The 576,716-nt window shown below is 45.0% G+C and overlaps 1 protein-coding gene across 1 annotated transcript; it reads right to left on the reverse strand.

The window, feature by feature from the left end:
• Window positions 1–71,840: 71,840 nt before the first annotated feature.
• CACNA1E (calcium voltage-gated channel subunit alpha1 E) lies at window positions 71,841–430,260 on the reverse strand. The gene is made up of 49 exons (XM_060132060.1): window positions 430,215–430,260; window positions 369,838–370,104; window positions 342,598–342,703; window positions 341,605–341,744; window positions 277,807–277,910; window positions 276,345–276,497; window positions 274,794–274,975; window positions 210,306–210,409; window positions 156,678–156,793; window positions 152,177–152,230; window positions 151,469–151,558; window positions 150,312–150,521; window positions 149,418–149,530; window positions 147,669–147,781; window positions 147,174–147,305; window positions 146,396–146,468; window positions 145,436–145,553; window positions 143,326–143,393; window positions 141,747–141,844; window positions 137,587–137,643; window positions 135,766–136,419; window positions 135,038–135,351; window positions 132,843–133,002; window positions 131,542–131,671; window positions 130,767–130,826; window positions 129,890–129,996; window positions 119,010–119,021; window positions 117,280–117,376; window positions 114,730–114,890; window positions 114,064–114,201; window positions 113,039–113,240; window positions 112,055–112,219; window positions 111,114–111,224; window positions 107,517–107,600; window positions 106,642–106,767; window positions 103,073–103,138; window positions 98,702–98,793; window positions 97,996–98,161; window positions 94,052–94,179; window positions 88,577–88,673; window positions 86,405–86,510; window positions 85,185–85,292; window positions 83,853–83,953; window positions 83,470–83,576; window positions 79,436–79,547; window positions 76,850–76,978; window positions 75,647–75,827; window positions 74,503–74,693; window positions 71,841–72,954 (listed from the first exon to the last, which is right to left on the reverse strand). Exons 1-49 carry the CDS (start codon window positions 430,220–430,222, stop codon window positions 72,412–72,414), a joined length of 6,954 nt encoding a protein of 2,317 aa, XP_059988043.1. The 5' UTR covers window positions 430,223–430,260; the 3' UTR covers window positions 71,841–72,411.
• Between the last annotated feature and the right edge of the window lie 146,456 nt (window positions 430,261–576,716).

A 576,716-nucleotide genomic window follows, 5' to 3' on the forward strand; every position in this document is an offset into this window, starting at 1 on the left:
CAGATGACCAGATGACCTGATTTTCCCTTAATCACCTCTTTAAAGACCCTACCTCCAAACTGTCACATTCAGAGGTAATAGGGTGAGTACTTCAACACATGAATCTTGGCGGCAGGGCACAATTCAGCCCATGACACCCATGGAACGGTTATCAAAATCAGAAGGTTAACATTGATACAATTCTATTATGTATTCTATAGTCTTGGTTCAAATTTTTCCAGTTGTTCCAGGAATGTCATTTTCCTGAATGAGGATACAATCCAGGTTCAGACCTTGCATTAGTTATCCTGTCTCTTTCGTCTCCTTTAGTTTCCAACATGTTTTCAATCTTTCTTTCATGACATTAATTTTTTTTTTTTTTTTTGGCGGTATGCGGACCTCTCACTGTTGTGGCCTCTGCCGTTGCGGAGCACAGGCTCCGGACGCGCAGGCTCAGCGGCCATGGCTCACGGGCCTAGCCGCTCCACAGCATGTGGGATCTTCCCAGACTGGGGCATGAACCCATGTCCCCTGCATCGGCAGGCAGACTCTCAACCACTGCGCCACAAGGGAAGCCCCATGACCTTAATATTTTGAAATGTATTGTTCAGTTATTTTATACAATGTCCCTCTTTGTATGTTTCCTCGTGATTAAATTAGGTTTTGCATTTTTCAAGAATGCCACAGAAGTGATATTGTGTCCTCAGTGCATGATATCAGGAGGCATATAATGTTAATTTGTCCAATTTCTGGTGATGTTATCTTTGACTATTTGGTAAGGGTGGTGTCTGCCAGTCTCCCCCACTGTATTTTTTTCCATGTAATGAATAAATATCTTATGGGGAGATACTTTGAGACCATGTAAATATCATGTTTCTCATACTTTTGTCTACAAATTTTAGTTTCCACTGATGATTCTTGCTGAAAACTATTACTTTAGCATTTACTAAGTGGTGATTTTCTAGTAATCCTTCTGCATTTATTGGAGTGTAATTCAAGGAAGAGCTTTCCTTCCTCCACCATTTATGTATCTATTCAATTATTTATTTATATCTTTGTGCACTTGTGGATTCAATTTTACTCTATGAGTTATAACCTACAGTTACTCATTTTGCTGCTCAAACTGTTCTGGATTTGGTCATTGGGAGCTTATTCATTTGGCTTCAGTGTCTTTTTATATGGCTCTAACAGTTTTCAAGCATTTCCTAATCTCTGACCCCACAAGATGTTCCAGACTTAACCTTATATTTGTCCTGCCCAATTCTTGAAATGTGCCTTTTCTTCAAGGAGTCCTGGTTCATTTTATTGAGAATTATGCTTTATTGAAGCAGTTACTTTTACTAGAGAATAGGCACTAGGTGTGCTCATTGGTGTAGGGGTATAATTGCTTCCAGGTCTTCTCAGCAGACAGAGCTATGAATGCACACAGACACACACACACACACACACACACACACACACACACACACACAGAGCTACTTTTATATCTATCTGTATATATATATATATATATATATATATATTTGAAGAATTCTTTAAATTTTCTTTAATAGATGTTTATTGGAGTATAATTGCTTCACAATACTGTGTCAGTTTCTGTTGCACAAGAAAGCGAATCAGCCATATGCATACACATGTCCCCATATCCCCTCCCTCTTGAGCCTCCCTCCCATCCTCCCTATCCCACCCCTCTAGGTGGTCACAAAGCACCGAGCCGATCTCCCTGTGCTCTGCTGCTGCTTCCCACCAGCCAACTATTTTACATTCGGTAGTGTATATATGTCGATGCTACTCTCACTTCGCCCCAGCTTCGCCCTCCCACCCCATGTCCTCAAGTCCATTTTCTATGTCTACCCCTTTATTCCTGCCCTACAACTAGGTTCATCAGTACCACTTTTTTTTTTAATTCCATATATATGTGTTAGCATACGGTATTTTTTTTTCACTTTCTGACTTACTTCACTCTGTATGTCAGACTCTAAGTCCAACCACCTCACTACAAATAACTCAATTTCGTTTATTTTTTTGGCTGTGTAATATTCCATTGTATATATGTGCCACATCTTCTTTATCCATTCATCTGTCAATGGATACTTAGGTTGGTTCCATGTCCTGGCTATTGTAAATAGTGCTGCAGTGAACATTGTGGTACATGCCTCTTTTTGAATTATGGTTTCCTCAGGGTATATGCCCAGTAGTGGGATTGCTGGGCCATATGGTAATTCTATTTTTAGTTTTTTAAGGAATCTCCATACTGTTTTCCATAGTGGTTGTATCAATTTACGTTCCCACTAACAGTGCAGGAGGGTTGCCTTTTCACCACACCCTTTCCAGCATTTATTGTTTCTAGCTTTTTAGATAATGGCCATTCTGACTGGCATGAGGTGATACCTCATTGTAGTTTTGATTTGCATTTCTCTAATAATTAATGATGTTGAGCAGCTTTTCATGTGCCTCTTGGCCATCTGTATGTCTTCCTTGGTGAAATGTCTATTTCGGTCTTCTGCCTATTTTTAAACTGGATTGTTTGGGTTTTTTTGATATTGAACACCATGAGCTGCTTGTATATTTTGGAGATTAATCCTTTGTCTGTTGTTTCATTGGCAAATATTTTCTCCCATTCTGAGGGTGCTCTTTTTGTCTTGTTTATGATTTCCTTTGCTGTGTAAAAGCTTTTAAGTTTAATTAAGTCACATTTGTTTATCTTTGTTTTTCTTTCCATTACTCTTGGAAGTGGGTCAATAAAGATCTTGCTGTGGTTTATGTCAAAGAGTGTTTTTCCTATATTTTCCTCTAAGAGTTTTATATTGTCTGGTCTTACATTTAAGTCTTTAATCCATTTGGAGTTTACTTTTGTGTATGGTGTTAGGTAGTATTCTAATTTCTTTTACATGTAGCTGCCCAGTTTTCCCAGAACCATGTATTGAAGGTGCTGTCTTTTCTCCATTGTATGTTCTTGCCTCCTTTGTCATAAATTAGATGCCCATATGCACGTGGGTTTATCTCTGGACATTCTGTCCTGTACCATTGATCTATATTTCTGTTTTTGTGCCAGTAGCATATTGTCTTGATTACTGTAGCTTTGTGGTATAGTTTGAAGTTGGGGAGCCTGATTCCTCCATCTCACTTTTTCTTTCTCAAGATTGTTTTGGCTATTTGGGGTCGTTTGTGTTTCCATACAAACTGTAATATTTTTGGTTTTAATTCTGTGAAGAATACCACTGGTAGTTTGATAGGGATTGCATTGAATCTGTTGATTGCTTTGGGTACTATAGTCATTTTCACAATATTGACTCTTCCAATCTAAGAACATTGTCTATTTCTCCATCTGTTTATGTCATCTTTGATTTCTTTCATCAGTGGTTTATAGTTTTCTGAGTACAAGTCTTTCGCCTCCTTAGGCCTGTTTATTCCTAAATATTTTATTCTTTTTTTTGCAGTGGTAAATGGGAGGGTTTCCTTAATTTCTCTTTCTTATTTTTCATTGTTTGTGTATAGGAATGTCAGAGATTTCTGTGCATTAATTTTGCATCCTGAAACCTTACCAAATTCATTGATTAGGTCTAGTAGTTTTCTGGTGGCATTTTTAGGATTTTCTATGTATAGTATCATGTCGTTGGCAAACAGTGACAGTTTTACTTCTTTTCCAATTTGGATTCCTTTTATTTCTTTTTCTTGTCTTGTCTCTGTGGCTAGGACTTCCAAAACTATGTTGAATAAGAGTGGTGAGAGTCTTGTTCCTGATCTTAGTGGAAATGCTTTCAGTTTTTCATCATTGAGTATGATGCTTGCTGTGGGTTTGTCATATATGGCCTTTACTGTGCTGAGGTAGGTTCCCTCTATGCTCATATTCTGGAGAGTTTTTATCATAAATTGGTGCTGAATTTTGTCAAGAGCTTTTTCTGCATCTATTGGGATGAGCATATGGTTTTTATTCCTTAATTTGTTAATGTGGTGTATCACATTGATTAATTTGCGTATATTGAAGAATCCTTACATCCCTGGGATAAATCCCACTTGATCATGGTATATGATCCTTTTAATGTGCTGTTAGATTCTGTTTGCTAGTGTTTTGTTCAGGATTTTTACATGTATGTTCATCAGTGATATTGGTCTATAATTTTCTTTTTTTGTGATATCTTTTTCTGGTTTTGGTATCAGGGTGATGGTGGCTTTGTAGAATGAATTTGGGAGGGTTTCTCCCTCTGCAAATTTTTGGAAGAGTTTGAGAAGGACAGATGTTAGCTTTTCTCTAAATGTTTGATTGAATTCGCCTGTGAAGCCATCTGGTCCTGGGCTTTTGTTTCTTGGAAGATTTTTAATTACGGTTTCAATTTCATTACTTGTGATAGGTCTGCTTATATTTTCTAATTCTTCCTGGTTCAGTATTGGAAAATTGTACATTTCCAAGAATTTGTCCATTTCTTCATGGTTGTCTATTTTATTGGCATATAGTTGTTTGTAGTAGTCTCATAATCTTTGTATTTCTACAATATCAGTTGTGATTCCTCCTTTTTCATTTCTAATTTTATTGATTTGCATCTTCTCCCTTTTTTTCTTGATGAGTCTGGCTAGGGTTTTATCAATTTTGTTTATCTTCTCAAAGAACCGGCTTTTAGTTTTATTGATCTTTGCTATTGTTTCCTTCATTTCTATTCATTTATTTTTGCTCTGATCTTTATGATTTCTTTCCTTCTACTGACTTTCAGTTTTCTTTGTTCTTCTTTCTCTAGTTGTTTTAAGAGTAGGGTTAGATTGTTTATTTGAGATTTTTCTTGTTTCTTGAGGTGAGATTGTATGGCTACGAACTTCCCTCTTAGAACTGCTTTTGTTGCATCCCACAGGTTTTGAGTTGTCGTGTTTTCATTGTCATTTGTTTCTAGGTATTTTTTAATTTCTTCTTTGATTTCTTCAGTGATCTCTTGGTGATTTAGTAGCACACTGTTTAGCCTCCATGTATTTGTGGGTTTTACAGTATTCTTCCTGTAACTGATTTCCAATCTCATAGCATTGTGGTCAGAAATGATGCTTGATATGATTTCAATTTTCTTAAATTTTCCAAGGCTTGATTTGTGACCCAAGATGTGATCTATCCTGAAGAATGTTCCATGTGCACTTGAAAAGAAAGTGTATTCTGCCACTTTTGGGTGGAATGTTCTATAAATATCAATTACATTTATCTGGTCTGTTGTGTCATTTAAAGCTTGTGTTTCCTTATTTATTTTCATTTTGGATGATCTGTCCATTGGTGTGAGTGGGGTGTTAAAATCCCCTACTATTATTGTGTTACTGTCGATTTCTCCTTTCATGATTGTTAGCATTTGCCTCATGTATTGAGGTGCTCCTATGTTGGGTGCATAAACATTTATAATTGTTATATCTTTTTCTTGGATTGATTTTTTGATCATTATGTACTGTCCCTCCTTATCTCTTGTAACAGTCTTTATTTTAAAGTCTACTTTGTTGATATGAGTATTGCTACTCCAGCTTTCTTTTGAGCCCCATTTGCATGGAATATCTTTTTCCATCCCTTCATTTTCAGTCTGTATGTGTCCTTAGGTCTGAAGTCAGTCTCTTGTAAATAGCATATATGTGGGTCTTGCTTTTGTATCCATTCAGACAGTCTGTGTCTTTTGTTTGGGGCATTTAATCCACTTACATTCAAGGTTATTGTTGATATGTATGTTCCTATTACCATTTTCTTAATTGTTTTGGGTTTGTTTTTGTGGGTCTTTTTCTTCTCTTGTGTTTCCCACTTGGAGAAGTTTCTTTAGCATTTGTTGTAAAGCTGGTTTGGTGGTGCTGCTTTCTCTTAGTTTTTGCTTGTCTGAAAAGCTTTTGACTCCTCCGTCGAATCTGAATGAGATCCTTGCTGGGTAGAGTAATCTTGGTTGTAGGTTTTTCTCTTTCATCACTTTAAGTATATCCTGCCACTCCCTTCTGGCCTGCAGAGTTTCCACTGAAAAATCAGCTGATAACCTTATGGGGATTCCTTTGTATATTATATTTTGTCTTTCCCTCGCTGCTTTTATTTTTTTCTTTTAATTTAATTTTTGTTAGTTTGATTAATATGTGTCTTGATGTGTTTTTCCTAGAGTTTATCCTGTATGGGACTCTCTGTGCTTCCTGGTCTTGGTTGACTATTTCCTTTTCAATGTTAGGGAAGTTTTCAACTATAATCTATTCAAATATTTTCTCAGACCCTTTCTTTTTCTCTTCTTTTTCTGGGACCCCTATAATGTGAATGTTGGTGTGCTTATTGTTTTCCCAGAGGTCTCTGAGATTGTCTTCAATACTTTTCATTCTTTTTTCTTTATTCTGCTCCTCAGCAGTTATTTCCACCATTTTGTCTTCCAGGTCACTGATTCATTCTTCTGCCTCAGTTATTCTGTTATTGATTCCTTCTAGTGTACTTTTAATATCAGATATTGTGTTGTTCATCTCTGTTTGTTCTTTAGTTCTCCTCGGTCTTTGTTAAACATTTCTTGTATTTTCTCAGTCTGTGCCTCCATTCTATTTCTGAGATTCTGGATCATCTTTACTATCATTACTGTTAATTCCTTTTCAAGTAGATTGCCTATTTCCTCTTCATTTATTTGGTCTTGTAGGTTTCTACCTTGCTCCTTCATTTGTGACATATATTTTTGCCATCTCATTTTTTTTTTTTTATGAGTGGGATTGTGTTCCTGCCTTACTGATTGTTTGGCCTGAGGCTTCCAACAATGGAGTTTGTAGGCTACTGGGTAGAGCTGGGTCTTGGTCCTAAGATTAGGAACTCTGTGAGACCTCACTCTGTTGAATATTCCCTGGGTTCTGAGGTTCTCTGTTAGTCCAGTGGTTTGGACTCAGAGCTTTCACTGCAGGAGCTTCAGCTGGATCCTGGACTTGTGAACCCAGATCCTGCAAGCTGTCTTGGTGGCAAAAAACCCCAAAAAAACCCAACAATAACAAAGTAAAAAATAAAATTAGACTAGGAAACTAACAGATATGTTAGGAAGAATATAAAAATAAAAATATAGATGAATCAACAACTAGAAGGTACATCAGTACCACAATATTAAAAAAGAGGAAGGGGGAAAAGAAAAAAAAAGGGGGGACGGAAGGCCTTGGCTGTGGAGGGTGGGGCCTAAGCAAGGGTGAGTTTTGGGTGGTGGGCAGGGCCAATGCTCAGGACCCACAGGGCTGGAAAAGGCCCTGGGGGCTGTGGGGGGTGTGGCTTAGGCTCAAGGAGCAGAAGGGGCCCAGGCATGCCCCCCACCCCTGGTCTCAGAGGGCAGGGGACCTCACCTGGGAGCCCAGCAGGCTTCTTGGACTCGAGTGGGTGCAGCAAATGCCCTCCTCTCCTCTCCTCCTGTCTGATAGGGCCCCTCCCTCCTGCCTCTCCTTATCTCCCTGGCCTCCCTGTTATGCCCTCAAGAACCCACGCAGCCTGGAGGGGGCCTTGGAGGGCAGGGGACCGGCCTAGGAGCTCAGCAGGCTCCCTGTACCTGAGTAGGTGGGCAATCGCCTTCTGCTCCTTTCCCGCTCCTCCTGGATGGCTCCTCCCGCCTGCCTCTCCTGATCTCCCTTCAGCTTCTTTCCTATGCCCCCAAGTACCCACACAACCTGGAGGAGGCTTTGGGGGGCAGAGGATTGGTCTGGGAGCTCAGCAGGATCCCCAGCATGAGTAGGCAGGGCAATCACCCTCCGCTCTTCTCCCTCTCCTCCTGGATGGCTCCTCCCGCCTGTCTCTCCTGATCTCCCCAGCCTCAGGGGCACTGATCCTGTCTGGCTTCCACTTCTCCTCCCCTCCCAGTTCCCCACATCCTACCAGTTCACTTTGGGGTTCCTCCTGTCTCATTGGGCATCAGAGTCCCCCAGCAGCAGCTGGCAGGCACCCTAGTTCTGTATATATTTTTAAGTCCTTGAGCTTATACTAATGCCTCCAATTTTAGTTCAACTTCACAAGGCTTATTCTAGCCTTCCCCTTTTCTTGATTTTCAACTCCTTTCCCTGACAAAGAGCAACCTAGCTCTTATTATTCATAATATATTTGCCGACTCATAGAATACTTATAAAGTAGTTTCAGAATTGCTAACCCATAACCCTGTGGAAAACAAACTACCAACTAAAGTATAATATTTATGTCGTTTTTCCTTTTTTTCTTTTCTATTTAGTCTTAAATTATATAGTCAAACTTCTATTTTCCAAAGTTACATTGGTTAGTTATCCACTGCCACCACCATGCCATCAGTGTGGTTATATTATTGGTAATAGAGTTTGGCTCATACTTTTCTGTTTATATTCCTTTTGGAGTCTCCTTCACCACCATTCATTTTAATTATATATCTATATTTTGAGTATGTGAGATATTAATATAGATCTAAGTCACAACTATACAATTTTTATTTTTTACTCAAGAAGTGGTGTCCCCCAATTCCTACCACATTCCTGTTTTTCATCCTGTTTCTACCCACTGCCTGTGGCTGACCAATATTATTATTTTCCAGTTCATCCTTTCTATTTTTTAATAAATAAGTATATTCATGGATATTTTCTTTTCTTTTATTTAAACAAAATATTTTTTTTGATGTGGACCATTTTTTTTAAGTCTTTATTGAATTTGTTACAATATTGCTCCTGTATTATGTTTTGGTCTTTTGACCACAAGGCATTTGGGATCTTAGCTCCCCAACCAGGGATTGAACCCACACTCCCTGCATTGGAAGGGGAAGTCTTAACCACTGGACTGCCAGGGAAGTCCCTGTATATTTTCTTATTTTTCCCTTCTTATACTCAAAGTAGCATGTGATAGACACTCTGGCATAGATTGCTTCCATTCACTTAATATTATGCCCTAAAAATTCCTCCATATTAGTTCATAGATAATTTCCTCATTTTTTTTTACAGTTACATAGTAGTACTGCATTCTGTGGATGTGCCATAGTTTATTCAATCACTTTGCTATATTTAAATTGTTTCTTATATTGTACTATTACAAACAATTCTGCAATGAATAATCTTGTGCATGTATATCTTTATATTACTAAGGGTATATCTTTAGGGTAAATTTCTACACTACTTATAGCAATTGCTTTGACTCTTTGTCTGGGTCAATAATATTACTAAACCTGGATTTGGGTCTGCTTGCCTGAGAGCAGTAAAGCCAATCTATTGACACCAGGTTGTCATGAAGGAAAGTAAGGAGAACGGGAAGCTCATGCTCAAAAGACTCAAACTTCCTGATGACTTTCAGGGAAGGATTTTTAAAGGCAGTGTAAAGGAAGGGGTTGTAGGGTGTGTGATCAGTTCATACACAATTCTCAGATCAGTTGGCATCAAGGTGAAGTTTCAAGAATCACCAGTCTTCTGGTTTCAACCAGTCTGGGGTCTAAGTGCTTGTGGTCAATGGTTTCCATCCGCTTCCTGTGGGAACAACTTAGGAATGTGTGTCAGACCTTTATCTATATCTTTCAGGGAACTGGGAGTTCTGTGATTCAGCTATGTGGCTGGTTTATAGTCTAAATTGTTACCAGTCTCTTGGCCCAATAAGTATTTTTCATTTCTACCTCTTCACATTTCCTAATCATTAACTCTTGAGCCAGACTTTTGAAACCCAGGGGAGGCCTGGGAGACTAAAGCAAAAGCCCTTTATTTCAAAGACCAAGGATACAGGGGCTTGTATGTGGTTTCAATATCCCCTTTTCTTTGATACTTCTCAATCTTGAGGGGAATATGTTCAGGACATGAAGGGGAATCAAATTTTGGATAGAGAGGTTAATCATAAACCCAGCAGAGGAACTCGGTTTCAGTGGGTAAGTGCGTATGTATTTTTTATTATGTAAGCACAAATTCTTCTCCAAAAGACTTGCACTAGTTTATATTCCCATCAGCAATGTATGAGAGTGCCTGTTTCTACATAGCATCACCAACAAAATGTCTTTTGTTGTTTTCACCTTTATGCTGGATAAGAACGGTATCTCAGTGTAATTTAATTTTCATAAACTTATATTTCATAAAATCTAATTATGATTGAGGTTGAACATTTTTTCATATACTTGAAGGTCATTTTATATATATTTTTGTTATTTGTCTATTCATATCTTGTCAATATTTTAATCAGAGTTTTGTGCCTCCCTTCTTAATTTTTATAAGTTGTTTACATATTAGAAATATTAGCTTTTATCTGTTATATATCCTGCAAATATTTTCTACTGGTTGACTAGTTCCCTTTTGACTTCGCTTGTTGGGGCTTTTGCCATGCAATTTCTGTTTTGTGTACTCAAATTTATCAGAAAGATAGATGATTTCAAGACAGTGTCCTATAGGATGGTTGAAAGAGTTTCTAGAGAAGAAAAGCTTAAGAAAATAATCATTAATTTTCACTTATTTGGATTACTGTCATGTGAAAGAAGGACTAGACTTATTATTCTGTTTCTCCAAGGGAAAGAATTGTATTAAATGACTTAAAATTGAAGGACACAACTTTTGCCATAATGCAGTGAGGGGCTTCCTAGTGATGTATGGACCATTGTTTTATAAGTAGCTTATTCTGTATCACCAGAAGAATTAAATTAAAGGTTGCTGTCATAGTGCAGGTTATTCTAAAGGTCAAATATTAGTCTTTGGTACAAAGTAAGATGCCAGTTGAGCTGGGGTAGTTAACTCAAAATGGATTGTCAAAGACAGGAGTGATTAGAGCAAATTTGACATTGAGTGACTGAGCCAATCTAAGGTTGAAAAACCAAGAAAGTCTAGAGCAAATCAGAATGGGTAACAGGGGCTTCCCTGGTGGTGCAGTGGTTAAGAATCCGCCTGCCAATGTGGGGGACACAGGTTTGAGCCCTGGTCCGGGAATATCCCACATGCCGCGGAGCAACTAAGCCTGTGCACCACAACTACTGAGCCTGCGCTCTACAGCCCGCAAGCCACAGCTACTGAGCCTATATGTCACAACTACTGAAGTCCATGTGCGTAGAGTCCATGCTCCACAACAGGAGAAGCCACCGCAATGAGAAACCCACGCACCACAACAAAGTGTAGCCCCCACTTGCAGCAACTAAAGAAAGCCCATGCACAGCAACAAAGACCCAATGCAGCCAAAAATAAAATTAATTAATTTTTAAGAAATGGGTAACAGAAAAGGGACTGGATCATATTTAGAAATGTGGGTTAATATCCTCAATGATTTTTATGAGTTTTTGCTGAATATCCAGAAAGGTAAATTGAGTTAACATAAACTATACCAATAGAAACCTTGATAAATTTGCATTTTCTATAAATATTTATTGAGCTATGGCTCTGACACTGTCTAGGTGATCTAAATATAGCAGAACACAAAAAGACCTTTTCCTGGTTTTGCAAGGCATGCAGTATTGAAAGTTGCTATTCGCCCTCTGTGAATCTGCTTACCAGAACTTTGTTCCAGGTCAAATTATTTCACCTAACACATAAGAATATCAAGAAATGTCATCTTGCTGAAATTCAGATGACTTATCTGGCTGGGCTGAACTGAACCAATTGTGTTGCCCATATATTTCATTCTACGTACTTAGAACAACTTATACAATTTAATCATGACTATTCTAACAGAAGCATTTTCAGTATCACCCCATGAGAATTCAGAGGGATGAAGGGAACTGATAAGGTGGAAAGTAATAATCATCCCAGGCTGGGTGAATCAGCAGTGGACCCCAAGCAGGACTGAAGACCTCATACTCTCAGGATCTCCATTCAATGACTAGACTACACAGCATGACAATTTGGCATCCTCGTCCTGTGCCTTTATGTTGCCTAACAACATACAGAGACATCCATAAAATTCATGGAATAGTGAAAAATTGCTTGAGACATCAGGCTAAGATTTACCCTAAATAGCTGCATTTCTCTCAACACTTGAATTTAAGTTTATGGACATAGTCTGGGACATAGAATAATTAGATGTCATAGACCTTTCAACCTTCGAGCTAGAAGATTCTGTACAGTCCACCTACTCTAACATCCCGTACTGCAATGGCCTGGAGAGGTGAAGAGGTCTTCCCAATATCACAGCTGGTTAATTGTATTTCAGAGTCTTCCACACTGTGGCTCCTGGGTATCTCATCTTCATCTCAGGCTATTTCCCCCTGTTCTCTATATTCTGGCTCATCTCATCCTCCTTTAATTCCTCATATGCATGATGCTCTCTTTTGCCTCTAAGCCTCTGCACATGCTGTCCCCACTGTTTGGATTAATTCCTCTTTATCTCTCTCTGGACAACTTTCTCACTTAATTTTCTGATCTCAGCTTATCCCGTAGGCTTAGTAAAGTGTCCTCTTCCATGTTCTCATAGTACCCTTTATATCCCCTTGGAAATGTTTATCACACCTGCAATTACATGTTTGATGCTTATTTCCTACCCCACCCCCACCCCCCTGCCAAAGTCAGTAAGCTCTTTTTGTCTTATTCCCCACTGTATCCCCAGATGCTAGCCCAACATTTTTGGACATAGTGGTTACTCAATAAATGATTTTTTATTGAATGGAAACCAGGATGCAGATTTAGTTTTTCTGGTTCCCAGTGTGACACTATTTCCACACAATAGTCCTGACTCCTGACTAAACATTCTTTCCCTCTGGAGGTATTAGAGGACACTGACAAGGATCAAGTATTTTCTCTGAGGTCATATGATTACTGTGGTACTTAAAAAGTATCTTAAAAAAGAAAGATATTTGAGAGATTAGAGTGACCCAAAGTTAGATGGATGAAGCCTCACATGAGACAAAAATGTCAGCAGGACAATTTTTCAATTTGTAAGACAAAAATACACGTTTGATTTGGTTAAATCCTGTATCACAGCAAATGTCATCCGAGATTATCTAACCAGCAAGATCAGCCCATCAGTTCTGATATTTACTGGTGTGAGAGTTTGCCCTTATTGCCAAGGTTTCTCTGAATTCAAGAATACTTAGGGAGTTACCCACCGCCAGTCCCTCCCATCAGGAAACTTGCACAGGCCTATTAGATAGCCTCATCCACGAGAGAGCAGAGAGCAGAAACAAGAAGAACTACAATACTGCAGCCTGTGAAACAAAAACCACCTTCACAGAAAGATAGACAAGATGAAAAGGCAGAGGGCTATGTACCAGATGAAGAAACAAGATAAAACCACAGAAAAACAACTAAATGAAGTGGAGATAGGGAACCTTCCAGAAAAAGAATTCAGAATAATGATAGTGAAGATGATCCATGACCTCAGAAAATGAAGGGAGGTAAAGATCGAGAAGATGCAAGAAATGTTTAACACAGACATAGAAGAATTAAAGAACAAACGAAGATGAACAATACAATAACTGAAATGAAAAATACACTAGAAGGAATCAATAGCAGAATAACTGAGGCAGAAGAACGGATAAGTGACCTGGAAGACAGAATGGGGGAATTCACTGCTGCAGAACAGAGAATAAAGAAAAAAGAATGAAAAGAAATGAAGACAGCCTAAGACACCTCTGGGACAACATTAAACGTAACAACATTTGCATTATAGGGGTCCCAGAAGGAGAAGAGAGAGAGAAAAGACCAGAGAAAATATTTGAAGAGATTATAGTCAAAAACCTCTGTAACATGGGAAAGGAAATAGCCACCCAAGTCCAGAATGTGCAGAGAGTCCTGGGCAGGATAAACCCAAGGAGAAACACGCTGAGACACAGAGTAATCAAACTGACAAAAATTAAAGACAAAGAAAAATTATTCAAAGCAACAAGGAAAAAATGACAAATAACATAGAAGGGAACTGCCATAAGGTTAAGAGCTGATTTCTCAGCTGAGACTCTACAAGCCAGAAGGGAGTGGCATAATATATTTAAAGTGATGAAATGGAAGAACCTACAACCAAGATTGCTCTACCCGGCAAGGATTTCATTCAGATTCGATGGAGAAATCAAAAGCTTTACAAACAAAAGCTAAGAGAATTCAGCAGCACCAAACCAGCTCTACAACAAATGCTAAAGGAAATTCTCTAAGTGGGAAACACAATAGAAGAAAAGGACCTACAAAAACAAACCCAAAACAATTAAGAAAATGGTAATAGGAACATACATATCAATAATTACCTTAAACATGAATGGATTAAATGCTCCAACCAAAAGACACAGGCTTGCTGAATGGATACAAAAAAAAAAAAACCATATATATGCTGTCTCCAAGAGACCCACTTCAGACCTTGGGGCACATAAAGACTGAAAGTGATGGGACACAAAAAGATATTCCATGTAAATGGAAATCAAAAGAAAACTGGAGTAGCAATACTCATATCAGATAAAATAGACTTTAAAATAAAGAATGTTACAAGAGACAAGGAGGGACACTACATAATGATTAAGGGATCAATCCAAGAAGAAGATATAACAATTATAAATATATATGCACCCAACATAGGAGCACCTCAATACATAAGGCAACTGCTAACAGCTATAAAAGAGGAAATCGACAGTAACACAATAATAGTGGGGGACCTTAACACCTCATTTACACCAATGGACAGATCATCCAAACACAAAATTAATAAGGAAACAAAAGCTTTAAATGACACAATAGACCAGATAGGTTTAATTGATATTTGTAGGACATTCCATCCCAAAACATCAGAATACACTTTCTTCTCAAGTGCACACGAAACATTCTCCAGGATAGATCACATCTTGGGTCACAAATCAAGCCTCAGTAAATTTAAGAAAATTGAAATCATATCAAGCATCTTTTCTGACCACAGTGCTATGAGATTAGAAATGAATTACAGGGAAAAGAACGTAAAAAGCACAAACACAAGGAGGCTAAACAATATGTTACTAAATAACCAGGAGATCACTGAAGAAATCAAAGAGGAAATAAAAAAATACCAAGAGACAAATGACAATGCAAACACGACGATCCAAAACCTATGGGATGCAGCAAAAGCAGTTCTAAGAGGGAAGTTTATAGCTATACAAGCCTACCTCAAGAAACAAGAACAATCTCAAATAAACAATCTAACCTTACACCTAAAGGAACTAGAGAAAGAAGAACAAACAAAACCCAATGTTAGCAGAAGGAAAGAAATCATAAAGATCAGAGCAGAAATAAATGAAATAGAAACAAAGAAAACAATAGCAAAGATCAATAAAACTAAAAGCTGATTCTTTAAGAAGAAAAACAAAATTGATAAGCCTTTAGCCAGATGCATTAAGAAAAAGAGGGAGAGGACTCAAATCAATAAAGTTACAAATGAAGAAGGAGAAAACGGACACCACAGAAATACAAAGCATCCTAAGAGACTACTACAAGCATCTCTATGCCAATAAAATGGACAACCTGGAAGAAATGGACAAATTCCTAAAAAGATATAACCTTCCAAGACTGAACCAGGAAGACATAGAAGATATGAACAGACGAATCACAGGTAATGAAATTGAAACTGTGGTTAAAAATCTTCCAACAGGGCTTCCCTGTTAGCACAGTGGTTGAGAGTCTGCCTGCCGATGCACGGGACACGGGTTCATGCCCCGGTCTGGGAGGGTCCTACATGCCATGGAGCAGCTAGGCCCATGAGCCATGGCTGCTGAGCCTGTGTGTCCAGAGCCTGTGCTCTGCAACGGGGGAGGCCACAACAGTGAGAGGTCCGCGTACCGCAATAAAAAAAAAAAACTCTTCCAGCAAACAAAAGTCCAGGACCAGATGGCTTCACAGATGAATTCTATCAAATATTTAGAGAAGAGCTAACACCCATCCTTCTCAAACTCTTCCAGAAAATTGCAGAGGAAGGAACACCTCCAACCCATTCTATGAGGCCACAATCACTCTGATACCAAAACCAGACAAAGATACTACAAAAAAAAGAAAATTATAAACCAATATCACTGATGAATATAGATGCAAAAATCCTCAACAAAATAGTATCAAACAGGATCCAACAGATTAAAAGGATCATACACCATGGTCAAGTGGGATTTATCCCAGGGATGCAATGATTCTTCAATATATGCAAATCAATCATTGTGATACACAATATTAACAAATTGTAGAATAAAAACCATATAATCATCTCAATAGATGCAGAAAAACTTGTGACAAAATTCAACACCCATTTATGATCAAAACTCTCCAGAAAGTGGGCATAGAGGGAACCCACCTCCACATAATAAAGGCCATATATGACAAACCCACAGCAAACATCATTCTCAATGGTGAAAAACTGAAAGCATTTCCTCTAAGATCAGGAACAAGACAAGAATGTCCACTCTCACCCTTATTATTCAACATAGTTTTGGAAGTCCTAGCCACATCAATCAGAGAAGAAAAAGAAATAAAAGAAATCCAAATTGGAAAGGAAGAAATAAAACTGTCACTGTTTGCAGATGACATGATGCCATACATAGAGAATCCTAAAGATGCTACCAGAAAACTCCTAGAGCTAATCAATGAATATGTTATAGTTGTAGGATACAAAATTAATGCACAGAAATCTCTTGCATTCCTATACACTAATGATGAAAAATCTGAAAGAGAAATTAAGGAAACACTCCCATTTACCATTGCAACAAAAAGAATAAAATACCTAGGAATAAACCTACCTAGGGATACAAAAGACCTGTATGCAGAAAACTATAAGACACTGATGAAAGAAATTAAAGATGAAACCAACAGATGGAGAGATATACCATGTTCTTGGATTGGAAGAATCAATATTGTTAAAATGACTATACTACCCAAAGCAATCTACAGATTCAGTGCAATCCCTATCAAATTACCAATGGCATTTTTTACAGAATTAGAGCAAAAAATCTTAAAATTTGTATGGAGACACAAAAGACCCCAAATAGCCAAAGCAGTCTTGAGGGAAAAAAAACGGAGCTGGAGGAATCAGACTCCCTGACTTCAGACTATACTACAAAGCTACAGTAATCAAGACAATATGGTACTGGCACAAAAACAGAAACATAGTTCAATGGAACAGGATGCAAAGCCCAGAGATAAACCCACACACTTATGGTCAATTAATCTATGACAAAGGAGGGAAGGATATACAATGGAGAAAAGACAGTCTTTTCAATAAGTGGTGCTGGGAAAACTGGGCAGCTACATGTAAAAGAATGAAATTAGAACACTCCCTAACACCATACACAAAAATAAACTCAAAATGGGTTAAAGACCTAAATGTAAGACCAGACATTACAAAATTCTTAGAGGAAAACATAGGAAGAACACTCTTTGACATAAATCACACCAAGGTCTTTTATGAACCACCACCTGGAATAATGGAAATAAAAGCAAAAGTAAACAAATGGGACCGAATGAAACTTGAAAGCTTTTACACAGCAAAGGAAACTATAAACAAGATGAAAAGACAACCCTCAGAATGGGAGACAATATTTGCAAATGAATCAACGGACAAAGGATTAATCTCCAAAATATATAAACAGCTTATGATGCTCAATATTAAAAAAAAACAATCAAAAAATGAGCAGAAGACCTAAATAGACATTTCTCCAAAGAAGACATACAGATGGCCAAGAGGCACATGAAAAGCTGTTCATATCACTAATTATTAGAGAAATGCAAATCAAAACTACAATGAGGTATCACCTCCCACCAGTTAGAATGGGCATCATCAGAAAATCTACAAGCAACAAATGCTGGAGAGGGTGTGGGGAAAAGGGAACCCTCTTGCACTGTTGGTGGGAATGTAAATTGATACAGCCACTATGGAGAACGGTTCAGAAGTTCCTTAAAGAACTAAAAATAGAATTACCATATGACCTGGCAATCCCACTACTGGGCATATACCCAGAGAACCATAATTCAAAAAGACACATGCACCCCAATGTTCATTGCAGCACTATTTACAATAGCCAGGTCATGGAAGCAACGTAAATGCTCATAGACAGACGAATGGATAAAGAAGATGTGGCACATATATACAATGGAATATTACTCAGCCATAAAAAGGAACGAATTTGGGTCATTTGTAGAGACATAGATGGACATAGAGACTGTTATACAGAGTGCAGTAAATCAGAAAGAGAAAAACAAATATGTATATTAATGCATATATGTGGAATCTAGATAAAAGGTACAGATGAACCAGTTTGCAAGGCAGAAATAGAGACACAGATGTAGAGAACAAACATATGGACACCAAGGGGGGAAAGAGGCAGGTTGATGGTAGTGGGATGAATTGGGAGATTGGGATTGACATATATACAGTAATATGTGTAAAATAGATAACTAATAAGAACCTGCTGTATAAAAGAAATAAAAATTAAATAAAAATTTAAAAAAAAACAGAGAAGAGAGTAATGCTGTAAAAAAACAAAAAAGGTTATCATAGGTATAAGTCCCAGAAGGAAAGGAGAGAGAGTGATTGGGGCAGACCTGAGAACTGAAGAGATAATGGATGAGAATCTTTTGAATGATTCAAAATGTTCAGCAGTCTCCAAAGAGGATGAATACAAAGAAAGCCAACCAAAGCACATAAAGTTAACCTGTTGAAAACCAAAGACAAATATAAGAACTGCTGATTCCAGTTTTCCCCAGTAGCCAGCCGCTGCCTGGGCCATGCCTGATATCCAGTCCTTTTCCTGATTTGTAAAATGCTCCCAGGAAATAAAATGCTACCAATTTCAGCTCACATAGAAAGGAGTCTTCCTCCCTCCAGAATTTTTTGTTATCTAGTCCTTATTGGTTCCACATTTCTTTGATGTCTTAAAATACTTTTTTCAATTGTCCTATTATTTCTTAGTTGTTACAGATATAGTTTTCTTTTTTAAAAAATATACATATCTTTAGTTTATTATTATTTATTTATTTACTTTTGGCTGCGTTGGGTCTTCATTGCTGTGCGTGGGTTTTCTCTAGTTGTGTTGAGCAGGGGCTACTCTTTGTTGCAGTGTGCAGGCTTCTCATTGCAGTGTCTTCTTTGTTGCAGAGCATGGGCTCTAGGCATGTGGGCTTCCGTAGTTGTGGCACATGGGCTCAGTAGTTGTGACACACTGGCTTAGTTGCTTCACGGCATGTGGGATCTTCCCAGACCAGGGATTGAACCTGGGTCCCCTGCATTAGCAGCCAGATTCTTAACCACTGCGCCACCAGGGAAGTCCCAGCAGATATAGTTTTCAACTCTCTAATAAAAACTGGTGTGCCAATCTGCTTACAATCAACTGTTACAAACTACTTTGATGTGGAAGTTCCCTTATATCACTTTTTATTTAAAGAAAATAGTTAAATTAACAGCAAAATTTCAGAAATTTGGGGAGGCTAATCATCCAATAATCTTAATGATATTTTATTTTACTGTCTGTGAAAAATAAAGGAGTTCAGTAAATTATTTCAATCAGTGTTCAAAGTTAATAAAATCTCAAACATTAAGAAAATATTTTAATATGTCATAGGAATATGAGAGGATCTGAGAGAAGAATGAGATATAAATGTTGCATGTATGCCTTGCTTATATTCACAGTACATTATTATACATTTATAATTCAACAGGCTTGAATTAGTAAGCTCTTTTCAGTTCCCCGTGACATGTAGGTGACTAGATCTCTATCCTTGTTATACTCTGAATTCACTGAGCTGACACGGTGCCATGACTAAATCTGGACAGTGGTTTGCTGTTAAATGTCTGGTAACTGGCTCTTCAAGGAAAAAAAATTTTTTTAAACCCTAGTTTGTAACATTTGCCAATTCCATGTTGTAAATATTCCAACCATGTCCAACTTCAAGCTACCATTAGGAAGTTACTGAATGTGGGGTTTGGGAAGAGATATGAACAATTGGCTTGTATGAGCCCATGCCAACCAGCCCCAGTATACCACTGGGTCCCAGGATTGACTGAGCTGAGGGCAGTGAGAGGGAATTCTTTAACAAAGCCCATTCAGTCTCTCTTAAGGTCTCACCACTGGCTACTCTGTGGTCTGAGTGCACAGTAGGCTGCCTTTAGTGATCCTTTCCTTGTTCCTTTGCCCATTATTCATTTCACACAGGCAACTCAGAAACAGCATCTCCTACAGAAACACTAAAGAATAATAACAATAAAATGAAAAAATGTTGCTAAGTTCCATGTGTGCTATTCCAGCTGCTCCCCACCCTAACTATGACCATGGCAAGTCAGACCACTCTGCTTCACTTGTGAAATAAGAGAAGGACCCCCACATGGGTCCCACGTTGAGCTGCTCTAAGGCCAGGACCCAAAGGCAGAGGCAGTGCTTGGAGATGGAAGCAGCATACACAAAACAGAAGACTGTGTCATGGGGACAGAATAAATGTTTTACATTGCCTATGTAGCAATAAAATCATCTCTAGTTAAAAATAATTTATACATTTATTAAGATATATACCCAGATTTCAAGTAAGAGCCAGCTCTCAGTGGGAAGGAAATCTTAGTGTAAGGCAGGGAGAAGTCCAGTGGTTAAAAACAAACCAACAAACCAAAAACCCCAGCAGCTGTCATACATCTAGTTACCCCAAGGAAGAGTGGATAAGAAGCCTAAAAGAGCCTGGAAGCTTCCAGAATGTCAGCGTTAGAAGAGCTCTTGAGGATAATCTAGCTTTACCTCCAAACCAGGTCAGTGGTCTCCCCCACAGAGGAATCTTTTTTTTTTTTTTACATCTTTATTGAAGTATAATTGCTTTACAATGGTGTGTTCGTTTCTGCTTTATAACAAAGTGAATCTTAACATCCCCTGGAATTCAGAGATTTCTTTCTCTTTAATTTAGTTTCTCTATCCTCTAATCAAGTAGTATCCAGAATTATTAGAAAATTATGACTCTGACATCCCTAAATATACTGAGAGTCTATGACCTTACTAAATATGGACAAAACTTAGGGATAGGAATGTTTCATGTTGATTGCAAACTTCAGATGACTTGCTGAGCCACGATCCATCACTGATACCTGATAATTGATCAACACAGCATTAAGGGAGAGGAAATATGGAGAAACGTCAAAGCAGAGGGAAGTTGTTTACTTCTTTTATGCCAGGCTTTCTCTGTTATAATTCATAAGGGACACACAGAGTAAAAAATAAGGTGTCATCCAGAATTTGGAAAAGGGGTAAATTTCCCTCACTGAATTATGACCAGCATATATGACTCTGGTTACAGCAAAGATATGCAAAGTCATCTGAAAAATACAGCAAAGTTTGACTGTAACCCAAATGGATATATGAGCAGCGCTCACAAAAGCATACAGTCAGGATGGGGTTGGTCAGTAAGAGAAACTTAGAAAAAGATAATTCATAGTGGGATGGCTTAAGCTACATAAAGGAGGCAGAAAGTACATAGCAAGAGACCAATGTGGGCAGAACTTTTGATTCCCACTGGTAGGGCCCTCTCTGTAGTGTACGAAAGGATTCCAAGCCTTCCTATCTGGGGAGCAGAATCTCGTCTAAATACCCTTGCTCTGCTTGGCTGTTTTTGGAGAATGTAGCTTTTCAGAGAGATTTGTCGGTTTATAGTGGATGTGGTCAAAGTGGAGAAAGAGAGAGGAGAATAGGAAGGTTGTCTGAGAATCCCTTAGGGAGCTTTCCAGGAAGTATGGGAGCATCATAATGGATAAGGCAAGGAACCACGTGTATGTTGAAGTGCTCTCCATGTGACCCTGATATCCCCCCAACACTCATTCCTGAATATCATCAGACTTTAGAAAAAGAGCATATCACACACACGTGAAATTCCAGCCCATGTGATGATTATACAGCTGGCCCTTGAACAACATGGGATTTAGGGGCACTGACCCTTTGCACAGTTGAAAATTCATGTCTGACTTACAGTCGTCCCTCTGTATCAGTGGTTCCTCCTTACCTACAGATTCAACCAACCAGGAAACACGTAGCACTGCAGTATTTACTATTGAAAAGAATCTGCGTATAAGTGGACCCTCGCAATTCAAACCCATGTTGTTCAAGGGACAACTGTATTTCTTTTCATAAGTTAATAAGTTATTAGTGATGTACACAGCAATTCCTGTGAGTTTAGTTAATGTAAAGCTACCCCTGATTAACCAACTCGCTCTCAGAAACCCCAAATCATTTTCTGGTCCTTGAAACTGATGACCAAAATCTGGACTGAGGTGAAATCATCTGGTTAAATGGCAGCCTTCCTGATGCTACCTGACCTCATGATGGGGACTCTTAAGTTTAGGCAACGAAATGTGGGAAGACTAATATCATAAGCTCTTTCTAGTTCCTACCTATGAAATGGGGATAATACCTTCTGCATAGGGTTGTTGTGAGAACTGAATCTATATCAATGATAAAGAGCCTGGAACATCCTTAGTGTGGCAGGCTAGTTTGGAAGGCTGGGTTCTCACCAATCCATTTTCTTGTGCACAGAGAAATGTTACATTTCCCAACATCCTCTGGAATTAGACTGAGTCCACCAGATTCTGGCTAATGGGATGTGGGTAGAAAAGTCCCTACACAATTAGCTCCCCCTTTCTCTTTCTATGGTGCTTCTTAGAAGCCACATGTTTAAATAGCAGTTTCACAGGATGCAAAGGTACTGAACCCTGAGGTCACTGCCAAGCCGAGAGCCCCCAAGGAGAGCCTCTGACCCGCATTAGATAAGGGTATAAGCAAGAAATAAACCCTTGTGGTTCTTAGAGCAGCTAGAATGAATTCCTCTAACAAAGGGATACTCTTGGTTGCATTTGATGAGGTATTAGAAGAAAGAGATAAGTTCAGGAAAGAATCAGCTTGTTTGCAAGCAGAAATAAAATGAATAGAAAGTCCAGAAATCCAGGGCTTTGCAGGATTGTAAAAGCTGGCTGCTTCTAACTCTGAAGTGTTAGAGATGGGATTTTTGAAACCTCTGAAGACAAAACCCTTATAAAACTTCTCATTTGATGAAAGTGACTAGGGAAAAGATCAGATTGTGGTTTCATGATAGCCATATTTAAGTTGAGATAGAGAACAATGGGGGTGAGAAAATAAAGATTTGAAAAAGCATATTTGAGAACTATGTCTCAGGAGAAATCTGGGTATGGTTACTGGCATATGAGATGCACTGGAAATAGATAGATTAGAAGTCCATTATATTTCTGAGGGAATTATGTTACTGAAGAAACCATTAATGTGGATTTTAAGAAGGACTTTATTGTTCAAAACTATCCTCAAAACTTCCACAAACATGGCCTGCTTTAAAAGCTGCACAGTCCCCGCAAAGGGTGCTTTATAGGTTTAAGAAACAAGGGGAGCCTCCTTGAAGAACCAGGAGCCACAGAGAACAATGAACAAGAAAACTCTTCTCAGAATCAATATAATAGAGGAACTACCCCACCCCAAAGACGGGTGCCTTTATGACATCTGCCTAACAAGTCACAGAATTGCTCCAGACAACTTTCTGTACAGTGTCTCCACTCTTCCCCTTTCTGAAGGGGTGTTTACTGTGGTTATCCCAGCCCTGTCCAATCAGTGTATTCTTTGTGCGGGCAGGGGAGGGGAAGGGAGATGCATATAACTTTCTCCTTATTTCATCAATTGCCAAGCTAAGAAAACCTACATGTGGAGTGGATGGAAAGGGCTGCCTAACACCTGGCTTCCTGAGCTTTAAGCAGGATACAGAGACTGGGTGGGGCTTTAATTGGCCTCCTTGATATGTATGTCCTATGTGTGAAAGCAGGAGTGAAAAAGACTTCCAGATTGGCAGCCTATGGCAGAGGCCTGCTAGATGCTCACCAATCCCGTTTCCCTCTTCTTGACACGGAAGACTACATTCCCCAGTGTACTTTGCAATTAGGTTGGAACAGTAAGGATGGGTTCTGGCCAGTGGGATGTGGATAGACGTGATCATACTTAACCCCTGTACTGTCTAATAAGGTGGTCACTAAATTTAAGTCTAAATAAAATTAAAAATTGAATTTCTCAGTCATAGTACATGTCAAGTACTCAATAGCCACATGTCCAGTGGGTACCATACCGGCTGGTACAGATACTGAACATTTCCTTCATCACAGATGTTCTATTCAACAGTGCTGCTTTAGCCCTTCTGCAGTGACCTTGGCAGTCATTCCCTAAATGAGATGAAGGCTCAGAAGGTCCAAATAGTGGAGAGAGGGGTGACTCTAATGATTAGGACAAATTTTATAGATTTAAGTTTCAATTAGAAATAAAAGGTGCCACTAGTTAAACAAGTGACCAGTGGAGGAAACAGTCCTATTTATGCCTGTGGCAAAGAACTGGGGACAAGGGGAATAATATCTGCTGCTTTAAGAACAATGTTATCTTCCTTGACACTGAAAAGGTTTGCATCCTTTATCTGCTTATGGTGTTTGTAAAATGATACGAAAATAAGCCAACAGACTATCCTGACTTCTAGACTGATGATCCCCTCAGAAATCTTATTAGTACCCTTGAATTATGCTCTCTATGAAGGCAGAGTTTGTAAATCATAGGTAAACCTCAAGGCTTGTTGAAACATATTCCTAATCAATAAAGTTCTGGGATGCCTGCAAAAGTGCTTCTGGAAAATTGAATATTATCTAAATTATGATTAGGGCCAATGACTGCATGTATGGTTGAAAGATTCCCTGTGGGCATCATAAAAATTCTTCCCACCCCTCCACCCAACAGAATCAAGTTAACAGAGCATTTTGTGAAAATATTCAGAAGGAAATAAAGTAGATCTTTTTTTAACTAAAGAAAACAGAATCCACCGTAATTTCCAACCTGACATAGTCTCTTTTCTCATCTGATTCTCCACAAGAATCTAATGGATAACGATCATCCTTCATGATCTTAGCTTTCTCTCTGATGATTCTGACAAGGTCAAATGTCCTATGTTAGCCTGGAGCCACAGGTGTTGTCTATTTGTCTTTCATGCATAAATATGTGTCTATATTACATATAGACACATACCTCTTCCTTTTTAAGATTTTGCCTTTCTGCATATCTAAATGCAAGAATGTTCCTACACACACAAACATATCACACTGGTAGCATTTTGAGGGGAAAGACAAACAGCATGATTCTACCACTATCTATGTGACCATAGGCATAGTCACTTAATTTTTCGGGACCTTGTTTCACTCTAAAATGCACACAGGAATGAAATAATCTCTCAGATCCATTCTTGTTAACTCACATTATTTATGACTTTCATGTAAAGGAAAACCAAATAAAAAATATATCAAGAAATACTCTACTTAAAATTTCATTGTCCAGCTTAACCATTTACTAGTTTTAGGCAAGAATGTTTGACTTATTTATTAATTCCCATAAACAAATTAAGCTTTGTTTGAATTTCCCTATTTTTTTGAATTTTTGAATTTTATTTTATATATATTTTAATACAGCAGGTTCTTATTAGTTATCCATTTTATACATATTAGTGTATACATATCAATCCCAATCGCCCAATTCATCACTCCACCACCCCCACCCCCCAGCGACGCCCCCACTTTCCACCCTTGGTGTCCATACACTTGTTCTCTACATCTGTGTCTCTATTTCTGCCCTACAAACCCATTCATCTGTACCATTTTCCTAGGTTCCACATATCTGCATTAATAGACGATATTTGTTGTTCTCTTTCTGACTTACTTCACTCTGTACGACAGTCTCTAGATCCATCCAAGTCTCTACAAATGACCCAATTTCATTCCTTTTTATGGTTGAATAATATTCCACTGTATATATGTGCCACATCTTCTTTATCCATTCGTCTGTCTATGAGCATTTACGTTGCTTCCATGACCTGGCTATTGTAAATAGTGCTGCAATGAACATTGGGGTGCATGTGCCTTTTTGAATTATGGTTTTCTCTGGGTATATGCCCAGTAGTGGGATTGCCAGGTCATATGGTAATTCTATTTTTAGTTTTTTAAAGAACCTCCATACTGTTCTCCATAGTGGCTGTATCAATTTACATTCCCACCAACAGTGCAAGAGGGTTCCCTTTTCCCCACACCCTTTCCATCATCCAGTTGTTTGTAGATTTTCTGATGATGCCCATTCTAACTGGTGGAAGGTGATACCTCATTGTAGTTTTGATTTGCAGTTCTCTAATAATTAGTGATGTTGAACAGCTTTTCATGTGTCTCTTGCCCACCTGTATGTCTTCTTTGGAGAAATGTCTATTTAGGTCTTCTGCTCATTTTTTGATTGGTTTTTTTTAAAAATATTGAGCATCATAAGCTGTTTATATATTTTAGAGATTAATCATTTGTCCGTTGATTTGTTTGTGAATATTTTCTCCCATTCTGAGGGTTGTCTTTTCATCTTGTTTATAGTTTCCTTTGCTGTGTAAAAGCTTTCAAGTTTCATTAGGTCCCATTTGTTTATTTTTGCTTTTATTTCCATTACTCTAGGAGGTGGTTCATAAAAGACCTTGGTGTGATTTATGTCAAAGAGTGTTCTTCCTATGTTTTCCTCTAAGAGTTTTGTAATGTCTGGTCTTACATTTAGGTCTTTAACCCATTTTGAGTTTATTTTTGTGTATGGTGTTAGGGAGTGTTCTAATTTCATTCTTTTACATGTAGCTGCCCAGTTTTCCCAGCACCACTTATTGAAAAGACTGTCTTTTCTCCATTGTATATCCTTCCCTCCTTTGTCATAGATTAATTGACCATAAGTGTGTGGGTTTATCTCTGGGCTTTGCATCCTGTTCCATTGAACTATGTTTCTGTTTTTGTGCCAGTACCATATTGTCTTGATTACTGTAGCTTTGTAGTATAGTCTGAAGTCAGGGAGTCTGATTCCTCCAGCTCCGTTTTTTTTCCCTCAAGACTGCTTTGGCTATTTGGGGTCTTTTGTGTCTCCATACAAATTTTAAGATTTTTTTTGTTCTAGTTCTGTAAAAAATGCCATTGGTAATTTGATAGGGCTTGCATTGAATCTGTAGATCCCTTTGGGTAGTATAGTCATTTTCAAACATTGATTCTTCCAATCCAAGAACATGGTATATCTCTCCATCTGTTTGTGTCATCTTTGATTTCTTTCATCACTGTCTTATAGTTTTCTGAGTACGGGTCTTTTACCTCCTTAGGTAGGCTTAAACCTAGGTATTTTATTGTTTTTGTTGCAGTGGGTAATGGGATTGTTTCCTTAATTTCTCTTTCTGATCTTTCATTGTTAGTGTATAGGAATGCAGGAGATTTCTGTACATTAATTTTGTATCCTGCAACTTTAGCATATTCATTGATTAGCTCTAGTAGTTTTCTGGTGGTATCTTTAGGATTCTCTATGTATAGTATCTTGTCGTCTGCAAACAGTGACAGTTTTACTTCTTCCTTTCCAATGTGGATTCCTTTTATTTCTTTTTCTTCTCTGATTGCTGTGGCTAGGACTTCCAAAACTATGTTGAATAATAGGGGTGAGAGTGGACATCTTTGTCTTGTTCCTGAGCTTAGAGGAAATGCTTTCAGTTTTTCACCACTGAGAATGAAGTTTGCTGTGGGTTTTTCACATATGGCCTTTACTATGTTGAGGTAGATTCCCTCTATGCCCACTTTCTGGAAAGTTTTTATCATAAGTGGATGTTGAATTTTGTCAAAAGCTTTTTCTGCATCTATAGAGATGATCATACGGTTTTTATTCTTCAGTTTATTACTATGGTGTATCACAATTGATTTGCATATATTGAAGAATCCTTGACTCCCTGGGGTAAATCCCACTTGTTGTGTGATCATTTTAAGGTGCTGTTGGATCCTGTTTACTAGTATTTTGTTGAGGATACTTGCATCTATATTCATGAGTGATATTGGTTTATAATTTTCTTTTTTTGTAGTATCTTTGTATGGTTTTGGTATCAGGGTGATGGTGGCCTCATAGAATGAGTTTGGGAGTGTTCCTTCCTCTGCAATTTTTCAGAAGAGTTTGAGAAGGATGGGTGTTATCTCTTCTCTAAATGTTTGATAAAATTCACCTGTGAAGCCATCTGGTCCTGGACTTTTGTTTGGTACAAGATTTTTAATCCCAGTTTCAATTTCATTGCTTCTGATTGGTCTGTTCATATTTTCTATTTCTTACTGGTTCAGTCTTGGAAGGTTATACCTTTCTAGGAATTTGTCCATTTCTTCCAGGTTTTCCATTTTATTGGCATAGAGTTGCTTGTAGTACTCTCTTAGGATGCTTTGTAGTTCTGTGGTGTCTGTTGTAACTTCTCCTTTTTCATGTCTAATTTTATTGATTTGAGTCCTCTCCCTTTTTTTCTTGATGAATCTGGCTAATGGTTTATCAATTTTGTTTATCCTCTCAAAAAACCAGCTTTTAGTTTTATTGATCTTTGCTATTGTTTTCTTTGTTTCTATTTCATTTATTTCTGCTCTGATCTTTATGATTTCTTTCCTTCTGCTAACTTTGGGTTTTGTTTGTTCTTCTTTCTCTAGTTCCTTTAGGTGTAAGGTTAGATTGTTTATTTGAGGTTTTTCTTGTTTCTTGAGGTATGCTTGTATAGCTATAAACTTCCCTCTTAGAACTGCTTTTGCTGCATCCCATAGGTTTTGGATCATCGTGTTTTCATTGTCATTTGTCTCTAGATATTTTTGGATTTCCTCTTTGATTTCTTCAGTGATCTCTTGGTTATTTAGTAACGTATTGTTTAGCGTATTGGTTTTTTTTATGTTCTTTTCCCTGTAATTCGTTTCTAATCTCATAGCATTGTGGTCAGAAAAGATGATTGATATGATTTCAGTTTTCTTAAATTTACTGAGGCTTGATTTGTGACCCAAGATGTGATCTATCCTGCAGAATGTTCCATGCACATTTGAGAAGTGTAATCTGCTGTTTTGGGATGGAATGTTCTATAAATATCAATTAAATCTATCTGGTCTGTTATATCATTTAAAGCTCCTGTTTCCTTATTTATTTTCATTTTGGATGATCTGTCAATTGGTGTAAGTGAGGTGTTAAAGTCCCCCACTTTTACTGGGTTACTGTCGATTTCCTCTTTCATAGCTGTTAGCAGTTGCCTTATGTATTGACGTGCTCCTATGTTGGGTCCATATATATTTATAATTGTTTATCTTCTTCTTGGATTGATTCCTTGATCATTATATAGTGTCCCTCCTTGTCTCTTGTAACATTCTTTATTTTAATGTCTATTTTATCTGATATTAGTATTGCTATTCCAGCTTTCTTTTGATTTCCATTTGCATGGAATATCTTTTTGTGTCCCCTCACTTTCAGTCTGTATGTGTACCTAGGCCTGAAGTGGGTTTCCTGTAGACAGCATATATATGGGTCTTGTTTTTGTATCCATTCAGCAAGCCTGTTTCTTTTGGTTGGACCATTTAATCCATTTACGTTTAAGGTAATTATCTATATGTATGTTCCTATTACCATATTCTTAATTGTTATGGGTTTGTTTTTGTAGGTCCTTTTCTTCTCTTGTGTCTCCCACTTAGAGAAGTTCCTTTAGCATTTGTTGTAGAGCTGGTTTAGTGATGCTGAATTCTCTTAGTTCTTGCTTGTCTGTAAAGCTTTTGATTTCTCTATTAAATCTGAATGAAATCCTTGCTGGGTAGAGTAATGGTGGTTGTTGTTTCCTCCCTTTCATCACTTTAAGTATATCATGCCACTCCCTTCTGTCTTGTAGAGTTTCTGCTGAGAAATCAGCTGTTAAGCTTATGTGGCTTCCCTTGTATATTGTTTGTCATTTTTCCCTTGCTGCTTTCAATAATTTTTCTTTGTCTTTAATTTTCTCAATTTGATTACTATATGTCTTGATGTGTTTCTCCTTGGGTTTATCCTGTATGGGACTCGCTGCACTTCCTGGACTTGGGTGGCTATTTCCTTTCCCATTTTAGGGAAGTTTTCAACTATAATCTCTTCAAATATTTTCTCTCATCCTTTCTCTCTCTCTTCTCCTTCTGGGACCCCTATAATGCTAATATTGTTGTGTTTAACATTGTCCCAGAGATGTCTTAGTCTGTCTTCATTTCTTTTCATTCTTTTTTCTTCCAGGTCACTTATCCGTTCTTCTGTCTTAGTTATTCTGCTATTGATTGCTTCTAGTGTAGGTTTTCAGTTATTGTATTGTTCATCTCTGTTTGTTTGTTCTTTAATTCTTCTAGGTCTTTGTTAAACATTTCTTGCATCTTCTCGATCTTTGCCTACATTCTTTTTCTGAGGTCCTGGATCCTCTTCACTATCATTATTCTGAATTCTTTTTCTGGAAAGTTGCCTATCTCCACTGCATTTAGTTGTTTTTCTGTGGTTTTATCTTGTTCCTTCATCTGGTACATAGCCCTCTGCCTTTTCATATTGTCTATCTTTCTGTGGGTGTGGTTTTTGTTTCACCTGCTGCAGGATTGTAGTTCTTCTTGCTTCTGCTGTCTGCCCTCTGGTGGATGAGGCTATCTCAGAAGCTTGTGCAAGTTTCCTGATGGTAGGGACTGATGGTGGGTAGAGCTAACTGTTGCTCTGGTTGGCAGGGCTCAGTTAACTTTGATCTGCTTGACTGCTGATGGGTGGGGCTGGGTTCCCTCCCTGTTGGTTGTTTGGCCTGAGGCAACCGAACACTGGCGCCTACCTGGGCTCTTTGGTGAGGCTAATGGCAGACTCTGGGAGCACTCATGCCAAGGAGTACTTCCCAGAACTTCTGCTGCCAGTGTCCTTGTCCTCACGGTGAGCCACAGCCACTCCCCACCTCTGCAGGAGACACTCCAACACTAGCAGGTAGGTCTGGTTCAGTCTCCCCTGGGGTCACTGCTCCTTCCCCTGGGTCCCGATGCACACACTACTTTGTGTGTGCTCTCCAAGAGTGGAGTCTCTCTTTCCCCCAGTCCTGTCAAAGTCCTGCAATCAAATCCCACTAGCCTTCAAAGTCTGATTCTCTAGGAATTCCTCCTGCCATTGCCAGACCCCCTGGTTGGGAAGCCTGATGTGGGGCTCAGAACCTTCACTCCAGTGGGTGTACTTCTGTGGTATAAGTGTGCTCCAGTCTGTGAGTCACCCACCCAGTAGTTATGGGATTTGATTTTACTGTGATTGCGCCCCTCCTACTGTCTCATTGTGTCTTCTCCTTTGTCTTTGGATGTGGGGTATCTTTTTTGGTGAGTTCCAGTGTCTTCCTCTCCGTGATTGTCCAGCAGCTAGTTGTGATTCTGTTGTTCTCACAAGAGAGAGTGAGAGCACGTCCTTCTACTCTGCCACCCTGAATTTGTGGTTCAGGGCCACAAATTTTGCTTCTTCCTTAATTTTCTCCCACCAAAAGTATCAGCTCTGTGAAGGCACCATCAGTGGCTGCTTGTTTGTTGTATTTCCAACACCTCACTCTGTGCAGTTCTGGAGAGGAGAGAGCCCCACATGGTGCAGGGCTGCACAGGGAAACTGAGGGTGGTCTCTGGCCACAGAGAAAGGGACCAACTGCAATTTACCATCAAAGACTTTTACTGGAAGTGGCAAGCCTTCAGTCTATACCACAGTGTTCCAAAGTAGTTATATCACACAGATTCTGCCAGTTTTATTGTTGTCTAAGTGAGGAGACAGATTTCTGGTGCTTCCTACTCTGCCATCTTCCCAGAATCCTCCTACATTAATTGAATTTTGCATGTTAAACCAACCTTGCCTGCATCCCTGCAAAACCCCATGATGTATTATCCCCCTTTACATATTGCTGGATTTGATTTGTCCAAATTTTGTCTAGAATTTTTGTATCTATATTTATGAGGGATATTGATTGGTAGTTCATTTCTTGTAATGTTTTTATTTTGTTTTTGTTTAACTTTAATGTCAAACTCATAGAATGACTTGGAGAGTACTCTCTTCTTTTTAATTTTCTGAAAGAATTTGTGTATACTTGGTATTAATTACTTATAAACATTTAGTAGAATTAACTAATGAAGCCACCTGAGCCTGGAGTTTGCTTCATAAGGTTTTTCACTAAGTTCATCTAAGTTGTCAAATTTATAGGCATAAATTTATTTATAATATTCACTTTTTAGCCTTTAAATATCTATGATCCATAGTAATGCCCTTGATCTAATTCCTGATAAGAATACTTTGTGATTCTTACCCTGTGTAGCTAAATATTTATCCCTTAATTTCAAAGAATCGGCTTTTGATTTTGTTGATTTTTCTCTATTTTTCTGTTTCATTAATTTATGTTCTGACTTTTTCTTTTCCTTTATTCTACTTCCTTTGAATTTAATTGGCTCTCCTTTTTCTAGCTGGCAGCTGAGGTCATTGATTTGAGGACTTTATTCTCTTCTAGTATTGGCATTAATTCTATAAAATTGTGACATTCTACAAGATTTGATAGGTAGTAATTTCATTTTCATTAAGTCTGAAATAATTTTTTTAAATTATTTATTTATTTATTTTTGGCTGCATTGGGTCTTTGTTGCGGTGCGTGGGCCCCTCATTGCAGTGGCTTCTCTTGTTGCGGAGCAGAGGCTCTAGGTGCAAGGGCTTTAGTAGTTGCAGCTCGTGGGCTCAGTAGTTGTGGCTCACAGGCTCTAGAGCACAGGCTCATAATTGTGGTGCACAGGCTTAGTTGCTCCGTGGCATTTGGGATCTTCCCGGACCAGGGCTCGAACCCATGTCCCCTGCATTGGCAGGCAGATTCTTAACCACTGTGTCACCAGGGAAGCCCTGAAATAATTTTTCATTCCCCTTTGATATATTCTTTGACTCATGTATAATTTAGAGATGTGTTATTTAGTTTCCAAATTTTGGGGGGATTTTCCAGAGATCTTTCTGTTATTAGTTTTTAATTTAATTTCATAGTAATCAGAGAATATACTTTATATGACTTGAATACCTTAAAATCTTTTGACACTTGTTTTATGGTCACAATATGGTCTATATTGGTAAATATTGCTGTGCACTTGAAAATAGCATGTATTCTACTATTTGCAGAATCTTCTATGCTAGTAAAGTAGATCAAATTAAATGAAAGTGTTATTCAAGTCTGCTCTATCATTGTGAGAAGGTATTGACGTCTTTAAAAATAACTGTAGATATGTTTATTTACCCTTGTAGTTCTGTCAATTTTTGCTTCATATGTCTTAAAATTCTCTTATATGGTACATAAATTTATGCAGTAGAAGTAATAATCATAATAATTTATTTCTTTATCATTATGAAATACTATCTTTATCCGTAGTAATAATGTTTGCTGCATAATCTACTTCACTTAATACTAGTACAGCTGCTTTAGTTTTTTATTTTTACTATTGTTAGCATTGTTTATTTTCTATTCTTTTACTGTTAATCTATTTGTGTATTTATATTTGAGGGGTGTTTCTTGTAAGTCGCATGAAGTTTCTTCCTTTTTAAAATAAATCGGACAAATCTTTGATATTTAGACCATTTACTTTTAGTGTAATTATTGATATGTTTATTTTCAATTTATCCTCTTGCTGGATATTTTTGTTTGTCACATCTGTTTTTCATTCTCTTTTTTTCCCTGCCTTCATTTGGATTTATTGAACACTTTTTTTTTTTTGCGATATGCGGACCTCTCACTGTTGTGGCCTCTCCCGTTGCAGAGCACAGGCTCTGGACATGCAGGGTCAGCGGCCATGGCTCACGGGCCCAGCTGCTCCACGGCATGTGGGATCTTCCCGGACCGGGGCACAAACCCGTGTCCCTTGCATCGGCAGGCGGACTCCCAACCACTGCGCCACCAGGGAAGCCCTATTGGACACTTTTTATAGTTCTGTTTTATCTCTTTTTTGTTGTTTATTTATTATAAGTCCTTGTTTTGTCATTTGGGGGATTGCTTTAGGGTTTATAGTATACAACTTTAACTTATGACTTATTGGTTGTCTATTTTCAAGTGATATTATACAACTTCTCATAAAATATAAGACACAACAGCATACTTTCATTTCACTCCTCCTGACCTTTGTCCTATTGTAGTCATAAATTTTAATTTCACAGATGCTGTAAACCACAAAATGCATTGTACATTTTTAATTTTTATTGGAGTATAGTTGCTTTACAATGTTGTGTTAGTTTCTACTGTACAACAAAGCAAATCAGCTATTCATATTTATATATCCCCTCTTTTTTGGACTTTATTCCTATTTAGGTCACCACAGACCATTGAGTAGAGTTCCCTGTGCTATACAGTAGGTTCTTATTAGTTATCTATTTTATACACAGTATCAATAGCGTATATGTGTCAATCCCAATCTCCCAATTCATCCCACTCCCCCATTTCCCTTTTGGTATCCATATGTTTGTTCTCTATGTCTGTGTCTCTAAAATTGAAATCCTATCAAGCAGCTTTTCTGACCACAATGCTATGAGATTAGAAATCAATTACAGGAAAAAACTGTAAAAATACAAACACACGGAGACTAAACATTTATTTTTAATAAATGGTTAGTAAAAATATTTCGTACTTACCCATGTAATTATCATTTCCTGTTTTCTTTATTTTTTTGTGTCGATTCATATTTCAATCTGATATCATTTTCCTTCTTCCTGAAAGACCTCCTTTATCATTTCCTCTATTGTAGGTCTCTTCAGATTTTGTATATCTAAAAGAAACCTTATTTTACCTTCATTTTAAGAGTGAATTTCCCTGGGTGTAGAATTCTATGTGGATTTTTTTTTTGGTACTTTAAAAATGTTGTTCAAGTGTTTTCTCTCTTGCATTGATTATAATAAGAATCAGCTATTATCCTTTTCTTTGTTCTTCTGTGTATTGGTTTTCTATTTGCTGCTATAACAAGTTATGATGACCTTAGTGGCTTAAAACAGCACAAGTTTATTATAGTTCTGGAAAAATATTCAGAAGTCTGAGATGGGTCTCACTGTGCTAAAATCAAGGTGTTGACATTGCTGTCTTCCTTTCCAGAAGCTATAGGAAAGAATGCTGTTTTGCTTGCCTTATTCAGCTTCTAGAAACCTTTTGCATTCCTTGGTTCATGACCCCCTTCCTTTTGAAGTCAGCAACATCAGGCCAAGTTCTCACACTGTTATTTCTCTGGTTCTCTCTATGGTCTCCCTCATCCTCTTTTGAGGACCCCTGCGATTATATTGGGCCAATTCAGACAATCCAGGATAATTTTCCTGTCTAGGGTTACCAGATTAGCAAATTTTATTTTATCATCTATATTAATTCCTTTAGGCATATAATATAAAACAGTCATAGGCTCTGAGGATTAGGACATGGACATCTTTGGAAGGCCATGGTTCTGACTTCCACATTCTGTATGTACAATATCATGCCTTTTTTTCTCTGGATGCTTTTAAGATTCTCTTATATCACTAGTTTTGAGCAATTAGATTTTGATATGCTTTAGAGTAGTTTTATTCCAGTTTTTTTTTGTTTGTATTTCATCTAGCTTTTCGGGTTTTGTTTGTTTGTTTTTATATAATTATTTTTTATTGAAGTATAGTTAATTTACAGTGTTGTGACAATCTCTGATGTACAGCAGAGTGACTCAGTTATACACATATATACATTCTTTTTTATATTCTTTTCAATTATGGTTTGTGACAGAATATTCTGTGCTATACATTAGGACCTTGTTGTTTATCCATTCTAAATATAATAAGTAATAGTTTGCATCTACCAACCCCAAACTCCCAGTGTATATTTCTCCCTCCCCCTCTCCCCCTTGGCAACCACAAGTCTGTTCTCTATGTCTATGAGTCTGTTTTCATTTTGTAGATAGGTTCATTTGTGCCATATTTTATATTCCACATATAAGTGATATCATATGGTATTTGTCTTTCTCTTTCTGACATACTTCACTTAGTATGATAGTCTCTAGTTGCATCCATGTTGCTGCAAATGACATTGTTTCATTCTTTTTTATGGCTGAGTAGTATTCCATTATATATATGTACCACATCTTTTTTATCCATTCATCAGTCAATAGATATTTAGGTTGTTTCCATGTTTTGGCTATTGTGAACAGTGCTGCTATGAACATAGGGATGCATGTATCTTTTTAAATTATAGTTTTGTCCAGGTATATTCCTAGAAGTGGGATTGCTGGATCATATGGTAATTCTATTTTTAGTGTTCTGAGGAACCTCCACACTGTTTTCCATAGTGGCTGTACCAACTTACATTCCCACCAACAGTGTAGGAGGGTTCCCTTTTCTCCACACCCTCTCTAGCATTTGTTATTTGTAAGCTTTTTAATGATGGCCATTCTGACTGGTTTAAGGTGGTATCTTATTTTAGTTTTGATTTGCATTTCTCTAATAATTAATGATGTTGAGCATCTTTTCATGTGCCTACTGGCCATCTGTATGTCTGGTTTCGAGAAATGTCTATTAAGGTCTTATACCCATTTTTCAATTAGGTTGTTTTTTTGTTGTTGGCTGTATGAACTGTTTGTATATTTTGGAGATTAAGTCCTTGTCTGTCACATCATTTGCAAATATTGTCTCCCATTTCATAGGTTGTCTTTTCATTTTTTTTAATGGTTTCCTTTGTTGTGCAAAAGTTTGTAAGTTGATTATGTCCCATTTGTTTATTTTTGCTTTTATTTTTATTTTTTTTAATATTTTGGGGCTTCCCTGGTGGTGCAGTGGTTGAGAATCTGCCTGTTAATGCAGGGGACATGGGTTCGAGCCCTGGTCTGGGAAGATCCCACATGCCATGGAGCAACTAGGCCTGTGAGCCACAACTACAGAGCTTGCATGTCTGGAGCCTGTGCTCTGCAACAAGAGTGGCTGCGATAGTGAGAGGCCCATGCACCGCAATGAAGAGTGGACCCCGCTTGCCACAACTAGAGAAAGTCCTCACACAGAAACGAAGACCCAACACAGCCAAAAATAAATAAATAAAATTTTTAAAAAATATATTTTCTTATTTATTTATTTAGTTGCATCAGGTCTTGGTTGTGGTTCACCAGCTCCTTAGTTACAGCACAGAGGCTCCTTAATTGTGGCATGCGAACTCTTAGTTGTGGCATGCATGTGGGATGTAGTTCCCCAACCAGGGATCGAACCCAGGCCCCCTGCATTGAGAGCATGGAGTCTTATCCACTATGCCACTATCTCTGCTTTTATTTCAATTTCCTTGGGAGACTGACTTAAGAAAACATTGGTATGATCTATGTCAGAGAATGTTTTGCCTATGCTCTCTTCTAGGAGTTTTATGGTGTCATGTCTTATGTTTAAGTCTTTAAGCCATTTTGAGTTTATTTTTGTGCATGGTGTGAGGACATGTTCTAACTTCATTGATTTACATGTAGTTGTCCAACTTTCCCAGCACCGCTTGCTGAAGAGACTGTCTTTTTCCCATTTTATATTCTTGCCTCCTTTGTCAATGATTAATTGACTGTAGGTGTGTGGGTTTATTTCTGGGCTCTCTATTCTGTTCCATTGATCTGAATACCTGTTTTTGTACCAATACTACACTGTTTTGATTACTGTAGCTTTGTAGTATTTTCTGACGTCTGGGAGAGTTATGCCTCCTGCTTTGTTTTGTTTTTTCCCCCTCAGGATTGCTGTAGCAATTCTGGATCTTTTATGGTTCCATATAAGTTTTTGGATTATTTGTTCTAGTTCTGTGAACAATGTCATGGGTAATTTGTTAGGAATCACATTAAATCTGTAGATTGCTTTCGGTAGTATTGCCATTTTAATAATATTAGTTCTTCCAATGCAAGAGTATGGGATATCTTTCCATTTCTTTGAATCCTCTTTTATTTCCTTCATTAATGTTTTATAGTTCTCACTGTATAAGTCTGTCACCTCCTTGGTCAGATTAATTCATTGGTGTTTTTTTTTTTTTTGGTGGATTTTAAAAGGTATTTTTTTTTACATTCCTTTTCTGATATTTCATTGTTAGTGTAAAGTAATGCAACTGGTTTCTGAATGTTAATCTTGTATCCTGCTACTTTGCTGAATTCATTTATTATATCTAGTAGTTTTTGTGTGGAGTCCTTAGGGTTTTCTATATATAGTACCATGTCATCTGCATATAGTGACAATTTTAACCTCTTACCTTCCAATTTGGATAACTTTTATTTCTTTTTCTTGTCTGATTGCTGTGTCTAGGACTTCCAATATTATGCTGAAGAGAAGTGGTGAGAGTGAGCATCCTTGTCTTTTTCCAGATTTTAGTGGGAAGGCTTTCAGCTTTTCACCATTGAGTATTATATTGGCTGTGGGTTTGTTATAAATGGCTTTTGTTATGTTGAGATATGTTCCCTCTATTCTCACTTTGGTAAGCGTTTTTATCATGAATGGATGTTGAATTTTGTCAAATGATTTTTCTGCATCTATTGAGATGACCATGTGTTTTTTGACTTTTCTTCTGTTAATGTGTTGTATTACATTTATTGATTTGCATATGTTGAACCATCCTTGTGAACCTGGGATGAATTCCACTTAGTCGTGGTGTATGGTTTTTTTATGTGTCATTAGATCCTGTTTGCTAGTATTTTGTTGATAATTTTTGCATCTGTATCCATCAAAGCTATTGGCCTGTAATTTGCTTTTTTGGTGGTGTCTTTGTCAGGTTTTGGTATCAGGGTGATGGTGGCTTCATAGAATATCTTTGGGAGTGTTCCCTCCTTATCTTTTGGAAGAGTTTGAGAAGAATTTGTGTAAGTTCTTCTAAGTTTGGTAGAATTTGCCTGTGAAGCCATCTGGTCCTGGACTTCTGTTTGTAGGAAGTTTTTTTAATTGCAGATTCTATTTCACTTCTTGTGATCAGTCTATTCAAAGTATCTATTTCTTCTTTATTCAATTTTGGTGGGCTGTATGTTTCTAGAAAGTTGTCCATTTCTTCTAGGTTGTCAAATTTGTTGGCATGAAATTGTTCATATTATTCTTTTATGGTTTTTGTGTTTCTGTGGTATCAGTTGAGATTTCTCCGTTTTCATTTCTTATTTTGTTTATTTGGGTTCTCTCTCTTTTCTTCTTGTTGAGCCTGGCCAGAGGTTTGTCAATTTTGTTTACCCTTTCAAAGAACCAGCTCCTGGTTTTGTTAAGTTTTTTTTTGTTTTTTTTTTTGTTGTTAAGTTTTTATATTTTTTAAATCTCTATTTTATTTATTTCCCCCTTGATCCTTATTATTTCCTTCCTTCTGCTGACTTAGGTTTTGTTTGTTCCTCTTTTTCTAATTCTTTTAGGTGGCAGGTTAGGTTGTTTACTTGAAATTGTTCTCTTTTTTTGATGAAGGCTTGTATTGCTATGAACTTCCCTCTAAGAACTGCTTTTGCTGCATCCCATAGATTTTGTATAGTTGTGCTTTCATTGTCATTTGTCTCAAGGTATTTTTTAATTTCCTTTTTGATTTCCTCATTGACCCACTGGGGTTTTTTTCTGTTTTTTAAATTTTATCATGAGACTTAGTTGTGTTTTTTTTTTTAACGTTTTATTTATTTATTTTATTTTTTGGTTGTATTGGGTCTTAGTTGTGGCACACAGGATCTTCGTTGAGGCATGCAGGATCTTTCGTTGCAGTGCATGGGCTCTTCATTGCAACATGCAGGCTTCTCTCTAGTTGTGGTGTGTGTTTTTTCTCTCTCTAGTTGTGGCGTGCGGGCTCCAGAGTGCATGGGCTCTGTAGTTTGCAGCACATGTACTCTCTAGTTGAGACACAGGAGCTCAGTAGTTGTGGCACATGGACTTAGTTGCCCTGCAGCATGTGGGATCTTAGTTCCCTGACAAGGGATCGAACCCACATCCCCTACATTGGAAGGCAGATTCTTTACCACTGGACTACCAGGGAAGTCCAACCCATTGGTTTTTTAGTAACATGTTATTTAGTCTCCATGTAATCGTTTTTTTCTCATTTCTTTTCCTGTGGTTGATTTCTAGTTTCATGTCACTGTGGTCAGAGGCTTGAAATAATTTCTATACTCTTAAATTTGTTGAGGTTAGTTTTGTGCCCTAGGATGTGGTCAGTCCTAGAGAATGTTCCATGTTCACTTGAAAAGAATGTATATTCTGTTTCTCTTTTTTGGATGCAGTGTCCTGAAAATATCAATTAAGTCTAACTCTTCTATTGTATCATTTAGGACCTCTGTTGCCTTATTGATTCTCTGTCTAGAAGATCTGTCTATTGATGTGAGTGGGGTGTTAAAGTCTCCTACTATTACTATATTCCTATCAATTTCTCCCTTTATGTCTGATAATAATTGTTTTATGTATTTGGGTGCTCCTATGTTAGGTGCATATATGTTGATGAGTGTAAAATCCTCTTCTTGTATTGATCCTTTTATCATTTTATAGTGTCCTTCTTTATCTTTCTTTATAGCCTTTGCTTCAAAGTTTAATGTCTGATATAAGTATTGCAACTCCTGCTTTCTTGTCATTTCCATTTGCACAAAATAGTTTTTCTATTCCCATACTTTCAATCTATGTGTGTCCTTTGCCCTAAGGTGCATATCTTGTGGACAGCATATTGTAAGCTCTTGTTTTTTTATCCAGTCTGCCACTCTACGTCTTTTGATTGGAGCATTCAGTCCATCGACAATTAAGGTAATTACTGATAGATATGTATTTATTTCCATTTCAAACCTTGTTTTCCAGTTGATTCTTTGTTTCTTCTTTGTTCCTTTCTTTTTCTTTTTGTGGTTTGATGATTTCCTTTTATTTTATGCTTGTGTTCTCTTCTTTTAGGCTCTTGTGACTCTATTGTATGTTTTTGGTTTGTGGTTGCCCTGTGTTTCAAATATTTTAACCCCCTCCTATATCTGCTTCTTTTAGATTGATAGTCATATAGGCTCAAACACATTCTAAAAAAAAGAAAAAGAATCTGCATTTTCTTTCTTTCCCCACATGTTTTGATTTTGATGTTCCTTTTTCCATCTTCATGTTTATTCTTTGCTGTTCCTTGTGTTTATCATTGCTTTCACAAATACTTTTTTCTCTTTTTCTTTTTATCTTTATATATTGGCTAATTTAAGAGATTTAAATATATATATATATATATAAAGTATATCTTTATATACTGGCTAATTTAAGAGATTTACTTTACAACTGTGAATTCCTCCTTCCTATTTCTTCTTGCCTCTTTTCTGTTTAGAGATGGCTTTTCAATATTTCTTTTAGGATAGGTTTAGTATTGCTGTGTTTTTTAGTTTTTGCTCGTCTGAGAAATTTTTTATTTCTCCTCCTATACTAAATGATAATTTTGCTAGGTAGAGTATTCTAGGTTGCAGATATTTCTCTTTCAAGACTTTGAATATATTTTGCCACTCCCTTCTGGCCTGCAGTGTTTCTGTAGGGAAATCAGCTAATAGCCTTATAGGGGTTCCCTTCTAAAGAACTCTTGGTTTTTCTCTTGCTGCCTTTAGAATCTTTTTTTTTATCTTTAACTTTTGCCATTTTTATTATAATATGTCTTGTTGTAGGTCTGTTTGGGTCTATCTTGTTTGAAACCCTCTGTGCTTCCTGTATCTGGATATCTATTTCCTTCTTTAGGTTTGGGAAATTTTCAGCCATAATTTCTTCAAATACATTTTCATTTCCGTCCTGTCTTTCTTCTCCTTTGCATATCCCTATTATGTGTAGATTGACCCACTTTGGATTATCGCATAGATCTCTTATATTGCTTTCTTTTTTTTTTTTTTCATTTGGCTTTCTGTCTGATGTTTTGATTGGGTAATTTCCATTAGTCTATCTTCCAGGTCACTTATTCTTTCTTCTGCATTATTCATTCTGTTATTCATTTCCTTGAGCTCAGCTTTTGTCTCATCAAATGAATTATCTGATTTTTCTTGGCTCCTCCTTATAGTCTCTAGTTCCTTTTTACAGTAATCTGCATTTCTGTCAATAGCCTTTCTTAATTCCTTCAGTATTTCTATTACCTCCTTTTTGAATTCAGTGTCTCTTAGACTGAGGAGGTCTATTTCATTGTTCCTTCAGGAGAATTTTCTTGGTAAATTAAGAAAGTTAATTTTTCTTTTAACTGAAAGTGGTTACTCTGCTTCTTCATTTTGCTTATATGTCTCTTAGTCTGTTAATTTAGGAGAAACAATTATCTACTGTAGTCTTGGAGGGTTATTTATAAGCAGGAGCATCCTGTGTAGCTTGTGAGAGTTTAATATTTTTGTGGCATGAGGGCTGTTTATGGTTTGCATGCTTTCTGTTTCTTTCCTCAGAGAACATTGAGGTGCACGTATCCTTTTGGACCATACTTTTCTCTGGATATATGCCCAGGAGTGGGATTGCAGGATCATATGGTAGTTCTATTTTAGTTTTTTAAGGAACCTCCATACTGGCTGTATTCTCCATAGTGGCTGTATCAATTTACATTTTCATCAACAGTGTAGGAGGTTTCCCTTTTCTCCACACTCTCTCCACCATTTATTGTTTGTAGATTTTTTGATGATGGCCATTCTGACTGGTGTGAGGTGATATCTCACTGTAGTTTGGATTTTCATTTCCCTAATAACTAGCAATGTTGAACACCTTTTCACGTGCCTTTTGGCCATTTGCATGTCTTCTTTGGAAAAATGTCTATTTAGGTCTTCTGCCCATTTTTTGATTGGGTTGCTTGTTTTTATGATATTAAGCCACATTGTAAATTTTGGAGACTAATCCCTTGTTGGTTGCATCATTTGCAAATATTTTCTCCCATTCTGTGGGTTGTCTTTTCGTTTTGTTTATGTTTTCTTTTGTTGTGCAAAAGTTTTTGAGTTTAATTAGGTACTATTTATTTATTTTTGTTTTTATTTCCATTACTTTGGGAGATGGATTGAAAAAGATATTGCTGTGATTTATGTCAGAGAGTGTTCTACCTATGTTTTCTTCTAAGAGTTTTATGTTATCCAGCCTTACATTTAGGCCTTTAATCCATTTTGAGTTTATTTTGTGTATGGTGTTAGGGAGTGTTCTAATTTCATATTTTTACATGGAACTGTCCAGTTTTCCCAGCACCATTTATTGAAGATACTGTCTTTCCTCTATTGTATAGTCTTGCCTCCTTTGTCATAGATTCATTGACCATAGGGGCGTGGGTTTATATCTGGCCTTACATTTAGGTCTTTAATCCATTTTGAGCTTATTTTTGTGTATGGTGTTAGGGAATGATCTAATCTCATACTTTTACATGTACCTGTCCAGTTTTCCCAGCACTACTTATTGAAAAGGCTGTCCTTTCTCCACTGTACATTCCTGCCTCCTTTATCAAAGATAAGGTGACCATATGTGCGTGGGTTTATCTCTGGACTTTCTATCCTGTTCCGTTGATCTATATTTCTGTTTTTGTGCCAGTACCATACTGTTTTGATGACTATTGCTTTGTGGTATAATCTGAGGTCAGGAACCCTGATCCCTCCAGCTCTGTTTTTCTTTCTCAAGGTTGATTTGGCTATTCAGGGTCTTTTGTGTCTCCATACAAATTATAAGATTTTTTGTTCTAGTTCTGTGAAAAATGCCATTGGTAATTTGATAGGGATTGCATTTAATCTGTAGATTGCATTGAGTAGTATAGTCATTTTGACAATATTGGTTTTTCCAATCCAAGAACATGGTATATCTTTCCATCTATTTGTCTAGTCTGTTATTACTTTTATCAGTGTCTTATAGTTTTGGGAGTACAGGTTTTTGCCTCCTTAGGTAAGTTTATTCCAAGATATTTTATTCTTTTTGATGTGATGGCAAATGGGATTGTTTCTTGAATTTCTCTTCGTGATCTTTTGTAGCTAGTGTATAGAAATGCAAGAGATTTCTGTGTGCTAATTTTGTATCCTACAAGTTTACCAAATTCATTGATGAGCTCTAGTAGTTTTCTGGTAATGTTTTTAGGATTTCTATGTATAGTATCATGTCATCTGCAAACAGTGCCAGTTTAACTTCTTCTTTTCCAATCTGGGTTCCTTTTCTTTCCTTTTCTTCTCTGACTGCCATAGCTAGGACTTCCAAAACTGTGTTGAATAAAAGTGGCAAGAGTGAACATCTTGCCTTGTTCCTGATCTTAGAGGAAATACTTTCAGCTTTTCACTGTTGAGTATGATGTTAGCTGTAGGTTTCTTGTATATGACCTTTATTATGTTGAGGTATGCTCCCTCTATACCCAGAGAGTGTTGGTCATAAATTGGTGTTGGTCAAAAATTGGTGTTGAATTTTGTCAGAAGCCTTTTCTGCATCTATTGAGATGATCATTTGGTTTTTATTCTTCAATTTGTTGATGTGCTGTATCACACTGATTGATTTGAGGATATTGAAGAATCCTTGCATCCCTGGGATAAATCCCACTTGATCATGGTGTATGATCCTTTTAATGTGTTGTTGGATTCTGTTTGCTAGTATTTTGTTGAGGATTTTTGCATCTATGTTCATCAGTGATATTGCCCTATAATTTTATGTTTTTGTGGTATCTTTTTCTGGTTTTGGCACCAGGGTGATGGTGGCCTCATAGAATGAGTTTGGGAATTTTCCTTCCTCTGCAACTTTTTGGAACATTTTCAGAAGGATAAGTGTTAACTCTTCTCTAAATGTTTGAGAGAATTCGCCTGTGAAGGCTTCTGGTCCTGGATTTTTGTTTGTTGGGAGTTTTTAAATCACTGATTCAATTTCAGTACTTGTGATTGATCTGCTCATATTTTCTATTCCTTCCTTGTCCAATCTTGGGAGATTATACCTTTCTAAAAATGTACCCATTTCTTCCAGGTTGTCCATTTTATTGACATATGGTTGCTTGTAGAAGTCTCTTATGATCCTTTGTATTTCTGTGGTGTCGGTTGTAATTTCTTCTCCTTCATTTCTAATTTTATTGATTTGCGTCCTCTCCTTTTTTTTTTTTCTTGATGAGTCTGGCTAAAAGTTTATCAATTTTGCTTATCTTTTCAAAGAACCAACATTTAGTTTCATTGATCTTATTGTTTTCTGCATCTCTATTTCATTATTTTTGCTCTGATCTTTATGATTTCTTTCCTCCTACTAACTTTAGGTTTTGTTTGTTCTTCTTTCTCTAGTTGCTTTAGGTGTAAGGTTAGGTTGTTTATTTGAGATTTTTTTTGTTTGTTTACTGAGGTAAGATTGTATGCTATAAACTTCCCTCTTAGAATTGTTTGCTGCATCCCATAGGTTTTGAATCCTTGAGCTTTCGTTTTCATTTGTCTCTAGGTGTTTTTTGATTTCCTCTTTGATTTCTTCTGATCCATTGGTTGTTTGGTTGCATATTGTTTAGCCTCCACCTGCTTGTGTTTTTTACAGCTTTTTTTCCTTGTCGTTTATTTCTAATCTCATAGCTTTGTGGTTGGAAAAGATGCTTGATATGATTTCAATTTTCTTAAATTTACTGAGGCTCACTTTGTGGCCCAGCATGTGGTCAATCCTAGAGAATGTTCCATGTGCAAGTGAGAAGAATGTGTATTCTGCTGTTTTTGAATGGAATTCTCTATAAATATCAATTAACTCCGTCTGCTCTAATGTGTCATTTAAGGCCTGTGTTTCTTTATTGTTTTTCTGTCTGGATCATCTGTCTATTGATGTAAGTGGGGTGTTAAAGTTCCCCAATATTATTGTGTTACTGTTGATTTCTCCCTTTATGGTTGTTAGTATTTGCCTTATGTATTGAAGTGCACTCCTATGTTGGGTGCATATATATTTACAATTGTTATATCTTCTTGGATTGATCCCTTGATCATTATATAGTGTCCTTCTTTGTCTCTTCTAATAGTCTTTATTTTTAAGTCTATTTTGTCTGATATGAGTATTGCAACTCCAGCTTTGTTTTGATTTCCATTTGCATTGAATACATTTTCCCGTCCCCTCGCTTTCAGTCTGTATGTGTCCCTAGATCTGAAGTGGGTCTCTTATTGACAGCATATATATGGGTCTTGTTTTTGTATCCATTCAGCCAGTCTGTGTATTTTGGTTGGAGCATTTAATCCATTTACATTTAAGGTAATTATCCATATGTATATTCTTATTGCCATTTTGTTACTTGTTTTGGATTTGTTTTTGTAGGTGTTTTTTCTTCCCTTCCTCTTTTGTTCTCTTGTGATTTGATGACTAACTTTAGTGTTGTGTTTGGATTCCTTTTTCTTTTTTGTGTATGTATCATAGATTTTTGGTTTGTGGTTAACATGAGGTTTTGATATAGCAGTCTATATATAAACAAGATTGTTTTAAGTTGCTGGTCTTTTAATTTCAAATGCATTCCCAATATCCTGCATTTGTGCTCTCCTCTTCTCATAGTTGATGGTTTTGATATATTTGTGTGTGGATGATTTCCTACCTTTAATGTATGTTTGCCTTTACCAGTGAGCTTTTCCATCCATAATTTTCTTTTTTTCTAGTTTTGTTCTTTTCTGTTTAGAGAAGTTCCTTTAGCATTTGTAGCAAAGTTGCTCTGGTGGTGCTGAATTCTCTTAGCTTTTGCTTGTCTGTAAAGCTTTTGATTTCTCTGTTGAATCTGAATTAGAGCCCTGTTGATTAGAGCACTCTTGCTTGTAGGTTCTTCCCTTTCATCATTTTAAATGTATCATGCTATTCCCTTCTGACTTGCAGAGCTTCTGCTGAGAATTCAGCTGATATCCTTGTGAGAGTTCCCTTGTATGTTGCTTTTCCCTGTTGCTTTTAATATTTTTTTGTCTTTAATTTTTGTTAATTTGATTACTATGTGTCTTGGTATGTTCCTCTTTGGGTTTATCCTACCTGAGACTCTCTGTGCTTCCTGAACTTGGGTGACTGTTTCCTTTCCCATGTAAGGGCAATATTCAGTTATTATCTCTTCTAATATTTTTTCAGGTCCTTTCTCTCCCTCTTCTCTTTCTGGGATGCCTATAATGCAAGCTTTGTTGTGTTTAATGTTGTCCCAGAGGTCTGTTAGACTGTCTTCCTTTCTTTTCATTCTTTTTTCTTTATTCTGTTCCACAGCAGTGATTTCCATCATTCTGTCTTCTAGGTCACTTATCCATTCTTCTGCCTCATTTATTCTGCTACTGATTCCTTCTAGTGTATTTTTCATTTCAGTTATTGTATTGTTCATCTCTTTGTTTGTTCTTTAGTTCTTCTAGGTCTTTGTTAAACATTTCTTGCATCTTCTCGATCCTTATTTCCATTCTTTTTCCGAGATATTGGATCATCTTCACTATCATTATTCTGAATTCTTTTTCCAGTAGGTTGGTTATCCCCAGTTCACTTAGTTGTTCTGGGGTTTCATCTTGTTCCTTCATCTGGGACATATTCCTCTGACATCTCATTTTGTCTAACTTTCTGTGATTGTGGTTTCCATTCCACAGCCTGCAGGACTGTAATTCTTGCTTCTGCTCTCTGCCCTCTGGTGGCTGAGGCTGTCTACGAGGGTTGTGCAGGCTTCCTGATGGGAAGGGCTGGCTCCTGCCCAGTTGGGTGGAGCTGGGTCTTGTCCCTCTGGTGGGCAGGGCTGTGCTCAGGGAGACTTTAAGCCACTTGTCTGCTGATGGGTGGGGCTGGTTGGTTGTTTGGCCTGAGGCGACTCAGTACTGGAGCCTACAGGCGGTTTGGGGCTAATGGCAGCCTCTGGGAGGGCTCATGCCAATGAGGACTTCCCAAAACTGCTGCTGTCAATGTTGCTGTCCCCACAGTGAGCCACAGCAACCCCTGCCTCCACCAGAGACCCTCCAATACTAGCAGGTAAGTCTGGCCCAGTCTATTCTGGAGTCACTGCTTTTTTCCCCGGGTCCTGGAGCACACAGGACTTTGTGCGTGCCCTCCAAGAGTGGAGTTTCTGTTTCCCCCAGTCCTGTGGAAGTCCTGTGATCAAACCCTGCTGGCCTTCAAATAGAGATTCTCTGAGAACTCCTCCTCCCATCGCCAGAACCCCAAGCTGGGAAGTCTGATGTGGGGCTCAGAACTTTCACTCCTGTTGCATAACTTCTGTGGTATAATTGTTTTCCAGTTTCTGGGTCTCTCACCCAGCAGGTCTGGGGTTTAATTTTATTGCAGTTGTGCCCCTCCTACTGTCTTGTTGCAACTTCTTCTTTGTCTTTGGATGTAGGGTATCTTTTTTGGTAGTTTCCAGTGTTTTTTTATTGATGGTTGTTCAGCAGTTAGTTGTGATTTTGGTGTCTTTGTAAGAAGGGTGTGAGCTCATGTCCTTCTACTTTGCCATCTTAAGCTAATCTCTCTGTTTACATTTTTTAATTCTCATTTCTCTGTGTGTATGGTTTTAAAAATTTTTCTTTTACTATATCTTGAAGTTTACTAATTTTTTCTTCTAAGCCTAATCTGCCATTAATTTCATTAGGTTTATTTTTATCTCACACTTTGTTATTTTCATTTCTAGAAGCTCAGTTTTAGTCACTTTTATATTTTCCATGTCTCTTCTTAAGTTTTGAGCATATGGAACTCAGGTATAATAATTGCTTTAATGTCTTTGTCTGCTAATTCTAACATCTGTATCAGTTCTGAGTCAATTTCATTTGATCACTTTATCTCCTAACTATGGGTTGCATTGTCCTGATTCTTTACATCCTGGCAATTTTTATTGGATGTCAGATGTTTTGAATTTTACTTTCTGAGATGTGCGATATTTTTATATTCCCATAAATATTCCTGAGCTTTTTTATGGGTTGTAGTTATGTTACATGAAAACTGTTTGATCTTTTCAAGTTTTGCTGTTAAGATTTATAAGAGAAGACTGGAGCAGTTATCAATCCATGGCTTATTATTCCCTGTTACTTAGGTAAGAGGCTTGTGTGTACTCTACCCAAATCCTCCTCAGTTTTTTAGTTTTTCAGTCTGGTTTTTGGGACTAGACATCATTCCAAGCCCTGTCTGATCACCAGGCACTGTTACCTCTAATTATAATCTTTCAAATAGTTTTCCCCCAGCCTTGAGTAGTTTCTTCATATGCATGTGCTAATCAGTATTCACCTAAATACTCAAGGGTAAATCTTTGTATATCTCCAGAGTTCTGTCTCTGTGTAGCGCTTTCCTTTCTGGTACTCTCTTTTTAGCAACTTGAGCTGCCATAGTCTCCTACAAACTCTCCGTTCCTTATCCTCAGCTCAGGGAGTTCACTGGGCTCTCCGTGATTGCCCTCCACCCTGCACCATGGCCATCATAATGCTCTATCTCTCATAGGAATATGGTGTTTCCCATCTCTCAAGGACCATTTGCCTTCATTGCCTGATATGTAGTGTCTTGCAAACCTTTGTTTCATATATTTAGTCCTTTTTAAATTGTTTCAGTTGTAAGGTTAGATATGGTCCCTATTATTCCATTTTACAGAGAAGCTGAAGTCCCCATAGCCTCATTTTTTTTTTAAAGAGTAGAAAGTATTTTGCATAGGCAGCAAGGGAGAGGAATGGAATTCTAGAAGTCACACTGCCTTTCTTAGAGGAGTTCACCTTCCTCTAGCATGTCTCAGCATCAGATATTTATTTGGTTTCTTGTTTTCTAGTATATTCTTTAATATCCATGCTGGATCTGCCATCTGCCTTTATGTAATGCTGCTTTCTGTGGACCATTCTTCCTGGGTGTGTACTGTTGGTAGAGAGCAAAGTGTACCTAATATTGATAACTCATGACATACCAAAACAATATTTTACTATAATATAACCTCCAGAGAAAATATTTTGAAAAATTATTCAGAAACATCTCTTTCTGATATTTCTGGACTACACAGGTCTGAATCATAGATGAAAGATCAGACTATTTTATGAGTGTTTCTGAACTCCCCAGTCTTTGTCCCCTTCCAAAAAATAGTTTATTCAGTGATGATAGTATTTAAGATATATGGTCAGAGAAATGTATTCATCATTCATTTATCCACTAAATAAATATTTGAGAACCTATTATGTGCCAGGCACCTTTACTCCCTTGGGTTGTATATGTGTGTCTCTCTTTAGCACTTATACCTTTATTAATCTTTGTTTTGTGTTAGTATATAATGTCAATCTCTCTTCTGACTTGTGAACTTATTTCATTCAAAATCCATACCTTATTTAACATCTATATATCCGTCATAGCATTTGACATGTTTTCTAGAATCTAGAAAAACCTCAGTAAAGGATTTCCATTTGGAATGAACTTTTAAATACACATGTGCATTTGTGTTTTTGAGAATATAGATATATACCTTGTCTGTGTATTCCTTACTTACTGATTTGCAGCTTTTACACAGAAAACAATTTTCAGGAGACAATATAGTCCTTTCTTTGTAAAGGTCATTCCTTCTCAGCAGTAACTGTTGTGTCTCTGCAAGTTTGATCAAAGCAAGGCAAGAGTCCCTCAAGAGGCTCTGGTTGTTGAATTTAGAAGGAAAAGTGTTTTGTTTCTTATGCATATTTGTAAGAGGACTATGCTTGGGAATGATGGTGCTAGTCATTTACATCTATGGGACATAATCACTCCTGTGGATGCACTACAGCTCCAGGCTGAGAGATAGCAAGGGTAGTCCAGACACATATAGATATTACCTGTTTCTCCCAATAGCTTTTAGCTCAGACTAAATGATAACATATGAGGGCTCTTAAAGGAAAGTTTTCAGCAGAGGTTATTTTCAGCTTTATTTAGGCACTGCTGACCTGTCTACTTAGTTATTTTATAAATCTTACCAGGGATAGGAGCTTTTGGTTTCTATCTTTATTTACTCTTCTGCACAAATTTGGGGATGTATCAATGGATCTTTGCTGTCCTAATCTCTCCGGGTCACAGAGAAAAAAGTACTTTGGGAACAGCATAATGGGTTTACTGCTCGTAACTAATTTTAAATGTATGCAGTTACAGGCACATATCAAAACCTCCCTCAAGGCATGAAGCCCCTTTTGCTTACTAGTTTAGTCTGATTTTTTTTTTTGCGGTAGGCGGGCCTCTCACTGTTGTGGCCTCCCCCGTTGCGGAGCACAGGCTCCGGACGCACAGGCTCAGCGGCCATGGCTCACGGGCCCAGCCGCTCCGCGGCATGTGGGATCTTCCTGGACCGGGGCATGAACCCGTGTCCCCTGCATTGGCAGGCGGACTCTCAACCACTGCGCCACCAGGGAAGCCCCTGATTATTTTTTAAATGGGCAATATTTATCTATAGGCCAATGAGAGCAAACTCCTGCTAAAATATCTATTTCCTTTTTTAAATTTTCAAAAAAATACTAAAGATGAACAAAGATTTGGGTTAAAAGATGAGCCTAAACTCATGTTTCGCAATCTCACTTTCACCTCCTCTCTTTCTTTGCCTCTTCCTTCTCTATTTACATTATGTTTGAACTTTGTATTTACATGAATGAGTTAAGAGGAAAACTTTACGTATAAAAATGGGTTAAATAAAAGGTCTCTGACTGGATTTCTACTTAAAAGCATGATGAAATAACATGGACTAGGGCAAACTTAGCTTATAAACAGCTAGCAAACTAGATAATATACATGTGTCTTAGTTCATTCGGGATGCTTTAACAAATTATTATAGACTGCGTGGCTTATAAGCAACAGAAATTTATTTCTCACAGTTCTGGAGGCTGGAAAGTACAAAATCAAGACACCTGCAGATTTGGTGTCTGGTGAGAGCCCATTTCTGGTTCATAGATGGGAGTCTTCTCACTGTGTCCTTACGTGGTGAAAGGGGCTATGGAGCTCTGTGGGGTCACTTTTATAAGAGCATTAATTTCATTTATGAGAGTTCATGGTCATGACCTAATCACCTCCCAAAGGCTCCACCTCCAAATATCATCAAGTTGAACATTAGATTTCACATATGAATTTTGGAGAGACACAAATATTCAGTCTATAGTAACACAAAACAAGTATTTTCCAACGTTTTACAACAAGCAGGACAGGAGCGTGTCCCCTATTAGATAAATGGAGATAAACAAGTAAAGTGAGCCTTGTGATCATCTTGGATTTCCGCCTGGAGGCAACTTCTAGGCTGTGGGCATAGGTGGAGGGGGGTCAACTCAAGCAGGGCCCAGTGACCTTCATGAATTCAAGACATAGATATTCGGAAATTAGGGCTCAAGGCAGCTACAGTGGTGGATGGTACAGTACAGAATTTCAGAAAATATGTGCAGAAAAAGAACTCCAGAAACCTAAAAAAGAATCCTCATGAATCTTTGCTGAATACAAGCTGTACAGACATAGAGGAAAACCATACAAAGCCAGGTAAAGAAAACCCAAGAGAATTGTAATCAGAATAATCCCCAGAGCTCATACAGGTCAATGAGATGTTTAAGCTGTGAGGATGTATTCAAACTATGGCTAGCCAGATTGGAGAGCCATTGGTGATCACACCAGGGCATTCAGTGTAGACTCCACAGCTTGGCACTAGGGCTATGCTATCATAGGGTGAAGACTACTCTAGACCTGCTCTAGAAAAGGTTAAAGACAGGCCTTAGAGATCAAACTGATCTGTAAATTACCTAACTGCCTGCCCAACACTCTTTAAGGAAAGACAACACAATCCAGACACTCAACAACATAGTATTCACAAAGTCCTGCATCCAGCAAAAATTAATAGACATTCCAAGAAAAGGAAAATGTGACTCATAATTAGAGCAAAAATCAATCAATAGGAACAGAAATGATAGAAATGATAGCATTAGAATTGAGTGTCAGAATTGAGATTAATTGTAGGACAATTCAACTGGTGTTGAACAACCAGCTGGTGTTTGAGAATTGCGTGGTGGTATGTGGGGAGAACCCTGCCCCACATGCATTGTAATTGGTGACCAGAGTCAGACATGGCAAAGGAGAATTAAGGGAGAGGACAGAATTAAGTTTGCTAATCAGCTAACCTTAAAATAAGGAGATTATCTTGGATTATCTGAGTGGGCCCAAAATAATCACAAAGGTCCTTAAAATTGGAAGAGGCAGGCAGAGGAGAGAACCAGAGTGATGGTAGTATGTAAAGGACTTGGTTGACATCGCTGGCTTTGAAGATAGAGGTGGGGGAGGCCCGTGAGCTAAGGAGTGCAGGAGGCCTCTAGTAACTGGAAAAGGCAAGGAAATAACTTCTTCTCTAGAATCTTCAGAAAGAAATGTATCCTGTTGACACATTGACCTTAGTCCAGTGAGATCCACGTTGGGTTTATGGTCTATAGCAGTGTAAGATAACAAACTGTTGTTCCTTTAAAACACTAGATTTTTTGTGATTTGTCATAGCAGTAGTAGAAAACTAACACTCTTGCTGAGGGTAAAATCTCAGGGAGATTCTTACACCAACAGGGCCATGTTCTTCACCACAGGACTCCTAACCCCAATTTAGCCACAGCTCATTTGCACATGGAGGACATGCCACATAAAAGTAGCCCATCTGCATATACACACTAACAAACGTAGTAAGGTAGATAGCTAGTGGGAAGCAGCCGCATGGCACAGGGATATTGGCTCGGTGCTTTGTGACAGCCTGGAGGGGTGGAATAGGGAGGGTGGGAGGGAGGGAGACGCAAGAGGGAAGACATATGGGAACATATGTTTATGTATGACTGATTCACTTTGTTATAAAGCAGAAACTAACACACCATTGTAAAGCAATTATACCCCAATAAAGATGTTAAAAAAAAAAATCCCCCCCCCCCAAAAAAAAGCAGCCCATCTATAATCTGGCCAGTGGACAATCAGGTGTTGATTAAATTGGATTAATCAGATGTTTTCCCTTGAGCCTTGGAACTAGAGATATGAAAGAGCCAGAGTTCAATAGAAACAGAAGATAGAAGTGGAAAGGCCCAGAAGGAGTCAGCTCTGGGAAGAGTAGCTGAGTCATGCTAGTAGGGCAGAGTACAAGGGTGACCATGAATGGATGCCTACTTCCAAGGGGCCAGTTATTAACCTATTTGTCAAGTTGTCAGGACTCTGCAGTATCATGAATCTCTTCCAGTTTCGTTGACACCTTGATATGGTCAAGATCACTGTTATTCTTATGTCCAGATGTATAAGATTCCCTCTGGTACTAGGATCAACCTTGCTGAATATAGCCGTTCATTTCTTATAAGCAGTGGAACTTATGTATTACTAAGTGCCTAGAATTTCAAAGGTTCTGAATGATTAGTGCCTCCCCAAGGATTGTTTAGAATTCTCATACCCTGTTTCAAATTTTAGTTAAGGAAGGGCCTAAGCAGCTGTAACAAAGAGACTCCAAAACAGAGGGCCTCAAGTTGTAGGTTTATATATTCCTCATTTAACAGTCAAAGTCAAATAGCCTGTGCATGGTAGGTCAAGCAGTTTCATCCTACAAGATCATCCAGGAATCTAAGCTCCTTGTACCTTGTTGTTTTACCATCCCTTAGGGTGCTTTCTGTCTCTACATGTTTCAGTCTCACTCACTAGCACCACAACTGCCTTCCAGCTGAAAGAAAGAGGGAAAGAGACAAAGTAGATGGCAAGCATATCCTTTCAAAACACTTGTGCGTATCACTTCTGCTTACTTTCCCTTGGTGACAACTTGGTCACTGGCTGAAAGGTTGGCTGTGATGTCTTCTCTGGTTTGGTGGTCCTGTGACCTTCTAAAATATCAGTGTGGAGGGAGAATACAATTCTTGAAAGAATCAGGGGGAATGAATACGGGGAAACCGTTATCAGTGTCTTCCACAGTTTCTAATGTTCATCTGAAAATACTACTATTATAGGCTAGGTCCTTGTTGTGCCAAGGATAAGCATTGTTATAACAGTAACACAGTGTCTGCCCTCACGTAGCTTACATTCTAGTAGAGTGAACTGACACATTATAATTTGGTGTGATTATTTTTTTAATTAATTAATTATTATTATTATTTTTGGGGGGCTGCATTGGGTCTTCATTGGTGAGCGTGGGCTTTCTCTAGTTGTGGCGAACGGGGGCTACCCTTAGTTGCGGTGCACGGGCTTCTTATTGTCGTGGCTTCTCTTGTTGCAGAGCCCGGGCTCTAGGCACGTGGGCTGCAGTTGTTGTGGCTCCTGGGCTCTAGAGCGCAGGTTCAGTAGTTGTGGCACACAGGCTCAGTAGTTGTGATGCATGGGCTTTGTTGCTCTGCGGCATGTGGGATCTTCCCGGATGTTGCTCGAACCCGTGTTCCCTGCATTGGCAGGCAGGTTCTCAACCACTGTGCCACCAGGGAAGCCCCTAATTTGGCGTGATGATTGCTCTAATAGGGAAACTATAGGGAGCTATGGGAATATATAGTAAAGGTACTCAACCCAGCTTCAGTTCTCCCTGAAGCCTGAGTAGGAAGCATGGCAAAATGTAGTTGGGAAAGATTTTCTAGGTAAATAAAAGTGTGTGTTTACTTCCTGAGGTGAGAAACTTAGTGCATGCTGAATAAAGAAACCTAAGAAAGGGTGGTGACTCTCTTAGGTCACTCGAGTACATTCTAAGTGAATCACTCATTTTTTTCAATAAGATATTTTCAGTGCTTATTATGTACCAGTCCCCTTCTGGGCACTGGAAAGCTGGAATGAGAGTTAAGACAGTGTTGTTAAGCCAGAAACTGCCATTCCATAGCTATGTAAATTTCTTTGTGTTCATGAAATAATACTAGACTGTCTAACTTTTCTCCCAAGTAAAATGCCCAATAACCAATAATCTCACAGGGACTTTAATTCTAACCAGACTTTCAATATATACTGAACTGCTAACAGATTAGATGTACAAATACAAAATCTCATGACTCAGAGCATCACAAGGGGTTACCTGGTAGAAGGTCAGTATCCATAACAGTAAATTATACATATAATAATTAGATTAGCAAGCAGTGATATAGAATCAGGTTCTGTTCTAAATGCTTTCTGTGTTAATGTATGTAATCCTTATAAGAACCACATGAGGTGGGAACAAATACTGTCCTCATTTTACAGATAGAACTGACTCTCCCAAGGTCAGTAAGTGGTGAAGCCAGAATTTGAACCCAACCAATATGGCCCCAGAGTCCTTGTTCTTAGCCTCTATAGAAAACTGTGAAATACTTGGTAGTTAACGTTACACAACAGGGTCATGTAGTCTCTAAGATGTGAATTGCCCTTTTTTTTCCCCTCTTTCTTTCATACTGAGTTCTTATATCCAGCACCTCACTAGAAGGTTCAAGTATCACTCCACAGAGTGAAGGTCTTGTAAATGATTGTCAGTAATTAGGAAATAAATTGATTAGGATAATATTTAAAATTTGATTATATTTTTGGGATGATGAAAATGTTCTCAAATTAATTGTGATAGTTGCACAACTCTGAATATAATAAAAAATACTAAATCGTAACTGTAAGTGGATGCACTGTGTGACCTGTGAATTGTATCTGAAGCTTTTAATTAAGACAAATCCATGTGACTTCAGTTTATTGTCACCACAGCTAAAGCAATCCCCAGTCCTTACCTGGCAAGTGGGAGGCATGGGTGCGCTCTCCCTCCATTCCCGGGATGGGTCCCTTTTCACAAACTCTTTTCAATCTTGGAAACCTTCAAACCTCCAAGTGAGATGTGTCATCTCCCTTCACATCTCTCCCCCAGTTCTAATGATGGTGCTGATGTGAGGGAAGGGGGCGGAGCCCCGGAACTGGGTTCAGATCTACATGACACACTTTAACGAGACAGTAGTGTTCTAGATCATACCCCAAGGAGACAGAGGAATTTGGAAAGAGGACACCTGGATAAATTAGGGATGTTTATCCTGGGTGTCTTGATAACAGTCTTCAAATATCTGATTACCTGTCTTCTGGAAGAAGAATTAGACTTAGGTAGCTCTAGAGGACGGGTCTATGAGTAATAGATGAAAGTTACACAGAGAGGGGAAAAAACGCCATGAAATGGGGCCCATCTCAAATTGCCACCTATTTAGTCAGGTCCACCTTAAAATACTACATTCAAAAGCTTACCCTTTGATATTTAAAGACTGGCTCTACATGGTATGTGCAAACCAGAGAGGAGTCACACTGACAGGAAATGCCCTGGGTCCAGTTCCACAAAGGACAAATTTTGGAGCCTGAATTAAAGATTCTGTGAGTGTCTGTCTAATCCCAGATACCTTTATAATTAATATCCTTTATCCTGGCTGAGTCAGTGTGAGGTCTCAAACCTTCTATATAAGAGCAGACTGGCTCAAAGCAGCTGATGCTTCTAAGAAACTCCTCAAGAAGGAAAACAAAACATTATAGCTTCTTTTCCTTTGAAGCTGACATCAGCTACTAACAGAAAAGAACTTCCAAGCCTATGAATATGGTTACATCTAGTGAGTCTCAGTTTTCCTTTTTGTTAAATATTTTCTCCGATAGATGATATTTTCTGGAGGGAAGATATAGAGACTTTTGCAAGAAGAAAGGACCATGTAGCCCCCAAATGCCATAAATGGAAATACCTTTGGACTCAGAAGGGAATGTGTATTTGAGTTTTTATTTTAGATCAGGCTGTAGTTGGCCTATTGTGTAGCCTTACACAGGATAGATTTCTTTTTCTAATTTTTATTTTATATTGGAGCATAGTTGATTAACAATGCTCTATTAGTTTTAGATGAACAGCAAAGTGATTCAGTTCAGGATAGATTTCTTATCAATAAAATGAGGTGCTGGAATTAAATCCCTCTTTCTCAAACATGGCTTCTCGGACCACTTTAATCTGAATCATCCAGGATGCTTATAAAATGTGAAAATATGGAGCCCCACCAAGACCTACTCTATCAGTATTTCTGGAGGTAGAACCCAGGAATCTGCATTTTCAATAAACAGCCTAGGGGATTCTGATGTACACTACAGTTGGAGAACTATTGGGTCAGATAGTCACTAATATCCCTTTCATCTTGAACATTTTCTCATCCAATACTTTTTCATCCACTGCGGAGAACCTGGAATATCTTTCAAGTAAAGATTTTGTACTGCATCTTACCCTTTATGGAGAGACCTAGGCTGACCAATGGTTGGTTTACCTAGGAGTAAGGGGATTCCCAGGATGCAAGCCTTTCAGGCAAACTGAAGCAAGTCTGTCATCCCATGAGGACGCAGCTGAAGTGATTATTTCTTCCACTAGAGAGACCTGCCAGTCCACCAGGATGCCGGAAACTTCTCTGTGTCAGTCACAAATACACATCTAGCTGAGATTCTAATTCCTGGCACTCTGATAGCAAAGGGTCAAGACACCGATGTGCCCCTTGGCATGAGGGTCAGCTCAGAAACTGTTGCCCTCTCTGTAGTCCATTGGCACGGCTCGCAGTGGGGATGGGTGGGTGGGTGGGCTTCAGTCTTGGGGGGAGTTGGCAGGGCAACTTCCATCAGCCACTCCCATCCATCTGTACAGCTTGTAGCGTGAGCTAACGTGAGTCACCTCTGCTGCATCAGTGCAAACCACCCATGGGGAGTCCGACCTCTGCCTATTTCTAGAGAGGCATTTAACGAAGACTGACCTAATTCAAGCAAAAATACGTCTCAATTAGTGTGCAACTAACCCACTGATTTTTTCTAGAAAAGAACCTTTCTGCCATGCTTGGTGACTCGATGGTGATGCTTGGTAATGGTGAAGTTGCACTTTGCTTGTGTTAATGCTTCTCCTCCTTCTTCTTTCTTTTCCTCCCTCTCCTATCCTAGCTTTTTCTCTCTCTCTCTCAAGGAGGGTTAGCTGCTGGTGATCAATCATGGTGCGTGAAAACCCTCTCTTAGTCCCTCTATCTGGCAGAGCAGCTCCCATTTTTCATTAAATGAATATGGAAATTAGAAATGAAGAATAAGCAAATTGGGACTTGTCTCTGAGACAAGAGTGGGGGCATGATTTAAAAATAGATCTATAATAACGTATAAAGACTGATGCAACCATAACATTTCTTGTGTGAGGGATAAGGGGTTGCCTTCTTAGATGAGAAGGCACTGTGATGCTTGGAGTGATACACTTTGAAGATGGACCAAGGGTTCACAAGCCCAAGGATACAGGTGGCCACTAGAAGCTGAAAAAGGCAAGGCAAGGAACTCTGCCTCAGAGGCTCCAGAAAGAACCAGCCCTGCTAACACCTTGACTTTAGTCCAGTGAAACCGACTTCTGACCTCCAGAACAGTAAGAGAATAAATCCGTATGGTTTCAAGCCACTAGTTTGTATAATTTGTTGCAATAGCAAAAGGAAACTAATAGACCATTTTAACTAACTAGCTGGCTCACTCATTGGAAACTGCAGATTCGTCTGTCAGTGTGCCACATCAGCCAATCATCAAAGCCTGCCTAATCCTCCCCTAAGTGGACTTCTCAATTCCGTCCACTTCTTTCCATCTCTGCTGTCATTATCCTCGCCCAGGATAATGGATTTCCCCTACAGTGGATTTCTCCTCTTTGAGCCCCATTCACCTTGTTGCAGCCAAAGTGTTTTTGTTTTGTTTTGTTCTTACAAATCAGACCATGCCATTTCTCTGCTTCTAACCACCTCAGCGGCTGGTCACTCACTTCAGGATAAAGTCTCGGGGATAAACAGAGTCACAGGTCAGAGGGTTTGTGATAGAGGTTCCCAGAGCCTCCTGGGAAACGGCCCCTCTGGGGTTCTACAGCACAGAACTGAGGGATTTATGTGGCCCGGACTGTGTTAGGCTGTGGAGGGGGTGGAGTTGAGGGTGATAGATGGGAGCTGTCCTCCAGCCTGAGAGTTCTGCCCTGTACAAGCCTTGTCATCACGGTGTGATTTCAAGACTGATGAGGTGCACCAGTGGAGGCATCCCCTGGCACCTCTCCAGACTGACCTACACGGAGAACAGCTTCAGTGTCATGCCTGGCAGTGGAACCTGGAGGAGATGGTTAGGCCTCCAAAGGGTCTGACGTAACCTCACTCATTCACATCATCATCTTTGGCAGTGTACTCCCAGTGCCCGATTTGGTGGTCACAAGATTGTATCTCTGACTGTCTTGGAGAACATTTTTATTTCTCTTCAGTGTATACTGACCGTCGTGACTTTCTTCTGTATCCTTTCGGTAAGCGAACCCGCTCTGGCTCACCCGTGCGATGTCTGTGTCTAGTCTTCTCATAATTTAATACTTGCCATTGACTAACACGGTGGTTGCGTGAAGGCTAGGCTCTGAACACGGTCTCTGTGCTCTCCCTTAATGCTCCAACCTTATCCCTTCACACACCCTCTCAAAGCTCTGCCCTTGAACCACAGCAAGCTTCTAATAGGTCCTCCCACACCTCTACCTGGTACCCTCTTCCCCACTCTTGTGGCCCAGCTACACTCTGCTATCCTTCAGCCCTCAACTCAAATACTGGCTCTCTCAGGAAGCTGTTTCTGACTCCCAAGCCCCTCTTAGGGGCTTCCATAGTTCCCTGAAAGGTCCCCCCTGCGTTAAGAATCACACAGTGGGGCAGTGGTTTGTTTGTTGTCTGTAACTCCATTAGGCGGTGGACAGCTCGAAGCCACTACTTCATCTGTCTTCTTCACCATCAAAATCCTAGTTCTTGGCACCATAGTGTGTGATTAATAAATACATCTGATGAATGGGTGAATGGATTCATAATAACAGTAATCATGTTTTATGGAATGCCTGCTATGTGATAGGCACCATGCCAGGTACTCTGTGTGTGTGTGTGTGTGTGTGTGTGTGTGTGTGTATGTGTGTGTACAGCTGACCCTTGAACAACACAGGTTTGAACTGCTTGGGTCCACTTATCTGCAGATCTTTTCAATAAATATAGTACCTGTATTTTAATTTTACAGATCTTTAAATTAAGTAAGTATAGGGAAAAGTTTGTGTTCAATTAGAGAACACAATATGTGGAATCAAAAGAACTAAGGTTTGAATCCTGATTCTGTCCAAACTGTTTCGGCTTCTTGCCCTTGTTTGAGTCACTCATCAGTTCCTCTGTTTTTGAGGCAGAGATAGCGGTATGCAGATTTTCGATGGCTTGGGGGTCGGCGCCCCTAAACCCTGCATTGCTCAAAGGTCGACTGTAATCTCTAATCCTAAATACAACTATGCAAGGTTGGTCTTGTTATCCTAATTCTGTAGTTGGGAAAACCAAGGATTAGAGGCTAAGTTACATGGCTGGGGTCACTATTCGATGCATAATTGGAATTTGGGGCCAGATTTATCTATTGCTTTATGTCAGTATATTTACTGAGCTGTATTTATAATGAAGCACCCTTTTCCTCTCTCAAACCCCTCCCAGCCATTCACACTGTAATCCCATCCAAGTCAAGCCATCAGATCTGGAGGCCCAGGAAAGCAGTGTTCCCAGCATGCCTGGGAACTGGGCCTGGATTCTATCCTTTGTTTCCAGGCCCAAATAGTTTGATGTCACAGCTCTTCCTTTGAATTCCTTTGAGGCAGGTAGCTCTGTGTTGGGCTTGGTCTTTCCCTAATACCTCCTGGGACTGTTGTGGGGGAATTATAAACAGCCTTTGGGGTGGGACTGGGGGATGTGAAGACTCACGGTTTTTTGTGCTTTTTTTTCAAGAGAGAGGACCCATAGCTTCCATTAGATTCCCAAAGGAGTCTTCTGGATGTGTGAGCAAAAGGGCCTCCTGGGTATTTCTCTGCTGTTTTCTTCCCCTCTTCTCTTTTGGAAGTTGTGCTAGGGTGGGTGGAGCTTACTCTGGCTGCCCAGATTCACAGGAGTCCTCCTTGATCTCTGGAAAACCCACATTAGAGCTTTTCTAAATCTCATATCCCTCACGTATGAATGAGCTTGGGCCAGAATTGACACCTAGGCTCCTTCCTGCTCTATCATTCTGGTTCTATGATTCCTGTGTGTTACAGAATCATTTAAGTATCAGCACATGGAGGCTAAAGGTATTTTATGCACACATGAGGTCTTGCATGCAGAAGCAGGGGCCGGAGGTTTGGAAGCAATACCTGACGCATGGGGGTCCCCTTCCTGGATGGACTCACGGCTGTTGAGCCACGTTGCTCTGCCGTTTTGGTACTCTCTTCCCTGCAAAGCACTGCAATTTATTTATGTCCAGAGCGGATGCCTTATGAACTAGTAATTTTTATTGACCACCTAGCAATGGTTTTTTTAAAGGATTTTTCTGATTTTTTTCTTTCTTTTAATAGAGTAACAATCAGGCCGTTGACGCTGAATCTGATTCTCTTACATGTGCCATTAATTTGTCAGTTGCTTCATATTTCAAATTGCCTTGAATATCGCTAGTTTATATGTGTGCAGTATTTTTAATATTGCCATTAACTTTATTCCTACTTTTACAATTACTACCTCCCACTAATGTTTCTCCCATTTTGTTATTAAATGAATATGGAAATTAGAAGTGAAGAGTAAGCAAATTAGGGCTTGTTTCTGAGACAAGAACGGAGGCGTTATTTAAAAATAGATATACAATAATGTTTTGCTTGCTTTTTAAGGCTTAATTTATTCCGTTCTCGTTAGAAACCTGTCTACAGATCAGATTGTCCTCTGTGTTTCACTGACAGAAAAGGAACACCCACCCGGCATACTCTTCTGGTTAGAACGTGTCTCTGAGGGTTCAGTTTCTCGGATTTAGGGGGGTTGGGGAATGAACTTTTATGTGATGATAATGACAAGGATGGTGTTCCTATGGGGCGGGCACTGGCTATTCTCTTTATATGCAGTAACTTGTCAGTACCATATAACCACCCTATGAGGTAGTTACTACTATTGTTCCATTTTATTTTATTTTATTCTATTTAAAATTTTTTTGATACATTTTTTTTTTTTTGGCCGTGCCGCACAGCACGTGGGATCTTAGTTCCCCGACCAGGGATTGAACCCTTGCCCCTTGCATTGGAAGTGCAGAGTTTCAACCACTGCACTGCCAGGGAAGTCCTATTGTTCCATTTTAAAGATGAAGAAAGTGAGTGTTAGGTTAAATGGCTTGCTCAAGGGCACACAGTTCATGAATGGCGGTGCACAGATTTGAACTCAGTTGGGTCTGACTCCAGCACTTCCTTTTATAACGTCTCTTCTCCTCTTTCTCTGTGTTGCCTCTTATGCTTGAGGTGTTCTAGAGTCATATACACCTGTGACTAGTCCCAATATTTTGTGTTTAAGGGACTGACATCTTGGTCTTTGGGAATTTTCCTAGCTTATTAGCAAAGGAACTTGGTATACAAGTAAAAACAAGTTTTTAATATTGTAGAAACTTTAAAGGACATATGTTAGGGTAACCAACAAATGCTCAGAAGCATAATACAGAAACACCAGAAAGAAGTGCAGAATAGTGTCTATTTTTCTTTATATATGTTTCCTAGTGCCATTACCCTGTGAAATACGATGGACCTATGGTCTAGATTAGAAGGAAACCAAAAAAAAAAAAAAAAACCCCAAACCCTTATTAATCCATGTAGAAATTCCTTACAGACCAACATTTGCCTAAACAAACCAACTAGTAATCCCATAAAAGAATGAAGGTAAGGAAGACTGTTGCTGACATTCCATCTTCCCAGCTCCAATGGTGATGAAAGCCATGGGAAAGAAATTGTGACGGGAAAATACACAAAACCTGAGAGTTGGACAAGATCTCAGAAGTTTCCAATCCAGCCTCCAAGGACCTAGGCCATTTTCTTATAATCAAAACCGTCCAAAAATGTGGTACAGTAATTCTTACTTAACAAAATTATATGTCTTAGGGCTTGAGAGGTTATCTTGGATGGAACTGCAGAAATGGGGGACTTATCCTAGAATTCTTGGTTTTATTTAATTGATAAAATAATTATTCAGATTAAAATAATAAACCCAACACTAGGATTAGAAGATGATGATGCTTCCCCAGGGAGAATGAGACAAAAAGTTGTCCTCCAAATGGAGACTCAAAGGGACCACTGGACCCGGGGACTGATTTCTGTCTTTTTATTAAAGAAGCCATGATGGTCAAATAAGGAATGATATGGGCAGAAGGAAAGAATGGACAGTATTTCCTGAAAGGCTTGGGGAGTCTGCTCCGTCCTGAACTTGGCAGCTAAGCTGGTGTCCCATAATCTTCTCCCTCTTTTGGGAGGGAGGCTGGTTATAGTTCTTCTAGTCAAGAAGCCCTGTGTCCCATAAAGAGATTCTCTGCCTATTTTTAAACTCCTCCCTGGACATAGTATTTTTCTGATTAGAAAAATTTGCCCAACTTTTTCCAACTAGTTTATCTGGTTATTTATTTATTTGTTATTTCCTCTAAGATGAAGAACATTTATTAATAAAAGAAAATCTTCTAGGACCAGGATGTCCTTGGAACTTTGGGAAACTCTGGAATTCCTCATAACTAGCTGGGCTGAGCAGACGTTGACATCCAGAAGCTGCTGCCCATCCCCCTTGAGAGTCCTGGCAACGATTCACTTCCATGATCTCCCTTTTGAGTGGGAGCAAAGAAACACATCGAGCGAGAGAGGGAATCAGGCCGATTAATTCTTTACAACAAGGTTTTATTTATTTATTTTCTTTGACCCCACTCCCCACCCCCCAAAAAAGAAACAATGAAAGTTGTTCATCTTTCTTTTATTTTTAATGGTTTTCCTTTTGGATCCAAACGAGCATTTATATTACAGGATATCCACCTGGTTAACATGCAGTGCTGAACTCTGGCTTTGGGAGAGATGCACCGATACCGTGGGCAGTCCAGCACTGGCTGCCATTCCAACACGGTCACTGAAGGGGCATCAGGCTGGCACGCCGCGGTGGATGCTGCCTGTAAGGAAGTGTCTCAAGTGCCTTGACTCACACGTGTTTTGTAATGCAGGTGGCAATGCCTTTTAACAGCCTAAGGCAGATCACCCAATTTCCCTCTTGGTCCCATCTGATGTGCTCATCCTCTAAGAGCAAACCAAGCAGGGGGGGAATGGCCTGCCCTTGGGTCCCAAAGGACGGAGGGCATGGCCTGGGCACCCTGTTGTCCACTTCCTTGCAGTGTTATCTTTTGAGGCTAGTGCACCGTGTGGAGTTTGAAATCTATTCCTGATAAAGCTTATCTCCTGTCCCGCTAACTGCCTCTCCTCCCTCTCCCCTCTTATGGTGCTTGTGCCACTAGGAAGATCAGTGAAATCTCTCTACTACTGGCACTACTATATTGAAGAGCTATTAGTTAAAGTCATCGAGATTGTCTTCAGGCTGCTTGAAAGCAAGAACCTCCTTTCTCTCCATCTCCCAAGTCTGGAAATTTTTTTTCAGGGCTCTATTAATCCTCTGAGGCCTTCAAATCCACTACCTAGAGTGGAAAGAACCCCTCGGCCCCCGATATCATGCTAACAAGTTGACCCGCGATCTGGCATAAATGAGGATCCCAGGTCACGCTCCTCTAAGCCTTCCTCTACCTGGGACCAGCTGGTATTTCTAACCTTAGCCTTGTCTTTGTCCTAGAGCTTGTTTTCCCCACCTCTACCCAACTCGTCCCAGCTATGAAATGCCCTGCACACTTAGTGCTTTAGATGTTTCTCCTCTGTTTGTTTTTCTGGGTGAGTTCCCAATCTTGGACTCAGTTTGAGTGGAGATGGACGGCTCTCTAATGTCACCAAGAAGGAGGTTCCTCTGCAATCACAGCACTTAGGGTGGCTTTGTATAAATTTTGGTTGGTCACAAAACCCCAGGGTAGAAAAACACTGACTGAAGTTTGGCCTGCAGGCTAAGTATCTATCTCCATGGGTAGCCATTCAAATATAATACCTATGTTTTTACTAAAGCTGTTGGGATCTGCTTAATGCTACCTAGCTCCATATCAAATATAACTAAGACCAGAACTACAGTATACTTTAATTGGCAGTTAGATTACCTTGTTTAGCCCTCACTTCCTATTATTTTATTTTTTTTAAATTGGTTAACGGCACTTTGAAGCTTTGCAGTGTGTTTTTCCTGCTCATCTCTTATCAAGATTTCTAATAGATTTTGAGTGGTGGTTCTTCTGTGCTACAGGCCATCACTAGAAGAAATTAGAGTACTGGAAGGAAAACTGAGTCACCAAATAAGGTCAAATGTGAACCTGGCAGTTTTGACTGATTTAGTCTCCTTGCAGTTTGGGGGTCCCCCTCTGAGTGAACCAAGAAGGAAGTGGTACTGCCTGGTACACATTCTCGGATCTGGTCCAGAACATAGAGAATAATCCATCCTTATCTCTGACAAGCTGGCAGAAGAGAGAGAAAGACCCACGCAGATTTCCAATGCTGAGTAGGAGAAGGGGTCTCAGGGAGGATCGTACGTGTTAGTTTGTGAGCATTGGATCTAAGACTGGTTCAGTGTCCACAAAGGAGACGCTGGACTGGGAAGCTCTGAGCATGGACACTCAACTGCCTTCCTGGATTCAAAAAAGAAAGTCTGGATTTTTGTTGTTGTTGTTAGCAAGCTAAGATGAAGAGGAAGGGAAAAGGGGAAAACTAGAGGGTGAAATTAAAGTAACTCCTGGATTCAGGATCCATTAAACATGAAGTTTCTTCCAAAAAAAAAAAAAATGCTTATAGCAATGCCAAGAATGTCATAGGTCCTAAATGGGATATAGGGAGTGAAGAGTTTTCTAAACTGATTTGTGGAGACTTAAGTGCTTTATTTAAATGATGAGTTAGTAACTTACTTGCAAACACTTGACACACCCGGGAACTAGCCAAGCATTAGTATTTTAATTTTCCTAATAAGGGAAAGAAAGTAGAGAGAGGCGATACCCTGCTGAAGGCACAGGTTAGTACAGAAGGCTGGGATAGATTTTATTATTTTTGACTTTCAATAATTTTCATTTACCAAATTACTACGCCCTTTTTAAACTTTTTTATCTTTTCATCAAGACATAAATTTTGTATTTATTGGTTAAAGATGTCCTAGAAAAATTCTGTATCCATTCTATTATTTCCTTGGCTTTCCCTGTGTTTTCAGAGTTTTTCAGTCTTCTAGATAATATGTTAAGTCCCTAAAAGGAGAAGAGACAGAGAAATGAGAGACAGAAGCTGACTTAGAAGGAGAAAGAAGACAAAAAGGAAACCAGAGAGAGAAAATAGAGCTGGTACTGTGTAACCTCAGATTTTGGACTTAAATATCACATCATTAAATTGGACAGAAATTAATTCCTAAAGAGAAGCTAATTCAGAAACAATGCAGAGCACACGTTTACCCTTCTTTGCTGTTCTAGAGCAGGTCTCTTACCAAAAAGTGCAACTATCCAAACAAAAAAAAAAAATCCAAAAAACACCCCCATAAATCCCCTTATCTCTTTTTACCTGATCTACTCAACTCTTTCAGACCCCCAGAAATAAGAATTCAGGGACCTCCCTGGTGGTCCAGTGGTTAAGACTTCGCCTTCCAATGCAGGGGGTGTGGGTTCGATCCCCGGTCGGGGAGCTAAGATCCCACCTGCCTCAGGGCCAAAAAACCAAAACATAAAACAGAATCAATATTGTAACAAATTCAATAAAGACTTTAAAAATGGTCCACATCAAAAATAAAATCAATCTCAATAATATATTTACATCACAGCATGACTTATTATAAAATCTCTTCTTGCATTTAGAAGGTCAAGATACCAGCCCCCCTATTTTTAGCATGGGGCGGGAGGAAGTAAGACTATAAAAATAGAAGCGCAGTCTGGGGACACCCCAGCCTCACCAGCAATGTGATAGGATCTCCTCTGAGTCCCATTCTTGCTTCTTAACTAACTGGCTTGAATTTTAAGAGCAGCTTTTCAGGCCCTTGGGTAGGTTGGGACAATCTATGAATCAGTTATCTTTGGCTTGGAGTGATCTCTCTGGGATGCATAAGCCTCAGAGGCTCAAAGCAGAAGAGACTCAAGAAAAAGAGGGCCATCAGAAACCAAAGACGGTTCTTTCCGTTCCTAGTCTTTTCTGCCCCCAAGTGGTACATCTATATCTCTGACAGGGTGAGTTGTAGCACATGGCAGCTGACAATCGCCCCAGCAGGCTGCAGCTGAGCCTGCCACTAGAGCCAGCAGAGAAACCACGGGCTGCTGCTTTGCTGGGTTAGACCTGCCTATGATGACTGGGTGGTTCAGAGGAGAAAACAAAAATCAAAAAGACAACACTCCTGACAGAGGCAGTGTTTATCAACGTGGGATCTCCTTTGATTGCCTCATGAAAATGTTAGGTCGCAACTCCTGAGTTAATCTCGTTTGGCTTTTGTTAAAATAAGAGTCTCAGTGTGGATATATAGTTATCCAAACCGGGACCTGATTCCTTATGGGGCTCCTGTCTGGAGTTAAACCATCGTGCCCTGACTGGCCACTTGCGTGGGGCCACTGTCCTCCTTTCCTACAGCATAAAGTCCTCTCCCGGAACTCCAGGGAAGTGCTCAATGCTCTGGAAACCAGGGGGGGGAAGGACAGACAGGATGGGTGAGAAGCAAGTGAGGAAGAATCTACCCCAAGGCATGGAAACGCCTCTCTTCACCCCGATTCTCTGCATACACTGGCACTGGGCCTTTAAGATCTCAAACATAAGAGACATGAAACTGATAAAAATAGCAGTGAACGTTCCTTAACCTTCTCATAAAATCTCAGCAAAGTAGGTGACTTTCTGCTCCCCTCCTGTTACACATGCACCCCTTTTTCAATACAACCTCATAAGATGTATTATAGCTGAGCTTAGAAATTAAAGAATCTCTCAACTTATCCCCGGCTTGACCCACTAAAGAAATATTCTGTGCAAAAACGAGACATCTAGAGCAGGCTTTAGAAATAAGGATGTAATGAAAAACTGAGAACTTTCTTAAAGCATCAAAGTTATTCAATTTTGTTCCATTTTACTCCAGGAGAGACCTGATTTCCCTACGAGGGGCTTTCATCGAGTATGTGGACGATTCATACACACCAGCAAGAGTTCTGCACGTTACACTATCTCAGATCATCTTGTATCACCAGGTGAGTCCCCGACTGTATTTCATGAGGCTCAAGCGTGCCCTAACGGCAGAGAGCCCAGCAGAGTCAGGCAGGTCGGCAGGTAAGCTTGGACTGGGTGGACTTAACCATCTCAGGAGTTGGGTCATTACTAACGTGTGGCAAAGCAAGGGCTGGGCTGGGAGGACAGAGGGCGCCCAGGCTCATCACATAGCCTATGTGAAGGAGGATGGGTGTGGAGGATGCGTGCTGGCCGAGTGGTGGAACATGGGGTCTTCTCTTTGTGGTGGCAGAGTCAAGGGAAGGCAAAACCAGCAGATCTGGAGCTCAGCTTCAGAGAACTGGTATCAGTGATTTCGGTACCTCATAGAAACACTGAATGGGGAGAAGTGAAACCCAGATCAGAAATAGATTCCTCAGCTAGAAAAACACACAGCCCCACACTGGGCAGCTGTGTTCACGGCTCATGTTGAGCCTGGGGGACCCTCAAGGGTACCGTCCCGTCACGGTGTAGGTAAGTCTATCCTGACCCTGGCTCACAGGGCACCTTGGCCTAGAGCCTAGAGCTCTACCCCCTTGTCTGAAGGCCTGCTGGCGCTCTGCCCCCTTGGTGACTGAGACAGGCAGCGGGACACACATATGCGTACACGGAAAGAGAGATGCATTCCCCACCAGAAGTCTGTCTGGAGCCTTAAGTGAAAAGAGGAGTATCTAAACACAAACCTAGTTAGAACATCTCTCTGCCTTGGTTTCTTTTCTTTTCCTTCTCCTTCCTTCTTTTTCCCTTCCTCTCCCCACTACCTCCCTCTTTCTTATTCTGAGGGGATCCCGAAGGCTCACACTGGCAAGGGAAACTGGACGTACAGCTAAAGATTCTTCTGAGGGGACCTACAGTGCTGAGTTTGAGCACGCTGTGTATCTCAAACACTGGTGGTGGTTCTGTTTTGCTTGGAATTTCTCAAGATGCTGCCTTACTTTTTAATCCAAAGAGAAGCACAGGTTTTGAGATTTAAAGGTGGGGGGGGATCTTTTCAAGGGAAAGAGGCAGAATCTGACACCTAGGAATGGATCTCCAGGTTGGCTACTGGGGGAAGGTTAGGGTTCATATTTATTCAGAGGTGGAAGGAAACCATTGCAAGATTATGCTAATGCGTTCCGTGACTTCATAGAAAATTGTCTTTTATTATCTGGTCTTAATAGAAGGGTAAATGCAGGCTAAGGGATTAGAAACCTGATTTCTTGGTCAGGGGGAGATGAATTAAAGAGATGAGTTCGTAAGTTCATGGGTACTACAAAAGCCCAAGGAGTTGGTCAGGGGCCTGCATCTACAGTGCAGTATGCCACTTTATTCAGGACTCAAGTGCTTGTGTGGATGTGAGTTTAAGGAGTTCAGATGTCCAGGAAGGTTTCCTGGCACAGCAAATCGAGTGTCTGTAATGTTGTTTGCAGGCAAATCCCACTTCTGGTAATTGCTCTGCCAGCCTCAGTGCCTCCTGTTGCAATGGTGTAAGACGTCACTTCAACACCCATTCTCAACACACAATGCAATAGACTCGCTGGTGCAGAATGGCCGTCCTGTGTCAGCCGTTCCCTCAGGAAAGCTGCATTTCCGAGGTGGAAGAAAGCAATTTTGTGCGAAGCAGCCCATAGCAGCACTTTGGCAGGAAAGGACACCGAGCAGGGGAAACCTTTCAGACAGTACAAGGCCCCGAGTCTGAGTCTCAGGTAACAATCCCGCCTGTTAGGATCAGGGGGTTACACAGTCACACTCCCAGTTACCCCTGAGCACACGCGTGTGCTGAGGGGGAGAGGAAAGGGAAAAAAGACGAGGGTTTCAGAGTGGGAGGCCTACGTCTCTGCCTCACTCGTCTCCTGCCCCAGGACTGCTTTGGTTTGGGGGCTGGCTCTGGGCCGTGAAGCTCCGTCCATGTCTGGGACAGAAGGCAGGGCCATCACAAATGATTTTCCAGCTACAGGGTTGAATCTGGCTTTGCAGAGCTGATACGACGATGCCTTATTTCTATTTCCACAACAACAACACAACAAAAAAACCCAAGTTCGTAATAACAGCCACTGACTGCTCCTACCCAAGACGTGAAGTCTGCCTGGGCCGGAGGAGAATAAAGAGTGTTCATCCGCTGCGATCTCAGTTGGGGGCCTCTGAGTCGCCCCATGGAGGGTCCCGGGAGGCAGGTTCCATCTGCTCCTGGCTGGGAGAGGAGGGCCCTGCCTGGTACCCCGTGCAGGAAATCCTTCCACCTAACGGTGATGGTGCTGGAGGACTGGAGAGGGACAGGAGGGGGTGATGTGTTTCCACCGAATGGATAATCGATACAGTGAAGGAGAACTGATCAGCTAAGAAAGGGCTCTCTTCTTCTCAATGCTTATGAGTTTTGGGGGTTAGGAACAATGTCCTGAGGTTGTCTTCTGCTCAGCTCTACTTTAGGGATGGGGAAAGCCCAGGGGAATATTCAGGACCACCGGGGTCCCAGGCCTGTCACCTTGTGTACTGAGGCCCCACTGGAGCCTGCTTTGCCAGAAGGAACAGCCCAGGTCTAAGCTGAGGTATATTTACTCATCACCTTAAAGTATCCTTGACAAACTGACCCTCAATCACAAACTAGCTGCAGAAGCTGCCCGTCCAAGCGTCCCTCCCTCACGGGAGCTCCTCAGTAAGCTCAGAGCGACTCTCTCATTGAAGCTTCTCTGGTTGCAATCTGTTGGCCTTTCTCATCTCTACGGAAGAAGTCCCTACCAGGTGATGTGTAGCTCACCTTGGATGTGTGTGTGCTGCCCTCTTGGGGAGTGGCTGGGGAGGCCAGGCCACTAGCACTTGGGCTCGCTGGCCTTGGCACGGCACTGGCCTTGCTGCTTGGCAAAGAGCTCTTCTGCCCCTGGCCCAGAGTCTGGGCTGACACGCAGCCGGTATGTGCTGGGCCGGCTGCAGCGCCGTTCCACATACTGAATTACCTCTATACTGGTTGGAAAACTGACTCTGCCTGAGCCCCTTAAGTGCCCCCCTGCCACACTCAGCCCACCCTCGGGGCTCCCCCGTGCCCGGCCTCTCCCGGGCTAAGTGAGGCCTGTCGGGGCATGGGGTGCCAGTGCTGAGGCCGGGCTCCACGCTCATCAGCGGGTGCCCTGGGCACACGGGTTGTTAAATACTTGGAAAATGTCACCCTTACCAGAGCCTTCGGCACCTCCCTGGACCTCAGGGGGCCTCCCTGGCTTATCCTCAATGAACACAGCACCCTGAGTGGGTGACAGGCCTCAGACGGGGCTGCAGCGACCAGCAGCAGCAGCTCTCCGCTCCTTTGCCGCCCCGCTATGGTGAGGGCTGCCGGCCTATGGCTTTGCTCACCCAGACCGGCTCTCGCTGCTGCGACCACAGCGCCCCGACCCCTCCCCCTCCCCCTCCCCCTCCGCCTCCTACCCTTGACATCCAATGCTCCTGAACTCAGCCTGTGCTTCCTCTGGGGACGCAAGCCACAGGATAACGCATGGGATGCCGTCATGGTTGGCCTGGTGGCAGGGGTGCTGGCCGAGGAGGAAGGGCTGGTGAGGGAGGAGAGTCCTCTCCCAGGGTCTCCATGACTCCCCAGTTAAGAGCCAGAATGTCTTCCAGGCTTCTCAGGGCAACAGGCATAGCCACAGGCCGGCCTGACATCCCCGCGGCTATAGAAAAGTGGGAAGGGGCAAGGGGAAGCAAAGCCATCCTCGTGTCCCTTCTCCCCTGGGAATAACCCTCCATGTTCTTGTATATTCTTTCCCCAGCAAAGAGGCAGAACTATGGCAGTGCCCATCTTGCCAAGGGAAATACAGCGATTTGGTGGGTTTGACCGGTTTTCCTTCTGTCCTTTCCTTCCTCTTCTCTGATAATGCACGGTGTCCTTCTATCTTCTTCCTCCCTCTTCCTCCCCCCCGGGCCGCACTGGCTTCCCAACTGGGGTCTTGGTTTTCTCCGTGTTGAGAGAAGAGCATGCATCGGAGGGGGGCGCGGCCTCTAGCATTTGTCGTCTTCTTCCGTATCGCTCAGAAGGTCGCTGACGGCTCCACACATCATGCCTGGTCCAGGCCCCCCGTGCCTCCGCCGCCGATAGTGCCCATTGGGCATCTGCCAGCTGTGCCGCAGGGGCGGGGCTGAGCCGATGGTGTTGGACCGGCCGAGGCTGGTCGCCACAGCTGCTTCAAAGGTGAGCGTCTCCTCCTCGCCACAGTCCGAGGCGTGGGAGTCTTCGTGCAGGGCCAGGTAGGGCTCAGAGATGTAGCGCTGTGGGGAGGAGGGGTGGCCCTGCTGTACGTACCGGGGGTTGCAAGGCTCGGGCAGGCTGGCGTCATTGCCCTCCAGAGCTTGGGAGGTCAGTGGGGAGCCACCCTCGCTCCCATCAGCAGGTGGGGAGATGCTCCCAGTGTGTCTTATCAGGGAGCTGTAGGAAAGGAGGGGCCGAGGCTTCGGAGGGACAGGTGGGAGCTGCCGACGACTTCGTCTTGGGGTGCTGGTGTCGGAGACGGAGGGAATGGAGCTTTCACTGAGGGACCCTGTGCCCTGTGCGGCAGGAAGAATATGGCATGTTAGCCTGGGTTTGGCATCATTCCTACTTGGGACCTGGTTAAGGTCCCTAACCCCTCCTACAGAGAGCCACCAGAGTCCCCTCTGCTACCAGTCACATCCGCTCAGGGACGCAGAGATTACAGGAGACTCAGGAGCCAGTACCATGGAGACCAGGGTATGTCAACTTTCAATATGCTTATGCATCTTTGGGGTCTTGTTAAACTGCAGACGCAGCTCAGAAAGTCTGGGGTGGGGCCTGAGATCCTGCATTTCTAACAAGCTCACAGGTGCTGCCGGTCCTTGGAACAAACACGTTGAGTAGCAAAGATCCGGAAGCTCACTCTCTCTAGCACGTGGCACGTTGAAAGAAAGACTTGAAGCTTTTGGGAAAGACAACTACGTGAAAGGTAAACGAATGCTCTGGAGTTGCTCTGTCTGGGGAACGTTCTTGGGAATTGGATCTAAGGGCATGGCAAATACCTTCCCTCATCTTCTCTTTTTGCATCTGTGTTTTCAGTGGCGTGCTAAGACTAACTTGGCTTCTACACCCGCTCCCCACTTATCTGCTGGTTCAGGCCTGACACACCTAGTCCCAAGGGTCTCTGAGCCCAGGGGTTGGTACATGGACCTCCAGCTCGGTGTTGAGGCTTAAGGTGTGCGTGTAACCTAGGAACCACATGCTCAAGATCTCCTGGGAGATTCTGGGGTCCTTCCAAGTGCAGACTTCTGGGTTCTACCTTACAGCGGGTCTCACTACTGAAGCAGAAGCCTCGAGGTCCCAGGAACGTGCACTTATAACAAGCCCTAGGTGACTCCGTTCTGCACTACAACTCGACACCACTGCTCTAGAAGTAAACTTCTCAACTGCGTCTGAAAGTTGGCTGTGGAAGCCCTTCCTCTTGCCCACTGCTCACTGCCGATGGGTCTCACATCTGGACTCCGAGAGTATTGGAGCAAGGTAGGGCAGGGAGTGAGGGATGGTAGTCAGGAGGAAAACAGGGCCAGAGAGTGTTTTCACACAGCCCTCGTAGTTGTATCTTAGACCTAGGCTGACGTTTCAGTAACTGGCCGGAAGGAGAGATGCTCTTCCTCTTGGGATGGCCGGAAGCTAGATAGATGAAGTTGAATTGATCTGACTTTTGAATCCTGTGTTGAGAGAGGAATCACCATTCCCACCAATATTAAGGGTCACACGACTGGTCAAAGCTTTTCTGGCTAAAAAACCATCCTTTCCTCTGAAATCTGCCTGAGATATTTATGAACTTATTTGTTGTGACTCTGTAACTCTGGATACTGAGGACCAAGATGGAATGACCCCTAGACACCATTGTCTTTCTTGGGGGGCTCTTTGGTTTTCTGTGAATCCGTATCATTTCTGAGTACACAAGTGTTAAGTAAAAAGCTAACCTCTATGCACAGTGGATGCAGTTTTCTGTGAAGCTGAGGTCTGTGTGGGTGCTGGATGCCCACATTCTGCACCTCATGTTAACAGCCCGCCCCTCCCTGTCTTCTGCAGAGGCTCAGCTTCCTCTCCATGCTCACCGGTCTGTTGGAGGTCTGCGACCTGCACTCGCTGGGAGACCGGGACTGATGACGTTCTGGGGACTCCCAGTCGGCCTGGGTCCCTCGCTCCTCGGAGTTGCAGCGGGAGACGTCGGGAGAGAGAAGATGCTTTCGCTCTTTCGATCGTCCCCGCTCTCTGCCCCCTGAGCGGTGGGTGTCGGACTTGTGGCCTATGAGAGAGGACAGAAGCAACTATCGTAACTCTGCCCATCCCGGCCGCTGAACACAAAGATAAGTCTTACAGCTTGGGACCAGGCCCCTCAAGGACCCTGGCTTCTGCAGACATGTCAACAGGTGATCTGAAAGGGAAGAAGGAGAGAAAGACTGGAAAATTACCCTTTTGCGAAGAGGTAAGTGTGCAAGCTGCCACTGGAAAGACTTGCAAATTCAAGGATGCAATCACTCTCTTCTTCCATTTACGCTAGATACAATTCAGGTAGAATCTCTGCCAGCAATGTGGCCCAAGAATCCTCTACGTCCTAAACATGGGTGTGTAACTTTTTAGAGGGAAAACGGCACTAGCAGGAGGGAATTAAGAAGTTGCTATGAACAAAGTGAACACAGTTACTGTAATGCCCTAGGACTGAGGTCAAAGGATTTCACTTCTAGTCCCCTCTCTGCCACTTGCTGGCCCTACGCTATGGGACATGTCACTGCTTTTTTATCTTTGTTTCTTCACTTAGTAAAAATAGTTTGAACCAGACTAGTGATTTTCTGTTTCTATCAATATGACCCTTTTCCTTAAAAAACAAAACTCAAATGCATAAAACAATTCCAGGTAGCACTGTCTGGGTCGAAGTGCAGTTAGCGGGTAACGCTCCGCCCTCGCCAGGGGGTCTCTAATGCTTCCCTAAGGCAGTGGAGTGGTTTTGTAGAAGGCCCTTGGGAAAACTCTGTTTTAATGATTTTTATAGCCCTGGTCTGGAAGAAAGAAATCTCATCAGCCTTTGTGATGACTGGAGAGGGTTTTGTTGCTTTGTTTCACGATGTGAGTCAGACAGGAAACCCCCTTTGTTAAGGAGCATTGTTCCTTCACTCTCCGCAACCCCATCTTTACCTAGATTCTGTTCCTGTGACTTTCAGTTCTCGTCAGAAAAGAGGCAAACGGTGAAGACTCCCTCACCTGAGTCAGAGTTCAGGCGGTGGGCTGACAGCCTCAGGGAGGAGTGGTAACTCCGGCGACGCGACTTGTAGGTGTTTTCGCTGCTTCGCTCCATGGAGAATTCCTCCAGCCAAGAGGAATTTGAACGCTTTTCCCGAATAGTGGAAAATGAACGTCTTATGGAGCTAGGGTCTGTCACCACCTGGAAACATGAGCCCCCCAGAAGAACACAAGGTATGGATTAATTACTGAAATGGTCTAGAAGTAAGGAAGATGTAGGACTGAGATTGTTGAAGACTGCAAATTGTCATCTCCCATAAATCCCTTTTGCTCAGACCTTAGCTGGAGGAGGCTGTTCCAGAAAGTGTCTTTACGTTAACATAGTCACTGGGCTGGTGCAGGGCTCCTCTTCACGCTCAGGAAAGCAAGGAGCTGAGGGTCCTGTGCAAGCTGCCCATAGAACCATCTACCCTGGAGACTCAGCCAGGACCTGCCGTGAACCTGGAGCCACTTTGAAACAAGTGAGGGCAACTGTCAAAAAGTCTCCACCACGAAAGAAGCACGGCTTTGCCGCTTGTTTTTTGCCCTCCTCAGGGAAGGCGCCACCCTATAGCGCTAGAGCTTAGGAGAGCTTGTAAATGAGTAGCTCCTGAGAATGCACTGCGCTCTCTCTATCAGTCCCACCCCAGCTCCACCTTAAACTCTGGCATTTTGACTTGCCACAGATGTTAAAACAGATCCACAAAAACTTCTTGTCTCTGTCAAAACTTGATGTAAGACAGACAGACAGAAAAAAGCCAGGAAAACAGACAAAGAAATGAGGCGTGGCCTGCACTGGTTAGGACAGACAGTCCTGACACAGAGCTGTGTGTGTACGTAACTGCCTATGCGCTAGAGGAACCAGGAAAGGAGAAAAGGAGGAAAAATGCACAGGGGAAATCCTGGAAAATATTTCTTGCATGGCTGGTTGGGTCTTGAGGATGTTGAGCCCATCCGGGGGCCTGCCCTTTGGCTGGCTCGGCTCTTGTGGTTAGGGTTTCATTGGAAACACGGTGTGGAGGAGCAGGCTCTGTAGAGAAAGCCCGTGAGCCAGGTTTTGCTTATAGAGAAGGGGTGGGGGCAGGTCAAGGGCTCACCTGAAGATATCAGATGTGTGTTCGTAACCCACCAATTCAATACAGCCCAGGATGCCACTGCATGTGGTGGGTGGTGGTTGCGTTTTACCTGGGGATCCACAGTCAGGCGTGGCATAGAGGATGCCCTCCCAGATCCCGCATGCTCCTGGGTGTCCGAAGGAAGGTAGATGCCATGGTTAGAGGGCTGCACGCTTTTTAATTCACTAACCTCTGGCTCCTAGAAATAAACACACAGCCAAGCTTGTGGGACTTGATTCCATCCCATTGCTTCTCACTTCCAGGGGATGATTCTGCCTCCTCCATGTGAAGAACGGCTTTCAGAAGGGACACTTGCATCTCTAAGGTCTCCGTTGTGTGTGTATATATGTTTGTGTCTATGTGTGCACATAGGTGGTATACCAGATGTCCCAAACAGAAAGCTCTAACTAGGATTGAGGGATAAGGATCACCTTTTCTGGTTAAGTATCATCTTAGTTATCACTGAGCAATGCTTCAGATTTTATAGCTTTGTGAAATTTACCTTCTGCAAGTTGACAGTATGGGGTTTAGTCTTGTAATCTGAAGAAGCCATTTGTCAATTAAATAGAAATCACTATTTTAAGGAAAGTCAGCAATTTCCGGTGTCAGGTTTATCTTCTGAAACCTTAAGACACGTGATTTTAAGAGCTTTCTTATGATTGAAACCATCCAATAATGGGGGGTGGGTAGCCATCTTTCAGGAATGCTTTGGACTAGTGCAGTCTAATAGAAATATAATGCAAATCACTTATGTCATTTAAAATTTCCTAGTAATTACATTTTAAAAAGTGAAAAGAAGCATGAAATTTAATAGATTTTATGTAACCCAATATAGCCAAATATTCTCATGGCCACATGTAATCAATATAAAAAATGAATGAGCTATTTTACATTTTTTGGTACCAAGTCTTTCTTTGACATTGGCATGTACTTTACACCTATGGCACGTCTCAATTTGGACTAGTCACATTTCAAGTGCTCGGTTACCGTATGTATTGGACTATGAGAGCACTTGAGAGCTTTAAGAAGGTTGGATGGGAGATCTCTAGGGTCGTGCCCAAATCATTTAATTTTCCTGGTTAAAGAATGTTAGTTTGGCAAACGTACGCGCTCTGTATAGACAGCTAGTGTCATTGCGCAAAGAGTAGAGCCGCTTTAAAAATGTTTACGTGGGCCACCCAACAAAGAGACCTAGGAATATCTTAGACATCTGGAGATTATACCAGAAAAAAAGCATTTTACATTTAGGAAATGACACCTAAAAACATGGGTTTATGAGTAGGGTACTATTAAAGGAGAGTAGGGTACTATTAAAGGCAAGGGGGCCTGAGACACCCCCTTGGCCTCAATGACCATTTGGCTGAGTGGTTCCTGGTATGAACGGGAGGACTGCCTTCAAAGGACATGATGTGTGCACCTGAAGAAGTTACAGTGTTTGCAGTATGTGCTCTTTATAGCACCCAGGTCTGACTCAAAACAGACGTGATAACAACACTGCAGTCTACGTGGTAACAACAACTGCAGCCAACGGGTATCAGAGGTGGTGCAAGACACGCCCACACACACAAATCATGGCCATGTCCCAGGACGTTGAGCAGGGAGCCCCAAAGGATGGGCAGGAGTACACAGTGGTGAGTGTATAGCATGGGCTGACACCTGAATTGAATTACAGACACCAGTATTGACAATGAGATGAACATATATCCAAAAAGTCCTGGCACTACAGCTCAGCCCTGGGAAACCTGCAGAAAGGGTGATGTAATGAAGCCTCCCTGTGAAAGAAAGGACACATGATTGAGATTTTTCTCACCAGACAGACACATCACCAGGCAAGCCATAAAATGACGAGAGGCCCTTTTTAGAATTAAACTATCTGGACCAATTAGTCCCTTTTCCCCTCTGAAGGGTACCCATTCCATCAGACATGCCCTCCACAAGCAGGCCACACCCACACTCCACCCACACATCCATTCAGGAAGGCGCTGGGGTACACTAACAGTGGGGAGGGGTCAGGGAAAAAAATGAAGGGGAGAGAAGAACACAGGTGAATTAGAATCAAAGTGACATGGGACTCACTTAATACAAGCTGTCTATATAGACTACTGCAAAGGTTGGGTTTTACCCTTTTTCTTTCCAGACCAATAACCACCTGGATTTTAATTCTAAGCTCCAGAGGGAACTTGACCTCATGGCTCCTGAACTAATAGTAAAGTCCATCATCTCTGGGAGTCCCATTTTAGCTTTGTATTATCAAAATCTAAAGTTCCATCTGTCATCCATTGGTGCCATCCATTCTTATGATGATTCATCCTAAGGCTTCCTCTCAAAGGCAAGATTTCATTTGTCACTTCTGCTTCTCCATTTGATGCCCAGGGGCATAAATTAAGAGGGCTTGGCCTGCAGCATTATAAGTTCCTGAAGCAGGTAAGGAGCCTCTGGGGTTGTAAAACCCGAAGAGGGAGCATTTGTCAAAGAACATGAGAAACTCAGCTATGAAAGGGGAGATGGCAGGAAACTTTCAGGGTAATTGGTTGGACGATCAGAAAGGTTTTTTTTCTGATGGAGCAAGGCTATGGAATAAAATTTGAAAAATGAGAGGGGGAGGGATCAGGAAACCAAGGAAGTATTTTTGAGGTCATGTAATTCATTCATTCACCAGAGATTGCTGTTCCTGGAATTGTCCATCATCAGCTGGGTCCATACAGGCCAACTGGAATATTTCCTGCGGAGAGAGTGGACTCATCGAAGGGTATCCACTCCGGCCACTCCTGCAAAGCAATGCCAAGTTCAGAGGTAACGTGTGCATAAGAGAAAGAGAAACAGTCATGACGTAGTTGTCATTACCAATTCCCACCCAGACAAGACTTCCTCCCCAGCAAGGGCAATACCCTTTAGCCTTGGCTGGCTTGAAAGCCTGATAACTTACAGGTGGCTGGCCCTAGAATAGAAAATTTTTTTAAAAAAGCATTGGAAAAGAGGAACCACTGTTTTCAACCTGCATTTGGAACCATTCATCATTTTGCTGGCGACTAGCATATCTGTGACAAATGACATCATTTGTCACACTCAGCCATATGGAAGACCAATGCTAGATTGTAAACCTGTTTCTGCTCAGTTTCTCCATTCGGCAGAAAAATGCCATAGTTTAAAGTGAACAGTTTGTTTAAATATTAAGCAGTCATGGTCTTTTAAAAAATTTCCTCCACTCTCAGAATATGGTTTTATTGTGCCAACATCCCTGGCCAAACCAAACAATTCAATGCCATGAACATTTATTGAAGGACTGCTCTGTATCAGACACTGCTGGTGTATGAACTGCATGGAACGATTTCAGAAGAGGTGAAAGAGGTGACAACGTCTGGGTCGATGGCTATGTAGGAGGATGCTTCAATGGTGATGAGGTAAAAAAGGACAGGGGCAGAGTTGGCCAAGTGTTTAGGGGCCTCTGAACGAAAAGCATGGGGAGCTGTTGCAGTGTGCCTGCTATTAAACCACGGTTTGGTACCTGAAAGACACCCTCAGCCTATGGGATCCACTGGGCTGGTTAGGAAAAAAAAGAGGGAGCCAATCTTTCCCGAGAACTTGGCGCTGCTGCCGCCACTCATTGCTACTAGTGCAGTAACAGTTCCTCTTTGACCTACGCCAGCATGCAGACTGAGCCTCCTGATCACGGGAAGAGGAACGTGGTCAGTGACTGGGGCAGCAGCTCCCTCAGTGGGTGTGGAATTAGGAGGGAGAGATGGGACACCGTCTCTGCCAGTGTCCCATCTGCTCCGGAGAGAGCCACTGCAGAGTCTCCTGCTAATGACTGTGAATCCAGTGGAAAAATCCGAGACCTAAGCAAGGATTGCCAGTTACTGAAAAATAATCCGTTAGACTGGGATCACAGGGGAAAATCGGAAGCACACACTTTTCACCCAACCTGTCCCCTCGCTGCTAGTGAGGGCTTTAGCTGAATTGTTACAACTGCTAGAGAGCAGTCTGCCGTTTAAACGACTGCTTAAATGTCAATCATCTTCTTCTGTGTGCCTTGGCCTGAGAACCATGGGAAACAAGCACTGCTCTATAGGAAATGGGCCCCCTTTTGTCCTACAGAAAATGAGTAACTCCAGGATCCCCAATAGGTAGACAGGACACTTAAAAGCACTGAACAACCTTATAGACTTGAAGAATTTGAACCCTGAGTAACCTCTTACTTTGAAAACCTTGTCTGGCTTCTCACTGTTATTAGGAGAGAGTCCAGAGGCCTCTCTCTCAGTTGGTTGAAGGTGCCAGGCTTCTTTCTGCCTCAGGACTTGAATAAAGGCTGTTCCCCAGAGTGCAGGATGCTTCTCAAACACCCGGTCCCTTGCAAACTCGTTTTTGAATTCATCCTTCAAAATTCTTCTTAAAAGTCACTTCCTTAAGGAAACCTTACCTGATAAACTCGTCAGAGGTCGCTCTCACACGCAATCAGATCATAATGTATTTTTTTCCCCATCCTAGCGCCCACCAGAACTGTGATTAAATCATCAAAAATGACAAGTGGTTTTTTTTCTGATAATCTGTTTCATGTTTGTTTTTCTACCAGCTGTAAGCTCAATGAGAGAGGAGCCCTGTCACGTCCACCACACTACCTCCAAAGCAATCTCTACTTGAACAATTCAGGGCTCTAGAAACACAAGTTGTTCCAAAGAACCAGCCTGCTGCTCCACCAGCATCTCCGTTTCAGGAAGTGGACCAACATCCACCTAGAAGCTCAAACCAGAAACCCGAGGGTCATCTTGGATTCCTCCCTGTCCCTCACACCATGTAGCAAATCAATCAATCACCAAATCCTATCCGTTCTGTGTAATAATTGCCTCTCAAGTCTGATTCTCTCTCCCCATTTCTATCCTGTTAGTCCAAGCCACAGTCTCACAATATTCACAATTGCAGCCACGTACTAAATGGTGTTCTATCTCTCGAACTGCCTCCCTCCAATCCACGGAGCCCACACTGGATTAAAGAATGATCTCTGGAAAGCCCAAACCTGATCATGTCACTCTGATGATCGTGTCGCCCATTATCCTTGGATGACACTAAACTTCTGTATCCTGCCTGTAAACTACCTCTGTATCCCTACATCCTGGCCCCTCCAAATCCATCACCTGCCACGTCCCCCGATATCTCTGTGCTCCAACCATCATGACAGTTCTTAGGTTCCTTACACTTACCATACTTTACTTTATTTCACCTCTTGAAGTGCCTGCTTTTGAGTCTCAATCAAATGTTACTTCCTCAGGGAAGCTTCCTCAAATCCTCAAACTACGTGCGTTGCCTCCTTTACACAGAGTCACAATAGCCTACCCTTCCACATTTTAACCTTTATCACTCTTGTAATTTCTTTTTTAAGAACTGTGTCCATGGGGACTGTGTGATTATCTGGACTGAATCCCCAGTGTCTGAGCCAGTTTTTGGGTCACACCGACTCTCAGTAAATATTGGTCAAATCAATGAGTGAATGAATTAATAAACATATGGGACAGAGGCTGGAATAGTCCAATGATGGGAGTTAATTTGTACAGCAAATTGTTGTGGCTAAAACAGATCTAGATGGTGGAGGGTGTCCTCTATTTCTAAGCCAAAGACCCTTGAAAAACACTGTAAACTCTTCCAAGGAGGTAGTCCCTAGTACTCTAATCATACCTCTTGACCACCTTCCCGCACAGACCAAAGATAAACATGTACTTGTTTTTTTGTAGACAGGAGAATCCATACCTGCTATTTAAACACCTCACATGTTTTGTAAAAACGACCGACGGCCTTGGTCGTTTTTTTTCTTTTTCAAATGCGTTGGATTGTGACCTTTGAAAACAATGCTTTTCAAAAACAGGTCTCCAACACCACAGGCAGAAAGAAATTTATGGCGTGAGAGATTGCAAATGGTATTCTGACTGAGGGCTCATTCCTAAGCCTGGGATTTCACTCCTCTGACAATTACTGAAGTTGTGATAGTTAGTGATTTACTGGTTCCACGAGAGCTAGACTGGAAAAAAGTCACTAATCATAACCAACGACAACAAGCCATTTACGCTGGGTAGAGGGACCATTTGGGTACATCACTTGTGATGAGAGAAAGAAAGCATTAAAATGAAGTATGTATATTACATTAGATCCTTTATGGCTAATGACCACGTTGGGGCTAAGGCTTACAACTCGGAAGAATTGGCACATGCCTTAATTAGGGTTTTGTTTCCACTTTCAATATAGAAAATTAACAAAAAATTGTTTTGCCTGATTTAAGGTTCTTTTTGTTCATTACAGATAACACAGTGTAGTGGGAAGACTCTGGGCTTGCAAATAACTGACTTAAATTCCCATTCAGCTTCCTACCAGCCATATGGCTTTGGGCCACTTAGTGAACCTCTCTGAGTTCACTCTAAAGTGATGATACTAATACAGCCCCTTACTTCCTTTGTCCATTCACAGTGCTCCCTGTCTCTGGAGCTGGCCACGGCACCAAACACGCTCAGTCTGCTTTTCCATTACCCCTGCTGAATAACCATCTTAAGATACAACATGTGGTCTTCTCACCCTCAGAGAGGGGACCATCCATGCATCTCAGCGTTAGTATTAGCTCGGGCACTTCTAGGCAATGAGTTTCTGGGTCTGCCCGATGGCACACTCCAATGCAAGCAGGGGAGTCATGGACCCTCTGGTAATACTCACAGGCCTGAAACGGGGTCCTGCTGGAGATAAGGCAGGGCTTTGGCATTAGCAATGATCTCCTGAGGCAGAGATGACGGCTCCATCCGCTGGAACATGGGTGCGTTTTTCTGTGTTAAAAGTGGAAAGGAGGAAAAAGGAACTCAAATGACTGTGGGGGGAAAATACCATTTGAGTAAAACAGGAATACGACTGATACCCTGTTTGACTATCTGAACCTCTGCCCCACTGGTTTTCTAATCCCTTGATCCTAGGGAGGTTCCTGGACCCTGCAAAGCAAAGCCTGACCTCTGCTTCTAAGCACTTGCAGGGCACTGTGCCCCAGGGATGCACAGGCCTGTCCCTTCAGGGGCCCACCCAGCCACCACGCTGTCCTTGACCTTCACCTGTTCCTCCAGCTGCTGCCTCTGCTTCTTCACCTTGCTCTGTTTATAGTAGTCCATGATCATCATTGCTGCATAGATTTTGCCCACAGTCAGGTCAGAGGCTGAAGACACAAGTGTGGCATGGAGGGGAACAGGGAGAAGACACGGGGGGGAAAGTGAGGACACCTAGGAAGCAGGTTTGCCCCTTCGGCCACCCACCCATCCAACATTTATTGAGGGTTCCATCTGTGCCAGGCACTGAGGCTACAGAGTGAACAGGTCCCCATGTCTAGCCTCAGGGAGCTTCCACGGCCACCCAGGGAGGGTGATGTTACCAATGATGTGCAACACATTAGTAAGCACCTCCCCACCCCCAGAATGGTCTAGGTTTCCATCTCTTAGTAACACCACCTTTTCCCCAACGGCTTGAAGGTTTGCTGAACTGTGTTATGTGGAAGGACAGAGCTATGTAGCCAAGAAGTTTCATCCACCACCGCAGTGACCTATCTTAAGAAACTGTTCTCCAGTGTGGAGGTTCCTCAGAAAACGGAAACTAGAACTACCATGTGATCCGGCAGTCCTACTCCTGGGCATGTATCCAGACAAAACTCGAATTCAAAAAGATACACACACCTCAGTGCTCATAGCAGCACTATTCACAATAGCCAACCTAAATGTCCATCAACAGATGAACAGATAAAGAAGCTGTGGTACATATATACAGTGGAATACTATTCAGCCATAAAAAAGAACAAAATAATGCCATTTGCAGCAACAAGGATGCAACTAGAGATTATCATACTAAGTCAGAAAGAGACAAATAACATATGATGTCACTTATATGTGGACTCTAAAATATGGCACGAAATGGAAACAGACTCACGGACATAAAGAACAGACTCCCAGACATAAAGAACAGACTTGTGGTTGCCAGGGGAGGGAGGGTGGGGGAGGGAAGGATTGGGCGTTTGGGGTTAGTAGATGCAAACTATTACATATAGGATGGATAAACAACAAGGTTAGCATAGCACAGGGAACTATATTCAATATCCTGGGATAAACCATAATGGAAAAGAATATAAAAAAGAATATATGTATATAATTAATTATGTAATCACTTTGCTATATAGCAGAAATTAACACAACTGTAAATCAACTATACTTCAGTAAAAAAAAAAAGAAACTGTTTTCAATTAATGACAAAAGGAACTTGAGAAGTGAGGGATTTTTGTTTCCTAAGAATAAAAGAGCACCCTTCCCTTATCTCCTCGATCATTCTGTGTTCCCCCCAAGGGTGTGGTCTTGGCGTGCTGGGCCCACAGTGACAAGGATACCCTGGAGGAGACCCCACACCTTTGGGCATGGGCACAAGCAGATCTAACATCTTCTGGGACAGGTGAGGCCAGATGGCCAGGGTCTCCTTCTGTAGCTCTGAGTCTAGCTGCTGCCTGTCCGCACCACCTAGGGCAAGATACATTTATTAATAGCGAAAACAGAACAGACACAGAAATAACAAGGACGGAGGGAGGAGGTGGGGCAGGAGCTGAGTCAGCACGGCACGTCATATTCTCAGAGGGGATCTTGGTACTTAGCGACAGTGGACCTGGCAATACTGGGTCTTTCTGCTGAAGAAGCAGAACACATTTTGGCTCCGTTTTCAGTGACTCAGGGATATCCTGTCACAGAGAGCCGAGGCCCTGGGACCAAGATCAGCCTCCTCATTGATTCACAGAGGCTCCCAGCTGCTCAGTATATCAGAAGGGGGAATGCAGAGAGCCACGAGCCAGCCTCCTCTGCCTTTATACGTGTATCAGTTCTTCCAGCGATCTGACTCCAGAGTCTGAGTGACCTGATTTTTTTTTTTTTTTTTTTTTTTGCGGTACGCGGGCCTCTCACTGCTGTGGCCTCTCCCGTTGCGGAGCACAGGCTCCGGACGCGCAGGCTCAGCGGCCATGGCTCACGGGCCCAGCGGCTCCGCGGCACGTGGGATCTTCCCGGACCGGGGCACGAACCCGCGTCCCCTGCATCGGCAGGTGGACTCCCAACCACTGCGCCACCAGGGAAGCCCGAGTGACCTGATTTTAAAAAGGATTTGGGTCAGGCAAGAGCAGGAAGCTGGAGGCCCATCTGCAAGTAGTAAACCCTTTCTTTCCTACACCACTGAATTAGAAATCAAAAGGAACAAAATGCTGCCATGACAGCACCTGCCACAGAAGCCTTCCTAGTTGTTAAAGGCACCACATAAGGGGGAAAAAAAGAAAAGAAAAAAAAGAACTGAATCAAAACTCATTTGTTCAATCAACAGATATTTCTAAAATGCCTACTTTGTGCCAGACACCAAAGATCACATACTGTTGAAGTCAAAAGGAGGCTTAGTGATTATCAAACCATTCATTTCCCCAAGAAGAAAGGGCAAATATAATAGTTACTGTAGCTCAGAGGTGAAACAGGGACCCTACTATTTGATCTCCAGGTCACTGCCTCATCAGAGGGATGAAAGGTCAGACATTTCCATCCTGCGCCACCCTGCGTGAGTTGTTTCAGAATCTTTTCCCCCCCCTAAGCTTACTGACCTTTGGCGATTTTAATGTCCAGAGCTGTCCGGATCAGAGCCATAAGCGTGGAAGTGAAGTGGACAGTCATGTCCTCAGCCACCGGCATATTCATCAGGACTAACCTCTGTGTGAAAGAGAGAAAAGAAACAGCAGGAGGAAAAAAATATATCGAGAGAAACCTTGGTGAGAAGGGAGGAAAAGTGCAGAGGTCAAATGCAGAGACAAAAAAGAAGGGCAAGGATACCCCCGTCCCCTGTCCCAGTCCTGCCCTCTCCCGGCTTCTCACTTAAGGCTCATTGGCTGCTGTTTTGTTTTGCTTTGTTTATTTCTAGGGAATGATGCCGAATTCCAAGGGAAGAGGGACTAATCATTCTGTAGGACTCCTCCACAGTCCTAAGAATGTCTTTAATAGGGATTCCTAGAAGCAGTGGCTCAGGGGAAGGAGTCAGCTCTGTGAGGTGACTCCATTCCCTGTTTCAGGGCTGCTCTACAATTCCACTTGTCCCATGAATACCCCCCAAAACTCACATGGGGGAGATTGTGCTTTGCTTATCTGACTTGAAAGATGCATCCTGATGCCCCCTTTTTGAGTCTTTAAAAGATGAAATTTGCCAGCACATGGTTGAACATGCAGAAGTCCAGCTTATCCAAAAGATGAAGTGGAGCAGAATGGAAAAGTGGGAGAGTGCAAACAAGGTCTAGGGGAAGAGGGCTGGGGAGAGCAGAGAAGAGAAGGGTGATCAAGGCAGGAGCAGAGTGGGCAGGCCTTGTTCCCCTCACCCAAAGGAAGGGGATCAAACTGAAATGGCCAAATCCACTTTCCAGAGAGTATCTTGCTTTTGGAATTCTTTAACTTTTCCTCCAATCCCCACATCCCTTCTCCCACTGAGCTTCACCCCAGAAATTCAAAGAACTTAGGGCCACATTCCACCACCCAGTACCGTTAGATGTGGAATCGTGAGCAAAAAGGATGCCAGCCCCTAAGCTTCAAAGGAGGAGCCATGTAGTGGGGTGGACAAGGGTCCCTAATGGCCCCCCCCCATTCCAATGAGATGCTCTCTGGAGCTTTCAACTTGGAGGTAGCAGCAGGAGAAGGTCCTCCAACAGAACCACCAGCCTAGCAGGAAGGCAAGTGTTTCTTCCTAAGACAGGGTTTCTAAAACTCCATTGGAACATCTTGCTTAACGTGATGCCACAAACACGGTGTCTTAGAGTGTAAGGCCAGTTTCTTGTTTGTATCTGACTTCCATCTCTCTCCCACTTCTTTAGGCTTCTAGAGAAGTGGCGACATTGCTAGGGTGTATTCCTAGGTGAACGAAAGAGCTCCAGAGTTCTGGGTCAGTCTAAACAGCAATGGGGAATTAGCAGTAACTATTATCCATTGTGGAGAAAAAGTTCAGGCCCCAAGGCTCTTGAACACCCCAATGGCAGTTGACTCCCAAGGCACAATGCTGTCCTAAGCAAGCCGAGGGGAGTCCACCCATAGTCATGCCAAGAAGGCAAATCTAATGCTGAATGCAACTTGTGTCCATCATCACCCTTTCCTTTGAACTGCCAGGAAAAACGGGTAGCTGGGCTAATGGGGAAGGGAGCTGCATCCTTCATCACGTATCATGGGATGGAGGTTGCCGTTCCTCTTTCTTTTCGTACCTAGAAGGAACCATGCCATCGTTCCTCCCTACGTCATGGAGGAAGAAATTTGTTAAGAGTTTTCCTCTCTCCTAAAAATTTCTTCTTGAACCATGTTTAGAGGAATTTCTGCATTATTTCCTTAGCTTATCTGATGGAAGATTTTTTTTATAAGCTCTGATAGCTGTCTCGCTGCAGGCTTTCTTCTTGCCCATATATGCTATTCCACAGCCCACCACTCTGCCCTCTCTAGAAGGAAACATGCTACTTAACACTTCCTTTCTAGTAACCCACTCACAAGAAGCCACACACTTGTAGAAACAGAATAACATTAAAAAAAAAAAACCCACGGCGAATAGTCTTACACACCACCTTGCGTATCGATTCAGGACTTCACCCCTTCTGTGAAGTTTCATGACCTTTTCATCTCATCACTCCTTTTTTCCTTGGTTCCCTCCTCTCCCTCCCCAGCCCGGCTTCCTCCCCACGTTCTGACCTCCCCACAGCTGGCGCCCATTTCCTGCTGGTCACTAGCCCAGAACAAAGGAAGAGGTGGTCTACCTTATATGCCAATTTGGAGGGACATCTCTTGCCGAGGCCTAGCGGTGGTGACATGAGAGTCAGCATTTCATACATCTCAGTGTAATGGATGCGGCCACTGCTCATGGCGGGGTGGTAAGTGGGGATGGGGGCAGGGTGGCAGGGCAGGGAGGGTGGCAGGGAAAGGATGCAGACAGGGAGGAGAGGAGAACAGGCATTCCCGGGGAGCCAAAACAAACAAACAAAAGAGTACAGAAAACAGGAGAAGAAAAACGAAACAAAATGGACAGACAGGAAAAGAACAGGAAACCCGTTAATCAAGGCAAGTCGTACACGTGTCTCCATCCTGGTGCGGATTTATAGCACACCCAACACAGACCCGGGAACGTGGCGGCAGCCTTTGGTCTCTCTGCGCGGCTGTCACAGGGACCGGTTTTCTCCTCCAGGATGAGCATCACCCTACCTCTCTGTTCAACTCATCCATCCCCCATCCAACACAAGCTTGTCTTCAATTCCCAGGGCTGTGTGAGAGTGGTATAAACCAGATAGACGGTGTTCCAGCCGTGGGTTAGGATTTCTGGCCCCGGCTGGGGACGGGGGTGCTGGCCTGGAAGTCAGGCCTTTCTCCTGCTCTGAACCCGCAGGCGGAGCATCGTGTATCCCCCTCTGTGGTGTGAGTGCAGCAGGAGACGGCGGCTCGCGCTGGAAGTGCTGCGCTACGGCTGCTGGGCAGAGTCGGCCCGTTGCTTCCACCTGGCTCTGGTGGCAAGAGTGCTCTTTGTGCCCCGGCATGCCCCGGGGGCGACGGCATGCTGGGGACAGAAGAAACAAAACCAGGAGGAGGAAGAGCATCTCGCATGCCATGCTGCCCTCCCCGGCTCTCCCACATGCGGCTGCAGGTTTCACCAGGGTGGAGTTTAAAGAGTCTCTGCAGAGGCAGCTGTTCGGCCTCCTGAGTATGGGAATCACTTGTCACCATCCCAGGCCATCTCCTTCCCATCGCCCAGCCTGGCATCTTCCTGGGCCTAAGTCGTCTTCCGGCTGCCAGACTGTGCTACGCACCCGGGAGCCCGCGCATCCCTCCTGTAACACCAGGAGAGACTTCCTTATCTAGTGGGCTTGGCCTTGGACAGGGACTGGGTGGAGCCACTGTGCTAGTCGAAGAGGGAGGTCCTGTGTGCCCCTGAACAACGTCCTTGGTCTCACAAACGAACAGTGACTCGGCAGTTACAACAGAGCTCTCGGTGCCTCCAACAATACACGGCGGGACCCTCAAGCAAGAAACCTGCTCCGAGCCCTCGTCCTCTGCTGGGACCTTCCCAGACCCTCTGAGCTATTAAATTCTCCCACCGACTCTATCCTCTTTGCCTTCTTGACTTATCCTCCCCTCCTGCCCTCATTTTTTTTATTATTATTTCTCACCTCCCTTTCGTCCTATAGCTTTTATAATTGCTTGTGGCCAAACTACCCAGAGCTGGGCAGAGGTAGGCATGGCTAGAATCACACTTTTCTACACCGTATATGGGATGATGCTACTAGTCTGCTAAAAGGAGGCTCTCTGTCTCCAGGGAAAAGAAACCAGAACTCCTTGCTGGATTCAAAAGATTTCTGCATTCTCTGGAGGAGGGAGAGGTCCCTCTGGTTAAATCCACAGATTAAGGTGGAGTGAGAAAGAGAGAGAGGAGAATGTGTGTGTTATACGTGCATGAATGAGTGTGTGCATGTGAAGAAAACAGAGGTCAAAGCAGCCTCCGTTATTAAGTCCTTAACTCTTTTTTTATCCGCCGTCCCCCCAAAACGTTCCCTTCTTCCTTGTGTAACAGCTGCTGGTTCTGGGAGGGTTTGGACCTCTTTAAACTCAAAGGAAAGCAACATGAAGGTTCCCTCATGTGGCGCAGTGGTGGTGGAGCAGAACGGAGAGGAGGGGGGTTGGAGGCTGCACCCCGCCGCCGGTCACGGTCATGGTCATGGTCACAGCTGGGGACCGGAGGCAAACCTTGCAAGCCACCCTGTAGGGGCAGTTCTCTCCCAGGCCCAGAGGTGGCGAGATCACCCGCACTAATTTGTACATATCCTTATACGGGATCCTGCCGCTGTAAAGGAAGCACAGGTGGGTTAATAGGACACTCAGAGAAGGGTAGGAGAGAAACGACAGCCTAGCCACGAAGGGGATGGCTGGAGGAGGAAGGGCAGCTGCTTTCCTTGGGCCCAGCAAAGCCAGATTAGGAGAGACTGAGGACGAAAAGCATCAGAGAACCACCACCTTGCAAACAGCGAGGTAAGTATCAGAGAACCATCACTGCAAACTGCACTGCCTCGAATTTTCTAAGGAATCAGAGCTCATTCAATGCCTAGTGGCCACGAGCACCCAGAGATATCTGTTGGGCCTATACCTGACCAGATGCAGAAAGTGGAGCCTGGGTCCAGCTAGGCCTCTAAGAACAAAGCCCACCAATTCACAAATACCTCTGACTGCCACCAAGAGCAGACACCAGGCTGCCGTGAAGCAGACTGCAGAACCCTTTGCTTACACAGACACGGATCACAGTCAGACCCACTTGTCAGGGCAGTGGGAAAGTCAACCTCCTTCTACAGAGTGCGAGAAAGAAATTTCCCATTAGGCTAATTAGCAAGGAGCACAGTTGGCATGAGGGAATTTGCAAAGGGCTTTGCTTCTCTTTGTGGCAGATTTTTCCCCGAGTTCTGCTTGGGCAAACTCTTCTCAATTTGGCTGGAGCCTGCCGGGATCTGTGCTCAGAAAGCAGCCTGCAAGGGAGCCGAAATGCTCTCCCGCCAGCCCTGCTCCTGCAACCCAGCCCATAGGCAGCTTGGTCAGATCCAGTCAGAATTCCAGGAACACTGTGACCTATCTTATCACTCCCGTTTCACAGAGCCTGCTAGAGAATTCTGATTTCCTGTGTAAAGGACAGACTCAACAGTTGATTCATTTTCAGTGGCTAAAGCATCTGCTCCCTCAGGGGCCAGAACAAGTCAGCAACGGCCAGGGATCTGAGGGTCTGGACACATCCTGGTACAGACCAGGGCTTCCACCGGAAATGACGAGCACGCACTCTCCACCTCCAAGCATCCAATCCTCGCCAGTGATGTCGAGACTACAACTTTGCCCCAGTGTCACTCTTCCTAATCTTTTCTTGATTTTGCTGTTGATTCCTCCTCTTCTTCCAAACAGCAGCTTTGCCGTACTTCCAGGTCTCTTGACTCTTAAGGGGAGGTTCATTTTACCACGTGTTCTTTTGTTTCTCATTGTGGATGGGACGTGGGTGCGTTGGTCCTGCTGTCTACAGGCTGATGTGCTCTGCAACCTGTCTGTCTCCTTTTTGAAGACATCGGTTTACTTTACCTTGGTTAGTTTACCCTCTCATCTCATAGAGAAGGCCAGTAAAACTAAAACCAGGACAAGTTACGCTGTGAATTTCAAAGTAGACACAAGAGGTTCTCTTTGGTCTTTTTGCTCTTTCACAGCTCATGCGTCTGAGTCTCATGGTTAGTTCTCGTGCAACTGTTCTTCCCAGCAGATGGAAGAACTGGGGAGCAGCATGTTTAATGCCCAAGGCACCTGGGTCCCAAAATAATGTGAACCCCAAGAAGCTGGGGTTTCTGAGAGCCAAGGGCACCTGAGTGAGGCTATAGGTGAGCCATGAACTCCTTTGCTAGCAGCTGCTTTCTCCTCTCTCAGGTGAGTGAAGAGGTCCCTTCTTGGTCTCCCGATCCCATGGCCATCCAGCTTTACAGACACCAGTTTTTCATATTTTCTTTCCCATATGGTAATTAATTATAACAACAGTTAATACATGATTTAATATATTCTTCACAACCAGCCTTCAAGGTAGGTAGGATCATTACCACTATTATACAACAAATGTGGAAGCTCAGAGTGGTTGAATGACTTATCCAAGGCCACAGAGCTGACAAGATACAGGCCTGGCTGCATTCCCCTGTAACACAGTGCCCACTGCATTCTAAAGCAGCCTATCCTACTAGAAAGAAGGCCCAGAAAGTACAAGCCATTGCTCAGCCATCGTAACAGGAATGGATTTAGAGAACTCTGTGCTAAGTCATTAATAATTACTGAGGGGAAGAGGAATTCTGATTCACTCTTTCAACATCTAAAGCAGTGACCCAAGTTCAACAAGCCTCATAGGAGGACAGATTTGGGAAGAGTCTTAGATTATGAAGTAGTTCCAGGTGGAAGCAACGTGGTCCATTCCCATGAAGGATGGAATTTCTTGTAGTATTTTCAGAGGGGGACCAGAATGGATAGATTGGCGAGATAAGATCCTAAAACTAAGATGACCTTGGGACAGAAAACTTCCCATGGAGTGAGTGCTCACAGCACTCTTACCCTGTCTTCAACTGTGAGGACCAAAAGGCTGCCTTTGAACTCTAAATCAGGGATTAGCAAACTTTTTACGTGAAGGGTCAGATAATACATATTTTTGAATTTGAGGGCCATGCTGTCTTTGTCACAATATGCAGCTCTGCCTTGTAGTGTGAAAGCAGCCATAGACAGTACATAAATGAGCATGGCTGTGCTCCAATAAAACTTTATTTGCAGGGCTTCCCTGGTGGTGCAGTGGTTGAGAGTCCGCCTGCCAAGGCAGGGGACACGGGTTCGTGCCCCGGTCCGGGAAGATCCCACATGCCGCGGAGCGGCTGGGCCCGTGAGCCATGGCCCCTGAGCCTGCGCGTCTGGAGCCTGTGCTCCGCAACGGGAGAGGCCACAACAGTGAGAGGCCTGCGTACCACAAAAAAACAAAACAAAACAAAACAAAAACCCCACCAAACTTTATTTGCAAAAATAGACAGTGAGCCACATTTAGCCCATGGGTTATAGTTTGCCAGCCTCTGCTTTAAAGCCCAGAAGGCACAATATCACTTGAGAACTATTGGAAAGTGAAAAAGACCTAGGGAGGTCATCCCCGCAAATTCCTGCCATCTAACTCAGTTCCATGCAATAAAAATCCACAAGTATTTAAGCAATCAGTTAGAAGAATAACTTGCTCGCTTTTTTATATAATTTCAGAGTTATCTGAAACTGTACCTTTTGAGAGGGATGAGATAGAGAAAAGACGAATGTCACTGACCATGGTGGCCAGATGTCCAGCTGGCCCCCAAAACACTTGTCAACCCCCCTGGTGACTCAGAGGGGTCCACTAACCATTTTGGAAGCTCCTCTAGGGACTGACTCAAACACTCTGAGGTGCAGACTGTGAACTGAGATAGGCAAAGAAAGGGAAAAGCCTGTCACAGAAGGAAAGAGAGGGGAAAGGAAGATAAAGAAGCTAAGTGGTCCATAACTGGCTCGATCCCAGAGCCAGTCTGAGGACCTGGCCTCTTCCACGGGCCACAACCAAGAGGAATCTCCTCTCCTTCCCTAACAAGCAAGCATGGGTGTCTCCAATTCCAACCTCTTCCTTGAGAACTCCAGAGGCCCTTGATAGGGGTCTCACGGGGGGCGCCGAGAGGCCTACGCACCATGCCGCTCTGTCATACTCTGCCCAGACACGGACAAACTCGTCCAGGTGGTGAGGCCCCAGGATGGATGAATCCCGAGTCAGGTACTCAAAGTTGTCCATGATGACGGCCACGAACAGGTTGAGCATCTGGAGGGCAAGGGGGAGAAGAGGAGTTAGGAGAAACCCAAAGCAGAAAAACAGGCTTCAAGGCAAATAAAGAATTCAGAAGTTTGTGAGGCTGAAACTCCTAACCAAAGCACCGTTGACCCTGCCGAAGGCAACGCAGCATTTTCACGACTGAACTACACATGTCTTTCTGCGTGCATTATGATTTCACTTTCCTCTGCCACTTTGTATCTGCAAAGTACCCCTCAGTCGCTTTTGTTATCTATTAAATTTCTTTAATTATTAGTGCAGCAGCAGCAACACGTTCTCAAAGGCTAGAGGAAGTCAAGGCCCGACACCAAGCCTCCCTGCCAGCCTCCCTCCCCAACCCCTGCTCCCCAAAGCGGCCAGTGAGAGAACTGGTGGGATGCCTTATAGCGGATGAAGGGCTCACTGTGCGACAACCTGAAGCTGTTCACGGCTCTTAAGTGCTTCCAAGACCCTGTTCTCCCACTTATTTGTTCAACAACATTTATTGTGCACCTACTGTGTTCCAGACAGAGCTCCAGGTGCTGGTGGTGGGAGTTAAGAAAGGTCTGGTCCGAGATACATTTCCATAACTAGCACGTTGCTTAAGGCATAGCGGGCGTTCACTAGATGTTGTTACTTGAATATTCTTAAAGACATTTAGTATTTAGCAGAGACTGTGATGTGTTGGAAACATACAAAGGTTACAGATTTTTTTAAGAGCCATGAAAGAAGCATGTACAGCAGGGACAAAAAGGAGTATGGGTTCAAATTTCATATAATTTTCATGTCATGAAATATTATTCATCTTTTGATTTTTTTTCTCAACTATTGAAAAATGTAAAAATCATTCCTAGCTCATGGGCCATAGAAAAACAAGTGGGAAACTGGATTTGGCTTGTGGGCTATAGCTAGTGGAGCTCTATATAATCTTATCCAGCAACAGGAAGCAACAGGAACCCCTAAAGGGGTTTAAACTAGGAGAGAGACCAAGGTCTATGTGCGTTCAGAAAGAACACTTGGTCGCAATGTGGAAGGTGTGGAAGGTGGGCGGCAGACCAGGGAGAGAGTTTTGCGTTGCTCCTGAACTAAGCCAGTGCCAGACAGCAGCCTGGATAGAGAGTTTAAGGAGGTGGACTCAACAGGCCTCGACCACAGCGAACAGCACTTCTTCGTTGTTTCTTGGCCATCCAGCACCCATATACTGTACTTCCGGTCTCCTGGGGACACACCCTTTACCTATTCCCAGTTAATATGGTTTAGTGGGGCACCACCATGACCCAGGCCTCAACCAGCCATTGAATCCCATCTCCCTGGGCTACAGTGACCGGTAAGCCAATCAAGGCCAAGAAAATGGCATTGAATCTTCTGAGCAAGAGACTTGTTCTTCCTTGCTGGCCTTGAATACGTGGGGAGTGAGGTATACAGCTGCTGCTACAGCCATCTTGGAGCCAAGGACTGGAGTTGTTGGAGAAAAGAGCTCACATGCAGAAGCCTGGAGAAGAGATCTGACAATAAAGAAGGAAACCTGGGCCTGGGGATGTCATCTGAGCCCCAGATCAAGCTTGCTTAAGCCTGTCCTGCCAGACCCTTCATTTATATGAGCCGATGAAATCCCTTTTTGCTTAGGTCGGATGCAGCTGGACTTTCTGCCACTTGCAAGGGAAAGAACCTTGCCTGACAGAGATGAATTGGCTGTGGAGGTGAGCGAACAGGAGCCTCTGCTGCTGATTCCCAGGTTAAGTGGCTGGGTGGGTGGAGGTGCCAGGTATGCAGACAGGATACAGAGGATAAAGACAAAGCCTGCAGGATGGAGTTGCTGGGAGTCTTCTCTGCAACAGAGACTGCTGGCTGCATCCTAATTATTATTAGTGTTAACAAAAACTATTTGTATTATTATTGCTTTACATTTGCATAGTCTTCTATAGCGTCGTGTGCGTATTCACACCTACCAGACGTTTAATGCTTGCTCTAACCTTTCGTGCAGCAGGTTTAATTACCACCAGCCTTTCAAGGACACAAGTGCTTCCTAGACACATCTGTGTTCTTTAGCTCCAAGCACATAGCTGGGCACATCCCAACGCACCGGTAAATCTTTCTAGAGTGGTTGGCTTGAGTTGAGAAGCTGTGTGACTTGCCCAAGGTCACAGAGTCAGTGTCGGGCTGAGATTTGAAAGCAGATCATCTCATACTGAATATAGCCTCTATAAAAATAACATTAATGTGAATTATGCAGTAGCCTCTATCTCAAAATTCTAAAAGTACCTTTATGGTCACTAATTAATTTTCCAGTTATATCTTTGGTTTCTTTTGAAATATTTATTAAACACTTAAATGATGAAGGATAAAATGGAGATGTCTGCATGGCCTTCTATATCTCCACTTCCCCCTATGATAAGCACTGATACTCCTGTATGAGTTTCACCTTTCAGTTCTAGGTGACGGATGCACTGAAACTCGCTGACGGCTTCACCTCAGTGTCTAGCTCAGTGTGAACCTTTTAATGGCCACTCAGTAAAAATGTGCTGAATACAGGAATGAATAAACAAAAAGCTCCAATTTATATCATCATTCTAAATTTCCTTGGTTATTTTCATTATAGATTATACTTCCCTATTCCTAAATAAGATAATATTTTCTGTTCTTTCTTCATCAAAAAACCTTTCACATCCACGAGAAGGAACACATGTATCAGCTCACTATACCAATAATACTCTTATCAGCAAGTACTTTTTCTTCCCATTTTACAGAAGCCACAAATGGGAAGGTGCCTTGGCCAAGGCTAGAACAGCAACAACGCCAGTGTGGGCTCCCCAAGTCTCCGGTCAGTTCAACCCCTGCTACGTCGGCCTGCCCACCACCCTTACCAGTCTGTGTGTTAGCCACTTCCCCACACCCGACAGCTGGACACATGGCAAGTCCCCTTGGGATCACTTTAAAGAGGTAGAAATTCCTGGACACCAAACAATTCACTCTGGGATTCCCAGCCATGAAGCTGACCACTTTTAAGTGGCATTGCTTTCGTTTTAGATTCTCTGTGTAGCTGGTGGCATCAGCAGTGAAGCCGAGCCCAGGGACGTCAGGGTGGCCAGAAACGCCAGACTGACCCTTCCAGTGATCTGGTAGCACCTCGCCCATTCTTCTCTTTATCACCGCTCGTGTGATTGTGCAGGGTAGAGATTTCTGGACGCTGCTGTGCTGAGTCATGTTTTCTCCCAAAGAAAGAATTAAGAAGGCACCTAGGGCTTCTCACTATTTTATAGGTGGGCGTGTGGCACGTATATTACTCAATATTTACTAATGCCTAAAGCAGTCATATCCTTTCATGTCTATCAAGCTGGCCAACTGTCACCAAACGTAGCGACATGAGAGAGAACCGCATCTACTACATTGTATATTGTCATCATCCTACTCTGATGAATGCTATCCCCTTACAGTTTCAAAGTACGTTTTCTCAAACAGTTCAAAGGTCTCCAAAGGAGAGATAAAAGATTCTGAGCCCTGCTTGTGAGATAAAATACCGGAGATACAGAAGAGAAAGATTCATTCTGGGTCACAACTGATTCAATGTGATATTCAATACTCTATTCACGGAACCCTACCTACTCCCCTAATTAGCTCTTCTCACACAGTCCTCGCCTAGAAGCAGCAGAGACATCTCTCAGCCATGGAAAGTCACCCACCCTGGCCTCCAAGAGCCTCCGTGAGGAGGCCTATTTCTCATCATGGGCTAGGGTTCGTGGCGGAATGTACACCGAAGGAAACCTCTCGTCTGTTTATCAGAGGGGGGGACTGGGCCACATCTCAAGCCAAGAGCACACTGCTGCTCACCAAGAAGGAACAGAAGAAGATGAAAGAGACGAAGTACACGTAGGCCAGGTCGGTGCCACAGCGCTCGCTCTCGCTCTGCCCTGAGGGTGCGGTGGTGTCAGGCTCACAGCCCTTCTCCCCGAGGCACGACAGCATTATCTCCTGCCAGGCCTCACCCGTGGCACTCCTGAGCCCAAAAGACAACTCGGTTAGTAGCAGCAGGTCTGCGTGTCCTAACCTCTCCTCAGCACTCTTCCCGACTCACTCATCTAGGTTCCTCTTATGCTCAGCCTCCTTCGAGTGCGATGGAGAGTACCAGTGAGGTCTCTCCTGGGCTCTGCCACCTCACCCACTGCCTCTCCATCTTCTGTTGACAGTGGTAGAGAGGGCAGCGGGACTCTCTAAGACCCCACGTAAACCTGGTCATCCGTGGTTTCAGCCCTTAAATGGAATCTGGCCTGCAATCCACCCTCACCTTCCCCTTCTCAAAGCCCTGGAGGATGTGCTGAAACTGCATTTTGCAAATTGACTACTGAGTCAAAGATGTGGAGGAAACGTTCTAAAGTCAAGTCATCGGAGCAGTTTTTCGGACATCCTGCCCCTGCTTCCGCCCTCATCTCACTGTCTATCCTGTGAGCAGAGACAAAGGGGAACGGGCGGAAGAGGCAGGCCGACTGTTTCTCTCTCGCAGGAGAGCTCCAGCCACCACAGTTACGGATCCAGGTACCTGAAGAGTAGCATGAGGGACCCAAAGAAACTCCGGAAGTTGTTGTGCCGGTTGATGTGACTCTCCTCATCTAATTTTATGTTTCCAAAGACCTGGATGAGAAAAACAACAGAAAGCCCTGAGCATTATTGAGCGGTGGGATGTGTCCAGTGCAGGATATTAGATGTACCTGCAGGCTTGGTGAATTCACATGCGTGGCTTCTCCCACTGGCCTAACCATGAAGCAGACAACTCAAAACCCAGGAAGGCTGGTAGACCCCCACGTTCTTGGCCTGATATGCGGGAGGAGTTATATTCTCCAGTGACGCAAAGAGGATGAATGCTTGCAAGGACCGCAGAAGGCAAGATCTTTGAAAGCCATTCTGCTTAGATGTAGTTCCTCCCACACCTAATTTGGTCTTTTTATTTCTGTGATACCTACTCACTATGGTACTCAAGCAGTCTGTCAAAGACATTACCCTATAATAGGCATGCAGGGAACGAGTTACCGCTCCCCTCTTCCTGTCTCAGCTGGTAATGATGAGAACACTTGCATTTGCAGAAGATGTGATTTATCCCTTACAAAGGATAAATAGGCAGATGTTGTCCTGGAATTTGCAAGCAGTTTAAGTCAGAGAGGGGTATCTCTATCTTCCTTGGATATGTTCCCATCTGAAGAGTCACATCTCAGAAGTGTGATACAGCTATAACCCAGAGTCCATGAGAATGAACACACACCAAGTCCAGGCCAATAGGATGAAGAAAGTCTGCAAAACTGGATACTTGGAAAAGGAAAAAGAAAATGGATTGGGGCAGATCTGGCTACAGAGTGAGTTTACTAATCTGCTGTGGGTCTCTGGGCTTAGAATGAGGTCACTGTGTAACTTCATGTGAAAAAAAAGAGGGAAAAGTCAGAGATCTTTATCTACAGTGAATAATGATGAGCTCTCAGACACAGTGCTGTCTGGAGCCAAGGTCGACCCCATGTCTCTCTAGATGGGAAGGGTGCCCTTACACGTGTACTTTCCTCCCCAGACATGATTCAGATCTCAGGATCTACTCTCACGAGGCAATGTCTGTACAACCGAAGGCTTACAGGTCACTTTTCCGGCCTTTTGAGATTATATTCAGCCTGTATTTAACATGCTTCAGTTTACCTAATACGTGCTAAATGGAACACATTTCCCGCCCCCCCCCCAACAGTGTCTAGAATGTGCAATTAAGAACAGTCTCTGCTATTTTGCTCAAATAGCTCCCACTGACACCTGCTTGGGGAATTTGTTCTCAACGCTGATTTTCAAAACCTAAATACTACTTGTCTCTCAGGGAGAATGGAGGTGGCAAGCTAGGCAGTGCTGGGGAGGAAGGGAAGGAGGGAGATAAGGCTGAGGGCCCCCAGTCAGACAAATAGTAGCACTGAAAAAAATCCCACTCAAACAATCAAACCTAGTTCTGGATGCCCCAGGAGGAAACCGCCATATATCCTTGCCCATGTTCACATCCCCTTCTGTCTTTCTTTACACCCATTTAACTCAAAATCCATAGTTTATGCCTGATTCATCACACGCACACAACTTACAGTGTATTTCCTCCCTGTGACACTCCTGAAGCCATTATTCGTTGTCCCCTTTACGATATTCTCGAATACCTTACCCAATCGTGAACTAGCTGGAGGGCACACTGTGAGTTTACAAAAGTTATGTGTGTAATAGTCAAGGAACTACTGTCAAGCCAATAATGTATATTTATAATGAATGTGGTGTTTAAATTTTTCCACCTTTTGAAAAAGCTTTTCACTTAGTCCTTGTCAGTAACCCAAATCTCCTACATCCAAAGGAAAGGCTATGGAAGAGAAAGGTTTGATGAGACCCACCGGAACACTTAATGAAAGTATAGGCTTAAATCTGTTTCACTTGGGATTACAGAACTTTAGAACTAGAAGGGACCTGTAAAGCTATCTATCCAACTCCTCTACTGCACCGGTGATGGGGTTAAGGCCCAGAGAGGTTCAGTGACTTGACCAAGTTTGCACAGCTGGTCAGTGCTGGAGCTGAGGCTGGAAGCCTGTAGCCCCAGGACTCTCCCAAACCCAGCAAGTTACTCCTTCCTTCCATCTTCAGACTTCTCTGCAAAGCTCTCTTCTTCTAAGAAGCCCTTGAAATTTCAGAATAATGGTGCTTCTCACAGATACCTCCTATTGCTAGTTCTCTTTCCAATGCTTGTCTACTTTCCTTTTGCTTTTCTGTTTGTACGGATCCCTCTGCTTTGTTATGACTGTATGAGACACAACCTTTCTAGGTACAAGCTAGGTGTCTGCTTTGTGCGTGGTGTGGGGTCTCCGTCACGGGACAGGATGAAGATGGCCAGCTAAAGGTAAGTCACAGTGGGAATGGCATTCATGTCTTGGTGGAATGGAAGTAGTGATCTTATTTTTTGGAAATAAGTCTGAGGGCAATAAATGATTACCCATTGTGGTTATTGTAAATATTGCAGTTTCACAACTGAAGAACTCCTATCTCCCACTAAAGGGTCAGAGAAATACTTGTATTTGCTTGTTGGTGGGAGGAGAGACAGTGCAGAGAACTTGCAGTCCAGTAGGAACATGGGCTGCAGAGCAGACAGAGCTGAGATTTAAACTCAGCTCTCCCACTTACTATCTGAGATCTTGAGTGTGTTACAAGTTACTTAGCCATGCTAAGCAACAGTGGAGACAATGAAACCCACATATAAACATTTTCACATCACTCCTGAATACATCAGTCATGTATCTTGTGGTGTGTGTGTGTGTGTGTGTGTAATACATATATTTGCGGGGAGAGAGAGAAAGTGAGGGAGAGAAAGGGAGGCAGGAATGGGTAAGAATATCTATGTAGCACAGTGTCTGGAACACTCAGGAATTCAAGTGATGGTAAACGGTATTATCATCATCAGTAGTATTACTAACAGGTTAATATTAGAGATGGTGTTATTCTAGTTTATTTTGCTGGAAGATGAAAAGGGGATAAGAACTATTCTAAGCATGGACCAAAAAAAAAAAAAAAAAAAAAAAAAAGAACCCTAATTTAATCAAGTTTCATTTGGCCGTTCAAGAACATTTTAATTCTAGAATCAAATATCTGAGAGTTTGGATGGACTTAATAGAAGTCATCAAGCCAATCTTCCACTTCAGCTGGGATTCAGCTTGCACCCACTTCTGACATCATCATTAAAGCTCTACCAAAATATCCTCCGTGAAGGAGAACTCATTACTTTTCAACCAAATCTCACAGTTTTTGACACTTGACATTCTATTGTCTTTTTGGAGAACAAAACTCTCCAGTCATGGGATCAGAAGATGAACAAAATTTGGAAGTGCAGGCAAGAGAGAGGAACAAAAAGAAGACATTTCAGAGAAGCGCTCGAAAGGGCTGCTGACACGTCAAGCCTGGGGGATGCGTGCAGTGGCTCCAGGTGGCAGCCACCACTGAGAAGGCAGCTGGCCGTTCAAAGGCAGCCAGACCACCTGACTGCAGAGACTCCCACTTGGCTGAGGTCCTACGCTGGGGTCTAGTCTCCAAATCTCCAAGTCAGAAAATCAGCCTCTCGGAGCCCAGCAGAGAGCCTGTGTATCCAACTAGACAGGTGCATGGGATGTGCTGCTGGCTGTTTACGGTAGGAGTTCACCCACCACAAATGACAGCTGCCTTTGAAAGATCTTTTGGCCTCTTCTGCTCAGTGGGTTTCTGGTTACCTGCCTAAGTACCCTGGGTGGGAACCTCACCCACTTCTCAATTCCGAAACTGGAAAGGATGTGGTAACCAAGGAGAACCATCCAGCGAGCTGCGTGGTCCTTTGACAGGCATCAGCCGGGATGTGGCCCTTGGGTTTCCTGAGGACTGGGCACACTGCCAGGAACTCTGAGCTGTTCCCAGTGGTGGGTCTTAGGGCATCAATCTCAGCCATGTGGGATGTAACTCGCGTACATTTTGTGCTGCTGTCTGCAGAAGAACAACCACCTGACCTTCTTTTAGGTCTGGCTCAAATATGGGAGGGTCCTGAGATATGGATCATCACGAGCCCTACCCTATCCTTAGTCTCGTGGGGGGAACCCCTCTGGCTAAGAACAGCGGTGTCATCTTCACTGGAGTCCAGCTGCTTATGAGGCAGCACCATGACCTGACGACCTCAGAGGAAGCCCCTGTATCAGACCACCCTGACCATCTGGGCAACCCGAGTGGGGAACCCTGCACACGTGAATTCCCAAGGTCATATTGCAACACGATCCTGGGAGCGAGCCTCAGGACAAGAAGGGATTCTTGAAAGGACCTCAATCCTGTAGGCTCAGGCTAGAAAGCCAGAGACAACCTGGGCAACAACTGTCCCCCACCAGAGCCCTGATGCACCCTCTCTCACCTGCATCCCAATGATGGCATAGATGAAGAAAAGCATGGCAATCAGAAGGCAGACGTAGGGGAGGGCCTGGAAAGAAAGCAGAGACACGACCATGAATTTACAGGCAGGCAGCTCCAGGGTCACCTGCAGCACGGGCAGACAGGAACTCTTGTCCTGAGACTGACTTAAAACCCAGGGCTGGGGCTCTCTATTCACCCGGATGTTCTATTTTGGGATTCCGTACTTTTGCAGATGTCCATATCCTCTGACAGATATGTAAGCTGGTGGCCCCAGAGAGGCTTGTAATTTCCCCTCTGTCGAGAATATTCCCTGACCCACAAGTGTGTGGCCCATATATCCAAGAGAGAGCTAGGAAAACTTCTTGGGATTGGGATTCATCCCACTCCGTATGCAGAATATTAATAACCTGGGCAGTTGTGATGCAAATTACACAGCAAGCATTTAGCTTTGGCTCCCAAACCCCTGTATTACCCTTCCCAACCCTCGCTCAATGTGAGGTTCATAACGGAGCATTTGGAAGCAAAATGAAATGGCTGGGGTCTCAGTTGCCCGTCAGTTCCTAGCAGGCTCCTTCAAGCTCTGATGAAACATCTTTTTCCAATGTTTAAGCGTCCTGACCTTTCATTCTGTGTCACGCAAAATTCCAAAAAGGCTTTCAAAGCGTGAGCCATCACAAAACCCTGCCATGAAGCCACATGGCACAAAATTCCACACTGTGCCAGCTAACTGCCACTCTGGGGTGACAACACTTTACTGATGGGGGTGAAAGGGCGAGTGCAAGAGACAGAAGGCCGGGAACTGCCCCTGGTGGCTGGGGGAGGATGGAGACATAGGGCAGTCTGGTTTGGAGGCCAGGGTGGGCATTATAATTCTGGGCTGATCTCCGTGCTGACACGGAAGCCCCTCTTCTTTACCACCCAGGAAGCCTCCCTGGCAGTTCGTGCAACTCCGAGCCTCCACCCTCTCTCGAGTGTGTACAGCATAACTCCCCGGAGAGCAATTGAAGGCTTTCAGACTGCATGAACCAGGCAGAGCTTATCAACAGAGCTAACTAAATGAAGAGCCCTGGGAGACTTTTACAACTTGAATAAAGAATAACATTAAAATGCAATAGGGCTTCCCTGGTGGCACAGTGGTTGAGAGTCCGCCTGCCGATGCAGGGGACGCGGGTTCGTGCTCCGGTCCGGGAAGATCCCACATGCCGCGGAGCGGCTGGGCCCGTGAGCCATGGCCGCTGAGCCTGCGCGTCCGGAGCCTGTGCTCCGCAACGGGAGAGGCCACAACAGTGAGAGGCCCGCGTACCGCAAAAAAAAAAAATGCAATAGAGGGGTTTCCCTGGGGCGCAGTGGTAAAGAATCTGCTTCACAATGCAGGGGACACGGGTTCAAGCCCTGGCATGTGGGAAGATCCCACATGCCGCAGAGCAACTAAGCCCGTGCGCCACAACTACTGAGCCTGCGCTCCAGAGCCCGCAAGCCACAATTGTGAGCCCACGTGCCACAACTACTGAAGCCTGTGCGCCTAGAGCCTGTGCTCCGCAACAAGATAAGCCATGACAATGAGAAGCCCGCGCATCGCAACGAACAGTAGCCCCCGCTCACCGCAACTAGAGAAAAGCCCGCGCAGCAACGAAGACCCGAGCCAAAAATAAATAAATAAATTAATTAATTAAAATGCAATAGAGAGTTGGTGGGAGAACCCCTTCTCCAGTGGAGTGCTGATTCTCAAGATCTGTGAGGAGCGACTACATCCCGAGGGGGCATGTGAAGACACCATCTGCTGAAAGGAAAGAGTAGGGAGGCAGGTTTCTCTCCCAGCTTTGAGGAGAGGACCAAAGAGTCATCCTGATCTCTCTTCTTGTCATGTTGTAAATTCCAACACAAAATAAGGAAGAGAGAAGAACTGAGTAGGGGTCAGTGGTGGAGAACTGGGTGATGCTCAGGGTGGGGCTGGGGAAGGTAGAGGCAGGGGCAACGCTGTTTACACAGTGTTACTTTCTGCTGTGTATGCACAGAGGCAGCCTTTGTTAAACCAGCTTCAAGGAAACAACTTCTACACTGTGTTCCAGGGCTGCACCATCCATCACAGTGTCACCTGGAGGCAGATTCAGCTGTCTTCACTGTTCTCTCTCTATTCACTGGAATACGCCAACCATTTGGTCATCAATTTTTGACATGCTTTTCTTTGCCCTCGATAGTATACACTTTGACAGAGAATCAGTGATCATGAGAATATGACAGGCTGACACATATTTCTTAAGAGACTCACTAACAACTGTAACTTGTTGCACAGGCCTCTATAAAAAGCTTTTAAGACCATCTTGTGTTTCAAATTCTAAATCCAGATCCACCCGAGACTCAAATGGTAAATTCTTGCTAAGGTTTTCAATTTCTCCTCTGTCACTGAGCTTTGGAGAAATAGTTTTCATGGAGGTGACACCTCTCTGGGAGTCATAGCACCAAACAATTATCTGAATCCAATAAAAATGTCAAGGTTGCTTGTGGGACCCTGAGCGTCCTTACAACTGGCCTCACATCTCAGACCCCCAGGACTTTGCTGAAGAAGTAAATCAGTAACGATGGTGTGGCACGAAGTCCCTTTCAAGTGACAAGAAACCATGAATTCACTGACAAGCTTTCTTTAGTTCAATCTGTAGTTAAAATGTACAAACAATTAAAATAAAGAAGGCAATTCAATAAATTCATGATTTTTCATCTTTGAATCAATTTCATCAACCACATTTTTAAAGTACATTCATTGAAAGACTCTTTTTTATAGGAGGAAAATAGTAGGCTTTTGAGCAGTGTTGATGTCCCCCAAAGCTCAAAAACAAACTCATTATATTTGCTAGAGCTTGAAGATATTGAAATATGTTTGGAGAACTTCTTTTACTGGAAACCTCTGCCATTATAGTGGATCTCAGGTATCAATTTTTAACTTGTTTATTACATATACTTCTCTGTGTGGCTCCATGAGATCATTCAGAAGAAGCTCTCACCACATTAACCTTGCTCAGGTACCCTCTGGGTTTGTGGGATGCAGAGGTAACTATTAGCATGGCATATATTCAGTGGTTCAGGAAATACACTAATGATGACACGGGTGGGACTGGTATGAATCATCTTGTTATAAAACACAACTCAAGGAGTCCTTTGAAAAACCGTTCTGTGAAATAAAGCCACGGACGAATCCCTGAAAAATGCAGAGGATATGTGACTACAGGTGGCTGGCTCTGTCCGTGGATGGGATTGCCCAGGGCATACTGAAACACCTCGGGAGGGAGCACACCTCATAAAACGAGGCCCCTGCCTCAGTGGACAGAGAAGGTAACTGAGTTACAAAGTTGGGGTGATTTTTTAGCATGAGATTCTAGCCAGTTAGTCATAAGCTAACCGCTGCCTGGCCAAGTTGTGTTGTAACTAAGAACTGCTGTGTTTATCTAATGCTTCTGACAAACGCCCATCCCCAGAGGCGACGGGACTTGTGGAATCATGCTGCGTTGCCTGGTGTGCTGTCTGATGTGACAGGGCCGCTGCAACCCTCAGAGGGGAGGAGCTTGTGCCCTTTACCTTAAAGGACTGCACGAAGGTCCAAAGTAAAATACGGATGGTGTAGCCTTGACGCAGAAGCTTGATGAGGCGGGCGGCTCGGAAGAGCTTCAGAAAGCTCATATTGAAGCCACTGGTGTTCACCAGCTGGTGGATCAAAAGGAAACATATCATTAGTGACATTATGGTCATTTAGAACATCTAAGCACTGGTATTTGTGTATTTATCTCTCATTCAGATCATAGAATGGAACATGGATGCTGTCTTTTGTTTTTAACCCCATTTTCAGCTGATGGGCCAGTGGGGACCATCTCTCGGAGCCTCCCCAGGCCTGCCCTCTATTCCCAGAAGGAAGGCATGGAAGTACCACAGATGGATGCCCCACATACAACTGACAAAACTGGCCTCCCCAGTCTTCTCTAAGTAGTCCTAACTCTGCACTCGGATGCCAGAGGGCAGACCTAACCATCTCTCTTGCACATGATGGCCCTCCAATATTCAAAGACTTGTGATGAGCTCTCCAAGTCTTCCTTAGGGTGAACCATTTCAGGGAAACAGTTCAGGTCTAACAAGTCTGAGGGCGAAGACCCTGTGCCTCTTTTGTGTCTCTCAAAGAATCTAGCAGGACACTGTGCACACTCGGCCTCTCCTGGGCCCTCTATCCCATTCACCCCCATCGGATGGCTGCTATCTGAGTCGTGCAAATGGGACCAAGCCTTCCATGAGATCCAGCGCCATCCAATGTTCCCATTTTCTGGCAAAAGCTCAGGAATGAGGAAGTGAACAGGGGGCTGCACATTGGACTTGTGGAGTTACAAATGGACAATGTGCAGAGAATTTTTTTTTAATGCAACCCCAGGGCCAAGCCTAAAGAGAAGGACCAAGGAGCCACTCACCTTGCTGTCTGTCAGAATAATTTCTGTGATACTGCCGATCACCGTGATGAAGTCAAAGATATTCCAGGTGTCTCGGAAATAGTTCTGCCAAGTGAATTCAGCCACGGGAGCATCCGGGAAAAAAAGGAAAAGAAAACACGGGAGAAAATGGAAAAAAAGACATCTTTCATGACATAACTTTGTCACTTGGAATTAAAACTCGTCAATTCCAGGACAAGTTCATTGTAACTTTCGCTTTAGTTTCCTATTTCTAACCAAAAATGCTGTTTTTCCTTCACTAATTTGAGAGTTTCTCATTTGGGAAGCAGTTTCATCACTATTTGGAGAGCTTGTTTTTGAAGCTGTCACTAAAGAGCTACATCAAAAAAAGTGTAAGATTTTTTCATGTAATATTACATAAAAATATGTAAGAAAGAGATCTGGGGCCTAGAACATTTTGATGTCCAAAAATGAAAGATCATAATTGTCACCTACAAGACAATAAAATTATTTACAGTATCACTCCAAGGTTTTCTATAACTTGTAAATTATTATTTATATAGCATCATGTGACCCTATAAATATAGTTCTGACTTTCAACTAACAATAAAAGTCACATAGATGTCCTAAGTGACTAAAGATCAAAGATGTGTCAAAAATCGCTTCCTAACTCCACTGAGCCTTTTCACACCAACTGCTGATTGGCAATAGGATGAACAAACTCATCCTTCCCCTGTTTCCCTGCTCCGTTACACCTTTCGAGGAGGTGTAACTAAATAAAATACAAGGAAGCAGCAACAGAATGAGTGGGTTAAAGGACACGAAGAAGTAAAGGACCTGGATACATGCACCAGCCAGCCAACGTTAAGCTTAATAGAGAAAGTGGGCTCTGCTCCCATCTCCAGTGCTCCGGTGAAAACAGACCTTGGACTATATTTCTTAAAAGAAACAAAACGCTTGGGACTCCAAGACGTTACCCACTTGCCCTTGGGTGGCGCTTCCCGTAAGAGACCCTCAGAGCACTGCAAAGTACACCCTCTTCCATCCCCACAACTGGCATTCATGAATCCTTGCTACACATGCCAGATTTTGTGCCAGGTCCTCCCTTGGCATTCTTTCAGTTCGTTTATTCCTCCCATGGATGCTGTAAGTAGGTAGTGATAAATACCTCATAAATTACTGAGTGGTAGGGCTAGCAGGAAGAATGGGTAGAGATACGCGATAAAGAGAGAAATGTTCTGGGGAGAGAGAAGGTACGTTTATGAGCACCTACTCAGGACCAGCCGCCTTAGGTATATTCCCTCACGGGACACACACACAGTATCTAAGGCTAATGGCAGCTATTGTTATCCTCCTTTTATGAATGAGAAAACTGAGGCTTAGAAAGGCCTGTCTGATTCCAAAGTCACAGGCACCTGCCAGGCATGTACAGAAACTCAGCACACAGCCTCAAAAACTCACTGCTGCTAAGGATGACTACCTCAGGAGTGGGGTCAAGTTGAGTCTCTGAGTTCCTCAATTCTCAGTGCTCTCCTATTACCAACCCGGGGTGAGCTTCCTAATTCTTGGTTAGGTCCCTATATGAGAGCTAGAATATAAAACTAGCTCTCAGGGGACAGAAGCCCTAGATTCCAGTAGAGGAGGTCTTACAATACAGTATGGTAGAGCACAGCATAACATAGTACAGACTAGTAGATTACGGTGGACAAAGTGTGGGCTTTGAAGCCAGAGAGACCAGGATCTGAACACTGGCTCTGCCTTTCAGTAACCTTGTGCAAAGTACTGAATCTTCTTGAGCCCTAGCTCATCCGTATAAGAAGAAAATCATAATGGCCATCTAATAGAGTTCTTATGAAGCTAAAATGGATAATACATAAAGCTTTTGGTACTTAGTAGACAACCAATGTATGTCAATTCTCTCCCTCTTTCTTTTTCCTCTTCCTTTTCTATTCCCACTCCACTTTCCAATTCTACTGCCTTTTATTCTGTAATCTTCAAAGAGCGACACAATTTTTCTGACCTTCAATTTCCTCATTTAAAATAACAACAACAACGATAATGACAGCTTCTGCCATGCCTATTTCAGAGTCATTGAGAAGATCTGACAAAAACAGTATATATTAGGGCGTTCTGAAAATCTACAGTACTATATCAATGAAAAGACTTATTCGGGACTAGTGGTGCCTTTTATAGTGTGAGAATGCTTCTAGACCTTGAATGAAAATACGGGGCTGAAGGTGGGAAGGAGGCAGGCTTTGGGGCCGAATCATCTAGTTAAGCCTGTAAGCATGTATTCCGCAATCACCATAATTTGACACAGAATTGGGGACTTAAGTCACAGACGACGTCAATCCAACATGCGAATAATCAAGATGCAGGGAAAAACTTGCCCTGTTTTTACACAGGCTTCCCCCACCCCCTTCTCCTCCCGCCCAGGGCCAGACTGTATTATAATGGCATCTTTGTTGCTGGTAGTTTACTTTTATTTCTCCAAGACTCAAAAGGGAGTCAAACAACCAACAATACAGCCACCTGCAAGGGGTTCCCTTCAACTCTCCTCCCCAAACCATCAAATCAATGACTTTTCAAAGAACCGCCAGGAAACCAGAAGCAATCGCCACCGTCAACACTCACAACCATCAAGCCGAGGCCAGAGTCCCTGTTCAAGCTGCCCCCAGACAAACATATATTCAGATAATCAGCTGAGTTTCTCTTCTTGCAGGGAAAGCCATATACATATAATTTGAAATGGTAGCTCACACACAAAGTAAGTGTGAAGCAGCTGTCGGGTGGGTTTATCTGCAGCCCACTGATCTCACTGTAAACACTGAGGCAAGGGTGGCAGAGAGGATTATTCTGTTTACAGGACACTGAAGTGAAGGGCTAGGTTTGCTTCACACCCTTGATGGTAGATGCGAAAATCTGCCAAACAACTATAATTAGTAGTTGAGGAGAAGTAAAAGGAGGACTCATGCCAGAAAAACTCAACCCAACCCTCCCCAAACCAATTCCAGAAACTGCCCCCCCGACCCCACACTTGCTCACCCTCTCTCATACACACACTTTAAAGGCCATTAGCCTTTGGAAGCTTAAGTGCTAAACATTTATTTTTAGTGGCAGAAATTACTCTTCAGGTAACTAAAGGGAGGAGGATTACTAGGTAAAATCTATTATTTGCTATGTTTGAGGCTAAGCGGGACAGATATGTTCCCATTTGAGTTATAAGATTTTCAACCTTTCACCAGTAAATAAGCACTCAGGTTTATTAGTCCAGTCCTTGTTTTGCTCTTCCTGACAGATAAATCTTACTAAGTTCTAGTAAGACTCAACGACTGTCGCCCCTTGACAACTGACAGACTTTGACGAGAACAGAGCTGATAGCTAGAGGTAGGAGCTGGGGATCTGGTTCTCTTTGTCTTTTCTCCTAACACCCTCACACATCATCCTGTCTCTACGGCAGTTTTTTTTAAGCAGTCGAAACAAGCCCACAATTAGGTGGGCAGGTGTGTGAACCCTTTCTGGAATAGCGGTGACCGCCCTCCCTTCCAACAAAGGCTGGCAATGTACCCAAAGAGAAGGGAAGACAAGAATGGTGCCGGGATAAATTCCATGACGTACCAAGAAGCCAAACGCAACGATCTTTAGGACACATTCCAGGGAGAACACCATGGTGAAGGCGATATTCAGGTACTTCAGGGCCAGTTCATAGGTACAGGGAGCAGAGTAGTACTGCCGGGAAGAGAAAAGAGGAAAGAATCAAACCCCTAAAGGTGAGAGGGTCCATGAGAGAGGCTGGCCATCTCGCGTCCCTGCCCTTGGGGGACATTCTGGTGTCATCTAGGGCTAGAGAGGAGAAGCACACGTCCTAGCAAAACAAAACAGAGGAAAACACAGGTCTTATTAGCAAAATGGCCAGTCTTCCTAGAGTTGAAGGTGAGAAGGGCAGAAACATTTCCTAGAGTTAATTACTTTACCATTTAGTATTAAAAACCTCTTCCGACACTCTTTTAGAACCCCATGATCATCTACATCTCCTGACATCTCCACCCTTGTCTGCGTCTGATTGCCATCACCAACCTTTGCTTTCAGAGTTCCTGGACTGCTACTATATATTTCACTGCATTTTGCCCCAAAGACCCAAAGGCTGGGCTGTGGATGGAGACAAGATGAAAGAGAAATTCCACGATGGAAAAGTAGGTAACAGGGCTTCCCTGGTGGCGCAGTGGTTGAGAGTCCGCCTTGCCGATGCAGGGGACACGGGTTCGTGCCCCGGTCCGGGAAGATCCCACATGCCGCGGAGCGGCTGGGCCCGTGAGCCATGGCCGCTGAGCCTGCGTGTCCGGAGCCTGTGCTCCGCAGCGGGAGAGGCCACAGCAGTGAGAGGCCCGCGTACCACAAAAAAAAAAAAAAAAAAAAGAAAAGAAAAGTAGGCAAGGAGGCAACAGACTGGTAAGCTGGAGTGTTTTCTCAGTGTCTCGGGCACACACACAAGTGCTCTGCGAAGGGAGAGTTGCCGAGGCTCAGCCTGCCCGAGTGCCTCCCAGCCACCACCTTCTCACCTTCATCATCAGCACGACAGTGTTCAGGGCGATCATGGCCATGATGGTGTACTCAAAGGATGGAGACACCACAAAGTGCCAGACGCGGTACTGGAAGGTGTGCCTGTTCTGGGGCATGTAGCGGGTGAGTGGTTTGGCACTGATGGCGAAGTCGATGCACGCCCTCTGCAGGAGAGTCACACTGATTAGCCAAGCTCAGATTCCCTAAACCTCGCACACGGGTGAGCTCTCTGTCAGACGGTTAGAAGAAGAGGACAGTGTGTGAGAAGAGGCTAGGGCTGGGCAAGCAGAGGTAAAAGCAGCAAAAGAAATTATCTGGACAGAGCTACAGGTGAGATGTCACCTTAAATGAATACACAGAACTAGAAGGGTTCGGTCCCATGCGGTAAGGACTTGATGGTTATTAATAATGCCCTTTACACAGCACAAGACTTAGATATTTGGGCAGGAAGCTCACAGTCAGAAGTAAAAATCTATCTCCCTGTGCATTCCCATAGCACTTTATTTGCATTTCTCTTACAGACTCTAACAATTTCTAGTTCAGTTCCAGGATAAAAACAATGGACCCGACAATGTGTCAGAACTACGCTTGTTACTACAAAAGCAGTAATAAGTTAGACAGGTTCCCTGCCCTTACAGCAAATATACACCATTGAGGGATGCAGGAAGGGAAGCAGACGTGTTAACGTTATAACGTTGGCACACGTCTTTCACCCCCACCTCCAGACGACGCGCCACATAAACGCAGGGGCTGCATCTTAAACACCTTACATCCCTCCCGGTTCTCTGTGTCTCATACCTGGGCTTTAAACAGAGCGGATACTCCAAAAATATTTATTTAATGACTGGCTAATGCATTTCCCCCCAATTCTCTCTCTAATTCACAACAAAATGGAGAGCATTCTGTCTTCCTCCTAACACTGCTGGTCTGAGAGTCCTTTCCAGAGCGCCCCCTGGCCCTACACTCCAGACCCCTCGTTTCACCTCGTTCTTCTCCAGGCTGCACTCCTCCATCATCTTGTCCCCTTGCTCCTGGAAGGTGATGATGATGAGAGCCACAAAGATGTTGACGAAGAAGAAAGGAAAGACCACAAAGTAGACCACGTAAAAGATGGACATCTCCATGCGGTTGCTGCGGCTCGGGCCTCGGTCTTCCTCTGTCACATCGACAGAATGCTGCAAAACTCTGGGGACAGAACGAGAGGGCACGGATGGTGGACGGCAATGTTGGAAGCTGCTGTGACTCAAGGCTTCATTAGCAGATGTACCATCTTCTGTATTTTCTTATCTGACTTTTTAAACTTGGTGGATCCTCCGTGAATTTGGGGCTCCACAACCAAGCTGGCGGACCCCCAATCCACTGCTCTTTCTAGCCCCGGTGCCATCACGCATCCAACTCCCTAACACCAGAGTGACATTACTTTATAGTTGAGGTTGTCATAAAACCAAGAGACTCCTGAATTTCCCTTTGGCATTTTGCTGCCACCAGAAAGTGGTGTCTTGGCTACCGCCAAGTCTCTGAAAAAATAAGCCTGCAGCTACGAGCAGCATAAAAACTGCATTCTGTTGTCTTTGACATGTGAGGTATGACCACAGAAAGCATCTCTGGGTTCTGCCACCGCATCCTTAACCCTTGACCCTCATGTCCAGGGCCAACTCGGAGGATAAATCTGTCTAAGACAGTCCTCAGGGACTCCCCTACGGTGCGGAGAGCTGTTCAAAACTCATTTGTTCCGTAGGAATCAGATGGCTCTATTCAACTCCTTGATCATGGGCTGAAACACTGTGTTTCAAATATTTCCCGGACTTCGTCAGCTCCCTCCTGATTCCCGCCTGAAGGATTTTCATCCTTCCTCTCTCCTGCCCGTCTTACCGACTCATAACCACTTACTTTCCTTGGTACAATAACAAAGGGTTAGCCTTGTTTATCTCGAATCAACTTCTCAAGGCAAACACATGGCCCTAGCCCAGCTCACAGACAAGCATGCCAAGCCAAACCCATCACTCACTGAGGCCATCCTTCCCCTGTGGAGACGGTGAAGAGGGTCAGCAGGGCCCAGATGATGTTATCATAGTGGAATTCATGGCGCTTCCATTCTCGGCCTTTCACCTCCATCTTGTTTTTCTCGTGATCTACATAGTTTCCTCTAAAACCAGAGCAGAAGTGAACCAGAACCTCTTCACTACAGCTCATGGAAGAGCAAAGAAATTCTAGGGACTTTGATAATGTACAGTAGTAATTATCAGCATTCAAACCCAAGCAAGAGGGGATTTTATTAAGGCAGTGTATTATCATGGAATAAAAATGAGATTTGGTGCCCAAAAGACATGGAAGATTAAATCCTAGTCCTTTCACTAGTCACTGTATAACCTTGAGCAACTTCCTTAAACTTTCTGTGCCTAGGCTTCCACACCTATAATGTGCAAATAAAACCTATCTCAAAAGGTCATTAGAAAGATTTAAAATTAAAACCTGATGCAAAATGCTATGTTCCATGTCTGACACAAAAGAGGTACTCACTCAAAATGTGGCAACTTCTTATTTTGCCTTTTTTCCCAAAAGAGGAATGGATTTAAGAAAGGGGGAAAGAAAAGACCTATCTGTAAAGGGTTGTGTGGACCTTGGCAGAACGCACTTTAGCAGAAAGTGAGTGGTATGTGCTGGTGGCGCTTACATGCACTCCTTCTCTGTGTCCTTGGAACTGTCTGTGCAATAGAAGAACTTGCCCTTGAAAAGTTGAACTGCGATGACAGCAAAGATGAACATGAAGAGCTTATAGACAATTAGTATGTTGAAGACATTTTTCAAGGAGGTGACCACACAGTCGAAGACAGCCTGTGAACAGAAAAAAGAGCCCTGGTGTGTGAATCCCTGAAATGGCCTGTGTATTTGCCTACAGCTGAGTTGGACCCACACTACCACCAGCCAGCCCACTGAGAAGGTGCCCTAGGAGATAGCACCCTAGGAAGAAGTGACACTCATGGGATTCGGACCTGTTTTCTAAGCTGGTCATGACGGTAGGAACCTATAATTTAGGAGGGGAACACATGTTCTGAATCTGAAAGGAAACCCAAAGCAGTAGAGACCAAGATGGTATCAGGCAGTGGAGGGAGTCCTTTGTGGAATCCTGTTACGGGCACTCCACTTAGTGTGAAACAGAAATTTATTCCAGAAAAGGGATCCTTGAAATCATTTAGCCTGTTTTAGGCGTTAAATAGCTTATCCGTAACTTCATCTATTTGGGGCACGTTCTTAGATTTGATTTATATACTGAATATGTATTGTTTTCTCTTAGCCTTTCTAAATAGATCAGGGAGTGATAATAAACTCTCATCTTTGTTCATTTTAATGATATTTTGTAATAAGTTCACACATTTACCCCAATTACATTCCACACTTCACGTAAATGTTCTCTAGTTTAAAGCTGGCTGTGCTGGGGATGAAGATTCAACAGGTGATGTGGGAAGGGGTAAGAGCCACCCTCTCTTAGCGATGGGAGGATCAGATGGACAGAATCAGGAACTTGCACTTCAGTTCAAGGCAGTGAATCTCCCTCTGAAGAATCCATTGTAGGTCCTAAGCCATGAATAGTTACATGGGAATTCAACACATTTCAAACCATTTTTAGGTTATTTTCTAGGTTTGTAGGTTTAGCTCACTGAAGAGTCTAGCCCCACAGTGGCGCTGCATTTGAGCAGTTGCCTCTTCACAGCGCGGGGTGAACACTGCTGGTTTAATTAGTTCAGCACTGCAGGGAATGTGAGTGACACGCAGCCTCGTGGAATTATCAGATCCACCTACATTTCCCTCAGGTTATGGAGCTGCAGAGCAAAGAGCCAGCCCTTCCTAATTAGTTGGAATTAACCAAGGTTGGGTCGCCTTCTTCAGCCTGTTAATTAATCTCATCATCCTGTCCAAGCCCTTCTCAGGACCCCAACATAGCTCAGAGGAGGAGACCAGTGGACCTGGGCTGCAGCTAACATTGGTTAGGGCCCCAGGCCTCCCGGCCAAATTTTTCTGGGGGTGAGGCAGAAAGGAATGAATGGTCACAGGCACTGACCCCGGCCAGGCCCTGTGCTGGGGCCTGTCACCAGGTGGAGGGTTATAATGAACAGCGTGTGAAAGATTTCCTGATACCGTGGGAGGTGCCTGATCCAGGAGGGAAGGCAGGGCAGTGGAGGAGGAGAGCAGGCAGTGAGGACACTTCCTTTGGAGCACGAGTACCTCTCCTCGGGAATCCACGCAGGAGGCCAGGGCCCTGGGCTCTGAGAGGAAGCCATGTCTCAGCCAGTTAGGGGGTCTTCCAAAAAGACCTTCCTGTGGTCTTAAGCCTTTGATCAACCTGGTTGGTTTAACACCTCTCTGCAGAGCCAGAGGGCTGAAAGGGAAGCAGTTGGGGTGGCGGTGGAGGGACTGGTGGGGAATATCAGAGGTGAGGCAAACCCAATGGGAAAGAGGAACTGGGGAGCAGGGGAGTCCCTTGTTCCCTCCCTGGTGGTGGCTGGCTCTCATTCGCAGGAATTCAGGAAGGAAAAACTTTTCTCCCATGAGGCTTCAGCTTCCATAACAGCAAGGGATCTGTGTGGGAGAGGCGGGTTCCACAAGCCAGCAGCCTAAGGGCAGGAAGGCTCAGGGAAGGAGCTCAGGGTGGGTGAGCAGGTCAGAGCGCAGGAGAACCCAGATAATAGACCTATGAAGACACAGGTCCTGGCAACAGGGAGAACTTAGTTGTGTGAGCTCACTTCCCCATTTCTTCTCTGCTTGTGCCAAAAATGACTCTGTGTCCTTGGGCAAGTTATTGGCCTCTAAGATATGAAGGGTCAGGGCTACAAGATTCTTTCTTTCTCTAGAATCATGAGGAAAGAAACCAGCCCAGGTGACTTGGTCTGACGTAGTATGTGGACCACAACACGCAGGGCTCATGCTCCTTCCATTGTGGTGTCTGACCCACCTTAATGACACAGGAGGCTCCAGGATAAAGCCACACAGGGTTCTTCCTATGACTTCCCACAGAGGGTGGGGCAACAGTCCTTAGAGATAGATTTTTTAGGATATTGGTTATTTTCCTTTGAAACTCAGACCCTTAGTTCAAGTAGATGAAAAGAATCTCAGTCTCTGCGTGAGCAAAAAGAATATCCCCAGAAATAATTCTCCAAAAGCAGGCCACCTAGGCGTCTCTCTCTAGAGGAAGGAGAGCTGATGGGAGGAAACTGGCGAACGTTACCTTGAGCTTGGGCAGGCGCTTGATGGTCTTGAGCGGTCTCAGCACCCGCAGCACCCGCAGGGACTTGATGGTCTTGATGTCCCGGCCCTTGTTGCTTCTGCAGGGGAGAAGCCCCGGGAAATCACAGGACAGGGGACAGTTAAAGTGACAGTCACACTACTACGTTAACAGCAACAGGGAGAAGGGAGAAAGAGGTGGGCAAGAGGCCTGAAACTGGGTCAGAGTAGACCCCAAACAACACTTTCTGGGAACATTTTCCAATCACTCCCCAGCATGCACACACTCATATGCACGCACACTCATGCATACTCACAAAGGGCAAGACACAGGCACACCACAGAGGCACCCGTGCACACACGTCAATCAACACTTCCTACCCCTAACAGCCGGAGCAATGCTGCTCATGACCACACTGGCCAAATGGACATGGAGGATCAATCGACTGGGGAACACGACCGTAGCCCGTTGTGGACAGGCATGGTGCCTAGCCTAGGGAGTCTTCAGTAGAAGGCTCTCAAAGAGCATGTGCTGAATTGAATAGGGAGCCATGGTTGACAGCAAGTCTCATCAGAGGACTCTGCCTAGTCCTTCCTTCAGCTCTAGGTTTGTCACCTCTGCACAGTTCATGAGTTCAGGGGAGAGCAGGGTAAGGAAGGCTGGTGGGGACATGACACCCATGCTGGGCTGGGCTGCTGACGTCATGCAGGCTTCTAGCCAGGACTTGGGCTCACACCCCGATTATCTCTGTGCGAGTGGCTCTTCCAGCAGTCCCTTCCCATTTCCAGCCCTCTGCACCTAGCACAAGCTGCAGAGAGCCTGCAGTTCGAGGAGGCCCAAACTGCAGCCCCCGCCCACCTTTATCCTTGCCCTACAGCTGATGACCCTCCCTCTTCAGCCTCTCGGAAATGTTTGCTGCTAGTAGACAAAATACATCTTTCTATTTTTAGGAAGGAAATGAATAAATCAACCTGCATTTCTCTCTCCACCCCGCCCATCCCTTGAGATCTTTGCATTCGAGTCAAACAACTGCAATTTGTAAAACATGCAGATGGTAGAAAATGCGACTCTAAATAGTGAGCTCAGGTTCTGGTTCTTTCCTCACGTTGGCCCAGATCACCGTGACACCAACTATCGGAGGAAATGGGATCCATCTAGAACATCAGATGGGAACTACAAGGCTTCTGCCTGCTTTTCACCCTGTCCTTCCTGCCATAGCCATCCTCCAAATGGGGAGATCAAAGGCCATCCATTCCTTCATACAAGGCAGGGCAGGAAGACAGTTAATGGAAGGCTGACCGCCTAGAAGGTGAATTCTGAGACCCTCTTAAATGGTTACAATCCATGATGTGTAAGTTGCTTTTACTCCGTTCTAGATCTGAATATAGATAACCCGAAAGTATCACATTGATATCAATGGCCTTTTGCATCCGTGGGCTTTGTATATTTTATAAACTCTTTTACTTTAGTAGGATCGTCTATCTACCTTTCTAAAAAGGCAACATATAGGCCGAAAACATATCCAAACCAATAAGAATGATCATTTCCCAAGAAGGCTTGGTGACTCCTAGTTTCTGTTCTCTTGGATATCAGTGAAAACACACCACTCACATAAACTCACCACTCCTTTCTTAGTGAGCCAGTTCCTTCCCTCTCAACCATACTTTCTCCCTCCTCCAACCCACTCCCCATATTTTTTTACTTCAAAGAAAACTGAAGAAAAAAATATTTACCCCAAGGCATTCCTATGGAGGATCCAAGCAGAAAGCAGTTAAAAAAAAAAAAAAAAAAAAAGGAGGAGAGGTAATGGAGAGAAGGGAGATAGTCAGTAAATTCAGGGAGAAAAGAGAACTTTAGGACAACGGGAAATTGGAGATGCCCAGACCCTAGAGATCCCGCTTACAGCCTTGGCACTTGCAGAGTCCGCACGCTTTGTGAAGGAGAGGAAGAGCCAGCACACCATCGCTCCACACCCACCTCTCCACCCTGCAGAGGCAAAGGACCTCTTGCAAGCGTTAGGGACGCTGCCTCGAACTATATGGCATTCCCCATGTGTACTTTATTCCATGGAGCCTCGCTGAATTGGAGTTTTCTAAATGTAGTCTTTCACCTCCATTTCCTTAGTAGCCTTCAGACAAACTCCTTCTGTTTCCAGTGAATTTATAAGAAGCCAGGCTAGAGGAAAAATGCCTGATCTGGGCCAGAAACTATGTCTTGGAAAAGGAGTTTCAAGACATAGTGGCATACTTATGCTTATGAAGGAGTTCATTTGAAGAGTGAGACACCATGTCCAGGAGAGGGCTACTCTGACATCTCTCAAAAGCACAGATGGGCCATACCATAAAACCACCTTGAAATACGGGGGAAGGCATTGTCTATCAAGGTCCTGATGTCACATAAGGGGATGCCTTTTGATAAATTAAATGACCACCTGTCCGTTGTGAGCTATTTACCGTGTAGCTTGCAGACAAATCATCCCAGTTCTATTGGTGCGGCTTAAAAATGACAAAAATAAAGATGGAGAGCATAAACATGAAACATTTGAGATAGAAATAATAAAAGCTAACTTTCTGAATATTTATTCTTGGCCAGACTCTGTTAAGCACTTTTAGTGCAACTCTTTATTCGGACGTCCTAATAACTTTCGGACAAAGGTATTATTATCTCCATTTCACAGATGAGATGCCGAGAGGCTGAGTGCCCAGCAGTGGCAGGGCAAGCTGGGACTTGAACCCAAGTCTATATGATGCTCAGAGCTCTTGCTCTGCACCATTAAGCTTCTGCGCCAGCAAGTTTTTGGTTCTAGGCTCTGTCAAACAGCTCACCAAATTCTAGAGCTGGAACAGATCCTTGAAATCCACTTAACTGCAAACAAAACTGCAGCCCGTGGAACGTGTGCCTTGCATAAGATCTCAGTAAGTGAGCCCCAGTGCCACGGGTTGAACAGCCAGCTGCTATGAAGAAGTGCTTAAAATTCAGCCTTTGCTTCTTGGTTGACAGTTGGCTGTGAAGGGTATTTTTTTTTCCTTTCTTTTAATTTTTTTTTTACTTACCACAAACCTATGTTACACCACCATATACCACAAGCAAAGATTTCCAATGACCATTTTATTCAGTGAATGATCCCACATTCAAAATCATATTAATTTTCACTGTAAATGCCAAATGAATGGTGGTTTGAGAATTAAACCCAAGTCCTTATAAACCTTAAATCCCTCATGTGATAATCTCCAAATGCTCAGAAGGCAGAAGAAATATCTTCCCCTGAGTTATAACAGTGTCTTCTCATGCATGAGACTGGGCACGTGGTAGGTCAGCCAAACATACCTTTATCCATTCATATAACGGCACTGATGGAGTCCTTAATAAATGTCTGGCACTATTCTAAGTACTGACTACACGGTTGTGAACAAAACAAATGAGGTCCCTTCCTAATCTAGGAGGGAAGACAGGCCTTAAATAAACAAGCAAACAAATGAAGGTATAATTGCAAGCTAAATGCTTGGGAAAGATGGAATCATTTGACTGAAAATTTTGCCAGAATAACTAAATAGGTCACCATCTTTTCCCCAGGCTACATTCATCCTTACCAAAAGCTCAGGGAGAATCTTCCAAATCCTTGAAATGAGAGAACAAAGTGGTCCAGGCTTTCACCTTCCATTAGCCCAGGTCCTTAACACCAAGACCTTTATATCCAGTAGACTCTAAATGGGTTCATACTCACAGATGCCCATCGTATTGAAGGAAAGTTCAAAATTTTTTTCTCCTCATACACACCCAGATAAAGGACAGAATTTGCTCTCTACAATTAATTTTGTCCCAGGATCCTAGTAAAATGTCACGCTATAGAACAAAGGGGATCTCTGACGACGTGTGTGTGTGTGTGTGTGTGTGTGTGTGTGTGTGTGTGTGTGTGTGTGTCTGTCTGTCTGTCTGTCTGTCTGTCTGTCTCCCTTGGTTTGGGAAGTGGAATGCTTCGATGGTACACTCTGATCTTAACAGCTGATTGTGGTTGCCAAAGTACTGGGCTATTAGTCCCATTCTGACTCCTACAGAGTTGAGCCAAGGATAGTAATCAGACACAGGCCAAAAGTAAAATAAAGATTAGTCATTGCTCTGCACATCTTTCAAACAGGTCTGCAGAAGAGCTACTGAAAAGCTAGGATTTTGAGTGGCTGCAAAAAAACATGCTTGGGTTCTCAGTTTTGTTAACATACATTCAGTACGAACTTGAAAACTGTCATTTGAAATGAAAGGAATACTGGCTAACAAAGCCACAGGGTCAGGAAAAGCATCAACAACGTAGTCCCCATTAATTAAAATATAGCATAAATTTACACATGGGCTAGGCTAAACCACCTCTCCCAAATCCCTGCATACAAGAGTCATTTAAGCCATTATCCAAGTCAACAAGATTGCAAGGGAGAGGTTTTACCAAACCAGGAGAACAGACTCTTCAAATACATCAACTGCAGCATACTGTTTAAGAAAAAATTCATGAGCTTTTTACAGATCATTTAAATATAATCATTTGATAACACTTAGCTACGCTTTGCTACTAACTGTATAAGCAGAATGTTTTTACACTGCCTGGCTAATTGGTGAAATTTTATCAGGTTTAAAATTGACTCTAGAAGTTTTAGCCACAGCAATCAGAGAAGAAAAAGAAATAAAAGGAATCCAGATCGGAAAAGAAGAAGTAAAGCTGTCACTGTTTGCAGATGACATGATACTATACATAGAGAATCCTAAAGATGCTACCAGAAAACTGCTAGAGCTAATCAATGAATTTGGTAAAGTAGCAGGATACAAAATTAATGCACAGAAATCTCTGGCATTCCTATACACTAATGATGAAAAATCTGAAAGAGAAATTAAGGAAACACTCCCATTTACCATTGCAACAAAAAGAATAAAATACCTAGGAATAAACCTACCTAAGGAGACAAAAGACCTGTATGCAGAAAACTATAAGACACTGATGAAAGAAATTAAAGAAGATACAAGCAGATGGAGAGATATACCACGTTCTTGGATTGGAAGAATCAACATTGTGAAAATGACTATACTACCCAAAGCAATCTACAGATTCAATACAATCCCTATCAAACTACCACTGGCATTTTTCACAGAACTAGAACAAAAAATTTCACAATTTGTATGGAAACACAAAAGAACCCGAATAGCCAAAGCAATCTTGAGAAAGAAAAATGGAGCTGGAGGAATCAGGCTCCCTGACTTCAGACTCTACTACAAAGCTACAGTAATCAAGCCAGCATGGTACTGGCACAAAAACAGAAATACAGATCAATGGAACAGGGTAGAAAGCCCAGAGGTAAACCCACGCAGCTATGGTCAACTAATCTATGACAAAGGAGGCAAGGATATACAATGGAGAAAAGACAGCCTCTTCAATAAGTGGTGCTGGGCAAACTGGACAGCTACACGTAAAAGAATGAGATTAGAGCACTCCCTAACACCATACAGAAAAATAAACTCAAAATGGATTAAAGACCTAAATGTAAGGCCAGACACTATCAAACTCTTAGAGGAAAACATAGGCAGAACACTCTATGACATAAATCACAGCAAGATCCTTTTTGACCCACCTCCTAGAGAAATGGAAATAAAAACAAAAATAAACAAATGGGACCTAATGAAACTTCAAAGCTTTTGCACAGCAAAGGAAACCATAAACAAGACCAAAAGACAACCCTCAGAATAGGAGAAAATATTTGCAAATGAAGCAACTGACAAAGAATTAATCTCCAAAATTTACAAGCAGCTCAATACCAAGAAAACAAACAACCCAATCCAAAAATGGGCAGAAGACCTAAATAGACATTTCTCCAAAGAAGATATACAGACTGCCAACAAACACATGAAAAGATGCTCAACATCACTAATCATTAGAGAAATGCAAATCAAAACTACAATGAGGTATCATCTCACACCAGTCAGAATGGCCATCATCAAAAAATCTAGAAACAATAAATGCTGGAGAGGGTGTGGAGAAAAGGGAACCCTCTTGCACTGTTGGTGGGAATGTAAATTGATACAGCCACTATGGAGAACAGTATGGAGGTTCCTTAAAAAACTAAAAATAGAACTACCATATGACTCAGCAAGCCCACTACTGGGCATAAAACCTGAGAAAACCATAATTCAAAAAGAGTCATGAGCCACAATGTTCATTGCAGCTCTATATACAATAGTCAGGACATGGAAGCAACCTAAGTGTCCATCGACAGATGAATGCATAAAGAAGATGTGGCACATATATACAATGGAATATTACTCAGCCATAAAAAGAAACGAAATTGAGTTATTTGTAGTGAGGTGGATGGACCTAGAGACTGCCATACAGAGTGAAGCAAGTCAGAAAGAGAAAAATAAACACCATATGCTAACACATATATATGGAATCTAAAAAAAAAAAATGGTTCTGAAGAATGTAGGGGCAGGACAGGAATAAAGACACAGACCTACTAGAGAATGGACTTGAGGATATCGGGGAGAAGGAAGGGTAAGCTGTGACAAAGCGAGAGGGAGGCATGGACATATATACACTATCAAACGTAAAACAGATAGCTAGTGGTAAGCAGCCGCATAGCACAGGGAGATCAGCTCAGCGCTTTTTGACCACCTAGAGGAGTGGGATAGGGAGGGCTGGAGGGAGGGAGACGCAAGAGGGAAGAGATGTGGGAACATATGTATATGTCTAACTGATTCACTTTGTTATAAAGCAGAAACTAACACACCATTGTAAAGCAATTATACTCAAATAAACATGTTAAAAAAAAAACATGCACGCTGGGGCTTAAAGACAAGAACAGGTAGACTGGGAACTTCGGTCTTTCTTTCAGACACTTCCTTCGTGTGGCTGCCACTACGACCTTCCTTTTTCCCTCCCAAACCCTGTTTGCAAGGCAGCTAGGGTATAAAATGCAGCAGTGGGAATCCCAAGAGTCCATGGACATTAATCATCTTCAGTGTCCCTGCTGGGGTCCAAAGTCAGATAAAGTCCCTCTTGAGGTGACTCTTAAGGCTGGAGTCTCAAGCAATGACATCCTTCTATCTGCTCACAGCTGGAAATTTCTAATTCCAGCTCAGCTGGCATCCTAAATCCACAGTTAACGGGCTACCTGACGGCTAAATTTAATTTTAATCCTTCATTCTCTTCCACAGAGCAGTGGAACTGGATGAACTGTCTGGCTCAGTGGTAAATGGGTCTTCTTTGAATGGAGTAGGACTTTGTCAACCCTTTTTCCCCCTACAAGATTAATGAGTAGTCAGAGCTTCCTGTGGGAGACACCCCTCTCACTTTTAAAAGAATGGGGGCTGTCAAGAAAGAAGCCCCGAGGCAAAACTTGAGGTTTGAGGGGACTGCCTCAGACACAGGCAGACAGCAAAGGACAGGAGAAAGGGTCAGGCAGGTGTAAGGTGAAGTATCAGTTCCATTATTACCAAGCTCCGCTGAGTGTGAGCACGTACCAGCATTTCAGTTCTAAGCAGTCACTCCTTTCTCATGTATGCACACTCCCACCTTCACAAACACAAAGCCTCAAATGCAAAACCAGAACCAGAGTACCATTTCCAAGTCTAAAATTGTCTGTGCTTGTGTATCTCGTTGAATGAATTCAGAACCGGCTCTGCTGCTGTGGCTGGTTCTGAATGCGTTCAAAAGACCTTATCCATCTTAGAGACTAGGGCAGACTGTCAAGTGTCAGGAAAGTGACATACTTCAATGAAAAGAATGTACTAAAAGCTAACGTGGGAATTCCGGTTCCTTCTGGCATCAAGAGGCGATTGACTCATGTTTTTCTTTCCTGGCTAAGGACCGAATAATGAAAGGCCAAGTGCGGCTGTGATCCAGATCCCCTGCGTGCCAGGGAGCCCTGACCTTACCTCGTGCCCTGCTATGATGGAAAACGGTAACGGGAAGCTTTGGCGTCAGCTGCCTGAGAGCCTGCATGACTGACTGATGTACACAGCCGTGCTGGGGAGGAGGTGGGAGCTGAATTGCTAGTTATTTTTCTTTTCAACTGTTTGTGTTGAGAAGCCATCATAAGCTGTGAATTCACTATTTAGAATCCAACCCAGGACAGCTCACCTGGTGCTTGACTTGAGCTGGTCAAGTAACATGTTGTAGAGCAATAGGAATGAAGAGGAGGGAGGGGCCTGGGCTGGAGTGCAGGATCACACCCTTCCCATCCTCCCCTGCGGTCCCTACTGAGGTGCTGGCCTGGCCCCGCCCACCTGCCTGCCAGAAGCCCTTCACTAAACACGGAAGACGGGAAGCCTGAGGGCCAGACAGCATCGCCATCAATGGGCAGGATCCCATAAGGTTTATGTACTCAACCTGCACAGTGGGCACATGACCCCCCTACAAGGCAGCCGACTCTGGGCGGTGCCCCAAAGTGAGGGGGTGTGTCCAATGTGCAGATACCCAGAAATGCCAAGGCTGGAACCATCCCTGCTTTCCCACGCAGCAGACCGGGAAGCAGAAGTGATGGCAACAGGGTGTGAGAAAAGTGAGAAAAGCAGTATCTGGTCTTTCAGTGGACAATAATTATCAAACAGAAGAACCCCTCTTTTTCAAATAGAAAAAGATAAAAGAGAAAGGTTTCAAAGGCCCAGTCACTCACCAGACTTTTCTTGAAACCACAGAGAGGAAAAGGCAGAGTCAGGATATTTATAGTTGGCAAACACTCCGTGTCCCCCCACGTGGCCCAGAAAGCAGGGTGTTGTGAGGGCAGTGGGATGAGGGAGAGCTGTAGCCAACCTCTGTCAAAACTTTGCCCCCTCTATACAGGTATTGGGCTTATGGAGGGAGACCTGAGTGTTCTTATAAATGCTTTATAATGTAAAAGTGGACTCGGCAGAACAGGAAGGGTGCAATACAGGTATCTTTCCATTTATTTTCTTATCCCTTGCTATGCCCACACTCAGAAAATAAACCCCCTTCCCCTCCTCCTCAAAAGTCAATACAGTGCCCACATGGAATCTGTCGAGTTTACATTATAAAGAATCCCTTCACTTCACATATGCAGCTATAAAGAAGAGAGATCCCCTTCCAGCCAATACAAAACAACATACATGCTTCTAGAAAATATACATGATGGCAGGGGCAGACCGCTGCAGCAGAAGGGCTCAGCTTTCTCTGAGAATTCAGCTAGAGGCCATTTTCTCCCCTTGGTTGGGGTGTTGCTCCTGGGACTTTGGCTGGGTCCTCAGAAGGCTCTGGCCGCCAGTGGTGGAAGAGATACCAAGTCACTTCTGATTTCTGAGGAGCCACGGAAAGGTATTACCACGACAATCGCCATCAGTTCTGCTCAAATTGAGCAATAACGTTTGCAGAAGGCTCAGTAAAACAAGGTTCAATTTCAAGGAGAGAGAGAGAGAGAGAGCAGGAGTAAGGTTATGTGAATGGTGGACATTCTCAGGGGCAAAAATATGGGATACGACAATGAAAGTTTTATCCACAGGGAGGGGGGTCCTTGACAGGCCTACAGAAAAACTCACACGTGGTTCTCTTGGCCTGAGCCCCTGACCACAGCCCCGCAGGGGGACGTAGGCCTTATTCCGATGTCAACCCGTTTCAGGTCAGGCCCTTGCTTTGCTGTCAGGGGAAACCCTGGCTAACCCTACCAAAGTGATAGGAGAGCTGAATTCTCTGTGCCCCTCATGAGGAAAGGGGGAGAACAGAGTTAGAAAGCATGAGCATACGAGCAAGAGAAAGCGTTACCTGGACCTCAGCAAACGTGACGAAGGCCAGAGGAGGGGGGTGTGAGCCTGTCCCATAAGCAGGAGAAAGGGGAGAGGAAATGGGCATGGCAAGCTTAGAAGGATGCTAACAAAAGAGAGAGTGTGCATGGAGAAGGATGAGCAAGTACCATTTACATTTTGGAGAGAAATGAATAAAAAGTTCAAGGAGTGAAATCACTAAAAGCAAGCAATGGGGTTTCCCTGGTGGCGCAGGGGTTGAGAGTCCGCCTGCCGACACAGGGGACGCGGGTTCGTGCCCCGGTCCGGGAAGATCCCACATGCCGCGGAGCGGCTGGGCCCGTGAACCATGGCCGCTGAGCCTGCGCGTCCGGAGCCTGTGCTCCGCAACGGGAGAGGCCACAGCAGTGAGAGGCCCGCGTACCGCAAAAAACAAACAAACAAAAAAGCAAGCAATGGATCATAACGCTCAATCCATCACAGTACACGTGGACCCCAGAACCAGGGGGTTTCTGGGGTACCCTGCACTGTACCTGGTCTGAGGACCAACAGAGAGGCTTCGGCTCCGGGGCTGTTAAGGCTTCCCCCGCCACAAACACCAAAGCTACCACTGCCACGTTTCAAAGGGCACAAAGAAAGAACAAGACAGATGACAACCCTCCAGCCCGTCGTCACTGCTCTGGATCTGAGGAGACACAGCTGGACTGTGGACATGTGGCAGGCGTGCAGAGGCTTCCTTTAACACACACCTCCTTCCCACTGGCACCAACACAGGCCAGGTGTGTGTGCACAACAACCGAGTCTTGGAAACCAGCCTGTGTTCAACTTTTTGTGTACGTTATGTCTCAACACACATTTTACTCCATATTCGGACTTCATGACGTGATGGAGAATGGAAGCATAAGGAAGGGAATTCACGTTTACTGATCGCTCACACTCGGTAAGGCTCTGGGCTAAGCCCTTGACACACAGTATTTTGTCTCCATGTCAGAGATGAGAAACGGAGGTTAAGAGGGTTAATACTTTGCTATGTTGCTCTAGGCCATGAAACTGGTAAGTGGAGGAGCTGGGCCTTCCTGACTCCACAGCCCACCCCCTTCCTCCCACTCTGCCCTGTGACCCCAATGAACTCCGTTCTTTCCCAAGAGGACGTGGCTCCTTTCCTATATGCTCCTCTCTCCTTGTCCTTTATTTCTTCAAAGAGAGACAACGTATTTTACCGAGATCAAAGTAAGGGAGAAGAACAATATGGTGAACAATGTACACAAATGAGTTGGAAAAATGAAAAGGGAACTTGACTTTAAAAACTCAGGGGTAAGATTTATCTCTAACATGAAAAGGTGGACCTCCTTAGGAGGAAGGCAGACTTTGGTGCTTCTCCCCTTGAAGGAGGAGGAAGAGGAGCTGGGAGCCCCCTTATTAGAGCCAGAGTTGCCTTTATTTTTATCTTGCTATGAGAGTCCACACAGGGACCAGATGCTTGGAAAAATGTCATACTTTTGTGAAATCCCCTTGGGAACAACAGTTCAGAAACGTCTGATAGGAGGTTTCCTTGTGAGGGGCACAGGCGACTCCACGTGACTCTAACGGGGTAAATACACTGGTGCACATAAGGACAAAGGACACTGGAATTGTCCTGACTGCCAGCTCAGGGTCACAAGTCACGTTCAGCCTGGTTCTCCTTTGGAGGGTCCTCCATAGCTGGGGCAGCAATGGACACAGTCTACTTCCAGGTTCTGGGAGGTCTCAAATTCTTAGCACAGCTGGGGACCTTTCATCTCTCCTCCCACTCTTGGCCACCTGAGGAACATTCCTTCTTAACTCTTACCCCATTTCTTTCTCTGCCAGATGGATAGGGATGGAGGCTGACAGTGTCTGGGGAGAAGGTGGGACAGATGATCCCTATTTGACCACTTGGGTCTGGGAAGGTCAAGCCTACGGAGGTGTTCTGCTCCTTCCCTTTTGTAGCTGTCATCCATGACAGAAGCTCCCAAATGCTTTCCTTGTGCCCCATCACACAGTGTAGCTCGTCTTGCCTAGAACACTTGGCTTTCTCTTGTACTCAGAAGGCTGGAGGGCATTCTATTGTGCCATCCGGCAAAGGGTGAAGCTGCTCTGACAGTGGAACAAGGTACGGACAGAGCCCAGAAGGCTGTCATTCATCTTCTAGGGCCCTCTACCCACTAGCTCAGGGAAAACGCTCTGATAATATGTCTACTTCCTAGCTACACCCTGGAGGGCTAGGAAAGCCATTCCCTGGATCAGTGTTCAGAAAAAAAAAATCCCCTAACGTAATGAACATGGTTAGTCACCTGAATCGTTTAAGACTGTTTTCCTAAGTGTGTTACCAAGGAAAGTTGGGAAAGTCTTTCCTTCTGGAGTTCATCATATTAACACGCTTCTTATGTCCTTGAGATAGCTCTGGGGTACTTCTGCTTATAAGCAGAGAATCTCCCCACACCCAGGACTCTGTGATTCCCCAACTCTGCTCTACCCGCTGCATTTTTCTTTCAAGCTGATCCTTTGTTTGACAGAATCAAGAAATGAAAGGGTACCTTGGCTGCCCCTGGGTCCCGCGCTGAGCCCATGGGGGCACACAGGTGAGTGCCTGCCCAGGCTCACTCATCTCGAAGGGAGGAATGCCAAGGCCTTTGGCTTCTCCCTAGAGACTCGCTCTGCTCCTCCTTCACCAGTCCCACGACTCAGGGCATGGGAGCTGAGGCCGTAAGGCCCTCAGGAGCCCTGTCGAGGGGTAACTGGGAAGCAGACTCCCAGGGCAGCGTTCATGGGCACCACTGAGTGAACTGGCCCTGGAGAAGCCCTCAAATCAGCCGTCTCAGGAAGGAAGGAGGGAAGGGAATTGAACGAGAGAAAAAGAGTTACTTACGCCAGAGCAAAGGCCACCAATGCACCAACCACCACCACAAAGTCGAGGATGTTCCACAGGTCTCGGAAGTAGGACCCGTCCTGCAGGATCAAGCCCTGGTCTATCATCTGCAGGAGGAGGATGTGAACAGCCACCAATGAGCCCGGGAGGTGCCGGTCATACGTGCCCTGAGCTCTGGGCTCCCCATGGCAATGTCCCCACTGCCACTGCCTCTAAAAAGCAACCCACATGGGGACCCAAGAAGCAGGAGGACAGGTCCCGCAGGCTCTGTCCACCTAACTGTGAGGCCCAAGGCCCTTCTCATAGCCACCAGGGTTCACTTAGACTCCCTGGCTCCTCGAAAGCCGCCACATCCCTCCTTACGTTAGTGGCTCAGAGCCCCAGGCATCGCCACATACGCACAGACGAGAAAAATCTCAGATGGGTGAGACTGGGAATAAGATGGTAACGTGGGGTGTTCTAGTGGCAGGGAAGAGAGTGGAGGGCAGTGAGTACGGTTGGGACTAAATAAGGCCAGGAAGACATCTCTACCTAACCCCCTGCCTTGGCAGGTACCCAGGCTCAAACCAGGAAGCGTGTTGGGGAGGTGAGAACAGTCCCCACGCCTGGAGTACCTCTCCTGCCTGCCTGAGAGGGGCCCGCCTTCTCCCCGGGCCATGCCCACAGGTCTGCACCAGCCTAAACAGATCCCCACAGTCACGTCCTGCCACGACAGACCTCACTGGGATCTGAGGCTGGAGGAGGGGTCAGCAGAGGCGCCGCTGAGATTCTGACATTGATCAGGAGGTGACAGTCCTGGGGAAGGGCACCAGACTAGAGAGGCAGACGGGTGGCCCATCCAAGCCCCAGAGCCCAGGTTTGCTCTAGAGGCTCTTACCTTTATAACCATCTCAAAGGTGAAGACGCCAGTGAAAACATAGTCAAAATACCTCAGCACCTGTAAGACACATAAGGTAGAGACCACCAGGCTACACACACCCCTCAAACACAGGCTCTCCTGCACGCCCACCCCAAGCCCCGCTCATTTCTACCTTGGAACAGAAGCTCGGAGTTGTAACTGCTAATCGGACGCAGGGAAGAGAGGAGCCGTGGATACTGCTGGGGCCCCATGACCCGCTGGCCAGTCCTTGGCCCTTCCCTCCCCTGTGGTCAGAACTTAATGTCTTGGGTCCGAACTGCCCCCCACGTCTCTCCCTCCCTGGGATCCTTGTCCGTTCCAATCCTCCCCACCCCCTTGACCCCTCCTGACATCCACCCTGGCCCTCCAGGAGGTGCCTCAGCTCCCTGGGAGGAGCTGCAGCGCCCTGATGTCACCCACATCACCCATGCCACTAGGTCAGACCCCATACCCAACCCATGGGTGACTGCAGATCCCCTTTCAAGGCCATGGCTGGCTCTGGGTGTAAGGCCCACTGCTGAACGTAAAGGTAAGCAGTGTGGTTAGGGTTAGGGTTAGGGTTAGGGTTGCGGGTGGGGACCGGCCTGGAAGCGGTTCACGCTTTGCCCTGAGGACTGGGACCAGGCAATCTCTCAAGCCTCTCTCATTCTCCAGGAACCTTCCTTAGCTCATCTCTAATGTTGGGATGGGAGGGGCCGCGATGAGGCGGTACCAGGGTACTACGGGGGCTGGCGGTCAGCCCCCGCGCACCTACTTTGTTGCGCTCCGAGTTGGTCAGGACGGGGTCCTCGGCCGCCAGGGCGATGCTGCTGGCTGCGATCACCAGGAGGATGCACATCTCAAAGTAGCGCAGGTTCACGATGTAGTGGCAGGCCCTGCGGATCCTGTGGGCGGCGGATGAGCCCGCTGAGCCGGCCCCCCTTCCCTCCCATCCCCATCTTTCCTCCCCACCCCCACGCACATCAGCCTCTTCCAGACAGCCAGGCCCTGGCCAGAGGAAGCCAGGGGGAGAGTCATTTAATTTCTCAGGCACCACCCTTGATTGAAAGTGCTGGTGGGGGGAAGGTAATCAGATTGGTTAGAGGCTGCAGTACGCGAGCCAACATACGTTATCTGCAAGCACATCTGAGCTGGGGGGAGCCGCGGCCAGCACCAGATGACATACGCTCGGGTGGCTACAAGGTACCTTCCACTGGGTCTCAATGTCTACTCCCCAACTGTACAGAAACTGGGGCGCAGCAAGGAACTCCTAAGAACCAATAAATGTAAAAGCAGACCTTGATCCTAAGATTCCCGATGGAAGCAGCAAAAGGCTTCCCTGAGCCTCAGGTATTCTGATTAAAGTGACTATTCTATAGACAGCATCCTGGCCTCGGTTGGCCTGACATCTCTTAGCCCCGGTTCCTTCCTTCCCAGGGCCGTGCCTGAATACTGCCCACATGGTCACTGAAAGCCTTCTCACCTTCCTAGACTCAGAAGCTGATCTATGTGTACATCTTGCTCATTTCCAGGGTGGAAGGCAGCTTCTCTTTCAAAATTCCATCTTTCCTAAATCTAACCTTCCAGATTCTTCCTCGCCAACCCCATCTCATGCCCTGCCTCTGCTCTGAGGGACACACCCACTTCAAAATTCACACGTAGGGCAGCCAACGGATGATCTAGTTATCCAAGCCTCCCTATTCTCAGCTCTGTCCATCTCTGGAATATGTGGTGACACATCCCAAGTAGATTTCCTTCCTTCTCACCACGCCCCACCCCCCCAACCTGCTAACCAAAGAGTAGGTGAAGGGTCCTTCCCTCGTGACATTTCTCATTCTGTACTGTCTTAAATTACTCTTTAGACTATGGGCACAGAGTTCCGAGGCTGTTCATTAATTCCATGACTGGCCTCAACTAGTGAGCACCCTGGAGTCTTCAGATGTCTGGCCACATTCCACCAGGAAGGCTCAGGAGGAAGACTGGACCCCCATCCCTCCTTCTCATCACCCCGCCCTGGCTCAAACCTGGGCTGTTTACTCCGGCACCAAAGGGAGGTGGCAATGGAGGGTGTCTTACGGGTTGGTGGTGCTGAAGATGAACATTGAGCTGTGAGGCACCATGGCTTTGCCCGTCTCACGCTTCTCCTTCTTCTGCTGCTTCTTCTCCACTTCCTCCTCATCCTCTTTGATCTCTGCCTCTTTCAAGGGACTGGCTTCTCCATCAGTCTTGCTGCTGACTGCAAGAGGAACGTGTTGAAATCTTCAGAAACCTTGCTACGTGCAGAACGGTGCCCTTCATTTTCCACTGGGGATGGGATGGAGGGGACGGGAGAGGCAGCTAGGGATGTGCCTGGCAAGGTGCCTGAAAACATCGGGGTGTTTGCTAGATTATACCGAGTTAAGCCCTGCTCTCTTCCTAGCCTTACCCCTGCCCTGATTTCAGGTGGTATAGCCCTTTTTTTTGCCATATAAATGATAATCATGTTTCCCTGGGTAAAACAGAATGGTTGTTTCTGTTGCAAAGTTTACAAAGTTTATTTATATCTAAAATCTGAACTCTTTGTATATATTCACTTATGGCATTTTTCACATCAGTACACCCTGGACGGCATATATTATTATTCCCCTTCTACAGATGGGAAAACTGAAGTTCAGGGAACTCAAGGACCTATCCTAAGGTCATACAGCTGGTATGGGCTCCCAATTCAAAATTCTATCTCCTTTCAAAGAAATCACACTGCAATGGAAGACTCTAAGAAGACATTACTCTGTTTGTGGCAGCCTTTCTGGCTGTGCTTTTTCCCGTCATGATTAATGTAGAAACAAGAATGCAATATTCACGCGAAGATGGGTCCATGACTTTATCCCAGGATTGAGAGGATGAAGAAGCAGAGACAGAGTGGGGCTGCTGGACCACTGCTCTCTGTTTCCTTATGCAAGTCCCAGAGTGGGGTGAGTGGCAGAGAGGATGAGGCTATCAGAGTGGGGCAAAGGAACCTCTCCCACGTTCCCATTCAGTGAATGCTTCTGCCCTGGAACCTTGTGTAAGTAGCAAACCTCTGAGGTCCTGACCCCTTCCAGGTCCTTCCAAAAGGTAAGTCATCCAAAGTGTCCAAAAACCCTGATGACACGCTCTTACCTACGACCAAGGACAGGGACTAGCCCCAGAAAGAGAACAGAGGGGGGCCAAACTTTCTTAGTGTTGTGTCTCATAAAGGAGGGCCCCCAAAACTTCATTATTAGAACATAAAATTAAATAAGACAGAAAAAAAGGTTGTGAGCCTGAGATCCTGAGACATGCCCGCCCAAGTCAACCCCAGGGGCACCGGATATGCGAGATTTCACTTTTTAAAGTAGTACTGGCATTCTGAAGAATACTTTGAGACATTTTCTTCACTTTGAGAAGGTGAAGAAACAGAGACAGAAGTGGGAGAGAGAAAAACAGGGAGAGAGGACTGTTCTGTGAAAAGAGAAAAATATGGGGAAAGAAAGAGGAAAAAAAGCAAGAGTGGAGTCCTGTGGTCACGATTCAGTGATGATAAGGTGGATGGTGGGATTAATGCAGAGATGGGTGGGGTGTCAGGGCAGGGATGGGTGTGGGTTAAGTGCTTTTGGGTTGCTTCCGTTTAAGGTCTCACAGGTGAACAACCATTGCCTTTAGGAACTATAAGAGAAAGTGTGACTAAGAGCTCCTAGGAGAAAAAGAGTAGATAAGAGTAATAGATTCATAAAATGTTAGCACAGGGAAAGATCTCAGAGGTCATCCGGTTCGATGCCCTCACTTCACAGATGATAAACTGAGGCCTCGAGAGACACAGGGTTTAGGAGGCTACACACCGCGCACAGCCAGTGCCGGCCCCAGCCCACCTGCCATCTTCTGTTCCAGCAACGGTCCCCAAACTGTCAAGTGGCAGAGCACCTGGGGGGTCCCAGACAATGCCGTCAGATATTCATACAATAAATCAAATAGCTGAATATAAAAATGGGTCAAAAATCACGTGTGATCTCTCTGAAGACTCTAGGATGGTCACAGGGGCCAAAGGCCTAAGGACATTTTATGGGCAAAACTTAAGATTGAGAAAATTCTAACTTATTTTTCTTGCAAACTGGGAAAAAAACTGCTGCTGTTTTTTTTTACATGTCGAAGAGTGAGTTCATCCCTCTGGTGGGGTTTTCCACGCAGCTCTCCAGGGATGACTCCAGAGCCAAGACTCCCCCAGCCCCGGGCACGATGAGCAATGGGGGTGAAGGGGACAGGAACTGTGTTCTCACTGTGCACCACGGTCGAGTCCACCAAGGGGTCCACGTCAGGGATGGCGACGGTGACGCTGGTGCTCTCGGGGGCAGCCCTGTCCGTGTTGGCCGTGGTGCAGGAGAGGTCGGGCTCACTCTGGCTGATGACCCGGCCCATGTCCAGCTGCACGTCCCCCAGCAGGGCTTGCTCACTGCTGCCCTCCGGCTCCTGTTCCGTCAGCGCTGCATCCTTCTCCGCTTGCAGCTCTGGCTGGGGCAGGGCGAGGGGTGTGTTGGCCTCGTCGAGGGCTCCTGCCAGCCCGGAGCGTCTGTGCACCATCAGACTATTGGTCCTGCGAAGAGAGAGGGGGACACAGGTGGTGCTCAGATCGAGAAGCTGTTCCGAAACGGCTGATACGCCTGGCGAGAAGCAGAAGTGCGGGGAGCCAAAGCGGCCCTGCTGGAGGGCACGTGGCATCCGGTGCCTCCCACCCCACCCAGCCAGGCAGAGGAGCTAAGGTCCACGGGCAGGATCCGCTGCCTTTACTCCTATCCATTCATCCACTACCCACTCCCAACAGGAGATGCCCTGGTGTTCAGGGGGGTGGACGCCATCGCTGTCATATTTACACACGCCTCGTAAAAGGCGCGTTAGCATCACCTCCATTTTACTACAGGGGAAACCGAGGCTTGGAAGGGCTTACGCTGAAGAACCCCTAACTCCAGCCACGCTACGTGCCTCGGGCATGCTCCTGCGTCTCATTTACCTCCTTAAGTCCTGGGATCGCTCTTCCTCCTGGATTGTGGGCTCCTTGCCCCCGTGGCTGTCCCTGGGCTCGAGGTCCCTCTCCCCCTCACTGGGCACAGCTTCATCCAGACTCCGCTCCTGGCTGGCAGACCTGCTCCTGGAAGCGGAGGAGGACTCCTTGCCCTCCGTCCTGACGCGGCGGTGCCGGCTGCGCCGCTGGCTCTGCCTGTGCCTGGCCCGGTCCTCGAAGGCCACCACGGTCTCCCCGCCCCCGGCCTCCTGCTGGGTCGGGTCACAGTTCCCATGACAGGGCCTGGCCAGCCAGGGCGGCTCCCGTTTGCCCAGGGACACGGGGCTCCTCTGGTTGTCCAGGGCACTCGACAGGTCCCCTCCGTCCCCCTGGAGGGACCCCCCGCGGCTGACGCGCTCCTCCTCACACTTCTCCAGACCCAGGCCCAGGGCCGGCCCCTCGATGGGCCTGGGTCTCCGGTAGAGGCTGGGGTGGGCATTGAGTGGGTGGAGGGAGCTCAGGGGGTTGAGGGGGTTGAGGGGGTTCATGGGTGGGGCCTCCTCCTTGTTGAGGGCCTCCTGGCTGGGCATCTGCATGTGCCTTCTCAGCTGGCTGGTGCGCTGCTCCCATACCGACATGTGGTGTCGGCGCCTTCGCTCCCTCCTGGCAAAGGGGAGAGGGCGAGGGCTTGGTCAGAGCTGACGGCTAAGGGCCAGGGAGGGCGGCCACGGGGCAGAGGCCAGCCCTCGGTGGCCGTGGGATGGGGGGACACACAGTGCAGGGAGCGAACGGGAGAGCCCAGGACCTGCAGACAGGGTGCACAGAAAGACGCGAGGGGCCGAGGGGGTGGTGGGACCACTGTCCCCCGGTCCGTGGGGCTTCCCGCTCTAATCACTGCTCCGCAGGAGCTGAGAGGGGTGGGGTCAGCCCAGGATTGAGTCCCGGTCCCCAGGACAGTAGTACGAAGGCTTACCAGATGTCCGCTTCCCCAGCTCCCCTCTGCTTTCAGGGCAGCAGCCTGTACCTGCTCTGTGCCCACCAATGGCCCTTAGTTCAAGGTGAGAGGCCTTTCTTCCTCCTCCTCTCCCTCTCCTTTCCCTTTCTGAGGACAGCCTGGGAGAGCCAGGGCTGAGAAATACAATGGGCAGGTACTATCCAAGGGTGACGGACGACAGTGGCGAGCAGACCCGTGTTATAAAAGGTCTTGGCATCACTCTTGCAGTGATGCAGTGGGGTCTCTTCCACAACCACTAATAAAATCCACGGGACTCTATGTCCAGGGACCACCAGCAACTCAGACTCAAAACAACCGCTGAACAGTCCAGCTCAGGGGCCTGGCTGAGCATTCACGTGGCAGCGGGAACACACAAACGTGACACAGAGAGTGGGCTCCCACGGGAGGGGGGGTGGACGCCTATGCCCACACTCACACACGCCTGCGGGCGCACGCCTAGAGCCCGTGCAGGGGATGCTCACATGTGCCCACACGCATCCTCACTGGGGCCCACACGTGCTGTCCACAAGTGCCTGCGTGAACGGCACCCCACCGGCACTAACGACCCACACCGACACATGCCCACTCACAGGCCACACGGAAGAGCAAACTGCACACGGGGTCACATACCTGAGACGCACACTGAGATAGGCACATGGTGAGAGGTGCGGAGGGGCAGATCCACAAACCATGTGCACGGAACGCCCACGCACACACCATGGCACACACTGACACGTGCACGCCCGATGCCACTCTGCCCACGGCAAGGACAAAGACACGGTGTCCCCGCACCCACACGTAACCACTCACAAACACGCAAACCGGTACACACATACAGGTGGCTGCTGCGTGGCTCCCACATCGACATGTGGTGTCTTCTCCTTCTGTCTCTTCTGGGGAAGAAAAATGGACAGGTTCAGTTTATCCTGACCTCTAGGACCCGCAAGCCCCACGGCCACCAGCCGATCTCCAGGGAGAGGTGCAGAATCCCCTACGTGTCTGCTGCCCTCTGTACACTCCCAACCTTCAGCTCTCCAAGGGAGTGGCCTTGGTTCCTTGCTGTGTGCAAACACACGGATCTAGTATTGAAGCAAACATGCGGGCACACAAAGGGTCTGTTGCTTCCCGGAGGTAACAGCTTCGGATACTCAGTCATCAAGCCCCACTGGCACTCACGCTTTCACCTAAATATCCTTCAGAGACCTATTTTGGAAACCCTGTAAACTTGGACAAAGAGTTGTATTTCCCCCTGATCATTTCTAGGATATTCACAAGGGTGTGACTCCCCAGCTCATCACTCCAATCTCACACAACATGCAGGGAACAAATGCACTGCCATGCACACCATCGAGGCCACCAAGTAGCCCACGGCCAAAGGCGGGGCCCCCACTCCGTGGGCTGCTGTCCACATACTTCAGGATGTAAGCAGTGTCCCCTGCATGTGTGCAATGCAGTGGCCCTGACCAGAGGCCTTCAATGTTCAGTCTATTCAGCTGGGTAAAGCACAGTATTAACCTTCCTGGCCTTGCACAGGGAAAAATCTCTTCTACAGATACACACGTGTTGTGTCCTTTCAAACACAAGGAAGGTCAGAATGGTAGGGTAGAGGCATCACCCACAAAGGCAAACAGGAAAAATGAAGCTGTCAGTGCTCAGGTGGAGGATTGCACGTCTGGGACACCTGTGGAATGAGCTTGCCCCAGTTCCTGGGCTGACAAACCCAGTCTGGCCCAATGGGCCCTGCCTGGACCTGGGAGGTTGGCAAATGCTGCTCCTTCCCCGATGAAACTGACACCCACCAGTGGAGAACACGCAGGCAAACTAGCACTGTTCAAACGCCGTGTCCACATCTGCAGAGAAGCGTGGTCCACGGTGGGCAAAGGGAGCAGAGGCAGCTGGTCTGAGCCTGAAGAGGCGCAATGCACATGAGCACCCCTGGAATGGATGTGGGTATCACTGTGGAGACACCTGTGAGCTCCGCAAATGAACGCACCCCTCAGCATTGACAGCTGCAATGCACGTAGAGTGGCCATGCCAGGAAGCACGGGCAGCACAGAGAAAGAGAAGCACACGCTCTAGACGGGCAGCATGCACTCCCACCAGGAAAAGCACCTTCCACTGGCTATTTGCAAATTCTCAGATATTCAAATGCCAGCCCTCCAGGAGCACATGTGTAAGAGTGTAATTACATGGAAGAATTCTCTCTCTCTTACATGCTCACATGTGTGCATACCCACATATGCGCACACGCGCATACACACACACACGCGCGCGCGCCAGGCAAAAGAGAGAACCAACCTCTAATTTCCACACAAATCAGATACACACTTCAAACTTCACTTCTCCAGTCGCGCATACAAAGATCCAGATTCATATCCCATCACAACCATTAATATGTCTTCATACCTAAAATCACAGAGAAGCATCTTTCCAACTCATGCATATATGACCTCACATACACCCTGCAAGGACCCTGTGGATCAGGAAGGGTGGTTGGTAGTCTTCGTTTCGAAAATGGGGAAACAGGGATTCTGAGATGCCAGGAGGTTCCCTCAGCGTGTGAGGGACCGAGCTACGACTAGCACTTGGGCCTTTTAATTTGTAACAATGTTCTTTCCGTGTTTCTCTATGGACACCACATTCGCACTTAGTTATACCGTAGTCCGGAAGTCAGGAGTCTGGGCTGTAAGCCCAGGCAGCGCACACACACCCTGACAACGTTCCACCTGCAGCACCCACCTCGCAGCACAAGCACTGCACCCAAAGCCTGGATCTCTGCTCATCTTGGATGGTCACAGCACCTCTCCCACCTCACTGTGGCCGGATACGCACACAGCTCAATGCCTACTGCCATGTGCCTACCAGCATCTCATTCATTCTTTCATTCCATAAATAGTGATTTTCTACTCTGGGCCAAGCATCCTTCCCCCGCGTATCTCTAACCCACTCCTCCTCCAGGCTTCCTCATCTCAGTAAATAGAACCACCTACTGCTAAGTGACAGCCAGCCCTACCCACCAGCATGTTTGGATACCTGTGTATATGTATTTTTAGCCCAGACTCATGAGTGCAGGGAAAGTGGAGTAGAAACTGCTCAAGGCCCAGAGAATGCTCTAGGGAGCAAGGAGTTGTTTCACCTTTCTTCATCAATCTTTAAAAAATTTGCCGGGGGTGGGGGGGAGGGGAGTTTTTTTCTCATGCAGGGGAGGGAGGTCCCCACACAGAACTCTGGAATGTTCCTACAAGGCGAGGCCGACGACATTCATAGGCTTTCACACGAGCTCTGGGCAGAGAAGGGCTCCCCCCTGATCAGCTTCTAGTAATAGATGACAGGGTCTGGGGCCAGGCTAGAGGTCCAGCTGCCAGGGCTCTCAGACCCTCCCCAGTGATACCGCAGGACCCCTCACTAAGTTCTCAGGACGGCCAAGAAGCCACAACAGGAATTCCGTGGTTCTGTGGTCACTTCTCAAGGCCCTTCTCCAAGGCCCTCCCCCAGCACCATACAGTGGTCAGTCGCCCCGCAGGGCCCATGGCCTGCCGGTTCCACCAGCAGCCACAGGGCCAGGCTGGATCCTCAAAGAGTCTACACTCGCCACTCTAATTTATCACCTCCCATTCTCTCCCTAATCCGCTCCAACTGGATTCTGTTCCCACTGGGCCACTGAAACGGCTCTCGGGAAGGTCGCTAACAGCGTTCATTTTGCCAAACCCAACGCTCCCTTTTCTGTTCTCATCTTACGTGATCTTTCAACGGTCCTGAGCTCCGCCGTCCACGCCCTCCGTCTGGAAGCGTGTTCTTCCCCACGTCTCCAGGACACCACGCTCCCTCGTTCTCTCTCCCACCTCCGGGCTGCTCCCCATCAGTCTCCTCGCGGGTTTTCCTCGAGGCACGGAGTGCTCTGGCCTCTGTTCTCAGCTCCTCGCTTCTCCAGCCCACCTCTCCCTGAGTCAGCCCGCCCGGGCTGACAGCTAAAATGCCGTCCAAATGCAAATGCTCCCCCAAATCCTTATTTCTAACCCCGACTTCTAAACTCCAGACTCACAGGCCAACAGCCCGTTCAACATCTTCACTTGCATGTCTTACAAGTATCTCAAATTTAACGTGGCCAAAATGAACCTTGGATTTCCACTGTTCTCCAGGCTAGCAGTAAATACCACCATCATCTACCCAGTTGCTTAGGTTCAAACCTAAAAACCTGGGAGAAATGTTTGTTTCTTCTCTTTTTTTTTTTTCATCCCCACCTCCATCACGTTTATTCCATCAGCTCATCCTATTGGTTCTCCCTCCAAAATACAGACTGAATGGGATGACTTCTCATCTTCTCCATTGCTACCATGGTCTGTCTAAACCACCACCAGCTCTCACCTACTTTACTCTAAGAGCCAACCTCTGTCTTCCTGGCTCCAGTCTGGGCCCCTACAGTCCATCTCCACAGAGCACAGGGACCTTTTAAAAGTGTAAATCCTAACCTATCCACCCTTCCCCTCTAGACTCTCCTATGGTTGTAACTAGAATAAAAGCTGAAGTCCTTCACCTGGGCCTTCAGAACCTCCCGGGCCATGTCTCCTTCTCTTCCCCCTTGCTCCCTTCATACCAGCCACACTGGGTCTTGCTGGGGATGTTCCACCTTCGTAATGTCACACGACCATCTTCGACACATTTAGGTCTCTGCTTAACTATCATCTCTTCAGAGAACCCCTCCCAGATCGCCCGAAGGTACTCCACCCAATTCCTGTTCCTCTGCCTTAGTACCCTGTTATATGTATTTGATAGCTATTCTCACTATCTAAAATTATTTCTGTGTATTTATCAGCTATCTTGCTCACTGAAATAAAAGCTCTGTGAAAAAAAGAGAGCCTGTCTTGCTCACTGCTGTATTCACAGGACGTTTCCTGGCATGGAGCAGGCGCCCTGTGAGAGTTCACAGCTTTGGAACTGAGCAACTGGCTGTCAGCACAGGAGCCCAGGGGTCTGTGAAGTGGGGACAGCGACTCACTCGATGGAAGGCATGTTGGGTGCAGACATCGGGCTGACCTCCTTGGCCTTCTGCAGCGCGTGTTTCTGGTTGAAGGCCTCCTCTTCTTCCTGTTCATCCTAGACACAAAGCAGAGAGGGCTTTGTCTGGGATCCTCGTGAAGGACAGCAGCTCCCATGGCTCTCCCAGAAGGCGTTCTGGAGACCAGGCGAAGCGAGACAAGCAGGGCAAGAGGTGAAACAAGGCAGAATGAGGTCAGGTTGGCTCACAGACCTCGGGTGGCCAGCAGCCAGCCCCCTTGAGACAGCAGCCTCCTGGCCAGCAATTCTGGCCTCCACCCTGCCCCACCTTCTCAGGACAGCCGTGCAGTTCTACCCCAGTGCCAGTCCTCAGGGGAGCTGGCCGGGGTTGTGGAGGTCAGAGGCCAGAGCCGACACTTCTCAGATGCTCTGCAGTGTCTGGAAGTGATGGAGGGGGACCTTCCAGGCACAGCCCCCTGAAGTAAACACCACACTTCCCATCACGCCCTCTTCCCTGCACAGCTAAGTGACCCCACCCTGGGGCCCAGGCAGGGACCTTATCCCCTCACCCACATTCCTGCTCATAAATGTCCCTCTGTGTGATGACAGCAAGGAAAGCCGGTTCAGGTAAAATGACTAGAGCTCCTAGGAATACACACATCTTCAGAGCCTGCTCTGGTTTTCACACACATCAATTTACTTGATCCTTGCAGTACTCCTGTGAGGTATGCAAGGCAGATATATCATTCCTTTTTTACAGATAAAGGAAGCAAGGCTAATGGAGACCAGGGGTCAAGCACAAGCTAAAAGAGCCAGTAAGGGGTAGACGCATGACTTACAGCCAGCTTTTCAGATACTAGAGCTGGTATTTCTCCCTGCCTGCAGAGAAGAAGACCCTCAAGGACGTAGGGAAGAGCAGTCACGGAAACATCACCAGGTTGCTATGGGCTCTGCCCCAAACCAAATGTGTATTACATGGGGAGAAGTTTTCACTCATCTCCCTAGACCATCCCACTGCAATCAGTATTGCCTCCACCCCTGAAGAAATGACTCAGAGGAAAGAAAGGAACAGTTTTTTGAGCAATGTAGCAACTAGCTTCATTGAAACTTCCCTCAAGATGACCATGGCCACTGGAGTACCCCAGGAGACACAGTCTAGGAACAGAGATGCTCCTGGCCCCTCTCACCCCCAAACCCAGAAGTATGAAGGCACATGATTGAGGTCACACAGCCACAGGTCACAGGAGCAGAGGTGGGACTTAAATCCAGGACTTTGGTATTTTCTTTCTTTTCCAGGGCATAATTCTGCAAAGGATATCTTTGGGAGTTTGCAGTGACTAAGTGATTATCCTCTACATCCCATGAGAGATCCAGTCTGCTCCAAGGCTCAGCAAACTCAACGAGGGTGAAGCAGGCTCCTTTCATGGATGTGTGGCTCTCCAGCTGTCCACAAGCTCCCAGAAGGGGCCTTCCTGGCAGGCTTGAGCCAGGCAACACAGACTTTTGGACGCAGCCCCAAAGGCCAGCAGGCACCCAACGGCACTAGGGAACCATCGGGTCCCCGGAGAACAATGCTTTACCTTGGTCAGCTCCTGGGCATTGGCCAGATTGTCCACAGCGATGGCCAAGAATACATTCAGCAGTGTGTCTGGGGTGATGAGTTAAGGATGGGCAAGTAAGAAAAGCCAAAGGCCCCAGCAAGGCTGAGAGGGCACCTCCAGGCCTTTCCTGCCTGGGACACCAGCAGGAACAGAAACCACCCCAGAGTCACTTAAGCAGGGGCTGTCGGGGGAGGGAGAGAGATGTTATGCAACTCTGTTTGATGGAGAATATGTCTTCTCTCCTTCCACAAGTCATCTCTTTGTACAGGACAAAGAAATACCTGAATCAAAGCTCCCAGAGGGCAAAGTGAGCTACTTTGTGACAAACTGGCCTTCCATTTCTGTGACTCACTGCCTAGCTTTCTTTTTATGGGTTTTTCATGTTTAGTTTATAGTCTGCTCTGGCCCCTAGAAGTTTTCAGGGCAGAAAACTTAAAGAAATATCACTGTTCTGTGAGGCTATGGAAAATGCAAAAATATAGCTGCAGCACATGGCTGTCCCTTTTCACTCTAGCAATTCCAATTCAACGCAAGTCCCACCCCCCAAAACTTTTAATGATCATGTAGAAGTTTGCAGTTTATAACGTAACATTCAAGCAAATTATCTCATTTACTATTCATAACCATCAAAGGAGAGAGATATTGCTTCGTCCTTTCAGATGTGGAAACTAGGCGCTCAGAGAGATTAAGTGACTTTCCCAAGGCCACACAGCTGGTAAACAGAGTTGCTGGGATTAAAACCTAAATCTTTCTGGTCTAGAGCCCATGACCAGCCATGGATGTTGGAATTAAATGCACTTAGTTTCTCGTCTCCCTTCACAACTTACTAATTGTTTGTCTTTGATTGAGTTCTTTCCTCTAAGTCTTATAAGGTAAGGATTAGATGCAATAGTGCCTGGAAAGCGTTTAGTACAGGGTCTCATGAATAGCACAAGTACGATAAATGTCAGCTATGCTCAGTAGTATCAGCATTAATCATAACACTAATATTTTTGAGAACTTACTATGTGGAAGGCTCTGTTCTATATTAACATATAGAGCTGCCACATGATCCTGCAATCACACTCCTGGGCATATATCTGGAGAAAACTAGAATTCGAAAAGATACATGCACCCCAATGTTCATTGCACACTATTTACAATAGCTAAGACATAGAAGCAACCTGAATGTCCATTGACACATGAATGCATAAAGAAGATGTGGGATATATATACAGTGGAATACTACTCAGCCATAAAGAAGAATGAAATATTGCCATTTGCAGCAACATGGATAGACCTAGAGATTATCATACCAAGTGAAGTAAGCCAGACAGAGAAAGACAAATATCATATGATATCGTTTACATGTGGAATCTAAAAAACATGATACAAATGAACTTATATACAAAACAGAAATAGATCCACGGACACAGAAAACCAAGCTTATGGTTACCAAAGGGGAAAGGGGGAAGGAGGAATAAATTAAGAGTCTGGGATTAACATATACACAGTACTATATATAAAATAGATAACCAACAAGGATCTTCTGTATAGCACAGGGAACTATACTCGATATTTTGTAATAACCTATAAGGGAAAAGAATCTGAAAAAAAAAATATATGTGTAACTGAATAACTTTGCTGTACACCTGAAACTAATACGACATTGTAAATCAACTATACTTAAATAAAAGTCTTTTTTAAAAAAGTAAAAACAAAACCATATAATTAATTCATTAGTATTATAATCTTGTCACTATTTCAGCCCATAGTGATCTCTGTCTTTTCTTATTTTCCCCAGCTCATTGTATCTCCAACCATTTACTATAACAGACTCGTATGTTTTTATTTGTGATGATAATCTGATAACTTGGATATTATGATATCTGATCATTTGGATGATACTTGCTTATATTTATCTTCTTTACCCAACTAGCAGATGTTCCTTAGATCGGGATCCTTGTGCCTCTTAGTACACCTAGCAATGGTCACCCCAGTGCTACCCCGCCCCCCACTATTACCACCATCAGCACCGCTACCATCACCTCCTCCTCCTCACATGCTGGTCCCTGCAGGCAGCCCAAGAGAAGTCTTTTAGAAAGGATACAGTTTCCAAACAAGGTGAGCACAATGAAATAGATAGCTGACCACATGCCTGAGCTGACCCCACCCTGGGAGCGGATCCCATTGTACATCACCTCATTCCAGTCCTCACCCGTCAGGATCTACACAAAGCAAACAACAGGCAAATCAGAGACCTGGGTTGGATGAGAAAATGGGGTCAACGGAAGGGGGAAAATTCTGGGCCTGGGTCTTTTCCATCTACCCCTTGCTTGATTATCCTGTGAGAGAGAAAGAAGTGTCACGGCCACGAATAATCCCCAACTTCCTTCTGATATGTAAGAGACATTGAAAACAGAAGGAGAACATCAAAAGGAAAGATTCTATTCCTCAAAATACAGAGTCTCCCCACCCTGACCCAAACATCAGCTGTGCCCGGCCTGTGGGAATCACACAGATGAGGTGGTCTGGTCACTGCCTGACTGTCCCCAGGAGTTGCCAAGATACAGTTCCTGAGACAGCAGCATTATTGGAAAGGGCCTCATGGGCTCCAGTTCTGGAAACCTGGGTTCTGGTTCAGCCTCAGATTCTGGCTAAATAGCGTTCTCCTTTAGCTCTTAGACATTACTGATTGAGTTTCCCCCATGATTTAAAAAAAAATTTTTTGGGGGGGGGGTGCGTGGAAAAGATGCTTCTTTAAATGCACAGGTGGGTTTGAAGATACTTCCAATTTCATAAAACCAGAAATGCGATGTTGCTGAATGACTTTGACTAACGTCTCTTGCAAACTCACAAGTGTAAGGAGAAAGCCAATGAGGTCATCACAATAGAGCTCTTTTATTATTGGTAAGGACATAGCTATAGAAACGCTAGGAATTATAGTGGTGATGATTACTCAATAAGCAAGAGTACCCAGCTGCCTGAGAGGAGCTTGGAGAGGAAAGGGAGAATTCTCTATAGTGTGTGCACCAAGGGATCCCAAGTAACATTTTTTAACGTCTCATACCTGGAATACAGTCATGATGGCTGCAGGGAAGGTGTCAAAGTTTGCTGAAGGAGTCCCATCATTAAAGTTGAACCTGAAAAAGGAAATTCAGAGAGAATGAAATGAAAATCTCACACACCAAGTTTTCCTTTCCCGAGATTATGCCGTTTTCATCACTACTTTTCCCCTTTCTCCACATCCCCCTGTGTCCTACTCTCCCCTCATCCCAGTAACTTATGAAGACAGTTTTAGTGACTACTACTGGGGGACTGTGCACTTGAAGGGCCCTGGTAATGGGACGGGGTCTGGGCTGATCCTGAGTTACAAAGCCCCAGGCTGTACCTTTCAGGGACAGCTCCAGAGAGAGGGGTCCCCTCAATAAGAACCCTGTACAGTGTGAACGGATTAAAAACAGAGATATCTGTTCCACACACATGCTCGTGGTTGATTTGAGCCACAGACACGAACAAACGAGATAGTTAACATGGCAATCAAATTAGTGACCCCAGGGCTTCCCTGGTGGCGCAGTGGTTGAGAGTCCGCCTGCCGATGCAGGGGACACGGGTTCGTGCCCCGGTCTGGGAAGATCCCACATGCCGCGGAGCGGCTGGGCCAGTGAGCCATGGCCGCTGAGCCTGCGCGTCCGGAGCCTGTGCTCCGCAACGGGAGAGGCCACAACAGTGAGAGGCCCGCGTACCACAAAAAAAAAAAAAAAAAAAAAAAAATAGTGACCCCAGAGCTCACAGGTTGAAGTCTAGGTTTTGAGGCTCCTTTGGATGCAGAGTTCATTGGTGCTTACCTGCCTCCAAACAGCTGCATTCCTAGGAGAGCAAAGACAACGATGAAGAGGAAGAGAAGGAAGAGCAAACTGATGATTGACTTCATGGAACTCATCAAGGAGACCACCAAATTCCGGAGGGATGCCCAATACCTACAAAAAACCCAGATAGCATTACAGCAGTGAACACTAAATACCAAATTATCTCCATGCACAGCTGGGCATCTGCCTGGTGGTCTATGAGATAAGCCGCATCTGCATACTTGTAGGAAGGAGAGATGACAGCAATAATGTGGCTCCCTTGGGAATGTGGCACAGGATATGGCATCATGGGCATTTTTCTGGTTTAATCTTCGGAGAAGAAGAAGGAACTGGAGAACGGAGTGGGGGGTGGAGTCAGAAAGGGGATCATGTGGTAAGGGCATGTGGGGATGGAAGGAAATAAATATAATAAAGGCAGAGAGAAGCGTCCACTCTCGAAAGTGGTTGGGAAGAGTCTAGATTCTGATCACTTACTTGGTTATTTTAAATATTCTTAGAAGCCGGAGAGCTCGCAAGACACTGATTCCAAAAGATGTACCAGGTCTGAAGATCGCCCAGACCACTTCAAAGATGCTGCCCACTGTGACCTAAAGAGCCAAACCCAGCCACGGTGAGATGAGGAAAGGAGGAGGAGGTGAATGAGGAAGAGGAGAGAGGAGCAATCTTGTATTCCGCAACCAACAGCTCTCACTGGGCCATTGTGAAATTCAAACTCCCCCCTCCCCCACCCAGCCCACCTGCAACAGGACCACCTGTTTGTGAAGGCTGCCAAGGAAAAACAAGACTCTACCACCTCTCTCCCCACTGCTCCCCACTCCCCTTGCTAAATTTCGTCCTTCATACTACAGATTGCTTTACTGACTGCTGTTCTGTCCTTTGTGAAAACTGCAGTAGTCATTCACCACTTCTGCACACATCTGACAGCCATACTGTTCTTATAACACCTTGAACAGACAAAAGAGTGGTCCTCAGATGAGAAAACAAGTTTAAATTAATACACGTTGCATTCCAATACAAAAACCTCTGAGAAGATCCACGTTCTCTCATTGTCCTAGAATTTAGTGCTAACAAGAATGTTTCAGTCACCTGTACATGAAGTATCTTTCAGTCACTCAGGACCCCATACCCCAACGTGATGGTACTACTTGGTGGCGTAGAATCTGACTGCTATAGAAATAGCAACGTCAAATCAACCATCCAATTTGTTTTACGCTTTAATTATGTGTTTATTGAAAGCCTACTATATTCCACACATTGCACTAGGAGAAAGAACAAAAATTAATTCTCACAGCAATGCTGAAAAGTATGTACATAAGGGAACTAAGGTGAAAATGGTCTTTCACTAGTTATTATGCCTGAAAATTGCCTGTACCCAGAAGCATATGTTCCAAGTTAAAATGCAGATTGGCAAGGGCTCAGAATCGTTAGCACCTAACTGGAGATTTGGCAGAAAAAGAAGTAGGTTTGGCAGAAAGAGAGATGGTTCAGGAACCCAAAGTTTTGAAACCGACTTCTGCTGCTAACTGGCTGTGTGAACTTGCACACGAGGTCTCCTATTTACTCATGTGTAAACGGGCAGCCTAACTCCCAGCACCTAACATCGTGGACATCGGACCCCTGCAAGCAGTGGAGGACAAATATGTATGTGAAAGCACCTTGAAGACTGTTAGTAACGCACACATTTATGTATCAATATTATTTAGGAAAGTGGACACTGGGTGAAGTAGTCTATGTGGGGACTTGCTAATACACAAGTGTGTATGTGCATATGTGCGTGAATGTTTAAGGGTATACCCAGATAATTTTCCCAATTTTAAAGTGAACTCAAAAAATAAATATATAAGTTGCTCATTTTTGATTGAACCACCTTCTGGAATCAAGTCTTTTGTCCTTCTCCCCCAGGCTTCCCCCAAGATAATAAGTGGTTCAAAACTGGCTATGGGTAGCTTTGTAAAATTTACCAAAGTGTTTACTCTATGGTATGTGTGTTACCATTCAGTAAAACATCATTAAAAATAAAAGAGCATTTAAAAGACCCAAACAAACCCTAGTACGGCAAGGATTCACGCATTCCTGACCTCCCTTTTTGCTAATCCTATCTATTCCCCTTTTATAAATTCTGATTTCAGTGCTTCACGCCGAGAGCCCCGGAGCAAGCTGCTTATCTCAAACCATGGCATAGCAACACCTGGCAGAAGGATGGGCGGGCTCCAGAGCACTTACCCCAAAATCAAAGCAGTTGAACGAAGAGTGAAAATAAAGGCGAGGCCCCATGCCGTACATCTTCAGGGACATCTCCAGGAGGAAGAGTCCCAGAAACAAAAATTCTGCATAGTCTGAAAGCATTAAAGGCAGAAGCGTTGGTTCCATGGATGGCACGGGCTTCTGCCCTCCCCGGTCCAATCGCCCCACCTACAGAGGAACCCTCCACAGCAGCAGGACCTACACAAGCGGGACTTGCAGTGACCATGCCAGCTCAGTGCCAGGCAAAACCTAACGAAGTCTGAAAACGCTCAGACCCAGAATGAGTCCCAGGCACACTCCACAGGGTCAGCTTTGCTCTCTTGACAGGTGGCTTTGTCATTGCCCTTCAAATGGTAGATGGCTCTCAGGAGAGAGAGAAAGGGCTTAAGCATGGCTTTGATGAAAGAGCTGGATTCGCTCTCCACACTCCCGGCAGTGACAGCCTCTGGGAGCCTCACTTGCGCCCAGCGGCAGCCTTACCCAGAGCTGACCTACACGTTTCCTTTCTGGTCTATCGAAGGTATCCATTTCCCTAGGAACTTTTTCCCTAGGACTTTGGTGACCAAGACACCCTACGTCGCTGAGCCTACGTAAGGCACTAAGCTGGCCTTAGACTACCCAAGGTGCAACACCATCTTGTTGACTCATCAGCAAAGATTTGTTCATCTGATTCAATAACGAATGACAGCTAGGAATGGTCGTGTGATAACCCCGACCCCTTGAGGACAGCTCTGGCCTCGGTCACAACGTGGTGGAGAGGCAGAACTCTGGGTGGGCAGGACCACGGCCAGGCCCACGTGACACCTTGCTCTCTTGACATTCACACCCCAATTGAGCAGCTGCCGTGAAAGCCAGTAGCCACCATTCACTTACAGAGGAGGTGGGTGAGCCACTGGGGCTGGTTGTGATGGACGATGGCCACACAGGCGGTGTTGAGAGCCACGAGGCTCAGCACAATCCAATAAAACACCTGGGATTTAACCATGTGGCGGATAGAGATACGCAGAAGCCGCTCCTTGTGCCGGAAGTAGGAGGCCCCGTCCACCTTTGTACTCTTGATGCTGGCTCGGGCGAGGGGTGTGCCTAAGTGGGAGAAGTAAGGAGGAAGAATGAGGCTGCAAAGGACATCACCCTCCGTGGCAAGCAGGGATTCGCAGGGCAAGGTGGGCAGCTTTGGTCCCAGGGCTAGGGTACTGCCACGTGTTATGAGCTAAGAGTTTCCACAGCACAGCAGGGGACCCTGCTTTTCCTCTGGGCACCCTCAGTCCTAGGAAACGGAAGGATTCCCCAGGCAGGACACCAGGCATCCAGCCGGTATCTTGAATCCTAACAGGATCGTGTTTATGTCTGTAACAGATTGGGCTTCTCTCTGGCTTTTCTTTTTAAATATGCTTCGGGCACTGGAATCATCCTGCCGCATTTGTGATTTTTTCTGCCACTGGAAGCCTAAAGCAGCGATGAGCTCTGTACGCCTCTTCTGCTTTGGAGGATGAAGTCAGACCCTTCCCTTTTATCTGGGGAGGAAAAAATCTGCCATCAGCCAGAATCTCTAAGGGAACCTGAGGTTGAACACCAGTCATGTTAAAGGGTTGTCAGTAGGAATTTGTGTAAGTATCACATGGAAGCAGGCGATGGAAGTAGGTAGATGCTACTATGATTAAGCAAATGATTGCAGGTTCTCAAATGGGTGTCCTCAGGATCCTTTGAACAATTTCCCAAAGTGGGTTCTCATTATCACATCCAGGAGAGATAGGATATATATGCCGATGGGATACATCTGCCACACTCGAAGAATCTGGGTTGGATTCTTGGCCCTAAGCCCCATGTTTCACACAACAGTATCCCCTGGTCCATCTTTTTCTGTAAGTCATTGTCAACTAGATTAGATTCCAACGCCTTTTCCTAATTACATCCCAAAGTTCTGGATTCTTTGGCCTCCCTTCCTCCTGGTGGTGTTTCTCCAAAGACAGGATGTTCCCTTTCAGAGGAGGTTCAGAGCAGTGAAAGGAGATCTGACAGCCTCCACTCACCCACAGAGGAGATGTCGACACAGTGCTCGTCGCTGGAGTCCCGCGTCATGGCCTCCGTCCGGCTCCTTTTGATGGTTGCCCTTCGGAGCACTACACCGGGGAAGGCGGAGGCCAGGGAGAGGACACAAGAACAACCGGATCAGTCTGGTCAGAACTGAGGACTGTGGGCAAGAGGCCCCTCTGACACAGGCGCCTGCCTTTAAATACCCGAGCCAGGGTTAGTGAAGTCAGCAGCACCTCTGACACACGAGGCTCTTGAATCCCATGGGACAAGGCTCCCGAAGCCTTGCTAGAGCTTATCTAAATGCAGTAGGTAACAGGTACTCCGTATCTATTTGTTCTGGTTCTTCATAAACAATGTCACTTCCTGCCAATGAAAGTGGTCCCAAGATGATCCCCACAAATTGTCAAAGAAGATCCCTTTCTGTGCCATTGGTTGTATGATGGCTTTTTCACTGCCCGTATCAAGCACACGCCCTGGAACAAAGCAACTCTTGGATTTCATTTTCATCACTTTAAAAAACATTTAAATCCATGACTCAATTCCCTTCATTTTAAAGCATGAGGGATTTTATGACAGAGAGACTCGCGTTTCAAATCCCAGAGCGCCCCTCTTTTCTTTCTTTCTCCTCTTTTGATCAAGAGAGATTGCCTCTGCAGAAGAGGGGGCAAATGCGAAAGGAATGAGGCCCTGGAGCACTTCCTTACCTTCTAAGGCTGATGTTCCAGCATTTTTATTTTCTTCAGCGAGCATGACTTCCTCTATATGGAAACAAATGGTTTAGTAAATGATCGGTAAATGCCAAATTACTTTGCAACATGAAAATCCCTCAGGAACGGCTCTGGCTCCAGGGCAACAGAGAGAGAGCAAAGAGTTCAGAGCTGGTCACAGGCATCAGCAAGACATCAAAGGTCATGAAGGGAGCACCCGAAGGTCAGAACAGAAAGGAAGGTCTTCAGTGAGGGGGTGTTGGTGGGTGATCGGTAAGATTCAGCTCTGTCTCTGATACACTGTTTAGGAGAATAGCCCTGAGAGCGAAAGCTGATCTTTTTAACTAAAATCCCCTAAATTGATAAGAATGACAAATTTCCATTTCTGTTTTTTTCTTTTACCCAGGTTCCTTAAACCTTTTCTAGCAGCAGGAGCTCCCTTAATTTTGCTTGTCTGCAGCCCCCAGGTCATAACACCTTACCCCTTCATTCTGAAGGTGAGACCGTGTTTTGGGTTCTAGCCTACTCCTTTAAGGAAGGGGCGGAGGAAGATTCTCACAGCCACCCAAAAGAGAGGAGCAGGGCTTATGGGCTTGCCTCCTTTCCCCGCCACCACTTCCATCCTGCCTAGCTGAGCAGAGCTTGAGTGAAGAGGCTTGGGCCTATCATGAATTTGTCCCTGTGATATAATAAAATATAAATATTTGGTTTCTGTCCACCTTCCTGGCACAGAGCTTCCAAACCCTTGGAATTTACTGTCTTTTGTACGCTAATGAGATGACTCACTGTGGGAGAGGCCTAGTTAGTGTAAGCATGGGGGCTGGTTTCCCCCAAAAACCAACCACATGATTAGAAGGTTGTAACTTTCAGTCTCATCCCCCTCCCACCTCGCAGGAGGGGAGAGGGTCTTGAGACTATTCAATTACCAATGGTCAATGATTTAATCAATCATGTCTACGTAAAACCTCCGTAAAAACCCTACACGACGGGGCCCGGGGTGCTTATGGGTTGGTGAGCATATCAGGGTACTGGGAGGGTTAAGTGCCTGGAGAGGGCATGTAGGATCTGCGTGCCCCCCAAACGCCACCCTCATACCTTACTTACCCCATGTATCTCTTCCATTTGGCTGTTACTGACTTGTATCCTTCATAATAAACTGGTGGTAGTTTTTCCTGAGTTCTGTAAGTCATTCTAACTAATTATCAAACTTGGAGCCCTCTGAAATTCTAGTCAGCCGGGAAGAGGTGCAGGTCACCTGGGGACCCCACTGTGGCTGGTGTGTATAAAGCAGAGGCAGCCTTGTGGGATGGAGCCGTTCACCTGTGGTGTCTGCACTAACTTCGCGTCAGAACTGAGTTGAATTGTTGGACACCCCAACTGGTGTCAGAGAGTGGAAGGCCTGGTTGGCATTGGGACGATGTATCTGGTTGTTGGCGTTTGGAAAACAACCACTCAGTCCCCTGGACGCCCCTCTTGGCCTCCCCAGGAGCAGCCTGTACTCCACAGAGGCGTCATCATCGGCAGGATACTATTTTCTGCTAAGACTTATCAGAATATGCCTCACTGACATCCCTCCAAACTTATCAACAAAACAGCCCTTCTGTCCCATGTGTGCTGGGATTCTGAGCCCAACTATTGGGAGTGGTGTGGATGAGTTCTGATCCCCGCCCCTGTCTCAGCCACAGGCGAGGGAGCTGGAGACCCCAGCAATCATTCCCTAAGATCCCAGCTGCTGGGGAAAAGCTTGCAGCAGGGTCTATGAAGCAATGCTTTAATTTAAGCACTTCTAACAAGTAAAAGGACAGGCATAAGAGGGTAAAGTTATTACCATAATTCCACCTGCATAGAAAACTGAGAGCATATAATGTATTTCCCAGGGAGGGGAACATTTTGAGGCTCGGAGGGTACCAGGCAGGATGGCCATTATAAAGTCATAACATTTAGCTTTCTTTTTTAAGTACAGTCCTCTGGCAAAACTAAGTTGACAGGTTAAGTGTTATTGGTGGGCTGCTCCTTGATGAGGACAAAGAGGGTTTTAAAGTCATTAATAGCACTTGCTTTTGGAGGGCATCCTTTTAAAATTAGGTACTTGTTAAAATACCTCATAGCAACATGAACGACCTCAGCCAGAGAGTCTTTTTCGTTCTGGGCAGTGTCGGGGCTTTGGGATCAGCAGATCTGAGGACCCCCAAGGCGGACGGAGGGTGTATGGTGCTGCTGAGTACCTCTGGGAAGCGCTCGAGGGCTCTGGATGGGCTGGAACGGCCCTCCCATCCCCCCCCCCATGCCTCTTGCCAAGTTCGCTTTCGAACTTGAGCATGTCTTTCCAGGCAAATGTAACCCATATGTCTCTGAATCACTCACGCTCCACTTGTAAAGGGAAGGGCCAGGAAGCACAATTTGACGTCGCGGTGCGTCTTTTTTTGCTTAGAAGGAGAGTGCTGGCTTTGCCAACTGGAAGAAAGTGGAGCCTTGGGATTCTGCATGCGACTGAAAAGCAGAGCCGCAAAGAGCGGCATACCGGGCTGCCTGACCCCGAGCAGGGCCGTGGCAAGGGCAGGGAGGGTTGCCTTCCAGCTCTGCTGCCAGCCTACTCGCTAGGGTGGTCTGTCAGACGGCTCCCCTGCCCAGGAAGCCAAGGGCAGTTGGGAACTTCAAGCTGCCGGCCTGGCCTGGAGGCAAATCTGCTGAGATACTGTTCCAGGAAGAGGGAGGGGAGATTCACATTAACCTCCACACAAGAGCCTCAGAGGACAAAGGGCAAAATGGAAGTACAGTCACCACTCTCATGGCTCCTGCTTCCAGAAGCAGCAAGTCCCAAATGAGACGTGGCTTTTATCTGGCTTTGACGTGGCACTTTCCATCACACATGCCCTCTCACCCCTGAAAGATAATCCAAAGTTGACTCCTGAACTGAGAGAGCTTTTGTGTGCTGTGATCTGAATAAGCGTCGTAGCATCATTCCAAAGCTTAGAGAAGAATAAGGGTCAGGCACCTAAGTATCCAATCCTAGTCCAAATTTTTTCCAGAGAGACCTCTTTGTTCTCTGCTTTCTACCAGGAATACAGCAAAGATGCTGACTATCATGTGTATTTTTTTTTAATTAAAAAACAGTTTACTCTTTTGCTCGGGAAGATATACAACACCAATGCAACGCAACCTTTCAAATAATACGGAAATCAAATACATCCTTTTTACTGACAGATGTGGGGTGATCGATGTCCCTCATAAGCAGCAGAGCCACAGTCAAACTTGCACCTGGGGGCTCTGTGGGTTAATGAAATCGGGATAAATCTGGACCTATCCTCGGGGCTGGGCAAGAATTTTTCCCGAGGCCGAGCCACAGAGTGGGGAGCTGATGACAGTGCAGGGAACAGCGAAAACCAATTCTCACCATCATCTATTAGCTGCCTTACTGCAGTGGCCTCACAATCAGTCTCCCTGCTTCTGGCCTTGTCCTCCTACTGTCTGTTCTCAGGGCAGCAACCAAGTACTCCTTTAAAATCTTAAACAGAGCATGTCCCTTCTCTGCTCAAGACCCTCCTGTGCTTCTTGCCTCATTCACCGGAAAGTCCCAAATTTTACAGTGGCCCGTAAAGGTCATACACAATCTACCGCCTCTGCTCCCACCAGAGCTGCCCTCATCCTTACTCTTGACACCTTCCCCTGCTCACACCTCCTGCTATTCCTGGAGGGCTCCTGGCCCCTCCCACATTAGAGCCTGGGCACTGGGGTCTTCTTCCCTCAGAGCTCCCAGTGGCTCACGCCCTCATCTCTTCCGAATCTCTCCTCACACGGGTCTACCCTGACCCTCTATTTAAGACTGCAACCTACCCTAAACCCCTAACCCTACCTTGATCTGTTTTCACTGTACTTATCACCTTATCAAAAGTAATTATTTTGTTCATCGCTGCCTTCCCCAGCTACAGGGTAATGAGCTCCACAAGAGTAGAGCTCTGGGGGAATTCTCCGGCAGTCCAGTGGTTAGGACTCAGCACTTTCACTGCGGTGGGTGGGGGGGCTGGGTTCAATCCCTGGTTGGGGAACTAAGATCCTGAAAGCCGCGTGGCATGGTCCAAGAAAAACAAAAAAGGTAGAACTCTGGCTCATTGCTGTATCCTAAGTGCCTAGAACAGGACTTGGCACAAAGTAAGCTCTCAATAAATATTTGTGGAATGAACAGACTGTTAGTAGTAGTAGTAACAGTAGTAGTGTAGAATGTCATCAGCCCAAACTCATGGGTTATGTTACCTTTTACTCAGTTCACCTTGCTAAAATGCCTGCCTCGTGAAAGGCGTTTGGCTGAAGAACTGGGACAGACTCCAGAGGGAGAAAAAGGGACCAGCGGGGAATCCAAAAAGCCAACAAGTCATCTTGAGCTTCTCTCTGCTCTGGTCTAGGCCGCCCCTTTGAATGCAAGTATTGGGAGTGGGAACTGGGGCAGGTCCCTGATGTCTGGGCAGCCCATCACCAACCTCCTCCAGCCCCCAGGCCTTACCTGCTTTGTCTATCCACGCGCGGTACCCATTCAGCTCACGCTCGATCTGCTGCTGGCGCCGCAGTTTCATAAAAGCTCTCCGGTTCTCCACTCTCTCTCTCTCTTTGGCAAATTCCCTGTGGACAAAGCAGATAAGATTCACTAGGTTTGGGCAGTGCCATGACTAAAAGAAAGGGTGAAACAAGCAGGAGGGAGAGCATGTTTGAACAGGCACTGTGTATACCCCATTTCCCTTGTCCCAGGCTGCAACGGGGATCTCCTTAAAAGGTTGCACAGAAATGCACTTCGTCCAGCCTCCTGCAGGAAGCCTTCGCAGATCAGTTTCATTCCAGTCAGCACTAATGCTCTCTGCTTGCTCTATTTTGAAAGGTATTGACTTAGTAACGTGACCAGCTAGCTTCCAGAATACTACGTTATGTCTCTCCGGCTACAACGGAAGTCCTTCACCCTCTGAGGGGCCCAGCTACCCTTTCTGCTCTTAATAACAACAGTGACTAATGTACATTGACTGATGATTACGTGCCAGCCTATATGAAGTTTTTCATACCCATTAACTCATTTAATCCTCAAAATCACCCTATGAGGTAAGCACTATTAAAATTCCTATTTAACGGATGGGGAAATCAAGGTTTAGGGGAGAGAGGTCACTTGCTGGGATCTGAACTCTACCCATAATGCTGTGCTTCCCCTGGTGGCCTGCACCCTGTGGTGATCAGTATGGGCTGCCATGGAAGACCACGACACTGAGGCCTAGAAGGGCTGAAATGCTGTTTGAAGATGGCTGGTCGAGATTAAACAAGAAAGCTAAGGACACAGGAAGGGCACATGGCTCCATTAGAAAGACAGAAGGAAGATGGGGTGGTGTGGAGGGGCAAATGAGACAGCATGAGGGTCAGAGATAAGACAGAGCCCACTAACAGACACAGGGGACCAGAGCCACTCTGTGGTACAAGATGATTAAAAACAACAAAACCAAAACAAAACAAAAACGGAAGCTCCATGGGAAAAAGAAGACAGAAGAGGAACGAGGGTTCCCTGGCAGAGAGGAAGATGATCAGATTCAACGAGTGAACAAATGGGGATCAAGAAATATTCATTTGCTAACAGGCCCCTCCAGATACCACCTCTGCACCAATGCCCGTCTCATCACCAAACACCCTTCCAGCCGGAACACCCCTTGCTAGCGTAGTGCCTCCCAGCCACGGCTCGCGCACTCTCCTACTGCCCTGGAAGCTGATCCACTTATTCAAGGTGTTCCCCGTCCATAAAGAGCAACAGCCTGAAGATAAGAGAGTCGAGCACCCACTGTGGGTCCTGCCACCTACTCCCTCATGTCCAGGGAGGAGAAATGAGCCAGGGGCTGAGGGACGTGCCCCAGCCCCGGTGCAGGGAAAGGAGAGGCGCCAGTCTACCGCGAGGCAGAGGGATATACCGGTTTGGGTCTCATACAGCCCCTCCTTCCAAGATAGAGAGGGATTCCTCGGGCACAGACACCTTACAATGGTCACAATCAGGCTAAGGGCATGGGGACAAGGCACATGGGCAGGGGAAGTTCTCCTGGGCTTGGTTTCAAGCTCGGTGGGTTCTCCTAAGGCTGCTGTGGGGGAAGGAAGAGTTGAGCAGGGCCAGCGAGAGTCAGGGTAACAGAACTTAAGCCCTGGGACACCTCCTTTTCTCACCTGCCCCTCTGGATTTCAGCAATTGGAAAGTAACGAACAGCTAGCTTGGTTCATGGCGTCACCATCTACCAAAGTTCCTACCTTTGGTTCTTTGTCTTCTTCCTATCCTTCCTGTCTGACGAATGCTATTGTTCTGTTGGTTCTATCTTCAGAACAGCACTTGGACCCAGCCTCCCTCTGCATCCTTACTGCCTCTTGGTCCTCATCCTTTCCTGCCTGGACACTGCAATAGCACCGACTTGGTCTCTCAACCACCTATCTCCCTTCCCTTCATTTCATCTATTTCACAGTTACTCCAGTTATCTTTCTAAAACGTGCACTGGATTTTGCCACTTCCAAACTGAAAATAATAACCCCAGGGAGTGACATTTATGGAGCACTTTCTAATTTCCAAGCACCTGCATCCATTTTGTGCATTTAATCTTTACAACCAAAATGAGAAGGAGGTAGAACATGTATTTTCAGCCTCGATGTAAAAGTGAAACAACTTGCTCAGGTTCAGGTAAGAGATGGAACCAGGTCTGGAACCCAGGCCTGTCTGCTCTAAGAGCCCAGGCTCCCCGCATATCTGCCGGCCCAGTGGCATATTTATATGCTGCGTTCTTTATATTTTCATATGTATGTGTCTTCATTTTCCAACTATGCTCTAGGGGAATCCAAGAGGGTTTTGCAGGAGGTAATGTTTTGAGCAAGACATTGAACAAGGAGAATTTAAGCAAGCTATGAGCAGGGGAACACAATAATCTTTCTTTTAGCATCTGCATTATTACCCACATCTCCATTTTCCAGCTCAGAAAACTGAATCTGGGTGGTGGGATGAATTGGGAGGTTGGGATTGACATATATACACTAATATGTATAAAATAGATAACTAATAAGAACCTGCTATATAAAAAATAAATAACATTCAAAAATTCAAAAAAAAAAAAAACCCAAAAACTGAATCTAAAGGGAGTTAAGTGGCCAGCCACTAAGAGGAACCACGACCCTCAGATCTTCTAAATTCCCTCTTCTCTCTACTCTATCCTCCCCTCCTCCACAGTCTCCTCCAACAGCTGCTAAACACCTAACAGACCCTTCAAAGGCCTTCACAGCTGGATCTGAACCTTTCATTCAAACCTCACCTCCCATCAATCTGATCTATCTCTTCCTACTTGCAGCCCATCACGGCCATGCTTGAAACACAGCACACTTTCCACAGTTCCTGAAAAAGCAATGAGGGATCTCAAGGTTTAATTCACACTGCCCAGAATCTGTTCTTACCTTTTGCCTGAGTCTCTTTTTTTTTTTTTTAAACATCTTTATTGGAGTATAATTGCTTTACAATGGTGTGTTAGTTTCTGCTTTATAACAAAGTGAATCAGTTATACATATACATATGTTCCCATATCTCTTCCCTCTTGCATCTCCCTCCCTCCCACCCTCCCTATCCCACCCCTCTAGGTGGTCACAAACCACCGAGCTGATCTCCTTCAAGGCCAGGTTGAAATGTCACCTCTAATGTTTAGCTTTCCCCTCCCCCTCTCCCTTGCCCCCAGTCTTCTGGCCTCCTTTCTACCTTATCTCTATCTCTTCACAGCTCATGTTACAGCCAGACCTCTATTGTGGTGAGTTGTACATGTGACTGCCTCTCTCCCTCTATGTGAGCTTTTTGAAAACATTTTGTCTTACTCAACTTTGCATCTTCCAGGACTAGACTAGGTCTGGCGTATAGTACTTATTCAACAGATTATTTTATTAAAGATACCCAGGCTGACTTGAGGAGCACACTGATAGCTCTGACCTGATTCCCAAAGGCTTAAATGAGGGGGCGCAGCATCTCTGCACTGACCCAAATGGAGCCAGGTGAACTAGCGGGAATTTAGCAGTTGCCAGGTAACTCCTGGACACTGCCACCACTATTTTTCTTTGTTTGACTCCACTAAAATCTCTGTAGCATTCGTCTATGAAGTATGCAGCGTGGCACCTCTATCTGACCCCCAGGATGACCGCGTGGCTCGATTTCCGGTGGGATAGCCCAAGACACCGCAGCCTAACCTCCCCGTATATTTGGAAGTTTCCTGGCTCCAGTCTCACCAGCTGGCTTCCCTGCTCTCCTCTGCCACTGCAGGCCCCCATTTCCTCCCACCCTCCCACCTGGCATCTTACAGGCCCAGAGCCCAACAAATCTGGCTTGGTCTTTTTAAGAAGCCTCTTGGCTAAAAGAAATAGAGTATGCACCAACGGGGCTACTTCCTAAGCAGCTCCCACGTGTCAGTGGGGGGAAGAAGGGCTGTGTTTGGGGTTCCTCTGTACTATGTTTATCATTTGGCCTTCTGTGTTTTTTTTTTTTTCATCTTTGCTCTTATTTATTTTACAAAAACTGGATCATAGCATACTGTCTATAGCACGTGGCCTTCTGTGTTTTGTTTTGCTTTGTTTTGTTTGTCAGCTGGGAGCCTAGGGCAGAGAGTCTGGCACCAGTGTCTTTCACGACACGTCTTAACCCCCTCCCGTGACATCACAGTGTGCCCACGGCTTTTCTCTAACTAATCGGAAGGTTCCATGAGGCCAAGTAGAGGCTGAATCATATCACATTCTATCAAGGACCAATGAAGTTTCATCCACAGCCTCGTATTATAGTAGATTCCATAGATGATAAATAAGATATTAAGCTTTTTAAGCCACATTTGTAAAATTTTTATTTTCTAAATCACTTTCATGTAAATTATTTCATTTAGATTTGCAAAAACCCTGGGAGGTTCAGAAAGGTTACTTCCCCAAAATGACCAAATTATCAGGAGGCAGGCCAGAATTCAAATGAATGCCTTTTGATTCCAGATGAAGTGCTGTTTCTACGAGGCCTGAGCTGTCTTCCATGTTAGGTAGCAGTCAACATTTAAAATCCACAAGAGGGATTTATTTTTCAGCCAAAGGTTGAGGAAAGTAAGGACATAAAAACAGAGTTTTGTGTTTTTTCTAAAAGGACTATCTTTTTAATTGAGAGAGCAGCGTAAAAATCCATTGCTCTGTGTTGGGTTAATAAGGACCTAGTATCAATGCTACTAATTTGTAGCATTAGTCAAGCTAGTGATGTGCTGCTTGATTTTGTGTCTATATCACCGTCACCATTTATTTATACACATATTTCATTCTGGAGAACACAGGGACAAACAGGATTCAGCTCTATTACCTGCCAAAAATAAGTGATTATTCTAACCTTAGATTCAACATGTCTGCCAGTCTCGTGAGTATATATGTAGCCAGACGGAAGAAAGGGAAATGTGTTCCTCCCACTGGCCCCTCTCTTCCCTGAGAACCTGAGTACTCTCTCCTCTTCATAGAGGATTATCCTGGGGTTATTCAGATGATGATGCTTTTGCAAAGATAAAACATATGGCCGTTGCCTTACTTAGCCATCTCGATGACCACTGCCAAACTTCTTAATGAAAGGTGCCTCAAGGAGTGGCCCTATGGATATCTCAATTTATCCAGTTTCCTTGGATCAAGCAACAGGAAGTTCAAAGGAGAAAAGTCTGGCTTACATTAGAAGAGTGCTCATGTCCCCTAAGAGCACTTAGCGTTAGCCTGTGGCTCAAGGTAAGAGGATGGGTAGTCAGCTCCCTTTCATCTCCTCCATCCAGTGTTTCCACACCCCTATATGTAACAGAACTCAAGCTGAGATGCATCTAGACACTCAGGAAAACAAAAATAAATCCCCATGTGATGTGGCATAAATACTACCAAGTCAATTCTCAGAGCTAGGTACCCAGGTAACCTTTGCTGCTAATAAACTGGGCAGTAAACCTCTCTGTCTCAGTTTCCTCTTCAGCTAGTGTTGCCATCAGAAAGACACGAAACCCCCCTACTCATAACCAGAGCAGGAATAAATCTGTTTTAGCCTGGAAGTCCTGAGTGGATTCTTGTAAGAGACTGTAAAATGATAAAAATTCAATGAAATGGCAACCTATGGAATGAAAAGGCAGCCTATGGAAAGGAAGAAAATATCTGCAAATCATGTATCTGATAAGGGGTTAACATCCAAAACATATAAAGAACTCACACAACTCAATAGCAAAAAAAAAAAATAAATAAAATACCATTATAAAATAGGCAGAGGAACTAAATAGACATTTTTCCAAAGAAGACAAACAAATGACCAACAGATACATGAAAAGGTGCTCAACATCACTAATCATCAAGGAAATGCAAATCAAAACCACAGTGAGATATCACTTCACATGTATTAGAAAAGCTCTTGTCAAAAAGACAAGAGATAACAGTCAGAATGTGGAGAAAAGGGAACCCTTTTGCACTGTTGGCGGGAATATAAACTGGTGCAGCCACTACGGAAAACAGTACGAAGGTTCCTCAAAAAAATTAAAAACAGAATTACGATATGGTCTAGCAATCCCGCTTCTGGGTATGTATTCAAAGGAATTGAAATTACTCTCTCAAAGACATTATACACTCCCATGTTCACTGCAGCATTATTTACAATAGCCAAGACATGGAAACGACCTAAGTACCCATCAAGAGATGAACGGATAAAAAAATGTGGTGTGTGTATACACACACATGCACACACACACACACAATGGAATATTATTTGGCTATAATAAAGATGGAAATCCTGTCATTTGGGACAATATGGGTTAATGAAGGCATTATGCTAAGTAAAATATGTCAGAGAAAGCCAAGTACTGTATGATCTCACTTATTTGTGGAATTTTAGAAAAACTGAACTCATAGAAACAACATTTTGGTGGTGGTCAGGGGGTGGGGGAAATGGGTGAAGGTGGTCAATAGGTACATACTTCCAGTTATAAGTAAGCTCTGGAGATGTAATGCATAGCATAGTGACGGTAGTTAACAATATTGTGCTGTGTATTTTGAAGTTGCTGAGAGAGAAGATCTTCAAAGTTCTCATCACAAGAAAAAAAATGTAACTATGTGAGGTGACGGATGTTAACCTACTGTGGTGATCATTTCACAATACATACAAATATTGAACTAACACAACTTAAACTAATACAATGTTACCTGTCAATTATATCTCAATAAAACTGGGGGGGAAATCCATTGCATTTCATTCAAATATTTCTTACCCAATTCTGTTATCCATAATTTTTGGCTGTCTTTTCTTTTTTTCCTGGGAGGAGAAATGGCAGTTCCCCTCAAAACACAGCTGTCACAGAGATGGAAGGATGATGACGTGGAGATGAGCACAGCTGAGCCTCTATTCTGGTTGTCTCATGTGTATGCAAGGTTTGGGATTTTAAACTTCAGTTACCAGAACGAAGAAGGAGGCTGATCTATCTCCCCATACTGCACGGTTACGTACAATTTTCTTCCTACGTCTGACTTAGTGAATTTACATTTGTGACTGCTTTTGTTTTTTAGCAGTTTACATGAGAGGCATAATTTGTACAAATCAACTATTCATACATAACCAGTTCCATATTATTCACAATTAGATAAAGTGCAAGAATGATGTAGATAATCTCAGACAAGGTACAACATCCATGTGCGCTTATCATGTTTGACTGGGGGGCGGGTGGTGGGGAGGAGGTAGAGTTGTCTTGCAAGTCATATTTAGGTTAATGTTAAAATTAATTTATATTTTATGAACTTCTGAACCTATAAAGGAGCCACAGGTAATTCACAAAGCAGCTCATCTGTATATTGATAAATAAGTGATTGGCTTTGTTCCATAGGGTGATGGGAGGCGCTTTGAACACTCAGGTTGCTGGAATTTATTATGAGATGACTAACTGCTGGGGGTTAGGAGTGAGGTTCACTGAAGCCTTGCTCCAATTGGAAATTCCTGCCCATGTTACGTCACCTCAGGATCACAGGGCACCTGAACAGGTATCTCTGTATTTACCTAGTGGCGAAGATGTGCCGGTAGGTCTGCTGTGACAAGAAACGGGAATAAAGACACAGACCTACTAGAGAACGGACTTGAGGATATGGGGAGGGGGAAGGGTAAGCTGGGACAAAGTGAGAGAGTGGCATGGACATATATACACTACCAAACGTACAATAGATCGCTAGTGGGAAGCAGCCTCATAGCACAGGGAGATCAGCTCGGTGCTTTGTGACCACCTAGAGGGGTGGGATAGGGAGGGTGGGAGGGAGACGCAAGAGGGAGGAGATATGGGGATATATGTATATGCATAGCTGATGCACTTTGTCGTAAAGCAGAAACTAACACACCATTGTAAAGCAATTATACTCCAATAAAGATGTTAAATAAAAAAACAAAACACTCTGTGGGAGGATTAGATGGCTCCCAGTTCTGGCTTCTAGCTCCAGACCCCTCCTCCTGGTTCAGTCACACAGGCAGCTTTGTTTACGGATACCGCAGGCCCTCGCTGTTGTCATGGCAACCAAAAGGAAGACAAAGCCCGCCAGGAGGGGCTGGCCCCTGTGACTCAAAGCCCTGTTTACCCACAGCCCTGTATGCACTTGTACACTTCATCACACACACACTGGCACAAAGGCACACGCGCTGACACTGACACGCAGAAGCATATGTGGACAGACTGCCAAGCTCACAAATGGCCACGTGGTCATATTTCTATTAATCTTCAAAGCCCGTATTTCCAAAGTGCTTCACCGCCCCCGTGGAACCTTGCCAGTCTTCCTGTAACACGTTTGCTTTAGGAAAGAGGAATTTGGGTTAGACATCAAAAAAAAACAACCCCTTTGACCCTAACTGTGCTAAAACTAACAAAGAAATTGGGGGAGGTCAGAGAGGCAATTGTGTGTTGGCAGTGTTTTCATTTCGATTTCACTGGAGAATGGCATGGGTGTGGTGGGGTGGAAGGGGTTGTAAAACAGTCTTTCAGTGTACTTAGGAGTCTGGGGAACATTTTCTCCTATTTTTCAGAGGAGCAAACACAGCCCCGAGAAGGTAAACACCTTACCGAAGGTCACACGGTTCAGCTGTATTACAGTTATTTACACCTTATCCCTTGATTTGTTCCAGAAAGGAGTTAAGGAGACTTAGGTTGTCAATAAATAAAGGCCCAAACAGCACGCAGTCCTCTAAATGCCATCCAGTGTTGACTCTAACAAGCAGAATGGATGGGCATAGAGGAGGGTGAGGGATGCATTAACTCAGGCACTGCATCATACCATGTCGTTTCTCCTTAGAGATCAGGGGCTCCAGTGAGCAAAAGTCCTTCCCTAAAGCAGTGAAGGCAAATAAATGGCCTTACACAGAGTACTACAGCCCACCCTCACTCCTCCACGCTGTACCCACAGCAATGAAAGAAAGGCCACGAGTCTCACAGGCCAGAACATCAGGTGGGAAGGACCTCACAGACCACTTCCCCAAGTGCCGCCTTTTACAGGCGAGGAAACTAAGGCACAGAGAGATCAGAGGGCTTGCCGGCCCGAGGCTGACAGGGTGCTCGGAGGCTGACCTGGATCACCACTTCGATCTCCAGGTCCCAAAGCCAGTGCCATTCCACATCTTCATGATATTTCAGTCATGAGACCTCAGGGAGGCAGATTCTTTCAGGATCTTGGGAAATTTGCTCGGTCTTTTTTTTTTTTTTTTCCTTTTTCTTCTTGACATTGAGATCTCGTTTATTTATTTGTTTGAGCAGATGCAAGGGAAGGCCTGGCAACTAACATAAAGGACATAATGAAGGAACTATGTTTCCTGTTTTGCTTTTTAACCTTGAAGTTGGTATAATCCTGACTGTTATAGCATAATGATTAGAAGTTCTGAAATGTGACCGAACTGGGTTTAAATCACGGCTCTGTCAGGGACCTGGGGCAAGTTCTTAACCTCTCTGAGTCTCAGTTTCCTCGTTTGTAAAGTAGGAATAAACACTGTACCTCTCTCAAAGCGTTGTGAGGATTAAATTAAATAATAGATGGAAAGTGCAAAGTATAGTATCCAGCACAGAACAGGTATTCCAAGTGCCTATTTTAAGAACTGCTGACATTCCTAAGAATGTATCATAATACACACAAACTACTATCAAGGTCCTTATCTGTCTATCTATCTATCTACTTATTCTGCTTCCAAAATATAATTTATTGAGTGCCTACTACATGGTTGGCATTGCTTTAGCACATGGGGATACAGCAGCAAACATAAAAGTAATAATCCCTGGCCTCATGGAGCTTACATTCCAGTAGAGGAGACAGGCAATAATAACAAAGATAAGTACAAATATAAAGGATGTTATATACTGATAAGTGCTGAGGGGAAAACAAAGCATGAAGAGGAATAGTAAGTATGGGGGTAGGGTCTGGGGTTTGGGGTAGAGTGGCTGGGAAAGGCCTCGCTGAGAAGACTTGAGAAATGACAGAAGAAGAGTGAGACAGTGAGCCATGCAGACTTCTGAGGAAGAGCATTCCAGAAGAGGCAACAGCCAGGGCAAAGCTGTGGGGCAGGAACATCCTGGAGGAGCTTCCGAAGACCTGAAAGGAGCCAGTGTGGCCGCGCTGGACGGAATAAATAGAAAATGAATGAGATGAAGTCTGAGTGCGTAACAGGCCACATGGAGGTGGGAGGCTAGACCAGGTAGATCGTGGATAATAACCTGACTTTCACTTGGTGTGATCTGGAAACCATGGGGTGGGGGTGGGGGGTTTGCAGCAGAGAACTCATGTGACCTGATTAAAGTTTTCAAATAATGTCTCTGATTGCCCTGTTGAGAACAGACTGAAGAGGGCTAAAGGTGGAAGCAAGGAGATCTCCCAGGTTATTTCCAAATCATGACTGCCTTGGCCAGAGTGGGAGGAGCGGGGACACTGAGAAATAGCGGGATTCTGGGTATATTGTGAGGTAGAGCTAGGAAGACTTGCTGACACATTGAATGTGGAATATAAGAGAGACATGAGTCAAAGATGACCCTCAAGGTTTTTTAGCTTGAGCAACTAGAAGGATGGAGTTCAAATAACTGAGATGGAGAAGAGCAGTTTCTGGGGGGCAGACCAGGAGTTCAGCTGTATATCAAGTCAGCTGGATATCCTGGGCCCAACAGCACCAATTCTCTGTTATCCATATGAGATCAGCCAGCTGCTTCAAAAATCATCTGCTGTGACTGAAACAGCCATCCTAGACTCCTTCCATACCCTGCTTTCTCCTCCACTGCCCACAGGTGCTAGAAAGATGTTAACTGATTTTTCAGCAAGATATTATCGAGAAGTTGTTTTAGCTATTGCTGCAAATACAATTCAAAACAAAACCCCGCAAACATTCTTGAATGTTGCGCTATTTCACTCTAACTAGCTTTACCATTTCCTTCTATCATCAGAGATGACCATGGAGTAGCAGGTACGAAGAACACAGTGAAAAGTTTTGAGTTCTCACAAGCTTGTCCTTACAACTTTTCAGGAAGGAAACTAAGGGACCCTCATACTTTTACCCCCATTCTTCTGATTGGAAAAATAAAGCCCTGAAGGATCAACTGACTCTTTTTTTTTTTTAATGAAAAACAGTTTAACGTATATACTGTGCCTCAGTTTCATCTAAAGAAATAGTAAGAAAATGCAAAAATTATTTCCAAAGTCTACTTTTCAAAATATACAAGCATGTCAAAATAACCATCTTTACTGTGTGTCTAATATAATCAATGACCACTACCTTTCTTTGTAAAAATGAAACCCCCTAGATTAAAAATTGTTGTAATAATAGAAACACATTTTTAAACACATATTATAAATGTGTTCTATGCCACAGGCATTGTTCTAACTGATTTACTTCTATTATTTCATTCATCTTCACGACACTTTTAGGTATATACTATTCCTATCTTCGTTTCCAGATGTGAACAGAGAAATATTGCCAGAATTTATGTTGAGGAATGTGTTCATTCTTCTTTAAAACTTGGAATACAGGGTAAATCAGTTCAACGTGACTCTTGGAGAGGCACAGGGTTACAAGGCAGAATTCTGATCTCCCGACTCTGATGAACTCCCCCCAGGCTGCACCCTCTCACTTTAGCACATAGGCACCATGGAGGCAGAAACTCAGGGGCACACAGGTCGCTTTCTCCCTCTCTGTGCATATAACAGTGTGTGTTTCAGTCACAATATTTCAGTGAGTTCAAAGCCCTGCAGTGCAGGAAGAATAAGCCACGAGGGGAAGTAAGAGCGTTTCATATTCCTCCTTCTCCCCCATTTCCACCCCCCTACAGCACTCTAATTACAGTATGAAAGAGGCATCTTGACAGAGAACAAATGGCTGTGTTCTTTTCAGAGACACTTTCTGCATTTCTCTGAGAAGCTGCCGCAATCAGTACCCTCCCCGAAAGGTTCTGAGGCGCGTGAGGAGTGGGTGCGGCTGGGTTCAAGGGAGTGGCTGACAGTTTATTACCAAGTTCAGCCATTATACACTGAACACTGTGTGGGCATTTGAATTTCCCAGAATCCTTTGTTCCACCTCCCCAGATCATTTAAACATTAAAGATGCCTCTCAGGAAGGTCAAATCTTCTTGGTTCAGCATCAAAGGATTCTTCTGTGATTCTTCTCAGCATCAAAGCTCTTTCTTCTGCTTTGGGATGGACAAGCAGAAGCAAAAAGAAGGCCCAGAGCTGAGAGAACAGCAATGGTGAAGGGCGAGGAGAGGAGCAGACATCTAGAAGGAAAAGTTGGAGACTTGCTGTAGGCTAACACACCAAACGCGAGCTCGCCACACAGACAGGCTGCCCAGGCCTCCCCACTCACTGCCCTTTTAGATGTTCCACGAGGGGCTAGACAGGAGTTTACAACCTCAGGGTATATCAGAAAGCTCCTCAAACTTAGTTCCATTTCTCAGACGGAAAATCAAGGCTTAGAACAGCAGCTATACTTGCCCGAGTCTCACAGTCTATCCTAAAAACAGCTGTACCTCAACCATTTCTGTTCATTGTAATTGTCCACTTGTTGGTGACCTTATTATGTTATACACTCTCTGAGGGCAGGGACTGTGTCGAACTGTTCTCATTCAGCGTTACACCCACGGTACCAGCACAGATGGGCTGCTCAGCAAACGTTTACTAAGTGAACGAAGGGCACCACACAGTAAGGGCAACCACCGGACACAGAGCAGGTTCGGATTTTGGAACAAGAGGCAAGACTGGGTCCAGTGGAGTGAGTGGGGCCTGTGCCGTGTCTCAGTCCCGGGTCCTGGATGTGCAGGGTCAACAAGGGGTGGGAGGCACGTGTGGGTGTGTGACTCCAGCTTATTCTTTCAGGAGAAAGAAACTTCTTGTCTTAGGCTTTTCTGCTTTGCTTCTTCTCCATCTCCTTCCTTCTCCTGGACACATGGGAATGCCTCAGCACCCAGGCCTAGGTCTTCTCCTCTAGCCATTCTCCCTCCAGATGATCCTGTACAGGCCCACGGAATCAACCTCACCTCTATATTATCAAATCTATAGCTCCAGCCCCAACTCACCAATGAGCTCCAAACACGTTTATGCAACCGTCTACCTGTGATCGGCAACCGGGATGGCAAACAGGCATCCCCAACGTAACACGGCCAAAATCGAATTTTTGATTTCTCCCCCAAATCCCTCCTCCTCTAGACTGTCCCACCTCAGTAAAGTGTATCAGCGAAGCTAGGAGTCACTTTCAATTCTTCCGTTCTTCTCACTGCAACCGCAATCCAATCCAATTCCTAGCCATCCAACCACCTCTCTCCAACTCCACTGCTGTCCCCTGAGTCCAAGCTACTCTGCTCTCTTGCCTGGATGCTTCCTGCTTTCGGTAGCCTGAAGTAACCTCTCTAACTCACTTCTTGTTTCTACCCTTGCCCCAATCCCCCCTATTTCCCTCATAGAAGAAGAAGAAGGAGTGACTTTTAAAATAAGTCATGTTACCCTCCTGCTTAAGACTCTCCCCTGGCATCCCCCAGTTGTCTACGAGACCCTACATGAGTCTGACTCTTGTCTGTCTCCTTAACTTCAGGGAACCCTCCCTGATCACAGAACCAAAACTAGTAATCCCACTACCTGTCACACTCTATTACAACTACCTGTTTGATTTTATTAATAACATTTGTTGCTACAAGATTACCTTGTTCAACTATTTGGTTTTTTGTCTTCCCATAAGAATGCCTTATGGGGAAAAAGGGGGTCTCTTCTGCCCTGTTCACCATTATATCCTCAGTGCTCAGAACAGTGCCTGGTACTTAGAAGGAACTCAACAGATACTTGTTGAATGAATGAATAAAGGTAACAGAACATGCAGAATTATACATTCTTTTCTCTGGAGGTAAGTTACCAATTTGAGTCATGACCATTGCATATCCTATCTACTGGTAGTGTGATCAATTCCTCAACCTCCAAGAATTAATTCTCAACCAAATCTAAAACGAAAATCTGCCCCTTTTCTTAGAACATGAACTTTCAAAACCACTCCAAAGCTGGAAAGCATCGATCATGGTGGGAAATTCTTTAGTGTATTCTACTTAAATATTTTCTACTGCAGTTGAGACCTTATCCTTTTGCAGTCTCACTTAAGTTGATGGTTATCATCTTTTATTCAGAAATCTTTCTCAAGTTGAGGATATTTAATAAATCACCATCTTCTTTAGTTTGTCTTACAGTTAAGCAGGGTTCTTTGTGAAAATGTAATTAATTATTACCTCATTGAAAATTTCAGTGTCTCTTACAGACAAATGCTACAAAAGCAGGTGATGTACAAGCAAAGGTGTTCTCCTGAAAGGCTGGCATGTGGTGGACATTACTGTTTAGGACTATGTAGGCTATGCATTGTCCAACGAGGACTCTGTAATAATACATATACAACCAAAGAAACAAGATGTTTTGAGAGATAATTAAACATGCGCTATAGTTTAAAAGAACTGTATCTAGACTCAGTACACCTAGCTTTGAATCACAGTCCATGGGAAAGTCATTCAAGCTCTCTGAGGCTTGATTTCCTAATAAATGGCACTGATAAAAACAACCTCACTGGGCTTCCCTGGTGGCGCAGTCGTTGGGAGTCCGCCTGCCGATGCAGGGGACACGGGTTCGTGCCCCGGTCCGGGAAGATCCCATATGCCGCGGAGAGGCTGGGCCCGTGAGCCATGGCCGCTGAGCCTGCGAGTCCGGAGCCTGTGCTCCACAACGGGAGAGGCCACAACAGTGAGAGGCCCGCATACCGCAAAAAACAAACAAAAAAACAACCTCACTGAGCTGTTGTGTCAATGGGCTCAAAAGAGCAAAGGTACCCATCATGGTGTGGAGCATGGTACATCTTAAATATACACAAGCTGAATTTGAATCTGAAGCCCCAAAGTAGCTAGTTCACTTAAAGTATAAAGCACTGTGAGTGGATGACTCTCGCTGTTCATATTTTATAACCTTGGGATATTAACTCAAAACAGGTATTTAGGTCAAGGATAATATAAATCAACACCAGAAAGGAAGGAATACCAGTGAAGTCAGAGAGGAGAAAAGTACATCTTTTGACAAAGTCTATGTTACGAAACATTAGTAAACTATTTAGCTACTTCTCAATTCTAACTGCTCACCTCATAGGTTTCTGGATAACTCTGCCACCTTCAGAAGAAACCACTCCCGCATCGGACTTTTTGATGAGAATTTCCTTTAGAGAAGACGTTCCAGAGTTTGGAACAATCTGGGTCATGTGTGCAAATGAATGCATTAGTTGGGGGCGGGGAGCTGCCAGCTTGTATCATAACCCTTCACCCTAGCATAGACTTCTAAGAACTTCCAAGCCCTTCCCTTACCAAAGTTTATCCTAATATATATATAGCCATCATAGATCTGCTCCTCACAGAGCAGTGGTACTCAAAGTGTGGTCCATGGACCAATGCCCATCTGTACATTGTTACTAGTTCATGATAAAATAAATTCAGAAATTAAAAGTGCTTAGTAACTTCTATAACAATTTGATAGATATTTTAAGTCAATCGAATTTAAGAATAAAATTGAGGGCTTATATTTATGTCTCTGTGTATTTTTATTTATTATGGTAATCCATTTTTGTGACAACTGCATTTCACAAAAGTATCAATACTCACTAGGCTGGGAATGTTAAAAAGTGATTTTTCACTATAGATAGTTGGAGAAGCACTGTCTGGAGCAAAACTAATGTTTTTTGTGGCTGGAAGATGTGGTATTGAGATCATAACACTAATTACCATTTATTTTGTGTTTATGATATAACAGAAACTCTGCTAAATGTTTTATAAGCACTATATCATTTAATTTTCATAAAAACACAAGATACACGCTATCATCTCACTTTTAAAAAGAGGCCAAAGGATATTAAAAAACCTGTTTGAAGTCATAAAGTGAAGCAGTGATGGCACCAATATTCTTTTGACCACAAACAGCTCTAAGAGGCAGATGAGAAGCCAGGAGGCTAGTGTCACTTGATGCCCTTATGATTATATTGGTAGCATTTAGTCACATCTTTTCAGTGTATCTTTCTCTTCTTTCTTTTTTTGCACCCTCCTCCTCTGCTTTTTGTTTTTCTCCTTTTTCACTCTTTTCTTTTCTGTTTTCCCTTCTGTCTCTCATCCCTGAGGATGAACTCAGCCAAAAGGATAGAGCCTGAGGTCACAAAAACCCCTGAACTCCACTACAGGATGTCCCTGCCCTACCCTGCTCTGTGTGGTTGAGCGGTTGAAGCCATAAGGAGGCATGAAGTTCACATTCTCATCCTGTGCAGAAAGTATTATCAAATGGTAGTTAAGAGAAACGAGTTCTCATTAAAAGCACCAATATCCAACAGCACAAATCACAGCCACGTCCTTTTGTAAGTTAAACCTGCTCTGCTAACAAACACTAATCATTTTTTCACATATCTTGCATCCAAATATTACAATGAATTCTAAGTTTATGTTAAAATATTACTTATTTTCAAATCTTCATTCTTACCAGAAAATACACCTTATCTGAAAACACTATCTGTGAATACATGTGGCTACACAGCCATGAAATGGTACATGCACACGATGGGTCTATACATAACACGTGTATAGCCAGAGCCCCACTTATAGGAAGGCTCACACCTCAGAACATATACCATGCCGACATTATTTCCAGAGGTTAACCTACTGCTTTTCAGTCATGCGTCCTACCTGGGGAAGCAGTAAGTACAGGCTTTATGTCTGAAGGGGTAACTAGATAGGTTTTGACTGAACAATTTTGCTTAAGTGTGATGTAAGGTAGTCACTATCACGCCAGAACTGTATTTCCACCTCACGCTGCTCAGGAAACTGTTGTATCTCACAGGTAATCTGAAAAGTAAAACAACTAACTTCTAATTCTGGCAGACTCATGAACTAATGTTCTGAAATACATTTCACACAAAATATCCGGATGCTGGATAAATTACAACACGCATGCTAATTAATACATTTCTAAGCTTACAGGAAAGTAATAGAAATCTCTAAGGTTAAAAAGATAAAAATGATACGTATTATGCAAGTACTGTCTCCGGTCTCATCTTTTGTCAGATTTGTTCCTAGATGTCTGATTTTTTTTACTTTAAAATTCTTCATTCATCTTAATTCATTTCAGTTGAAACTGAAGTATTTTCAGTTGAAATTGAAGTATACTGCAAACATTATTAACCCAATTAAAATTTTGAATTTGACCTATGTCCTATGATCTTGCTAAATTTGCTTATTAGCTCTAGTAGTTTGTAGATTCTATTGTTAGATTTTCAAAACATGCAATCATATTGTCTGTGAAAAAATTACAGTTTTACTTCTTCCTTTCTGATCTATGTGTCCTTTATTTCTGTTTCCTACCTTTATTAAAATGGCTCGGATCTACAGAACAATGTCGAACAGAAGTGGTGAAAGTGGAAGTTCTCGCCCATTTCCGGATCATAGGGGAAAAAAGGGATTCATATTTCACCATTAAGTATGACATCAGCTGTAGCTTTTCAGATGCCCTTTGATTAGACTGAGAAAGTTCTCTTCTATCATTAGTTTACTGTGAGTTTTTAATCATAAAAGATTATTGGATTTTGTTATATTCTTTTTGGGCATCTACTGAGTTGTCACATGTACTTTTTCCCTTTAATACTGTTAATGTGGTATATTACACTGATTGATTTTCAAGTGCCAAGCCAACCCTGAACTCATGGATTAAACAACATTATCCTTTATAGTTTGCCAAATTTGACTGATAATATTTTGTTAAGGAATTTTGCATCTATGTTCATGATGAATATTATTCTGCAATCTTCCTTTCTAATTATATGTTTGTCAGGCTTAAGTACTGGGGTTATGCTGTCTACATCAAATGAGTTGAGAAGTCTATCCTCCTCTATATTCGAAAGAGTTTGTGAAGGTTTGGTATTATGTTTGGTAGAACTGATGAAGCCATGTGGACTGGAGTTTTCTTTGTGGGAAAATTCTAAATTACGAATTTGATTTCTTTAATAGATATGGGTTTAATTAAATTTTCAATTTCTTGTATAAGTTTTGCCAATTTATGTTTTCAAGGAACTTGCCATTTTCTCTAAGTTGTTGAATTTGCTGGCATAAATTTATTCATACTATATCCCTATTATCTAATGTCTGTAGGGTCTATAGTGATGATCTCCTTTTTGTTCCTAATGTTGATAATTTATTTCTCTTTCTTTGAGATTTAAATTTCAAAGGTAAGTTAGACAGTAAAGCAGACAGCATTGAAAGAAAAAGGCAGGGAACTGTAAAGAGATAGGAAAGATGAAAGGGAGGTTAATACAAATGTTTGACAGGATAAAGATCTTAAATAGGTCAAATCAGAGTTCCATAAAAATAGAGGAGACAGAAGAAGAAGAGGAAATATTTGAAAAGATGCCTGAATTTCTCAGAATTGATAAAATACTCAAATATATAGATATAGGAAGCACAATACATATAAAAGCAGTATGAATAAAAAGCAACCCGTAACAAGAACCATTAGAGTAAAACGATACAACACCAAGGACAAAGTCTTTAAAGAAGCCTAAGAGATTTTTAAAAATTATCATTTATCAAGGGATGTCAATTAGGTCTCATCAGTAATGTTGGAAACCAAGATATAGGTATTATATGTTTAGAATGCTGAGACAAAATAATTGTCGCCTTTGAATTATGAATCCTGACAAACAAACTTTTAAGAATGAGGTCAAAATAAAGATAGTTTTCAGATAAATAAAAACTGAAGGAACCTACACCAAAAGATCTCTGCCAAAGGAAACTCTGAAGGATGTACTTTAGAAAGAAGGAAAACAGAGCACTGAGTAGAGTTCCCTGTGCTGTACAGCAGGTTCTTATTAGTTATCTATTTTATATATACTAGTGTGTATATGGGAAAAGAATCTAAAAAAAAAAAATGGTAGATATATGTATATTCACTTTGCTGTACACCTGAAACTAATGCAACATTGTAAATCAATTATACTCCAATAAAAATTTAAAAAATAAAATAACATGTTGAAAAACTAAAAAGAAAAGAAAAGTTTACAATGGAAGAAAGAATGGTAAGCAGAAAACGTGGTAGACATGCAAGTAAATCTAACAAATATATTTGTTCAAAATTGTAAAGACTATATCTAACTTGTTGAATTAAAAAATTGGAACTTCATATTGACCAATAATAGCTTATAAGCCAAAAATCAGGTAATACAAGTAATTGAGTTTTTATGTTATGAGGTAGGAGGGTTAAGGCATTGAGTTTACAAAAATTTCATTAATTTAGAATGCCTGGAAAAGATTAAAATTTATCCACTAAAAGAAAAGAAATAGAACGCTACCTTCACATCTGATAGAAGGTATAAAGTAGACTAAGTGGAAAAAAGAATTAAAAAGCTGTGTGATCTTTGGATGATAATACTATGTGCTGAAAACCCCAAAGAATCTACATATAATCTAATAGAATTAAGAGAGTATAACAATATTAATGAATACAAATGATCAATTTCCAGAAATCAATGAAAACTAGATACCAGAGCAATTAGAAAATTAATAACGAAAAGGTACCATTTGTAACAGCAACACAAATCATGAGGTACCTAGGAATAAATCTAACAAAAGATGTGTAAGACCTTTCTGGAGTTATGAAATGATATTGAAAGACATTAAATAAGGCACCGAAAATGAAGATATCTATATGCTCATGGATAGACTTCTTATTGTAAGTCGCACTAGAGGATGCGAAGCATTCCAATAAAACCCTAACAGATATTATCTTGGGACCTGATAAGGATCTTAGAATTCATATGGAAAAGAAAAGCACCAAAAAGAATAAGCTGTTTGCTTATAAGTGGTGGGTCCCTAAATTTTATAAAATTTTTAGAATATAAGAATATCTTTATAACCTTGAGGTAGAGAATGATTTTTTTAAACAAGTTTTATAAAAACATAAACCATAAAAATAAGACAAAGAAATTAAAACTTCAAACTTCTGTTCACAGTTAGGACACGACAGAACAAAATAATGATGTGCTACAAGCTGTGAGGAATTACTTCTAGACAAAATACTAACAGCAACAAAAGTAATGTTTACCTAGAACACACAAAGAACTCCTAGAAAAAGACAAATAAGCCAAAAGAAATATAGACAGAAGACGGAAACGGGTAAAATACAAATCGACAATGAACATCTGAAAATATGCTCAACCTCATTAGGAATCAAGAAAACGCAAATTAAAACCACAAGATGCTGTTTATACACGTTAGGGTGACACAAAATCAAAAGTCAAAAAGTTTAAGTGTTAACAAGGATGGCGAACAACAGGACCTCTTATAAACTGCTGGTGAAACTGTAAACTGGTACAATCATTTTAAAAAATAACTATGCATTGTCTCATAGAGTTGAAAATGCATATGACCTATAACCCCAGAAAACCACTTCCAGAATCTTCATGGCAACATACTTGCATTAGCAAAAAACTAGAAGGACCCACCAACAGGAGAATGGATAAATAACTTGCAGTACATTTACACAATGGAATTCTACACAGCAATGACCCAAGATGAATAAAAACATACACAGTACGTTCCAATTCGTATAACCAAACAATGATTTATTGTTTAGGGAAACATACATAAGTAGTAAAACTAATGAAAAGCAAAGGGATAATAAGTACTACCCTTGAGGGGAGGTGGGAGAAGCAGTTGGAGAAAGGCCATTGGGCTCCACTGGTACCAGTAATAATGCTCTCTCTCCAGCTTCACTGTGAATACCAAGACACTCATTTCATTTATGTTTGTAACACATATATGGTACAAACCTTATATAAAATTACATATATATTTTTTCTTTTGTATATGAAATATTTCAGACAGAAGGGTTTTTGTGAGTCAATGAACCATGAGTCATGAAAACACATTGCTTCATGGTTATGAGGGTGTTGAGTTACCTTGAATAATAAGAAAAACAGTACTGACTAGAAGGGGAAGAGCTGGTTTCCAGTCCCGACTCTGACGTAGCCTAACTGCGTGATTCTGGCTAAGTCAACAGTCTCTGTTCCTTACAAAATGGGGATGATAATTTCTCTTGAAGTTATGGTGCAAATAAAAGAATAAAAAAAATATACAAAGGTGTTCTGGAAAAGGTAATAAGCCATATCTATATATGAAATATACATATATATCAAAAGACCCTAAAAACACATGCAGGAAATAATTTTTCTTCCAGTTCAAGAAACTGTGTCTGTCAGCTGCATTCTTTTATAGTTGACCCAATGCCCCTTCTTATAAAAACGTATGTGGCGGTCAGAAAGCACGTTAATATTTATCCTCACCAAGTTCAGCGGGGAGCATCTGGGCTCTCAGACCCAGCTGCCTGTGTTCACTTAAACAGACCCTTTGGCATGCCTTCCTCCCAAGCCTGCGGTTACCCACCTTGTCAAAGGGCCAAGCTCCAGCCAGCTGAGGTTGGGCTTGACAAGCCAGAAGAGCTGTGAGGAACCCCAGGTCATTTAAGTCCCTAAGTAACACACCTGATTTCCCAGCATATCACCCTGAGCGACTTTCCAGAGCAGACTGTCATAGATTCCAGAGCTCATTAAAGGAACATTAAAGATCAAGACAGAAGACACGACACCCCCAATGGAAGACTGTGAAGGCTGGGGCGGAAGTGCCATCTGTTCCCCCTGCCCCGGCACCTGCTTCCCTGATAACTCCAGGGTCTCTGTTCCCATCTGGCTGCTGGGGGCTAGATGTCATACTTCTTCCTTCAAGGGGAGCCCTTCTGTACCCACACCAACCACCTCTCTTGAAATCTGTGAATTAAGAGTAGCTTGTTGAAACACCACCCACCCCACACCCGGCCCCGGTCTCATGGTCCCAATCAAGCCAATCACATTTCTCTTGCCAAGAAGATAGCAAAAGACACGCAGCAGCCATCGTACCAATAGGCGGAACAATGAAAATCAGCATCACAAGTCGCCCAGGATCTCCACCCCTCTTTGAGGGGAGCTAGAGGAAAGTCCGTTTTAGAGTCTTTTTAGAATTCCCTTTGCCCCTCACCCACAAGCCTGCTTTCCTAAACACCGCCACACAAGAGAGCTCTCCACAGGAAAGTCCTGCTAGCATCCCCACCTTGGCCCGTCCCCTCTGGACATGTCCTCCCTGGATTAGGAGGGCCTTATGATTCCCACTAGCCGCAATCCGAGCTGCAATATCTGGATAGCAATAAGGACTAAAGGAGGCTCATCATCTTGCTACCAGCCTGAAAGGCCAACACTCAGAGACACGAAGCCACTGCTTGGAAACCTGAGTTCTTACTGACCTCCAAGGCTCTGTAATCAATTTAATATGGAATGAAAGTGTGGTCGTCGGCACCAAATGAAGGCCTGGGGATAATAAGGATGGAAGTCAAATATCAAAAGGCACATCTGACAAGGGTAGATAGACAATAAACACTGAAGAGGAGTCAAGGGGCCGGGATTCCAGCCTTACTCTGACACTTGCCACCTCTGGGTCTTAGTCAAGATAATTCGTGGGGTGGAGGTGACTCTATGACCTCAGCCATGAAACATTCTCTAAAGGCCTTACTAGCCTGAGCACTTTCAGATTATAACTCAAATGAAACCCAACGTTAGTTACATCTGATGCTCCCAGGAAGTGAAATTTACAGAACTAGGATGAGGGTGTGAAGCATATGAAGAAATAGTCCAAGTTATATAAAGAGCAAAACAATCGGGGTACAAAATGAGTAAACTCTAGAAACCAGGGAGAGCAAAACAATGAGATATAGGTGAACTATTCTAAACAGTCTTGGAGATAAAGTTTGAGAGGGTCTCTTGAAAGTAGGTATAGTCATGCTTTTCCCACAGAACTGAACATAGCACTTGGCTCACAGTAGGAACTATATTTATGCATTGAATGAATGAGACCAGGATGGAGAACATCTGCTGGAGAGGGAAACACCTGCCCAAACCATGGCAATTAAGAACATTAAAGGAAAGACTTAGGATCCTTCCAGAAGTAAAAAAGAGGTATCCAAGAGAGTCTGAGTCAGTAGGGGTAAGGGGACTGACCCCCAAGGAGGAAGATGGTAAAATGCGCTGCTGTCGGTTGGGTTAGTCATCCACAGGGTCCAGCTGCGTTCCCCTGGAGACTTGTACAAGGCCTTCAGAACACAGCACTGACTGACTTGAGGGGTACAGTTTCTGGCTGAGGACAACATGAAATAATAGACGTAAAAACAATTTGAAAAATTAAAAGTGAGCTACGTGCAACCCAGTTAGGCAAGGAAACATCTTCTTTGTAAGCATGCACCTAGGGGGAAAAAGTCTTCATTTGCTCATCAAATTCTCATTCAGCATCTATTATGCACCAGACATGATGCTGGATGATAAGTAGAATATAACGTTAAGTATACTACTTATAACAGTATGTTACTTTACAGTCTGTAAAAAACCTTCACACAGAGTATCTCAAGAGTAACTCAGTCTTGGACTTCCCTGGTGGTGCAGTGGTTAAGAATCCGCCTGCCAATGCAGGGGACACGGGTTCAAGCCCTGGTCTGGGAAGATCCCAAATGCCGCAGAGCAAATAAGCTTATGCGTCACAACTTCTGAGCCTGTGCTTTAGAACCTGCGAGCCACAACTACTGAAGCCCGCACGCCTAGAGCCTGTGCTCCGCAACAAGAGAAGCCACCGCCATGAGAAGCCCACGCGCTGCAACAAAGAGTAGCCCCCCGCTCACCACAACTAGAGAAAAGCCCACACGTAGCAACAAAGACCCAATGCAGCCAAAAATAAATAAATAATTTTTTTTTTTAAAAAGAGTAATTCAGTCTTTGCAAAACATTAAGCCCCCAAAGCCATATAGAATCCTTTAATTCAGGCTGTCAAATTGCAAAGTAGAATTAATCTATTTATTTCCTGTAGCATGATCCTAAAAGGGCAAAAAAAAAAAACCCCAAAACTCAAAAACTTTTGTTTAGGGAGAACATCCATCTAGAATGGGAAAGTGGTATTATCACCAAATGAGTAACAAAGCAAATTGGCAAACCTAATGAACAACAGAGGAAGAAAATCTGATAAGAAACAGTCTCCTAAACCCAAGAATAAGCACATGGAACACAATTCTGTAAGAGACTAAAAAATTACAAGCTCAATAAAATTCAGTAGAAAGTGGGAACAAGAATCAAGAGTCTTAGGTTTTGGTACCAACTCTGCCTGTTTGTGCAGCTGTGGGAATTGCTTTTGTTTCCAGTCATTCAGACACAGAATCTTATCCAGTGGCACTGGATAAAGTGCCGCTTGTTAGATTGGAAAATACAAAGATGTATAAGATACCATTCCGATACTCAAGTAAATCCAATCTTCCCAGAAGACATGCAAGTAAAACAATAAAAAAATGGAATGTGCTATAAATGAGACATGGATGAAACAGGGAAGAGAGAGGCTCCAATTCTATGGGAGTAACTAGGGAAGGTGTCCACAGAAGATGAGATGTCTTGAAATATAAGTCGAGAATAAATGGTAACACCAGCCACTGAGAAAACACAGGTTGAACGGTGGGATTTGCTGGCAGAGATGAAATGAGGGCTCAGGATGGATATGCTGAGTCTAAGACGCCAGGGAGCACTAGGTGGGGATGTCTTGCCCTTCTTGGTCCTTCAGTTTCCTCATCTGTGATGAGTAGAATTGACTAAAAGATAGTTTGCATTCCTTCTAGTTAGAGTATCTTTGAGGGTCAGTTCTTTTTTTTTTCTTTTCTTTTTTTTTCCGGTACACAGGCCCCTCATTGTTGTGGCCTCTCCCGTTGCGGAGCACAGGCTCCGGACGCACAGGCCCAGCGGCCATGGCTCACGGGCCCAGCCGCTCCGCGGCACGTGGGATCTTCCCGGACCGGGGCACGAACCCGTGTCCCCTGCATCGGCAGGCGGACTCTCAACCACTGCGCCACCAGGGAAGCCCCGTCAGTTCTTATCTTAAAGTCCTTGACATACTTAAAGCTACTGTGTCCCATCCTCTTTGGAAGAAGGCTAAGCAAAACCTGACAAGGTTGACTAACTAGTGGTCCCATGGAGTCTTTGTGTCAGAGCTTGGTCAGGCAAGGAGGCGATCCAGAGGCCAAGGGTCTGAGGTGACTGCTATGGGGTAATGCAGCAGTCTTTCAAGCTGCTCACATAATGCTTTTGGCTTTCTGCCTCTTAGCCCCTGAGGCTGGATATGGCCATACGGCCTGTTCTGTCAAACACGTTTGAGGACAAACACTTCACTGCCAGGATTAGAGCCTCCAGAGCCCTTGTCATGGTGTGAGGAGGTGGCTGAAGTACAGTAGGCAGAGGGGGAGAAGGAGGGGATGAGGTCAGAGAATGGCTGCTCCATCAGCCCAGGTTTGAGAGGAAGCATAATACCGAGCCCCCAGCCAGCTGGATGATGGACGTGAACATGAGCAAAAGATAAAGCAACCCTGTGAGGCAGGTATTATTATCTTCTTTTTATAGGTTGGCGAACTGAGAATCAATGAGATTAAATAACTTACTCACAGCTAGTAGGCGGTGGACCAGGATTCAAGCTCTTGTCGGTCTCTGTTCAAATACAACTCCGTTCCCCCCAAGGAGTTGACGTGATTTACTCTGTGGGTCGTAGGAAATTCTCAAAGGTTTTTACATAATGGAGCAACACAGTTAGATCTATTTTTAGGAAAATCGCTATGTTTTTGCCAAGACCAAAGGTGAGGAAGAAACACTATTTAGTAGACTATGGCGGGAATCCGGGCCTGAAGTGACCAAGGGCGTTGACAATGGAAAGGAGGATGGATAGGCCAACAGATATTTCACAGAATAAAAAGGAATTTGTAGACCAGACAAGGAAGAGCCAGAAATTTCCAAGGCCCCCAGGATGGCTAAGTGGGTGTGTTAGCAGAGAGAGGAGGTGGGGAGTTTGGTATCAGAAGTTCATTTGGTTTGCAGTATGATGACCTTAAAGTAATTCATTCAGACCTATCACACAATTGGGAATATGGCTTTGCAGCAGAGGAGAGAAGCAAAAGTTGGGGATGTGGATCTAAGGGTCAGAAGGACATGGAAGGCTTATAGCTGGGGGAGTAAATGAGACTTTCCAGGAAGGGCAGGGTGATGTGGCTCAGAATGGCTCCCTATGGGGAGCCAGTGTTTCACCAGGACGTAGGAAAAAAAGGCCAGCAAACAGAGTGAGGGAGACACTACTGACAGCTCTCCTCGACTTCCGGGCACATGCAGGACTGCTCATCTTCCAACTTTGATATTAGGCAAGGCTATGTGACAGGTTCTGACCAATGAAATGTGGGAACTGTTAGGTGGCACGTCTGTGCCAGGACTGTCAGCCTGAGTCTCTGAGAGGCATCTATGATATGCAACCTCGACCGTGTAGCTGGAGCAAAAAATAAACTTCTATTATTTCAAGCTACTGAGATTTGGGGCGTCGTTTCAGCCACATAGCTTAATCTATACAAATACAGAGAGGGAGTGGTCAGAAATCTAGGAAGTGAAAAAGAGAAACCTAAGAGAAGAGGAAAGGTCTCCATGAAGTCATCAACATTTTCAAAGGCTGCAAAGCGTGGAAGAGTTTCATGACTGAAGAGACTATTAACTCGGCAATGGGGATTGCCTGGGAATAACTAGAGACAGGTACGGGGTGTGGTGAAGTGTGCCGTCAAGTGGACTGATGTCTGGAAAACTGCAGAAACCAGTATCAGGAGGTTTTCTTCCTTTTGGCTCTTCCTTTCCGGACGCAGAGAGCCTGAGGGGCAGGGTGGCCTGAGCTGGTTTGCACGTGAATTAGAGAACACACAGTTCCTTGATTTGCCTTGGCCCTGTTGGTTGGCAGCCTACACACTTCTCACTGTGGCGATTTTCATTCGCTCTAGCCCATTGGGTTGCCACATCCTTGGCCTGTGCTCTCACCCCAAACCACATCCCTCTGCCCACTCCCCCGCCCCCGGGGTTGGAGTTTCACGCATTATAGCACATTATAGCTTGAGAAGTGCCCAGCCTGCCTTCACAAGGAGGACAGAGAAACCACAATAAAAGCCCACTCTCTGCCCAGGGAATCCTTCCAGGGCCACCTCCCCACACCCGTGTTCATTCTCCTCACTCACTGAACCCCCCTACCCACTGGGTCCTCCAGCCTGTATCCTGACTCCTGTTCTCTCTGTAGCTCCTTAGATTGGGGACCCAGATTTAGAACATCAGCCCTCACTCTGACTTTGGTCCCCTTCTGGGCATGGATCTGTCTGTCAATTCCGCACACTATAATGCTAAATAACGAACGGCCTGCCTATCCTAAGCTCCCCATCAGCCACTGCCCACTCAGACCTGCTCCTTGCCCAGCCACGGAGAGGGGAACAGATGCTGAGCAGCACCTCTCAGAACCCCAACCCTGCTGCACTGTCCTGACGGCTAATGTGCCTTGGGAGTGTGGACAGGGGCTCACTCTGTCGCCCCCAAACCAAGCCAGCCCTAAGGGACACAGGAAGTAGAAGCTGTGAAAGCATACCTTTCCTCCACTTTCCCCCATTTCCCTGTTAACAAGTCTACCTCTTTCACATCTTTACATTGGGCCCTTTGGCATTATGCCCTTAGCCTCTCCTTGGCTTTCCTAGGACACTTGGCCCCCTGAGTTTGCCTCCTTCCAATAGGCATCATCGCTCTATGCATTTCCCAAGGGCCAGCAGAGTACAGGACAAAGCACACAGTCTTTGGATTAAGAGAGCCCTGAGTTCAAATCCTGGTCCCTCCATTTACTAGCCGGGGATCCTTGGGCAAGTTACTTAATCTCCTGTAGTCCACATCTCCTCATCTGTAATATGAGGAGAACACACCTACCTTACTGAGTTGTTAAGAGGATTAAATAGATAATATATTAAAATTTTCTACCATACTGTGGTTACTAATTACATCTTGTTTGGAACAAGATGTTTTAGCTTTTTTCCAGACTCCTTCATCTTTTACAACTCCATTCTCCAACTATTAAAATGATTCTGGGACTTCCCTGGTGGCGCAGTGGTTAAGAATCTGCCTGCCAATGCAGGGGAAATGGGTTCGAGCCCTGGTCCAGGAAGATTCCACATGCCGCGGAGCAACGAAGCCTGTGCGCCACAACTACTGAGCCTGTGCTCTAGAGCCTGTGAGCCACAACTACTGAGCCTGAGTGCCACAACTACTGAAGCCCATGCACCTAGAGCCCGTGCTCGGCCACAAGAGAAGCCACTGCAAATGAGAAGTCCACGCACCGCAACAAAGAGTAGCCCCAAGGGCTTCCCTGGTGGCACAGTGGTTGAGAGTCTGCCTGCCGATGCAGGGGACACGGGTTCGTGCCCCGGTCCGGGAAGATCCCACATGCCGCAGAGTGGCTAGGCCTGTGAGCCATGGCCACTGAGCCTGCATGTCCGGAGGCTGTGCTCCGCAACGGGAGAGGCCACAATAGTGAGAGGCCCGCATACCACAAAAACAACAACAACAACAACAACAAAAAGAGTAGCCCCAGCTCGCCGCAATTAGAGAAAGCCCACGCACAGCAACGAAGACCTGACACAGCCAAAAATAAATAAATTTTTTAAAATAAGTAAATAAATAAATAAAATGATTCTGTCCTGCCTAGGTACCACTCTTCTGGGGCTCTGTTATTCTAAGATGCTAATAAATGAGTCATGCAAAGCTGCTGAAGGAATATGAGGGAGAAAATGTGTAACTTTCACTATATATCGTGTTTTAGTTATTTAGAGGTTCTTACAAAGCCTCAACTCAAAGATACAGCGGATAAAAGAAAAATTATGTTTCCACAGGAGGTTAGTTAAGTTGCCCTTAATAATAATAGCTGTATGCTATTGAACATCGATTATGTGCCAGGCACTGTTTAAAGTTCACTGCGTTTATTATCTAATTTAATCAACGTCAAAATAATTCTATGAAGTATTGCGATCCCCACTTCAAAGATTGGGAAACTGAAGCTTACAGAGGTTGGAAAATTTGCCCATCATCATACAACAGTAAAATGAAGAGTTAGGATTTAAACTTGAGCTCTCCAATTCCAAAACCACTATGCTAGACAGTCTCCTAGTTTTGGTAAGGGACTCTTCCAAAACATTCCCATCAGGGGTTGCCTTTTTTTGTCTGTATTTACCCCCAGCACTGTAAAATCCTAATGACTGTTCATTATGTCCTTGTTAGAAGCATATGTTAGAGATGCCCAAACACAGTAAGAAAAGCCCTAACACTCAGTAAACACTTTATAAGCAGGGGCTTTATTATTACTATTATGACGTACAGCCCTTTGCTACAGCTCCTAGATGTGTGTATTTACAAGGGAATGGTGACTATTATTTTTGATTTTTCATTTATCTTTTAAAAAAGGCCTTTCTTTTGAAACAATGTGCATCCTCACACGTAACCGCAAATCTCAAAGCCACGGTCTCGGTGGAATGAATGCTCTTTCAGTCCTTTCAGAAGCATCCTAGCCTACCTTCTGTGCCCGGCATGTCTGTCACAGTGCAGAGTGGCTGACAGAGGGACACAGCCATAGTCCTCCTGAGAGACAGCTCAGAGCTCCTAGAAGATGAAAGAGTTGGGGAGGTGTCAAAAGAACTAGATAAGCAGGAGTCCTTGCCCCCAGGACAGGTCTGTAAGTCCAGCTTCCTAAAACACTATATCCCGCATGGTCATCCTGTATCGTCCATCCAGTATACACAATGACTCACCCACCTGCAGGAGCAAACCTAATCCCCTCTTTTGTGAGCCCTGCCATCATCTGGCCAGACACAACTATAAGCCAACCTTGTTTGCACCACTGTCAAATGCAATGTCCTCTATCTCACAAATAAATTAGGGCCTCAAAGCTGGTGCTCGGGCTTCCCCAGTGGCACAGTGGTTGAGAGTCCGCCTGCTGACGCAGGGTACACGGTTCGTGCCCCAGTCCGGGAGGATCCCACATGCCGAGGAGCTGCTGGGCCCGTGAGCCATGGCCGCTGAGCCTGTGCGTCCGGAGCCTGTGCTCCGCCACGGGAGGGGCCACAACAGTAAGAGGCCCGCGTACCGCAAAAAAAAAAAAAAAAAGCTGGTGCTCATCCTATTCCTCCAGCCTGAAATGCTCCTCTCCCCCAACCCCACTCAACACCGTCCCTGGCTTACCTAAATTTTAGCCACCCTTCAAAGTCCGGCTCAAATCCCCCTTCTTTCCACAAAGCTGCTCTTCTGATAGAAGCCACAGTTGATCCCCAGCCACAGAACGCCTGTTACAGCGATCGCCAACATGAAAGAACGGCAGGTTTAAGCTTCTTGGGGAGGACGTAAGCCCCAAGAGAAAGAACCAGTTCTCAGACTTCTCTTTCATTCGCCTGTTTTTGGTGATCAGAAGGCCATACACCAGTCAAGTGTGCTACAAAGATAATTTCTGTTCTGTAACTATGCTTTCCCGACTGACCTTCAATATAAATATCTAAGGGATGCACACTGAACTTTCTGGATTCCTTGAATGTGACAAAAATCGCATCTGAGGTTGTACTGTATCATTTTAAATTGTATGTTTAAGGGGGAAAAAAGACTTTCCAATCAACCCTAACAGTACTGTGGGGATCAATATATTTCTTCTCCTCCTGATTATGGAACCAACTGAGATAAACAGAATATGCAGGCGTCTGATACAAGAAGACAAAAACAGCAGCTTTATTTCGGATCCAGCCCAGTGGAGACATGGCTTCAGCTCCATCTCTAACATTTGCTTCAGCATTTTGAGCCGCCCAGTCATAGGCACAAGCTACGAGTCTAAGCCCGCCCTGTTACAGGGTGCTATCCAGAGGAGGTGAGGACACCCACACCTGGAGGGCAGGCCGGCCCTAAAAAGGAGAAAAAAGCTGAGGGAGCCAGACCCAGTTCTTTTATTCTTACCAGTTATGAGTCGGGAGGAATGAATGAAGGGTAGGGAGAGAAATGCAGTGTTTTCTGGAGGAAGGTCCTCCTCATGGATACATGAAGCCAGAGAAAAAGGAGGTCCCCTCACTAATAAATGGGTCTAAAATATTGGAAGTGTAATGCAATACGAACAACGTAACCGGTTAATATCTGGAAGAGAGATTGGTAGATTAGTCTCTGCTGATCCGAAGAACTCACTCAGCGTGATTTGCTCATTTCAGCGGCGTTGCTGTCTTTCCTAGGGGTATAGGGCTCACCTATATGTCGTCTGGTGAGCTTCATGTGCATTATGGCCAAAGAGCCCTTTGTGAGAGTCTGGCCAGAGCACATATAATAAAAAGGGCCTGAAACCTGAACCAGAATCAAGCACTCATTCATTCATTCAACAAACATATTAAGTAATTAGAGTGTGCTAGCTACTGTGCTTGGCAGCAGAGATATAACAGCGTACAGACTAATGGGTACCCATGTCAAGCAAGCACAAGGTGGCAGCAGGATCCCCAATTTCACGCAGTTCTAAGAACAAGGCTGTTAATTCACGGATTGGTTCAAAATGCTGTAAGATAATCGCTGATTATACGAGGGAAGGATATGTATTGAAATGTCCACAGCTATTCTAATGAGAAAAAGAAATGAATGATATTTGAATAAGGATAAGAGAACACCGAGGGGTTGCTTCATTAAATATACCTCTTTTAAGAGTAAACAATTCTAAGATGCTTTGGGTGCATTTCCAATTGCGTATGGCAGACGAACAAACCATTACCTACAAATCCTTCTCAGCCCTCACATTTTATGCTTCTCAATGCTGCCTTCTTTTGTCTGAACCCTACGCAGTTCTGGGACTGGGGAGAAGAGCTTTCTAGTTATAATGAGTGCCCCGTGATGGAGACTTTCTGTTCTAAACTGTTGTGGTGAGAGGGATACAGTGCACACTGTCACTTGAGTGCCAGGGAACCCACTGCAAGAAGGAACGCTGAGAGGGGAGGCAGGTGGGAGGAGAGGAAGGGGCAGCAGAGCAGGACGAGAGCCCGGCTTTCAGAGGCTTCTCCCCCCACAATATGCCTCACACACAATGCAGTTTCCTTTGTCAGAATCTCTTAGCCTCGCACTGTCCGGAGCCCAGGAGGTTGCGAGAAGCATTGTACGCGGCCCCGCAATCCCCGCAGTCTCTGCCGCGCTCGGCCAGAAGCGAGCAGCTCCACAGTCCAGGTCCCCAGGTAGTGGCAGGATGTGTTAAGAGCCTCTTCAGAGGTGTCCTTGGCCTCATGATCACTGCTTTATTATTTGTATTATTTTAATTCTTTCCTTCTGGGCTCCCCTGCTTCTCCTGCAAAACTAGTTCAGAGATGCCATTTTGGAGCTCATTATGTTGTTATGGCAACTAGAATTCTCAAAGTTTATTTCTCCTCCCCTTCTCCCTTCCAGGAACTCCTTTTCCCTCTTCCATCTCTTGCCGCGTATATGTTTTGCACATGAAAGAAAACATGGAAGAAAATACGACCAATATCACCACCGGGTAAATTTTCTCACACACTTTCTACTTCAGCACTGCTTGTCCCCCTGGGTATTTGAAATTGCCCCTGTTCTCACAATATCCAATTAATATTCTTAGGCTTCAAATCCCTGTGATGTTTGGGAGCAAGGCCTTGGGTAACAGCCATCAGCTTGCCCCTCTCTTCTCTCCTCCTTCTCTCTTCCTGCAGAGAGAAGCAGATTTATTCCTTCCTGCTTATATAAACCATGCACATGCTGTGTCTTATTTATCCTTTGTTAGCCCTTGAAAACAGCATTTAAAAAAAGAAACAGCCACAACTGTACATGAAGGAAAGTGAAAACACCTTGGATGCGGGCTCTCCGGAGATCAGAGGAGCTACAGTTGCCGAAAGGAAAGGAAAGGCAAGCCTCAAAGAAAAGTTACTACATTGATTGTTTAATTATAACATGAACCTTTGCTATCAAGAACCAGATGGAGACAGAGAGGGACAGGAAACCGAAACGAGGAGAGAGCCTGAACTCCCACACTGAACACAAGCCATCGCGAGAGGCTGGCGCTGGCTCCCACCTGCTTCATTCACTTGTGAGGAGGAAGCTCTGAGCTCTGGCATGCTGGGGCACCTGTAGGTGAAATGGTTGTTTGGGCCACAATGCTGCTAAAGGAGTTGTCACCCCAAGGACTCATGCTCTGGTTCTCTGCGCTGGGGTCTGGGTGACCCAAGAGAGGTTGTCAGGACAAAGTACACCCACGAACTCCTTCCTCCTGACAGCCCCGCGCCTCTGCTGCTCTCCCCACTGGGGAGAGGGAAGATGACTGGGACAGAGAACATAGGAATGCTAGGCTGAGCGGGGTACGAAACGGACAGAAGGGGCCTGACCCAGATTATGGGACAGTGTCCTGAGGCTCTAAGATTGAATGACCCTTTGGTTACTGAGATCCAATATTTTTAATTCACGGACCAATTGAGTTTGAGATTAGACTTTGTGACATCACCAGTGATGGATGAGTGTTTTTGTTCTTGTTTTTGTTTTTTTTTTGGTTTGTTTGTTTTTTTTTTGCGGTACGTGGGCCTCTCACTGCCGTGGCCTCTCCCATCGTGGAGCACAGGCTCCGGACGCGCAGGCTCAGCGGCCATGGCTCACGGGCCCAGCCGCTCCGCGGCATGTGGGATCTTCCCAGACTGGGGCACGAACCCATGTCCCCTGCATCGGCAGGCGGACTCTCAACTACTGTGCCACCAGGGAAGCCTGGATAAGTGTTTTAATTGAGACTCTGCTTACTTATTATATCATTCATCACTGTTAACAGAAGGAGATCTCCACTTGCTTAAGTCATAAAACCTCCAGACTCCAGCATTGCTTAAATTGGCCCATAATAGGATTAGCTGCATAGATGAGGGAACTAAATAATGATAAAGGGAATACTGTACTTCACAGCAAGGGGAGGGGAGGGTGAAAAGGGAAGGAAAGCTGAGTAGGACAAACGCATGTTGGGATACACTGGAATGGTGGGTGTGTTGGGGAGAGGAGAAGGCGGAGAGAAATGGGTAAGGAGAAGAGTGGGGTCACGCTGACCTCAACTTTCAGGAGTTGGGTTGGCCTTGTGGGATATGACAGGGGTGTCCTGCCCAGCCCATGGCTTCTAAGCAGCACACCTACCCCCAGAGCACCTGTCTCCTCCCCATTGAAGGATGCTCTCATTCTGAGCAGTGGACCGACCACCTGCTCCTCCAGCCCACTCCATACCTCAAGGCTCTATTCCCACTCTGCTTCTTTTAACTTACGTGGACACTAACCTCAGAAATACTGTTCCTGGCACATAGTAGGTGCTCAACAAATGCTGGATGAATGAAATATTCCTTGAATGTGCAGCAAGCAGTGTATGCTCTGGATGGCCCACTTCATATTCCCTCAGGTCCCCTTTGAGTTGTCCTGAAGCTGCGGTGGACGGGTCCTGCGTGCTTTGACAAATGTGACAGTCCCCACTTCAAGTGCCCACACTTTTCTGTTTCTCTGTCTGAGGGACTTCTCCAGTCCCCCAGGGGCTTGATCAGCCCACAAGCAGGGCAGCCTCAAAGTGTCATCACTCAAGGAGGGCCAGGAATTAAGGGAGATTATATGTAAATACATATCCCAATGGCTCAGTCCTCAGTGGAGCAATTCTGAAATATATCCTATATGGTTCCTTACAAGGTTCCCAGTGGGTTAAGCCTCAGCAACCCATACCAGAAACTCTCTCAATTAATACATATTATTTGGCTTTGCCACTTCTGTCTCAATGTCTCCATTCTTTCCCTTTTGCAGCTAGAGATCACTTCCCAAATAAACTACCTAGCCCCAATCCTTTTCTTATGATCTTCTTTCAGAGGAACCCAGCCCAAAACACTACCTGTGAGCCAGTTAGTCCAGCAAATCATTTTCCTCCCTGACAAAAAGGATGGGAAAAAGGAACGGGTGACATTAAACTTGGGAAGAACAAAGGTATGTCATCTCAAGTATCAATGCCTACTTTTCAAATTTTGCCAGGACCAAATCTTGACCAGGGTTGAAAGATTATATACATGGACCAGAAATTCCTAGAAAGGTTAATTTCTGTTTAACTCATCTGTAAAAATGGCCAACCTAGAGATAGCTATTTGTTACTGCTTCTAAGGACAGTGCTGAGAAAAGGGGCCAGAAATGAGTGACTGAATCAATAACATCCTTCTTCTCTGGGGAGTAGACAATCTGGGACGTGACTTGGCCTTGGGGTTCCCTCTGACCGTTTTAGACTTTAACTATTCATAGGTGTATGCAGAGGGAATGTAGAAGGCAGAGATATCAACAAAAGCATAGTCCTGGATGCTGGCTCATTATCTCTGGAAGGAATATTAAGTTGCTTGATCCACTGGGGCATCTTTCACTGATGGTTAACACAGAGGCACCCTTTTTAACCCCACCGAGTGCAGAACAGGGGGTGCCCCACACAGATTAATTAACACGTTCAAGATACTACTGCTTGTTAATTTTTTGTAGCCCCATTGGTTGGGAAGTGACATTTTCAGAATAACAGATACTGTCCTTCTAGAGCAAAACACGTGCCATCTCTCCAGTGAGGGAAACCCTTGTGTCAGGCTGAGAAAAGTATGTCTACAGATCTGACACCTAGGTCAGACCCATGTTGCTCTCTCAAGTCTGATGTTTTTCACCCTAAGACGAGTTAGAGCTGTTATTCAAAGCCTGTTCATTTGCTTCATAACATGTACCATTAATACGGTGCTACTTGCTTGTTTTCTGTCCTGGCCATTAGAACTTCATGACTATGAAGTTCATGAGGGTGAGGGACCCCACTTCTCGTCCACTATCAAACACAGGTGCTTAATAAATGTGTGCTGAAAAAAAAAACTTCATAAATCATCAAATGGGTGTTTCTTCTCCTTGCCTTCCTCTACTTAAAAAAATTATCTCATATCTCCTTCTCTCAGTTCTGGGTCTCAGACACCTGCTGGCTGAGGCATTGATGTCTGCTAATAAGATCATCCCTCCCTTGTGTTATATCTGACCACTGGGTATTGTTCTAAAGGAAGAGCATAATGTGAAAAAGCAGGGGCAAGGTGATGGAAGAGGTACTTCTCTGTGTACAGCACACAAGGTCGTGGGAGGAGTGGGGAAGATTCGTGTCCCATTTTACTGCCATTTCAGTCAACTCTGGTGAAGGTCTCCTCTGGTCTGGTCAACTTGAGCTTATGAATTTGTCAGCTGGTAAACAGACTGGTTATCAAGTTTAGTTTAACATGGGTAAGAGTAATGTGGCCCCTTTAACAGGCTTTGGGGTCCCCTCCTGTTCTCTCAAAGCTCTCAATAGCTGTTCATTTCCTGGGTTCTCTATGGAACACACCATCTCCGTGTTCTCCCTGCGTAACAGAGTTTGCTTCTTCACCAGGAAAGAGTAATTGCAATATTTTTGCTAAATGAGGAATAGTTGGGGATGCAATGATAATTAAGTGTTGAGAATGTAGTGATGCACTTGACACCGAGGGGAAAATAAAGAACTTTTAATTCAACTACAACTCTAACGGCACTGAAACGTAACAGCTAGAAATGCCAAGTACCCAGTATATAACCAAGTTATAAAGACTGTGATTATCAACCGGGGAAATTGGGAGGTATTATTTCAGCCACCTCAGTGTGCACATGTCTGCAAGCACATAGAAAACATGTCTAATTATAGGGGCTTGACTGTGGGCTATAAGCTCAGAATGAAGTGAGGCTCTAATACTATTACGAATTTCTATGTGGTGAAATCAGTTACTATGAGATTCCACAGACAAGAAAAAGAGACACTGGTTCAAGCAAAAAAAATTTTTCTAATGTTGAAAAAACTAAGATTTTGGCATAAAAGCCACAGTGAAATGAGCATATGGGATAAATTTTGTCAGCAAAAAAAAATCTGTTAAAAAGCCCTTCAAACAGCCATGGATTTGATACAGTGGCTTATGTCCATCAATCTGATAATGACAAATGTTCCCTCCTTCTCCCTGTAATGGAGAAGGTCTAAGCACAATTGTTAGAGTTGTTCCTTGACACCAGCAAAAGAATGGAGTTCTGCTACAGTCATCTGTGCTCCGCTCTTCAACTAATGTTAAACTTGGGTTTCAGGGAATTATAGCCACTGAAAACAGTGCCCAAAATCTCAGGAAAATTTCTGGCAAATGCGGACATCCCATACACAGGAAGACAGCCTTTGATTTGTTCACTAGAGGGTATCTACTGGGAGCCCACTGAATGCCTGTTAATTACGCTTGCCAAGTGCTGGAGAAAGGAAGGTGAGCTCACCATGGTGCTTGCTTTCATAACCCTATGAAAGGGGCAGAGACCTCCACAAATAGCTATAAAATAAGACAAGTGCTCTAATAGAGGATTACCAATAGTGCAAGAAAAACACAGATGAGGGTACTTAAGGGGAATTTGACCTTGAAAGATGAGTCAGAGTTTCCTAGTCAAATAAGGCAGGTGTATGAAGGGGGATATGGTGGTTCTTTCTAGGCAAAGGAATGGAGGTGTGTGTACCTGGGGCATCCAGGAACAGCGAGTGTGTAGCAGGGCTAAAGGAGAGGGAACATAGCATTGAGGCCAGAAAAGTAGGTTGGGCTAAGCTTTGAGAAGTCTTACAAGACAAGGACCATTTCTTTGGACTTTTTAATAAATTGATGATTAAAGAAGCTAGCAGTTGGAGATGTGTTTGTGATTATCCTGTTTTAAAGCCTTTAGCTATTAAAATTAAAATTTATTAACTCCATATTCATCTTTCCAATCCATCTAATGTTGGTTTTGTTGTTGCCGTTTATTCTCTTTTTCTGAGAACTTCTTGGTCCATAATGTTTAAAAACATGATCTATCTAATAATCATTGGTTTACATTACTTATATTACCTTAAAATTTCCACATAAATTGTGATATTTTTTAGTGTTCATTGTATATTATTATTTAATTTTTAAAAACCAGCCAGTGAGGACAAAGAAAAACCAGAATTCTCACTTTTTCTGGCAGGAATGTAAAAGGATACAGGCACTCTGGAAAGCAGATTGGTAGTTTCTTATAAAACTAAAGACGCAATTACCCTATGACCCAGCAATTATACTCCTGGGCATTTATCTCATGGTTACGTTCACACAAAACCATGTAGACAAATGTTCAGAGCAGCTTCATCTGTAATAGCTCAAAACTCAAAACAACTCAAATGTCTTCCCAAGGGGTGAATGGATAAACAAACCGCGGTACACCCACACCATGAAATGCTGTTCAGAAACAAACAGGAATAAGCTATTGATACGTGCAAAGATCTGGATGGCTTTCAAGGAAACTATGTTGAGTGAAAAAATAAGTCAATTTAAAAAGGTTATATACTATATAATTCCATTTAAATAACATTCTTACAGTGACAAAATTAGAGCGATGGAGAACAACTGAGTGGTTACCAGGGGTTGAGGAGTGGAGGACAGTGGGTGTGATTATAAAGGGGTAGCATGAGGAAGTCTCATGGTAATGAAATAGTTCTGCGTCTTGATTATGGTGGTGGTTACACAAATCTACACTTGATAAAACTGCATGGAACCACACACACACAAACACACACTTGCACACACACAGGAGTGCATGTAAAACCAGTTAAATCTGAATAAGCTCTACAGATCGCACCAATGTCAATTTCCTAGTTTTGGTATTGTACTATAGTCATGCAAGATGTTATCACTGGGGAAACTAGGTGAAGAGGATACAAGTCTTCCCTGCACTTCTTGTTTTTCAACTTCCTGTGACTCTATAATTGTTTCAAAAAAAAAAAACAAACAAACTTTTAAAACAAGCTAGCCAGGTCCTCCACATTGAAAACTTCAACAGCTATTTTTTAGTCATCTTTGTATTGACTCTATGATTCATTCAGCATTTGGGATTTTCTCATTCCTTTTAGAAATCCTGTATTTCTTTGCCCTCTACGATGTGATGCTTTTGTGATATCCTTTTGACCAATCTTGATATTTTAACTCTTTAATAGCTAGCATTCTAGAAATCTTTATCCTTGGCTCTGTTTTTTCTTCTCTACATGCCCTCCACGGATAACCCTATCTATTTGTGCCATCTTCTCTACTATGTTCTGAGAGTGTGTCTCATCTGTTCTCCCTCTGTTCTCAAAACACAGATATTGGCTGATCCTATCTACTTGTTAGGCTCTCCTGAACCTCAAACACTCTCTGTCTGAAATTGCATGCATATTCCTCCCAGAACAGAGATGTTTTTCTTCCTATATTATTCATCTCAGTAAATGGAAAACCAAAGTTCTCCAAGACATTTGCAAGTGAACCTTGGGATGTATCCTAAATAATCTTCCCTCACCCATTACAGCCAATCATTTACGTTGTCCTGACTATTTTATCACCTAAAATCTTCACCTCTGTTTTCCCTTTTTCATTTCAGCCATCAGTGCCTAAGATCCTCACTTTCTCTCCACAGCTAGAGCTCTTCACAGTCTTATTACTAATCAATCACCTTTTTTTTTTTAAAACCACCTTCCCTAAACCTCAATCTAAAATTCAAAACTAACTCAAATTTTGTCTTTTGATCTTATTAATGAATTATGGTAGTCAGCACATTTTTATTTTTACAAATTCAATTTATCAATTGTTTCCTTAATGGCTTACTGATTTGTATCATGCTTAGAAAGGCTCTCCCCCTTAAAGAGTTTTAAACAGTCCGTAATCTTTTTGAATATTTATAGTTTCATTTTAAAAACGTGTACTTGCTCCACCTGCAATTTACTTTGGTATAAGATATAAGAGATGGGGAGCCAATTCAACTTTTTCTTTACAAGTGACTGGCCAGTTATCAACACAATTCACTGAATAAGTTCACTAATTTGAAATGACACTTACATACACTATAAATTCATATATATATATATATATATATATATTTGAATCTCATTTTGGTCCTCCTATTACTACACCAGGCCACACTGTTTCAATTACTGCAGCTTTAGAACACATTTTACTACTTGGAGAAAAGTCCCTGTTCCTCACTGTTCTAAGAAATGTCTTGGATATTCTTATATGCTATAGTTTTCAGATAAATTTCCATTTAGTAAAGTAAATCTTATTTGCATTTATTAATATTCAAGTTAAAGATGAAACTAGGGAAAACAGACATCTTTGTCATCTGAAGCATTCCTTTTAGAGTACAGTGTTTGTCTTCTTATTTACCTAAATGAGAATAAACAACTTAGAGTCTCCCCGTGTTGGAATTCAAGCTCCACAAGGGCAGGACTTTTTGTTTTGTTCTCTGCTATATTCCCAGTTTCTAGAACACTTTCTGGCACAGTAGAAGCACAATACCTATTTGTTGAAAAACTGAACAAATGAACACATAAATTATCCTATTATTTAGGCAATAGAAAGCCATTATAAATAATTAAGGTACACAAACTGTGTAATTAGATGTCTAGTTAGGAAAGACTGCTTTGATCATGGAGAGAAGGCTGCATTAGAGTAGGCAGAGCACTTAAAGAGGCAATTGCTACAGTCCAGGATACAGCTCATGAAACCTTTCAAAGGGGGAATCAGTAGGTCTTGATGAGCAACTAGATGCAGAGAATAAGTAAAGCGAAAGGACTAAGGTTAACTAAGGTTACTGTCTTGGATTACTAAAGTGATAATAGATAACAGAGGGAGAGTATGGAAGAGTAGTGGGTGTTTTTAGTGGTGGAGTAGGGGAATGAGGCAATGAATTCAGTTTAGAGCATCCTAAGTTTGAGACATGTAAGGGATACCCAAGTGAAAATATCCCTTTTGGAGCTTAGTAGCAGATGGGTGAATTAAATCCAGGCTGGCCTGGTAATAAGCCATCTTCTTAAATATAACTTTATATTATATTATTTTATTAAACACAAATTAGCTCCTCCTCTGAAAAACAGATAACTTAAATGGGATTTTAAGACAGAAACAGTCTTAAAAGAGGCTTAAATATAGTGTGCAAGTGTGCAATACAGTGTACACTGTACAAGGCAAGTTCAGAGAACTGTATAGTCACCTACAGGGTCCTTAAGTACTTTATGGAGGAGCAAAGACTGGAATACAGCATGTATATAAAGTTTGAGCATGAATATAAGCATCATGTACATGTGTGGAAATATGTGTGTGTATGTGTGTATGCATATAAATGTGTGTGTATATTTGTGTGTGTGTGTGTGTGTGTGTGTGTACAAATGTATGTATGTACACACACATATATAAATAAAGGTATCAGAGTGTTCGAGAATGAATCTCGAACCTAGTTATTCAGGTTATGGCAGAGGAGATAACAGTATTGTTTCAGCCACCTAAGAACTTGGTGAACTAAAAATTTAATGCACGAAAAATCCTTCAACAGAGAATGGAGGCATTTTTATATTTAGCTGTAGTCTTCATCATCAAAAAGGCACCTAATGAATTCCAGGTCTAATGTTCAAATTGCTCTAGAAAAAGTATGAGTCCATGTAAAACAGTACCTTGTTTTGATGATTTACCTTGACTGTCCTACTCACTGATTTCTCTATTCCTTTTTTGTTAACACTTTGACCCTGCCTCTCGGAGTTGACCTTTCTTGATAAGATTGTTAGTTTCTACCAGATATGACTTCACTGCTCCATCCCCACCACACACATATTCAGAAAATGATCCTCCCACCTTGGCCCAGGCCCTCAGAACCATCTATCCCAGTGCAGCCCCTGCTCCCCCAGATAAATAAAAGAGTGCACTAGAGCTTGACTTTGGAGAGGGAACAAATTTTAAACAATAAAAGAGACCTAGAGCCTTTTTCTTCTCAAAGCATTACATTTCGCATTCACAATCTCAGCTCATAAAGTTATCAACAAGTGTGATTTCAGGGTATTGGCACTGATTATACTTCTTCATATTAGTACATCTTAAAATGGGGAGTAATAGTCTAGAAAACAGAGATTACATGTGCAACACAAAAATATAAGTTACATGAGGGGAGGGATTTTTCAATTCCAGCATCTAGAACAGTGTTTGGCACATAGTAAGTGCTCAATAAATATTTGTCAACCTAATAACTAAATTCAAAAGAGCATTTTGTGGTTTGTTGGAGCATGTATGTAAATCACACCGCTATGTCTTGAATAGAAGCTGAGCAGCAAAGATTCTACTGGCAATACCCAACTCCAGAATGGGAAAAAGGGGTCTGTGTAACCAGGAGCATTGGACTAAGGGTCAGAACACCACACCCTTAGATTTAGGATTTAAGGCATGTCGCTTGCTCATTTTTGAACTTCAGTCTCCTTACTTGTAAAATAACAACACAGTTCCTAGAGTCACTATGAGAATTAAACCAATGAATACCCATGAAATGCTTTCTAAATGAAGTGCTCTACGGTAAAAAAAGAAAAGAAAAGAAAAGAATAACTGCTTTAGTCTTTCTGTGCTTCCAACAGACGTAGTTGCCCACAATTCCCACTAGGATGACAGCTTTAACTATCCTTAAGTGATTGTTCCCTAAATATTTGCCACATGTGATTTATATGGATTAATATCCTCACTATATAAATAGAAATTTTAAGTTCATGTGAAAAAGATAAATATGGCTAGAGGAAAATGGGCAAAGGACATGAGCAATTAACTAAAAGAAAAAACTCAATAGCTATGTGAAAAAATGTTCAGTATGTGACAACTGCATGTTTGTAACACCTGTTAGATGCAAGCAGGGACCACCACTCTGCAAAGTAAACAGCCTCTCTTGGGCTTTCGCCTGGATCTCCAATGCTAGTGACTGTGCTCCTGACTTTCAAGATACCAGCCTCTTCATAGTCCTCTGCAGTATTATTCTCCAGAATGCCACAAGGGGGTAAGAAATCTTCTAAGAGGGGCCTGGTGTTAGTTGGTTTCCCTTCAATTCAGCAATTATGTACTGAGCACAAGATAAGGCACTAAGATGTTAAGAGAGGTCCAATTATGTGGAAAGCCATCTCCAACATAGGAAATAAAACCTGGACTTCCCTGTGGCTCAGTGGTTAAGAATCCACCTGCCAATGCAGGGAACACGGGTTCAATCCCTGGTCCGGGAAGATCCCACATGCTGCGGAGCAACTAAGCCCGTGTGCCACAACTACTGAGGCTGCGTGCTGCAACTACTGAAGCCCACGTGCCTAGAGCCCATGCTCTGCAACAAGAGAAGCCACCGCAATGAGAAGCCCGTGCACCGCAACGAAGAGTAGCCCCCACTCGCAGCAACAAAGACCCAATGCAGCCAAAAAAAAAAAAAAAAAAAGAAACAATTAAAAAAAAAGGAATAAAACCTAACAGGTGACAGGGACATTCATAACTCCAATACAAGGAAGACAGTGCATCCTGGGCGGGACAGGAGAGTTCTGCCCCCTGATAAGTCATATTTAAGACTCAAACTTTCTCAGCCTCCATTTCCTCATTTATTATAAAATGGGGTTAACAATACTACCTTACTCGTGAGGCTGTTATAAAATTAATCAAAATAATGTGTATAAAGTATTTAGCACAGTATCAGGCAGATAGCGAGCTTTCAATAAATGTTAGCTCTTTTCTTTAGCATTATTATTATTATTAAATGACATAACAAAATAGTGTAATGTTATACTGAGTAATAGGTTCTAATGGACAGGTACATAGTGCTATAAGAGCATATGGGAGAAAGATTTTAATCCTAACTGCAGAATGGGAGTGGTGGTATGGATCTGGAAAGATCTCATGAAGGAAGTCAAAGCTGAAACAGGTGATGAGGGATGAGCAGGAATTCGACAAGGAAAACTAAGGGGGCAAGGCTTACTCCAGACCACAGGAGCAGAGGGCATTGCTAAGAAACTGCAAGAGGTATAGTGTCCAAGGTGATGGCCACATGTGGAGGTACAGGGGTGTGGTCCAATGATCCATCATTACTATTCCCTCTAGGGAACAGGGTGCCATGCATGGTCAGCCCGACCAGTGGCATCTGAAAACACCCGAGTTCATGCTAATTGACTCAATGGGGGGACTTGGTAAGTAAAAATGACTCTTTTCCAGTCCTACCTACTGAGGTGTAAACCAAGGTCTGGAGAGAAGAAATCTGCTACTCAGAGCTAACACTGATTGAGTATTTACTATCTCCCAGGTACTGAACACTTAACGTGAATGAGCTGATTTAGTTTCCCCAACAATCCTACATGGTGGATCCTAGAATCCTTGTTTGCCATCGGGTCATCGAGGGTATAGAAGAGTGGAGCACCTTGCCTAAGGTCATGCAGATGACAAGTGACGGACATGGGATTCAAACCCAGGTACGCTCTCGACAGAGTCTGTATTTACTACTAAGCTATCCCCATTTCTGCAGAGGAAATAAGCACTCTGAACAGGGAACCAGAGGACTAGGTTCTAGTCAAGATCTGCCGCTAAATAGCTGCGTATGACTTCAGAAAGTCTCTTCACTCTCTGGTCAGACTTCTTCGGTTATAACACGGAGGCCAGGAGTAAACTACACTTATAGTCCCTTCTGCCTCAAATAATTTTTATCACACTCTAGGGTACAACTCTGACAACTGATACACAAAACAGCTTCTTGGGGAAATGCAGACTCTTTCCACAAACCCCCATAGCTTTATGTGGGAGTCCCATGGGCAAGCAACTCATCCAGGAGCATGCTTCCAGTCAAGGTGGGAGATATGAACACTCTACTCTGGTCATTACAGGTGTTCGACATGAAATCTCTGTCTGCAGGACTGGAAAGCTCTATATGTCCCACCAGCCACCAAGGGCCCCTTCATTTCCATCGAGTTCTGCGATACTAGATCCCAGATAAATTCCTTTTAACAAGGACATTTAAACTATATGCAAGATGTATTGGGGTCTAGCCAGACCTCCATCCAAATTCTGAACCTGCTGCTCTGTGAGCTTAGGCAAATTACCAAACCTTCCCGTCACAGCTGTCCTATTTATAAAAGATAGTACTAACTCAAGGGTCATGGTGAGGATTAAATGAAACAATATGTGTCATGAGATTAGCACAATGCTTGGTGCATAGCAGTCTCAATAAATTACAGCTTAAAAAAAATCAACCTAAAACAAACCCTACACTACTGCTGTGAACTCGCCAAAGGTGTAAAATGCGTTACGCTTTCTCAAACCCTATAGGTACAAAACCTAAACTCTTTCCCTCAAAACCTCTTTGTCCTGTCTTCTCCCTCGACCACCTAGTAGCTCAATTCCGAATGAAAGAGACTCACAGACAGAAAGCAAACTTATGATTACCAAGGGGGAAAGAGGGGTTAGGGGAGGGATAAATTAGGAGGCTGGGGTTAACATATACACACTGCTATGTATAAAACAGATAATCAACAAGGACCCACTGTATAGCGCAGGGAACTATACTCAATATTATGTAATAACCTATAAGGGAAAAGAATCTGGAAAAGAATATATATGTGTGCATGTGTGTGTTTGTATATAAACATATGCTGTGCTGCACACCTGAAACTTACACGATATTGTAAATCAACTATACTTCAATTAAAAAACTTTTTAAAAATCTAGAAGTAGTCCAAGACACTTCCCTCTTATTTCCACCCCCAGTACACACTCAAACACACCCACACAGTCACCAAGTCATGCAGATCCCATCCCACCAACACCTCCTGGATCTGGTCCACCTTCTCCATCACCACTCCCCTCTGCCTCACTGCTTCTCTGCTTCTTTCTTCATCTGTTGCTCCAAACATGTCTCCCTGCCTCTAATCTCGCTTCTCCAGGGTAATCATCTTCAAATGCAAACTGGCTGTCTTCCCCGCTAAGCTTGAGAACCACCCCCCGCCACGAGCTCTAGGGGTCAGGTTTGAACTCAGGTTCAGCCCACAGGAGGGGCCCTGCATGATGAGCCGCTGCCTCTAGTTTCACCTCCTCTACAGCCCCCGACATGCTTCACTCCAGTCACTCACAATGGCCTCTCATTATACATCTTCCTGACTACCGACCTGATGGAAAGTCCTCTTCCCTTCTTCTTGCTGGCCATTACTCATTCTTCAAAAGAATGCATCAATGTCACCTTCTTCAGGTGGCCCTGCCTGATCCTTGCCCCCATCTAATATAAATGCTCACCCTGTGCTATCTCTCTACCTCTCCATCTAGACTACAAGCTCCCTGAGGGTAGCAGCTCTCTGTCCCTGTCTGATCTCATTCCCAGCCCTAGGAGCAAGTGACATATAGCAAGCACTCAGGACCTGCTCGCGGAATTCCTCCCAGTTGATTCCAGTGTTGGAATCCTGGCAGGAGAATTACCGTGTGGTCCATGCACACGCTTATCTCAGCCAGTCTCCTTCGATGTCAGTCTGCCTCGGGAAGATCACACACAGGCCAAACTGATACCCACCAACCCCTCAGAGTGCTCATCTGGACCACCGATCTGGGCATGAACAATTTCCTTCTTAAGACCACCAGCCATTCCTATCTCAAGTCAGGCCTGGGAAATGCTCAAGTGCCGCCTCCTAACATCCAGAGGGAAGCAATGGCAGGTGACTCAGGATATCCAACATTTAATATTGAAGGTACATTCATTAGCCTCTTCCCTGTGGACAGGACCTAGGTCCTACTCACCTTTGTATTCTCAGCAATGCTTCACAAGACAGTAGGTGCCCAAAATACATGACATATGAACCTTTAACTTTTGATAGGGCTAGAATTCTGGATCTATTGAATGTAGACACCATTACATGTATTTTGAATGACTTCCTTAATTAATCTACAATCTCTTTTACTCATCTTTGTAATCTCAGAGTCTAGCGTGGTGTTCTAAGTACAGTAGCCACACAATCAGCTTTTGCTGAATTGCACTGAATCGTCAAACCTACCCAGCAAAGGAGCTGGTGACAAGACAGACGGACCACAGTCATCTTGCCAGTCATGGGAGCCACTCCACTCATTCAAGAGAGGCGACCAGAAGAATTCCTCCTCTTACACGGACAGCCCACCACTCCCTATTAGTCTTGAGGGCAAGAGGACCTGGACAGTGGGCCTTGGCATCTTCTACCTTGTATGTACCAGGTCACATTGTGTACTGAAGACCAGTGTATGAAAATAAGTACATGCTTCAATGTAGGTGCAGATTAAAACTCGTACCAACATCTGTATGGTCAGGATGATATTCTAGGTTAACCACTGGCCAACTTGCTCTAGTTGTGCCACATTGGGTGCCAGTATTCCTGGATGGAGGCCACCTGGTGCAGGTGTATTAAAACAAGTCCCTAACCAGAAGGTGGGAAATTATTACCTCTGGCCACACCTCTGCCAGCAACTACTTGGGGGTTAGCACCTCTAAACCGCCCTCTTCCCATCTGTAAATAAAGATAGTGTCTACCTAAGCAAAGGTGCTCTGAAAACTATGACATGCTTTACATACATGCTCCCTGTGTGCATGCGTAAGCAGTCCCTGGCTTGGCTGTCCCTGCCCTGGTTTGGAGATAGCACAGCTGCTCCCCCAAGCCTACCTCCCTCTCTCCAGAAGCCCTGGGAGCAGAGAACAGAGGCGATGGGATAAGGGTCATTTTCTGTTTGCATGAGCCTTCTGCCCTGTAGCCCCTGACTGCACTTCAGGATGTACTTAAGCAGCCCTGTTTTGTTTCCATGGAGACAGGAAGCTCTGCTTCTCTTCAAGCCTAAACTAATGGTTTTCATCAAATCCCATTTCCTCTGAGACAAGTAAAAATGCGACAAAGCTTCTATCCACACTTCCTGTTTAAATACACTGAAACTGACAGACATACCTCTGAGCCCTCCTCCCACCTAGGCCCGTGCCCCTGGGACAGGTGCAACCATCACTTCCACACCTGGTGGGCCATAAGCACCGGTACGGGCTGCCTGCCCCCACTCACCGGACTCTTCTTCACTTGCCCGGCAGAGGGGTTCCTCCTTCCATTGCCTTCTCCCTGCTTTAGGAAACCTTGGTACCTAACGTTCAAACTGCCTGCAGGTCACTGGGAACATGTATCCCAGAGATAAAACCTTCAGAGCTTTTCCCTGGCTTATGAGTGCAACTCCCAAGCAAACTCTTACTCGAAGGAGAACGCCTCCATCCCCTCCAGGGGCATGTGAGAACCAGACAAAGCAGGAGAGAGAGCCCATGCCCCCCCACCCCACCCCCGCAGCCCTGTACACAGAACTAGCTGCTGCCGAACCCTCTGCAGACACCAGTGAAACCCAATACATGTTGAGCATCAGAACGAGAAAAAGAAACCAGGACAGAAATATTCCAACCCCGGCCTGTAAGGCCCCTATTGTTAACACTCCTTGAAATGTTGGAATTTATTCACACCAGCTGTTCCCAGCTGCTGCTGTCACTTCCTAGGCTTCTCCAGAAGTGCTAAGGAGGCATATGTCACGCAGTTCTGTTTCATCTCCCAGCCTGAGGAGGCCGTCTCCTGGTCAGAGAGGAACTGATGGCCTCACGGCAGGTTCAAGCCCAACATCACAGGCTGCTGCTCAGATGATAGCCACCTGCACCTAACAGGCAGAGTAAACGAACATCGATAATATCAAAGGGTGTAAGAGCTGACGGCTACTCCATGCCAGACCTGGGCTCGGCTTCTGCCTGGGAGAGGGATATGGCTATCCCATTTCACAGAGGAGGAAGCAGGCTCACAGTAACTTGTCCAAGTGCACAATGCTAACAAGCGGCAGGGTTAGGATCTCACCCGTGACTGTCAGATGCCCAAGCTCCCATTTCTCCCAACCTCCCATGCTTTCCCACCCAGAGAAGGATGTAGGAGAATTCAAAGATGCAATTCCAAACTAGAGCTAGTCCATCAGAGTGGACACGGTCAGACAGGAATTGTGTTTCAGGGCAGTGCTCTGTCCCATTTCCAGCTCTGTTATGACACATCCTCAACCCACACTGGAACCTTATCTGGAATATCAATGACCTGTTATTCAATAGTGAGAATCTGACTTGAATTTTCTCAACTAAAACGTGGACAAGTAAGGACAAAGAATGTCGGCTAAGATTATACAAACAAGAGATTATCCCCTCAGTAGAAATACAAGAAGAAAGAAGTCTATGGTCAGGTCCCTCCTGGGCAGTCATTGAGGTAGAGCAGGTGACTTGTAGCTATAGGCTATGTGGAGAGAATTACCTATTGAGCATAAAGGATGTCAATAAATGCTCACTGAATGAGTACATACATAAGAAATCGTATTATGTCTTATGACTCTCCACTCAAGACATACACTATTAAGAACTTCTTCACACTGTCTCTTGTCCTTCCTTCATAACCATTTCACAAGTCACCCAAGGCTCTTAGTACCACAGAGTTGACTAATATGGCTGTTTCCTCCTTAATCCTCCTGTATCTGGTCTCTCTCCAGGCCAATCCTCCCCCCACGATGCTAGACGAATAGTCTTATACACTCCTTTCATCCTGCACTTTTTGTGTGTGTGCAGTAATTTTAAAATTTAATTTCTATTTTTCTCCAAGTCATGCATGTTGAGTTTTAAAGTCAAAAGTTTTTAAAGCTTGTAATGAAAAAATAGCAGCCCACTGCCTCACCCCTTCTCACCCCTGAATCTGACTCCCCAAGGCAACCACTTATAACTCTTTGACCTGGTTCTTCTAGTATTCATTTCCAATTTTATAAATATTATACTTACACAACTGTTCTTTCTTGATATTTCACTTTTAGTTATCACTTAAGGACTTCCCCACTGTAGAACCTAAGATTTTAGTCTTTGACATTCCCTTCTCCTCCCCCATCCTTATTCTCCCCCATCCTCTTAAGGCAATTATAGCACCATACGGGCTATCTCAAAATCCAGTGTGAACAATGTACGTCTGATTGACAGCTGAGCGGTATAGAGTACTTACTTTGCTTATATTACTTTAGTGGTAACACTTCTGTATTTTGTGGAATTAATTGCTTAGATTGGTGTGTGTGTGCAAATACATATAAATATTTATATACTCATATACATAGTTTTAGAAAAACTTAAACTCTTGTAGGTAGAATAATACACATTGGGAAACATATTAATTTCATTGTTTTCTTAAACATATTTTTAGAGCCCTCTGTCATCCTACTCAAATCTGAACTTGCTGCTCACTAGGCCTTCTGACAGTTATTATCCTTAAGTTCCCTTCATCATCATCCTGGAAATCTCCTTTCTTTCTCTCTAATGAATCCCTTGTTTCCATGAGTCTCGGGGTCCTTCTCTTTCTTCAATTAATTCTTTATTTTTAGTGACTCACATTCTCCAGTAACTTCTTCAGAGAAAGTGTCTCAAAATATTGCTATTCCATCCTCACAGATAATTGCTATTTGGGCTAGGTATAAACATTCTATCTTGGAAATTTTTTTCCAAAAAATTTTTTAGGAACTTCTCTATCGGTTTCTAACTTTCAATGTCATGGAGGTGTCCAAAGCCATCCTAATTCCTGATTCTTTATAGATAAAATTCATCTCCTTACTAAGCACCAGAAGCTTCCAGAATATTATTTTACTCAGATGCTCTGAAATGTCATGGTTTATCTTGGTGTAGTCTCTTCTCAGCTGTTGTGTTGAGTGCTCAGTTGGCATTTATATTATTAACTCACTTGTTCCCTTTTTTCTCCACACCCACCTCCCATCTCCTTGCCATACAAACAACCATTACACTATATTCAATGTATAGTTTTTATCTGAATGAATTTTTACGAACAGTATATTATGTGTACATGTATTTTTTAATTTATGTGGATGGTATTATACTGTTTCCTTCTTGTTTTCACTAAACTCTTTTTTTAACATGTATATGGTCTTTGTTGCTCCTGACTGTCACATAGTATGTCATCCAAGAGTTATGTCCACCTAACTACTCTCCTAGTTATAGGTACCCAGGTTGTCTCCAAGTCCCCACCATCAAAAACTAATGCTAGAAAGAATATCCCTGCACGTGTCTCAACCGATCTTTTAATCTGGCGGTATGAGTTTATTAGTTCTGAGAACATTTTTGGTATTTTTCTTTGTTAATTTCTTCCTCTCCATTTCCCTATTTTCTTTATGGAATTCTTATTAGTTCAATGTTGAATCAATCCTCTAATTTTCTTATTTCTGTTCTACTTTCTGGGTGATTTCATCAACTTTATAATCCAACCGTTTACTATTTATTTTTATTACATTTTAATATATTTACATTAATTAATTTTACATTAATATAAATTTTACACTAATTATTTTACATTAATTTCCAAGAGCTCTTCTTAACTACTAAATGTTCTCTTTTTTTAATAGCAATCTGCTGCCTTGTAGATAAAATAATTTCTCTTCTATCTCTGTTGATATCAATTATACTTTTAAAAAGTTATCTTCCACTCCCTGCATTATTCCTGTTCCCTCAAGTTCCTTTTTCCTATTTATTATTTTGATTTTGTCTTTTGTGTTGGACCTTTTCTTTGAATGCTGATGACCCCTAGCTGTGTGTTTATATTTAAGAGCAAAGCACAAAAGGCTTACTGGAAATTCCTGCACGAATGGTTGGGGCTTGTAGAATGCTGGGTGTAGTGGTTTGACTGGTGGCCCCCTCCCCCAAAGACAGGTCCACATCCTAATTCCTGGAACCTGTGCATGTTCCCTTATTTGGAAAAAGGATATTTGCAGATGTAACTAAGTTAAGGATCTTGAGATGAAGAGGTCATCCTGGATTATCCAGGTGACCCTAAATCCCATGTCAAGTGTCCTCATGAGAGAGAGGCAAAGGGAGATTCTAGACAGAAGAGAAGGAGGCAACTTGACCATGGAGGCAGAGACTGGAGTGACACAGCCACAGCCAAGGAATACCTGGAGCCACCAGAGGCTAGAAGAGGAAGCAAAGAAATTCCCCCGTAGAGCCCTTGGAGGGAGCATGGCCCTGCCAGATTTTGGACCTCTAGCCTCCAGAACTATGAGACAATTTCTCTCACACTTTTAAGCCACCTAGTTTGTGGTAATTTGTTGGGGCAGCCTCAGGAAACTAATATGGTGAGCCTCACTGAAGGTGAGGGATGGGACCATTTCTCTGATTACCCTCAAATATCAGGATACAGACGTCTTTTCTCTTCAGATGGGTAGTTCCCCCATAGGGGAAGGCTGTGAACTCCACCACATTGCTACATTTTTGAGAGCCAAGCAGAAGTGGGCTGGGAGCATGACGTTCAGTTTGTGGACTTTCGTGTAACACTCCCGTTTTCAGTACAGAATATCAACCCCACCCTGATGTTACTATTCCACGCTTCTCTGGTTCAGCCTCCTCAGAGAGGAAGTCTTCTAACTTTGGCTGGTGGGGGGGGGTGCGGGGGGGGGGTGTGGGGGTTGGGTGGGACAGGCACCTGTGAGCAGTGTCTGGGGGAAGAGATCTAAGGTACCAGGGAGAATGCATCTAGGAACTGGGAAAAATCCTCTTGTTCTAGAATCCCCCCCATACCCCAGCTTTTAGACATACCTGGTGCCTCAATTCATGAGCCTTTCTCTCATTTTGCTTTTTTCTTGGCATTCCTCGCTGGAGGCAGTGTAACCTCAGCTTTTCGTGCCACTAGATTAGTTACCATTTACTGGCTTCAAAAGTTCTGTTGACATCTCTCATCTATTTTCATACCCTCTCCTGTTCTCTTTGTCACTGTGTCCTTTCAATATTTACTTCCTGTGTTAGTGGACTTATAAGAGATGTCCAACTTGGTACAATCTGCCACGTTTAAAGAGAAGGACCACCTTATAAATTTCCATTTCAAGAATGTCTGCCATTCAGACAAGAGATTATGTTCAGTTTTGCTTAGAAAAATGAAAGCCTCTCTAAGGCCCTGTTTTAGCCCTCCTATTTTAGCCTTTCAATTCCCAAATGAAATTTCCACTCAAGTTAAATTTGGTTGCATTCTAGTCTCCTCACTCTCCATGATGAATCCCATTTCTTCATGTTTGCTTATGGTGTGGTGCTCAACTTCCTGGAATATTCACTCCCATATATTCTATTTTATTCTATTACATATTTTGTATCCCAAGCAAAATCCCAATCCTTTATGAAACCATTTCTGATAGCTTCAGACTATACAGATTTGTCCCTTCCCCAAAACAAATGAACTGTATCTTATATTAGTCAGTAAAAGAACTCCTGTTCCCTGTTTCAAGTGTTTGTGTTGTCTTCTCAGCAAAACGTAAGTTTCTTAAAGGCAGAAACCGTGCCTTATACTTTATGTGCTCTTTACAATGGCGTTGAACATTCAGTACTTGTTAACTGATGTATACTAATTCAAGCCACAGATATGGAATCTGATGTCCAATACACAATAGAGTAAGAACCTTTTGAGGGTAAAGCCTGTTTCTTATTAAACATCATATGTCTATCAACCAGCACAGTGTTTGACACAGAAGGTCTCTGTTGAGTGACAGAATGAAAGGATGGATGGATAAATGGACTTGCATTAGCTACCATGTTCAAGGTTGTACCAGTCTAAAGACTTTTTAGTTCCTAAGAATACTAACGATGATTAAAACAACGGTTCACGACTGCCTTCCCAGAATCTAGAACAGCTTTTAGCACATAGGGGCTGCCCAGTTGATGAAGGTTACATGAATGAATCCGCAAGGAGTCAGGAACACTAGTTTATCGTTAGAAAGGAGAGAGAGACATTTGGCTTACCCAGAAAGCACTCCCAGGACGAGGTTGAGAACAAAGAAGGATCCAATGATGATCAGTGGGATGAAGTACAGCCAATTCCAGGTGGCTCCTAAGGCATCATTGGTCTGAAAGGAAGAAAAATGGTTCCTTAATGCTTCATCAGGACCACCCGCCAGGTGACGGCCTCTGTTCCTGCAGCACATATAGGGTGATGAAAAAGCACAGTGCAGTACGGTTAAACACTGCCTCACTTCACTCCCAATTTAATGTGGTTGTAGATTAACTCATGTTCTCCATGTACGCTGTGAAGGGCACCGGGTCAGCCACACATAACATCCTGAATTGGAATGGTCTAACACCCTCACTCGGCAGGTAACTGAACCCAGAAAGGTAAAATACTTTTCTAAGATCATGCAAAGAATCACTGGTTTTACAGTGTTTGGTGATGTGGGTTCTAAGCCTTTGTACTCTAAACTGGGCAAGTTCTCAAATGACTGTGGCAGGCTGTGTCCATCACTTTATCCCAGGGATGCTGGCAAACACCTTGACAGGTTGCTTGGGAGAGATTAATGTCATCCACATCCTGCTCAGCTCGTGACCCTGGGCTCTGGCTTTCCTTCCTCCACCATAGTCCAATAGTACAGAGCTAGATCAGGCGTGGCCCTGGGAAGGCTCTGGTAAAAGAAGGAATAAATCTAGATTTGAAGAGTGATCCCTCGCGCTCTCTCTAATGTGAACACACAGTGAACTAAAAACCGCATGGAAACCCATATTCTGGATTCTTATACCACAAGTGAGACGTAAGGCCCTTGAATGGTAGGGGGCTGAGGGAAGATTATACAACATGTCTTAGCCAAAAAAAAAAAAAAAACACAAAACAAAACATAAAGCAACTCTCAGCAGGATGTCTCATTAAGGACCTTTAAACAGTTTTGGAGAATTCTGAAAAGTCCTAACACATGGACCTCTCAACTAAGCTTTGCCTTGACTGTCTCTCCTCATGCTATCAACCCCAAATCTTCCTAACAAGTCCACCTGAATTGCATTTTACATATACAGGGCTTTGAATCCCCCCAATCCCACTCCACCCCTCACACACAAACTTTAATACCTCTTTGAAACTCAAAAGTTTCTGCAAAGATATTTTATTCCCAATTCACTGGAGAAACAAGGCCATCCAAATCCAATGCCATGCCTAAAATTCGCAGCTAAATTAGTGAAATGCAGATCTAAACTCGGAATTTCTATTGCAAAGTGTTTCTTATCCCCGTGAGTTACCTTTTTCTCCCTCTCACTACTAACTTTGCAAACATATTTTGATTCATTGTCTTCCTGCTTCCCATGGACTTCTATGACAGTCTATCTTGTTTTTCCCCAAATTATCTCATTTTCCTTCTGCCTCCCATTCAAATATGTCAGTCTATAAAATACAGCCTCCCACTGATCATGGCAGCTATCACTGTACAGTAGGTTTTTCCATTAAAAAATAGCTTCTAAGGCAACCTCTTTCACCAAGCTCGTGTCTTTTTGTCTTGCCCCTATGCTGTTCAGAGAGCTACGTTTGCAAATGAAGCAGAATAAAAGTTAAAAACAAACAAACACCTTCTGAACTGTATGAACAAAAGCAGAGACCTGCCAATTTCAGTGTACAAGATCTAGGCTCTTCGGTTCAACCAGGTCTGCTCAGTCAAATGTAAGCAGGGCAGATTCGGGTCAGACCGCAGAGAAAATTTCTCCTGATATCAGAAGGAAGATGCAGAAGAACTAGACGCCAAGGGCCACAGGGGGTTTTAATGGACATAGGAAGCTAGTTTTTCTGAGATAATTGAGACATGGTTCTTCCTGTGAGCTACAGGATGGACTGAATGATCTTTGTATAACTAGCTCTATCTTGATCCATGACTATAAATGCAACATTTTGTAAAGACTGGTTAGCGCGGATGGTTCACCGGTGGTGCTCCATCCAGATCAACAAGTTTCATTCACCCCATGGCTCAGACAGTCAGCCCCACCCTGAGAGTTCTTTGGCAGCAAGAACTGAGTCTGCTCCCAGCACCCAGATCACGGCTCAGCTGCCAATACACATTAGTTGGTGTCAGCAATGGCAATGATGAAATTGTGACTTTTAATCTGTTTTTGGTCCCAGGAGTGACTGTGCTACGTTTTGAGGATGGCTAGAGCAATTTCGGTTGGGTGACTATTTGCCAGAGATGCTGCACAGTGAAGAACAATTCCCAAATTGTGTTCTCCTCGTTGCTAGCAATCTGTAAGATGTTCATGGGTTCTGTGGAAAGTGAGCTTCTGGAACCAAAGAAACTGGGGAAACACAGCAGATTATATTTTCGTGTCAGCCTGTGAGAAGATCCACCAAAAAGGAACATTATTAACTTTATTTCCTCCATCATTTCTTACGCTTCCTTGATTACAAAACCTCCTTTTCAACGGCAGTCTATTAACATATCAGGAAATACAGCCTGTGAAATACAGGGAGAGAAGGACTTCCCTCACAGGCCCCGAGTCTGGAATGTGCTTCCCAATTCTCTAAAATGCTGCTGATGCAGTGGGTCCTTTTACTCAGTGAGCTGCGAGAATGTTTTGGTTTCGCTTTAACCTACATTAAGGCAAGAGCCTCCACTGTCTGCTCATTTCTGTATCTGGCATCTGACAAAGTGTTTGGCACACATAGATGCTCAACCAATCAATAACTGACCACAATTTGAGTAAGATGATTCTCGTGTTTAAAATATGCCCAACAAAATTCATTCTGATATTCTCCCCAAGCTTTGTCTGAATTGCTTTAAAAGAAAAAACAAAAGTCATCCACCATGGTACTGGGTCCTGTTGGATGAGAAGAACAGAGGAGAAAGGGAAGAGAAGGAGAAAAAGAATATCTGGGAGGACCCCAGCACCAGCGGCTAGGGGGTTAATAACCCTAGGGGGTCATTAAGGATGACTGACAGCTTACAAGGTTCTTCTGGAGAAAGCAGCTTGACAGCTCCCCGAGATTATTCACAAACCTTTTAATAGACTTGCCCTACCCTCTCTACACCTTCCGCCTCTCCCTCCAGCTTCCTCTTCCCTCAGCCCCTCCCGTTCCTCCTCTCCAGGTGGCCTCACACCCCCACCTCCCATGCCTGTCAGTGGATCGATGACAAGGCCACCAGGACAGGGGAACACACCTCAGCAGGAAGTGGGCAAGCCCAGGACTTCATGCTTCCCTCCTCCAAAATGGCAAGGTTCTTTCTCATGCTGATTAGAGCTTCAATCTCCTTCTGATTCATCGTTATTAAAACCTTAAAACTGTCCAGTGTAGGAGAGACAACTACTGAAGTGTCTTTTGAGATGAAAAAAGAAGAAAGTAATCGACAACTCTGAAGGCAGCAAGTGCCCTGATACCATATGAGGTGGGACTCAGGAGCGCCAAGCAGAAAGGTACCAGTTCAACTGCAGAGTTGTGACTGTGTTCCCTCTGGGGTGGGCATGTGTGTCTGTGACACAGCAGGACACGGGACAGAGGAGGGGCTGCCTGTGTGAGAGGGAGAGCCTCTCCCTCTCCTTCTGTCTCCCCTGTACCCCCTGCTTCTGTGACTCTCCCAAGCGCCTTGCCTGCGGGAGCATCACACTTCATTCTCCCTAGCAACTCTTCCTTCAGGGCCAGGGGACAGCTGTGCTAAGTCCTCTTTGCAAGATCCCGGGGAAGGAGACCTACAGCTTTCCAAACATGGTCCACTGGATTCTGGCCCCAGGAGAGTGGACCCTTCCCTGCCCAGACCGCTATTGTGGAGCAGCTGAAGTGTAAGCCAGCCCCTCACTGCAAAGACAGCTGCACACAGAGTACCAGCTTCCTCCTCCCCACCATTCATGGAACACCCACTCTGTGGCAGGCAGTACATGAGAGCGCTTTTCTTCGGGCAACGTCCTCTTATTTAAGATGCTGATTCTCCTCCCACCGACCCAGTCAAGCCCCTAGACTTGGCAAGCAGGCTACCCTCCATCTCTCTCACCTGCTGATTCCCTGAGTGACACACACACACGCGCACACGTGCGCAGGATGGGGCTGATGACAGAGAAAGCGGTCGGGGGTGGCGGCCCACCCTGCACAGGGAGTGCTCAGCGGGTACCAGGCCTGACACGGTGGGAATGTGTTCCTTTGGGAACCTGCCTGACTGGGGGTGGTGAGTGCACCCACTCCCTGCGTAAACAGGCACACATGGCAATTATCACATTAATCTCCGGGTGATGGGGGAGATGGTGGAAGGCAGGGGTGGGAGGAGGACTGGTAAGAAGGATGGAGATGGAGATGACAAGAGGCAGGGGGTCCCTGCCCAGCCCTGGCCTGGGTTGCAAAGGCAGTACTATAGCTCCCATCCTTGGAAACAGGCCTCCATCAGGGTTCCACAAGGCTCTGCAGAAAACAGGCTGAAGGGCCTCCTCCCGGATGTCCACGCCTCTCACAGAGCAGCTCTGGCCAGGGAGGCTGAATGACATATAGCTGAGTGGGGAGGCTGAGTGAATTGCAACTGGGAAAAAAACGAGGATACTTATTCCAGGGTCCTTTCAGAGGGGAAAAAAAAAGGTCTCTCAGGTACACCTGCTTCCCAGGCTGGAGGTGGCGCCCGCTGGCAAGCCCTGGCCTGGCCTGCCGCAGGCTCAGTCTGGGCACCATCGGCATCGTGGGCAGGATAATTCTTTGCAGTGGGAACTGCCAAAACACCTGGGGGCAAGAACTGGCTTCAGTTGCGAACTGCTGGCCTAGAGGCTCTGCCTCAAAGAGAGAGCTTTGGAGCTGCCAAGTGAGCTCAGGTCGAGGGAGGGCTACAGCAGCCACCCTGGGCTGTCAAAGAGGCCAGGCCATTCGTCTCAGCAAAAGCATCTGTCCCAGGCCTCTGCAGACCATCCGGGGAGAGAAAGTTCAGAGAGGCAAGAGGTGGAGGAAATAAAGTTAACAGTGTTCCTTTTTGCTGGGTCTTCTCACGGGCAAACACAAAAATATAATAAGGAGGCCAAAGACGATTCAACTGCTTACCACCTCCCCTGAGGGAATGACGCCGGGGCATCCGGCACTGCCCAGCTGACTTGCCTCGCCTGGGCCCCTCACTTCTTTCCAGCACCAAGCGTACAGCTCCTTTTCATCCCAAGGGACTTGGGACTCGGAGTCCATGTCTCAGAGCCTAAAGACCATATTTTGTTTAACAAATTTGTGGACCATGTACTAGGCAACAGATATCCTCCTAGGTACTGGGGATAAACGATGAACAAAGCAGTCTCAGGTCCTGGCCTTCATGAACTAGTGTCATGGGGAGACCCACATTCAATAAGTGAGCTCACACATGCTGTGCGGCTTTAAACCGAGATGAGTGGGATGAAGGGACCACCAGGGAGCTGACCCACAGGTGCGTCTGATCTGGTCCAGGGGGTCAGGAAAGGATTTGCTGAAGCTTTCAGAGTAAAGAGTCACATGACAGTCTAAGAAACTACCTTGGCAGGAGGCAGCAGAGGTCAGAAAGGCAGAGAAAAGGTTTATCATGGAGGTGAAAGAAAGAGGAGGAGAAGGTTAAGATTAAGAAGTCATACAAAACACAGTCATAAAAAACAAACTTATGGTTACCAAAGGGGAAAGGGGGGTGGGGAGGGATAAATTAGGAGTTTGGGATTACCATAGACACACTACTATATATAAAATAGATAACCAACAGGGACCTACTGTAGAGCACAGGGAACTCTACTCAATGTTTTGTGATGGCCTGTAAGGGAAAAAAATCTGAAAAAGAATGTGTGTGTGTATATATATATATATATATATATATATATATATATATGTAACTGAATCACTGTGCTACGCACCTGAAACCAACACAACGTTGTAAATCAACTACACTTCGATTAAAAAAAAAAAGATTCAGGGCTTCCCTGGTGGTGCAGTGGTTGAGAGTCCGCCTGCCGATGCAGGGGACACGGGTTCGTGCCCCGGTCCGGGAAGATCCCACATGTCGCGGAGCGGCTGGGTCCATGAGCCATGGCCACTGAGCCTGCGCGTCCGGAGCCTGTGCTCCGCAATGGGAGAGGCCACAACAGTGAGAGGCCCGCGTACCGCAAAAACATAAAAAAAATAACTTAAAAAAAAAGATTCAGAAGTGTCAAGAGGTAAGGGACACGTGAGAAGAAAAACGAGGGCAGGGATTGCTCTCTGGGAATGAACTCCTGCCTTCCTGCGATAGCAGCCCCCGGGGCCCCGTGCGGATGTTGTACTGAAACATACACGAATCATAAGGGCACTCTTAGTGGATTTTTTCAAAACGTACATAACCGTGCAGCCAGCACCCAGATAACCCCAGGGCTTCCCTCACCCCTTCCTACGCACCATCTCCCTTCCCTCAAATGTAACGTTCTCCCGACTTCTATAACCATCAGTTATGTTGGCCTAATTGGAAAATCACATCTGAGCATTTCCCGGCGTGTCCTGAGCCATCCCCGTTCCCTCTTTGCTCAGGGACTTGTATTCAGAGTAGCCCCCTCATACCCTGCCTCCTAGCCCCCCTCCCTGTCCGGCTCTCAGCAGCCTGGATGTGGCAGATTCTGTGCTGCCCCCATAAGGTCTCCTTTACCAGCAGGTGTACCCACCCCCCTCCCACCCCAGCAGCTCTGAGTGTTGGCTGCTAACGGCTCACACCTGGATCCTCCTGAGAAGTTGGCCACTGGCTGACAGACCCTCCCCATCTGGGAGTTTATGCCTGTCCGAGGGGGACAGTGACCTGGAACCAATAACTCACCGATGCAGGGGTGTCAAGGGCCCAGCCCCTTCACCTCTGCATGGGACAACTTCTGTGGTGCAACTCACTGTGGAGCCGCCTGGGGGATACGACTGAGGCTAAAACGTCTGCAACCACACCTTTGCCCAGTATTTTCTCCTGACTTATTCTACTTCCCTCCTATCGGTACAGGCTTCTCCCGAAAGCAGTCCATAAATAAATCATTGCCACAAAAATCTCTGTCCCAGAGACAGTTTATAGGGAATCTGACTTAAGCCATTAAATCCCTTTCTCATCAGTGTTTTGTTTTTTTTTTTTGCGGTACGCAGGCCTCTCACTGTTGTGGCCTCTCCCGTTGCGGAGCACAGGCTCCGGACGCGCAGGCTCAGCGGCCATGGCTCACGGGCCCAGCCGCTCCGCGGCACGTGGGATCTTCCCGGACCGGGGCACGAACCCGTGTCCCCTGCATCGGCAGGCGGACTCTCAACCACTGCGCCACCAGGGAAGCCCTCTCATCAGGGTTTTGACCAGCCTTACAAAGCAGGTAACATCCTGCCCCTGAGTCACACAGATAGATGGTGGATGGTGTTTCTAAGGGCAGAGTCACTGCCCTTTGACCACACCCACATTTTAGCGAAAGGACACAATGCCCACCCAGCATACCGTACAACCACTGGGCAAGTAAAGCTTGTGGATTTCTTGTATACCAGGAATGCTAGCCACAGTCTTGGAAGATTATGAGAACACACTGTCCAACCCATCAGTTGGTAGAAGAGGAAACCAAGGTCCAGGCGAGCAAAGTGAAGGGGTCCCAATCTAGAAGCACAGTGGGTCAACTTCTTGAGGACACTTGACTCTCCATATCTCGTTTGGTTCCAGATCTCTTAAAAGCAATCCTACCCATACTGTCTCCACCTTCTAGGGGAGAACCACATTCAAGAAGAAAGCCAACACTAGGCTCCGGCAGCCAGAACATGAAAGCTGTCTTCCCAGTCCCCAGGCAAGAAAGAAGGGTAGGGGGAGCAGGGGAAAAGAGTGAGGACAGAGAGCCCCGAGTGCAACACAGACACCTGCTGCCACCCAGCAAGGAGGCAGAACCTGTCAGTCCTGGAGGCAGGGCATTTCATTATGTCTCAGATCCCTGAGCATATCTAATGAATATGCTGTCTCCCCCACACCAACAAGCTCCAAAGGCAGCATCTGGCTTAGCCAGGGGCCTGTGACAAGTAATCAAGACTCTCTACGCGTTCTGGCCCTCCCAAACCCTCCCGGACTTGATGGCCAGCAGCCACTTTCTCCACTTGCCTGGACTGCCAGTGACCGTCACTGATGCAGCAGTGCCTTAGCCCACATGCAAAGCACCTCCAGGAGGACTTCCTATTGGGCATTTCACCACCTATTCTTCCCCTTCTCTGACTAGTGGAAAAACAGAGCAGGACCAGTCAGCCAAAGAGGAGAACCAGAACGTAACAGCTCGCCCACCCTGGTCCACAGGCAGTAGCATGATTCCAATGAGACCACCCTTGGGAGCTCTGCTCAGCATCATGGACCAGTAAGCACTGCCTCACTTTGGACGTGGGCGGTGACCACCACTGGTGCTGGGCAGACAGGTATTGACGTGTCCGTGAAAATCCATCCACACGCCTGGGAAGAAGACTCGAGAATAAATGTCAAAGTGAGGGAGGATGAGTAGTGCCACATCTGACCAGGAAGGCTGCCGTGACGTTGTCCACGCCAAGTGAGAGCCGCAAAACCCACAGAGCTCGGAGCCCTGCTGTGCCTAAAAACTCTTTGGTTAAATCCTAATAATTCCAGTATCACTGTTATGTGAGGTTTATTGTCACCTCCCTTTCTGAGCCCTGGCCCGGAAGCCCAAAATGGAGATGAGAGATACGTTCAAGATCTTTTAACTGTTGAAGCTGGGTTTGGGTTACACAGGGGCTCAATATTCTATTCTCTCTACTTGTGTGTATGCTTGAAAACTTCTACAATAGAGGGTTTAAATTTTTCCCCAAATAAAACTGTATAGGTTATTTATATGGTTCAGGGTCATATGTGGATTTTATGATAACTGGGGGTGGGGGGTAGGCGGGGTAGAAATTAGTGATTTGGTTTAAAAATCTTTTTATACTTTTCCTATACTTTGCAACTTTTCTGCAGTAACTAAGTGGTTTTTGTTTTGTTTGTTTTCATGGTCAGAGAAAACATATAGGGGGGAAAAGAAAAGCCAAAGAGGAGGTCCTCCTGCCCAGCGACTGCAGCAGGGTGCCGAGGAGGCTGACGTTCCTGGGGCCACTGGGAAGCCGGACAGTTGACCATACAGTGAGCCATCCAGGCCAGGATGCTGCACTGCTCTGGGAAAAGGCGAGTGTGTTGTTCTGATGCCGCCATAGGCAGGCTGGCCAAGGTAGGCCACTTAGAGAGGATGCTTCCTATGATGATCACCTAACACACATCACCCTTCTACACGGCGGGCTGACCAGAGACTGAATGTCTTTTTGCAAGAAAGTCAAGCACCAGTAAGAGCTCAGAGAATGAGAGAAGACACGAGTCTCAGAAGACCCTTCCTTTGAGGCCCAGGGACAAAGGGTGCACAAGGCTTGACAGATCCTCTGCACTGTGAGAGCTCTGTGTAGGGTCCACTGTATTCTAGAAAGACTGTGCTGATGACACCAGGGCAACAGGTCTTCAACCAGTTCCCCAGCTGGTTCTCGGCTCTATCCTACAGTCCTTGGGGGTCAGTCCTTCTGGTTACCATCATTTACTGCATTTCCATGAGTCCCCGGTCCCCTCCAGCTAACCAATCACTATTTCCCATTCATCTAACATGAATACTGTAACTTTCATCATCTTGCAGTACATAGAGCTAGGAGGAATCACAGCATCTTGCACAAACCCCTCATTTTATGGATGAAGAACCAAGGGTCAAACGTTAAGTGATTGCTGAAAGATACCCCACTAGTTGATTACAGAAGCAGAACTAGGACTTCTGATCCCCAGGCTACTCTGTATAGCCCTTGTATTCTCTACCATATCATTTAGTACTGATAAATATGTATGGCCCTGCTCTCTCTGGTTATTTTGTATGTAGTAGTCTAGCTTCATGCTTTCCCTTGGAAGCTACGTGAAGGTGAAGACCACGACGATGTGTCTTCCTTCTTCTGAAGGTTTGGAGCACGGAGCTATGAACATGGCTATCGGATTTCATAAAGAAAGGAGTGAGGCTAGAGATATCCTGGAAGGCTTCCTGGGGCCGTGCCGTCACCTGGACTTGAAGTAGGGGAAGGATGTAGATTGGCCCATCAATGGAGGAAGAGAGTCCAAGAGAGGGAAAGAAGTGGGAATGATGAGGCCACAAAGAGCGGCTGTGGGCAGTGGCGAGGAAGGCAAGAGGAAGAGGAGTAGGTCCTGGAGGACCCTGAATGGTGGTCTAAATGTTTGGATTTGCTCACTCCCCAAGAGCTCTTCCTTCCTTCTACCCTCTCCTCTCTGTGCCAAGCCATGAGTTCCCTCATACTGGACAACACTGCTCAGTCTCTGGAAGGCTTCCCCAAGGCGTGTCACTCTGCTTCTCTCCAGAATTTCCCAGCGCTTAGGCGTACCCCATAGCAGCATATATATTCGTTCAACATTTTTGAGTGTGTACTCTGGACAAGATGAGTGAGAAAGGAAAACAGTCCTTAAGGGCCTTGGTATCTGTAAGAAGGCTAAGTCATGAGTATAAATGCCTATAATTGAAAACAAAACATTAAGTGCCGCACTTGGGTTTTTATTTGTACTTATTTACAGGCCCTCTTTAGATGTATTCTGTCTCTTTCACATATTGGTCCTCCCTTTCCATCAGGGTTGACTGGTTCTTAAAGACAGAACTGCATCTTTTATTTCTCTGTTCACTCTCTAATGCCTAGAATATTATTCTACAAACAAGAGATGCTCAGTAACATTGTTGACTACCAGGAGATTGTTAACACCACTACCATTCTTCTGCTTCACAGGCCTGCATGAGTTTCCTTCTCTGGAAATAAATATATCACCCGTAAAATGGCACCTCTGTTGACATATAGCAAGAACACTTAGCTAACTCAAAAATTCAGCACAGCATATAAGAGCAGACGCTCAAGAAAAGAGCTTCAGGTCATCATTTTTCTTGGCTTTCATTCCCTCCACAAAGAGCAGGTGAATTAATTTATCACTGAACATCCCCGTTTTAATTAACGATTGCATGTCAAACACTAGGTAAGGCTGGTAAGTGCAGCTGGTTCCCTGAAGAAGCCCCAGGCCAGTTAGTTTCATTTATTTTGTGGCCACAGGAGCCACTCTTACTCCTTGGTAAGAACGAGAAGCGCCAGATGACAGACTCTGCAGGCTCCTTTATCACTCACCTATCATTTTTGAACCACCCTGGAGAAATTCACTCGACAAACATTCGCCACTGACATTCGGCATTAAAAAAAAGACCCGCACAAAATACAAGAGGAAATTTTGAAAGCATAAGGTTAATAGGCTTGAAAGCAAGAAACCATGGCTTTGAAGTCTTTATATCTTCAGATTTCAAGAAAACATGCTCAATTAATCTGCATTGGTGCTGATAATTGGTGATAATGAAATGCCCAGTCCCACATGCCTATTTGTCACCTGAGGGGCTGAGAGTACCTGGGTGAGGCTCTTCACTCTGGTCCTACTGGATCACAGTTTCTCTAAGCACACTGGGCTTGGAGAAACACAGGTGCCCAAAACATCACTCCACTCAACTCTCACAGCCGCTGGCAGAGCCTGGCTCAGCCAGAGTCCCCAAGGCAGTCACCTCCACTTGTGAACAGCTTTGTCCACTCACCCCAGCGCTAGACAAATGTTATTTTCTATTTGTTCCATGATGTGAAAAAAAAATGGGAATCACTGTGCCAGACGACCATCTGTCAGGGACATTGAGGAGGGAATTCCTCGCTTGAGTAGGTGCCTACATCAGACAACAGATGTGGGGTCCCTTCCCACTCAGACCCAGATTCCTCACTGTGCTTCTCCTCTATCTCATGGACTCGAATTCTCCGGTTTCAATTCTACTACTCCCTCGAAACCTTCTCTTTTCTCATCTCCTGATTTCTCCTGTCTTGTTCACTCTGCTGCTGCCCTCCTAGGAATTCACCTTGGTTCTTCTTCTTTCCCCTAAGATACACAGAGTGCATGCCCCAACTGAGCTCTCCCATTGGTTTGGGGGCATAACAATGTTGAAACAAAATACAGATGATAAAGTAATAATGTTCACTGCTTCCCCAATCTGGGAACCATTGGAAAGAAAAATCTCTTTTGGCCTTTCCCATTCTTTGTACAACTTTCGTTCCTGTTCATTAGGGTGGAATGTACTGAGAGCAACCACGATGGGTGACTAATACAGGACTGCATATAAACTGTTGGATGGCAAATCCAACACGGACCCAGTCAGACCTATTTCTGGAAGTACTAAGAAGACCTGATTAAAACATTCTTATCTCCACATTTTCCTTTGACTTATACCCTAAGGCTATTGTAATTGAGAAGTGTAATTGAGAAGGAGAAAGAATCATGGCTTCCATTCGTTAAGCATCTAGTCTACGCTGAAAAACGAGCTAGATGCATAACAACCATGTATGGGAGAGGTGCAACTGTAATTTCATATGCTAAAAACAAACAACAACAAAATCCAGGCTCAGAAAACCTGAGGACTTGCCCAAGGCCCCGTAGTCAGTATGTTACAGAACCCAAATCCAAACCCATGTCTGACTTCCTCTTAAGACATGACATTATGCTGCCTCTTGTATGGTGGGAAAGGGGGAGAGAGACAGAAATAAAAATGTTGTTTTAACGTGGAACATATCTGAGAACAGAGCCATGCATGCAGGTATTTACAACAGCAGTGCCAGCAGAAGAAATAGTCTGACCAATTGCATACTGCAATCCCATCTGAATGTTACGTGGTTTCAACTCCTTTGATGTCTACACCTTAAAGCAGTGGTTTCTTCTCTGCCCTCGATGTCTGATAAGGTTGGAAGGACTTGTCACAGCAAGTTCCCTGGCTAGTAGTGCAACAGTCACTCTGTTGCCAGGGTGATCTTGTAAAGTGGGACGAGTGATTCCCAGCCACGGCTGGCTTCAGTCTTCAGAGCAGGGGAAAGCTGTCATTTCTAACCAGCATCTCTCACCCTGTCTCTCTTCTGCTTAAAACCCTCCAAAGGCTGCCCTTGTCCAATCCCCCACCATGTGCGAGCCCAGCCCAACCTCTCGGGCTCACCTCACAGCCCCCGCCTCCTCGTATACCAAGTCAAGTGGCCACACCCCACTTCTTGCAATTCCCCCATACGCCACGTTCTTTCATAGCTGTATGCTTCTGCACATATTGTTCCCACTTCCTAGAATACCTTCTCTGCCTTTTTCACTTGGAAAGCCTCTACTCAGGCCCTGATTAAAGGTTACTTTTGCCAGGAAGCCTTCCCAGAGTTGGTTGCTCTCTTCACTCTCTGCACTTAAGGCTACCATGCCACTCAACTCTACTGTAATCATGGCTTGCTGGTATGTCTTTCTCTACAAGACTTGACACCCCACAGGAACAAGGAGGAGGTCTTATTTTTCTATCTGCCCCAGAACCCAAGTTAGCTCTCAGGAGGTGCTCAGCAAGTGTTCACTGAGTGAACAGATAAATGAATAAGTTAATAAGCTGAATGTATGGCTCTGATTAAATCTAAGACAAGCAAAAGAAAGAAAAGGTGATGAGAAAAGATTTCTTAAAGAGTTAGTTAAATGCCTAGAGGTTTCTTTTATCACTAAGAGGGCAGAGTCACTGGATGATTAGAGGGGGTTTATCAGGAATTATCACTTAGTAAGCCCTTCCCAGGTGTATCTTGCCACCGAAGGACTTCATCCTCTAATCCTCTCCAGAAGAAGAACGGCTTTATCACTCATCTCCGATGAGCTCAGGAAAGAATTAAAAACAAAACTGGTAGCTTCTGCCACTTCATCCAGCTACAGTTTCAGCTGTAAAGCTGGGTTTGAGGGAGGCAGAAAATACAGACTTGATTCTCAACACGAATGTGGACAGTGGTTCCTGCAGGGCCCCATGCAGAGATTAAGGGAACTCTCCCTAATCTCGAAACTAGAATAGTGAAACTCATCTCTCAGCGGACAGTGCGGGGTGGAGTAGGGGGAGGTAACCAAGAGGGGAGAGAGCAGCCCCTTTGGGAAAGCAGCAAAAAATGCAGCCTCTTTGCTGTGGCCTCTGGGCACGAAGGTGATGGGGAAGAAAGCATGTCTCAGGGAAGGTGACCCTGGTTCTCTCAATGTCAAAGGTAAACTTGAAACTTTCTAGATCCCAGCCGGAGGGCTCTGTGTTCTGTCCTCTTAAGCTTGGTGAGGTAGAGATGTTCTTTTTTTTTTTTTTACATCTTTATTAGAGGATAATTGCTTTACAATGGTGTGCTAGTTTCTGCTTTATAACAAAGTAAATCAGTTATACATATACATATGTTCTTTCAGCTGGGAATTCTTTTAAGCCTCCATCTAAAACTGCCACTCATCCTCTCAAAAAATAAGAAATGCTTTGTCAAAAATCCTGGCCATCCTTCAAGGCCTTTGCTATACTCCATCTGGATGAAATGATGCCCTGATCACCCAGCCAGGGCCGTCTGGTGCCCCAGGGGCTTTTTGGACTTGTTTGGAGATCCTCTAACTCTCACATTCAGAGCCAGCCCCAAACCATTCTCTTGGCTAAACCCTGGTGAGTTATTTAGTCTGAAGAGTATAAACTTCTCTAGGCAAACTCTCTTGATATTCAACATGAGGTCACACAATATCAATAAAAGTCAACACTTTTTGGAGAAATTACTATGTACATTTTGCCCACATTTGCACATTTAATCTTTTCAAGAATGCTTTAAAGCTGATAGTAGTACCATAGCCTTTTTCTCCAATGAGGAAACTGAGGCACAGATTGGTTAGCTAACCTGCCTGAGGTTGCACAGACATTAGGGACAAGACTAGAACTACAGCCAGCAGTCTGAGAACTGAAACATAGAAAATGCTCCACACACATGACATATTAATATTATTTAAATAGGTTAAGCTCAGTTCCCTTTAACCCTTGAAAAAGGGGGAAAAAAATAATGGATGAATCACTATTATTTTTTTAACATTTTTATTGGAATATAATTGCTTCATATTGTTGTGTTAGTTTCTGCTGTATAACAAAGTGAATCAGCTATATGTATACATATATCCCCATATCCCCTCCCTCTTGTGTCTCCCTCCCACCCTCCCTATCCCACCCCTCTAGGTGGTCACAAAGCACTGAGCTGATCTCCCTGTGCTATGCAGCCGCTTCCTACTAGCTATCTGTTTTATATTTGGTAGTGTATATATGTCAGTGTTACTCTCACACTTTGTCCCAGCTTACCTTTCCCCTGCCCTGTGTCCTCAAGTCCATTCTCTACATCTGCACCTTTATTCCTGTCCTGCCCCCAGGTTCTTCAGAACCTTTTCGTTTTTCTTTTTTAGATTCCATATAAATGTGTTAGCATACGGTATTTGTTTTTCTCTTTCTGACTTACTTCACTCTGTAGGACAGACTCTAGGTCCATCCACCTCACTACAAATAACTCAATTTCATTTCTTTTCATGGCTGAGTAATATTCCATTGTATATATGTGCCACGTCTTCTTTATCCATTCATCTGTCAGTGGACATTTAGGTTGCTTCCATGTCCTGGCTACTGTAAATAGTGCTGCAATGAACATTGTGGTACATGTCTTTTTTTGAATTATGGTTTTCTCAGGGTATATGCCAGTAGTGGGTTTGCTGGGTCATATGGTAGTTCTAGTTTTAGTTTTTTAAGGAACCTCCATACTGTTCTCCATAGTGGCTGTATCGATTTACATTCCCACCAACAGTGCAACAGGGTTCCCTCTTCTCCACACCCTCTCCAGCATTTATTGTTTGTAGATTTTTTGATGTTGCCATTCTGACCAGTGGGAGGTGATACCTCATTGTGGTTTTGATTTGCATTTCTCCAATGATTAGTGATGTTGAGCATCTTTTCATGTGTTTGTTGGCAGTCTGTATATCTTCCTTGGAGAAATGTCTATTTAAGCCTTCTGCCCATTTTTGGATTGGGTTGTTTTTTTGATATTGAGCTGCATGAGCTGCTTGTATATTTTGGAGATTAATCCTTTGTCAGTTGCTCCATTTGCAAATATTTTCTCCCATTCTGACGGTTGTCTTTTCGTCTTGTTTATGGTTTCCTTTGCTGTGCAAAAGCTTTTAAGTTTCATGAGGTCCCATTTGTTTATTTTTGTGTTTATTTCCATTTCTCTAGGAGGTGGGTCAAAAAGGATCTTGCTGTGATTTATGTCATAGAGTGTTCTGCCTATGTTTTCCTCTAAGAGTTTGATAGTGTCTGGCCTTACATTTAGGTCTTTAATCCATTTTGAGCTTATTTTTGTGTATGGTGTTGGGAAGGGTTCTAATTTCATTGTTATACCATCTCATCTAAATATTTTGCTTACCTTGTGCAAGGAGATTGGTGTCTACTTCTAAGCCTCTTATCCTTTGCAGGTGATTGTAATATTTATCACACCAAACAATGATTATTTACTTGTCAGTCCCCTGTACAAATTGTGAAATCTTGGAGGACAGGGTTTTGTGGTTTGTTGTATAGCGTACCTGCTATAGTACCCTGAATACTGCTCAATTAACATCTGTTGCACGAAAGGGTGAATGAGCTAATCAAATCCTTTAGAATCGAAATGTAAAGGAATATTCCAGCCATAACTAGTTCAAATTGGATGAACACAGTCTAGAACAGTGGTTCTCAAAGGTGGTCCCTGGTCCCCCAGCATCAGCAGCTTGGGGGGCCTTGTTGGAAATGCACTGGTCCGAAGGTACCAGTAGAGACCTTCGGATCAGAACTCTCAGGATGAAGCTCAGCACTCAGCCATCTGTGTTTTAACAAGCTATTCAGGTGATGCCTGCTAAAGCTTGAGAACTAATGGTCTAGGGAAAAAAATAAGTCTGCCATGGTAGCCTCAGTTGCTATGCTGTTGTATCCAGGAGTGCAAAAGACAGATCTGAGGAAGGAGAAAGTCTGAGGTTGAGTGGGGAGGAGAGAAGATGACAGAAGGGTGTGGGGAGAGATGGAGAGGGAGGAGAAGGAGGGTGGGTGAGAAGGAGAGAGTCATCTCCTGGGAATGAAATGGGTTCATGATCTCAGCAGCATGTTGCCACAGCAACAGGTCCAGCACCTCCCCCACCCCCTCCCCAGGATGACCAGGCATTAGACACACCTACGCTGAGGCCTGAGCCCTGCAGAAAGATTTAAGCTTCAGCAAGTTGGAAAAGCACAGTGAGGGGAAAGCTTATAGAATTAGCTCCCCACACAGGCTCTGGCCCCCAGGTGCACTCCTGGAAAGGTCGGTTCTTCCTAAGGTCAGTGATCAGTCCCAACAGGCGGTGAAGACACAGCCATGTGGGTTTGCTCCTCTGCACCCCAGCTCACAGCCTGTCTAGGATGGCTCTGCTGCCCTACAGAACTCACTGTGAGAAAGGATGAGTGGCTTAGAGGAGAGGGAGAGAGCCCACCATGCTGCAGGGGTGGAAGCAGAGGAGGGCATAAGGAGACAGGGCTCAGAGACCAGGGATGGATTACTCCAGAAGCCAGGGCGGGAGTCCAAATGGGGAAGGAGAAGAGGAGCGGAGCTTGCATGCAGATTCAAGGGGCTCAGCGGGGAGAGCAAAGGGGTAGTGAGGAGCAGAAGGCTCTCAAGAGCATCTCGGCCCTTTGCTGGAAATGGCTGGAGCTTCCAGGGCACCCACAAGGCAAACGCACATCCGACTGGCTTCCCTAATAAAGGCAAGACAGGAGCTGCAGGAGGACACTGAGATAAGCAAAACGCACAGTGTTCCATATGCTCGATGGAAATAACTCCGGGAAAGCGAGTTTACAGCCAATTAGACATTAAAAGTAAGATATAATTGCTGTTGCTATGTTTGTTTCCAAGAAGAACTGTGTTATGATTAGACTAACAGGCTAGTGTTAGAATTCTGAGCAAACTGCATGGAAGACTTAGTCTCGCTTTGTCTCCGCGTGAGAGAAGAAAGAAGGTGAGAAAAAGATGAATCAATAAACCACCACTATGTTCAAGGTATCCACCCTCTGAAAACCCCTGTGAAGCCCTGAACCGTTTTTTGGAGGGGGAGAGGGGGACTAGGGACGAATATGCAGAGATTTCTCCCATCGGATTCCTTCTAATCCGCATTAACAACCCAATGAAGTCATCACTGCAACTCCCATTTTTATGGTTGAGGACACAGCCCAGAGAAGTCGAGGAGCATGCAGGTCATAAAACAAAGACTGGGGTTCGAACCTACCTCTGCCCGACTTCAAAGACCATGCTCCTTTACCCACAACAAAGGGCACAATTCTGTCCACAAAAATGGAGGTGGGGAGAACTGGTGGTCCGCAAGTTACCCAAGGGCTGTGTGCTATTCCAGCCAGAACTGGGTGTCTCTCACTGGGCAGGTTATTCCTGTGAGATGCTATAGTGTAATGGGAAAACCCTGGCCTCACCTCTTATTAGTTCTGTGACAGTGCGCACATCATTTAAACTCTTAGTGCCTCAGCTTCTCAACTTGAATAATGCGGGTGATAATCTCTCTCATGAAGCAGTGCTGGGAAGATTAAATGAGAAATATAGTGTGATAGTTAACACCCACCCCACCCCACCATGTATTAGCCGTGGGATCTTAGGTACGTTACTTAGCTTCTCTGCCCGTCAACTGATTAATCTCTAAAATGGTTGGACTAGGAATAATGCAGCTAAAACACTCAGCTCAAGGCGTGGCATGGCACGCAGAAAGCATGTGATAAGTGGATGCTGTGTGTTCTACTTCTAGCCAGCTCTCCTCCTCGGAGAGCACAAGCCCATCCCACAGCTGCTGGGACCATCTGTCCCTGACAGCTCACAGCTGCATCCCTCACTGGGCATTGCCCTGTACCTCTGAAGGGGCACCTAGCTCAGCTGGTGTGGGTCAGCCTCTCCTCTGTCCGACTTTGGTCTCCTCACTTCCTCAGGTGTATCTCCCAAAAGCACATCCCGATCAACACTCTGCACACAATTCTCCAGTGCAGAGTTGCTTTCCAGAAACCCCAATCTAATCTATAGGATCTCTATCTCAGTGCTCAGTGAAGAGTAACTGATAACAGCAATTATGAAGTCTTCAAACTCAAAAGGCTATGATACTGTACATGTGACTCCTGGAAGCTTTACAGAATTATTGGCCGGACTGTACATTCTTTAAGGAGCAGGACCGTGTCTTAAATGTCTTTGTTTCCTTCAAGCACCCTCAAGACAGCACATCCTCTAGAAACATATTTGACTCATACGGGCTATATTTCTATTCAGCCCAGAATCAAATCCATCTGCATGGGTCCAGGGGGTACACATTTCATTTCCACAGCATTGACATACATGGTTCATAACCAGGACATGCAGAGTCTCAGCAGGAAGGAACTTTATAAATGAAATCCCTCTGACAGAATAACTTTGTAAAAATGGGCCACACAAATCAAACAAGGGAAGTAGGTTATATGAACTATTATTAGTATTCTTGAAATATTAAATATTAAACAAAGTTCACATCTGTAAAGATAAGTGTTTCTGACCTGACCCTCCAGCCTCCCTGAGAGAGAGACATAAGCTCCTTGGGGGACAGTCGATCCCAGCCCAAGTCTCCTTCTACCCCGCCTCCTACCAAGGTGACACAGAAAGCCAGTGACAGTGCTTGGAATAGAAACTAGTTCCTCTATTCCCAAACCTGTATTCTTGGGTTACACTATATCCTCTGTAATTTGCTCCCGTGGAAGCGTAGGTATAAGAGAAAAGGGGAGATGCGCAAACTTGCCCTTTTGGTGCCGTGGAACAGGTTAACCCCCTGCTGTTGATATTTCCTCAGTGATGTCCATGTGTTAGCTGCAGGGTGGAGAATGTGTAGCTGCCAATACTGCCTCAGCTCATTCAGTTCAAGGTGACTCTGGTTCGGTCTGAAGTCCGTGGGGCTCCACAGGGATGAGTTCTTTCCTCAGGACCCCCAGACAGACTTGCTGCTCTTTACATCTGTCTGAGTTCTGGTGGGTGGGGTCTTGAGATCCACGGAGCAGTATTCCTGTCACTTCACGAAGCCCGGGCTGAATCTCATCTCCCTGGGCTTGTGGAGCCAGACAGGAGGCCCTCGGAAAGGCCGTGTCGATCGTGTGGCTTCCCTGGGGCCCAGCCAGAGCCATCCATCAGAAAAAGTGGTCAAACCAAGGGTTCCTCAACTTTCCCTTCAGCTTGCAACGAGAGACAGTAAAACAGGCATTTTAACAGGTGAGCTTTCGGCATGTTCCCTGGAAGCCGAGGAGCGAGCTTCTCCTTCTCCTCTTCCCTTGGAGTGCAGCTTGTGGGGCGTGTTCCCTCTTCCCCTCAGCTGCTCGGGGGTTCCCTTCACTCTGAGGCGCAGCATCCAGACGAGGGGCCGGCAGGAGGTCCTGCGATGAAAGGTCCATCCCTGCTGCCCTGCCTGCTGCCACAGGTCCCTGGGAATACAGCTCCAGGGACTCCCCAGAATCCTCACACACTCCAGGTATCTCTGGGCTTACTGCACTACCTATGCCCAAAGCACTATGCTGGGGGAGCAAATTGTTCGAGACACTCCTGGATCTCAGGCAGCCTAAGATGTAGTCAGGGAGACTGGAAAGTGCAACAAATCAAGGCCAAACAAATGATACACCAAAAAAAAAAAGACACTCAGAGAGGGGAATAGGGTCTGAGGGCCTGAGGGGTCCTATAAGACGTTCTCAGAAGAAAGGTCATCCTGGGACCTGAAACATTAGAGCTCTCTGCAGAGGATGTCCATTCTCGGCCAGAGGTCTCCACACAGCCCAGACTCATTAGCACCCAGCCCGGGCCGGGACAGCATATAATCACCTAATTAACCGAGCATCACGCACCTGGCTGGCAACTCGGCCGCCCTGGGCACCAAGCCTGAGAAAGCGCCCCTGTGATGCGGCGTCAGGCTGGGTTTGTTTGCTCTTGGAGAGTAGGCCTCCAAGGAGCACCTCCCAGCTGACAGTGACAAGCCAGGCTCCTTCCAGCCAGGTCTTCCGGCTCCCTGAGGACAATTCCAGAAGATGCTAGCCTGCCTGGCCTGAGAGGAATCAGGTCAGAGTTGGAAAAAACAACACTAACACTTGGAAGGTGAGCAGGGCTCAGAGTCAGTACAAGCGGAAAGTCTGGCATATAGTAGGCAATCGTGCATGTACGTGTGTGTGTGTGTGTGTGTGTGTGTGTGTGTGTGTGTGTGTGTGTGTGTGTGTGTGTGTGTGTGTGTGTGTGTGTGTGTGTGTGTGTGTGTATTTTTAAATTATAACTAAGGTAAGAAATTGATGAATGAATGAATGAATGATAGGGCCTCAAAATGGAGAGGCTAAAATAAAACAGGTGTAGTGGGTGGTGTCAATTACACCACTCTGTTCTAGGCATGATATTAAAGTCCCTGGCAGGAGGAAAGACGTTCACCTCACTTGGCATCATGTAGCTGTTTTCTAGCTGGTTTGAACAACCGTATGGCCAGACGGGAGCAGATGGGAACAGAAAAACCATCCTAATCGGTTCTTAATCTTTAAGTACTTGTGAAATTTTAAATTACAAGAGCAATGAGCCTTAGGAATAAGTAATAAACAATACAAAAAGGTATAAAGAAAGCTTTAGTTTCCCCTCACCTCCACCCCATCCCACTGTGTTTACACCACGTCCATGGCCTGATGTGTATACCTCCCCACCTATCTCCATGCACATTCAAACTGACATATAGCACTTTGCTCTTTGTTTATTCTTTTAATGGGCTCACACTATACACATTACTCTGTAACTTGCTTATCTTATGTAAAACACGTTAGGAATGTCCCTCCAGGACAAACACAGATCAAACTCATTAAAACACGCCATACACACACCACATGGGCACAGACATACACAGAACCACAGCTATGTGAGTAGGGGGTCCACAGATCTCCCTACTGCTGTTTGTTTGCTCTTGCTTTGGGTGCTGTAAAATAAGGCTGAATACTCTCTCTTGCATATGATATCCATATCGACTGGTCTTTTAATTTCAGTAGGTGCGTGTCTCAACAATTGGGCTCACAGGGTCTAAGGCAATACATATTTTCAGTATTAATTCCCCTAAAGGTTGTAGCAATGCACCAAATACTCCACCAAAATTTCATGAATGCCTCTTACTCCACATCCTCACAGGTACTGGATGTTATGACCCTTAAAAGTTGGCCAATCGGATGGATGAAAACTGGGTTTTATTTAATACTTTATTTTGCATCTTTCAGGGGTCTCAGCATCATTTCAGGTGTTTAGTAGCCATTTAGATTGCCTTTTCTTTGAACTGCTTATTCATACCCTTTGTTCTTTTTTTTTTTAACGTGGTTGTCTTTTTTCTTATAAATTTGTTGGGGTTCTTTGTATATCAGTTACATCAGAATTTGCTTTATGTCATTTTTCTCAATCTGTCAATTGTCCTTTGACATTACCTAAGGTGTCCTTTGCCACAGAAAATTTGTAATTTCTTAAGGTTGCTGAGTCCAATATTAGAGTTCCCACTGGAAATTAAAACATTCGTGTTCTTTTTTCTCTCCATCTTGTTGGGGGGTGTCCTGCTTCATGAATAATAAGGTTTCAGTCTTAGAGACTGAACTTACAGACTGAAATAAGGCAGTTCATAGTACAAACTCCACAAGGATACTTGACAGAAAAGTGGAGAGAAAAATAGTAAAATAACCTCTCCTGATGATTAGGGAAGCAAACGCTGTGAACAACTTTTCACCAAAATTCACTCCACGTAGAAGGCTAGGCAAAGACCATCAACTGCTGATTGCTTGTCCTGACACCTGAACCACTCAACAGCGAAGTCCACCATGCCTCTGATCCTGGTCATCTTGGGGGGGGGTGGTGGGAGGCCACCACCCAAGCAAGCTCTGCCTCACATTTTCATCTCCTTGAGCACTCAGCTCTGGCAACATCTATACCTTCCCTCACCGCCCCAGGCCAAGGGACTCTGATCTAATGGGCCTCCCCGCACTCCTTGGTATATCACACTTACCTCTGGTTTGATAATTATTTACCTGTCATTCTTATTTATATTCCCAACACCTATTACTGTGCCTAACACACGGTCTCTGCTCCTTAAGTAGCTGGTGAAAGCAAGGAGCAAAGAAAAAGGACAAAACTGAGGAAGAAGCATTAAAATCCAAAGCTGAAGGTTCGCAGTTAACTGCCAACTCAAGATCAGGAATGAATCTTAAACATTGCTGAAATTACAGGGTGAGTTAATAATAAAAAAAAAAAGATTCCATTTACAAAAAGCTGACTGACACATAAAATTTCAAGAACAAGCCTGGTTCATAAAGAGAAGCCCGCCTACACTTCAGGCTTGCTCAGCTGTCACTCTCCAGCTACCATGTTTCACTCTGGGACGAACGGGTTTTGGTCAAGGATAAAGTCTAAATATTCATTTTTCAGACTCTTAATGAGTTTTTAGAATGATCACTATCATTCAAGCCCTAACTGCAGCCAATTTTCTCTGAGTTAATCTTGCCATCAATACCCCACCTAAAGACTTTTCTATGATAAAAAATGATTCATGGGATCGTGTTCACACAATCAAGCTTGCACCTTCCAGAAGCAGAAGTGACACGTTTTTGAATTGACTATCAGACTACAAAGAAGGCCACCAGCAATGAGCTCCTGGGAGAATGGATTTCAAATTTTTAACAGAGGAAAGGTAATCTGGTTATACAGATTCCTCCTTTAGAAATAGAGTCCTGGCTTCCTCTCTGTAAGTGCTATGGACATCCACTCTCCGACTTGGCCTCATGTATGCCCTGAGAGTGAGTGTTTCCATTCCTGAGGAATGCTGAAGAATCTAAGAAAATGGAAGGCTCCTGAGACACCCACAGTGATCAGAGCTGGACACATGCGTTTGCAGTAAGACAGTTGAACTTTTCACCTAGGATGGGGTTCAAAGGTTGCTGACACTGGCCAGTTACTTAAGGGACATACAGACCATCTCAACCCCTCATCATACCATCTAGCTTCTTGGTGGTTTTTTTTTTTCTTCAAAGTATGATTACGCAGTCCCATGATTCTAGCTTACAGCATTAGGGAAAATTTCTAATGATCTAAACATGAAATGCCTAATAGAGAAGTAACTTAGCTCACTTGAGAACTGAAGTGAATATGAACTAAATGTCAATAACGGGATGGAAGAAGACTAGACAGAGAAAGCAGAGGTGGGTTGACAAGACATGACATTAAAACAATGAAATTATTGTATCGCAATTCCAAAAAGTTTAGCGACCTTTAGCCTCACCCACTGGATAAGCATTTTAGTGACACAACTTAAACCTTATTCTCCCTAATTTGTAATAATTAAGGACAGTGGGGAGAAGCCTGGTGCTTATAGAAGTATCTACCATCTTGAAAGGCCTTTCTCAAAAACTACGATCCCTAGACAACATTCCCTTATAGCTGAATTACTGTGCTGGCCTGATGACTCCCCTCCAACCCACTCAGCAGCCAACACACTGCTTTATCACAGCCTTCCTCTGCTCAGAACTCTGCACTGGCTACACTCTGTTCACCAACTAGAGGCCATGAGCGCGACGAGCTGGGGCCAATCTGTCTCTTGGACTCATACTCCCCCTCCCAGATACGATCCCTCCCACATACCCAAACCTGACCTTTCACAGTTCCTTGATAACACACTACGTTTTCCAGATACAGGTGTTGTTTGCTTTGACAGAGAGATCTACTTTCCATATTCTATCATTTGCTAACTCTTCCCATGAGTCCTAGTTCAACAGCTTTCTCTTCTGTGAAACATTCATCCTGTGACCAGCTCTCCATCTTGAATCATAATTATTTGTAACCCTCACAGTGCTTATAATATTATAAAGGTTAAATAAATATTTATTGAATGATACGGGTGTTTGTTGAAATGAACTGAACTTTGAAATTTTTCATTGTTCTTTTACCCTGCTAGGATTTTTTAAAATAAAATTTTGTTCTTCTGCTTATGAAAGTAATACATGAACATTTGAAAAGTACAAAAAAGCAGAAACAGGAAAGCAAAAATTACCCATAATCATCACCTAGAGAAAACCACTCTCATTACTCTCTTAATTGCACATTTTACATCAATGCAATTTAACAAATTTACATATGGAAGTCCTACGCCCTGTGCATCTTTTCCTGAATTTAGATCAAGTCACATACTATGTACTCACCCAGCATTTGGTTGACCAAAAGTCTCTGCCAATGAGCACTCCTACATATCAATAGTACAATGCAAGCAAATGTTCTTGGTGATGCAAGTCTCTGAAGTACTTTCTCCCAAATCATAAATGCATAGAACTTTACTGCTCAGAGAGACCTCAGAAAACATCTCCACTAACACCACCTCTCCTCCCTCCTGTGCATTTGGCCGACATGGCTAATCATTTAAGATACTCTTCAAAGATGGGTTTGGACATGATCTCAGAATCCTCTAGGAAATCATACCCATTGGGTGAAAACTGCATGCAATGTGAAACCCAGTTGTCATCTGAGATTCCATCCACTCATTCTGCACATGGTAAAAGGTCTTGAGAGAGACTGAGTAACTACCCAAGGTCCAAAAGCCCATGAGGGGCAGAGCAAGAGGCAGAACTCTCCAACTTGCCTCTACTGTCCTTTGCTTTATGTCACCCATCTAAGAAAGATGAGATTAGATCTATATGGTTTGAATTTAAAATGTATTTTATTTCAATTTGATTATTTCAAAGTTCATAATTTGCAAAATCTATACACCAGCCTATTAAGCACTACATTTGATTAAACAGAAATTTCTAAGTTTATGGACCCAAAGAAATACCACTGCTTCAGACAAGTCCTGTAATCATGTAATCATCCAGCAAACATTTGAGAACCTGCTCTGTGTCTACTCTCTGCTAAACTCTGGCAGAAAAAAAAATATAAGGAGTGATCCTTGTCCTGGAAGAACTTATTATGTAGGGTTTCTAGGCAACCACTTCAGATCCCACCCTTTTATCCTCTGGAAACAGCCTAAATGGATTCCCAGAAAAGGGGTTGCGGGGAGTGGAGACAACAGAAGAATGAAGTGTGGAGTAAGGAAGAGCTTCCCCACTGTTATGGGCTGCTCTGTGCCCTCCAAAATTCATATGTGGAAGTCCTAGCTCCCAGTACCCTAGCATGTGACTATACTTGGAGATGGGGCCTTTAAAGTGGTGATTATCTTAAAATTAGGCCATTAGGGTGGGCCCTAATTAAATCTGACAGATGTCCTCATAAGAGGAGAAATAACAGACACATGAAGCAACACCGGGGATGCACACACAGAGGAAAGACCATATGAGGACACAGCAAGAAGGTGGCCACCAACAAGCCAAGGAAGATGTCTCAGGAGAAACCAAACCTGCTGACACCTTGATCTTGGAATTTCAGCCTTCGGAGCTGTGGGAAAATATATTTCTATTGTTTGAACCACACAGCCTGTGGTGTCTTTTGGTTTCCCTAGCAAACTAATATACCTACCAACTACTCTAACATTGCCTTCCTAATCAGAGAAGGTTCAACCATGAAACTTGACTCCTTGAAAGAGAGCAGCCCTCTACTAAGCCAACAGCTGGCTTTCAGAAAGATCTAAATGATTGTGAAAGACTCTCAGGGGAAGGAGACAGAGGAGCTCACCTTGGATATGCCAAGCATTACCTGATAACAGAAATGGGCCAGAGGCAGCTCTGATGGATCTGTGCCAAGGAGAGGTGGTGGAGCTCTGACTGACCTAACTCATCCAGGAGAAAGGAGTAGGGACTCTACTACTCAAGGACCCTCTTAGGGCAGGGACATTCTGGGCAGTGAGAGAGGCCCTGTACTGGATGCCTTAGCTCAGCAGGGTCTTATATGCCCTTTAAGGAGGGGATACACTCATGACGGGGCTGGGCATGACCCACACCACAGCTGACAAAGCTGGTTCTGTGAGTAGATACCCCCTTACCTATGCGTTGTAGGGAGACTAAGCTTGATACAGGCAAAAACTCTGGCCAGTAGTGGAGAAAAACAGAGCTAGTAGTAGAGAAAGTTCCCCTCCCCTCCTTACACGTATACAATCCTACCTACACTTTGTGCAGGGTCTTCCATGGCTGTAAAGGAGATACACAAAATGTAGCACAAGGCATTATGGGAGTAAAAAAGCATTTCTGGGATCAGCAGTCAAGAGTTTGAGACATGCCCTGCCACTGCCAGGCTGGGTGACTTAATAGGTCATTCAGCCTTTCAGTATCTTGGTCACGTCCCTGGCAGATAGGGTTGATAATACCAATCTCACAGGGTTGTAGTGAGAATCAGGTGTGATAATATATGGTCATGTTTTAAGCCATTATGGAGCTCCACAAATGCTAGCTGAACTGACAGTTATTAAATTTCCTTACCATAGCTCTTTCTGCTTATCTAAGTTCTGTCCTCTTTTATTGGCTAGTTGACTTGCAATGTGGACATGCATTTTATATTCAGTTAGACTTTGAGCAATTGAGGGAGGAAGCCATGTGTTCTTTTTCCCTGTCTCCCATCTACATGTATTAGAAAGCTACGGACATGGTAAGCACTTATCACGCACCTATTTGGTTAATGTACAGTCAGCCCTGTGGTACATGCTTGGACATGGTTCTGTGTCTTTCCGTTAACCCTAACAACATTGTTTTAACACTCTCGATTCTCCTTCTAGCCTATTCTCTTCCTTCACTTCACCACCACCAGACATCTCACGACCCCAGCCCGCCTGCACTCTGCTATCAAGAGATCTGTCTAGAACACATTTTTAAAACAATCTCTTATCCAAAAACTTCTAGTCAGCTGATAACTGCCAATATGGTGAAGTTCTAATTCTTTAGCTTGACAGTCAAAGCCTTGCATAATGTAGCACCAATCACACATATTTGTCACATATCTGTCATGAATCTTCCGCTATGGTCAATGTGGCCTGTTCACTGGTGACAGACAATATTTGCTGCATAAGTAGATGGATGTTTGACTAGCATCAAACAAATGACCGTATCATGGCTGCTTCTACCTCCTTGCTCTTGTCCATGCTCTTCTTCCCTCCTGGAGTATCTGTTTTGGGCCCACTGATTACGCACATAAGGCACATGATTAGGATATATATGGTGCTGCATGAAGTTGTGTAGGTATTTCCTGCACAACCACAAAGAGGAGCCTTCCCCCTCTTTCTTTTCCTTATTTAAGTCCCTCCATTTCTCAAAGGCTGGTTCAATCCTCACCCGCTGTGAGAATGAGCCTTTTCTGACTCCATGGTACACAGGAGTTTCTTGCTTCTCTGCATTCCTCCTGACACGTTACCTTCACCATGCCCTTGCCTTCTAGCGCCCTCCATCTTGCATTATTATTTGAACTATACAGTGGATGGAAGTCCACCAGATAATAAGTCCCTTCAGGAAACTCTCTAAGTCTTCTACCTCTTTGTACCCACCACACTGCTTTGAAAGTAGTGCAATCCACTTGGGACTCCTAGGAAGAGGACAACAAGCTGGGAGCACCTGTCTTCTCAGATTCATGAGCTATCCAGGGTCAACCAGTCCTAAGCATGCTCTGATCCATGCTATCTCTGGCCCATTTGTCAACTCTACCTCAAGGTCTCACCCTGAGATGAATGAACCCTAAGAAAAATCAGAAACGAATTCAACTGCACATGTCAGCCCATGACTCAACATACGGATGAGGGGTGTCAGCATGGTGAAATGACATTCTCCAGGTGACTTGTATCTGCATATCTGTCAAAGCAATCAGGACGTGCTCCCCTTCACAGCAAGGATGATGACACGCTGACTCACCCCAGTGAGGCTGCTTTCCCAGTAGTGAGGCTGGCTGCTGCTGATCCATCGCCCTACTCTCCCCAGGCTCACCTGTGGACTTGCTGCGCACGTGCGCTATACAGCTAGCTTGGGCTAGTGGCTCTGAAACTAATCAATGGCCCCCCAGTAGAAAGACCTATTTGGGTCACATACTAATGGAACACAGGACATCGGCTTTGTTCTCATTGAATTTTCATGGCCATCTATATGCTATAATAATAATGTGATACTAAATATAAAATATGTATAAATAACAAAACAAAATAACAAAAAATATATAATAGAAACTTTTTTTTATATACTATAATAACCCAGCAATATAAAGGTTCACCACAAACCTCTCCTCTGACCTCCAGAGTCATATGTCCAGCTGCCTATTCCAGATCCTCCGTGGAGGTCCAACAGCCATCTCAAACTTCACATGTCTAAAACTGAGTTCCTGATATGCCCCTCACAAGTCTGTTTCTCCTACAATTTTCCCCATTTTAGTTAGTTACAATGCCATTCTACTAGTTGTTCAGACCCAAAACCTTCAAATCACCCTTAACTCCCCTCTGTCTCTCACATCCAACTTCTGGTCCATCAATAAATCCGTCAGCCCTTTCCTTCAATACTCATCCAGGATTTTACTCCTTCTCCTCCCATTCTCTGACCACCCTGGGCTAAGCCACCACGATGTCTTACTGGGCTTAGAGCCTCTTTCAGTCTATTCTCAACACAGCAGTCAGCATGTTACATTTAACATTTAACAGTGTGACCCTGTTAAAACATAAGCTGACTCATGGCACTGGCTTCTTCTAAGCTCTCCAAAGGCTTCTGAGCTCACTCCAGGTAAAAGTCAAAGCCTCATCATGACACACAAGGACCCTCCATGACCTGGGTCCCCAGATCTCACCCCATAGCCTAGATTGCTCTCTTGTTGCTAAGCTCTACCCACACTGTCCTCTTCGCTCTTCCTCAACCTCTGCAGACCTATTCCTACCTCAGGGCTTCCACATGTACTATTCTTCTCAGAATGCTTGTTGCCCAGATATCCATGTGTCTTAATTCCTAGCTTTCTTCAGGTCTTTATTCAAAAGCCAACTTCTCTTTGAGGCCTTTCCTACCTATCCTATATAAAATGACAACCTCAGGCCCTCCTACCAAAACTGCCCATGCCTCCTCGGACTGTACCCCTTTCTACGACACTATGTATCACTTAATACTAACATGACTAATATTACTCATTTATTTTACTTTTTAAATTGTTTAGGATGTAAGTTCCATGATGGCAGGGATTTAGATTGTTTTGCTCCTTGCTATCTATCTTCCCATTACCTAGACCAGTGCCTGGTGCATAACAGATGCTCAATGAAAATGTGCTACATGGTGTAATAAATCTAATTCAGTCAACTGAAATTCACTTATTTTACCCATTACTACTGTATATCTATGAATCAAAAATTTGATAATCTTTGAGGTAAATACTTTAGGAACAGACTAATCAGATACTCTGAAGAATATCTTAAAGAGTAGCCTTGATGGAATTTTTACTAGCAGCAGCTATGTATTTGGTGTTCATTCCACATTTAGTGAGCACCTACCATGTGCTAGGTATTGAAATAGGTGCTGGAGATACAACAGTGATCAAGGCAAATATAGTCTTTGACCTTTGACATTTATAAGCGAGCAGAATCAAAGTTTAACTTCTTTACCAAGTAATGAAACATCTCTGAACGTCAACTGTGTTGTCTATAAAATATGGATGAGGATACTTCACCTACCCAAGAGCAGAAGACTCAACCAGATGATGTTTGATGTCCCTTCTACTATTATGAATCGAATCTGCCATGCCCACTATCATCCCTTCTCTGGTATCTTCCTACTCTCCCCAAGAATATTTCCCTCTGGTTCATCTAGCCCCCTATCTCACATATCCACATTAATACAGATGCACAGTCACTTCATGGTTGGTATTTCTAAAACATTCGAAACACCACTGCAGGCAAATTAAACGTCATGCAGGGACTCACTGTCTATAACTTTGGGTCTCTGGAGCAAGGCAGTGGGGGCAAGCCATATCGAGTTTGGAGTCTTAAATGAGGGAAAAAAAAAAAAAAGAGGAGCTGCCGTGCAGATCCAAGAAGCCTTTCTTCCCACACTGAAAATAAACTCCCTCAGTGCTAGGACTCACCCAGCTAAGTGTGGACAAAGCATCAGTCATCCAGATGACATGCAAAGCCCTAACGGCACTTCCAACAGAGTCACTGTGCTGATACCACATCACTCTGTCACCGTCACAAAGCTGCGCCCCTTAAAATACCCAGAGTCGTTTGGGCTCTTTTGTAATGCAGAGAGGGGTGGGAGGCAATCCTTCCTTGGGGGAACACTGAAAAGGAGGGCTGTCGGGAATGCTGGCAGAGAACATGCTATATACTTAAGCCTGTAGCACTTCTCACTGCTTTCATTGTTAGTGATGGGGGTGGGGGAGAGGGGAAGTAGAAGTCCTTGATAGGGGGACTGCTAGGAAACAGATAAGCATGAGAGCCGCCTAAATCAGAGAGGCAACTAAACAGAAGACAAAGGTGCCCAAGGGAGCTGCACTATTCACTGGCAGCTGAACAAACTCAGATTTCCGACTACCTCTGTCCGAATCTCCTGCTCTTAACAAAGAGTCAGTGCTTATTCACTCATTCATTCAACATTTTCTCGTGGAACACTAAGAATGTGCCAGGTACTATTCCAGGTGCAATTTACCATGGTGAACAAACAGACACTAAAGACGCTAATTAAAAGACCAAAATTACTTACAAAAAAGCACACCTTAGATATAAAGATGCACAGAAAGGTTGAAACTGAATAGCATATTAAACCACTGCCCAAATTCGAAGAAAATAATAAGGAACAGAAATTGAAATAAAAATAAATTTGCAATACGGAAAATCAACAAAACCAAGAATTGGTTCTTTGAGAAGATTAATAAAATTGATAAACCTCTAGCAAAACTGATCAAAAAATAAGTAAATAGAAGAGAGAAAGCAGAGATTACCAATATCAGAAAAGGGGGAAAAAAAAGAGACAACATCACTACAGATCCAATGAACATCAAATAACATAATAATGTATGATTAAAAACTTTATGCAACTAAATTTTAAAATTAAGATGCAATTATTTGTGGAGTCTAGAAAAATGGTACAGATGAACTGGTTTGCAAGTCAGAAATAGAGACACAGATGTAGAGAACAAACGTATGGACACCAAGGGGGGAAAGTAGGGGTTGGGATGAATTGGGACTAACACATATACACTAATACTTATAAAACAGATAACTAATGAGAAACTGCCGTATAGCACAGGGAACTCTACTTCACTTTGCTGTACAGTAGAAACTAACACAACATTGTAAAACAACTGTACTCCAATTAAAAAAATAAAAATAAAGATGCAATGGATAAATTATTTTTAAAACATGACTTAAAATAACTGACACAAGAATAAGTAGGAAAGTTTACAATCTGATGTCTAGCAAAGAAATTAAATCTGTAATTTAAAAAATCACTAAACAAAATAAAACTTGAACTTTACTAAATTCTTTTTCTATATTGGTCATGTTTGCATTGATCACAATTTTTCTCTTTCATTCTTTTAATATAGTGAATTACACTGATTGACTTTTCCACTGCTAAACAAACAAACTTCCAACTTGGATAAAGCCAAAACAAAACTTTAAAAAGTAAAAAAAAACCCACAACTGCCAGGCCCAGATGACTTCATGGATAAATTCTAAGGAAAGAAGTAACTTCAATCCTTCAATCTTATAAATTCTCCCAAAAAATAGACAAAGAGAGAGAACATATACTTTTTATTTATTTATTTATATTTTTATTTTTGGCTGTGTTGGGTCTTCGTTTCTGTGCGAGGGCTTTCTCTAGTTGCGGCAAGTGGGGGCTGCTCTTCATCACGGGCCTCTCACTATCGCGGCCTCTCTTTTTGTGGAGCACAGGCTCCGACGCGCAGGCTCAGTAGTTGTGGCTCACGGGCCTAGCTGCTCCGCGGCATGTGGGATCCTCCCAGACCAGGGCTCGAACTCGTGTCCCCTGCATTGGTAGGCAGATTCTCAACCACTGAGCCACCAGGAAAGCCCAAACATATAGTTTTGATATCAAGGTTAGGGTTCATGAGGGAAACCTAACCTTGATATCAAAATCTAAGTAGGACATTTTAAGAAAGGAAAATTACAGACTAATCTCTATTATGAAAATAAATAAAATCATAAACTAGAATATAGCAAATCAAACTCGATAATATAAAAAAAAGCATACATAACAAAATTGGTGTTAGTCTAGGGCTGAAGGTTTAATACTGGAAAATCAGTGTAATTCACTAAATTAAACTAACATAGGATGGACTTCCCTGGTGGCACAGTGGTTAAGAATCCGCCTGCCAATGCAGGGGACACGGGTTTGATCCCTGGTCGGGGAAGATCCCACATGCCACGGAACAACTAAGCCCATGCACCACAACTACTGAGCCTGTGCTCTAGAGCCCATGAGCCACAACTACTAAGCCCGCACATCTAGAGCCTGTGCTCCACAACAAGAGAAGCCACTGCAATGAGAAGCTTGTGCACTGCAGTGAAGAGGAGGTCCCGCTCGCCACAACTAGAGAAAGCCTGCGCGCAGCAACAAAGGCTCAATGCAGCCAAAAATAAATAAAGAAAATAAATTTATTTCTAAAAAAAAGTCAGTGTTGTCGACTGAAAAAAATGCACAACCTAAAAGTGGAGAATTATGTAAAAAAAGAAAAGAAAAGAATATAGGAGAAAAATCATGTGATCATTGCAGTAAGTAGAGAATGACTTTAAGGAAGTTCAACCTCTGTTCATGCTAAAACGAAAAAAACACAAAACTTTAGCAGTTTAGGAACAGAACTTTCCTAGCCTGAAAAGTGGTATGTATGAGAAACCTACAGCAATCATCATATTTAATGAGGAAATATTGAAAGCTTTTCCACTGAGATTGTGAATAAGAAAAAAAAATCCATTTTTATCACTTCTATTTGTACTAGAGGTCCTAGCCAGTGCAATAAGAAACAAAAGGTATAAGGATTAGAAAGGAAGAAATAAAACTGTTCTTATTTGCATGATGGCATGAGTATGTATGGAAAAAATCCGAAAGGCTCTTCAGATACACTATTAAAATAAACAAGTGAATTTAGCAAGATAGCTAGATACGAGTTCAATAAACAAAATTCATTTGTGCGTTGGTATACTAGCAACAAAATATTAGAAAACAAACTATAAAAATAATACCAATCAAACAAAACATCAAAAACATTGTTTACTAAAAGATGCATCAGACCTATACACAACATACTATAAAACATTACTGAGAAAAATTAGATATAATAAATACTATGCTCATGAATGAGACGGCTCAGTATTGTAAAGATATCAATTCTTTCCAGTAATCTACAGACTTTATAGTCTCAGTCAAAATCCCAGTAGAAATTTTTTATGAAAACGGATGTTAATTCTAAAATACGTATGGAACTGCTAGGAGAAAAAAATAAAAGCTAAGACAAACCTGAAAAGGGAGAACAAATTTGGAGAAATTACATTACCACATATCAAAATTTATTATAAAGCAACAATTATTAAGAAACTGGTATTTGGAACAAAGACAAAGAGACACAATGGAACAGAACAGAGAATCCAGAAACAGACTCATACACATATGGTCACCTGGTTTATGATAAAGGTGACAAAGAGAGTAATAAAGTAAGGATAGTCTTTTCAGTAAATACTGCTAGGTCAATTGGATATCCATTATGCAAAAAAATGAGTCTTAACTCTCACTCACAACATACCTAAAAATCAATTCTGGGTGAAATGAAAACTAAATATGAAAAATAAACCAATAAAACTTCCAGAAACTAAGACAGGAAAATATCTTCATGACCTTGAGGTTGGAAAAGTTCCTCAGTCAACCTGGCAGTTTTGTGTATACTCAAGAAGTGAATGAGGAGGTATCTTACTTGGCACTGTAGATGATAGTAGCTATGGACCAGAACTTTTCACTCTGTTACAAAGAATGATTAAGAATATTTGGTGGGCTTCCCTGGTGGCGCAGTGGTTGGGGGTCCGCCTGCTGATGCGGGGGACGCGGGTTCGTGCCCCGGTCCGGGAGGATCCCACGTGCCGCGGAGCGGCTGGGCCCGTGAGCCATGGCCGCTGAGCCTGCGCGTCCGGAGCCTGTGCTCCACGGCAGGACAGGCCACGGCGGTGAGAGGCCCGCGTACCGCAAACAAACAAACAAACAAAACAACAAAAAAAGAATATTTGGCATCTTAAACCTAAAAAACTTAGATGCACAATACTGTACTCTGTGCCTGGCTGTGTTACAGAACAAGCAGGGTAGGAAAGTGCTGTAGAAAAAGATATGCTCTTGGGTATCTCCCAACACAACTCCTCATACACGCTCTGCTAATCCCCCAATTATGCAAAGACATGTTTGGAAGGAGACTTCTCAAGCTTATATGTTTAGGTTCCTGGTCTATGATTTGAGATAGGGGTAAGAGGGATGGCTGGAAAAATTATCCAATTGGTAGTATATGCAGGGACTCTAAGAGGGCTGACCTTCAGGAAGTCTGCTCGGGCCACAGACCCTCTTTGCAGTACTGGAGGCAAAAGGCTTGCCCCCTTCTTCTTGTACAACATGGGGAACAAACCATCATGGCTTTTAGACTAAGAGGAAGGTGCCTACGACACACCAAACTGGCGGTGGGCTTTCCCCAGCCTTTCGTGACCATCCACCAAATGAATGCTTGTGTTTGTACATCTCTGGGCCAGCTCCCAGAACGGGGGCGGCTGGGGGGCGGGGTATGGGTGGAGATGTGCTCTGTCTGGCAGCTCTTCCCTAGCTCCATCCACCCAGTTTAGAGCTCGTGCTGAGGACCTAGGTCCAGGTGGAACAATCCCTCGACAATCCTGGTTTTGCCCCTTTGAGTTTGGGATCCACCTGTGCCACCTGCCAGCTGTGTGACCTTAGGCAAGCTACTCACTCAGCCTTGCCATCTCTAAACTGAAGCTAATAGTAGTTCATCTCATAGAACTGTTGTGAGAATTAAATAAGATTATGCATAAAGGAGCTAAATACAGTGCTTCATGACATGATGAATAAATGATTATGAAGATTTGTATTGGCTCATTAGCAATTTTTCTTACAACTTGCACACACACACCCAGGCGAATCCCTCACCGATTCCCCATCCTGACCCAGAGCTCCTTCTACCTCACCGAGTCTGGTGTGCCCCGGTCACCTGCCCCCTCTGTTCTTCTCTTCCTATTTCTATTCGGCCACACTTGGGGCTACTATTCCTAATGCTTGCTTCCCCATCCCACCTGACACCACCCCATCCCTGTCACCGCTAAGAATGCATCCTTTCCAAACAGCTCACCCCCATTCTCTTACCACTGACCAAACAAACAAAAGCAAATAAAGAAATTAAAAAAAATACAAACATCTTTTCACTGGCTTTTTTTTTTTTTTTTTTTTTTTACTGTTGTGGCCTCTCCCGTTGTGGAGCACAGGCTCCGGACGCACAGGCTCAGCGGCCATGGCTCACGGGCCCAGCCGCTCCGCGGCATGTGGGATCTTTCCGGACTGGGGCACGAACCCGCGTCCCCTGTATCGGCAGGCGGACTCTCAACCACTGCGCCACCAGGGAAGCCCCAAACATCTTTTAAATAAGAGGTTGTAAAGGAAGGGAGAGTAGAAGAGGGGGCGAGACAACCAGAAAGCAAGCAAGCGAGCCCCACTGCCATTCTCTCTCCCGGGGCCCTCATCTCCTAGGGTGATGTTTTATTTTCTTGTTCGTCTTATTTCAGGTCTAAGCTCAGGGAGCGCCACTAGCATTTCGCGTTGTTTCCATGTGGCCCTGATGCACCTTTTGTGCTTGGCAGATGTTAAATAAGAATTGGCATCATACAAAGAAATGGCATTGGATAGATGGGCAGGAGGTGGCCCTGCTAGGTAAAGCATTCATTCCGTCAGGTGTAAGGAAAAAGCCAGGGGGGAAAAGTGCCCTCTCTTCATTTCGTCTTCCAAAGATTAATGCCCTTTGCAGACCCTGGGGCTCTCCTCGGAGTCTAAAGCTGCCTGCGTGGTCCAGGCTGCAGCCGAAGGGTTGAAACACAGTCAGGAGACACCACTGCCCCAGCCCCACAGGCTCAGAAGCCTCAGTCCATCATTCCTGAGTCTTACAGTAAGAATGCACCACTGGGAATCAGGAATGTGGAAGACGGCTCCAGAAACAAGGGAGCAGGCAGCTGTAGCAGAGATGTCCCAAGGAAGAGCAGAGAAAAGCACCCGTCACAAAGACCCCTGGCATGGGACTAGATAGAGGGGAGGGAGGTACAGGGGAAAGTGAAGCAATCCCGCCCACAAATGGCAGGACTGGGGACCTCTCTGTGCCCCTGGGTCTCCTGCGGACATACATGGTGGCTGATAACCTCCACATCCAGGTCTCATCCATTCCCAGCGGCCCTTGTGTTCATCCCGCGCTTTCCGCTCGCACTCAGCTGTCATTCAGTCCAGGCCCCCTTACAACAGTCTTCCAGTCGCTCCTTGCTTCCCTCCACCCACATACTTCTGCCTAAAACATTCTTCCAAACACAGGTTTCCTAATGGGTCTTCTCTGTTGAAACATCTATAACTTCCCTCGTTCGCAGGATAAAACTCAACCTTCCAAGCGTTAACAGTCAGCTGTGGTTTGGTCGATGCTACCTACTTCTTAAATCCTATTTGCTGTTGATTTCTTCAGCTGATCCCTAAATACTTTCCAGCCTTTCTGCTCTTTTTCTTACACCATTATCCTCACCTGGACATCCTTGCCCCTCCTTGTGCCTGTCTTCCCAAATTATACCCACCTAGCCTGGTTATTCTCCAGTTGCCTGCCCCTCCCCCATGTATTCCCTACCCTTCTCTGTGCCCTGAGAGCTAGCCCCTTCGAACTTCTTCATGTGGCTCCCTAGCCTTCTCACTTCTCACAAGAGGCACCAGCAGGAGGAGGGAGCTGGAGGTATGTCTTTCCTAGCTCCCTTGGACTTTGCTGCGGGACTATGGTTGGACCAGGTCCCTCTGCGATCGCAGTCTGGCAGTCCCTCTTCCCTGCTCCCAGCTCTCACTGGGCTCTGCTCACCCCACCCCCATCCTTGCCTCGCTCCTCTGGACCCAACAGTGGAAATGGCCTTTCATTGAAGCTGTCCCTGGGGTCTAAACATCACTGGCTGGCTCTGACCACATCTCTTAAACACTCCCTTCATGAAATCTCTCCCTACCCCAGCTGAACATGCCTTCTGTTTCCTGTCAAGATCCTGCCTGAAACACCATCTTTCCAGCCTCAATCTCAATCCCACCCCCTCCAAGAAACTTTCTTTTCCACTGCAGTTGAGTGATGGCTCATCTCTCGTCACTCCCCAACATCCTTACTTAATTCCAACACTCTTATGAAGCTGTACGGTTTTCAAAGTATTTGACATAAATGAACTCATCTTTTCCTCACAACAACCCTGAAAGATAGACAAGGTATTATTACCATTAATAATCTCATTCGCATTTTGCAGAGAGCTGAAGCTTCTAGAGCCATGGCTGAGAACACGCAGCTATTCGGTTGTCTTAACGCAGTGGTTTGGGCCACAGGACCCTCTGGGATCCCAGGGATACAAGGCCAGTGGGCAAAGGGAGGAAGGATACATCTTGGAAGACAGGGGCTGGAAGGATCTCTGTGTATATACGACATCCAAGAAAACAAAACCCAGTGAATGTGTGTCCACAAAGTTTAAGACACAGTCCTCAAGGAGTACAAACCTCTATTTGGAAACATGCATACGTGCATGCACAGGTTGATGACACAAAACATTTTAGGGCCAGGTGGGAAGGGGCCTTAGGCCAAGGACTCTTGGTAATTCCTTTCTGAATGTCCTGCCCCACCCCTACCCTGTGCTTGAATCAAAGCCCCAGACACAGAGGTGTTCAGGGCAGATTCATTCATTTGTTCAGCCTCTACAATGGGCCAGGCAGGGTGCCGCATTCCGGAGACACCACAGTGAACAGGACAGACAGGGCCCTGCTCTCGTCGAGCTTGCACTTATTAGGAGGGATGGCATTACTTAAAACATTACAAGTGACCGGAATAGCACAATGGTGATAAGCACTCCAAAGAAAAACAGGAAGGAGTCACGAGTGAGATTTCTGGGGAGAGCTGACTTTGTTTAGGGTCGTACCGAGGGAACATTTCCCTGAGAGTATGTCCTTAAAGCAGATCTAAAAGACGAGCAGGAGTTGACCAGCAAGGGAAGGGGCTCCGAGGGAAGAAATTCCTTTACGTGCAGAACAGCGTGTCCAAAGGTCCTGAGGTGCAGCTGTGGGCTGCGTGGTTCTGACAAAGGTCAGCGTGGCCACAGTACAAAAAGCAAGGGCCAGCAAAGCTAGAAAGGCTCACAGGGGCCACATCCCTCACAGATCACGTTAAAGATTTCTGTCTATATTTCAAGTGCAACAGGGAAAGGGAAGTGACGTGGGAGACGTGTATTGTTTAAAAATCATTCCGGCTGCAGAGTAGAGAATGGATTGAAGAGGCACAAGAGAGAAAACTGGGAAGGCAGGAGGCGACGGCAGCAATGCGGGGAAAGAACACGGCAGCTGGACCAGAGGGGCTGTAGTGGAGATGGGAGACGGGGGACTGGAATGCATTTTGAGGGTAGAATCCATAGGATTGGGGTTTGATGGGAGACAGAAGGTGAAGGAGTGGGAGGAAACAAGGAGACAGGAGGCTTCTGCTCGTGCCACTGAAGAGGTGGGGGGGGGGCTTCCCTGGTGGCGCAGTGGTTGAGAGTCCGCCTGCTGATGCAGGGGACACGGGTTCGTGCCCCGGTCCTGGAGGATCCCACATGCCGCGGAGCGGCTGGGCACGTGAGCCATGGCCGCTGAGCCTGCGCGTCCGGAGCCTGTGCTCCGCAACGGGAGAGGCCACAGCAGTGAGAGGCCCGCGTACCGCAAAAAAAAACAAAAAAGAGGTGGTGGGGCTCTTGTACTGGGATGGGGGAGACCGGAGCAAGAGGATGGTGGCGGATCAAGTGTTTAGTTTAAGGCTCGTTATTCTGAGGTATTTCAGGATGGTGCAGGCAGTAGGTAATTAGATATATATGCCTGGAGCTCAGAAGAGAGTTCTGGGCTAGAAATATAAATTCCAGTCATCAGCGGATCGTCAAGGGACTTTCAACAATACCTCCCAGGGAAAGAGCGTGTGAGAAGAAATGAGGGCCCCAAGGAGAAGCAGCAACCAGAAAGACGGAAGGGAACAGGTCAGTGTGATGGCTCTAAAGCTATAGGGAAGGAGCATCCCATAAACCAGGATATACGGATCAGAGCCACACACCAAAGGTAACATGACTGGGTTTTTAAGCGCTCAAATGACCTCATGTTTATATCTAGTACCCCAGGAAAAAAGTCGACGCTAAAATCTCCACGTACATAAATACCTACTAGGTAAAGCCTGAAAGCTCCCTCTGCTGAAAGCCTCCCAAGAAGATCACGGTCTCTTCTCCCACCCAGGACAGAGACCAGGACAAGGCCACTGGGCCCTGGTGGGTGTTGCTCCGAGGGCCCCTGGGACGGGACGGAAATAGCTGTATAGATAATAAGATCTGTGCCCGCTCCGAACTGCTAAGAACACTGGGTGTTGATTAAAGTTTCATAGCTCCATGACAGATTCTACCCCCCTGCCCCCGTCTCTTTTTTCCTCCTGTGTTTCTTTTCTGGTGGTTATTCCTGTTTCCAAAACCTAAAGAAAACACAATAAAAGAGGTTCTTTTCCTGCATGAGTTTTGGCTTGAGGTTTGAGTGCTGCCTGGGGCATCAGTCTGGCTTCCAGGAAAAGTTGTGTCAGCATCTGGGAAACAGTGCAGGCTCCCCACCTCCCAGCTCCCCTCTCTGCCTTTTGCCCCTGTTCCTAACTCCCTTCCTTACCTCTCCCTTTCACTGCCTCTTCAAGCAGCCTCTTCTCCGTCCTCTTGTCCACGTTATGCCTCCTTCTCCCCCACCTCAGTGTTCTTCCAACTTGTTGTAATTTCTCTCTCTCTGTTTTCCCCCTCAATTGCCTCCTAACTTTTTTTTTTTTTTTTTTGCGGTACGTGGGCCTCTCACTGTCGGGGCCCCTCCCGTTGCGGAGCACAGGCTCCGAACGCGCAGGCTCAGCGGCCATGGCTCACGGGCCCAGCCACCCTGCGGCATGTGGGATCTTCCAGGACCGGGGCACGAACCTGGGTCCCCTACATCGGCAGGCGGACTCTCAACCACTGCGCCACCAGGGAAGCCCACCTCCTAAGTTTAAATCTACGAATGTTGAAGCGTGCACGCACACGAGCAAAATGAGGTTCTTTTCTCTCCCTGTCCTCCCTTGCTCGCTTAGTCTCCGGACAGCTCTCCTTATTTCCATTCTCAGAGAAGAACTCTAGAGACTGTGGGTCTCTGAGAGAAGACAAATAATTGCCCGTGCCTTCCTCCACGTTCGGAATGACAAATGGGGCCATTCTCATCTCTCCCACACCAGGAGGGGTTCAGGGGCACTGTCCTCCCCTTGTTCTACAAATTGGACTTAGGAAAAGAGAAAAGATTCACTCTGACCTCTGTTAAGAGCCCCTGTGCTAGGTGAAGGGACGCAGCCTGGACCAAGCCTCCACCCCAAGGAGATCAGAGTGGCCCTGGGAGGTCTCCTCTCCTCCCTCCAGTCGGGATGTGGGATCAGATCCAGCTGGAGGATAAAGTAGGGCAAGGTGTGTAGTAAGCACAGTTCTACCTCATCCCACAGGAATCGCAACAGGCGACCCAATTTCATCTCCAGTGACTTGGTAGCAGCCTCACCCTTGTCAGTAGAAAGCGGCATCAGAAGCCTAATCACATGAGTGTGAGGCTGGTGCCGTGCAGACAGAACCTACTGGGCCTGATGTAGCTACTGTCCCCTTCCCAGTCTCAGCCCAAGGAGAGGGGAGCCAACCTCGGCTCCTTTTCCCAAACGATTCCACGGCTGCCCACTCCACGAGAGGCGTTACTCAAGGCTGCCTGCAAGATGGGTGGGATGTGCTTGTGTTGTGTTGAAGGTAGTGGGGTGTGAGCATCCTGATTACTCCCCCAAAAGGAAGGCTGACTAAGGTGGGGCGGGTTCCCCAAAGGCCCACACTCTGGTGGCAGATGGGACCCCAGTTTGAGACAGGGTCAAGGTGGAACTCCGCATCTGCTCAGGCCTCAGAAGGCAATGGTACTTGAAGGCTGGACATCAGGGTACCATTCATGGGAGTCACAAGGACCTTCCTTTCAAATCAGGATGAGTCCAGCAAACACAAGAAGCCTGGCCGTTCTCTTAAAATCAGTGCTTCTATTAAGATGTTATGGAAAAACTCAAGCAAACTTTATGGCCAACCCAATAGAGTAAGAAGAGCTGGCCAGCTCTGTTACCCACAGCTCTGTTACCCACAGGGCAGGGCAAAGTGTAGAGGGGGGTGGGGCAGAGGTCAATCCCCAAGCTTCATTACCACCAAGTGTCACTTATCTTCTACCATCACTCTCCGCCTGAACTGCCCTCAGAGGTCCACAGGTGGGCTGCTGCAAACCTGACCCCCTAGCCCTGGACACCTGATGGTGAGTCAGCACACGCCCATCACCAGGAATGGAAGACAGTTGGGCAGAGGCAAAAACAGGAGAGGACAAGAAACTGGCTCCTCTAATCACTAGAGAATCCTTCCTGGGTAATCAAGAATTTCTTAGTACAGAGGATCAAAGGGGAAAAATGCTTAATAGCATCTAACCAGTCTTCAGGGGTCCCAAACCCTCCAGGACCTTCATCGAAAGGACAGCCCTACTTTAACATTCTCTCTTATGAAAATTCAAAAAAAAAAAAAAGTGTCATAAGCAAAGTCTCCAGCTAGGCGCAGTGGGGAAAAAATACCTGTTCTCTCTTGGAAATACTAATTACAGTGTTCACATATGCATGCCTCATAAAAAATCAGTTTTCACACACAGCTACTCCCCACAATAATATCACAAATCAAAACATAACATGTAAGGATATTAAACAACCTCCCTATTCTCCTAAATGGCCCGTTAGCCACACTTATTTTGAGACAGTTATAGTATAATGATTAAGGGTACAGACTCTGAGAGCAGATGACCTTGGTCTTCTCAACTGTAAAACAGGGGTGTAACAGTCCTATCTGAAAGGGTTGTGGAGACCATCAAGCGAATTTATACCTATAAAGTACATAGAACAGTGCCTGGCGTACAATATATGCTATATAAGTGTTTGCTGTGATGCCTCACCCTGGTCCTTTCACAACACTAAATACCCCCAAGGATATAAACAAGAAGTCTCCCAGTACTTAAGGCCAGTAGGTTTTCCTTCCTGGTTTTAAGGTTCACTGACCTCCACTTCATTCACAGATTTAAACTCTACTCAGTGGGGCTGGAGGCTTGCTGTAGCACCTGGATAAAGGCGTCATGAGGGCTCCCTCGGGAATTCGGATCTCCTCCCCGTCTCCCAGCCAGAGATCTCACAGTTATCTTCATGCATAAAATTAGATCTCATGAACCCTCAAAAGAATGACTTGCTTTTGTGAATATGACCTCAGTGAGCCCCTGTGTGGATTTATCTAACCTCATATCTGGGATGGTCAGTTTGCTAATAATACTAAGGACAGCTGGGTGAAGGGCTCATACACCACCACCACCCCTGGCCCCCGTGGCGGCCAGCTGGCTTCTCGAATGGGAATGCTGTTCTGAGAGCGCAGATTAGGTCCCTCACGGCAGCCAACCATCTCACAAATGCACTCCACCCATCAGCAGAGGTTCTAGCGCAATAGCCAGGGGAGTAACAGTAACTATAACAGATACGGTGCATTGACCACAACCCCTCCCTTGTGGGCTCATATTCTGTCATGTATTCATTCAGCGAATAGTCATTAAAAACTTAGCTTGTGCCTGGTATTGATCTGAGCAGCAACTGTTCAAAGCAGTGAGTAAGACAGAATTCCTGCCTCCCGAGGCTTATTGTAATGGGATGAGTTAGTCTTCAAACAAATGGGAAAAATATACGCTGTGGTAAAAGGTTAAGTGCTCTGGAAAGAACGAAAGAAAGCAGGAAGGGGGATAGAGACTCCTGGGAAGGGGAAATTCAACCTTAAATAGGGTGGGCATGAAAGGATGCACTGAGTAAAGACCCAAGGAGGGGAAAGGGTGAGCCCACTCTGATCTCTGGGGAAGCACATTCCAGCAGGACAGCACAGTTGCAAGGCTCCGAGGCGGGAACATGCCTGGTGTGTCTACTGCAAGAAGACCGCTGTGGCTGGAGGAGAACTGTGAGGGGAGAAGAGGAGAGGGGCAGAAGGGGGGAGGGGCAGATGGTACAGGGTCCTGTGGCTTCCGGCGAGAGCTCTGGCTTCCACTCAGCGAGACGGGAGGAGCCGCTGGAGGGTTCCCTGCAGGAGATATGCGCGCTGACCTACATGTACCAGGGTCACAGGGCCAGACTTTTTTGTCTCGTTTTGGTTTTTTTTTTTTTTCGCTGCGCCACACGGCATGTGGGATCTTGGTGCCCTGACCAGGGATCAAACCCGCGCCCCCTGCATTGGGAGCCCGGTGTCTTAACCACTGGACTGCCAGGCAAGTCCCAAAAGGCCAGACTGAAGTGGGGCAGTGATGCACTCAGGGAGACACTGCAGTAACTCAGGCAAGAGATGTGGTGGCTTGGGCCAGGGTGCAGGGCTGCAGGTCAGACGGGTGGTCAGGGTCTGGATAAACAGGGACTGTAGAGCTGACGGGAGTTAGCGATGAATTAAATGTGCGGTACGAGAAAAAAACCAGAAGAATGGTTCTGAGGTTTGGTAGTTCCAGTATCTAAAAAATCAATGATGTAACAGCTGTGAATAATGGTGTACAGGTGAATAATACACGCAGTGCAAACAAATCGAGACCAGCTGGGAGAGAGCAGATGACAGAGAGCAGTAAAGAAATTTTCAGAGGAGCCCTGGGTTGGAAAAGGGAGCATTCCAGCACCCAGCCCAGTGTCCAGCACATGGTAGGCCCCCATAAATGTCTTGAATGTGAAGGAGTACAGTTACACAAATAAAAACCAAGCTTTACGAGCAATATCATCTTGAGGGAAAATATAATTTTTATAGAAGAGGAGCAGACGAAAGGAAAAGGAACCAAACCAGAACAGACTTGGATTGAAGAGCTTTGTCCACACCTGAAACCGTATCTGTCCTAAACCAACTCATTGGCTGGTGGTGGGAACTCCTATCTGCCTTCCCTCTAGTAAAGAAGTCCCGGCCATAATCGACAAACTGGCCCTAGAGCATGTTATTATCCTGCTAATGTCCTAGGAGAAGTAATAATATTACATTTGGGCTAAATTCCAAAAAAATAGCTCTGAGAGAAAACCCCGAAGTTCTCAGGGCCTTAATAGGGCCACTGCTGGGCCCTATTACATACACATTGAGTTGTAGTTCCTCGCAGCTCAGTCCTTAATCCTCTTTTCTTTTTTTTTTTTACATCTTTATTGGAGTATAATTGCTTTACAATGGAGTGTTAGTTTCTGCTTTATAACAAAGTGAATCAGTTATACATATACATATGTTCCCATATCTCGTCCCTCTTGCGTCTCCCTCCCTCCCACCCTCCCTATCCCACCCCTCCAGGTGGTCACAAAGCACCGAGCTGATCTCCCTGTGCTATGCGGCTGCTTCCCACTAGCTATCTACCTTACGTTTGGTAGTGTATATATGTCCATGCCTCTCCCTCGCTTTGTCACAGCTCTTTTCTATCTATACCTTCTCCCTATGCGGCATCAGCCAATCAAGCCCGTAACTCTAAAACCTTTAATAAGCTGATGCTTCTCAAATGTGTATCTCCTGCTCTGCCCTCTCCCCTGAGCTCCAGGCTTATATATCTAACTACTCACTCATCGTGACACCGCTAACTTGGATACCTAAGATGCGTCAAATAGGCATCTCCAATTTAACATACCCCCAACTGAACTCTTGACCCTGGGCAATCAACCTGCCCCTTCTCTAAGCTTCCCTGTCTCGGGAAATGGTACCACTGTTAATACACTACTGTAGCTGAGGAGCCATCATTGGTCCCCACCTTTCTCTCTCACCCTACATTCAATCCATCGGCAAGTCCTACCGACTCTACCTTCAAAATACAGCCCAATCTGACCACCGTTCATCGCTGCCAGCGTGACCATCCCAGGCTTCACCACCATCGCCTTCTATTACCTCCACCCTTGCCCACCATGGCCAGTTCTCCACACAGCAGCCAGAGTGATCTTTCAACATATACCAAGTCACACCACCCATCTGCTCAAAACACTTCGAAGACTTCCCATCGAACGTGAAATACAACCCAACGAGGCCCAATGGAATCTGGCCCCAACTGGCTTTCTGATCCCTCTTCCCTCCATGCCCTTCTGAAGTGCTCCTGCCTTCCTGTTGTTCCTTGAACCCACCAAACAATCACTGTGCCAAGCAAGCCACTGTGAGGTTTCTCTGCGAAGCCTTTCTTGACCACCTCAGACAGAATACGGCTATCGTCTGGTTGTTCTCACAGCACTCAGTCCACAAGGGTGGAAGGGATGATAACACTTTATCGTGGCATCCACTGAACACAAGTCTGTCTTCTCTCCTCAAAAGGAGCCACAAAATACCTTCTACCATCCCGGCAATGAGGAGGCTGTCTAAAGTCTGTTGTGTACATTGAGTTGAACTGAATGGCCCAATCAGCCACCATCTCCTCTGCCAATCTGTTCTAACTGATGGCAGCAGGGAGCAGGGGAAAGAGCCTGGGCTTTTCTAGTGACACAACACTAGGTTCCAATCCAGGCTTTCTACCTTAATAACTGAACCACCCTGGGCAGGTCACTTAACCTCTCTGTGCCTCAGTGGCCTCATCTGTAAAACAAGGAATGATCAGATTCAACTTCAAGGTTACTAGAAGGTAAGAACTAGAAGCCACGCAGGTAAAGGACCTGGCACAGTGCCTGGCACACAGTAGGTATATGATAAATGGTAGCTAGTATTATTATCCACATATATCTTGTCTTTCATCTCTCTTTACGGCATTACTGAATGTCCAGAGATTCCAACAAAGCATGTTTTGTCCTTTGAGAGGAGAAGTAACACAGTGAGAAAGACATCAAGACATACGGATGGGAGAAGAGGCTTCACTCCAGGTGGTGTAAGGGGAGGTGGCAGACTGAGGCCACAGGAAACAAGATGACTGACAACAGGAAGATAACCCCCTTTTCCTCTCCAGCCAACCTCTGCCCACTTCTGAACTGTCCATGACCGCAAAAGCCACAGAGGACCCAAGTCCCCACTGAGGTCTCAGCGCCTGAGCGCCAGGGTGGGTCTCATAAAGAGAGATTGGTTGCCACAGCAGAAAAGGATATGCAAGCTCTTCCAAATTAGAACAGGAATTTAATTAAACCAGGAGAGAAATGAGAGATAGGGAGATGATTAAGGCCCCAGGATATTTCCTTCCTTAGAGGCGAGGGGAAGAGGCAGGGACGAGCTAGAATTCACCCCCACTCACAGTCTGCCCCTTTCCTCCCCGCCCCCCAGTCATCTCCCTCTACACCCCCTACTTCTGACTCCTGGGCAATCCTCTTCCTCCGTTTTGGAACCCCTGGGCCCCTACCCCAAAACCAGCTCGGCACAAAACTCTCCCTCAAGACATATGTGCTGCTGACTCATTCTCCCAGCTTGTAACAAAGCTTAAAACTTTTAATTCCCCAGTTTTTAGTATCTTTTCTCACTCTTTCTACTTCATCTTGCTTCACGTTATGAATTATGTACAGTACTTCTGGTACTCAAGAAAGACCCTTTATCAAATCTGTGCAAAAGAGAATTCATGAGTGATTTTGATCGACGAACAGTCTCTTGAAATGACAAAGAGTTCCCCGGGCCTGCAGGGAGCTGGAGTTTGATAGGCACGCAGACAGGCACGTGGTGGTAGGGAGGGACACTGTGCTGTGGACATGAGACCTCATTTGGATTCGGTGGCTATAATATGTTCTGAGGACATTCTCCCTTGCGTGTCTCCCCTCTGTGAGCTGCTTAAGACCAGAGCACGTAGGGAAGAGATGTGATCATGTCAGGTGAGCACAGAGGTGGGCAGCTGCCTTACCAGGTCGGGTAGCTCACTGCAGACTTCATGCAGTCTGCAGGGCATGCCTTCGTTTTTTTTATCCGTAAACTGTAACTCAAGATAATGTCCACAGGAGGCTGCTTCCCAAATGCCTGAAACAGAGAAAGCGCTTCAAGGTCCTCCAGCAAAGGGGCTCCCGGCGGACAAGCCACAGCACACGCATGCCTTACCCATCTGAAGGGAGGGGAAAAGCCACCTCTTGTTCCTCTTGGCCCCTTTCTCTGAATCTCCTCTGCCCAAGCTCCCATCTTTCTCCCTCCTCACCGCCCACTTCCCCACTTGCTGAAGACACCCGAGATCTGGCTAAATAACCCACTTTGCAGTTTATTTAGCTCTAAATGGAAGTCGTAAGACAAATGCAATAAATAACTTGGGTACAAAAGGGAGGCACGCGTCCTCCCTCTCACTCTGTCACACACGTGCACACAGACTAAACAGGGGCGGGTACTCTCCACGGTAACCTTTCCCAGGCTCCGTGGGCCGACGGTCACAGCTGCTTCTAGTAGTGCAGGATGACAGGCAAGGTTAGTGTTCCCGGGTAGACTGGGGTCCTGGAGGGTAGACCAAGACTGCTGGCCCAACGAGGCCACAGAGTCTGTAATTCCCAGGACTGGAACCCCGCTGCCCACTCTTTGGGGAGCATGACCTTGGTGACCTAGCTATTAGCCATGGGTGCCTCTGCTCTTCCCAAGCCATTCAGGTGGCGCGCTCCCTGAGGGGCTGTGTCATGCCACTCCAACGCCACGTGCTAAGGAAGAGGAACCTGTCACAGAGAGAGAGGAGAGTGGGAGACCTGGGGAAGGGAAGGAAGACGGAGAGAGAGAGAGAGAGAAAGAGAGAGAGCGAGCCCTGATTGGAAACCCTGGGAGAAAGGGAGGCTGTGACAGAGATGCACCAGCCTGGCGAACTACCCCAGCCCCACCTGGGTTTGGGAGACACGTTGCCAAGAGCTCGAATGTGATCACGACTGGCGGTGAGGGAGGCGTGATCACCTGGGTGTGCGCGTGCCTGCTGCCCTTTCGATCCTGCCTTTCCTTCCGAATCAGGAAGGGCGGCCTCTCTGATTCAATGGCACAGCTGTACCTAGCAGCACCCCCGAAGGCAGGTGGAGGCACACCTCGGTCATTCAGATCAAGGTGGGGTCCCTTGGAAAAGCACTCACGTTCCCACACACTTTCTTTTCTGCTTCATCTAGGAATCTGCTCCTTTTATACAAAAGACTCCGGGAGTGGTGGCTGTGTTTTACATCATCAAGGAAACAGTTGGAAAAGGTCACGGTACCGTGTTTTGTGCACAAAGGAAAGAGAAAGATCCTAACGATATTCTAAATATATATATTCTGCCTTATTTCCTAGGGATCCCACTGATCATATCTGCCAAAACACATTTAAAGATGATACGTGAAAAATCGATTATTGTGAAGCTCAAAAACAGAAACCCTCTAAACATCACTGTCCATAACCTTAAACTATTTTAACAATACCTTAAATTTATAAAGCATATCTTGGTGCACAAAGCCCTTTCATACATACATTCTGATTTAATTCTTACAACCATAATATGAACTAAGTGTTCCAATTTAACGGAAGAGGAAGATGAGTCTCACTGAGGTCATGTGACTTGCCTAAGATCATGGTATGGGGGAGGGGGGAGTAGACAGAAAATAAAACCTGAACTTGAACCCAGATCTTCTGAGTACAACCCAATGTTGAATACTACCTATTCCTTATGGTATTCGCTATGCCAGCCTAACTGGTTTTCTAAAATATTCGTTCTTTGGTGACAAGTCACATAAGCAACTACTAATTCCTGTTAAAATTAATGTAAAAAGCTCACTGTCACCAGAATGGGGAAAAACAAACAAACAAAAAACTCACATGCCAAGCTGCTAATAGCAATATTGTGCATTCACAAGTAAATTATTTACATCAATGTAATTATATTAATAGATTAATCTATCATATAGATAAAATCTATATAACCATAGTTTTTTTTTTCAACTTTCACAGATCAGAGAATTTTCACAAAACAAATACAAAAGACTATGGGCTTGCCATACAGTTGTTAACTTTTTCTTCTGCCAAGAAAAGATATTAACTTTGAAAATTCAACTTCAAGTTGAACAAATTTAGCTTCCCAAAAAACTGTATTGCCATTATTTCCTCATTATGTCAGACTGCTAAAAACTTCATCAAGGGCTCAGTCCCGGCCCATTCAGGAACACTGCTGGAGATAAATGTCAGGTCTGCCCTAACACGAAGTGTAGAAAGTCCTGAAGTGTGTTAGAATTTGAGAGCAGCTGTAACATCAGCATTTCGCCAGTTATCCAGAGGTAATTCAAGTTAGTAAGAACTGGCATGAATACTGAAAATGTGTTCAGAAGCCATTTTAGCATCAACTACAGGTATGTTTTTCAACGTGCACATAATATAAATAACACTACACTTCAAAGCAAAAGCACAGGCCATGAGAGCTCTCAATACATAGAGCAAATGGAAGCTAAGGAAAAGGAAACATGATGGGAGAATTTGCCTTACATGCCCCCAGCAGCAATCAGATACTCTATTTGAATAAGCAAAACAAAAAACAACAAAAAAAAGCTCACTTAGCAAAATCGAGTTTATAAGTACACAGCTCTTATAAGCAAAAAGGAGGGAGACGCAAGAGGGAGGAGATATGGGGATATGTGTATATGTATAGCTGATTCACTTTGTTATACAGCAGAAACTAACACACCATTGTAAAGCAATTATACTCCAATAAAGATGTTGAAAAATAAAAAAAAGCACTCATAAAGCAAAGAATGAGGGTCTTTTTCAAAGCACTTTCATATGTTTTATCTCATGTAATTGCTACAAGACTCTTGAGGTTAGGAACAGCTGGTGGTATTACCCGCGTATTACTAATGAGAGGACTAACGCATGTTTATTTATTCATCTGACACTTACAACGATCACAGGGCTCATGGCAGAAGGGGGTCCGGTGGCTGTCCCCCTATCCTCAGTGTAAGTATCAAATCCCAAGCTCATGTTCACAAAGGTAAAAAATGGAACTTGTAGGGCTTCCCTGGTGGCGCAGTGGTTGAGAGTCCGCCTGCCGATGTAGGGGACACGGGTTCGTGCCCCGGTCCGGGAAGATCCCACATGTCGCGGAGCAGCTGGGCCCGTGAGCCATGGCCACTGAGCCTGCGCGTCTGGAGCCTGTGCTCCGCAATGGGAGAGGCCACAACAGTGAGAGGCCCGCATACCGCAAAAAAAAAAAAAAAAAAAAATGGAACTTGTAAAAGGTGGATTCAGCTGCAGAAAGTGATCCCAGAAACTGTGTGTGTGTGTGCGTGTGCGTGTGTGCGTGTGTGCGTGTGTGTGTGTGTGTGTGTGTAGGGAGTCTTCAATTTGGGGCTGTTCCTGGTCACGTTTCATCACAGAAAACAGGGCATACTTTCTCTTCGTTCTGTTCCCAAACCCTAACCATGTCTCAGATTGCCATCTCTTAGGTCTGGGTCTCTTTAAGAGCATTTCAGAGCCAGGTTCCAAGCCAGGAAGGCCAACTGTGTCACAGAAATTAACTACTAATTACACACAAACCCTGTGTAAACATTCCAATAAATTACAGTCCCCCTACTTTTCACTAGTTGGGTTTTTTTGTGTGTGCCTCTACCTGTCACAGGAGAAGGGAGCATGGCGCTGAGCTGGAGCACAGCAGGGAAAGCAGACGGCAGCAACAGTGGGGACGGCCCACTGTCCAGCATTAGCGGTGTCCTTCCCGACAGCAGCTCCTTCATCTGAACCTAGACCCTATGCTGCATATGCTGACAGCCGGGCAGCCTGGAAGCCAGGGCACCCTGGGTGGGTTCACAGAGCCTCTCTGTGAAATTAGCCTATTGATGGATATTTACTGAATACATAATCATGTCTGGGGAACTGTGGTTGAAGCCAGAAGCCAGAATGGTGTTTTGAAAGGGAAAAGGGACAGAGGCACCTAAAAGACAACTCCTGATAGGGGAATCTGGGAAAAACATCAGATGAATGCTACTGACGTTTAGGTCTGGGGGAGAGGGCTCAGAGGAAAGATCTCTTTTCCTTTGAGTTTTCAGGCATAGTCAGAGAAGGCTCTGTGGAGGAGGTGGCCAATGTTTTGGAGGAAAAACTAATTCAAAAAACATGAATGTAAGCTTGGCAACGATGCATATGAAAGGTACTAAGTGGCTAGGCTGAGAGATAGGAAAGGACCAGTCGGAGAGGAGAAGATCTGGGCAGCGAGTGGGCAGTGGAAGAAGATGTTCTGCTTGTCTCCCCTATATGAGTGGTTTTCACAAAATGTTCTAAATAATTATTTAACACCATTAGTGCTTCCTATGTGCTAGGCATATGTCAAGGGCTTTATCCAAGATATCTCATTTAATTCTTACTACAACTCTGTGAGGGGGGTACCGAAATTATCCTCACATTACAGATAAGGATAATAAGGCAGAGAGGTTAAGTTGTCCAGGTCCCACAGGTAGTAAGGGTGGGACCAGGATTCCTAACCACTGTTATACCACGTCTAGTAAGAAATCATTGTTTCAAACAAAGTCATCAGAACATCAATGCAGAGAACGTACAGAGAGGAACACCTTTGGCATAAATGTATTTTTGCTATTTAATATATATATATATGCATTTATCATACAAAACATGTATGTAATGTAGAATCAATCACTCAAAACATACGGTGGTTTTGGGGAAGATGAGCACTACAGCCGGGGGTAGGAGGCCTGCTGCAGTCTTGAAATCCGCTTTGACATCCAGTTTATTTCTGTATTTTGTTTTAGTTTCATAGTACTGAGAAAATCCTCAATCATGCAGAAAAGTAATAGTGTGCTAACTTATATCACTGTCTGTGAGCAAACAAGCTCAGGCCTGAATTTTTTAAAAAGACTAACACACAGCTACCAGCCTTCTAATAGCACATTTACACAAAGTTCAAACGAACACAGAGATGGCAAAGGGAGCTTTACTCCAAGGTCTGCACAAATAAGCCAGGGCAATAATGAACTGTCTCCAAGTATGAAGATCTGGTCTGAAACACATTGATTACGTGTGTCTTTTTAAATTAGTTTTTTTTTCATCATTTTCTACTTCCTCGATTCTAAGATACACCTTTCTTTGCAGACAAAGGTTTTAGGACTAAGAATATACGAATATGTAACATACAGAATGTAGTAGGGGTTCCCTCCTGAAATGCCATTATTAACTTTTTTTTTTTTTTTTTAGCGGTACGCGGGCCTCTCACTGCTGTGGCCTTTCCCGTTGCGGAGCACAGGCTCCGGACGCGCAGGCTCAGCGGCCATGGCTCAGGGGCCCAGCCGTTCCGCGGCATGTGGGATCTTCCCGGACCGGGGCACGAACCCATGTCCACTGCATCAGCAGGCGCACTCTCAACCACTGTGCCACTAGGGAAGCCCCATTATTAACTTTTTAGTAGATCTTATAATCAATGGTATGTATCTTGTATTCAAGGAAGTGTGACAGGTAAAATATATATTTTAACTATAAACAAAACGAAAAGACAAACCATGGAATGGGAGAAAATATTTGAAAATGATGCAACTGACAAGGGATTAATTTCTGAAACACACAAACAGCTTACAAACAACCCAGTCAAAAAATGGGTGGAAGACCTAAATAGACATTTTTTCAAAAAAGACATACAGGTGGCCAATAGGCATGTGAAAAGATGCTCAACATCGCTAATCATTAGAGAAGTGCAAATCAAACCTACAGTGAGGAATCACCTCACACCAGTCAGAATGGCCATCATCAAAAAGTCTACAAATAATAAACGCTGGAGAGGGTGTGGAGAAAAGGGAACCCTCCTACACTGTTGGTGGGAATGCAAACTGGTACAGTCACTATGGAGAACAGTATGGAGGTTCTTCAAAAAACTAAAGATAAAGTTACCATATGATCCGGCAATTCCACTCCAGGGCACATATCCAGAAAAGACAAAAACTCTAATTCGAAAAGATACATGAACCCCAGTGTTCATAGCAGCACTATTTAATAGTCAAGACATGGAAGCAACCTAAGTGTCCATCGACAGATGAATGGATAAAGAAGATGTGGTGCACATATATATATATACAAAATGGAGTATTACTCAGCCAAAGAAAAGAATGAAATAATGCCATCTGCAGCAACATGGATGGAGCTAGAGATTATCATACTAAGTGAAGTAAGTCAGACAGAGAAAGACAAATATCATATGATATCACTTACATGTGGAACCAAAAAAAAATGATACAAATGAACTTATTTACAAAACAGAAATAGACTCACAGACATAGAAAACAAACTTACAGTTACCAAAGGGGAAAGGGCGGGGTAAGGATAAATTAGGAATTTGGGATTAAGAGATACACACTACCATACAGAAAACAGATAAACAACAAGGACCTACTGGATAGCACAGGGAACTATATTCAATACCTTCTAATAACCTATAATGGAAAAGAATCTGAAAAAGCATATATATATATATATATATAGCTGAATCACTTTGCTGTACACCTGAAACACTGTAAATTAACTGCACTTCAATTATACAAAAAGTCAAAAAAAAGATATATTTTAAAAACAACGCAGATGTAGAGAATGGACTTGAGGAAACTGGGAGGGGGAAGGGTAAGCTGAGACGAAGTGAGAGAGTGTCATGGACATATATACACTACCAAATGTAAAACAGATAGCTAGTGGGAAGCAGCCGCATAGCACAGGGAGATCAGCTCGGTGCTTTGTGACCACCTAGAGGGGTGGGATACGGAGGGTGGGAGGAAGACGCTAGAGGGAAGAGATATGGGAACATATGTATATGTATAACTGATTCACTTTGTTATAAAGCAGAAACTAACACACCACTGTAAAGCAATTATACTCTACAATAAAAATGTTAAAAAAATTTTTTGAGACAATTTTGTAAAGCCACCAAAGTCACCTATGGATCTCAGCTGACAAGTCCCTGATCCAGGGCAAAGGGCAGAGGTGTTGGGATGGGAGAGGGAGAAGAGACCCTGCAGGCGTGGGAGGGAGGCAACCAGCAAAGTGCCCTCAGGAGGATGGAAATGCCACTGGTCCTGGTCCTCTTTCCTGAGAGCTCACTGTGTGTCAATCACTTTATATTAGACAAAATTTTTTTTTGGCGGTACGCGGCCCTCTCACTGTTGTGGCCCCTCCCGTTGCGGAGCACAGGCTCCGGACGCGCAGGCTCAGCGGCCATGGCTCACGGGCCCAGCTGCTCCGCGGCATGTGGGATCCTCCCGGACCGGGGCACGAACCCGTGTCCCCTGCATCGGCAGGCGGACTCTCAACCACTGCGCCACCAGGGAAGCCCAAATTTTGATTAAAGTAGGACCTCGTAGAAATCCATGTAGTGGGGGAGACGGGCTTTCTGAAGGCTTTCTCTTTAGTATGCTCCCACTTCACCCTCCCCCGGCCCAGTCATTACAACCACACGGAACTGTCACACTTCACTGTGGCCTCAGAATCACAAGAGAGCTTGTTAAAAATACAGATTCCTTCTTCCTAGCTCTGTAGCTGCCAGTTCATTAGACCCAGGAGGAGCCCAGGAATCTGAAATTACATTAATTGCCCCCAGGCAATTCTAAGACAGCCCACACTCTGAGGGGCACTGAAAGAAAGTCCTCAATAAATATTTTTCTAGTGAATGATAAATTAAGGGAAAAATGAACAGAGACCTTTTGGCTGCCTAGTGCCAGAGGTTGGCACTGCGCCAACCAGTCTGGCTGGGATTCCTTAAGGATTTGGCCTCCAGGGTGAGCCAGTTGAAAGTACCTGAAACAGCCACTGAGCCACCAACACACCACCCCCCGTTAATTTCTGCCCCTTAGTCCTAAGGCCTGGGGTTGCCTCAGAACAGAGAGATCATAGCCTAAGGCTGCATGACACACCAGGCACCTGAGGCCTCTGGCCACGGATCAGCAATTATTAAATTGTGTATTAGAGTGGGCTAAAAGAGAGGCAAAGAGCCCTGAGCCAGCTTAATGGTTCTGCACAGGTGAAAGATCTGGAGACTGGCTTGGTGAGTGCGTGGTGTGAAATTCAGGCACCTGATCAGGAGGCAAACTTCGCATAATTGGAATCAACCCTAAACACGCTGACATCTCTGGTTTGACAAGTTATTAGGAAATCAAAATGGATATGAAAGAGTAGGAATAATTTCAGGGTAGAAGCAGCTATGGATGGGAAGGAGAAAGAAAGCAAACCACAGTTTTTTTTATCCCACGGAGGGAACCAGGGACTGGAAGCTGTGGACCCCGGGCTCCGGCCCAGCGGGCAGGGAGCAAGGAGAAAGGCATTGCAGGGTTTAGAGGGAGGACAAGTGATTCACATGGAGAACAGGCTGCCAAAGGCAGCAGCAGAAGCTACAAACATAAATGTTTTTTTTTTCCACCTGAAAAGCCGATATCTTTATTTTTTTTTAACATCTTTATTGGAGTATAATTGCTTTACAGTGGTGTGTTAGTTTCTGCTTTATAACAAAGTGAATCAGCTATATGTATACATATATCCCCATATCCCTCCCCTCTTGCGTCTCCCTCCCACCCTCCCTATCCCACCCCTCTAGGTGGTCACAAAGCACCCAGCTGATCTCCCTGTGCTATGCAGCTGCTTCCCATTAGCTATCTAGTTTACATTTGGTAGTGTATATAAGTCCATGCCACTCTCTCACTTCGTCCCAGCTTACCCTTCCCCCTCCCCATGTCCTCAAGTCCATTCTCTACATCTGCGTCTTTATTCCTGTCCTGCCCCCAGGTTCTTCAGAACCTTTTTTTTTTTTAGATTCCATATATATGTGTTAGCATACGGCATTTGTTTTTCTCTTTCTGACTTACTTCACTCTGTATGACAGACTCTAGGTCCATCCACCTCAATGTGTTTTTAAAAAGAGACACTCCGGGGCTTCCCTGGTGGCGCAGTGGTTGAGAGTCCGCCTGCTGATGCAGGAGACGTGGGTTCATGCCCCGGTCAGGGAAGATCCCACAGGCCGCGGAGCGGCTGGGCCCGTGAGCCATGGCTGCTGAGCCTGCGCGTCCGGAGCCTGTGCTCCACAATGGGAGAGGCCACAGCAGTAAGAGGCCTGCGTACCGCAAAAAAAAAAAAAAAAAAAAAAAAAGACACTCTGAGGAGGAAAACGGGATTACAGAGTACAATGCTAGTGAGGAAGGTGGGCGGGCCTGGTAGGTTTCAGTCCCCCAAAGTTTCCCCAGTCAACGCTCTGAATTGGGCTGACGCAGGGCGAGGTGCCCAGGAGTGAAGTCTGGGAGGGCCCAGGAGGTGTGCCACACCTTCTGTCACGGCTTACTCTGCTCACGGGGACACACACCCCTCACTCACTCACTCTCCCTCTACTGGGGGCAGTTCAAGCGCCGAATTAGAAATCAGAACAGCTGGTTTTAAAGCTCACTGCCTACGTCTTCTATGCAATGAGACAGGTTTCTCAAACTCACTCCATAGACTGAATTTGTCCAGGAGATTCCAGAGTAACATTTGAAAAAAGGCCTATGATCCGTTTACTCCCTTTTCACAGTCTCCCCCCGCCTCCCCACCTCTTTCTTCCCTACCCAGCTCAAATTCCACCTCTCCTGATTCTCATTTTATTGTGCTCACCAGTTAGAACTACTCTGGTGAAAGCCAACTCTCCACCTACTTCCTTGCCTGAACCTCAGGGGCCAAATGTGACTACAGGAAAACACAACACAGTCACTGGTCTCACTTTCACCCCAGCACCATTAACCCCGAGCGGGTCCTCCATGCTGCCCGGCGATCAGATCCCCACTGCACTTAGTCCCTCGCTCCAACTTCCAGCATTTCCCTCCTCCCACCTTCGGCTCATGACCTGACTTTCTATTTCATCGAGACAATAGAAGCAATAGGGGAATTTCTACACGCTTCCGTCACCACGTCTACCCCCCATCCCAGCCTCTGCAGCCTCCCTCCTAGGACCATGGATGAACCATGAAGCTGGGCTCCAAACCTCGCCCTCCAACCTGTACTCTGATGGGCTAGGAGCCCACCCCCTCTCACCTGCTTTCGAAGGCCGCTCCAACCAGCTGTCCTCTCTCTCCTCCAGCAGCAATGATTTTTACCTTGAATGACTCATTCTCACCAAAAAGCAAGTGGTATTTCTTCTACCTGCCCCACTCTCTCGGCTTCTCTTTCAACAAAACTCAACACGACGGTCTGTATGGTTGTCTCCAAACCTCTCTTAAACCTTCTCCAATCAGGTTTTCGCCCCTCCCACTTTCCCCTCCTGGCCTCTGATGATTAATTCCTAGCCCTTATCTCCCTTGACCCATCTCTAGGCAGCATTTGATTCAGCTGATCACTGCTGCTGCTTCCTGAAGCACTCTCTTCCCTTGGCCTATAGGACACCCTGCCCCCCCGCGGCTCCTTCTCAGCCTTCTTGCTAACTCCTTAGCTCACCCACATCTTAACACTGGAACTCAGTTCTGGAACCTCTTCTCTATAGTTAGATATTTCCTTCCTTGATGGTTTCTCCAGTCTTTGCACTTTAAATACCATTCTATACACAGAAAACTCCTGAATTTATCATCTCCAGCCTAGGCTCCTACCCTGAATCCATTTACCCAACTCTCTCCTTACGCCACATCAAATAAGCATCGCAAATTTTTCATTCATGTCCAAACTCAATTCTTTATCTTCCTCCCCATCTACTTCACCTCTCAGCCTTCACGGGAAAGGGGCAGACTAACTTCCGGTATCCACTTATTAATCCCTTTGTGTGTTAGACAAGTCACAGGTGAACAGACACTGGTATCAGATTCCAGGTGTCATCTGTATTACAGGGACCCAGACAACTGCAAGGACACGGGAACAGGCTCGCACAGACAGGGATGTGGGGAAAAAAACAGCCTATTCCAGAGCATGAGTGATCGGTTACAGGAGTCTACAAATTGTACCAACTAGACACCTGATCCTAGGTCAGCTGGTACACCTTATCACTCTGACACCGTAAGATGATGGTAGGTTCCTGGCCCCTATCTGTCAAATGAGCTCTGAGTATGTTCTGTTCCCAGAGCATGTGGAGGAGGTGGTGATGAAAACTAAAGCAGAGATGAGCAAACAACATTCCCTAGTCGCATGGAACTCAGCACCGAACACGTTCTCTACAGATACTATAAAATCAGAGAAACTTCAGGAAGCTGGAGACGGCAGTTTTCCAGCAGCCCTCGGATGTGGCATTATTCTTTCAACATACAACAATTATATGTTGTATACGTACAATTATTTTTTCAGCAACGAGGCAAAAAGTGAGTTCTCTGTTAACCATTTAGCACAGATTAACTATGTGTAGCTGGGAGAAGGCAACTTAAGGAGCGTCACGGGCTCTGTCACAGACCGAAGGACTTCTGAGAGTGAGGAAGACTCTCAGAAAGCATCAGACCACAGGTTGCCTCTTCTTTCCAAAAGCCAGGAAACAGTATAAAAATCTTCCCCTCAGCAGCACAGAGCACCGAGGCAGTCATGAAAGATACAGCTGGTGCACCTGTGAAGCCGAAGAACGCACACCTCCAAGTGTCCGCATCTGCATGAGTTATCAACACCAGGTGAGAAGAGAAACAGCTTGATGAGAAATACAGATGAAAGGTAGAAACACCGATCAAAACGACTGGACTTGAAGAGCACAGATTGGAGGAACCGCAGACAGCGAATGGGAACCCCCGCAATCTGTATATTATATTCCTGGTACCACAAACAGCAGAGAACATAAAACCAGAATGACGACAGGGAAATCAGACTCAGCCCAGAATCGGGAGAAAGCCAGATCTGAGAGCCACATCTCACCCAGGTGAAGAAGGTTAGAAGTTAATAATGGAGCCACGGTAACATCTGTGGAGTGAACAGCACTGAGGGAGAAGGTGCTGTCCTGGAGAAGCAACACCTATCCAGATTAGAAGAAATGAAAGGAATTAAACTCGTAAGAAGAGGGGAGAGTCTGCAAATGGAGGAGACCTTGGGAGAGACAGTCAAAACAGGAAGAAGCAGCCAGCAGAACCGTAGACTGCTTTGCATCTTTCTACCACAAGAGGGAGGGAAGCCAAGAATACAGTTGGAGTGTGACCAAGCCAAGTTGAAATTTTGGGAGAGACTAAATTGAGCACAGCACGCAGGACTCCAGGTTGCCCTGACAATGGGAACTCTCCCCCACCCTTACAATCATGCATGCTCATGAGAAAAGCTACATGCAAATGAAGTCAACGGTAATCAATGGCAGAGCCATACAAGGTCACAGGAGGCATTTAGGAAGGGTCTGTGCGGCAGAAAAGGGATGCAAACACCAGGGAAGCATTTAACTTACATAGAAAAAGGTTAAACTGAGTCCACATGTTTGAGAGAGCTTCTGCGTACAGTGTAAACCTGAAGGTTCTCCTAATGGTTTGGTTATAACTGGCGCCAATAAATCTTACGTATTTGTTGTAACCACTGAATAGAAGAGGCATTGGATGGGGAAATAGGGACTCCCTTTACTTCGTGGTCTTTGTGAAGAAATACAGTGGCTGGGTGAATTGGACCTTCCAGGAATAGTGGTAGAAAGGGAGATCAACAGTTATATCTGCGTCTTATTAGCAGTGGTAATAATAAAAGGCACAGTGGGTAATTTTTCTCTATGTAGAAACATACATATATACATACATCTATTTAGAGTACTCAGGTGACTAGTTGTTCATAGTTAATTCAGTGCTGTGTAACCAGTTCTAATATATATGTAAAGTTCTGTCATTAAAAAATCTTAAGTTAAAATTAAGAGAAGAAAAATAAATACTCAGGTATCGTTGACATGGGCTTTCAGAATCTGCACGTTTTCAACCAAGATCCCAGGCATCTCTAATCTCATACTTTCAATGGGCATAAGCGGGAGAGGGGTGTTAGGTGAATTAGTCTGTACTATTTATTTTTAAAAAAAATTTTTTTAATTTATTTATTTTTGGCTGTGCTGGGTCTTCGTTGCTGCGTGCAGGCTTGCTCTAGTTGCGGTGAGCGGGGGCTACTCTTCGTTGAGGTGCGCAGGTTTCTCATTGCAGTGGCTTCTCTTGTTGTGGAGCATGAGCTCTAGGTGTGCGGGCTTCAGTAGTTGCAGCACACTGGCTCAGTAGTTGTGGCAAACAGGCTCAGTAGTTGTGGCTCACGGGCTCTAGAGTGCAGGCTCAGTAGTTGTGGCACACGGGCTTAGTTGCTCTGCAGCATGTGGGATCTTCCTGGACCAGAGCTCAAACCAATGTCCCCTGCATTGGCAGGCGGATTCTTAACCACTGCGCCACCAGGGAAGCCCAGTCTGTACTATTTAAATTGTTATTTTCCCCCATCCTGGATCCTCCTTCCTGTCCAAGCTAAATGGTTGAATTTGGGTAAATTAAAAGTGTTTAAAACAAGACAACAGGTTATGCTAAGCCCCATGTCACCAATGCAAAACTTCATTTCAGTGTCAGCCTCTCCCACAAATGGGCTCTTAAACCAGTCAATCAGGAATCACCTGTTCAGCACTAGTGATCAGGTGAGTCATCTGCACCAGCATCTTCCTGATAAAACCCTGCCACGCCCCAAAGGAAAGTGACCTTGCCACAACTAATCCACTTTTTACTAACTTCCTGGTCCAGCGCCCTTCTGCATATAAAAGCCTTTCGTTTTTTGAACAGCTCCTCAGAGCTCCTTTCCAGCTGCTAGATGGGATGCTGCCCAATTCATGAATGGCTGAATAAAGTCAATAACATCTTTGAAATTCACTCAGTTGAATTTTGGTTTCTTTAACAAAAGCTTGTATGATGTGACTCCACCATATACTGCAAGCCCTACACCCACCAGACTGAAGAGTCCACAGCTCTGAACCTTCCTCTAGCAGCAGAGAACCCTAACTCCAGGATGTGCATCCAGCTCCTGCGAGAGAGCTCTGCCTGGGCCATGCTTTCCACCCCAGTCTCCTGCTCAAAGGAAGCCCAGACTTTGACGGCTCCTTCTCTTCCTAAGGAGCCAGACTTTGTCCTTGTTCCACTGGCCTTTTTCATCCACCTTCTCCTGAATCAAGGGGTCGTTACCCATCTAACTACGACCATCACCTCTGCCTGTGGACTCTTGGCTCCATGCCCTCCCCCTAGATCCAATGCTTTGGAAAGTGATGTCATTTCAAAGTGGGCATGAGTTCATTCTGCCCCATAAGCAGCCACTTTTTGGAAATCAGCCCAACAGCTCACTGAGTTCCCTCAAGTCTGGATCCAGCCACAGGGGTAGCAGGAGGCCTTCAGTAAACAAGTTCAATGACTGATGTCATTGTCAGAGGTACTGTGAGTCTGTGGCCCTGGGAGCCCATGCAATCCAAGGTTTCAGAGAATCTGCAGCTTGACCTCTTCTCCCTGCTTCCTCGGTAGAGCACACCTGTGTTCACTGTGTCTGGGTGACCTCCATACCTATGTTGGACAGATAACCTGAGGGAGACTGGAATTTGAAGAGAGCACCAGGAGAGCAGGGATCATGGCACTTTTTTTTCCCTCTGTTTCCCCAGTGCCTAGCACACTGCTTGACACATCACAGATGCTCACTAATATATGTCGAAAGAATGAATGAATGAACAAAGGAACTAATGTAAGTGATGAGTAATTCCTGTTTATCTCAGTACCTTCTGAGCCTTGGCTCCGGAGGACCAACAGATCTCGCCTTTATCTTCGAATGCAACACTTCTCCCTTCAGGCTTTCAATGCATTTATCACATCACTTAGGTGAGTCTACACATAGAACTGAAATACATCGCTCCCAAAGCCCCGCAAATGACACCAGCCGCTGTGGGGACAGTGCTGTCATTTCCAGAGGTGCCTGGTTAATCTGAGTGACAAGGCTTCAAGACAACCTTCACATCTCAAATGAGGAGCAACTGGACTCATCAACCTCGGCTCCCTGACCTCCTTCCTGCCACCCCACAACTGGTGAGAATCCCAGAGTGTCCTCAAGGGTTTTCTAGGTCACACATAACCCCCCTGGGCTTTCTGGGCATACGCTGGTCCTTGGGACTTCTTCACTGCCCTGTAGAGCTTTGGCATAATAGCCTGTGGCTGTTTTCTGCAAAGCTCTACCTGCCTGGGAGCTTGGGAATGGGTCCAGGTTAGTGATGGACATTTACTAGGTACCTACTTGTACGGGCTTTATGCAGACCCTGGCTCTTCCTCCATGACAATCTGGTTGAGTCTCTCCTGAGACAGCATTTCCTTTCCTTCCGGTATAGATTACGTCCAGAAGTCCTTCTAAGGGGGGCTTTTTGTAAGCCACCCCATGTTCCACCCATTATTTATACAGACGGAATCAGGTTAGAAGGAAAGGTAAAGGTAGACTGTGGGAGGGCAAGTAAAATGGGTGATTGCTCCAAACGGATCTGCCTTGGGGTGGGCTGGCTGTATGCATAGGAGGGTACGGACCTTTATGAGCACCTATTTACAAAGACAATTTGCCCAAATTGATTTGCCCCCCCTAGGCCTCCTATGTAGCAAAGCACACACCTCCCCACCCTCTCATTTTAGAACTTAGACTCTGCACCATGCCTTTCATAACTTGTTGAGATCAGACTCTGGGAGGTGGAAGACACTTCAGTGCTCACTCTAACATCCCGCACAGACAGTTAGATAGCCCTGTCTTGTACACCAACTCAGAACTTTCCCAACATGCCCGATCACATGAATCACCAGGGGCACGTGTAAAAAATGTAGCTCAGCTCACCAACTATTCAAAGACACATGAAATCAAAATCTCCAAGGGCCTGTGAATCAGAATTTTCAACAAGCATCCCTAGTGAGTCTTACAATTAAGCGTGTTACTTATGTGCATGTGATGCAATGGTTCTTGAGGGAAGCTACATATTAGAATCAGCTAGGAAGCTTTAAAAAGAAAATCAATGATAGGTCTCTACCCCTAGCTATTCCTACTTAACTCGTCTGGAGTAGAGCCCAGGCGATGTCAATTTTTAAAGCTCCCTCCCAGCTGCTTCTAGCGTGCGGCCAGGGGTGGGAACTACCGGAATACCTTCCCAGACCAGTGGTAAGCTCTTTGAAGACAGCAACCAACAAATCTATACCTCTTGGTGCCCCTCACTGAATCCCACCACCATGTCGAACCAGTAGCAGAACAAAACGGCTGAGCTGATCTGACTAGCAGTTCACCCATCAAATATGGCATGTAATTTCCTAACTATATTAAGAAGCTGTGTACTTAGCAAGAGGCCAAAAAACAGAGGCAAATAAACTGCTAAGTATAGATTATGTCCAGAAGTCCTTCTAAAGGGGGCTTTTTGTAAGCTACCCCATGTTCCACCCATTATTTATACAGACAGAATCAAGTTAGAAGGAAAGGAAAAGGTAGCCCGGAGGGCAACCATGGTTGAGTCTACACACACACACACACACACACGCACGCACACACGCACACACGCACACACACACACCTGCTCCGGCCTCTCGCCAGCTCTACTCACATTGTACAGCACGGTGGTCCACCCTTCCATGGTGATGCACTGGAAGACAGTCAGCACAGCAAAAAGGATGTTATCAAACTGGGTGATCCCATCATTGGGGCCGATCCAGTCCCGGCATTCATAACCAGCTGGGCAGCCCTGCACACCACATGGGTGAGGGGGGTCAAATCCTTCTAGAATACCTGCAGACACATTTGGAGGGTGGGGGATAAACCACACGATGCTTAGCATGAGCTGGAAATGATCCCAGGAGGCCACAAGCATGCAATTCTATTTCCCACAGAAAGGTTTGTCCTTCTTTGTCTCCAGCTCCTACCCTTCTCTGGCATCTCTGCACCTCACAGCTCACGTACCATGTGTTCAACCCAATGGTTCCCAACCTCCTGTGAAAATGAAGCCTCCTCCACATGCCCCCCCCACCCCCTCTTTCCTCAGGTCACATCTTCTACCTTCTCCTGAGTCCCACAGGAATTTACAGGACTGGGTCACCCAGAAAGGTGTGAGCTGAAGGCAGAATCTTACTGATTTTCTAACTTCAGACTCCAGGATAGACTCTTAGTTCTTTCTGGGTTCCTTGGGAACAATTATAAACTACAGTCCCTTCCGTGGATCTTAACTCCTTGTTTTTTTTTTTTTTTTTTTTGCGGTACGTGGGCCTCTCACTGCTGTGGCCTCTCCTGTCGCGGAGCACAGGCTCCGGACACGCAGGCTCAGCGGCCATGGCTCACGGGCCCAGCCGCTCCACGGCATGTGGGATCTTCCCGGACCTGGGCACGAACCCGTGTCCCCTGCATCGGCAGGCGGACTCTCAACCACTGCGCCACCAGGGAAGCCCTTAACTCCTTGTTTTTATGGCCTGAATTCCTCATCTTAAACAAGACAAAAATAAAAATCCAACGTGAAAGGTGGTGTCCTTTGAAGATTCTTTTCATAAAAACATGGTACCTAATTGGGCTCCTTCAACCTCTCCCCTGCCCCCTTTCCTCCTAAAGCACTCTACTGAACTTGAAAAGAACAAAGAAGATACAGGGAGACAAGAATGCCAGATCTGTGTACGCTGCTCATCTCCCAAGCACCCCTGCCAAGTCATGCTCAGAACTCCCTCAGTTCTTCCACACTATGTGTGGGTCACAGCAGAGAGGGGGAAGGTCATGAGCTCGAGCACAGATGGAAAATGTCCCCAAGATCTGGAGGGGCCCCAGATCTGACTCCGGACTCCTGGTCTCTCTGGCTGTGGGCCAAAGAGGCCACATACAAAGGGTAATTCTTCAGGCAGAAGGTTTTTGACATGCATTCTGATAGCCTCCTACCAAGGGATGGGGCAGCTGAGACCTCCTATTGAAATAAACTATAAACCTAAGAGGTTACTCGCTTTGCGGTATCAATGCACAATGGGGACCTTTAGGCTGGTTGTGCCTCGTAAAGCTGCTGGCTAGGAAGTTTCTGGTTCTAATTCTAGGGTTGGGACCAGCCTCCAAATGCCCTGAAATGACCCCGATGACCAGAGGAGAGAGGAAGGAAGCAGCAGACGTCAGCAAACAGTGCCCCTACCTGAATTGTTCATGAAGCAAGCGCGGTGCAACTTCCCACTGTAGAACTCCAAGCCGATGATCGCAAACATCAGGATGGCAAAGAAGAGCAGAAGGCCAATCTGCAGCAGAGGCACCATGGCCTTCATGATGGACTTCAACACAATCTGCAGGCCTGCAAGGAAAGCAAGAGAATGACAAACGGAGCCCTCGCTCAGCACCACCTGATACGGCAGGCTGACTTCTTCCTGGGAGAAGAGGGGCAGGTCTGAGGGAAAAGAACCATTGATCCTGAAATGATAAAGCAATTCACGAAGGGATAACCAGGATAAGTCAAGCCAAAGACGGCCATCACCCCCTCCCCTAGGGATCAATCCCTACCTCTTCCTCACCATTCCCTGATCATTTACATACCTACCACCCTTCCCTTATTCACTGCACCCATGCTGTCTTCTGGATTCCTCCTATAGATGAAACTTATTAGAATACGCTTCTTTCCTAAAGGGAATTAGGCCCAGCCCTGCTAGGCTATAAGTCTGTAAGAACAAGGACTCAATCTCAGACCCAGCTCTCCCACCCACTGTTGGGGAAGCAGAATTAGTACAACCACTGTTCATGAAACACCATATCCTTTGACCCAGAAATTGTCCTTCTAGGATTCTAGCCTAAGAAAATAATCAGAGATTTGAAGAATATTTAAGTAAAAAGATGTTTGTTGCAGCACTATTTCTAGTTAGAAAAAGAAAACTGGAAATAACCTAAATGAATAGCAACACAGAAATGACTACCCAAGTCAGGGACTGTATAAGACAGACTATAATACAGATTTAAAAATCATATTTCTGAAGAATTTTTTTTTTTTTTTTTTTGGCAGTATGCAGTCCTCTCACTGTTGTGGCCTCTCCCATTGCGGAGCCCAGGCTCCAGACACGCAGGCTCAGCGGCCATGGCTCACGGGCCCAGCTGCTCCGCGGCATGTGGGATCTTCCCGGACTGGGGCACGAACCCGTGTCCCCTGAATCAGCAGGCAGACTCTCAACCACTGCGCCACCAGGGAAGCCCTGAAGAATTTTTAACATCAGGAAAATCAAATGCTTATGATGGGAGCCAATACCAAAATTACAACATGATCCCAATCACATTAAAATGCACAGGAAAAAATGAATGAAAAAAGATGCTAAAATGTTAACAAAAGTTATATTTCTGAGTGATAGGATAATGGGTGCTCTTCATTTTCTATTATTTCCTTTACTTTCCCAATTTTTTACAAAGATCTTTCATTATCTTTTAAATATGAAAAAAGTCTGCTAAATTTTAAAATGGAAGGTGATGCCGGATTGCTGCAGGTCCTCTATTTATTACTGCAGGGGCTTCCTCTCAGGAGAAATTATTTCTTGTTTATCCCTAATTCTCTTCGACCCTGGATCTGGTTGAGGACACATCAGTAAAGCTATCAGCAGAGGAGAAAGAAGAAAGGTGCTCACTAGGTATCCCCGACACGAGCTTCAGGGGCCTTAGGACACGCACAGCCCGGAGCGTCCTCAGGTCCACATGTGTGTTGAAGTGGGTTCCCGCAGTGGCCAGGATGCTGCAGATGGAGACACAGAAGGTCAAGGTTACCACAGTCTGCCTTTCTCCCGCTGTTCCATGGGGGAAGCTGGGTTAAAGAAGGATCATCGGCCTGGAAAGCACACAGAGCTGATGCCAGCTGCGTGTGGGCGCACCTGAGCTTGGGTGAATCACCAGTGATTCCGAATGGAATTAAATTTAGCCGCATCTGGATTTCACTTCGAAAAGGAGGAAAACTGATCATCGCAATGGAATCCTAGCTCCAAATCATTAGTAAAACACAAGGTCGCCAGCATCTGTCTCATCCCTGCCCCGAAACCGTGTCCCCTACCCTCCTCTCTGCCCCTTGCCAATTTCCTTCCCCTCTTTCCAACCCTACCAAGGGCCTCACATATTTTATCTTAAAATTTTCTTTGATTCCCCTGTCTCCTATTGCCTTCAGGAAATTTCTCTGGATTAACTGCAGTAAAGGAGTAACTCACTCTTCTTTACCTTGACGCTTAGAATTTTTACCAAACAAAATCAATCACTCTGATGCTTATACTTAGGGAATAACGTCACTGGTCCCCATGCAGTATTTTTATATTCGCCCCCAAATTACTGTGTGACCTGGATTTGGTTTCTTTGTTTCCACTTTTCTACTTCCACAGCCATATCCAGGAACACACACACACACACACAACAAAAATCCATAACAATCCTATTAGATGGTGCACACCAAGTACCTTGTCTTGAGGAGACAATTTATTTCATATAATCCCATGACACTGCAGGTACTTTGGAGAGACAAAGACACTTAAGTATTTATGACAGGTACAGCAGAAGACTAACAGTCAGAAGAACTGGGTTTCAGTCCTGACTCATGTACTTGTGAACTGGGTGCCTTGAGGCCAGTCAACCTCTATGAGCCACGCTACCCTTATCTGCAAACTGGGGGAGTACCATGGCCTAGTTACAAAAACAAAACGACATGGAATTGAATGTTATGAGTGTTCTGTAAACTATAACGTGCAAAACAGACATTATATCTAACACAAATGTTAATAATATTGCCTTTACAACTCTGTCTAATTTTAGTCTTCTTTCTGTAGGGTATTGCTTTTTCTTCCTTACAACTTCCGGGACAATTTCAGCTATGTGGAACTATTGGGGAATGACTCATTCAGAAAACTGAGTTTTCTATATGGTCAAAGGGTGGCAAGAATGATTTATTTCATTTAATTATTTTAAGGGGCTTTGGAGGACTGGGGAGAGGCTGGTTCAGCTGAGGGTAAAAAGGGCCTGGACACATCTCGTGGCTGGCCACGCGAGGCCCCTGCACCATAGTTTTGCTTCTCTCTTTGACGTTAGCTTTACTTTTCTTCTCTTTCCCATGTCATCAACCCTGTTTCTCTGACATTTGACATTCAAGATACCTTGAAGTCTCCTTAATACGTGAACGAAACGTTTATGCTCTATTTATCTCTAGAAAGTAGATACAGGATCAACAGAGACAAATTACGCAGACCCAGATTATAATCACGAGCAGTAACTTTGATACAAGCAGTGCTGGCCAACAGCCAAGTGGGCTGCTTTATGTGGTAGTGACTTCCCGACATTCAAAGTATTCAAGGACAGACAGAAGGACTCTCTTTTACGAAGGTAAGAGGGTTCCAACATGGAGTTGAAGGTTATTTAAATGACCAATAGAGATTTCTTTCAACTTTAAGATTCTATAATTCTATATGGATCCAATCTCAAAATCAGAACCAGAAAGAAAGTTTAGTCTCATAACGCATCTCAGGAGCTAGGTTTTCTCTGTCTCTCCCAACCCAAACTTCCATCCTCTCATCTTAAAAGGAGGGAATTCAGGAGACACTGCTTTTGACTCTATCTTCCAAGGCCAAAGAGTAACATTAGGGAGGGGAGTGATGTAATTTCTAGTAAGTAGGAAAAAACTGAAGAGAAGAGAGAACAAGGAGAAACATGGAAAATAGGAGTGAAAAACAGGACAGAAATAGAAAAAAAACGAAAAAAGAGAGAGAGAAAGAGAAGCTTCAAGGATAGGTATAGTGATAGAGAAGCAGAACCCCAGGAAAATGGTGTCATTGCTCCCCTGATTCCGCTAACAAGGGAAGGAGACTGTACTCAGTCTTCGGAGGGGCACGCATGGAGGCTGCTTTCCCTCTGGTTCGCTGTCTTACAAACACAGTGGATAGAATCTGCCCCGTTCAGAAACCAGAGTTCTGTTTCCTAGGATACCCAGATACACGTGAGATGCTCTTTCATATCATAAGAAGGGCCATTGAAAATGAAAATCTCCTCCCCAGACCAGAGATGAACAAGGTACATTTCGGAACACGGAGGTAGGAGGCCAAGGACGACATTAAAGGGCAAGAAGGTGCAGGTGTAGAGAGAAAAAAAAAGCAGCAGAGGGAAAGGAGAATGAGAGGATGGGCAGTGAGCAAAGGAAATGTGGAGATGAAAGCAATAAGGGAAATAAGAAGTGAAAGCTGGTGGAGAAGCAAATGTCAGAGAAACAGGGATGATGACACGGGAAAGAGAAGAAAAGTAAAGTTAACGTCAGAGAAGCAAAAATATGGTGCAGGGGCCTCGTGTGGCCAGCCATGAGATGTGTCCAGGCCGTTTGTACCCTCAGCTGAACCAACCTCTCCCCAGTCCTCCAAAGCCCCATCACACTTCAGGCAGGGCTGTGCGCCTGTGGCCCTGTGCTCCCCTGGCCCTCAGAATTTTCTTCTCTTTCATCCAGTGCAGGAGGGCTGTCAACTGAATCTCTGGCTGCTGCACATTGGCCGCTGGCTACCTGCTAGTATTCAAATCGTCTTTGAGGGCAGGAATCACAATGTGTCTCCCCCTGTCAGAAACAGGAGCAATGGGATCCTTAGAGGAAAAGATCGTTAAGGAAAAGGGCCCTATCCTGAGCTCCCATAAAATTCTGTGCCCACCGCCATCGCTGCCCTTAGCACATCCCAAAGGAAGTCTCTGTGTTCTCATCTGTCTACCCGCTGAGATCCAGAGCATCTCACCTGGAGACACCGTCTTCCTCATCTCGACAGGCCCCACACCTAGCCCAGGGTCTGGCAAGTAAAAGGTGCTCAATAAATGCTCGAAACTGCACTGATGAAAGTAATAAACGTGTTGAGGCAGAGACCAAATGGACAGACATACTGCAGAAACCCTAGAGGTTATCAATGAAAAGATTCAGATAGCACAGCTGATTTGCTACCCAAACACGCGCCTGTGTGAGCATACAGGAGTGCACAGGAAATCTGGCCTCGAGCATTGTAGGGTCTAATGAGGATCTTCTGATGTACTGCTAAGACTCCTGCTCTCAAACAGATCCCACAGGACAGGATCTGCCCAGCCCTCAGTGGGAGAGTTAGAGAGGGAGGGAGGGAGGAAGGAGGAAGACTCAAAATTCAAAGACTTGCCTCCTAGCAAAACCCAAGTACTGAAGAGTACCCAGCTCAGCACAGCTCCAAGCCTTGTCCGGAGCAGGCCTGTGCGAGAGGCTCTGGGAAAGTGAACCAGAGGAAAAGACCCTGGCCCTCAGTCTAGTGGAAGGAGACAGACACGGAAATGAAATGATTATAATTCACCGTGAAGAGTGTCAGAACAGAGGTGTTTACAAAGTGCTGTGAGAATGGGAAATACTGCAGTGGACAAATACAGGGCTTACTATCTGCTAGCATTTTCCAATATGTTATCTCATTAAGTCCTCCAAAATATCCTGATATTACTATCGACTCCACTTCATAGGGGAGGCAACTGAAGCTCAGAACAAAATTAAATTTCTAATAAATGGCAAGAACAGGCATTAAAGTTAGTTTTCCTGTGAGATCAAAACCCATCGTTTCCCTCTCTGCCATGACGCTGGGCAGCGTCTTCTCGGTCCCAGGCAGCTCCACTGTTCCTTAGTCCAGTGAGTTGCTAAAAATACCAAGGTTGCAGAGTGTGGTCGCCAAACGAGCCAGGGAACTTGGCTTCCTTCATTCCAAGGCCACAGACTGCTAACTCCTACAGACTTGACAGCAATCGCTCTCAGAACCAGCAGGGTATGAGGCTCCTCGCACCCCAGGTGGTGACCGCCACAGTATCTACACAAACACACAGGAAGGGACACGTGCACCACAAGGTCAGAGCGAGGCCACTGCGGAGGAGTTCAGTTCTGAGCTAATAAAAGCTAAGCTCGCCGCCGTCCCAAGAGGCATACGCATGTGCTCTTCAGGAGTGAAGGCTGTGTTCTCCATTCCTTTTGTCACCATGAGCACAGAGCCTGGTGGAGAGCTCTGGACACAGAGGGGGGTCTTAATTACTACTTTATCCCCCCAAGCAGAAGACAATCGGACAGCAAACAAACTTCTGACCAGCACCAGCACAGAGACTGTGTTCTGTAGGCTGTGAATGTTCAAAAAGTGTTTCCTGCTGGATGTCAGGGCTCAGCCCTGCCTCTATCGTTTTTGCCTGTAGGTGTCAGCAGGTAAGAAGAGAATGGAGGCCGATATGATTCTGAGGGTGTGGCCTGACCATCACACAGTGGCACAGCACAGCAGACAATGGGAGTGATGCTCTGGGCAATTATAACCAAAGGTCTCTTCCCAAGTCGTCACTCAAAGAATTCTTCAACACTGTATTCCTTTTGACCTTGGGGTTCTGCCATAACCTCCTTGTCAATCCAGATCTAACAGTCTCTTTGCACACATGTATTTCACTATACACTCCCATGGCTGAAGGTGCCCGGAAGCATTGTACAAATATGACATTAAAAATGATTCGTTGCTTATCTGAAATTCAAACCTAACTAGGCATCTCGTATTCTAATTAGCTAAATCTGGCAACTCTACTTCAGTGGTGACCAGAAATGACCAAGTAAAGAGCCTCCCTCTCGGTGGTTGCCCCAGCCCTAAATGAACATCCAAGTTGTCTTCTGCGAAGAGACACAAGCCCAGGGCTGTTAGCATCAGGCCTAGAATTCCCTCCTGAGCTCCAGAAATCACCTGTTTTGTCTCTGACCATATAAATCCCCAGGGAGAACCTCATTAGCATTTGAAAGCCAAGTTGTCCATATCTGTGCAAAAAGACTGATTAACAGTAGCAAAAGGTGTTAGGTATTTATCCAGCCCATGTTATGAGGAGACCCAGAGGAGGCAGGAAGGCACCTAATTCAAGTTGGATTCCAACCCAGAGTTGAGTCAGGATATCATTTCCTTGGGTAGTCAACAGAAATGAGTTGCTGTGTTCACTTAAAACTGTTCCCTGGGAGGTTGACTCCTTCATCTCTTTTACTATTTTATCTCCAATGAGGCACCAAAGTCCATCATCTCTTTCCTCTACTGCATCTCTTAGATTTACCTGTTACTCTCCGGCCTCGCTCTTGCCTGGACTGCCCTTCTTATGCCATCTCTCTCCTGCCTCAATAATATGATCCAGACTTCAGGGCCTGTCCTTGAAAACAGGTCCACAATCAAGAGAGACTTGAACTAGGATTCTGAGAAAGTAGTTGAGCCCATGCTGTCCAGTCATACTGGCTGGTTTTAATACCAGTTCCATCACTCACACAAGCTGTCTGGCCTTATGCAATTGTCTCTCTGAGCTATAGTTTTCTTATCTGTAAAATGGGGACAGTGCTTCTCTAAGAGGGTTAATGGTGTTTAAAAGAGGTTGCTTGTAAAATTCTTCACACAGCGCTGATTTACCACGGTAGGGTTCCTGGTTGAAAACGACAGAAACTAATTTTAGCCTTCTTAAGCAAACAAACCAAAAAAAAAAAGTATATTGAGAAGATATCAGGATCTCACAGAACTGCGGGTATATCGGAAGACCAGGCTGGGAAAACAGAAAAGCAGGAATCTTCGTGTAGTTGGCTGAATAATGCTCCCTGAAGATACCCAGGTCCTAATCCCTGGAACCTGTGAATGTTACCTAATATGGAAAAAAGAGGTTTTGCAGATGTGATTAAGGATTTTGAGATGGGGAAATTATTCTGGATTATCTAAGTAGGCCCTGAAAGCAATCACAAATGCCCTTATGGGAGGGAGGCACAGGAAGACTTGACTAGAAAGAAGGCAATATGGTGAGTGAAGTAAGATGCTATGCTGCTGGCTTTGATAGATGGAAGAAGGGCCCACCAGTCAAAGAGCACCGGACATACAGCTCTAGAAGCTCAGAAAGACAAAGGAATGAATTCTCTCCTAAAGCCTCTGGTGGGAGCACAGCCCTACTGACACCTTGATTTTGGCCCAGGAAAATGGATTTTGGATTTCTGACCTCCGGAACTGTAAGAAAATTAATTTTCTTTAAGCCACCAAGTTTGCAGTAATTTGTTACAGCAGCAACAGGAAACTAATACACTTGGCAAAGGTCAGAGAATCCAGGACATCTGATTCTTAGGCCACTGTGGATATTCTTAGGAATATATCTGCCAATGAAAACTCACGTCAGAATGTCACTAGCTTAAAAGTCATGTGGAAAAAAGCCATGTGGTTGAGCTTAAGTCACATGTCCCCTTATACCACATCTGGCTGCACTGGGACAGTCCTCCACCACTTCCAAGGAGAGCAAGACCCCTAGCAAGAGCACAAACAATAAAAGATGCTCCCAAAAGGGAGATCAGGGACCATGGAGGAAGCTGGATGTAGGATAACTAAAAAAAACAACAATGTCTATTAAGTAATAAATAGGTGTTGTGGAGGAAAAAGAGAAAGAATATATTTGTTTTCTTATCTATAAAATGAGGTGGTCAGATAGAGAGCCCTCTTGGACCCCTTCACGCTCTCAAACTCTGTGAGTCAAAGCCTACCCACATGGTGCTACACCCTGCAGCTCACACCAATCTCCCCTTCCTCTGGCCATCCAGAGGGCTGCACAACATCTAACACTTGACTGCATACTGTTCTTGCATCTTAGAACGAAAGTCTGATCATGAATGATAATTAGCTGGACCCTCATAACTCAGTTCAAAGCCAGCTCCTTGATAGCACATTTCCATCTACCGCGGCCCCTTCCCTAACAATATGCCACAGTGGTGCCCAAGAAATACCCTTGACTCAGGGATAAATGAGTGCTAATACGTCCCCCCATTGAGACGGATTGGCTGGACTTGTCCATGGAGCTGTGAGTGAGCCCACAGGCACCTGTACATGTAACTGGACATCCATTTAAACCACATGTGCACATAATGATGATCTACCAAAAATCTACTGAATTACACCTTATGTTTGGCTCTCCGTTTCTTTTTAATGAATTACTGAAAGTGTGATTTGATCTGGGAAGCAATTTCTAAACACTTTACTTCATCTACTCAAAACCAAAAATGTCAGTATATATTAAATGGTTTACACGGAGACAAGTCTTCCCTCTCCAACGTTCAACTTGACCAAAATATACTTGAGGGAAGACAGTGAGGCTGGGAAAGAGACAACAGGGGTCAGGCCCAGCCCAGTCCCCAGCCTCTGGAAGCTGCCTCCTTTTCCTCCCCAGCCCTTATGCTGGGGCCCCTTGACCGCATTCAGGCTTAGCTCCATCCCAGAGCCCAGAACCCATCTACAACCTACTGATACGTATTGAGTGTATGCCCTGCAGGAGATGCTGGCATTACAATGGAGAACAAGATGGAGATGGTGGTTGTCCTCATGAAACTTAATGAAGAAGACAGGCACTAAATAGATCACAATTATAGGAAGTGGAAGGTCAGGAAAGAAAGGCATATGAGGGAAGTGGAAACAGCACATGAGCTCAAAAGTAAGGTATGAGTGGCCAGAGGAAGCAATGTGGGGAGAACATCCCAGATGCAGGAAAAGGCACGTGCAGAAGGCCCAGAGGCAGAAAGGAGATTGGCATACTTGAAAAATTCAAACAAGGGCTTTTGTGGCTGGAACCTAGTGTTCCAGGGAAGGATGGAGAGTGGAGAGGCTGCAGAGACGAGAAATAATCTTCCCAGATAACAGAGATATCCTCTGGTCATGCCAACTAAAGAGGCTGGGCCCCTCTCCAGCCCAGAGGGTGCACCTAGATTAGTCTAAGCAAATTGTCTAAGCAAATTAGTCTAAGCAAAAGTCTAAGTCCATTGTCGCGAGTAGTGACTGGTTAAGGAATGGGCAGGGGATGGAACTCAGGCCTTTGGTGTAAGGGAAAACATGCTCTGGGGCTTCAACTGACCCACATTCTTAGAACAAAAAAGCATAAACAGCAATGATTTTCAAAGCTTTTCTGACCACAGCCTATAGTAGAAAACATATTTTACATCATAAGCCAGGGGGCATGTACATATATAATTGTATAATGCTTCATAAAATAATACCTACTCTTTCTATGTGTAATACATTCATATTTTCTCCTCAATTCTTCCTTTCTACCTTTTGTTTAATGCTGGTTGCAACCAACTATATTGCTTTCGTGACCCTCTAAGGGGTTTGGCCCACAGTTTGAAAAACCCAGATGTAGAAACCAGGCAATACGTACGCTCATTCTCTCTAAGGAGAGAATGAGATGGACCAACATGAATTGCTGCTTTAATAGTACCATTCTTGGTGTTTTACCAGAACAATGAAACAGTCTGCCTTGAAAGGCTTAGTGATTTTCTAAGAACTGCAGACACAGCATTGTAGGAGGGACCCTGTTCCCTCCTATGGTATCTGAAGTAGCATTAGCATCTTGCTGTCCCGGGGAATGGGCAATGTTAAAGAGATCACATACACACACGCTAACTTCAAAATCATCCTGAGGCAGCCACTTGTTTCTGTTTTGTTTTGGTTTGGTTTGGTTTGGGGGGGGGTTGGTTGTTTTTGTTTGTTTGTTTTGGTATTTGGCTTGGGTCAGAAGAGTGGAGTATGGACTTTCTTATAAGTCCACAGATAGTAAATCATACCCAGAAGCCCTAACATTTCTTAGGAAGATGGGAGGAGGGCAGGGTCAATTTGCCCCTTTCTAATAGAGAAGATCTATTTCCAGGAGGGAACGAGTAGCTCTGTATTTAATAAAGATAAGGCAACACTTTCTGGATTTTAAAATGGGGTTTCTAATTAAGTTTCATAAGAATCTTAGTGGATATGAAGGAGTCCCAAAATATGCCTTTTGATGAGCAATAAAATCTTAGCCTAAAAATCCTCTCTTTCCTTTCCCACCAAAAGAAAGTTCAATGCAAGCTGATAGAGCCACTATGGAGAACAGTATGGAGGTTCCTTAAAAAACTAAAAATAGAATGACTATACGACCCAGCAATCCCACTACTGGGCATATACCCTGAGAAAACCATAATTCAAAAAGAGTCATGTACCAAAATGTTCATTGCAGCTCTATTTACAATAGCCAGGACATGGAAGTAACCTAAGTGTCCATCAACAGATGAATGGATAAAGAAGATGTGACACATATATACAATGGAATATTACTCCGCCATAAAAAGAAACGAAATTGAGTTATTTGTAGTGAGGTGGATGGACCTAGAGTCTGTCCTACAGAGTGAAGTAAGTCAGAAAGAGAAAAACAAATACTGTATGCTAACACATATATATGGAATTTAAGAAAAAAAAAAAGGTCATGAAGAACCTAGGGGTAAGATGGGAATAAAGACACTACTAGAGAATGGACTTGAGGATATGGGGAGGGGGAAGGGTAAGCTGTGACAAAGTGAGAGTGGCATGGACATATATACACTACCAAACGTAAAATAGATAGCTAGTGGGAAGCAGCTGCATAGCACAGGGAGATCAGCTCGGTGCTTTGTGACCACCTAGAGGGGTGGGATAGGGAGGGTGGGAGGTGGGGAGATGCAAGAGGGAAGAGATATGGGAACATATGTACATGTATAACTGATTCACTTTGTTATAAAGCAGAAACTAACATACCATTGTAAAGCAATTATACTCCAATAAAGATGTTAAAAGAAATAAAATTAAAATAAAATGGGTAAAGACAATTTAATAATGAACTTGGATAATATACATGAAAGAAAAAAAAAAGTTCAACAATCAAACCATGTCACACCAAGGAGAGGAAGTTGTATTGACATTTGAGACCATATGTTTAGGAAGTTGTGCTGTGCATTGTGGGATGTTGAGCAGCATCCCTGGTCTCTACCCACTAGAGGCCTATAGCGTTCCCTCCTCCATTACCCCCTCCCCAGGTTATGACAACTAAGGATGTCTCTAGACATCATCAAATGTCCTCTGAGGGCACCCCTGGTTGAGAACCGCTGCCATAAGGGAACCTCTCAGACAGTGATTCCCTCAAGCTGAGCTACAGTCTGACCAAAGGCAATGTGCTTCACGACTAGTCCCCAACCATGCTGGGAGAAGTACTCATAGCCTCTCTCAGGCAGAAATGAAGAGGTTGCCAGGATGACCCCCAGCTACAAGTCATAATTTTCAGGGACCTCCAGCATTGATGAAAATTCCCTTCTGCTTTCTTCTTTAAACATCCCCTAGGGAATGCATAAAACTGAACCCCACAGTGTCTCCAAAGGAAGACTTAATCCAAAAGAAAAGTTTCCCCAAATGATGCAAGGTAAAGAACAAGGAAACGTAAAGAGGGGATTTAGCTCCTTAACCTCAGTGTAGTGGAAACAAAGGTCAAGTTCCTACCAGTGGTCCCTGGTTTCTTTCTTTCTTCCCTTTCTTCCCTTCCTTCCTTCCTCCCTCCCTCCCTCCTTTTTTTCTTTCTTTCCTTCCTTCCTTCTCTCTTTCCTTCCTTCCTTCTTTCTTTCCTCCCTCCCTTCCTTTCCTTCTTTCTTTCTTCCATCCATCCTTCCTTCTTTCTTTCTTTCCTTCCTTCTTTCTTTCTCTTTCCTTCCTTTTTTTCCTTCCTCCCTTTCTTCTTTCTTTTTCCTTTCTCTTTCCTTCCTTCCTTCTTTCTTTCCTTCCTTCTTTCTTCCATCCTTCCTGCCTTCCTTTCCTTTTTTTTTTTTTTTTTTGTTTAGAAAGTCCCTGATGATTCACTCAGACACAGCAAAGAGAAATGCCAAGGCAATGGGTAGAAACTCTGTCATTCAGGACCAGGTGATGACTATGATGATAAGAGAAAACTGCCTCAATGTTGTTTCACAGCTTACATAACCCTGTTCCATAGCGATACCATTATCCCCCGTTTTGTAAGTGTGAGAATTAAGGCTCACAAAGAGAAATTGGCTAGCCCAAGGTCACTGAGATAGTAAATGGTCAAACTGAGACTCAAACCCAGAAATTTAGATTCCAAATTTGGAGTGATTTCAGTAGCTACAAAAGATAATGGCTAATAGCTACAAATATATCCCAAAGGCACATATAGTTGACAAATGCCTTCTCTTGGACAACCAAAGAGCTGCCTCTCTGCAGAGCCTTATGGTGTCCTGTGATTGCAGCATCATATGCACGTTACCAAAACTGTGCCTCAGAGAGTTGGCAAAGAAGAACTGCTGGAGAGGGAAATCCCACATTATAAGAACTCGCTAACATAAATACATGTTCTTTGAGTTGTTTTGCTAGTAGTGGTGAGGGATTTCTGTTGATCTACCACCCACACACTTTCTCTCACCAGGTCTCCTGCAGGACCAGGAACAAGCTTCTGTGAGACGGCTAGCCAGGGAGAGATCCCAGCTGAGGAACAGAACACAGCTAATTATCCATGTGGGGGCCAAGGCCCTAATGTTAGCCTCGGCAGAAGAATGCACTAGCAAACTCCAATACCAGATTCAGACACCAGCTTTAGAGTCCAGCACGGCCCCTACTGAGTGGCCGCCTATGGTTTGTACTGCCTTTCTTCCCAAAACACCACTCTATCCCTACAGTTCTTTTCAGAAATGACAATGTTCTTATGTGACATGGCTGGCCAGTTTACAGGTTCAGAGACAGGGAGTGCCCTGGGATGTTTGGACTTAGGACCAGAGTTTGGTTGAACTGTTCTGAAGCAGCTATAAAATAAAATATAAGCCATAAAATAAAAGGCTGTCACTGTCCATGCTTCCTCTCACAGAACAAAGCTGGCTGCAGTGAAAGAGAAAAATAAAGCAGATCCCACAGAGGTAAGAAGAATGAAGGAAGGAATTCTGCTGGAGATGGCATCCTGATCCTACAGTTCCTGAGGCCCTACTCTTCCTAACATTTCTGCAACTTGGTGGTCCTGGGAAACCGGGACCCTGAAAAGCCCCTCTTTGCTTAAACTAGTCCAAGTTTAATTTCTGTCACTCACAATGACCTACTCACCTATTCTGTCCAGATAATACCATCTGGATAAGAAACCAAAGTGAAGAACTTGAAATAACTGGCATGGTCAGACAAGAGCTAAGTAAGATTCATGAAAAACAAGGAAAAACTCAGAAACGTAACTCTGGCATGGTACCAATATATCAATTAGAGGATGTACAAGCTTTTTTCTTGATGTCACCTTAGCAAGTGGCTTAATTCCTAAGATATTGAAACTTTGGTCTCTCTACAGCTTCAGAAAGACTGAAAAACGACACACATTCATAATCCTGGGGAGAGTCCGAGACCTCTTCTCCAGACATCAAATGCTGATGAGTGCAGGTTAACCCTGGATGGAGGGTTGACTGAAGGGATCCTTAAAAGTAGAAGGAAAAGAAAAGCCTAAGTAATAAAACTCTGCTTTCTCATAGTGTGTTGAGGTAAGGAGCACCGCCCTCCCCTTTTTTTGGATGTCTGGGAAATACCTGGCTGAAAGAATCTGTTTGAGTTTATAAAACATTCTCAAATCAATGACTCTTTGAGACAAATCATGGCTCCATAAATGTTAGAAAAAAATATATTTGTCCATTGTTCCACTTTCCTAGTTCTGCCTACAATGCCTGAGATGCTGACTAGCATGACAGGCATATGCTCTCCATCTTCTAGGATGACAAGTATTAAAAAAAAAATACTCAGATAATTTCCCATACTTGCACAGAAGACAAACCTACAATTATGGTGCATGATGAAGAGGCAGCCACAAAGTCGTTCTAAAATATCAACTCTCTGTAGAGCACCCAAATGAACTAGAGCTATTTGTCAAGAAAACAAAGTGTTTTTTACTTTTCAGAGTCATTAAACCAAAATACATTCCAGTACTTCTGAGTCATATCACATCCAATACCACCTATTTGGAATACAATAAAGAACAAGCAATTTTAATGATTAAAAAGAATTGCGCTTATATCCAGGAACGCTTTGTTACCCAAATCTATTTGATAGAGTATGTAAGCACAAACAAAGTAAGTGGTTTTAATTGCACTTTCATTGTGAATAAATAAAATGCTGAGTTGTTAAAGGAATCAAGAGGTTGCTCCTCCAGCTGAAGAACTAAATAGCATGGGCATTTTCTCAGAAAGGAGTTTAAGAGCGCCTTTCTCTATTTATAAGGAACAATGGAGTGTGTTCGTTAATAATGGAGTCTAGACGAAGGAACTGCTGCCCCTTGTACAAGTGCTGACACCCAGGGTCCAAATTTAACTCGATGGCATTGCTCTTTCTTTTCAGCTCTGAAGTTATTTTTACCTTGCCAGCTATGCAAATTAACTCATGGCCTCCGAGCATGAAAGAGAGCAGGCTGAGATTGGTTAATATTTTATGAAAAATGAAAATACTGTAAACCACCGTTCCTAGCACTGAGCTTCACATACTCTATAACTGACTCTGTGAAGACAGAGCCATGAAAAATTTCTGTGCTATTCTAGCATCAAAACCAGCAAGGCTAGAGATGACTTACAAAAGAATAAAGAGAATGTTTAGTGATTATATGAAAAAGTTCCATAGCATTGTAGTCAAAGAAATTCAAATTAAAACAACATGAGAGCCTGTTCTGCCTATCAAATTACCACCACTAGAAAGACAGTAAATTGGTACAACCACTTTGAAAAATTCTTGAACAATGTGTATATAAAGACACTGAAGATGTTCACAATTTGATCTGGTGGTTTTAGGAAATTATTTTAAGTACAAGCTCCAAACTGAGGGCAAAGTTTTACATATAATGTTGTTCATGGAAGCACTTTTTATGATAGTACAAAATTTCAAAATTACCCACAACTAAATAATAACAAATAACCCAATTAAAAACATGGTCAAAAGAAGTGGATAGATGCTGCACCAAAGAGAGATGTGGATGCCAAATAAGCACATGAAAAGATGCACCATTATTTTTTTTTTACATCCTTATTGGAATATAATTGCTTTACAATGGCGTGTTAGTCTCTGCTTTATAACAAAGTGAATCAGTTACACATAGACATATGTTCCCATATCTCTTCCCTCTTGCGTCTCCCTCCCTCCCATCCTCCCTATCCCACCCCTCCAGGCGGTCACAAAGCACCGAGCTGATCTCCCTGTGCACCATTATTAATCACTAGGGAAATGCTAATTAAAACCACAATAGTTATTACTACACCCGTACTAGAAGACTAAAATAGAAATGAAACAAAACAATAAAAAGCCTGACAATAGCAAACGCTGGTAAGGCTGTGGAGCAACTGGAACTCTTGTATATTGCTAGTGGGACTACAAAACGGTACAACTCACAGGCTTTCACAAAAGCACTCTTCATGGCCCCATCCGGGAGGGCCACTGAACTGGGTGGGGATTTCCATTTTGGAAAACAGTTGGGCAGCTGCTTAGAGTTAAACATACACTTGCTATATAACCCAGCAGTGAATGGTTACTTATCACAGTTAGATTCATAATTGCCCCAAACTGGAAACATTACAAATGTCCCTCAAATGGTAAATAAACAAATTGTGATACAATCATACAATTGAACACTAGGCAGCAATAAAAAGGAATGAATTTTTGGCATATGTAACAACATGGATGAATCTCAAAAGCATTATGTTAAATGCAAGAAGCAAGAGTGAAAAGATGACGTAAGTGATTCCATTTATATGATATTCTGGAAAAGGTAAAACCGTAAGGACACAACAGAGCAGTAATTGCTAGGGGCTGAGGCCGGGGAGAGAGGACGGACAATAAACAGGCTTGAGGGAACTTTCGGAGTGAAAGAAATATTCTATATCTTGATTGTGGTGGTGGTTAGATGACCACATACATCTGTCGAGACACACAGATTGGTATACCTAAAAAGGATGGCTTTCACTATATGTAAATTATACCTCAGTAAACTTGACTTCAAAACATATCAGACTCCTTAGTGGGTTTTTTTTTAATTGCGGTAAAACATACATAATATGAAATTTACCATCTTAACCATTTTTAAGTGTACAGTTCTGTGTCATTAAGTACATTTACATTGCTGTGCAAACATCACCACCATCCACCCTCAGAACTCTTTTCACCTCATAAAACTGAAACTGTACTCATTAAACACTAAGTCCCCATTCTCTCCTTCCCCCAGCCCCTGCTAACTACCATGCTATTTTCGGTTTCTACAAATTTGACTACTCCAGGTACCTCAAGTAAGTGGAATCACAATATTTGTCCTTTTGTGACCGGCTTACTTCACTCAGCATAATGTCTTTAAGATTCATCTGTGTTTTGCACATATCAGGATTTTCTTTCTTTTTAAAGGCGCATGATATTCCATTGTATGTCTGTATCACATTTTGTTTATCCACTCATCTGTCAACGGACACCTGGGCTGCTTCCACCTTTTGGCAATTGTAAATAATGCTGCTACAGACACTGGTGTACAAATACCTGTTCAAGTCCCTTCTTTCAATTATTTTGGGTATACACCCAGAAGTGGAACTGCTGAGTTATATAGCGATTCTGTGTTTAATTTTTTGAGGAACCACCATACCATTTTCCACAGGGAGTCTTTAGTGTTATAACAAGAGGGGAATGGTTGAGCAAAGTATAGTGCACTCAGTGAAATAGTATGAAGCCTTTAAAATGCTATTTCTATATTACTTTTAATAATATGGGGAAATTCATCATATAGTCTTAAAGGAAAAAACTGTAATTTTAAAGGAAAAATATTTTGTACAATATAAATTCAACAATGTGCAATGTGTAAGAGCAGAGAAAAGACTGGAAAGAAATACACCCAAATGGGGACCGTGATCATCGTTAGGTGGTGGGAACTACAGGTTACGTATATTTTCTTTATGCTTATCTGTACTTTGCAAATTTTCTTTACTGAGAATGTATTCCTTCTATAATCAGAAAAACATAACTATAAAAAAAAAGGCAAGGTTGCTTGGAGTATCTCCCCAACCTTCTGAAGCCAGCATCACAGAGAACAACTCACAGGCCTTCACAAAAGCACTCTTCATGGCCCCATCCAGGAGGGCCACTGAACTGGGTGGGGATTTTTACATTCATATCAAGACATGTTTTGATTGATAAATCTGAAAATATGACTAAAATATAACACACGTAAAAAAACTCTCTAATAGTCATTGGATCCTTACCTTAAAACAATCCAACCCTTCTAGTACCAACACGGACTGGGCAGAGGTGACGTTGTTCCTCACGTCAAATCCTCATCGGAGGCCCTGTGTTCCGCATCCTCGAGGGTCCTGCGCTATGAGTGCCCCTCTCCTGTTTCTTCCACTCCTTAATCTCTATCTGTTGACACAGCTCTTCCCTGGGCGCTCAAGGTGCCCTTCTTCACCTTACTTCGCTGTCCAGCTTCTGAAGCTGGTCAACATAGCCACTCTACCTCCTCAGCCCACTGCCCTCTGGCCTCTTCCCTCACCACTCTTGAGAGTCATTCTCATTAAAGGTCATCCATGGCCTCTACGCCCCCAAATCCAACATGTACTTGTTGGTATTCTTACTATAGCACTTGCTAAATCTGTAGGCTTTGGTGCTCTCTCTTTGAAATTCCTCCTTTTCCTTGAGTTACCTTTTCTCCTCTGGCCACCCTTCCTCCTCCACCCTCCTTGAAAAGCAGTGTTTCCCAAGGTTTCATACTTGCACCCTCCTCCCTTTTTTTTCAATTCAACACATTCTCCCTCAGTGGCCTCAGTGAAACCAGGCTTTTATCACTTAGATACTAATGACCCCACCCCCCCCACCCCCGATCCCATCTTTATCTGCAGGGCAGACCTCTCTCCTTGCATCTCCAGTCCCCAGTTGGGCACCTCCACTCTGCAGTCCAACCACCTGCTACAGGGCTTCAGGCCTGCATGCACCCTCCACAGTGCTTTCTCCACATGGCAGAGTGAACTTCCCTAAAGCGTAGATCACATCAACTTGCCTAAAATGCTGTAGCTTCTCCCCATGCTTACAACAACGACTTCCCACGAATCAGGTCCTGCATGATTTGGGCCCTGCCTCTCTCTCACCTCATGTCCCTCCAGTTTCTCCACCACCCTCTGTGATCCAGCCATACTAGTCTCCACTCTGTTTCTCGAACATTCCAGATTTATTTCTGTTTCAAGGGCTTTGCTGGTCCTTTGGTTTGGAACTCTCTTCATTCCACGTTTTCACATGGCTGCTTTCTTCTCATCATTCAGGTGTCACCTGAAATGTCACCTCTTCTGTCTTTCTCTAGATATTGTCTTACAGTAATTCCTGTAGCTTTGTCTCCGTTAATCTCTCTATCCTCACTGCCAATGTCCTCATCATTTTTCACGTCACTACCTAGTGGTTTCTCTCTGTCTTGCTGCCCTCTTCTCCCACAATCCTATCTCCAGACCATTACTAGAACGATCTTTCTAAAATGCAAGCCTGATATGCAACTTCCCATTTTAATTCCTCCCATACCTCCATGTTGACTTTCAAATAACACCATGATCTAGCCCAGCCTGTTCCCACACCTCCCCCACCCTACCCTCCAATCACCTGAACTAATTATGGTTTCCTACAGGTGTCAGGCTCTCACATGTCAATGCCTGTGCATGTACCTTGCCTTGTCTGGGTATAACCTGCTCCTCCAAAACATTTCCCTCGAAAGTCTGTTCAGCGTGAACCTCCTTTAAGAAGTCTTCCCAAATCACCCTCTCCCCCATCTTCTATCTAGTAACTCATTCTTCTTATCTGTCTTCCCTACTAGACTGAGTTCTCTGAGGGCAAGGCCCGTGCCATAGTTCCAGTACAATATGGAATAAAGTATGTCTTCGTCTGTTTGGGCTGCTATGACATAATACCAGACTGGGTGGCTAAAACAACAGAAATGTATTTCTCACAGTTCTGGAGGCTGGGAAGTCCAAGATCAAGGTGGTGGCCTATTTGGTATCTGGTGAAACACGTTTTCTGATTCATAGACTACCACCATCTTTTTGCTGTGCCCCCACATGGAGGAAGGGGTTGGGGGAGTTTTCTGGGGTCTCTTCTTATTAGGACACTAATCCCATTAACCAATCACCTCCAAAGTCCCACTTCCAAATATCATCACCTTGGGGATTAGGTTTCAATATATGAATTTGGGGGGGACATGAACATTGCCTATGACAAGGTACCTGGCACACAGTAAGTAGTCAATAAATGTATGTTGCAGGGAAGAGAACTAGATCAACCTCAAGTGGGAAACGATCTTGGAAAACATCAAGCCCAAACTCCAAGCCCCTATATAGTGTCCCTAGGCTAAGATCATTCCAGCCGCTGTTTGGACCCTCACAGGGATGAGAAGCAACGTTGTTCCAAGGCAGCCCACCCCTGACCTTGAGGTTATATAAAGGAACCCCCTCTTAATGGAGCTGCAAGACTGTCCTTCAAGTGTTCAAAGTCCGCACTCCTGGTCTTCTCCAGGCTTACATCCTTATTTCTTCTCTCACGTCCTGTAACTTTTCTTTAGGCCAAACCCTAGTTATTCTGGACAATTTTATGTGTAACCACTCCTTTTTGTCACTTGTTTGGGACCTTAAATTCTGGTTACAGAGGCCTGGATGGCCTTATCCCCTTCTCAGCAGCCATTTCACTCCCTTAAGGTATCCTGAGTCCTTGCCCACAACCCACTGCTCAACCAGCTCCAAGCCGTCCTCCGCTGAGAGACGGGAGCCATGGATGGTTCTTGACCAGGGGGACAACGTGAGCAAAGCTAGGCTTTGGCAGGTCGTCCAGCAGTGGTTGAAAGAGTGGCCAGAGAGGGGAGAGACGCCTGGGCAGAGGAGCAAGGAGGCTGTGAACTTGGTGACAGTAAGTGGGGTGAAAAGGAAGTTCATTATCTCCATCTTCCCAGAACACTCGGCATGTTGACGGGATGCATCTACCCCACGTGGCTGTCAGCAGAAGGACGATTAAAATGCGCAAAGCTGTCAAAAAGGATTGAGGCAGCCACCATATGGCAAAGGGTGACCGCAGGAAGGTTCGATTTGCTGGTGTAACTTTCCAGAGGGGAAACGAAGGCTCTAGAGAAAAATCAGGAGGTGCTCCCGAGCCAAATACAGAGGCTTCCCACACATCCCTCTCTACTGACACCTGCTCTTTGCACCTCTCAACAACCTCATCACTAGAGGAGCCCACATGACTGTCAAAGGAAAGCCCTGCTGAAGGCCGACAGGCTGAGCCTTCTGGAGGCCAGGAGCCAGGGTCCCAGGGAGGAGAGCTGTGGGAATGCCGACCTCACGCTCCCCCTGAGCTGATCCCCGACACCCCCAGCCCTCGCCAGAGCCCCTGCTCCCAGAGCTGGGGGGCAGGGGGCGCCCCGCAGCTCCCATCCTTACACCACGTGATGCCCCTCCCGCTCATCTCACTGTCTCCGACATATTTAAAAGAAAAGCCGTGGGGATGGGGAAGAGGGACTAAAGGTTCTGTGTGAACTGTGAGAAAGGCTGCGAACTAGCAAGTTATCTCTGGTTCTCCCTCCGAAGTCTTGTTTTACACCTCTTGGTAGCAGCAGCCTCGGCAGCGATACTGCACGCATTCCGGTCTCCAGCCCAGTAATTAGGAACGTAGGCCCGTCAGAACTGGAAGCTTTAGCATCTTGTTTCCTCAATATGACCACCCGACTTCTGCCCACCAGCCCCACAGTGTGGCCTGAGGCCATGCACCCTCCAAGAGAATCCGCAGGAAGTGGATTCGCACTTCAGGGTGACCCCTCTTTGGGGGAGAAGGTCCGGATACTATTATGGGAAGAAGTGCATTCAAAAGACCAGTGTCCGCAGGGCTTCTCTGGGGATGAGCTATCCAGGGGAGACAAACTGCTGACTCCACCCACACGCTGCCCCCCTCCACACCCCATCCCTTCCAGCAGTTTGGATCTGCTGTGATTACGGAGGAAGCCTGATTTTTTTGCCTTTTATATTCTTGCTTAGAGGTGACTATTATGGGGAAACGAGGAAGCAAGACTCTCTCCCAGAGATACCGACGATATCTGGACGATAATCGATGAGAATGCAACGTCTTGGGAATTTAGTGTTTAGTGCAAACCCTGCATGAAGGTACACCGCACCGCTTCCGCCCCAGAGGGATGAGGTGAGGGGTGTTGATGCCGCCCTGCAAGACATCCAGTAAGAAGATGCCCTGGGGCTTCCCTGGTGGCGCAGTGGTTGAGAGTCCGCCTGCCGATGCAGGGGACCCAGGTTCGTGCCCCGGTCCGGGAAGATCCCACATGCCACGGAGCGGCTGGGTCCGTGAGCCATGGCCACGGGGCCTGCGCGTCTGGAGCCTGTGCTCCGCAACGGGAGAGGCCACAACAGTGAGAGGCCCGCGTACCGCAAAAAAAAAAAAGAAGATGCCCTGGAACACTCTAGTATATCCACATTTGAAGCAGAAAATCCACCCTGCATCTTACTCCTGCAGTGCCCTTCACCCATGACAGCAGCTGGAGGCCCAAGCACTCCTACACCACTCCAAAACCATTTGCTCATCTAGGTCCATGTTTCCAACAATCTCAGAACATGTCCATGCTCTTGGACAGGATTTAAAGAGTAAAGATGGGTGGAGCTTTTCTGATGAACTCCTTTCTGGGACTCCTCATAACAAAGCTTAAGAAAGACTGCATGTCATGGCAGAAGCCACAGTTCCCATGAAAAAGATTTCTCCCTTCATCCCTTTGTTCATTACTTCCTGCATGAATGTACGCTGACATTTCATGTGTACCAGGTAGCAGACAATGTGAGGAGCTAGGATGCAATGGCAAGCAAGATGGTCACGAGATCAGGGCTTACAATCTAATGGAGCACATCTTCCGAGAGCTAAGACCAGGGATAGGACACAGCAGCTCTGCTGAGGTCATGACACCACGTAAGCCCATTCTTCTGCGTCTTAGTTTTCCCAATGAGAAAATGAGGCTGCTGGCCATAGGGGAAAAAAGCTGGTTGCTCTCTGTATGCAGCCCACCTTCCCACAGTAACGCCAGAAGAAACTGCAGAGGTAACCAGATTATTCTGCTGACACGGGGAGGGTGGAAGAATAAAGAAAAAAAAAATAAGAAAATCTATGCATATGGTCCCCTCCTTCTGGGATTAATGTGATTTGCTTCTTTGAGGACTTCTGCCGGTTAGGGACTCCTTGAGTCTGCAACCCTATTTCTTGCACCTCAAGCTAAAACAGTAAGGAAGATGGCTAGCGGGTACCTCTTTCTGGGTCTGGAAACTAATATTCGGCCATACCTCTGTGTGTCTTATAAATATATAAAATAAATAAAAAAGGGTAGGGCAAATTTTGTTAAGAGAAAAGTGAAACCCAGGTAGGAGATAATATAAGAGAGAATCCCTAACCATTTTAGATAATAACAATAGCTCAAATATGTCTGGAACTTTCAAGTTGGACAAGCATAAACATTCTCCCAACACGAGTATTTCAAAATCCCTATAAATATTCTGCATAGGATTATTGTCCCCATTTTAAGGATGAGGAGACCAGAGCTCAAGAAGATTGAGTGATCTGCTGTTCGTCCCATAGATAAAAAGCTACAGTAGAACTGGACTTGAACCCAGTCTCCAGCTCCCACATTCAATGCTCGTTTAGACTCAGCACTGAAAGAACATCCAAACTGCTTGTGAGAAATTGGGGATAAAAACAGAGGCCTTGGGCTTCCCTGGTGGCGCAGTGGTTGGGGGTCCGCCTGCCGATGCAGGGGGCGCGGGTTCGTGCCCAGGTCCGGGGCGGGGGGCTCCCGCGTGCCGCGGGGCAGCGGGGCCCGTGGGCCGTGGCCTCTGGGCCTGCGCGTCCGGAACCTGTGCTCCACGGAGGGAGGGGCCGCAGCGGCGGGAGGCTCGCGTACCGCAAAAAACAAAACAAAAACAGAGGCCTTAAAAACCTGAACAAATGTCTTGACTGCCAAAGAGAAGATTCTAGAATGGTAACAAGTAAGCTCATTGTCAACCCCGGAGGAATTTAGCAATACATTGGTAAATAGTTTGTGAGCAATGAGAAAGCAAGATGATCAAATAATGCACGGGAAAGCTTAGCTCAGTTCCTAGCAGAGGTGAGGAGGGCTCAGTAAATGTGAGGACTGTTCCTATCACTATCATCATTGTTTCTTATTACCAGGAATTAGCATGGGATTGCTTGGAACACACTGAACCAAGCTAACCTTGTTTCTTGTTTTTAAAGGGTTATTGGATGAATAAGTCAGGAAAATGCTTACAATTTGGTATCCCTGTGTTTCAGTAAGGCCTCTGACAAAACCTCTTATGCTATCAGAGCTGTGGACAATACCACTGGGTGAGTTGCTGACATTTGAAAAATCTTGCCCAAATTATACGGATCAGTGAATAAAATATGGAGTTCAAATTCTGACTTTGCCACTTAGAGCCTTTGAGACCTTAGGTAACTTACTTAACCTCTCTGTGGGGTGCCATATCCTCATCAGAAAATTATTATTATCATTAAATAACAGCAACCAACTCAGAAGACCACAGAAGGTTGATTAGATGGATGGATAGACAGACAGATAGATAAGCAGCAAACATTAGCTGTTAATGTAATTATGTTATCAATTTCAACCTACAGGGAAGTCTCTAGAGGTGTGCCACTGAGTTCTATCATCATTATTTCTGTCCATTTCAACATATTCATCAACAGCTTAGATGACAACAGCAAAAAAAAAAAAGTAGAAAACTAGAGGACAATGACAGCTGTTCATACGTAAACGATCTGAGGATGACAGTCAGCCAATGGTGTGAGGAGGGGATTAAAACGTAAGCCCCGATTGTGTTCACAGATGTGTGGTACCCTCTGCAAGTTTGCTACATGGGTCAGACCAGTGGAGTACGATGTTCAGTTCTAGGTGTCATATTTTAAGAGCAACACTGGGAAACATGGGGGATGGGGTAGCACAAGGAGTCTTGTCTTGAAATGTCAGGTGAGAAGAAATTGAGAAAAGCATGAATGTTTTGTTTGGTAGCAAGTGGCTATCGCTTGGATGAAGACTTACACTGCTTTTCTTCTTGGTGTTACTTGAGCCAGTGGATCAAATTAGAAGGGGCCAGATTTTGCCAAGAAAGACAGAAACACAGACAGAAAGGAACGGAGGGAGGGAGGGAGGGAGGATGGGGAGAGGGGTACCTAGGAACTAACAATGGAACGGTGGTGTGCCTTGCCCAGTAGTGAGCTCTTCATCACAGGGAGAGTCCAAGCAGGGGCTTGATGACCAGACATCAGGGATGCTGTTGAAGAGTTTGATGAACTAGATCATCTCAAAGGCCATTTTCAGTTCTCAGAGGCTATAAACACCCCCCCCTCTGCCCTGCTCAGAGCTCTGTTCCACACACCCCTTCCTCCATCAAAGTCACTGTGGAGCTCCTGATCCCATGAGCACCTGCCAAAATCTGGCCTGCGAGATGCATTTTCAATAGTGACGGATTCAGCTGGATGAACTTGGCTGGCCTGTCTGGAGACTTCGACACTGAAGCAAGTGACCCTCTGGAATCCCAAATGAATTGTGGAAGAGCATCAGAGCCTGGGCTTCAAGGCCCCTACTCTGGGGACCTCAGCCACACAGGCCAAACGCTGCATCACTACCTCCCCTCAGCTGCCCACCATCACCATAGCAACCACAGGGGCTGACTACCTCTCAAGGCATTTCAATTCAGGCAGAGGGAGGCCCAGTTTTTCCTGCAATTTCCCAAAGAGTGAGCCCTAAGGGGATGCAGGGAGGAGGACTGGAGAGGGAGAGTTTCTCCTATCCTCCCCCAACAGGCTGCCCTGAGGCCACCTTGAGTCATAGCCTGTCATGCATAACTTGACCTTGGCATCCTCTCACGCTAACCAAGAAACAGGAGAGAAAGCCACGGGGGAATTTCATTATTTTTAAGAGTACAATCACGTAGCAACCTAAACATCCCATTCTTCCCCACCCCTCCAGAAGCCCAAAGAAATAAACAGTATTGAGGACTCCAGTGTTTGGCTCTGATACAGCATGAGGATGTAATAATAATAATACTTTCTATTTATATAGAAATAAAGCTTGCCTTCCAAGGACCTCAGAGAGTCTTAATAAAATTAAGGCACTACTAACCCCTTGCACCTGGCCCCCTCTGCCTCTCAGTGCAAACTTCCCAAGGGTGACTTCTCTGCTCTTTCAAGAAAGCCTACACCCAGAATGGACTTTACGCATGGAATCTAAGACATGAAACAATAACAATTCATTCCAGAGGGGCAGGGCCCCTGTATATTACTGCCTCCTGCAAAGAAAACTGCACTTATCTCTAGCAAAGAAGCAGAAAAAGCTCAGGGTTTCTCAAGCAAATGCCAGCAGTGATTTCCCTCCTCACATTTCACCCTGTTAACCATTTGCTTCTTCCGTAAACTCCTCCCTGCTAATGGTCTCTGCTAATCTTGTCTCCCACTCTGTGCCTGCTGCCTCTCAGCCTCCCCTCCGGGTTGCCCTTGTTTTCTGCACGTTTAATGCAGGGTCCTGTGGAGTCCATCCTCAGCCTCTTCTCTCTCTGCTGCTCTCCTGGGACAACCTGATCCACGTCTATGGTTGCATATGGGAACCACACACCGATGAACCACAGATGTCCACACAGACCCTTGAGCTGACCTCCAGCCTTTTGACCAGGGTACCATACCCAGTGGTCCAAAAGGCATATCCAGCCCAACAGAGACAGAATCATCCTTTCCTCCACTCCTGGGTGCTCCTCATCTAGTGTGTTACCCTCTCTCTCAGGGAAGGAGTCCACCCCCTACCTCGCCAAACCTGGGACTCATCTTTGATTCTTCCCTCTCCCTCATACTCCTAATTGAAGGATCCCTAAATTAAGAGTCTCACTCTCTACCGACTGAGCTAGCCGGGCGACTGTGCAGGATCCCTAAATTATATCTGTCCCCTCTCCTCTGGTCTCACTGACACAGTCCAGATTCATACCACCATTTTTTTCTAGACAGTAACACGCGTAAAGGAGAGCCTCCTAACTGGTCCTCTGGGCTCGAGTCTTAGTTCTTCCTCCCTAGCCAGCATCACCCACTCACGTGTACCACCGGCAAGAATCTAAGCCTTGGCGAGTTGGAAGGTTTATCTGTCCAGGAATTCTTTCTCTCTTGCTTTAACCCTTTAATGATCCTCTGTTGTCTTCATAATAAAATCCAAATGTGTTATCACGGAACACAAGACCCTAAGGTTTCCACCTGCCTATTGGTCTACCTCTGGAACCACCATGCTTGACGGTCCAGCTCCTGCACGCTCCAGGCACGCCATTCTCCAAATACAGCAGGCTTGCTCTCGCCTCCATGCCTTTGCTTGTATTCTCTCTGTATGGCTTTCTTCCCCAGCCCCACCGTGCAGCTGAGGAGCCCCTTCTGAACGTCTCCATTCAAGCAACAGCTCCTCTGTGTGGCCTCTTTCCCTGACACTTCCAAAAAGAGCTAGATGCTTCCTCTTTCATGCTCCCTGAGCACCTTGTACTTACCCATCTTACAGCCTCACCACCCTATGGTAATGGTTGGAGTCCAGGTCTAATTTCCCAAGATACTTGGACTCCTGCAGGAAGAGGCCGTGTCTTCCATCTGTGTCCCCTGAACTCATCACAGCGCTCGCCATTTACTAAACACTTAAAAACACCTGTTAGGAAGGTACTCTGGTTTCCAGAGCGCCACACTCTAGAGTCCTCTGATGGGACTCTAGACAGTCTGCATCCCTTATACAGTATACAGGAAACAGTATATACCTTGAAGAGTATGCACCTTGAATTAACACATCATTTACATGGAGAGTGAAGTCAAAAGGACACACATACTATTACTGCCTTTCCTTTGGACCCAGTGTTTCTACAATACTGATGCAAATTAAGATGACATTAGTTAAACCAGAAAACATCAGTCTTTCTCATATGCATTGCTGGAAAGGCATAGCTCTGCTATCTGGTTCTTAAGTTATTCAATTATGAAATCCTAATTCAGGACTTTACAATTCTCCCTTTCTATTTCATTTATGTAGGACTTTGGATCTCCTTAATAGGGATTTCAGGAAATCCAATCATTATTATCTACTCCGTTCCCCCACCAGAAGATACGCGTCCTGCCCCATGGGGCTCCACTCATCAACAGCTCCTTCTGCCAATGCCCCTTGCTCCAACAAGTATGATGGGAACCCAAGGGTAATTCCTCCTCTTCCCTCCTCCCCCTTTGCAAAGATTCACTCCCTAGAAGTTTCCAGAAAGCTCTACAGTTGCGGCAATATCATTAAAAGGGAAAGAGATGAATCTGGAAGCAGCCTGGTGGGGAGCTGTTTATCTACAGGTCGCCAGCCCTGATTCTTGTGGCATGATTCTGCCTTCTCTCATTCTCTTACTTGTTCCTCTTTCCAGAGGAGGGAAGTATCCTGAATCAGAAGCAAATACCAGGGTATATGCCCAGTAGTGGGATTGCTGGGTCATATGGTAGTTCTATTTGTAGTTTTTTAAGGAACCTCCATACTGTTCTCCACAGTGGCTGTACCAATTCACATTCCCACCAGCAGTGCAAGAGTGTTCCCTTTTCCCCACACCCTCTCCAGCATTTATCGTTTCTAGATTTTTTGATGATGGCCATTCTGACCAGCGTGAGATGATATCTCACTGTAGTTTTGATTTGCATTTCTCTAATGATTAGTGACGTTGAGCATTGTTTCATGTGTTTGTTGGCAATCTGTATATCTTCTTCGGAGAAATGTCTAGTTAGGTCTTCTGCCCATTTTTGGATTGGGTTGTTTGTTTTTTTGTTATTGAGCTGCATGAGCTGCTTGTAAATTTTGGAGATTAATCCTTTGTCAGCTGCTTCATTTGCAAATATTTTCTCCCATTCTGAGGGTTGTCTTTTGGTCTTGTTTATGGTTTCCTTTGCTGTGCAAAAGCTTTGAAGTTTCATTAGGTCCCATTTGTTTATTTTTGTTTTTACTTCCATTTCTCTAGGAGGTGGGTCAAAAAGGATCTTGCTGTGATTTATGTCATAGAGTGTTCTGCCTATGTTTTCCTCTAAGAGTTTGATAATTTCTGGCCTTACATTTAGGTCTTTAATCCATTTTGAGCTTATTTTTGTGTATGGTGTAAGGGAGTGTTCTAATCTCATACTTTTACACGTACCTGTCCAGTTTTCCCAGCACCACTTATTGAAGAGGCTGTCTTTTCTCCATTGTATATTCTTGCCTCCTTTATCAAAGATAAGGTGACCATATGTTTGTGGGTTTATCTCTGGACTTTCTATCCTGTTCCATTGATCTATATTTCTGTTTTTGTGCCAGTACCATACTGTCTTGATTACTGTAGCTTTGTAGTATAGTCTGAAGTCAGGGAGCCTGATTCCTCCAGCTCCATTTTTCGTTCTCAAGATTGCTTTGGCTATTCGGGGTCTTTTGTGTTTCCATACAAATTGTGAAATTTTTTTTTCTAGTTCTGTGAAAAATGCCAGTGGTAGTTTGATAGGGATTGCATTGAATCTGTAGATTGCTTTGGGTAGTAGGGTCATTTTCACAATGTTGATTCTTCCAATCTAAGAACATGGTATATCTCTCCATCTATTTGTATCATCTTTAATTTCTTTCATCAGTGTACCCTGAGAAAACCATAATTCAAAAAGAGTCATGTACCAAAATGTTCATTGCAGCTCTATTTACAATAGCCAGGACATGGAAGCAACCTAAGTGTCCATCGTCGGATGAATGGATAAAGAAGATGTGGCACATATATACAATGGAATATTACTCAGCCATAAAAAGAAACGAATTGAGTTATTTGTAGTGAGGTGGATGGACCTAGAGTCTCATACAGAGTGAAGTAAGTCAGAAAGAGAAAAACAAATACCATACGCTAACACATATATATGGAATCTAAGAAAAAAAAGGTCATGAAGAACGTAGGGGTAAGACGGGAATAAAGACACAGACCTACTAGAGAATGGATTTGAGGATATGGGGAGGGGGAAGGGTAAGCTGAGACAGAGTGAGAGAGTGGCATAGACATATATACACTACCAAACGTAAAATAGATAGTGGCCGCATAGAACAGGGAGATCAGCTCGGTGCTTTGTGACCACCTAGAGGGGTGGGATAGGGAGGGTGGGAGGGAGGGAGACACAAGAGGGAAGAGATATGGGAACATATGTATATGTATAACTGATTTACTTTGTTATAAAGCAGAAACTAACACACCATTGTAAAGCAATCATACTCCAATAAAGATGTTAAAAAAAATTTTTTTAACCAAAAAAAAGAAGCAAATACCACTCGCCCCTGTCTTTACTCCTTCTTTCTCCCCTTCTCTCCAGCCCTTCCGTGATCACCTGCAAGTCTATTCTAATCCATTCACTTCTATTCCTCTCTTAATGCCCTCAAAGCATAAAACAACCCAGTTGTGTGACATCTGCTAACAACCTAACAGGGCTGTGGTATTAGGGGAACCGATACCTGAGAGCCAGGACAGGGGCCCAAAAGGCCGAGCTCTCTCCTCCCCCTGCCCTGGGAGTTTGGGCTGGCTTCCCTTCTTTGGACCTCCATTTCTTTATCTGTAAAATGAGGTTAGACCTTCTAGCCCTCAGGGTTGGAATTCTCTTTCTTCCTAGCTTTCCCTTTCTGTTTCCCCCAGACATACCTTTCCTTCCCAGACCACTGCAGTTTGGGTGCTTAGAAAATGCTGCCTGTGCCCTGTTACCAGGAATTAGCTTTATTCTCTGTGCCACAGAGTAAACAATAAAAATGTCATCTCTTCATTATCTGGGCTTACGGAGGGAGGAAGAGACTTAGCCAAGTAACCAAGAGACTTAGCCAAGTAACCATGATGGATAAAAGCAAAGTAACTTATTGTGTATTTGACTTTGAGAGGAGGTTCGAGACACACTCACAGACATACAACTACCTCTGCCCATCTGGAAACCAGCCCAAACCCTCCCAGCCTGGCCTGCATCCCAGCCTGGGGTTTGGCCGCATTGGTGGAAAGAGGCTCTGAGCTGTGCAGAAAGACCTCATGTGGATAAGATGGTGCTAATTGTGTCATTATTCATAATATTCAATTCAACAGCCATGTATGGGGCACAACTTCTTAATGTCTTGGGACACTCAGAATCCAGGAGAAGGCAGGACTTTGTTCATAATTACCCACATGTTTTGAGCCACAATCAAGGTACTGATCAAGTGCTATGAGAACAGAGGGGAGGGGCTACCTGATTCTAACCAGGTGGTTCTGGGAAGCCTCAGGAGAAGAGTTCAGGCAAAGCCAACACTGGTATGGCGGGGCGGGTCCCCCTCACCAGCTCCAACATGAGCCTTGCCTGGAATTGCCTTGAAATCCAGTGAATCCCCAAATAAAGAGTGAGTTCCATTCCATGCCTGGAACTGTGTGAGATGCTCCAGGCTACAAAAGATATTTAAGACAGTTTTGACTACCAGGCATAAAGTAATAAGTGAACAACGCAGTGTTATATTCTGATATAATAAAGGGCTCAATGTGTGGAACTGACAACACAAATGAGATCAAACTGTAATAAAGTGCTAATTGCATGGAGAAGGCAGTGAATAAGAAATCCTCCACAAACACTGTTATTTACTTCCCCTGCATCTCCGCGGCTGGTGACGACAACACCCCAGCTAGCTGTGGGTAAGAACACTTCCTCTACATCTGTAGGCGGCACGTTACGATGGGAGCGCAGGACCAGGAACGGGAGGCCTGGCCCTGGCATCGCCTGGTGTGTATCACAGGCAGGTTATTTCCCCTCTCAAGGCCTCGGAAGAGAAGCAAGACTCAAGGCTCTTGAAGATCCCTTCCAATTCGCATGAAGTGTGACAGAGGAACCAGCTGACGTCACGGTGGAAGCTGATGAGGAGAGAAGAGACTGAGGATGAACAGGAGATGAAAAAGGAGGGACGACAGAAGGGATTTCCAGTGAGCGCAGATGCTGAGCAGAGCTGTGCCAGTCAGAGTGATGGAGGTGTGCTTAAAAGAACAGGGCTGAGCAGGTGGCTACAGCTTCGGGGCAGGGGTGGGGACAGCATCACCAACCAAGGAAGGCTTCACAAGCCATGCAGAAGAGGTCAGACCAGGGACCACAGGAAACAGGTGGCCATTCTAGGTTCCCGTTCAGGGGCATGCCTTGCTGGGGAAGGGCCTGTAGGAAGAGTCTCATCACAGTCAACAGACTGAAACTGGGGACAAAACGAAGGCAAGGAGTCAGCGAATGAGCTATTAAATCACCCACATTATTGCGATGAGGATGTGGGCTGCTGGCTGGGAAGATGACATTGAATGGAAGAATAGATCGCTTATTCTGAAAGGACAGGTAAGACGTGGGAAACTCAGGTATGAAGGATACAGAAAAGGGATGAGTCCAGTACCTACCTCACCACTTCAGACCCCAGGCAAACACTCGACCCCCAGTTTGAAATAGCCCAACACCTATACATCTCCTGCTCCAAAAGATGGGCTGTTGACAGGAAGAGGCAGAATAGGAACCGATGAGTGTGCGCTGACCCCACAGACTCTTTCTTATGGAGAAGAAGGCCCCGTTTAACACTGCATCTCCCATGGCAGCTGGAACAGTGCTTGGCACAGAACGACGATCAGCACTTGTTTATTCACTGAGAGCCACTCTGAACCTTCAGGAATCCCTCATGTAACCGTAGAAACATTAAGAGGCATCAAACCTATATGAGAGCAGATCCGGGAGGGGACCATTTGAGATAGAAAAGAGAGGGCACACAAGAAGCACATGAAAAGCTGCTCAACCTCACTAATTATTAGAGAAAAGCAAATCAAAACTACCATGAGGTGTCACCTCACACTGGTTAGAATGGGCATCATCAGAAAATTTACAAACAACAGATGCTGCAGAGGGTGTGGAGAAAAGGGAACCCTCTTGCACTGTTGGTGGGAATGTAAATGGATACAGCCACTATGGAGAACAGTATGGAGGTTCCTTAAAAAACTAAAAATAGAACTGCATATGACCCAGCAATCCCCCTATTGGGCATATACCCTGAGAAAACTGTACTTCAAAAAAGACACATGTACCACAATGTTTATTGCAGCACTATTTACAATAGCCAGGACATGGAAGCAACCTAAGTGTCCATCAACAGATGAATGGAGAAAGAAGATGTGGCACATATATACAATGGAAAATATTACTCAGCCATAAAAGGAAACAAAACTGAGTTATTTGTAGTGAAGTGGATGGACCTATAGTCTGTCATACAGAGTAAAGTAAGTCAGAAAGAGAAAAACAAATATCATATGCTAACACATATATATGGAACCAAAAAAAAAATGGTTCTGAAAAACCTAGGGGCAGGACAGGAATAAAGACGTAGATGTAGAGAATGGACTTAAGGACATGGGGAGGGGGAAGGGTAAGCTGGGACGAAGTGAGAGAGTGGCATGGACTTATATACACTACCAAATGTAAAACAGATAGCTAGTGGGAAGCAGCCGCATAGCACAGGGAGATCAGCTCGGTGCTTTGTGACCGCCTGGAGGGGTGGGATAGGGAGGGCGGGAGGGAGACTCAAGAGGGAAGGGATATGGGGATATATGTATACATATAGCTGATTCACTTTGTTATACAGCAGAAACTAACATACCATTGTAAAGTCGTGGAAGCAACCTAAATGCCCATCGACAGACAAATGGATAAAGAAGATGTGGTACACATACACAATGGAATATTACTCAGCCATAAAAAGGAACAAAATTGGGTCATTTGTAGAGACGTGGATGGATCTAGAGACTGTCACACAGAGTGAAGTAAGTTCGAAAGAGAAAAACAAATATCATATATTAATGCATATATGTGGAATCTAAAAAAATGGTACAGACGAACTGGTTTGCAAGGCAGAAATAGAGACGCAGGTGTAGAGAACAAACGTATGGACACCAAGAGTGGGGCGGTGGTGGTGTGATGAATTGGGAGATTGGGATTGACATGTATACAGTAATATGTATAGAATAGATAACTAATAAGAACCTGCTATATAAAAAATAAATAAATAAAATTAAATTTTACAAAAAAAGGAAAAAAGAAAAGAGAGGGCCCAGCCCCAGCAGGGGCTGATGTGGGGAGACCAAGGGTAGCAGGAAATTGGGAGGGAGGGAAGGAGGGCTGTTGCAGCAACTCTAAAATGATAAATCAGCCATCTTCCAAATGCCCTAAGTTGTTCTCAGCACCTCCGTGCGGTAGGCAGAGAGCAGCTCTACCTGCTTTCAGAGAAGAGGGCAGAGGACTGGGGAAAGAGGAAGCTGGCAAGTGCCCAGGTCTCTGAATTCTCAGGCCAGCATGCTGTGACAGACCTCCCTCCCCCTCGGGGACGGCACACGCTGGCAGGCTTCTCAACTGGCCTGAGACTGCTTTAAAACTTGATGACTTGGCATTCATCCCCTTTGAAACCAAGCTCTGCCTCTGCTGGATGCGGACTCTCCATTTACCAAAGTGTCAAAGGCCAGCTGGCTGCTTCCCATCACCTGTACCCCTCACTCAAAGCCTCAGCTTCCCTCTCCACGAGGCTGGCCGGCCCAGCTCTCCTGCAGCCCGAGACAGAGCCCCACAGCCCAGCAGATGGCCACCCTGGAGTCTATCTGGTGACCTCCTCTGCACCTCCATGCCCAGCCATGTAAAGGGGACCAAGGAAAGAATACACCTGAAGAAAACAGCAAAGAAAGAAACTGGATCGGGGCGGGGCAGGGGGGAGCTGAGGTAGCCTTTGACCGAGAAACAAAAATTCCTCCCTCCTAGAGATAGGGGGAAAAGGCAGGGGTCTTAAAACCTAGGAGGAAGAAGAAAAAAAAAAGTGACAACTATTATGATCCAAACATGGCATCCTCCTCAAACTCTCAAAACAGATGTCTCCTGGGACCAAGCAGGCAGGCTGTGGTTTCCTCATTCCTCCTCTTTCCTGTGCTGTCAGTAGAAATTCTATCCTGGGGCTTCTAGAGTTTCTGCGTCCTGCCCTGATGGATTCTGTGTGGAGCCAGGAGTGGTCACCAGGGGACCCTCCGGGCAGAGGGCCTGTGGGAGGAGATGGGCAGGGCCAGGCCCACCAGGGGACTACCAAGCTGAGGGCTGCCATCACCTATAGCCCCACGGGAAACACGAAGCCCGATCTAAACTTCCAAAGGTGATAAAGTCCTTTGATATATTTCTTATTATGAGATAGTTCAGGCACTCAGGACATAAGGCAATGTACGTAGTGATACATGGTCCCATCTTTAACAGGGGTTACCATTTTCTGCTATTTGCTTCAAATCATTTTTTTAAAACAGAGGAACATTTCAGACACAGCTGAGGCTCCACCCCAACCTGTTTTCTCCCCCACCTCCCTAGAGTAACTGCTGTCTGGAGTTGCTCACATCCGTCGCATACAGATTCATGTACTTTCCCAATACAGTTTAGGTGTTTTTCTAGCTCAGATGTTTTCAACGGTGTCTAGGAACCACCTGCACCAGGGTTATCTGGGTGCTTCCTTAACGGGCAGATTCTTGATCCTCTCAGGGTTAAGGCCAAAGTTCTGCTTTTTAAACAAGAGCCCCAGGTGATCTGAATGCACACCAAAGCTTTGAGAGCCACTGTTCTAGCTTAGAACTTTAAGCTTTTTAAAGTGCAAAACAAACAACAACAACAACCAAAACCAACCAACCAACCAACCAACCAACCAACCAACCAATCCCGGGAAGGGTAAGGCATGAAATTGCTGTCTCTTACCGCCCCATGTGAGTGACAGATCTGAGGCAGGTTTATACTTTCTCCAAACTGTCTGAGGTCACCCTGCTGCTTCACCATCACTGCCTCAGCTCACTCAGAGCCACAATGAAACAACAGTAACATTTATTATCTCCTTGGGGAAGGAGGAAGAGAAGAGAGCTAAAGGGCCATCCTTACCTAAATGTCCTTTGTATCAGCCCACCACGGCCTCCAAGCCTCTAGCACCTTACAGATTATAACAGAGTTAACAACATATGCCACAACTGGATATCTGTATTTTTGTTGTTATGCTAAGTTAGAAGCTATACACATTCCTTTTTACTGCTGCTTTGAGTTATAATTTACAACCACAAAACTCACCCATTGAAAGTGTACAATTCAGTTGTTTTTAGTGTAGTCACAGAGTTGTCTGACCATCTGCACTGTCTAATTCCAGGATATTTTCCTCACTGCAAAAAGACGCATCAGCAGCCTCTCCGCCACACCCTGCCCTCCAGCCTTGGGTAACCACTATTCTACTTTCTGTTTCCATGGATTTGCCTGTTTTGAACTTTTCGTCTAAATGGAATCATACAATGTATGGCCTTTGTGTAAAGGACTTCTTATACTTAGCATAATGTTGTCAAGGGTCACCCATGTTGTAGCATGAATCAAAACATCCTTTTCGTAGGTAAATAGTATTCCATTGTATAGTAGATCACATTTTGTTCAGCCATTCATCAGCTCTTGGGCACTTGGGTGACTACCATTTTTGACTATCATGAATAATGTACAGTTTTTTTGGTATGAGCACATGTCTTCACTTCTCTTAAGAATATAGCTAGGAGTGAAACAGCTAGGTCATGTGGTAACTTTATTTTGAGGAACTGACACATTGTTTTCCAACGTGGCTGTACCATTTTACATTCCCACCAGCAAATGTTTAAGGGTGCCAATTTCTCCATATTCCTGCCCAACACTTGTTACTGTCTTTTGACCACTTCCATACTTTCTTTTTTTTTTTTTTTTCGTTACGCGGGCATCTCACTGTTGTGGCCTCTCCCATTGTGGAGCACAGGCTCCGGACACGCAGGCTCAGCGGCCATGGCTCACAGGCCCAGCCACTCTGTGGCACGTGGGATCCTCCCGGACCAGGGCACGAACCCACGTCCCCTGCATCGGCAGGCGGACTCTCAACCACTGCACCACCAGGGAAGCCCTTCCATACTTTTTCTTTAAAGCTTTTAGCAAGGAGCCTGGAATCCACTGTTTACAGTGATTCTCAAAAGGTGGTCTCTTCCCTCCCCTGCACACACTCACATACCAGCAGTATCACCATCACCAGAGATCTTATTAGAAATGCTAATTCTCAGGCCCTACCCCAGGTCACCTGAATCAGAGATTCTAAAAGTGGGGCTCAGCAATCTATGTTTTAACAAGCTCTCCAAGTGCCTCTAAGCTCTCTTAAGTGGAGGCTTAAGTCTAAGAATCAATGCTATAGAATAACGTTTCTTACAGGGTGTTCCATAGCATTTTACCAAGTGATGTTCGATAAAGAAATTTCTTGTCAATGTAAGTTTGACAAACACTGGGCCAAACAAAAAATTCTTTACTCAGAACTTTTCAGACCCTTTAACATGTTTATGAGCACTGTGAATCTACAAAAGGAGATCCAGTGTACAGCATTTCCCAAACTTATATGAGCATCAAACCCCTTTTACATGGAGCATCTTACAGGACTAGTGTTCCACAGAAGTTACTTTGGCAAACATTCTTTTTTAAGTATCCTGTGCCACCATTTTCTTTATCAAATCAAAATCTGTTAACAGTATCCTTTAAACTAGTTCTTTACAAAGTCTTTTGCTTCTGTTGTCTCCCACTGCACAGCAAAACGGAGTGGCTTATGACAACAATCATGTGTTATCTCACACAGCAGTCAGGAATCTGAGAGTGACTGAGGTGCCTGGTCCTGGAGCAGGATCTCTCAGGGTCTTGTAGTCAAGATGTCAGCAAGGGCTGCACTTATCTGAGGCTTGGCTATTCTGGGTTTCCAAGATGGCTCACTCACCTGGCTTTGGCAGGAGTTCCTCACCACGTGACCTTCCACAGGGCTCATTGAGAGTCCTCATAATATGGCAGCTGGCTTTCCCCAGAGCAAGTCATCCAAGACAGCAAGGCAGAGTGGCAATGCCTTTTATGACTGAGCCTCAAAAGTTATACTCTCCCTTCTGCCATGTTCTCTTGGTCACGAAGACCAACACCGACACAATCTGGGAGACGACTATGCAAGGACGTGAAAACCACGAGTTGAGGATCGCTCTGCCAGTAAGTGACTGGGCTGCGATGGACCCCAGGCAGTCTGGTTCCAGAGTCCAGGATGCTGTGTCCTGCTGCCTCTGTGTTGGTCTTACTAAACATGCTCTCTGTTCTCTGATATTCCTTTAAGAATGGGTAACTCAAAAAGACCAGCCTTTGCAGGTCAGAACTCAGCGTGGGTTCCTCTGCTTGGTGTTATCGTGTCCATACGCTTTTGCAGCTGCTGTTAAGCACTGCAGTTGCCCAGAAACTGAGCTTTTCAGAACACAGGACTGGAACTGTTCATTAGCTAATTAGGCTGTTCTTAACTAATCTGGGATATGAGCATCAATTTACTTCTGTTTATGCTCGCAACAATCCTGTTACTACTAAACTAGAAATCGTGCCCCTTTCCCTTTTTTTTCCCCTTCATTGTCCACCTGACTAATTGGGAGACTCATAACTCCTACAACCTCTAGCTTCTAAAATCCTATTCTTAGAATCCCTCCATCTTTTTTTAGGTGTATCTTTTTTTAGGTGGTTTTTTTTTTTTTTTTTTTTTTTTTTTTGCGGTACACGGGCCTCTCACTGTTGTGGCCTCTCCCGCCACGGAGCACAGGCTCCGGACGTGCAGGCTCAGCAGCCATGGCTCACGGGCCCAGCCGCTCTGCGGCATGTGGGATCTTCCCGGACCGGGGCACGAACCCGTGTCCCCTGCATCAGCAGGCGGCCTCTCAACCACTGTGCCACCAGGGAAGCCCTTTTAGGTGTATCTTTAACTGCTATTATTATGGCAATGGAATGTTGAGTATAAAGCCTCAGCTCCTTTCAAAATGAAATGTTAATATTTTTGACTAAAACCATGTTAAATCTTAGGACCCCTAGGACCTTAAAAACATTCTTGAAATATTTGCCTGCCTTCCTAAAATCTCCCCCTTTTCATATCTGCCATTCATTCATCAGCTTGTTCAATATTCATCAAATATTGCTGAATGACTTCTAAGTGCTATGCACATAAGGAATAAAAACAATCCTATGGGCTTGGTTTCTAATTTCGCCTCTGTCCTATTTGAACTTAAGACCCCTGGTCAAATAACACAGCTTCACCGTACACCACTTCTTACATACGGCAACTGAGAGCAAAGTCTAGACTCTCCGTCAGTCTTCTACAGAGAAAAGGTAAATTTTAACAGGAGTTTTATCCATTAAGTAATGTAATGGTTTTATATCTAATATTCAGAGGTTACTGACCTGAGGAAGGATTTCTATTAACTAAGAAGAAAGCTTAACATTTTTTTCAGGTTGCTTTTATTCAGCTCGAGGAAAGCTTCAGTGGGACTCAGACATCGTAGGACACATGCAGTTGAGCGGCTCATGCAGAATTAGTACTGTTAAAGGACCACTGGAGAAGGAGAAGGAGATGGGGAATGATATATTCTTCCTCCCATGAAGGTTACCCTTGGACAAAGATGGGATCAACTCAGCATTTCTTCATCTGGCCTTAAGAGCATCCTTGAAACATTTGCCTGCCTTCTTAAATTCTTCCCCCTTTCCCATCTGCCATTCAGGAATTCACTCATCAGCTTGTTCCATCATTCATCTGTTTTTCAGCAATATTTGCTGAATGACTACTAAGTGCCAGGGACACAAGGAGTTCAGATAAGCATAAGATATATCCCACTAGGTGGGCTGCTTGCCTGCCCTCAAACCCTCAGCAAGCAACCCATCTAGTGGAGGAGACACTAATGTCAATCCTGGGAGTTAAGTTCCAAGTGAGCCTAGCCAGGAAGGAAGGGAAGAATGGAGGGAAATGAGGAATTAGCCAAAGGCATGGCAAGCATGGTGTAACAACAGGCGAAAGAGCATGATCAAAAGGAAGGAGGCATGAAATGCATAAAGCTCAAGGAACTGTAAGTAGTCCAGTATAATTGGAGGGCAGGCTGCATATGGTCAGGTCAGGAAGGATCTTAATGGCTCTTGTACTCTGCTACTCTGCAAACGACTAAAGGAGGGCTTTAAGCAAAGAGTTGCATAATCATATTGCATTTTGAAAATCCATGGTGATCCTCTTCTGCAAGATCTTTTTTCAAAATTCAGCAGAAGTCTTTTCAGATTAACATCATACCGTTAACCAGATTTCATTTTGTAGATTCTTAGGGGTTTGCAATTCAGTTTGCTTTATATTGGGTGATATCCTCCGCTTTCCTGACTGAACACCCTTCCCCGCATTCTCTATGGCAGCCCCTTATCCATCTTCAACAACAACCAAAAACAAACATCATCTCTCCTGTGATTTTTTTTCTTCCCCCAAACACAGTCAACTTCTCTTTCCTCCATGCTCCTAGAATACCTTCTATAGAGCATGACTGCACTGATGCATTCCAGTTACTCCTAAAAAGTCTCTCTCTTCCTAGCCTCTGGGTCCCATGAAGGCAGAAACTTGCATTTAATTTACATATACTACAAGCTCATTTTCTCATCAGTACTTGATCGAACACTTGCTCTGTGCCAAACACTGTGCTGGACACTGGTTTTTAATACAGTACTACTGAATGAAGGAAAATTTTCTCATGCAGTATATGTAAATGTGTTTGTGATGTATATGTATATGGAAATTAAAAACTGATTTCTTTAAAGCAAAAGTTAATGTCTTCTTCAGTACTCTGAACATGAGAAATTACAAACAACTGATTTTCTTTAAAACTTATTAACTAAGTTACATATTTGTGATCACACCCTATGACAAAGAAGAAAATGTTGAAATGGTCTCGAGCACCAATACCTGAAAATCTAAAATGTTGAGCTGGTAGGGTGGGAACCAAGTTTCTGGGAACCAACATCCAGAAACCCACATTTTTTTAACTACAAAAGAAAGCACCAGGATAGAGGTTTCTATCCAAAGATTGCTACACGACCTTCTGCAGACCAAGTGGAATGTAACTTTTTGCTGTCTTTTCATTCATTCACCATGTGTTTTTTTGTGCCTGTTATCAGCCAGCTCTGTTGTTAACTCTGAGAAAAATGATAATTGCCATTTTTTAATGAATTTAACACATTTCAACTACCATGTTAAGTGCTTTACGTGTATTAATTCAATAATCCTCACACTAACCCTATTATTTGGGTAAATTGGCCACTTATTTGGGTAAATTACTTAACCTCTCTGTGCCTCAGTTTCTTCATCTATGAAATGGCAATAATAATATATATCGTAGGGTTGTTGAGGAATTAGATGAGTTTACACATGTAAAGTGTGAACTTAGAATAATGCCTGACATATACTATACTTTCAAATATTAACTAAGTGTCACCACCATCACCACCTGGTTGTGAACATGAGAAAACTGAGGATCGGTGAGATTAGAATAAGTTGTCCCAGCTTCTCTCTCTCAGACAGGCAGACAGTGCACACACTGTGGCCTCTTCTTCTTTCCAATTCCTAGAAATCATTTTACAAATACATATAATAACCACACTGGAAAGCAAGAAGGGAAATAGGCCTTTGGTCAACTAGAGATTGTAATGAATGCCCTTAGGACAGAAAATAGATGCAATTTGATTTTTAAAAGAAACCACAGCTCCCAGGCCTCAGAGGAGGATGCCACTCCCATAAATGCAGGCTCGCTCCGTGAGTGCTCCTGTCTGCAGACGGTGGACACCAGAGTCTGGAGGGATCCAAGGGTGACCAACAGGGTGACAGTGGGTAGAGTAGCAGTAAGATCAAGCACACATTTTACTCTCTCCTCCTTACCCTTCTTTCCCTTCCTTACCTCCTTGGACCAGGAAGCAATAAAAGAATGTCTGCCTATAAGCCAGGGCAATGGGCATGGAAGTTGGGTGAGAAAGTGGGGCAGTGCCCTTTGTGCCTTTCCATGCCTGAAAGGAACAGGCGACTGGCCATCAGAATGACCCACCCAGCAGCAGGTTGCATCCCTCCACACTCTCACTAGACTGTTAGCTTGTTAGCTTCATAGTCTAATGTCCCTTCAAGCAGTTTGCACAAACAGATATGACAGGTGACGTTACAATCAAGAACCACAAAATACTTGAGGAAATTCAATACCACAAAGTGAGGAAACAAACTCAACAAAGAATTTACACTCGATGAGAATGAATACATATAATTACTAGCTTAGGGGAAAGTGTGAGAACATTACAAGCATTTTAAAAAATTGCTAGAGATAGGGCAAATAAAGATTTCAATAACTGAAAATTTTTTAAGTGGCTAAATAAACTGAATGGCAAGATAAGACAGTTGAATTAGAGATCTGGAAAATAAAACTGAGCAGTGTTCCCAGAAATCAACACAAAGCAATAAAAAGATGAAAAAAGCAAAGTTAAGAGATATAGTGGATATACAGAAAAGTCCCAACGTTATATATAATGAATGCTAGAAATAAAGAATAGATAAAATGGAGAGAAAGCAATATTCAAAAGAGAGAGAAAAGGAAGGAGCAATTTGAAGGAAGGAAAAAACAGTTCAAAAGTACTTCCCAGAATTAAACAATAAAGATATGAACCTCTGGATTGAAAGGGTCCCCAAAACTGGCATGAAAGATAAAAATAAATAAATAAAAACCATCATGTAAAGCACATATTAGTGAAATTTTACACCACCAAAAATAAGGGGAAAATGCTAACATTGTGTAAAGAAATAATCAAGTTCACATTAGAACTGTCATCAACTACATGGGATAAAAGACAATGGTAGGAAGGTTTAAAATTTTAAAGGTAATCATGTGTGTGTGTGTGTGTGTGTGTGTGTGTGTGTTGAAATGGAATTGAACCTTTTTGTAAAGAAGAAATTTTGGTTGCATTTTGTTCAAAACCAGTTGGAAATCTCTTTAATAGCTACCCTTTAATATTAACGATACCCTTAAATTAATATTAATATTAAGCTACCTTTAAATATTTAACAGATATTTATGCTGATGATATTAAAGATGTAACTTTTACATCTTCTTGAACGATTTTCCTTTTATCAGAATGGAATAGTCATCACTGTCCCTTTAATGCTTTAACCTTAATGATTTTTTAAGAACTATTATATTTCTTTTTATTGAGATTTCTTTTTATTGACATTGTCTAGCATATTTCTTACCACTCTTTCTATTTTCAATTTTCTAATATCATTTTTATTTAGCTAAATCTTTTAAACATAAGTTAAATTTAAATCACAGTTTATATTTTTAAAAGTAAGTTTAATCTATTTACATTTGTTCTGATTGCTATTAAGCTAGGACTTATTTCTACATTCATATTTTCTGTTTGTCTTATTGTTTCATTTCTCTCCTTTCTTGCTTCTTGATGGACTTTCTGCAGTTTCTTTATTACCTTTTTTCTTTACTGGTTCTATTTGTCTACAGCTTCTATTTCAAGTTAGGGAATACCAGACCTTGCTGGCTGTGATTAAGAATTATGTGTACCTCGCAACTCCATGAATTTCCATTCCATAGGCTTCTTAATTTAGTAAAAACTTTATTTCTACAATAACACCAACATTATACCAAAATCATATGCATATTATCACTCCAAAATAAATGTTTATTGTTTTTTAATAAGAAGAATGGTTATAATTTTTTTTTTTTTTTTTGGCGGTACGTGGGCCTCTCACTGTTGTGGCCTCTCCTGTTGCGGAGCACAGGCTCCAGACGCGCAGGCCCAGAGGCCATGGCTCACGGGCCCAGCCGCTCCGCGGCATGTGGGATCTTCCCGGACCGGGGCACGAACCTGTGTCCCCTGCATCAGCAGGTGGACTCTCAACCACTGCGCCACCAGGGAAGCCCCAATTTTTTAACTATTTAAAAACAAGGTGCAATTTTTCATTTTACTATACTCCAATAAAAATTAATTTAAAAAACAATATGTACTCTAAAAGTTTATTGTTAATGCTAAACTTTTAAAATGAATTTTCAATAGCATTCCCCATAATTTCAGTGCTTAACCTTCTGAAGAATGAACTTCCAAATCCTTTGAGTTTATAAATTAAATGAAAATACTGAGCTATTGGTGAAATTAATTTAACTGTTACTCTTTACTTACTTTATAAAGGGTATCTACAATAACATATAGTGTTATAACAAATATCTGTCTTGATGGTGAAGCTTTAAAAATATTCCCTTTAGTATCAGAAATAAGATATGAATGCCTTCTATGACTGCCGTTATTCAACATTTTCCTAGAAGTTCTAGCTAGTGTAATAAGGTAAGAAAAATTATATAGAGTGCATGAAATGGAAAGAAAGAGATATAATAACACCTATTTGCAGTTGATGTAATGTTCTACATAGATAATCTAACAGAATATCAATTAAAGAAAGGGTTTGACATGACTGGAGGGTATAATACCAACAACCAAAAATAGTAACATTCCTATACACTAGCAATGTTTGATTAGAAATGAAAAAAATATTAATTCATTCACAAGAACAGTAAAATTATAAGGTACATACAAATAACTCTAATAAGAGATGTACAAGTCCTAAATAGAGAAATCTCCAAAACCCTTATAAGACCTAAAATATATCCCAAATAAACAAAGACATATTGGTAAGACTCAATATTATAAAAATGACAATTTTCCTCCAATTAGTCAGTAAATACACTGCATTTCCAAACAAAATCTTAAGATTTTCACACGTTAATTCTAAATTTGTATGAAACTATAATGTCCAAGATTAGTCAATTTTAAAGACAAATGGAGAAGGGATGATTAGCACTGTCAGTTACCAAAGAGCATTATAAATACATAGTCATTGATAGGACAAATAATAACTGATGGACTAGAACAGAGAGCCTAAAAACAAACAATGCATATATAGGAACGTGGCATATAAACAGAAGTGGCATCAGCAGTCAGTGGGCAAAAGATGTACTATTCACTAAATGAAGTTGGAAACCTATGGAAAAACATATAGGTATATTCATACTTCACATAATAACACAAAAATGAATTCAAGAAGGATTAGAACATAAATATGACAAGCATAATTTTAAAATGATACTAGAAAATATAGGGGAATATCTTTATGACCTTCCTGAAAAAAGTCCAAATGACCAATAAACATACTGCCATATCTTCAACAGTCTGGCATTCTACTTATACACTGCCTCTGTCTCAACTCCCTAAAATAAAATGTGGAGTCTGACTGCCTAAGAAGAAAATGAACTCTGTTTAGGTAACAAAATTATTTTTTCTTAGCTGGCTTCCAAAGATCAGGGTATATTCAGGAGTCCCAATTTTTCCCTATAAAATGACCAAAACTGAGAGGGTTTGTAGGTAGAGAATGTTGCTCTTCTACAAGCTAGGCATCAGTCCTACTGTCTCAGGCACACAAATATTTAATGATAGTTTTCAAAGATAAGGAAGAGCTATAAAATGAATGATAACCAGGTGTTCTCTGTCTTCAGTGAAGGAGATATATGAGGAAACTGAATAGCGTGGCAGCAGAAAGTAACTAGGTTAAGACTCTGGGTTAAGAAAAAAAAGGTCCCTTGACTAGGAAGGTCTGAAATACTATATCGCAAAGGGAGGAAGGCAACATACCCCCTTTTTTCAAATGCTTTGAAAATCAAATTAACCATTCATCTTGGGAAGAGTGAATAGCTGGTAAATTTAAAGGGGATAAACTCCAGTTCCCTGATTAATCTGACCAAAACCAGAACCACCGATCTAGAAGGACTGAAATGCATACACACACAGAGAACCTTGCTTTCCCGGGAGAAGCTCCAACGCTCTCACCTTTGCTAGAACACAGAGAGGAAGACCACATATGCAGTCTGTTCTGCCCCTGGGCGATGATCTGTACCATCCCCTCCACAGAGCCAGGGAGAAACCTCTGACCTTTTGTAGGAGGTGCTGATCACACACACACACACACACACACACACACACACACACACACACACACACACACACACACACACACACACACACACACACACACACACACACACACACACACACACATCCTGTTGCCCCACCATATGGCCCATGAATCATTCACAAAGCTTCTGAATCAATTATTCATCCAAACCAAAGACCAAACACTTTGCTAATTGTCTAGGGAGGAGGGGTGAAGGGGGAAGGGAGACTGACGGAAGGAAAAGGAATCTAAGCCAATCTGACAATTGGCAGTATTAATACTTCATTTATTTTAAAGAGACAACAACAAAGCACAAAGAGAAAGAAAATAGCTTCCTCTAAGTTAACTGGATAACTAATATGGGATACGAGCTGAAAGAGAAGAGGCCCTGCCCCCAGGGTCCTGATCAAAGCACTCCACCCCATGGGACCCCATTCTCCACCTTTAGCCTCCCACCCTCAGCTGCACGAGGAGCTCAGCACCCACACACACCACTACTGGGCCTAAGGTTCGGCCACGGCCTGCATTTTTACTCCTGCTGCGTGGGCTGAGGATGAGAAAACACACCAGGACAGACTATGAAACTGGAGTTCAAGGCTTCAGCTGGGTCCATGTTTCCCTCCCCACCCTCCCCACTCAGCTCCATGGGCAGATACCAACAGACCCTTGCTTTTCACCTCCTTATTCATCCTGCCTTTGTTGGGCATTTATTATGAGTCTGAGAAAACCCAAGTCACCCTAGGGAAGAAGGAAGCAGTACATGTCCCATCCTCAATCTCAATGCAGAGACAAGAGGGCCACAGGAATAACGAAAGAGGAAACACAGCACCTGCTGATGAAGCGAAAATGCAGCTAAGTGCTTAGGGAGCCTGGAGAAGGGGGTCTATCTTGCTGAGGAGTCAGGTCTTGAGCTGGTTCCCACAGAACATCATGGCACAGATTATTAAAAGGCACGCAGGATATAAACAAAGCAAGGTGACAGCAAGTGAAGGAATACAGAAAGAAGCTTTGAGATGAGAAAGGCACCTCCGAGTCTGGCCCTGCTGGGATGAAGGAGCCTTCAGTGACAGTAATGACACAAGAGGGGCAATGGGCACGAGGCAAAGAGGAGATTCAGCTGACGGGTGTCCGGGATGCAATGCTAAAGAGTTTCTTTTCTTCTTTTCCATTCCAAAGAGGAAAGAAAAGTTTGTCAAAAGGTCCTGATCAGGAGAGAGGTATACAGAAAGAAATGATTCAATTGCACATGTGATGAGAGAGGAGAGCTGGGGCAAACCTGTGGCTAGAAGTCAAGTTATGATGGCCTTGCAGGGCAGGGACTCATTGATGACAATTCCAATGAGGGGAGAGATGACAGAAACAGGCAGGAGGAAAATAAGGTCTTGGGTTGATGAAGACATCAAACGTAACAGAAATGTCTGCATGACGGCAAGGCTAATAAAACCCAAATAAATTCTCAAACTTGTAAGTTCCTTAAAGATCATTTAAAGGAATGGTCCTAAAATGTGGGTCACAGGCTCCTTTGATAAAAGCTATGGACCCTTTTCCTGGGGGAAAATGCTCATATATATTAACTTATTAAATGATTTTAGGTGATGCAAGACTCCCTAAAGCCCATCCATCCAAACTTCCCAGGCTCCAGCTGGGGTTGTGGCTCTGAAGGCTCTGATGGTGCCTGGAGCAGATCCTAGTATTCCTGACACGCGTCAAGGTCGTTTCCTTGTAACCACACAGACTACTGACACCATTGATAGAAATGGTGATGTTGGCAAAGGTATCATTTTGTAGGAAAGAATTGAATCAAAGAGAAAAATCCAGGAGGTAGAAAAAAATAAATAACAACTGTGCTGTGAGAAGTTACCTTTCTGGAATGTCTCTGAACTCAGTTAAAAAAAAAAATCACCCTTTTTTCAAATCCCTTGATGTTTGTTTTTGTTTTTAATACACAATTAAATTTGGAGGAGATGTGCCCTTCAAAAATCATCAAACAGGCTCTCCTTCCTCCCTCCTTTCACATAAATACAGGGAAGATAGTCTCAGCTTACCCCATTGGGAAATGGGTCTGCCCTCAAAGAGCAGACCATGAGTGAAATAAAGCCTGAGTCGCTGTCCTTGCTGTGACAAATTCATTTTCAAATGTCCATCTAAGCCCAGGATTTGCATTCCAGAAATGATGACCTGTGGGAGTTTATTCCCAGGAAATTCTAAGGGTTGGGTCCTCCTGGCAAAGACAAAACCAAACCGGTCAGGGTTGGGGGCTGAGGACGCCACTGAGGTGGAGAGAAGGAAAGAGACAACGCTTTGTAGCAGTTTACAGAAAGGCAGGGAAACCCACCCCTAGAACAAGCTATGGTAATATTATAAACCAATGTTACATCAATAAAAAATAAATTCTGTAAAAAAGAAAAGAAAAGGCTTTTAAATCCTTTTAACAAAATCCCTGATAAAGAAAAACAGCTACTAAGAGAACACAACTGTCATGCTGTTTGCATTCAAGAGTTCTCCTTAGGATAATACATGATATGGTGGATACAGACGAAAGTATAGATGCAGATGTACTTTGACACAACGTCAGGCAAGGATATACATGACACATCGGCAGGCACACACATGGGCAGATCATAAGCCAGAAGCCTGTGCCTATCTCCTTCAAAAGCTGTACAATTTGATTCTTATTCTTCTCTTCTCTTCCATTTCACCTCTCCAGCCCAGCAGTGCCCAGGAGCACCATCAAACTTTAATGGGCTCCCTCCTCTGCAGCACCACAGCCTGAATACAGATAAACTGCATAAGGGGCCTCCATGATTCCTCCTGCTGATGCGCGGAAGTCAGGAGGAAGGTAGACAGGAAAAGACGGCAGCAGCAAGGAAGGTACCAGACACTCTCACATATGTCATTGCATTTAATCTCCTCAACACTTCTGGAAGGCTAGTACTGCTCTCTTTGTAGAGCAGACGATTAAGACTCAGGATGGTTACAAACTAGCCCTACCGTCATACCAAAAATAAGGACAGGTAGTAGGAACGGATCAGTTTTGATCTGGACGGGCTTTCCACTACAACAAACAATTTCTCACCGGCACTGACTCAGTTTGACAGTCAAATTGTCAGTGATACAATAAGTCTTAAAAATCAACTATAGGGCTTCCCTGGTGGCGCAGTGGTTGAGAGTCCGCCTGCCGATGCAGGGGACACGGGTTCGTGCCCCGGTCCGGGAAGATCCCACATGCCGGGGAGCGGCTGGGCCCGTGAGCCATGGCCGCTGGGCCTGCGCATCCCGAGCCTGTGCTCCGCAACGGGAGAGGCCACAACAGTGAGAGGCCCGCGTACCACAAAAAAAAAAAAAAAAAATCAACTATAAACTCAGCATCAAGTTTAGTGCTGTTATGTGTATTCATGCTTACAGCCTGCAAAGGAGTGGGGGAAGTGATAGGGATTAAAACAAAAAAGATAAAACGTAGTAACTCCACCATAAGACTTAATAATTTGGTTGACAATTATAAGAAACTGATTATAAGATTCCGATCAATACAGAAAAAAATAAGGAAAAGAAACATGAAAAAGAATAAGGTCTAACGAATAGCAAATACTGTATAACTGAAAGCAGATAAATCATTTATTATAATAAATGTTAATGTTTTGTATTCTTTCAAAAGGGGAAAACTCAGCTGTATAATCAGAAAGCAACACACACACAAAAAAAAAACAGAACTATCATGAGATACTGACTCCAATTTACTTGTTGTAGTCATGCATAGTTCACTAGTAAACACCGGATTTCTCAACCTTCTTTGTGCAAACTAAGGATAGAAAAGACATTAGTAAACTAAGAAGCTGGTTTTCCCTCTGACACTGGCTCCCTTATCCTCTGTCCTACTGGCCACAGAGTTCGGAGTTTGACAGATGTTAACCAGCAGTGATACCCAGGCCAACATGGACATTTTATAAATAACCTCAGCTGGCTGACTACCACTGGGAAAACAACACAAAAATCAAATAAAATGAAATAAACTACCTGCTTCTCATCCTTATCTTCAAAGCCTGGTCAAAAGAGGTGGCAAAACGTGTTCAAGGGCTGCTGACACCGGCTTCTAGTACAGGTGCCAACAGTAGCATTAGAGCGAAATGAAACCAAATTCCCAATGACCTTCCATCTCCTCCTGATTTAACTCTATCACTGACCCTCTTACTACTCACAGCTATGCTGCATACACAGTAAGCACTTAATAAAAGGTGGGTAGACAGAGAGATGGAAAGCTGAATGGACAGAACAGATTTATTTGCAAACTCTCCTCCTGATCAAATGGTTTGAGCACAAATTAAAACTATCTGTATACAGATGCTATCTCTGTATCAGACTGACACTCCTTGAGGGCAGATATCTTATTACTTATCTTTTTCGTCCGAATACTTAGTAAAATGTTTTATACATGCGTAGGAAATATTGCTTGAATCAACAGGTATTACTAATAATCAGAAGAAAACATTTATTATATACCACTATCTGTCCAACAATTTACATACATTTTCTTTTTTAACCTTCATATAGACAACGAAGAGGTCACTACCTGTCCTCCAAAATTGATGCTCACCTTTCCACAGTGTAGCGTTGTTGCTAGGAAGCAGGTGCCCAGTTAGAGATTAGATCTCCTAGGTTGAGTCACGTGGCTGGTCCTTGCCAATGAGGTGTTAGTAGAAATTATGTGTGTCTCTTCTATGCCAATGAATGTAAAAAGTGACTGTGCCTTCTTCATACTCTTTCTGTTTCTATTGAGATGTAAACCATGAGAACCTGGAAGATGGCAGAGCCACCAGACAGGAGGAGACTGGGTCTCTAAATCACCAAGTGAGTGAAAGCCAAGAACACACGGACCTATTGCAGGAGACAGAGATAAATCTATTGTGCTAACCCACTGAAATATAGGGGGTTGTTTCTTAGAGCAAGTAGTGGTACTCAATCTAGCACATAAATCTTGCAACAGAGGTATTTTAGACTTAAAAAACAACAACAACAAGAATCCAACAGGCTAAATAACTTGCCCAAAGTCACATCCGAATGGCAAAGCTGAAGTTCAAGTTCAGGTCTACCTAAACCTAAAGTCCTTAGTCTTTTCACTAAGGTATGATTTGATGTTGGTAATGGATGGGCACACATCTACGAAACAACCACTTCTCCCCACTACCAAGTGCAGTAGAGGCAACACCAGGCTAAGCTTCCTTATTCCTCCCTAAGCCTGGATTGATGGTAAGTTCCATGAGGGAATGGACCATAACAGTTATATTACTGATATAGTCAGCATCCAATATAGCACATGGCATTCAAATATTTACTTAATAAATAACGCATGATGGTTTGTCAGATGGATGAGTGGATGGATAGGTGCATAGGTGGATGGGTAGGTGGGTGGGTGGGTGGATGGATAAGTGGATGGGTAGACAAGTATATGGATGGATGGATGGATGGATGGATGGATGGATGGATGGATGGATGGGGAAGAAGTATTACTAGGAGAAATCTGGTGAAAAAAGGACTAACAATCTCTTTCCCCCCATCCCACATCCTCTTGCAGCAAGAACCAAGGATGCTGAGAGTCCTTATATATACCATTATACCTTCTTTCCCTGTTCAGTTCCCCACAAAGTCTCTCTCAGCCTTGCTGTGAATCCATAAATTTTCATTGGTGAACTTCAGGGAACAGATGTAAAGAGCTAACGTTGTGCTCCTTTATCAAGCAGTAATCAAATCAAGATCTATAGTCAACCTGAAAATCCTTGAGCAAAAAGACATTTTCATTTAGGACAGTAATACAAGGTGTATATACACACAGGGTCAAGAAAAGATGGGCAAGCAACCACCAAAAAAGACTTAACTATCCAAGTTACCTTAGATCAACGGTGAAAGACAAAGAACCCAAAGGCTAACTATGGAATACCTCATCTTGGATACAGATCTGGATATCACTGGCCCAACTTACATCTTTCCCTTCTAGCCACCCCTAGAGGCTGAACCACCTGACCACACTGTGCTGAGCTGCCTTATGTACAGATACACATACATATGTATTCTACTCCAATCAAACCATTTCGTTCATGAGTGCACGCACTGGGTCTAACTTCCACTTCTACTTCCCCTCCATATCTATACCGCCAGACTGAATACAAGAAATTATAAGCCTGACCAAAATCGGGTGTTAGCTATAGGCAAATAACCTCCCAACCAGAGACAAGAGTACTAGGCATACACTAGAGTTCAAGCTCTCAAAGCCCTCTCTGGGCCTCAGCCCCTTTGTCTGTAACAATGGGTCACACTGGGTCAGCCATTCTTACCCTTTCAAGTGTGAGGCTCCTTTTTTAATGTCAAGAGTCCAAGACCCACTTGACCCTCCCAGAGGAGTTATTTCGTTAATATAGCCCCATGACAACTCTGTCAGACAGATGTTATTATCCATCACCACCTCCCCTTTTTTATTGAGACCTACAGAAGCTGGATCATCTGCCCACAACCACAGAGCTAGGAAACAGCAGAGCAGAAACAGAGCCTACAGAGCCCAAACTGTTAACCGCTATGCTATACTGACTAAATGAGAAAAACAATGCCACCATTTCTTCAAGAATGCTTCTACATCTGTTTATATCTAATAAATGACAATGGCACCCACACACATTTTAGAAAAATGATACTGTGGTACATATTTGTGGGAAACACTATTCAAGAAACAGCCAATGCTAGGTGCGGCCATGGAGCTTCACACCCACTGCAATAATGCCAGGGGTCTCTTAAGGTGTATTCTTAAGGTATATTCCTGCTTTAACTTCCTACCTGTGGTCCTAAAATTTGAATTCCTGGGTGACTTCAAGGTGCTTAGCTTTAGCTTGGTTTCAGATCAGTCACAGCTGGGGGGGAGTTGAAGGACTCATGGAAATTTCTCCTCCTTTATTTTCAGTAGTAGCTGTTCAAACTTTGAGCTATCAGATTCCCAGTAGGGAGAACCCTCCTCATATATGGATTTGTTTGCTGGAGAAGAGGGGTTGAACGTCAGACTCACTCTACAGACAGAGCCCTAAGAAGGCGTCTGTCAGAACTAGCAACACATACAGACACACACACACAAATACACCACCTTCTATGGCACGTGTCCTCAACTCACCCAGTCTTTTATTTTGAACCAGGGTGAAAAATGAAAACAGAGAAAGGTTAGGGAGAGTAAGAAGAGAACAAAGCAAGAGCAGGGAGGAGGAAGCTGGCTGCACACATGTGAAGAGAGGATGTGAATTTAAGTACTCAGTGGGAAAGCCTGGGGTAAGCAGTGAACACCTCCCATCGCTAGCACCAGAGCCCAGCTGTGAAGCCTCCATCCGGGTGACCTGTCTCTAAAACAGAGAACACAACACTTACTCGGAAAAGGAACCGGGAGGGAGGCCTCTGTTTCCTTTTTCCAAATAAGAAGTGGGAAGAGGGTGAATTACAGAGCACTTTGAGCTCCCCCCAGAAGGGGCCCCTAAATCACAAAATGGTATATTTATCGTGGTTATTAACCAGAGTTCAGCTTGGATCCAGATTCAGCATCATGATGTGTCATGGGCTTAGAAAGCAGGAAAGAGAAACATCCCATAAACAAGCATGTGGGTTGGCTTGATCTTTTGACTATTGTTCTATCAGAAAAACAAAAATCATAATAATCATACAGCAGTGTTCTCAGAAAAGCATTTTTAAAATAATTTCTCTGCTGAATATCAAAAATAAAAGCCCCCACACTCATCAGTTCTTACCCATTATTTGAATCAGTAGGAGGTGCTCAGAGTGTGAACCCAGAAGACAGGACTATGTCTTTACTCTGGGCAGGGCTAACAGATTTTTAGCATAGGATGGACTAGAGTATAAGGTCTAGAGACTGGGTTTTGGTACAGTTCCAACAGGTTAAACAAAATTATAGTTGAGGGCCAGTGTTGGAAGGAGGAGGCAAGAGGAGAGAGGGAGGGACTCTTCGAAAACATTAATTCTATCCTAATTCTGAGCAGACTGGGAATCATTCCGGGAAGTTCTATTTTCTCAGTGAACATCACCCATCCCCAGTCATTTTCTGCAGCTATGTCTACTTCCCTGCTTCAAACCAGTCAATGGCTTCCCACTGAACACCCTTGGTGATGCCAATGAGACCCTGAATGATGTGGCTCCTCCCCCTCTCCAACTCCCTTCAGGTTACTGTCACCTCAGACACTACGCGTTGGGCTCCACTGGCCCTTCTGTTTCCCAGAGCTGCCAGGCCCTCTCCCACCTCCAGCCCTTTACACCTGCCCTACCCTCCACCTAAACCCTCCTCGTCCCGCCCCCTTCCCTCTCGTCTTCTTTTCCTAGCCAAAGGCTACTCCATCTCCAGGTTTCAACATTAACATCAACTTCTTGACCTCCTTCCCCTCAGATTAGGTTAGAGTCCCAGTCTCAAACCCTCCTGGCACTGTTAACACTTCTCCTTTGCAGCACTTTATACACCACTGCAGTTCAATTTAATTTACTATCTGGCTTCTCTGCTAGACAGCAAGCTCTAAGACAATAGAAACTCTATCTCCATCCAGGGCTGTACCCCTTATAGTGAGCACGATGTTTGGAACATAAGAGGTTCTCAACTAATACTGGCTGCCTCTAGCCTTCCCTCTCCCTTGTCTTCTCCTGGTTCCTCCTATGTCTTTCCCCATGATTCAAAGTTTCAGATACGGGGGCTAGGGATGCTTAGGTCTGAGTGGGCCGGGGCCAAGAGATACATCATTCTGGTCATCACCCCTCACCCACAGTTTTGATTAAGTCTCAACAGCAAAGATACCCCAAACCAGTTCTGTTTCAGCTGCAGCTCTCCATGGCCACTCATGTGGTCCTAGACTAAGGAACGACTCCTCAAGGACCCTCCTGGCCCTAGAGGGTTGATGGGGGAGGAGGTGAGATGCATGGAACCGCCCACAGTGACGTAAATCATGAGACTTCACCGCAAATGTCATCTGAAGTGTGAAGCAGCCACACCTGTCACTCTGCCTCCCAGTCACTGTCCCAGAGTTTGAGGCCAGGGAGAAAAGCCATGACCTTGAGCTCCTCTCCTAACCATTCTGTCACCAAGGCCCAGGCTCCTGACAGAAGAGTGGCAGCCGAGACGGAAGGAAATGAAAGACAAGGGGAAGGACATCAGAACTCAGCCTTTCCTGTCAACTCTCCTCAGAGCGAGGACGAGAGTTCTGTGCACGATCCTTCTGATGGGACATTCCTCCTTGGGGGGAAAAGGGCATCCTCTTCAGCCTTCCTTTGTAGCACTGTAGCAGCGCCTTCTGACTTGTGTTTGTGTGAAGCGGGAGGCCAGAAGATGAAGACAAAGACACGGAATATTAAAAAAATAAAAGTAAGAATATGGAAAAATGTAATATATTCATTGTTGATAAGGCTAAAAATGAAGGCCTTTGTTTCCGCTTTTACTTGGAATTTCTCTGCTGTTGTTGATAATAACCGTAGCAGGATTTGACTCGTTCTGATAAAATTAGATACTTCTAAGAGGAAATGAGATATATCTCACGTTCAGTCTGGAGTACTTCTGCCTTGAAGCAAAATGACAACTAATGGGAAATTTTAAATCAGCCACAGCCTTGGAATTTGCAGTAAGTTGCGGTGAAACTTGTCTTTGTAGTTGCAACTTTTATGGAGGTCAATGAGCTACAGAACTACAGTATTTTGAATATTTTTAAACATCTTTTTCAAAAGGCACTCAAGGTGCTTTATGTGTATTTTAACATTTATCTTCATAATATCACTGACCTGGGCGGCAAAGTATTTCTGCTCACTGATTTCGTATTTTGCTTTATTGTCTTCCCAAACACTTTTGCTGAGGCGGCTGTGCTGTACAGTAGACGTCACACGGGCTTTAGAACTGCTGATAATATGATGAAAATGCCGATCCCTCCCCTTAGTCAGTGTTTGGCCCTGAGCACATGACAGCCTCTTTGAGTTCTGAATTCCTCATCCGCAAATCGGAGATAATATTTGCCTTGATTTATGTTTCTCTGCTTAAAATGATATATGCAAGGGCTGACAATAGTGTATGAAGGCTTCCACATTTAAAATAAGACATGTGAGCTCCTGGTAAAATGCAAGCCATCATCACCGGCATCAGCATCGTCGTTACTGTATTTGTTTGTCACAAGACCTGGTGAGGCAGCTTGTGCAGGTGCTACCTTCATCTCATAAATGACGTTTCATGAGGAAAGCTGAGATGGTTTAGGTATCACCCAGGATCACACTGAGGTATCAGAAAGAGAATGCATATTAGCGTCAGGACCAGGACTCAGGGCCCCTGAAATCATTTAGTCCACTAAACTAAACTATGTTTCCATATAAGTTGCGCGTGTGTGTGTGTGTATATATATATATATATTATATATATATATATATACACACACACACACACACATATATATATATTCCAGCCGACCAATTACAAAAATCATTTATTTCTTAACATCCCAGTTTAATGGCCTGAACACAATCAAGAAGCAACAGATTCTGACTGCCGGGGAGCACAGCGCATAACTGCGACCAAGTCCTGGATTTGGAGTTAACAAACCAGTATCCAAGTCCCCGCTCACCACGTTCCAGCTCTAAGACCCTGGACACGTGGCTTAGCCACTTGGGCCTCAGTTTTCTCTTCTGGGAGAAATAATAAATACAGAAAGTGGGACAAACTTATCATTCCCCCAGGTCTAAAATTTGTTGGTTAAGTTTTAGTAACCTCAGACTTAAGCTTCCTTTATATGTTCTCCTTAAGCCCCGCACACCCTCTTTTTCCTTTCAGCATCTGCACTGCTTCCTGTCTTAACCACTCTGCACTCCTCACACCTGCTATTTTCTGACTTCAGGGAATCATACATTGAATAGTACTGCTGCATTTCGCATTTCACACTGAACTGTGGACTATATTTACAGTACAGACAGAAGTGCACAAAAGCTCTATCCAAAGGAGGAAACGTGTATCACCCACAGAATGGAAATGTAAACACTCCCTTTAATTCTCAAGCCTCCCTTGTAAATTTAGAGAATGAACATTTATGCTATAGCCATCTCTGCTTTGCAATCCTGCCTTGGAATTTTCACCCCTGCTGTGCTCTTCCACACACAGTCATGCACATGCCTAAGATTGTATGCGCTTAACAGCCTTCCAACGGCAGCTCCAGGCCCAGGGCGGTGGTCTGGCTTAGAAAGCATCTGGCCATCATTTCTTTCCCTTTGTTACCCTGAATGAATATAAAGCCAGAAAAATACTCTGAAACCAAACCACCCAGGGGGTCTGGACCTTCCTCCACTTGCTCTGGCTTTCCTTCCTCCTTGTTGACACCAAGACCAATTCAGGCCCCCACTCAGTTCTCTCCAGTTTGAGCTTCTATCAGTCAATGGAGGCGACAAGAAGCAATGTTTCAGGAAAGAGAAACCATCCCAACAGCAATGTCTTACACCCAGAACACAGTAAGTAGTCAATAAATACCTGCAAAATGAATCAACGATGACTCTCATTACAGAAAAAGGATAGAGTACATATGTAAGAAGAAATGATCTCCCACCCAAGGAGCAACCCCAGCTCAACTGCCTGTCAACTACTACCTGGGACTCTCATCTGGGGTCTCCCTGAAAGAACTGGGTTTATCATTAGCACAGAGTGAAGAAGAGACCTCCAAGCTCCACATTTTGCCTTCTGCCTACCTCTCCCCTGAATCCAAATTCCATATCCTAACTCTATCTTTTCCATCATGCACCCATCTGGAGGGAAATGGAATTAAAAGAGAAGTAATGTTCTGACAAACGGAGATGCTGCAAGTAGCAGCTGTGTTCCCCCAAAGTGAAGCTAGAAATGAACGAGGAGCTTGTGAGGAGGTGGAGGTCTTTCAGACAAGCAGCCACCAACTCTGCTGGGAGAGAGCACTTGAGAAGCAGGCGGAGCTTAAGGACTAGCGAAGTACCCCCACGGCAGCGTGAAGGTACAGAAGACCTGGTCTCCTTCTACTGACTCGGGTCTTCTGAGTAGCTCCCAGCCCCCCCATATCACCTCACTCAGCCTCAGTTTCCCCGTCTCTGAAAGGACAAGCTCCAATGTCTCCTCCCTCTACCCAGCCTTTCCCTGCTCCCCACCTTCCTGCTTCGCCCACTTAGAGCAGAGAGGATGAGTAAAAGCCAGGTCTGTAAAATCTCACCAGGCTCACTGGCACGGAGATGCTATATAAATACCAAGCGTTATCATACTATTACCACAGAGATTTAAATTGGGCTGGGGGCCCCGGGGCTGCGTTCGCAACACCTCCCGCACATTCTCAGCACTGGAGAGACGGGGCTGGAGAAGGAAAACTGTGCTTTCCTCGATCTTTAGCTGCTCGGGAAACTCGTGTATTAGGGCAGCCTCCTTACAGAAACCCTCTAAAAATACCTACCGATGTATATTTAGCTCCAGATACCGTCCTCCTACCAACAGGCTCTGCTTGTGCCACTGGTGAGAAGCTGGGGACATCCAATAGCAGCTCCCAGCTCTTCTGCAGCATCTCCTCAGGCTCTTCTCCTCCCCGTCCCCTCTTCCCTTCATCCTTCTTTTCCCTGCTGGGTGATGCACCTCCTCCCAAACTGCAACTAAGGGTATAGCTATGGCTTCCCTCTCCTTTCCATGCCCTTTGCTCAGCGTTAATTCCAGGATGACAAAGACCTGTGCAGCATCCAGCACTGAGTTAGAACTAATCATTCCACCCCTGCTCAATGCCTTCAGTGGCTCCCCACTGCCTTCTGGCTACGGTACAAGCTCCTCCTCACGGCCTCGGCTGGCCCCTGCTGACCTCTCTGCGAGCATCGCTCACTGTTCCACTGGCCAACTCTCCAGAAGCATCCTGCGTGCTCTCTCTCAGCTTCAAGGATTTGTATGTAGCATTCTTTCTCCCAGAAAAGCTCTTCTCCTTCCTTGTCTAAGTCCTAACAGCCTACCCCTCACATCCCAGTTTCAATGTTACTTCCTCCAGGAAGTTTGCCCCAGTCCCCAGAGCTAGGTTGGATGCCCTTCTTCTGGGTTTTCATGACATGCGGCCTCCTGGTGGGGACACTCAGCCCTGCCCCACCCACATCTAGCACAGTGCCTGGCACATTGTGGGTCGTCAACTATGTCCCTTGAAGGACTTGAAGGAAGACACTGTCCCTTCAAGGACTTGAAGGAAGACAGAGGGACAGGTGATCACCTGGGCCCTGGGGTGATGGTCTTGGTAGAGGAAGGAGGCAGAGCCCCAGGCTCAGATACACTTGCCCACTCTTCAGAGTTTGTACCCATGTTCTTGCAGTTAAGGAAATAGTCAAAACAGGTCATCTCCCCCAGAAAAGCTGGCAAAACTGATAGTAAAGCATGTTCTGAACAATAGGTATAGATATAGATAAAGATATAGATACAGATACAGATACAGATATAGATAGAAATGTAGTCTTTGCAATATAGCTCAATAGATGGAAGCTTTCATTACATGGCAAATGCCAGGTGAGGCATTCTTCTGCTTCTTTCTCCATACGCCTCCCCCAACCCACAGCCACCTCTAGGAAGTTGGGTCTTCAATATTCAGCCCTGACCCCAACCCTGCACCCAACACCCAGGAAGCAATTCCCAAAAGGTAACACTGCGAACCTAGTAAATAGGCCCAAATGATATGAAGCCCAATATTTTACTCACCTAGAGGCTGAGTTCCCAGCTTTCATTTCTCTAATAAAGTGATCAGGATGTGAGCAGCCAGGCTGAGTCATAGCTACATGAGAGAGATGTAGGTACTGCCTGGCTCAGCCGGACCAAGAGGCAGGACTGGGAATAGGCAACCCCTCCACACTGCCAGCCCCAGGCTGCCCCCAGCACTCTCCTTTGTATCCTATCGGTGACAAGACAATCTGGGATGGAACAAGTGATTCCATTCTACTAGCATTTATTAAGTACCTACTCTGACCAGGCACAGACAGGAATAGGGTTCAAAGACACAGTCCTGGCCCTCACTTCCCTGCTCCTACCCATGGGTTAGGAGTACCTTTGAGTTCTCATCCTCCGCTATCATTGTCCATCTATTCCAGGGACTATAACTTATTATTATTTTATTTATTTATTTATTTTGCGGTACGCGGGCCTCTCACTGTTGTGGCCTCTCCCGTTGCAGAGCACAGGCTCCAGACGCGCAGGCTCAGTGGCCATGGCTCACGGGCCCAGCCGCTCTGCGGCATGTGGGATCCTCCCGGACCGGGGCACGAACCCGTGTCCCCTGCATCGGCAGGCAGACTCTCAACCACTGTGCCACCAGGGAAGCCCTATGACTTATTATTAAGACTAATATATAATAACGACTTCGAGTAATTTAGAATTCTCCAGATGGCCTAACAAATGGTTAGAAATAGCATCTCTTGAATTGTTACCAGTACAAGAGAGATTCCAAGTTATGTAAGGTAAGAATTTGTTAAAAGAATAGCAAATTCCACTGTCTTTTAGAAGAAATGAGAATACATTAACCTTGGTGTTTCTCAGTCCCAGAATTTGCTTGAGTATTCAACAATACACGTTTTGTTGAATAAATGAAGGGATGGATGGGTGAATGAATGAATGAACAGGCCAATTAATGAAACAAGCTGGAACTTCGGGTTCAGTTTTTATGTATTAAACCATGAGAGTTAAGTAACGTGCTTTCTTAACCACAGAGCAGGGAGTTGATTGTATTCCAAGCCCACAGAGAGAAGTCTTAGGATGGACACATGGGGCTCTGGTCCTCTTCAAGGTGAAGCCTCAGCTCTGGGTCAGGGACATCTGCCTGATTATGCCACTTCCTGAGCCCATTCCACATTGCTTCAAGGGGACCAAAGGAACATGCAATCACAGAGCTACAGAACCACAGAGCCTGTGAGGTTGTGAGGTCACTGATGGTGTGGGGAAATGAGCATTGAAGAAGGAACTTGGATCCAGAAGATACAGGCTCAAGTCCCAGCTCTAGTACCTCCTAGTATATCACATACCTTCTCTAAACCTCGGTTTCTTCATCTATAAAACAGGGATAACGAGATCCCATTTTGGGGATTATGAGGATTAGACGAATAATGTACATAAATTAACCTTCTGAACCATGGAACTCCCTCAGCTTACAGACCTAAGGATTCTAAAGGTTAGAAGGTCGAGAGTACAGGCAGGATGTGGTGGCCCAGGTCTCCCAATCTCTGAGCCAAAGGCAGTGATGGAAGGTCTCTGGCTGAGCCAGCTGTCTGGCACCTCAGGCCCCCACGCCTCCACCTCCCATCACACACTGAGAGCTGAGAAGTTGTACAGCCTCAGCCTGAGGCGGTGTCCTGCTCTAGTACCTGTCACTCCTCCTGTGCGCCGGTGGCGGATGTGAGGTGACACCTGGAGCTGAGGTAAGAAGTCAGAGCAGCCAGCACGGGCTGCTGCAGGGGCAGGTGTCAGGAAGCCTAAAGGAGGGGTTGCACCGGGCAGAGGTAAAACACCAGGCTTGGGTCAAAGGGCACAGTTCCAACTCCTGTATCTGCTGTCAAGGAGCTGGTCGTCTTGGGCTGAGCACTTAACCTCTCTGAGTACTGGATGACTCCTATCTAAAGCCTGATCTGCCTGCTTCCCTGGGCGGGTATTACAACATATTCACTGCATCTAAGACCCCAGCAGTTGTAAGATGCCCCGTGGTTTTATTTACTACTATGAAAGACAAATGCTGTCAATTAAACTATATCATGTCATGATTGTAGGACACGGGCTGATTTTAGAGATGCTCCAGCAGGAGAAATATGCATTTTAGAAGCCAAGCAATGTGGTAGATGAAAGCATCGTGTGAACAGAAGACAACATCTGATTACCCATTCCTGCGGGGTAGAACCGCAACCCTGAGCTCGGATCTCAAGAGTGCCAAGCCCTCTCCCTGGAGAGAAAGAATGAGTAGGTGCAGGAAGAACAGGGGCAAAGTCCTATTGGTTCAGAAGGACAGCAGTCACCTTTCAGCAAAGTCTGAAGAGCCACTAAGCATGGGAGATGCCCGGGCTGGGGGGAGAGAGAGCAGAGAGAACAAGTGACTTGGCCAAGGGCTCAGCACCTGCGCGCGCTCGTGTGCACCCCACACACGCAGGTGAGGACACAGAGGGCCTTCTTGGCCATGCTGACAAAGGACTCTGCAAATCTGCCCCTTCAACCACCTGGCAACCCTCATTTGAAGGCAGTGCTTATGGCTCCCACCAGCCTTCTCTCGTCCCATCAAATGGCTGGCCCATTTCCTCTACCTTCCCTCACCCATCCTAGTTCCCAGGCCCCACCCCAGAAAGGCAGATTCTCCTTTAGAAGTACTTCAACCTATCAAATGTCTCTTAAAATGTGACATCCAAAAGATGTACATTGAGCATCTTTAATAATTATTTATAATAGCCAAAACCAGAAAGCAATCTAAGTCTCAGATAAGTGCAAAAATGGAGAAGTAAGCTGAGTACATCTATTTAACAAACTGCTGATCAGTCCTTACAGATTTTTACCAAAATATGGAGTAATATGTACTATGCCCATACTATACTGAGAAAAGGTAGCGCAATTACAGGCATTGAAAGGAGAGCTTAGCATTAAAGGGGATGGAAGGAAAGACCACAAAATAATCAGGAATTTTTCTTAATCAGTGACTGTTTTTTTTCTTTTGATTTTTCTGTATTTTCCAAATTTTCCTTAATGAACATAGAATAGTTTAAAATAAAAATAAATAGACTAGACGAGAAATTTCAAATGGCCTCTGACACGTATAGGCCTCAATGAGACCAAGAATTCATGCAATTACAGTACTCTTCTTTTAGACAGAATCATATTTCTAAAATGACTCAGACTCATTCAGGCCTTTTACTGTACATATCTTCCTTGACTTACAATGAGGTTACACCCTGATAAACCCATCATAAGCTGAAAACACATTTAATACACCTAACCTATTGAACATCACAGCTGAGCCGAGTTACCTTCAACGTTCTTAGAACACTTGCATTAGCCTACAGTTAGGCAAAATCACCTAACACAAAGCTCATTTTTTAATGAAGTGTTGAATATCTCATGTTATTTATTGAATACTATACTGAAAGTGAAAAACGCAATGGCTGTATGGGTACACAATGGTTGTCAGTGTATCGGTTGTTTATCCTCGTGACCTCAGGGCTGACTGGGAGCTGTAGTTGCTGCTGCTCAGCATCACAAGAGAGTATCATACTGCCTATCGCTAGCCCAGGAAGAGATCAAAATTCGAAGTACAGTTTCTACTGAATGCGCATTGCTTTCACATCATCGGAAAGTCAAAACATCATACGTCAAACCATCATAAGTTGGGGATTACCTGTAGAGTATATATTATTTATTTTAGGGACATTTAAAACATCACCCAGTTATTAGCAAAAGTCAAAAGATAACAATTGTCGGTGATGATGTGGAGAAAAAGGAACCCTTGCGCATTGTTGGGGGAAATGTAAATTGGCGCAGCCACTATGGAAAACTGTATGGAACTTCCTCAAAAGAATTAAACATAGAACTACCATATAATCCAGGAATTTCACTTCTAGATATATATCCAAGACAATGAAATCATTATCTTGAAGAGATATCTACAATCCCATGTCCCTTGCAGCATTAGTCACAATAGCCAGATATGGACACAACCTAAATTTCCATCGATGAGTGAATGGATAAAGAAACCGTGATACAGGTACACACACACACAGAGGAATATTATTCAGCCTTTGAAAAGAAGTAAATCCTGCCCTTTGCAACAACATGGATGAACATGAAGGATATGATGTGAAGTGAAATAGAGAAAGACAAATGCTGCATGATCTCAATTCTATGTGAGGTCTAATTTTTTTAAAAGCTGAAGTCATAGTAACAGAGGAAGGAATGGTGGTTACCAGGGGCTGGGAGTAGGGGAAAAGGGAAGATACTGATCAAAGGGTACAAACTTTCAGCTACAGATGAATAAGTTCTGGAGAACTAGTATTCACCATGGTGACTACAGTAAATAATAATGTATAACATCCTTGAAATTTGCTAAAAGTGTAGATGTCAAGTGTTCTCACCACCAAAATACAACAAAAAAAGTAATTATGAGAGGTGACGGATATATTAATTAGCTCGATGGCAGTAATCATTTTACAATGTATACATATATCAAATCATCACATTGTACACCTTAAATATATACAATTTTTATTTTTCAATCATACTTCAATTAAGGTGGGGAGAAAACCCCACAAAACATCATCCAGGTGTACTGCAGTCTTGGACCATGTACTTCTGAAACACTATGCAGAAGGTGTAACTTTATACACTAAATCACATTTTAAGTGCAGTCGTAGAATTTTCTTTTAGAAAAATAACCTTCAGAAAATCCTTTTGTAAGGCAACAGACGTTTTTAAACATAAAGAGTCATCTCCATCTACTTATCTGTTCCCTATATTAAAGGGTTCGATGCTTGGGAGCTTCCATTTATACATTCTAGTCAATTGCCCCTTCAACTTTTTCCCCTTCACTTAATCACAGTTGACATGAAGGTTAAACATAGGAGGATTATGTCTATTGCAGAAGACATAATGAAGAGATGCAAATAATCTCAAACTCACTCTTGTCAGATTTTACCTACGCCCACTCCTCTGGCTCTTCCCTGGGTGTGGGGAGGGGGGAGAAGGTCCTCTTTGCTCCCCTCTGCCTTTGGTCAATCATAATGGTAGCTCATATCTCCCCACTCCTCACTTTTCTACTCCACTCTCATCTTGTCCTCACGGGTTTGAACAACTGGGCAGCCGGGTAAGGGAATTTCCATGCCACACCCCTTGCTGCCACACCCACACAGGACCCACCTGGCCTGGACTACTCCCCTCCCCTGCAGGTACCAAGAGCAACCTGATACAAAGACACACAAGAAGCCACAGAAGCCCAGGGAGGCAATGCCCATCATCACCAGTCCCAAGGTCCATCGCATAGGCTGCCAACAGCGCTGGATCAACCCCAGTATAGGTATACGATATTCATTTACAAAAGAATGACTATCGGATATTTAACTAAATGTACTGCCATCATATATGTTGCTCATGACACAACGCAGTATTACTATGTTAATTTCCAAAGGGATGCGTTGTCAGACATTTTCGTGTGATTCAGTTTTACACCTCCTCCTATAATAAATATGTATAAATCTGTAAATCATAAAGAATTCTGTTGTCAGGACACGAGTCTCAATTATCAGTTCAAAAAATATACTTCGAGTCTTTTCCAACCTCCAGAAGAAAACTGCACCTAATGGCATCTTCTGGCCCATTTTGGATGGGGGGGGCCGCTTGCTGTAGTGAAAAGACTCACTTGGAAACGTCTCTGCATCCCTAGCCAAACACAGAATGGGAAACCAGAAGCAGCAGCGGCCAGACCTTGGGTCCACGGCCTCTGCCGAATGCCACGTGCGTCTCCAGAGTCCTCGCACCCCCCTGCAGGTGGCTCATCTATGGCTCAGCCCCGTGGGAATCTCACCCTTGAACCTCTTCCTCCACCGAATTCTGCCTTCCCACCCCCAGGTTCCTCGCACCAGCCGCTTCTTCCCCCCACAGGCCCCTCCACACACAAAGACGAGACAGGAAGAGGACTCACCCACTGAGGACCACGATGAAGTCCATGACATTCCAGCCATTGCGGAGGTACGAGCCCTTATGGAAGATGAACCCCAGGGCTACGATTTTGATCCCAGCTTCAAAGCAAAAGATCCCGATGAAATACGGTTCTGTCTTCTCCTGTGGGATGAAGAACAGGGGTGCTGGTGAGAGGAGGACTGTGCTTCGTGAGACACAGGCCAAGGCACCCCCTGGCTAGCTATCCTCTCTGCTCTGACATTTCCTCTCTCCTACAGGATACCTGGACGTCTGCACTGAGCCAGCCCCATGTACAGGTGAGGGTGCTGCGGGACTCACGGAGAGCACAAGAGCAAGGGAAGCCAGCTGCAGAAATGGATGGACGTGGGTCTCATGCCCAGGACCGGCCATCCTCCCACGACAATGGCCAGCGGTGCTGGCTTTGCCCTGAAGGGGTCAGCTTTCCCACTGCTGGCCTTCACTTACGTTGGAGGCTTAAGAGTTCTTTCCATCCATGGATTATCAGGCTGAAGCCACCTACCCGTACATTTGGATTTCAGGCATGTTGTTTGCCCTCTTTAGAGGGAATACTTTAGACACATGGATGAGTTCTTTATAGAGAATACGGACAAACGTTTAGGAAGTTCGGAACAGTGAATGCACGTAGGCTTTGAGCATCCTTCATGCTCTCTCCTTTACTCTCCCTCTTCCTCTCACTCCCAAAGTCCCTCAGAAAGAGGAGAGAAGTGTGTGTGGACCCCGTGTCCTCCCTTTCTCCTTGCCTGGCTTCCATGCAGTGTATACACAGAACTTCCTGGGAGCAGGAATTTAAAAGGTCAGTCCTCTTGTCTTTATGTATCCCAATGGGACTTGTTACCAACTTGTCCCTCGGCAAAGAACAAACTCACAGAACTGTACAGAAGGGAAGGGAGCCAGGTGAAGAAGCAAAGGAGAAGGGACCCAGGCAAGAGGAAGAACAGGGGAAAAGAAAGATGAGAAGGAAGGAGGCACCTACCAGTCTGCGGGACATTGGGGTCTTGTCATCCTCAGGAAGATGTTGCTCCAGGGCCAAGACGATGCAGTTGGCAATGATGGTGGCCAAGATCATGTACTCAAACGGCGTGGGAAAGGAGGAGTTAAGAAACAGATTCACCGAAGAGAGAGGGACACAGCCTCCAAGATGGCTGTGTACATCAATACACAAACGTTATCAAGCCACACTGTGTGCAGTCTGCATGACTGATGTGAGCAAACAGGCAGGTAGGACAGTGGAGGGTCCTCAGCACGTGGAACTGTAACCATTTCTGATTAGGCTCTGAACACGAAGTATCTTCTCAAGAAAAGAAAGAGTGTAGCCAATAAATAATATATTAGACATACGGTAGACACTCCAGATACTTAGTGAATTCAGTGACATATCCAGGAATTAACCAGGACTAAAAAGGGAAGTGGGACGAGGGGAGGAAGAAACACCGATGCTGTTGCAGGCTCCCCGTTCTTCTCAGTCTTCAAACCACTGGACTGTATAATGATGCTTCAGCAAGGATCCAGCTGTGGCTGTTCGTTGCTGCCTCGGGGAATCACATCGGTAGTGCCCTCTTCTAGAACCTCTGCTCGAATGAACAGAAGAAGAGCCCTTGGAAAAGGAACAATTCTCTCCATGAGCTCCCTTTTAATACCCAATTCAGGAAAATCTATAATGGGGCCAGAAGAAACTGGCTTTGTCCCACCTTACTTTCTCCTAAGCGTCTACATCTATAAGAAACAGACAGACAAATCATTAGTCTGCATTCAGGGCAGCAAAGTCGGGGCCTCTAGGAATCAAACTACAAAAGAATGGATAATGAATTCAGGCTTCGTTTTCTGCTGCATTTTTCTGAAGACAGGTGAGTGGGCTCCCTGCGACTTTTTGAAAAACAGGACTACGATTCTAGTGCCAGCATCCCTGACTCCCGCAGAAAGGTTGTGCCGTAAGCCCAGGGGAAGGCAGGAGAGGGGGACTTCTAGAAAAGAGAGAAGGAATCACCGGCTCCAGGATCACTCTGCACGTGGGATTTCGTTCTATAACTATGGTTGTGACAGACAGAAGTGAGCGGTTGCCACTGGTCTTGCTGAGCAACCTGGGATCTGGCAGTTTCTGGAATCCAGGCGGGAGAGATGAGTAGTAAGTCGGATAAAGCGGAGGGAAGGGAAGGGATCTTGTCTCCCCACACATTCAAGCTGGCTGTGTAGGATGTAGGGCCCGGAGCCCTCCCTAGGGAGTACAGAAGGAGGGCAAATCATAAACACGCCCCCATGCCTCCGCATCCCCACCAGGACATGTGTGCCGGTGAACATCAGTGGCAAAGAAGCACTCGCGGCATCTCTGAGAGGGGTTAGGGCAGAGGTGGTACGTGCAAGATGTGAGCTGCCCCAGCGGCTGCTCTAGTCCTGGTGCTGGAATGGGAGGCTTCAGGGGGTGAGATGGCCGGCCGCATCCGAGCCTCCAGAACTATTCATTCTCACTTAGCAGCACCGCTCCCCGCCCCCTGCCCCCATGCAGCCCTGAGTCACAGCCCATTCTCCAGCAGCTGGCCACCCTCCCTTCCCACACACCCCAACACTCACACGGGACTCATACCCTGGGGACAGCTCTGCTGGCCTCTAGGACCCAGCCACCAGATCTGAAAACTGGATGGATGGGGTTCAGAGGACCTCAAGAGCCAGCCTCCTGCCCCCATACCCTACTGTGCTGGCTGAAACCCTCTCAGTCAGAGGGGAGCCTCACCACACGCAAAGTCCCCCAGCACACCTCGCCACTCTTCCTCCTTCCGTCCTTCTGGGCACCGAGCATGGCCTCTGAGAGCTAAACATACCAGCAAATACACACCAGAGATGCCCACCGCACTAACAAGCCTACTTTCTTGTGACAAGTCCGCACACACAGCTCGCCCAGGGGTACCAGTGCCCACCAGTCACAGGGGGAGTTCTCCTCCATCCCATCATGGGCTCTAATCCAGCGCTCTGAACAAGTGCAGGATGACCAGGACCGCACCAGGATCTGGTGTCCCGTAAGCCCTCTGAATAGGCTAGCCTGCCCTTGGCCTGGTTCAGACACCCAGAATTCCCCAGACCCGAATGGTAAAATGAAGACGGGAACATGGCAGAAGTGGAGGCCCAGGAATCCATGCCCTTTCCTGAGAACATCCCTAGGGAATCGGTACAGACAGGGAACCAAGAACACGACAGCAAGCCAATGACAAATGGCAAAAGAAGTGAAGGGCACTTGGGACATGTTTCTAAGATGCAGGCCACAGGATACTAGTGCTACAGGGACTTGCAGTCAAACGAATGAGGGAGAGCCTGGATTCGGTCAAGGTGAGGTTTCCTCCCAGCAGGGTGCTTGCAGCCTTTAATACTCTTGTACACAGCATGCACCCCCTCCCCCAAAGGGGGCTGGGAACAGGACACAGCACTCCCAAACTTCTTCACCATATAACCCTGCTGTCAGAGCATCTCTCCTGGGGAATTCTGTTCATAGGAACACATCTGGGGAGCCCTGATACAAAGGGCAGAGCTCACGGCCAGTCCCCAAGGGTCCAGGGGATGCGAGGATGGCGGCTCTGACAGGAGTGAAATTAATGCCTCTCCCACTTCACGCCCTGTCCTTGTCTCTAACAAAAATATTCGAAGTGTCAGGCTTGGCCAGCCCTTTGCCATGGCTGGAAGGCCCCACACAAGTTCAGAAGGCTACTCAGCAGGTCCAAGGGGCCCAGCACGTGACCTGGGAAGCAGGACCGGGGACACACATGTTCACATTCAAGCTGCAGATGTCGCGCACTCTCATTGATCTACTGGGGGGACAGGCTTCTTCTCCTGAACACCTTCGAGGGATAAGCACAGACTCAAAAGTAAAGGAGCTCTTAGTTGCTGACCTTCAGGCAAGGCAGCTCCTGCAGGCTGTGCATCTCCAAGGCTTTCCACCCAGCAATGCCCACTTGGGCTGCCGCAGCCCCTCTGTCACCCCATTCCTCATGCCCACTTCCACACCTGCATCCTCCTGGCCAGACAGTCTAAGCATACAGCTCCCTGCTAGGACCGGTAAGCTCACCTAGCCCGGAATGTCCAGGTGCAGATAGATGAGGCTTCTGGGGGACACAGGGCTAGCTCCTTGGCCATCACCATGAAGGGCGCTCAGTGCAGGAGAAAGGCTGACGAGCCAGACTTCCTGTGGCCAGACAGGTGTCTGGATGGCCGAGAATTCACGAGGGCGCAACAAACGGCACCACCTATGGCCCAGGGGGCTAGAATCTAAGTGAGGCCTCGGTAGTTCAGTTTCTGAGACGACCCCGTTCCCACATCCTCCCGACTCAAGTCCTCTGCCTGCAGTCTGATGGCTAAGGACCCACTCAGAGCAGTGATCCTTTGGCTTGAAATTCTGAAAACCTCAGGAAATTCCCTGGCTGTCCAGTGGTTAGGACTCTGCGCTTCCACCGCAGGGGGCACAGGTTCGATCCCTGGTCAGGGAACTAAGATCCCACAAGCCGCGTGGCAAATTTTGAAAACTTCAAATGCACATATCCTGGAGAGGGATGTCCCTTTAGGCCTTATAGAGCATCTCGACCTCAGGATGAATTCGTGTCTGGGGCAATTAAGGATCTGAGGTGAAATTTTGGTGTAGAAGTAAAGGTGAAACGATGGGAATTCTGTGTATCTGTGACTAGGTGAAAGGAAGAAGGGGGACAGGGAAATTTTAGGAGAGGAGAGCAGGAGAGAACACCAGGCTCAGCACAGGCCCTAGCCACTCCCCCTCACAGCCCTTTCCTTCAACCTCTTGTCCACTTCCCTTTCTGAAGAAAGCACAAAGAATGGGCACTTACATCTTAGTGATTTTGCTTCTTCTTGCAATGGCCTTTCTCCTCCTTTCTGGTCATATATCAAGATGGAGGTGAAATTCACCTTGTCTGTAAAGGCTTCTCCCTGTGCCCCACAGCTCTCTGCATGGTACAATTTTATCATCCTTCCTCATACTGATCTCCCCCAAGAAACTATACCTAGAAAGCAGGGACAGTGTTTTGTTCACCTCTCCACTGGTGGTTCTCAGCAGAGCTCCTGGCACACAGTAGGAGCTCACTCAGTGTTAAGTGCAAGGCATGAATGAAAGGGAGGCATCCCTGTCCGTGAGCAGCAGCTCCACTGAGCAGCTGTCATGAAGACCAGGCTGTAGTCACTCCCACTGGCTCGGGCCCCCAGCTTGGGATCTGACTCAGGGGCACCGCTCCCTGTCTTCCTGAAACAGAAGTTCAAGCCCCTTACCAAGGGCTCTGCTACATCTCACAGAGGAAGAGCGTGGACCGCAAGTAACAGCCCACAGGGCACAAGGATGCACCTCGCAGGCTAGGCAAAGATGTGCTTGGAAAGGTCAAAGGAAGCTCCGTGTTGCAAGGCCTCAAAGAACAACGCCCTTCATGCAACAGGATGGAAGTCTGTTCAGGACTCTGATGCCTTCTGCCCAGGAATTCAGAGACTCCCATTACATTCTGCGCCTGACACCAAATGCATTTTGGAGAACACTCTCTCTCCCTGGGGTCTGTACTGTTTGTGGCTTGAGATTTTGATTATATGGAGCTGATGAGGGAGCCTGAGGGCAGGGGCTTTGTTTGCCCAGGGACCTCTTGTACCCCAGTGTCCAGCACACAGCGGTCACCCCATGACTGGTTTTTAACTAATAAAATAATCAATCAATTCATAAGCTAATAGCACAGGAAAACCAGAGCCGGAGCTATCCTTACAAAAGCTACCCATACTTTCTCTACACAGTACACCCATTTGAACTTTGTGTGCTATATGCCGTGTACACACATTAGCTCTTCAAAAAAAGAAACCAGCATGCATAAAAGACCCCTTTAATGTAAAAAAAAAATGTTTTACGAGCAAAGGAAAAAATCTGTCTTGCTAGAAGGATAATGAGTTTTCTTGGAGTAGCAGGATTTCTTCTTTACTCCTTTACTCATTGTGTTATAATGAGCATGTATTCATTTACAATTATAAAATCAATTAAAGCTATATCTATTCTAAAAAAAACCAAACCAACACAAAAACCCATGCCAACCTGAGGGTCATGGAAATCAGCACAAGATTTCTGAGAGGATCAAATGCAGGAGAACAAAGGGACTGGACCGCATGAGGAAATGACCACGGAAATTCTTTGAAACCTGCAAAGATGCCTCTCTCTGCATCAGTCTCGCTGTCTGCTCGCTAGGGGCCTCATTTTATAAAATTCCTGGGCAATCTCCCCAAATACCCCTTCACTCCTTTCTCGCTCTAAGCCCATTAGTGAGGACCTGTGTCACTCCAACACTCCCTTTCCCATCTCGCAGCTTCAAGACAATCATTAGGGAAATGATAAAAATAGGATCCCTTATTGATTTATCTCCTTTACCCAATGCTCCTTCCTTCAAATGGTTGACTTGTTTCCTTAGCAACACAGCTAATTTGAGCAGCACGACTTGGCCTGCACACCTGCTATTTGTTCATCTCCTTCCTGAAGCCCAGAAAGCTGGGGCAGGGGAGAGAGAAGACTGCCCTCCCAGCTAGCTACTGGCTACCACGGAGGCACTGGCTCTGCTTGTCAACAGAGCCCTGGGGGCCTGGCCTGGGAGCTAAGCCCTCCCTTTGCTCACCCAGCAGAGCTTCCCCATCCACACCTCACAGGGACTGATGTGCAGGTACAGGACTGGGAAGGCCTTAGGGCCCGAGCAGCAAATCTGGGGTGTCCCCAGGGAAACATGCACCTCTCTACCATCAGGAGGCTGATCTTAGACCCTTATACTCTCAGCTGCTTCCTCTCAGAGCTGTGACGCTAGAATACCAAGGAGGAGACCGAAAGAGCTCAGAGGGCTGAGGGCCCACCGGGGACAGGCAGTCAGAGGGAACGCTGTGCCCTCTCTCCAACTCCTGGCCTAATGGAGAATGTGCTTTTGTGGGGGGCAGCCTGTGCCCACCTAGGCACTTCCTGTAAACTCCTGGGGAGTCTAGAACAGCACAGTCTGAGAGGCAGCAGGCCTCAGGACCCATCACCACCCCTCACCCCAGGCCGAGAGCACGCCCCCTACGGGCAGGTCTGTCTCCTTTCCTCCCGTCCATCCCTGCCTCCTGTTTAGGGATGTCTAATTCTAAGAGATGGAAGATTCTCAGAAGACAGCCTGGGCAGCGTTGTGCACATCCTTCCACTCCTCCCTCACCTGCACAGAAATGTCATTCTAACCAGTGGAATGTTGACTCAAAAACAGTCACGGGGGGCTTCCCTGGTGGCGCAGTGGTTGAGAGTCCGCCTGCCGATGCAGGGGACACGGGTTCATGCCCCGATCCGGGAAGATCCCACATGCCGCGGAGCGGCTGGGCCCGTGAGCCATGGCCGCTGAGCCTGCACGTCCGGAGCCTGTGATCTGCAACGGGAGGGGCCACAGCAGTGAGAGGCCTGCGTACCGCAAAAAAAAAAACCATCACAGGGTGAGGAGTGCTGCCTATTCCGTGATTCCCTCAAACACAACACCAAAGGGATATTTTAAATATGAACAATAGTGAAATCCAGCTATCCAAGACCTTCGCGCTGCCTTTTTAATATGAGAAGAATTAGAATCTTCCTCGAGACGTGGAATGCAATGGAGAAAACGTACCTTGGCAATGGAAACCAGAGCCATGGCTCTCCATGCAAAAGTCACCCCGACATGATATTCAAGTCAGAGAAAACCACCGCCACCCGTTCCCCCAGAACCAAAGGAGGACAACAAAAGGATCAAAGTCTAAGATGACACATGAATATGTACACACTACTATATATAAAATAGATAATCAACAAGGACCTGCTGCATAGCACAGGAAACTCTACTCAATACTCTGTAATAACCTATAATGGCAAAGAATCTGAAAAAGAATAGATACATGTATATGTATAACCGAATTACTTTGCTGTACACCTGAAAGTAACACAACATTGTAAATCGACTATACTCCAATATAAAATAAAAAATTTTTGAAAACCCTTTGAAAACTGTAAGGTGCTGAACAAATGCACAGTCGTTTTTATTCTCCTACTAAATCAATCTTTAAGCACTGCTCTGGCTCTAAGCTTTGGGGGAAGCATCTGTTAGGGGTCACAGCCTCCGGAAGCGGGCTGGCTGTCTGCAGCCATGGGCTGACATTGAAGAGACCCACCGCAATAAAGGATTTAAAAGAAAATTATGGTAATGGGCCTCCGGGAAGAAAGCAAAGACATTTGGCCCAGAACCTCCTGGGAACATGCAAAGCACACCCAAACACCAGTCCCCAGAGGAGGATTTATGAAGTTGATGGCTCTGATGCAATCTCGCCCAGTGATTAGAAGGGACATTCATCACACCCAAGGCCAAGGCTAAGAACAGGAGGGGTTGAACCGCCACAGAGGTCAGGCTCTGGCTCCTACAGACCCTGATGGAAATGCAGTGAGATCATGCTGGTGAGATCATATCCCCCGGCCTGGGCTGCAGAGAACAATACATCTGCCCTGGAGGGACCAGTAATAGTGAAGAGATGAGACTTAGGCCTAAAAGCCAGACATGGCCAGAGCCACCGCCATCGTTTCCACATGCAGTGTCTGCACCCCTCCCTAGAGGCTGACATTCTCACAGGAATAGCTGTCTCCTAGCCTTTCCACACACATCCTATGTACAGTTCTTCAATGCCTCACAGACTGAAAAAAAAAATTAAAACCAGCCCTGTTAGGCCTGGGGCCAGCTCTCCTTCCTGGAAGGGTGTTTCACCTTTTCTCCAGATTGTGGCATGAAGTAGGAGGAAATATGAGATAAAAAAGATTGAGCCAAGAGGGCTTTCTCACAGCTCTCAGCAAGCCTTCGCAGCCCTGCCCCACTGAGGCCAGGTTCAGAGGTTAGCCACGGTCCAAGGGAGCTTCGGCCCAGTGGCTAACATGCTCCTGGATGGGCTCCTCCTGGACTTCTCTGAACTTGCTCCCGTGGCTGACCTAGGAGGACAGTGCGTCCAAAGAAGACTCATCCAGAAAAGGGAATAAATAGAGACACTGTATTCTGTGGGGTTCTGAGGGGCTACAGATAAATTTTTTTTCAATTTCCTGAAAAACAATGTTAAGCATCTGAACTTATCAACATATGAACCACTCTCATCTCTGGGGCAAGTCACACCCTCAACTGCATTCCCATCTCTTTTCTCAGTCCTTATTTTTCGGTTTCCAGGCTCTGTCCCGGGCTCGTCAACAGAGGGTGGACCACACGTTGCCACCGAAGGGCAGGAGGGCTAAACCCCTGTGCTTCCCCATGTGACAGAAGAATGAGTACACAATTCTGGCTGCAAATCTGGAAATCCATCCTGGATCTCTCCTTCCTTTCCCACCCCCATGGCAGGAGAAACGCACTGTTAACAAGCAGAAAAATGGGGTGGAAGGCTCTGCGTACTTCGTATTGTCCCATTTCATTATCTCATTGCTTTCCTTACTAGAATTTTTCTCGTCTTAAAAAAAAAAAAAACAACAAAAAACAGATTGAAAAACCAAACCCCTTTTCTTTTTTTAAAACAAAACAAAACAAAAATGTATCATGTGACTTCCAGCCTTAACATTAGTTTTTTAACTTTGGTTTCCATGGTGGTGGGATGCAACCTGCCATCACCATGACAACAGCTGCCTCTGTTCAAATTCACCGTATGACAGGCAGTCCTGAACACACCTCTCTCCCTCTCTCTCTGTCAAGAAGATGGAAATGCCATTACACCTACTCCTAAAGACTTAAATCCTAATGAATGAAAAACAAAGGAAGCAATGTTGAGAATACAGCAAAGAGGCAGAGACCCCCCCACCCCACCGAAAGAGGCTTTCTGTTTGCCGGTACAGTCCCACTGCTCACTTAGGAAGGTCAGTGGACTCAGTTACCCAAAACAAAGATCTCTAGCATTACCCTTGCAATGCTGGCTGTGTAGCTGCATTGAACTCTTCATTCGTCTGACTCCCATGTCCCTGCCCTCTATATAAGATGACTAAAAGGAAGTTCACATTATTGCCCATCTGGTTAACCCGTGCTGAGGTCAGTTCCAGACTCAGCCGAGCCCCAATTCCAAAAGGATGGGGAGTGGCGATTCTGCGGAACTCAGACAGCACCGGCTTCCTTCTCTCTTTTGTCTAACAGTCAGCTGGATAGGTCTTAACAAATTCCCTTTTTGTGCGTCTGACTGAATCCTGGACTCAAAACGCTGTCATTCGACACAGAGTTTTGGTGATCAGGAGACAAATGATTGAACGCTACAGAAAAGGGAAGAAAGAAAGGGGGAACGTTAAAAGCCTCTGGAAGGAAAACAAAACAGTGGTGGGAAAATTACCTGTTTCAGAAACCAGAATCTGTGTTTTGATGACACTCTGATGAATTCAAGCCCATCAAGCATTCTGGCAGCAACGTGCATTTTAGGGAAAGAATGTGGGCTGCAGTCAGCAACCACACCCAAGACTGTAGCCTACCCCACATCCACACTCACTCCGTGTGGCTCAGCCGGTACTCTGAATGCAGAAAGAGAATGAAAAGCCTTTTGTGAAAAAGTCCACAGATCATCTCTGGGAGGAGTTTTCGTTTTCCTCTAAAAACCCTGCAACTGCACCCCAATATTCAAAGCCACCTACTGAGCCTCCAGACCACATGAGAAAACGTTGAACACACTGAGGGTACTCAGCTTGGAAAGGGAAGACTTGAGAGAGACATCACAGCTGTTTTCAAATATCTGAAGGGCTAGCTTGTCAGAGGGGGCTTTGATGTCGTCTAAGTTATCGCGAAGGGCAAGGCTGAGACCACTGGGTGAGGTGCCCACCCAAAGGCAGATCTGCGGCAATACAGAGAAGTTCCACTGTTCCGCAAGCGAATGGACTATTTTGTTAAGTAGTAAACTAACTGTTGTACGAATAGACGTTTAACCACCAGCCTCTCTGAAGAGAGAAAAGCCCTGATGTGTAGCGTGTGTCAATTTCTGGAGTGTAAAGACTGTCTCCGTGGTGACTGAGGCTACCAACTTGACACCAATGCACATGGAGTTGGGAAGAGATACACACAGTTGAAACCCACAAGCTGGGACTAGCCAGTTCCGCACACCACTTACTGTAAGTTCCATGTCTCTGGGAGACCATCAAGGATATTAAGGAAGAGATTCCTGTATTTGATAGCAGTTGAGCTGGATCAACCTCCTCTGCATAAGGAGTTAACAAATGGGAAGGAAGAAAGTCAATGATTCTTCGGTCTCTTGCTCAAGGGCCTCATGGGTCAGCATGACTCCCTCTGTCCCTTAGACTCAAGTTGCTCTCTTAGCTGGACCTGCCTTCATGAAGTCTGAAGCATCGCCCGTATCACAGAAGGCTGGTACCTGTGTGGCGGGATGTGTGCCACAAGCAGCCACGGGTGAAGTTTGCCGGCACCATGAAACATAAGAATTAATCATCCCATTCTCTCAGGTTGAATTCCGGGAGACCCAGGGGGCTCCTGCTCTATCACCGTAGCCTATAAGAGGAACCTACCAAGACACGTGATTAAAAGCACAACCCAAGGAAACAAATCAGGTAAAGGCTCACCTCTTATTCTGGAAGATGAGCGGACCTCAGCCTTTGCTACACAGTAGAATCACCTGGGAAGCTTTGAAAAATTAAGGATACAGGTATTCCATCTGTAGAAATCCTGATTTAATTTGTCTCGGCTACCATCTGGGCATCAGCATGTCTAGAAGGACCTAGGCGGATTTCAATGTGCCGCCAGGGAGAAGAACATTGCCTTCAGTGCTGGAGGCCATGACAGCTCATGGTGTCCTCAACTCCGCTGAGATAACAAATGAGGAAACAATCCCAGAGGCACCTCGGTAAGAACTGAAAGGTGCCTTAGAGCTCTCTTAACTGATTCAGCACGCTCATTTTATAGATGTAGATACTGAAACCAGAGCACGAGTAAGACTTTTCCGGAGCCAGGACTAGAAATCTCTATGGATTCCTGAAAAGCTTAGGAGCCGATTATCAGGGCAATCAAATAAAACTCCCTAGCTTCTTGGCTTGAATGGACAGTTCTTAAAAAAAGCTATAAGGTATCTTCTTACTGAGTCTACTGCCCCATCCCTACTCAACTGTCCTCAAGAGCGTATCTCTTAAGGTAGGGGTGTGGATCGTTTCCCTTTGTCAGGACCACGGAAGACTCCAGAAAACATTCTGAGATGAGTGCTCGCCTCAGCAGCCATTCTCCCATCTGCTGAGATGTGATCTTGGTTTTACGTTGGGTAGAAGCCCATTGCCTGCTGAGTACTACCACTTCGTAACATTCTCCAGCAGAATTTTTGGGAAAGGAAAACATCGACCATTGTTCTGAATCACTGCTTCCCATTCTCATTGGATCTGTGCTGGTTGGCGTCTCTTAAATTTTCCTTCTCTTGTCTACTTTTTCTTAATTAAATCCTTTCTTATTAATCATGACCCAGCCTCCTATGCCCCAACCCAGAGAAACACTGAAAACATATACCTGCTAACAAAATAAAAAGGAGGAAAACATCCCAGAAAGAGGATGAGGGGATAGAAGGATGATGACCGAGTGGAGAAAGAGTACTGAAGAAAGCACAGAGGAAATGTGATAAAAAAGGAGCCCTGGACTGAGAGTCAGGAGCCCTGGGTTCCAGCCCTGGCTCTGTCACTTACTGAGAGGTCAGTGACAAGTCATTTAACCTCTCTGACTCTCAGCTTTCCTACAGATAAAGGAAGGTTTGGTTAGAGTTTCTCTTAGGTCCCCGTAACTCTAACGTTCTCTTAGTCTGTGGTGCTAATAAGAAGTAACATGATGGGAAGGGAAGTGAGACAGAAAGGGGGAGCGCCCATTATTACAACTGAGAGAAGCCACTTTGGGCGAAGCTACTAATGAGTACATCCAACAATAACACCCAAAGCAGAAGTCCTGGCACGCCTAGGAATACCTTTCAAGTGTCTAAAGTCAATGGAAACACTTCTAAATTTTCAATAGCAGGAGCTCCATGACAAGCTGGACTGGCTAGAAACACCTCTAAGAGATAGTTAATAAAAAGTCAGAATCCTCCACATGGTGACCTGAAGGTGAACCTGAGGCTGCTTTTCCATAAACCTACTGTAAGCCTTTTCGACACTCTCTGTCGGGATAGTAAAGTCTCTTCTGCAGCCTCTCTGTCCCCACCGCCCCCATGTCCTTAACAAGCCGCAAAGGTAAAAGCATTCAGTAAAAGGTGAAAGTTCAAAAACAGTCATAAATGTTGTCTACTCCACACTACCACTCACACTACGGGTGCCCCGGAAAAGGGAGGGCTGAGAACAGACCTTCTGAGGGCTGGAAAGAAGAAAATGGACTTGATATGCTAATATAAAAAGAAAAGGAGAATTGGCACTTCCAAATCAAAAGTCCTTTGCAGAGTGATGACGTCTGACTGGAGCTTCTGGTGAAGACAGAAGACAAAAGAGCAAAGGGCCCCAGTTCCAAATGAAGCTTGCATTCCAGTGACACAGGGCAAGCTGCCTCAGACCCATTTCATGACGACGGGTGAGAGATCTTCGTGCTTTTCCCATCTATCGCTCCTTTACTCCCCCATGGGTTTAGCCTCATACCCAACGGGGGCTACTGATACAGGCAAGCAGTTCACAGTGTCATCCTAAAAGATGCTCTGTTAGGGAAGAGTACTTGCTACTCTTCTGGTCTGACCTGAGGCAGTGTGGTACAGTGGAAAGAGAGGAGCCAGCGGAGTCATTCAGACCACATCTCCCTGTGACCCTGGGCTAATCATCTGTAAGATGAGAAAATAATATCCACTTCACACAGCTTTGGGTAAAGTGATAGTATGGCTCTAAAGCACGCTGCAGAGTGTCTGCCACACAACAGGCGTTTATTAAAGGTGAGGTTCCTCTGAACACTCCCAGGGATGTGCACTGAAGGATGGATGACTCTCCAGGTCTGGATCGTGGTCTCTACAGCATGCTGGTAAAATGATATGAAAATAATTACATGAAAATAAAAATAAATGAAGGGAAGAGAAGAGAAAGGGATGATAAACCTTATCATCGTGCAGGGTTGCTCTGAACCCAGCCTCTTCCACAGTGGAAGTGTGGAAAGCTGTCAGACAGTTCTCATTTCCCAGAATCTATTCCCTTGCTTTGCTCCTTTGAGCCTGTCTACTGAGGTTTGGGACAGAAGTGAGCTCAGTCTTCCTGAGCCTGCACATTCAGGGGTGGGCATTTGTTTGTTACTCTCTAATCATCACCAAGGAGAGAGGTTACGCAGAGAAGATGTACCGTCCCTTATCCACAGAACTTTGGGGGAGGAGGGGCAGATGGTGATCTCAAAAATAAATAAATACATTAACTATCGATGAGAAGGGATTATCATGTTGCCAAAGTGCCCAGATCCTCTGAATTTACATGGGCCCATATCCCCCAGAACTGCCTCTCCTCATGTTACCACATCCACCTACCCACCCCACCTCCAGAAAAGCCCACACCCTTCAACTGCTCCTCATATCAGCAGACCAGGAGAACACATGTATCCTTGTACATCCATATGGCTCAGTTATCTCATAAATACAAACTCCCTTGCAAATACAATCCAAAGTTAGCAGAAAGAAGAGGCAGTTCCTTTCATGTTTCTTTAGGCCCACTCCCTAATTTCCTTTGGGTCCTCCACCTGGTTTCCAGAAGCCAAGTGGTATATCCTGGTTCTCCATTCACATCCACATCAGTGCCCAGTTCCCTCAAGTAAAATGCCCTCCAGTATCCTGGTCAGATGACCTTCCTCAAGCTCATTATGCAAATGTCCAAGGGCTCATGGAGCCTCCCCCTCTCTGCCACACGCCTCTAACCCTTTCAGAAGTTTCATCCACAGTTCACGGAATCCCATTGTGACTCCCTTCTCTGATAGAACAAAGATGGAGACTTTAAATACCCAGAAACCCAAACAGACAAGGAGGAGTTAGCTAGAAGGCTGACAACCTCTGAGAAGAAAACCTGCCCAGAGGCCAAGCTGGGGTTCCAGGAGGGACACTTCCACACACCATCAATCAGGCCATCTGAAACTTGCGGCTACCATTTCTGTACAAACAAAATCGAGTGGCTGTCTAAGGTTGATAGTTTTGAATATCTCATCTCCTTTTATCAAAAGTTTGCTGGAAAAATTCTGCATCATTATTGCTCCTACAGATATTTTTTTTCCTGGATTGTAAATCCAAGTGTGTCCTCAGGGACAAGGTTGCTGTAAAACTGGCATCAGAGACCCATGAAGAAAGACAGGTTTGGATGTAGATATTTTTAATGTGTCTTTAAAAATGTAAACCCAATAACTTTGAGAAGAAAAACAAAAAGGGCTGGTGGGCAAACCACCTAGTGGCAGTGGTTGAGAGCACGGGCTCTGATCCAGGCCTCCAGGCCTCACTTGCTGTGTAATCTTGGGCAAATGAGTTAACCTCTCCACACTGTAATCTTCCCAGCTGTGAAATGTAGAAAACAAGCATGCATATCTCTGTAGAACTGTCATGGGGAATAAATGCCAATAATCCATGGGACGCACTTAGCACAGGAATCTGGTACATAGTAAATACTCAATAAAACGTTGCGTATTTATTAACCCTATTGACATTAACACTAGTGCTAATATCTACCATGTTTACAAAGGGTTTTCATACATATTAGATGATGCTAGCCTCACAACAGTCTCGCAAGGGAGGCAAAGCAGGGCAGGTGACCTCTACCTCTCACCTGAAGACGCTGAGGCTCAGAGGGGTTACAAAACCAATGCAAGGTCACATAAACATCTGGCAGTGTTCAGGTCAGACAACCAACAAGGGTCAGGAGAAAATAAATGGTATTGTTAGAAGGAAAAAACTTAGCTGCAGAAATTCAATGTTGAGTCAACTGAAATTAACCAGATACTAACAACTAAGATGTATTCATGGCTTACTATGTGCCAGACATCGTTCTCACATTTTCCATGTGTCACCTCATCTGATCATCACAAAAATCCCATAAGATACACCTTATAGGTAAAACTCCTATTTCCACTTTAGGTTTGAGGATTCTAAGGCACAGCAAGGTCAAGTAACTCCCAGAGGCACGAGCAAGGAAGTGGTGGAGATGGTACCAAGATTTGAATCTAAAGGCCACATTTTTAACTATGACACTCTAATGCTTCCAAGCAGGGACTGGTAAATCCTAAACCCTAAGGTGAAGCTTTCACCAGCTGGGCACTGGACTACCTGACGTCTAATATCACTTCAACTCCTACGATCACTTCAACTGTCCACAGTAAAGAAATAAAATATTGTCTAAGTGGGTCTCTGCAAATGACACACAGTGTGGACTTTGCAGAAAGCAAGATGCTATATATCCTGGCCTAACAAAGGCATGAAATAGGCATAAAAGTGTGTACAGATTTCAGCAAAGCATGTGACAAGGATATCTCGCACAATATCCTTACAGGCAAAATAGAGCGCTAACACCTGGCTAAAGGACCGTTCAGGAAATGTGAGAAAATCTGAACAGTCGATGAGCACTTACCAATGCACTAGTAGTAAGCAGAAGGGAGGTCTCCAGTTCTAACCATATTTCTATCAGTTACTTGAATGAAGGCATAAGGCACATGTCTATCCGGGCTGCAGTCGATGTAGCCCTCAGGGCAAAGAGCACGCCCACTAAACAGCAGGGTCTAGAGGCAATGTGCAATGGAAACCACCTAAGTGTTGGAGTCAGACCACCAGGGTTCAAGTTCACTGGTGATGACCTTGGGCAACCGAACGAATCTTCTTTAGCCTCAGTTTCCCCATATAAAAAATGTGGATAAAAATATGTATAGAGTCTGAAGTTTATGGATGTTCAGTGAACGTTAGTTCCCTGTCCCCACTTGAAAAGGATGTCTACAGGATGGACTGCTGGACCAAAAACAAGGAGATAAAATGTATCTGAAATAAACACGGAGTCCTGAATTCACATTCAAAAATTAAATTGAATGAGAACAGTTTGAGGGAAAATTAACTCTGTCATCAATTCATAGTGAAAGATCCAAGGCTTTAAGCTGACGACAATCTCAAGTCAAGTCAGGATGCCATTTCTTCACAGAAAAAAAAAACTTTAAACAATTATTTTCATTTAAATAAATGGGGACCTCCCTGGTGGCACAGTGGATAAGAGTCGGCCTGCCAATGCAGGGGACACGGGTTCAAGCCCTGGTCCGGGAAGATCCCACATGCCGCGAAGTGACTAAGCCCGTGCACCAAAACTACTGAGCCTGCACTCTAGAGCCCGCGAGCCACGACTCCTGAGTCTATGTGCCACAACTACTGAAGCCCACATGCCTAGAGCCCACACACCACCACGAAGAGTAGCCCCTGCTCACCGCAACTAGAGAAAGCCCAAGTGCAGCAACAAAGACCCAACACAGTCAAAAATATAGTATAAATAAATAGATAGATAGATAGATACGTGTGTTAAATGCCAATGTTAGTAAGCACTGTTTTAAGTTCCGGAACTTATAGATAACGGCCCTTCGCTTGTAGGGATTTTAAACCAATACTAAAGCTATGTGGTAAGTGAGTGTTATAAGAAAGTAATAAACTAGGTGGCATATGGGAGCCAGAAGGAGGGAGTTGGCCTTACTCTGCTGAGAGAAATCAAGGAAGGCTTCATGGAGGAAATGACCTCTGAGTACAGTCTTAAAGCCAGGAAGTCGGGGGGAGAGAGAAAACATTCCAGGCAGAGGGAGCAGCAAGTACGCAGGGATGGAGGCCTGGGAGAGGACGGTCCCTTCAAGCGGCCCATTGGAACAGCTGGAAAGAAGGGCATCATGGTGGGTGAGACAGGTTGGTACCATGTGCAGAGGCGATCACAAGAAGCCCTGTGCAACAAGCTAGGGAAACTGTGTCCAGTTACAAAGTAAACAAAGAACAGAACCCAGACAGGAGCTCAGACTTTCTGACTCTATCTAGCCTCTCTACTTCTGCTTCCCTGTACTGTAGCTACTAGCCTTTTGTGGCTATTCAAATTTGAATTAATTAAAATGAAATAAAATTTAAAACTGAACACTCGGTCACGATAGCCACATATCAAGTGCTCAAGAACCGCATGTGGCTAGCAGCTACAGCACTGGACAGCACAGATAAAAACATACCCATCATCGCAGAAAGTTCTAGCCAATAGCACTGCTCAGTACCGTAGTACCATTAAGTGAACAAGAAGTAGATTCGGTCTGTGTTGCTTTACAGAACAGAAACAGGAAAACAAACAAACAAATGGGTGGAAACTATAAGGAGGAATATTTCAGCTTCCTACACTTTAAGTTTTCTAATAATGGAAGAGCACCCTGACACTAGAAGCCTGATGGCCGTCTATCAGGGTGATGGAGAAAGAGTTCCAGTATTGACTTAATGCTCTTTGGGTAGAATGTTTATGTTTCATCATGGTAGCATGGCTGATGCACTCACACAAACAAATATCTGTAGCTCTTCCACGTGAAGTCCTGTCACAGTTGTACCTAAAGGATACATTGTCCTGATGGCCCAGCATCCCAACATCCCAGAATGTGGGAATTTTCTAACATAGTTAGCATTTTTAAATTGTGATCCATGGACCGCCCCTCCATGAAATTTAATGCAAAATTGTATGTGGATTTTTCAGGGAAGAGGCGTCCACAGCATCACTTGGATTGCAACAGGATTTGTGATCCCGATACAGAAAGCAAGAAAACACTGTACCAGGAGGACGTAACTGTCCCCATACTCCAAGAACAGTCACCTAGATGTCATCTACACAGTCGTTCGGGTCAGTCCCAACTCTAAAGTTCCACAGCCTTAAGCATCTAAAGACCATCACCCTGAAATGAACAGTTTCAAACCAAACATCCTCTGATCTTGATCAAGGAGAAATGAGATGGGCGTATAAAAGAGCATGGAACAGTCCAAAGCACAAAAGTTGGGTAATTCAATCAAGTTGGGGAAGGTGTCACCTGTCAATCTCTTGCTGAGATGCCTATTGGAGACCCTCTTGGAAATCTTGGTGGTTCATTTTCAACATGAGCCTACAGAACCAAGCACACCCAGTTAGATGCAATGCCGGCTTGTCAGCTAGAGAACTTGCCCACTAAATCTAAAGCTTGCTGAGCTATTTAAAAAATAATGACTTTGTTCTAACCACCACCTGACATTATGACAACTGTACCAGGATCCATCTCCAGGTCCTACAGTATTACCAGAGTTGAAAGGACTCATTTCTAGAACAATGCAGAAGTTCCTCTATTATCTGGTGTAGCTGGAGAAGATGATTTTGGTTAATTTAACAAAAAAGTGATAAAGAGCTACTTTATATAATCAATATGGATTATAATTTGCAGCAGCTCTGAATACAATAAAGTACACACACCATTCAAACCATGTTGACATAATGTAACGAATGCTTCATTGGCCGTCATATTCAGAAGGCACTACAGCATTCTGTGGTACCTACAGGCCATCAGTATAAATGTCAATTGTCATTAAACCATAGATCTCTGGGTGCCAATTAATAAAGAGTTTTGTACAACCAAATGCCCGATAACAACAGACACCATGTACTTTCTGCACAGCCTGTGTTGGATATTATAGAGACTAGAGCGACCCTTAGCAAGGTTCAAAAGTAGGTGAAGCTACTTTTCCAACCTCCAAATTCCCATGTAATGACCTTTCAATCCCCTGCCAGCCATCCAGTGCCCTCACCACCTCCCAGCATTCTCCTCTTCCCCTTCTAAGGCTATGCCTGGTCCTACAGGTCCCAGTCAGTGCAACACTAGACACATAACAGGCACTTCACCGATGCTTGTGGTTTTAATCAATAGCAGCTGATTAATTCGATCATTCAACAACAGTTTACCGAATACTCACCAAGTGCCAGCATTGTGCTAGGTGCTGGAATTAAATGCGCATGTCCTTTGCCTATTCTCAGAACAGGCTGCTCTCAATTATAAGCCCAGAAAGAATAAGAACTAACTCTAAGTGGATAATGTCATATACTAGCTTACTATGTCCCTGCTCCCAAGATCATCTGTATTTTGGTAAAGAAAGTCTCAAAGAGTCACTAACTGAACCCAAAGAACCCCTGTTAACAGCAAGGCTCCAGGCTGTTATATGAGAGAGAGAGAGATTTAGGATGGGCGCTTTGTAAGACTGGTCTTCTCTAAAGGCACTGCCAGGCATAGCAGTGGTTCTTGAAGTACGGTTCCAGGGCCAGCAGCATCAGTGTCCCCTGAGAACTTGTGACAAATGCAAATTCTCAGGCTCTACTTCAGACCAATGAAGTCAGAAACTCCAGGACTGAGGTCCGGTAATCTGTATTTTCACAAGCCCTTCAGGAGATTCTGAGACACAACGAAGTTTGAAGACTAACGGTAGAGATGAAACAGACAGAGTCCATATGTATGACTTCAACACAAAGAAGCTAAATGAGGAATTAGCCTTGATGCTGACAGAAACCACCTGCTGGCAAGGAACATCCCTGACAGAGCGGAAGCAAAACAGTTCCCAATAGGACACAGCTGGAATTGCCAGGACGTCAGCGAGTGACTGCTGAAAATCCATTTCATGCTTTTTGACTCCAACCAGCCCCATGACCGTAAGGGTGTGGAAACTGAGAAAGGTACAGAAAGTTTGCAACGCTTCAAACCTCCAACTGAGCTGAAGGCTGGGAAAGACTTGAGAGCACGAACTTCCTCCTCACGCTGGTGTGCAGAGGCTCTCCTCTGGGTCCCTGAGGCCACTCCCAGCCCCCTGTATCTCGGCTACGGAAATGATACCAGACTCTGATTACTGGCGAACCTCAGTTTCTCACACTGACCAGAGCACTTCTCCCCTCTAACCTGTTACCCACTGTGTGGCCACATCCTTTTCATCTCCCCTAAAGGGGAAGAGGAAAAAAAACAGGACACCCCACTCCACCGCCACCTTCTGGCTTTAACGACACAAGCCTTTAGAAAGCCAGTGCGTACATCTGAAACAGGCTTTCCAAATTCTCACGAGATGAGGCAAAACAGATGCAGCAAAAATGCAGCAGGACCAAATGCAGCCCCCCCCCCACCAAAAAGAAGCCTCATAATTATGCAGAGTTGCAACAGAGATTCAAATCAGCCACCTACAGGCACAAAGGCCACACTCGGCACAGGAGGGTCCCTCCCTGAAGCCGCTCACTTAGCTGGACCACAGGAGCCTAGAGCTGGAGCCTAGCCTGGACTTACATCCCCAAGCCCCACCCACCTGCCTCTGGGATGAACTACTTTACAAAAATGGATTCATTGCAGGCCTTAAAACAAAACAAAAAAAATTCAAAAAGGCTGAGAGTGGAACTGTTCAGTCCTACAAACTTGGAACTCAAAATACAATAAGAAAAGAAACCCCTAAGGGATAACCCACTGCATTGTCAGGGACAGGGTGGGGTATGGATTGGATAACAGACACTTTTTAAAGTCATTCAGTGCTGTTTTCCTTAATCTGGCCCATTTCTGCCTCTTAAGGATATACCTTCTAGCTGCTCCTTGCTTTCCAGAGAAGGGGACATAGGGGCTCATAAATAGGGTTAAGAGTTTATAGCCAAAGACCGGCCAAAGGTGTGGGGAATGAAAAACTCAGTAAACATTCTTGGGGTGCTCAGTGACCAAAAATACACCATAGACAGTGCACTGAAGTAGGCTTAACGCATAAGAGGCTGCTCGGTCGGAGGAACCTAAAAACTCTGTGCTGTACTTTCCGTCCTTAATTAAGGGCAACGCTGGCAACAGGGCTGGTGAACCTCCACCGGCCCTCTCTGCGTAGGTTTAGAATGTTTGGGAAGAGAAGCGTTGATAGAGGTCCCTGGCATTTTTATCCCTCTTTGAAAGGACTGCTTTAGAAGTCACATGGTGATGGGGGGCGTGATACACTAATTTAAGTGTCTGCTCCCCACTCCAATCCTATGTGAATTCACACTGGAATTTGAAATGAAGCAGTTACAGAAGCCTGCTTCTTAGCTCAGTGGCTCAGCATTTATCAGCGTGAAGACCTAGGAGGATGAAAGGATTCAGAGTGACAAGTGCTTGGGGACATAAATATCTTCTAGTTAACCACGTTCTCTGAATACAGGAGGGGAATGGCTGCAAACTGATGGGGCACCCAAATGTAACAGGACTGGGTAGGAGGCAATCATTACAAAAGCAGCAAGAAAAAAACGATTTAAAAAGATTCTTCCCCCCAGCTACCCTTCTCATGTGTCCCAATCCCACTGCAAAAATATAGAGGACTTAGAGAAAAAAGTTGATTTGTGAAGTTGGCCCTCTGCAAGAGATCTTCCTCATAACCAAGAAGAAGATGAATAACCTTCCTTTTCCAAAAAGCCTAGGAAAAACCCACACATATAATGAATTATTCACAAAGGCTGAACCTAAAAATGAGAGGGAGAAATATAGAAAGATGAAAAGGGCGGAGGACTGGGCAGAAAGAGAAAGTGAAGAAAAGGACCTGGTCTCTCTCTCCCTGAATAAAAGGGTATTAATTACCGTCATGTATAGGTTCCCCCTTTTAATGTCTTAGTGGTCAGTGATAAACAAAATTAGATCAGCACAGTTGCCTCTGATGGGTTGGACCACATGCTGGCCTTGGGGAGCTGCAGCCTCCCAGGCAGCCCTGCAGATGACAGGAGGGAGGCTACTGATGACATGATAGAACACAGAGAGCCAGAGTCTGCAAGAGTTCTCATAGTTTTGCACATCTTGACTGCATTTTATTTCAACTAAGAATATGAAAATGGAAAGAAACCAGATGTTCCTATAAAGAGGGGGAAATGCAGCAGAGTTTGAGGGGGGAAAAAAACACCTACATTTTGTATAGCAGCAGCTAAAAAGAGATAAGCAATTCTGGATCGAGCTACTAATCCCAGAGTCTAGATCTTTCAAAAGAAGATAAAAAGAAGGCCTGGTTTGTGACCACCTAGAGGGGTGGGATAGGGAGGGTGGGAGGGAGGGAGATGCAAGAGGGAAGAGATATGGGAACATATGTATATGTATAACTGATTCATTTTCTTATAAAGCAGAAACTAACACACCATTGTAAAGCAATTATACTCCAATAAAGATGTTTTAAAAAAAAAGAAGGCCTGTTCTCGTTATTTTCTTCCTCCTCCTCCTTTAATTCATAGTGTGCCCTGCACCTAGCACAGGGAAAGCAAGTGGAGAGAAGTGGGGAAATAATGACATGCAAACCAACAGACAACACTATCACATCCAAGATATTTTTGTCTCCATCCTCAAGTCCTTTCATTTCTGTCAAACTCCTTCACTCCAACTAGCATTCCAGGCTGCATCCCAATTACAACTGGTCCCCAGGACAAGTCCTAGCCTGGTTTCTGGAAGAAACATTTCTCACACCTTATTTCAAGGGCAAAGCTACTAGGCAACATGGAGATTGTCCTGGGAGACTCAGAAAATGAAGACCTTTATCCCGCAGCATCAGTGCCAGTTACAGTCGCTATCTGTTTCACTGCCTCTGTGCCCAGGTACACAGAAGATGTGAAGACTTTCTGCATTATCTGATCACAGGATATAATTACAGACTTCGTTCTTGTTAGCTGCCACCCTCTGCCCTAATCAAGGTGCTCTGACTCATGAGCCATTAGAGTTACATCAAACCTGAAATTCCTGCCAGGATTACTATCTTTCACAGTGCAGTATATTTATAGGCAACAGAACAGGAGAAAAGTATATGCCATAATGGGAGATTGGGGAACTAAAGCTTTCAGTAATCTTCAGCAAAATCCTCCAAAAATAATGGATAATTGACAACGGGAAATTCTCCACAACAAAGCACATAACCTCTGACTCAAAGCCAGAGCCCTTTGGGGCTATAAAGAAATTCTCTGAAACAAGAAATCACGAATGAGTATCCACAGGTTCATTATAATGAGCTTCATCAGCTCAGTGGCTACAAACACATTTGATCTTCCTACTTTAAACCATGTTCATTTCCACATGAAACATGTGCTCCCCTGCTGAGATAACCCACACCATCAGTGGGGGAGAAATCTCCCACTGCCCCTCGATGGCACAAAGTCAGACATGCCATTTCTTCCCTTCATCCTCTAACCTGGAAAAGTGCAAACGCGTGGGGAACATCTCACCAACCATGAGGGAGACCCTGTAGGTCCACAGGGCAACTGGGCCTGGGCACAGAAGGGTTAGAGCCAGTAAGCTTATGACACAGTGAATGCGGGGTGACATTCACAGCAGCCGATTCCCTGAGAAAAAGAGAACTCTTCTGTTAGATCTATTAGATGAGCAAAAAAGAAAAAGAAGAATCATATAAAATGTAATACCACATTTTAAATCAGATTAGCATTTTCAGAAAGGTTATGGCACCCACTGCAGAAGAGATTGCCATAAGAAAATAAAATTATCTCCCTGTGCAGATGTAGCTTCCAAGAAAAATGAAACATTCAGAGTGGGCTGTTGACTTGCCACCATTTTTCTTGCCAAATCTAGGTTATCCTATGCATTTCTTCCCATAAGAACGAGATCTGCCCTGTTAATAACTGGACGAGGTTATCACCACCCCCAACCAAGTCAGAGAGTGGCAAGTCTCAATTAAATCATTCCTTCTGTTTAACTGATCTTTTCAGGCTAATCTGATTAAAGACCAGTATTACGTGGTGTTCAGAGACCACTAACACAGCACACAGAAGTACATATTATCCCCCTAGTTCTACAGTGACTTTTTGCAGCCAAGAAAAGATGTATACATCTCAAAAAGTGTACTACATGAATAATCAAAATCCTCAAGCACGTTGCATATGAACATGACAGTTCAAAACAGGTCTTGACATGCGTCCTGAACCTTCCTTTCTGTGAAAATCTGGCCCTTACGTAGAGCACAGAAGTACTTGCCAGGCGTGAACAGGCATACTGAGCACCTGAGGATCTTATTAAAATGCAGATTCTGATTTAGTAAATCTGAAGTGTGGCTCAGGATTCTGAATTTTTTTTAATGGAAGTATAATTGATTTACAATATTATATTAGTTTCAGGTGCACAACATAGTGATTCGATATTTTTATAGATTACATGCCATACAAAGTTATTATAAAACATAGACTATAGTCCCTGTGCTGTACGTTACATCCCTGTGACTTGTTCATACTATAACTGCTGGTTTGTACCTCTTAAGCCCCTTCACCTATTTTGCCCCTCCCCCTGCCCCTCTCCCTTGTGGAAACCACTGGTTTCTTCTCTGTATCTGGGATCCTGAATGTTTAACAAGCCTCCAGGTCATGCTGGTCTTTGCTGTCTGTGGGAGACAAAAGCCTAGAAGACTTCGTTCACCTAGAACTAAGATCCCTCCCTTCTGGTATGCTGAAATTTCTGAAGGACTCTATTAATAATAATAATAGCTAGTGTTTGCAGGGAATTAGGCGGTGTTCTAGGAACCTGACATATATTAATTCATTTAATTCTCCCAGTAACTCATTATTACCATCCTTATTTTACAGATAAGGAAACTGAGTCACAGAGAAATGAAGTAACTTTTCAAGGTCACAGAGCTGGTGAAGGAACTGAGATTTGAACCCAGACAGCTTAGCTCCCAACCTTTACTGGTAACCAGTGCTCACACTGACTCCCAGTAAGAAAAAGGAATATAATTCCAGAAAGGAATTAGAAAAGAAGAGAGGTGAGACTAGGAACTGATATGCGGTATTAGAGCAAACGCAGAACCCACAGAAGCGCAATGTGTCCACATGGTCACCACCAGAGGGAATATATATTAGTCAATTACACTGTACAGCCAGGAATAAACAGCAAACATGGTGTGTTTTAAATTTGCGAACAGGTCTCCACTACACACCTTAGCAGATGCTCTCCAAACACTAACAGCCTACATGCTGTGGAAGCACTATGAAACTTCCAACTATGGGGATGGAAGAGACCACTGGGACGGGGCTCAAGGCCAAGGCACTGAGTAGGATGCCGAAATCAACTCCCTAGTCTCTTCTTTGAGTCTCTTTGGTGCATTCTGGCCGAAGACAAGGAAAGAGCGCAGTGAAACCCACAGTCGCACCTTGCGCAGCTCGCAACTCCTGCTATTCTAGGCGGCGTTTTTGCAGCGGAAGAGAAAACGTGAAAAGCGGCGAACGCGTGGTGTAGGAAACGTGCTTAATTTCCCCTCCCGGGAGCCTGGGCCCGGCCGGAAGTGCCCGAGGTGCTGAACCCCGGGGACGGTGGCGCCCAGGCCGCGGGGCAGTTTCGGTGGCGCTGTCCGAGGTACCAACGCTGGCTGCGGGCACACTCTGACACCCGCGCGGCGGCTGGGCGGCTTTGTCTACCGCCGGGAAACGGGAGGGCGCCTGTCTAGGTAAACAGGCCCCTAAGAGAGGCAGCACCTGGTGGGTGGGAAATTTTAGAGAATTGTAGAAGATGGGCGGGCGGGGAAGGGGGTGCCGCTGAAGAAATCTCTAGGGACCTGACTAGAGCAGTGTTCGCAGCTGCAGCACGAAAACACAATGAGAGCTGTCGCTTTGTGCAGCTCACCGGCAGGCGGGACTGCAGGGACCGGACCCTTCCCCCTCCCCAGTCCCCCTCACCCTAGGTAGGTTTAACTCTGGTACTGTTTGGCCCCAGGACCATTCTGTGCGGGTAGGAGAGGGAGGGGAGTGCAGGGAGAAGGGGAGAAGAAGCCCAGCCAGCGGGGGCTGTGGGAGGGTTCGAGCAGCAGCAGGAAGAATATCTGCCTAGAGATGCTCCTCCGTTTCTAATGAGGGGTACTGCCTAGAAGCACCACGAGCCAGCCAATCGCCATGCTGCTGAGGCAGGGAACTAGGGAGGAAAGAGGGGAAGGCCAGAGACGAGGGTGGGAGTAGCAGGGAGATGCCCAGACCCCGAGGGGAGTGAGCCACGAGCCTCGCTGCTACTAGAGACCCAACGCGGCTCCAGCTGTCTCCCTGCTGCACACCTGGAGGGTGGGGGAGGGGAGGAGGGAGGATGGGGAAGAAGAGGAGTGGCCTCTTTCGCAGGTGCATCCCTCCCAAGAAATCCCTCTCCACAAGCATCAAAGTCCCATGTCTCCAAGCCTACCCCCACGTATAACACCATCCCACGGGCTTGCTCCCTACTCATCCCCCTCACCATCCAGCAACCCCCCATTCCTAGAGACCTTGCCAGACGCCCATATTCTTAGTGAAGAAAGAGGCAGTGAGATGCCTAATCAGCAGCCCACATTTGGCGCACTTCATTAAACCTGCAAAGAACCTCTCTCTATGCCCGTTCACCCTGACACCGTTACCATCAGAGATTCCCCCCACCAGCTCTTTGTGGAGAGCAGTTCCTCTGGAACTAGGGAGAGACAGACTGCGTGCACACCTCTGGGCTCAGCTGATGCAGCACCCCGCTGATGCATTCAGGCCCAGCAGATCTGCCTGGATCCTGGGCACTAGGAGAGCGCTCAGCTGATGAAGCATTAAGAGGCAGGAGTACCCAACCCAGGACTAAGGAAAGGATGGGCCCTGATGAGCTGCTCTTCCATGGCTGAGAAGAGAGCCCGAACTCTGCGTTGTCTGGGCTGTGTCATTAGAGATTGCCTCCCCTGACACACTCATTCACTCCACTTCCAGTGGAACTTAAACTCAGTCCCCAGCAGAGTTAGCTGGGTCCCACGCCAAACGCCTGCGTTATTTATCCATTTGTCAACTTGTCTACAGGGTTTTGGTTCAGAGCTCTTGAAGCTTCTGAACTGATAAATCCCCTCATGGAGTCTTGACTTTCCTACAAGCTGATAGTGTAGGTGTCTTCCCGGCTGGTGGGGATGGGGGCAAAGGGGATGGCTTAAAGGGAGGGAAAAGGGGGGCTGAGTATGAAAGAAAACCCAAAGATTAGGGGCAACCCATTCTATGCAGCTTGTGAAGGGACTAGGGGGCTGAGAATCGAATAAAGCCCAGCCACGAAAGGGGCAGACACCACAACACCACGCACCCAGGGATGCTGGAGACTTCCACGTAGGAAATATCAAAAACCAAAAGTCTTACCTTGCAAAACACTAGTGCCCACATCGGTTTCTACAGCACCAAGCTTGCCTCTTAGGTGCACCAAAGTACAGAGTGCACTTCAGCAGAGGCAAATCGGCACCAGGAAAGGCATGGGGGTGCAAACTCCATGCTACGTTTCCCCCCTTACCCGAAGAAATGCAAAGGGGGGAGAGGGGAGCGATGGTGGGCAAGAAAGGATATGGCCAATCGATGAGCTTCTTGGCGTATTTCCTGACAATGTTATCTTCTCCGAAGATGAACAGGGATCTGTTGACGGTGAAACAGTTCTGCCGGACGGGAATGGGGTTGTACAAAGCCATAGTCCGCGCCCTCTGCGCTTTCGACTGCTTGTAGGCGGCCGCCGGCCCGGAGGCCGGCACGGGGGTTCCTTGCCGGTTCCTGCTCTGGTCCGAATCTCCATCTCCCGACCCCGGCCTGCCGACCACCGCCTCCCCGAAGCGAGCCATCCTGAAGTTTAAACAGACAGAATACACACAAAGGTGATCGTGGCCGAACACCCGCACACAGCAACAAGCAGAAAGACACACGGAGTCTCAGAGCCGCATCCAGACGGACACGGGGACCACCGCCTCCGGGGAGCCTCGCGAGCTCTTCGGAAAGGCGGCAGCAGCAACCCCGCCGCTCTGAACTGTTGAATCTAAATACAACCTCTGCGAAGCTCCATTCCTCAAGGAGGAAAAAAAGGGGGGAAGAGCTTGGGTGTGCTCAGTTTCTGGAGGCAATTTTTTTTTTTTTCAAAATGCCAGTGTGTGGTGGCGTTCAGGGACTGGAGAGGAGACGGGTGGAGTAGGCTGCTCTTCAAACATAGCTCCTCTTCTGGCAGACGCACCACCTAGTTCTGGGAGAGAGGCAGGCACCGGCCCGCTAGGTAACAGTTTGGTAATTTATTGGTGGGGGGAGGGGAAAAATGAAAACAAAAGAACTTTTCAAAAAAAAAAAAGACAAGGACGAGGTTATGGTGACATGCTTTATAACGCCAGCCCCCGCAAGTCCATCTGAGAAATCCCACAGCCAAGACTTGGGTCTTTAAATCTGCCAGCACAGACGCATCCAAAGGTTGAGAGACAGAAAGGGAGAGAGGGGGGAGAGCGGTATTGAGGTTGCTGCGTAAACCGCAACGCCCAAAATATCAAAATAAGAAGTCGATCCAACCGGAGAGGGACAAATGACTTCAAAGCTCCTGCGCTTGGGAGAGAAGTTGAGCAGCATCCAGAGAGCCGCGAAGCCCGAGTGCCAGCATCCGCCCGGAGCGCTCGCCGCCGCCGCCGCCGCCGCCTCCCCGGATCAGCATGCAACAGCGATCCGCGGCTGCGCCGGTGAGAGGGCGGGAGAGCGGGAGCGAGCGAGCGGGCGGGCGAGCGAGCACTTGGGCGAGGGAGGAACAGGTTGCAGCTGAGCCCAGCGGTAGCCTGGCACGGGAGTTGTCCAAGGACCGAACTTGCTCACTACCGACTCAGTCTTCCTCTTCCACCCTGGCAGCCCCACTCCGAGGAGCAGAGGAGAAGAAGCACGAGGCCAGGAGGGGGAGAGCGAGCGGAGCGCAGAGGCGCAGTCAGGCGCGTACTGAAGAGCCAGGAGAAGCGGGGGCGGGCCTGGCGAGCTAGGGCGGGGCGGGGATGGAGCCGGAAGGACCCGGCCAACCGCTGCAGGAGGTTCCTGGGACCCGAGGCTGGCTTGGGCTACTGATCGATGTAGCCAGAGGGTAGCGGGCCCCCTCTGCAAAGATCCAGGCAAGAATCGCCTTTCCCCAAGTACTGCTGAGAGGAGACAGCCTGGCGCAGCTGGCGGCGCGGCGGAGTCTCCGCCTGAGAGCCGAGGCCTGGCGGGGGCGCACACGCACGCGCGCACGCTCTCGCGCCTCCTGTCCCCGCCGAGAGGCGCCCGCCGGGGCTGTGCCCCGCGCAGTGACCGGCGCGCCGCCGCCCTAGCCGGGAGTCGAAGCCTTTGCTCTCTACGCGCCCTGCGCCGGGGCCGGGTCGCCGCGCCTCCGCACCTCCCAGGCTCCGAGAGCGCTGCCCCAGGGTTTCCGCAGAGAAGGCAGCACCCTCTTCTGCCCATGTCCCCACTTAGCAGCCTGGAGGTCCCACGAGGGACGCTAGGACCTCTGGGGGCTCCGCACTCTGGTGTTGGAGCCAGCTCTGGCGGGAGCTTCTGCACCCCGCCCCTCTCTAAAAGCGATCTGGGACGACCTCTTGGGTTTGGCTCTAATAGAGCCCTGTATCTCTGGGATACTGAGTTCCGAGGTAGTGAGTTCTAGGCTAAAACTACCTTCTCAAACAGGGGGATCCTCCCACCCCTATCTTTTACTCCCAAGTCCTCTCCACTGACTTCCTCAAACACACCCCAAGAATGAAGAAAAAATAGAATTAGCGTCTGAGCTGCAGAAGCGGGAATGGTGGACTTCACGCCCCAGAGAACGAGTCCCTGGGTTTAGCAACCAAGCCCTTGCGCACAGGTGAGTCAGTGGTTTGAACTGAAGATAGGTACCAGCTGCCCCCCTGCTTTGGCTTGAACGCACAGCCCTATCCAAATCCTCCCCACCTGAGCCATGGAAGAGACGGGTGGGGGTGGGGGTGGGGTGGGGACAGAGGAAGGAAACAAAGACTGACCATAGCCCGGAGGCTGGAAATCACGGGTGAGTGTGGATTCGCGGGTGTGGAAGGCAGTGTCTGTGTGTGAGAGTAACTGGTGAGAAGAGAGGTGACATCTGAGTGAGAGGCACGTGTGTTCCTCGGTGGATGTGTGTGTGTGCTGGACAAGGCCATGTGAGCACTGACACGGGTCTGCTGTGTGAGAATGTATGTGAGTGTGTGTCTGTGTGAAGGGAAAGTGTCTGGTGCTGGAAAACAAAAGGAATGGTCTCAACACGTCCTCCCCTAGCAGGCACTGCTGCCCTTGGGCATGGCGTGTTGACATTTTGATTCAGGAAGGCCCATTTTAAGCCAAATTACTATTCGAGGTGAGTCAGAGTATTTTGCTTTCCCATTACTGCCTTACTCAGTCCTTCTACCTACCTCAATTGGAGGGTCCTTTTCTGCCTGAACACCTAGTCAGAGTGAAAGGGAAGATGATACTATGAACCCAAAGTCCCGTCAGCTGTCGGTCATTTAGAACCAGTCACAACTGGCTGTCTCAGTAGCCCTGTAAACCATACAGGAAGAGAAAAGACTTTCGGAAATGATCAAATCCATGCTTTCAGAGGTAGGACCCATAACCCAGAGCACAAAATTAATTCAAATCATTTGACAAATATTTCTGAGCCCTAGGCCCTGTTTTAGGAACTGAGAGCACAATCATGGACAAAATAGATGATGATAAAAATAAAGTATACGCTTCTGGGATTAAATTAGATTGTATAACTTTACTGGCTAGAATGCTAGATGGACCTCATTCTCATGCTGCAACTTCATCCCTCTGCTTCGTGTCCCGGCCTTTGCAGGCTAGAGGGTGGCATGCCTGTTAATTCTCAGAGGAAGCAGGGCTCACCAACCCATTACCTCCTGGAAGAAGTTCATGGAAGATCAGGAACCCTTGGCTTGTGTCTTCAATGTCACCTACTAAGCAGAGATCCAGTACTAATTCCTTTTGCTCTCTCTACAATGTTCTGTGTTCTCTGTTGCTGCTGTAATTCTACGGACCTAGAATTCCCAAGACAGGAGGTTATTCACGGAAACGTGAGGACCCACTGCAGTTGAGGCTTACCTTCCTACCTTCTCAGGAGGCAGGGTCACAAATGCATGTGTTGGGGATGATGTAAAGTGTGCTGGGGAGCATGAAAACCTCTGTAGGGGAGTTAAAAACTGGGAATTCCTGGAGGGTGGAGCCCAAGAGGACAAAGGCAAACGTGACGGCACAAATGGCTTTGGGAATGGACTTGGCCTGAGGACAGTAATGCTGGGAAGAAGGCACACTCTCATATTCACCCCCACCTGGCTGTCACAGCTCTTGAGCCCTTTGAGATCTGTGAACTTCTTTCATGCTTTCCGATGCCCCCATTCTCCCAGTCCCCAAAGGGCTACAATTTTAATGGCTGAACAATATCTTATGTGTCTTCAATAGTTTTCACTTTATGTAACTCTAACTCCAAACCTCTGAGGTCAGCCTGGCAACACATGTATTACAAGCCTGATGTGGTGAACAAATTAGAGTTTCAGAAATGTTAAGTAGTTTGTCCACATCTGATAAGAGGCAGATTTTAGACTTCTAACAGATCTTTCACTTGATCGCTTTTTCCAATACCCAGGCTAATTTCTCAGGGGCAGTAATAGTGTGATCCCAAATTGTTCAACATCAAGAGAACAAACTATGCAATCACGCTAAGCCTGTGGGAATGCTGGGCTTACCATCCTCAAATTGAATCTGATCAGTGGCCAAATGCTCCTGGGACCACGCTGGGAAGATGCTTAACTGGGAACACATCTACTGCCCTCCAGATCCGGGAGGATCCTTAGAAAAAACTTCAGATTAGGTCACTGCCGTAATGCTCTTTGTAAGGGGAACTTGCCATGTCCCTAGTTCCAGTGTCCTCTTAAAGACCCACAAATGGAAATATAAAAAATCAGCAATTGGGGCTTCCCTGGTGGCGCAGTGGTTGGGAGTCTGCCTGCTGATGCAGGGGACACGGGTTCGTGCCCCGGTTCCGGGAAGATCCCACATGCCGCGGAGCGGCTGGGCCCGTGGGCCATGTCCGCTGGGCCTGCGCGTCCGGAGCTTGTGCTCCGCAACGGGCCACGGCAGTGAGAGGCCCGCGTACCGCAAAAAAAAAAAAAAAAAAAAAAAAAAATCAGCAATTGGTCATAACTCTGATTGGAAACCGGTTTCCTAAAATCCCTTTCCAGCCCAGGAGGGAGAGCAGCCATATTTTCATGTTGTTAGAGCACCATCTACTGGTCATTTGTGAGCATATCTCTGTGAGCTCAGGTACTTGGCAGCCTAGCACCTCCGGCGCCACACCTCGGAGCCTAGACATTCCTAGACGTGAGCTCTTGTCACTAGCCCTCTACTCCTGTGGTACTTTGTTGAGGCCCAAGCCCCAAATTTCACCAACAATGCCATCAGCCATCTCACAGTACTTGAAACGTGCAGCCCCACACACTGGGCACGTGAGTACAAGGTACACACACACACACACACACACACACACACTCACACACACACACGAGTTAAGATGGTGCGGCCAAAAGGTCTACATGTTTTCCTGCAAGAAGTGACCTGAAAACTAGAAACCCAAAAGGATCCAAGGAAGCAAGTGAAAAACTTTCCTGGAGTATGAATCCCACGCAGACAGTCCAATTCCAAAGCATTAACCCCGCAACTCCTCTAATGGTGCCTCCAGGGCACCATTCAAAGTGCAAGCAAGAGAGAAGCTGACTGGTAGGGGGTCCCTCCAGCATCCTCTGGAAAAGGAAGGAAGCAAGGTTGCCACGCTCCCCCCAGACCAGGCAGGCCATGGGAGTTTGTACCAAGATGGAGAGATGTGAGTGGCAAAGATGGAGAAGCACTTAGCCTACTTCCCTCATTCATAAAGCTCTTCCCAGATCTGTCAGGTCTTGGGCCATCTTCACAGGAGATTTCAGCCCACCACTGGGGAGTCTGCACACCTTCGCCTCATCTAAAGGTGTGTGCCCTCACACCAGCCCCACTCCCTCATCTCCCCCTACCCAGCCAGTTCCACTCAGATAGCTTATGCTTAAGTGATCAGGGCCCCTTTTGTTCTATTTTTCCCCTGTTGAGCCTTTCCAAGAAATAGACTCTTATGCAAAGCATTGCTCTAAGGAACATAATGCAGAGAGGATTTGGGATTGGGTTTTAAGAAGAAAAGTTGGCAGGAGACCATATGCAAATTCATAGCAGAGCAGAGGAGCATTATGGTGATGCAGACATCTTGGGAGTCTGGCGGCTTCCACAATACCTTACAGCCCTGACTTGGGTGAAAACATAACTTCACATCCTTATGTAATGTCTGTCCCTAGAACCGGCATTTCTCAAACCTATGCCTGAGCACAGCTCCAACCCTCGATCAGCTAACTATAGATGTGCAAAGTTTGCTAAAAAATATTTTTTAAACCATTCATTTACGACAACTCAATATTTCCTGGGTGCCAACCGTGGTGATGTTATCTCACGGCATCTTTGCTGCAGGACTGTTGAGACACATTCTATTACCTGGGGCCCAGAGGTTCAGGGACGTGTCCAAGTGTACAGAGACAGGAAACAGCAGAGCTGCATCTCCTGGTAACGAGGTCAGGATTCCTTACGATGTGTGACCACACTTAACATACTGCATGTCAGGATAATGTTTTCCTTGCTTAAGAGTCTGGTCACAGGCATGATCTTAGACCTTGGAGAAGTAAGCCATGACCTTGAGCCAGAGAGTCTCCCAGAGGGTTAAGTTTCTAAGAATGCCCATCACCTGTCCCACAGGGCTGTTATGAAGATTAAGTTAGTTAATATTTATCAAGCTCTTAGATCAGTACCCGGCACACAATAAGTGCCGCGTAAGTGTTTGTTAACTACACTTTAGCTGTGACCACGGCACACACAGCAAACACCGCACATCTGACAGCTTTCTGCTTCTGAAAGCAGACTTCAGAAGTGCATCCCACGGGTGGCTGTGGTGTGTGCAGGATAGATGGAGGTGGAGAGAAGTGTAAGTGCCTGAGACTTAGAAAGACGAGGGAAAAGAGAAAAGAAAGCAAAATATTAGAGACCAGAGTCTGAAGACCCCAAAGGTCTTGATACCCGGGAGAGTCGTGCTTGTTTACTTCTTCGTTAATTCATAAACGCATTGAACAAATAAGCACTAACCCCTTTTAATGTGCCTGGCATTGTTCCCAGGGATTCTGAGTGTCAAGGATAAATTAGACACAGTCACGGCCCCTAAAAGCTTACGGTCTAAAAGAGGAGAAAGGGAAAACATCCTTATGAAGAACCCTAAGAGGAGGCAGAATGTGGCGGGCACCCTAAGAGAGCACGGGGTCTGGGGTGGAGGAAGAGCCGAGGAGGGAGGCGTCCCCTCGGGCTGGGGCTGGAGGCGGCTGGGAAAACAGAAGAATCAGTGGCACCCCCTGAAAGAGACAGCACTGGAGACCTTGAGAAGTGCTGGGGGACGCAAGAGCCTGGGCATGCAGGGGATGAAAGGTAGGGAATTCATTAAGCAGTCAGCATCTTTCATTTCTTTCAGTGTATCTAGGATCATAAACGGGTCTAGTATTACCACTTCAATCCTTTGTTTTCCATAAGATGAGGTCACTTTTCGGCCTGGACAAAAGTCAAACTTGAAAGACATTAACCCCTATTGGGAAAGTCATTTTGGAGGTTCAGTGTCTAGCCCCAGACAGCCAAGGATGCCTGCCCCATCCCTGTGCACCTCAGCTCCCACCCTCAGTGTCCAGCCCTGCTGTCCGGCCGAGGCAGGGGACGGCAGGACCACTCCGCAGAGCTCCAGCTCTGACCGACAGGGGTGAACCGAGGGTGCCTCGCCATCTAAGGGTGAGAACAACTGATGCAAACACGCCCATTCACCTGCCCCCTTGGCCTCTTGACTTGGAAAACAAAATACAGCCCACACATTGCAAAGCTTGCTCAGCCTGGGTGGGCTCGGGCTGATGCGTTCATTCAACAGAAAGAAAATGAGAGCCTTCACGTGGCGTCGTGCTGAGGATGAGAGGGCGCTGGGCTGCATCCTGCACTGACGGGCCGTTCTTGACCCACTCACTCCCCACGTTCCACTCTGGAAGAAGATGTCCCACCAGCAGGGAAAGCAGCAGCTCAGAGCCCAAACAGAGCCTCGAGGAGCCCTGCAGGTCCAAAGAAGAGAACTCGCACCCACCCCGCCCACCAGGCTTGTCTCTCACAGGACTCTGGGTTGGAATCATCGCAGATTAAGCCACCACCTGTCCATCACCACACCCTTTCTCTCCCACTCTCTCCTCCGCTGAACAGCTGGTTACACCCACCTGGTATAAAATAATCAGAGTGAATAAGGCGTTCCCATATGATATGGACTTGAGGCCAGCTTTGAAACGTGCATCCGAGCAGACCATACTGGTTCTGCCCCTTCCAACCCCCAGAAATTGCACAAAGACCCCACTGACCTTGTATGGTCTCTGTTTTCCCCTCCTTCTCCTGGACCATCATGCAGGGTTTGGCACCACTGACCTCCCCTTCTTCTCAGAGGTCCGCCCCTTAGCATCCCAGTCTCCACCCCTCCCAGAATAAGAGTAAGAGAAGGACCCACCTCACTGCCCGGTCCTTCTCTTACTCCTCTTATTCCTGTCCCTTTATCGTGGGAGGCCCCATGGGTCTGTCCTCAACCCCTTGACCTTCTCTCTCTAACTTCTCTCCCTTTGGAGTCATGTCCTTACCCACAGTTTCAACCATCCTCTACTTCCACGTCTAGCCTCTATCCCGTACCTTTCACCTCATTTCCATAGCCAAATGCATAATTAAGTAATGGGTAACTCTGTACCGACTGGGCTACCCACCATCCTCTCAAACTCAATGTACTTGAAAGTGAATTCATTATAATTCCTTCAAAGCAAGCTCCCCCTCCAAAAATGCCACTTTCTACCCAGGTGACATCATTCTCCCTGTCAATCACTTGACTTCAGTGGCTCCTCACTGCCTAAAACATGGCCAAACTCCTTAGCCTGACAACTCAAGACAATCTGAATTCAACCTACCTTTCCAACACCATCTCCCCGTGTACCAGAGCATTAACCAGTCATAACACATTGTGCCCATGCCTACCTCAAAACTCTTAACTCACAGCACCTGCTTCGGACTGACCCAAGCACACACTTCCTCTTTTCTGCTTCCCCAACTCCGAGGTATCCCTCAAGGTGTGTGGTTCAGTTCAATTCTGCCTCTGCCATGAAGACTTCCATAACCTCTCCAAGTCAATCTGTGATCTCTACCTCCTATAAACTCACAGAGCTTCTGTATTGCTCATCCGCAGTACCCTGTTTACTCACTGTCATTGTTGCCATGGATATAACTTCAACAGTACATGCCTATTTAAGTTTGCAGTTAGGTATGCCATGTCTCCTCCACTGTAGTATAAGCGTCTCAAGTACGGAAGACATATATTCTCCTTCATTATTACCTAGAGTGCCTGCATGATATTATCCTCATAGCAGGCCTTTACTAAACACACAGTCAATGAATGAATGATTGGGTCTCCTGCAACTCTTTTTGGTGAAAAGAGCTTTGGCATCAACCAGGTAGCCGGTCCCTGTCTGAGGGGCTGCCCTTCTCCTAACACATTCTGCCACTGACTTTGAGTCTCTGTTCTGTTGTCTGATGTTTCCAGCTGATCTTTCTGAGTTGAGTGTTCATCCTCCCCTTAATTAGAAGAGATGCTTACCTCTCGTGTAGGAGATCAGGTGACTCTAACTCAGGGGGACCTTTTCCAGCACAGTAAGAGCCTCACCCTCATTTTATCCATCATAAATTATGGGGTTCATTCCCCTACGAGGAATATCTCCTGCTCTTTAAAAATGTAGTTGAATTAAGGTTTGGGGAATCAGTTATTAAAAAGAGACATTCAGATCCCTACATAGAGAATATTTTGAGATCCCTTTCCTCAGAAAATAAAACATAGCAGAATAAAATTCTACTTCAAAAAAAAATCGACTACAGAATTAACTTGTTCTATCTCTTCTCTCTACAAAAAAGGCAAATGTCACCATTATACACCTCTTTCCCTTATGAAGAATTACATGTGAGGACTTCCCTGGTGGCGCAGTGGTTGAGAGTCCACCTGCCGATGTGGGGGACTCGGGTTCGCGCCCCAGTCCGGGAGAATCCCACATGCCGCGGAGCGGCTGGGCCCGTGAGCCATGGCCGCTGAGCCTGCGCGTCCGGAGCCTGTGCTCCGCAATGGGAGAGGCCACAACAGTGAGAGGCCCACGTACCGCAAAAAAAAAAAAAAAAAAAAAAAAATTACATGTGAAAGAGACACACACACTTTTGACTGTATGCAGACATACGCACTAGCTTCTGATCTGATCTCAAGTTCTGCCAGTCACGTGTCCAAACATATACAAAGAATCTTCCTATGCTGTTGAGAGCTTTCAGACAGGCTTAATAATACAGTACATTCAAAGGTGAAGAATTATAAGCTCTTTTGAAGATTTCTAAATATTCCTAATGTGTCATTTAAAATGGGAAAGGTGGAAATGTAATTCTCAATCAAAAGAGAGAATTTGTGAAATACTCCTCTCTAATACCCTTAACAAGCCAGTCCCTTGGACACACACACATAGACACACTCACTATACAGCCCTTTCCATTAAAAACTTGTTTTTGTTTTGTTTTGTTTTTCACATAATCACCCCATCACTCAATCACATTCTTCAAAGAAATTCTACCAGATGTAAAGTGGTCACGTATTAATATAATCACCCAAAGCTTCCTATGATGCTATTTTCCCCTTGTTAAAATAATCTCTATTCTCCAATAAGTCATAATTTCATATGAAAAATTCCAGGACTATAAAAAACAAGGAGAAAAAGGGACATGCGTCAAGCAAGCAAAGAATAATTACAAAGAAAATACTAATGAGTGATAATACTAATTGCAATAGGTATTAAATACGTATTATGTGCAAGGCACTGTCCTAAGCCCTTTACTTTCCTTATTTCTCAGAATAATTATATGTGGTAGGTATTATTATAATCTGCATTTTACACATAAGAAAAGCAAAACTGAAAGAGACTAAATAATTTCACTTAAGGTCAGACAGGTGGTGAATGACAACACAGAAACTCAACCCTAAGTCTGTTTGACTCCAAAATCCATTATCTTCACCACCACACTGTACGGCCTCTCACTGGTATCATTAATAGAGATTTGGGGTGGTCACTTATTGTCATGATGATCCTACAATTCCAAGAGGCAAGAAAATGTCCAGACACTACAGCAGGTTCTGAGAGACCCCAGAATAAGCGAGTTACGTGTGTGTGAGGCAAGACAGAATTATCCCTCGGTCCTGGTTGGGTTTATTGCCCCACCTGCGGAAATGACAGCAATAGCGCCTGCCATCTGAATCTCAGGAGACTATTGACAGACCAACTGTGAAAAGAGACCGTCAAGTGCATTGTATTCCAATCCATACTGGTACTATTAGCCTGACCTGCCTCAGTTCTGCATTGCTACGTCCCCAGGCACAAGCCATGCAAGAACTGAGCCCTCCTTCAAAAACTGTTCAAACTCTTCAAAACTTCTCAAAATCCAAAGTGTATATCACTGTGCACTGTTTACTCACGATGAACATGGTTTTCTATCCCATTTACTTGTTATCCAATGAATGGCCAAATCTACCCCAAATGCCCCAGCCCCTGAGCTCCCTGGTGGGTCACTCTAGGTAGCTATCTGGAAAAGTTTTCAGCCCAACTCAGGAGGGGTCACTGAGGGAGAGAAGGGAGAAAGGGAGAGGAGATGACGCCCAGCAGCAGAGAAGGAGGGTACACGACACTGCAGACCCAAATATTAGCCAGTGCTCTGTGTTCAGGAAATCCAAGGCTAGTGCCATTCCGACCATTCAGGAATATCGATGCTGATCACTCGGTTTGGCTTGAAGTTTTTTCCTACGAATACTTCTGCTGCTGACGCGTGCCACTAAAGGATTCAGCACACTTAAATCCTCCTGCCTTTCAACTTGTTGTTTCCCTGCCTACCCTCCAGCAGGTAAGACACCCACAGACTCGCGGTGCTCCAGGCTGTAGAATTCACAGGAGTCTATAATGTTCAGGTTATTTTTAAACTTTCAGGCCACCTTCCCTCCCCACGAACAGCAGGCCTGCCATTTAGAACAGTGTTTAACCCACACCCCACCTACTGTGAAACTTTAGCTTTTTGTGTTAAAAGAAAGGAAGCTATCCTTCACGCTCATGCATGCGCACTCACACACACACACACACACACACACACACACACACACACACACACCCCTAAAAAATGAAGACAGTCACCAGCTCTCTGGAGTGAAAGACCCAGCTCCCAAAATGATGCTGAGCTTGTTGAGATGATGTGTGTGAAAAGGCTTTGTAAACTTAGAGTGTCACACACGGTAGGTGGTATTATTGTGATATTTGCAAGGACAGATACCAGGCGTTATAGGTGATGCCAAAAGACAGCTCCCTACTTCCAAAAGGGAATTATACCGGAACAATCAAAGCATTCAAGGCCCTTCATTTGCCTAGGGAGCCAGACAGGGGCTGGCTAAGGGGTGTTAGGTTATAATTTTCTTCAAATTAATTGCTTATTTTTTTAAAGTGGAAAACATTGGAAGAGAGGGAAAGAAATTCTGAAAACAATTCAACGAAAAGAGAGTGAAGCAGGAAAATGAAAGAAAAAGTTTCAAAGCCCTAACAATACCTACCATTTGTGGAAGGTCTAACTGATAATCACCGTGTATGTGTTACCTCATTTGATCTGCATAAGAATCCTCAGAGGCCTCAACCATTTTTCAGATGAGATCAGAGAAACCATGTCCCTAAACTAAGATCACACAGTGAGTATGTGGCGGAGCTAGACTTGGAGCTAGACCTGCCTGATGCCAGAGGTCACATCCCACATCTCCCTCTCACTGCAAGAGCCACACGGAAGGAGCAAGTGTGGCCTGAACGGTGAGGCTGGGTAAGAGTGGTTTCAAGGGCCCACAGTGGAAGAGCTCAGGGTCACTCTAGAGTCCGTGAGGGTCAGGCAGTGGGCACATAGGCTCCTCCACAACCCAAAATAAAAACATGAACAGTCCCTATTCCTGAAGGAAAGCTGAAGGATTTGCGCGAGCTATGTCCACACAGCCACCCAGGCTGTGGGGAACGGGATGGCATGGACAAAATCCATCACAGACAGTCCCCAGGGTCTTCGCGGTGGGGGGATACCTCTCAGGCCAAAGGCTGTAGCTTCTAAAGTCCCCTTGTTGCCACACTGGTACCTACCATAAAACAGATCAAGCAGCTTTTCCCTCACAGCAAACCTCTTCACCACAACTCCGCACACACAGGAGGGAAGACTCGCTGGAGAGCCTTCTCCTCCCCCTTTCGCCCCCCTCCCCCTCTGGCTGAGGCCCTGAGAAGTGATCAAATGATCAGGTGGCTCAACACTTCTACAGCTAAATACGTTCCAAGGGATTTTTAACACCAGAGTCTGTTTCCCTGGAGGCTATCAGGGTGTGTACACATTCTGCTGCATCCGGGGCTCAGCAGGAACTGGCTACCCCGCCTCCCTGCTTCCCCGACCCCTCCGGGAGTATCTCCAATCTCCTGTTCTCCCCGCACCTCCCTCGCTGCCCCTTCATCTTCTTCACCTTTTCTTCTTCCTTTTCTTCCCTTTCTTCTTCCTCCTAAAGGTCCGCATCTCTCACGGACTGTTCCCTACCCTCTTCTCTATGTAGACCCTCTCTCTTGGTGATTCCATCCATCCAGATGGCTTCAACCACAGCTAATATATGGAAGATTCCCACATCTTTTCCTTTGGCCTGTTCTGTTTAAAGTGTGGTACCACATTCACAACTGCTCAAAGGCTCCTCCACCTGAATGGCCTGAAAGCACCGTGAATCCACTGGTTTAAAAATCAACTAATCATCTTTCCCTCCAAATCAGCCCCTTCCCGGGTCTCTAATTCCGACTGCAGCACCACAGTCGCCCCCTAACTCAGGCACAAAACTTTGGAATCAAAGTTGATTCTTCCTCTTGCCCATCTCCTCCACCAACCCTTCCCCAAGTCCTGTCAGTTTTTTTTTCTATTCCACTTTCACAGGCTTCCTTTCATTCCATGTGCACCACCACCTCTCAAGGTCAGACTTTTATACCTCCTCAGAAGCTGGGAAGAGCCTCCCAATCCATCTTCCTCTTCCAGGTTCTACCACAAGTGTTCACTGCATAACCCAACTCCGACCCTATCCCCAGCCTGCTGTGCAGCAAAATCCAAGAACTTGTTCAATGTTGCACTCCCCGTGCCTAGCACACTGTCTGCTAAGAAAATCATTACATTTATTTATTGAATGAAGAGGTGAGCTTTCTAGTGCCTAACAAATGTAACTATGGAATCACGAGACCTTATAATCTTAGGGTTGTAAGCAAACTTAAATGTCATCCCATTTAACTCCTTGTTTCAAGGACCAGAACTAAACAAAATGCCCTGCCACATCTATGCTCCCAGCAACATCTCCTACGACTGTGCAGCTCTCACTGCCTGCTCCAATGAAGCAGGACTCTCGCCAGTCCACAGACACAGAAATACACACCTTCCACAAATGCAAGTCCTCCTGCATATCACTTCTCATTTTCTCTCTCCCTTCTGTCCCCCTTCTATGGTACCTACCTGTCAAAAAACTAGACTTCAAAACCCAGTTCATGCCAAACTTCCTCGGCAAAGCATTTTGTGATCATAACACAACAGGATCTCTTTCTCCTCTGAGAACCTTGGGCACTTTATGACCTCCTGCCTCAGACACTGTGGTGTATGGATCTCTCCTCCCCACTACACTACAAGGGGCTTCATGTATCCGTCCTTTCATTTTCCACACAATTCATGCACTGCCTTACGCCTGGTGGGTACAAAACACATATTTTATTGAATGATTGAATGAATGAATGGTAACTATATGCGAAGCCAAAGGGACACAACCAGGACATGGACTTCTTAGGATCTGTGCCATGTTGGGAAGGTTGCGTGGGAATAGAAGTGATAAACCTGCTGTGCAGACAAGCAGTTCAGCTCAGAGAAGACAGTCCTTGGCTCTTACTTCACAGGGACAAGTGTGGAGGCAAACACAGTAGTCGCTGTGAACCTGCTAAGCTCCCAGCATCCTGAGGACACAATTTCCTTCTTCTGGCAGAAAATGAGGTATGTTTTTAGCCCATTTCATTTGATTCATGCTTCTACGGATGTGACATGGATAGAAGTGGTCTGTGTCAGATAGGGAGTGCAAGTTGAATATTAGAGCTTACCTATCATATCAACCTCCTCTTCTAACCCCTCCTTTTTATATGAGAAGAGGCAGGTAGAGCAGGGTTTTGTCAACCACAGGCATGTCAACCACAGTACTATCGACATTTCTGAGTCAGACAATTCTTTGTCCTGGTGGGCGGGCCTGTGCACTGTAGGATGTTTGGCAGTATTCCTGGCTCCTTACCGACAGATGCCAGAAGCACCTCCCAGTTGTGACAATCAAAAATGCTTCCAGTTGCCAAATGTCCCTTGAGGGGCAAAACTGCCCCTGGTTGAGACCACTGGTATGGAGTAATTAAATGAGTTCCTCAAGACCACACGACTCACCAGCACTGGAACCTGGAACGCAGTAACTCCCAGTAGAATGCTCTTGCCACACCAGCACTGTCTTTCACTTCTCTCCCTCACATCTGATGAGACACAGCCTTTGGGGGCCAGAGTGAACTCAGAGCTGCACATGTGGTTTTCTAATGGCCTCATAGCCCTACATGGGGATCCACACCTCACTATGAGACATATTCCTAGCAGAGACCAAAGGGAGAACTCAGGCTGAAGCATAAGAGTGATCATAATCCAATATCATCTGCTTAAGGCTTAGCAAATGGATCTCAGGCAAGTGGCATTTTTCCTAATACTTCAGATGCTAAGAAATGTGGTTACCAGGCCCCACAGAGAATAGGTTTTCCCCCACAAATTGGCTTTGTCTTCAGTGAAAACTCCTACATGCATGCTTTCAACTCAGTCCTTTACACCCTCACCCCTGCTTCTCCTTCTGTTTGCTTCCTCTTCTAATGTTTAAATTTAGAGGAGAGCTTGAGTCCTTCAATCTCTCCTTTCCCCAACACCTCCTGTGGCTCCCAGTTTGCTTTTAGAATTTACTTTCACTAGAACTTGAGAACCATCTCCCTGCTTCCAGATTCTGATCTTTTATTTCCTAAAAAGACTCAATCACTTCAGGCAAGATATTTTTAGAAGCTGCTTACCAGGACTTGTCAATGATCACTTTTCTAAGTGAACTGCCATTAGCTAAACACTCAAGTACCATCTGAGGGGGCAGAAAGTAATTGTCCATTAATGTACTACTGTTCCTCCCCCACTTCCTTCCTGAAATCTTCTTCTACACTCAGTCCAGCACTGAGTAACCTCTCCATTAGGAATATCACACTTACAAGTGTTGAAGGATGCTGTGTATGCCCCCAGGAAATATCTTATGCTTTCCTATTTTAGTGAATTCTCTTTGTAAAAGTCATTCAAGGATCCAGTACTAGCGACATGGCAGAATAAGAAAAAACCTCTTGCTAAAAATTTCTAGAAAACTAAAGTACAGAAATATATTTTCAAATATATTTTAAAACATATATTGCTGAACTTGCAAAACATAAAAGGAAATCCCTAGGAGGAAATGAAAAACATAGGACTAAGCATGTGAACTGAGACTGCAGCTGTCCCATGGGCAGTGATTAGTCCTGGTAACCTAGAGGATTTAATGGATGGGTTTTAATGCCCATTCAAGAGCAAGAGATAAGGTCTTAAGAGCACCTGTGAACAGAAGTTAAAACTAAGATTCTGCATTAAGCTGGGACACTTGAAGGACTGCACTCTCAGTTAAACAATAAACTGCATAAAAGTCAACTCTATAGCAAAAGGAGATGGTGAAGAAGCTTTTATCTCTGAGTGAGTGAAAAAAGCAAAACCCTGAGAAATCAAAACCCAACATTGTATATGTTATATGAATTTATGAGCTGAATTCATATCACATGTTCAGGAGGGTTCAGAAACCCTTAAGCCAAAGTAAAAACCAGTCCTAGTAACTTTCCTGGGTTAAATAAGAGAACTAAACAAAACCATCCTATGAGGCTACTCTCACAACCCAGATTCTACTGTATTTCCATAGGAAAAACAAGCATCATTAGACATGAGCTTGCAATCAAAACTTTTCACTCACACAAGGAAACAATCTACTATAAGGGAAACTTAGTTGATATAATAAATAAGATAATTAGAGCACTAGAGCTTGAAATAATAGAAAAGGTATATAAAGAAAGACATTAATAGGATACAACGAAAAAAAGTTTAAAGTGACAAATACAATTTTTTGTAATGAAAAAGCTAATCTTTGAAATTAAAGGCAGTAGATAAGTTAATTATTAGGTTAGACACACTAGGGAGAGTGTTAATGAACAGGTAGACACATTTGAGGAATCTGAGCATACGGCACAGAGAGATAAACAGATGGAAAATATGATTAAAGGTAAGAGAAAGGGAGAACAGATTAAGAAGATCCAAAATATATCTAATGGGAGTTCTAGAAAGAGATAATGGAGAAAGACAGTATTTGAAGAGCTAAAGATTAAATTTTCCAGTATTAATGAAAGACATAAACCCTCAGAGTCAAGAATTTCAATGAGTTATAAGGAGGATGAAAAATAAATCCAACCTATACACATTTTAGTGAAATATTAAAAGTTCTAAAATTATGAAGAGAAAAATCTTAAAAGCATCCTGAGAGAAAATACAGATTGCCTAAAGAAACAACAATTAGATAATCAGCTATAATACTAGAGGCTAGAAATGAGAGAATAATACCTTCAAGTGCAAAAAATATTCAGTAAATTGTTACTCAAAAGTGAGATTGATATAAAGCCTTTCTCAGAATAATAAAGAAGATTTTACCACTCAAGTTCAGGTGAAATAAGTACTATACAATATTCCTCAAGAAGGACATTTAAATGGAAGGAAAGACTGCCATGCAAGAAAATGGCATGATGAGCAAAAAATAATGGTAAACATGAGGACAAATGTAAACTAAAGATAGATAGATAGATAGGCAGCTGGATGACAGATAAAAGAGATAGTTTAACTTGTGAATACACACATACACACACACACACACACACACACATACACACACACAACGAAGGCATATCACTAGACAACAGTGCCCTGTAAGGTAAGGAAGGATGAACAAAGGTAAGGTATTGGCCAGGAGGAGTACAGACTTGAAGTCAAACCACATATTTGAAGTGAGGTATGTAACTAGGACACCCACTAAAAATGTTTCTATTCATTGTTGTACTTAAAGTACTAGTCAGTGTAACAAGTAAAGAAAAAGAAAGGAACGGCATACGGATTGTAAAGGAAAAAAAACAAAGCTGTCATTATTCACAATTGATACTGTCTACATAAAAAATATGACAGCCTATAGGGGGAAAACCATTCAAAGTAATAAGACAGTTCTGCAAGAATGCTGGATATGAAATAAGCACACAAAAGTACAAATTCTGATACAATTACAACTAAGAACCAGAAGATACAATGATAAAAAGGCATCATGCAACAGCATCAAAACTGTAAAACAAATCAAATAACAAGATGTGCAGTAAAAGATGTAGAGAAAAAAATTGTAACTCTCTTGGGGGACTTTAAGGAAGATCCAAGCATAGGAAGAAACATGTCATGTTCAGGGCTGGAAAAATAGCTTGAAGATTGCAACCCTCCCTCAAATAAAACTATAAATTCAATTTCAATCAGAATCCCAGTTTAAAAATGAAATACAAGAAGCTTATCCTAAAAGTCATATTAATGAATAAAGGCCAATATCCAAGACAATTTGGCAAGGGTGTGGAAAGGATTTATCCTAATATATGAAAACCACAAAGCTATAAAAACTAAATTAGTGAGAGAGGGGTGAAAGGGATATACCATTAGACCAGTGGAATAAAAAAGATGCCCAGAAACAGTGGAAACAAATTGACTAGTCACTAAATGGTGACTAATGGGACAAAGGTGACTAGTCACTAAATGGTGACTAATGGGACAAAGAACTAATCATGGGGGTGGGGGGAGATTAAAGATAAAATTAGAGCCTACCTCTACACACAAAAATTAATTCCAGATGAATCAGAAGAGCCAGATGTGACAAGAAAAACTAAAAATTATAGCTTAAAAAAATACAAATGAGGGACTTCCCTGGTGGTGCAGTGGTTAAGAATCTGCCTGACTGGCTTCCCTGGTGGTGGAGTGGTTAAGAATCTGCCTGCCAATTCAGAGGACACAGGTTCGAGCCCTGGTCCGGGAAGATCCCACATGCCGCGGAGCAACTAAGCCTGTGTGCCACAACTACTGAGCCTGCAATCTAAAGCCAATGAGAAACAACTACTGAGCCTGCGTGCCACAGCCACTGAAGCCCGTGCACCTAGAGCCCATGCTCTGCAACAAGAGAAACCACCACAATGAGAAGCCCTCGCACCGCAACAAAGAGTAGCGCCCGCTCACCGCAACTAGAGAAAGCTCGCACGCAGCAACGAAAACCCAATGCAGCCATAAATAAATTAAATAAATACATATTAAAAAAAAAAGAATCCACCTGCCAATGCAGGAGACACGGGTTCAATCCCTGGTACGGGAGGATCCCACATGCCGCAAAGCAACTAAGTCCGTGCGCCAAGACTGCTGAGCCTGCGCTCTAGAGCCCACGTGCCACAACTACTGAACCTGCGTGCCACAAATACTGAACCCGCGTGCCACAACTACTGAACCCGCGTGCCACAACTACTGAAGCCCGCACGTCTAAAGCCGGTGCTCCGCAGCAAGAGAGGCCACTGCAGTGAGAAGCATGCACACCGCAATGAAGCCCCAACGCAGCCAAAAATAAATAAATTTATTAAAAAACAATACAAATGACTTCTTTTTATCTCAGTTTGTGGAAGGAATTTTTAAATAAGACAAAATGAACAAAAATCACAAAGAAAAAAGCAGATAAATTTTACCACACTAATATTAACAACTCTGTGACAAAAAGCACCGTAGACAAAGTGAAAAAGACAAGCCATGTAAGGGAGAAGATATTTTACAACCCACAAATCATATCTGTTTGTAAGGACTCTCACAAATCATAAGAAGAAAACACAAACTACATGATAGAAATATGGGAAAAGGATATGAACCTACAATTCACCTAAGAAGAAATCCAAATGCCCAATAAACATATGTTAAATGCTCCATTTCGTTAGTAATGGGGGGGAAGGAAATGCAATTAATGCAGTAATTGGATTTCATTTTACACCCATCAGATTTGTCAAATTTTAATAATTCTGATCATCTCAAGTGTTGTGGAAGATATATGGAAATGGGAACCCTACACATGGTGGGAGGGTAGATGACACAGTCACTCTGGAAAGCAATGTGGTGACACCTGATAAAGTTGGAAATGTGCATTCCAAACCTCAGTAATTAAACTTTCAGGCACCTATCCTAGAGAAAAATCTCACATGTGCCCAAGGAGACACGGACAAGGTTGATCATTTTCACATTGCTTATAACAGCAAAAGCATCAGAACAACCCAGCTCCCCTCAGAAGGGGAGTAAATTAACAACCTGTGATTTATCTATACAGTGCAGGTGTAGGCAGAAAGTGAATAATGAACTAGGTGTTTGTGTAACAACACTGGTAAATCTTAAAAATAAATGTTCACTTTGTTGCAAAAGGGCACATTCCATACATCATTTATATAAAACTTAAAACTCACAAAACTTCACATGCATAGTTTATGAAAACATACATATGTAGTAAACTTACACAAATGCACATGGTAATGAAATATCAATTTCAGAAAAGTGGTGACTTCTGGAGCTATGGATAAGGATGAGGGTACATACATGCACCTGTAACATTTTATTTCTTTAAAAATAGGAGAAAGAGGAAGTAAATATGGCAAATACCATGATCCATTTAATCTTCGTGTTAAGTATATGGATGTTTCTTAATTATTTTCTATACTAAATGTCTGAAATATATCATAATTCAAATAAATGTTTAAGAGAAGTTCAGGAGATATTCTTACTAATTAAAATACAGAGAGGGGACTTCCCTGGTGGTGCAGTGGTTAAGAATCCGCCTGCAAGGGACACAGGTTCGAGCCCTGGTCCAGGAGGATCCCACATGCCGCGGAGCAACTAAGCCCGTGCACCACAACTACTGAGCCTGCACTTTAGAGCCCGCGAGCCACAACTACCAAAGCCTGCGAGCCACAACTACTGAAGCTGGCGTGCCTAGAGCCCGTGTTCTGCAACAAGAGAAGCCACCGCAAAGAGGAGCCAGGGCACCGCAATGAAGAGTGGTTCCCGCTCGCTGCAGCTAGAGAAAGCCCATGCACAGCAATGAAGACCCAACACAGCCATTAACTAACTAATTAATTAATTAATTAAAATAAAATAAAATACAGAGCTGGCAAAGATCTGGGCGATCTTATCCACTACTAGCAGGGGTGTAATTAGTACAAACTCTCCTGGGGGAGATTGGGCAATATTTCTCAAGCGTCATAAATATATGCATTGCCTATGCCCCAATAATTCTAAGAATTTACCTTTATGAGATCACTGAACTTGCACACAAATATGCATTTGTAAAACTGTCCATGGGATTATTAATTCGAACATTGAAAGCTACAATCCAAAATAACAATAAGGAACTGGTTAACATATTATGATACAGTCATACAGTGAAATATTTGACAATTATTTAAGATCATAGGCTAAAATAAATCGTATGGTAAAATAACATTTAATGACACAGGAAATTGCTCACAGTATATTATTAGGAAAGCAAGTTACAAAAGCAATATGTATGCACTGTAATCCCCAGTGAGTACAATTTAGGTATATGTATGTGACTGTTCATATGAATGCATGGAAGCAGGGGAGAAACTGATCCAATGTTAGTGATTAATTATATATGCAGGAATATTGATCCAATGTGAGTGATTAATTGTACATGATGGGATTGTGGATAACCTAAATTTTCTTCTTGTGCTTTTCCATACTTTCTAAAATAAACATAAAGTACTTTTGTGATTTCAAAGAAGCCACATTATTATATCTAAGATGGGTCTAAGGTTCATATGAGTTGTTCACATCAGCCACCGTTAGCAACTGATAATTTATCCTGCAAGTGCCAGCATTATTTTTAGTTGAGTAAGGGAAGAAGAGAGCATGGAGGGGGGAATGCCTTAGAGTTTGATTGCAAACTGGGAAGGCACAACTGCCTAAAGTATTACAATCTTCCGTCTATGAAATGGATTGAAAACACCTGTCTCAAATTTTCTCACAGGGGCACCATCACAGTTATTCATAGATGGATGCTGCTTGGAGCCTCTCAGAAGAAAGGGCTAGATTCCAGCCTCCTAAGTATCACCAGAGGAATGTTTTCTAAGGATCTATTACCTCCTTTAATGGCACAAACTCCAGAATCTCCGGACTAAACCCTGGAAAGTGGTCTGCCAGATGAGGGTCGAGGCTGAACCCATCTCAATTCAACCCCACTGAACTGCATCTTCCATGGGATTAATTTATCGTGAGCGCGGTGACGGGAGAGAAAGAGCATGTATCAGGCAGGTTATACACCTAAATCATTTCATCCTCACAACTCCAGGCAGTTGGTGTTATTAATCTCCATACTGAAGATGAGAAACTTAGACTGAGGTTCTATAACTAGGAACTGGTCAAGCTAGACTTGAAACCGAGAGCTCTGTGAATCTAAGACTCAGTCTGGTCTTATTATGGTAAATTACTACTCCTCAATGGAAGAAGTATTTCCTTACACTTTTAGCCATGGATCCCTTTCTGCAAAAGAAATAACCACTCTAAGTGTAAACAAATGAAACAAATGAAAGTGGAGGGCTACTCTGATTCAGCTAAGAGTGGGAAACCAAACTCCTTCCCCCTGAGCAGGGAGCAGTTCGAATAACACCATCCCGAGGTGACTGCAAAGGTCTTCAGTTGTCCCCAGCAGTGTTCCCCAAGGGTGAGCCTTCTCTAATCTCAACATAGATGAAGGTCCATCCATGGACCTTGTAATCTGTCATCTTGCTGAGGCACACATTTGAATGCCAAGCATAAAGGCTGCTGTGCAGAGGTGAGTCCATTACTAAAAGCAATCTGACCCACCACCCAGCACCCATCTCAGTGCAGCCTTGCCTTATGATTGGCCTCATCGCAGACACACATGATTATGCCCCCCACTGCCCCCACTCTCGTTTGGGTCATCATCCATCTCTCACCTGAACTATGGCAATAACCTCAACACTCCTCAGCCTGCTTCCACTCCTGCCTCCCTTCAATTTATTCTCCCAACTGCAATCAGAGTCATCTTTTTAAAAAATCAGATCATCATTCCCCTGTTCAATATTCTTTAACTACTTCTCCTAATTCTCAGAATGAAATGCAAAATTCTTACCATGTCCTACAAAGCCCTCCATCAGCTAGTGCCTGCCTATCTGTCTCAGCTTCCCCAGAAAGCAGAGCCTGAGGCAAGGATTTAGGTACGATCACATGGAAGCAGGAGTGAGGGAACAGGGAAGGAAGGCAGGGAAAGAGAGAGCCAATACAAGGGTGCATTACCAAGTTAGCTGCTGCTAAAAGCCCAGGTAACTGTGTATTGGGGCAGTCCATCAGAGGGGAAGAATTCATCTGCTGGGTCTCCTATTGGTCAAAAGTTATCACTCAGAGAGTTAATTTCTCTCTTCAAATTGCAGTTGCCCAGAAGAGTCCCGAGTGTCTCATGGGTCAGCATCAATAGAGAAGCTCCAGGGTAAGAGGTAGGCAGTGCACAGTATGAGGTGAAGGGCTATCGAGTTTTACATGCATAAAGTTGGCCAATCACTACAGTGGTGGCTGGGCTGGAACAAGCAGCCAAAGGTCCCAGAAACAGGTGAAGCCAAGAGTCTCTACATGGCCCATGTTAAGGCATCTGACACGATGACCTCAGATCTGACCATATCTCCTACCTCCTTCTCCTTCACTCATTCCACTCACACTGACTTTGATATTTCTAAGCACAGGCTTGCTTCTGCGCTAGGGCATCTAAGCTAATTGTTCTATGCTGGGAATGCTCTTCCCCCATCTGCCCATAGTGACTACTTCCTGGTGCTCCAACCTCAGCTTACATGCCACCTTCTCAGAGGCCTTCCTAGACCACCCACCCAGAGACCATCTATGACATCACCCTATGTTAATCGTCCACTTTTTACTATCTGGTATTTTCTTATTTATTTATTGTTGACCTGTCTCAGAAGAATGTAAACTACTTGAGAGCAGAGACTGTCAATCTTGTTCACTGCTATATCTGCATAGTTGGAAGGTACTCAATAATTATAGGTACTCAGTAATTGTGATAGGTACTCAATAATTATTTCTCCCATATTTGTTGAAGAGATGGATGAGTAAATAAGTGATTTAAAATGTAGCTTGTGGGGCTTCCCTGGTGGCACAGTGGTTGAGAGTCCGCCTGCCGATGCAGGGGACACAGGTTCGTGCCCCGGTCCGGGAAGATCCCACATGCCACGGAGCGGCTGGGCCCACGAGCCATGGCCTCTGAGCCTGCGCGTCCGGGGCCTGTGCTCCGCAACGGGAGAGGCCACAACAGTGAGAGGCCCGCGTACCGCAAAAAAAAAAAAAAAAAAAGTATCTTGTGAAACATAGCCATGATGTGATAGAAAACCCGAGTGAAAGATGAAAAGGCTAACGTGGTGATGCAATGCACCAAAAATACAGGACCCTCAAAAACACTTGCGTATTCCTGGGCTCTGAGATTCCCAGCTAGAGGCTGCTTAGCTCCCAGAGGCCAAGGGCCCACAGCACATCAAATTATGCATGTTTCCTAGATGTGGGTTTCACAGGCTAAATCCTGGCTCCCTCTCTACTGTCTTTTCTCTTCCTAGTTGTGGATGGGACAAGTAGATCCAACGTGGTTTCTTGGGGTTCTTCCCCCAAACAGCCAACCCATCTCAGCTCTTCCACAGCTTTACCCTGAAGGAAGCAGCCCATGCCTTGCCAGGCTGTTTCTGAAATGGCCAGAGTAAAAGAAAACTGTAGGGCTTTCCCGGTGGCGCAGTGGTTGAGAGTCCGCCTGCCGATGCAGGGGACGTGGGTTCGTGCCCCGGTCCGGGAGGATCCCGCATGCCGCGGAGCAGCTGGGCCTGTGCGTCCGGAGCCTGTTGCTCCACGGCAGCAGAGGCCGTAGCAGTGAGAGGCCCGCATACTGCAAAAAAAAAAAAAACGGTAAAAAAAAAAAAAAGAAAACTGTAACTATTGCTTCCTTTTTTTGCTTTTGCCTTTTGGCAAGCATAGGTTGTGGGACCTGCAGGGCGATGGGGGCAGAGGAGGCCAAAAGGGGACTTTGTAGTACAAGGAGTTCCAGAAGTACCATCCCAGGATCACCTGTGTCTTCTGCCTTCATGTCCTGCCAGCAAGACACCCCCAGCCACTGGAGACCCCTAGCCAGCTACCATAGCAACGCGAGGACAAACTGGGACAAGAGAAAATCATGACACACAGCTCAAAAAAGCAGTTTGAAGAACAGAAGCAGGCTTTCTGGTAAACGGCTAGAAAGGCAGGAAAAGGCAGCTAGAGGAGTGAGTGGAGGAGGGGCACTGGTCCACTGTGGGGAGTCACACAGGTGGACCCACACCATGCCCAGAATTTATATGGGGTGACAGCCCCACCTGCTCCCAACTTTGAGATTCCTCTTTTCACCCCTACCCCATCTCCCCTACGTGTCCCTTCCTCCAGCATCGCTGGGAAACCTCCTTTCCCATGGCAGGAACGTATCAAGGTCTTAGAACATCACCAGGTATTCACCTTCCTATCACTCACAAGCCATGCTGAGTTGAGACACTTCTCCTATTCCTGGTCTCAGACATTTGTTCAACTTACTACATATGTTCGACTCCTGATAGGTGAGCAGGTAAATATGGAGGCTGAGTCAGCATCTGGCGGAGTCCCAGGGGTAGGAAGCAGTTATGTACCTAGCCATGGGAAATCAGCTCAGCCTCCCCTGTAGGGGTGGTCCACAGCGGCCAGCACCAATTGAGACCATCAAAGTAATGCCTCAGATTATGTCATCCATGCCCTGTAGTCCCCAACTCTGTAGTCCCTCACCTGTAAAAAAGTATCCCTTGGCTGGCAGCTACTCCCGTTCCCGGGCTGCCCAGGGGCTGACCCAATCTTTAGGGCATCTCCCCAAAGCCATCTGCCCAGCAGACTCATCTTCCCTCCTTGCTTTTTAGTAGCGAAGTGAACACAAGACCCCCGACTTTTCCCAGCTATCTCTGAATTCTCAACCAGGCAGTCCTGAAGATTACAATTACAATTTTTCCCCTTTTCAAACTTCTAGGGAAAGACAGGTGGAGGAGGAAGAGAGAAAAACGTCCTCTCCACCTCCAGCTGTCACATCCCACAGCCCCACAGCTAATGCAGCAGGTTAAATATTAGCTCCCACTGGAACTGAAGAATACCAGAAAGAGAGTGAGGGAGAGCGGGGGTGGGGGTGGAGGGGGCATGTGAATATCTGCTGCTTAGCACTTTCTTGGCAGCGTGGGAAGCTGGTGGAATAAGCAAAACATGGGCTCTCAACTCCACACACATAAATAAGCTCAAATAGATGCCCTGCTTAGCAGCCCATGACAGAGACCTAAAGAAGGATGGCCCCCTTGGCCGCTACCCTCTCTGTGCCCTACAGCCACTCAGTTCCTGGAAGCAAGGACCGCTTTCCCCTGAGGAGGGGTGGGAGGCAGGGAAAGGCGTGAAGACACCAAGAAAAGGAGGTGGAGGTTTGTGTCAAGGGAATACCTCAAATCACACAGAGGCTCACAAAACAAGCACACCTCTCCCTTACCCTCAGGCTGCTCACCTACAGTGCAAGATGACTTCTAGTCCTGAAAGGATGGGTCCTTGCCAAAACCAAGTATATGATCTCTGGGTTAGCGGAGTCTCTCATCTTGTCTACCATGGGCTCCCCAGCCCCCTATGGTCTACCCAGCCCTTCCTGCACCAATTCCAGCCTTCACATGAGGCTGCACTCTCCAGTTTCCTCCTCCTCCATGCTCTCTGGACCTGCAGCAGTGATGCACTCTCTCTCTAGAAGCTCTCGATCATGAATCCTTCTTGGCTCCAAATGGATCTGGTCCTTCTCCTCCAGCCTCCCTTTATCTCCCTTCTCATTTCTGGGCTCGGCAACTTTGAAATCAAATTCTTTTCCTCTTCCAATCAGGCTCTCTTCCTATTTTAATCAACGGTGACCATCCCAGCCCCACACCCACAGGCTTTGGCCACTGGTTCCTCCCTCTCCACCCAGTCACGTGTTCTACTGAGACTTCTTCCATTCCCTCAATCTGCCCTGTGATGCATCCTACACACTACTGCTCACTGGGCCCTCCTCAGGAGCTGAGGCTAACTCCATAAGGGTGCTACCCTCAAGGGTGTACATCTTGCCTAAGGTGTATATCTCTGGACAAGGCCAGAATGAACGAGTTCAGTCCAACCCAGTAACGAGGCCAAGTTGTGCTCAGGGATGCAAGCAAGAGGTCAGAACTGGAAATGAGTGACTGCTGGCCAGAGGTGAGTGTTAAGGCAAGGTCAAAGATCAGCATGTGAGAGGGCAGGCCAGAGCCAGAATACCAGGTGGACCATGTCACTGATTCAGTGACTGGGGTAAGGGGTTCAAGACAGTGACTTGGTTAATTCAAGAAAGCCAGAGATCTGTTGTTATTGTAGTAACAGCTGGGTGAATTTTTTTTTTTTTTTTGCGGTACGTGGGCCTCTCGCTGTTGTGGCCTCTCCCATTGCGGAGCACAGGCTCCAGACGCGCAGGCTCAGCGGCCATGGCTCACGGGCCCAGCCGCTCCGTGGCATGTGGGATCCTCCCGGACCGGGACACGAACCCGCGTCCCCTGCATCGGCAGGTGGACTCTCAACCACTGCGCCACCAGGGAAGCCCCAGCTGGGTGAATTTCTTCTGGGCCCAGCAGGTAAATGGACAAGGCTTCCAAACTTCTTCCTATTACCCTAAATGAACCCTCCAATCTTACCCCCAAAGTTCTTTTCACATTACTCCCTCAAGGGGAAGATTCCTCACAGCCTTCCACTTTATCAAATCCTTTGTCAAACAAAATCGATGTCTGTCCTTTCCTTGAACACTCCAGTACTCAATAATTGCTCCTTCCCTTGGCTCTGGACAGGTGTGCACACCAAAGATTCTCTTGCTTTTGAATTTCAAGGATAAGCAAAATTTCAAAAAGAAACGTATTATGTAGCCAACTTTTTATTTTTCTAAGTATGGGCTTTCAAAAACAACTACCACTATTTAGACCCCATCATTTTATAAAAGAAAGAGCATTTTAACACTAAAATTTCAGAAGTATATAATCTCAGAAAATCCTGTAAAACAAATACCTCAGAGATATCACGGGTTCAGTTTCAGATCATCGTAGCATAGCGATGCAAAAAAATACCGTAGTAAAGCAAGACACCCGAATTTGTTGGTTTCCCAGTGCATATAAAAGTTATGCTTACACTGCACTGTAGTCTATTAAGTGTGCAAGAGCATTATGTCCAAAACAGCAAAGTACATACCTTAATTTATAAAATACTTTATTGCTAAAAACTGCGAACTGTCATCTGAGCCTTAGCAAGTCACAATCTTTTTGTTACTGTAGGGTTTGAAATATGGCAAGAATTTGTACCAAAATGAGACACAAAGTGAGCAAATCTTGGAAAAAATGGTGCCCATAGATTTGCTCAACGCGCGATCGCTGCAAACCTTCAATTCATAAAAAAGGCAGTACTTGCAAAAGTGCAGAAAAGTAAAGTGCGATAATACAAGGTACGTCTGTAAACTGAGCCTTATAAAATAATCACTACTTGCCTAGCTTTTCTCATTTCACAACAAACTGATGAAAATGTTGTCATCAACAGGCACCAACCCATAAATTAGCATTGGAACCATAAATAGAGATGTCTCATTTGAAAATCATACAGTGCGTTGCAGTTTTGCTTAGTTTTATTTTCTCCCATATTGTTTATCCAACTTTTCAACTGTTCATGTTTTCTCTGTAAGCTAGATGGGAAGACCCTCAAGTTCTGTTTATATTTCTTTGTATCCACCAACTCACAAAGCCTTGTACACATGGGATAAATACCAAGTGAGCGAATGTCAGGTCAGAGCAGGGAAACACTTAAGAAACCAAAGGTAAAGAGGGAGCTAAGCTGTAAAAACAGAGGGGAAGACAGCACTTTTCCACCCCCATTTTTTTTTTTTTTTTTTTTTTGCGGTACGTGGGCCTCTCACTGCTGTGGCCTCTCCCGTTGCAGAGCACAGGCTCCGGACGCGCAGGCCCAGCGGCCATGGCTCACAGACCCAGCCACTCCGCGGCATGTGGGATCCTCCTGGACCGGGGCATGAACCCGTGTCCCCTGCATCGGCAGGCGGACTCTCAACCACTGCGCCACCAGGGAAGCCCTCCACCCCCATTTTACGCTACCTTTATGCTACAAGTCCTTGAATGATGCTGATAAAAACAGCATTTGTCTATGATAAATCTGATAAGTGTGTGTGGTCCAGCCAAAGGGGTCATTAGTTCATGATGCATGAACTAACCTCCCAAGCCTCCGAGCTGTCACCAATTTTTAGAGCAACTATGTAAAGGAGGAGCATTCTACTAGGAGGCAAGGGCCACATTTTCTGCTCTGCCTTTGGGGTGTCATTTCACCTCTTCAAGCCCTCAGCTGCCTCTCCTGTTAAATACCTTTATTTTACATTGTATTGGAAAATCCTCTCCAACTCTGAGCGTTGTGATTTTTTTCACTTCCATTTTATCAGTGTACAAAAAGGACTAACACACAGAGAAGGTCCAGAGGCTTATCCCAGAGGCTTTGGGGAGGACCCCGATCACTAGACCCTCACTCCACCATGCAGCATGGCTATCCTGACACTCGTGAGAGTGACGTGTGACATCTGTGCTAGGCCACCCAACCTGTGGCCTCGATCCCCTTACGAAGCCCTTGGATCACAGCGAAAGTAAGGAAGTACTATTTATTTGAGTGCCTATTATACACCAAACACTTTCCTTGTGCTGTCCCCCATCTTCTCAACAATCCAGCAAGGCAGGCATTATTTCTCCTTTGTACCGTAAGGAAACTAAGGCCAGGAGAAGTTAAGCAACCGACACAGCACAGTGGGAAAAAAAGAGCAGGGACTTGAACCCGGGCCTCTGATTCCAGAGCCTGTGCTCTCCCAGTGGTAGATCTGGTGGGTGAGCTGTTCCAGGGTAATGTCTTCCACAGCTCCAGTCTGTCAGGGACTGAGAAATCAAGAGCTACTCATGATCAAATTTTCAAAAACACACAATGGAAATATCTTGAGTTTGTCTCAGCACGAGGATCCCACTTGAGTCCAGAAACTCTCCACCATCAACCACGCCAGCAGTTAGGACTTGATTTATCAGTGTCAGCTCTCTTTCGCTGGACCTTTCCTGCCCTCTGTCCCCAGAAGAACTCTACCATCAACCCCCACACTTCTGGAGTGGGATACACAAGGGTCACCTGTCAGAACACCGGTGTTCTCACTCGGAACCTTGAAATCATCTGGTTACTTCCATTTTTCAGGCCACCCTCAGTACTCACTCCATCTATCCATCCCTACCCTCTTCCTTGTATCATTTAAATCCATGCCAGGGCCATTAACTCCCTTGAAGGCAGAAACCATTTCTTAAAATCTTTGTATCCTCTACATAATCTAGAACTATGCTTTGCCCCTCAACAGGTGCTCAATAAGTATTTGAGAAGAAGATAAAGGCTTAGGCCTGAATTTCACAAACTGTGAGTCAGGAAGTTGCCACTCAATTCTAGGCAGTCCTCAGAAATGGAAACCACAGAAATACGAATTCTTAATTTTGCTGTATAATCAGGAAGCAAAATTACTGTCTTTGCCTCTGGGTCTTTTCTCTTTAGCCTCTAACGCATACCTACTAGTGCATCAAGGCGAACTGCAGCCTTTTAAAAAAAGATTTTAATGGAAAAGGGATTGTTTTAATGCAGGTACAGTTTCTGAGGACGAGGGAATTGGTAAATTGATATGCGTGAGATGCAGTGGTTTCAGGAAAACACTGCCACTAAGTGTCCAAACACAAGCCCATCGAGATTTGAAGATACTCAAACTATCCTGCTGATGGTCACAGGGTCAGGAACGATGCACGTCCAGGAAAGAATCCAAGCTGGTAAATTTTTACACTCACTCTTCCAGTGTCTGGAGTGCCAGGAGTCTATAGGAGGAGGCGGAGGGACAGAAAGCAAACAGACAGCCTGATGAGAAGAACTGGTACCACAGAGCATAGGTCCAGAGGGGAGAGGCCAGAGCTGAGGCCGAAGGGTTAAGGTTAGAACAAAGCAAGTGGTTTGCCAGGTGTTGTGTGTGGTAAACAGAGGACCAACACCAACTTTGGGGGATGGTTTGCAGACAGATGTGCCTTGAGGAGTCTTAAAGACAGGCTGGTGTAGGTTCCCCACACTGGGAAATGCTTCCCTGGTAGAAAACTTCCAAAGAAGGCTGATCTAAAAGGCTGACAAATGCCTGAGAGCCTGGCTGAGGTAGGCTGGGAGCTAGCCCTGCCTCCTAGATGCTTCCCAACACCTGTAACCCAATGCAGTCCCTGAAGGGCTCCAGGGAACACAGTTTGCAAACCACGGGAGAAGTGTGAAAGAGCCAACCCTTGGATCTAAAGACCCAGATTTCAGCCTGGCTCCGTAACTTACTAACCTCAAATGTCTCTGAGCCTCAGTTCCTGATCTCTGCAATATCCTCTAACTCAGCGGTCCCCAAACTTTTTGGCACCAGGGACCAGTTTCATGGAAGATAATCTTTCTATGGACTGGGGGGATGGTTTCGGGATGATTCAAGCACATTACCTTTCTTGTGCACTTTATTTCTATTATGATTACATTGTAATATATAATGAAGTAATTATACAACTCACCATAATGCAGGGTCAGTGGGAGCCCTGAGCTTGTTTTCCTGCAACTAGACGGTCCCATCTGGGGGTGATGGGACCGCCTCAGCTCCCCCTCAGATCATCAGGCATTAGATTCTCACAAGGAGCGCGCAACCTAGATCCCTCCCATGAGCAGTTCACGGTAGGGTTCACGCTCCTATGAGAATCTAATGCCGGGGAGGCGGAGCTCAGGCGGTGATGTGAGTGATGCGGAGCGGCTGTAAATACAGAGGAAGCTTCGCTCACTCCCCCGCGGATCACCCCCTACTGTGTGGCCCAGTTCCTAACAGGCCACTGGCCAGCACTGGTCGGTGGCCCAGGGGTTGGAGACCCCTGCTCTAGCTTACCTGCTGAAGGGATGAAATGAGGGAACATACCTCAAAGAGTTTTGTAAACTGCTAAGTGCATACAAAGGCTTTTACTTTTCCTAAGAACCCTTTCCGCCTATTCAAGCATCTAGGCTTTGAAAGGGAACTCAAAAGTCATGTAGTTCCAAGGCGCTCTCTCTACTACTGAGCATTCCAGCAAAGGCACATGGATCGACTAAGCCTTCAGCTGACCCTAACCATCAGGTGAAGGAAGAGCCTTCACACTGGGGGCTCCGGACTATGCTGTGGGACAGAACTACTTACTGCAGGATGGTGCTAATCACCACATGCGGTGAGCCGTTTCCTTCTGAAGAGGCAGTATTATCTTGCCTACCCCAATTAGAGCATAAGCTCCCTGAGGGCAGCGACCTTATCAGACTTCTTTAGCACTCTTCTTGGCCCTGGGAGTTCCATTAGGTGTCTCATGCTTCTGCTTAAAATACTTTATTGGCTCCTTACTTCCTGTAGGGTCGAGTCCAAATTCCTTAGCCCTGGGGGGCCCCTCTTCTTATTCTGTACGCTCTCCTTGAAGACCCTCATCCACTCCAAGGCTTCAACCTTTAGGCTGATGACCTCAAACAGAGTACAGTCATCTCTCGGTATCTGCAGAGATTGGTTCCAGGACCTCCAGGGATACCAAAAGCCACAGATGCTCAAGTCCCTTGTGTAAAATGGCATAGTATTTGCATATAACCTACACACATCCACCTGTACACTTTAAATCATTTCTATACTACTTATAATACTTAATACAATGTAAATGCTATGTAAGTAGTTGCCAGCAAGGCAAATTCCAGTTTTGCTTTTTGGGACTTTCTGGAAAAAATGTTTTTGAATATTTTCAATCCGTAGTTGGTTGAATCCAAGAATGTGGAACCCACAGACATGGAGGGCCAACTGTATTCCTGACCATTGACCTCTCTTTCCCCTGAGCTCTTGACCTTTTACAACCAACTGCCTGCAGGACACTTTGCTGTCTTCAAGGAGAGATGTTAAAAATACTGAATGGGGCTTCCCTGGTGGCGCAGTGGTTGAGAGTCCGCCTGCCGATGCAGGGAACGCGGGTTTGTGCCCCGGTCCGGGAAGATCCCACATGCCACAGAGCGGCTGGGCCCGTGAGCCATGGCAGCTGAGCCTGTGCATCTGGAGCCTGTGCTCCTCAACGGGAGAGGCCACAACAGTGAGAGGCCCGCGTACCGCAAAAAAAAAAAAAAAAATACTGAATGGCCCTGGCAAGGGCACTAACCAGTCAGAACAGGAGACCTTCTGTCATGCCGCATATGACTGACATTATCGGTTTAGTTTCTAGATCTTGGGGAGGTCTGAGTGGCTGGCAAGCACAGTGGTGGAAGGGGAACAGGGATGAGGAGCTGCTCTGGGCAGTGGCTCTCTATTGGCAACACAGAAGTATTTCATATTTCAGTAACCAACCAGGTCCAAATGAGTCAACACCGATGAAGGCTCCAGCTTGGCCATCCCACAGCCCCTCACATTCAACCTGTCCACACTTGACTCAGCTTCTCCACCCCAGCCTCCCGCATCTGCTCTGCCTCTCCAGCCCTTGTAGCTGTGAAGGTGGTACTATCCATCCTAGGTTGCCTAGGGCAGAAATCTAGGTGAATTCTTAGTACCACTTCCTCTCCCTGAACCCTACTGAATCAGTCATCAAGAGCAAGTCCTATCCTTTGCAATTCCTAAATGTTTCTCCAATTCACCCACTTTCTCCATCCCGAAATTTAAGTCAGGCTACTGCTTTTTCCACTTAAGACCCCTGTAATGAGCCTCCCTGATGGCGCTGCCTCCTCCAAGAGACTCTTCACATCGCAGCTAAAATAATGTCCTTTAAGGCAAATTGGTTTGTGTAACTACTCTTCTATACTCGTTCAGCAGCTCTCCGTTTCCCTGAGGCTGAAACACAAATTCCTTTACTTGGTCTATAGATTATCTAGTTTTTCAGTTCCCGCTAGGCTAATCTCTCTCCACTTTCCATCCATCATCCTACTCTGAATCCCACCCATCATCTCTGCTTCTAATTCTCTCGTTTGCCTAATTCTCTCTGGCCTCTGGGCCTTTGCCCATAACATTTATTCTGCCTAGAACTCTTCTTCTCTTTGTCTCGAGGCCCCTACACACACACACACACACACACACACACATCCTCCCTCACCTGAAGAAAAAAGCTCCGGTTTGCTTTTATGTCTAGCTTGTATGTCAGTTCCTTTAGGAAGCCTTCCCTGTCCATCCGCTGCCCGGATTGGGTTGGCACCTTCCTGTGTGTCCCCATAACTCGCTATACTTCCCTGCCTCCCATACAGCATTTACAACACTCTATTGTATTTGCCTTTTTAATCAAGGGAGAGGTTTGTCATTGTTTGCCCTTGAATATCCAAAGGAGATGTTCATTCAGTGTTTGCTGAAATGAAACAGAGGAGCCCGCAGCCCAGCACCTTCACATACAGGTGGTTTGTGGGAAGGCACTGGTCATCAACAGAAAGAAGCCCAGGTGTCTGCTCACCCAGGCTCCTCCCTGGGGCCTCCCACCCTCCCGGGTGCAAACAGAAAGATGCCAACACCACTTCCTACAACGCTCCGGACTCTTGATGCAGAAGCTAAGAGGGAGAAGAGATTAGGCTAGACGTTAGAAATTCCTCATCAGTCGGAACTGAAAAGCAAGTCAGCAACTTGCAATCCTGATCTGTCAGAGTCACTTTAATCAACATGCAAAGACAGAATCGTGGTGCCCTGCTAGCCTGTCAGAGCAGTACCAAAATTGGAAGTAAAAACCACAATACTGAAGCAGGACATAAGCCGATCACATATTTAAAGTGTATACGTGAGTGTACGTATGTGTGTGTATACGAGGCTGAAATAGCTACAGCCTCCCCAAGTTGTTACTGTGGCAGGAATCTCAGGGATGGGGCTGCGTGTCTCTGGGGATCTTTCTAACTGAGGCAGAAACCAGATATCTCTGGCTTGAACTGTGAGCTCCCAAAGGCCACAGCATCAACAGCCTACCCAGATCCAAACCAACTGCATCGGCAGGAAATCAATGATCATAACACTGGGGTGTTTTACAGAACTGGTGGCCTCCAGGTGTGGACCCGCTGACAGCCACACCAAACCTGGCATGCCCTTCTGCCCCACCCTGTCTCTCTGGTCCCTGCAATTCCTGCAGAGCTCCTCCAGTTCTGATGTGGCTGGCACAGACACTCCAACCCCTCGGTTTCAGTCAACTGGGAGGGCAGACACTGCTTGCCCAAGGCCAACCTCCTGCAGGGCCCCAGGCATCTGAGATGAGCAGAACAGAGGAAGGAATTCAACCAGCTTCCCAACACCCAGGACAGGATACCACAGGCACAAGATTCCTGGTTCCACCTTAAGCCACTCTTAAAAGATTTGGAGCTTGGCCAAAGGCCCTGAGACAGAGTTCCCTCACTTCCTCAATTGTCTTTCTTGTCCCAGGTGATATAAGTGATATAAAATTGGTTCTGCTGCTCATCAGAGACAGGAGTCTGGGAGAATGAGTAATCTATACTCCACCTCCAGCTCACATCTCAAACAGACTTTAATGAATCTAGAGGAAACATTTATATTTAAACAAGCCTAATTCTGAAGCTCTTGGTTGAGATCCCAGGAGAAACAATATGGAATGATAGAAAGAACAGCATTCAGACTTTGGAGTCTTACCCTCTTGGGCTCAAATCCTAGCTCTATCATTTACTAAATTTTGGATCTTAGGCAAGTTACTTAATTTCCCCAAATCTCAGTTAACTCATCCCCCAAATGAGGAGAGAACTTGCCTAATTAATGCACGTGCAGGTCTAGCATGGTACTTGGCATACCATAGGTGCTCAATAGATGTTAGTTCCCCTCCTCCTGATTGTAACCTCTAGAATTTAATGCACTATGGGCTTTCTGAAGAAACGATATATGATAAGCATAATAATACCCAGCCCCCAAAGATATCCCCATCCTAATCCCCAGAACATGTAAATTAAGAGGATTAAGTCTGCAGATGGAATTAAGGTTGCTCATCAGCTGACCTTAAAATGGAGAGATTAACCTGGATTATCACAGTCCCATCGAATCTAATTACACGAGCTCCTAAAAGCAGAAGAGGAAAGGCAAGAAACGTGGATGAGAGAGATGTGACATGAGAAAGATTCAGCCCACTACTGCTGGCTTTTAAGATGGAGGAAGAAGGTCACAAACCAGAGAAGGCGGCACCCTTTAAAAGGAGACAGCCCTCAGGCTACAGCCAGCAAGAGACTGGACACTGAGATCCTACAACTGCAAAGAAATGAATTCTGCCAACAACCGGAAGGAGCAGGAAACACACTCTCGCCTAGAGCCTCCAGAAGGGAACATTCTGCTGACACCTTGATTTTAGCCCAGTGAGACCCACACCAGATTTCTTGCACACAGAACTGGAAGGTAATAAATCTGTGGGGTTTTTAAGCTGCTAAATTCATGGTAATTTGTTATGGCATCAGTAGAAGAACTAATGCACTACACTATGTATATATAGATTTAACTTTTTAATAGAGTTCTATTTTGATAGGGAAAAAAAATCCCAAACTGGAATAGCAATCAAGTTTTCTTTTACTCAGTTAATGACTCCTAAGAGAAGCTTGGATATTCTGTGTATCTGAACCTTGAGGCTCTCATCCAGGTCCTTTCCTCCTGGTGTCCACTAGTAAAAGGAGGCATAACATTTGGAAGAACTTAAGAGCCTTGGAATTATAGTCTAACCAAATCACCCTATGACACAGGAGTACATCATAAGCCTAAAACACAATGGCCCAGATTCTTCTGGGAGTAAGAAAGGCTCCAACAGGTGCAGTTCTAAAGAACACTTTTAACAATGGTGGGCTTGGCCACTTATGCCGAACATGGTATCCGGAAATAACACAATGATCCAGGAGGAACCACAGCCCTACCAGCCACAAGAAAAGCTCTTCTGGTGACATGTATGGCACATTTCACAACTCCCATCAGGTTAGAATCCACCCTGCAACCAAATGGCAGGGTGCAAGAGTCCCCAAGGGCACATGCTATAAAAGAATAACGGGGGTGAGTAGAGACAGCATGGGGACCAAGATAACTTCTTTGTTTTCAGTCCCAAGGACTTCTAGATTTAGACAGTCCAAGCCAAGAAGCTGTAAACATTAATTCAGCATTTGATCATCTTATTAAATGCCTCTGAATCTTCATATAGTGCATTAGCCACCCAAATGCCAGGAACAAGAAGAAGCTGATGGCAGTAACTCCAAGCAACGGGTGCTGAGGGAGCCCACAGCTGCATAACGGAACAGCGGTCTGCCATATTAATAAGCACATCTATAATAGCTTTATCCACAGTAATCAAGACAAGATGGTACTGGCACGAAAACAGAAATACAGATCAATGGAACAGGATAGAAAGCCCAGAGGTAAACCCACGCAGCTATGGTCAACTAATCTATAACAAAGGAGGCAAGGATATACAATGGAGAAAAGACAGCCTCTTCAATAAGTGGTGCTGGGCAAACTGGACAGCTACACGTAAAAGAATGAAATTAGAACACTCCCTAACACCATACACAAAAATAACCTCAAAATGGATTAGAGATCTAAATGTAAGGCCAGACACTATCAAACTCTTAGAGGAAAACATAGGCAGAACACTCTTTGACATAAATCACAGCAAGATCTTTTTTGACCCACCTCCTAGAGAAATGGAAGTAAAAACAAAAATAAACAAATGGGACCTAATGAAACTTCAAAGCTTTTACACAGCAAAGGAAACCATAAACAAGACCAAAAGACAACCCTCAAAATGGGAGAAAATATTTGCAAATGAAGCAACTGACAAAGGATTAATCTCCAAAATATACAAGCAGCTCATGCAGCTCAATATCAAAAGAACAAACAACCCAATCCAAAAATGGGCAGAAGACCTAAACAGACATTTTTCCAAAGAAGACATACAGATTGCCAACAAACATATGAGGGGATGCTCAACAACACCAATCATTAGAGAAATGCAAATCAAAACTACAATGAGGTATCACCTCACACCGGTCAGAATGGCCATCATCAAAAAGTCTACAAACAATAAATGCTGGAGAGGGTGTGGAGAAAAGGGAACCCTCCTGCACTGCTGGTGGGAATGTAAATTGATAGAGCCACTGTGGAGAACAGTATGGAGGTTCCTTAAGAAACTAAAAATAGAACTACCATATGACCCAGCAATCCCACTACTGGGCATATACCCTGAGAAAACCGTAATTCAAAAAGAGTAATGTACCACAATGTTCATTGCAGCTCTATTTACAACAGTCAGGACACGGAAGCAACCTAAGTGTCCATCGACAGATGAATGGATAAAGAAGATGTGGCACATATTACTCAGCCATAAAAAGAAACAAAATTGAGTTATTTGTAGTGAGGTGGATGGACCTCTGGGATGGACCCAGACTAGGATGGACCTAGTCTGTCATACGAGTGAAGTACATCAGAAAGAGAAAAACAAATACCATATGCTAACATATATATATGGAATCTAAGAAAAAAAAAATGGTTCTGAAGAACCTAGGGGCAGGACAGGAATAAAGATGCAGACATAGAGAATGGACTTGAGGACACGGGGAGGGGAAGCTTAAGCTGGGACGAAGTGAGAGAGTGGCATTGACCTATATACACTACCAAATGTAAAACAGAAAGCTAGGGCTTCCCTGGTGGCACAGTGGTTGAGAGTCCGCCTGCCGATGCAGGGGACACTGGTTCGTGCCCCGGTCTGGGAAGATCCCACATGCCGCAGAGTGATTGGGCCCGTGAGCCATGGGCGCTGAGCCTGCGCGTCTGGAGCCTGTGCTCCACAGCGGGAAAGGCCCCAACAGTGAGAGGCCCGCGTACCGCAAAAAAATAAATAAATAATAAAAACAAAAAACAGAAAGCTAGTGGGAAGCAGCCACATAGCACAGGGAGATCACCTCGGTGCTTTGTGTCCACCTAGAGGGGTGGGGTAGGGAGGGTGGGAGGGAGACGCAAGAGGGAGGGGATATGGGGATATATGTATATGTATAACTGATTCACTTTGTTATAGAGCAGAAACTAACACACCAGTGTAAAGCAACTATACTCCAATAAAGACGTTAAAAAAAGTAGCTTTATCCATTAGGCCCACTGTGTTCCAACGTGCCCAGGATGCAATGTTTGGCATCAAGCAAGCCTGGGCCCTTTGCCTGAGATTCATTCATCCTCTATTAAAGGCAGAGGCAAAACCTAAGCTGCGCTGCAAGGCCAGGATAGCACCTGTGTGGCGACCTCACAGATGCCGGGAGACCCCAGCCAGGTCCGTGGTCCAGCAGCCGCTGCCACATCCCTTTCCTGGTCTGGAAGTCCCTCCAGAGAACACCACAGTCTAGCGAAGTAAATAAGGTTGCCCCAGACTCTGAGGTCAGCCCTGTTGGTGAGCATGTAAGGAGCCAGTCTAGAAAAATGATGCTATTTTACCTTGAGAACAAACTGCTAGGTGGGCTCCAAGATGACTGCGTGACAGTCATTTGCAGGAAGAAGGATAAGCGTGCGTCCTTACATTCCTCCTCTTCCATGAATGCCGGGGCTGGGTGCTCACTGTGGAGGGCTGAGGAGAGCAATCATCTCCCAAAAGTGGGGTTGCTGAGGATTCTCTTTGACCCAACTCGGGAGCCATATACAGAGACGCAAAGATGCTTTCCCCAAAACGATGTCTTTCTTTTTGGAACCTGAACGATCCTGGAGGCATGAACCACTAATTTAGCAAGTGAGGTGAGGCTGGGACCAGATTTGTCAAATGCTGCAATTTTTAACTCTAACTTGGAAAGTTCCCCAACTACTGTGTGTCAGGCTTATTTCCCTCTGCTCCTTGAGGGCAGGGCCCCTGTGTGGTGCATCACCTGTTATACATCACAGCCCTGGTGTATGCTAAGCACAGGGCAAGTAGGCAATAAAAACATGTGGGTGGGCTGGGAAAAGCTCACCCACCACTCAGACAGCCACCCCAGGAACTTCCTCCAGGCCAGAGAACCACCGCCACTCTTCATCCCCATCACCATCCTTCATCCCCATCACCATCCTTCATCCCCATCACCATCCTTCATCCCCAACACCCATCCTTCATCCTCTCCAGCCCTGAAGTCTAGATTCTGGAGCAGGGGAAATGGCTTCAAGGCTTCAATGGCTTCAAACATATTTTCCTCATGTCTGATTAAATCCATGCTAAACACAGAAGAGGCACTCAGGAAGAGTGCTAAAATGAAAATACAGGGGAAAAAATCTTGAGTTGGAAGATGATGCATTGTATTTTTATCTTTTCTTTTATTAGTAAGTTTACAAAAGAAGTAAACATACAATTCCTCAAGCACTAGTTTCCCCAGTGCATGTAAAAGAAGACTCAGTGCTTACGAACAAAGGGATGAATAAGCCAGTTTTCCTACCCTCAAGAAATTCAAAGTCAGGAAGGAGAATGGGACGCAAAAACATATAAATTATAGAACTGATCAAGAGAACAATCTAAGTACCTGTCTCCTTTCCTTTCCCTCCATTTTGTCTTGTTTAAGAATACATCTATAACTAGGACTGGAAAACAAGAATGCCATCAGTGAAGCAGAGGGGTGAGAAAATTCTAAAAGATCAAAAGCCATGGGTACAAACAGACAGGAAGAGAAGACAGAGGAACCACAGCCAGAAAAATGGAAAGAGGAGACCCTAGACGTGGGAGCAATTCCAGGGAACTCCAAGCGGAGTCAACTTCAAAGAACACTCAAGGTAGGGAACTGGGGAACTGCCTTCCGAGCTCTGGGACCAGCTCTTCCCATCTCTCCCGCTGGTGCTGAGCCCCCCAGCAGATGACCGAAGGCTAAAGCAAGGAACACATCTGCCGGGGCCAGACAGATGGGGCCCCAGTAGACAGTGTCTCAAGTAGATAGCAAGGTAGCCCTGAGTTCAGAAAATATATTCTCTTCCCTAAACTCCTCTTCCCCCCACCCCAACTCAAGTCTGTTTCCCTTCCAGAATTCTCCATCTTATTCTACCCTGTCTCTGTAGCCAAAATCCTGAGTCGCCCTTCCCTTTTCTTTCCCTGTCTCTCCAGGCAATCCCCAAGTCCTGTAATTCTACCTGTCGGTGTCTCATAGCTATCTCCTCCTCTCTTTCCCCGGTGGCCTTCTCCGTAGCTTAAGCCCTCTCTTTTAACTCTCTCTCCTTCATGCTCTCCCATATGAAACAATATAGAGGAAAATCCTATTTTGTTAAAGCAATGTCGTCTCTACCCTTGGAAGACACCAGCTCTGTTGGGTGAATACTTTGCTAAGCCACTTGGGGAGATGGCAGAATCCCTGCAAATGCTCACTGGCCTGTGATCAAAGGGAGTCAGCTCAGTGCACCGCAGAGATTCTGCTTGGCTGCCCTGTGTACGCTGCTAGGGTGGGCGCCGAACTGCTTGGAACGATGGAGGGGGTACCAGGGGCCAAAGGAAGAGAGTGAGAGAAAACAGATGAACCAAGCCTGAAATGGAGCTGAGGGAAAGGCATCAAGGAGAACAGAGATGTTAAAAAAGAATTCAAGGAATTCAAGAAACTTTTCCTAAGTGATGTGCAATGCAAAATGTCTTCCTCATCCGGCCCCAGAAAATCTTTAGTCAAAGCTCCATTTCTCACCAACGTGCTGTGAAGCTAGATTTATTCTGCAGATTCGTCCAAGTGCTAAGTCCTGCTTTGAGGTGGGTGCAGGGTGAGAGCTGCCATGTCTAGATCTCATGCATAGTCAAGTACATGGTGCTGCAGTGGGAAGAGGATGGATCCTGGCATTTGACAGACCTGGGATCAAATCCTGGCTTCACCACTTACCACTGCAGTAGCTCTGTCCGCTCACAAAACCTCAGTCTTCTCACATCCACCGGAAGAATAAGAATCCTGCCAGCGCAGTTGTTACAGGACACCCCATCTCAGAAGCTGCTGTCTTCATGAATTTGTAGTGAGATGGTAAGACTGGTGGTCCTGCCTGCAATGAGTTTGTCTTCCTCCTTTTGAACCTGCAACACCCCTTGTACTTTTCCTCAGCAGTTGACTGTGGTTGGAAGGGCCAGGACTCAAAATGTGTTTAAGCCATTTTCGTAGTTGTCTCCAGCATCTTAGAAACAAGAAGAGCACATTTTCCCATCAACTGGGAAAATCCAGGGAAGAGACAAACCCTGAAGTGTGAGGTCAAGGACCATGGGGACGAACACCATGATGTTTGTGATGGAAGAACAATTGAGAAGCCTGAGACTGTCCAAGCCTGTCCAGAACCTTACTTTCATCTAGTATTTAATATTTTGCAAACAGCCTTCACACGTTTTATATATTAGTGCTGTGAGGGAGAGAAAGTAGAGACATTTTGCAAAGAAAGAAACGAAGTCTTAAAAAGCAAAGTGACTCATGCAAACTTACGCAGTTTGCAAAGCCAGAGGCAGGACTCGAACCCAAGTCTGGTGTGTTTCCTATCACCTTAGGCTGCCCCTTCGGGCGTGGTGGGCTCATCTCTGTCTGTGCTTTTCTTCTCCTTGGTTTATAAGCATCCTACTCTTCCCCCTCTGGGCTGAGGGAAAGGAGCAAAGTCACCCTGAGCCAGAGGGGAAAGGCTGAGGAGGGTGCCCCAGGGCAGAGTGGGTCTGCAGAAACAGCTCTTCTGCTGAGGGAGTGACCCTCGGATGGGACAGCTGGGCACCGTAGCACTGAGACGCTTGCTCTCTCGTGGGGTGAAACATCATTAGCTGAGCCCATTGCCCCCAGCATCCAACACCTTCTGGGGGTGGAAGAAAGCAAGGGGATAGAAGGATGTGGAAGGACTGAGAATTAAGGGCATTTGAGTCTATCTGAAGACTAACAACCAGGACATAATCATGTCTTCAAACTCTTTCTAGGATCTTAGGGAACCAGGACATTTGGAAGCTGGAAGAGACCTTTGGGGACCCCTGCAATCCGGGTGACGGGCAGCTGGTCTGCTCCCAACAGAGGAAGTGGGAAGGCAGACCACTGGGAAGCTCTTTGGGAGCAGCTGGGAAGAGAAGGCTCAAGAACAAAATAAGGAGCCACGATGAAGGCCCCTGCCCTTCACACCCGTGCCCTTCACACCTCTGCCCTTCACACCCGTGCCCTTCACACCCATGCCCTTCACACCCCTGCCCTTCACACCCCTGCCCTTCACACCCCTGCCCTTCACACCCGTGCCCTTCACACCCCTGCCCTTCACACCCCTGCCCTTCACACCCGTGCCCTTCACACCCGTGCCCTTCACACCTCTTCCCTTCACACCCGTGCCCTTCACACCCCTGCCCTTCACACCCCTGCCCTTCACACCCCTGCCCTTCACACCCGTGCCCTTCACACCCCTGCCCTTCACACCCCTGCCCTTCACACCCGTGCCCTTCACACCCGTGCCCTTCACAACCTGTGCCCTTCACAACCCAATCCCCGCTCCCACATCCCCCAGTGAAGCAGGAAACGGCACTGCTATTCTTACAGCCGATTACAGAGCACGCCAGAGTCGAAGGTCCACGTGGGCTCTAAAATGCTGTAACTGCACTGACTACACAACCTGTGAGGCGTAGATGCGGCAACTTCAGTGTCTGAGCTGTCACATGAGGTGAACGAAGGCTTCCCTAACTCTCCCCCATCCTGTCTTCCATCACCCTCTCCAAGGCTGCTTCACGTTCCCCAAAGTGAGGTGCCCCTGCTTCCAGTCACTCTCTCTGGCCCCTTTCCTACTGCGCTCTGTAGAAACAGGCTAAGAACACACAAGAGTTTGGCTCCAGCCCAGACACACTCGCAGCTGCCCACAAATCCCACTTCCCAGGCAACCCAGCAAGGCAGAGGGAAGAAAGCAGAGGCGGCACTCGACACATTCCTCTGAGGCCCCATCGGCAATGAGTTCCTCCCCATCCAATACGATGCGCTTTAAGTTCTGAGAACACAGAGTGATCCACGTGTTTGCATTAACCAAATGCTACAACAGAGCCAACTCGGCACTTCTAACTTGGGTAGGGAAGGAAAAGTATGACCAACGTCACAGTGTTCTTAAACCAAGCAGCCATCCGACAGCACTTCCTTGGTATCAATAAACAAATGCTAAAAGCACTGAATCATTAACTTAGCCAATTACAAATAATAAATTGAGGCCTCACCACCCACTGTGCAATGCAGATTTGACATATGCCCTGGGGGCCAGGAAGCCAGCTTTTCCAGGCTCTGGGAAGACCTGGGCATCTTACCAGCTGGGGCCCCAGTCAGACCATCTTGAGTTGACAGTATGGAGCTGACCCAGTCATCCAACAAGTTATATCAACTTTTTCAGTAACACCACCCCCTTTTGCCTCTGCCTAGCCTGCAGGTGTGAACACAGACCAAACACTCCCCCAGATTTGGAGGAGTTTCAGGTGCCTATTGTTCTATGGCTGATTGACAGCTTCTTGTTTTTGTTTTTGTTTTTGTTTTTGTTTTTGTTTTTTGCGGTACGCGGGCCTCTCACTGATGTGGCCTCTCCCGTTGCGGAGCACAGGCTCCAGACGCGCAGGCTCAGCGGCCATGGCTCACGGGCCCAGCCGCTCCGCGGCATGTGGGATCTTCCCGATCCGGGGCACGAACCCGCGTCCCCTGCATAGGCAGGCGGACTCTCAACCACTGTGCCACCAGGGAAGCCCTGACAGCTTCTTTGACACACACACAACTTCCAGTCCACCTCCCCTGGTTCGCCCCTGAATAGAAGCATTGTGCTACACAGCACATACATGTATTTTAAAAACTGAAGTAAATGACAACTAATTTCCTTTGAAGAATTCCAAGACAACCCTGGGGAATCATTAAGCAGGGCTGGGAATCACTGATGTAAGGTTTCACCGCTCGGGGTGGGAAACTTTTCAGCCTTGGCTCCTGCATCTCCTATGGGAGCACACAATTGCCTCTTTCTCCCGCACGCTCATGCAACCCAAAAAAGTAGGTAGCCCAACGCTGGAGACCATTTTCCAAAGAAAACATCTACCCGATCACAAGGACTGCCTGAGACTATGGTCGCCAAACCATGCTGAGATAATTGACAGGAAAGTACTTTTGAAAGGTATAAAGCATTCTATAAATGTAAGTCCTTATTATTTCCTATTATTCCCATCATTGCATCAAGGATGGTACTCCATGTACCACACACTCTATTTCCCACTCATTCTAGAGCGTTCTGGTCATCTCACTGGAATTGCCTCCAAAGCTTCGACCCTGTTGCACTTAGCATTCAACAGACATTTGTGAGATTGGATGAACTTGAACAGAGCTCCACAAGGGTATTTCCTAAACGGAAAAGATGCTGTCTCCTTGTAGGGATGGATTTGGCCATCATTCAGGAAGGCCCATTTTTATGCTATTTCCTGTGACCGGATGACATGTTATTCTCTTGGTAGATAGACCACGCTATCTCTGTGGGTGAGACCTGTTTTGGGTGGGGAAGTGCCTCTTGCCAAAGCAAGTGTATACGCCAGGAAAGTCGCCAACGAAGTGATGCAACTGAAAGGAGCTAGCAAGTGCTGAGAGCTTGTTCATGGCCGATCACTGCACTGGGTGCTGGGGACACCAAGGTGAGTGGTGCAGACCCAGTCCCTAGGGCTCATCCTCTAGACAATAGGGTGACTGTGCATAGTGGTTTCATATCATCTGCAACTTGGAGCAAGTTGGGGACAGAAAGGAGCAAAAGTCCACCCCTAACCGCCACCGACAAAGGCCTGACCCACTCACGCTAGTCCTGGACCTGGGTTTTAAAGGTGGTTCTTAAAAAAAAAAAAAAAGACATTTGGGAAATGTAAATCTAGCATTCTGAAATTCATGGGGGAAATGTTTCAAATCTGAACTTTCTGTCTGATTTTATGCATGCTGTTCTTCCCTCTCCCGGAAATGACTCAGGAGGCACCAGGGTTTTTACATCTTCATCCCTAATTCCCACCTTCAAACTCCTCCCCCTGCACCAACACCTTCCCTGACACATTTAGCATATAATCTTAAATGTTTATTTATCTTTATAAAATATGAGATATAGGGAGGGAGGGACGTTTTCAATTTACCTAAGTCATATTATGTTACGAATTTCATTCAGTTCCTCATTTTTTTCACTCAGTGCTGTTCTTAAAGCTTATCCATATTTCAGTATGCAGGCTCTTGCTTCCCTACTGCATGTCCTATAACTGCTCCCACTGCAGTTAACTGTTCCCTTTGTAATGGGCACCTAGGTTGCCATTAACTCCCTGCTATTACAAGCAACACGACAATGAAATCTTTGGACACGGCCTTTCGGATCTATGCAAAGCATTTCTCTAGGATCTATGTTATCTGAGTGGGACTTCTGGGTCATAGGTCATACACATGTTTCATTTCACTAGATTCTACCAAATTATTATACTGATACTTTCCAGAGTCGTTGTACCAGTTACGCTCTCACCAGCAGTCCATGAAAGTTCCCATCTCCCCACATCAGCGCCTACGTGGGTACTATCCAGCTTTCTGAATTCTGGCATTCTGCTGGGTATAAAGAAGTTAGTCCTAATTGTTTATATTTGTCTTTCTTTGAGGATTTCTAGCTTAAAACACCATCTGACTGACAGTGTTTGATTTAGACTCTCCCACTCCCCACCAAAATACCCATGATGATAAAGGAAAAGATGGACACAAACAAGTAATATGTTTTTAAAAAAGAATAACAACTGAGAATGGAATTGGAACAGAACAAACTTACAAGCCTGAAAGAATTTCCAGAAATGCACCATCCCTCATCTGCAGTTCCTGCTGCACGTCACAGGGAGGCAAGGGTTCTACTGCCCAGAGAACCAGGAAGCCACCCTTCTCTTGCCTGGGTATAACTTGTGAGAAGACAGAATACCACTGCCCACTCTAGCCTTCAGCACCTCTGTTTCTAGAGCCATTACAAGACCAAACTTCCTGAGAAGGAACAGGAAGAGGGAGTAGTGGGGAGGGAGAACTGGCCACAGACTTTGGGTTCTGGGACATGCGCTACAAAATAAGGAAGGTCAGATCAGAGAAAGGACAGTCCTGGAAACAGCACCCTTGGGAAATGTAGCTGTTACCTCACCACACACCTTCCTTAATCCTTCAGCATTAACTGGGTTTGGAGGCACAGCGTAGATGGTGGTGCCGTTTGTAGAACAGGGAAGACATGGAGGAGGAGGAGCTTGGAGGATGGGGTAAGTTGAAAGTCCTGGTCTGGACATGTTAAGCTGAAGAAGCTACTAGACCCCTGAGTTAAGTTGTCAAGGATGCAGCTGGATTAAGCCTCAGAAGCTCAGAGGAGAGACAAAGGCTGGATCTATAAATGCGGAAGTCATCCACATACGGATTTCTGGAAACCTGTAAGAATGGATGAGATCCTAGCGGATGAGTATAGATAGAGAGGAGAAGAGGGCCAGAACCCAGACCTGAGGCACACCTACATGAGGAATAGAGCAGAGAGGAAGAGCCAGCAACAGAGACTATAACGAATAGTCACAGAGTTAGGAAGGAAACTAGGAGAGTGTGCTATCCCAAAAGCCAAGAGAAGTAAATGTGTCAAGAACGACAGTCGTCAGCTGTACCAAATACTCTGAGAAGTCAAACAAAAGGAAGGCAGAGAAGGAACCTTGGGACTCAGCAACAAGGACACCACTTTACAAGAGCAGTTTTAGCAGACAGAAGCCTATTAGAGTGGGTTAAGGAGGGAACAGCAGACGAAAAAGTGGGGACAACTATTGACAACTCTTTCAAGAGGTTTTGCTGTAAAGGAGAGCAGAGAAAGAGGACAGAGGATAAAGAGGGGTATGACATTCAGGGAGGGTTGCTTTTTTTTTTAATATGAGATTATATAGCATGTAGTTACACTGGTGGAGATGATCTGTTAGAGAGAGAGTGTGGGAAGGTGAAGAGATGACATTGAGAGCAAATGTGGAAATTTTTAAAAGAGAATATAAAACTGTCAGAAGCAAGACTACACACATCAGCCTCGTGGTGAGAAGGGAAGCCTGTGGTGGTATGAGGCTACCCGTGGCACACGGTGATGGGTGGTCTGCTGGCCTTTAGAACAACCAGTCAGAGATGCTGTTGGTGAGCACACAGGGAGGTCCTGGCAGTCTCACTCAAATCATGCATTAGTGACAGTGCTTAGTTGTTCATGTTTTAATGGGTAACAGATGTTTGGTGCATTTTATTGCATAATATTTTGTTATCAATCACTGAGCTCTTTGGATTTAAGACACCTCAACCTCAGAAATATCATTAGATTGGAATAAGCCAATCCTGGACATTCCAAGTAAGAGGATTCATTCAACTGTATTAGAATTAACTCAAGAGTTCAGAAGGGTAGTCAGATGCACTGGTTCATTCCAAGAATATATCAATATATTGAGAGCCTACTATGTGACAGACACTGTCCTAGCCAGTGGACGTAGCTTGATAAGTAAATGGCCATGGTTCTTGCAAATAAATAATTATAGATTGATAGGGTGGTTAGGAAAGTCCTCTGGAAAGAGAGGATGTGTGAGCCCAGACCTGAAGGATAAACAGGAATCAGGTACATAGAGAACAGAATGGGAAGTTCCAGATAAAAGGAACAGACTGTGCAAAGTGGTAAAACAAAAAGGTCAGGATGTTGGAGGCGGTAAGAGAAAGCCAGAGGGCCCAGAGGACAGAGAGAAGAGAGCAGGTGTAGGAGATGAAGCTGGAGGGGCAGGCGGTGCCAGATCAGGCAGTTTTATAGGCCCTGGGAGTTTAGATTTCAATGGGACACCAATATAAATCGACATACATGTACACAAAAAAATTACAGCTTGCCTGCATGCCAGCAATAACATGTTAGAAAAAAGTATCTTGTTCATAATAGCAATAAAAACTGTGTCTAGAAAAAAAACCTTAACAACAGAATTTGTATAAAGGAAGGAAATCATAATATTTTACTGCAAAAGGTAAGAGAAACCTTGAATAAATACCATATTCCAAGATGGAAAAAATATAAATGTCCCTTTTATCCAAACCAATTAAAGACTGTTGCAATTCCCAACAAAATCCTAACATTTTTATATTACTGCAAAGTGATTCTAAAGTATGCTAAAGGAGACTTTACCTTATCAGATATTCTAATATATTATAAAGCTCAAAATAAAAACAGCACAATAGTAGGAAATAATAGATCAATGTAATTAAGCAGAAATAGAAACAGACCCTACTATACCTAAAATTGTAGATGATGATACAGATAACATTAAAAACCAGTGGAGAAAGATTTCTTCAATAAATACTGCTGGGAAAGTTGGTTAACCATTTAGAATAAAATGAAATTGAATATTAACTAAAAATCTTAAACCAAAATAAATTCTAGATGGATTAACAATGTATTTTTAAAACATAAATGAAAATTCCTCGGGCTGAAGAAACAATATAGATCTTATTCCGTACAAATGTAAAACTTCAATATATTTTTAAAAATTAAAAGAGCAAAGAATAAACTAAGAAAAAATATTTGTACCGTAATGACAAAAAATTAAAACTTTTAATATATAAAGAGTTCTGACAAATCAATAAGAAAAATACAAACACCCAATTTTAAAAGGAGTGTAGGACATGAATAAATAATTCAATAAAGAAAATAAACATATGAGTGATAAACATTCAATCATTAATAATCAAATAGGACACCATTTTTTATCTAACAAATTTAGTTTTTTTCTTTTTTTCCCCCTTTCTTTGCTTGCTAATGATCAGTATCAGTAAAGTTACAGGAAAGGTGTCTTTTACTGCTGGTGGAAGTATAAATTGGTGAAAACTTTAAGGAGGTAGCAATTAGATGATTTTACGCAGTAATTTCACTTCTAGCAATTTCTCCTAAGGAAGTACTCAGAACTACAGTCAAAATGATACGTTCAAGGATGTTCATTACAGTATCACCTCCATATAATTCATTCTCCACAGAGAAGCTAAAGAAGTGTTTTTAGAAACCCAGATCAGGGTGTTCCAGGGGTGTGCTGGTAAATGCTTAACAATGGACCCTCTGGAGGATGAAAGCCCTGATTTGTAGCAACTGCTACAAATTTCTGTAGTGTGAACACTCTCACCATGGCCATTTAAGTCACCAACATGATGTCACTAAACAATTAGTTGGGAAGAAATGGGTATAATCGGTTCTCACAAGCCCCCGTGAGCCAAGTCCAGCTCACATGACTGAATGTGTGTTTCTCCCCCACACAAAACCCCCCAGTAGGGGTCCCTCACATTTTGCAATAAAGTCCACACTCCTTGCTCTGTTCCCCAAAATGCTCCATGATGAAGTGGCCCCTGCCCATCTCCCGGGCACCTCCTCCACCCCCTTCGCTCACTCACTGATTCTGAATTTGTTTTTTATATCTTCATTGGAGTATAGAAATAGAAACAGTGCTTTACAGTGTTGTGTTAATTTCTACTGTACAACAAAGTGAATCAGCTATATGTATACATATATCCCCATATCACCCCTCTTGAGCCTCCCTCCCACCCTCCCTACACACCCCTCTAGGTCATCACAACGCATTGAGCTGATCTCCCTGTGCTATGCAGCAGCTTCCCACTATCTATCCATTTTACATGTGGTAGTGTATATATGTCAGTGCTACTCTCTCACTTCATCCCAGCTTCCCCTTCCCCCGCTGTGTCCTCAAGTCCGTTCTCTAAGTCTGCATCTTTATTCCTGTCCTGCCACTAGGTTCATCAGTACTGTTTTTTTAGATTCCATATATGTACTGCTTCTGAATTTTGATTGAACTCCCCAAGTTCACTCCCACTTCAGAGCCTTTCAACTTGCCCTTTCCCACTTCTTCTCCTTGTCATTCAAGCCTTTCAACTTGCCCTTTCCCACTTCTTCTCCCACATCCTTCTCCAATAGGATCTCCTATTCAGAAAGATCCTCCCTGACCACCCCATCTGAAGTTGCCACCTCTTAGTTCAGTACATTGTCTTGTTTCATTTATAGCCCTTGTCACCACCTGACTTAGCTTCTTTGTCATGTCTCTCCAGTAAAATTTAAACTCCGTAAGATGACACCTGTCTAGTTACCCCAGGTAATTCCCGGCATTTAGAAGAATCCTTGGCATCTAGTAAGTGCTCAATAAATATGTGTTGAATATTGATAAATTAATTTGTTTTTAATAGTGAAAAAATTTTAAAACACATAAATGCCCAGATAGGGAAATGGTAAAACTAACATTTATTGATCATTATCTGCCAGGCACTGCGATACATGTTATTTGTTCACCTCACTTAATATGTACAAAACTCTGTGGGGTGAGTACTACTGTTATCCCCATTTTACAGATGAGGAAATAACCAGAGAGGTTAGGTCATCTGCCCAAAGCTACACAGAGCCAAGGAAGTAAGTCAAACCCAAGTCAGCTCCACAGGGCCATCTAGATCATCTAAGATTCCAGCGAGGGGGGTTAGGAGGCTTCACTTAGACCAATGAGCCCAGAAACACCCAAGTGCTAGTTTCAAGTGCTCCCTGAGCTATTATTGAAATAGTTTCTTATTTCACAGTTGGCTGCTGCTCTTCAGAGTTGCAGTTCTCCTGGGCAAGAGCTCTTTAGGGAGGAAGAATAAGAAGCAAGACAGGAACTAAGTTTACATGAGTCTCTATCTTAACAGCAGCCTAAGAACCCCCAAATCTCTCCCTGAACTTCAGCCATTACAAATCCGGTTTTCAAATAATATTGAATGGTATTACTATAATACTCACAATATAATGAAAAGTGAAAGCAGCAAGATAGAAAACTATATATTCTGTAGGAGCTCAATTTGGGGGGTGGGGGGCTAGAAGTTAAAAACACATTTGTATGTATATAAAATGCTTTGAAAAAGACCAGAGGGAAAAACACACCACAATGTTGGCAGCGTTTGGATTCGAGTGACTGGACTGTGTGTAATTTTTATATTCTTCTTTATAGTCTTCCTTATTTCCCAATTGTTTTCCAATGAATACGTCTTTTGTAATGAGAGGGGAAAAGTCTATATCATTACATTTTTTTAAACGGTTGAAGATTTTAAAGGCAATGGGATGCAAAATTGAGAGAATGTTAAACAGCCCAGATAAGCAAGATTGGGAGACTGCAAATATGGTTTCTCCGGGGCCAGGCTGAAAGAAGCCTTGCGGGGAGAGGCCTCAGGTACTTAACCTGAGAAACAGCAGCTAGAGAAGTGGTCACAAAGGAGACAAGCACAGGACAGAGAGGGGATGGTGAGGAAAGGTAACAGGGTAGGTTAGGTTTCGAGGGTTGGTCCCTTCCCCTGACACTGGAGGGAGGTAAGTTCTAGGTTAGGGTAGAGTTTTAGGTTCCTGGACCCAATTCCAATACAGGGTGGGGTGTCCCCTACAATTCAATTCAATTCTGACACTATCGACCCAGAGATACCCTACGATTCCACAGGTTAAGGGATCAGTCCTACAAGACCTCCCCCCATTGCCTCCACTTCAGACTCCAATCACAAGCCCAGGTTGTTACCTGTGCTTCTGACCAACCTGCTACAGATTGGAGGTTCCCATCACCTGCTCCTTGGACTTCAGATGCCTACTGCAAGCCCAGGTTGGCACTTCATTAAAAGGTATGAAATTTAGCCATTTTCAACAACATGGATGGACCTAGAGAATATCTCACTAAGTGAAGTCAGACAGAGAAAGACAAATATCATATGATATCACTTACATGTGGAATCTAAAAAACAATACAAATGAATCTATTCACAAAACGGAAACAGACTCACAGACAGAGAAAACAAACTTATGGTTACCGAAGGGGAAAGAGTGGGGAGGGGATAAATTAGGAGTATGGGATTTACAGATACACACTACTATATATAAAATAGACAAGCAACAAGGATATACTAGCACAGAGAACTATATTCAGTATCTAGTAATAATCTATAATGGAAAGTAATCTGAAAAAATAATATATATATATTACAATCACTTTGCTATACACCTGAAACTTAACACAATATGGTAAAACAACTGTACTTCAATTTATAAAAAAGAGTCATGATGTCTTCAAAGTGATAAAATGACATACCTCTGAGTTTCAGGGTCAGTATGTTGTGATCTAAACCAAGTCAAAAGCAACTGGAGAGCAAAGATGATGTACCCCTGCCACATCAAAAATCACTTCACAATTTCAGCTCCTTATTCAAAGCAAACACCAATTTTCCATTCAAATTTACTTTTAAGCAGAGCTTAAATTTATCTTTTGCCTTATCTGTACAGTTTGAATTGATTTTTTTTTTAGCAAATGGTCATTAATTTCTACATGAAAAATTGAGGAAGAAGCATACTCCTTTGGAATACCATTTTTCTATTTTATGTATGTGAAATAAATTACTCATAATAATTTGTAGGCAAAAATTGTTCAGGCTGTTGTGTGTATATGAGTGTGTTTCTGGGTGGGGAGAGTTCCATAGCTTTCCTGGGATACTTGGAGGAGCCCATAACCCTGAAAAGGTCACCACAGTTCCAGATCTAACAATGGCTGAACTTATAGAAAAGTTAAGTGTCAGTGGCCTTGTTCCTCTGTGACAGTGTTAGTCCCTGGGCCCTCTATGAACCTTACTTATTTACAGTCATATGAAATTGCAAGGTCCATGTTCAGCAGAGTTGTAACGTAAACGAAAATGTGGGTTCAATCCCAGCTCTAGCTGTGTGATTCTGGGTAAAACGTTTAATCTCTCTAAGCCTTTCATTTTATCCATAACAACTGGCCAGGTCATTACAAGCTCAAATTAGATGACAAAATGAACATGCTTTGCCCACTATATAATGTCCTAGAATTGTAGGGTTGTATTGTAAGGTACATAATGTCCTACAGATGAGGAAAATGAGGTGAAGGAGAACTAAGTAATTTACCCAAGATCAGACAACTAAGAATTGCTGGATTCAAACTGGATTCAGATCCAGATAAGCCTTCCCCCTCCCATTATCCCAGGACTCAGACAAAAGGATATAAATTATCATCCAGTGAGCCTTGGCCCCTTATTTTACATGTACAGAGATGCAGAACCCCTCAGAGATGCTCTAATTGCCTTCTAAAAGGCCTACAGGAGCGGTCTACCCCCCCACAAAAAAAATGTGGGGGGTCTCAGGAGATAGTCTCAGACAATCCGCTATGTCCCAGGAAAGATGATAGAGGGACTGACTCCTGACAAAGGCTGGACACAGGTGCCTGCCCATCTGCAGCCACAGGTCTGGGTCAAAAGCTCTCAACCCTGGCTGCAGCTTAGAATCACCTGGGGAGCTGTAGAAAAAATATATATCAATATACATATATACATACATACATATACATGCATACACACATATCAATGCCAAGACTCCACCTAAGAGTATCTGCATCTGAATCTTTCAGAGTTGGAATCTAGACACCCATATTTCATAAAGCAAACTGGGACTGGTGTAGGTGGGTCACTGAAGCTCAATGTGTAAATGACGGTCCTGCTTCCTGGCTACAGCCTAAGGAAAGTGAGGGACAGAGAAAGACTGCAATGGACTGAATGTTTGTGTTCTGCTAACATTCACATGTTGAAATCCTAAAGTGACGGTATTTGGAGGTGGGGCCTCCAGGGGGTGATTAGGTCATGAGGGTGCAGCACCCATGAATGGGGTTAGTGCCCTTACAAGAAGAGGCCAGAGAGCTTGGTGCTCTCTTTCTACCTGTGAGGACACAGTGAGAAGTCGGCCGTCAGCAGCCCAGAAGAAGGGCCCCACCGAAACCCGACCATGCTGGCACCCTGATCTCAGACTTCCAGCCTCCAGAGCTGCGAGAAATAAATTGCTGTTGTTTAAAAGACACCCAGGCTATGGTACTTTGTTACAGCAGCCCGAACTGACGAGCCAAAGACGAATAATAAGCGTTAGTGAAAATGAGATTAAATACATCACGAGAGCATAAGAAAGTAGGAAGCTTATCGGTAAAGGTAAATACATAGACAAAAAATAGCCCTGAGATGTTGCCGCTGTTAACCTCAGAAAGATAAAGAGACACGTCAGGCTACTGGGTGACAGGCTCAGGTCTACCTAATTCCAAGGGTTTTCAGCCTCCACTGAGCTCTGCTGCCAGAAGCATCTGAGAGGAGCCCGAGACAGCAGAGTCAAGCCCAGACGCCAGGCAGGTGATCCTGGCTGGTGAAAGTGAGGAAAGACCCAGACCCTCCACTGAGAGGCTCCCACCATCTCCATAGGTGTGCAGACAGGTCGGAGCAGAAAGGTAAGCACTCACAACAGAGGAGCACCCTTGGGAGAACAAGTCCTGGCTGGTGTTCCAGAAGGTTCTGGCCAGCCCCCGTGCCTCTGCTCAGAGTCAAGTCTGTACTGTGTGGATGGGGGGGACATGACGTCCTCCCTCCGTGTGGTGCAGGAGTCCTTAAAGCAGTGTGGTGGATGTCATGACATGCCCTGTCTCCCCTTCAGGACTGCAGGTCCTTTCCCCCAGCTGCTGGGATGCTGTTGGCACACAGTCCGCACTGTCAGCCCCCTCAGGAATTGCCTTACCTGCAGCTGCCCACCTGGACCAAGGTCAGGACACCTTCAGGGCCGGTGGGGGGCAGAGCTGCATGCATCCAGTGTCTGGTCGATGAGGGAAGAGAAAGGCCTGGCCTCTCTGCCCCAACTCCAGACAACTCCGGAAGACCATCCAAGTTCTAGAGTTCTCTACCTCCACCCCATGAGGTCATCTGAGGCCTCTGTTGAGACGAATCGCAGCCCAACTTCTCCCTCAGCCCAATTCTGCTTCCCTCCCTTCCTCTCCCCCAGTGCTGATCTCAAGAGCACCCCCAACCCTGCATAAACATCCTGCACATTAATCCTTGTCTCAGAGTCTGTTTCCCAGAACCTGGGCTGCAACAAGCAGCCTCCCACCCCTGCAGCAGTGTGGGAGCAGAGGCCCCAGAGCAATGTGGGAAGGAAGGCAGGTGTCCTAGGCACCGGAGGGTAAAGGATGGGCTTGACAGAGCCTGGCCATTAGCCAAGCCAGGGCCAAGTGCAGGAGGAGGCAATGCTGCATCCCAGCCCAGAAGATGTGGCTCTGTCTTAGCCGCATGGCCCCCAACTGGCTCCATAGCCTACTTGGGAAGATGGGGAAGGAACAGGGCTGAGTCCCAGCCAGGCGGCCTAAGAAATTTCCATGTCAAACAGCGTACAAACGTGGGAAAAAATTATTCTCATCAGATTGGAGTTTACGTCAATATCAAACCAAAATTAGTTCTAAGTAATAAAGGGAGGAGGGAACAGAGGCCGAGAGAGGTGAAGTGACTTACCCAAAGCCACCCAGCTCCCAGGTGCTAGAGCCCGGATGGAAAACAGGCAGTCACACCTATAATTTATCATGTGCTCTGAGCCATCTGACCACACTGCCTCAGACAGCAAGCAAGGGCTACCTCTAATCCAGATTAGAAACAGAGCCCAGAGACGTAAAGAGGCTTGGCCAGGGTCACACAGCTTCTTGGTGACAGTCTCCTTTATAGGAACATTTCTTGAGCAATTTTATACAAGCCTGGCACTATATGCACGGGCCAGATGTTACACCTCATAGGAGTGTACGTGTAGTGAAGGAGGACGGTGGGGTTAGAACAGTATTTATGTTGAGGCAATCTTCCTGGGCCACCTCCCCCTAGAGGGAGCCTGTGATGTGAAAGCAAGGCTCCTCCCTGAGACAACTACACCCAACGCAATCTGGCAAGTGTCACTTGCCTGCAGCAGAACCAGAATCACAAACCTGCCACGTGGGCCAGCACACACCAGCCAGCACCACCTGGACAGTAACCCCCAACCCTGCCCGCCGCCCCCCCGGCCTGTTTCCATTCCGCCCCCCAACCCAAGGAGGCACACAGGGTTCCCTGGAGGAACTTCTGAATTCAGCCAGCCCCTCGCAAGGAGGCCCCTACTCCACCCAGGAAGGCACCAGAGCTCCCTACTCTGCGCCGGATGCCACAGGCTGAGCCACGAGCGTCCCCGAAGCGTCGCCCTGGCTCTGGATAAACCCGAAGCTGTCAGCATGCTAATTATTGAGAGGAGAGGTTGGGCACACTGACTGACAATTAATGACTCCATCTCTCTGTTTCCTGCTGGCATATTATTAATTCATTGTGCCTCTCCGGTGGGGCCGGAGAGATAATACAGACTGCGAAAGTTCACATTTCAATTTGCAGCCCAGATGAGAGGAGGGGTTTGGGGAGAAGCATCAGTCCTCAGAGGGCGAGAGGGCACAGTGTGGGAAAGCCTCCTCCACCCACCCCCTCCTTCAACTCTCTCCTACAGGAAGGAAAGCGCGTGTCACAGAGGCTCGATCACAGAGGGTCGCTGGAGCGCGGCTCGTAATCGCCGCCGAGCAACCGGAAACTCCCCTGGAGAGGGGCTGTGTGAATAAATTGTGGTTCTAAGGAAACTGCATCTAAGGAATACTATGCAGCATGAAAGAGACACTGTGGTCATCTTTCTAGAAACTGCCAGGGAGAGATATCCATGATAGAATGTTAACTTAAAATTAAAAGCAAAATGCAGACCTGTACGTCTAATACGATTGCACTGTCATGACAGAAGGAAAGGGAGAGACAAGTGTTCCCAGCTTCAGCACAGAAATAAGGGGAAGAGAGTCACCACAGTGGATGATGGCTGGGGAGCGCTGAGATGAGGGGGGAGGGGGATGAAGATGGACTTGACCTCAGCATACCCAGGCCAGGTATGTCCAGCCACCCTACCGCACACCAAAGAGCACGCCCCCAAGTAAGTATTTCTGTACTCTAAGAACAGAAAGAGAATTTGCCTAACTCCTCCCTGTATTCTTTATAAATGTGGGGCGGGATGCAGCTCTCCCATCACCGAGATCAGCAGGTGGTGAGCAGCGTGGCCCGGTAGTGAGATGCGTACACACGGCAGAGGGTCTGCACGGGGCTTCCCAGGTAAGAGGAGGAGGGAAGGCAGAGAAGCAAAAAAGGAACCCAACCCCACATTTACTCACTCCTTTCCACATTGGGCTTTGAAAAACAAATGAGGAAGAGAGAGGTGGTGAGAGGGGCCAACAGCAAGGAGAGACGGAAGACGGTACAGGTGGGAGAGCAGGCCTCTTGAGGGGCACCCTGTGCTGAGAGGAGAAGCAGCCCCTGCAAACAGCACAGGCCAAAGGTCACAGCAGACTGGCCACAGGCCCTAAGGTGATGCACTTCTTTCTCTCCACCTCTGCTTTCTCATCTGAATGTTGAAAGAGAAATTACGTGAGGCGATGTTTTTAAACGTCTTGCTCATCACAATACCCGGAATACCGCAGGTGGTCTGTATGTGCGTGTGATCTTCAGCACCAAGTATGTCCTTTTCTACGTGTGTCTTCATCCATTCTGTCACTTCCAAGAGAAAAACACCCCTGACTCATCTGGAACCAGGCATCCAGGTGAGCGAAGGAAGGGCAAGGCAAGGCAGTGAGGGAGATGGGAAGCCCTGCGCGCTCACCCAGCTCTGCAAGGCCCTCCATCTTCTGGCTTTGGTGTCCTTACCTGTGATATGACGGGTGACCCCTAGGCTGCTCCGGCCCATTCCAGCTACTTAGCACTCTGCGAAAAGCTTCCAAGTGAGAGACAATGGCTGCACTACACAGAAGTGACCACTTGGGGGCACCATAAAACAGGAAAAATTATCTCAAGAAGCAGGGAAAGTGTGACAAATTGTGCCGCTGACAGTAGAGGGCGCCCCTTTCCCCATTTTCTTCAAAAAGGTGTCTCAGGGGATAGAACCGCTTCCTATCTTGACGTGTGCAGAAGGCTGAACGTCTCCTTCTGAAGGTACCCAGGCATGGATCATGCTGGCAGAGAGGAGATGGCCGGGTGGCGGGGAGGAGAGATTGGCTCAGCTGTCCCTCAGAACAGACAAGACTGATGCTGCCAGAAAGGGAAGCACAGACACGGACTGGACACCTGGGGCACATCAGGAATGAGAGCTGGGTTTCAGGCTCACACATTCTCCTCCCCGCCTCCTCCTTCCTGACCTGGTCTTGAAGGGACGAACCAGGACAACAGAGACTCACCTGACCCCACTAAGTGCTGGCTCCTGGCACCATGCTCTGGAGAAGGTGACACATTCTGGTTTCCCTTAGGGCAGCCAGTGGCTCAGCGAAGGAGCAGAGAGGGTATGAGGGGTGAAAGTCACCAGGCACTGCGGGAGGGGGCTGGACACCTGCACAGGGACCCCCGCCGCTTAAGCTCCCCACCATGCGTGTCCCCACAGCCTGCTCTCTGAGGGAAGCTTTCACAGAACTGCCAGAAGGTTTGAAGGAGAAAAAAAAAGTAGGGAAAGGAAAGTCATTAGAGAACAGACCTAGAAAGAGACCATTTTTTTGAAATCCCTGGAAGACAGGTAAAAAAAAAAATTCAAGGATGTGTGCTGAAGCTCCCCCAAAGGGCCATCCATCATAAAGCCAGTTTCTCGGGGTCACCAGAACTGTGCTGGTTCCCAGGGTGGGCTGGGGGGCGGTGCCCTGTGCTGCTCAGAACTCCAAGAAGGCAGGGCATATGCTGCAGGTCCCCGCTTGGCTCGTGGTTTCCAAACGTGTTGTTGGCTAGTGATAACGCAGTGTGTTGAAGGCTCATGATTTCTGTGTTCCATTGGCACGTGTCCTGGTTTTTGCAAGGCTGTTATATATACTACAACCCTAAGAGCCTGAAATGCCTTGTCTGTGAGTGAGGGGGCTGAACTCTGCAGGGCTGCCTGCTCAAGTGCCTTCGGGGCAAAGCTGGTCCTCTAAACCGCATCAATCAGCCCTGTCTGAGGCAGTAGGGAGTGATGGGGACTGCAGTGACCTTCCTGCCCCTCCTCAAAGCATACAAATTTAAATTGTATCAAAATATCGGATCACTCAACGAAGCACTTCTATTCAACTGAGCAAAAACTCTGCCCCTGTGCCCTTCTGGCAATGACATTTTTACAGACTCTAGTATTCTAAGAACTAACCCAGATGAGCCTGATTTTGCCAGCAAGTGACAGCATGTGGAAGGACATCCCCACTTAGTCTGACTCGTTCTGCATGGGGTTAGCTGCCTTTCACGAGTTCAGAGAAAAATTGGCCACATGGCTTTAAAAATTGAACCAGAAAGCTTCAAGATTGAGACGTCTGGGGGGTTTTTTTGGTTGTTTTTTTATACAGAATTTGTCACGGATGTTGAGTGTGGTGTGAAAACTGGCGAGAATGTTGGTGGCGTGTTTGAGTTATCGTCTCTCCCAATCTGGCTGCCCCAGTCCCACCTCCCAAGATAGCACAGCTGCAGGGCTGTGGGCGGGAGTGATGGGTGGGATTTACAGGGCTGGGTCCTCCAAGCCTTTTCATTCACCACAGTCCACTGACCTTGCCATCAGAAGAATGGTTTCTGTAAAGCAACAGCAGTCACCCAGCCCTCAGGACCCCAGTTTCCTCATCTGTAAATGAGGCAGCCGGACCAGGAGGAGGGGAAGGGGAAAGGGAAGGGGAAGAAGGAAATGGCTGGTGCACACCGACTCTTTACCACGTGCTGGGCACTGTGCATTTCCTCGTTTCATCACCTGAGAGCTGCTGGGGTCCACTGACTTATGCAGCTGATCCCAACCCTGACTGCACCCTCCGTGCCACGGACTTCAGCAAACCTCTACGCTCTGCTGTAGACAGGGATGGCAAGTCACGGCTCTGGAAGGTGAGGAACCCAACATTAGGGGGAAAACAACCAAACACTGGACTAAGTACTTGGCATGTTCTTCAGAAAGGTCAACGTCCTCATCCACCATCTAGCTAAGGAAGAAAATGAAACTCTGAATGCTTGAATATTTTTCCCCAGGTCAAATAACACATGGTTCAGTGTGATCAAAGGAAGGTGTGAAGGAGGACAGTGCCCAGATGACCTGCAACTTAACCAACCTGGGTTTTCACGGCCCATGAGGCTTTACACCCCAAGGGCGGACGCTGGTCTAGACTCAGAGCCCTGAGCTCCCCGGACCCCATAACGTGTCTGAGGGCTGTCAGAGGCCGGGTGAGCATCGAGATCATAATTATAACCATGTCAACTGTTCACTGAGCAATCATTCATTCACTCACATATATTCACTAAGAGCCTGGGTGTCAGGCATTGCTCCCAGCACTGTGACTATGGAGGGGACAAGGCTGCGTGGCACTTGCGGGGGGAGGCACTCAACTGTGTAGGGTGATGTGACCCAGAGTTACCAGATGTCTAGTTTAGACTATGTGGTGAAGGGCAACCTCTCTGAGGAGGTGTCATTTTAGCTGAGGTCAGAATGACAAGAATGGGCCAATCTTGTTAAGTTCTGGAGAAAGAACATTCTGGGCAGAGGGAGGAACCAGGGCAGAGACGTAAGCCGGCACGGGCCTGGCCTGAATGAAGGCAGGTGGGCGAAAGTATAGGGAGGAAGGGAGAGAGTGGTCGGGATGAGGCCAGAAACCACCCAAAGACCAGGTGGGGTGGGAATTCGTGAGGCAGAGAAAGGAGCTCAGATTCTACTCTGAGTACAAGGGCAAGTTATGTCACAGAATCACGGCTAAATTTACATCTTTTATAAACATCCCTGTCTGGTGAGTGAATAGACACATTCCTGATTACAGAGAAGCCAACACGAGGGAGAGGCCAACAGGGAGGCCACCGCAGTGGTCCGAGTGACAGTGGTACAGAAGAGACTGGCAGCCGTGGGGATGGAGAAGTGCTCAGACTTGGAATATGTTTGGGAGATGTGTGGGTAGAGGGCTTACCAACTGATTGGAAGCGGGAGAAAAGGGCAGGAGAGCAATAAAGGATCCGGAGAATCTTTGGCTTGAGGCAATGCACAGATGCGATACCATTTACAGGAACGAGGAGGCAGGTGGGGTCAGTAGAGGGTCAAGGGTTCTGCTTCAGCCATGTTAGGTTCTCGATGCTGGTTAGACCACCACCAGTGTGGAGATGCGGGGCTAGCACTGGGCTACAAAAGTCAAGAGTTCTTAGGAAATCTCCATTCGGGAGTCATCTCTATATATGTGGACCTGGTTGAGGTCACCCAGGGAGACCGTGTAGGCAGAGGCGAGGCCCAGGATAACTCTGGGGCTCACCAACATTTTGAGGACCCACACCAGCATATGTGATATAATAAATATGGCCAAAATTTACAACAGATCAGCAAGGCAAGTATTATTACTCTCCTCCACTCTAAAAATGCAGAGAGCTTACAATCAGCCCCAGGTCCCACGGTGTACAAGTTTAGAATCAACCCCACTAGTTTGAATTGGGTTCCTGTCACTTGCCTGGGCTGTGTAGTCACTGCAGGGGATACTAAGGTGGGCAGAACACCTCCGTGGAATAAGACAGGAGTTGAAGTCAGAGGGCCTGGTGTGAATCCTCATTAGCTGTGAGATTCGGGACAACTAACGTAACCTCGTCAAACCTGAGTTTCCTAGTGTGTCAAATCACATCTTTTTTTTTTTTTCATTTTGCAAATATCTATTAAGAGTCTATTATGTGCCAGGTACTGTGCTAAGTGATGGAGACACAATGCGATTCAGACAAACTTCTCTGCTCTACAGTCTAGTGGAAGAGACAGACATGTAAACAGGCAATTACAATATAGCGTGATAAGTACTATGATTATGGAAATACTGTTTCCCTCTTCATAGAGTAAGTTGTACCAACCTACGCAGACTTTAAAGTTACACATATTTTCCTTTCTTCCAAATCCATAGGCAATAACAGTCCCATATGAAATGTTTCCATTCTTTATAATAGTACCTGTGATTTCCATTAGAATAAATAACATGCAAAGCGTCTAGCACGTAGCCAGTGCTCAATCGATAGCGGCCGCTGTTATTAAGACTTGGGTTTTTTGACCTAACGCCACCTCTAACTTTGCAGCTCATTTTCCTTTCTGTAAATTAGAAATAATAATAGCTGGTCCATAGGGTCATAGTGAGGGTCAGATAAGACAGTATATTTGAAAATATTTTGGAAGCTTGAGGGAATTATATTACAGCATTAGTAAAACATGGTTTCATGCCCACTTGCTAGAGCTATAAAACTTAAGTGTTAAACAAAAGGTCTCATAACCAGTACATTGGGCCTGAGGAAACCTTTTAACAGGTTCTTTGGGAAATAACATTCTGCACAAGAAAATCTGCTTCATCCAAATGACCTACAGTCTGTCTTCGGGAAAACGGAGACCCTTTCCTTGAAGTCTCCTCCTACCCTCCCAACTCCCCCTCCCAGCATTTAGCTCCCCCAGGCAAAAGCAAAAATGCTGGAAACAGCCCAGGTTGGTTTCTAGTCTGCTTCGTGCGGCACCAGAGTCCTGAGTCAGCGCCAAGGAGGCAGGATCTGTAAAGCGGGTGGTGTGCGTGTGCCATAGGCTGTCAGCTGTGTGGGCGGTGGACAGGGCCTAGGGAGGGGCTGGAGCTGAGGAGCAGGAGGAGCTGAGGAGGGAGGAGCAGGAAGCTGGCAGGGCCACCGACAGACTCCTTCCTGATCTCCTACTGCAGCAAATCCATGCTCTGCAGAAAGACCAGGCTGCCCTGTCCTACTGCCAGGAGGAGCCTGTCTATAAAAGGTTAAGTCCGGAGAAGCTAGAAGGCAGAAGACAGAAGAGAGAAGAAGGCTCCATCTCCCCAAGGTGCACCACAGACACGGGGTCCTGAGCAGCCCTGAAGGAGGGCAGAGAACAGACTCCCCACTTCCTCTGCTGAGTGTTCAACTGGAGGGCCTTGTGCAGTCAGCAACCTGCACAACTGCACAGCTGACCCAGAGAACTCAGTTACCTCTTTCCCTGGAAGCTAGCTGATTGGAATAGGTATCAATTCCCCTCAGTGCGTTTATTTCATCATTCATTCAACAAACAGTTATTGCGAGTCAACTACATATGGGACGTTATTCTATACACTGAAAATAAGCAAAGTCCCTGCTTTCAAGAAGCTTACATTTCAGTGCAGGGAGACAAATGTACACACACAAAATACGTGTGTGTGTGTCTGCGTCTGTGTGTGTGCATGTATCTCTATGTGCTTGTATGTGCACGTATGTGTGTGTTGGGAAAATGATAGTAAGGCTATGATGAAAAATAAAGCACAATAAAGAGACCTCAACAGAGAGGGGTCAGGAAGGTCTCTCTGAGCAGGGGCCTCAGTGAAGTGGGGGGGTGAGTGCTCTGAGGGGAAGAGCACTCCAGGCAGAGGGAACAGCAAAGGCGAGGGTCCTGCGGTGAGGTGGGTTCAAAAAATGGCCTGAGGCCAGCAGAGCTGGAGCAGATGAGTGGGGGAAAGATACAGAGATGAAGTCGAAGACGCCTGTGCATCTCTGCAGGGGAGAAGTCAAGGTCAAAGTCGAGGAGGGAGGTCACGCAGAGCCTTGTAGACGATGCTAAGGACTGGGGTTTGTTCTGTGGGGTGAGCGCCACTAGAGGGTTCTGAGCAGAGGACTGATGCAATGGGTTTCTGAAGATTCTTTCATGGAAACTCTATGCACTATCTTTCCAGCTCCTTTGTAAATCCTTTTTTTAAAAAGAAAAAAAGAAAAAAAAGGAAAGGCAAAAAAGGACGATTCACTGCAGTGAGGGCGACAAAAGCCTGATTGGAATGGGTTCCAGAGGGAATTGTAGGAGAAAATTTAGAGATAGAGCGAATAGACAAACAGGCTTATCATGCTCTACGTGGGCACCAGACCTCCACATGGAGTGTGATGAGGGGTTGGTCCACAGAAACAGGAGGAATGGCCTGGAACAGGGGCCAGATGCAGCAGGTGGTCAATGCGGGTGAGAGCTCGTACAAACCTCTTTGACTGCTTCTATTTTCCCAGTGAAGTAGGAAAGCAATTGTGGTCATGAGCTAGGAACAGGCTGGCAAGAGATGCTGGGGTTTGAGAATGAAGGGAAAAGTGTGTGAACTAATCTCTAAAAGAGTGTGAGGGTGGATGAAAGAGGAAAAGTAGTGGGATTTCTGGGCAGGACTAAGGGTGGACCTGAGGTAGGGGTCACAAATTTACAGCCAGACCAATGAGCACAGCTGTGAGTTTTGCTATAGCAATGTTCAGCGGCCCAGGTGCAGGTGAAGAAGAGGTGGCAGGTGGGATTTAAGCAGGGCTGGAGTTTTGCCAGACCAGTATAATGGAGCACCAGAGGGGCAAGGAAGTTGAGGGTGAAAACAAGGAAGTGACCACCACGATGGTGAAGCATGAAGTGGGCTGAGCAACTTGGGAGTCATCCAGCATCCTGGCCCTCGGCTACTGACTGGCTCTATCTTAGAAGGTGGCAGGAGAAAGAGCTGAGAGAGTAGGAGGAGACCTCAAGTGAAATGTCACCATTTTTCTCTGGAAAGTATTTTTGGTGCTTACAATGGAGTTTAACTTGATAAGATGGGAAGTGAGGATACGGCTGGGGAGGGGGCAGTGACAAAGTAATAGGATCAACGTCTTGTAGAGGCCAGTGAGATTAAAGAATCTTGGAAATGCAGCACCAGAGGGAGTGCACTGGACAGAAAGGAGGTGATGGTCAGACAGTGGGATGAGTGAAACTGAGACCGTGGAGCAGTGCAGTTACGACACGGTCCAGGCTAGCCAAGGAGATGAGGTCTCAGCTGGAAGCGTGGAGCAGAATCATCGCGGAGAAGAGGTTAGGGAACCAAGGGGCCAGGGTACAAGAAGAGTTATCTAAGTGGATACGGAAATAACTAAGAACTGCCGGCAGGAGAAGAGATGGGGAGAGAGGCAGTAAACCGAAAGCTGAAATCTTCCTGGCACGAAGGAGAGTGGTCTGGGCGTCTGTACATGGCTGCAGCAGGAAGGAACAGCAGGTGGTGTTGTCTGATGCCATGAGCTCCAAACTGGCGTTTCAGGACAGGTATGAGGAATAATGGTCTGGAAGCAACAGCGAGAAGCAAGGAGACACATACCCCACCTTCAGGCTCAAGGGTACAAGGCAGTGTGGGAGGGAAGACAGCCATCACGTGACACGGCTGCAGGTCAAGTAGCATTCTTGGGAGAGAGGCAGGTTCCACTTAGAACAGGAGGTGAAGGGACTGTCCAGAGAAGGCTCTTGCTGATGACGGAACATGAGTCCTAGCCAGTGCGATATCAGGGAATTTGGGAATTTGGGGAGAGGAGGAAGGGGATCAGACTAAGGCATGCACAGAGCCTTGTGGGGAGGGAGTTTGTGGTGAGGAAAAGGTCTTGGTGGTATTGACCACAGAGATCTCCCAACAGACTGCAGTGACGGCTGTGAGTGTTGGAGCAGGGAGGGTGTGGCCACGTCACTCCCACTTTCTCCGCAACCCACTCCATCTGGAACCTTGCCCCATCACCCTACTGAAATTGTTCCCATTAAGGTCACCTCCATATTGCCAAAACCCAGTGATTCCTCTCCATCATCATTTTATTTGACCTTTCAGCAACATCCAACATGGATGGCGTTCTTTCTGACACACCCTTCTTTTTGATTCTCTGTCCCTGTGCCCTCCGGTTTTCTTCCTACCACTCCAGCCACTTCTTCTCACCTCCTTTGTGGGCTCCTCCTCTGCCGCTAGTCTTAGAGGTTGACATGACCTCAAGCCATTGGTGTGTCTGCTCTGGCTCACCTCCTCATGGACCCGCCCTGATGAAAGCACAGTCTCCCACCATCCCCACAGTCACTCCATCCTCCAACTAGCAAACGTTTAACTTAGAGAAAGACCTAAGAGTTATTCACAAATCGCTAGGCATGGTGAAGCTAAGTTTTCAGTGAGTGTTGTAGGAATTCTTGAGTTAGGTCGTATGACAGGCATTGAGTGACATGAAGAATGTGCAAGAGAGTCTCTGCCCTCAAGCTGTTCAGCATCCTCTTAAGAAGACAAGACAGAGGTGCATAAAAATATAGTACTTCCGGAATACGAAGAAATACCAACCATCAGAGTTGTACCGTATTCAAATGGTCATCTACTTTCTCCTACTCGTTTTTCAAAGCCATGATGAGATGACTTACCACCTATAAGGTCACCCTGGGAATTAGCCCCATGTCTCTCAACCCCCAAGCCAGTGCTCTTACCATGGCATCTCAATGGGTGGTTGAGATAAGGAGTACTGCGAGAACTAGAATAAAAGGCACTGTGCCTTCAGAGTTAGAAGCACGGATTCTAGAACCAGACTTCCAGGGTACAAATCACTAACGAACCTCAAGCCACATTAACAATGCAGTAATATCAGAGTGACCTCGGGAAAGTCACTTAACTCCCCTGTGTCTCGTTGGTTAAATGTGGACAATAACCGTACCTACTTCATAGTAATGATGAGAAGTAACATGAGTTAGGTAAGGTGCTTAGAATGTTGCTGGCACTTAGAGAGCTATGTAAGGTTTTTAAAACTAATAGCACTGGAAGATGATTAACAGGAGAGAAGGCCTGTTGAGTGCTGAGTGCCCAACTCCTCTCTGAATCCCAGGAGGCTGGTACATGTCACTGAATGAACGAACTAATAACAACCACAGGAAAAGACCACCAGAGATCAGTTAATCTACCCCCATTTGCACCATACAGGATGTCCACCAAAAGCAGGTAGGTGAATTCCACCATGACCGGCACCGTCAAAAAACACCTGTTGCTAGTCTAACATCTAACAACTCAGTCTAAGGCAAGAGAGAGAAAGACATACAGATCACAGGACATGCAAACATGCAGAATAAACACTGGCATCGAAGGACAAAGTCCCTGGGTGGGATGTAAATCTGGAGTGACTGAGAATTAAATGAAATACTATCTTCCTCTACTTTATGACTCCTAGGAGTAAAATCCCAGTCCCCAATAAGCATCAATCAGGGTAAAGGTAGCCCAGGACAGAACACAGATCCTTTTGCTCCACACAAAAAGATCAGAAATAAAGTCATGGAGGGGGGGGTGGGGAAATCTTGGTCAATCTCTTCTATCCACTGAAGACCTGTCCCCAAAAGTAATCATTCACTCAAGAATGACACCAGAAAGAGGAGGGTTACAGCAGCAATTCCGGAGGGAAAAACGAGAGAGATGCTTCCCAGTTGGGTGGATTCTCCATGGTTTATAGAGCTCCTCTTCTCAGGGAAGCTCAGGGTGTGAATCAGAACCCAGTGCTTTCTGCCCAGGCTCTCAGTAAACTAGGTGTACTTCGTGGGGGATGGGGAGGGCGGGCTCCAAGTGAACCAGCTGTAGCCTCAGTGAGGTTCCGTGCAGCCTAGCGCTGCTCAGTGAGATCAATCGGGTCTGACCTCAGGGAACTACCTCGGAGGGTCAAGCCCCTCTTTGGCGGGAGCAGCGACAGATCCATCTGCCTCGCTGGCCCATCCGTTCCCGCGGGACCACCGACCCGGTCCCCACGCCCCCTCGGCTCCTCCCTGGCCACCAGCCGGGCTGACGCCGTGCTCCCCCATCCCGCCCGCCGGGTACTCACTCCCACTCCTTGCGCCGCGCCTGCGGGGTGCTCTGCATCTTGTGCGCCTCGTGGGCCTTGATGATGTCGCGCTGCTCGATAAGACCCCCGCGCCGCCGCTTCATCACCTCGGGGCTCACCGGGAGGAAGGGGCTGGAGCCGCCCTCCCAGCCTGGGCCCTCGCCCTCCTGCACCGGGAAGAAGTTGTCGAAGCCGGCGGCGGAGGCGCGCGGGGAGGCCGGCAGCATGCCCGCCTCGTCCGAGGCTTCGGCCTCGAGCAGGGCGCACTGCTGGGGCCGCCATGCCTCCTCCTCGGGCAGGGCCAGGACGTGGCGGTGGCGGCGGCGGCCCTCGGCCCCGGGCTCAGGGCTCCCGCCCGCAGCCGGGCAGAGGGCGGGCTCCAGCAGCCTGCGGCCGGGGCTCAGTCCACGCATGTCGGGCACCATCACAGAACATTGCTCTGCGCGGGGAGGTGGGCGAGAGATAAGGGGTGGGAGGGCGGGGAGGGGAGGGGTGGGCACGAGGGAGATAGAGAAGAGAAAGAGGTTAATGACTTTGTCGTCCAAGGCAAGGCTTCCAGCCTGGCCCAGAAACTGGCACACAGTAGGGACTCAATAAATGATCGTTGGACTCAGGAGCGTGCACTGTGGACCAGGCTGTGTGCCAGGTGCTGGGCGTCGACGGTCAAACAAAGCAGACTTGATTTTTGCCCCATGAACTTTCAGTCTAGCGCAGAGGACAGACGTTAAAGAAATAACTGCATGCAACTGTGATGAATGTCTCAGGGTGCTGCTATCAGGAGAGGAGAATGCCAAAGGCTGTCCTTCTCAGCCCCTATCTCGACAGCTACCTGGCTCTCCTGGCCCGTTGTGGTGAAAGAATGCCCCTAACCCTCTCCCCAACTCCCCTGGGGAAGTCCTACCCACCACCTGCTGCCCTAACTCTCACACCCTCTCCCGCAGGACTGCCACAGGCAGGCTGTTCGGGAGAACTGGGTCCCGTACATGGGTTCCTTCCTCCTTTCCTTATGCTCATTCGCGCAGGATCTGGGGAGCATGTGTGCAATCGGGTGCCTCGGCGGGCTCCCTTGAGCCGCATTCTCCTTTTCCATGCCAAGGAGGATGTGGCCGGATTTGCCTCTGAAAGATGCGCTCATTCAATCAACATTAACCGAGGGCTTACCACGTGCCAGCCGCTGGGCACGCCAAGATGAGCTGGATGTAGTCCACATCCTCCTTGTGGGAGAAAGAGGAAGAACGTGAATTTGACCACACAACGCCATGTGCTAGGATTGATTGCTATGTGAGCGCATAGGAGGGGCCCCCCAGTCCCCTCCTGAAGGCTTTGTGTAGGAAGGGACCCTCAGTCTGGGTTTACGCAGAGCTTGCCCGGCGAGGAAAGGGAGAGGATTACAGGCAAAGGGGAGAGCATGCGCAGAGAGGATTTAGGGAAACGGAAGGATTCAGAAAGAGTTCCCATAGCAAGTCTGAGGTCTGGGGGCCAGTCCTGACTTGAGAGAACCTGAACTGAGCACCTTTTCCAGATCTCTACCGACTGTCTCCCTCCCAGCCAAGAGCCCAACACCTGAATTCCCAGCCTCCTCCCATCCATGTTCCAAACCACGCCCCTAGTTCCAAACCACACCCCATCCATGTTCCAAACCACGCCCCTAGTGACACAAGTGGCACACACATGCCCCCTCGGCTCCAAGAAGTACCATTTGCTCTAGACGCTGGGAGGAGCCCTGGCGTCCAAATCACTCGTACAGGGCTTAGTGAGCACCCACTGCGAACTGAGGGCTATGCTGGGCCCCCAGGGGAGGCATCTTCCCAGAATGCTGCCCTCCAGACCCCGCCCCACCTTCCCCAGTCTGGACTGCCTATCAAATCGCAAGTCACAAAAACAAAGAATATTAAAATGGGCAGGAATCTTAATGGTTGAGCCATATCATTTTACAGGTGAGGGAACTGAGGTCCAAAGAGGTAGACAGTCTTGCCCAGGGTCACACTTAGCAATAAAAGTCAGAGCTGGGAGGGGGCTCAGGTTTCAAATTTAGCTCATAGTTTTTCCACCGTATTGGTCACACTGCTTCTACCCCACGAAGCAGAATCCCTAGATGCCTCTCCAGGCCCCTCCTCATCACACTAAGGAAGCAGGTAGAAAAGAAAAAAGGAAGGATGATCTTGGCGCGTAGGTGATCAAGCCTGACGCGAACATTAAATAGACTCTGACCTCCCTGGAGAGAGGGTGGGAGATAACTTCTTTATTTGTCTCCTCCCGCATTTCTAGCACCTGGACTGGTCGTCCCAGCCCTACCAGCAAACATCTTGGGAATACTGGGCTGGAGGCCCTGGGAATGTGCTGGTCGGCGCTAGATACTCAGTCACCAAGCTGGGTCAAGAGGACAGGGCCAGGGGAGGCAAAGGGTCCAGGATAAGCTTGGTAGGGAGGAGAGAAGGAGAAAATAATTTCCAACCCTGCACGCAGTTGGGTGGGTCCCTAGAAAGAGTGATTCATGTTCCTCACGTTGTCATTCTGTCTCAACTCTGCTTGATGGATTTTAAATTTATCCTTCATTCCTACAATGTTTAAATGTCTCTCCTCCACCACACACACGCACGCACCCCTCCCGGGCTGCTCCCACTCGCTCCGCAAGCTTCAGCACCGCCAGAAACCCAAGCAGTCTCGGGTTCTGCGGCCTGCAGCCTCCTCTTCCTCATGTCGCCCTATGGCAGAGGCTCCTGGGCCACCCTCCCGGCTCCCACCAGGCCACCAGGACCTGGCTCCTTGTCTACGCTTCCTGGCCCACCCTCTCCCTCCTTCCTGGATTTCCCCTTCCCAGACGCTCTGCCAAGTTGAATCACATCTTTGCCAAAATTACAGCAGCAATAATATGCACCACAGCGCTCCCGCTTCAACTGAATCAATTTTACAAATATCAAAACATGAAATTATCTCATCTTTCCTTTAAGAATTCCTGTTAAACAACCCTTCTATTATTGATATAAATGTTCATCAGGGGAATCTGTCGCTCCCACTGCCTGCCAAGCTGGCCAGTCCCCAGGTCTGGCTATCATCAAGCTGAGAAAACATCTTTCATCTCAGGCAATTTAGACAAGACAGAGTCTACATCTTCCAGGGAAGGACATTTGAATCTACTCTATACTTAGATTTCCCCCAACCCCCCAATTCTGGCATTCCTTGAGTTCCTTGAGATCAGGGATTTTGTCTTATCTTTCTATATCCAGCCCCTAGTACTGAGTTCAACACATAGTAGATTGCTGTGGTGGTCATTGGTACTGTTGGCCCAAGAGTCTGGTTATCCCCTTCCTGGGCACATAATAGGATGCACTTCCGGCCCCCTAGGGTTGAGCAGGGTCAAGTGACCGTGCTGCCCAGTGAGTTGTGAGTGGAGTATGCACGTCACTTCAGGGCTAAGCACTTAAAGCCAGTGAGAACTCTCTAGATCTAGAGGGACAGGCAAACTTTGTTTGTAAAGGACCAGATAGTAAATATTTTAGACTTCGCAGGCTATGCAATCTTTGTTGCAAATACTCAGATTCTGCTGTTGTAGCCTGAAAGCAACCAGACAATGTGTAAATCAATGTTTGACTGTGTTCTGATAAAACTTGACTTGTAAACTTTGCCCTTTCAAGTGCACCTCTTGGACACCATCATTGTCACTCAGTCTGTGCCCATAGGAGCAGGTTCTACAGAGCAGCAGGCAAAAAGAGAGGATGGAGATCCACAAAACAGAATGAAGGGTGGACACACCAAGTAAGAAGCTTCCTGAGGGCAAAGTTGCTGTCCTGTGGGCCCCAGTCCGAGTCCCTAGGGGAAGGAAAACAGGTCCCGCTGCTCTGAGATACTGACCTAAGAATGAGCTCATGAAAGCCCCGAGGGCACCTGTCTTATTCCCCTAACGTTGCTTTCCACTTACCTCTCTTCTTTTTCTTTGTTGCTTTTTTTTGGCTAATGCACAGGGGACGGGATCTTAAATTATAGGGGTCCTGAGGAGGAAGAGGGCTTAGTGACACATTTGCAATCCAGCAGCTCCATTAAAAACTCTTCCTTTGCTTGCCAGGCCACGTGGGGTAGCAGGGTAAGGGCTCTCCTTTCCACCCCTACCCCAAGTACCCTGCACTGCCAAAGATGCTAGAGCCAGTAGTCACACTCCGGCCTGCCTCTGAAACCTTCTCCCCTCTCTCCCCTCAGAGCCGAAGTCGAAATCTTCCTCCACAAAGGAACATTATGTCCTTTGCACCATCTTTCCCTTTATATCCCATCAAGAGTTTTAATTTTATTCATCTATTTTTGATTGCTTTAGTAATAATGGCCCAGGCATCCCCTTGGCTCTCAAGCCCAGCAGGTGAGTCTGCCATGTTGAAGACATGCATCTTCCTCTCACTGGGTTCATGCCCATCCCACTCTCACCCCTCACTTTCTAATTCTTCCAGAACATGTGCATCTTCCAGCCACCTTCTGAGAAACGGATACACTAGGAAGTCAACAAGGTCACAATGTTCTTATGAATGTACTGCCTTTATACCCTGAAAGTTTTGAGTTCAGCAAGGAGGAAGAAATCACCATGGAATACACCACCAAGCAGCATGGGTTGGGAGATGGTGAACAGAAATGGGACTGATAGGCAGTAAAAGGTGAGTGGTGGGCACACATATGTGCCTGAGCTGGACCTGACATATCCCAGCCCTGTGCCCTTTGTCTGCCCAGGGCAGGAAGAGGACAGAAAGGTCCCCATCCCAACTGTAAGAAATGAACAATCCCAAGAGGAGAACACTTTTCAATATAAGATACTACACGATTGAGATACCGTTCTGAGTTCTTGTCTAAAAATGATGCTCTACAGAAGAGAACTGACACAATTAATGGGCTTCCTGCCCAGTGAAAGAGAAGGCAAGGATAACTCTACTCTTCCTCTTCACCCACCTGCTCAGAGAGGATCATTCCTGGTATAGTGATAAATATTCATCTAGGGATTCTTATCTGAGCCAGCCTGCTACCTGACTACAAAGGAGGAGTAAAAGCTGGGTTAGTTCATCTGCTGTAACCTCCCAAGGCTGTGGTTCTCAGGCTTTAGTGAACCTCAGAATCATCTCCATTGCTGGTTTTACAACAGAAGATTCCTGGGACCTCCCTCCAGAGATCCTCATGCAATAGGTCTTGGGTGGGCTCAGGAATCTGCAATTTTAATAAGCACCACTCTATCCCCTTCACCCCCAGGAATCACGTCGTGAGAAACAGTGTCCTAAAAGCAGCCTATAGTCCTGAGAGGTTGTGCTGAGTTGGTAAGAAGTAATGAATTAGGAGGTTAAAAGGCCCCGTAGGTAGGACAGTGTTCCTTTCACCCATTTTCAATCTACATCATGAAGTGAAGGGACCAAAAAACATCCAAGATGAGTTCCTTGACCCACCCACACTCCCTGCAAAACTCCATTCTCCCCTCCACGGGCGTCAGTTTTTGCCCCTCCCACATCCCTCTCCATATGTCTGTGTTGTTATGGTGACTGTTCAAGGATGGGCTAATGTCCAACAGCATTTGACAGCTGGTGCATTTTGAACGGAAACCAAGACCCAAGGAAAACACACGACTTCAAACATGGAGTGATCGCTACGTCTGCTGCACTGAAGGAGGCAAAAGAGCCTCGATTTGGTGTCAGCAGCTCGGGGCTCGGGGTATAGTTCTGCCATTTGCGAGTCAAGCAAGCTTTCTAGGTCAGTTTCCTCTCCCGAACAATGATAATAATAATCATTATATAATTTATGTTACATTATACAACAGTTAATAATAAATATTTTCTATAATTATATAATATATTGTCATGGATAATAATATAACCTGTCTTACAGAAGTCTGTGGTGAGAATCAAATAAGATAGCCCCTGGGAAAGAACTTGGAGATGGGAATTATGTAAATATGGAGCGAAGAAGAGAGTCTAGGAGTCAGCATGCTGAAACCAAGCTGCCTGCGTATGAATCCCAGCTCCCCTCTGACCAAATGAATTCTTGGGCAAATGACATAGTCTTTCATTTCCTCATTTTTAAAACGTCACTAAGAGTAGATACTTCATAAGGTTGTTTTGGGAACTGAATATATAAACACGTAGAACAGTACCTGGTAGAAACGCCCAATAAATGTTAGCTCTCATTTTTTATTATGCAAATGACATTTTATTAGAGTAAGTAATGCTAGTAACAACGCCACAATGTCTGTGGTTTAATACAGTAAAGGTTTCTTTCTCTCTCATGTCATAGTCTAATAATGCAAGTTGGCCTAGAAGATGAAAAAGAGGGACTCTGCTCCATGATGTCATTCTGGGACCCAGATTTATTTCATTCAGGGGCTCTGTCATCCCCTAAGGATGGCATTTTTTTATTAAAGGGCTGGAAAGTAAATATTTTAGGCTTGGCAGGTCGTGAGTTTCAGCTGCGGATACTCACTGCTGCCTTTGTAGTGTAAAAGCAGCCATAGATGAGACATAGGCAAATGAATGTGGCTGTTTCAATAAAACTTTATTTACAAAAACAGGCAGCTAACACCTGAGCCTAGAGCCTCAGAGTCCTCCACTAGACTTTTTCTCTCCAGCCTGGAGACAAAGAAAAAGAAAAAGAAAAAGCACTTGGGGGACATTGCGAAAGGTCTTGAGGCCAGACCTGGAAGCGATGGATAGCACTTCTCCCCTCTTGCATTAGCCAGAACTGTCTCCTGGCCCTCCTCAGCCGAAGAACAGCAGAAATGCCGTCTACCTGAGTGCCAAGGACAGGGAGGAGAAAACAGTATTGATCGTCTGCGTCACACTATTGCTACTTGCATCGTGATATAACCACACAAGCGAATCGAAATGCAAATGCTCACAAATATGTGAAATACATGGAACACTGGCCAATCCAATGAAGTATTAATCAATTGCTGAAAATTAGCCACATCGTAATGTGCACAGAGAGAGATAAACAGATATATTTTACACAAAAGGAAAAGGAGAAACCCTAAGTGGTGTGACGATCAATTCACCAAAGGATCCTGATGATTCCAAAAACAAGACCTCAACAGTGCCGAGTGTTGGTGGGTCCTAATCAATTATGCAGCAGGCTAATAGCACAGACACATCTATCTTTACAGTCCTTTGATGAATGACCACCCCCCTCACACACACGCTGGCCTTCAAGCTACATAAAGGCAGAGGCCACAACGACTTTATCCACCGCTGTATCCCTAGCACCCAGCGCTGTAAGCATTCAATAAACATTTATAAAAGGAAGGAACGGGGGTGCGGGGAGAGGAGGGAAGGAACGTAGGGAGAAAGAAAGACACTCCGCAATTTCCCATACCATAATTTTGCTATTGTGGTAAATTAGTCCCCTTAAAGATCCGGCTTCTGCAGAGATCCTTACAACTACATTTGAGTGGGTAGGAGTGGGTTTAAGGGGCTTTTGCTTGCAACTTTCCAATCTGCTTGAATATTCGCCTTTACTGTTCTGCTTTAAGAACTGCTTACAATCTCTACAGGACCTGCCTGACTTGGAGAAGGGAAGGGAGATGCTTTAACATGGGAGGGGAGACTTAATACACCCCTGTGCAGAAATGCCTATAGATTCATTCAACAAACATTTATTGAGCACCTACTATGTGTTGGGGAGTGATAAAGGCACTGAAAATTCTTTACGGTACCACAGAAAGAATCCAGAAAGAAACCCAAGGGGTGAGGCCCGGTACAGGCACTTTTTTTTTTCTTACTTTTTTTTTTAAACACAACTACTTTGGAATGTAGACCAAAAATTACTTCCACAGGAGTATCTTGAAATTCCTTGAGCATGTGTGACTTTTCCAGGGTTTGTTACTTCTGTCACTCCTTCTACTTCCCTAAGGCACCCAGACGTAAACAGACAGACAAAGCTAAAAAGGAATGCATACGTTTTCTGAAGATTTTAAGGGAAGTAGAAATCTAAGGACAGAATACTGTTCTTTGGATAGGATCTGGAAGGAGTCAGTTATGATGACAGCTGGAAAGAAAGCAAATGCCACAACCCCTTGGACTTGCAGAAACAGAGTTGAGATGCCACAGTTGTCTAGCCTGGGATAGAGAAGGGCTGGGGGGCTTCCAGGAGACCACACGTATTCCCTGAAAGATATGTGGCCAAACCACTGCAGCATCAGGCTTGGACAGCTGAATCCAAAGTGCTGCAAAAACTCCAGTACCCTTGTTTCCGTCAAATACTTGTCAAGTGTCAATTCCAGGAGCACTGTGGGTCTCCAACTAGCGCCTAATAATATCCCTCCTGCCCACAGAGACCAAGGCAACTTGAGCTGATTTGCCTGGAAGCTGTCTTGTAAAGTGGAGTAAGTTACTGCCACAGCAGAGTTTGGGGTGGGAGTCAGCACTATTTGTGCAGCCAAACGGCATCTCTTCTCTGAGCAGGATTCCAATTCCGTTACAGGCTCTCAGAGGCACTAGCCCAGGAGCAGCCCCTCACTCTGCGGATTTAAGCAGGGAGCATGGTTTGCACTGAGAGAGCCGGTCTGAATCACCACCCACCCAGAGAGATAAGCGCAGAGCCCCGAGTCTGCGTTCAAGGCTTCCACAGTGTGGCCCCAGGAAGAAGGACAGGCCTACAGCCCTCAAGGCCTTGCATCTTGGCCCGCTGTGAGCCCCTGTGGTGGTGGCTGTCCCTTCCAGATGCTGAGCTCTGCCCCATCTGTCTGCCAGTGCTGGCCCCTCCCAGGGGTCAGGCCCCCCGACGTCAGACCTGTCTCAGAACCCAGCCTTTGTCCGGCCACCCACTCAGCTGTGGTCAGACACATGGGAAGTGACAGTGAAGCCTGCCAGCAAGTGCAAAGTCATGGCTTCTGAGCTGGATGCTTAGGCGCTGACGGAAACAGAAGGATGAACTGATGCCTTCCAAGCGTATCTGGCCTCTGAGAGCTTTGACACTTTCCTTCATCCCACCTTCATCTCTGCACTCTCTGCACTGTTCATTTATGCTTTTTTCCTTCCGGTCACTTACTGTATATTTTGCCACGTAATTATTAATAATGATATTATAATTAACTTGTTTTTTAAGCCAAAGAATTCACTGAGAACAAAATTTGCATTTCCAGGGATAACATGACGTGAAGGATTTTATGCTCAATACACACACACAATGCACAATGTCGGCAAAACCAGGTGTGCAGCTCAGACTGGTGGCCCCTGGAGCTGTGCACTAGGACACAGGGCACTTGTGAGGTTAGACCAACAATTACAGCCACGCTGAAAGTGCCTGCACACCGGCAACAAGCTAAAAAGAAAAACTGTAGTGGGCATTACGGTTAATCTTCCAGATCCTTCCATGCCCCACCCTCATGCAGTCTCTATTCAACCTGGGCAATGGGCTCCAGCACCAGGGTGGGTTCTAGTTAGTCTATGCCAGTCAAGGTAACCCTAACCCTTTGCCAGTGACTAGTTAAGGGTAAGGCACGTGACTCACTTAAGGCCAATGAAGGAAGAAGACAAGGTTACTGGGGCTGTGGAGAGAATTGTCCCGGCTTTTAAGGAAAGCTTTTAAGGGAATTGCCTCTGGACAGTGTCCTACACAGATGCGAACCATGGAACTGCCGCCACCACCTCACTGCCAACCTGAGGACAAAGCTGCCACATGGAGGAGGGCAGGCCACAGGAATGGAGTCACCAGATTCTGTCAGCCTGGAAGCCATCCACCTCTAGGCCACTAGCAAGATGAGGCATCACAGCTCCTGCCTGATGGCTGCAGCCCATGCAGCTGAGTTAGATTTTCTGTCACTTGCATCCTAAAGCTTACTAACTGTAGAAGCCCCGTAACCACCCGTACAATGATAAGATGTTAACTGTTCCACGAGCCTGCAAGACCTCTGAATCGTTTTGGTCACAGCAGGGCGAAAGTCACCTCATGCTCCTCTACATGTTTTCTGGTTGTAGTTTATCTTTTATACATAGACACTGGGACTTCAGTCGTGCATAAAATTCTTGAGAGTGAGATTCTAATTCTAAGATTCCCTGGTATAATGGGGAAATGACTCAACTTAAACTGAATAAAGTTAAATTCAACTGAGCAAGCAGTAAGTTTTAGGTGGGGAAGGGAACTGAATTACATGGAAAGGACTTATTGCAATTAAGTGTAGTATAAAAATATTTAGTGGTCCTAGCAGGCACTGTCATCATTATAATCATCAATAAATACAATGGTTAATATTTATTGGATTTTTATTTTATTTTATCTTATGCTAGATACTGTATTAAGGGCCATTCATGCAATAGATCCTTTAAGATTTCATTTAATTTTTGTGAGAAAACTGAGACTTCAAAGGGTTACGTAATACCGTAAGGTTAGGGTTACATAGTCATTAAATGGTACGGCCTCTAACACATGTCTGACTGACTGCAAATGCCCTGCCGTCATCCACTGCATTGCCCTGGCTCTAATGACAGTAATAATACAACAGTAATAATGTTTTATGACAATAACTTTCACTTATTGAACACTTATGCAGAGCCAGAAATGCATGTTTATTACCCGCCCTATAAGGTAAGAATTATTACTATTCTCATTTAATAATGGAAACTCGCCCAAGGTCACATCACTAGTGAACACTGACTCTGGACTTCAATATCAGGTTCCTCCCCCAGTGTCCCTCTGGGAAGCTGTACTTTGCAAGTGGAGCAGACCTCAAATGGTCCTATCCCCAGGCCATCTGCATGTTTCGGTGACTGCATGTACATGTATGTGTAGTGGGTTGTTAAGTTCATGCATGTTTGTGCCAAATTCTCCCTGGCCCCTCACCCGGGTCTGGCTCTATGTCTACACAGGACTGTGCAGAAGAAGCAGAGCTATGGGCAGTGGCACTTTCTAAATAAGCACAGCATGGCACGGGGGCAGAGCACACTCTTGGCAGAAATGTCCCAGGCCTCCCCAGGCAGCACCAGGCAGGATCATCACAGAGCAGGCTCTGGGACTGCCCAGAGGTGCGGAAAAGAGGGAGTGAGTCATCAGTTGTGATCGTGTCATCACCTGACAAAAATCAAGTAACAGCTCTGCTCTGGGATGAAACAAGGAAAAAATGGACAAAATGAGTCTTGGGACCTTTCCACCTCCTTTCCTGGTCCCTAGGCTCTCTCTTGCCACCTTATAACCCCATCCTCCGGCTGCCAGGGTCCTTATACTGCCCTTTGGCTGTTGCCAAATTCCTGTCTTCACCATAATTTTGTCCAAAAAAATCCACTATGATTATGGCAACCTTGCTTTTCAATCCAAAAATTAAAACTGGTCTGAAAAAAACGATTTTTTTTTACTTGAAAAATTATGTATAAGAAACATCTCATATAGTTACCTACACTGGAAAAAATATAATTATACAAAATTGGGAAGCACCAGAAAGGCTGGACCATCTAGGCATCAGACACATGCTCCAAGATAGTCTATCCTGCCTTTCTTCTACCTCTTTTTCCCACCTTAAACTTGAGTTCCCCCAGCAGCAGGCTCTTAGAGGCAAAATGAAAATCACTTAAATACATTAGCACATTCTAAGGTGCCAGTGTTGCAGGGAGCTGGGCTGCATGACAGCCAGTCAGTGATAACAGGAGGTGAGGCAAGAAGAGGGGCCTCTGCTAGTCGTTTGTAAGAAAGACTTGATGCTGTAGAAACGTGGCACTGCCCCTTCCATCCAATGCACATTTTCCAAACATTTTAGTCTGATATTTTTATACAGTTCTCCGGTATAAAAATCAGTGCCATCTTCTCTGGGACTAGCTGAATTCTAGACAATACAGAAGTTCCATGGCAAGAAGCCCTCCCTTATCATACAAATTATAAATTCCCTCTTTTTGAGCCAGGCACCATGCTGAAGGCTTTACGAGCCTTCTAGTTATTGCAACGATCTTTTTTTTTTTTAATGAACGGAGTCATTCATTCATCCATCCAATCATTTATTTCTTCCACACATGTATAATGAGCACCTAGTACGTGCCAAACATTGGGCTAGGCATCAGGGATAAAAACAGACCAGTAAATAGATTCTGACACAACACTATGATAAGTGCTTACATGAGAAAAAGAATAACATGCTTTGGGAGTCCACAGAGGGCAGTGGGGAGTCAGGGAGGCTGCTTGGAGGACAGGATAGTTATTTAAGCTGGGAACTGTACCTTAGGTAAGAGACGGCCATGTGCAGGGTGGGGAGAGTTGGGGTGGGCTGCAATTTAAATAGCCTGGTCAGGGTAGGCCTTCTGGGAGAGGTGACATTTGAGCAAGCTTGAAGGAAGGAAAAGAGTGAGCAATTCAGATCTCTGAAAAGACAGAAAAGGCAGTGCAAAGGCCCTAAAGAGGGAGCAGGCCTAGAACATTCCAGGAGCAGGAAGGAGACCAGTGTGGCTAGAGCAGGAATATAGCAAGAGATAAACTGAGAGAGGTAACATGGAGGGACTTTGTTTTTGCTCTGAGTGAAATGGGAAGCATCAGAGGGTCTTAAGCAGAGCTATGATACTATCCTACTTGGCTGGTATTGAGAATAGGCTCTAGAGAGCAAGGGAAGAGACCAGGAGCCTGTACTAGTTGGAAGCTATTAGAGCAATAATACTGTAAGTGTGCCTGCTTCCTCTCTGGAACCCTGGGCAGAGACAGCCAGTAGAAGTTCCCTGATCAACAGGAGCTCAACGAGCCACAAGGAAAAGTAGAGGCAAGGCAGGACTGAGGAGAGGCAGAGGGAGGGCCTGGGATGGCCCCAGCCCACCCCTAAAGCTCGTGTGTCCTCCAAGTGGTGCAGGAGAATCTCTGAAGATTTCCCATCTTCAGCACACACTCCTGCCCACAGAGAGGAGCGGGGGAATCTTGCCACTGTCCTGAAGGGGCCTCAAGGTTCGGGCAAGGAAGAGACAGGAAACTAGAGGCATGGCAGGGCACACAGAGGCTCCAACAGCTAATGCAGTGACACCAGTGCCCGCCCACCGGAGGACACCTACACTCCAGTCACAGCCAGTCTGCAGCCAGCCCCGCAGGCCACATACCCCACACCAATGTCAGGCCATGTAAGCTCCAGGAAAGAAGGGGTAGGAGACAGAATATTACTTAACTGTATATTTAATCAAAAGAATGATAAATCTTGAGCTAACTAGAAAATCTCTGGCTAGAACCAAGGAAAAACATGACTTTGAAAAATTCAAGTTGCTCTCCATTAAAGTGACTGGGGATTCAGAAATCAAACAAGGTTCTAGAAATAATGCAAACCATTTCTGAGTTTTGTGGCTGTGCAAATTCAAATCTGTGTCACAATGGACCCCTGAAAAGAGCACTGAGATATAGCATAGAAATACTGTACATACAATTCTGTATTATTTATCCAGATCATCTGTACAATTCACCCTTTGGACTAGTTAGAGCTGAAATTCATCAGTGAAGGTTTTCAATGTTCAAGGTCATGTCTTAGGACCCCACCTGTAATTTGTGCAGTCTTAATGTGGGTTACCATGGCATTGATTGTCTTAGCTTCATCCTAGGCAATGATATCCATAAAATCTTGATTTGTGCTGATTCTATTTTTACTTTTTTTTTTCAGTTTTTTAAAAAGACTTTTTAGAGCAGTTTTAGGTTCAAAGCAAAATTGAGAGGAAGGCACAGAGAGTTCCTATATACCTCCTGCCCTCACACATGCACAGCCTCCCCCATTGTCAACATTCCCCACCAGAGCGGTACATTTGTTACTACTGATGAACCTACAATGACGCATCATTATCACCCAAAGTCCAGAGTTTACATTAGGATTTATTCTAGTTGTCCTGCATTCTATAGGTTTGGACAAAATGTATAATGACAGGTATACAGCATTATAGTATCATAAGAGTATTTTCGCTGCCTTAAAAGTCCTCTGGGCTCTGCCTATTCATCCCTTCTTACCCTTTTGACCGCTGGCAACCATGGATCTTTTTACTGTCGCCATAGTTGTGCCTTTTCCAGAATGTCATATAGTTGGAATCATATAGTAGGTAGTCTTTTCAGATTGGCTTCTTTCACTTAGTAACATGCATTTAAGCTTCCTCCATGCCTCTTCATGCTTTGACAGTTCATTTCTTTCTAGTACTGAATAATACCCCATTGTCTGATGTTCCAGTTTATCCATTCACCCACAGTAGGACATCCTGCTTCCGAGTTTTGGCAATTACGAATAAAGCTGCTAGAAACTTCTGTGTGCAGGTTTCTATATGGAGATAAGTCTTCAGCTCCTTTGGGTAAATACCAGTGAGCATGACGGTTGGCTCATAGAGTATGTTTAGTTTTGCAAGAAACTGCCAAACTATCTTCCAGAGTGGCTGCACCATTTTGTATTCCTATCAGCAGCGAATAAGAGTTCCTGTTGCGGGCTTCCCTGGTGGCACAGTGGTTGAAAGTCCGCCTGCCGATGCAGGGCACACGGGTTCGTGCCCCGGACCGGGGGGATCCCACGTGCCGCGGAGCGGCTGGGCGCGTGAGCCATGGCCGCTGAGCCTGCGCTCCGCAATGGGAGGGGCCACAATAATGAGAGGCCCGCGTACCGCAAAAAAAAAAAAAAAAAGAGTTCGTATTGCTCCACATCCTCGTCAGCATTTGGTGTTGTCAGTGTTCTGGATTTTGGCCATTCTAATAGGAATGGAGTGTTATCTCGTTTTATATTTTTCCTGTTTTTAGTAGTAAATTCTTCACCAGTGAAAATCCTCTAGCATACCACCACGTGGGAAACATTGTCCTGGTCGAGATGCAGGCTCTACCTAAAGCGATTGTCATCCAGGGTTTTAATGTTGAACACGAGACAGAGGACATTAAGGATTACCCAAGATACCCTCCCAGTCATCACTTGAGACGGCCCTAAATATTCCCTGCACAGTCACTCAGCCTATATTTGAACACCTGTATTGATAGGGATCTCATTGCCTCCAAGGCAACTCTTCCAATTTTAGACAGCTCTATTAGGATGCTCTCTCTTATTCTGAGCTGAAATCGATGTGCAACACAGAAATCAATAAACTGTGAGGAAGAGTAATTCATTCACCTCTACCCAATGCTGACAATCTAGAAAAGGAGGATATAACCAGCGATCAAAACAATGAAGAGAAGCCAAAAATCAATGTGTCTACTGTTGGAAGAGCTCTCCACTAAAATAATTCAGAATTTTCTCAATGGACTCAAAGGACAAGATTTTTCAGTTGCTTCTTTTTTCTTTTTCCACCTCTTTTTCTTTAAAAATACGTCTCTTTGATCTTTCTTCCCAGTGAAAAGCTAATTGTAACTTTCCTAAAAGCCATTAGTTTTTGATTCAGGATATTTCGGGAAGAGTCAGCTCCCACAACTTCAGAAGGGCGGAAAGGTCACAATATGAGGACAAATCTTTAAGAGATTTTGGATGTGGGCTGAGGGGGCTCACTGAAGGATCCAGGTTCACCTAGAATCTGCAGAGGAGGTTCTCCTAATATGTATGTCCTCTTGGTGTAAACAGAATTTCTGAAGTGCTGTTTTTGCACAGCAGGACCGTGGGAAGGGGAGGAAGGGATTCGTTTCTAGTTGGTTCTCCATTGCTTTCTGCCCTTTGATCAAGCTAAAAGGCTGATTTTTAAAGATGGGGCTACAGATTTCAAAGAGGTACTTGGTTTTGCGCGATGAAGTGAAACCCCTTAGAAACATACTAGAGTAGGTCCAGCAGTGCTGCTAAGACATTTTCCTGAAAATGAGACAGAATGAAAAGCTGACACGGTGAAAGGTGATCCAGGTGGGGCGTGGGGGAGGCACAGAGGTGCTGGTGCTCCAGGAGCCCCAGTCTCCTTCGGCGAGGTCTGTGGAGAGAAAGCACTCTCGAAGCCGCCTGGCTCCAGCTGCCAGGAGGGTTTCCTCCAGCATTTACTTTTGCTTTGAATCACCTTTTACTGGCCTTTTATCTTCTCCTTCCTCTATTCCTAGCTTTGTCATTTACCAGCTTAATGTCATTGAGCAAGTCAGCAGCCTCTTTCGGCCTCAGTTTTCTCATCTGTAAAATGGAGATAATTGTCCTGGCCTCCAATATATGAGGATTAAATAAGATAAAATGTGAGAAAGCACTTTCTACGCTATTAAGCTTATGGAGGAAAATGTTGTTGTTGTTGTTGTTATCATCTAATTTAAAGTTTTAGCACACCTTTGTCCTATTTTTCAGGAAATAGGGAGGAAAGGAATAGCTGTTCCTCACACTCCAAAGACTGCATGAGAAATGGGAATTAAGCTGCCCCCTGTCAGCTGAAGCACCCGGGTAGGGCCTGTGGTCTTCACAGATGTTGAGATGCCAGCAGTTTCATTTTACAACTGACCTCAGAATAGACAGAGATCAAGAATCAGCCCGCTGCAGGAATCCTGTGGTCCATGGAGCCTTCCAGAAGCCGGGGGTTGACGCAACAATGGAAAATTGAGCGCCAGAGCAGGGATAGAAGGAAGAGGCAGCTCCGCTGAGACATGTACCAGCTTGAAAAGGTGGCATTAGTACATTAGCATCAGACTGGCTAATTGATTTGTTCCTCTTACAGGAGCATCTGTCTCTGCAAAAATGAGGTGGCCACCAGCTCTGGCACGGTTGCTAGGAGAGCATCCAGGATCTCCAAGGTTACTTTCTGCCCCAGCCAATGGGATGAGGGCTTTGGGGGAATCAGGAGGGCGCCCATGGGAATTGCCTACAGGACAAGAGGAGCAAGGACTGACCTCATGCTCAGGTCTGCACATGGAGGTCGCAGGGCTGAGGAGCCAGGCAGGGGGAAAAGAGGACGAGGAGAAGGTAGAGGGAGGGGTGCCAGGTCTTAAAAGCTGTATTCTAAGCATCACAGGTGTGGTCCATTCAAAAGCTTCTCTCACTGTCCTCCCTCCTCCTAGAGCCTTCCTAGTGGACTCAAGAGGAGACCAAGTCACTTGGCCCAGGCCGGAGGCTGGTCTGCTTAGGGGTCCAAGGCAGAGTCCTAACCACTATTTATTCCAGTGAGATCTAATAAGAGGAGAGGATTTGATCATGTAAGCCCTGCTGGGAGCTTGCGGCGGGGGCGTGGGGGTTAGTTGATGCTCCTGCTTCTTTCAGAGACATTCTGAGAACTCCAGCAAGTCCCTGTGCTTTTTCATTATGCAGTCTATTTGGTCAGCTCTATAATTCCCTCATCTTGAAACAGAAAGCCTGTCTATCTTCAGGGCTCTGAACTACCCTAGAAGTCCCAGCCAGTCATTCGCTAGGTTGACTACAGATATTTTCCAACCAGGCTGCAGGCTGACCAGATATGTTCTACTCCTGAAATAAAGAGACTCCGGTCTTCTCCTGATGCCCAGAAAATAAATTAGTTAGTGAAAAGAATTTCCTCAATATTAAGATTTCTCCCCTGTAATTGTTTTCTTAAACTCTTGAGATCTGGTACCTCTTGTCTATGTAAGAATGTGTAGGTGATTTTATCTGTTTTAGCATAAACTATTTATTTGGAGTTAAACAGACCTTTGTTTCTATGTTAATTTGCAAAGAGTACCGTGACTTTGCAGATGCCCCACCATCTGGACAAGTTATGAGAACATAAGTTCTACCTTTTGACCACAAGCAAAAGGAATCGTGAGGAAGGTGCCTTAACTGCAGCCATCGTTACCCACCATCATCAAAGTCATCAAAGGTATCAAAGCCGCAATTTTTAAAAATATATACCATCTAGCCAGCCTAGCTGATGACCTCGCTTCCCACTTCACTGAAGAAAAAGGAATGATCAGAAGACAACTCCCCATGGTGGGATGAATTGGAAGATTGGGATTGACATATATACACTAATATGTATAAAATAGATAACTAATAAGAACCTGCTGTATAAAAATAAATAAATAATTTTTTTTAAAAAGACAACTCCACAAACTCCCATAACCATATCTGCCCACCTACCATGTGGTGTGTCTTCCTGAACCCAGCATGCTTCTAGCTAAAGTCCACTCTTCCTTGACACAAGCTCTTATCTCCCTCTCCTACTCAAGGACCATGCTCCAGTCATTCTTTCTCTTCTATAATACATCAACAATTTTTCACTCTCTGTTGTCCTATTCCCATCAACATACACACATAGTGCTATTTCTCTCACCTTATAAAAAATACTTTCTTCACCAGCTGTTACCCCATTTCTTTGCTTCCCTCTTCAGCAAACTTCAAAAGAGCTGTATACTGACCGCCTTAGTTCCTCTCCTCCCATCCTTTCTTATACCATCTGTAATCAAACATTTCTCTTTGTGGCTTTTGTTAAGGTCACCAATGACCTCCACATTGCTAAATCCAATGATCATTTCTTCTTGTCATACTCGATGTGGTGGCCAACTCCCATGATGTCCCCGTCCTCCTGGCATTCACACCTTGTGTAATCTCCTGCACATTGCGCCATGTTTGGTCTGTGTGACCAAGAGCATCCAGAGGTGATGGTATGACATTCCAAAATTAGGTTATAAAAGGCTATGACTACCATCGTCGATGCTCTCTTGCTTGATCTCTCTCTCTTTCTCCCTTGGATCACTTGCTCTGCGAGACGCTGCTGCCATGTCATGAGGCCACTCAGACAGCCTACAGAAAAGCCCACATGGTGAGGAAATGAGTTGTTTGGCCAACAACCAGTGAGGAACTGAGGACTGCTAAGAACTGTAAGAGTGAGCCTGGAGTAGGATTCTCCAGCCCCAGCTGAGCCTTGAGATGACTGCAGCCCCAGCTAACAGCTTGATGGTAACCTTGCAAGAGATCTTGAGTCAGAACCACGCAGCTTAGCCACTCCCAGATTCCTGACCCTCAGAAAATTTATGAGATAATAAACATTTGTTCTTTTAAGCTACTAAGTTTTGGAGTGATCTGTTACACAATAGATAACTACTATGCTTGACCCATCACATTATTTGACACAGTTGATCACTCCTTCCACCTTGAAACCCTTTCTTCCTTTGGCTCCCATTACAGCACACTCCCTTGGTTTTCCTTCTACCTCATGAATCATTTCCCCCTCAACTTCCTCTGTTGGTTCTTTTAAAGTTGGAGGCCCTAAAGCTTGGTCCTTGGTCCTCTTCTCTTGTATGTCTACACTCTCCCCCTTGGGGACCTCATCCAGTCTTTAATGGTGTTAATTATTACCATCTATATATTGTCAACTCCCAAATTTATATCTCAGCCCAGATCTCTCTCCCAAACTTCTAATGAATGTAGCCAGCTGTTTACATGACTTCTCCACTTGGATATTTAATACACAGCTCAAATTCAACATGACCAAACGTGAACTCATAATTTTTCCCATCCAAACCTGTTCCACATTCTTCTGAACTGATAGCAGTTCCATCCTCCTAGTTACTCAGTCTGTCCTTAACTCCTATCTTCCTCTTAGTCCTCACATCCAATCATCAGTGATTTCTACTGACCCAACCTTCCAGAATATAAGAAGACCTAGTTGCTTCTCACCAACCACTCCTACCACCGTGGTTCAAGCCACCATCATCTCTCACCTGGATACAGCAGTAACCTTCTAACTGGTCTCCTTGTTTGCATCCTTGCCTCTCTCAGTCAACTTTGGACACGGTAGCCAGCGTGCAGTGCAATCCTCTTAAATAAGCAGATCACACCATTCCTCTCTGCTCAATATCCTGCAATGCATCCTCCTTTCACTTAGGGTAAAAGCCAAAGCCCCACCCCCACCAATGGCAGCAAAGCCCTACACAGTCTGGTTTCCCTGTTACTCCCTGACTTCGTCTCCTTCTCTTCTCCCTTTACTCTGTTCTCGCCACACTGGCCTCTGTGCTGTTCTTGCAACACGCCAGGTGCAGCCCCACAGCATTTGCACTTACTGTTTCTTCTGCAAGGAATGCTCTTCCCCTAAACATCATCATGACTAAGTTCCTCATCTTCTTCTTCAAGTCTGTGCTCAAACACCACCTTGTCAACAAGAGGCCTGTCTTGGCCATCTTATTTAATATACACACTGCCCCCCACCCGGCACTCCCAAGCTCCCTGATCCTACTTTTGGTTTTTTTTTTTTCCACAGCACTTAACATCTTTTTACACACTAGAAACTTTATTCATTTATGTTAGTTTACTGCCTATCTTCCCTTGCTAAAATTTAAACTACCAAAGGGCCAGTATCTTTGCTGTTTTATTCACTGATATGCCCTAAGCCCTCAGGGCAGCATCTGACACCCAGTCAACACTAAAAAAAAAAAAATCTGTTGAACGAATGAATAACTATTATCTGTAATTATGATAAAAATCCTCACAAGATTTTTTTAATCTACATTTCACAAATGATGGAACCAAGGAAAAGGGAATGAACACTTAGTCTTACTATGTGCCAGGCTCTCTATATACATTATCTTAGATATTCCTCCCGTGTTCCAAGGCTCAGAGAAGTTAAGTTGCTTCCTAAAGTCACATAAGTGGTGATAAGCCAACCCCGATTTGAACCCAGGTCAGGCTGGCACTAAAGGCCCGAAGGATGCCCCTACCACTCTTCCCTCTCTTCCACTAAACACCCACCACACGCTGGACTGGTCAGGGATCTGCAGTCACCTGAGACAACAGTCTTTGGCCCAGAGAATCCACTGCATCACACCCTCATGGCATCCCTAAGGGTCCTGTCTGGAGACCAGCAGCCAATCTCTACCTTTCCTCCTGTCCCCAGGTGCAGGCATCCAGCCCACCGGTGACACGTGGTGACGGACAGTCACACAAACAGCACCGGCCCCTCAAACCCATAAGCCCAGGATGAGGTTCTTGGTATTCACCTTTTGAATGTTGCAAACATTTTTGCAAATATTTGAAATATCGGGGTTTTCTAAGCCTTTGAGTACACATTGGTCCATGACTTCTCACTGCCTCCATCAGGAAAGAACACCAGCTCTTCCGTCAGTCCCATCCTCAAAGCCTTGAAGACACTGCCCACTGATGGTAATAATAACTAACAGTATATTGGCTCCGGCAACATGCTAGACACTCCTGAATGCTTTATGTAAATTACACCTCATTGAATCCTCACAGCACTATAAGGGAGGTGCAATTATTAACCCCATTTTACAGATGAGAAAAACTGAGGCACAGAGAGGTTCAGTAGCATTCCTAAAGTACCATAAGTGGTAAGTAATTGAGCCAGGATTTAAGTCCAGGCAGCCTACCCCCACATCCTGTGTTTAACTGATGCACCACACTTCAGCATGGAAGCATGTGGAACGTGTAAACAATACCTAGGGCTGTTTAAGGCTCCAGCACTCCACAGAGCAATTCCATTCATAGTCACAGACAACACTGAGATTGGTAAACAAACTGACATTGTATCTTCCAATATAGCTACCCACAGTTAACTTCCTTATCACTTCACAGACCCCATTTTTACCTTCCTAAAGAACCAACCCTGCATTTTCCACTAGATCAGTCATCTATTACTCATTGCTAACTGTAACGTTTTTAAATTGCCAACATCACACAGTATCTTCATTCTAAGCTTTCTCAGCCTGCTCCCCATCTCAGCCTCTCACGCCGCTGTCTTTTCTTTTTCCAGCTACCCGTTAATTAAGGGCAGCCTCCCTTCTCCCCAAGGGCCACAATTTCACATTTGCTGCCAATGACAGTATCGCTCTGTCTTGTTCCTAAAGCACTCTCTTTGGGGGGGCTCTTAATCATTGACCACACACATTTCTACCTGCCTCACTTTTTTTCTTCTTTTTAAAACACTGATTGTTTGATCTTTAGGACTGCATAAATTTCCACTCACCAGATGTTGGTCAGACATCCGCTCTGTGCCTGCATATAGTGGTGACATCTCTGAAATATCTCTCTTGGGAAAAGCTGATTTAACCAAGTAGTGAAAGCAACTTTAATCCTTTGAAGAATTCTGAAAAGGAGAGAAAGATCTCTGTGGGCTAGAGGAAACCAGGAAGGCTTCATGGAGGAGGTGAGGTTTGAGCTGTTCTTGAAGGATGGATAGGATTTGGCCAAAGAGATTCTTATATGTAAAGGTGAGGAGGTTGAAGTTAGTAAGGCTTAGTCTAGTATCAGGGAAAAGATTCCAGTTGGAGAAACATGGGAGATAAGATTGGATGAAACCCGAAAAGGCTTTAATGCTGCCTGAAAAGTCCCTGAGATTATATTCTGGAAGCACCAAACTGCCTGTGTTTTGCACTTTCTCTGCTAATCTGCCATAGAATTCTCTTAAGAATAATAATCGCTGCTTATCGTCCCAGGGTCAAAAAGAGGCCAATAAGAGGCTCTCCATCATTTACTCAGCCCCTGGACCAGGAGATACCTGTCCCTCCACTAGACACACAAACACACTCGCACGCGTGCACGCACATGCACACACACACACACACACACACAGATATGTGAAGAGCTGAGCAGATTCCTGGGCTATGGTACTTTCTGACAGACAAATTCAGCAGCTTTCTCTTCCACCCACGAGTCAGACTCAGTCTGCACCAAAAGTTCAGCCAGTGCCTGATATTCCATAAGCTAGCAGTTTACCGCACACCCTCCTCCAGGATACAGTTTGGCTCCCAGGCCATCTGCCTCAGCCCTCAGCCCCCAGCCCCAGCCCCTACCTGTGTCCTGACCGCTGCGGGGCATTTCCAAATACCAGTGGTGAACAGCTTGGTTCACCACTAGCTAAGCTTAGGGATCACCACGTAGGGATCTTTAGGCAGGGTCTCCAGGGTCTTTTCAGTTTCCATCTACATGGTGATTCCCTAAGCTTAGTTAGTTCTCACATTGTGACGAGCCCTTGTTTCACCCCATGTGCATCCCAGACCCAGGTTAGGTGGGAATAAACCCACCCTGCTTTGCCATTCCAACACTGCCTTCCTCCACCTCTCCCTACAAAGGGACAGACTGCCTTTTGAAGAAGGTCAGTGCCAGCTCCCAGCCGCAAACCTCCAACCTCTCCCATCCCCGTGCCTTGCCCTTGGCCACCAGCCCTGCCCCCAAGTAGAAAGAGCCAGTGGAACGGGGGCGAGGCTGCAAAAGAGAGAACAGAACGCGAAGCTTGTAGAAACTGTCATCCCTGACAACATTTCTTGGTGTTTTTTTCATTGTGGTAAAATACACATAACACAAAATTCACCTTTTTAAAGTTTACAATTCAGTAGTATTTAGTACATTTATAACGTTGTGCGACCATCAGCGCGATCTAGTTCAGAACTTTTTCATCACTCCAAAGGAAACTCTGGACCCGTTGAGCAGTCTCTGGACAATCCCCCTCCACCCCACTCCCCCCCAAGCCCCTGGCAACCACTACTTGGCTTTCTCTCTGTATGGATTTTTTTTTTAATTTTTTTTTAATTTATTTTTGGCTGTGTTGGGTCTTAGTTGCTGCATGCGGGCTTTCTCTAGTTGCAGTGAGCGGGGGCTACTCTTCCTTGCAGTGCGCGGGCTTCTCACTGCGGTGGCTTCTCACTGCGGTGGCTTCTCTTGTTGCGGAGCACGGGCTCTAGGCACGTGGGCTCAGTAGTTGTGGCGCACAGGCCTAGCCGCTCCGCGGCATGTGGGATCTTCCCGGACCGGGGCTCGAACCCGTGTCCCCTGCATTGACAGGCAGATTTTTAACTTCTGTGCCACCAGGGAAGCCCCTCTCTCTGTGGATTTGCCTATTCTGGGTATATAATATAAATATAATATGTGTCCTTTTGTCTTTGGCTTTCCTGATGATGTTTTGAATCCACCCTAATGCGGGTTGAGGACCCTGAGGGTCTAGGCTCTAACGACAAGAAGAACAGGGTCTTGTCTGGTAGACCCATGACACCAACCATATAGAGCCTTGGGAAGCATGGTCCACCTGCCTCTGCACATAGAAGGTGAGCACCCTCACCTCAAGGAGAGCCAGGCCCACCTACCCAGTCAAGGCCCTGTGAGGCCCCAAGAGATCTAAATCAGAGGCGAAAGCCAAAGCTTACCCGAGCAACCCAAACAAAGGGCTTCAGCTTAAAGGAAAGACAGGAAGGCAAAGGAAAGGCCTGGGATGGTCAAGGAAGGCTTCATGGAAGAGGCAGCACTGACTCTGGTCCTGAAAAGGTGGTCAGGACAGAGACAGCATTTAACTGCCATTTATATTCGGACACCCAAATGTCTACTTCCACCTTTGACTTCACCCCGGAACTCCCGGCTCCTGCAACGAGCTGCCCAGATGGCATCTCCACTTGGGGGTCTGACAGGCTTCTCCAGATGAAAAGTCTTCACTCCCCTGCTCTCTACCCCCTGCTCGGTTTTCCTGTCAGTGTCTCTCGTCTCAGTAAATGGCACCACCAGTCACCCAGTTACTCCAGTAAAAAACACTGGGAACCACTTTTGACTTCTCCCTTTCCCTAAAACCCCACATTCACTCCATCAACAAATTGTATTGACTCCACATGCAAAATATATGTGGAATCTGACCATTTCTCACCAACAGCACTGCTGCTCAGCTGTACCAAGCCACCATCATCTCTCACCTGTACCGCAGCAACTGTCTCCCAACTTATCCCTCGACCGCCACCTGCCCCGTTAAGAGCCTACTTCTCAGAAGCAGTCAGCGTGATTCTAACACAATGTAGGTCACATTACATCAATCCCCAGCTCAAAACCCTCCAATGACTCATCACATTTAGAATGAAATCCATAACCTTGTCTGTTACTTACAAGCCTACCATGATTGCTCCCTGACTTCTCCCTCCATTCCCACCCCTCTGCCTTCATGCATTGTACTCCAGCTTCCCTGTCCTCCTTGCTCTTCCTGGAATATCTCCTGTCTCAGGACCTTGGCACTTGCTGTTCCCTCTGCCTAAAACACTCTTCCCCACAATATTCACATGGCTTGCTCCTCACTTCAGGTCTTTTTCACATGTCACTTCCCACAGCACAGAAAGACCTTCCATGACCACCTAAGCGAAATAGAAATCCTCTCACTCCACATTTTAATTCTTACAAAGTTTGATTTTTCATAGAACTAATCATTAACTTGTCAAAAAAAATTATATATATATACACACACACGTATGTTTTCATGAAATTAATCATAACTTGGCAAAAAATAAATACACACAAATAGTATGTATACATATATATATATATGTATATATACACACACACACAGGCATGTATCTTCCTCGCTAGACTATAAACTCCACAAGGAGTTTACCTTATTTACCACCATATCTTCAATTCACAGAATAGTGTGTGGCATATAATAGAATCTTATTAAATATTTTTTTGGAAAAAAATGAACAAATGGGGGAAAACTGGGTGTGTCAGGGCCACAAAGAGACCATTTCTGCTAAAAGCGGAAGTCAGGGAATGGTAGGAAATAGTCCTCCTCTTCAAACTCCTTACGTCACCTGGCCCCTCCCAGCTTATTGACCTCTCACCTTTCATCATGTCCAGGTCCCTTGCCCATCTCGCCACCCCCATACACTCAGCCCCCAGAGCCACTGCTTCCTGTTCTCCAGATAGCCATGCTCTTGTACCCCTCTGGATTGCATACTGTCCCTCGGCTTTCATTTCCCTTCACCTTCCAAGCTGGCCCTGGGATACGAGCAATCTTCGTGACACCCTGGGAAGAGCTGGCTGATCCCCGGCTCTGGCCCCAGTGCCTTGCACGGAGCTCTGTTAGCACAGATCACACTGCACTGTAATCATCGGTTTACAGGTTTATCTCCCATATTAGACAGTGAGCCCAAGGTAAGGGACCCCGGCTTTACATTTACATTAACACCCTGTTTTACATTTAAATGTCTCTCCCCTTACACTGGCAGAACCCGGTTCTTACCAGGCACGCCAATCCTTGATGAATAAATGATTCAATCAATTAACCACACTAGAATTCCTCTTCAGTTCACTAGTCTTTGCTAATGGCATCCCTCTGTCTAAACCAATTGTGACTAGGATAGTTACAAAATTTTCACTGGAGTTAAAAATGTAGTAACTCTTTGGACACTTTTTATGCACCCTTCAAAGTACAGTTCGGAACACCCTGCTCAACAGCTTTCCATGGTTCCCTATTACCTAGCTGAATAAACCCATTAACATAGCTTTTAAGGTCCTCCATGATCTGGCCTCAATCTGCCTCTCTTGACCTAATTCCTACTTACCGCCCATCACTTTCTTTACACTCCAACAAACCAAAGTTCTCATCTTTCCTGAAATACACACTTTCCAATATCTCTGCTTTTATTTTTGTTATTCCACTGTTTGAGAATGTTCTTTCTTCTCTCCCATCACTGCTTATTGAGATTCTACTCAATTTCAGCACTCTTCATTTATTCATGCCACAGACATTCACTGAGTGTGTACTACGTCTGGCATCATTCTAAGCGCTGGTAATGTTCACAACAGTTCACTGCTGAACAGCGCACACAAAACCCCTGCCTCCGTGGAGCTTTCCTTTAAAATGAATAAGGTTAGCAAGCTGCTTTCATGCAGTTTACAGTCTAGTGGGGAAGATAAATAAGTGTGTGTGCGCACACACCAAGTAATGACTAGCTCTATAGAATAATAATAAGCTGTGTAATGAAATAAAACACGATGGGTGAGGGGCAATACTTAGCTTGGGTGGTCGTGGAAGGCCTCTCCGTGGAGGCAACATTTGAGAAGAGACCTGAATGAAGTGAGGGTAGACAAGAATACACAACAAACAAATAAAATAATTTTGCTGAAAACAAGAACCATAAAAAACTATCAGGGTGGGCTTCCCTGGGGGCGCAGTGGATAAGAATCTGCCTGCCAATGCAGGGACACGGGTTCAATCCCTGGTCTGGAAAGATCCCACATGCCGCGGAGCAACTAAGCCCGTGCGCCACAGCTACTGAGCCTGCACTCTAGAGCCTGCGAGCCACAACTAGTGAGCACACGTGCCACAACTACTGAAGCCCACACACCTAGAGCCCATGCTCCGCAGAAAGAGAAGCCACTGCAGTGAGAAGCCCACGCACCGCAACGAAGAGTAGCCCCCACTCACCACAACTAGAGAAAGCCTGCGCGCAGCAATGAAGACCCAATGCAGCCAGAAATAAATAAATAAAATTTAAAAAAATTAAAAAAAGATCTTATCCACAAAGCCAGTACAAAAGAACTAAACATTAATTCATCAAAAGAAAAAAAAACTATCAGGGTGATATTACAGAGTAGGCGATATTATAGAATAAGGTGAGGGGAGCTCCTTTACATGGGGTGGTTGGAAAGGCCCCTCTGGGGAGGTGCCATTTGAGCTAAGACTGAGGATGCAAAGATAGGAGCCAGCCAGGAGGGTACCCAAGGGATGCATATTTCAGAAAGAGAGGACACTGTCCAAAGGGGTGAGGAACGGTGAGCCTGGGGAGCTCGATGACTAGAAAGAGGGCTAGCAGAGCACGCCTGCTAGGAGGAAGGGTACAAGGCAAGTTGGTACAAGGCAAGGGTGGACAGGTAGCCAGAGCCAGATGGTGCGAGTCCCCACAGGCAATGGCAGAGAGCTGGGAGGGTGCCAGTCTTTGCCTGTTGTCAATCTGCTTCCGCCCTTCCACACTTCGCCTTCAGCATTTCCCAGGCTCCCTTGACAACGAGCTTCTGGCAAAGTTCAGCCATTGGGAGGCCCTAGAGAGAGACCGCAGATAGGGAGAAGGGAGAAGCCAGAGTATTTCTCCCTCTCCTTCTTGGCGCTAGCCGGCATTTATGGCAACAGCAGTGTCCCCTTGGTCACTGCAGCTTCCCACCAGACAGCCCCTCCCTCTGAGGTCCCTGCTCCCACCACAGGGGACCCACCAGAGTTGACTAACTTCTGGGTTCTGGGCTTGGGTCCCTTCAGCCTAGAGTTGGTAGTGGCTTCCTACTCTGGGTTGCCTCATCCTCTGTTTTTATGCAACAAAATCCTTGTATTCGTATTCCCTGTTTGAAATACCTAAAGTGGTTTCACTAACTAATACAGGAAGCCACAAAAGTTTTTGAAGAGGGGAGTGGCAGGATCTGGAATTATCTTTTGGAAAGATAACTCTGGCTGCTGCAAAAACTACTGATAGGAGGGGAGGTTGGGTAGAATTCTAAACCACCCAGGAAGCTCTTTCAATAGCTCCAGCAACAGGTGGTTGTACCCAGGGCTTTGGTGGTAGCAATAAATAAAGAGTGCAAGGGATAGACTCGAGCTCTACGCCAGAGATAGACGCTAAGCAAACTGGAGAAGGATTGGATGTGGGAGATGAGGAAAAGAGAAGTTGTGATGGATCCACTAGCGTTTTGGCTTGACCAACTGGGTGGGAAGCACAGAGGTGGGACTAGAAGGGCAGGGGCGGTGTGGGGGTCGAATACCGTGTCAAATCAACTCCTTCTTCAGGACGCATCCAACAGCCCTTCCAGTGGGGAGTAATTTTTCCCTCATTTGTAATCACATGATGGTGGGAAAACATTATAATTATATAGCTATATGTCCATCTGACTTACTTCCCCTGCCAGACTGTAATTTGCTGTAGCTCACTGTATCTAGTTCATCTTTGTGACCTCCCTAGCACCTCTGCCATAGGGCAACTTTGCCATAGGGCAAAGCACTGAGCTGACAACCTAATAGAACAGAATCGCCCCTAGGCGACAGGCCCCAAGTTCCACCTCTTACTATACAAAAGGGTACGAATTTCAGCAACCACTTTGAGCCCTTGCTAACAGTCCTGGATGTCCTTCCCCAACTCACAGATGAAGCCCACTCCCCTGCTGATGGGCAGCTGTCCCTGACCAGATTCTATCTCTGCCCAGCCTATGATTCCATCCTTTCCAGCAGGAAGGATATTCAGAGGCTCAACAAGTGACTACCGAACTAAATCAAACTGACATCACCAAACAGCATGAACAGCATGTCTTCTTTTATAAGCTCTCAAATTCCTCCACTTTCCTAACTTCTCATTTAAAATAAATAAAATGGTGTCCTCTTGTCTGGCCATCGCAGAAGTCAGCTGAAGCCATTCAGCCTATGGTCAGGTCAGTGATGGTGGGAGCCCAGGTTCCCGTTCCTTGAGAAGGTGGCTTAATCCCCCCTCCCCACCCCAGGCCCTTTGCTCATCTGAACAGTGGGCATCACAGCCCGGCCGTCTCAGGGAGCTGTCGCGAAGAGCAGCCATCCTTTATGTGGAAGGGAGGCCTCGTGTTTTCAAGAAGGAAAGTCCTCCCAGGGAAATGGAAACAAGCCTCTGCCTCACACCAGCCCCATCCCAATACACAGCGTCTGCTTCTCCCACATCATCCTTCTGTGGCTGCAGCCACTTCAGTCTCCTCCCACAGGTCCTTCCACTGCCTCTTCATTTATTTTTTGAATCAATCTTAAGCTTTGTATACTCACTCTAAGTGCTCCTTAGGTCCTCCATGCATCCCTTGTCTCATTTCATTCTCTCCCTCCACTCCCTCTGCTCTGAACTAGCGCTGACAACATCCCCACAGCCCTCGTAGCAAAGAGTCACCCAGTGCCCACTCTGGACCAGATAGTGAAGATGCAAATGAGAGGTACGTCCTCCCCAAGCTGAGTCCATCCAAGGACATGGGACAAAAAGTAAGACTCACTCACTAGACGGTCAGGACCAATACTTTAGACCTTCTTGCAATACACACTTGCATAGGATGTCATACAATTTCTGCCCGGGCATTTACTCTCCACATCTCTGCGTAGAGCTAACCATTTTTCTACTTCTTCCTCTTGTTTACGATATAATCAATCCTCATTATTCACAGATTCCATATTTATGAATTCACCTACTCACTAAAATTTATCTGTAACCCCCAAATCAATACTCGAGGCACTTTGGCAATCATCCACAGACATGCCCAGGTTGGCAAAAAATTTGAATCACCCAATGCAGACTTCCCGGCCGAAGTCAAACAAGGTGACGCTCTGCCTTCTCATTTCAGCTCATACTGTAAACAAGTCCTTTTCACTGTCTCTTTTTTTTAATAAATTTATTTTCTTTTAATTATTTTCAGCTGTGTTGGGTCTTTGTTGCTGCACACGGGCTTTCTGTAGCTGTGGAGAGCGGGGGCTACTCTTCGTTGCAGTGCATGGGCCTCTCGTTGCGGTGGCTTCTCTTGTTGTGGAGCACGGGCTCTAGGCACGCGGGCTTCAGTAGTTGTAGCTCACGGGCTCTGGAGCGCAGGCTCAGTAGTTGTGGTGCACGGGCTTAGTTGCTCCACAGCATGTGGGATCTTCCCAGACCAGGGCTCGAACCCATGTCCCCTGCATTGGCAGGCGGATTCTTAACCACTGCACCACCAGGAAAGCCCCTCACTGTCTCTTTAGGGCCATGGTTTTTACAATTTTGTGCTTCCTGTTGGTGATTTCACTGTTTAAAATGGCCCCCCAAGCCTAATGCCGACGTGTAATCTGGTGTCCCTAAGCACAAGAAGGCTGTGATATGAAATACGTTTGGTAGATAAACTTTATTCAAGCATCACTTTATAGCGCCGTTGGGTGTGAGTTCAATGCTAATGAATCAAAAATATATATTACAGGGCTTCCCTGGTGGCGCAGTGGTTGAGAGTCCGCCTGCCGATGCAGGGGGCGCAGGTTCGTGCCCCGGTCCGGGAAGATCCCACATGCCGCGGAGCGGCTGGTCCCGTGAGCCATGGCCACTGAGCCTGCGCGTCCGGAGCCTGTGCTCCGCAGCGGGAGAGGCCGCAGCAGTGAGAGGCCCACGTACCACAAAAAAAATTAAAAATATATATTACATAAGGTGTCTTTAAGCAGAGATGCACATAAAACAAGGTTATGTATTCGTTGGTGAAAACATGACCAGATGCTCACAGGAACCCTAACCCTGTATTTCCCCTAGGAACAGTGCTCTAGTATTCACTAATTCAGCAACTCTATAGAACATAACTACTGCAAGTAACAAGGATGGACTGAAATTGAAGTTCTACAGTCTCCCAGGGTGTGTTAACGAAGGAGAGCATCTAGAATAAGGGAGGACGTAGCTCTACTCTACGTGGTCTGCTGCGCCCACCAGTGGTCTGTGAAGTTTTAGCTCCGGGTGGTCCACTCTGGGGAGAAATGAAAGACTGCCAGCCAAGATGACCACGGGGCTTCACTGCTTATCCTCCAAGAAACAGGGAGCCTATCTGGAGAAGGAAGACTCAGACTATCAACAAACACCCCGGTATTCACGTGGAGGAGGGATGATCAGGCTGGGTTTATAGGGTCCCCTGCGGAAGGTCAGGATCCAAGAGTGAAAGCTACAACGGGGCGGATTTTAGCTCAGCCCCGTGAAGCGTGTTCCCAACGTCAGAAGGACCTGCAGATACGAGGGCAGCCTCGTGCGGTAATGAGGTCTCTGTCACTGCAGGTGACAACAACCAGAGGGGACCCTGAGAAAATGCAAGCACTGACAAAATGATATTTGAGAGTCTGTTATTCTACGAAAATAAATTTCCCAAGTGGGAATCAGGACTCTGCCAGGGCAAAATCCCAATTCCATCACTAAAATTACCACGTCTCCAGTCTCTGTGTACTCTGAAAAGGGGGCGACACTATCTGCACTACCAGAGAGAGGAGGACAAGCCCCAGCCACCGTGTCACATGGGCCTCCTGCTGACACACAGAGACCTGCGCTCAGGAATGGCTCTCCCTCGGGGCAGGAGCTCTACCATCTTTGGCTCTGATGGTTGGGGGAGGCTACAAAAGTGGCAGATCATTGATTATCCCCAGATTGATTGAGAGCAATTACCACAAGAATGTTTCCTTTTATGACTCAAGCTGAGCCGAAAACATAAGCGTGGAAATAAGACTATTTCCCAATCATTTTAAAACTGTAAATCTCAGCGGGAAAGTGATTTGACTGTCAAGAGAAAATGCAGGAATGGAAAGCAAACTCCCTGTCACCATCAGGCTTTCAGAAGAGCGGCCCAACAGTCCTTTGGGGGTGGTGACAAGGTCTCATGAGGTGACACCTCGCCATTCCCTGAGGAAGCAAAGAATCCCTCCACCCCACTGCACTCACAGCACTGAAGCGTCCCAGGGATGGGCAAGCGAGAGAGTCTGGGGCTCCCCGGAAGGGGTCCCAGAGGCCCTGCAGTTCAAAGGCAGATTTCTTCCATGCACCCTCTGGGAGCTGGGACACAAGCCGGTATCTGCATCCTTAGAGCTTTCTATCCATTAGCTCACGAAGGAAAACAGGAGCCAATCGGTAAAACAAGAATTATTCTATGAATACAGGCTATGTGGCCTGCCATGGGGTGAAAACAAAAGCCAAGAGCAGTCCCTACTCTGAGAATATAAAGACTCATTGAAGAGGAAGGGAGACACACATAAAAACTGATAGAAAATGGTTACCCAGTTAACCAGGAGATTTGACTGGTACAACAGGCCTCAGTGACTGGGGAAGGCTTGAGAGGAGCAGAAGGGCCGGCATGGGGGTCCTGTGCAGAAGAAATTCCATTATATTTCTGGGTATGATGAGCAGACAATACAGATGTGTACTGTCCAATATGGTAGCTTCTAGCCACATGTGGTTATTTAAATGTAAATAAAATAAACATTAAAACTCAGCTCCGGTCTTCCCTGGTGGCACAGTGGTTGAGAGTCCGCCTGCCGATGGAGGGGACACGGGTTCGTGCCCCGGTCCAGGAAGATCCCACATGCCGCGGAGCGGCTGGGTCCGTGAGCCATGGCCACTGAGCCTGCGCGTCCAGAGCCTGTGCTCCACAACGGGAGAGGCCACAACAATGAGAGGCCCGCGTACCGCATTAAAAAACAAAAAAACCCAAAAAAAACAACTCAGTTCCTTGGTCGCGCTAGTCACATTTCAAGTACGCAACAGTTACTGTGGCTAGCTGCTACCATATTGGCCAGAGCAGGATTTCCACCATCAGAGAAAGTTCTATTGGACAGCTCTGATACAAACTGTCCACACCCTCTCCAGCATCCTTCAGATGCCCTAGAATGAATGCCAAACTCACTATCGTGGCTTAGGTGGCCCTTAGCGATCAGCCCCTGCCGGGCTCTCAAGACTCATTTTTGCCACTCTGGCTCCACAGGCCACAGGCACCAGCCGTGCTGAGCAAGCTCCTTTCCATCCTTCTCACAAGCTGCTCTCTCCAGCAGCAGCTAGCTGAACCACGATCCCTTTTGCCAACCTAATTTCTTCTCAACCTGCAGGGTTCAGTCAAAGAACCCTGTCTCTGGAGTCCCTCCTGAACCCTTAGATGAGACAAAGTCCCCTGCTTTCCAATCCCAGAGAAGTCTGTTCTTTGCTCATCCGGCCCTACTATCAGTTGTTCATGGATGTATCCCAGGGCCTAGTACACTGCCTGGCTCACAGTAAACTCTCCGTAATTATTTGTTGAACGAATGAACAAATGAATAACTCTTTGTTAGAATTCCTTGTTTCATTGTTTGTCAACCACTGTAGTTTGCAATTAAAAGGGACCTTGTTTATTTCATTTACCACCTTATCTCCAGTCTCTTCATTATAGTGAATGATCAAAATTATTAAAGAATTATCGATAAGAAAAGAAGGGCTGGAGGGAAGGAAGGAACAAGAGAAGGAGAGAGGGATGGAGAGGAGGAAGGAAGGGAGGGAGAAAGGGAGATAAAAGTAAGAAAAACAAAAGGAAGAGGTAGGTGAATAAACGATGGATGTAGTTTCTGCCTTAGAAGACAGGGAAAATTATGGCATTATTGAGTAACAGAACAGCTGGGAGCTAATGGCACCAAGCAACTAAGCTCTGACTATACAATGCAGGAACGATTATTTTCCCATCACCGGCTAAAGGACAGGCTTATAGAGCCTCCCTGAATAGCCCCATCCTTGCCACCCCTACTCCCCAACCCAGTGGAATGAGAAATAGAAGCGTAAATTCAGCTTTTTATTACAATTAGCAGCCTAACGCAGGCATCACCTGTCCTGCTGAAATGTGATATTTCATCTAAGACACTCATAATCATAGCCCAATGGGGGAGACTGTGAATCAATTCACTGCCTATTTTTCAACAGCTTTATGTGAAATGATTTTTATTCTTTACACTTGCTAGTTATCCCCAAGGAACTCAAGGCAATTTACAAACTTTTAATTCTCCTGACACCCAGGGAGTGCAGGAAGTGAGAGCCTAGAATGTAGAGGTGGGGAAGAAAAGCCATGTGACAGCATTAAGGCGCCCAGACAAAAGAGACTCACCCGGTCCCCAGAGCCCACCCTTCTGAAGCTGAACAGAGAATCATTATGGTGATATTCCTAAAAGCCACCTCAGCAGAGAAGTGGAGGCAGAAGCTGGGCTGGAGAGGCTGAAGGTGAGCAAGGCGTGAGGCGGTAGCGATCGCAGGTATGCACGTAATCGTTGGTAAAGAAAACAAAAGCAGTGAACCAGGCAAGAGGGCTAAGTGCTAAGGCTGAAGACAGGGGCACAAAACAGAATGTGGAAGGGCCTGTGGTGGGGTGGGCACAGGGTGGCTGGAGCCAGGGCCACTGGGACTGAGAACACCTTCAAAGGAGGAGGAGAAATAGAGGGGGCAGAAGGAGGGCAGATATTTATCATTTTTTCCTTTTTGTGTGTTTATTTTTAATTGTGGCTTTAAAAAAAATCATTGGGGGCTTCCCTGGTGGCGCAGTGGTTGAGAATCCGCCTGCCAATGCAGGGGACACGGGTTTGAGCCCTGGTCTGGGAAGATCCCATGTGCCGCGGAGCAACTGGGCCCGTGAGCCACAACTACTGAGCCTGCGCGTCTGGAGCCTGTGCTCCGCAACAAGAGAGACCGCGACAGTGAGAGGTCCGCGCACCGCGATGAAGAGTGGCCCCCGCTCACCGCAACTAGAGAAAGCCATCACGCAGAAACGAAGACCCAACACAGCTAAAAATAAATTAATTAATTTTAAAAAAATCATTGGTATTAAGTACATTTAGTGCCATGCAACCATCATACTATTTCCAGACTTTGCCAACATCGCAAACTGAAACTCCAGACGTAAATGGTAACTCCCCTCCCCAGCCCCTGGGAACCTCTAGTCTACTTTCTGTCGTATGACTGGACAACTGGAATACCTCATAACTGGAATCACACAGGATTTTACCTTCTGTGTCAGGCTTATTTCACGCAGCCTAACTCTTCAGGGTGCATCATGTTGTAGCATGAGTCAGAATTCCCTTCCTTTTTAAGGCTGAATAATATTCTGTTGTTTGGATGGGCCACATTTTGTTTATCCATCCACGAGACAGCAGATATTTAAAAGAAGCATTTTAGGGACAAAAAAAAAAAGATGGGTGAGCACACCCAGAAATCACAATTTTATGGGTGAGGAAGTCAAACCAGAGAAAAAATGTGACTTGCCCAAGCCCACATGGTGAGCCAGGATGGAGCAGTCTCTGCTACCCTGTGCAGGGAAAGGAAGTAGTGTTTGCCTCCTGCGCTCCATTCCCACCCCCCACCCCCACACCCCCCACACACACCCCCCCCCGCAGCAAGATAGTGTGGGGCAAGATTGGGAGCTCAAGAGAGGAGAAAGGAGACTGGATTGCCCATTTAAGAATGACACTAGATAACTGGATTGCCCATTTAAGAATGACACTAGACACATTTAAGAATGACACTGGATTGCCCATTTAAGAATGACATTAGATACTGAGTTTGTCCAGCCACATTGCTGAGCAGCTAAAGATGGATACCACATGAATTTTTAATGTAGCTGAATCAGCAGGTATTCCTCACGTTATGGAAGAGATACTGTACCTCAGTGTCTTAGCACAGTAAACATTTATTTCTCATGCACTTTACCAGGTAATGCAGATAGGCTGGAACTCTGCTCCACCCAGCCACTCAAGGACCAGACTCCCTCTAAACAATGCTGGGCTATCCAGTACGGTAGCCATAGCCCTCTGTGGCTATTTAAATTCATTAAAAGTAAATAAAATTAAAAATTCAGTTCCTCAGTCAGACTAGCTACATTTCAAATGCTCAGTGAGCACACGGCTACCATATTGGACAGCAGAGAGTTAGAACATTTCATCATCGTAGAAGGTTCCACTGGATAAGGCTGCTCTCCACTGGAGCTCTGGCATGCAGCCAGCAGGCAAAGAAGAGAAAGAGCTTAGATAAGGATGCAGGAGTTTTATCAGCCAGGCCACAAGGTGCCACACAGCACTTCTGCCCCTATTCCACTGGCCAGAGCTCAGTCACACTGCCACACATCACTGCAAGGGGACCAGGGAAATGCAGTCAAGCTGTGTGCCCAGGTGGAAGAGGAAATGGGTTTAATGAGCATTTGCCAGCTTCCTCCACAGATACATTCTAAAAAATTCCTAAAATAAAAACTCATTTCCCAACTACAGTTCTGTAATAAAATCAGACTGATGATCCTAAAAGGAGAATATCTCTCCATAGGCTGTTTTAAATTTTAAGCAAGTTAGAGTTAAGATGGTGCTCAGAGTCGTGGTTCTCTACAGGCATTTCAATACACATACCTTCCTAATTCAAAGCACTCCCAACTGCTCCATTTGTGCCCTCTATTTCCTTTGTGCCCCCCACTCCTAACCCATCATTTATACTGGATACAGAGATATTTGAATCAACATTCACAGGGGAGGCAACAATTCAAAAATAAACAAGCAAGACTACATCAAACTAAAAAGCTTCATTCTGCACAGCAAGAGAAACCATCAACTGAATGAAGAGGCAACCTACTGAATGGGAGAAAATAGTTGCTAATCATATATCCGATAGGGAATTAATATCCAAAATATATAAAGAACTCATACAACCAATAGGAAAAAAACCAAAATCCAATTTAAAAATAGGCGGAGGGGCTTCCCTGGTGGCGCAGTGGTTGAGAGTCCGCCTGCCGATGCAGGGGACATGGGTTCGTACCCTGGTCTGGGAAGATCCCACATGGCGCGGAGCAGCTGGGCCTGTGAGCCATGGCCGCTGAGCCTGTGCATCCGGAGCCTGTGCTCCACAATGGGAGAGGCCACAACAGTGAGAGGCCCGCGTACCACAAAAAAAAAAAAAAAAAATAGGCGGAGGATCTGAATAGACGTTTTTTTCAAAGGAAACATACAAATGGTCAACAGGTTCAGGAAAAGGTGCTCAATATCACTAATCATCAGGGAAATGCAAATCAATACCACAATAAGATATCAGCTCACATCTAATCAAAAGATAAATAACAAGTGTTGACAAGGATGTGGAAAAAACAGAACCCTTGTACACTGTTGGTGGGAATATAAATTGGTGCAGCCACTAAGGAAAACAATATAAAGTTTCCTCAAAAAATTAAAATAGAGCTACCATATGATCCAGCAATTCCACTTCTGGGTATTTACTCCAAGCAAATGAAATCACTATTTCCAAAATATATGGACAGCCCCATGTTCACTGCAGCATTATTTACATTGGTCAAGACATGGAAACAACCTGTGTCCATCTATGGATGAATGGATAAATAGGATGTGGTATATACATACAATGGAATATTATTCAAGCAGAAAAAAGGATATCCTGCCATTTACAACAACATGGATGGAACTTGACAGCATTATGCTAAATGAAATAAGACAGAAAGACAAATACTGTATGAACTCACTTGTATGTGAAATGTTAAAAAAAAAAACTCATAAATACAGAGAACAGATTGGTGGTTGCTGGAGGTAGGAGAGGGGGTGGGAGCTGGGAGGGGTGCAAAATGAGTGAAGATGATCAAAAGGTATAAACTTCCAATCATAGGATAAATAAATCCTGGGGGTGTCCTTGAACGAAACTCACTGCAGCCTTCCAGCCCAACCAGGTCATGCTACCTTCCTCCTTCCTGACCAACACAAGCCACACTGGTCTCCAAAAACAGCTCCTAGAACACGTCAAGGTCTTTCCCATCTCCAGGCCTCTGCAGTTGCTGCCCCTCGGCCTGGAAACACTGTTCCTTTTTTTTTTTTTTTTTAACCCCTTTATTGGAGTATAATTGCTTTACACTGGTGTGTTAGTTTCTGCTGTATAACAAAGTGAATCAGCTATACATATACATATATCCCCATATCCCCTCCCTCTTGTGTCTCCTTCCCACCCTCCCTATCCCACCCCTCTAGGTGGTCACATAGCACCGAGCTGATCTCCCTGTGCTATGTGGCTAACACATATATATGGAGTCTGAAAAAAACAGTTCTGAAGAACCTAGGGGCAGGACAGGAATAAAGACGCAAATGTAGAGAATGGACACTGTTCCTTTTGATCTCCACACGGCTGGTTCAGCTCAAATGTCACCATTTCAGACGACCTCTAACTGCCCTATCCCAACAGCCCCTGTCCCCAATTACTATTATAAAATTTGCTGGGAGTGTCCGCAGACTTCTACTCTTCCCTTGCTCCCTGCTATCCTTCCAGGTATCTCCTCCACTCTCCTGTCTCCGGCTCTCACCTCTGAGCCCATCTACACACACATGTGGCAGCACTCACCTCTGCGGCTGCAGCGCCACATTCCCAACTAGCTCCTGGGTGTTCCCACCTATAGGTCACGTTTGGCAAAACAGAAATCACTATCTTTTGCAACCAGTTCCTATTCCTTTCTCCCTTATTTCTGCTACTCCTACCATCACCATTCCAATTTCCTAAGCTTATAAACACACAGTCTTCTTTAATTAATTCCTTAAATATAATTAAAAACTAACTTTTCTGTAGTGTTATACAGTATATAAAAGACTTTCACATGTCATCTTCTTAATCACTTAGGTGGTCATTATTACTTTTAACAGGCTTATTGAAGCAGAATTGAATAAATATGAAACCATTACCAAAATCAAGATAATGAACACATCCATTATCCCAAAATGCTGCCTTGGGTCCCTTGGTAATCTCTAACTCCTCCCACCCCACTTCTCCATCCTCTCCTGGAAACCACTGATCTGTTTTCTGTCACTACATTCGTGTACATTTCCTAGAATTTTACATAAATGGAATCATACTTTATATACTCATTTTTGTCTGGCTTCTTTCACTCAGCATGATTATTTTGAAATTCATCCCACGTTGTCACTTGTGTCAATATTTCCTTTTTATTACTGAGTAGTATTCCATCGTATTGATGTACCAGTTTGTCCATCATCTGTTGATGAATATTTGGAGTTTCCACCTTGGGGCTATTACAAATAAAGCTTCTAGGAACATTTGTATGCAAATCATTATACAGATATGATGAAATAAAATGTATATTTTAAGGCACAACAAGAATAAATTAAACAAAATTCTGTGTGTTTGTTTGGGCCTCCTCCCTCCCTAACGTGCAATGTGCATTTGCATTATACATTAACCAGAGCTCCTCAAAGACGGGAGTGCCTGCTCAACCACAAAGATTTTCTTTTTTTCTTTCTTGTGCTCTAGCAATGTAACTTCTTAAAAGAATAGTGTTCTTTCCCAGCTCTCATGGTGACTTGCTGCTCGCTTTGTATGCGCCTACCTGGACTAGGTATCCTTGGTGACCTTTATGTAACATATCAGTATGTCACTTGGATGGACGATCCTTTGTCTCAAAAACGTATATGGCTGTGCCTTCGACTTCTAACAGGTGGAAGAATTCTCAGAGTTTTCTGAGAAGCTGCTTCCTGGGTTATAATCCTCAGTTTGGGTCGAATAAAATTCCCCTTTTTTCTTCTTAGCTTGATAGCTAGTTGAATTTTCATTGACATATATGCTTTCATTGCTCTTGCATAAATCACTAGGGGTGGAATGGCTGTATCATATTGTAGATATATGTTTAGTTTTTTTTAAAAAAAACACTGAACTCCTTTCTAATGTCGTACCACTTTACATTCCCACTATCAGCACTTTAGAATTCCAGTTCTTCCCCATTCTCACCAACACTTCATATCATCAGTCTTTTTCATCTTAGCCGTTCTTACAGACATGTAGCAGTGCCTCACTGAGGTTTTAATTAGCCTTTCTCCAGTGATGGATGACGTTCAGCATATTTTCATGTGCTCATTTGCCACCTGTCTGAATTCAGTTTGCTAAAAATTTTTTCAGAATTTTTGCAACTATGTCTACGAAGGATATTGATCTACAGTTTTCTTCTCTTGGGATGTCTTTGGTTTTGGTATCAGTGTAATGCTGGCTTCACAAGATTAGTTGGGAAGTATTCCTTCCTCCTCAATCTTCTGAAAGAGTTTGTATGGAATTCTTATTTAAATATTTGGGAGAATTCACCAGTGAAATTATCTGGGCCTGGAGTTATCTTTGCGGAAACGTTTCTAACCAAATATTACATTTTTAATACCTATGCAACTTATTCAGGTTATCTATTTCTTTTTAAATTAGCTTTGGTAGTTTGTACCTTTCAAGGAATTTGTTGATTTTATCTAAGTTGTTGAATTTATTGGCAGAAAGTTGTTCATAATATTATTCTTATTATCCTTTTAATATTTGTTGAATCTATAGTGACGTCACCTTTCTCATTCCTGATATTGGTAATTTTTGTTTTCTTCTCATTTTTTTTCTGATCAGTCTGCCTACAGGTTTATCAATTTTATTGACCTTCTCAAAGAACTAGCATTCGGGTTCATTAATTTTTCCTTATTTTTCTGTTTTCTGTGTAATTAATTTCTGCTCTGATCTTTATGATTTATTTTCTTCTGCTTACTTTGGGTTTACCTTGCTCTTCTTTTTCTAGTTTAAGATAGAAGCTGAAGTCACTGCATTGAGACCTTAATTTTCTCATATAGGCGTTCAAGGCTATCAAGTTTGTGTCTTTATATTCAGTGGATTTCTCCTATGTAATATGAGCTAGCTCTTGCCTTTTCCTCCAGTCTAACGATCTCTGTCTTTTAACTGGGGTGTGTTTTTGTTTGTTTGTTTGTTTTAAATTTATTTATTTATTTAGGGCTGTGTTGGGTCTTCGTTTCTGTGCGAGGGCTTTCTCTAGTTGTGGCAAGCGGGGGCCACTCCTCATTGCAGTGCGCGGGCCTCTCACTATTGCGGCCTCTCTCGTTGCGCAGCACAGGCTCCAGACGCGCAGGCTCAGCAGTTCTGGCTCACGGGCCTAGCTGCTCCATGGCATGTGGGATCTTCCCGGACCAGGGCTCGAACCCGTGTCCCCTGCATTAACAGGCAGATTCTCAACCACTGCGCCACCAGGGAAGCCCCAAACTGGGGTGTTTATTGATGTATCTGGGTTTGACTCTATTATCTTGTTTTTCTTTTTCTATTTGTCCCATCTGTTCTTTGACTCCTTTTTCTTTTTGTCCCATCTGTTCTTTGACTCCTCTTTTTTTTTCCCCTGCCTTCTTTTGGATAAACTGAACATTTTGTATGATTTTTTATTTCTGTGATTAGTTTACTAGATCTTTGTTTTGTTATTCTAGTGGTCACTTTAAGATTTATAGTATACATATTTCCCTTAGGACAGTCTACCTTCAAGTGCTACCACTCACATATAAGAACCTTACAATAGTACATTTCCATTTCTCCCCTCCCAATCTTTTTTGTTGTTGTTATGACTTAGATTTTTATATACATTACAAACGTCACACTACATTGTTATTACTTTTGTTTAAACACTTTTTCTTTTAAAGAGATTTAAATAATAAGTAAAAAGTCTTATATATTTATCGATGTAGGTACCTTTTCTGGTGTTCTTCATTCCTTCGTGTAGATCCAGAATTCCACCTGGTATCCTGCTCCTTCTGCCTGAAGAACCCCCTTTAACACTTCCTATAGCGTGGTTCTGCTGGTGATGAATTCTTTCAGTATTTATATGTCTGAAAAAGTCTTTATTTTTCCTTCATTTTTGAAAGATACTTTCTCTGGACGTAAAATTCTAAGTTGACAGGGATAATTTTCTTTCAAAGATGTTCCACAACCTTTCATTGGCATTGTTTCCAAAAGATATCTGCTGTCATCCCTATCTTTGTTCTTCTATACATTACATATCTTTTTCCTCTGGTACCTTTTAGTACTTTCTCTTTACCAGTGGTTTTGAGCATTTGATTATGATGTGCCTTGGTATAGTTTTCTTCAGGTTCCTTGTGATTGAGGTTTGTGAGCTTCTTGGATTTCTGAATTTATCATTTTCATCAAATTTGAAAATTTCACCCATTATTTCTTCAAATATTTTTTCTGTCCCTTCTCCCTCTCCTCTCCTTTGTGGACACCAGTTACACGTATGTTAGGCCACTTGAAGTTGTTCACAGCTAACGAATGCTCTGCTCTTTTTAAAAAAATTCTCTCTTATTCCTGTGTTTCATTTTGGATATTTTCTGTTGCTAGGACTTCAAGTTCACAAAATTTTCCTTCTGCAAGGTCTAACTTACCATTAGTCTCATCGAGTGTATTTTTCGTCTCACGCATTGTAGTTCTCATTTTTAGAAGATGGATTTTTATATCTTCCATGTCTCTAATTAACTTGTTGAACATATGGAATACAGTTATAACTATTTTTAATGGCTTTGTTTGCTAATTCGAACATCCAGGTCAGTTACGGGTCAGTTTCAGTTCATAAATTTATCTCATTGTGGGTTGTATTTTTCTGCTGCTTTGCATGCCTGGTAATTTTTTTTTTTTTTTTTTTTTTTTGCATTACGCGGGCCTCTCACTGTTGTAGCCTCTCTCGTTGCGGAGCACAGGCTCCAGACGCACAGGCTCAGCGGCCATGGCTCACAGGCCCAGCCGCTCTGCGGCATGTGGGATCCTCCCGGACCGGGGCACGAACCCGTGTCCCCCGCATCGGCAGGCAGACTCCCAACCACTGCGCCACCAGGGAAGCCCATGCCTGGTAATTTTTGATTGAATGGCTGATACTGTCAATTTTACCTTAGTGGATGTTGAAAACATTTTCCCCATAATTATTTGTGAGTTTTTTCCTGGGATGCAGCACCTTGGAAACTGTTCAATCCTTTTGTGTCTTGCTTTTAAAATTTGTTATGAGGAACCAGAGCAATGCCCTTGAATCTTGAGGTTTCCAGCTGGGCTACTGAGAACAGGTACTATTTCTGGACCTGTGTGAGTGCTGGGCACTGTTACCTCTAATCCTTTCGGTGATTCTTTCCCCAGCCTTGGTTAGTTTCCTCACACACATGTACTCATAAGTACTCAGCTGAAAGCTCAAAAGGGATTCTCTACAAACTCCTGGAGTCCTCTCTTTGCAACTTTCTCTTCTCTGTTACTCTGTCGTGAGAACTCTAACTGCCTTCCTCTCCCTGGACTCTCAGCTTTGTCTCTTCAATTCAGGGAGTCAGCTGGGATCTACCTGGGTTTCCCTTCCTTGTATGTGGCCTGGAAACTCTCTCAAGACAGTAAGCTGGGACAATGATAGGGTCCACCTCATGTGTTTCTCATCCCTCAAGAATTACTTTTTTCTCATGGAAGCAAACTAAATGTCCATCAACAGATGAATGGATAAAGAAGATGTGGTATATGTGTGTGTACACACACACACACACACACACACACACACACAGGAATATTACTCAGCCATAAAAAAGAATGAAATCATGCCATTTACAGCAACATGGATGGACCTAGAGATTATCACATTAGGTGAAGTAAGTCAGACAGAGAAAGACAAATATCATATGATATCACTTATATGTGGAATCTAAAAAAATGATACAAATGAATTTATTTAAAAAATAGAAATAGACTCAAAAACACAGAAAACAAACTTATGGTTACCAAAGGGGATAGTGGGGGAGGCAGGGGGAGAGATAAATTAGGAGTTTGGGGTTAACATATACACACTACTATATATAAGACAGGCTAACAACAAGGACCTACTGTACAACACAGGGAACTGTACTCAATATCTTGTTTAAAAAAAAAGAATTACTGTCTTTTTCTGCCTGGTGCCTAATTTCTTGCAAATAATTATTTCATATGTTGTTTCTGAATTTTGGTGTTTCAAGTGTAAGTTAAGTATGATCCCTTTTACTCCACCTTGACCAGAAGCAAAATCTCTGTCATTATTATTATACCCATATTATGAATGAGTAAATTGAAGAAAGGATCAGCCCAAGATTCCAAATTTTAAGTGTTCTTAAGCTTCCCAGCAAATCTAGCACCAAGTTCTGTCCATTATTCCCTTTATTACATAGTTTAAGACTTAATTATCATCTGAACTATCAAAATATTTACCTCTTAACTAAGTAATGAAGAACAAAACTATGTGTATTTTATTTACATTTATATGTTGCTAGCAGCTCCTTGCACATTGTTGGGGTTCAATACATCTAGGGAAAATACATAGTGCAGTATCAAGAGTACGTAACACTGGAGGCCAACTGCCTGTGTTCAAATCCTGACTCCACAACTCACTAGCTATATGACCTTAGACAACTCACTTAACTTCCTTATGCATTCGTGTTCTTGCCTGTAACACAAAGATAAGAGTATCAAACACAGGGGAGTGTTGTGAAGATTAAATGATTTAATATATGTGAAATACACAGAACAATGCCTGGTACACAATAAGCATTGTGCAAGTGTTAGCTAGTATTACTGACTTGAATTGAATTGGTCTCCTTGCTTTCAGTTTCTCCTCCCTTTAATTTATCCCCCAGAAGATACTTCTCATGGAAGATGCTTCCTAAAATCCAAGTTTTATTCTAATGCATCCCTGCTGTAAAATCCTCTATGGCTCCCCATGTAACCCCCAAAGTATTCCCACTGTCTAGCCCCAGCCCTCATCTCTAAATTCATCTCCCCACCACCACTACCACATCAACTCTTCGCTCCAAGAATATGGATCCTGTGGCCTGACCCCAAATACATCTTTCTCCTGACCTTTGCTCACACAATCTCCTCCACCTGGAATTTCATTCTACAGCCCCCTCCAGCCAAGTCCACTCTAATCGAGATCCTATCCATCCTTAAGAGTCTAACTCAAACTCCATCTCCCTATAAAGGCTATCCTGATCACTCTCAAAATATTCAATCTCTGTGTCCTCTCACCAACCTCGGCCACACTGTCCGTGATTTTCAGAGGACCCCTGTTGACTTCCTTTTTTAGTAACTGTTATAGACCTATTCACCTAGCAGACACTCGATAAACAACCACTCACTGAACAAATAAATTAATTTGACTCAGAGGACTAATGGGGACATTTAAGGCAAAGAACTATACAGTCAATTCTTTCCTTAGCCAGTTCTTCCTGAGAGAAGCTGAGCTCCTCATCATGCAAATGGCAGGAAGAACTGAGCCCAAAATAGCCACGTTATCCCTGGCAGCCCCCCGGGGTACAGAAGTAGCAAAGTCCACAAAACTTCAGTTGCCAGTTCCGGGCTCTTGAACTTGTCTAATTAACACAGCCTCACTGAGTCAAATGTGCCAAAGAGAAGCAGAACATCCCACCAAATACAGACTGCTGCCATCCTCCCCTGGAAATAGAAAGTAGGAGGCAGCAGAAGCTCAGGATGCAAAGGAAAAATGACATGGTGTCACAGGACGGGAAACCAGCCCATTCCTGCCATCCCTGCAGCAGCAAGAGAGAAGCATCCCCTCCCACATCGAGCTGGAGGGACTTTCCCGAAAGGTTGGGAAAGGAGGGAACAAAGGAAGGCATGTCACAAGCCACCTCCCAGCACGAGGTCCTTTCTGCATCTGTCTCCTAGAGACTGAAGGAGGAAAAGAGAATTAAGATATCAAAATATGGAATCTAAAAAAATAATACAAATCAACTTATCTACGAAACAGAAACAGACTCACAGATAAAACAAATTTGTGGTTACCAATGGGGAAATGGGAGGGGGAGGGATAAATTAGGAGTGTGGGATTGATAGATACACACCACTATACGTAAAATAGATAAACAATAAAGATTTACTGTATAGCACATGGAACTATATTCAATATCTTGTAATAACCTATAATGGAAAATAATCTGAATATATATATATAACTGAATCACTTTGCTAAACACCTGAAACTAACACAATATTGTAAATCAACTATAGTTAAATAAACATCTAAGAAATAAAAGATATAAAAACCTGTTCCTGCAGGTTCTGCACCCCTAATCTGGTTCAGGAAACATCCGATAGGCCAAGGCTGTCAAAGAATGCAAATTGGCCCTGTCCAAGCTCCTTCCCTGTTTCTCGTCTCTGCCCCAGCAAAATAAACAGCTTACCTTCCTGGGTGGGTCATCCAGGCTGAGATTTATTTTAAAGCAAACAACAAAAAGAGAGGCATCCGTATAGGTGGCAGGCATAATTTGTAGGTTTGTCCCAAGTACCTCCACAGCCTGCTCCCACCTCCCTGCCACCTTGGGTTTTGACCACACATCGTTCATGCAGCTCAGGCCCTTTCCAGGCTCCACTCACTCAACGGATATTTGCTGAGTGCCTTACGTGTGCCAAACTCTTGCACTAGAGATTAAATAGAAAAACAGATGCACACACAGTAATTCTGCCCCAATGGAGATTGTGGTCTACAGGGAGAAGCAGACATTAAATAATTTCACGGATAAGTGTGTAGTTACGTAATGAGTTCTAAGAAGGAAAAGTATACAGTGCAGTTAGAGCCTGCAGCCAGGAAGCCCAGCCTCATCTGGGGTCTTAAGAGAAGTCACCCAGAGGAGACAAGAAGGATGAGGGGCTCCAGGCTTGACATCACTTCCCAACAAGGAAATCCAGGGCACGTTGCTTAGCTTCCCTGTGCCTGGGTCTCCTTATTTGTGAAAGGGGTGGGGATCATGGTCATACCTACTTCACAGAGCTGTTGTGAGGACTGTGAGTTAATTCAACACATTTTATATGCACACAGTGTTTTTTGAGTAGTTCCTGACAAAGTAAGTACCAAGTGTTTGCTGTTGTTCTCTGGGTTGCTCCTGACCATTCAGCTCAAGTTTCTCCTCTTGGTAGACCCCTCCTTAACTCCCCCTGGGAGAATCAGACATCTCCAGAAACCTCAGCTGGTACCTCTGTAATAGCACCCACCATAATCCACTCTGATACACCTGCCTATGTGTGTTACCTTCACGGCCATGGGAGGTTCTAGAAAGCCTTGACTCCATCTGATACTTATCTTTATGTTCTCAGGGTCTCCCATAGTACGACACAAATAAGGGCTCATAAACATTTAAGGAAGAAATGGATTCCTTTTGAGTTTCATAGCTGCTCCTATCAAATTTAAATACCAGACAAGATGATTAAAGAGCTACAAACGCAACCGACATGAACGTGACCCCTAATAAAACCTCTTTCGCCAGAACTGCTTTTAAGGTTTGTGCCCCCAGCCTGCATGGACAAACCTATAGGAAACAACTCCCTGAAACTCAGTCCAACTGTGAGCTCTGTGAGGGCAGGGCCTGAGTCTCACTCTTTGTTTCATCCCCAGCCCCTGGCATGGTAAGCGTGTTGTGCACATCCTATAAATATTTGTTGAATGAACTAACAAGTGCCCATCATATTGTTATTCATCCACTACATCACTCAGCACCTTCCGGTCTCTCCATCTTTGGTATCTGGAAACCTTTCTCCAGAGCAACTGTTCTTCTCTCACCTTATGAAAATGTGACACCTATGACTCACTGTGCTTCTCTTTTTACTCCGGCTACAGAGAAGGTCAGAGCCAAAACTTGAAGTCCACTCTCTAACTGTGAAGGCATTTAGGGTATGCAGTATACCAGCTTTCTGTTTGGTCTTAACTATGTTGTATTATTTTTCCCTTCACTCTAGTCATTCTTTTATGTCTTTTACCTTTATTACTTGATATACCCAGAAGTGCAAAAATTATATACAAATCCTAGATGTGTAAAAAGTATTTCAATTTTTTTTAACTTTATTTTATATTGGAGTATAGTTGATTACAATGTTGTGACAGTTTCTGGTGCACAGCACAAAAATATACCTTTTTAATTTTAAAACTGAATTCATTTTTATTATTGAGCCCCAACCCCTTGGATAGTGGGGGAAATTTTTTTTTGAGGGGGGGGGAATTTTTAACTTGCCATTTCTAGTTATTTTATACTCTACTGACATAAAACGTTTCTTTCAGGCTATCTCAGGCCTTTAGGGGCAAAATCTGAATCAACTGAGAGCTGAATTTCCTACCAAGGCTATTTCTACTAATCAGATGATGTCTGAGATGGAGGAGGCCATTCAGGCATCTTGATGGCCTTAGAGAAGGGACCCGTGGTCTTCACAGGTCTCCAGTGCAATGTGGCAGCTACAGCCTGGCTCTGGGGAGCTGGAACTTCTTGGCTCTTCTGGGCTCATGTTTCATGCTGACACCAGCTGCTGAGGGAGTCCCTCCAGGAGTGAGGGCCCCATCTTTGAGGCCTATGTATTGGAACTATAGGACAACTTTCATTCAACAAATTCACTGGAGAGAAAGTTCTGTGATGTGGCTTTTTGAGCTTCATGTAACTTTTGCATCCCAGAATGCCTTAGTTACCATGTGGAGAATTCCATTTCTTCTTAGGGGAACTCTGACTGAGAGTCAGAGCAAGGCTTGTGACATAACAGGCATCAGTTTTCTCCTGTGGCCCAGTCAGACCGGGAAACAGAGACTGGAGAATGCTGCCATTAAAAAGCCTCGGTCAGTGCTTCCCTGGTGGCGCAGTGGTTGAGAGTCCGCCTGCCGATGCAGGGGACACGGGTTCGTGCCCCGGTCCAGGAAGATGCCACATGCCGCGGAGCGGCTGGGCCCGTGAGCCATGGCCGCTGAGCCCGCGCGTCCGGAAAAAAAGCCTCGATCAGAAGCCACGTAATTTCTCCAGTTCTCAACCACCACACTGAATTTTGTGCAAGGTTTAAATTAGTGGAAACCTCCAAGCTAGAAATATCTCAGAGTCAACTAGCTTTGAAATGTTGACACGCAACTATTCACCGGTGTACTTGCAGGCCTTTCTAATTAAGTGAGGAGTGTCCCAACTTGACCTAGAGAACCACTTAGACAGAAGGATCCACTCTCTTCTACAGCATCTGCTTCAACCTGTCTGCATGATGCTTCCTTTAGTATAGAGTCAGAATCCTGACAAATCAGCATCAATACAAATCCTGGTGGTAATTTAAAACGAACCTACTGTGTGCTGAGTACTTTACATACATCTGTACTCCTTGAAGAATCCACAGGGACAGTGTTATGAGATCCACTCTATGGACGTGGAACTAAGCAATTTGACTCCAAAGCCCATGCCATTCACACCATTGCCTCCTCCAAAATATTTCGATTCTCTCCCCCTTGGAAAGTTGGAAACAAATTTAGTGTAAATAGAGACCGACCAAAAAAAACTTCCTTTTTTTTTTTTTTTTTGCTTTCTTCATACAAAAACTTTTTTCAAAATTGGTTCCATGCAAACTTACAGATACCAAAGGGGAAGGGTGGAGGGAAGGGATAGTTAGGGAGTTTGGGACTGACATGTACACACTGCTATATGTAAAATGGATAACCAACAAGGATCTACTGTATAGCACAGGGAACTCTGCTCAATATTATGTAACAACCTAAATGGGGAAAGAATAGAAAAAGAATAGATACATGTGTATGTATAACTGAATCACTTTGCTGTACACCTGAAAAAAATTAATTTAAAAAGAAGAAGAAAAACAAAATTGGTTTCACAGTCTCTTGTATTAATGATGACTGTGGGCAAAATACTACCACTCTCCTCACTGGTCCTGTCTCCGCCCCCATCGGCTTTTCTCTGTCCTCAGAAGACACAAGAGGAAAAACATCAGATGTAAATTTTGAAAAGTGGCTTTTATTAAGGCCCCATAAGGTTGTCTGAATTATTTCTGTCACACAACTGAACTGCCTTTTTCTTGTTCAAATTGATATTCTTATTTCAGGCTAACTGTGATTTTCAGCTAGCTTTTATTACTTCTAATTCAGATGTCTTTAATAACTTTTTAGAAATCTTTTTCACAATAAAATTTGTACCCCAGGTTGTCTGTGGAAATAGTTTTCATTTGTCACCTAGTTATAAATATCTCCTTTTCAGTTACTCTGGCAGATCTGTGATGCATTTTCTCTTTGCCAAGAGCTTCACACGGCTGTCTATCAAAAGTGGCACATATATACAATGAAATATTACTCAGCCATAAAAAGAAACGAAATTGAGTTATTTGTAGTGAGGTGGAGGAACCTAGAGTCTGTCATACAGAGTGAAGTAAGTCAGAAAGAGAAAGACAAATACCGTATGCTAACACATATATATGGAATTTAAGGAAAATAATATCATGGAGAACCCAGGGGTAAGACAGGAATAAAGACACAGACCTACTAGAGAATGGACTTGAGGATATGGGGAGGGGGAAGGGTAAGCTGTGACAAAGCGAGAGAGTGGCATGGACATATATACACTACCAAACGTAAGGTAGATAGCTAGTGGGAAGCAGCCGCATAGCACAGGGAGATCAGCTCGGTGCTTTGTGACCACCTAGAGGGGTGGGATAGGGAGGGTGGAGGGAGACGCAAGAGGGAGGGGATATGGGAATATATGTATATGTATAACTGATTTACTTTGTTATAAAGCAGAAACTAACACACCATTGTAAAGCAATTATACTCCAATAAAGATGTTAAAAAAAAAAAAGCACTGGTAAGGATTTCTGAAAGCTCTATGAGAAATAAAGCCCTATTTTCAAGGAAAGCAAAGTAAATTACAAATAAGTAGTCATATTTCTCATGGTTCTGGAGCAGAACCGTATTTGTTGCATTTGAAAATAATTAAAATATAAAAGCTAATTTACCATATCTTACCCATCCCCTATGAAACAATCTCTGAAGTAGTTAGCTAGTGACTCTCTGCTATTTTCACTTCTAACTGTAAGGCCAACTGGCCCGAGGCAGGGGAACACAATCAGACTCACAGGTTGCATCAGACCAACACTTTCCGGACCACCCAGTTCCAGAAACTGACCTGGGGACTTTCCGGACCACCCAGTTCCAGAAACTGACCTGGGGACTTTCCACCCGGCCCAGCCTTCCCGCCTTTCGAGGGGCGGGATTAACAGTCCCAAGACTGATGCAACCGGCACCAGATATTGCCACGATACCCGAAGAGACCACCAAATAAGGAATACCCTGCGCCCTCCCGGATTCACCACACCCTTCTTCCCCTATAAATTTTGTTCGCGCCCACACCCAGTCGCGTCTTCTCTGGCCCCTTTCTCTCGGACCAGTGAACCTCGCCCGGGAGCGTTCCCAAATAAAGCTTGTTTAAGCTCTCCTCCGTTTTTGGTGCCGTTCCTTACACTAACTAGTACAAACATAATTATTATCCCAAATCAGTTTCATCTGGAGAGCTTCAAACTTTGATTTTTTTTTTAATTCATATTTTTCTACAACTGTACATTCGGTACCCTTCTGAGGGGGCAAGCTTCCTAAATGGTTTTCAAGGTGGCAGTGCACAACAAAAACAAATGTCCAGGTGGTCCTGGAACAAACTAAGGGAAAAAATCTTGAAGCCCAAGATGGGAAAGAGAGAACGTGAAAGGAGAGATGAGATGGTGACAGTTCAACTCAAAGCAGAGTTTCTGAAGCAGCACTTTGGATCGGGCACCAGGCCAGAGATCTTTGACAAATTCTAAATCTTGCTATGAATCTGCCTCAATCCTGAGGAGCAACAGGGTCTCCACAGGCTGAAGGTGATACCGCAATACCCTTGAACAACAACTCTCCAGGGATGGGGGAGGCAGGAGATGCAGATCCATCCCAGGAAGTCGGGGTGTCCTGAGACCAGGTGGGGCTCACCCCTGGGGTAGCCCTAAAAGGAGCTAACAGGATGTGTTAGACAGAGGGGTACCTCCTTCAATACAGACACAGGATCACGTAATGGAAAGAGGTGGAAGTTTTAAGGGATGCCAGCCTCCAAACCATCATCCTTTCACTTATAAACTTGAGCTAAAAGTAATTCAAATGGCTGTTGTGAGAATTATAGAGGATACAGGTAAGCACCTGGCACAAAATAGGCCTTTAAGGGATGTTAGATATAATTACTATTATCAGTATTAGTTTATCATCTCTTCAGTTACCCAACCTAAAGGCATATGTTTTCTCTTCCATTTTTGTGAGAAAAAGTCTCCGGTTCAGAGAAGTGAGGTAAATTGCCTGGGGTCACACAGCAAATGGGTGGCAGGGTCAGGGCTCACACTGCTGCTCCTTGCCTTTGCAGTCTGCCCCTTAGCCCACCCACGTGCAGGACGCCCTCTCCTGCAGCAGCTCCTGTGAATGCCGTCCCTGCAGGATTAGATTTGTGGCAGCAGTGTGGTGGCTCGCCTCTCAAGAGATGGGAGAAAAGCGGGGAGATTACTGGAGAAAGCAGAGGAAAATGACTAGATTATGCTGGGAACCCTGAAAGTGCCACAGGTCAAATCAGTCAATTGGAGATATTGAGTCCTACCCTTGAGATAACTGGGTCTCATGCAACCTGCAACCCAAGTGGATCGAGTCAACTTATAGCACAGGGCATCGCCCAGTGTCTGATAACAGGGATCACAGAACATCAGAGCCCCTGTAGTAAGAAAAGGGGAGGGGGAGGGGAAGATGCAACACAACAGCTGTAATACGTGCAAGGTGTCAGTCCTCTCCCCCGACCCTAAAACAAAAGGTGTAAGATGGGAATAAAACATCCACAGAGGATAGTCAAATGAGACTATGGTCCAGGGCAGGGAATGGGGAGGCTCATTCTCTGGGGACACCAATCCCAGGCTCCATGTGACAGCCTTTACTCCAGCTCTCACCAGCCGGTGGATGTGGAGTCAGAGTGACAACAATAACCCCAAGTTCAAAGGCTCTGGCAGGCCTCTGGTCCTCACAGGGTCTTCCCAACCACAGGGGAAAGGCTCCGAGAGCCATCTCGACTATGCTCACCAGCCAGTTTCCACAGGGCATCTGTCCCGATCTTCCCCTCCCACTCTGGCCCCCTCAACCACTTCTTCCCATGACGATGCTTGTGGCTGCGAGCGTTGCCAGTGTCTGCCTCAAAAGACTCTCCCCTGTGCCTGGGGTGCCATTTCCTGCTAGATGTCAGGGGCTCGTGGCCCCCAGACACGTGGCGAAAGCCCTCTCCTGCTGCCAAGGCAAATACAGCTCCTGGAGCTTCTGCCTGAGGCACCCCTCCCTCTGCTGTCCAGACCATGTGTCCCGAGTTTGGGGTAGAAAGAAAGATCAGTGACAGAGGCAGTCTCTGAACTGTCCCCCCCAGCGCAGGACTCCCCTTGCTAATTTTTCAGGAGAACAGTAGCAAACCATGCCACCAGGCTGCAGCTGCCCCACCCCAGCTCCTCAGACTTACCTGAGGCTTCTGAACTCCAGGTAGCTCCAAAGGTGGGTATCCCCGTCCCAGTAGGGGCTGTCCCCAGCTTCCCTCATACTCACACGCACTCACTACTAGCTGGCTGGATGCTCAATGCTGCTCCCCAACCATGCCAGGGGGCCTGGCTGATGGTGCCAAGGGCTGTGTACAGAGGAAAGGCCCCAGGGGCCACTCATTATCCCAGCAGCCCTGTCAGCAGGAAGGAGGCCACAGGCAGGAGGGCAGGAAAATCCTCTGTCCGCCCTGCTGTGCACCTGGCTGTCCCCAGCACAGGAGTCAGGCTCAGGCCCCAGTGCATCGGAGAGCAGACTTCCCCTTCCCCACTCCCCTGCCCACTCCTGGGAAAACCTGCTCCCTAGACCGTCACTGCATTGTATATTCTTCCAACATGCTCCACCTAGAATCCTGCCCCGGGGCCGAGCCACGCACCAGTGACACAGCATCACTCTACTTTCCTTGCCCAAATCTTCATGATCCTTCTTGTATTCTCCTTCCACTCAACCCTTCCAGCCCTGTTACTTCTTCCCCAAGATATCTCTGAGGTCCAAGCCTTCCCATCTAGCTCCTTCCCTGGCAGCCTCCATCCTACCTCTGGTGAGCAAAACAGAGGTCCTTGTCCACACAGAGCTCCCATCACAAGGAGAGACAACTAACAATAGATGCAATAAATAGGTAAGTTACAAAGTGTGCTGAAAGCTCCTAAGTGCTATAGAAAAATGAAACTGCAGAGCAGAATAAAGGAAACTGGGAGCATAGGGTACAGGAGAGCACAGTGCGGAAATCAGGGGAGGGGTCAAGGTAGACCTCGGTGAGAAGATGGAATCTGAACAAAAACCTGAAGGAGGTCAGGGAATTCACCAATCCATGGGGGAAGAACATTCCAGGCGGTGGGGAACAGCCAGTGCATAGGCCCTAAAGGGAAGCACGTGCCTGGCCTGCCTGGCCTCTGGGCTCTGCCACCTCCAACTCCTTGAGCATCACCGTTGGGTTCATCTTTCTGTTTCCCTGTGCCATCCAGCTGCTCAGGAATTTATAAGGGCTTCCAGTTGAACAGAGGACCCAATCTGGACTGCTTACTCGGGTACTGAAGACATCCCATGCCCTGCCCCGCCCCGCTATCTGTAGGTGCTGTTGGCGCTCTGCCCGGATCCCTGTCACTGCTACTGTGCACCTCCCTCCTTGTCTTGTTTCTGACAGCTGGTACTTGCGATATTATGGAGAGCCCTGCCACCACCACGCAGAAAGTCAGAAGTACCTGGGGTCCAAGTCACCTGCCTTGCAACAGCCTGCAGACACTGAGTGGGACTGTGAAGGGCCAGGTCCCTGCCTAGAGCTTGGACAGAGTCAGCCGTGTCATTTATGCTCCAGAGCTCCCAGAGGGACCAGGCGGAGGCTGGGATGTCACCTGGAATAGCATCCTTGCTTGGTGCCTTCCCTGCCCTGTCCTGCTCCCCCTGGTCCCTTACTAGTTTCTCCTGGAAGCATTTTCTTTTTTTTTTTTAGGTATTTTCTCTTACTTTTTTTTTTATTCAGGTATAGTTGATTTACAATATTATGTTTCAGGTGTACAACATAGCAATTCACAATTTTTAACGATCCATTTATAGTTATTATAAAATATTGGCTCTATATTATATTCTCTGTGCTGCAGTATACAGTATTCAGCTTATTTATTTTATACATAGTAGTTTGTACCTCTTAATCCCCTACCCCTACCTTGCCCCTCCCCCCTCCCCTCTCCCCACTGGTAACCACTAGTTTGTTCTCTATATCTGCAAGTCTGTTTCTTTTTTGTTATGTTCACTAGTTTGTTTCATTTTTTAGATTCCACATATAAGTGATAACATACAGCATTTGTATGTCTCTATCTGACCTTCCTCACTAAACATAATACCCTCCAGGTCCATCCATGTTGTTGCAAGTGGCAAATTTTCATTCTTTTTATGGCTGAGTAGTATTCCATTGTGTGTGTACATACACACACACATATACACATATATGTATGTATGAATCTCACATCTTCTTTATCCAGTCCTCTGTTGCCGGACACTTAGGTTGCTTCCGTATCTTGACAATTGTAAATAATACTGCCATGAATACTGGGGTGCATGTATCTTTTCAAAGTAGTGTTTTCGTTTTCTTTGGATATATATCCAGGAGTAGGATTGCTGAATCATATGGTGGCTCTATTTTTAGTTCTTTGAGGAAGCTCCGTACTGTTTTCCACAGTGGCTGCACCAATTTACATTCCCACCAACAGTGTACGAGGCTTCCCTTTTCTCCACATCCTTGCCAACACTTGTTATTTGTGGTCTTTTTGATGACAGCCGTTCTAACAGGTGTGAGGTATCACATTGTCACTTGCGTACAAATCTTTAACTCAGGGTCTGTCTCCAGAGAAGTAAAAGTGACCTAAGAAACTGTCCCAATTTAGTTCCCACTACTTCCAAACATGGATTCTCTCCTTCCTTCCTAAGCCGTTCTGGCAGTACTATCTCTCCCGTCTGGATGACAGCAATAGACATCTCACACACGTTTTGGCAAGTGTTCACAAAGGGGTGTGTTTTGTTACCGTTTTCATAGATCTATGTCTTATCTTCCTAAAGAGACTGTGAGTGCCTTGAGAGCATTCCTTGTAACCTTCAGTACCAGACCAGGCACAAAACACGCCCTGGAAACTTACTGAATGAAGCTTGAAATGAATGCAGGTCTATTTGTCTCCTGTTCATGGCTGCTTTGAAGCAATCTGGTTTCAAAGAAAGCAGCAAGAGGCGACCATCTGCACAGCTCACCTGTCTTAGAAACACAGCTGCATCCCCCCAGGGAAACTGTGGCCTTTGCGGGCCTGTTAAGAGGCCTGATGCCAGACCTGAGATGAAAGATTTAACCCCTGCAGTCTCCTCCTGGCCTCTCTGGTAAACTCATAATGGGGTGTCTGAGGAGGCCCTCAGGCCAGGGGTTGGGTCAGCCGGAGACAAACTATACAGTCAAAAGAGTCTCTGGATTCTCCCATCCATTCTTTCATAGTCCTTCCCAATTCTCCAGTTTCCCTTCCTAGGTGTGCACTTCTAAATCTTATTCCTATCATGCCTTGCTCTAACCTACTGATATAAGGCTTCAGGTGAGGTGCCTCTGGGAGATATTTGTGTTTCAAGAGGGGTGGCAAAATCGTCGGTAGTCAGGAGTCTAAAACAATAATCCCTTACAACTGTACAGCATTTTACAAAGTAGGTAATATTTTCACATTCAGTGTTCCACTAGATGCCAGTAACAATCCTGTAAGGGGGGGCAAGGCAAAGAGAGCATCATCACCCCATTCTACAGATAAGGAAACTGAGGTCTGGAGAGGTTGGGAGCCTCACCTAAGACTACACACACCTACCAAGCAACAAAGCTAAGGCTAGGTGAGGAATGTACCGTGTGAGGAACAGCAACAAAGGCAAAGATTGTTCCCATAATGAGGAGGTCTTGCTGTCATCCAAGGCAGACAGGACTGCAAGTGAGTCCGTTTCTCCATTTCTGCAGCTCCTGGGAAAACACATGAGACTCTGGGCCTCTGGGGAAAAAAGAGTCTGAAGTAAAACAGACCCAGAGTTGTGAGATCATGATGGACACAAGGAACCTCCCCTTTCTGTCTCTGCTGAGAAAGGACCAGAAGCTGTTAGAGAAGACGTGGGAAAAGGTGGATTAAGGTTCATCTGACACCTACTGAACACCAGATGCTGTCATGCAACCAGTCTTCAAAACTCTCCTGTGAAGTAGGTAAGATTAGCCCCATGTGACAGATGAGGAAACAGGCTCAGAGAGGGTAAATGAGTAGCTCAAGCTCATGACGCAGCTAGTAGTAAGTCAATATCATATCAGCCATTTATTGACACTTGCTGTGTGTCAGGCACTGTGCTGAGTAATAAAGATACTTAGTAATTCTAATAATCCTTAATCCATAGGCCGGAGAGCCTTGAATGCAGTAAGTGATCGAATTACCGTTTCCAGATGTGGAAACTGAGTCTTGTCAAGGAATCTGCCCAAAGGAGCTCAGCTTGTGGGTAGCAGAGCCATCCTGAGGACTTCAAGATCAAGTCGAGTCCCCTTCCTTCCCCATGACATCCTCAGATACGTACAGAGCAATGATCGGTCACTGGCTGCTCTGTGAGGCGCCAAGGCCAACACCTGCAGGAGGCGTGTGGATGTATTTACAGGTGAGGGGGGAGGAGAGTAAACAGCTGTCTCCATGGGGCTGGTTTCAGGGGCATTACAAGGGCTCTGTTCATGTTGCCTCTGCCCAAGGCCAGCCCCTCCCAATGACAATCCTTGAGGCTTCCAGGGGGTCATGGGGAAATCTAGCAGCTGAATCTCCTGGCCTGTGAACCTCTGAGACCTTCCCTGCTACATCGGGCAGGGGCCTCACACAAAGTAGAAGACTAGGCGGCATGTGGTAGGATGATATTCTGAAATGTTAACCGAGGTTTCCAAATCCAGCTCCGTATCTCCCTGCACTGCTCGGTCCTTCCCTCACTGGGTCCGCTGAGACAGTCTGTGTGCGCTGCCTTGGGAAAGACAGAACAGAAGAATCACAGACGAAGAAAGAGTTAGTTCCAGCTTTTGAGTTTTCCAAGCCCAGCCCTCATGAAGGAGCAGATAGGATTCAGCAGCTAGACCACAGACAGAAGGGAATTACACAAAGCAGCAGCTCAGAGCTTCCCATGCTGGGGGATCTGGGAGACATCAGGGGTGAAGCAAAGATGGAGAGATGCAGTGGGTCCCTGAGAAAGGGGAACGCTGTGCCCTGCTCCCACCGCTTGAGGGTCCTTGTACCACCCTCCCCATGAGTTTACGGGATTTGAGACCATCAGGGGTCCTTGCCCCCTTACCCAGGTAGAGTCCTAAAGAGGCTACAAGATCTCAGAGAAGAAATAGTTGCATAGGGTATGCAGAGAGAGAGTGGATTTTCACTCTCTCTTTTTTTTTTAATCTTCAAAACAAAGATATAATTCACATAAGATTCACCATTTAGCCTGACCTTATTTGGCCAAAAGAAACATATGAGAGATCTGTGGTTAAAATGAAAGTGAGGATGACTCTACAGAAAAAATCTTTTGACTTCAGGCAGTGACTTGTGATAATTTGTTACAGATGAAGAAATAAGTAGAAAAAAGTTGCTTTAAGGGTTTTGATATTTCACTAAAAATGATGGTTTTTCTTAAGAAACACATGGCTCAGGGCAATCAATGATCCATTAAAAATTGCCACCTGTTATTCCACAGAGATTTATTTTGCAGACAATTATGCACTGATATCAGAAAACGTTATTAACATCTCTGGGGTTTTTTTCATCATAACCTCAGTAAAAACGATGTGTCCACACCACCATTTAAAGCTGTACAATTCAGTGGTTTTTAGTATGTTCACAATGTTATACAACCAACACCACTACCTAATTCCAGAACATTTCCATTCCCCCAAAAGAACCCCCACACTGTTAGTAGTCACTCCCCATCCCTCCCACTCCCCGTACACGCAGCCCCTAGCAACCGCTCGTCTACTCTCTGTCTCTATGCATTTGCCTACTCTGGACGTTTCATAAAAACGGAATCATACAATATACGACCTTTATGCCTGGCTTCTTTCATTTAACGTAACGTTTTCAAGGTTTATACCCAGTTATAGCATGTAAGCGTACTTCATTCCTTTTTACGGCTGAATAATATTCCATCGTATGGAAAGCCCACCACTTGTTTATAGATTCATTAGCTGATGGACATTTGTGTTGTTTTCATTTTTCGGCTATTATGAATCTCGCTGCTATGAACATTCATGTACAAGTTTTTGTGTGTCCACAAAACACACAAATTCTATTGGTTATATACCTAGGAGTGAAACTGCTGAGTCACAGCTCTATGGTTACCTTTTGGGGGAACTGCCAAGACTCCTTTCCACAAAAGGCTGCACCAGAGATAGGGCTTTCGACAGCCCGTGGAGCTACCCATGGCCTAATGAGTCATGGACACAGCAAAATAACTATGATTCCTATTTGCCAAGGGAGAGAGCCAGACGTGAAGAGGTCTTATCGTTGAGAGAGGGAAAGCCACTCAGCAGTGGGTTGCAAGGCTGGACAGCAGCACTTACACTTCAGCAACTACCAGGGTGAATGTTTATGCCAGCTCCCTCCATGCACCCCAGATTTAGCTATAACCCTAAAGAAAGGAGAGGGCTCCAAATTAAGTAAGATTAACTTTCCTCTCTAGCAGAACGGGAATTTATTATAGAAATTAAGTTCAATTATAGAGAAATAAAATTACATTTCTTGCATACCTAACTTGGTGAATAGAGATAAGTAACTACTACACAGCTGAACCTTGGAAACATCTCAGAGAGGAAGCCAGGGAAGCCCATGAGGAGTTGTAAAACCCTCCACCCCCCAAGCCTCTGGGTATTTATCCAAAAGGAAGAGTAAGCTCAGATCCACAGCCTCTCAGAACTAGAAGGCCCTTAGTGGGAGAGCAAGCCCACATGCCTTAGACTGGCCTATTCAACCCAGCTTCCTCTCTGGCATTACGGCCCCCTTCAATCACACTGCACTGCTTGCTGCTCCCCACATCCATGCTGTATGTTTGAACTTCTGTGTCTTTGCCCACACTGTTCTTTCTGCCTTTCCCCCTTGTATACTAAAAAAAATCCTACTTCAAGGCCAAGTAGAAATGTTACTTCCTGCAGTGACTCATTTGCTGTCCCACTCAGGCGGAATTAATCCATCCCTCATTCATGCCCCTTAGCATGCTGCACACTTGGCATTGTATTTATTTGTTGATTTGTCTCTGTCTTCTGTCTAAAGCCCCTCCAACCACCACCACCTGCCCACCCAGCTAAAGGGCAGTGTATTATCTGACTGGGCATCCCAGTGCATTTAGCACACAGCTGATGTTCCATAAATACCAGAGTGAATTAATCAGGCTAAGCCTCTATTATGCAAATAGGGGACTATGGCCAAGAAGGGTGGGGGACTTATCAAGGATTCCAACAGTCAGCGGGTGGCTGAGCCAGTGCTCGAACCCAGCACATTCAGGGTGATTTCCAAGGAATGGCCAGAAATTGCATCCAAACAAGTACTCCAGTGTCAGCCAAAATACCGGTTGATCCCACAATTGCTTCCCTGAGTTTCTGATAAAATGATAAAAGTAAGGAAGTGTTATAAGTGGGGAACATTGCTGGCATATGCGTCAGACTGGTATTTGAGGAAGAGATATATGGGGGGAAGTGTTACAAGGACATGATGTAGTGTGCCGGGTGTACCTCTGAGGGAGGACAGTTTCTAGAAGCCTACTTTACATTGATGTGAAATGATAGCTCATTATGAATAAATCAGATCTAACACACAGCTCTGTAATGGCCAGATCCTCCACTTACCAACACTCCTGCAAGACAGGACACTGCCATTCAACTCATTGCAAAAAAGCAACTCTCTAGGCTTTTCCAAGGAATCCCCATGGAAGGATTAGCCTTAGTGTTCCTTGGTTCACTTGATCACCAGCCCACAATAAGAAAGCTCTTTCAAACATCTAAAACAAATCCTCCCTGCAACCTTGTAAACTTTCATAAGATTATACGTTGAATAAGATTTCACCAAATACGCTTTCAAATGTCCCTTTATGCACTAGAGTAGAAATCGTCACAAACCCCACTGTTGCATCTTGCAGCAAAACCAAACTGAGTGTGTGACCTTTGGCATGATTTTGCATGCTTCCAAGGTCTTAGCTAAATCTCAAGAAATAGCTGCTGACCAAGGAACAGGAGGAACGGGTAGAACTCACCCATTCCAAATGAAAGAAAGGCTGCTTCTCCCTGGTCCCCGCAAAATGTGAGGAATGTGAGATTGCCCGGGTCATGCACTGAAGAAGACGTGGCACCGACCCTCCGCACGGAGAGCCGGCTGTGGACAGATGCAGTCCAGTCTGTTTTTAGAGCCAGCACTTTCCTGTCCTCCTGAACGTCATGTCAAGCCCTCTCTACTCCACCTCCCTCTCCACTCAGCAGATGACCAGACCTCCCACTCAGTGAGAGTCCTCTACCAGCAAATCTCTCTCTCCCTTCCATGGCTCTCCATGACATTTGTCCATAGCCCACCTCTCACCATGAGAGGCAGATGTCCATAGCCCACCTCTCACTTTCCTCCTCTCACCATGAATGAACTGCAGGAAAATACCCCTCACTGGAGTGCAATCGACCTCTCTGCTACCCTCTCTGCCCTGCAATAGACAACGCCAAGGGGCAGAGATTCCAGGGATGGTATCTAACCGGGACACCTCAGGGGCTGGGCGTTCATAGCACATAGGTTGCAAATGTCCTCCAGCTGTTTGGGGGTTAACCTATATAGCTTCGAAATCCAGGAAAAACCAAATACCCTCTTTTTTGCCTCAAATTGAACAGTGATGGCTTAGGCAGGGCTGAAGTTCCAGGTAGAGCAGGGGGAGGTGTCTTCTGGGTAACACACAGGCAATCCTGTCTGTGAATTCTCATCATCAGCCGACTCTAACTGAGCTCACACAGGGTGCCTGGCAGCGTCCTTTATTTCAAATTGAGAAACAAATAAAAATAGGAAAACCAGAACAGGAGTCTGTCCCCACCACAGAGACTAACAGCCCCGGAGGGACAAGCCCTGATCACCGGGGGCCCTGAGAAGAGTCAGAATTATGCACCTTTGGTTTTCTCATACAGAGATGGGAATAAATAATGGTTTGGGCGTTAAGAAGTCCAAAGTGTCTCGCTGAGGACTTCTGAGCATGGCAGTGGGAGGTCGCACCCATTCCTGGGGGCCCTGAGCCCAGCAAAGGAGGAGTGGGCGCCAGCGCCATCAGCCAGGGCTCCCAGGGACCTGCCCATCTTTCTGCTGAGCGAGCTGTTGGGGTTAATCCAGGAACACGAACAAGAGTAAAGACTCCTTTCAAACAGTGGGCGGTGGAGGCAGCAGCAGGTGGGAAGGCAGGAGGTGAGCAGCTTCAGCGGAAACAATTACATTTGCTGCTAAAAGAGAGGCAAAGAGGAAGCCTGGGAGAGGGCAGCTCCAATGATTGGTGAGATAATCAGAAATAAACAGTCGTTTACCCAAGTACAACTTCTCCATACCCCCTAGCTGAGCCTCTTTGCTGCACTGCTTATATTTAGAACCAATCTGAGCAACCAATTTGAGTTAGTTTGTCCACTGGAGCCAGAGAAGCCTCTAGGGGCTCCCACCAGGGCTTGGGAGTAGAGAGGAGGAGGGGACAGGGGGTCGAGATGCCAGCCTCCCCCGACCTGGAGCCCCAGGTTGAGGAAACCCCCAGGATATAGCAGGAGTCGCCCTGGGAGGAACAGAGCCCAGCAGCGGACCCTGGAATAGCCTCCAAGGCGGCGCTGACTGAAGCCAGTGGCGAAGGAATCTAAACAAGGCTGAGGCCTGCAGGGCCTGGATATCTTCTCCCAGCAAGGCCTGGTACCAGGCAGCGCGAAGGCCAGAGCACACATGTCTTCTAGCTCTAGCAGGGCTCTGGGGAGGGTCCAGCCACTGAGAGACCAAATCAAACCAAGAGTCTATCGTGCATCTTTGTCCCCAAGCCCCAGGCACAAAGTCATACGTTAAACTAGGGGCAGGGGAGATGCTAGGGTTAGATACAGAGCAAGTAGATGATATAGGAACCACTTTCTATGATGTCACAATCAACCTGGACACACACACACACACACACACACACACACACACACAACTGGAAGGCAACAGCCAGGGAATAAGATGACTAGAGAGTCCTGCTAGCCTTCTCCATCCCTGCATTCTCCTGCTCCACTTTCCAACAGTTCAAGGAAACAGAACTCCGCCATAAGCACCTCTACGTCATCCCAGACATTCTTGATAAATCTGTCCGCAGGTGCACACCTGCATGAGGGAAGGAACTCACAAGTCGGTCAGTGAGCCAAGAGTCTCCGCGCATTTTCAACTTGCCTGCTACCACTGGGTGCCGCGACAGCCCTGGGAGCACAAGGTGAGAAGACTTGCCTGCACCCGCTTTTGCTCACAGGCCAGCGCGTTGTCAGGTAAGGGCTGTCCTTGACCTTAGCAGAGTAGGGTCAGCTCAGGTGCTCAGCCCACTTCTCACGAGAAACACCCATTCGCCCTCACCACTGTTTGGTTACGTCATAGGAACCCCCTGCCTGCACAGGTGCCTCGGTTCATCAATAAATGTGTTCCTGAAAAATGAGCTGTGGGAGGTATTATTAAACGAGAAAAACGAGAAGCAGAAAAGTGTATATACGATGATCACCTTTTTATAAGATGCTGACGAAAACAATCCCCGATCTATACATGCCTCTGTTTTAAAAATGATAGCATCACACAGAGAAGGACACAAAAGATGCATTTCAGGTTGTAAACACGGGGAGGGAGGATGCTCCAATGGTGCCAATAAAAAGGTAAAAGAGGGGTACTGCAAAAAAGGAAGGGGGGAAATGAACCCCTTACACCAACTCAGCATATCTTATGTGAAATTTTGGATCACCAAGTAGTGTGCAAATTAATTGTCTCAATGCCCCACTGGTTTGCCGCACAGTCTTAGACGTGCTGCACCTTCATTTCTGATGCTCTAGACTTGGCAATGCCTCCTGTCAACTTAGCTTTAACAATTCTCTGTCCTCTAGCAACTGTCAATCAGTTACTGATCTGAAAACAAGCATGGTGGGGGAGAACTCTCTTTTAAAGGAAGCCTTTCCAGATTTGGGTTCTAATTATTAGTAAAATGAGCCCTTAGGCCATGGGGTGCCCCAGGCTAAGAACTCGGTACTCAATGCCTCATGTAACCCTCACCTCCACCTGTGATGTATTTCTCCACATTTTCCAGATGAGGAAACAGATGTGGAAAGGATACTGATTTTGCCCAACGTCACCAGCTAGTGCATGGCAGGGCCAGGATTCAAACCCAGGCCGTCAGCTCAGGGCCTCACCCAGCTCAATCACCTCGCTGGACCATTTCCCCTAGGAACTGTTGTGTTTAGTAAAGTCACCCCTTCCTCTGTGGGGTTCCTCCAAGTGGGGCTCATCCCCCCTCATGGAGCAGGGTTCCAGCAGACACTGGCCTCTTCCATCTCCTCACACAATGGAACACAGCTGGGATTTCTGGAGGTCTTGGACAGGAGGTCGTAAGATCCCGAACCGCGTTTACTAATGCCACTCACTAGGCTTGGGGTTGGCTGTTTCAAGTTTTCTGTTTTGGTTTCTTCGTGGGCAAAACCCTCCTTTTTCTCCCTCCCCCGCCTTCCTGTTTCCATAGGAACTCAGCCCCCTGGCCCTCCCACGTCACGCCCCACAATGCTGTCTCCTCACCGGAACACTCTGGGGCAGCCAGGGCCTCGCGGCTTTGCCCTTTCTCCCTAAAACTTACGCTTGGGGTGGGATAGGCTGAATCTTCCACACTGAGCTCTCACAATCACAGCTCCGTGTCCCTCTAAAAGAACAGGGTAAGGTACAGACAACCCAAGCTGCAGGAGGGAATCTCTAATTGTGACTTTTCTGACCCTGGGAAGCTGGCAAGGAAGGTATGGATTTTGATGAGGTGGGTTCCCACTGCCCCAAACAAACCATGTAAGCTCATTCATTCATTTCTTCAGATCTTCACACACAAGTCACCTCCTCATCAAGGCCTTCCTTGAGGGCCCTATTTGAAAGAGCAACTCTTCCCTGGCACTCCCCGTTCTCCTGCCTGGGTTTTCTCCGTAGCACGTATCAGCATCTGACATGTTACAGATGTTACTTACGTATTCTATCACGTGTCTCTTTCGATGCCCATAATGTGACTGGCACATGGTAGATATGTATATCTACCATGATATTGATTTCACTCATTTTTTTTCATTGAGCAACACTGATTAACAACAGTGTGGCAAACGGGATTACAATAGACATTGGTTTTAAAAAAAAAGTTTGCGCCCTTATTCAGCTTCCAGTCTGATATGGAGATAAATATCACACTTGACAAATACACAAATAAAGTAAAATTGCAATTTCTGTGTACAGGAGAGGGACCAAGTCAGCCAGGGCAGTTAGACAGCACTCAGGAGCTCGGGGAAGTGGCTCTTTACCAAATATGTATGGAAATATTTCATTTTTAACAACCCAGTATAGCATTACTGGTGCCTACCAATTAACTATCAACTTTAGGAGTCAGGGGATCTCTTCAAATTCCTTACCCGTAAATAAGGGTAGCCCTGCCATCACCTTCCGTCCTCAGTATAGTGGCCACAAATTTGAATATCTGACACTCCTCCAATCAAGAAGCAGAGTTTTTACCACATACCCTGAACCTCAGTGGGTGGCTCTATGGCTGCTTTGACCAATGAAATGCATTGGCAAAAACTCTGCCAATTTCTGGGCCCGGGCCTTGAGAAATTGACAGTTTCTAATTCCTCTCATGGGATACTCTCTCTCTGGGGATCCTGAGCTTCCATGTAGGAAGTTCAGCTACCTTGAGGTGACCTTACTGGAGAGTCCCAGCCAAGCCTGACCTTCCAGCCGTCTCCAAGGTGGCAGATGTGTGAGTGAAGCCTCTTGTACCTCCAGACCAGCCCATCTGCCAGCCGAATACAACCAGTGACCTGTGTGAACCCCACATGGAACAGAAGAACTTTCCGGCTGAGCCCTGCCCAAATTCCTGACCCACAAAACAGTGAGATATAACTGTTGTTATGTTAAGCCCTTAAGTTTCTCTCTTTTTTTTTTTTTTTTTTTTTTGGTGGTACGAGGGCCTCTCACTGTTGTGGCCTCTCCCGTTGTGGAGCACAGGCTCGGGACGCGCAGGCTCAGCAGCCATGGCTCACAGGCCCAGCCACTCCACAGCATGTGGGATCTTCCCGGACCAGGGCACGAACCCGTGTCCCCTGCATTGGCAGGCGGACTCTCAACCACTGTGTCACCAGGGAAGCCCAAGTTTCTCTTTTTTTATATAGCAATAGATGATCTCATCTCCTCTCACTCAGTGCTATTCCTGGAAGATCTCATCTCTCTATCGGCTTCAGTTACCATCTACGTGCTGAGGATCCGAGTCTGCCTCTTATGTCCTGCTCTGTCTCCTGTGTTCCAGACCAGTGTCATCTCCACTTGAAGCATCTCAAGCCCAGTATCTTTCCTTAAAAGTCTGCTGCACCTCTTGTATTTCCTATCTGAGCAAATGAGATCATCATTCAGGCCTGTTGCTCAGAAAATGAAGTCTGGGTGTCATCCTCTATTCCTCCTTCTCCCTCACCCTCCACAATTGCAAAGCCCTGGCACTCCTTCTCTTTTAACATTTCAAATATCTTGTCTTCCCACCATCCCCCCTGCCAAGACCTTAGTCTACCCCACTAATGTCTTTTGTCCAGACGACTAACAGCCCTTGAACTGGTGTCCCTACTAAAGAATCCTTACGCTTCCCCAAGCCGTTCTGCACATGACAGCCAGAGTGATTTTTCTAAAATAATAGTAAGTGTGAGTCTGATCATGTCACTCCCATGTTTAAACCCTTTTATGATCCATTGACCTAATGCCCCATCCGAAGAGTCTATACCCGGTTCACCCTCAACTCTTCCCACCCCCGTCCCTCACCCAACACTACATTCATGCCAAACTGCTTATGGTTCCCCAAACACATCATGCTCTCTCTCTCCAGACCTTGGCCATATGTTATTCCCTCTGTCTGGAATGTTCACCTCCACCTTTTACTTGGCTAATCCCAAATTCTCTCTCAGACTTCACAGTAGACATGACTGCCTCCAGAAAGCCACCCTTGGCTCTGTGCTCTCAGATCACCAGGCACTCAGGCCGGTAGCAGCCCTTATCCCACTCTATTATGATTGCCTGTTACTTGTCTGTTTCTCCCATTAGACAAAAGCTACTTGGGGACCAAGCTCGTGCCATGCATTGTGGTACCCCCAGAACCTGACCCAGAGCAGACGCCATTAAATGCTTGTGGGATATATAAATGAAGACCCCTCACAGGACCTCAGAGAGATGATCTCCTGCAGGCCCTTGTAGATTAGCAGAGGAAGCCCTTAGTTCTTCAGAAGCCAAACAGCTAGCTACCTGTCCCATTAATTCCAAATATGTGTAGCTGGCAACGATCTGCATGAAACAGAACAGACAGCGGCACAGCCAATAACAAGCTGCTGTCTGGAAGCCAGGGCAGCATGACTGAAGCCCCAGAGACAACTCTGACAGGGGAACTGAGAGTCAGTCCAAGTCCCTGTCCTGCCCTCCCTCAGGTCAGAGCAGTGCTCACAAGTCCTGCCTGGGGACAACCCCAGCCTGCACTTAACCCTCACCCTCCTTCTTCCCAATCAGAAAAGATGCCTTATTTTAAAGGACTCACCAACCTGAGTCCTGCACTGAGACAGATTAACGGGGAGCAGACATTGGCACAGACCCCCAGGAGCTTAGAGACAAGGACCCTCACCCTCCAATCATAACCACCACCTCGACCTGCAAACCAAACGAGCAACTTAGCCGATGTCTACAAATTGCGCTGCCACATCTCTGATTTATCTCTTTCCGCTCAAGCACCTTCAGATGATATAGATGCTAACAAGTGGCAGAGGAGGCAGTGAACAGAGAGACCAATGCATTAATTATTCAAGTGTATTCTTGTTTAACTTCAGAAATAATAAAAAGAAATTCAATAGTTCTGGGAAGACTGTCTAGGTAGGAGAACTTAATGCTTTTTTGACAGCTCTAGGAAATACAGCGTTCTTATTTACTTAATCGTATCTTACGTAATTATTCAAGTCCATGAATTCTCAGTATCTAACAATAAAAACTCAGAACTGAAGGCAACAAGGACCCCCCTGTTAATGCCAGTGGAAGTCCCCCCCCCACCGCCACCGCCCTCCGTCCTCCTCATCACCCGCACTTGCTTGGACACCGTCATTCCCCACTGCTCTGTGCCCTTTCATTCCATGTCAGGAGGTTTTTTATTTAAAACATAAAAAGTTGATGTAACTGAGAGGCCCAGGGTTTCTGCCACCCCAAACTTCTCATCCCTCTTTCCTGCTGGCCAAATCCTCTCCTGGGAATGACAGGATTAAGATATAATGAAAAATTAAAGTATCATAGCTGGAGGTATAATTAAGTATTTTTACCAGTACTCACTGGGGCTTCAAACCAGGCGCCAAGCATATCCACTTCAGACACTGGTGCCCGGACCCTGCCCACGCCCTCCCCAACCTCCTCCTTCTCCTTCACCGTCACATCTTGGGTAGGCTAAATAGTAGCCTCCAAATATGGCCACGTTCTAATATCCCAGAACCTGCAAATGTTACCTTATATGGCAAAAGGGACTTTGCAGATGTGATGAAGGGAGATTCACCTGGATTACCCCGGTAGGCCTAAATGCAATGATACGTGTCCTTAGAGAGGCGGAGGGAAATTTGACACAGAAGAAGACAGTGAGACCAGGCAGCAGAGATGGGAGGGGAAGTGGCTACAAGCCAAGTAATGCCAGCAGCCACTAGAAGCTGGAAGAGACAAGGAACAGACCCTCCCCACCAAGAGCCTCCAGAGGGCAATCAGCCCTATAGACACCTTCATTTCAGTTCAGGGATTCCAATTTCTTACTTCTGGCCTCCAGAACTGTGACACAATAGATTTCTGCCGCTCTAAGCATTCCGCCACTGCAGAAAACTGATACAACATCCAAATCGCTTTTTCTCCAAAGTAAAATCCAAAGTTCTGCAGCTCCAGGACTGAGGCCATTTTCCTCAGTCTTGGCGAGTCCAGGATGGGACCATTCTTTACCTGCCATGTTCCATGATACACCGTGGACCCTGAGCACTTCTTGTGGGCCCTGGGACTTCGGCCCTAGAGGTGGTCCCGGCTGACACTCAGTACATTCCCTCCCTACTGCATGAACCACCCACCCTGCCTTAATTCCACCGCTGCTCATGAGTGAGGAACCCAGGCACACCAGTCCTCCTTCAGGTATTCCAATTTTCCCGGCCACTCCCTCTATCTGAAATTCTCTTCATCCTGCTCTTCAAATGGCTGGCTCCTTCCTCAAATCTAAATTTAAATGTCACCTCTTAGAGAATTCTTTCCTAACACAACATCAAAAAGAGTTCCCCTCCTGGATGGACCTAGAGATTATCATACTAAGTGAAGTAACTCAGACAAAGAAAGACAAATATCATACGATATCACTTATGTGTGAAGTCTAAAAAATACTACAAATGAGCTTATTTACAAAACAGAAACAGACTCACAGACATAGAAAACTTACGCTTACCAAAGAGGAAGGTGGGGGGGAGGGATAAATTGGGAGTATGGGACTAACAGATGCACACTACCATAAATAAAACAGATAAACAACGATTTACTGTATAGCACAGGGAACGATATTCAATATCTTGTAATAACCTATAATGGAAAAGAATGTGAAAAAATATACAAATAACTGAATCACTTTGCTGTACACCTGAAAGTAACACAATATTGTAAATCAACTGTACTTCAATTAAAAAAAAAAAAAAAGAATTCCCCTCCTGTTTTTCTCTTCCAGCTCCTTGTTTGTTTTTTTCATAGGACTTGCCACCAATTATAGTTATTTCATTTATTGGTTTCTTTGGTTGGTTTTTTTATTGTTTGGTTGCTTCCCTCCCGAAGTACAGGAACTGCGTTTGTCTTGTTCTCCCCTGTATCCTCTGCGCCAACACGTGCCTAGTAAATGGTAGGCACTTAATAAACATGGTTGAATTAATGAATCCCTTAACTGTAGAGGTTATGGATAGAAAAAATAGGGACATATAAGGGAAAGGAGGTGGGGAGATATTTCTGACCATTTCCAAGTCTGAGACATGGGGGATGACTCTCTTGAGACAGGAACCCAGTATGGATGGCTAAAGTTGTACGTGCTCCCTGACTCTTACTTGCGTGCCCGTTCTAACCCTGTGCCTTTCTCCACCTTCCCTAAATCCTCTCCACCATCCTTCAAGGCCCATCAGCTCCCAGCTCCTCCAGCCCCTTCAGCCTGTCTCCTATATACACCCAGGGTTGGCCTCACAGGCTCTCTGGACTGGCAGTGTCCCCTCTTCCTTTGCTAGATTTTGGTGTAATTTTTAAGGCTACCTCCATTTCCTGATTTGCACTTTAGTCCCTGTCCTGCTCCAATCCAGACAGCTGCCCACAGGAACCACGGCATCTGCACACACTCACCCCTACCTGATGAGCACAGCCACTGCCTAGAAACTCTTGCTGCAAGGCCCGCACACTCATCACATGCTCTTGGACCCAGATCAGAATCGAAGTCATCAGACCCCTCTGGACACTGTGATGTGGACCTGAACCAGGGGAGCTTCTTTCAGCCCAAATCACCCAGTCCCAGTTTTCCCTCCTCCCCTCATCCAATTCTGCTTGGGTCCCAGGGCACCTCAGAGCTGAGTCACTATCATTACCTCTGGGCCACTGAATCCCCACAGTGGGCATCTTGTGCTATTGTCTGGCCAGCACCCTCTCTTCTTCTTTAGAGGCACTGCTCCTCCCACCTCAGTCATGTGATTCTGATGGGAAAGGAGATCACAGAACCTACCTGACCAGAGTCACAGGGTTGGCCATGAGATGGAGGCCCAACCAAAGTCATTCATTCTCATACTGGGCCAGAGTGCTTCCCTCAGATTTCTCTGAAAGAGAAAAACTCTCTCTTTTGCTACACTCAGATTAAGGAGCCTAGAAATACCATCCTTCTCCCCATTCAAAGTGTATTTGTAATACTGAGGAAGAAAGTCAATACCCAAAAAGAAGCAGAGGAGAAAACATGAGTGAGGGTGAGCAATCAAGCGAAAAATGGAGGGCTTCCCTGGTGGCGCAGTGGCTGAGAGTCCGCCTGCCGATGCAGGGGACATGGGTTCGTGCCCCGGTCCGGGAAGATCCCACATGCCGCGGAGCGGCTGGGCCCGGGAGCCATGGCCGCTGAGCCTGCGCGTCCGGAGCCTGTGCTCCGCAATAGGAGGGGACACAGCAGTGAGAGGCCCGCATATCGAAAAAAAAAAAAAAAAGGAGGAAAATGGAGACCGGCAGCGTTTAAACTCTTGGTTCAGTTGAACCTGATCTAGATCCACCCCTCTTCTTCCCACTTACATGAACTAAAACCTGCCTTTTTTACTCTCAGCCAGCTGGAGCTGAATTTCTGTCTCTTTTAACTCAAAAAGCCCTAATACTTCACTGCCACTTCTGCATTGATCTCTTGCCACATACACCCTCTGGGCCACTTAACGCAATGCTGTGCCTTCTCATTGGTTAACTGCTTCATGATAATCCTTGCTTCCTCCTCAGCTGGTTGAAGGTGCCTCTGTGCAGGGCTGTTGTCCTACAGCTACTCTGATGCCCAGGGGTCAGGGTCAGTGCAGGCACATGACATGTGTGAGGGCTCATTCCGTCTTAGATTCTCTCCGTCCTGGGCGAGCTGAGATCTCCGAGCCCGTGTGAGGTTAGATCAGAGACATGGAACCAGAGGGCACATCGAGTCCCCCTACTCTTGGATATGAAGGGAGGGATGAAGGAGGGGGAGGAAAGAGGAGGCTGCTCAAAGCCCCAGAAAGCAGGGCTCCCCTGTGTCTCTTCTTTCTGCCACAGGACACCCGTTCTTGGGGGGCAGCTCCCAGGGACCCGCCCCCTCCCAGCACCGGGTAATGGAGGGCTCTCAGTGCCAGGAGCCATCACTTATATCTTGCACTGGGGCTCCAGGGAAGTGTTTCCAGCCTGAATGATGACAGATCAAGAGAAGAAGAATATCACATACCTGAGTTTCCCAAAATTAAAATGGAGAATAGGGCCTCAGGGAAGGCTGCCTGGATAATTAAGGCATTAATTCAGGCTCTGGTTTGCCTGAGAGCGCCACTGAATTTCTCCCAATAAATATCGGCGGCTCCAAGGCAGTCTCCCGGCCAGGGTGCAGGATCATAAAAGACCCCCTTCCTCTCTGTCCCCTGCCTGTCATCCTCAGGGAAGATCTCAGAAGCAGTAAAATCAAGGAGTTGAGGGTCTTCACTCAAAATGCCTCTCTTATGAGTTAAGGCTGGATAAGGTCTGGAAAGGCAACTAACTACATCCCAGAAAACTGAGGAACAGCGAAGGGACAGGATTTGCCTGAGGTCACACAGCTGTTGGTAAGTGAGAGTGGAATCAAGAATTCAATATCCTGATATCAGGATAATACATTTCCAACTTGATTCCATCAAACATTTCTCGGAGCCTCATTCACAACACGCCAATATGCACGCACGCACACACACGTATACAAGCACGCACATGCACACACACGTGAATCCATCCTTTCTACACAGGCCTGTCTCCTCGTTGTCACCCAGTAACTCTGCGCTTTTGTTTGAGATGCTTCCCCCGCCCCCAACTCCCCCCACCCCACCCCAACCCCCACCCCCCACCCCCGGCAGCCCTCACACCTTCTCTCCCTCTCCAATTTCACCCACCAGGAAGCTTTAGTTCAAGACCTCTCTTCTATTACCTGCCAGGGCTCCGTTCCCTTGTTTGAACAACTCCAGCACTTGGAGTTTTCATACAACACATCTTAACCCTGAATCCTATGGTGCTGATCTCATCTTCCCAACAAGACGGCAAATTCCCTGCAGATTCCTCTGGGTAGCCCCTGCCTCCTACCCCAGCCCAGCCCAGCCCACAGCGAGAGCTCCGTCACTCCCCGCTCCTTGGAAATCAGGGATCCAAGTCCAGACCAGGATTTGCTGACTTTCATGGCCTTGGATAAACCCCACGGTGCACCTGCGCCTCCGTCCCCACCCAGACATGGGCATCAACTCTACCGAGGGCCAAGTTTATGCCACACTGTGATGTCTCTCTGACCTTCTCTCTGTCCCATGACAGCATCCAGCCCAGTCCTGCCACCTCCCTGCTCTCCCCACGGGTTCCCAAAAGCCTCCAAAGGATGCTGCTGTCTGCGGAACTCTGTGAGGGCACGTTCACCAACTGCTCTGTCCTCCCTGCCCGCCTTCAGGGCCTTCTCTGGACTTGCGCGGGAGATGACAAGGAGCGGCGTATCCAGTGGAGGCACTGGACGGGAGCTCTGGGTTGGATCCTGGGTTCTGGTCCTGTCCCCCCACCCACTGCCTGTCCATGTGCCCTTGCCCACTCTCTGTAGGCTCACTTCTGTTCAATGAGGATGCTAGAGTTCACTGCTGCTCCCTAAAGACTCAGTACTTTTTGATGTCTTTAAGTAGACATCAGTGTCTCCACACACAAATGACAAGCAGAGCAGCTGAAAGCATGGCCTTAAATGTCCTGGGCACGTAAGAAGAGAAGAAGGAAAATTAGCCCTTTTCTTGGAAATCTGGTTTGTATCTCCCAGAAGAGTGTGTGCAGTCAATGCTAGAAGCTACGAAAATCTCTGAGGCAACAATACACCCACCTGACACATATACACACTCATCGCCACCATGCACGGCTTCCCAGGAGCATGGCAATGGTTAATCATATCTGGGACCCAGCAACTTGTATCAAGGCCCATCATTCAGATAATAACAAATAGAACTGCCACTGAGCAAACCACATTGACTCTCTAAGTCAGCTCCTCAGATCACAGATGTTTTCTTCAACTGTAAATGAGGGACGGACGAGACGTGGGGCGGGGAAGATGAGATCCAACCTCCCGCAGGATAGGCAGACCTTGGGTTCTGAAGCTCCGAGTTATATATGCCCCTCTCTTTCCCCTGGTGTCCGAGTATGCCCAAGTGCGACCCTTCATCTCCACTGCAAGGCTGACCTGTCCACCTAGACTTCACCTAAGCTCAGAGGGATAGTTCAGTGCTGGGAACAACTGGCGTTCACATCCTCCCTCCCCGAAACCAATGACTTCGAGGAGAGGGACTGAGTCTATTATTACAACTCTCAGTGCCACTGCTCACTTCAGAGCCACAAGTCACCGGGGTGGAAGGCACCTGGAGAAGGTGACCCTGCCCATCGCCCTCCCACACTCGAGCCCCACCAACTTAAGTATCAGTGACCAGATGGTGCCAGTCAAAAGAGGTGGTCCGGCAGAGAAGTCAGCCCATCTCAATAATAGCCAAGTATCACCTGCTGGTCACCTGAGCAGGTGAGAACCAGGCTCCTATTCCCACCGCCCCAAGCCTGGCCCTGAGTAGGTTCTCCCTGAGGGCTGCCTTTTCCCTCCCGGCTGTAAAGTGAGCAGGTGTCTCCGGACCAGCACCCTGAAGTGAGTTGCTGTCCTGCAGCATCAATAATTAACGCTCTGCAAAATGCCTTTTCTGCCTTCAGCTGGGATTTTTTTTGTTTCTTGGTAAGAAGGGGAAGTATTTACTGTCATGGAACACTTCTGACTAGAATCCCACAGAGCACAATACCGAGGAAAGCCCTCTGTGGTGAAACGGCCACTCCCCGCTCCACCCAGCAGGCTGCGGCCATGTGCTGTCACCAACTCCATCGCCCAGGACAGTGGACACAGTCACACTGAGTTTAGACTTCACGAGCCCACAAATGACTAAAACATGCAAAGTAAATGGAGGCTTGAGGCCCAAAGACCCGGAATTATGGATGGAGGAGGGAGAGGTTCAGAGGTGACGATGGGTCCTTTTATCCCCGCCCCTCATCCCTGAACCTGTGGGGTCTTTAGTTTGGGGATGGAGATGTAAGCAGGTCTCTGAGGCTGTCTGGATGGGAGCCTTCTTGAGAAGGAACCTGTCTGCCTCCCCGTACCAAAACAAGCCGCATGTTGATTCGGGGGCCAAAGTGCAAGACGACCATATGGGGATGGGAAGAAAGAAAAGGCAGGGTTGGAAGAATATTCAGATACGTTCTTATTCTTTCATTCCTTACTTTGTATCTCTTCGGTTTGGGAAGTTGCTTGGAACTTTCTGGCTTCCTAGACAAGTATGCTTTAGAGATAATTAGACCAATCCTAAGAGAAAGCAGGTTAGAGCTAAAATAAATGAGGTTGTGAGTCAAGCCTGTGGGATGTTTTATTTCTGTGCAGGAAGGTAGTGGCCTTTCTTCAAAGTCGAGGAGAAGGGAACTGAATAAAAGAATTTGGGAGAGTAAATATTTCCTTGTTTTCAACTATAAGGCAATACTGGGAAGTTCCCATTAAGAGCTGTGGTCCTCGTTGATTAGGCCACATTCAGTCAGCGAGCATGTCTTGGGTGCCCAGCTCTGTTCTCAGGAAGTCTGTAAAGAACTCTGTACCCCAGGTGCAAGGCAGGCTGCACTAAGAGTGCACTGCCCAAGGTCTGCTTCCATAGAATGGAACAGTCCAAGCAGTGGTCCTGCAGCAGGTGGGGTCAGCAGCTACTTCCTTCTGGCATCTGAGAGGCAACCACTGGAGGCCTGGAGTCAGGAAGGCCCTATCCTTGGCTATGATGCCTGGAATTCCCACCATTAGAGATCCAGCCCTTTGCATGGAGGGAAAATGGTCCCAAGAGTCTTCAATTAAAAGCCAATAGAAAGTAAAGACATTAACACACACCCCAGATTGGCTGACTCCCCAGGGGGAAGCATCTTGAGCAAATGTAACCCTGCCCGGAGGGTTGCAAGAAGGGATTTAGGAAAGATTAGAGGAGAGACTTCCTGGTGGTCCAGTGGTTAAGACCCCACGCTCTCAATGCAGGGGCACGGGTTCAATCCCTGGTTGGGGAACTAAGATCCCGCATGCCACACAGCCAAAAAAAAAAAAAAAAAAATTAAAGTAACCTGCAGGAATTAGGAAGAACAGGGTCTACAACAGCAGCCTGTAGCAGCCAAGGTTGGTGACACCCATGGTGGCCCTCTGCCTTCGACCACAGGCTGCCAGGCAGTTTGGGCTTATATAAAGTAACACATCAGACACAGATCCCCGACCTCCTATCACCTGCATTCTAATGGAGGATAGAAACAATATCAAAAAAATTTTTTTAGGTATAACAAATGGCATTTTAGATGGTGGTAAGGGCTAAGGAAGAAAAATAAGGCAGGGAGATGTAGTCGCCTAAAGTCTAGAAAGAATGACCAAGGAAGATCTTCCAGAGCAAGTTACTTTTGAGTAAACTGAAGGAAGTGGAGGATAGAACTATGGAGATATGCGAGGAAATACATTCCAGACAAAGGGAAGAGCTAGTGTAGGTGCCCTGAGGTGAGAGAAGGCCTGGGGAGAGAAGAGGGACGGGAGACTGCTGGCTGGAGCACAGGGACGGCAGGGTAACGGATTGATGCTGCATGTATACATGGCCCTCACTGACCTCTGCTGGCTTCAGCCTTCAGCCGTGCAGGAGTCTCCAGCACACACCCTACTAGAGCTTGCCTACTTTGGGCAAAGCCCCAGGCTTAGCCCTTTCGTGCCCAATCGCCAATGGAAAATGTCAGATGGGCTTTCCCTCAGGAACACCTGGCTCTGCATTCAAGAGAGGTGTGAGCTAATAAGGACCTACTGTAGAGCACAGGGAACTCTACTCAATACTCTGTAATAGCCTATATGGGAAAAGAATCTGAAAAAGAACAGATATATGTATAAGTATAACTGAGTCGCTTTGCTGTACACCTGAAACTAACACAACATTGTAAATCAACTAGACGCCAATAAAAAAATTTTTTAAAAAAAGAGTGAGGTGTGGGGAGGCGGATCTAGCCCTGCAGCCCCTCCTTCCTGTGACCTCGCTGCCCCCCAGTATCACCTGGTGGCCCCAAGAGCCCACTCCTCCCCTCTAGTGGAACCTAGAAGGCGCTGAGAGGGCTCCTGGCTGGGAGGAAGATCTAGGCTCAGCACCGGCTCAGCCACTCAAGAATCAGGAAGACGTGAGCAAGTCATCCGACGTTCCTGGACCTCAGTGAGGACACTGGGTAACTCCTCTCTGACATCTCTTCCAGCCCCTGGTGAACCCCCTGCTCTACTGATAGACCAGCCTTGCCCATGTGTCCATTTGTGTCTCCTCTCAGAGCGTGAGCTGACATTCTAACAGTAGCCCTGGAGTCACACAGCCAGATGCCTAGGGAGCCTCTGGAGCCAGCAGACCCTGAGGTGCTACCTTAGGCCCCAGACCTTCTCAGTGGCACGTTCACACCCCAGGTACGGCCACCTGGGCCGCCATCTCAGCTTGTGACCACGCCCAACAGCGAGGAGGAACGAAGCGATTCCATGTCTTGCAGGCCCCCCACCAGTGGTGTTTTCTATTGCCCAGGCTCACACCAACTGCAAGGGACCTCAAGCCCAGGGTCCGCAGAGCTCTTATGAAAAGGCTTTACAAGGAAATAAGCCACCAGCCCTCCAAGGCGACCGCCTTCAATCAGGATGGCAAGTGGTCACTCACCCCGCAAGGCAGCTGCTCCCCAGCTCCGCTCACCAGGAGCCCAGGCTGAGTCTGCAGTCTGTGCCAGGGCACCCACACGGTTCCCTACTCTGGCATCTCTGCTGAGGCAGGTAACGGGGAGCTGGCTGGAACTATGGCCAGTTCTGCCAGCCTCAAGCCACTGTCTTTCATTCCAGGGTCTGGGTTGGCTCGTTTTTTTCTTACAGGGATGAAATTCAGTCTATCATCCCTAGGGATGGCAGGTATCAGTGGAACAGGAGGAAGGAAGTAGCAAAATTGCAAGAATGACCTCCGATGTGGCTAAATCCTTAGGCTGACCTGGCCAGTGTGAACCACAGAGGCTTTCAGGGCTCCGTCAACAGATTCTTTTTTTGTTTTTTTCCAGAAAAATCACAGAGTTTTATTAATTAACCACTTGACAAACATTTATACTTTTTCCCTATATTTTCGGCTGCATATTCTTTGGTCATTTCTTTTTTTATTAATTTTAATTGGAGTATGGTTGATTTACAATGTTGTGTGCCAACAGATTCTTAAAAAAAAAAAGACTTAAGGTTCCCAGGCAAACAGTGCAGAAACCTCACCCCTATCCTAGGCCCACGAAGGCCACCGTCCAGCGCACACTTTGCGGGGCTCTTCCTCCACTTAATGACTCCTTGAGAATTCATGCTGAATGGAAGTGGGAGTGCTGGGCAGGGAAGATATACATAATGTCATTTGATTGGCTTTGCCAGATGTCTGGTAGAACAAACAGCATTTGCAGCCACTTAGACCCAGTGTTTCCCCCAAGGCAATTTTTGGATCATTTTGTCTGGGAGGCACCAGAAGAGCTGATTTCTGTTCTCTCTTCTCTTTCTCACAGCTGCTCCGGTAACATCTGTGCCTCCTCCTTGGTGACCTTCCAAACCCTTAGGCAGAAAAGCATCTGCACTCTCGGAAGACTTGGGGGGACGTCTGTAGCCTGAGACAGGATGCTTGTGAAAGGAGCAATACGAAGTGTGCCTTGGCATGGACAGAGTCCAGGAGGAAGTTGTGTGGGTGGAAGAGCGAGTGCCTGGAACGTGTGTGGGAGAGGGTATGTATTAAATACTAGTTTATCAAGAGGTGTTTGTTGAGCATTTGCCTTAGCAGGTGTGGCACAGCTGTGTGGGATGCAGCTTCAATCAGGATGGCAAGTGGTCACTCACCCTGCAAGGCAGCTGCTCCCCAGCTCCGCTCACCAGGAGCCCAGGCTGAGTCTGCAGTCAGGACCTGGCCATTGCCCTCAGCTAGCTTACAGTCGACCAGAGGAGATGGAAACGAAGAGCTACTTCAGGGCTGTGGGGTGAGCGCTAACAGGAGAGCTAAATGAAGGAGGGGTTTGAGAGTACACAGGACGGCACCCCCCTGGGTCCTGGGGGCTAAGAAACATGGAAAGGCTGTCTGCGGGAACAGGTATCCAAGGTGAGACTTGAAGACTGGGCACAAGATGAAGGGTGAGGGCTAGGGAAGAAGCTGGAGACAAAGAGGACAGTACATGTAAAAGCCTGCCGTCCTTTTATGTTGCCAGTACGGGATGACGGAGGAGCCACTGGAGACAAAGTTGGAGAGGCAGGACCCGACTGGGCATGGTGGCTTGAGGCGACAATGAGGAATTTAGCCTCTACCCACTGGGCAAGAGTCATTGGGAGGATGTGGGGAAGAGAAGCTACATCACCAGATTCATTCTTTAGATAGATCTCTTGAACCACGGGGTCAAGAATACAATGAAGGGAACCGGGCTGGAGGTCGACTAGCCAGTTAGGAAACTGTTGCCTACTTGATTTCTCCATTAAATACATAATATGCCTCTCAGACTTGACAAAACCAATGCAGAATCCTTTATCTCCCCTTCCAGCCCACCCCCTCCCCAAGTCTTCCTTCTCAGGAAATGGTACCAGACATGCAAGCCAAATACTCAGGGGGCATCCAGATGGCTATTTCCCTCATCACCACCACCACTTACCACCCGATCTGTGGGCAAGTCCTATGGACTTCACCTCCAAAGCACATCCCAAACCCATTCCATCGAAACCACCACAGTCCCAGCACCCTCGCCACTTGCCGGGATGTCTGCAGTCAGCAAAGTGCTAGCCCTCCCCCGACTCTTGGTTCCCTTCAACCCATTTGTCACACGGCAGCCAAAGTGCAGTGTGTACACATTTTTATTGTAAGATAAAACACATATGCAGAAAAGTACAAAAAACAAAAATATGTAACTCTGTGGTTTGTTACAACATGAGCATACGCGCAATCACCCCCAACGGCAAGAAGTAAAACATTCCCACTCCTACCCCAAAAGCCCTCCTTGTACTCCCTCCCTATCACTGCCCGTCCTGTCCTGCCAAAGACAAGCCCTATCCTGGCCTTTAAGGTAATCCCCTCTTCAACTTCCCTTCTACTTTACCACCTAACCACGAATCCCTAAAAGCTACCGCTTGGATTTGGGCTGATATCTGAACTCTACATAAACGGGATCACACTGCATGTATTATTTTGCGTTGGACTTCTTTCACTCAGCATTTTCTTTATGGGATTCATCTGTGTTGTGTGTATAGCTCTAGTTTATTTCGATTGTTCTAGGGCAGTCCATTATTTATCCATTCTACTGTTGATGGGCATTTGGGTTGCTTCTAGTTTTTCAGCCAATATGAATAATGTTGCTATGAGCCCTTTGCTATTTGTCTCTTGTGCCAGAATAGCCTTAAAATATGGATCAGACCATGTCTCTCCTCTGCTTAAAACTCTCCAAAATCTCCCCGTCATACTTAAAATTCAAACTCCTAATCTTGTCTTATAAGGCCCTCGCTTCCTTCTCATCCTTCCTCTTATATCTTCCTCCCTTTGCTAACAACTTTCCCACCTCATCAGTCTGTTGCTGGAACATGCCAAGTTCACACCTACCTCAGGGCCCTTGCACTGCTCTCTCCTATCCCTAGACTGCAGATCTTGGCATAGTCAGCTTCTTACCATTTAAGTTTCAAACCAAATAACACCTCCTTAGACAACTCCCTTGACCACCTAATTTGGGAGAGAGCACAAATCTCCCTCCTTCACATCCCCTTGTTTGGTTCTCTTCATGGCACTCTTCACTATGGGAAGCCATCCTATTTACCTGTCTGGCAGCTTGCTTACTGTTTATCTCCTCCCACTTCCCTCAGCTCAGGGACTTTGTCTCGTTCACTGCTACATCCTCAGCAACTGTAACTGTGTCCGACATAGAGCAAGCATTCAATAAAAGCTTGTTGAATGAATCTCCAGGAAAGATGGCAGCATAACTGGTCTGGTGGAAGTTGAAGGAAGTGGGCAGATAGAAAACAGTGAACATTTCTGAGAACTATGGAGGAAGAAAAAAGGAAGGAAGCGAGGCAGGAGGTGAACACTAATTGAAACTCTGTGCTCTGAACCCTGGGCCGAGGGCTTCCCCTTAGCCCCTGCGGCCAGGTCTCACGTGTGCCGGAGGGCTGCGTGCCCCTTGCAGCCCCACTGATCCTGGAGCCCAGGAAAAGATGCCCAGTGAGGGAAGGAACACTGAACCTCCTTCAGAGCACAAGCCAGCCCCTGCTGAAGCAGTGGAATAAGCAAGGCTGAATTTAATCCGTGTCTAGACGACAGGAGAGGAAGGCAAGGGTGTTTCATTGTTCTGAGAAGTCAAGGCAGCAGAATGAGATGATTTGTGTTGTCAGCCTGCCAGAATGACCTCTGGAAATGACAAACTTTCCCAACTACTGCCTCAGTAGACATCCAGTGAGCAACAGAGGCCGGCACCAGACTCCGTATCTCACAGCTGGGCGCTGGGGTACGCTCCGAGCGGTTTCGGGTCCATCCCTGCACAGACCCAGAGCAGCCAGGCTGGGCTTTCAGTAGGGAAGACTGGGATGGAGCACAACCCTGAAGGAGAGACAGAAAGACTCCTCCTGGAGGTGGGACAGGAGTGTGGGGCTGCGAGGCAAGGACAGTGATTGGAAGAGCCCGGATGAGAATGGGGGGGGGGGCCAGGTCCAGCCCCACCCGTATGAGCTCAGGAGAGCATCTCAATCTGCCTGACAATTACTTCCTCCTTAAAATGCACATGAATAAATACCCTCTTTGTTAACATCTCAATGTAATTGTAAGGATCAAATGAAATCACATACATAAAAGAGCTTTTTAGTAAGATGATAATAATGGGCTTGAAAGAGGTCCATTACTCAGAAAGTAAAAACAGATAGTAAATCATAGGCCAGATTTGGAATAAGTGGCAACGTCTGGGAGGATATTTTCCTTTCAGGACACTGTAGCACCCCAGGCCAGGAGGGTGGGAAACTTGTAGTGACTAAATGTCTAGGAGCACAATGAGATTTCTAGTAGTAAAAGAGGAAGGATCCTTATAATAACAAATGAAAACACAACTAAAATGCTAGGAACACATTTAATAAGAAATATGCAAGATGTATGAAGACACGTTTCATTTAGAACACTACTTAAGGACAAAAAAGAACTTGAACAAATGGAAAATCATAACACGTTCATGGATAAAGAAATTTAACATCCTGAAGACGTAAACTCTCCCTAAAGTGTACTTATGAGCTGAATGCATTCCCAACATAATCACCAATAAGTTTGGGAGAGAGCTAGATAAGTTTAATCTAAAGTTCACATGGAACAATAAATAAGCAAGAATATCCAGGAAGGGCTTCCCTGGTGGCGCAGTGGTTGAGAGTCCGCCTGCCGATGCAGGGGACGCGGGTTCGTGCCCCGGTCCGGGAAGATCCCACATGCTGCGGAGCAGCTGGGCCCGTGAGCCATGGCCGCTGAGCCTGCGCGTCCGGAGCCTGTGCTCCGCAACGGGAGAGGCCATGACAGTGAGAGGCCCGCGTATTGCAAAAAAAAAAAAAAAAAAAAAAAAAAGAATATCCAGGAAAATTCTAACAAAGAAATGTTATGGAAGATAACTAGTCCCCACATATTGAGGCACATTATAAAACTGCATTAATTAAAACATGCATTCTAGCATATGAATGGACAAATGGATCAATAGAACAGAATTAAAAATGTAGAAAGAGACCCAAATATCTCTAAGAAATATATTTCAGATCACTGAGGAAGTATGAATAGTCGATAAATGGTATTGAGACAACTGAGTAGACATATGGGAAAAAATTAAGTAGGATCCTTCCCTCAAGTCTTATGCCAAAATAAATTAACAATGAATCAAAGAGCTAAAAGTAACAAATGAAACCCTAAATAGCATTTTTAATGTCTAATTTTTGTAGTTGTGAAGGACTTTTTTAGCAATATAAAACCAAAACACAGTAATAAAAAGGCTGATACATTCAACTACATAAAAACTGTCATAAAAACATAAACAACTTCAAAAGCCAAACGACAAATTAGAAAACTACTTTCTGCATCTATACTGCAAAGGACAAATTTTCTTAACATATAATGACAAATTAACATGAAAAATATACAAAGGATATGAACGACCAATTCACAACGAGGAAACATAAAGGGCTCTTAATATCTGAAAAGATGTTCAATATCACAATAAGAGAAATACACATTTAAACTAGGAGATACCATTTCTAATATCTTAGATAGTCTAGAACCAAAAAAGTTGGATAACACACTATGTTGCCAAGGATGCAAGGAAACAGCCACCATGTTGGTAAATGGATAAACTGGTACAACTTCCATGGAAGGCAATTTGGGACTACAATGCAAAGTTTTAAACTCACTCTTTGGCTCCACAGTTCTACTTTTAGGAAATTTTCTTCATGTATATTTGCATATGTGCAAATGACATCTTTATATGTTTATTCATTGAAGCATTAATAGCAAAATATTACCCCAAAAAAGAAACCTATATGTCCTTCAAAAGGGCATCAGCTAAATAAATTATGGAATGTATATAGCCTTTGAAAAGAGAGAGGCAGATTTCAGTGTCCTGATCTGGAAGGATCTCCAAGATCAATTCTTAAGTGGAAAAATACCTAGGTGCAGAACAATAAGTTATGTATGTTAGTTACTATTTGGTTCTGAGAAACTTATACGTTAAAATTTTATTTAGACATATATGGAAATGGAATGATACATGAGAAAGTGCTAACAGTGGTTACTTTCTAGGAGGGGAACTAGGTGGCTGGGGGAAATTTTAAATAAAGAAAAAAATTTTAAATAAATACACTGAAAACTATAAAACACTACTAAAAGAAATTAAAGAAGATACATTAAAAGACTTAAGAGTCTTAAGATCTCAATACTACCCAAAGTGATCTACAGATTTAATGCATTCCCTATCAAAATCCCAACAACAGTTTTTGCATAAACTGAAAAATCAAGCCTAAAATTTATATGGAAATTCTAGAGGCCTTGAACAGCCAAACAATCTTGAAAACAAGCAAAGTTAGAGGTCTCACACTTCCTAATTTCAAAACTTACTACAAAACTACAGTAACCAAAACAATGTGGTACTGGCATAAAGACAGACATATATATCAATGAAATAGATTAGAGAGTCCAGAAATAAACCCTCCCATATACGGTCAGACGATTTTCAACATGGGATCCAAGACTATTCAATGGGGAGAAGACAGTATTTTCAACAAATGGTGTAGGGAAAACTGGATATCCACATGCAACAAATGAATTTGGACCCTTAGCTTACACCATATACAAATAATAACTCAAAATGGATCAAACACCTAAATGTAAGAGCTAAAACCATAAAACTCTTAGAAGAAAACATAGGAAAAAAACTTCATGACATTGGATTTGGCAATGATTTCTTAAATGGGACACCAAAAGAAAAATAGATAAATTGGACTTCATCAAAGTTTAAAACGGTTGTGCATCAAGGGACACTGTCAACAGAGTGAAAAGACAATCTACAAAATGGTAGAAAATATTTGCAAATCATATATCTGATAAGAGTCTAGTATCTGGAATATATAAAGAATACATACAACTCAACACCAGCAACAAAACAAGCAACTCCATTTTTTAATGGGCAAAGTAATTGAATAGACATTTCTCCAAAGATATACAAATGATCAATAAGTGCATGAAAAGATGCTCAACATCATTAATCATTAGGGAGATGTGACTCAAAAGCACAGGGAGATACTACTTCATACCCATTAGGATGGCTATTAATAAAAAAAATTTTTTTAAACAGGAAATAACAAGTACTGGTAAGGATGTGGAGAAACTGGAACCCTTGTACATTGCTGGTGGAAATGTAAAATGGTGCAGCCACTGTGGGAAACAGTATGGCAGTTCTTCAAACAAATTAAACTTAGAATTACCATATGATCCAGCAATTCCACTCCTGAAAGTAGGGACTCAAACAGATATTTGTATACCCATGTTCATAGCTGTATTATTCACAATAACCAAAAGATGTAAGCAATCCACGTTTCCATTGGTGGATAAATGGATAAACAAAATGTGGTGTATATACATACAATAGAATATTATTCAGCCTTAAGAAAGAAAGAAATCCTGACACATGCTGCAACATGAATGAACCTTGAAGAAATTATGCTAAGTGAAACAAGCCAGTCACCAAAGGACAAATATTATATGATTTCACTTATATGAGGTACCTCAAGTAGTCAGATTCATAGAGACAGAAAGTAGGATGGTAGTTACCAGGAGCTAGGGAAGGAAGGAATGAGGAGAGATTGTTTAATGGGTATGGAGTTCCAGAGTTTGGGAAGATGAAAAATTTATAGAAACGGAAGATGATTATGGTTGTACAACAATGTGAATGCATTTAATGCCACTAAACTGTACACTTAGAAATGGTTAACATGGCAAACTTTATGTTATATATATTTTACCACAATAAAAAAAAGAGAAAGAAAGAAACATTAAATAATATACAAAGAAGAGTGAACTCTAGAGTCCACACTTCTGGGTGTGAATCCTCACTACTTCCGTTCATAGCTATGTCACCTTAGAAAGGTACTTAACATTTCTAAGATTGTTTCCTCATCCAAAAACATGGTAATAAAAGCACTGCCTACTATATTGGGCTATTTGGAGGCACATAAAGGCCTTAGAGCAGTGCCTGCCACACTGTTAATGCTTAATAAGCAGTAGTTCCTCATTCATAATTGTCTTAGACATTTATTGAGCATCTATTAGATTCAGACATTATGCCAAGTGCTGGGAACACAGAGAGGGATAGGATGGATTCCTGCCTTTAAGAACTTCACCACTTGGTAAATGGGACCTTAACTGATTCTACCTTCACGCAGCCCTCACTGTAGGAGTAAGTGTTGAAATAGTCACTATGGAAGTACCCTTCAAGAAGAGAAACAAGAGACTCAATTAGACTGAACGCTCCAATTAGACCTATCTGAAAGTAGAATGAGCTACCCTGAGAAGTAGTGAGGCAGCCTGAATAGCCGCTTCTCAGACACATAGCAGGAGAGACTTGGAGGGTTAGACTAGGTGATCGTTGGGGTACCATCTGGCTCAGAGAGTCTCTGATGCTACAAAGTGAGGACAAGCACTGACTGATGAGTGGCCTGGCTGGGGAAAGGCTCCAGGGCATCAGCCTTGCAGACATCACCACTTCATGCCATCATCCAAATTCCCCCCAGCAGGCACCTGAAGTCTCCAGATGGCAGGTGTGGATTCAAATTCAAAATGACAGACACAATTTTCACATAGATGAATGGAGAGGCACCAAGGCACACTCATCCCTGGATGACAGACAGAAGGGAAGAAAGGCCCAGAGAGGTCACTGCGGCCTTTTTCTGGGCCAGCATGAGCTCCAGAATAAAACATTGAAGCAGGATTCCTCAGTGAAGACGTGGAAGAAAACACCCCGATGCTGCCTGTGAATCCACCGGCCCCCAGCTCTGAGACACCCCAGCTGGTCTAGCAACCCGGAGGAGTCAGACAGCTTATTTTTTTTTAATTTTTGCCCGCACTGGGTCTTCGTTGCTGCGCGCGGGCTTTCTCTAGTTGCGGCGAGCAGGGGCAACCCTTCGTTGCGGTGCGCGGGCTTCTCATGGCAGTGGCTTCTCTTGTTGCAGAGCACGGGCTCTAGGCGCGTGCACTCAGTAGTTGTGGCTCGCGGGCTCTAGAGCGCAGGCTCAGTAGTTGTGGTGCACGGGCTTAGCTGCTCCGCGGCATGTGGGATCTTCCCGGAGCAGGGCTCGAACCCGTGTCCCCTGCATTGGCAGGCGGATTCTTAACCACTGCGCCACCAGGAAAGCCCCCAGAGAGCTTATTTTTTAAGGAAAGGGAACAGAGGTCTGTTTCAGAGGGTGGAGGGGTTCGAGGGTGTCCTGCATGGAGGGAGAGGGAAAGGCAGGACTCCCCTCACCATCTTGGAGCTTCACCTACAGTCCAGACCAGCTGCAGCGGGAGTTGGGGTGGAGGAAGAGGATAGGCAGGGAAATGCTCCTGTGTGGTCTCAGCCGGGCAGCTTCCCTATTAGGGTCTCAGGGTAGAGACGATCCACCTTCTCTTGGCTGAGATCTTGACTTTCTTCTTCCCTGGCGTGCAGGGGTGGAGGGAACAAGTAGTGTGATCAGGTAAGGCCTCACTGAGCAAAGACCTGAAGGTGGTGAGGGGCAAGCCACACAGATATCTGCAGAAGAGCACCCCAGGCAGAAGGAGCAGCAAGGGCAAAGAACCAGAGGCAATGAGTGTGCTTAGCATAATGGGGACAGCAGGGAGCCTGTGTGACTGGAGCAGGGAGACACATGGGAAGAGCTATAGGACATGAAGTTAGAAAGGCAAGGGGTGGAGGTGGGGTTCAGGCCCTGTAGGGTTCTGCAGGCCACTTTAAAGATTCTGGCTTCTACTCTAAATGAGATGGGAAGCCCATTGAAGGGTTCTGAGCAGAAGAGTAAGATATCCTGATTTACGGTTTTTAAAGGGTTCCCTGGGCTGCTGGGTTGAGAATGCACTACAAGTAGGGTGGCATGACCACCTGCTTCAGTTAGTAGCAGGTGGTTGCAACAATCCTGGGGAGGGGTGACAATAGCTTGAACCAGGTTGGTAGCAGTGGAGGTGGTGAGAAGCAAATATATTTTGAAGGAGGATTTGCTGACAGATTGGACGTGGGGAGTGAAAGAAAAAGAGATATTAAGGATGACACTAAGATTTTTTGGCCTAGATCCTGGAAGGATGGAGTTTCCATTAACTGAGATAGGAAAGACTGAAGAAGGAGCAGGTTTTATGGGGAAGATCAAGCATTCATATTTAGACATGTAAGGTTTGACATTTCTCTTAGACATCCCCGGGGGAAATGTTTCATGGGCAACTTGGAGAGACACATGCAGGGTTCACAAAGAAGACCCGGCAAGAGCTACATATCTCATATCTTATTAAACATATTTAATATACATATATATTTAGCTAAATATGTACACATTTAGAAGTCATCTATGTCTAGAACCCTGGAGAAGTGATTCAGATAAAGAAGAGAAGAGGTCTAAAGACTCAGCCTAGGGGAATCCAAGACTCACAGATTGATTGATTAGGAAAAATTAACAAAAGCCACTGAGAAGGAGTTACCAATCGCAAAGAAGAACCCAGGAGAGGTGGTGGGTCATGAAGTCAGGTGAAGCATTTCACAAAGGAGTGAGTGATCAGCTATGTCAAATGCTGCCAGTAGGTCAAGTATCTCAAGATGAGAACTGGAAACAGAACAGAGGATTTAGCAACAGGATGGTCACTGATGATCTTAGAACAATTTTGGCAGAGTGGGGCAGAAGGGAGCCTCATTAAAGAAGGATCAAAAAGAACGGAATGGGGCTTCCCTGGTGGCGCAGTGGTTGAGAGTCCGCCTGCCGATGCAGGGGACACGGGTTCGTGCCCCGGTCCGGGAAGATCCCACATGCCACGGAGTGGCTGGGCCCGTGAGCCATGGCCGCTGAGCCTGCGCTTCCAGAGCCTGTGCTCCGCAACGGGAGAGGCCACAACAGTGAGAGGCCCGCGCACCACAAAAACAAAAACAAAAAGAACGGAATAGCCAAACAGTGCAGGGAAAAATCTCTCTTTGTAAGTGATTCCAGCTAATAAATGAAAAAGGAATGACAGGATTAGGATATCGGTAGGCATTGTGCAAGCCCATAAGGAAATAAACAATCCAGGCAGGGATCAGCAAACTATAGCCCTTGGGCTATATCTGGTCTGCTTGTTTTTGTAAGTAAAGTTTTACTGGAACTCACCCGTGCCCATTCACTTATGTATTGACTCTGGCTGCTTCCACACTACAATTGCAGTGTTGAGTGGTTGTGATAGAGACCCATGGCCCACAGACTAAAATATTTACTGGCCATAAATAGAGAAAGTTTTCCAACTCTAACCCAGGCGTATAATCCTCAGTGACTGCTGACGTCACATGAAGGGAAACAACCAGACATTATGTGCCTCTGATGGAAATACCTACCACCCCCTAGGAAGTAATCTTACAAAGTAACAAAAAAGCAAATCTGAACCAGATGGAACTAAATGCCAGCTTACAGGAACTACAGGGAACAAAAACATTCAACAACCGATGGGGATGCAACCACCTAACTCCAGAATGTAGGAAAATCCACAGAAAATATGACCAAGTTTCTTCAACAAATAAACCACGAGGCTGAGAAACAAGTGGGGTGAAGTAACCTACAGATAAATGACTTAAGAAACCTTTCAACAAAATATGAGGTGTGGCCCTTATTTGGATCCTGATTTAAACAAACAAACCACTTCTTAAAAAATAATACAATTGGAGAAATCTGAACACCAACTAGGTATCTGAAGATACTAAGAAATTATTGTTAATTTGGGGGAGTGTGGTAATGCTATTACGGTCTTTTTCTAATCCATTATCTTTTAGAGTCTAGTACTTAAATATTTATGGATGGAGTTATATGATGACTGGGATTTGCTTCAAAATAATCCAGTGGGGAGGTAGAGTAGGGAGATTGAGGTAAAAAAAGTTGGCTATGAGTTGATAATTACTGAAGCTGGGCTGTGGTCACTTGTAGATTCATTACACTACTCTCTCTACTTTAGTATATGTCTGAAAATTTCCACAATAAAAAGGTACTTTAAAAAGAAGAGAATAAAGGGAGAGAATTTGGACCCAACAAGTACAAGAAACTCTTTGGAGGAGTTTTTTTTGGGGGGAATTGTACTGCGTTAAGAAGCAAAATGGAGCAATTTCTGGAGGAGGAAAGAAGAGTTTTCAGAACATGGTCGTCTCCTTAAGTAGGGAATTTGGGATTGACAGATACATACTACTGTATGTAAAATAGATAAACACCAAGGACCTACTGTGTAGCTCAGGGAACTAAATTCAATATCTTGTAATAATCTTTAATGGGGAAGAATGGAAAAGAATATATATGTATATATACATATATATATACACACACACACATATACATATATATATATATACACACACACATATAAAACTGTACCCCTGAAACACTGTAAATCAACTGTACTTCAATTTTTAAGAAGGAAAAATAATAAAAACAAACAAAAATTTTTTTAAACAGTGACATGACTGGGATAAGAACACAATTCTAGACTTACTGTGGTGGTAATTTCTCAGTGTACACAAGTATCAAATCATTATGTTGTACACCTGAAACTAATAAAATGTTATCTGTCAGTCATCTCCACTAGACTCTCCCTTCACAGTCCCCACAGCTTCCACTGGAGCTTTCTTGCCTCTCCCTGGCTGCTCTCCTAAGTAACATATTTGGTTTCTTCTGAGACTTCCCACTCTGAGCCTCTAGGTAGCCAGTCAGAAGGCGAGTCTCTGATCTTGAGAAGCTGCCCTCTAACTACACAGTCAAGTCTAACCACAGCTGAAAAGTTAACTAAAAGACAAGGAGTGTGGGAACATGTAACTCAGAGGATGTGAGGGCCTTAAGGATACTCTGGTTCAGAGAAGAATAAGGAGGGTAGGGGCAAGGGCTGGGAAAGATGCCAAGTACTTGCTGGAGGAGATGAGACGCTGGAAGATGGGCAAAGAGGAGAGAGCAGTGCATTTTAGGAAGGAAAGTAACACGAGCAAAGGCTGAGACCAGAAGGGAAGCCCCTTCCACAGAGTTCACGCTGGAAAGGACTGGGAATGATGTCATCCACCCTCCACGCCACCCTCTGATGTGTCCCTGTGAATTACTTCCCATGGGCCACAGTGACCCACAGCCAACTTTCTGGGCATCAGGGCTCACAGCTGTGGAAGGGAGACGCTGTCCCTGTGCGAGGCGGGAGGCACTCTCAGAGACGGAAAGTCTGCACGATGAGAATGGAGACGCCCCTGGTGAGTCCTGACACCAGAGAGATGCGCTGGCAAAGGTGGGGCCCAGGCCGACCTCTCCATCTGGCATCTCTGTCCTCTGAGTTCTGCCCAGTCCTCTCGTGGATGACTCACGATGCTGAGAATATTCTCCATCTGACGTGATCCACTCAGACTCCAAGGAGGATGGGCTTCATGAAGCTCTGGCGTCCTGATATTGTATGAATATTTGAGGGATCCATTTTACCAGGTCGAGTCCACAGCCTTCATCAAATTTTCAAGGGATTCTATGACTCCAAAGGTTAGGAACCACACGACTAGAGGCTTAATAATTGTTTGATGTACTGGATTTGGGGTGAGGTCTGAGGTATAATTACATCTGTTGGGACTCCTTCAAAGGTCCTCCTACCTCTCAAAATAGAAGATTGCTTCAGGATCAATGAAAACAAGAATTAAAATTCTCCAATGGCAGGCTAATAGCAATGCAAACCTCAAGTACCCTCTACCTTTAGAGGCCAAACAAAACAGCAACCTTATCAGGAGCTACTTCCCACATAATAGCTGACATTATACACATTTCAAGCCACACGGTTTACAAAGCAAGTAAACAAAGCAAGTATTTCACTGGTACTTGCCACGTCATGCAGGATCTTAGTTCCCTGACTAGGGATCGAACCCAGGCCTCGGCAGTGAAAGCGCCAAGTCCTAACCACTGGACCGCCAGGGAATTCCCCTCATTTGGACTTTGAGAATTTTGCTCTGAACATTTTAAAAAGCAGACTAAAACAATAAAATGGAGTGCAATTCGTATTTTTCACAGAATTGTGTTTGTCTTAGTGGTTTGAACGGCCTCTACAAATTGGCATCCCCCAAACCCTCACAACTTTACATCCCCATCAAAGGTATGACTAAAAGGATATGGGACCCAAGACAATCTTGACTCTCTGCCTCCCTCAAATATTTTATATGTTCATTTAATCAACTTTTATGGAGGCCTAGTGGGCTTGAGGTTCTGAGATGCCACAGGATAGCAGAGGAAGAGGGTGGGCCACGGGTACCTTGGCAGTGCCCAGCCAGATCTCTTGCCTACCGTTCTGCCTTCTCTCCCCTCCCCACAGAGTTCAGCGCCATCCCCTGATCTTAAACAAGTCTCAGTCATCTCTAGCTAATATTTGTTGATTGCTCATACTGATTCAAACTTCACACAAATCCTATGAGGTGCGACCTACTCCTGTATACATTTAAGGAAGCTGAGATTCAGAGAAAGTAACTCACCTGCTCAGAGCCGCTCGGGAATGAATGGGGGAGCCAGGACCCGATCTGAAAGCTGCCTGACCCCAGGTTGGTGCTCTAAGCCCTCTACCACAGAACTGAGTCCCCATCCACTTGGTTACTACTCGTCTGACACCCTCTGGACTCACCCATCCACAAAGAAACCCTGTCACAGCGACCTGGGCAGCTCTATGTTTCAACAGCAGAGTTTCAACAATTCTAGGATGCCAGCAAGCCTCGCCCCAGCGCACAGGGTAGAGAGCAGGACAAAAGCAGGGGCCCGAGCGGCTGGAGCCATGCATCACACTTGGGCTGTGTCCGCCCAGTTCCCCAAGCACCTTTCTCGGGCTCACCTGGCCAGGTACTCCACCCTGCTTACTCCCTGGCCAGCCAGCCTTACCACAATGAGTAATGCCTGTTGTGACATTTCATTTGAGATGCCTCCGCCTTTCATTTCAGTCATAATGAGCTGGAGGCAGCCAGAGAAGAAGGAAAGGGACAGAACTGGGAGGAGGTGGCCACGGCAGGGAGAGGGGGCGGGCAAAAGCCAGATATTACAGGCCTGGTTCCAGACCACTGCAATATAGCAAATACTGCAGGCGAGGGATAAATCAGGAGTCTGGGATTAACATATACACACTACCTTATATAAAACAGATAACCAACAAGGGCTTACTGTATAGCACAGGGAATTCTATTCAAGGTCTTGTAATAACCTATAATGGAAAAGAATCTGAAAAAGAATAGATTTATATAATATGTATAACTGAATCACTTTGCTGTACATCTGAAACTAACACAGCATTGTAAATCAACTACAGATCAATTTAAAAATGAAGGGAAAAAAATAAAGCAAATATTGCAATAAAGCAAGTCACCTGAATTTTCTGGTTTCCCAGTGCGTATAAAAGGTATGTTTACACTATGCTGTAGTCTATTAAGTGTGCAATAGCATTATGTCTAAAAAACAATGTACACACCTTAATTAAAAAACACTTTATTGCTAAAAAAAATGCTAACCATCATCTGAGTCCTCAGTGAATTGCAATATTTTTGCAACAGTAACATCAAAAATCACTGGTCAGAAATAGAGACACAGAAGTAGAGAGAATGGACATATGGATACCAGGGAAGCGGGGGGAGGTGGGAGGAATTGGGAGACTGGGATTGACATATATACACTACTCTGTATAAAACAGATAACTAATAAGAACCTACTGTATAGCACAGGGAACTCTACTCAATGCTCTGTGGTGACCTAAATGGGAAGGAAATCCAAAAAAGAGGGGATATATGTATACGTATGGCCGATTCACTTTGCTGTACTGTATAAACTAACACAACATTGTAAAGCAACTATACTCGAATAAAAAGTAATAAGAAAACAAAAATCACTGGTCACAGATCACTATAACAAATATAAATTTTGAAATATTGCAAGAATTATACCAAAACGTGACACAGAGACACGAATAAGCAAATGCTGTTGGAAAAATGGTGTCAAAAGACTTGCTCCACAGAAGGTTGCCACAAACCTTCGAATTGTAAATAACACTCTATCTGTAAAGTGTGATAAAGCAAAGTACGATAAGACAAGGTACGGCTAATGAGAGATGAGTTAGGAGGCTGCTGTGTCATCGAAGTAAGAGATGATGGTGGCTTGGTCTAGGTGGGGGAGCGGGGGAGGGGTGTGTAGATAAGAGTGTGGATCCAGAGGTATTCAGGCAGTTACACTGTCAGGATTTCACAATGGATTGCCAAAGGGCATGTAGAGGTGCAGGTATCAACAGTGACCCTGGACTTGTGACTGGATGAAGGTGCCACTCATCAAGACAAGAAAGCTGGAGGAGTAGATTTGGTTGTAGAGATCAAGAGTTCAGTCTGAAAGTATTAAGTCTGAGACAGCCAAGTGGAGACATTACGAAAGCTGATGGATCTAGAGGTCCAGATCTTACAAGAGAAGTCTGAGCTGGAGGCATAAATTAGAGACTTGCAATAAACTGTTTGAGTAATGGCCCTGTAGGTGGCTGTGAGAATGTGCCTGGCAGACGTCTAACTACAGGGTGCTTAATTGACCAAAAACCCCAGCTGCTGGGCTCTGAAATCCATCACCGAATTTGCACAGAGGGAGCAGGACAGGGACGCTGAGGCAGGCCCACTCCTGGGAGACACGGGACCCCTCTGATGGCTGACTTGGGCTGGGGAGCTTCCCAACAGCCTTGCCGAGCATCCTTAGATTGCAGAGCAGGTTGAGACCCTGGTACCGACCTTCTTCTCTCTACCCATCACTCAGGGTCAGACTTGCACGGTGCTCTGATAGTTCTTCCAGCCTTTCCCAGCTCCCTCCCCATTACGTTTCATAGGAGTTTCCCCCCAACAAAATCTTTGCACATTTAATCTGATCTTGGTGTCTACTTTGTTGGAGGACCTTCCCACAGCGAGTCTCACCTTGACCCTGTGCCTTGCTTTAGGCAGTGAAACAATAGCAAATGTGATACAAGCGGAGTATTGAGAAAGGCCTGTGCATTGGGGATTGCCTTCTGGGGATCGCCTTCTCTCTGGCTTCTGCGAACCCTTCCACAACCATGTGAACAAGCCTTGGCTAGCCCTTCTGAGGATCAGTAACCAAGAGGAGAGAGGCTCCAGCCATTCCAGCTGTCTCACTGCCTCAGCTGATGACCCATACATGTAAGTGAGGCCAAACTAGACAATCCAACTCCAGCCACGTTGGCCCAGGACAAGCAAACCTACCCAACCAACCCAGGGAATTGTGAGAAATACTAAATGTTTGCTGTTTTAGACTACTGAGTTTGGGGATGACTTATTATACTGAAAAAGTAAACTTACATAGGAGTCTGGGGCATAAGATGGTACTCAAAGCCATGGGAATAAGTTGGTCCTATCATGGACTCATGGATCCTGTCCTCAGGCTCCCAATCCAAAACCTTTCATAGGGCTCCTTCCATTGGCTAAGTCCCTTCTGAAAGTTTATTTAGCACTTACTATGTTCCAGATAGCATACTGAGGAGCCATGGGTATACAATTATAACTGAAACACACTCTTTATCCTAAAGGAGAAAAATGGGGGAACCGAAGAAAACCCTTTTTCAACTTTCTATTTATTAAAAATTACTGGATACAAAGTTAGCAGGACTATAGAATCTACCTGGATTCTTCTACTTCAGGCTTCATGGGACCACTTTCAAACACACACACACACACACATATATACACACTCACACACACACATACTCACACACATTCCATGGTACCGCAGCCTTCAGCCAACTCACCACTTTCTCTGAGAGAAGCTGATGGGTTCTTGCTGTCATTTCAAAGTCAACAAATGATAAAAACTCTGTTGAAGTCACAGTTGGTGAGTGTAATGACCCAATCACAGGGAAGATGGTACACAACAGAGGGAAGGAGAATCAGGATTGGTCGAAGGTTCCAGAGTGGCTTCTCTACTTGTTTACATATTCAAGAAATTTATCAGTCACCTGCTAAGTGCAAAGCTTTGAGGAGACATAGATAAAAGAAACAATTCCTGCTCTCAAAGATTTCACACTCTAGGAAAGAGGCTGGCAATGACAACAATACAGCACAAGACACTGAGAGAGTACAAAGGAAGAGGTTCTGGTACAGCTTGAAGAGAATCAAGGAAATCTTCCTGGAATAAGTAACTGAGTTTGATAGAATAGGCAAGGATGAGCCAGGCTCTTTGAGGAGGGGCTAGGAAAGGTCACGTTGAACTAGCACTGGTGAAGCTATTAAGGCTTAATAGAGGAAGGCAGGTCTAGGTAACTGAAGTAGTCCAGTAGGGCAGAGTACAGGGAGAAAATGAGTGGAAATATCTAGAAACCAGACTGGAGAGGCAGGCAGGGGGTTAGACCGTGAAAGGCTTTACACATCATGCCATACATACTTTATTCTGAAAAAAGGAACCATGGAGTGGTGTCAAAAGAAAGCATGACATACACACATCTGCATATTAGAAAGATGGTTGTGGCCACAGTACAGAATATGGAGATAAGACAGGTGCAGTAGACCAGGAGAGAAATGATGAGTGCAGTGGTAGTGGAAGAAGGGAGAAGGGCCGGAATTCCATGGCATTAAGGAGGAACAGTCAGCAGAATGTCCTCACTAACAAGATGTAGGTGAAGAGACAAGGCAAAAAGGAGGAAGTCGAGTCACAGGTAACATCCATATTTCTGGCCTGGTCAACTGAATGGATGGTGGTACCACTTGCTGAAAGAGGCTCTATGAGAAGAAAACGAAATTTTGTAAATGATGATGGGTTTAGTTTGGGACAAGGTAACTTTGAGATACTGTGAGGTGTTGAAACAGAAATGCCCAACAGTCAGCTGGAGAGAAATTCTAACATACAAAAGAGAATCCTGGGTTGGAAAACAAATTTGGAAGTCATCATCATATGGGTGATGGCTGAAGCAAAGGGAGGGGTTAAAGTCCCTCTAGGAGAGTGTACGGGGACCAGGGAGCTTCTATATTTAAGATCAGTCACTCAGTTCTCATCTGGAGGAGGAACCCAGCCAGAGCTAACCAGAGGACAGATTACCAAAGCAGTGAAAGCACCCACAAGATACCACCACCTACTGCGCTGCTCCAGCTCTCTTCTCAGAAGTCTATTGTAAATGGCCAGGGGAGCAATTAGCACTAAGGTGTTAATGGTTAGTAATAGATGTCTCCAGATATATTTGCATTTTAATTAAGGGTATAAACTTCATAGTGATTCTGGCTTTGGAGCCATGCTTGGATTCTAATCCAGGGCTCTACCACCTACTGTGATCTTGGATTCTAGAGGCCTTTGTTTGCTCCTATAAAAGCAGGAATAACAATGTTTCTATCTCAAAAGGTATAAGATGTAGCAAGTTTGTGGTGCATCCCTTCATCTATGCCTCTAACAGTGGCATAACAGAACCCAGTCCCAGGTTCTGATTCAGGATGTCTGGGCTAATGCTGATGCCGCTGGTCCAGGAACCACACTTTGGGACGGGATGTTCTACTTAAAGGACTCCTACCACATGAGTGAATGCCCACTCATATGTACCCCATAAACTGGTCTTGAGCCCCTAGAGAAGGGCTGTGGGATGGGAGCTCTAGGTCATCAGTGCAGGAAGCATGACAAAGCAATGGGAAGGGGAGGGACAGGGACAGGCACCCAGTCTTCTCCCTCAGCTGTCACCCAAGACATCTCAAGGGCTACAAGTTGGGTGATTCACACCTGCAGGTTTGAAAAGCCGTGACTCACGGGATTCAGTAGGTGGGCTGCATTGACTCAACCCCAGGGAGGGTGACAGGGAGGGGAGCAGGTCTGTAGAGTCAGCAGAATGGACTGAGGTCCCCTGGACACCCAATGAGCCAGGTTCCAGACTGGAGGGAAGAGAGAGATGCAGCGGGGCTGGGGGAAGGCAAAGGTTTCGGACGCATGGGAAGGGAAGCCTTCCAGCCAGCTGTGGAGGGTGAGAGGGAGCTTATGGCCTCTCTTCACAATTTCAGATAAGTTAGCCTCTGCCCTGGGTTAAGAAGACACTGAAAAGCAAGAAAAGCGATCTGGAATTTCCCCGGGAAGTCTACACTCACAGTACTGCCCGTTCTTCTCCATCCCTCTGTGCCCTAGTGATGTCCAGGGAACCTGCTCTGCTCTCCCCAGGGCATCATGGATGGAAATCACCAGCAAAGCCCAGTAGTGGCGTGGCAAGAGTGGATGGAATATTGTCTTCTTTCAACAAAGGCCCGTCACAGACATCATCTTATTTTATTTCTTAAAAATCCCCTCTGAACTCCCAGTTTTAGATACATAATTTTTTCAACCTGCAATTACTACCATGCTAGGTACTGAGACTGCAAGTATTAATTAATCACAATGCTTGCCCTCAAGGAATTTTGCCAGATGAGATATAAAATGTGCTGCATTTATTACATAGTCTATAAGACACTTTCATATACAATGGTACTTATTCCTCATAACGGCCACATTATGAGATTTGGTGACATGGACCTATCTCATTTTTTGCCATTCTGATCTTCAGCTTAAATATTACCTCTTCAGAAGCCTCCCTGATGTCCAACCTAAAGAGCTACCCAATCAGGTGCCTCGTCACCCTATATTCATTTTCTGAGTGACATGTATCGCAGTGTGATTTTTTTAAATCAATCTACTAGTCTATTTATTGTCTCTCTCTCCCTGCAATAGAATAAAAGTTTCACAAAAGTGGGAAATTTGTCTGCCTTGGTCACTGCTGTATTCCCAGTACCCAAAGCAGTGCCTGGCCGGACAGGCACTTAGGACACATCTGCGGAAGGAAGGAGGGTGGGGAGAGCAGGTGGGAGCGGAGGAGGGAGGGGAGAAGCACTAAGTGGCAGAGCTGAGGCTCACAGCTGGGGCTTTGCCCCTCCCCCCCAGCCCAGGCTCCTTCCCATCCTTGGGGAACCTTGGGGGGGCCACTCTGGGCCAGTGCCAAGGTTCTGAGGTTGATAGGCTGACTTTCTTTGCCTGGACACAGAGGCAGAGGTACCCAGGACTCTCAGACTTCAGCACTGAACAGCTCATTAACCCCGAGTCAGAGATCTGACAAAAAGAAAATCAGGGATAAGTGCTTGCCTGTCATTACACATCCCTTCTCTAAAGAAGGCCTGGAACTCCGTCTGTATTTAGGATCCTTACACTCAAGAAAACATCAATCAAGGACCAAAGAAGTCAAGAGAGATTCAATTTACTCTCTTTTCAGAGGCAGAAATATAAAATGATCTCCAGTACTTTTTAAATTAAGAACTCCTATTCAGTAAATACAGCAAACAAAAAAAAATCTATTGCATGACTAGGTAAGAGGGAGACACAAAGAATAAAGAGAAGTGGAGAGAGAAGGGATGGAAAACAAAATCACAGAACAGTCATTGCTCTTAAAATGGAAAGGGGCCTCAGATGACTGTTGGGTCCAGGCCCCTTCTCTCCAAGATAGGCTACCGGGCCTGTTTATTGATAAAGTAGCTGAGGCCTAGGGGGCTAAGTGATTTGCCCATGGTCTATAGCCAGTAAAGACTGGGGCAAGACCAGATAACACATAATTTGGTAAAAGAAATCAAATTTCTTCAAAGGACTGTACTTAGAGCTAGAAACCAATTATTTGAGAGAACCATGCCATTTTCAGCTTTATTTTCCCATTTCTCCCAGCAAAAGGCCTTGTACACATCTGATTCATGGGGGAACCCCAAAAGATACATAAAGGAGGCATAAACACAGATACCTTCTGCCAAGAAGATACAGAAAGCTGTATCAAGTTACATTTCTGCAACTACATTGATATCTCCATCATTAAAAGTTGCGTCCATCGGTGTAGCCCTAGATTTTGTTACTCAGGTTAGAAATTACATAAAAGCCCACCAGGCTGGATGCCCTGCTCTGCCACAGGCTGCAGTGCCTGCCCCGTATCCAAGACAGCATCACACCTTCCTCTTGGGCCCCAGTTCTGTGCCCTCCCCCAGCACCCATTCAGCTGCTGCCGCCACCCCTAACCCTACAGTGAGAATCTGGAGCATTCTCTCTCTGCCCCAATCCCAGGCTAGCGTTTATAGGGGGAAAGATTTTTTTTTCAAGTGAGGTCGATGTAGTTGCAAAATCTCTGTGATTCCAGAGGATGTATCTTTCAAAGTGCTACTATGTGAACATAGAAGGGAAGGCCTTTCCTTGGTAAAGCCCAATTCTGTTCTAGAATCTCATTCATTGCCATTCCCCCAAGTCCACACATGTACAGCAGACAACAGAACCCTTTAGAATCCTCATGTCAGAGATGAGGATTACACTCCTAACACGTTTTCCAGGTTACAGGGAAAGAGGTACCACACTTCTTTGCTTCTGCCAGGAAGTTTCTTGATTTGCATGTAACCCACTCTGTACTATAACAAAGAGCTTTGTAATGGGCTTTTTGATTCCAAATGGCTTTAGTTTGTTACTATACAATGGCCTAGATCCAGGCTCCCTACCATACTGCAAGTGCCATAAACATCAAGACCATGTCTCCTTTCTCTTTTTCTTTTTGTAGACCACCTTCTTCCATCCTCCTGCCTACCACCGCTGCCCTTCCCCCAGCGCTCAGCTCATCATTCAGGGAATACTGCAGATGCTGGTTAGCACAGTGTGGTATTTCCCGCTCTTCCCAATCCTCTGTCACTTACTGCGGGTACAAGGAAATACAACTTCTTGGGGATTCAAGACAACACAAGGCAGACAGGAGGGAAGGCCAGATAAGCCACCCCATTTTTCCAGACCAGAACTGGGCTGAGGCCTGCCCACAGGAGGCCAGGGGCAGTCACTGCTCCTCCCCATGACGTCTCTTTCATGGCCCCTCCACCTAACTCCTATCCATCAGCCTCCTGTGCTTCCCCAAAGCAAGGAGTGGCTCCGCCTAGGATTTATGGAGCTCAGAGCCCAAAGCTACGCTGAACTGTGGGATCTTCAACTGCTGGAGCTGGGAAATACCTGTGGAGCATCTGCCCAATCTTCATCTTCAGGCAAGTGAAATGAGGCCCAGGGCAGTTCGTGACTTGCCCAGGGTCACATGGCTCCTTAATGGGGCTCAGTTGGGCTAGAAGTCAAGTCTCCCCGGCCAGTGCTCCTTTATCCACCCCACTCTCACCTGATAACGCCCTGTTTCACCCAGGCATGCTGTTCTTGGTCTGATTACACACTACGGGGTAAATAGGAAGGCTGAGCAGGTGGAAACAAGGTCTAGAATTACCTAATTAAGGCTCTATTTTTGCCTCAATGATAGAGAAAGGATCTAAAGGACCGAACCAAAACACTTTCAGCTGGGAACGGTCAGGTTCCCCCTGCTAGTCTATAGAGTTACTTCTGGGCAAACCAAGGGGTGAGGAGGCTTTCTCCAATTCTAGGCCATTGTCAGTCTCTGAGACAACTGGACTCAGTCAACTGCGATCCTGAGAGAGGCAGGCTTCAATAACTACGGTGTAGACAAGGCTTCAATAACTACGGTGTAGACAGACCCTCAGTACCAGATGGTGACACCTGCTCTGCGCATCCATGAGACAATCCTCTCAGCACAGGCATTCACAGGCAAACTGGAGCGGGATCTAGGTGAGAGGGTCCTCCAGTGATGGTCCAAGTGGCAGGGCAGGGGGTGGAGCACACAAACTGCACAGATACCAAGAAAGGACGATGTGGACAGAAAGAACAGGGGCAACACGAGTCAAGGACCAGGCGGGACGGACAAGTGGACTGTCTAATCCACCCTACCCTGAAACCATCCATCGCCCCCAGACCCCCAAACAGGTTGCGCCACATGTGTGAGCCAAATACTGACCGCATCAACTTCAACACAAGGAGGTACCCATTGCATGGAGAGAGTCAGCTAGCCTCTGGGTGAACCTGAGCAAGTTACTTAACTTTTCTGAGCTCCAGTTGCCTCACCTATAAAATGAGGATACCTACTTAATAGGATTGGATACAGATTAATTATGATAAAGTCTGGAAACTCTTTGCTCTAGTATCTGGAAAATAACAAGCACTTAATAAATGATAACTAAACTGTTGAAGCCCTGCAGGGACTCGGCTGTCTGACAGACTCCTGGGCTCCTAAGGGGCTGGAAGTGTTACTGACACATCCCCTAAGAATCCTCATCACTCCCTCACACAACCCAGGAAGTAAAAGCCAGGCACCTCCCTGCAATAGGATGCTTCTTGAACATATATATGTTCAAAACCTGTACGTGTTCAAAACCCAGACACATATAGGATTCTTTCCTCTCCCCTCTCCTCTCTCACATCCAACACACACCACCCCCAGCCTCCGGACAGCTGAGGAGTTCTGACAGCAGTGATCCAATCACTCAACCGTGGGACTCTGAGGGTCACTGTATATCATCCTGCCATCAACATAACACTCACAAATCCTGGCAGAAGGATGGCCTCCTGGGAGCCCAGGCTCATAAATATCACAAGGAAGCAGTCAGAGAGATAGAAACATGTAAATCATTTCCATGGAAATCACCCTCTACTTGTAACTCCTGCAATCAAAGCATGAAGTTCCCCTCTGGAAGTGGGATTTTTGAAGGGTTTCGTGGAATTGAGGAAAGAGGAGTCGTCACGGGAAAGAGATTTGTATTCAGCACTGGTTTCTCAGAGGCAACGGAAATAAAGTCCATTTGCAATTTGAGTCAGGAAGAACCATGCCAATAAGGAAGGTGCAAATCCAAATGACATGAAAGCATGGCATGTTGCCTCATGAACTGTCCCTCACTCTGACTGTATAGTCACTCTCAGGGCAATCATTCATCCCTATCTGTCTAGACAGTCTCTCTTGTCCCTGTCTAATTATTACTAATGTCTCTATCTACTCTCAAAAGTGTCCCAGCTTGGACAATAAATTATATGATTACCCAATACTACAAAGTGGTTAAAAAAAAAAATACATCTTAGCTGGCCAGAGACAAAGCATGTGAGAGAACAGCAGAGTGGAATCAAACAAGAAAAGGTCATCTCCTTCTAGGCTCTAGAGACGGCTGCACAACCCGACCAGACCCACACATTTGCAGAAGGGGAATTTCTATTATTTTCCATTAGTAACTCCTCGTGGAACTGTCAACTGGGGAAGTTTTCCCCAGTGCCTACCCTAGCTCCCAGTCCCAGTAAAGAAAACCACTTTTTTCTAGCTCAGGTGTCCGTGGAGTCAAAGCGATGCTCTTATTTAAGCGTCAGAAACATCTTTCCTTTCATGAAAACATTTCTCTGAGTGCAGGTCTCACAGTCTCTAGTCTGGGCTAAACTGCTTGGCTTCTCCAGCCTTTCCGCTGACCATGATGTCTCTGAGACACAGTGTGGTTCTTGAACCCCAAGAGTAAGAAAGAATTAATGTTCCAACACCATGGCCTCCAAAGGTAAGAGAGAGTGAATCATTACAATCCCCCAGATCTCGGTCATTCACCCACCTACACAGCGTGAACCACCTGCACGCTGCTCAGAGCGGCCAGTCAGGCCTGGTGAGAGGGAGGATCCCTCCTTGGGCAAGTGGCCAAAGTGCCACCTCAGTGCCCAGAGTGAGACGGCGGAAGCCTCGATCTCAGGGGGATGTGGTAGAGGAGGGGGTAGTGTCCCCCATCATTCTCTCCTGGGCACGGGCACAAAGCAAAGAGGCTCAGAGAACTCGGTGTTCATCCCTGGAAAAGGACATGCAACTCACCCTCTCGTAGGGGGACCCAAAGCCGGTCAAAAAGCAAGTCACTCTAAATAGCCCGGCTTCTTCTCCGCACTCCCCTTCCTCCGAGGCCTAGTTCCCGGCTCTCTCCCAGGATAGGGTCCGCTCGCCAGCCCATCCGCCTGGTCGACCCGAAGCTCCAGAAACACCCCAGCCTAACCTGCACCAATCCCGGGACGCTTCCAACGGCGCACACAGCTTCCTTCCCAGAAACTTCGCTGGAAGCTTAGCCCCTGCTCAGCGAGCCTTCCCCAGGAGTGCCCCCCCACCCCCGCAGAGAACTTCCCGGCGGCGGGGACTGGCAGAGCCCCCCCGGCTGCCGGCCGGCACCCACTCCTCCGAGCTTGGCTGCGCTCCCCTGGCGGCACGAGGCTCCCTCGCTGCCGGCTGAGCGAACACGCAAGCACGAACGAGGTGCCAGCGCCGGACGCCCTGACAAGGAGCACACCCCTCACACCCCAAAACGCCCACCACGCGGGGGCTTTCTCACGCCCGGGAAACGAACACGGAAGTTGCAAAGAAAAGGGCAGCGCGTGGAGAGGAAGAACCGGCTCAGGGGAAGGTTTGGGCAAACTCGGAATCTCCGCGGTCCATGCAACGCCAACAGGTAGCAGCACCGGGGACACGGAGCTGGGCGCCCGGCACCGGGGAGGGCAGCACAGCCCCCAAGACTGCGGGCGCCAGGGCGCAGACGACCATTTCCTGGGTAGCAAGAACCGGGGCTTACCTTGAATTAACGCAGAGTCCCGCGCTCGGATGAATGAGGAGAGTGTGCTAGTATTCCCGAGACATCACTGAATTATTTTCAAAGGGCACACGGGGAGCGGAAGGGGCACAGGGAGAGGGGGCAGGAGAGATGGTGAAATTGAAGGGGGAAGGAGGAATCAGGAAAAAAGAAGAGGGGGGCGGGAAGGCAGGAGGAGGGAAAGGAGAGAAACAGAGAATAAAATGAATAAAAGAGACGGGAGACAGTTCGCGGGGAAAAATCTGTCTCCTGCCCACACAGTGGAAAAGAAATGTCTGATAATCAGAACGAGAACTCGCACACATGCCCCCCAGAGGGGTCAGACGGAGACGAGAAGACTGGAGCTGTACCCAAACAGAGAAAGAAATAGCAGTCGGGCCGGGCAGCACCGCGAGGCGGGAGAGTGCGGAGACGGACGCCGGCGGGAGCGCGCACACGGGCTGCGGGCGGGGCCGGGGGCTGGATCGCGGGCGGGAGGGCGGGGCTCGGTGTAGTAAAAGGGCCTGGAGGCGAGAAATTTCGGTCGGGGTTTCTGTGGAAAAGTTCAGTGACCTCAGACTTCCACGGGCGACTTCCACTCGAAAACACCGTCCGCGTTTGTGGGCAGGAGCGGCACCTCCCAAGGTTCCGCCGGTGGACCTCACCGCGGCCCCAGGGTCCTGGCCGTTTGCCTCGCTGGCCCGGGAACCTTGGAAGAGCGTGATTCCCCCTGACGGGAAACAGAAGCGAATGGAGGCTTTACGGATCAAGTTGAGGGAGAGAGGGAAGTGTGGGAGGACCAGTACCTGAGCCAGATGCTGCCCAAGGAAAGGGGACCCCAGCCCGAGTGGGGAGCATCTCTGATGCCTCTGGGGGGACGTAAAGGCTCTCCGAGGGTGGCCAGGGGCCAGAAGCGAGACTCTGTTCCCCAGGGGTAGTTCAGGGGCACAAAAAATTAACAACCCTAAACACAGTCGGACTGGCATATCTCCAAGGCTTTCTAGACTTGAATCCCTCAGAGGGCTCCCTCTGCCCCCATTTCTCTGGCTCTTTGCCTATCTTTTCCTGGATAGTAGCAGAAAGGCCTCCCAGAGCCCTTGCTGGTGAAGACCTCAGGTCCCACCAGCCTATCTCTTCAACCCATGTAGGTCCCCAGAGGGGCTTTGCCAGGTGGCTATACTCAGCTGCCCACCTTCCACCAAAAACTCAGAATCAGAGGGCACAGGGCCCCAGAGAGAGAAGGGAGAGGCAGTAGGACTGAAAGGGCCAAGAAGAGAAACAGAAAGGAAGAAGAGAAGGAGGAGAAAGAGAAAGAAAGGAGAGCATTCTCTCCCCTGGAGCTCTGGTTCCTCAGGCCTGGTCTTGGCACAGAAAGATGGGGCAGGTTTTCTGAAGACTTCCTTTGGGGGTTGCCAGTGTTGAATGAAGACATTCAGCCTTTCCTACTTAGCTGTGAGCTATGGCTAAGAGCAGGGATTTTATTTAGTCAACTTTGTATGCTCTATACCCACCTACCCAGGGCCTGGCACATCTCAGAAAACATGCATTGACAGGAACTAAATGATCACAAGGCCAAAGGCTCCTCTTCCCTTCCTCTTAGCTTGGGATGGGGAAAGGAAGTGAAGACCAAGGGCAGTGCAGCCTTCTTAGCTACTGCCTACTTCACCACACCCCCAAGAGGCCTGCTTGGGAGATTCCAGAACCTCAGCCCCAGCATCAGGTAAGTCCTAAAAATTATCAACCCTGAAAAGAAGTGAGTCTGGTCTCTATGAAATAGACTTTGGAAAACCAGGCCTTTAGCCTTGATATTGAAACCTGCTCCAGCTGGGCATTAGGGGGAAAAAAATCAGGGCTTTACGTCAGTTTTTTAGAGGCTGACAGATTTTTGGGAAGTCTTACAGATCTGGTTTCCCTCATGAAGATTTTTTTTTTTGTTTCAGTTCAAGCATCAGTGGGAGCCACACTCATAGAGGAGATCATGGGCCCTGCACAAAGGGGGGGGTCAGAATCCTAGGTCCTGGGGAATTAACAGCCCTCCCCTCAAGGGAGAAGAAACACAGAGTGGGGAGGACACAGGGAGAGATTGTCCCACTTTAGAAAACTAACCTCAGAATCTATTGAATCTATGAGAGGGAAGGAGAATGACTCCATTAACCCCAAAGTGGACTCTTCATGCCCCCACCACACCCCAACATATGTACACACAGACACAAGGCAGTTACCAGCCGCTGAAGCCCTTCTTCCATCAGCCCATAAGCAGGAACAGTCACACTACAATGTTTGGGTTTCTTTTTATAATGAAAAAGTTTAAAGAGCTGGGATACCAGAAGGCTGATGGTTTTGCTGGCGTGGAATCTCCTTAAGAGAAGAGCAGCCACACTCACTCCCCTCAACCATAAAAACAAACAACAATTGTGCCCACAAACAAGACTCTCCTTGACAGACCATTCTAATTGCTGGGAGTGGGCCACGCCTACCAACCGCATGACCCCACGACAGATTCCCTTTACCTATCCGAGGAGGCATCACAATCCCAGATGCCCCAGTACAACCCCACGGACACACCTGCCATTTTATTTCTTGCCGCTCTGGCTACATGTAGCAACTAATTCGAACAATATGGTGCCCTTTCAGACATAACAAAACATTGGTTTTGGTTCTTCTTTCATTTGAATGAGTTGTGGCTGTTGTCCAGTGCCTTTTGCTGGAGGAGGTGGGGGCAGTAGGCTGGGATGCAGGGATTCAGTTCAGCACACAGGGCCTGTGTCTCTCCAACTCTTAACCGCAGCAGATGCACCTCCTCCCTACTCCCAGGCCTCTACTCTACTCAGTGAGGCGGGGCAGGAAGGGCTCAGTGCTCAAGGCACCACTGTTGTCTCTTGAGCCAGACCATCAAGGGAGCACCTAGGCCTGCCCCGGCACAGACCTATGCTCCATACTGCGCCCTGCGCCCCCTAGAGGGACTTCGTACTGGGGCCCTGGCTTCAAAGACCCTGGTTTAATAATTCAGCCTGCTTGAATGCCATTTGGTAGCCATGGCAACCAGTTCCCTGACATCTAGTTGTAGGAAGGATGTGGTTAGACGGGGAAAAGAACGGGAGAAAAATGAGGAAAAGGTAAAGGGGAAAGGAAAAGAAAGAAACCCAGCTCAGATTTCATCTAAACTTTCCTTGCTTTCACTCCACGCAGCAATCCCGACAGTGTGCCGCCCAGGAACCTCTAGCTGTCTGTGCCTCTCCCTAGCTCTCGTCCCTTTTTTCTGACTCCTCTCTCTCCCCATCTTGTCCATCTCTAGCTCTTTCTCTCTCAAACCTACTGGAAGCCATGAGATCTAGGTTTCTTACTCAGCATTTTAACTAAACACATTTGTGACTCTGGCAATGCCTTTCTGTGTCTCCGTTTCCTTATCTATAAAATGAGGGGATTTTAGATGTTCTCTACGGCTTCTTCCAGCTCTGACAATCCTCGATTCTCTGGTCCTCTCTCTATTCCTCTCATCTCTCCACTTCCAACCTTTCATCTCTGTCCAGCTGTCTCTGTCTCTGTCTCTCTGCCACTTTGTTTCCTATGTTTCTCCATCTTTTTCTCCTCTGCTTATTCTCTCTCTCTCTCTCTCTCTCTCTCTCTCCCCCTCTCTCCCCACCCCCTCATGAATACCGTTTGCCATCAGGTTTCACCTGTGAGGCAGTTTTTTTTTTAATAACATTCCATTCCCACTTGCTGGAAAGTATCCCATCACCTCCCTTTACCCAGCTAATTCCCCCTCATCTTTCAGGTTGCAGATCAGACATCAGTTCCTCTAAGAAGCCTCCACACCCCCCTTATCAGCCCCCATAGTGCCCTGGATTGACCCCATTGTACCTTTTCTCACCATATTGTTGGTACCTCAGCTCCGTGTGAGCTCACCAGGGGCAAAAATAACGCCTCCTTCATTGCTGTACCCCCAGTGGCTGCCATTCAGGGGGCACATAAGAAGTAGTGGTTGAATGAAAGGGTAAATCACCTCAAACCAAGGGTTTCTGAATCACTGCTCATTAAATACTCAAGGCACACCCCAGAAATGGCATGAGGAAGCCACCGTGGGAGCCCATTTGAGTCCCAGCCTACCCCATACTACAAGCACGGGGTGAAGGAGACCTCCTCCCCAGACTGTTCTGATGAGATGGGCAGCCAAGAGCAAGGGTCCCTTTCAGACATTTTGGTGGGACGATCCAGAATGGAAATAGGTCCTGGAGGGATTGAGAATAGACTCCAGAGGGAATGGGGAAAGTGAACACCTCCAAGTGGGAGATTCCCTTCTGCCCATCTCTGAGGTCGCTCAGGCACCATCTGGGTGAACTCAAAAGGTAACTGTACCTGTGCAGAAATGGGAGCTCCCTTCAAGGTGTCAGAGCTTCAGGCAACCACCTGACACCAGATATCTTGCAGCCTTTTAGCCTAGCTGCTTTCTTCCGGGAGCAGGGCCATGAGGAAAGCAGACAGAGGCTGGGATGCTGCTGCTAGAGACACATGGGCCAGCAACAGAGGAGGCAGGGAGGACATGCGCAGTGTTTCAGGCCCCTGAGGGGAGACACCAGGGTGGGTTCCTGTTATCCAGGAAGTGGCTACTTTAAAAAGAGAAAAGAGGGCTTCCCTGGTGGCACAGTGGTTGGGAGTCCGCCTGCCGATACAGTGGATGCGGGTTCGTGCCCCGGTCCGGGAGGATCCCACATGCCACGGAGCGGCTGGGCCCGTGAGCCATGGCCGCTGAGCCTGCGCGTCCGGAGCCTGTGCTCTGCAGCGGGAGAGGCCACAGCAGTGAGAGGCCCATGTACCGCAAAAAAAAAAAGAGAGAGAGAGAAAAGAAAATATTCTTTTGATAGTCATCTTCTGGTGGACAAACAAGATCTACCCATTTAAGAAACTTTAGCTATAAATATGAATGGAAGACAACGGTTTCTTCCCGATGCTCCCTAATAAGTTCTCTTTTATTCATACATTACATAGAGGGGGAGGAACAGAGCTGAGAAACACACAGACACACAAGCCCCTGTACTCGTATGCACGGAGCTCCCGTTAAGTTGAGACTCAAGTACAGGGCCAGACTCTGCCAGTGTGCTGTCCCCATTCATAACCCAGAAATCTAGGCCTGCAGATCTGAAGCCTCAGCCTTCATATAGCTTTTTCCCCAAATAATCCTTAATCCAGATGGAGCTGCTGTACTGTCAAAGATCTGCCAAGTGACACCCAATCTTCTTGACATCACACACGTACTGAATGACATCTCATCAGCAGACTTCCACGAGTTGTCCCCACCGCCCCCCAAGTGCCCCATTCTCAACAGCCCTCATGCCACAGGCAGGCTAGCCCAGTCTTCAGAAAAAGGGAAAGCTTTAAAGCAGAAAGCTAGAAGTGAAAGAAAGAAAAGACCAGCACATACTCTGAAAAAAAAAAGACACTTCTTTGTAAAAATGAGACCCCCCTAGACCTGGTTTGCATCCACACTAGATCATTTGAAAAGCTCAGTACGGATCCACACCAACTTTTCCCGAACCGGGGGAATCATACCTCCCAGCTGGTGAAAATCCAACCCCTGTACACCTTTGTGCAATTGAAACCTGATATAGGAAAAAATAAGTTAACAACCGTCCTGTATGCCCAAACCATGCCACCACGTCACCCTCCACTAAACTGAAAATGCACGTCCTCTCCCACATGCTCTAACCAGCTCCAAGTACAGCACCCAAACATTAGGACAAACCTACGCTCTTACATCACTCCGAGAGCAGAACCAGAAAGCATGTGGTAGTGAACGCCCATGCTAGTTCCATCTGATACACACACAAACTGTCAAGGCATCACACAAACACACCCCACATACACAATAACTGAAACATAAGCACATGCACACACACTCATACACACACATTGCCCTCCCGGGGCGTGTGTGTGTGTGTGTGTGTGTGTGTGTGTGTGTGTGTGTGTGTTTGTTCAGAGACTGATGATGCTTTGGATTACGAGGTTTCCATGGTTACCTTCTGTGGAGGGAACTGGGGTAATTGAACTCTTGGGGTTCAACAGATGCAGCTTGCTCACTCCTGCATGTTCACTTGCTAACTGGCTTGCTCTGTGTGCGTTTTATCACCATTAGTGTTTAGTTACAAGTTTCAAGTTGAGTACACTGCAAGAGTGGAATCTTCTGAGGGCTCTGGCTTTACCCTGGAAGGAGGGTATTGAAAACTCTGACTTCGGTATGTGGATTACCCTGGAAGAGTCTCAGACTAACTAGGGTCTGGGGGCAGCCATGGTCCTATAGACCCACCATTTCTCCCCTATGCAGAAAGGACAACCACCCCAGAATGAGTGAGAAAAATCATATCTACTAGTTCATAGAAAGCTCTAAGAGAATAAAATCTAAAGACCCAGGCCAGCATAAACCACAGGGGTGGGGACAGGGCTCCAACACCCATGTTTTCTCCCCTTTCCACAGCCTTTCCCAGGAGGCCTCCCTAAATGGTTATCTTACAGCAATTTAGAGCAAAGTAATTGCTCAAGATAGTGTTAGCATCAGAGATAGCCCCATCTATATATATGAGAAACTGCCCAGATTGGCTTGTCAAATAAAATACTTCAACACACATTACATGCTGATGTCTCATTTCCTCTGATGAGTCTAAAAAAACAAACAGAACTGGGAGTCTATTGGAAAGTAATTGCCAGGCTCTTCTTCAGACTTTGCTGACCTACAGGAGCAAAGAAATGAAATCATTTCATTGAATCAATAGAGCCCTATGGTTGGGGGCTCAGGTAGGGGATGGGACCAGGGAAACTCTTTGCACTGAGTAGTAAATAGAAGCATGGAGGCCTCAAGCAAGACTCTTAGCTTCCCTCAGCCTCAGCATCTTATGTTTCTATGATTCTTGGTTTCTAGAAGTTCCAAATTGTTTTCCACATATAGGAGTAACCCTTTGGCCTGTTAATTCAACACGTGGTACAGGACAAAAAGGACCAGCTCAAGTGCTAAGGGGGCAGCTGAATGGTAGATTAAGATAGAAATCAGAATTATTTTTTAAATGTTCATCCTGTTTTCTACTCTTTTATCTCCTCAATCTCTACACTAAATTTTCTCCTCCAACCCAGAATGGGCAATATTTCTATGAACCAGTAAGAGGAAAGAGAAAAATTAGATGTAAATGAACACAGTATGCTTTCAATTTGGATCCAACTATTTACAAAGCACAGCATGAAATTGGACACATCTATGGGCAAAAGAACCATGTAGATAGTCAACCAGTTGGGAAAGAAGACCTGGGAGGCAAACAGCAGAGGTGGGAGTATTTCCTCATACAGAAGAGAAGAACGAGAGGCAATCTAATCATTATGGACTTCAACAGGACCCACATTCTCCATCACCCTGTGTTATGGGCTAAATTGTATCCCTTCCCAAAATTCACATATTGAAGTCATAACCTCCAATACCTCAGAATGTGACAGTATTTGGAGACAGGGTCTTTAGAGAGGCAATTCAGGTTAAATGAGGTCATTGGAGTGGGCTCTAATCCAATATGACCAGTGTCCTTATAAAAAGAGAGTAGGACACAGACACAGAGGGAAGACCATGTTAGGACAGGGGGAGAAGACAGCCATCTACGATCCAAGGAGAGAGGCCTCAGGAGAAAGGAACCAACCCTGCCAACACCTTGATCTCAGATTTCCAGCCCCCAGAACTGTGAGAAAATACATTTCTGTTGTTTAAGCCACCCAGTCTATGGTACTTGGTTAGGACAGCCTGAGCAGACTAACACAGCCTGAGGCCAAACTGAAGAGGTGCCCTGAAATGAAACAGTGAGGAGTGAGTCCCATGCAGTGGCCCAGAGGGTGGGCTCTGGCATCAGACCACCTGGGGTTCACCACCTGCTCAGCCACCAGCTAAATAACACGTGAGCTTGGGCCAGTTGTATAAGCTCTCTGTGCCTCAGTTTCCTTGTCTGCATAATTTGGATAATAACAGTAGCTTTCTTACAGGGCAGTTGTGAGGCTTGAAGGAGATAATGCCTGTCAAGTACTTAGAACAGTGCCTGGAACATAGAAAATGCTCAGTAAATATTATTACAAGCCAAGCAATTTTTTTTCATTGAAGTTTTTTTTTTTTTTTTCCAGCTGGAATTGAGTCAGGGGTCTGGGTTGGTCCTGCCTGCCGATAAAGAAATGGGTAAGATAACTTCCCATGCACCCACCTGGCTCTGAAATTATGCAGCTGTCTGAGAACCACCTTGCTCCCTTTCAGAGAAAGCTGCAAATTTGAATCCTTCAATCCCACACGTATTGATTACTTTAGAAAAGATCAGTAAGCCAGGAGTATCCATCATTTTTCAAAACCTTCACAGTCTGTGAACTGTTTCCCACAGATGCTCTCATTCCTCCCCCATAGCCCCCCGGAGGTTTCTCAGGTTCTCACCTTCCATCCTTGTGACCACATCATCCCTGACAGATCTTTCTTTGAAGGAAGCCCCTCAGGTCTCTTCACTCCAAGGACAACTGATCTGATTTGTTCTCCACTCTGTCCCTGTGGGATGTTTAGAATCAGAGGAGGCAGGACCAGGGATTTAACCTAATGACACCAGAATGACACAAGCAGGAATTCATTTTCATTGATTGGGAACAGATGGCAGCTACAGGATCCTGGAAACAGTAGGTGGTACTCCCAGCAGCCTCTGCCTGAGCCTCATGGACACCCTGATGATGACTCACCAAATGCCCCCTCGCTTTCCATCACCTAGACCCCAGGCTGCCCAGTCAGTTGTCCACTTTGGGGCCTTTGATTTGGTTGCTCCTGATTCTGCCCTGCAATCTCTTCAGCCTCTGTTGCCCTCAGAAACCCTGGCAGGAAACCCAGACCTACAGTTCTTGAGACTCCGGTAATACGTAGACTTTCATGAGCCATATTTGCCCACGGAGAAGTCCGAGGCCAAAGAAGCAACATTTAGTTCCACATCTCCAGGGAATGCCGAAAATGGCAGTTCATCCATTCATAGAGACCAGTGGTACCCAAGTTATCCAGGCCCAGCATCCTTGAGCAAAGAGCAAATGTGTTACCAGAGGAAGAGTTTAAAATGTTCTCTTCTCATGCCCAGAGTATGCACTTCCCTAGAGCCCGTCTAATCAGACAACCCACTGCTTCTCCAGTGTGTGCCACTAGGTGGACACTCTTAAAATGTAGTTACATGCAAAGATGACAATTTTGAATCTGTGGCTTTCCACATCCATGGAGGTTGAGAACTGGAGAGAGAGGAAGAAATAACAATAAAGGCATGAAACCTCTGAGCAACGGGAGCTCTCCTCAGTTGTTTGTGTACAAGACAAACACTGCCTTGCTTCTCTCACCAGGCTGTGTTATCAATGGTATCGGCATATTTTCAAAGAGCTTTTTGGGGAAGGAAGAAAAGGGAAGGGCAAATATTGGGACAGGTGACTCTAGCTTCTTGTCCGCTAGAAACTGGGAGTTCCTGAAGCATCCATTAGCTTTTTCTTCCCAGAAAAAAAAAGGAATAACCCATGGACTTCTTTCCATCACATCTTTACCTCGCTTCTCCCTGTCTCTTCAAGTCTTGTAAAGCACCTGTTTGGGCTTCAGTGTCACTTTACTGGCTTTGCTGTGTCCAGCACCTTCCCCCTTGCATCAGCTGGCTCTGTTGTGTTCATTTAATAAAAAGTGAGGAAACAGACCCATACTCTCACCAGCCCCCAAATTATCCTAATCTATACTTCCCCTGGTCCTGAATCTTTCTAGTCCCCATGGCTTGTTGTATGTAATATTGAGTCAATTTACACAAAGTAAGCCAGCTTCTAAACTGATCAAATGAATTTAATTCTGCAAATAAAATTCCATTAGGACATTAAATGCAAATATTCCAGATTTCTGCTTCCTTCTCTCCCCTGTATACAGTCCTCCTGTATCTCCCCTGAGATACAGAGGACTTCATGCCAGAGAGACCTCATCAGCTCAGCAACTCTGACGCCCCCAGGTCTTTCTAAAGATCTGATGACCAAGCCTAGCAACCACATCCTCTCTCTCTCTTCTTTTATTGTGGTAAAACATACATGACCTAAAACTTAACCTTTTTCATCATTTTTAAGTCTACAGTTCAGTGGCTTTGAGTACATTCATGTTGTTGGGAAGCCATCACTACTATTCATCTCCAGAACTTTTTATCTTCCCCCAACTGAAACTCTGTACCCATTAAACAATAACTCTGCTTCCCCACTACCCCTGGTTCCTAGTAACCTAGTAACCTGGTTCCTAATAACTTCCTAGGTTATAGAGGTCATTCTGTATCTATGAATTTAACTACTCTACATGCTTCATATAAGTGGCGTCCTACAATATTTGTCCTTTGTGACTGTTTATTTAACTTAGCACAATGTCCTCAAGCTTCATGCATTTGTAGCTGGTGTCAGACTATCCTTTCCTAAGATTGACTAACATTCCACTGTGTGTATATAGCACATTTTGTCTATCCATTTATCTCTTGATGCACATTTGTGTTGTTCCCACCTTTGTCTTGTTATGAAAAATGCTTCTGTGAACATTGATCTACAAGGTATCGAGTCCCTGCTTTCAATTCTTTTTTTTAATTGAAATATAGTTAATTTACAATGTTGTGTTAGTTTCAGGTGCACAGCAAAGTGATTCAGTTTTATATATAATATATATGTTCACATATATATTTTTTCATATTCTTTTCCCGTATAGATTACTCAATATTACAAAATATTGAGTATAGTTCCCTGTGCTATACAGTAGGTCCTTGTTGGTTGTCTATTTTATATATAGTAGTGTGTATATGTTAATCCCAAACTCCTAATTTATCCCTCCCACCCTTTCCCCTTTGGTATCCATAAATTTGTTTTATATATCTGTGAGTCTATTTCTGTTTACTTTCAGTTCTTTTGGACGTCTACCTAGGAGTGAAATTACTGAATCATATGGGAATTCTATGTTTAACTTTTTGAGAACCACCGAACTGTTAACACATTCTCTTTTAAAAAGTCCTCATCTGCAGAACCTTCCCAGGGACATAAATAACACCATGTTTCCAATTCCAAATTGGGCCTGGGGTGCATTGCCTTAATGTCCTCGGTCCTTCACACTCCTGCACCTATGCCCTCTGCTGTGTAGCTTGATGGCCCCTCCCACAAGAAGGCAGGGAACTCTTCCAGGCCTTTGACGTTGGCTCAGCCATGTGACCTGCCCTGGGCCCCTGGGATGCCGCAGACATGACACATTAGGGCTGTCCCTCTGCCACCAGCATGAAGAGAACATGCCCTGCTTGGCCCGGCGGTCCCAGGAGAAACAGGAGGGGCATGTGACACAGAACCAGCCCGGCCACTGCAACTGGAAGCAAAGCTGCCCCAGTTGACCTACTGCTCCTTGAGAAGAAATGATTGTTTTAAGCCTCTAAGTTTGGGGTTAGCTTATGACTGTTATCATGGCAACAGTTGACAGTACAGGGACAGGCCCATTTACTATTTAGCCTGAATCTAGGTGAGAGTGAAATTTCTGCAGAATAAATAAATTGGCATAAAAATCTCATTGGCGGGAATTCCTTGGCGGTCCAGTGGTTAGGGCTTGGGGTTTTCACTGCTGCGGGTCGGGTTTGATTCCTGGTCGGGGAACTAAGATCTCACAAGCTATGTGTGGCAGCCAAAAAGAACCAAAATCTCATTGGCTCCAGGATTTTTTTAAAACTCACTCAAACCTGAATTAAAAGCTAGGCACCCCCTCTGTCTCTCAGCTCTCTAGGACTGCCTGGGGGCCTTCTTAGTCTGTTCTCTACCTGACCTTATCATCAAGCCTTGTTAGTACCAAACCCAGCCTGTGAAAGAATTTTAGCTTGGCATAAAATGTGCCAAACAGCAAACACTGATTAAGTAACTCTTTGGAAGGTTGTGATTCGTTGGAGCTGTTGCAGTTCAAGAAATCTTCATAAATGGCCAAGAGGGAGGAGGGCTGCTACCGAAGATGTGCCCCACAAGGCAGTCATGAGAGTCATAGCTGTTTAGAACCTGACCTCAGCTGGGCAGTTTCAGAAACTCAGCTGTGTTAGTTTCCTTGAAATTAACCAGCACCAGAGGGAAAGTCCCATAAACCAAAATGTCTAGAGGCTGGAAAACTGGAATGCCAGTTTATTAATTTACACACGGGAGGTTGTCCTTTCTGGGTCCTGGAGTAATGGACTTAAATTCTGTAGCCAGCATACCTCCTTCTTGCTGTCAGCATATCTGCAAGACCAAATTAGTCATCAGAGGCTGCTGCTTGGTGAGCACAGAATCATTACAAAGGAAGGAGGACCGTGTTGGTACATTTTAATCCAGGCTATGGAAAATCCTTGTAAGTATTCCCATCCCAAAATAGAGCTCGATTCTAGGAACCACATATTAGCATAGTATAGCCCACCTTAGGGGCTAGTCCTCTAATCAAATCAGTATTATCTTGGTAAAAGTAAAAAAAATAGGGCTTCCCTGGTGGCGCAGTGGTTGAGAGTTCGCCTGCCGATGCAGGGGACACGGGTTCGTGCCCCGGTGCGGGAGGATCCCACATGCCGCGGAGCAGCTGGGCCTGTGAGCCATGGCCGCTGAGCCTGCGCATCCGGAGCCTGTGCTCCGCAGCGGGAGAGGCCGCAGCAGTGAGAGGCCCGCGTACCGAAAAAAAAAAAAAAGTAAAAAAATAATAATTGAAGAAATAAAGCATAAGCTCTAAGCATAAAGACCTGAGCCACCTCTGGATTTCTAAAGTGAGGACAAATATCTCATCACCTTTTTCAAATCCCCTCTAGAACGTCTGGAATCCAAGCCCTCTGCCACACCAGAGGCCAGGCCACTGTCATCTTGCCTGGGCAACTGTACCCCGGTCTCCCTGCTGCCACTCTGTGCCCTCCACTCCATTCCAGAACCACACTGCACCCCCAGAGTGATTGTTCTAAATCACAGCCCAGGTCACACCCTTGCTTAAAATCCTCCAAGGTGTGAATAGATAAAGAAAATGTGGTATGTACATACAACGGAATATTATTCAGCCTTAAAAAGAACAGAAATAAAGCATAAAGCATTATACAGAAGTATCATATTATTATTGTTGTTGTTATTGTTATTATTGTATGTTTATAATAATAAGCGTGAGCAGTGCCATGTAGGTAGAAGTATACTGAACTTTCAGTGAAGACTCAGATTCTCATCACGGTTTTGTCAATCAAATTACTACATGACATTGGGAAACTAACTGTGGTACCCTGGACCTTGATTTTCTCATGAGTAATGAGAGTGAGTTGAACTAAGTGAGCATCAGAGACAGAATGACTTGAGTGTGTGGGCTGTATGGACAATAAGTGTTGGGATTTCAGAGGAGGGAGAAATCAGTGAGGTTTATTCACAAGATGGTCAGAAGAAAAAGTACATGGAGTAAAACACAGCCAGTAGCACTCCTGGCAAAACAATTTAAAGAATATATCCTGTTGGGTCAGGAAGCAAATTTTGGACACAGAATGTCCAAAAACCACTTGTGACTAAAATAACAATAATGTAACTATAGTTGCTGAGTTAGAGGTACCCAACTCGAAAAATCCTTGGAAAAATCCTTGGGTCACAGAGCCTTTGGGGTAAAAAAAAAAAAGTCAGGTTGACATTTAGGGTCAATATTGTATGCTTACTTTATTGATGTTAAATTTTAATTTCAATTAAAGTGTCAGGATCATGCCCCAGGATTTAACTTGGTTAAATCCCTAAGCTGTTGAAATAGCCATGTTTACTTTCTCAATAATTCTCATCTTGGCTTTAAGCCCTTCAACCGAAGTTGAAATCTTCAGATACTCAGGTCCATTTTTTACTTTTTTCTTTTAAAGCTTCACTCCTAATATCCAGCACTGCAGACACTGCATACTTGGGAGTCTTGAACTGGTAAAACTGCCCTGGCCTTTCTGGTGTGCCGTCAGCATGATTTTAAGACTACCTACTGTGAAATTTACAGACATTATTTTCTGCTGCAAACCCAGAGCTCTGAGCTGTCAAAATTCATCCCTGGTTTCAAGTTCAACTCAACTCTACTTTGACAACATGTCTTGTGCTAGCACTGCTGGGTAGATAAATTGTGTTAGAAATAGGACTCAGACCTTCAGAATGATTACAGACTGGTAGAAAAGACGGACATGTACATATGAAATTATTAGAAGACAACACAGGGGACAATATAGTTCACAGACTCTCCATTCCTCAAGAGATTTTAAAAGAATGCCATTCGTGACACCTAGAAAAGGCTTTACGAACAAAGTCGGAATTGAAAGACACCATAATATAGCACGAATGTTATACAAAAAGCAGAAGATATGTGTTGGACTCAGTGATTGCATTTCTCAGGATTCAAGAAATGGAACTCCATCCCTGATCCCCCTTCTCTGTGCTTTTGTGGACACAATATTCCTCTGATGAAGATGAGGTGGTCATCTCACTGTCAGACTGAGGGACATCCTCTAACATGGGAGATTTAAAGAGATGTTGCTCATGTCGGCTACACACCTGCACGCTCAGAGGTGGGAGGTGGGACACCTGACCCTGTCCTGATTCCATCTAACTCCGTGGCATGCAAAGGAACAAAAGGGGCAGGAAATACTCCTTCAGGGACACGCTTGTTAAACAGAAAGCCTCAACCAGAGCCTCAACCCAGACAAGGCCAGCTTTGCCATAGATGGAGTTGAGAAATCACTGATGAAAGACACTTACAACCAAAAATAATTCCCACTGGGCCTGCCCCAGGCTGGATTCCCCCATGAATTTCACATTTCCAGGGCCTTTTCAAGTACTAAAAGAAGTTCTGCTTCTGGTATGGAGGAGTAATCACTAACCAAACCGAATAACAGCTCTAAACTCTGGAGAAAAGTGCAACAAAAGCTACCTGGATAGCTAGTGGGAAGCAGCTGCATAGCACAGGGAGATCAGCTCGGTGCTTTGTGACCGCCTGGAGGGGTGGGATAGGGAGGGTGGGAGGGAGGGAGACACAAGGGGGAGGAGATATGGGAACGTGTATATGTGTAGCTGATTCGCTTTGTTGTAAAGCAGAAACTAACACACCATTGTAAAGCAATTATACCCCAATAAAGATGTTAAAAAAAAAAAAAACTACCTGGAAATTCTGAAGACAGAGCAAAGGCAGGCCTATTTTGAGGGGAGTAAAACTTGGAGCAAGTGACCAGTATGGAATGAGCTCCCTGCTTACTGTGGCTCTGCCCTGGGAGAGACCACAGTTACAGCAATGCTGGTGTGGGTGGCTTAAATTCTGGTGGAAAGCCCCCCATCTTTCTGACCACAGGAACCGTGCAAAGGAGCCAGGACAACCAGGGCTGCCAGAAAGTAAGGTGGGAGCTCTAGAAAGCAGAGAGCAAGCAAAGGAGAATCTCAAATTCTATATATAAGCCCAGCCTAAGTCTCTGGCTGACGAAAGCAGATTATAGGTATGGCTTAAGGAATTGAAGATCTGCGCCACCGCCCAGCACAGGCATGACAACTGGCCATCTGAGTCTAGATCAAGTTAATCATCTGCTAAAAACAAAACACTGCCACTCCTTGGAGAAATATAACAGGATGCAGAGTCTCTACAATATAACATTCACAATGTCCAGGGTACAATCCAAATTTATTCAACAAGAGAAGACTCAGGAAAATGTGGCCCGTTCTCAAAGAAAAAGATAATCAACATATGCCAACCCTGAGATGATCCAAACGTTAGAATTCTCAGACCAAGACTTTAAAGCAACTAGTATAACTATATTCAGTAAGGTAAAGGAAAACTCACTTGCAATTAATCAAAAAGTAGGAAATATCTATAATAGACGTGATTGTTTATAGAGAAAGTCCTCGGGAAACTACAAAATACCTCCTAGAACTGATAAATGAATTATAGCAAGGATACAAAATTGATATACAGAAATTCTACTTTTATACACTAGGAGCAAGCAAATTGAAAATGAATTTTTTAAAAACATTAAGTGTATATTTATTGATAAATCTAGACCAAATTATAGTTACAAAGGACAGTATGTAAGAATATGTAAGGCGATACGAAGTCTGACAATTCTCATGCACTAAAACCATTACAAAACAGAGGGAGGCTGGAGAGAATATGTGAAAAGTAAAACAAGCTCACTGAATGCCTTACGGGAATTAACTGGGAGTAACAGGATGTTACTTCAGAATAGCTTTAGTGGAGGGAAGGGGAGGGGAAAGAAGAGATTATTAGATGATTTCAGTGTTGAGCCAATAGAGAAAGAAACCAAGAGACAAAAATTCCAAATCCAGCATTTTACAAATGAGGAAACACCTGCTAAAGCCCTGGGATGTATACCTTAAGACAATAAACTAGCTTCTTCCTTCACACACACACACACACACACACACACACACACACAAGAAGACAAGCACTATCTCTTCCTCTATTTAATACTGTCTTGGAACTGATGCAATTAAATAAGAGAAAGCATCTAGAGGAATAAGAATTGGAATGAAAGAGGAAAAACTCTATATGCATGTGATATAATTTTGAAAATTGAAAAGAAACAATGGAAAAACTACTACACATAATTTAGCAAAGTAGCAGGTACTAAAATTATGATATAGAAAGAAACCCGGTTAGAAGTCTAATGGGAGAGAAAAAACCCATTTCAGTGTAACAGAAGAAGATAAAATACCTAGGCACAAACCTAAAAGAAATGCCCAAAATCTATATGAGGAAAACTATAAAATAATCAGAAAGAAACAAAGTAGACTTGAACAAATGAGATGACTCAGCATCCTAAAGATGTCAGTTTTTTATAAGATAATTTGTAAGTGTAATGCAATCTCAATAAAAATACCATCAGATAATTTTTTTTACCTTGAGTCAGACAAGTTGATTATAAAGTTCGTTTGGAAGAATAAACAAGGGAGAATCACCAGGAAAAATATTAAAATGAAGAGCAATGCCTATGTGGGTGGAAAGGGGCTAGTCATGTCAGAATTCAACCCTACTCTAAACCTCTAGAATAAAATATTTTGATATTGTTACATGAACAGAAAATACATATCTGAAAAACGACCCAGATATAAACATTTTATTTATTACATGAACATTAAGTATATGGTAATGAAAGCATTTCAAAGTGGAGAAAACATGGTATAAAATTACTGTATAACCACATAGGAAAAGATAAAATCAGATATATTGCTTGTACTCTATATTCCAGAATAAATTCCAAATGGATCTGAGATTTAAATATAAAATTAAGTCATGTGGGTATTCGAAAAAAATATTCGTAAATTCCTCTACAGTCTTGGAGGAGGAAAAACCTTTCTAACTGTGACTTAAAACCCAGAAGCAAGAAACATATTGATAAATTTTATTACATAAGAAAAATTTTTTAAAACATTTGCATGGCAAAAAAAATTATTCTAAGAAAAGAACAAAGGCAAATGACTAAGTAGGAAAAATTATTTGCAACTTATTCATAAACAAAGGCTTAACGTCCTTAATATCTAGAGACCTTCTAAAAACAGAGAAGAGGCCAACAACACTTTTAAAAATATAATATGTAATAAAGATATGAACTGAGAGTTCATAGGAAAAAATGCAAATGGCTCCTAACCACATGAAAAAATGTTTACCCTCACTCATAATAAGAGCAAAGCAAATTAAAACTACACAGATACTACTCAGCCATAAAAAAAGAATGAAATTTTGCCATTTGCAACAACATGGATGGACTTGGAGGGTATTATGCTAAGTGAAATAAGTCAGAGAAAGACAGATGCTGTATGTTATCATTTATAGGTGGAATCTTAAAAAATAAAACAAACTAGTGAGTATAACAGAAAAGAAATAGACTCACGTATATAGAAAACAAACTAGTGGTTACCAGTGGGGAAAGGGGAGAGGGGAGGGGCAATTTAGGGGTAGGGGATTAAGAGGTACAAACTACTATGTAGAAAATAAATATGGTACAAGGACATATTGTACAGCACAGGGAATAGAGCCAATATTTTACAATAACCACAAATGGAGTATAATCTTTAAAAATTGTGAATCACTGTTGTATACCTGAAACATATACAATATTGTAAATCAACTATACTTCATTTAAAAAAATAAATAAAAATAAAAGTTTTTTAACTACACTAAGATACCATCTCCCACCAGTCGGGTTGATAAAAATCTCGTATGACATCATATTCTGTTGAAAATCTGGTGGGAAGGCAAGACAATAAAACCCCTATGGTTAAGAATTTGACAACATCTAGCAAAATTTCCAGAAATCGCGGAAGATGTCAAAGACTACAAGAGTCACGTCAAATGGACAGAGAAGCCAACTTGAAGAGGCTCCTACTAGCCAAAGATAGGACAATCCAACTACCGGTAAGAACAATTACAGTCAATTGAAACACATTAAATAAGTTTACATCCACAATTCATTATGATACTTAAAAAAATAAACCTTTATTGATCACACTTGTAAATCAACTCATTCTTTGGAAAATGGGTAATAAAAGGAAAAAGCATTTATTCTGCTTTTCCTATACAAACTGATGAAGGGAAGTTGATGAGGGAAAGTCTCTATACATTAAAGAGTTAAGGATATTAACTCTTGGTTTACGAATAACTTGCAAATATTTTTTCTACTTTGTCATTTTATCTTATGGTAATTTTTTGCCATGCAAAAGTTTTTTTAATTTTTTATGTAATAAAATTGATCAATTTTTTTTATTGCTTCTGGGTTTTAAGTCATTGTTAGAAAGGTTTTCCCTACTCCAAAAAAGATAGAGGAATTCACCCATTTAAAACAAATACTTGTATGGTTCAATTTTTTATATTTAAATCTCTGATCTGTTTAGAATTTCTTCTGGAGTACAAGTGTCTACTGCTCTTGGAGCGCCTTTCAATCCATTTACCATTTAAATTGCCCATCCTGGGGCTTTCCTGGTGGCGCAGTGGTTAAGAATCCAGCTGCCAATGCAGGGCACATGGGTTCGAGCCCTGGTCCGGTAAGATCCCGCATGCCACGGAGCAACTAAGCCTGTGCGCCACAACAACTGAGCCTGCGCTCTAGAGCCCATGAGCCACAACTACTGAGCCCACATGCCACAACTACTGAAGCCCTCACGCCTAGAGCCCATACTCTGCAACAAGAGAAGGCACCGCAATGAGAAGCCTGCGCACCGCAACGAAGAGTAGCCCCCACTGGCCGCAACTAGAGAAAGCCCACACGAAGCAACAAAGACCCAACACAGCCAAAAATTTATTTATTTATTTATTTATTTATAAAAATAAAATAAGTTGCCCATCCCCCCCATAATTCAGCCCAGGAGATAGGGACACTGAGGTTCTTCACAGAAACTCCTAAGTTCTGTCATCTATGTCCCAGCAATAGCCATTTGGCTTCCATTCTCCTCCCTTCCCCCAGCTGGTCACATTTTCATCTCCTTTTGAATGGGAAATAAATTGTGTCATCCTGACTTTTAAAACTTCAGCTCTCTGGACTTTGGCTCTTGATATTTAAAACCAAACATTTTTAATGTAAAGCCTCAGCTTTTAAGATTTTTGTTCATGCCAGGCAAGTTCAGGTTTCATCAGAAATCCAATGGACGTTTTTGTTCTAGCTCCATCCATCTGCCCCCTGAGAACAGTGTAATAAAAGCTCTCAGTGTGCTCTGAATGTGAGTGAGAAGGAAAGAGAAAAGGAAGTTTGGGGATGGGAAGCAGGGACTCAAATTCTGAATACCTGAATTATTATATTTATCACTAGAACACCTTTGGCCCCTTCCTTCTCATGCTCAAGTCTGGCTCCATCCTGTTCCCTCTGAGGTTCTATCTCTAATCCCCTCTCCCCCAAGCCAAGACACGCACCACTTTCAGAACATTGCTGACAACCTGCCTCCTCCAGGGAGCCTTCCCTGACTACACTACCCATCCTGGTCACCCCTTCACATCAGCAGCCCTCCCCACAGTTTTGGCGTGTCCAGACAGGGCTTCTCTGCAAAACCATCTCGGGCCTCTGGACTTCTGAGGTAGGCTGCAAGGTGCCCTGTTTGCCTGCGGGCCCCTAAGCCAGATGAGAGAAATAGAAAAGAAGAAGGCTTTGGGACTGGCAGGCTCTCTGAACATAGCAATATGAGAAGACTTAAGAAAAAAGGAAGGAGAGAGCTAGGCTACTCCAATTTGTGGTGGGGAAAAGTGTTACTGTACCAAACTTGGGTTCACTCGCCCTGCACAATAAAGCCGATCTACTGACACCGGGTTGTGGTGAAGGAAAGTGCAGTGTTTATTGCAGGGCGCCAAGCTAGAAGTTCAGGGCAGCTAGTGCTCAAAACACCCGACCTCCCCACGGGTTTCAGGAAGGCAATTTTAAAGACCAGGTGAGGGAGGGGGTCCCAGGGTGTGTGATCAGCTCATGTACAATTCTCTGATTGGTTGATGGTGGGGTAACAGGGCAGAGCCACAGGGGTTAACAGTAGGCCTGGGGGCTACATGCTCAGGGTCATCAAGTAGTTAATTCCTTCCATTTGGTGGTGATCTTAGCATCTGTAAAAACAACTCAGGATATGTGCATCAGATACTATATATCTAGGTGCTTCAAGAGAGGAGATAAAGCAAAGGGTAGGAGGGAGAGGTCTGTCCAGGGAAGGCCCCGTAGGGTCCTGCTTGGTTACAAAAGGAGTTGGAAAGGAATAAGAAACCTGAGAGATGGAAGGCTGTCCCTAGCCTGTTGCTCAAACCCTCCTCCTGTCCAATCTCTCACATGCTCATAATTTTACTGTTTTTATTTCCTATCTTGATTTTTAAAAACATACATTCCTGTATAGCAAATGGAACCATGTTTATGTGACCCAGTTTCTACAGCTCTTTTCACGTACTTTTGACACTTCCATCATAGCATCAACTATTATAATTCTGAGTTCTTTTGGGAAATTGAAAATGAATGCACTGTGAACTCAGGGAGCATGCACATGTGCTCTCCTGCATCTCCCCAGAGGGAGTGCTCAGTAGGTGCTATCAGCTCATCAACTCACTAAATGCCGGCAAGAGATATTTGGATTCAGCAGAATGAAGAACTTCAGAAATTGGCTAGGAACTAGGGCAAAATATGGAATTATTCCTTGGAGATCTTTTTAAAACAGGATTGTCTTCTCGCTAAAATGAGTTTGGTATCATTCTCCTCCACTGTCCACTCATTTCCCCTTTCCTCAGGCCAAAGACTGTGAAGGACGTGGACGACTGCTGCTAAGTTTCCCTTAAAGCCCTAGAAAAGAGGCCCCATGCTTGAGGTCCGTTTGCCATTTCCAATAATCCTATAATAGCAACACTTTGAGAAACCAGCTGTACACCTTGGGATGTGCTCAGCTGCTCCCCCACAGATTAGACCCTGAATCAGCCATTTAGAGCCCCAGGTTCCCAGACCCACCTGGTGATCCTTTCTAGATGATCCCGGCCAAGGTTAGAAAAAGACCTTTCTAGGCCCAGGAGAATGAGTAGAGGACCCTGGAGTTAGCAACCAAGAGTTAATATTCCAAGAGAGTAATTTTCGGAAGCACTTAAAGAGGAACATGGTGTGGTCACACCGGCCATCATAAAAGATTTAGCAGTGGGTAACTTCTTTCCTCACATATTTTGTAGTTTGGGGAGAGTGTGTGTGTGTGTGTGTGTATGTGTGTGTGTGTGTGTGTGTGTGTGTGTGTGTGTGTGTGTGTGTGTGTGTGTGTGTGTAAATTTAATGAAAAGCTTAGGATATAGAGTTAGGTTTACCCACTTAATAGTTTCATGGTTTTAAATAAAACATTTAGTATATTCTCTGTTTTCATGTCTGATTCAAAACAATGGTGTTGGTGGTAATAATGCTTAATAATAATATAAACAATAATACTAGCTCTACCTACCTCACGGTGCCATTAAATTAGGCAGGAAAATCCCTTCTGTAAATGTAAAGCACTATAAAGATGTAAAATATTATTATTGCAATTTCTGACACGCTATTAGAATATTTTTCTTGGAATTGAACTTAAATCGGTCCAATTTCCATCAATAATGTACTCTGAAAGCACAAAAACAAGCCTAATTCTTCTTCCATATGACAGTCCTTTAAGTACTGGGAAATTGTTCCAATGCTATTCCCAAGGCTTCTCCTTTCCAAGTTAAAGATTCTTAGTATTCTTTGTTTCCCCAGTCACATGTCACATGGTACCACAGGACTTAACTGGGCTTTTATTAAGTTTCCTTTGGCCTCTCCACATCTCCGGATTGCTACAATGGAGGCTGAGGAATAGTGCACGCCCCAGGTAACTTTGGCGCCCCAGGTAACTCTGGTGCTTCCGTGAGGCAAGCAGGCTCTGTCAGCAATGTGTGCCCAATGCCAGGCTACTGTCCTACCCGTGGGACACCACACAGCCCTAGACCAGCTTTGGCCCTCAGTTGCTCCTTCTTGCTGTACTTCAATTAGAAGGAGCCTCGAGCAACACAAAAACCAAAAGGGTGTGAAAAAAACTACACCCCAAGCGTGAACACCAATGAGATCTCACTTTAGCCTAAAGAAATCCTATGAATTATAATGAGAGAAGAATCATTTCCATATTAGATTTCTATAGCTTCTTTCCTCTAAAATGCTCAGGGCACTGTACTGGGAAATTTTCATGCATTAACGTATGATTTCTTCAGTGCTACAGGGCGCAGCTTCTCAGGGCTTGGCGAAGGCCATTTCACTCACTCAGGCTGAGTTCTCCCTCCCTTGAAATGCAACCATTTCTTGTCTATTGCACACCCAGGGTGCCCTGTGGTACAGAGCATGGGTGGAGAAAGCCAAGCTGCAGCAGAAGCACAGATGGAACCTCTAGAGACAATCCAATCCACTCCTCACCCCCCAAAAATGATAACAAATGAACTTATTTACAAAACAGAAACAGAGTCACAGACTTAGAGAACAAACTTATGGTTACCAGGGGGTAAGGGTTGTGGGGGGAGGGATAGACTGGGAGTTTGGAATTGACATGTACACCCTGCTATATTTAAAATAGATAACCATTCTGGCCGGTCAGAATGGCCATTATCAAAAGATCTAGAAACAATAAATGCTAGAAAGGGTGTGGTGAAAAGGAAACCCTCCTGCACTGCTGGTGGGGATGTAAATTGATACAACTACTATGGAAAACAATATGGAGGTTCCTTAAAAAACTAAAAATAGAACTACCATATGACCCACTACTGGGCATACACCCTGAGAAAACCATAATTCAAAAAGAGTCATACAAAAAGAACAAAAACAAAAATACATCGGGCTTCCCTGGTGGCGCAGTGGTTGAGAGTCCGCCTGCCGATGCAGGGGACACGGGTTCGTGCCCCGGTCCGGGAGGATCCCACATGCCGTAGAGCGGCTGGGCCCGTGAGCCATGGCTGCTGAGCCTGCGCGTCCGGAGCCTGTGCTCTGCAATGGGAGAGGCCACAACAGTGAGAGGCCCGCGTACTGCAAGAAACAAAAAAAAAAAAAAAAAAACAAAAAGAGTCATGTACCACAATGTTCATTGCAGCTCTATTTACAATAGCCAGAACGTGGAAGCAACCTAAGTGTCCATCAACAGGTGAGTGGATAAAGAAGATGTAGCACATATATACAACAGAATATTACTCAGCCATAAAAAGGAATGAAATTGAGTTATTTGTAGTGAGGTGGATGGACCTAGAGTCTGTCCTACAGAGTGAAGTAAGTCAGAAAGAGAAAAACAAATACCGTATGCTAACACATATATATGGAATCTAAAAATAATGGTACTGATGAACCTAGTTGCAGGGCAGGAATAAAGAGGCAGACATAGAAAATGGACTTGAGGACATGGGGTGGGGAGGCGAAGCTGGGGCGAAGTGAGAGTAGCATCGACATAGATACACTACTGAATGTAAAATAGTTGGCTGGTGGGAAGCAGCAGCGTAGCACAGGGAGATCGGCTCGGTGCTTTGTGATGACCTAGAGGGATGGGATAGGGAGGATGGGAAGGAGGCTCAAAAGGTAGGGGATATGGGACATGTGTATGCATATGGCTGATTCTCTTCGCTGTGAAACAGAAACTAACAATATTGTGAAGCAATTATACTCCAGTAAAGATCTATTAAAAATAAATAAATAAATAAAATAGATAACCAACAAGGACCTACTGTATAGCACAGGGAACTCTGCTCAATATCCTGCAACAACATAAACAGGAAAAGAATTTGAAAAAGGATAGATACACGTATAGGGAAAGGAAGGAAGGGAGGGAGGGAAGAGAAGAGAAATCGTGACCCTGAGAAATGACTTCCTCAAAGCCACAGCTACTTAGGGACAGCATTAGGCACTTTATTTTACTTCCTCTGATCTGAAAAACGCAAGAAAATGAGGTAAGGCTGCACAACACCCCCGAGAAAGAGAGAACTGGGAGCAACAGGAAATTTCCTCACAGCTGTCTTAGCTTTTACCATAAAAACCTGTAAGTTTCCCAAAGAAGAACAGCCATAATGACTAGGTGAGTACATGGGCCAGCCGAAGGCAGGATCAAATCGCCCGGGTTAGCTCTGTCAGTCATGATTTCAAAGGGTGGGACAAACAATGCTCAGTGTTTCACAGTCGTTATGTATCAAGGAGAAAAACTAATTTGAGAGGCACGAGGGGAAGATAATTGGGCAACAGAGATGAAGAAGCTGAATCAAGAGAGGAAAAGTTAAGACTGAGCATTTGAGAATGCTGCCCAGCACAGCCTCCCATAAGGACCCTGGGCGCTTTATTGCAGACAATCTTTGTTTTGGCAGGAAAATGAGCTTGCCATGCTGCTGCTGCTGCCGTTGCTGCTGCCTTAGTTTTCGTGATGATTTACAGGACATATGTATATACACACACACACAAAGATAATGTTCAAACACTCCTACAGTCATGAAAAGTCTTCCCTGAAAGCCTGTTCTATCTTTTTACATTAATACTCAAAGCAGTTAAATCATGGCGTGCTCCCATTACCTGTCAAGTTTTGTTATTTTAAAAATACAACAACACGGTTTTGGATTCTATTCTTTGGTCTACATGCAGCCTTTCAAAGGTGGTTTCCTCCGTTGCCCCAAACATGAACTTTCATCCAGGCGGTAAAAACAGCCTCACTTTGAGATGGCTTGCTTTTGCTTGAGAAGGCTCTCCTTCAAGGGGTGCCACACTCTCTGCCCTTTACGGGAAGAGGAAAAGAAAAGGACCAAAGGGATGTAGTGTGCAAGGTCGCCATCACGCTGCAACCCACACAAAAGCCAGCGCTTGATAATGGCTCTAGCTGCCCCCCTCTAGGCTACTTTTCCTTTTGGACACTTAGGGACTTACTAGGCATGTATAGCTTCTTGGAAAACTTTCTGTTGGTTGTGCTAGAAGAAACAACCCAAATCACGAGGGGGTGAGTAGTGTATTGTTGACTTTGAGTAGACTCCTGTCATCAACAGTAGAATCCCCAAAACTCACTGTAACAAACAGATCCAAAGAGACCTCAAAGGTGACCCCCAATGCTGGGCCAGAACAGACGTCAAGGTGTCCAATACCTACCCCAATGGCCAGAATTTTCAAATGATATAAGCCACCTGAAGGATTTTTTATAAAGAAAAGACATGACATTCACTGATTAATGTTCATAATGAAGAGTCCACAACATCTCTAGATAAAAACTAGCCAACATCATGTCCTTTACAAAAAGATCTACTTTGACAAATTGGTATTTATCCTTAATGCTTGAGTAAGCACCTTCATTACACAAGGGTGCTGAGCTAGGTGCCACGGGGGACACAAATAAGGATAAGCCAATCCTTACCTCAGGACTGTTACAATTTATTGGAGATAGAAGACAGGTCCATGTGAAAAGAGAACCACCAAAGGCAGTGAAAGAGGGCTGCATTAATGTCAAGTGAGTGAAAGCATCAGCAGCAAACTCTAGGCAACTCACCTGTACTGGTGACAAGGCCCTACATTCTAGAGACCAGGAAAGTCCTCACAAGCCAAAGGGGGAGAAAACAACTGTGACTATCAGGAAATATCAAATACAGCTTCAGAGCTACTGTAAGCTCTGTCTCCTATTATTCACAACAGACCTATATTCATTTCACCCACCACCCCAGGGGCTAATTACACCCCCCTCCAGATGCAGAAGAGAGGTTGTCCAAGATCAGCCTCCTGCCTTGGGAAGTACAGACAGGTAAAAGGACCAGGGCACCAGAGGCCATTCTCCCTGCTGGAGGGCTGCATCAATCTGGTGGTGCTGTTTCAAATGTTTGCCAAGAGCAACAGAAGGTGTTTTCCCTCTTGGAATTTTTTCTCTTCCTCCCTCCACCCTGCCTCTAAAGGTAGCTCAAATATGACTCATAATTGGGGCATCTGGTAGTCACCCTCTTTACCCACTTATCCAAAGTCCCCTGGGTTCCTATAAGCTCAATCTCTCACCATTCAGAAGGCACTGAGGTATGATGGGATTCATCACAGAGTACAGAATCATAGAAGTGAAAAATCTTAGGGTCTTTCAGATATTGGAATCCTTCCACAACATTTCCCCCAGATGTACATCAAACCTATGTGTATCAGCAAACTTACTACCCACAATGGGCAAGCTAGCCCATACTGGAACTGTTCTAATTGACTTTTCTCCCCTACCTGAATTTCCCTGATACTTCTTTGAGTTGCTCCTAATCCCATCTCTTAGGTTCACCCAGATCCAGTCTAATTCCTGTTCCACAAGACAGCCCATCAGATAGTTGAAACCTCTCAGATCCTTTTGAGACCTTTCTTCCACTAGATCAACATAGAGACTTCCTTCAACCATTCCAGACATCACCTGGTTTCAAATCCTTTCATTTTCTCATTTAATTTCTTAAGACTATAAGAGATCAATTTGCCTATTTCTCTCTTTAAACTTAGCCCCTAAAAAGGAATAAAACACTCTGGACATAAACTGGCCAATAAAAGTAAAATGGAAAGTCTTTATTTTAGATTCTTAGATACTCTATATAAACTAAGACTGCATTCAACTCTAAGTTGTGGTCACATGGCATGGCACGTGCCTATTGTAGACTAAAATCCTTTAGCTGCAAGTGCTTCCCACCTGTGGGTGAAATCATTGAGTATGCCTCCCTCACACAGCTGGGTGTTATCCCCAAAACTATGTAAGAAACTGACATCTTTCATGCTCTTTCCACTCCTTCTATCTGACCCCCAACTATAGATTTAAATGACTGTTTCAACAATATAGGAAAAGAAACCTTTCCTCCCAAGAAATCTCCCTGGGAAGATGTCAACATGGAGTTCTGAGATATAAAAATAAAAGCTTCAGCAGCTTCAGAGGACCCCAAAACTGTTCCTGATTTCCATTCTGAACCTTTCCTTCCAGTGTCCTTAAACAAATCAGAAAGCCCTAAGGAGAGGCCCTGAGACGTGAGTGAACCTTTCCAGTAGCCAACGGAGAAGGGAGGGGACCTGCATTCAACCAGCCATTTAGTTCAGTCCCTTCTTTTTTGTTTTTTGGGTTTTTTTTTAACATCTTTATTGGAGGATAATTGCTTTACAATGGTGTGTTAGTTTCTGCTGTCTAACAAAGTGAATCACTATACATATACATATATCCCCATATCCCCTCCCTCTTGCATCTCCCTCCCACACTCTCTATCCCACCCCTCTAGGTGGTCACAAAGCACTGAACTGATCTTGCTGTGCTATACAGCTGCTTCCCACTAGCTATCTTTTTTACATTTGTTAGTATATATGTCCATGCCACTCTCTCACTTCGTCAGCTTACCTTCCCCCTCCCCGTGTCCTCAAGTCCATTCTCTACATCTGCGTCTTTATTCCTGTCCTGCCCCTAGGTTCTTCAGAACCATTTTTTCTTTTTTTGATTCCATATATATGTGTTATCATATGGTATTTTTCTCTTTCTGACTTACTTCACTCTGCAGGACAGACTCTAGATCCATCCACCTCACTACAAATAACTCAATTTCGTTTCTTTTTATGGCTGAGTAATATTCCATTGTATATATGTGCCACATCTTCTTTATCCATTCATCTGTCAATGGACACAGGTTGCTTCCACGTCCTGGCTATTGTAAATAGTGCTGCAATGAACATTGTGGTACATGACTCTTCTTTTTTTTTTTTTTTAACATCTTTATTGGGGTATAATTACTTTACAATGGTGTGTTAGTTTCTGCTTTATAACAAAGTGAATCAGTTATACATATACATATGTTCCCATATCTCTTCCCTCTTGCGTCTCCCTCCCTCCCACCCCTCCAGGCTGTCACAAAGCACCGAGCCAATATCCCTGTGCCATGCTGCTGCTTCCCACTAGCTATCTACCTTACTATGTTTGTTAGTGTGTATATGTCCATGACTCTCTCTCGCCCCGTCACAGCTCACCCTTCCCCCTCCCCATAACCTCAAGTCCGTTCTCTAGGAGGTCTGCATCTTTATTCCTGCCTTACCCCTAGGTTTTTCATGACATTTTTTTTTCTTAAATTCCATATATATGTGTTAGCATACGGTATTTGTCTTTTTCTTTCTGACTTACTTCACTGTGTATGACAGACTCTAGGTCTATCCACCTCATTACAAATAGCTCAATTTCGTTTCTTTTCATGGCTGAGTAATATTCCATTGTATATATGTGCCACATCTTCTTTATCCATTCATCCGATGATGGGCACTTAGGTTGTTTCCATCTCCGGGCTATTGTAAATAGAGCTGCGATGAACATTTTGGTACATGACTCTTTTTGAATTTCGGTTTTCTCAGGGTATATGCCCAGTAGTGGGATTGCTGGGTCATATAGTAGTTCTATTTGTAGTTTTTTTAAGGAACCTCCATAATATTCTCCGTAGTGGCTGTATCAATTTACATTCCCACCAACAGTGCAAGAGGGTTGCCTTTTCTCCACACCCTCTCCAGCATTTATTGTTTGTATACTTTTTGACGATGGCCATTCTGACCGGTGTGAGGCGATACCTCATTGTAGTTTTGACTTGCATTTCTCTAATGATTAGTGATGTTGAGTATCCTTTCATGTGTTTGTTGGCAATCTGTATATCTTCTCTGGAGAAATGTCTATTTAGGTCTGCCCATTTTTGGATTGGGTTGTTTGTTTTTTTGATATTGAGTTGCATGAGCTGCTTGTATATTTGGAGATTAATCCTTTGTCAGTTGCTTCATTTGCAAATATTTTCTTGCATTCTGAGGGTTGTCTTTTCATCTTGTTTATGGTTTCCTTTGCTGTGCAAAAGCTTTTAAGTTTCATTAGGTCCCATTTGTTTATTTTTGTTTTTATTTCCATTTCTCTAGGAGGTGGGTCAAAAGGATCTTGCTGTGATTTATGTCAGAGTGTTCTGCCTATGTTTTCCTCTAAGAGTTTGATAGTGTCTGGCCTTACATTTATGTCTCTAATCCATTTTGAGTTTATTTTTGTGTATGGTGTTAGGGAGTGTTCTAATTTCATTCTTTTACATGTACCTGTCCAGTTTTCCCAGCACCACTTATTGAAGAGGCTGTCTTTTCTCCATTGTATATTCTTGCCTCCTTTATCAAAAATAAGGTGACCATATGTGTGTGGGTTTACCTCTGGGCTTTCTATCCTGTTCCATTGATCTGTATTCTGTTTTTGTGCCAGTACCATACTGCCTTATTTAGTTCAGACCCATCTGATCACTAGATTGTAAGACACTGAAGATACGGACAGGTTAAGCATCATAAGATATTGACTGAACAAGTGAATGAAAATGCTGAAGCTCTGTGTAATGGTTATGGTCTTAAAATTTTATTACAGGTTTTTGTGGTGACGATCTATTTTATGGCTTATTTAAAAAATAAAATGTAAGCATAAAACTTATTTTAAAAGCTCTTTAATGTCAAAAGTAAATTTAAAATTAAGCTCACATGAAAGTGGAAGAAAAAGAAGGGGACAGAATACATAGGACAAAATCTTCCATCACTTTGCTGCAGGTGAACCTCCCATAACTCTCTCTCTTTGATTGTTGTTGCATCAAGTCCACATGCCTCGGACAGGCCTTAAAGATTTCTATTATTTGGGGTCCTCCTTTTATCCAGTCATATTTCCCAAATATGACTTCTACCGTGGTTGGGTCAGCCTGAACTCCTATGAAGGTTGCCAGGAGATTTCTGTAGCCCAAAGGAACCTCCACCTCTTCTTCACCATATCTTTCAAGAAAAACACTCATAAAACCTCCTCTGAAAGTCTTCTCTGGCTAGTGCCATCCCACACTGACTATCCTGTTTCTTTCTCTAAAGCATATGGACAATGTGTAAGACAGTATGTTGGTTATCTTCTGACTAAAGAAGGTATAAGAACTCACTTTAAAAGAGTAATACCAAAATAATGAATTATTATTATGATTATATTTTAACTTATATGTTTGTCTCCCTTCCCCGGGGGGTTCATAAGCTCCCTAAGGGTAAGAGCAGTAGTCTTTATTTTGTATTCCTTAAAAATGCTAGATAACAACAGTTAAATAAAATAGATGCTAGATGACTAAATGAATGAATAATGCATTTCAGCTTATGAGTCTTTGAAGACTTCTTCACTGCTAGAGTTGTCTGAGGCTCTAGTGCTGAGATAATGATAAGCTTGGTCACAACCAACTAAGCAAATGACTAGTGACAAATTCTGCTGACCCCCAACCCTGAGAGAACTCATCAGCTGGTGACCATAATAATCATTAAATAACCTGCTGTCCCTGTCACCCTCCTACATTTAGTCCTCTATACTTCAACACCTAAATCACCATTTCATCATGTCAACTCCCTGCTCAAAAACCTGGATGTAGGGACTCCCTATTGCATGCAGTAATTCTCAATCTGCATAGTACTAATAGAACAGAAGGTGCGAGTTTTGTCACTTAAATCCTAAAACACATCTTAGCAGAGCGGCTACCACATAATTTGGAAAATTTTATTGTGAGTAATGAGACATATTTCTGAGGAATGTGTGCCACGGACCAAATTGTATCCCCCCAAATTCATATGCTGAAACCCCAACCCCCAACGCGATGGTATTTGGAAATGGGGCCTTTGGGAGACAATTAGGTTTAGATGAGATCATGAGGGTGAGGCCCTCATGATGGGATTAGTGCCCTTATAAAGAGAGATACTAGAGCTCTGCTCTCTCTCTCTCTCTCTCTCTCTCTCTCTCTCTCCCTCACATTTGAGGACATAGTAAAAAGGAGGCCATCTGCAAGACAGCTCTCAACAGAACCCAACCATTGTGGCACCCTGATAATGGACTTCCAGCCTCCAGAAATGAGAAAAATAAATTTCTATTGTTTAAGCATCTAGTCTATGGTATTTTGTTATGGTAGCCCGAGCCAACTAAGACAACATATATGACCCATATTAACTGTATGAAGGCACACACAATACATACATACACCTCATTACACAAACTCAAATACACACTGATAAATACTGTTCTAGACGTCAGTTCCACCCATGAATAAATAACTGCTATGGAAATTGCTCTCCTGACTTAAAATATATTAAAGATAAAATATATTAAGATAAAATATATTAAGCAACTATTTTCAGATATTGGACTATAAGCAATGCAAGATTATGACCCTTGAAAAAAGGGAGTTAAATATAATAAGTTTTATATTCATCCTGACTATCCACCTGCAAGGAAATTCCAAATTGCAGCACAAGGAGGGGGGAATCCAAACAAAGCTTGCTGGTCTTGCCAAGTTGAGGAGACAGAGATTGAAATTTGAGAAGCCCAAAGAAGCTAGAAGTTGCAGAGTAGAATACTGAAAATAAGGGAGCTATATGAAGGTAGAGCTCCAGGAATTTGCATAGGGGTTCCCTCAAACCTTTGCCTGAATACTACCCTGTACACACATAGGGTCAAGTTCCAACATGCCAGGAAAGAACAATTAGCAGAGAGCTGTAAGCCAAGAAATTCCCAGAGCACAAACAGATCTGAAAATCATTTGAGTTTGCATCAGCCAGAGTGGACAGATCTCACTTAATTCAGGAATCATTCAGTAAAGTCACTAGAAGGTTCATAGCTTAGCAATGCGGCAAATAGACCCTACTACATTGGAGCTGTAGACCTGCCCTGAAAAACCTTCAAAACAAACCTCAAGAGGATCAATCTGATCTTCAAGCAACTTAACTGCCTGCCAAAACAAAACCATCACTCTTTAAAGAAATACAACAAAATCAAGCACTCAACAAAGAAAATTCACACTGCTCAGTTTCCAAAGAAAATAACTATTCGAAATGCAAAAGCAGAATATTGTGACTCAAAACCATGAAGAAAATCAGTCAATGGACACAGATCTAGCAATGACAGATTTGATGGGGAATTTTCAGACAAGGATGTAACACAACAATTATAAATGTTACAACTATGTATAAGTATTTAAAAGGAAACATGGACATATGAAGAGAGGAATGGAACATATAAGTAAAAATAACATAGATCATTTGGAGATCAAAATGCATTATTTGAAATGAAAAGTTCACTGAATGGCATTAAGAGCAGATTAAATACTGCAAAAGAAAATATCAATGGACTTGAAGACATAACAGTTGAAACTATCCTAATGAAGTACAAAAAGAAGAAAAAAATAAGACAAAATACCCATACCTCAGTAACCAGTAGGACAATATCACACTGTCTAACGTATGTGTAGTTAGAACTCCAGAAAGGAGGAGGGGAAGAATAAAAACAAATTTGAATATATAATTGGCTGAATGTTTTCCAAATTTTGTAAAAATTATAAATCTACAGATAAAGACACTGAATAAATGGTTTAAGCATATAGTCGAAGCAGTCTAAACACACCAGAGAACCGTCATAATCTATCTCTCAAAACCAGTGACAAGGAGAATATCTTTTCAAAAAGCCATAGAGAAAAAAAAAATGCCATATGGAGGAACAAAGGTAAGATTTATGCAGACTTCTTTATTTTTTTTAAGCTTTTTTGATGTGGACAATTTTTAAAGTCTTTATTGAATTTGTTACAGTATTGCTTCTATTTTATGTTTTGGTTTTTTGGCCACGAGGCACATGGGATCTTAGCTCCCCGACCAGGGATCGAACCTGCACCCCCTGCATTGGAAGGTGAAGTCTTAACCACTGGACTGCCAGGGAAGTCCCTATGCAGACTTCTTATCAGAAACAATGCAAGCCAGATGACAATAAAATGACATTTTTAAAGTGCCAGCCTGGAATTTTAAATCCAGGGAAAATGAAATTTTAAAATGAAGTGAAAGTAAGTATTTTTCAGACAAAGCCTGAGAAAATTTGTTGTCAGAGACCTTCAGTCCAAGAAATGTAAATCCAATTATTCAGGAAGAAGGAAAATAATACTAGATAGAAACTTGAAGCTACCCAAAGGAATGAAGAAAGTTGAAAATAATAAGTATGAGGATAAAATGAAAAAATCATTTTTCACATATTTTTAAGATAACTATTTTAAAAACTAACATGAATGTATTGTGGAGTTTATAATATATGTTGAAGTAAATATATGACAACAATAACATGGAGGACAGGAAGGGAAACACAGAAGTATATTATTCTAAAGTTCTTGTATTATACATGAAGAAGTATAATATTATTTAAAGGTAGACTATGTTAAGTTAAAGATGCATATTGTAAACCCTAGAGCAAACACCCACACACATATATACATACACACAAGAGGTATAGCTAGTAAGCCAATAGTGGGGAGAAAAGAGAATACCACAAAATATTCAATTAAAAAAAGGTAGAGACAGAGGAAAATATGAAAAAAGAATAGAGTAAAGAAAATATAAAGAGAAAACAAAGAGAAAATGTTTATTTAAACCCAACTATATAAATAATTACATTAAATGCAAGTGATCTAATTTGTCCAATTAAAAGGCAGAGGTGGTCAGACTGAATAAAAAAGCATAAGCCGGGACTTCCCTGGTGACACTGTGGTTAAGAATACACCTGCAAAGCCCAGGACCAGATGGCTTCACAGGCAAATTCTATCAAACATTTAGAGAAGAGCTAACACCTATCCTTCTCAAACTGTTCCAAAATATAGCAGAGGGAGGAACACTCCCAAACTCATTCTACGAGGCCACCATCACCTTGATACCAAAACCAGGCAAGGATGTCACAAAGAAAGAAAACTACAGACCAATATCACTGATGAACATAGATGCAAAAATCCTCAACAAAATATTAGCAAACAGAATCCAACAGCACATTAAAAGGATCATACACCATGATCAAGTGGGGTTTATTCCAGGAATGCAAGGATTCTTCAATATACGCAAATCTATCAACGTGATAAACCATATTAACAAATTGAAGGAGAAAAACCATATGATCATCTCAATAGATGCAGAGAAAGCTTTTGACAAAATTCAACACCCATTTATGATAAAAACCCTGCAGAAAGTAGGCATAGAGGGAACTTTCCTCAACATAATAAAGGCCATATACGACAAGCCCACAGCAAA

Source organism: Lagenorhynchus albirostris, chromosome 2, assembly GCF_949774975.1.
Source record: "Lagenorhynchus albirostris chromosome 2, mLagAlb1.1, whole genome shotgun sequence".
NCBI classification, from domain to species: domain Eukaryota; kingdom Metazoa; phylum Chordata; class Mammalia; order Artiodactyla; family Delphinidae; genus Lagenorhynchus; species Lagenorhynchus albirostris.

Excerpts from the sequence above, each read along its gene's own strand:
- CACNA1E (XM_060132060.1), bottom strand. Across the intron at positions 145,554-146,395 it reads CCATCATGACTGTATTCCAG|ATCCTGACGGGTGAGGACTG; the intron begins GTATGAGACGTT and ends TGCTTTGTGTAG. Across the intron at positions 85,293-86,404 it reads GGACATTAAAATCGCCAAAG|GTGGTGCGGACAGGCAGCAG; the intron begins GTCAGTAAGCTT and ends ATCTTGCCCTAG.